Here is a 571062-nt window from a genome sequence, read left to right as displayed (position 1 = left end):
TCCAGGCTCCGAGCTGTCAGCACAGAGCCTGATGCGGGGCTCGAACTCACGGACCGCGAGATCGTGACCTGAGCAAAGTTGGACACTCAACCGACTGAGCCACCCAGGCGCCCCATGTTTAAGCAATCTGAAGAGCCCTGCTGCACTGCTTTGGTTACTATTTAGTAATCATGATTGCTTCTCATGAGAATTACGCTGTGTAAACTCTGCCCATATGTTCTTCAGTTCCCCAGCTTGGGACATATCTCTTGGTGTGTGTTTCACCCATGGTTTGCGTTCTCCATGGTGGAATTTACCAAGAGCTACACATTTTTGTTAACAAAAGGCAACCTAGCATTTAACTTCATGGGCAATGCATTCTTCCTGAGGTGAGGGGTGGACACTGTATGTGTTTCTGCCTATGAGGGTCATGATACAGGATTGGAGCCTGCTCTCATAGCAGTAATGCTGGTTTAATTGCAGAGGCAATGAAAAGTAAATTAATTTCACCATGAGAGAAAAATTGATCTTCAATGTGAACAGAAAGAAATTCATAAATTGGACTTATAGTTTGTTTGCACACGTGTGAGAACTGAATATTTGGCACCCCTGGAATTATTGCACTTATCTCAGGGGTATGCAGCCCAGGTACTCCATGATCATTTGCTGCACATTGTTGAATGCAGTTTATTCTGATTCCGTATTCAGCTTTTAATTTGAAGAAACACACACTGGCCTAAAGAGCAATTTAAGTCAATTTCCTAAATTTTCCATTTCTAAATCCAGGGGAGAAGGAAGGAAATTTGACTTTTTAATCTAAGGATAGGGTTGGCTTGAACTAAGGGCAGGTGAACACAGGAGCTGATGTACCTGGACCCTTCAACTGTAGGTGGCAGGCTTGACCTGTGTTCTGAGTTTCTGCTTCAACCAGGGAGGGGCTCAGGGAAGGGGCTGGGAGCTGTGTGTTGGGATGAAGAGGACCCTCTGTACTGGCAACAGCCCCTGATGGGTGTGAGATGATACACAGTGATCAGTTTGGGTCATTAAAATGCTTATTCTGACTCAGCAGGCCTGCCTGAATGTAGTACAGGTAATCTAGTTGTAGGAACCTTTGAGTACTCCCATGTGTCATACTTAAAAGCCCCAAGATGTTTCCACTTCCCACTTGTGAGGATATGCCAGAGCCTTGTCTCTGGAAAACTCAGGGAAAATGGCCAAGGCTGAACACAGAGCCTCAGGAAGACCTCTGTTCTGTGTGTAGGACATGAGGCGGCAGAATTAGGAAAACAGGTTTGCTGGCAATGGCCCCAATCCAGTAGGGTCACCCACCCCTTGCAGCCTGACATCCTTTCCTGTCCACTTCTTCTTGCTATAGGATGAGATCTGGCACCAACAATAATCATCTAATAATTGGTGTTCTGTGGGTTACAAAGTATCACTGCAAAGCTTTATAAACCCACAGACAGGGTTATTCATTTGAGTCTCAAAGAGGCTAAGAAATACACTGGAAAGTGAAAATGTTAGTGCTTCTTTGCTTGAATCTGGATCTTTTGATCCCAAATCAGTGAGTAAAGTGAGAGGGAGGGGCTGAGCCACCTCTAGGCTTTGCACTTAGAAGTTTGTGAGCCTCTAATGAGGGCTAAGGGAGAACAAGCACCCCTGTAGCAAAGCTGTATGGCTACTGAAGCCGGAACCTCTATTTGCTTCTCCCCTTTTCTCCCTGGAGAGTTTGTTTTGATCCCCATTAATGGTGTTGACAGGAAAATTGACAATTACAGAGTAAGTCCTAAGGACTAGTATAGGTGCTCCCAAAATGTGTGGGAAAGGGAAAGAGAAACACCATTCCAGTTTTGGGGTGAGTTAGGCAGTGTTCAGGGAAGGTATCTTGGAAAAAGTGATACCTAATTTGAGACTTGAAGCTTAAGTGCTAGAATTAGCTGGGCATAGTGGGAGGAAAGGGAGTCCAGGCCCAGGCTCAGCATGCATGTTAAGTTGGTGGCATGAGGGAACACAGTGCACTGGGGTGACCCCAAGTCATTGTGTAAACTAAAGCAAGAACCAAGGGGTGGGCATTGGTGGTAAGTGGTACAGACAAAGCTGCACACACAAACAAAGACTCAGCTGGCCAAGGTGATACCATTGCTTAGTGTCTGTTGTATAATAACTGGTTTACTTCTTATACCAGCCCTTGGAGCTGATCAAGCTCAGAGGTCAGGTGCCATGCCAGCTTTCCACAGGCTGATTCTTGAGCTTGGAACCTCATGAGCAGCATGAGTACCATTATGCAGATATAATGGGTATAATGGGTGGGGGCTCAGTGAATGTGCTGGAGCAAGCAGGAACCATGGTTGGTGTGTAGGTGGAGAATTAAGGCGGGAGGTGGCAGTCAGGGGGCAGCTGTTATGTCATCCAGGTGATTGAAACTAGTGCCCTGAACAGGGTCATGGTGGTAGAGATGAAAAGGGACAAAGGAGGCAAATAGATTTGGGATTGAGGGAGGTTGGGGAGGGAGAAGCAAATGCTCTTAGTATTGGGATGAACATGGGGGACTATGGGTTTTGTGGCCTTTCCGCTCTGGAATCTTCCAACACAGTGGTTCTTTGTACCAGTATCCTCCTTCCCCATGATGATTGTTTGTAGGATCTGAAATGTCAAGGTTAGATTTAAGGGGGCTGCCAGACCTAGGACCTCCAAAGGCAGTCATCCCAGCTTTGCAGATTAGGGCCTCAAGTTTATCCGTGTACACAGGACAGACTCCCTGGAATAGACTCATGACAATGTGGAATTCAAATGTCCAGTTTCATAATTTATCATGAAAAAGAAAAGAAAGTAGCTTTATGAAAACCAATTTTATTCACTAGACTATCTCTTTCATTATCAAGATTTGTGAGGGAAGCCAAATTAGTCACTAGGCATTGTCTTGTGAGATGGACATGGAGCTAAGAGCCTTAGTGGTGTGCAGGGAGTAATCCTGATCTGGCATCCCCCATGATTGGAGTGCTTTTCCCATAACATGCTTGAGTGGTGTTTCTGCCAGGCTCCTGCTTTGCTTCCTGAAGTCACTTTTCCAGGGTCTAGCAGACTACCCAGTTTATATACTTTTTTTTTTCCCAAGGTGATCTTTGGTTTAAATCATGTTTTTTAGAGCACCTTCATTAACCTTGGGTATTCTTGTGTGTCTTCAAAAGCATTTATGCTTTTCCGTGAAGATGAGTTCCCATTAGTGGCTTTTTTATTTATTAGGTGCTTGTTCTTTCTAGTTTCTGTCTCAGCAGGGAACCCCATTTCCAACTTCTGGGGCTTCTTTGTGTTACTCATGCACAGAGACAGCCTATAAATTCTGGTGATTTGTGTGCATATGTGTGTGCACATACACCTGTGTTTTTTTGGTTTTTAGTTTTTAGAGAAATCTTTAACTTTCAGGAGAGTCATGCATACAACAACAAAGGTACCTTGAACTCAGGTACCCTAGATGGCAGGTACCTGGAACACCCAGGGAAATGTCAGAGCTCATGTTGCACAACCAGAGCTGGTCACGAAGGGCTGCTCTTTGCACCAGTATCTAGTCATAAAAATAGGGAACACACTAAAATTCAAAACCCTGTGATCCCACACTAGATGACTCCTCCCATCCTGGCCCTAAGTTATTAATAATTTTATTAAGAATGTGCTTTCAACACGCTTATATTTATATATGTACTTAACAAGAAATCACCAAGACTTCAGAGGGAAGTTCCTCTTCCCTTTCCTTTTTATTGCCCAGAGAAAGGGAGAAACTGAGAAGCAAAAAAAAAAAAAAAAAAAAAAAAAAAAAAGCTGCCTTTGATTTGTAACTGAAGGCTTGAGCATGTCAGTCATTCCCTTAGGATTTAGTAGGGTCTCCTTAAACCTTGGGCTCATCAAGACTGTCATGGACTTGGATTCATATAACACAATGGCCACATTTCATCATGCAGAGAGATCTTGACACTTTGCTCTTATTTTCCTACCCCTGCTATAGATCTTGAGACCTGTCACTGCAATAACAGTACATAATTAGTTCAGCCAGTACCAAAATTAGTAATCAAAATTAGTATCTATTTTGCAGCTTAGGCTTAACCACCTAATAAGCATCTGACTAAAGGTTACAAGTGCTGTGTCTGTGTCTCTTTCCATCTGGGGAAAGAATTGCCAGTACGTTTTTGAACATCTGCAAGTTTGGGTTTATTTTGACTCTGGATATCTTATGCAAACTGTTGATCAAGAGTTAGTAATTTGCAGTTAATTTTCCTGAAGCTTCTAGTTCAGTTATTAGAGTCTGGTGTCAAAAGAGCTATTTTAGCAGGTGACTGAAATTACTAGGCAGTTCAACATTCTGAGTGTGGTGTTCACTGTTTATTTAGAAGTAGGGTTAAGAGAAGATGTTTTAGATAGGATTATACCTGATCACAGCCTTTACACAAAGGCCTATTTAAGAAAACTGGAGAGAGGGGGAAAAATAAAACTGATTTTTACAGGGTTAACAATTCCTTCTAGGAATAATGTCACTTGCAACAATTTTGGGAAACAACACTGATCATGCCATTTCACCATTTGTCCAACTTGACCCAAGGAGACCCCATTACAGGGGCCTTTCCACTCAGCTGCTCAGTCCTCCAGGGCCCACATCAGTGACAAGTGAAAACATAAATAAGAAGTTGCCATCGACATTATGTTGGCCTCTCTCTCCCCTCAGAGTCCATTTATCATCAAGTGTTTTGCCCTCAGTTTCTTGTGCCCTTCCCAGAAGTGGCCAAACCAGCACAAACAGGAACCATACTTTCTAGTGAGCAGGTTTGCCTTTTGTTGGTTGGCTGTGGGATTCCCCAAGGCACTGATATGGAGCCTTTTGGGAAAATAAAAATCAAAAGGCCTCTACATTGTGCACTAAAGAAATGTCACCTTCTGCTTTGCAAAGGGTGTGCCCTTCAAGGCAAGAGACCCAAGTGGCACTGAGCTTCCTCAGAATGGGAGTCCCTAGAGAAACTTGTCATGTGCCAGGAGTCAAATGCTTGGATGCTCCTTGGTTTGTGTTAAGCCACACTCATGTGGTGACAGACAGAAAGTCAAGAAGGTGTGAGAGGAGAGGACCATTTCTTGACTGTTTGCAGAGGCCTTCATGGATCTCTCCAAATCAGGTGCATCCCAGAGGTGTATTGCAGGTGTGGGCTAAAACCCACATTTCATGCCTTGATATTCACTGCCCCACAGCACACAGCCCTGTTCTCTGCTTTGCCAGAGCTCCTTCCTATTATCTTCCACCTTCCAGGAGGAGGAAGGCACAGGTCCTCATTAAGCAGGTTGGGGGATAGAGGTGGTACTTAGTAAATGAGAGGCCAGGGCCCTGGACTGGTGACCAGGAAGCCAAGATAGTCACATGTCAGGCAGGCCTGACTCAGGTCCAGTTTCATCCTGGTTCTCTGGAATACCTTGGGGAAGTCCCAGAGGAGGCAGCCCACTCATGTGGGGAACTTCTTCTAAGACGGGAGTGAAAGAAGCTCCCTAGGAGGGATGAGCAGTGCTAGAGGGTACCCTGTGTCATGGCACAGTGATGTGGCCAGAGGCAGCCTCACAGCTTTCCTGGGTGGCATTTTATGTGTCTATAAAGGCCCTTCTAATCCTGAAGAGCTCACCTCTGGATAACAAGACAATCAATCTTGTGATAGTCAACAATTATTGAGTACATAATGTGGGAGAGAAGCTGGCATTGAGATTTTTCCTTGAAATCACTTCTGGCAGCAATCCTGTTGGATAGATTTTACTATTATCACCATTTTTCAGATGAAGAAACCAAGTTCTAGAGAACTTGAGCATTTCCCAGTCTCAGGGCCAGAAAGTGGCCAAGTGAGAATTAGAATCCAAGCAATCTGAGGTGTGCGTAAATGTCACCACTCCTTTCAAAATGCCACTACCTCTCCGAGGCTAAGCTAATGAAATACTAACAGTCATGTGCTTTCATGTTCAAGTTTTTTTCTGAAGGTGGGTTTACATTAGATCACAGGAATAGTGGGGAGATTAAGGTGGAAGATAGGTAGATATATGTAAGTAGGCACATGAGAAAGACTTTTTTTTTCTTTTCATCAAAGCCTGCCCATTGTGCATACACTATGGCTACCACACATACTTCTGACTGGGCATTTCTGACTTAGCCTAGAGTAGCAGGCAGAGTACTGAGATGTCCTGGGGCTCCAGGAAGTGCTTTGCAAGAATACAGAATGGCCCATGTGTGTATGGGAAGGGGGACGGGGCTAATGCCTGGTACTTTAAGCAGATGGTATTTTGTACTTGATGTACCATCATTACATAAATGGAGGAACTTCTGTGAGGATTTTGCAAGAAGCTTAGGGATTTGCTGTCATTCAAGTCAAATAACTCAAATGAAGACACTCATTGAGGACAGAGACATGGGAAGCAACAGTGGATGTCAAAGCAACCAGAGACTGACAGGACCTCCTTCCAACCCCTGGGGCCGAGGGCCAGGGCTGGGAGATGGAGTTACTATAGCCAAGTAAGAAGTGGGCTGTGCAGGGCTGTCCAGAAGGACCTGGGCAAGGAAGGTCTTTAAGAAGTATGGGAGGTTGGGAGGGAGCAGAGTAGAAATTTCCCATCTGATGTCCTCCTGTCCTATCTCCCTGAACCTAATGGGAAGCTGGCCAGCAGAGGATTCTGTATGCTGTGATCTTGGGGGACAGAACAGGATGATTGCCATACAACAGGCAGACCTGGAACTCAGCCTTGGGTAGGGCGGAGATTCAGTGATAGGATGGAGGAAGTGCCACAAGCTTCCAAGAAGTATCTGAGTGTCAGCAAGCTGATACTAAAAGTGGGCTTGAGTGGGGAGTCTGGTTCTCCTACACACTTTGTCCTGAAGTGTGCTATCTGGAGCTTGGCCTGTGACTCACTGCTTTCATCTGTAGAGAGCATTTAGAATCATCCATGCCTGCCAATGTGCCCTCACTGATCTGTGCTTTCCTAAGGCCTAGCTGGTGAAATGGCATCCCCTGAGAGAAGACCACCAGGGTCAGGTGGCATCTGAGCATCTGCTACAAACTTTGCCCTTGTGAGAGTCCCCCCTCCTCCGGACCACAGCCCATGAAGAGCAGGGGAGGATATTCTGCAGTGCCTCAATCATGCTACAGTGCCCACAGCTCACCGGGAGAACCACTTCATGAGATGTTTATAGAGCTAGCACTGTTCAGACTGCCATGAGGGAAAGGAAAATGAGGCAGGGCAGCCTTGTCTTCAGATTTTGAGTTGGAGATAGAAGAGAGTCACTCCCAAATGTTCTGTGAACAAATGCTGAGCATAGAAGCATGAATGCAGGCCAAGTGGACCACGGATGCTTCACAGAGAGTGTCCTGCTAGGAAAACTTGGAAGAAGAATCAAGTACATCCAGGGAAGAGGGTGATACACAGGTAAAGGCACAGGCAAGAGTGAACATGGTGTACTTGGAAGTCCAAGACCTTAGAGAAGGTGATTGTGAGGGAGGTGAGGGTTGGAAAGTAGAGTGCTTAATCCCGTCCTGTCGTATAAACTGTAGGCAGCGTGGGAGGGCCTTGGATTGATTTGGGTCCACCAGGATGGGCTAGAGTCAGGAAGTTCAAGCAGTTAGGAGACAGGCTCACTGGATGTCCCCATGGGACCTCTCCAATGACAAATCTACCAAGTGAGGCAACATATATAGTTACCACCTTGAAGTAATTATAGGCAGTGCTGGTTTGCTTTCTCCAGAAGCAGAAACAGAGTTAGGGGTACAAAGGATTATTGGCAGATAGCATCTGTGACAGGAGGGTAGTGGGGCTGTCAGGAAGACAGTCCCACCTCCCCATCAGAGTAGCCTAGGGGCAGGCATGGCTGGTTGCCTCAGAAGAATGGCCTGAGCTGCCAGAGAAGGCACCCCTGAGAGGTCAGAGCTCAGGGATACTTACCATTCTCACACAGTAGGACAGCCTGATGCTCTCCAGGGACACCTGGTACTAAAGTGCAGCCTTGCAGAGATTTGTCTCCACAGTGTCTCATACAGCAGGACTTTCCAAAATGCTTCGCCCAAACTCCAGTGCTGGATTCTTCAATGTGGCTTGGTCATTTGGGTGCCTCTGGCAACTGAAAGCCCTCTCCCCTCTTCTCTCCTTCTCCCCTTGTCCCCCCTCTATCCTCCTGCCCCCTCTCCCTCCTCCCTCCTTCCTCCTTCTTCACTCCCCCTCCTCCCCTCTTCCCCCCAGTTCTCAGATTAGAACTGGGTGTAGAGAAGGTTGAAAACAATGCCAGGGTTTAGCGGATTCCAACCATTCTCCTCACAATAATTGCAGCCTCAGCTGCCACCAGGGATGCAGCAGGACCTCTCCACTCCTGGGGCAGGAGATGTACAGACACACTGTTTATATAGCATTTATTAAAAACAAGCTTTAGTAACAAGTAAAAGAGAATCTTTTATTACCATCCAGAGCCACAATCCTAAACCATTCCAGTGATAAAATATGTCTCCCCTGAAAACTTACTTTGTTGATCTAAGTTTAAACAATGGCTGTCTAGAGTTTTAATAAGATATACATAAGCTTAAAATGTACATGTTTTTATTATATCCTTTAATTAACAATATGTTCTACATGGAAGTGAGTGTGGAGAACTCCCAGTTAATGGGCATGACTGGGACATAGGAAATCAACTGGTTGGTTGTGTTGTTTTGTTTTTCTTTTCTTTTCCAGTAAATTCAGAGTGATTTGGAATCCAAGCTCCATGGGGCAAGTTTGGTCTCCAGTCTCTGCGAGATTACATTTCTGCACTTGCAGAGTAGATTTGAAATAACCAAGGGTTTTATACTCAGTTCCTTTAATCTGGCATTCTGAGTGACCACTTGAATGTTTACTTGTCTAAATATTTTTGGCTGCAGACATATTAGAAAACCACAAGAATTGGTCCCAAAGAAACCTAGACATGCTATTTATAGAATTTGATGTGGAATGGGATTTTTATGCATCTTGCCCTATCTTATCTTTTTAGTTAACACTTTTTCTACCTACTTGTGTATCTGTTGTTCAACATGAAATAAATTTTTCAAAATAAACTAAGTGTTCTATGACCAATGATGAGTGAAGATCAACTGACAAATCTCACATAAAGAGAAGTTCAGTTTTGACAAAATCATTAACAAATTCATAGAAGTTATGGCTTAAAAATTGTAATTATTCATTAATGTGGCAGACCAACATCTAGGTATATGTTCCTCCCATTTTTCAACATATGCATTACTGTAATTAAAGAGTATTCATACATGACTTTTTCCTTTTTACTGTGATTTTTTTTATTATGATAATACAAAATTCAATAAAAGAACATTTTTACAGCATGTGTAAAATGGCCCCTATTATTCTTTACTTCATGACCATTACTGATTGTCACATAGAGGATCCAGGTGTGAAATGCACAGGTATGATTCTGGGTTCACAAGGTCCTTCAGTGAAAAACAAAACACATTTTTATGTGCTTCACTTTCTTCTTTCTGTATCAGTCCTCTTAGGCAATATTGGAGGCCCTGAAGGCCTGTCTGATTTCACTGTAGCCTGCATTAGTGGGTGCCCTGTGCCCCTATTCTAATTTGGTTTTATCACATTTCCTAACATGTAAGATTTGGCTGTTTCCATTCTCTATAGAAACAATAGTGAAAAGATAATGAAAATTCTCCAGCTTTTCACATGTTTCTTTCATTTTTTCTGGTTCTTTCTTCAAAGATAATTAAAGATTACTTTGGTTATTTTTGAGGACGGTGGGTGGGAAAGCTGCTTTATTTTCCCTGTGCTGTGTTCTCCTGTGGGTATACCTTCCATTAAGAAGCTCATTATAAGAGGGGTGGGTGCCTGGGTGGCTCAGTTGGTTGAATGTGAGACTCTTGATTTCAGCTGAGGTCATGATCCCAGGGTCATGGGATCACCCCATGTCAGAGTCCATGATGAGCATGGAGCCTGCTTAAGACTCTCTCTCTCTCCCTCTGCAACTCTCACTCTATCTCTAAAATTAAAAAAAAATTAAATAAAAGAGGCTCATTATACAAAATTCTACATTTCATAAGAGGTCAATGGAGGCTGAAGTTTCCCTTTTCTCTTTGTTAAAGAATTCCCATTAGTGTGTCTTTAAATTACCATCTCCCTTAATATATTTCATAGAGTCAGATATAAAATTACTCCATGTATATATAACTTATTAAGACTACTTCTTCTATTGAAAACATCACAGTACACCTCTCGTGATGGGACCTAATTAAAATATTTGTGCAGTTTTGGTAACTCCCAGTCATAAAACATATCCTTCCTCTGTGCCAAAAATCACCAAGTCCTTTAGTCTAACAGAAGTATAGGCTTCTACCAGTAGACCATTAGCTTCTTGAAAACAGGACCTGGTGCACAATAGGTGCTTACATTCTTTTCTACCATGAACTCTTGTCCTGTGGTTTTCTTTGCTCCTGCCAGCCTTTCCTGCTGTCAGAACCTCTTATGGTCTTGCTCTGTTTAGGTGGTCGCTGCACCCTTTGGGCCAGCAAGCATGGATGCAGGACCCCCTAGTAATTAACACTTTTTTAACACCAAGTGCCTTGGTTCCCCTCTCTGCCCTCCAGCACCAGAACTCCAGGGCACAAAATCTGTGCTTTTACTACTACAACTTCTCTCCTGTTTCCTTGCCAATGTGAGTGCTTGGAGCCACATGTTTTCTATCTCTTGTGTGCTGGCCAAACAATCTACCAATGAAGAAAAAGCCCCTCTTGTTCACTGACTTCTTCCTGCCCACCAGTTAGCACTTTGGGAATTGTAGAAACATGAGCACCGTGGAATGGGTAGGACCTTGTTTAGCACCTGGAGCTTCATTATCTTCCTTACATGCTGACGTCATTTGTTTCTGAGCCTTTCTTTAAAAAAATAGTCAAATGTTTGAGAATTCAATTTTAGCCTCTTAAACTTTCTTATCAAGGCCTTCCTACTAGCATCCTAATCTTGTTTTATTTTGCTTTTTGAGCAAATAAGAGGCTAATGTGTTCATTTCCTTTTTCTGTGTTTGAGACAACCCAAATTATTGGCAACCCCACCATGCATTCAGCAATGGGCTAGACCCCTGCCAAGCTGAGCCCACATGTCCACTCAAGAGGGTTGAGGACTGCATTTAGGTGCAGAGGAAAGGCCTTTACCAGAGTCTCCTGTGAATTGCTTCTGCAGCCCCAACCAGAGCCCATCCACCCTCTTCTGGCTTCACATATCTTCTTGTGGCTTTGATTTTTAAACTATTATATATTTCTTACAATATCATTGACCTTGTCACCTTTCACTCAAATCCATGCAGTTACTATCTGATAGCCTTGTTCTGTTTCCTGGATTTCTTCATTCACTGCCTTTCTCACAATTTACACTCATTTCTCAGAAGAGTTTGATGCTGATTGTTTGCTGTGAAATTAGCTCTGAACAAAGTTCATGGTACCAGTTGAAATAGCTGTTTAAAGCAACTTTTCTTTTAGAGATACACAGCGTCTGTTACTGGAATCCCACACCTCTCTAGAAAAGAACTGAGCTAACATCAAGCAACGTGAGCGATAAGCCCTAAGCCAACATGTTGATGGCCAAGACCCCCATGAAGAATCTTGATTCAGATCTGAAGTGTCTTTGGTATACTGCCATACACAAACAGTATCCAAGTATATAACTGTTTTAATTTACAACATCTTTTCTTCAGGTTTCTTTGGGGAAAGATTAGACTCCCAAGATTTTCCATCTAACAGCTTCTTTCTGAGATCATGAAAATTTCTCCCCACCAGCACCTAAATAAAAGTAGTCTACAATAAAATTCTGAAAATTACTTTTATTTGGCTAATTTTGTAATGCTTTATGTTTTCCACTTTCACATATATTAATTCATTTTACCCACAAACCTATGCATCCATATTTAGGGGCTAACTAGAAGGACCAGATCTAGATAGATGTCAGTTCTGACTCTTAGTCCAGTGCTCTTTGCACTACACCATGTTGGAGCCAATAGACAGCAAGCTCTTAATCTGAACAAAACACAAATATAACCTGCCAAAAGTACTTAGAAACAAATATTGAGGCAACTTTATCATGTGACATAGTTCTCAATGGATTGATTTATGAATTAATGAAGCAGAAATGAGTAACAAGAGAGGCCACAGTTGACCATGAGGGAGTGTTGTCTGTACAAGATACATTTATGCGAGAAAATTCCTTTCTTCAAGGATAACTTTAATATGATATTGTCTTTGAGGCTTATGGACTTGAATTTGTTGTGCCTGGGATCCACTGAAGAAATCTGAACAAGCCAGTGGGTGGCATCTAGATTAGGAGGGGCAGCAGACAGAAATGGGGTCTTTCTGGGAGGGACACTGCTGGAAGAGCCAAGAAAAACCACGCTAGAAGAACTAAGAAAGACAAAGTTGCAGAGAAGAAGAAAGGGGCAAGGCAGAGGCTGTACAGGAGAGGGAGTGGGGGGTGGGGACCAAGAACTGAGCAAACAGCAGGGAATTTGATCTAGGTTAGGAAGAGTCTTGCAGGAGCAGGTGCTCACACAGAAGGAGTACCCATGTGCTCCTGGGAATCTGTGAGGGGGAGTGAAAGGATGCTCACCATCTATAGTTGGACAGGTCAAATGTGTACTTACACTTTTTAAGAAATACAATTCTGAACCAATGACATATTCAGTCTAATACCAGATCATCAGATGTAAGTTAATAAACCTTTAAGACCATAGAGTCAATCCTCTTTTGCCCAAAGGTAAGAATTGTTTTGCCCTAACCTTCCCCCCCCCAAAAAAAAACCCCACACAACTCTGAAGTTCATAGAAAAGAATCCACTTTTTCCAAAGAAAATTTTGAGTAGGAAAAGAAGCAACGGGACAACTGAAAAGTAGTTATGACAACCATTTTAGAGAGACAATGAGTAAATATTTAAAAGGACAATGATTAAGTATCATAGTGAATATATCTCTTTCTTAGCTAGAGTAAACCTAGTCAAGATGTTGAATCAGTACTCCCCACACACACTTTGGATTCTGTAAGTTTAAAACTCTAAAGTGAAAAAGCAGAAAACCATGATGTTCTTTGGAAGCAAAATACAACTTAGTATTCCAGAAAATAGCCTAACTTACACCACTTAGGTAGTAAGGATTTTATTTTGTCCAACCCATATGCTTTTCAGCCTGATTATGGAGCATGACAACTGTCAATACATGGAAAGAAAACTTTTCAAAATTATTTATTGACAAAAAAAGAGGTAAGTAACATTTAAGGTAAAAAAAAAATCTTTGGATCTTCTCCAGCAATGTCACCTTTTTCTTATTTCTATATTTTAGGAAATGCTTATTTTTTAAATGTGTTTGTTTCCTGAATCCTGCTCAGCAAAAATGGTGTGTATGTATTTCACAAAATATGAATGGGACAAATACTGTTGTCTTGATAATCTTTCAGTGCATGTTGTCCTAGTTGATCAGCAAAAATCAAAGAGAATGTTCTACATGACATTTTCTAGGAAATTGGTGGGATTTAATCAGGTAGATCAGCATCCTTCCTGTTCTCAGCCTCCAGTTTGCAAATTGGGCCTAATCAGAGTTATTTATTGCTTCAAATATTTTTCTTGTAATGTTGGCAGGCATCTTTGTTGGGTGTATTGCCATTCTGGCTGCCTTCTTGCTCAAGTTGAATATGATTTCTCTGGTACTTAGTTTACTAGGCCTGAAAATAAAATAGGGGCAGAATTTCTCAGAATTATAATGTTCTTAACATATCAAATGTAGACTTGTTAAAAGAAGAAAGTATCTTTCATGTGTGTGGCCTTTGGGAAAAATTTAAATTACTGAAATGATCTCTTTCACACAGTTTCCAGCTGAATGGCACAGGGGGAAGGGATGCAGAGGATGACTTTACTATCAACACCTTCCTTTACCCAAAACTTTGCCAGATTAAAGTCTTGGGATAACTTACCGAGAAGGCCCCATTTCTAACCCATTTCTCTCTTTTCTTAGCTCCATCAGAGCTGAAGATTCTAGAAATTTTAAGTGCTGCCTCACTTAGGGTTGTGTATTCAGCCAAGTTAGTGTTAATAACTTGACCAGGGAAGGCTCCTCCACCCCCTTTGCTTACACCCCAGACAGGCCATGAACCCCCTGAAAATGTGTAGGCCTCTAAGCAAAGAGTACATATTTTGGGCAGTAAATAATTTAAACAGCAGCTGGGCATTCTCCAAGAAGACATGTGCTGTCCCATTTACAATAAGAGAGTCCCCAGAATTTCTGTGAATAGCAACAACAGCTGTCATTTAATGCACACCAAATAAGACAATTTTTTTTCACCATGGCAGAAGTTTAAGTGGGTAATGGGGATTCTGGGTGATTTCAGATCTTTTTCCCCTTCACATATCATGTCACACTAGGCATGTTTCATATTAATGGGAATTATTTTATATGTTAACAGAAAACACAGAATGTCTTACAAGACAAACCCCTGATAATCACCCTGTCTTCTTTGCCATGTTGAACATGGGTGACCATGCATACACATTATTTTCCATAGAAAGATACACACCAGAACTAAACAGCCCATTGAGTTGCATCAGGTGCTAACAGACGTTGCAGCTGTCTGGCCAGCAAAAATATTGTGGCCTGCCCTAACGGTCATTTGGTTTGATAGAATGTGGGAAATCTGATCTCTCTGTTTTTAGGAGGCTACTTCCCATAGTTAAAGGAAATCTATGGGATTGTGTTTACCTCATGTTTTCTCTTCTGCAATACATTTTATCCTCCTATCTTTTCATGTTTTAAAAAAATACAGCTTTACTGAGGTCAAATTTACATACTATAAATGCATCCATCTAAAGTGTGCAATTCAATGATTTTTAGTACACCTACCAAGTTGTGTAGCCGTCACCATTATCCAGATTCAGAACATTTTCATCATCCCAGTAAGATCCTTCATGACCATTTGCAGTTAACTCATTCTCACCCCCAACATAACAGATATTAATCTACATTCTGTCTCTGTAGATTTGCCTTTGCAAGATATTTCATGTAAATTGCATCATACACTATGTAGTCTTTTGTGTCTGGCTTCCTTCAACTAGCATAAAGTGTTTGAGATTCACCCACAGTGTAGCATGTTTTGGTGTTTCTTTCTCTTTTATTGAATAGCCTGGTTTGTTTTTTATTGGAGTTAAGGGCTGATTGCTGGTGGATTGGACCAGTGGTTCTTCACTGGGACTGATTGAGGGATATCTGGAGGCATTTTTGATTGTCACAGCAGAAATAGAGGCTGCCATGCACAGGACAGCCCCCATTACAGAGAATTACCAAAATGTCAGTGATGCTAAACTTGAGAATCCTGGAGTTAGACTTTACTGAATTTTCACTTATCATTGGGGTACATATTTAAAACCAAATGTTGCATTGTGGAAACCCTTCCTATGACTGTACTACATGTTTTTGCATTAGGGTTATGTTTGTCTCATTTTTATGTCTGTTTAAAATATGAACTCATTTGTGAAACAGATAACTTTTTTTTACCACTTGGGAAAACTCTGAAATCTCCTAAAATATTATTCAGTAGGTTGAACTGTCTACCAGAGATAGAGACAAGAAAAAAAGTACACAGTTCTTGTTTCCTGGTTGAGATCTCAATACAATCTGGCTGTGAAAATTTAACAGCAAAAAAGAAACAAATGATGTTGGCTTATACAGCATAAGTTCCCAAGAATCTGCAGGAACTGTTGGAAGCCTAATAATAAAGGCATTTAATAAAGTACATTGTCTATTAACAACAAATTGTACCATCATTTTTGTGGCATGACCACCAATGTTACACACTCTAGTTATATTTTTTCCAGTTCAGCTCCAGAATTTTGAATCTACTGTGTTATTCTTAACATTAGTAAACAAAGTTTTCATGGGGCAGAGATTAAAGGAAAACAGTACTGAAAAAAACAAAACTGAAGACTTCTTATCACCCAGCATTTGATGCATAAAGCCCCTCTTAGGAATAAGAAGAAATTAGCCAGAATTAAAATATTTTGTTTTATCTGAGACCAGGGACTTGCTGGCTGCTTGAGTTTTTCTCTGGGGTGGTTGAGATGCCAAGAGGTGGAATTCCATCTATTAGGTCTTTTGAATTTTGTGTGATGATGAATTAGAAACAAAGTACTCTGTTTGGAGCTTAATAACATAAAAGGAGACTGATGTGATGTGAGTCAGTAAACCATACTTGGCAGAGGGTACCTTTGGGAATTTGACAAATAAACAGTGGCGTCTCAGCTGCCCCAGGCAACTTCTCCTTGCTCTGACCCCTCTTTTGTTCCAGTGAGCAGATCTTCTTCAGCCCTGCCAGATACAGGCAGGGACTGAGAAGGGTGAGGAGGTAGACAAGTGGGGGTAGGTGTGCTGGCTGGGAGGAGAGAGGGAGCAGAATTGGATCTTCTGGCAGCTCTTCTGCATTTTAACGTCCTTTATTATCTCTGAGTCTCATTAGCACCTCTTGTTTATGCTAATAGTAAATCACATCAGAAATATATGGTGGAAGTAAACTGAGAGCAAAATACATGCATAAACATACATGTGTGCATAAATACAACATGCATACATAATACACACATGTATACACATGCACACCAGTATGCACACAATATGCCTGTACAGTCATGCACAAATGTCTACACATACACAAATATGTATACACAAACATACATATATCCATGCATACATATATGTGTGCACACAGACATACATACACACATACCTCAGAATTACCGTAAGCACCCTGTACACATTTATTCATCACTATCAGCTTTTATGTGTCTGTGTTATAGTTGGGGATACTTATACTCCGAGAAGTTAAGAAATATGCTCAGAGCCACACAGCTGATAGTAGAGCCAGGATTGAAACCTAAATTTTCTCTAAATCCAAATTCCAAAGAGAGAATTAGTACAAAAGAAAATTTTGACTTTAAAAAGATGTAACTCTGACAATAAAAAGATCAGTGGATGCAGGAGTAAGGGGAGATGAGCACATAGGCAGTGAAGATACTCTATATGATATTATAAAGAAGGAAACATGTCTTTAGACGTTTGTCCAAACCCATAGACTGTATAACATCAAAAGTGTACTAGGGGCGCCTGGGTGGCTCAGTTGGTTAAGCATCCAACTTTGGCTCAGGTCATGAACTCGAGGTTCGTGGGTTCGAGCCCTGCGTCGGGCTCTGTGCTGACAGCTCAGAACCTGGAGAGTGTTTCAGATTCTGTGTCTCCCTTTCTCTCTGTCCTTTCCCTGCTCATGCTCTTTCACTCTCTGTCTCAAAAATAAATAAACATTAAAAAAAATTTAAAAAAAAAGTGAACTCTACTGTGAAACTTAGACTATAGACTTTGGGTAATCATGATGTATCAATTGATTGTAACATATATACTACTCTGGTGTGGGATGTTGATGGTGAGGTAGGGGAGAGGCCTATGGGAAATGTTTGTACTTTCCTCTCAATTTTGTTGTGGATTTAAAATTGCCCTTAAAAATATTTTCTGTTGAAAAAAAAGATATAACTCCACACGTAAGTGTTCCAGGTCAGTCATTCCAAGACCGTCCACAGATGATTCAACTGAGTGATCAAATGACCTATCTGAATTTGAAGTTCAAGAATATTATAAACCTTAGTCTGTGTGGGCTTGTGTGTGTGTGTGTGTGTGTGTGTGTGTGTCTCAAAATAAAACTAGAGTTTTTACTGAAGATAAAAATGACATGTGCTAACTACTGAAATAGTACATATGTATATGAAATATAAAGAAGAAGTAAAAATTATCTCCATTTCTTCACCTACAGATAAGCCATCTTAACATCTCTTGAATATTCCTGTTGCTATCTCTCAACGTAGGTAGATAGATACAAAGATACATAGATAAATAAATAGATGGTAGATAGAGTTTTATATAAATGAAACTATAGTATAGATACTGTCTTACAGCAAAATTTTTTTACTGAACATGTAGATTGACATTTCTCATTACTATATCTAATTCTAAATAATCATTATAAAGGCCACACTGATTCTAATTATAATCTATTTGACTTATACTCTCTTTCTTTAAGCCCTACTGTGAGGTTGGAACAAGACAAGTAGACCTCACAAGTCCAACAATGGGGCAAAGGATGCCAACGAGAAAGGAATCAAGCCAATACTATCTGCATTAAACAAACCTTCAGCAAGTCAAAACCTCTTGATTTATTATTTCTTAAAATTCTAGAGCTATCTTCAGCCTAAACTCTTTAAACCCAGCTGAGTCAACTAAAGACTGGATTTGGATTAATGCAAAAGTTTGACACAAAAACTAATACAGTGGATACCTATGACCTTAAGAGTCCTTGGGGCGCCTGGGTGGCGCAGTCGGTTAAGCGTCCGACTTCAGCCAGGTCACGATCTTGCGGTCCGTGAGTTCGAGCCCCGCGTCAGGCTCTGGGCTGATGGCTCGGAGCCTGGAGCCTGTTTCCGAGTCTGTGTCTCCCTCTCTCTCTGCCCCTCCCCCGTTCATGCTCTGTCTCTCTCTGTCCCAAAAATAAAAAAAATAAAAAAAAATAAAAAAAAAAAGAGTCCACACTATCCCATGAGCATGCTTTCCATTATACAGAGAGCCTCAGTCACCTCTTTGAGCTGCTCTCCTTCATTCTAGAAAGGCTTCAAGAATCTTATGCTGGACCTTCTTGCTTACATCAATGGATTCGTGGTCTGTGCTAAAAGCTAGAAAGATAGATTCTCTTTTTTTGGACATTGAGATTGCAGCCATTTTTTCCCCAGTGTTATTCATTTCATTTAACAAGTATTAACTGAACCTATTGTATGCCATGAAGTCTTCTAGGTCCAGGGATACATCAGCAAACAAGACAAACATGAATGCTAGTGGGAGGGGAAAGAAAGTCAGTTTCCACAAAAGGAGGTTAGGGAGTATGGGAGCCTGGTAAGTACAGCACTCCCCTGCACACCCTCATGTACACAGTTTTACAAGGGTAAGTGATTTTCTCCTTAAGGTTATTTTCCAGAAGTGCTATCATGGGTCAATGGATCTATCTACATATTTAAACATTCTCCAGAAATACCAGATCAAATTGTACATCATACAACAGAGCAGAACACTGGATTTTGGCTTTCCATTTAACTTCTCTCTCTCTCTCTCTCTTCTCCCTCTCTCTCTCTCCCTCTCTCTCTGGCATAGGTAATTAAATTAAAGAAATGTAGGGGCACCTGGGTGGCTCAGTAAAACATCTGACTCTCGATTTCGGCTCTGGTCATGGTCTCTTGGTTCCTGAGTTTGAGCCCCACATTGGGTTCTGTGCTGACAGCGTGGAGACTGCTTGGGATTCTCTCTCTCTGCCCCTCCTCCCTCAAAATAAATAAACCTAAAAAAAAGAAAGAAATGTAAGTGAAGGCCTCCTCCCCAACCTTCACCCTTTAATTAAAAAATTAAAAACTATTCCAGGGATAAGTATTTTGAGTTTCAATGATGAGAGAAGGGAATGTTCTTAGAATCATTTGTGTTCATCTCGCTCCAGAACTTATTAATGGATGAAGCTCTCACAATCTCAGAGATGAGCAGTTGTTATTTGTTCTTCTTACTATACTCATTAAAAATGTGTCTGTTCTTCCATTAGGATGCTACTCTGTGCTCCTGGGAAATGTTTGCCTCCATCAGAAAACTAAAAAATCTCTGGGAGCCAGAAACTCTCAGGTTAGAAGCTGTTACCTTTTAGAAATTTATCCCCAAACCTGTGTTCCTTGGATGAAGCTTAGCTCTACTTTGTCAGTCGTTTCTCTTCCCTCAGTACCTCTCTCCTCTTTTCAAGCCTGTCTTCTGTGATCTTCTTCTCATTCTTAGTCATCTTTGGAGACATTTTACTTTTTACATAAGATTTAAATTACTATTATTTTTAAAATGGTACTCAGGAAATGTTTATCCCAATTTTGGAGATCTGAAGTGCAATGAGGAGGGAGAAGTAATGTCAATTCTGGATGGTGAAATATTGTCAAGTCATCCAGTGATTGGCAGACTCTGGCTTCCTTCACCTCAAAATGAGAGAATATGCTCTTTTGTATTTATATGCTATCTCTTCTACTGAAAAAGCACTAAAAATTTTGACAAGATTTTTTTTTAAAACCCTCATAAGACTATCATTAGGAAGAAAATGTACTATTATTGGTCCTGAACGGAAAGTAGATCTATTTCATTTTTACTCTATCACAGAGAACAGGGTGATCACTAGAAGAAGATGGTACCACCAACTTGTAAAGGATTTTATAAGCTTCATGTGTTTCAGGGCCAGGTTAGTAGCAATATTTCCATTCTCAGTCTGTTGGGAAATTTTATTAGGATAACATGACTCAAACTGAGTGTGGTCAGATCCATGGGCATGTTCTTGACTTTGCCACATACTACATAGGAACAGAAGTGCTATGGGCAAAAATGCCCCCATGAGTTCATGCCTTGCCCTGGAGCCAAGAAGAACCCAACAGTAATCCAAAGAGTACAGATCCTAAATGTGCAGATTCCCATGGTCCCCTGAAACATAGGCTCTGCAGGAAGGACCACACAAGTAGCTTCAGACATAGCACATGCTCCACCCTTGGTCGTGTAGATGCCTCAGAACAATTGATGAGAAAGAGTTCTAGATTCTGAACCTTGAATGGAATGGGGCTGAGGAGCAGAGTTGTCAGCCACTTAGGGTCCTAAGCTTTAGTGGCTTAAAAAAAAAGAAATGTGGGGTGCCTGGGTGGCTCAGTTGGTTAGGCTACTGACTTTAGTTCAGGTCATGATCTCACGGTTTGTGGGTTCAAGCCCTGTGTCAGGCTCTGTGCTGACAGCTCAGAGCCTGGAGCCTGCTTCAGATTCTGTGTCTCTCCCTCTCTCTTCCCCTCCCCTGCTCAAGCTCTGTGTCTCTCTGTCTCTCAATAATAAACTTTAAAAAATTAAAAAAAAAGAAATACAAAATATACAAAGTACAATATGGCAAATATCCAAGTTCTCACTGTTAAGAATTGGTAATTTAATAGCTTATCATATTTACTTTTTTCTATAAAAGAATATGTTACAAATATAATTTCTATAACCTTTAAAAATAAGCAAAAATATTATTTACTCTTCACAGATGGGCATATAAAAGCTAGAAATAGGTAGGAGGCTTACGGGCCCAAATCACAGTTGTGGTGGCCTTTGAAAAGGTTCTGGGGGTAAGACTAGGGTGAAATAAACTGCAATTTAGGTGGGTCTCCATGAAGCCAGCATGTTCATACAGACATGTGGCACTCTTCTTCCCAGGACAATGGGATTCACTTGGAAACCACGGGGTTTATAGGCAATTTATGGAAGATTCATCTGGCATTTGTTACAATCCTTTAGCTCTCTTAGAGATGCTGTGTGGCCCATGGGCAATGGTATGTGTGTGGGAAAATTTGACAGTCTGGTGGCCATACACATGTGCCTTTCATGATAGTCTCCATGTTGCCAGGTTCTCTCCTGAGGCCTTTTGCTGTCCTTTCTGTATGCTGCACATCCTAGAGCTTCCTTGCTTCTGAGTGAGCTGAACCCTCAGTGTGGGCTGCTTCTGTCTCATAGAAGCCTGTCTCAGAGGGAGGCTGCTGCTGAGCCCCCTCTTCTCTAGGACTTAGTTCCTCATCCCCTGAGCCCTCCTTGCTTCCCCACCACATCCTTTGTTGCACCTACCAAACTTCATCCTGCAGGAGTCTTCTTACATACCATTTGTCACACTATATTATGCAGTGTGTGTGCATGCTCACACATGCTCTTTCACAAGCCCCTTGAGGCTGGAGATGGGTATCTTATTCATCTCAGCACTCCTAACTTCCAACATGCTGCCTGGTGTAAGTGTTATAGAATGAATCATACATTCAGTGAGTGTAGGGTTAGGGTGATTCTAAGCCTGTACTTTTACATAATGTATCTCTGTGGAGTGGGAAAAAGTTAAGCTCACACTTCCCATCCCCTGTGATAAGGTTGATATCAGTAGCCAATACCTTAGAGTAAAATATATATCTAGTATGAGGATCAGTGTTAATGACTAGAGCATGGAAATCCATTATAGTCATTTATTTGAGCTTCTGTAACAAACTACCACAGACTAGGTGGCTTAAACAATAACTATTTATTCTCATGTTTTGGAAGTTGGGAAGTCCAAGATCAAGGCACCAGTAGATCTGGTGTCTGGTGAAAACCCTCTTCCTGGTTCACTATGTCCTCACATGATAGAAGAGGCTAGAGTCTCTTATATAAGGTAAGGTATCTGAGGTCTCTTTTATCAGGTACTAATCCCATTCATGAAGGCTCCACCCCATGACCTGATCACCTCCTAAAGACTCTTCCTAATACCATCACTTTGGGCATTGAAGTTTCAACATATGCATTTTGTGAGGATACAACCATTCAGTCTACAGCAACCATATTTTATTTTATTTTTTTTTAATTTTTTTTCAACGTTTTTTATTTATTTTTGGGACAGAGAGAGACAGAGCATGAACGGGGGAGGGGCAGAGAGAGAGGGAGACACAGAATCGGAAACAGGCTCCAGGCTCCGAGCCATCAGTCCAGAGCCTGATGCGGGGCTCGAACTCACGGACCGCGAGATTGTGACCTGGCTGAAGTCGGACGCTTAACCGACTGCGCCACCCAGGCGCCCCCAGCAACCATATTTTAAATAGCCATTTTGAGAATTTCAAATGTAAGAGGCTGAGTTCTTGTTAGATCTTGTTATATTAGCACCAAATGTCTTTAATCTTGAGAAAAACAGGCTCTGCCATTTCCAGTTTGCTTCCTCTTTATTACTATTATCTTTCATTCATAGTTTCTTTCATAATAGTTCTTTTTGGGGTTGTCTACTTAACACCAGAAGATTTTACTTGCAAATCCACTTAAAGAGGACCCTGTAGTGTGCTGTGGCAGTCACCATGGAAGCTACTATTGCCAGCCTCTGCCTCAGGGAGATCCACCTCCTGTTAGGACCTTCCTGTGTGTATCATGAAGCATCATGGCCACCTGGGGTGGCCAAAGTGGGTCCATTGTCACTCTCTAGCTAAGGATGAGTTCAGCTTATTGTTTAAATTTTAGATTAAAACAAATAGAAGCAGATGTTCTAATATATTCTTTTGAGATCCCTTTTGTGCTCTGCTCACTAAGGATGTAAGATCTCAGGGGGCCAGGAGTTGCCCTATACCTACTGTATCCCAGCCTCTAGAATAATGCTTGGCACATGATGGATACTCAACACATGCTTACTGAAGGAGCAAAGGTATTTGCATTGAAATCAACTTTTTTTGTGAACCAAAGACTGACTTCATAGCAGGTAATAAACATTCAGGTGGAGTTCTGACTTCATGTCTAGACCAGTCTTCTCCAGACTGGAGCCCCCTCTAGTCTGGAAGAACATTAGACAAACTCCCCAGACTCACACACTGCACCCATAGAGTCTGAACAAGTTCCCTAGAAATTAATAGAGGGGTTATGGAGTGGTTAGTATACAATTTGGGGGCCTTCAGATATGCAAAGAGTTTACTAAAAACAAAATTTGGTTATAGCTTCTCAAATAGGGTAAAAATATAAAAGTAGTAATAGTCACAGCAGCAGCAGTAGAAGTAGAAATGATGGCAGTGGTAGTAGTATCAGCAGTAACAGCAGTAGCAGTAGTAGAAGTAGCAGTGGTGGTTAGTAGTAGTAGCAGCAGCAGCAACAGTTGTAGTAGCAACAGTGTCAGTAGATGTAGTAGTATTAGCAGCAGTATCAGTAGATATGGCAGCAGAATGACAGCAGTAGCCACCCTTTATTGAATACCTCCTCTGTGCAAAACACTGTCCTGGATGTAATCTAACTGAATCCTGAAAATGGCCCTGCTTAAAACTTTTAGTAGCTTTAATTGCCCTTAAAATAATGTCTGAGCTCCTTGACTTGACTTACAACACCCTTTGCAGCATCTAGCTCCACTTACCATCCTCTAGCCACATGCCCCGCCAGCACTCAGCCTGCATCCTTCTTTCAGTTCCTCTGCACATCCTGTCCTCTCTCCTGTTCAGGTTCTATGGGAACAGGCACCAGTCCTTACCATTCCCAGCCTCCTAGCCCATCCCCCACCCCACAGTCTTAGCTTATAAGCAGTCCTATTAGGTAAAAGCACCTCTATGCATGGTAGTTCTGTGTTATTGTAATTGCTTGTTTAACACTTTATCTGCTCCTATGGAGTCAGAAAAGAAGGAAGCACTCAAAAAAGGATGGGGACATATCAAAAGGGCACAAAAGCCAACCTGTTGGAGCTCCCAATGGCAAGAGCAGGAAGAGTTGAGTAAAAGAAAAAAAAAATGATAGTATGGGATTCTAATCCACAGAAAAAAATAAATTTCCATGGGTCTATGTTAATATAAAAAATGCAGACCCGGTAAGAGGAGGATTTCACTTGTCTTGCCCACTACCCATTATTGTATCTCTCTAGTGTCCAGAATACAAGATGACACATAGTAGGTGCTTAATGAACAAGACTTAAATGAAGGAATTGTGTTATCACCAATTCACAGGTGGTTGAAAAGTTAAATGCTTGCCTGAGGAAGTGCAGTTAGTAAGGAGCAGAGCTGGGATTTGAACTCAAGGATGTCTCTTTAAACTCTGCTTTTTTAAAACTCTTACCTCCCAAAGATGAGGCCCAAACTCAATTAGCTTCCTAGTTGTTATCTTGTCATGTGAGTCAGGAGCCAGGATTGACACCAATTTTGTAAGATACTGAAACCTTTGGCTCCTCATTGTAAGGTGTATAGAACTACTATTTACACTGTAATATGCCATAACTCATCAATCTTTGTGATTCCAAGCAGTGAATCTCCTTGGTTTAACAATGCAATAATGGCAAATGGAAAGATTGTTCTGGCATATCTTATGTCATTCAAACTTTATTTTTGAAAAGTTAATTGAGTTAGAATGTTTTGCCAATGATAAAGATAACTGATAAATTTTAAAGTACCTTATTTTAGATGAGTTTAACAACATTTAGCAGAAGCTCTAATGCTTCATACCTTGTTATTTGGAGTCAGCCTTATTCCAAATGTTCTTAGGCATATTTGACTACCTGACTGAGCAGTTAATTGGCTGTCTGTCAATTGTTGGCTTATAAATTTGGCATGTGTGTGCCAATGCATTCTTTGGAATTTGTGTCAGTATTGCACATTATAAACCAACCGTAATGATTAAATGGTTACTGACATGTCATATGATATATCCCTGTTTCCTTATTGCTTGAAGTAGCATTCAAGCATGTGGTGTGACTTATGCTCTCCTAAATTCTGTTGCATTTAAAAACTATATTTAGAAAAATTGGGACAGAGATTTGATTGGTAGTTTCAGGCTTCCCAGGCTGAAAGAAGCTAGAATTACTTCAAAGCCAGTCACCAGAACTCTCTGCTGAGTAAAGAGAAGTCCCTAAAGGATATGGGAGTAAGCCAACCTGTGTGCATACAATGAAGAACACCCTGTGGGCTCCTAAACTATGTTAGGGGCTGTTTTGGGTGGTATGGAAATAACCATGACCAGGCAAACAATGTCCCCACTCTCCTGAAGCCAAAGTCTCCATGAGAAGTTGGTGACTGGAATGCAATTATGTTTTAAAAATGTGAGGATGGATTTTGTGGAGAAGCGGTTGATTCCAATATACAATGGAATATTATTCAGCCATAAAAAAGAAAAAAAATCTTGCCATTTGCAATTACATGGATGGAGCTAGAGAGTATAATGCTAAGTGAAATAAGTCAGTCAGAGAAAAACAAATACCATATGATTTCACTCATGTGGAATTTAAGAAACAAAGCAAACAAATGAAAAAGAGAGAGAGAGAGAAAGACCAAGAAATAGACTCTTAACTACAGAGAACAAACTGATGGTTACCAGAGGGGAGGTGGTGGGGAGGAATGGGGGAAACCGGTGATGTGGATTAAGGAATGCACTTGTCGTAATGAACACTGAGTAATGTGTAGAATTGTTGAATCACTATATTGTACACCTGAAACTAATATGACACTATATTTTAACTATACTGGAATTAAACTAAAAAAGAAAAAAAAGAAGTGGTTGATTCCAGAGCTGGAGCAGAGAAAATATCAGATAAGCCTGAGACTTGTGGGGCCAGAAAATAGGAAAGTGTTTGAAAAAGAAAGTGAAGGCACAATATCCAATTTGAATGAGTGCTCATTGGCCAAAATTGGAATAATTTGAACGACACAATAAAAATGAATTTTTTTTTTTAAATTTTTTTTTTCCACGTTTATTTATTTTTGGGACAGAGAGAGACAGAGCATGAACGGGGGAGGGGCAGAGAGAGAGGGAGACACAGAATCTGAAACAGGCCCCAGGCTCTGAGCCATCAGCCCAGAGCCCGACGCGGGGCTCGAACTCACGGACCGTGAGATCGTGACCTGGCTGAAGTCGGACGCTTAACCGACTGCGCCACCCAGGCGCCCCAAAAATGAATTTTAATCTGTAAATTAGAAATAATGTATTCTAATCCACAAGACAAAATAAATATTCATGAATCTATAATGATTAGATAGATAGATGGATAGATAGAAATGGCAAAGGAGCAGCTCTTCTTTTTTTTTTTTTATTTTTCAATATATGAAATTTATTGTCAAATTGGTTTCCATGCAACACCCAGTGCTCATCCCAAAAGGTGCCCTCCTCAATACCCATCACCCACCCTCCCCTCCCTCCCACCACCCATCAACCCTCAGTTTGTTCTTAGGTTTTAAGAGTCTCTTATGCTTTGGCTCTCTCCCACTCTAACCTCTTTTTTTTTTCCTTCCCCTCCCCCATGGGTTTCTGTTAAGTTTCTCAGGATCCACACAAGAGTGAAAACATATGGTATCTGTCTTTCTCTGTATGGCTTATTTCACTTAGCATAACACTCTCCAGTTCCATCCACGTTGCTACAAAGGGCCATATTTCGTTCTTTCTCATTGCCACGTAGTACTCCATTGTGTATATAAACCACAATTTCTTTATCCATTCATTAGTTGATGGACATTTAGGCTCTTTCCATAATTTGGCTATGGAGCAGCTGTTCTTTACATGAGAATTCAAGTTAGTAAATGTGGAAGGAATGAGGCAAATATAAAATTACCAATAGACAAACAGGATCATAATAATCATTGCAAGCAACTTTTTCTGATGAATACAAAAGTCTCTGGTCTAAGCCTGAGAAGAAACAGGATATTTTCAGTCTCAACTTATTTTCCCCAAGGGATTGACCAATTAGAAAGAGAAAGATAGTAACTTTGCAGTGGAGAAACTCTGTAGCCACCTTACCAAAGTGCTTAAGGAAATATCACCAGGAAGACCTACCAGGTCACATACCCCTGCTATCATGCACCAAGGAGGATACAGCATCATTTCCTTGGGATTCCTGCCAAAAATGTGTTACCTCAATATTACCTCAATATATAATCACTAATGAGAAAACACCAAACAAATCCAAATTTTGAGAGATTCTACAAACTAGTACTATCAACAGTGTCAAGGGCATGAAAAACATGGAATGACAGAGGAAATGTCAAAAAAAAATTGGTGATCTGCCCTTCTAAAAACAAAAAGGGAAGAGTTGGATAAAAAGAGGCTCTTAAACTCTGGCAGGAGTTGGATATTATCTGGAAACCTTGAGAGTTGAGTAAAATGTATCTCTGAAGTTTCTATAAGGATAAAATGAAGTATCAGAGAAAAAGCATCTGAATTTGGCCATTGTAGATGAACAATTAGGATAATGCAAACCCAAATATCTTATTTGTCTCAATAGCAGGTTGGAAAAATAACCTTTATTTGAAAAATAGCCTAAATTCTCATTTTTCCTGTCAGGTAGCTTACTTTGTGCACGGCACTATTTTAAGTCCTGTGGAAAATAATAAAGACATAGAAAATGTAACTCTTGCCTTTAAAACTTATTAGGAGGGAGGCACCTGGGTGGCTCAGTCGGTTAAGTGTCTGATTTTGGCTCAGGTCATTATCTCATGGTTTGTGACTTCAAGCCCCACATCGAGCTCTGTGCTGACAGCTCAGATCCTGGATCGTGCTTCAGATTCTGTGTCTCCCCCTCTCTCTGCCCCTCCTCTGCTCATGCTCTGTGTCTCTCTGTCTCTCAATAATAAATAAACGTTAAAAAAATAAAATTTATTAGGAGTAAGTAGGATATTACAAGAGAAATACACAAATCAAAGATTAAAAAATGCCTGTACTGAATGGATAAAGAAAATGTGGCATATACATACAATGGAATATTATTCAGCCTTTAAAAAAGAAGGAAATTCTGCCATTTGCAACATGGATGGGCCTGGAGGGCATTGGGTAAGTGAGATAAGCCAGATGCAGAAAGACAAATACTGTACAATCTTGATTATATGTAAAATCTAAAACAATCAAACTGATAAAAGCAGCAAGTAGAATGGTAATTGCCAGGAGTTGGCAAGAGGCGGAAAGAGGGAGATGATGGTCAAAGGGTACAAAGTTTCAGTTATGCAGGATGTGTATGCTCCAGAGACCCACTATATAGAATAGTGCCTATAGCTAACAAGACTGTACTGCATACTTAAATTTTGCTAAGAGCATGGATAGATCTTATGTTAGTTAAGTGTTTTTACCACGAAATTATAATAATAAGGGAGGAAACTTTAGGAGGTGATGGATGTATTTATAGCCTTGATTGTAATGATGATTTCACAGATGTATACCTCTCTCCAAACATAAGTTATATCCATTAAATATCTGTATCTATATCTATATATATGTATATACACATATGTATATATATATATGTATACACACATATGTATATATAGCTTTTTACATGTCAATCATACCTCAGAAAAGTGGTTTTAGAAATAAATAGATAATTGACTTTAAAAACCATGCCCAGGGGCGCCTGGGTGGCGCAGTCGTTTAAGCGTCCGACTTCAGCCAGGTCACGATCTCGTGGTCTGTGAGTTCGAGCCCCGCGTCGGGCTCTGTGCTGCCTGCTCAGAGCCTGGAGCCTGTTTCGGATTCTGTGTCTCCCTCTCTCTCTGACCCTCCCCCGTTCATGCTCTGTCTCTCTCTGTCCCAAAAATAAATAAACATTAAAAAAAATTAAAAAAAAAAAAACCATGCCCATAGATATTACACAAGGGTCAACCCATTAAAGGTAGGTGGGACATAAAGGATCAGTCAAGGAAGAGGAAGTTGAAAGCTGTGATTGAATGGTTGAATTAGGGCTGTGAAGAGAGTATTCCCAGATGCAGAGAGACCTGCCTTTTCCTGCTGACGACAGAGCACTTGGATCCTTAGGCACTAGGGGTATAGTAGAGGTTAAAGGAAAGCTTTGAGGTGTATTTTTTTGATTGAAGATGGCAGCATAGGCCACTAGGCCCAAGGTTATGAGAGTAATTGGTGTCATGAAGATAAACATCTTTGAAGTGTTTGGTCAGATAATTGGGGTTGATTCAAGAACATTGTGAGGCTTAGAGATTCTGAGAAGCAGGAAAAGAGTTCAGTTAGACACCAAAGGATTGTGAAAGCTATGATGCCAAAGATCAGATTAGGAGGGATGTCCTAGAGAAGGGGCTGCTCAGCCTAGGTAGAGGAGCTGAGAGGCCCAGAAGCTCAGAAAAGGGATGAGGACGTTGAATTTTTGCCAGAAAAATCATTGGTGTTTTAATAAAAGTAGTTCCTCCAACATCTAGTTCCAGAGAACTAGAGCTACTAAAGTAAAAATTTATTGAGGGAAGGAAACATGCTTTAATATATCTTTGTATTTTCCCCAAATACCTAACCCAGAATATCATCTTCCAATTTTCACAACGAAGGCTGTGAATGTTTCCCTGCCAAGAGCTTCAACCCAAACCAGATTGCAAGCAATCCAGAAAAAAGCACATATGTAAAAATAGGAGTAATTTGCACCAAAGATGTGTTTAAGAAATGAATTATATACTAAGAAGGAAAATATGGAGGGCTGACAAAGATTGAGGGATTGAGTAAAAGTGAAGGTCAAGAGATATTGTCATAGTATTGACATAAATCAACATGATCAATCTTAATATGTGTTAATTTTCTGTTAAGAAACTATTTTTATGGTTTTGGTTATATTTTTATGCCCCTAAAAGTTTAAACTTCAGAAAAAATGAAGATAAAAACAATTTATATAAATAATGTGTGACCTCACCACACATGTTGGGGTTTTCCCTAACTCTTGTTCATTTTTCTCAGTTAAGATGGTATCATGCATACAATTTTGCATTCTGCTCTTTTCCCTTAACTTTATATCATAAGTATTTCCCCTAAATTAACAAAAATTTTCATAAATAAATTTTCCAACTATGTGAATGTACTAACATGTATTTAATTTAATTTAGTTTAATTTAGTTTAATTTAAGTGATTAGGTATTTAGATTAATTTCAATTTTTACAGTAACAAATGCTGAGATGAACATTTTTAAGAGTATCCAACTGCTTTCTAGAAGGAGTGTGTTTATTTTAGCCACATAGATGTCTCATATGGTATCATTTAAATGGGTATGTATTTTCTCTTTTTAATGATCATTTACTCATTTATTTATATAGAAAACATGTATTGAACATCTAATATGTGTGGAAACTTTTGTATGCATTGGCTATGCCAGTGATCAAGAGCATCAAAATCCCTACCTTCATGGGGCTCACACTTTAGTAAGCTGAGATGAGCCATCAATAATATCAACAAGTAACAGAAACAGACTGTGAAAAGCTAAGTGCCATGTGGAAAGATTAAGGCAAGTGTCTAAGCATTAGTATGGGGGGGTTCCCTGCATGGTGGTCTGAGTAAAGGCCTGATGAAAGACAGGGAGCAGGCACAGATAACTGTGAAGAGTTTTCCCAGAGAGAGAGGTTATTAATGAGGCTGAACATTTTTTTCAATATTAATCATACTGGGTTCATTTCATAACGAGGTATGTGGCCAAGAGCTGTCCTTACTGCTCAGCTCTTTCTGTTGACATGGGGCACCTCTAATAACCCCATCTATCTCAATGTGTTCATCTCTAAAAATGGGATCATTATGTCTGCCTCACTTTTCCACTATGTTATAGTGAAAAATGATTGAGGAATCAGTGAAGAAAGCCCCATTTAGTTAGCTATAGACCAGATGTTAGTTTGGCTCCTTTGCAGTTTTCCACAGAACACTAATCCAAAGTAGCATTTTTGTGGAGACTTTGCTATCTTGACCATGCGAAGAGGTCTCTGACTGAATATGTGGCCCCCAAGCTCCCTCCTTCCAGTGCAGGACAGAACAGCTTCATGTTTCAAAACAGTTTAGGCGAAGAATTGTCCAAAAAGTCACTGTACTCATAGGAGCTCCCCATCTTCCCTCCTTTGCCTGCTTGCACATGGCACCTATTTTCCTTTCTTCCCTCACAGCTCCCAAGTCTGCTCTGACCAGGCATAGCATAGAACAGTGTTTCCTTCCAGGGAAAAGGAACCTGCAGCAGCCCATAAAGGAAGTTACCTTGGGTCGTTCCCACCCAGAGCCACTCCACAACCACACTGAATGAAACCTCTGTTGGAGGGAAGTGATCAACCTCCATGGTGAGAGGAAGCTTAGTTCCTCCTGACCTCCCCCTGCCCCCAACCATACAAGTTTGGGTCAGGCAAATAGAGAAGCCTGCTGTTAACCAAAATAGCCACTGTGTTTAAGATAGTTAATGAGTCCTCTGCTATCTCCCTGTCTGCCAGTGGGCCATATATACCTGGTCCCCTACCTCACCTGCTTCCAAAGTTAAATTCCAATTGTTTTTTATGGGACAATCTGTCCAAACATCCTTCTTGGTGCTTCAAGCCCAAATTCCCAAGACAGACTTGACACCCTCACACTCTGTTATCATCATTTCCTGTTCCTGGTTCTCAGTATGTCTGGTATCTCTCTTGCCTACACCTCAGTGAGCCATAAATCTCTGTCACAGTACCTCCTTCTCTGTGACTTCCTTAGTCTCCAGGGCCTGCGTCAGACCCAGAAATACCTAGACTTTCCACCTACATGCTTTTGCACCTCCAATCCATGTTGTACCCACTGCAAATTTCCCTTTCTGAAACTTGAGTTGGGTTATGGCATTTCTTGCTCCAAAACTGTTAATGTACCTGCCCCATGTTGTCTGAAGTGTGTGGTCCTGGAACCTCTGAATCAAAATCTCCACTGTCTAATAGAAATGCATATTCCTAGGCCTACTGACCGAGTCTGAATCTCTAGGACAATAGCAATGTTGAAGGACCAACATTCTGCTGATAAAGTACATGTCCCTTAGTTAGTTTCAAGGCCCTTCATGGTCTCCCTTGATGGGATTTAAGCCTCCTTTCTGGCCCCTGTACCCTGAGTCCTCACCTCTACTCTGTAGTGTGTTCTTCTAACAGCAACCCACTGTCATACTTTAGGACGTTGGCCATGCTTAATCTCAGCCTAGAATGTCCTTTTCTCTTCTGCTATGATATTGAAACTTTGTGACTTCAAGGTCCAGTCCAAATGTCACCTCCATGATGCTCTCTAGTTCCCTTAATTTCCCTTCTCCTTTTCTATTTTGTCATAATTCTATTTCATTCTGCTTTGTGTTTCCTCCTGTGGGTGAATGGTGTGTGCACAGTCTAGGCCCATAATGGTTCCATGTAATGGTTATACTTAGGTCTTCCTTGGTGCCTGGTGCTGTGCCTCACAAAAGCACCCCATCTGAAATGAACCACAGAGTCTTGAAAGACAATCATGCTTTGTTGAGATTCAGGATATAATTCAAGCTTGAATGGGTACAAGAGAAATGTTATGTACTTGCTGCCAATTTTAGGACTCTGCTTCAGCAAGCTCTGCCTCTCCAGAAGAGAGGGGGAACCTGCAGCAGAACTGAGAGAGGATGGGTGCCCTAGGCAGTTCACACAACCACTCTGGAGAAGGGACTCAAAAAATGCAGTGGAATGTTTGAATGAATTGTGTAGTGGGTGAGTGGGACTTAGAGTGCTCCAAAATCACATAATGTAGGCCCCTCTTGTAGTTCTCTAAGAGACCTGGTCACAAAATGGGGTTTGCAGCCCCTGGAAAAGTAAATGCCTCCTCTGGTTATACTTTTGCACATTGAGACATCTTCTTCAACTGGACAAAATGAAAGAGTGAACAGAAATCTCTCTCAGATGGTCAGAAAAAGCGATGAGCCTTGGGGCGGGGTGGGGGGGCAGGGTAGTGAATGCACATCAGTAGAGGTCATGGAGTCTCATCACAAAATACTAGGGTGACATGTGTCTACAAAACCCATGGTGAGGAGAGTGCTAAAATTACTGAGATCTATGCATGATAAATCAATATTTCAAGAATAGACCTTTTTCTGAAAATTATTTGATAGGTTAATGCAAAAATAGTACCCACAAAATATATACTCATCTAATGGGTGTTTTAACATGGGAATCAAGATTAACATGTACTAGAACTTAATGTTGCTGATAGACCCTGAACTTGATTTTCAAAAGGAAGAAACATTGAAGGAATTTGGAAGTTTCTATGGAAAAAATAATAATAATAACATTCATTTCAGATTTATAAAGATGGAGGCAGAAAATAACTTTTGCTTAACCAAAAGTTAAAGCCAACAAACAGTCAAAATTTACCCAAACAAGGACAGTATATTAATTTATTTTAAAAGTTCATATAAATCACAAACTCGCAAAATGCAACATGTTAAGCCTCCTAAAAGTTCTGTATAGGTCACCCAGGATGAACACGCCCAAGTACAACCTGTAAGAATTCATTTATGAACTGTGACTACATTGTCAGGGACTATAGTGACACGTTGATTGTTCAAGATAAAATTAAAGTACATCTGCCAAAGAAGCTTAATTAAAATGTTTATAGCATAGCCCCTCTGAGGCCTTGTCTTTTATAGAAGTTGGTTCCTTTTTACACTTGACAGATGATACCAAATAAAAACAGAATCAAATTCAGTGAGCAGAAAAGGACAGACAAGTCCCTGGATTTATTAAAACTGTACTGCCTACTGGCTTTTAGTAATATTTTGCAAAGAGTTGAAGAAAAAGCCACAACATTAAGAGGAAATAGGGAATTTTTGAACGGAGTTTCAAAAGCAAACTTTCAGTTTAAACTGGATGAAGGACACAGGTTAGTTCAGGAACATAGGTTAGTTAGTTTTGTGAGTTGGGTGTCTTCGAGGTGTTGCAGGAGAACACAGGTAGCCTGAATGGCCCCAGGGTGGCCCCTCACACAAGGGCCCAAAAGGCGTGGAGGAGAGAAGAGCAGATAAGACTCTCACAAAGTCAGCAGGGAGGAGAGCTCACATCTCACTGGAGACCTCAGGCATTTCTGAGCAGAATCATCCTCTTAAAGACCTCTGCTGTTCACAAAAAGTGCCATTATCTGATGCTGTCAGATAAGCATTATGGAAAACAACTTATAACAACATATGCCTTTCAAGAATGTTCAAACGTTTTGTGCAACTCTTCCTGTCAGTTGAATGACACCAACATGATTTATGTCCATTCCTGTGGGGTCGTGAGTCCCTTCACACATCTTACTACCCTGCTCATACGTTCCTTTTCAGAACTTTGAAGGTTTAAGGTGAAATGGCTAAGCAAATGTAAACATGAATCTTACCAAGCACCTGGGCCTGACTGCACTGGGTGCTTAGAGGGAAATAGAACAAGCATCATGGTGATGCCTTTATTCACTCATTCAGCTGTATGAACAAGTTGCAAGTGGAAGCAGAAACTCCCTCTGGGACAGGAGGAGAAGGTGGAAGGGAAGTTGCCTGGGCTTTCACATCTCCTGCCTCATCTTCTCTGCAGGGGAGGGAGGTGGGGGTGAGGGACAAGTGGGGCAAAAGCATGCAACATTATGCACTGTGAGGAGTCAGGGAGAAAAATGGAGAGGACAAAAGCCAAGCCTGCAAGACTACCAAAACACAAGAAAGGCTAAATCTGTGTGGCTTTATTTTCTCAGGACTAGCCTGAGTGAGAGAAAGGAAGCAAGTGGAGGTGGCATAGGTGACAATCTTGGGTAGGGACTGGCAGAATGGCTGAGTGCAAAGTCAGAGGTCAGGGGCCTGTGGGCATCAGCAAGTCATATGGCCAAGGGCTGTCTTCGCTGCCCAGTTCCTTCTGTTGACATAGGTACCTCTAAAAACTCCTTAATCTCAAGTGTTCCTCTCTAAAATGTAGACATAATGCCTATTCTACTTCCCCATTGGGTTATAGTGAAAAATGATTGAGGAAACTATCTTCAAATGTGTCACAAGCCTCTCTGAATTATCAGAAACAAGGTCTGGCATTGCCAGCAGGACACGGGTCTAGTGGGAAAATGCCAAGCTGCACCAGTGAGATTGAAAGGAAAGAAGTTCTAATCCAATCAGATCACATCTGGGAAAGGGGATGTGTTTCCAGCCCAGGTGGAGCAGGCCTGGTGTTGCCCTCTGTGCTCCCCCAAAGTATCCAAGTTTGAAAGAGTGTGTGGCCTTCTTGGCATGTGCTATGCCACATTGCCTTAGAGAAACCCCCACTCACCCCCAGATTTAGAATACCCTTGGAGGGCCAGCCTTTTATTCCAGTTCAAGATCCAAAGCAGGGGTTCCTATCAAACATCCAAAGGTGTCCATTTCCAGAGCTGCTGGTGGCTTTGTAGGATAGGTGGAGAACATATATCAAAACCACCATCCTAATCAAATTGCCACCTGACTTAGCCTAGGTAGCTTCTGAAACAGAACAAATCAAACTTCTGAAACAGAACAAATCAGCTGCCTCGCAACATTAAAAAGAAAATATGTTCAGATTTTTTAAGCTAAATATATGTGGAGGGATGTGGAAAGAGAATTTGTTTGAGTTGCCTAATATTCAAGTTAAAATAAACTTAGTCACTCTTTTGCTCAAATCCATTAATGCATGCAAAGCTCTTAAACTGCTATTTGACAGGGGCCATTCTAGCATATAAAGTAGGGAGCAAAGAAGAAACCAACAATTTCTCACTCTAAAACATACTCTGTGAACCCTCTCCAAACAGCCAGAGGGATGATTCTCCTCTCCTGCCCACTCCTTACCCATCTGCTGTAGGTGTCAAACCTCCCTCCAGCCCCTACACCAGGCCTTGGGATCCTCTAGTCTATTTGTCATTGTCCATTGTTCCCCTATCTGAAATGCACCTCCACCCTGACCTGCTTAGAAACCCCCAACTCTCCCATCAATGTTCTGTTCTAATATCACTTCTTTCATTAAACCTTCTTACAAATTCCCAACAGCCTCATTACATATTGCTTGGTTATGCAAGTGATGTCTGTAGTCTTTTTCTGCCCTTACCTCAGAGGTACAGAGGTAAAGGAACAAGTTGGTAGACAGCACAGATAGGAACACTGAGGCCCAGAGGAGACATGCACTGCCCTTGGTCCCTGTGGCTCGTGTTGGGAGTCACCACCCACATTGCTTTGAGGAAAGGATTTATACCCTCAGCTGCTAGAAGAAGCACTACAGAAAAGCTTGAGTCCTCAGTTTCTCCTGAACAAATGCTCTGAGCCAGCAGAAGTCACCTTCCTTCCTACAAAGAGTTTGTGTTCCCCCTTATTTGGAAATGATAGAGGCTTCTCTTCTGTAAGAGAACATATACTCCCATCAGGCCCTTCCCCATTGCTCCTCCTGGCCCTTAAGCCAATAACCAGGGTCAAGTTACTAGATAGCCTAACTGGGAATGTGCAGAATGTGCAAAGGGAGCAAAAGGATAGTGCTCTGAAGGAACCACAGTGCTTATCTACATGTATGACAGGATCTTGGAGGGTACTCATGGGACTGAGTTCTGAGAGTGCTGGGATAAGAAGGTGGGAATTACCTTCAGCTAAGAGTGACAGGATTGAACAGTCAGCAAGACCCCAGGAGATGTTGGAAATATGCAGGTAAGATGGTGCCTAGAAATATGAGAAAGCAATGGTGCACATTAAGTAAAGCAGAAATGCCACAGCCATGGGTGGGTGATGGAGGAAGCCTTCAGAATGCTTCCTATTGTACTTGTCCCCAGCAGGACACACAGGTCAGGGAACTAAGGGGTGGAATTAGGAGCAACCCACTATCATCACTCTCAGAGACCACTTGGGGAATATGTGCTGCAAAGCTGGGCTCAAGCAAGGTTCCCTGTTCTAAAGGGGACAATATACTCCAGGAGACACAGCAAGAGTGCTACTGAGCTCTAAGCTATGGTAGCCATCTGAGAGGCTCCTGAAGCCCAAGAAACCACCGGAACCCCGGAGAAGCTGCTCCCAGAACCCATAAGAGAAAATGAATCAAAGTAAAACAAAGAGTATACTTTGGTGGATGCTGTCATTCACTGCTCAGATACCCACTTGAGAGGTAAGAAGTCACCATGCTGACCCTGCTCAACAGAAGATGTAAGTTTCTTATACAATAAGGTGAGAATGAGTGACCCATTTGGGCTCCTCTTGTGCTCTCTTGTGTGGTTTTGGTGGCGGATGGTAAGTGGGGATGCAGCAGTGGTAGGTCAGTAAGGGCATGAAGGGGTCAGGACCCTCAGGGCTAAAGATTTAGGTCTTGTCACCAAGTCAGACACTGGCCCAGCAGAGTTGCTGGCTAAAGGTGAAAGAATCTGGAAAGGACAGAAGAGGAGGCACAATTGATAAATTTCCACTGGGGCCCCCAAACCAGCTACAGTGATGGGCTTATAATTTGCCTCACTAAACTGTCTCTTCAAATTTTCCTCCAGGATAGGGTTGTGAGATAAAATATAAGTTTCCCAGTTAAATTTGAATTTCAGATAAACAATTAATGGTTTCTTTAATATAAACATGCCTCAAATATTGTATGGAACATACTTATACTAAGAAAATTACTCATTGTTCATCTGAAATTCAAATTTAACCAGGAGTCCTATATTTTTATTTGTTAAATCTGACAACCCTACTCTAGGAAGGGAAACCACTGGAAGCCTGAAGGAGCTACTCCCAGAACCTATAAGAGAAAGTGAATCAAAGTAAAGCAAGGAGTATACTTTGGTGGCTGTTGTCATGCACTACTCATATACCCACTCCAGAGTGATGGATTCAATCCCCTGGCTACTGGGATCTTTGTGGAAGATGGTACGCAGCAAGAAGCCCTCTCTGAAGGTTGTTCCAAGTAAAGAAAATCACCTTGCCAAATTTATGCCTCTCTCCAAGGACAGCCGGCACCTGTGACTGATCAGCCCATGAGTTTGACACTATCCCTTCACCCCAATTTGAAACAGGCTCTTTCCAGCTCTAAAACTCTGAGGCATTGACTGAGACCTTTACAGTAGGCATTTAACTGTAGCTTCTCTCCCTGCCCAATCCTGCTTCCTTCTCCTGACTCCATAGGTATTTAGCCTGTAGGTATTTACTCCCTAATACTCATAAGTCCCACAAGCTAACCTCCATCTTAGGGTCTGCTGCTGTTCCACTGGTTAGAGACTCCTCAGTCTTTAAGGACCCCATTGTAATCTTGTCTCCAAAAGCATCCCCTTAAAAGCAAGACATATTCATTTTTAGAGCTCATTGGTACAAGGCACTCAGCATATTCAGGTGTTATGGTTCAAAGATGAGCAAGAGATAATTCTGTGTTTCCAAGGGAGGAAAGGGATAATGCCCATAAATGAACCACAGCACTTAACTAGATCAGCCTGGATGTTGAGATGTCATCTCAAATTTCCCCTGTATATTCTCCCACAAACCCCTTCCTCCTCCAGATGTCTTTGTTTAGGTTCTTAGTCACACCATTTCCCCAATCTATTAACCTGGAAACTCTCCAGTTATCTCTGACCCCTATCTTGTTGCACCATATCCACATAACCCCTTATGTACTCTTCTTTCCTTCTAATTAACTTTCCAACTGCCCCTGTCTGAGAACTCCTTGTGTCTCATCTGGGTCTTCTTAGGATTCCTGGCCTTTTTTCACTCTTCTACCTTACCCATGCTACTGCCAGGCAATTCTTCCTTCAGTGTAGTTCTTACCTCGTAACAGGAGAACATGAGTCACAGTGATGTAAAACTTAAAGAACGAGTATGTGGTTCTCCCTGTATGATTTATCTATGCCATGTGACCAGGAATATACTAGATATCTGCTGCTGTGTTAGCCTGGATTCTCAGAGTAGTGATAACCAATCAACATATAACTCATGTAAACAAGAAGTAGTCCTGCATTATTGTAAGCCCCTGAGATTTGGGGGACTTATTACCAAAACATAATCTAACCTTTCCTGAAAAGATACTCTACCACTCAAAGTGCCCTCGAGTCTCAGAAGTAGTACTTCATTTGACAAGTAATGGCATGTTATTTCACAATGTTCAGCTGCAAGGGCAGTTGATGAACTTTAGAATAACCCAATAATAAATAAATAACTGCTACAAATGGGTGGAATTAGACAAAGCTATTTGGTTTTCACCTATTGCTTCAATTTTCAGAAAATGCCCAGAGTTATTGCACTTGCATTTTTATTGGCTTGGTGAAGAGAGTTGGCAGCATCAAGTGGCCCCTTGTTTAAAACCACGTCATTACTTATGTAGAGAGCATAACAAGTCAGAGAGAAAAGAAATGTTACAAGGAGACTTCTTAGAATACTGGCAAAAAAGAGGAGATAAAAAGAGAACAGTTGTTTCTAAACAAAGGCACAGGAGACAATGTTGCCTTAGTCTTTGACTTTGTGACTTTTTAAAAAATATAATTTATTGTCACATTGGCTAACATATAGTGTGTAAAGTGTTCTCTTGGTTTTTTGGGTATATTCCCATGATTTATCACTTACATATAACACCCAGTGTTCATTCCAACAAGTGCCCTCCTCAATGCCCATCACCCATTTTCCTTTCTCCCCCACCACACATCCACCCTCAGTTTGTTCTCTGTATTTGTTATGGTTTGCCTCCCTCCCTCTCTGTTTGTAACTATTTTTCCCCTTCCCTTACCCCATGGTCTTCTGTTAAGTTTCTCAATATCCACATATGAGTGAAGACCTACGATATCTGTCCTTCTCTGACTGACTTATTTCACTCAGCTTAATACCTTCCAGTTCTATCCATGTTGCTGCAAATGGCATGATTTCATTCTTTCTCATTGCCAAGTAGTATTCCATTGTATATATAAACCATATCTTCTTTATCCATTTATCAGTTGATGGACATTTAGGCTCTTTCCATAATTTGGCTACTGTTGAAAGCACTGCTATAAACATTGGGTTACCTGTGCCCCTATGAATCAGCACTCCTGTATCCTTTGGATAAATTCCTAGTAGTGCTATTTCTGGATTGTAGAGATGTTCTATTTTTATTTTTTTGAGGAACCTCCACACTGTTTTCCAGAGTAGCTGCACCAATTTGCATTCCCACCAACAGTGCAAGAGGGTTCTTGTTTCTTCACATCCTCACCAGCATCTGTAGTTTCCTGAATTGTTCATTTTAGCCACTCTGAACAGTGTGAAGTGGTATCTCAGTGTGGTTTTGGTTTGTATTTCCCTGATGATGAGTGATGTTGAGCATCTTCTCATGTGTCTATTGGCCATCTGGATGTCTTCTTTGGAAAAGTGTCTATTAATGTCTTCTGCCCATTTCTTCACTGGATTACTTGGTTTTAGGGTGCTGATTTTGGTAAGTTTTTTTGTTACAAAATTGATTAAAATGACCAGTCCAATTTCCTAGAAGTCTGAAAGCAGATTATACTCTGCTTAAACAAAAGCCACACATTTTAGGTCTGTGGCCAAAAAGAGTTCACAAGCTAGTCTCGAACAGCCTGTGTTCTGGAAATGCTTATGATGAAATTCTGCAAAGTTCTTTCATTGAAGAAACTCAGAGCACTTTGCAAATTAGGAAAGGTTACATAACTCTGAATGAAAAAAAATCATGTTTACATACCATATTGGTATTAGAATTTATCACTTTACGGGGCGCCTGGGTGGCTCAGTCGGTTGGGCAACCGACTTCGTCTCAGGTCATGATCTCGCAGTTTGTGAGTGCAAGCCCTGCGTCGGGCTCTGTGCTGACAGCTCGGAGCCTGGAACCTGCTTTGGATTCTGTGTCTCCTCCTCTCTCTGCCCCCTCCCCTGCTCACACTCTGTGTCTCTGTGTCTCTCAATGATAAATAAATGTTAAAAAATTAAGAAAAAAGAATTTATCACTTTACAAAGAAAGATCAATATAATTCCTTTAAACAGGGTATGCAGTGAAAGCATTTAACATACAATTTCATTTCCAGAGTATTCCATCCCAAGTCCTCTTCTGTATAGTAGTTTATAAGGTTAGATTTTTTTCAAAGGATTAAATACTTGAGAGTAGTGACTGAGAAGCAGCACCTGTTTCCTCCAATTTCCTCAAAGTGAATATAACTTCATGAAGAAGAATGAAGTGAAGACCAGTGGTTAGGCCAGTGACTTAAAAAAAAAATACAGCTTTTCTTACTAGGAATATACCATAACCAAAAAGGCCACTGGACTGTCATTAATGGTTTTAAGTTAGAGCAGAAATAAGAAAACAATTTGTTTAGGGTTGGAAGAAAGTTGCCTACTGCCAACCTTCACTTCACAAACAAGGAGACCAAGGTCAGGAAGACTACATCTTACCCAAGCTGTTTTAACTAGTAAGTGCCCAACTGGAATTACTATGCTACCTCCAGACTAATAGGTCTGCACTCAGAGGCTGATTCTGAAATACTAATGCATCAGGCAGCTAAATACCTATAGACAAGGGGAAAGAACTGTTGGTCAGAATGTGTCCTGGGCAAACCATTTGGACTCAGTGGACCTCTTTCCTTATCCATATAATGGGGCTAAATATTGCCTGCTTTGCTCACCAGGAAGTACTGGTTGGGAGATCAGATGAGATAAAGTGTAGGAAACTTCCTTAAATGTTGAATAATAAATGATAATAATCCCAATTTGTTGAACACTTGGGACATGCCAAGCATTGTGCTAAGCATCATTTCATTATCACAGCACACATTATCACAGGCAAGAAAGCCACTATCTTCATTGTATATATGAAGGTGAGACTTTGGCTAAACAGTTCACCTAAGACCTCATGGATTTGAATCAGATCTAGTAGACCCCCATACTCGAGCATTTAATTATTAATAGTACCATACAATAATTGTGCTATAATATTATATAATGTAATACTATAATACTACATTATATTACTATAGTATTGTAGTAGTGCTGTAGTGCATATTACTATATCACTACAGTATATTGTATATTACTATACTAGTACATGTTATACTATTATATAATATCATTAGTATTACCTATGATACATATAATACTAATATATAGTATTACTATTTATATAATAATACAATAATAGTATAATAATACTGCACTACAAGATGCATAGCTAATGGTAATACTTGACATTGCATACACATATTGCCAAAGAGGAGATATTTATCCTAATGATCCTACATCATAACAACAAAAGATTTTATTATTTTCCTGATTTTTACAAATAATTATAAATGCCCTTTAACTTTTTTCAAGGATATAGTTGCTTTGTTTTTAACAGATTATAATGTCACCTCTTTTAAAAAATGAATTAGTAAGAAAATAGGTTTATCAAAAACAAGACTTCAATAATTTATTTTTTGTGCCTAGTATGGGTTTCACAAAATATTTTTCTTGTATGTGAATGTGTAGTTTTAAAAGATTGATTTGTTACCACATTGAATTTAAGTAAATTCAACTTTTCTTACACTCTCTTTATGATATTATAAATTGCAAATTGCAATGCTTAACTCAGATTGGGCTCCATTTACAACTTCTGGACAACTCACTGAAATAACCTCCTCACAGAATATAATGATCAGCCTTTGTTTTGGATAGACACTCAAATAACTGATGTCCTATTTATTTTCACTTTTTAACAAGTTGTGACTTTTGAAAATAAATGTCTAGTCTTTTATTAAAGAACCCTTTGATTTTCTCAAGTAGTATGGGGGGGTGGGGTTGCTCAACTTTAAAAACTTTTGTCATTTTTGTTTCAACTATGACTAAGATGTAAGCCTTTGGTGAGTAACTGGCAACTTCTACCTGTTCACTCCCTTCCCTTTCCCAGGGGTAATGAGGACATCAAGAGTTTTAGTGTTTAACATATATTATTCTTTGTATTCTCATCATAAAAAAAAATAGCAGATCAATATGACAAATGAGTAAACCAGAAGATGGCGTTGAAGATTAGCAATCACATTTTACAGCAAGGTAGATGTGAAGTCTGAGAAAGTTTCATGCAGTGACTATTGTTTTGCACTTGTAAACCTGGCACAGAGGACACGTGTAGAAAAATGCAAAAAGCTCATTTGCCATTATTCTTAGCAATCTCTTTCTGTCTGTAGTTTGAGAACACTTTAAGAAAAAGTAACCCATTGATTAAAATGTAATGCAACATGAAGGCAGTGACCTTTTTTTTTTTTTTTTTTGCTTTGTTCACGTAAGTATCCTAAGTGCCTACCACAGTCTCTGATAGGTAGCATGTGCTCAAGAAAGTATTTTGTTGAATGAATCAGTGAAAGGAGAAGAAAGGAAGAAAAACAGGTTGTGACTAGAATTTTCTTTGAACACAACTTTGTTGTTTATTACATAGACTCTGATAATGGAAAATTGCTTGGGTGAATAAAAATATGGCATCCTGTTAATTTCTGAGAAAGTCTTTTAGTTGTAGGAAAAGCATACTGAATCTGTGTCTCACTGCCTGTTTTGCTCTAGACTAAACTTAGTTTTATCTTTGAGTAGGAGACATTGACCATATATATAAGTTGAAAAGAGAAAAACTGAGAAGTAAGTGAAATCAAAAGCTTTTCAAAAGTTGCAAGTTGACCTAGGGTGGTGGTGGTCTAAAATCATATAGAAACCAGTGATCTGACGGTTTACCTGAAATTGCTAAGTACATAAACATGCTGGAAGCATCCAAGATGCTCTGATGAAAGCTTAGTGGGCAGGTGCAGGGAGTTTAATTTTAACATTAAGGATATCTTGGAAAATTAAGTATTATCATTTTCTGGACATTTTATTCCTTTTCTGGACATTTATAACCCACTAGAAATTTGCTTTCTACCAGATTGAGGTTAAAACTATGCCATTTTAAGGTGAACTGAAGTCCAGAGGCAATTAAGTGTTTGGATACTTCAAGACTCCTCCCCCAACTCATTCATGTTGCCATAACTGACTTTGGGGTCTATGCATTGTCTGTCTGAGTCACCTCAAGGCAATTTAATAGATACAAAAGTCTGTAAGCATTTCAAACATGTAGATAGTATTTGAGCCACAGTTTATTGTTCAAAGTATCTGAACCATGTTTTTCTTCTTTTTCTTTTTAATGAGTAGGATGTTCTCTAAACACCTAGGAGGGCAGGGCTGTCAGCAAAAGCTACGATGCCAAGGGTGCCTCCCACCCTCCCTCCGTTCTACAATGTGGACAATTCCTACGTTTTTGGTTACATACTCTGCAGGTGAAGTCCCCGTCACACCAGATTCCCGCTCCTACACGTCCCCCGCAACTTCCCTCCCTAACCACATCGCCCTCGTTTAGCTGTTATTAGTTATCATTAATCGGCCTCCCGCAGGACCTGGCGCTGAGGCGGGGTCCCCATTTTAGTGCCTTGCCCTTTGCGGGAAACCGCCCCAAGTGAGAGTCCCCCAGGCTGCGAACGCTCCACTCGAGTTGCGCTCTCCGCTCACAGCGCGACGAGGGTCGCAGCCAGCGCGAAAGCCTCCAGCCTGGCGGCGGCGGCGGCACCAGACCCTCCAACACACACTCCTTCTATCCTTGGCCCTGGGACTCTCCCGCGGGGCCCCAGTCTTCACTCACAGCGCCCCCCTCGCCCCAACCCGGCAGGCTCATTGGTACCCGCCCAGCTCCGCCCCAGGCTCCTCCCCAGCGGGGCTTTTAAGCTTTATAAAGTTCCTCTTTCCCATCTCCGATACTTAGTTTCAACAGTTGAACTTGGGACCCACTGCTGCCCTCAGCTACGAGTTTGGGGCGAGGTAAGGTTTGGGGTCGGGCAGGAGCACGGATGTGAGGCTGGCACTACAGAGAACCGGGAACGCGAGACTAGAGGTCCCGGGGTTCATATCGAGGGCAATGCAGGGAAACCCAGCTTAGGAGGAGGGAGGGAGCATACCCCTTGTGGGAGCTCCGATTCTCACCTCTTCTGCTCTGGGCCCCGGGGCCTCTGTAGGAGCTCCGTGGAGGGCCAGACGGTACAATGCCCAAGCATTGCCCTCACCACTCTGTGGGCCGGCTCCGCCCAAGCCCGGGAGAGGCCACGCGCTGGATGGGATGGGATAAAGAGACTGGCAGGGCCCCAGGAGTGCCCGAGGCGGGACCATCGAAAGGACCCACGTAGGACTACAGGCTTTCCCTGAGAGGGGACATCCCCTTACTCCCAAGACTTCAGTCTCAGACTCTTTATCCTGTGGCCCTGAAGGGCCCAAACTCACTGTGGCCTCCCGCGCATTTTTCCCCGGCTGGTGGTGGTGGAGGAGGAGCTCCAAATTTGGGCCACTTAGGGCCCTACGCTCTGCTGCCACAGCCCCATGCCCTCTGAGAACCCTCCCGGCACCCTCCCCGCCTCCGCTCTCGCTTGCTGGCCTCCGGGGTCCTGCTGATGCTCTGCGCGCCAGAATCTTCATCTACTTGGGTGCGCCGCTCGCCTAGTCATGACCCGGGTCTCAGCCGCGTATTGCTCCCAGGGCCCACTAATCCTTGCTAGCTGCAGAGGGCTCAGGGATACTCTTGAGGCAGAGCGCAGGTACTGGAGAAGGCCCAGGCAAGAGTTAACTGGTACTGAGCACCTAGAACGTCCAAACTGCAGACGTTCCCACGTGCGAGATCCGTGGCGCTCGGGGGCCACCAAGGGAATGTGAATGGGAGAGTGGTAGAGAGTGGTAACTGAAAACGAAGGGAGGAATGGACTGGCAACGGTTTGGGAATGGGTAAAGAAGAGCAGGAACTAAGAGTGAGCAAGCAAACGGTGCCAAAGATTGGTGGCGGCTGGATTTTGCAATGTGCACAAAGGCTAGAGTTGTGTTGCCTGGGCAGCGTTTGGCTTGTGGGATGTGTAACAAGAATGGAGAGTCCAGAAGGTGGGGAAGGAGGATGGACTACGCCGGGGGCACGCTGGAGGGGCGGCAATACCGGACGCGCCAAGGGATGAGACAGGGTGCCTTCTCTCAGGGGCCTTTGGCAACACCGACTTTTATAGAGCGCGCTTAGCTGCCTTAGAGACTCCAGTGCCTCGTGGTCAATGCCAGAGGGGTTTGAGAAGGGTGCTCAGAGCGCTGTTCCACGGTGGCTAAAGGCCGGCCCTCTTCTCTGTAGCGCAGAGCTAGAGCAGGAGGCGGATCCTAGGCGCGTGAGGGCGACATTAGGCGCGCTGGGCATGAACCTGGAGGGCAGCGGCCGAGGCGGAGAGTTCGGCATGAGCTCGGTGAGCTGCGGCAACGGGAAACTCCGCCAGTGGCTGATTGACCAGATCGACAGCGGCAAGTACCCAGGGCTGGTGTGGGAGAACGAGGAGAAAAGCATCTTCCGCATCCCCTGGAAGCACGCGGGCAAGCAAGACTACAACCGCGAGGAGGACGCCGCCCTCTTCAAGGTTACTAGCACGAGGGAAGCCCCAGGTGGGGGTGGAGGGAAGGCCCCAGGAGCCTGGTGGGTCCCTAACCCAGACTCCATGGCGAACCCTGTAGGCGCCTGACGGTTCTCAGAGGAAAGGGAACCTCGTGGGAAGGACGGGATGGAATGAGACCCGCGGGGCGGGCGGTCCGGGAGCATCAGGTGGCAGTCAATTGGCAGAAGGCTTGAGAGGAGAGAGATTTCAACCTTTGTAGTGTTTTTAGAAATGGGGGACTAGGTCCCAATCCTGAGCGTGTGGCATGAGCAGTAGACAGAGAGTCAGATGGCTCCAGCAGCAGGGAAATAAATGTCTGGAGGCTCAGTCCGGGGAGAGCAGCAGTCCAAGGACTCTGACTTGAGTGTTCTTGGTTGCATTTCTGTGATTTTCTCTTTCTGTACCTCTGGATACCTCCTTGCCTTCTTTGGTCAGCATGTGTCTCTCTTTGTCTTGTTTCTTTTCTGTGAACACCCTTAGATGTGCTTGAGTCCACCTCTCTTTTCGTGTCCCTCTCAGTATGTCTGTCTGTCTTTCTCTGTTTCACTGTTTTTCTATGGAGACCTTTCTGGATTTTTTTTTCTTTAGTTCAATGTCTCTGGTACTGTATCTTTTAACTCTCTTTGGTCCTTCTTTGTGTTTCTTGCTCTCTGTCTCTGACTCCCTCTTTTCAAGCCTCTCTCCATAGACATGGACATAGACATATTTCTCTAGTTCTCTCTCTCTCTCTCTCTCTCTCTCTCTCTCTCTCTCTCTCTCTGTGTGTGTGTGTGGTGATGATTGTTTTCCCCTAGAGCAGTTTACCCAGTGAAGTGTGCATTAGGGCCCAGCCCCACCACCTGCAGGCAGAGCAGGCAAGGGGGACTTCCTCAGGAATTTGCTCTCAGAATACCTCAGATTGACCGTTCAGACATACTCTATGGGTAGCAGCTCATCTCACAACTCTGCCCCTAGTTCCAGTGTAACTCACTTCAGATACTGAGGGGATGGGCTGATAAGGGCCCCTTTCCAGGGATCCTCCACATCTCACCTACCTTTTATAAATATCTAGAGAATGTTCAAACCACTTGTCTTGAAGTCAGCAATGATAGAGTCCAAGGTGAAAAGTATTATGCCTAGAGTACACCTGGTGTCTTTTTGTCCCATGTTTTGAGCAAAAGTGTAAATCTAAGGCACCTAAGCATCATTCTTTCCTTTAGAAATACAATTCTCAGGTTCTTTTTTTTTTTTTTAAGACTTGTATTTTAACTTTTTAATCTCTTCTTTCCCACAAGGCTTGGGCACTATTTAAAGGAAAGTTCCGAGAAGGCATAGATAAGCCAGACCCTCCTACCTGGAAGACACGCTTACGATGTGCTTTGAACAAGAGCAATGACTTTGAGGAACTGGTTGAGAGAAGCCAGCTGGACATCTCAGACCCCTACAAAGTATACAGGATTGTTCCTGAGGGTGCAAAGAAAGGTGGGACTTCCTGGATTGGGGTCACAGAATATAGACAACCACACACTTGTAATGCCTTAATTTCATTCTGAGGATTGATTTGTCTATTATATTTCAAATAGCCTGCCTGCCTCCTGCCTCATGTTCAACCCCGGCAGGCTCTTTGCCAAGTCCTCAGGGCCATAAATTGAAATTCTTGTGGTATTGGTTAGGATATTTCTCAGATTCCAACTCTATACCTGTGGGTGTATATCTATGCATGTGTGTTCATCTGTGTGTGCATATTTTTCAGTTAGTTCTATCGATGTAAGATATAGGCCAAATTTTTCAAACAAAAAACAGAAAACTTGTTTGAAGCTTTATCTTTACTTATCAGTGTTTCATGGTTAACCATTTTGTAGAAAGGAAGCATACATATATCTGTATATTGTTACTATTTTAAGTAAAAAATGTCAACTTTTAGAGTGTACTGTGGTCAGCTGGGATGCTTATTGAAATTCATAACTTCTCTTCCCAAGTTTCTGACCAGTGTGTCAGAGTAGAACCCAAAAATATGCATTTTAAACTAGCCATACAAATTACTTCACTTATGGAACATCTTGCTGGTGGAGCTCTTTATGTGACAAGGTGCATTCACACACAGCATTTCATCTCCTTCTCTACCTTTCCTACATAAGTCAGACCTTGTAGAAACCAGTTTAATGGACAGAACAAGTAATTGCCCGTGGTAATTGCTGGAAAAAAATGCCTTATTTGTCAACACTGTTATGCATTCTAGGAATTAAACTCTTGGGTATTTTTCTAAGATTTCACTTTTAGTTATGATAGTTCCTTTTTTCACACTTTGCCATTTGTCTTTTGCTCAAATACATAGGAGCAAAGCAGCTCACCCTGGAGGACCCACAGATGACCGTGAGCCACCCCTACACCATGACAGCTCCTTATACCTCACTCCCAGCTCAGGTATGGTGGAGAATGCAGGGATTCTAGAAGGGGAGGCTGGGTCTGGGTGAGGCCATGTGAGCAAGCTAATCCCACATAGCAGGAAAAATACACAAACAAAAACAGCAGCACTTTGTTTTTGCTATTAGTCAATTAGCCAAACCAAATTCCCAATCACTGGATGAATATCTCACTTTCCACCTGGTGTTACTATTAGTGTTGGTCTGAAGGAGAGGAGAGGTGGGTGTATCTGCCTGTTGGTAGAGACTTCTACTGATTCTGAAATCTGGGAAACAGATCTGTTGTGGAAGATGAAACTTTTGGAAGCAATGCTTTATCATGTGAAACCACAGGGCAGCTGATCTCTTCAGACTTTTCTGATGTGAATTGCAGCTCTGTTTTATTCACTCTGGTGGGTAAAAGAAGGGAAATTTCCCTGCAGTACTTTTGGTGCCAGGTTTAACCATATGATGAAGCTTTACATAAGTTATTACTTTATAACACTGTCTTCATTGTGCTTTTTAATTCTTTATGGCTACTTTCCACCTAGTGTGATGAGCTATTCACTCCAAAGTCTTTTGAGATGATAAAATTATTTGGCTGTCAGCCAAATAAGAGATTCTGTGAGGAGTTTGAATATAAAAGAATCTGCCGCTCTTTCCCAGAACCAACCAACTGATCTTTGCCGAGCTGGTTGCTTTTCATCTCAGCTTCTCCCTCATGTTCCTTTAGCAGGTTCATAACTACATGATGCCACCCCATGACCGAAGCTGGAGGGAGTACGTCCCTGATCAGCCTCACCCAGAAATCCCATATCAATGTCCTGTAACGTTTGGACCCCGCAGCCACCACTGGCAAGGCCCAGCTTGTGAAAATGGTAAGGAGTGTGCTGGACTGGTTCCTATGCCTGTGGCTGACCCAGCAGAACAATCTGGGCCAAAGAGCCCTGTTCTCTCCTGATCTGTCCTTCTGAGCAGTACCCCAGTTCTTTCCCCTTCTCAGAGCTGCTAGGAAAGACCTCACGTGCAGTGGAGAGAGGGTTTTCTCTTTCCTGCAGGATGGTAAGGCCCTCAGGGGAAGGAATCCAAGGCCTGCTTGCACCAGGATCTGTGCTGGGAACTGCCTTACGTGAGATCTTATTTAAACATCACAGAGATCCATCCCAGACAGTTAAAAACTGCCCCACATTTTTGAGACAGACACACAGAATATAAGTAATGCCCAAAGTTATCCAGTGAAAGTGAGGGGCTGGGGTTTAATTTCAGATCTCCTAACCCCAAAGGCCAGTCTTTCATTTAAGACAGAAGATGTTAGATATCAAACTGGTGGGCTGTAGTTTTTAAATTATCTGTTGGTTAGGGTAACATTTTTCATCCTCCCTGAAATAGTCCTTGGTAAAAAGTAATAGATTTTGTTAGTCTTCCCTCCTGGATTGTCCCTTAATGTTGACAGGGCCACATAATCTCACTGGTCTGTTTCTTCCATACTATAGCTGTGCCCAAGCACTCCCTCTATAGGGACACCAGGAGATTATTGAGCTGGTATATTTCTCTTAACCAATAGTGTGCCCATGGAGCACTCGGCTGGCTCAATTGGTAGAGCAGGAGACTCTTGATCTTGGGGTCATGAGTTCAAGCCCCACACTGGGGGTAGAGTTTACTTAAAAAAAAAAAAAACAATAGTGCACCCATTATAGTTGTTCTTGGGGTTAAAGGTGATAGTAAGAATGTAATGAATAAATACTACAAACATAAAATAGTCTCTAGGAGGTGATTAGTGCTGGTATTAGGGCCCAAAGAGCTTTGCTCACTCTGGATTAGATGTGATCCCATGCCCGTAGGAGCTCCCCAGACATCAAAATGAGATCTCTCAGTGGAAGTACTAATCACTAAGGGCAGAGAAAACTTCACACAGTATATTGAATACAGCAAAACACAAGCTTTTAGGACTTTTGAGTTAGTTATTTAAATAGAAATCCTGAGACAGGTAAACACTCAAGTCCTTCTGTATGTTCTAGGAATATTTGGTCCTTCACAATTTAATCTGTTTTTCTAATCATGTTTAGGTTTACCATCATTTAAAATTTGCATTGAGTGACATGTTTACAAAAAAGCTCAGAATTTGATTTTATTAGCTTTTCAAGAGTGATTTGCAGCAAAGGTTGTTTTCCATATCACAGTGGAGGAGTTAGCTAACTCGTTTCTGAAATTCAGACCTATGGCTAGTGCATCAGGCTCTATTGAACTAAGAACTTTATTAACAAGGCAATGCCTCAAACTATACAAAAATATGGAATAGGTAGATATATTTTGAAGCATAGGTGACATTAAGTGAAGTGCCAACAAAATTAGGTTCTATTACATATTATTTCTCTATTAATGTTTAGTGTGACCCAAAGCTACCAGGCTGCCAAGAGACATGGTTCAATTTTCTCCTGAACCCAGAAATAGAAAGCTAGATAAGTGTGAACTAAACAAACTTGTAAGTTTTTAATTGGGCTCTTTGGCATCAAAGCTCAGGTACACCTGAGCTCACAACTCTACTGTGAACTTGCTATGTGAACAGGAATAAATCTTTCTGAGCCTAGGTTACCCTGTTTATCAGGGTAATTATGGAGGGATATTGGTCAAAGGGTACAGACTTCCAATTATAAGATAAATAAGTCCTGGAGATCTAAAGTACAACATGGCTATAGTTAACAATACTCTATTCTACTGAAAGCACCTAAAAGAGTAGATCTGGAATGTTCCCAGTATACAACACACACACGCACACACACACACACACGCACACACACACACACACACACACACACACAATGGCAATTATGTGAGGTGATGAAGGTGTTAACTAACTTAAAAAAAGAAAGAAAGAAAAAAATAACAGAGGGATTGTTCCAAGTTTCCTTCCAAAGCTGTGAAAGGCTCCTTCCCCTTTCAGTCTTGTTTTTTCTGATTGGACCTCATCCTGTCTTAGTTCCTTCAGAATGCCAGTGGTCAGTTCTAGAGGGCCCTTGGCCCATCCCTCCTAGGGTTGGTGCACCCCTCAGGGGCTGAGTGGCCATATCCCAGGGAGAGGAGACCTTCCAATGCGTCGGACAGATTCTGTTTAGACATCATCTGATTCTTATTTACAAATGCAGGTTGCCAGGTGACAGGAACCTTTTATGCTTGTGCCCCGCCTGAGTCCCAGGCCCCCGGAATCCCCATAGAGCCAAGCATAAGGTCTGCTGAAGCCTTGGCGCTCTCAGGTGAGTGCAGCGTTCTGTTCTAGAGGCACCCCCAGGAGGCTGGCTTCTGCTGTGACTCCACCTTCACTTTGGGGTAGATTTGATTGGGGGGTGGTGTCCCTGAGTACAGCCCATGGACACTGGCTTTCTTCCATCTGGGGCCTCAAGTGGGTGTATACACATCTGACTCCCAACTTGTGTGAATCAGGAACATCATTAGAAAACTTCGCACTAAGAAGCCAGCTTGCTATTCTGATGCCAATTCTAAATGCTGGCTTGAATTGAGTCATTTTAAGGTCTCCATTTGACATCTATTTGAATTTCCAGAAATATGCAAACACCTCAGCTTTACATACTAAGGGCCCTTCTTCAGCCAACATTCTCACAATGTAGTATAATTTCTTAGAAAAATACACAAGGACTTCTCATTTTGAAAAGCTGATCATCCTTCCAGGTTTAGCTGCAAATAGGTCATCCTCTTTGGCATTGAGATCTTCCTCAGAAATTTGACATATCCTACAAAAAATTTGGATTAGATCTGATTTTTAAAGTTTCATTTCCCTGCAGTTCAGAGATGTTGCCTATTTTAAGGAAGTCACCTCAAAGCTTACTAAACATATGTGGTATGTGTATATTTATTTTTAGATAACATTTGGATTGTTTTAAAATGGGACTTGTAATTATATTAAAAATAAATAACTTAAGCTTCAGAATTCTCACCTGCCCCTGAGGCTTTTTAAAAATCAGATATAGAAAATATAAATTCTCAAGGGTTCAGGGAGTTGTGGACACCTTTCTCACTTCCAGGTTAACCATTTATTTCTTTTCAGTTCTGAAGTTCCGAATGAGGCTTACTGCCTTTCTTCTTAGATGCTCCTAAATGATGGAGGGGAGATGTTACTGTAAAGAAAGGGTTGTGTCTGTTTTTAGAAACTTTCTAACCCTTCTCTTCAGCACCTAAGACTTGTGTGGGTGCCTGAAAAGTAGGAAATAAACAGCTATTTATATCACTGGGACCTTGTGATTTCTGATGACATTAAATGAAATGAAACCTGCCCTGAAAGTCAACTCAAATGGCCAACACTCACTGTCATCAAGGTACGCTGTCTGAGCTCACTCTCAGCTAGTGTGTTTACAGCAGCAGAAATTGAAGTGGAGAATTGAGACAGTGATGTGGGTTGTTTAAGTCTCAAAACCTGCCATTGAGGAATAAGAGGGTTTTGTGGATTTTTTTTCTTTTTTTGGTATGCGTTATACAGATTAATTATCAACCTTGAGCACATTTGTTGGACAACTGCAATTCCCATTCATTTGAAATCCCATACAGTTATGGGTGGGTAACTGTTGCCTTTCCATAAAGCCCTTTTGCATTTCAGTTAAGGGGCCCTTTGCAAACCTAGCTTGGTCCTTCCAGTTTGTGAAACCTTCAGAAGAAGGTTCTGAAATCAGAAAAATTTCGTAAGTGAACTCATCTTGTTTAATGTTTTAGAAAGCAGTTATTTTCAAGGGAGATTTTGAAAGCTTAGTGGGACTTTAGCCTTTGAACATTTTTCTTATTGATTCTTTTCTTTCCACATGAATTAATTTTATTATACAAGTCGTACACATATAGCATAAAAACTAACTTGACAATCAGGAAAGCAAAAATGGAAAAAAAAGTCATTCCCATTATACTTCCTGAAACTTCAACATACATATATGTATATGTGTGTGTATATGTATTTTTATGTAAGTGACATCATATTGATATTTTAGAACAGTTTCAGATGTAAAATATTTGTTTATTTTTTGAAACATCATTATATTCTTTTTGCTAGTAGAAATTTAACTTAGGGTTTACTTCCTCCAAAATCAAAACTTACCACCATGCTTAAAGAGGAATTTTTGTTCAGTGGCACATGACTTCGTATTTTAGACATAATTGTCATGACCACTATCATCATCATGAAAACAATGACATAGAAAGTTCGTAAGAGTGATGCTCTCTAATACAAGTCAAACATATGGTGCAGAAAACTAATGTAAGGGGTGCTCCCTCTCCACAAAAATATCTATGGTCACATAAATTTGGAAAATTCTGAGTTCAGTAACATTAAATAGATTTTTTCAGGATTTCTTTAATATTGGTCACTATCCGTGACTCCAGGAGGGAGATGAGGGCATGTAACATTTCCTACACTTCCTTCATTATGGAACTTTCTACTTTTTATGGAGTATCAAATAAACATGTTCTGGTTGAGTAGTTTGGCATCCTGGTGGGTATCCAATGTTCCTTGGTCCCTTAGCACTGACTTTGAAATCTCTGTTTTTACAGACTGTCGACTCCACATCTGTTTGTACTACCGAGAGATCCTGGTGAAAGAGCTAACCACATCTAGCCCTGAAGGGTGTCGGATCTCCCATGGGCATACCTATGACGCCACTAACCTGGACCAGGTCCTTTTCCCCTACCCAGAGGACAATGGCCAGAGGAAAAACATTGAGAAACTTCTGAGTCACCTGGAAAGGGGTGTGGTCCTGTGGATGGCCCCTGATGGGCTTTATGCCAAAAGACTATGCCAGAGCAGAATCTACTGGGATGGGCCCCTGGCACTGTGCAGTGACCGGCCCAACAAGTTGGAGAGGGACCAGACCTGCAAGCTCTTTGACACACAGCAATTTTTAGCAGGTAATACACCAAATTATCTGTTAGAATAGAGCATCCCACACCTGTGAGCCTAAGAGACAGAATAGAGGGGGTGACAGTGTGCCTGCCACAGTGGTTCAAACAGAAGGTCACTCCCACACCAGACAGAGGTCTTCCTTCTATTAACCCCTGAGCCCAGCCAGCATGATCTGAAAATAGATTTCCTGTTTGTTCATCTCTCACCTCTGCCTCTACCACCTGCTCCTCTCCATCAGCAGAGGGGTGTGAGGAGGAGGGAGATTGCTCAAGGGCATTGTGGTTCAGGCTGATATCTTAAAATTCTGGTCTTCAACCAATTGTCACTGACTAATAAAGTTCACACTTTATTGGTAGTATGATCTCAGCAAGCATGTCTGCTGATGTGTCAGCTTTTTTAAGATTCCTAGGAAAGTCATAAAGGTTAGAAGTGTATTGTTAATGTTCTTGGTTCTGAGATGTGTTACCCCTATGCAGATGCCCTCCAGCAGGTGGGACCAAGGATAGAGTATGTGGAACTGATTTTGCAAAAGGGAAATTATGAGAAGGATTTGAGTTATCTCTATGATATGCATGTTTCAAAACATATTTTCTAAAACCAGTAAGTTTTGTTTTTCTAGGTTTGATTTCATAACAGCTAAATTAGCCATAGGCTGGCTTTTGTGAAACCACTTTTGTGAAATTATTGTTGAAGTTTCATCCAGAGTGTTCATTCAGCTATCTATATGGATGATGCCTCCTTTGGAGGGAGAAAGGTGTTCCATTAGCTCCCTTCCACCTTTTTCTGTATCTTATCCTTAAGTTATTCTTTTATAAGTACCCCTTCAGAAATACCCTATGTCTTTGGATTTTCATGTGACTTTACTTTCCCTGAATGTGCTTCTTGATTCAATTCATTTAAAATAAAAATATAAAGCATCTATGTGCTTTGACACCGTTGACATTTGCTTAGCCTTTTGGGTCTAAGTTGCCCAAATTTGTGTAGGCTCATCAAATTCTCTTTAGTGCCCCAAGAAAAATATGTCTCTATATGACTAACCCTTGACTAAGATGTGTGACAAGAGGAAGAGGGAGAACTGAGTTTCTGGTTCCCCGAGGTAGCACCAAGGTGAGAAAAGCATGTGGGCCTGAACACCTCTTCCTCTCTATGAGCTGCAGAACTGGCTCCAAGCCTGCACTGTGACTGTTTTGTCCATCCTGGGGTCCCCTGTGGTAATCATGGTGGGCACCCAAGGAAGAGTCAAGAACCACAAAGGGTCATCTTGTCTGTACTTCTTATATCTGCAGTGAAGTCTGAAAGAGCCCTTATGGGGTTGGATCTCCTCATAGATCTCCTCACCAAGACTGTGAATCTTGGTCTCTTTGAATTCAGAAGATGCCACAGGGCTAGGGCTTTAGTTAAGTTGTCCCAGGGGAATGACACTTGCTTCTGTGAGTTTCTCTCATCTTGTATGTTTTAGGAAGGTAGAATCCTCCCATTCTATAGGCAAGAAGAAGGAAGGCATATTCGACCAGCTATGAACATCCTCAAGCTGTGAATTCACTTGCTTAGAATTTAATACTTATCTGCGAGCAAGAATTGTTTTTTCTTCATCTGCAGCTAAGGGCTGTGCTTTTTGCTCACTGCAACCTCCTATCTTGAAGTATTCACTGAAGTTCAAGGAAGAACCTGTGAACTTAAAAATTGCAGCTATGTAGACCAGCTTCTGCATAATCAAGGATTCCCACAGAATGTTCTCATGTTATCAAGCACTTGAGGCACAACTTTTTCGGAGAATTGTGCCAACTCGCCACTCTGATTAGCTTGTGTAGGTGTAGTCTCAGACCTCAGTAGTGTGAATGCCTTTTACACATTCTGACTAAGTCAGTTAGGTTTGATTTGAATTCTGGAAGAAAAAAAAAGCAGGAAGTCAAACAGTCCAGTGAGTTAGTTAGAAACTTTTCTTCAGTTGAAGAGAACAGTGGAGATCTTTGATATCTACCCATTCAGGATTTGCAAACTACTAGGGACAGCCCCAAAAGGCAAAGCCCGAGGGTGCATATCTGATCAAGATGCATGCGCACACTGTTCTGCAGAAGTTGTTGCAGCAACCGTGTAAGTGTGTTTTCTTTTGTGGAGGTGACATTTAACTGTAGCGGAAAGGAAAGAATAGGAGCCACAAGAGGCATAAGAATCATCTTGAATGTGGGCAAAGGGACATGGGTCAATGTCAGGGATTGTACACGTGTTGTTTCCACAGTGCTCAGTCTCTGTTTTGAATCCTTAGGGTAGGGATGGTGCCTTCAGGATATACATATCCACAAAGTGGGGACCCCTAGTGCTTCATCACTACCTTTCTCATTTCAAATCAATGTCTGTCCCAGAAGATAGGCAAGAAGTGAGCTCAAAGTCCCACGGTTTAGGCTTAGTGCCAAGTAGGACACAGACGCCCATAACTGGTGCTTGGTCTCCAAGATAATGTGAAGATTTTCAGTGATGCGTCAGTCACAGAAAGGTCCCTCTCTTGGGTCAATGCTGCAAAGCAAGGTTCTTAATCTGCAGGGCAGAATCAAGTGAAAGCTGGAGCCCTCTCAGGAAAAGCACACATATGAACATATAGATGAAATTCTGTATCTGGGGTTTAAAAGTTAAGAACCCCACTTAGAGAAATAAAGAATACTCACTCTTATTTTAGTTTTCCAGATCAATGGTAAACTTTTGCTTCCTCCTTTAACCTATCCTGTTCAGTGATGGTTTCTGATCAGGTTAATTTTTTTTTTTTTATTGTGGGGCTTCTCCAGAGCTACAAGCATTTGCTCACCATGGCCGTCCCCTGCCAAGATTCCAGGTAACTCTGTGCTTTGGGGAAGAGTTTCCAGATCCTCAGAGGCAAAGGAAGCTCATCACTGCTCACGTGAGTATTTAGCCACATTCAAATGATTGAATTTCCCTGTTTTTCATTAAGGGCAGGGTCCCAGTTAGGAAAGTCTCAAAGGAAAAGTAAATGTTAAGTGACTTGGGAAAATTATGAGGGAGGAAGCAGGGCCCAATGAATGGTGCAGGGAGCACAGCCCAGAGACCCATTTGTTTTTCCCAGCCCTAGAGGTCTACTAATCACAAACCTGCAAACATGGGCTTTATTTGTTCCATCTTGTGTATTGATCAAGACATTGTCCTATTTTCATTTTATAAGGATCTAAAAGGACTGGTGGTTATAGTTGCCCTTTAAAATTCTCCATGTTTAATATTGCTTTTAAAATGCTGTCTAGCTGATCTTCACTTGATGAAGTTTTCCCAAATGGTAAACTATTTACTGACTTATGTATTTTGCAGTTTCTCCAAAAGTTTTCCAAATCCTATTTTATATCTGGATTTTTAGAAATTATTTAACTAGTGGAAACCAAGGGCCATGTATTATTTGGAGGAGGCTCTTTCAAGGAGTTTAAGTAGACCAGACCACTGCAATATTCTCTAGCAGAGTTGAAAACAGGTTGAACTGCACCAAGTAAACATCTTTTTCATAAAAAAGAAAAGAAAAAAGGTTTATATAGGTCATATTTAGAATAAATTTGCCACAGGAAACAGAGTTTTGAATACCTAACATTTTTGAATCTGAAAACTTTATATTGCTACCTAGCTTTGAGAGTTATTAATGGGTCCAGGCAATAAAAAAAAATTATAACAAATAATAAAAACATTCAAGTCATATTTTAGTTCTGATAGTGTTTCTTGTTGAAAACTGAAATAGCACACTAATTTTAAACACACAGTCCCGCCTCTTGATTATAAAATCAAAAACCAACCAACCAACCAACAAAAATATGGTCTTTATATATTTTAGAGCTTTGTCATGAATTCTCTCCGGTAATTGATACAATAATTGATATCTTATTAATACCTGACTAAATATACTTGGGATTGATAAATAACATTTCAAAAGTTGGTGGAAAACTCCTGCATCTGTCTGATTTTAAGGGGTTTTTGGATGCACTAGCTCTCCTCTGAGGCAATAGTGGGTCTCTGGGAGTTGTCTGGTATGGAAAAGAAAAATGGGTATGTGTATACCTAGGAGTTCATACTCCTTTTTACTATGGATTTACTTTATTTTAGGTATTTCATATGAAATATGCTTAAGTTTCTATATCTCAAATGACAGAAAGGCTCAATTTAATGGCTTAGTTGATTGACAAACTATTCAGTTTTCTTAGATGCTGTAAATTAAGGAAATGCTGAAAGCTGAATTTTTTTTTTTTTTAGTGAATGTGAACCACACAAATAGCCAAACAAGATGAATTTGGGGTTAATTAACCTCTCTTTCCCCATAATAGCAATGCTGTTGTTTGATTTTGCTCCTTTTGTTTTCCTTTATTTTAGGTTTAGAAATATACAGATTATGTAAGTCATCCAGGAATTGTAAATTGTTCAGGATTTACACCTTCATCCCTGTCAAACTGTGGTTGTGAAAAACTCATTGGCCTAAATTATCCTGAATTATCTCAAACTTCATTAATCATCTCAAACTTCCTTTTAATTTGGCCATTTTACTTGATTTGCTTAGGCTTAAACATAAATTTTAAGTGGCTATTGATTTAAAAGTATCATCTCTGGGGGCGCCTGGGTGGCGCAGTCGGTTAAGCGTCCGACTTCAGCCAGGTCACGATCTCGCGGTCCGTGAGTTCGAGCCCCGCGTCGGGCTCTGGGCTGATGGCTCGGAGCCTGGAGCCTGTTTCCGATTCTGTGTCTCCCTCTCTCGCTGCCCCTCGCCCGTCCATGCTCTGTCTCTCTCTGTCCCAAAAATAAATAAACGTTGAAAAAAAAAAACATTTAAAAAAAAAAAAAAAAAAAAAAAAAAAAAAGTATCATCTCTGACTTTAGCTTCAGTTAAAACCCAGAATGAGTTAGAATCTTTTTAAAGGTTAGTATGTGTAAAGACTAACAAAAAGTTACTTCTTCAGAATGTTTTGATGTGTGTAGCACTTACCTTTGGATTTAACTTTACCATACCTTCAGATATTGAGTTATTTAATTATAAGCCAATTATAGGATGTTAAAAAGAATATTTCAAAAATATCTTTTAAAATTTCTTTTTAAAGGTCGAACCTCTACTAGCCAGACAACTATATTATTTTGCTCAGCAGAACAGTGGACATTTCCTGAGGGGCTATGATTTACCTGAACATGTTAGCAGTCCAGAGGATTATCATAGATCTATTCGCCACTCCTCCATTCAAGAATGAAAACCAAGACAAGTGATTTTGTTTCATTTAAACATCTGACTTTGACAGGAACAGCTGATTGAACTCCCTCTTTTTCTTTTGAGAAACTTGGAAACTGGGCCTTCAGTTCAACACTTCAGGAGAATCTCAGCGAGAATGAGTGTAAAAAACCAGCTCCATGTAAATGACAGATGAGCTTATTCCAAAAAGAAGGATGGTCTTCAGGGTCTTCTGTAGACTGCCATCTTTGATAATTACTGTGAAAATTGACCAAAGAAGGTGTTTACATTTACTTAAATGATATCTTTAATTTGATGTGGATTATTTCTTGCTTTAAAACTGAGAAAACTTGTCTTCAGTATTTACCACTAATTAGAAGGATAAAAGTACTTAAGTGCTGTACTATTTCTCAGGGAAGTAATATCTAAATTTGAGGTGACTCTGCCTACAAAAGAAATGTATTAATGCACATAGGTGATGTTGTTCTTGTAGAAAATGCTTGCTAATAGAAAGGAACAGAATCTTTGACCGAGGTTGGACCACGGGGCCTCCAGCTTTGGGGTGGCTCATCACCCCCGCCCTGGCCTGGGTCTCACCCTATGACAGGCTTCCCTGCCCTGCCTCACACTGTCCCTCCATTTTCTCTATCTTCCTGAATGCCCCTGGAAGCCAGTTGGTATTTTGTGGAACCAAAAAGCATTAGTGCTACACTTGATTAGTATATTTTTGTCTGTTCTACAATCTCATAATGACTGGTTAAGATATTTTTTGTTTGTCTTTTTGTCTGTCATTCTATAGAAATTATTGGTAAAACTTTTTTTCTTTAAAGAAGAAAAAAATATCAACAATCCAAATACTAAAGATATATTTTTGAAACTCGGTGACATTTCCCCTCTTATCCTGTTTGTTTTGTTTGGCTATCAGTTAGTTATCCATGACAACACTAAAGAGGAGGAGCCGATGCTTTTCAATTTGGTGAACTCTGTTAGGAAAGATGATGACAGGATTTCACTGATTGCATAACTGCAGACTCAGTGGGCTGTTTTTGCTTATTTTGTATATTATATGCTTCCTCATGCCAATATGGTTTAACAGGGCCTTTACTTGCTTAAGTAAACCTGATCACTTCCTTGTTGATTGTTTTGGAAAAGTACAGATGTTTAGACTGTGATGCTGGCAACTGATATTTTTATCATACTACAAAAAAATTGCTATTACTTTCAGGCCCAGCAAAAGACTTGATAGTTCTCAAACATATACCACTCTTATTCTAATCTATATTTTTTAAATCACTCAACAAACTGTATCCCTTTCATTAGATAGATTATATATAGCCTTTATCCAGTTTAGTAAGCAATGAAGCATTGGAATGTTATATTTTTAACTTTTTAAAAGGAGTTTTTAATAATAACATAATACATATTAACTATGGAAAATGTAAACAGTATAGACAGGCAAAAATGAAGCACATCATCCTTCTTTACTGCAGCCCAAATCCTTCTCCCTAGAAATATCCTCAAGAAGAGTTTGACTTATTCTTCCAGTACACTTCATTTCTCTATACATATGCATCAGCTCAAAAAAACCTCATAGGATCATCTTGCAACCACTTTTATGCAGTGCTCTTTTAACCTAACAATACAGATTTACCTCACTCTTTTTAGAGGCATTGTCGTCATAGAACTCCACCACCGTGCAGTCAGTAGCATAGTTTATGGAATTTCATCAGCCACTAAGAATGAATACACGTGGACAGCAGATTATACTTCATGAATTGCAGTAATTTATACATCTTATAGATGCAAAATGTTTTAGGGTATATTATCCTAAGGACGAATTGGAAACAAAATTAGGAATGGCTGTGACACAGGCCCCACGTGTGTGGCCCTCTTCCCTGGAGAATATTTAACCCCATCCCAGCACATCAGAGAAGCTCTATGGTGTCAGTCCCAGGGCTGTTTTGTCTTCTGAATTCTCCAAGCAGATGCTTGATTTCAAATGCTGTTGTGTATTCTTTACTGTCTTTTTTTTTTTCATTCTTTCTTTTTTTTAATATTAAGCTGCTTTAACACTGGAGTTAAATTTTCTGGAAAATGCTCTTGGCTTGGGCCACTTTACCTTTTCTTATTTTTACTCTCATCTACATTGGCTTTTTTTTTTTAATTTGGAAGTATCCAGAGTGGGCATTAGTGAATGAATTATGAAATAATCAGGGTGAAGAATCCCGACAGCTGTCTCAGAACTTTGAAAATGAATAACTATTCATTCCTTGACTCATTCCTTGACTTGATGAAGTGGGATTAGCAAAGTGAAATTTAGTTTGTTTTCAGTAGAAGATACTATAGAAGAGTTTAGGCATTTATTATGCTAAAAAGCTTCGGATGGCAAGGTTTAAAAATGTGTAAGTCTCATAGGTGCATGTTCTAAGGGCTTATTTCCTGTTCTTTGGATTTAGTAGAACTGGGCAGTAGTTGATGTCTTCTGGAACACTATAGAGAACCAGGGTGACCATCCCATTTAAAACCCAAACCTTGGAACTCCCTCAGTCCTGGGCAAAACAGGACAGTTAGTCGCCCTATAGAGAAACCCAGCAAGACTATTGCCTTTGAGCAAAGAAGACACTGTTCTACTGGGAGATAAAATTTATGCTGCATGGAATGAGCAGCAGAACAACATGGTTATCACCAAAGCACCGATATGCCCAGGTTCATGTTTAGAAAAAGGCACACACTGGGCTAGGGTCTAAACAAGGTTTTCTTTGCATGTCACTGTATGTAAACCCCAGAGTTGGACAACTCTGGTGCAGGGTCTGGCATGGGTTTTTGCTTAAGAGGCTGAGCAACAGGTGGACATGCATCCCAAGAGAATCCTTGCTCCTGTGTTGGCTGTACCCGTGAACATCAATATTTCTTCCCATCAGTTATTTTTAGCAAAAATTCTTTTAGTTCAACCCCCCTGTTATTTCTCTTTGATCACATTTCTCCCCTTTCTCCAGGTGAATGTTTTTCTGGAAGTGGTGAGCTTCCTTAAGGTCCATATTTTTCTATGTATCTCCTTAGTTTATAATTGACTGGCATCTATTTAAATATTGCAATAGGGCCATTGTGCCATATGTATTGTTCTGCAATTTACTTTTTCCATAGCCCCATTTTTGAGATTGTTCCATGTCAGTGTTCTCATCCACCTCTTGTTAACTGGTGGCAAATAGCTTGTCACATGATTGCAGTGAAGGTCAATTTTCTTGGTATTTATTTTCACTGCTTTCAGGAAAGCCTGTATGTGAACTGTAGTTGAAGTGAAGGAGAAGAAAGAGGAGATGTGAAAGATAAAAGAAAGGTCAGCAGGCCAATCTTCCTCCAATATAAACTCATATTTTGTTTTAGACTCTTTGAGATGGAAGAAACCTAATGGGTAGTGGGGTTCATTTTGCTGCACCCCATCTGTATAAGTGGATAGGACCAAGCAGCCCCTTGACTTCAATCCAAAGCTATGTTGGTTCCATCTTGCTGCTAGGCCTCCCAGGCAAGGGTGTCTGGAGAACTAGGTAGATCATCTCATGGACAATTGTTGTATATAATCATGCATGAATTTTATTATAAAAACTTTTTAAAAAAGTAATCTGTTGTGAGCTGTGTGTGTGTGTTATTAAACACTCATCTTGATAGCTTTTAAAATACTTCCTCCTTCTGTTGTGTTCTTTCAGAGAGGCTGCCGCAGCAGCCTGCTTCCTTCCTGGTTGTTGTATGGGTCCATAAAATCAGATCGCAAAGTGCTCTGCTTGTTTTAAAAAAAACAGCAAAACTTGTCCCAGCATACGGCAGTTTCTCCAGCCCATGGAAACACATCTAAGGAGAGTATTGAACAATCCTTTCCCTCTTCTCCCTTGTGTATTTTAAAAGGTCTAGTAGACCCAAGTAAATTGTTAATGTTTCCTTTTATATTCATTGCTTCTTTGATTTTGTCGTTGTAGTTAAAGGGGAGGGGATATAGGTTAACCAGCATCCGGAATGTGAAATATAACATAAAACTGTAGAAAAAGAACCTATCAACTGCTTACAAGTCTACTGGGAACACTAGAAGGACAGGGCTGCAGCTTGTGGTGTTAAAAGCCTTGCAGCCAAAAATTTTGTGGAACTGTCAGAAATGTTTGTAATCTGCATCTAGAAGCCCCAGAATACCAGTTCAGAATAATTTTGAATTTTCTAGGTGCTAATCAAATAGAGCTAATGGGAGTATAAACAATCATACTGCTTTTGGGGGCTCTATCTGCTCAACAAATATGAATGAACTTGAGTCACTATATATAAGCAGGATTTTTTTTCAAATAATATATCAACTCTTTATGTCTAAAAAAGAATTTCAAAGGGATTTTGAGCCCTTGAACTTGTTCTTAAGTAATTTCACACCTTCCTTAGGTGCCAATGTTTATAAGCCTTTCTTTATACATAGTGCAAATTTGACTATATTGAGTTCAGTTTTCTTAAAGCAAGTTTTGTCTTGACAAACACATACTTTTATATAGAGTGCACTGGCAGTGTTTATCAATGCCAGAAAAACATCATCAAGTTCTACATCATCTCTTTGGAAAGACACCCCAGGGGTCATAATATCTTTTTTTTTTCTAGGACAGTCTATACCTAAATTAACTCAGGTAAATAAATCTCTTCTGAATTAGTAGAGAGTTATGAATTCTAGGGTGTTATAGATATCAGAAAACACTTTCAGTGGCCCCTGTTCCTGCCAGGTTGGCAATATGTTGGCATATGGCAGTCTTTAGATCTGCCATTTTTGTTTAGACCACCTGTCATAATCTATTATAATGTTCATTTTATCCCTGTCCTTGAGTGACTGTTCAAAAGTTTGGAATCCATAGAGTTCAATTATGAACATTTTATTATTCTTGAAAAGCTGTTGTGTCTCTACTTTAGGTAAGTTACAATTCTCATTTTTTCCCCTTTTTTTCATAAGCCTGGGCTTGATGGTAGCTTTAAAGAGAATTGTACCAGCAAATATAACTTCCTATGCCTTTTCTTCCCCCTCTCCTCCTGAGTCAGGTTTCCATAGCAATCTTTACCTGGAAGAAAATTAACAAATGCATCTGAAACCTCCACCTTTATTTCTTGTCATCCCCCTTTCTGTTTTCACATTCCAGTTCTGCCAGACTATTGCAATGCCCAAGAGCACCTCTTCTCTCTCCTGAAGACTTCTGTTGCTACCTGGTGACCTGGCTAACCCCCTTTTCTCCGCTAAGTCTTAGCCATGACATTTTCTCTTGCTGGAAGCATTCCTTCACCTCCTACAACTAGGACAGGAGGCTTTCTTATTTGTACCTTCTGTTTGGATCTGTAAAGAATCATGTTGTTGGAGTATTGAAAAAAGCACCCCCACTATGTACACTCTCCCCTTTGCCTACTGCCGAGCAATTAGGAGAAATAAAGTAACTTGCCTGTCTACTTCTGGCATTTTTCTTCTAAAGATACTCTTTCTGGGGGGAAAATAGGACTCAGAAATCTGGGAATTTAAGAAAGATAAACTCTTTCACCATTTCTGGTTTCCCACTCCAGACTAGAGAAAGATGATTGAGCATCAAAGAAGAATGAGAAGAAATGAATGTATAGACTTCAGCATCTCCCTGATAAAAAATAACAAAACCACAATGAGATACCACCTCACACCTGTCAGAATGACTAAAAATAACAACTCAAGAAACAACAGATGTTGGCGAGGATGTGGAGAAAGGGGAACCATTTTGCACTGTTGGTGGGGTGCAGCTACTCTGGAAAACAGCATGGAAGTTCCTCAAAAAAATAAAAATAGAACTACATTATGACCCACCAGTTGCACTCCTAGGTATTTATTCAGAGGATACAAAAATTCTGATTCAAAGGGGTACACACACTCCAATGTTTAAAGCAGCACTATCAACAATAGCCAAATTATGGAAAAAGCCCAAATATCCATCAACTGATGAATGGATAGAGAAGATGTGGTGTGTGTGTGTGTGTTCCATATATATATATATATATATATATATATATATATGGAATACTACTCTGCAATTAAAAAGAATGAAATCTTGCCATTTGTAACAATGTGGATGAATCTAGAAGACATTATGCTAAGTAAAAAAATCATTTAGAAAAAGATAGATAATGTGATTTCACTCATATGTGGAATTTGAGAAACACAACAGATGAATATAAGGGAAGGAAAAGAAAAATAATATAAAAACAGAGAGGGAAGCAAACCATAAGAGACTTAAATACAGAAAACAAACTGAGCATTGCTAGAGGGGAGGTGGGGGGGGATGGGTTAAATAGGTGATGGGCATTAAGGAGGGCACTTTTTTGGGATAAGCACTGGGTGTCATATGTAAGAGATGTATCACTGGGTTCTTCTCCTGAAACCAAGACTACACTGCATGTTAGGATTTCAACTTGAATTTAAGTTTAAAAAATATCTACTGCCTCTTAAAAAGAGCCTTTAAGGGACAAATAAACTTGAGAAAAGTCTGTTGAAAGGAATAGTGATGAAGCATAGGTTATGGAATGGCAGAGGGGAAGGACTGAAGGAGAACCCCATAGTAACCTGTGTGGACCAGTGACCATTTGGATGGTGGGCATCCCAGGATGTGTTTGAGTGGAGACCACACTGAGGACCAGAATGCCCTCTCCACTTTCTCCCCCTACCACCTGCCTGGGCCCTAAAGAAGCAGTGCTAAATTTAGTGCCCACTCAAGAGATACAAAGTGAATTGAGATTGAGTTTTCATTATCCTTGTGGAATAAGAGCTAAAATGAAAAATATATTGTTAAAGAAAATTTGAATTATATTTCTTAAAAACTTTCACTATAGACTTAGATTTGTACTTGCTGTGTCTATAGTACAACACTGACCATTCTTTATTGTAATTGCCTATTTATTAATATTTCTTTCCTAACATAACTCCTTGAAGATAGAAGCTGGGTTTGCTATTGTATAGCCAGTACTTGGAGCAGCATCTGACCCTTAGTATGAACTCACATGGATTTGCCTAATAGGTCCAACAGTGTCCAAAGGGGTATTAGCTAAATGACTGGCCATCTATAGAATGAAATGTTATGTAACCACTTAAAAATTTGTATGGCATGCAAGTATTTTATGACATGGAAAAATGTTTGTTACTTTGTTAAGTGAAAAGGAAGCAAGTTTCAAAACAATGTGAGATTTTTTTTAAGTGGTAGCAATTTTTAATTTTCTTGTGTGTTCTTTTATATTTTCCAAAATTTCTTCAATCACTTATTTTGTTATCAGGAAAAAAAGCAGAAAAGTTTGTATATTTCCTTCTAAGTTTGTATGTTTCTTTAAACATGTGTGTGTATTTCCTTTCTTACTCATTGCCTTTCCAGGGGAAAGGCACAGCACATGAGTGGATCTTTTCTGCCACAGGAAGCTCCTCCCTGACTGTGGGGGAGGGAAAAAGAACTCTTTCTTCCCTGCCTTTCTCTGGGGTTCTTGTCTTTACTTCCTCTTGGATGTCCTTTCTCTCCCACTCTTCATCTCTCCAAGATGAATGGTATGCTCCTCCCAGCTATCCTATTGAAGAACACTGTCTTGGCTTACTGGCTGTAGCTATGGCCCTCTTTCACCCCCATCCCCCACCCTCCCTAGGAAGACTTCCCTCTATCATTCCCCCATCCTCTTTTACTCCTCTAGGCTCCACACTTTGCCTTTGCCTCCACTGTTTACTTTCATGTGAATGGCAACACTTGGGGTTGCTCGAAAACAGGAAGGAAAAGAACACTTTATTCATTCACTCATGCAGTCATTCATTCATTCATTCATTCCAGTATAGTTAATGTACTGTGTTGTGTTTCAGGTGTACAATATAAAGCGTCAACAATTCTATACATTTCTCAACACTCATCAAGGTAAGTGTATTTTTAATCCTCCGTATCTATTTCACCCATTCCCCCTCTACCAACTTCTGGCAACCACCAGTTTGTTCTCTGTATTTAAGAGTCTAGTTTTTTGTTTGGTTTTGTTTTTTCTTCATTTGGTCACTTACTTTGTTTCTTAAATTCCACATATGAGTGAAATCTTATGGTGTTTGTCTTTCTGGGACTTATTTCACTTAGCACTGTACCCTTTAGGTCCATCCATGTTGTTGTAAGTGGCAAGATTTCATTCTTTTTTATGGTTTAATAATATTCCATTATATTCCTATATATATGTATCATGTATATGTGATATATATATTCTAATATGTATATCACATCTTCTTTATCCATTCATCTATCTTATCTATGGACATTTGAATTGCTTCCATATCTTGGCTGATGTAATGTAAATGATACTGGAATATACATAGTGTGCATATATCTCTTCAAATTGGTCTTTTTGTTTTCTTTGGGTAGATATCCAATAGTAGAATTATTGGATGATATGGTAATTCCATTTTTAATATTTTGAAGAATGTCCATACTGTTTTCCACAGTGGCTTCACAATTTGCATTTCCACCAACAGTGTATCAGTATTCTTTTTTCTCCCCATCCTCACCAATCCTTATTTCTTGTGTTTTTGGTTTTAGCCATTCTGAGAGGTGCAAAATTATATCTCATTGTGGTTTTTAATTTGCATTTCCCTGATGAATGAAGATATTGAATATCTTTTCATGCATTTACTGGTCACCTGTATGTCTTAGAAAAATCTCTATATTCCTAGAAAAATCTGCCCATTTTTTTAAGTTTATTCATTTATTTTGATGGGGGGGCAGAAGGAGATAGCAGGGGAGGAGAAGAGAGAGAGGGAGCGAGAGAATCCCAAGCAGTCTCCACGCGTGGAGCCCAATTTGGGGCTCAATTTCATGCCCCATGAGATCATGACTCAAGAGTCCATTGCTTAACTGGCTGAGCCACCCAGGTGCCTCTCATTTGCTCATTTTTATTTGGAATATTTGTTTTGTTGGTGTTGAGTTGTATACGTTTTTAAATATATTTTGGACATTAACCTTTTACCAGATATATCATTTGCAAATATCTTCTCTCTTATTATTTTTAAAATTTATTTGAGATAAAGAGCAGGGCAGAGGGAAAGAGAGATAGGAGAGGGTCTCAAGAAGGCTCCATGCCTAGCCCAGAGCCTGACACAGGGCTCAATACAATGATCCTGGGATTACAACCTGAGCTGAAATCAAGAATCAGACTTAACAAAATTGAGACACCCAGGCACCCTGAAAATACCTTGTCATTCAGTAGGTTGCCTTTTTGTTTTGTTGATGGTTTCCTTTGCTATACAAAGCTTTTTATTTTGGTGTAGTCTCAGTAGTTTAATTTTGCTTTTGTTTCTCCTGTTAAAGGTATATATATATACATATATGTCTCTTCAACAGGACATCTTAGCCTTGAGGGTGTTATGGGATGGCATATATATATATATGTATATATATAGTGGCCAAATACACAAAAAACAAAACGTACCATTTTCAAGTATACAGTTGCACTGTTGTACAACCACCACCACAAAACTCTTTCATCTTATGAAACTGAAACTCTGCATTCATTAAACATTCACTCCTTTCCTACCTCCCTCTAGCCTCTGGTAACCCCCATTCTACTTTCTGTCTCTATGAATTTGACTACCCTAGGTACCTCATATAAGAGAAATCATACAATATTTGTCCTTTTGTGACTGGCTTCTTTCATTTAGCGTAATGTTCTCAAGGTTTATCCATGTTGTAGCATGTGTCAGACCTTCCTTCCTTTACATGCATTGTGTGTATATACCACATTTTCTTTATCCATTCATCTTTCTATGAATGAACATTTGGGTGGCTTCCAAATTTTGGCTATTCTAAATGATGCTGCTATGAACACGGGGGTACAGATATCTGTCCAAGACCCTACTTTTAGTTTTTTAGGATATTGGAATTGCTAGATCATATGGTAATTCTATGTTTTTTTGAAGACTTTATGTGTTTTCGATAGCAGTTGCACCGTTTCACATTCCTACCAACAATGCAAAAGAGTTCCAATTTCTCCACATTGTCTGAAACACTTGTTACATTCTGAAGAGCTTAAAAAAAATTATTAACTCAACAAACATCTCCTGAAGATCCACCATGTTCCTGGCCCTCTGCTGGTTTCCAGGGATACACAGCTTCAACAGGACAACATCCTAGCCTTGAGGGTGTCAAAGGATGGCATAGGTATGGTATGGGCTATGTAGGTGCTATGGGCAAGGCACCTTCACCAGTCAGGGGTGGGGGTGGTCAGTGATGACCCTTGAGAAGGAATTATTTTCATCCCCATTTTTAATTCTTTTTTTTTTTTAATTTTTTTTTCAACGTTTATTTATTTTTGGGACAGAGAGAGACAGAGCATGAACGGGGGAGGGGCAGAGAGAGAGGGAGACACAGAATCGGAAACAGGCTCCAGGTTCTGAGCCATCAGCCCAGAGCCTGACGCGGGGCTCGAACTCACGGACCGCGAGATCGTGACCTGGCTGAAGTCGGACGCTTAACCGACTGCGCCACCCAGGCGCCCCTCATCCCCATTTTTAAAGTGAAGAAACTGAGGCTCAGAAACCTTAAGGCACTAGCCTAATGTTGAACAGCTACTAAGAAGCAAAGCCAGGATTCTAATCCAGATCTTTCTGAGTTCAAAGCCTCACGTTGATTCTGATGCCAAGCTGTAGTTGAGGGACTGAGTAGTCAGAGAGGTGACAGTTTACCCCATTCACATGATTGATGAGCTTCCTACCAGCATCAAACCCAGACTAAGACCTTTGGCCTTTTTTCACCAAGATGAGTCCCACAGATGGGAGCCTACCGCTTTAGATGGAGAAAGGGACTAGAAGCAAAGAGAACAACACCAAGACATCCAGAAAGAGAGAAAATCCAAGGATTTGAGATTTTGCTTTAAGATCTGGCTAACCCCCATTTAAAATCTCATTAAATTACCATTTATTGGGTACTAAATGCTTTAATATGTATCTGCTCATTTGATCCTTGAAGTAATCCTAGAAGACAAGTGTTGTATTTCTCACCTTACCAAAAGAGAAAGTGAGGGCCAGGAGGTAAGTAACATATGAGGGTTGCATGATTAACAAGTGTCAGGGAAAGAACATAACCCCAGCTCATCCTATACCAGGTACTCTACTTGTCTGCTATAAAAATCTGTCTTTAATTTACTTTGTAACATGAGCATTTACTTCATGGGACCATTGTCAGGATTAGTGGGTAAAGTGTCAAGAATAATGTCTGGGATATAGTTAGTGCTATGGAACTATTGGTTATTATTATTTTAAGCTCACTATTTATTATAAGCTCCTTTGAGAGTTAGAGAAGGTAGCTTATTTCAGTAGTCACATACTGCACTCAAAACTTTACGATTATTTATATATTAGCTAATTAAAACTTATGGCAAATATTTATTCATTCAATATCTATTTAAAAATGTGACTTCTCAAAATACATTTTAAAATATTGTTATTTTCTTAAAATCTTTAGGTGGACTCACTTTTAAAATTTAAATGTCTAGCATCATTGTAAGCAATAAAAATTGGTAAAAGACACAAAGTTGACACACTTGTATATCTATTTTCTAATATCCATTTAAAATAAACAATAGTGATTGAAAAAAAAATACCCATCACTGCACCATCTAAAACACTCTTCACTCTACCTATGGGGCACACCACTCCTTGGGGAGACACCAAATACTTCTGTCTTCCCATCTTTCCACAGCACCTGACATGGTGCTTTGTGGCAGTGTTTATCAAATGAATGGCAGATTTAATTAATTAAGAAGAATTAACTTCTTGATCGATTATTGACTTCATAGGAAATTTTCCATATTTTACTGTGTAACTTCAATTAGCAATGACATATTAATGGAAATAGTGTAATGCATTTAAGGATTTTTTTAAGACAGTTCATGTGTTAAATTTGAAGAAATGGAACATAGCAGGTTCTAAAGAAAATCTACTATCCCCCTCCCCCAAATGACCAAGCACCCTCTGCCCACTGGAATCTAGAGTGAGTGCTAATTCCTTCCACCTTCCACCATCTGATGATCAGATTGTATAGACTAGAAGGGAGTATTTACTCTTTAGAAAACATTTTCTCTGACCTACCATAACCCTCAAGCAAATAAGCAAATCCCTCTTTTAAACTTGGCTGGATCTCTTTGTGTAATTTCAGTCTTGTTGAGAAGTGTGGTTCAGCCCAGGGCTTCTCCAGTGCTGCCTTTCTTCTGGATAAGAAACATAAACTAAATGCCCTTGGTTAGTCTCATGTACTGACTTATGGTTTTTTTTTTCATGTTGCTAAAACATTTCTCTATAAATGATGACATGTTAGAGCCTTTTCCTGGCAGAAAGACCAAGAAATGCAAACTTTAAAGCTGGGACATTAAATTAAGAAGCATGCAAACATTTCAGTCATTCCTGTCCCTGTGTTGCTTGGGCCATCTCGCCCCAGGTCTTACTCACCACTGTGTGATTTGGTTATCACATCACTCCTGCCCAGTGCTTCAGTGATTCCTGTAATGCAGCTAAGTGGGCTGCTTCCCATTATATTAACAAACAGCAAGGCACAAAGTTTTCTGACATTTAGGATCCCAGTCATCATAGACAACATTAAACTTAAAAAAATGTTTAGGGTTAGATACAAATATTACTCTATCTTCTACTTTTGAAGAAAAAGTGGGAGAGGAAGCAGAGTGAGTGGTGTTCTCTGTGTTAACTTTTCCCTCAGCTATGATGGGCATTAATGGGCCTTTCCAGTCATTTGTCTCCTTTTCTTCTATAAAAGGCCATCTACCTTGTGGATCTCTGTGCTTCCTTGCAACTGGAACATGGGCTCTAGCTCACAACTTTCATCTCCACAATGACCAAAATGGGTTAACAGGGAAGAAGATTTCTTAGGAGAGTTCTTTCCTATTTGAGAAACTTTGGGTGAGGAGGAAGGACTCATGTATCAGGGAAAGTGGTTTCACTGTTGGCCTGATCAGGCCTCTCTGCATACTGGCTCCTCTCCTCAAACATGGGCATTGGCCACAGTGGGTGGGCATGAGGAGCAGAGGAACACCCTTCCTACTCCCTAATTCCATATTCTTTCTTCAGGCAGGTCAGTTTGCCACCTAATCTTTAGGGTAAAGACAATCAGCCCTCAAAGGCCCCATTGGAAATGCAGAAGAAAAACTCAGCTGTTTAGTGCAACTACTTTGAGAATGGAAAGAGATTTGTGGGACCAGAGAATTTGAGTGAGAATTTGGTGGATCCTGAGCATTCTGGACAGAAGTTTCTGCCCAAGAGATGCTAGAGAGAAATATTGCCCCCTGAAGGATGGACATGGCCAAAGAGGAAAAGAGAGTGGAGTATGGAATGGAGAGGCACATTGGGAGCAAGTTTTGGGGCAGAAGCAAGGACCTTCAAAGGCAAACTTAAGCCTCACGTCAATTTCATGTAGTGAGTTCTAAGGAACTTCCAAGCATTTTCCATTGGCACAAGGTTGGAGAGATCTAGCAACTACCAGTGATGGTTAAGATTCTGGCAGGCTCTGCTCCACATGTCAGCCCATCTGTGGACATCGAAGTTCAGGGAGGATTCATGAGAGGGTTTAATGGTGTTTGTGAAGGGGATAGCACACAGTTGGTATGAAATTATATGCACTTTGCTTACTTTTCCTAGGCACAGGACAAATAAGTCTCTCCCAGGGCCCTATTTTGCTATAGGCCTGGACAAGTGCAAGAACCCTGGCCAGTCTATTCCTGGTAAGCCCAGCAAAAGTCCCCACCAGTCCACAATGATGAATAACTGCTTTGCAATTAGAACACGACACCAGCAACAGAAGCAAAACCTCTGGTCAGGGGAAAAACAAACCTTTACTCATCTGACAACTGAGTTCTTGTGGCTCTCCTGGTGCCAGCAGCATGGGCTCCCACAGAGCTCTACATCCCTGGGGCCACTGCCTCTCAGGCTATAGTTGGCCTTGTGGGGATGGTTGAATCCTGAACCAGGAGCCACTCCCCTGGTCTTGCCAGCTGGTTAACATGTCCCCCATTCAAGGGATTCTTCGTTTTTCCTTCTGCTGCCGCCACTCTTCTGCTCTGAGTCTCTGCCAGATGTCTGGATGTCAGCTCTCCTCCTAGGAAAGAGAGAGGTATTGGGAACCTATGGAAGTCTGCAGGATTTCTCAGCTGTATGGCTTCCCATGATGGTGACTCTGGTATCTACTACCTGGTCAGGAAGTCCCTCACAACTGAAAGACTGGGAGCTTCTGTGGGGCAGAAAGGGAGAGGGGAGCTGCAGCCTGCATAGAATGAGCCTGAGGGGATGACTATAGGGCCTGTAGAGAAGGCAAAGTCAGGTACAGAGAGGGACAAGAGCTTGAGGTGAGATAAAAGAGTGCAGAGCTGAGTGGCAGTAGTTGAGTGGCTGCTGGGAGGCCTGTCCTAGGGTTATTGGGCAAAGGCTTGGGCAGAGCTGAACATTCAGACCCAAGACCTGGGAGGCCTCACAATCTGGAAGCCAACATGTGGGATCTCTCGCAACATGTGAGGCTGAACAGAAACCAAAAAACTCCCAGATCTGCTTCCTCAGGTGCATGTTTCATGTCCCCTAGTGTCACTGCTGCTTCCTTACAGGGAGAAGAAAGAGGTGACTGCAAAGTGGGGTTTCCTGTGAGTCAGAGCCCTTGTGTTTTCTCTGCCCTGAGAAATAGTCCCTGAGTACAGAACTTTGTGACGGTGAGGGGCACAGAAGGAGGAAGGTGACTGAATGGGATGCCTACATTGACATGCTGAGCATCACTGACACACCTTTTGCCTCCTTCCCTGTACCACAGCCAGGGCTGTGAGGTACTGGAGCTGGCTCAAGCTAGCTATCAACAGCCGAGTGTCTACTTTTCAGTGGTCATCAAATAAAGCCATTATTAGAAATTAAACTGTATAAATATATGATAAATTATACTAAACACAAAGGTAACAAAGCCCCAAAATACTCATTACTTCTAAATTATTTGACTACAATATACTATTATCTCTGCTTTGGGCATTATTTCATATTTTGTATGTGTATGGTGGAAATACAATGCCACATAGCCATGTGTTATTGAACACATTATCCCAACTCCACTTCTGTGGCATCATGTTGCAGCTTGAAACTAACCATGGCAGGAGTGTTTACACCACAGGAATCAGTAAGCACTACAAATCAGGGTTTCCTCTCCTCTTCCACTTCCAGCCTGTTGTAAACCATGTGTTTTACCAGCACACCACTTGGTGGAATTTGGCTTGCTCTTTCACTGCCAGCTTCTCTCACCTCTGGTTTCAGCTGCTTTGGAGGCTATTGAGGATGAGAGGAAAGATAGCAGATAACTCTAAGAGAAGGTCCACAGGACACAGGACACTCCTCTCCATACCTCCCTTGGAGAAATGCAGGCTGTGACCACATTTCCACAGTCCCAGCAGCCCCTGAGAGGGGGTGAGGCAAGCTGGTCTCCACCTATGGAATATCTTTAATGGGCCCAGGGCCCCAGGTGAGGTCAGCAGGATAGACTTGCTACAATGACCTGGACTCACATGCTCTATGTGCTGAGTTACCTGCTCATCTAAAGGTGAGTCATCTGTGCCTAGCAGAGCCCTTCTCATCACATCTTTCAAATACTTGGCTCCTGCTCTCCTGTCCTGGCTTAAACTTCTCTTCTCCAAATCTAACAAAGTAAGGCAGAGGGTGTGAATTAAAAAAAAATTTGGGGGTGCTTTACTGGCTCAATTGGTAGAGCATGCGATTCTTGGCCTCAAGGTCTTGAGTTTGAGCCCCACATTGGGTGTAGATATTACTTAAGTACATAAACAAACTTTAAATAAATATATCAGGGGAAAGCTGGTCCAAATGGTAAGCTCCATCTTACCTCCCTTTGTTTACTGTCATTATACCATGGTTCCACTAATTCTCTTTTATCTGGCTTGAGTACGTCAGTTATTAATTCTCTTTCTCATGCATGTCACTCAGGCTTGAGAAAAATCCCTTTGGTATCATAAAAGACACTTGGCATTGAGATGCCTAGTTGAGTGATCTGATTATCTGGAGTAAAGATTGGGGAGCCCAGTCCTTCACCCCAAGAGAAGCATCATCACCTCAGAGTAGATTGTGTGGACTACATGAATGAACTAGGTTTTGTCCTCTCTCTTATATCCTGTTCCTGAAATATTCAATGTCAAACATGATTCTTAACTAATTGCTATGGAACAAGAGGGGACTATCAGTTTGCTATTTCTAGGTACCTTATTTACATCAAGGCAGCTAAAATAATATACAAAGTACTGTGTAATGGATAGTGCCTATGTCAGAAGGTATGTGTCTGGATTGAATGTGTCTGGATTGAATGGAAAGTGTTGCAATGGATATAATTTGTTTTTCTACATCTTTATCCCAATGATGTTATTCTCTTAATTTAGATACTTTAAGTTCAACTTCATATCTGCACCACTGTTGTGTCATTATTAATAATTCCAATTTCTTGTTTAATTCCCACTCAAGAAAGGGTTTGCCTGTAAAATACATTGACAGAGACAGTGTTCTATATTTAGTGAAAGATGTTATCTATAAATTACAGGGAAATGATTACATCAAGGTCCTCTATTGATGAAATAAACCACAAGAAAGAAATAAAGTGTGTTAGAGGAACAACATCCTAAAAGTCACTAAGAACAAAAGCTGCTTGACTTTCTTGCATCTGAAGATTCCTTTGCCCACAAGTATCCTCCAAGAGAATGAGCAGCATGGTCTTTGTGCCCTTGGTGGAGGGTGGGAGGGAGATTAAAAGAACAGCAATACTGTTATAACTATTACTTCTATATCCTAAGAAAATGATCTTCTCTATTAGATGGTTATGTATCTAAACCACAAAACCACAGGGTAATTGGATGTGTTTCAAGGAAGGATAAGAAGCATGGCACAAATATCCCTTTGGCTTCCATAAAACTTAAGAGTCGGGAGAGAGTTTACTGCCACCTATCCTGCCCAGTATTTCTGCTTTTCTTAAGAAAACTGAGGCACAGAGAGGGATACGGGCCTGATTAGGACCAGATTTCTGACTGAGCCGGGACTAAACCAAGTCTTCAGACTCCCCATACCATTCTTCCCATAGAGGAAAATGAATTCTCTCAGCTTCTCCTACCAATCAGAGGTATCCAGTAGAAGCACAGTGCAAGGTCCACTGTGCTATCCACAAAAGTGAATCACTTCTGTATTTTTAGGTTTCCTAGTAGCCACATTTAAAAAAAGAATAAAAAGAAACAGATGGAATTAGTTTTTATAATATATTCTATATAAATTCAGTCTATCCAACATTATCTTTCTAATGTACTCAATATGAAACAATTGTTAATGAGATGTTTTGCATTCTTTTTTTGTATTAATTTCAGTGGGTATGTTACACTGCATATTTCAATGCAGATTAGCCATATTTTAAGTGCTCCATGGTCATGCATGGCCAGTGGCTATTGTATTAGACTGTGAACATATAGACACTTAACTCAGGGGGCGTGAGCCCTGGTTTCCCATTCTGGTGCTGCCCCTTGTTACAGGTATGACTTTTATTTTTTTTTCAACGTTTTTATTTATTTTTGGGACAAAAGAGACAGAGCATGAACGGGGGAGGGGCAAAGAGGGAGAGAGACACAGAATCGGAAACAGGCTCCAGGCTCCGAGCCATCAGCCCAGAGCCTGACGCAGGGCTCGAACTCACGGACCGCGAGATTGTGACCTGGCTGAAGTCGGACGCTTAACCGACTGTGCCACCCAGGCGCCCCCAGGTATGACTTTTAAAAATCTCTTAGTCTCCTTGAACTCAGGTATCCTCACATGTAAAATCAGGATTTGAATACCTGTTCTATCAGGTTGTGAAGACTATATGATCCAAATTCAAGATGTCCAGGAAGCAGCCTTCTTGGTTCCTGGCACCTAGTGACATGTTTATATTTATTACTATCACTAAGGCTAGTGTCCTCATTAGGTAAATTTCCTTCCAGCTATTTTGGGAAATACATTCATTCCTCAGAGTATCATTTAAGTAATTCAAGACCACATTTTGGTAGAGATCACCAGGGGTGAGTAACTTGATTCAATTTTTAAATAAAAACTTGTATTGAAAACCTATGTTCCAGACCTTGGGTTTGGATATGGGAGCTTGATGTTTTAAAAGACGTAGTTCCAGGAGTGTCTGGGTGGCTCAGTTGGTTAAACATCTGATTCTTGATATGGCTCAGGTCATGATCTCATGGTTCCTGGGTTCAAGCCCCAAGTAGAACTCTGTGCTGACAGTGCAGAGCCCACTTAGGATTCTCTGTCTCCCTCTGTCTCTGACCCTCCCCCACTCATGCACGCATGCTCCCTCTCTCTCTTTGTGTGTGTGTGTGTGTGTGTCTCAAAATAAGTCAAGAAACTTAAAAAAAAGATACAGTTCTGGTGACTGATTGGCTTAGTCAGTCGAACATGTGACTCTTGATCTGGGGGTTGTAAGTTCAAGCCCCAGGTTGGGTGTAAAGATTATTAAAATCTTTTAAGAAAAGAAAGAAAGAAAAAAAGAAAAAGACACAGTTCCTTTCTAGGAGATGGGGTGAGAGGGGGAGGCAGTATTTAGGAACTTTCTGTACTCTCTGTGTAATTTACATAAACCTAAGCGTGCTCTAAAAAATAAAGCCTATATATTAAAAGGAAGACATGGTCAATTTCTGAAGAGGAGGAGGGGCCAACATGGTGGAGAAGAAGGGGGATCCATACTTCCTGCATCTCTCAAAGAAGGGCTGAAGCCAAAGGACTTTGAAGCCCAAGAGTCTGGGAGGAAAAGAGATTGAGTCTAAAAGGGAGACACCAGGACAAACTTGGGCTATAGGTGGGTGATTGCAAACTGGGGGAGATAAAATGGGCCGCATAGGCACAGAGGGAAAGGATCCCCTTCTGTGGAGAGACAAAGGGAAGAGAAAGAGCAGCTGTGGAAGTGTAGGACTGTATCTGGACAAGAGAAAACCTTGGACTGGGACTGAGAGGGATCTTATCTCTAACTGCGGGGCTTTGCTTGGACTGGGTCCGGCTGCTCTGGTCTCACACCTGGGGAGGAGGGAAGCCACCCCTGGGTTTGGTGTTAGGTCAAGGGTGCAATCTGCAGTAGAAGAAAGCAACACCCTCCCTGGAGTGCTGCAGGATAAGACAAAATCTGCCTGCGACCGACACCCCGGGATCAGTGGCTAGGTTGAGGGTTCAGTCCACAGTAGAAGGCGGTCCCCTCCCTGGAGTGCTGTGGAACAGGACAAAGCATGACTGCATCTGCCACCCCTGGGCTTGGTGGCTAGGTCAGGGACACAGTCTGCAGCAGGCTGTCCTCCCTCAAGTGCTGTGGCACAAAGCCAGCTGGGACCACATATCAGGCCATACAGAGAAGCACTTCCCCAGTGCCAGAGTTCATGGAGCAGGAGTGTGAATCCTAGCCAAGCGCTGGGTCAGGAGAGTTGGCAGAGCGAGAAGGACTGCCCACCCCATCTGCACCAGCGGCACAGTGAGGATGACTCTGAAACAGAGTCCACTGGGCCTGTGGAGAAGAGACTGGGGAATCGCTTCTCCTTCTTATCTCTTCCCTCCTCTAGGCTGGTTACTCTGGTTGGTTTGTTTAAGCAGACATATTTAATCCATTCTCTTATTTATGTATTTATTTATTTTAATATGAAATTTATTGTCAAATTGGTTTCCATACAACACCCAGTACTCATCCCAACAGGTGCCCTCCTCAGTATCCATCACCCACCTTCTCCTCCCTCCCACCCCCCATCAACCCTCAGTTTGTTCTCAGTTTTTAAGAGTCTCTTATGGTTTGGCTCCCTCCCTAACTTTTTTTTTCCTTCCCCTCCCCCATGGTCTTCTGTTAAGTTTCTTAGGATCCACATAAGAGTGAAAACACGGTATCTGTCTTTGTCTGTATGAATTATTTCACTTAGCATAACACTCTCCAGTTCCATCCACGTTGCTACAAAAGGCCATATTTCATTCTTTCCCATTGCCACGTAGTATTCCATTGTGTATATAAACCACAATTTCTTTATCCATTCATCAGTTGATGGACATTTAGGCTCTTTCCATAATTTGGCTATTGTTGAGAGTGCTGCTATAAACATTGGGGTACAAGTGTCCCTGTGCATCAGCACTCCTGTATCCCTTGGACAAATTCCTAGCAGTGCTATTGCTGGATCATAGGGTAGATCTATTTTTAATTTTTTGAGGAACCTCCACACTGTTTTCTGGAGTGGCTGCACCAGTTTGCATTCCTACCAACAGTGCAAGAGTGTTCCCATTTCTCCATTCTCTTGATACGTGTTCTACACTTCCTTCTTTACTTTCTTTTCTCTCTCTCTGGAATAATCAAGCAGGATAGTTTCTCTGTTTGGGTAACTTTATCTTCGTTTCCCCCCCCCCACCTCCTTATTTATTTTCCTTTCTCTCTATCTGAATTAAGCCATTTAGTCTCTGCCTGGTCAGTGTTTATTTTCTCTTTGTCCCCACCCTTGTCATTTCTGTCTGTATGTGGTCTTCCATCAGCACCACCTCCACCCTGTTCTTTACTTGTAGCTGGTGTTTCTGGTTATTTCTTTTGGATTGTTTTTGTGTTTTCTTTTGTGTGTTTTTTGTCTGTTTATTTGTCTGTGTGTTTGCATGTTTTGTTTCCTGTTTGTTTGTGTGTTTGTTTCCCTTTCCATGGCTACATCAGAAAACAAATTAAAGCACATCTTGTGGAGGGTCCAAAACATCATTAAAAGTAGACAAATAAAATAACCAAAGTCACAACAGAGAGCAAGTAACATTCTCCAAAATACACCTCCTGAAGGGCCAGGCCCTGGACAGTGTATTACCCCCCTTTAATATAGCAGTGCTCACAGGTGTAGAACACATAACAAGATTCTTAAACTCATAAGGGACAGAAAACCAGCCAAAAAGACAAAACAGAAGAATTCTCCTCAAAAGAAATTCCAAGGAGAAGTGACAGCTAGAGAATTGATCAAAACAGATATAAGCAATATAACGGAACAAGAATTTAGAATAATAGTCACAAGATTAATTTCTGGGCTTGAAAAAGGCACAGAACAGCAGAAAATCTATTGCTGCAGAGATCAAGGAAATAAAAAATGGTCATGATGAATTTAAAAATCTATAAATGAGGTGCAAAATAAAATGGAGGTGGGCACAGCATGAACTGAAGAGGAAGAGGGGAGAATAGGTAAATTAAAAGATAAATTATGGAAAAAGAGGAATCTGAGAAAAGGAGAGATTAAAAAAAAATCCAGGATCAAGAGGGGAGAATTAAAGAACTACATGATGCAACCAAACGGAACAATATATGTATCATAGGAATTCCAGAAAAGAACAGCGAGAGAAAGGGGCTGAAGGTGTACTTGAACAAATCATAGCTGAGAACTTCCCCAATCTGAGGAAGGAAACATTGGAATCCAAGAGGCACAGAGAACTCCCTTTGACGTAACTTGAATCAATCTCCTGCATGACATATCATAGTGAAGCTGGAAAAATACAAGGATAAAGAGAGAATTCTGAAAGCAGCTAGGGATAAACAGGCCCTAACATACAAAGGTAGATACATAAGGGTAGTAGCAGACCTATCTACTGAAACTTGGCAGGCCAGAAAGGAATGGCAGTATTCTTCAATGTGATGAACAGAAAACAATATGCAGCGAGAATCCTTTATCCAGCAAGCCTGTCATTCAGAATACAAGGAGAGATAAAGGTTTTCTCAAACAAACAAAACCGAAGGAATTCATCACCACTAAACCAGCCCTACAAGAGATCCTAAGAGGGACTCTGTGAGTGGAATGTTGCAAGGACCACAAAGTACCAGAGACATCACTACAAGAAGGAAACCTACAGATAACACAATGACTCTAAACCCGTATCTTTCTATAATAACACTGAAAGTCTGAATTAAATGCTCCAATCAAAAGACATAGGATATCAGAATGGATAAAAAAAATAAGACCCATCTATTTGCTGTCTACAAGAGATTCATTTTAGACCTGAGGACACATTCAGATTGAAAGTGAGGGGATGGAAGACTATCTATCATGTTACTGGAAGTCAAAAGAAAGCTGGAGTAGCCATACTTATATCAGTCAAACTAGACTTTAAATTAAAGGCTGTAAAAAGAGATGAAGAAGGGCATTATATAATAATTACAGGGTCTATACATCTGGAAGAGCTAACAATTATAAATGTCTATGAACCGAATTGGAGAGTACCCAAATATAGAAAACAATCACAAACATAAGCAACTTTATTGATAAGAATGTGGTAATTGCAGGGGACTTTAATACTCCACTTATAACAATGGCTGGAACATCTAGAAACAGGGTCAATAAAGAAACAAGGGCCCTGAATGATACATTGGATCAGATGGACTTGACAGATATATTTAGAACTCTGCATCCCAAAGCAGCAGAATATACTTTCTTCTCAAGTGCACATGGATCATTCTCCAAGGTAGATCACATACTGGGTCACAAAACAGCCCTCAATAAATATAAAAGAATTGAGATCATACCATTAACACTTTAAGATCACAATGCTATGAAACTTGAAATCAACACAGGAAAAAGTCTGGAAAACCTCCAAAAGCATGGAGGTTAAAGAATATCTTACTAAAGAATGTCTGGGCCAATTAGAGAAGAAATTAAACAATCCAAACCCTTTGGGATGCAGCAAAGACAGTCCTAGGAGGAAAATACATTGCAATTCAGGCTTATCTCAAGAAGCAAGAAAAATCCCAAATACTAAGTCTAACAGCACACCTAAAGTAACTATAAGCAGAACAGCAAAAGCACCCCAACCCAGCAGAAGAGAAATAAAGATCAGAGCAGAAATAAACAATATAGAATTTTTAAAGAACAGTAGAACATATCAATGAAACCAAGAGTTGGTTTTTTGAATTAATAAACAAAATTGATAAACCTTTAGCCAGGCTTCACAAAAAGAAAAGAGAGAGGACCCAAATAGATAAAATCACAAATGAAAATAGATTTATTACAACCATTCCCTCAGAAATACAAGCAATTATCAGGGAATACTATGAAAGATTATATGCTAACAAACTGGACAACCTGGAAGAAATGGACAAATTCCTAGGCACCCACACACTTCTAAAACTCAAGCAGGAAGAAATGGAAAACTTGAACAGGCCCGTAACCAGCAAAGAAATTGAATCAGTTATCAAAAATCTCCCAACAAATAAGAGTCCAGGACCAGATGGCTTCCCTGGGGAATTCTACCAGACATTTAAAGCAGAGTTAATACCTATCCTTTTCAAATTGTTGCAAAAAAAAGAAATGGAAGGAAAACTTCTGGAATAATTCTATGAAGCCTACATTACCTTGATTCCCAAACCAGCCAGAAAAACAGCAAAAAAAGAGAACTACAGGCCAATATCCCTGATGAATATGGATGTAAAAATTCTCAGCAAGATACTAGAAAATCAAATTCAACAGCATATAAAAAGTATTATTCACCATGATCAAGTGGGATTCATTCCTGGGCTGTAGGGCTGGTTCAATATTCACAAATCAATCAATGTGATATATCACATTAATACAAGAAAAGATAAGAGCCATATGATCCTGTCAATTGATGCAGAAAAAGCATTTGAAAAAGTACAGCATCCTTTCTTGATGAAAACCCTCAAGTAGGTCGGGATATAAGGACATACTTAAACATTATAAAAGCCACTTATGAAAAGCCCACAGCTAATATCATCCTCAATGGGGAAAAATTGAGAGCTTTTCCCCTGATCAGGAACATGACAGGATGTCCACTCTCACCACTGTTGTTTAACATAGTGTTGGAAGTCCTAGCATCAGCAATCAGACGAAGAAATGAAATCAAAGACATCAAAATTGGCAATGATGAAATCAAACTTTCACTTTTCACAGACGACATGATACTCTACATGGAATACCTGACAGCCTTCACCAAAAGACTGCTAGAACTGATGCATGAATTCAGCAATGTTGCAGGGTATAAAATGAATGTACAGAAATTGGTTGCATTTTTATACACCAATAATGAAGCAACAGAAAGACAAAGAAACTGATCCCATTCACAATTGCCAAGAACCATATGGTTCCCAAGAACCATAAAATACCTAGGAATAAATCTAACCAAAGATGTAAAAGATCTGTATGCTGAAAACTATAGAAAGCTTATGAAGGAAATTGAAGAAGATACAAAGAAATGGAAAAACATTCCATGCTCATGGATTGGAAGAATAAATATTGTTAAAATGTCAATACTACCCAAAGCAATTTACACATTCAATGCAATCTGAATCAAAATTGCACTGGCATTCTTCTCAAAGCTAGAACAAACAACCCTAAAATTTTTATGAAACCACAAAGACCCTGAATAGTCAAAATAATATTTAAGAAGGAAACAAAAGTGGGAGACATCACAATTCCAGTCTTTAGCTTCTACTACAAAGCTGTAATCCTCAAGACAGTATGGTATTGGCACAAAAACAGACACATAGACCAATGGAATAGAATAGAGAACCCAGAATTGGACCCATAAAAGTATGGCCAACTAATCTTTGACAAAGTAGGAAAGTGTATCCAATGGAAAAAATGCAGTCTCTTTAGCAAATGGTGCTGGGAGAACTGGACAGCAACATGCAGAAGAATGAAACTAAACCACTTTCTTATACCATACACAAAAATAAACCCAAAATGGGATGTGAGACAGGAATGTGAGACAGGAAACCATCAAAACCCTAGAGGAAAAAGCAGGAAAAAATCTCTCTAACCTCAGCCACAGCAATTTCTTACTCAACACATCTCCAAAAGTAAGGAAATTAAAAGCAAAAATGAACTATTGGTACCTCATACAGATGAAAGCTTCTTCACTGCAAAGGAAATAATCAACAAAATGACAAGGCAACTGACAGAATGGGAAAAGATATTTGCAAATGACATATCGGATAAAGGGCTAGTATCTAAAATCTATAAATAACTCACCAAACTCCACACCTGAAAAACAAATAATCCAGTGAAGAAATGGGCAGAAGATATGAGTAGACACTTTTCCAAAGAAGACATCCAGATGGCCAACAGACACATGAAAAGATTCTCAACGTCACTCAGCATCAGAGAAATAGAAATCAAAACCACACTGAGATACCACCTCACACCAGTCAGAGTGGTTAAAATGAACAAATCAGGAGACCATAGATTCTGCTGAGGATGTGGAGAAATGGGAACCCTCTTGCACTGTTGGTGGGAATGCAAACTGGTGTGGCTCCTCTGGAAAATAGTGTGGAGGTTCCTCAAAAAATTAAGAATGGAACTACATTATGACCCAGCAGTGACATTGCTACGGATTTATCCAAGGTATATAAGAGTGCTGATGTGTAGGGGCACATGTACCCCAATGTTTATAGCAACACTTTCAACAATAGTCAAATTATGGAAAGAGCCTAAGTGTCCATCAACTGACAAATGGATAAAGAAGATGTGGTTTACATAAACAATGGAATACTAGTTGGCAATGAGAAAGAATGAAATCATGCCATTTGCAGCAACATGGATGGAGCTGGAGGGAATTACGCTGAGTGAAATAAGTCAGTCATAGAAAGACAGATACCGTATGTTTTCACTCATATGTGGATCTTGAGAAATTTAACAGGAGACCATGGGTGAGGGAATGTGGGGGGGAAGCTACAGAGAGGGAGGGAGGCAAACCATAACAGACTCTTAAATACTGAGAACAAACTGAGGGTTGATGGGGGTGGGGGAGAGGGGAAAGTGGGTGATGGGAATTGAGTAGGGCACTTATTGAGATGCACACTGGGTGTTGTATGGAAACCAATTTGACAATAAATTATATTAAGAAAAGAAGAAGAAGACAGGGTCATTGACATCTAGTTGCTTACAATCAGCATCATAGTTAGCATGACTGGACATTTGTGCAAGTTAAACAAAAGCACCTCTTTCTGAAAGTATTTATTGCTAACAAACAGAAATATGTATATATTTATAAATACAACTACACTGATTATGAGATAAATGGTGCCCTTAGACTCATGCAGTGTAAAACCTTTGCAACAGTCCTCAGTGGCCCTACTTTACCACTGATCCACTGGGGGAGGTAGGCATACCAATTAGTACTAGATTGAAAGAAAGAGTAAAACATGTCCAATAACAGGGAGAAGATAAAAAGAAGGGGAAGCAAAGGATAAAGGCGGGAATAAGCCTGGGAAGACAAGTGGAAGAGGCCAGGAAGGAAATGGGGGAGGTAGATGAATGAAATTGAAAGGCAGTTACCTGTGCTAGATTCCAGCTCCAGCTTTCCCTGACTCACTGTGACTTGTCCATAATTCTGTTATCACTGTTGTGTGCAAGTTGAGTGTCTGTTGATGGGTTTCTAGGCTTGTCTCTGAGGACTGAGGATGCCCCACTTGTACCATAAAGCCATGTGAACATAATATACCCAGTTAAGCCTTACAACTCTCCTGGGACCACATTTATACCAGGAAATGATTCTTCTCTCTCCTGTGGGTGTCACCACCACCTAAAACAGGTCTTGAAACATACTGGGCTCCCACAAATGCTGAAACCTTGACCTATCAGCACTGAGACAATGTTGTTTTCCCAGTGATGGGCAACTTTGGGCTCCTTCATCCATGCCCTTTTTCCCAGATGTCCATGGAAACATATATTTTGGAGATAGCTAACTCCTGGTTGGCTCCCACTGGTTCAATGTCATGGCGTTACCCTTATTCACTAGACAAATCCACTAAACCAGCCTCAGCTCTATGGATAATTGCCCCCACAGTCCATTTTCATATGAGCTTTTCTTAATGAATTATGAAAACTCAAGCTCAAGGCACAAGACTCATGCCTAAGGTAAAGATAAAAGTGGAATGTGGAGCTCTGACATCTACATCCTGCTACAGTGCAGTAAGAGAAGGGAAGTTCCAGAGAACTGTTCTGCCTCAAGCATTCATGAAGTCAGGGTTGAATCCAATAGCTACCTCAAACCACTTCTTCATGGGAAGAGTCATGGCCTTTCAAAGAGCTGAGGAGAGACTGTTTGGTGAGACCACATCCACCAGAGGCTATACTCACATCTTAACCACTATGCAAACAGGCTATAGGAGAAAAATCAGAACTGCTAAACAATAGAACAGACACAGCTTTGCCCAGCTCACAGAGGCTGTCAGGAAGATAATGGCTTGGAGAGGTAGGTCTTTAAAATTAGTGACAAACTCCATTTCCATTGTATTTTTCCAGAAATACTCCAGTTTAATTCTACCTCTCCAGCTATAGTGTGGGTGTCTACAAAAGTAGTAAGTGAACAAGAATATTCATGGGAATTATATATGTCAACTTCAGGGTGGTAGCTAAATCTCATAGATGTTAGTGGTCAATAGCAGATGAACATCTGTTCTATTAATATCTGTATGTTTAAAGTATTTGACTAACAACTAAACCTCTCTGCAAAAAATATATGGATGGCAAATAAGTACATGCAAAGATGTTCTCTATAATTAGTCATCAGAGAAATTCAAACTACAAAGAATTCTATAACACCTGTTAGCATGGCTAAAATAAGAAAGAAAAAACCTGACAAAAACAAATGTTGACAAGGATGTGGAGCAACCCAAACTCCCATAGGTTGTTGGTAAGAAGACAAAATGCTACAACCATTTTGGGAAACAGTTTGGTGGTTTCTTATAAAGTCAAACATGTATTTAATATATTACCCAGAAACTCTACTACTAGGCATTTAACCAAGAAAATGTAAAACCTATTTTCACATAAACATGAATTAATCTTAAATGAAATTTTTTAAGTGATAGAATCCAGACTCAAAAGGAACCTACTAGATAATTCCACTTACATGACATTTTAGAAAAGGGAAAAAACTATCAGGACAGAGAAGAGATCAATGGTGAAGATAGGGGGTAGGTTTTGGGAAATGATAGGACTGTCCAGAGTCCTGATTGGTGATAGTTACCCAACTCTATGCATTTGTGCACCAAAAACAGTGAATTTTACTGCATGTAAAATGTTTTATTAATCAACATCAGAAGTTGTTAATTCTAGTGGCTTCAGATCTCAGAAAAATTATTTTCCCTCCTGAAAAATGTGATAGAATTCTATTTTTCTAATAGATAATATTCCTTAGAAGAGCAAAACATAAATTAAAAAAAAAAAGAAAAGACAGAAGCTGATACCACTAACAACTTTTGCAGAGCTTATATATTTCAGGGTCAAGAAATAATCAGAAAACAGAAACAAGCTTCTAGGCAGGCCATGGCAGAGTACCTTAAAAATGCAAAAGTTTAAGTTGGAAGACACCTCCAAGAGCAAATGCTAGTTTTTTGTTTTGTTTTGTTTTGTTTGCTCTTCAGAGATGTGGAAGCTGAGGTCACATTTGGACAGCATAAAGTTGGGCCTGGACATCAGCTCTTTGGGGCCATGACTGGCAAGTAGTGTGCTGTGGGGTGGGTTGGGGTGGGGGAGAGAAAGGAGGGATCAGGGTGGATGGCAGGGGGCATGTACCCTCAAGGTGTGCACCTGGTACTGTTTCTCTATCTGTCATCAAAACCTTATGGCCCTTTCCCCTTCCTTGGCATTTTTCTCTTGCTGGACAAAGTTTCAAAATGCCAAACCACAGGAAATCTTCAGCATCCCCAGCCAGGTATTCTCAAGAAAAGTCAAAATTCAAAAAGGAAAGTTCACTTTCCTTGGTCTGCCTGCCTGCTGGCTTCCCTAAGAGATATAGAAACACAGAGCTTTGGTTTGAAGATGCAGTGGGCACCCTGAGCATTCAGCATTTTCTTTCCACTTTTATATTCTTTCCAGTTTTATACTAGTTGTATGAGCTGTGTCTTACTCATTCTACATCCCCAATGACCAATAAACCATGTGAAATATCACTGATAATTGATGAAAAGGTACTTAAAATAATCCGGGCAAAGTAACTGGGCTTGCACTGCTGTCCTTGATTCTGCCCCACGGAGGAAGGGGAAAAAACTCCAGAGACATTAAAATATGACGTCTTTTTAGGGAGAGGTAACTAATCTTAGATGGATTATTTACACAGCACTTCAGGTCACACCACTCAGAACGAATATTTTATAGTTAAAACAAGAATTCCCTTAATTGCAGAAAATGATTTCTTTTTTTTTTTTTTATTTTTTTTTTTTTTTAAATTTTTTTTTTTCAACGTTTATTTATTTTTGGGACAGAGAGAGACAGAGCATGAACGGGGGAGGGGCAGAGAGAGAGGGAGACACAGCATCGGAAACAGGCTCCAGGCTCTGAGCCATCAGCCCAGAGCCCGACGCGGGGCTCGAACTCACGGACCGCGAGATCGTGACCTGGCTGAAGTCGGACGCTCAACCGACTGCGCCACCCAGGCGCCCCGCAGAAAATGATTTCTAAAGGAAGTAAGTTCAATTTATTTTGGTTCAGCAAGAAAACACAGGGACTCTTTCTGTGCTGTGCTTTGTTTCTTATGCTGGTGGGGTTGCCTTTGAGACCCTCCCCCTTGTGCAAGGCAATGAAGACAGACCAGAGAAGAGGCAGCTGCCCCACAGCCAAGATGAGTGGTCAGAGAGCAGTGACTCATTTCTCCGCCGATGTTCATTTTACATTCTCTGCAGACTTGATCAACTGTCTGCTTTCACAGAGAAAACGCCCAGGTCAAACACAGTTCTTCAGTTATTAGAAATGCTGTGTAGTTTTCCTAAAATCCTTGGCCTTATTCATTGGCATAAGCTGAAATGCAAGAGGCAATTTGCCCACAAACTGGCCTCATTTGTTTTTTATTAAGATTAACTTTGGGCTAAGAAGGGACAGAAACAAATTTTTGTGAATTTGTTTTCTAATTCTAATTCTAATTCTAATTCTAATTCTAATTAATTCTAACTCTAATTCTAACTCTAACTCTAATTCTAACTCTAATTCTAACTCTAATTCTAACTCTAATTTTCTAATTCTAATTCTAACTCTAATTCTAATTCTAACAGGTACTATGGCCCAGAGTTCAGGTTTGCAAAGCTGCAGAGGCAGGAATTTTGACTCCAGAGGCTCCGATCGAGTAAAGCCAGCAGGTGTCAGATGCCACCATGAGAGTCAGGAACCTAAACTTTGCTTGTAAGATTGGGAAGCCGTCCAGAAAAGAGTCCATGCTCTTTGACCTCTGGGACCCAGTCAGAGCCTGGTCCTGGGCTCCTGGCCAAGGACACACTTGTTTCATGAATGATGCTGCAAACACTTTGTGGTGGTCATACATCTGATTATCTGCTTCTGGGTTTCACAGTTGCATCAGTTTGTTGCCACGCATAACTTCTGAACTGAACACTTTCTGTTGACTTGACCCTGAGTAATAGTTGGCTGTTTCTTCAAATCAACTGTGAATATTCAAAAGAACATGTTACACTCTGCTCTGGAAAGAGTTCCAAAGGAGGATACCAGGTTCTGAGCCAGGGCAGAGGATAAGGAGATAAAGGAAAGTTTGACTTTAATCTCTTTTTTAAATACACATAACATAAAATTTACCATTTACCATTTTCAAGTGTACAGTGGTATTAAGTACATTCACATTGTTGTACAACCAACACCACAGAAGTTTTTTGACCCTACAAAACTGAAACTCTGTATCCACTAACTCCCATCACTCCTTCCCCAACCCCTGGCAACCACCATTCTACTTTCTGTCTCTTCCGATTTGACTACTCTAGGTACCTCACATAAGTGAAATAATACAGTTTTCGTCCTTTTGTGTTTGGCTTATTTCACCAAAAATAATGTCTTCAAAGTTCATGCATGTGTCAGAATTTCCTTCCTTTTTACGATGGAATGTGTATCCTTTATATGCATGTGCCACATTATGCTTATCCATTTATCCCACTTTGGATGGATACATGGGTTGCTTCCACCTCTTACTTATTATGAATAGTGCTCCTATGAACATGGGGACACAAGTATCTCTCCAAGCCTGTACTTTCATGTCTTTTGTGTATATACCCAGAAGTGGAATAGCTCTATCATGTGTTAACTCTGTTTAATTTTTTGAGGGGTCACCATACTGTTTTCTACAGGGTTGTACCACTCTACATTCCCTCTCTGTTATAGTCCATTTGGGCTGGTATAACAAAGTACCACAGACTGGGTGGCTTACAAACAACAGATATTTATTTTCTCACAGTTCTGGAGGCTTGGAGGTCCAAGATCATGATGCTTACAGATTTGGTGTTGTGTAAGATGAAATAAAATGGAATCACTTATGTCAAGGGGTTTAAAATGGAGCTGGGAGGTCTTGAAAGAGATCTTCCCTGGAAAGACCATGAACTTTTGATCTGGGCCAAACTGGAAACATTCAAGGATTCAGTCCAAACACCTGTAAGTTTCCACTGTAGGAAACTTTGCTTAGTGATAGCCTTAGCAGCCAATAATATTCAATCAAGATTAGTTTTCTGCTGCTAACACCAATCCAAATTCTTTGTAAATAAATAATATATACTAGTGCTTCCTTTTGTATTTAAAAACCTTTAACTTTTATTCCCCAAGGAGTCACTATTTGGGTTGATGTGTTCTTCAAATTACGATTCTGAAATGCCAAATCATTCCTTTTTTTTTTTTTTAATTTTAGCTCTGCCCCTTTGCTTGGTGACAGTGTCTAATGAGAGTTTCCTGGTTCATAGACAGCTGTCTTCTCACTGTGTTCTCACATGGTTAAAAGGTCAAGGGTGCTCTCTGGGGTCTCTTTTATAAGGACACTAACCCCATGAGGGTGGAGACCTCATGACCTAATCAAAGGCACCTCCTCACACCATCACCTTGGGGGTTAGGGTTTCAGCATATGAATTTGGGGATGAGGTACAGGCACCAGAGCTTTATTTTCTTTAAGTTAGAGACAGGTGTAAGTTGCAATTTTAACCATAGTTCATGGCAAGAAGGGGTATGTGCAGTGGCAGCAGGAGCCCAGGGTAAGTGCACCAACCCTCCACCATTTTCAGGGCAGCCTTCGTCAAAGGGATGTGTCCTTAGTCAAATTTTGAAGGAGAACACATTGGCAGGAGACAGTGGTGAAAAGCACACTCTGCACGGAGGTCCCCAGGGGTGTGCCCAGAGAGGGGACTCTGCACTTGTGTCTCGGGGAGCCCTGGCAGCCAAAAGTTTCCAAGTCTTGGGTGATGGGAAGGAAGTCTCTTTATATGAAAGCTGCAGCGGCTTGAACCTGGCGAGAGTTAGAGAGTTCAATATTCTTTTTGAACCGATTGGATTTGGTGGGGGGTGGAGGGAAGAAGCAGTGGCCAAGGAAGGTAGATCTAAGAAAATCAACAAGAAGGACATTGTCTTATACAGATATAAAACAAAAGCAGTCTGAATTCATTTCAGCTGCTGACATGAATTCAGACTGCTTTGTGGATAATAATCATAGTAACATATAAAAAGCAATTTATTTACAGGTATTAACTTTTTGATTCATGAAAACAACTCCACATAGGAGGTACTATCATCATCCTATTTTACAGATGTAACACAGAGAGGTCAACTAAATTACCCAAGGTAAAACAGTTAATAAAGAGGAACTCAGACTCAGCTCCAGGCAGACTGGCTCCAAAGTCCATGGTCTTGTACTTTTTTGTCCTCTCTACAGAAGAAAAAGTATGAAACAACCAGACACCTGCCACCAAGGTACTTGAGGTAGTTGGGGATATAGGTATAATCCTGTATTTAGGTTTTTCAGGCCAAGAAGAGAACCTGAAGATATGATGTAGGTCTCTGTTGAAGTTACTCAAGGGTACTATTGGAGCATGAAAGCAACCATAGAAAATATGTAATTGAGTGAGCATGGCTGCAACTGAACTTTATTAGTGGACACTGAAAATTTCCATGTTTGATGATACTGGGCCACCAGAATGGGGCTGCTATGCTAACTGGGGGTGACTCATGCCTTCATTTTGTCTTAGACTCCTCTCTACATGACATTATATCAAGAGTCTGCAAACTATAGCCTATGGGTCAAATCCAGGTCACTGGATATGATAATTTTTTCAACCATTAAAAAAAACCATGAAAACTATTCTTAATCCCATGGTATTTGATCTCATTAAACACTTTTCATTACTGACAGTGGCACCAGGAATTGCCAGAAATTGCCTTAAATAAATTTATCTGCTCAAAGTGTAAATACAGTGACTTTTAAATCATTCATTATATGTCAAGCATATACTAATATAGACAGGATAACACAATGACCTTAGGCACTCCTTGCCAGCTCCAATAATTCTCCACTCATGGCCAGTCTTGTTCCATTTGTGAGTGTCTCACCACCCCCTAACCTCAGGATTGTTTTAAATAAATCCCAGGCATCACACCAAGAAATAAATTAATTTTAAAAGCATACATACCTCAAAAAACCTTTTATTTAACAAAAATATATAATGAAAATCAGTGAAGATTGTATTAAATATCTACCAATTTGTAATTTTTAGATTCATCTGGGTTTACTAGAAAAAAACAAAACCTTAATATTTCCACATATAAATGCACCAAATACATTTTGCTAATCTAGGAGCATTGAAAATCAGATTCTAGTGCATATTTATTTTCCAAAAACGTGGCCCAAAAGAGCATCACGCAATATTAGAAAACATAAGAAATTTAAATTTCCCAGGAGAGCTCTATTGATCTTCTGATAGGGGTGTAACAAAACCACTCCCTGCCAAATTTGGTTGCGGAAACTCCAGAAAAGAGTGTTTACAGCAGCTCTTCTGAAAAGAAGTTTCCAACAAGATGGACTCAACATAGCTGTCGTGCATTGTAGCTGGGATCAAAATTTTCTGTAATAATTAGCACTTTGTAACCTGTAAACTGTGACTTGGGTAATAATGACATATCTGACATTTGTCCTGCACGTTTCAACAAAGCACTTTTACTTACATTAACTCACTTAAAGCCTCTATCCCTTGCCGTTCACAAAATGAATTTTGTATAAAAACATAGATTAAGTTCAGATCATAGCAGGTTCTTTCAAACTACCCAGTCTGGGTACATCCTATTCCATCTCCTGAAAATATCCTTTCTTGTCACATATTCATACTGAACTATGTTTATCTTAAATACCATGGCCATCCAGAAAGAGACCTTTGTCCTCACGGAGACAAGGCTGGGTGGGGCAGTCACCAAGGACTTGAAGAGGAACAGATGGACCCCATCTGTCCAACTTGAGAAGTTGGGTTGCTGGTCAGACTGCAGACACCATGCCATTTATGGTCCAGAGACATAGCCTTTTTTCAATGTCAAGCCTTTTCCATCACTGAAGACAAAAATTTCCTCTTATGGAAATCATTTGGGCTGTTGACAAATGCTCTGGTTCTTCACCTTGCAAGCACCAGGTAAGATTATACTCCTTTGCCTTCTTTGTAGATTAATACTACAACACTCCTTACTTTGATGGATGAGGTGCAAGAGCAAGTGACACAAGTCACATCCAGGTGGAGATTTTAAGAGCTAGTATGCAGTTTGCCACATTCTCTTTTCTTTAGCCAAAGGGATCCTGAAAGCTTGCACGTGGACAGGGTTTCATCCACCTGGTGCACCAGTGGCCATGATAGCCAAGTTCTGCTGCCAATTGTCTTGGGATTCCTGCCTCTGATCCTACTGCTCCTCCAGCCAAGGAACCCGTGTCCAGCTCTTGTCCTCCAGATGCAGAGAGCTCCCTGGTTTAACTCCAAACATGCTTTTCTACCTCTTATACGCTTAGGGGAGAAATTAGATTAGTCCATCGACAGGGTGGCTTGAGGAGAGCAGACAGGGCTCAGTGATATTTAGCTCCAGACCTGCCCTCTGTGTACCAGGTTGGAGATGTCGTTGCTGTCCTTCCCTGTGATGCTTGCCATGACTCTGTTGGTTTAGTTTGCATCCTTCGTTGGCACCTCCTCCACACCAAGACATGCCACCACTAGGATCTGTCATAGATGCATGGTGACTAATGTCCCAGCTTGCCCAGAACTGACTAAGGAGGTTCTGGGACTCTGGAATTTCTGTTTTAAAAATGAGAAGATCCCAGGCCAATCAAGACAAATTGTTCACTCTCCTCATGTATCTATAGCCCCATCACTGCATTTGTCTCAGGCATAGTTTACTATTGCAACCATTATATTTTCTTTTCTTCTCTCTACAATATACTGTTTCCTTTGCTTTTTTTCCCTCAGAATAAAAAGCAATATATATGGTAAGAATCACTGTCTCTGTACTTCAGAAAAGTGTTGGGCACACTGTGACCACAAATGTCCATGAAGAACCAGACTCTAAAACCATGCTTCGTGGGGCCTGTGGATGCTCATGGTACCATGAGAAACAGTTATCCTTGCCTCCCACAAGCAGGGGATAGCAAATGTCCCTTGTTCACTAGGTCACAAAGACAGTGAAAATAAACAAAGTGGGCAAAGCAGATTAAATGTCTCCCTCCCACTTTCCATCCATGTATTGTGGTTATATAGTTGGAAAAATGGGAAGAATAAACAATAAATGACCTCCCCAAGTAGCTTAAAAACTGGGGGCAGGATTAACCATGTTCTAGAACTTTCTAATAAGTTCTAGAAAGGTTGGTGGGAGTGCTACTTTGGGGAGAGAAGATTTCTCAAAGCCCCTGAATTACACCAAAGGACCCTGGGCAGACTCATTGTCTGACAGGATCATGTCTACACTAGAACAAGCCACCACTAGGATTTTTCAGATGTGCAGAGTGACCAACCATCCCATTTTGCCCAAGACTGAGGGACTTCCTGGGACTTACTTTGGCCTATCACAAGTTCTTCCCTCCAATTTCCTCCAATCCGCCACTCTCAAGGAGTGACTTTTTCATTGCCCAACATCCACTGTTCTGGTGGCAGAACAAGCCTCTCCAAATGGCCTGGCCCATTAATCACATTCTGTTTGTGGATGTTTGGGGTGCAGGTGGAAGGCAGGTTCAGAATAGACTAAGGAAGTATGGGCAATTTGTGCCTGGCTGCCTTCTGGGAGAGGCCCAGTCCTGAGGACAGGCAGTGAGGTTAGCTGGCAGGAGCAGGTGTTTCTGATTTTCCCCTTAGTGACTCATTTGGGCAGGTTATTGCAGCTCTTTCCAGATGTATCCAAACAGTGCATGATGAGGTCAATGCACAGAAAGGTATGGAACTTACTTCAGGGAAACTTTACCCCCTACCAATACCACCAGTTGGAAAATCCTGCCTGTGGGACCCAACGTGCATCTTCCCCAAGCAGGCAGCCCCCCCAGCTCAGGGCTCCACTGGGCAAAGGTCTGGCTGGAGCAGTTCCCAAAGATGCAAGATACCTTCTGTGCTGTCATCATTCAAGCTCAGACACACATCCATGTGTGTCAATTCTCCTTGTAGCCAATGCTGTGTGGCCCTGCCTATATCCTCCTTGCACTCCTCATGGGATTCCAATCCCAGGTCCATCTGTATGTAGGATGGCAGTGAGAGAACCCCCAGGCAGCAGCATGTGGGAGTGGAGGACAAATGCCCTGCTTCCTTGCCTTCAATGGTGGGGTGGATTCTATTTCCAGTGTCCCAGGCATCCCCACAACTGACCTCCTCCCCCCACCTCACCTTGCTCTCCACTCCCCATCCTGCATCTTGCTTACAATTCTTGTCTCAGGGTTGGAGTCTGGAGACAACAGGCCCTCCCTGTGTCATCATGGATAAATCTATTATTGGGTCAATATATCTAAAGCTTTTGAGAACTTATTTGTATAACCATATTTTAGAATTCTCCAGGAAAATAAGGTTCATAACTTCACTTCATAGTTTGTGAAATATTCCTTCCTTAATTTTTCTCTTCCAGCCTTCATCCCCACAGCCACCTCCTAATTTCAGGGATAGCCATTCTTAGTCTTCATGTTTCCTCATCAGAAACTGTCTTAGTCCATTGGGCTACTATAATAAATTACTATAAACTGGAGGGTTTAAACAACAAACATCTATTTCTTACAGTTCCAGAGGCTGGTAGTTTAAGACCAAGGTACTGGCTGCTCTGGTATCTGGTTCCCTCTTCCTGGTTTGTAGACAGCTCTCTTCTCACTGTGTCCTCAAATGTAGACTCATAATAACTTCTTATAAGGGCACTAATCCCACTCATGAGGGTTCCAATGACCTGATCACCTCCAAAAGTCCCCACCTCCTAATACCATCAACTGGGGGGTTAGGCTTCACCATATAAATTTGGGGGGCATAAATTCACTTCATAGCAAAGACTTCCTCTTTTTAAAACATTATTGTGAAGAAAATGCCATCTCACCCTCATCCTTTCTCTTGCAGTTATTAGCACAATTAAAATGGCATAAAAACTGTGTTATTAAACCTTAAGCTCCAGGAGTGCAGGGCTATTTTTGTTTGGCTCACATAATGCCTGGGACAACATGGGGGCTTTGAATGGAGACATGAATGAAAATATAGAACATAGTCTCCCATTATACACTTCCTAACACAACAAATATTTTCACTTTCTTTATTTCTTTCCAATTATTGTCCATATTCGTGTAGTTTTGCATGGCTATAATCATAGTAATGCAATTTTGTTGTCTGCTTGTAGTATAATACACATTTTCCATGTTGCAGCAGTATTCATATGTTATGGCAAGTTTAAGTACCATATTTCATTACTTATTTTTCTATTAACATTTATGTTGGCTCCATTAGATATATTCATGTCTATCAATATTTCCAAAAGAACACATTTTCACAAGTGGAATGAATAGGTCAAAGCTATGCCTTTTGAAATGATTGTATACACATATTGGGGCTTTGCTTTCACCAAGGGTGGGACAGTCCTGAGAGCAGCACCTTTACCTTATCTTGGGGGCCTTCAAATTTTCCCCTATAAAACTTTATCCTCTGTTTAAATGGTACTGTATGGCTTTCATTAGAGTCTTAATTTATTTATTTTTATTTATGGACTGGTTTTCACATGTTTGTTCCTCCCCTTCTAATAATGACACTATTGCAATACTACTACTACTATTGCTACTACCTGCAACACACAGCTGACAAAATACCTATAAGGCACATTATCTTCTTTGATCCATGCAATAGACTCTGAGAGGGTAGGTGACGCAGGTATTCATTATCTATGAGGCAGAAAACTGTTGTCAAAGTAATAGCTGATTATTAGTAACTGGTAAAACCAAGACAAGAACCCAGCTTTTCTGATTCTTAGCTCATTGATCTTTAAAAAAAAAAAATCAAGGCAATTTTTACATGGTAAATTGTCAGAGAATGCAACAAGGCTTAGAATAAAAAGAAACAGTCCTGGCACAGCTCCTTCCCCCAGGCCTGGTTCCCAGAAGCCATATTTGGCATTCTTTCACCTGTCCTCATAGCAGATACATCCATGTCCCTCCATAACATTTGAGCACAACTGTTTTCAGTGTTATTAATTTTAAGCGTGTTCTGACTTCCCCAGAAGACCAGACCTGAGGATTTCTTTTCTTAAACCTGTCCTTTGTTCACTCACTCTCTCTTACTGTTGCCTCTCTGTTTCTAGGTCTCTTACTGGCAATCTCTGTAAATTAAAAAATACTTGTATTTCTCTCTCACTGAGCTTAGAAAGGAGGCCCTCCTTTGCAGCATGCAGAAGCCTACCCCAGTCAGCTCCTCTGTAAGCTGCATTGTTATTTTATGTGGTTAAATCAAATACTTTACATTCCCTATGTGACCAAATTACAGCTGATAATACCAACTCTCTGTTTAGTCACCATAATGAAGTCTTCCACTCCTGGTCCCTCAGTTGACAAAGCAATGATGTGCTTACATATGAAGACTGCTTTTGTACAGTCAAATAAGGTGCTTTCTTGTCCAGGTTTCACTTTCCTTAGAGTTTCTAATTGTCTAACTGGAAACCCAGACTGAAGCAGACAAAGTGGGAGAAATGAGAGAAAGGAACAGGAAAAAATCTTTAAGATACCCGTCTTATATTTCATCTCCCTGGGGGGTCATTAGAGATGAGCAATAACGGAGTATGTTATTGAGAACAGAGCAGGTGAGGGTCCAGTTGTGTGAGAAGAGTTGTCCCTTCCCCTGACACCCACTGGGGTCTCAAGAACTGAGAGGCCAGCAAAGAAACAAGCAGCAAGTAATAAATAAAGTATTGACATTTAGGAAACTAGGTAGAAGGTATATGGGGATTCTTTACACTATTTTAACAACTTTTTTTGCAAATCTACATGATTTCAAAATAAAATATTAAAGAGCAACAACACAAAAAGAATTGGACCCATAGCTACATAGCTATCAGTAGAGGTCTATGAATATATATGAATATCAAGAATATAGTAATTTTACTGCTATTTTAAAAATACATAAGATTCTGTTGTGATAAAGCAAATGCAAAATTCATTTTAGCTCATTTTATATTTCATAAATTGATGCATATTTGAAAATACATTTTAAAGGGAGATAAGGATGACACAGGAATGGCAACACTTTGATCATTATTGAGGCAGGTGATGGGTACATGGAGGTTCATTGTATTATTTCTAGCTGCTTTCAAGTATGGTTGAAGTTTTCCATAACAAAAATTTAGAATTTTTAAGATTTGGGTGTGTTTGAATTTGTCAAGAGAAGTGTGTACTGTGAAGAAAATGAAAGAATGCTTTTCCAGTGATGTTTTGGGAAACAGTGAGGCTGAGGTCACTGGATATCTTGGTGGCCATTTGTAAAATGGGGATGTCAACCACTACCTCAGACACAAGTCCAGGAAAGGAGTAGACCTGTGAGCTTTCAGTAAAGTGCTTACAGTTCCAGGGTGAGGAGGGTTGTCTAACACAAACTCTCAGCACAGAACCCATCATCCTTCACTTATGGTAGTTAAGAGAGGTACCAACCCCACCCCAGAGGAAAAGCCAGAAAGTAAAATGGGTCTTGATGTAAATGTTTTGGCCAGAATGATGGAAAGTGGGAACCAATGACAAATGTAAATACATGAAAATCAGTGCTAGAGAGACTGGGAGGAAGATGGAAGATATAAGGAGGGAAAGAAATTGTGCCTGTTTTTTAAATGACTGAATTGAAGAGAAATGCAATGGAAGGAAACAAAAGAGCAGAAAATAAAGGGTAAGAGGGAGGGTAGCAGGAAAGAGCAGTGAGGAGATGAAGGTGCTCAGGGCCCCAGCACTGCCAAAGCCCTTGTAGCTGTACCCTGCTAACAAAGCTGAATCCCTACCTGGAAAGAATTGCCATTTTGGGAGCAGTGAGGCAAAGCTGAGCCTGAGAGATCAAATGAGAACCTCAGCCAGCCAGTGCAGGAAAACTGGCAATCACACAGCCATCATTAATCCCAGAGGGCAAAGTGAGTCAGGATGTGGCCTGCACTGCCTAAGCCTTGCCCAGCAGCACCAGTTCTGAGAGCCAGGGGATGCAACCCCAGGGGAACCCTTTGGGAGCAGTAATGGTGTTGGACTGGAGGGGATTGGTAACCAGGTAGGAGCTGTGAAGTTCAATGACCCTTGAAATACCAGTGACAGCATAGAAGGCAGAGGGGTAGCATATAGATAACAGGGTGGGCAGTAACTTGTCTGACCTAGGTCCTCCCTGCAGCATCCCCACCCAGGGACCTGTCAGTTTCATCCTCTTCAGGAACAGATAACACACCCACCAGGGACAACCCTGTTTTCATTCAAGGACTCAGCCAGAGTGTTTCCTTTTCTTGAACTGAAACCATCTTTTCCCTACACTTTCAATCCCCTGGACTAGAGTCATTTCCTTCCTCTGCCATGAAATACTCCCTGATTACTCAGGCCATAAAAATACCTTAGAAACCAAAACTAAATACTCTTCTTGGCTCTCAGAGCCCCTGCTGCAAAGCTTTTATTTAGCCTCTGCAGCATTTGACTTTTCTTGGGTTGGCCCTTGTCTGCCTCACTTCAAGGTAACATCTGTCTTCATGTCGTCTGCATTCTGCCACTGACTAGTTGAGTGCTTGGAATGACCTAGTTAGTCTTGCTGTGCCTCAGCTTCCATCATCCATTAAATTGGGGTGATGATAGTACACGGTTCATAAAGCAGCTGTGAATGATCCCAAACTATGACAAGTGCTTACAAAGGTCTAGTTCCATGAGCCACAGCAGCTACATACTTTTATCCACTGAATAAACAGAGCCCAAAATGTGACCATGTATAACCAATTTTTGCCCTCGCAGCCTCATGTCTTGGGGGAAGACTGGAGCTTGCAGGGAAGACTGGAGCCCCTCATGAGGCACAGAGGGCCCCAAGAGCTTGGATGGACGTGGCACAATGGACTTTCAGTAGGTGTTTGGTGAATTGATGTGATAACATGCTCATCAGAATTTTGGTGAATGAATGTTGAATGAATTTGAAATCAAAGACCAAACCACAACACCCATGAAGAGGAAATGAGAGGATGGTTCTAGACAGAGTGAGGGTTACATTGCAGAGAAACAATGGAAAAGCAGCCAGCACTCTGGGCGGGGCTCAGAAACCCCAGACTGTGTGAAGTGTGCTTAGAGTTGTTTTTGTTTTTCCCTTTCAGATGACAGTAGTGGCTGTTTTTTTTTTTTCTTTTTCTGATTTTTCAGAGTTTCAAGTAGTAAGTTAGGGGACTCATAAGAATCACTGTAAATAAACAAAATGGAACACATCTTCATGCCTGCTGGCTGGTAACTTTGGTTTCTGTGGTTTTTAACCTTGGTATGAAATAGAGTCTCTGAAACAAAACAGGGTTAAAGAGCTGTGCTCAGGAGCCCAGGTTTGGGCCTTTTCAGAAGCCACCATAGGAACTGTTCCAAAAAACAGTTTAAAAGAAAAATGGAAAAAATGGATTGGCAATGACAAGCATATCTGCCACGTAAGACAGTCTAGCATTGTATTAAAATTGGAGATTCAGATAGAAAAACTGCAGGGGCAATCAATCCCTCAGAGAGCAGGGATATGATCTGGATCCTGCTTCATCTCTGGCAGTCAGGATAAGTGGTCCCCTCCAATTCTGTAGCCCCCTGGCTTGGGGTCACCAAGCCTTTAGGGAAGCCTGAGGCAGTAGTAGGTCTTTGAGACTCAGGTTAACAGCTGGATATGGTTTTTGGCACATCTACCCTTACAGGAAGGGACAATGGGAATTTCTAGATGGATCAATGAGAGCAAAGGGATTTGGAGCACTGGGAGGTGGGGCACATTCACTATAGATGTTGGTGGTGTGAAAGTACTGGACTCACTGTGGGCTTTCAGAAAAGGCGAGAGTGGGGACAGCCACTATGGTTTAAAGAAGAGCAGGGCGTGGTCTGGATGCAAGGAATGGAGGGAGGGTGGAAGCTGTGCAGCTGGTAGAGGGAGTGAAGGCAGTTGCCACTCAAGAGTTGCTGCCCCTGCAAAGGAGCTTCTCAACCAGCCCAACAGGGCCAACGTTTCTGTCCATGGGCTCCAGCTGGCTTCTTTACAGGAAATAAACAGGGTCTCTATCTGCTAGGGGACCTGCAGACTCCTACCCTGGATTCCAATTCTTGTTTTCCCAGACTCCTGGGCTTCCGAAACTTTCCCCATCACATTTCCAGGACCTGGCCATCTGCCTGCCTGGCCAGTTCTGTAGCCTTCTAGGTGGGACCTCTACCAGTCTCGATGAGCTTCTGGTCCTTCCCTGAGCCCAGCCTGCCCTGGCTCACTGCCACCCAAGTCCCTGCAGTGCAGATTCCATTTGGAAGGATGAGGAGTGGGGATATCTTCTGCTGGGGTTGGGAGAAGGGACATAAATATGGAGCATGTTCTTAGCTGTTATTATCTATGTACAGGCAGTGGGAGGACTCTGAAGTGCTGAGTGGGGGACCAACATGGGAGAAATTATTGTGGCTCCACCTAGAATGTTATAAAACAGATAGAATTTAGCAATAAGGAGGGATGCAGATTTGAATGACAATAATGAGAAGGTTCAACCTGACCATGGATTCCACTTGTGTCATTGCTTCAGGGCAGCTTATTCTGCCCCCAAACTCCACTGTCTCTGTGTCCCTGAGCATTCTTGGCTCTTGCCAAACTTCCTAATTTAGGCTGAGACATCCACATGCAAGCATCTCCTGAGCAGTGAGTGCCAGTAGGGGAGACTTCACTGCATTAGGCATGTGGACAGTGGGTGAGCACACCTATCATCGCTTGTCACCTATCTAGTGACTTATGCAATCTTTAAAAAAAAACTCACACATACACACAACACACAAAACAATGTGTGTTTCAATGGTTGAGTTCCACCAGGAGAGTAAAAATTTTTAGTGGAAATAATGATATAGCACTCATGTTTCACTGGCATTAAGCAGCTGCAAGCCAGGTGCCCAGAGAGGGAGACTGCGGCAGAGCTTGACTCAGTGGAAGGAAGTGGTGTGTTTCCATTGCAGAGCTCAAAAACAAGGTGGTTTGAGGAAAGGCTTGCGTGTCACTGGCATTTCCCTGTTGTGTTTATGAAATAAGGTGGGAATAAAGCTTCAGGGTTTCTCTAATCTTGTCTTTTACAAGAAACCACGAAGCCCCCGTGGAACACCAGCAGGGGGCTGTGACAGCCCCAGGAGGTGCTGGGGAAACCCAAGAGCACCTGGCTAGGGAGGGAGGGGGGCACTGCAATGCCCAGCAATCTGAGGCCCTATTTTAGGGATGAAAACCTGAGGAGGCTCTTTGTCCAGTTGTTTCCTTCTCTAGATGGTCAGTGTGGGTGCAAACAGTAGGCACTGTGTAGATGGAACTGAAAGTTCAGGCCAGGGAGAGGCACTGGGGTCCCTGGGAGGCAACTTAGAAGATGGATTTGCATACAGCAAATGTGGAAGATTCCAGTGTTCTTGAAACATACTGACCACCTGGAGCATGCCATTTCCTCTGCACTGGTGTCATGGGAGGACTTTTACTAAAGTTGTCAGTTTTGCCAGAAACCAGCTCCATATTTCACAGGTCAGTTCACAATTTCTACTGCATGGGGGAGAGAATAACATTGAAGAGAACTTCCAAGCATCCAGCAAAGAGAGAGAATCACCCAGTGATGGTTTGGATGGTTTCCTTACCAGTGGGAAAGCAGGGTGGCATTCCCAAAATGAAGTGCTGACAAAGAGCTCAAACAGAAAAATGCCAAGGTGTTCAGGAGTGATCCTTCTCTTTCTGGATGGCAACATTTACCACAGTCTCCTAGCCCATGCAGCCCCAGAAACTAAGACACCTTTGAAGTACCATATCAGGGGTTCATTTCTATATTTAAACCAGAGTGAAAGACAATGAGCCAGATGAAAGGGTGCCTATAAACAGCAAATACAGAGTAAGCAGAGGTGCCTGCTAGTTATGCATCTGTGGCCAAGCCCTGATGTTCCACCTACCTGTTTGGGTTGTGATCAGACAGCAAAACAATGGGAGAAAAAAAATCCCCACACTTTCACAAGGAGGCTTACTGGAAAATCTTCTAACAAATAGAGTCAGAAGTGTAAGCACAGCAATCTTGAAACCACCTTCTCATCATTCAAATGTTGTTTTCAAAATTGTCTCTCTCCTTAGCCATTGCCTTGGCAGCCTTATAATTGATTCTTGGGCATGAAGTCCCATCTAGAGGCCACACAATGTGTCTCAAGTGCTATGGGCTAAATTGTATACCCCCCTCCACCAAATTCATACATTGATACCCTAATCCCCCATACCTCAGAATGAGACTGTTTTTGAAGGTGGGTTTTTTTAAAAATATAATTTATTGTCAAATTGGTTTCCATATAACACCCAGTGCTCATCCCAACAAGTGCCCTCCTCCCTGCCCATCACTCACTTTCTCCTCTCCCCCACACCCCATCTATCCTTAGTTTGTTCTCAGTCCTTAACGGTCTCTTATGGTTTGCCTCCCTCCCTCACTGTAACTTTTTCTCTCCCTTCCCCTCCCCCATGGTCTTCTGTTAAGTTTCTCAAGATCCACATACATATGAATGAAAACACATGGTGTCTGTCTTTCTCTGCCTGGCTTATTTTACTTAGCGTAATACCCTCCAATTCCATCCACATTGCTGCAAATGGCCAGATTTCATTCTTTCTCATTGCCAAGTAGTATTCTATTGTATATATAAAGCACATCTTTATCCATGTCAGTTGATGGACATTTAGGCTTTTTCCATAATTTGGCTATTGTTGAAAGTGCTGCTATAAACACTGGGGTACATGTGCCCTTATGCATCAGCACTCCTGTATCCTTTAGGTAGATTCCTAGCAGTGCTATTGCTGGGTCACAAGGTAGTTCTATTTTAATTTTTTGAGGAACCTCCACACTGTTTTCCAGAGCAGCTGCACCAGTTTTCATTTGAAAGTGTGGTTTTTTAGAGGTGATTAGGTTAAGATGAGGTCACACGAGTGGGCCTTAACCCAATAGAACTGATGTCCTTTTAAAAGAGGAAATTTGGACACAGACATACATGAGGGAAGACCATGTGAAGACACATGGAGAAGATGGCCACCTACAAGCCAAGGAGAGTGGCTCTCAGTAGAAACCAACCCTGCCAACACCTTGATCCTGGATTTCCAATCAAAGAACTGTGAGAAAATAAATTTCTGTTGTATAAGGCACTCAGTCTGTACTTTATTATGGCAACCCTAGCAAATTAATACATTGTGTTTCTAGAGACTAATTTTAAAAAATGAAAGAAGAATATTGGAAGTCAGTGAGACCCCTCACTTTATAAATGAGGCAACTGAGGCCTTCCAATCTAAAGTGACTTATATGAGGTCACACATTTAAATAGCAGTCAATCAATATTTACTGAGCATCCAGTAGGTGCCAGACACTGTTTTAGTGCTAAGCAAGACTGACAGAGTCCCTGCCTTCACACAGCTTATATTATACCACAGGAATCAAAGAATAAATAAACACATTAATATGTATTGTCGGGTAGTGAAAAGTGATATGGAGGAGAAATAAACAGGGTAAGTGAAGCCGCACTTGGTGAGTTCTAGAAGAGCAGGGAGGAGGGTGTGGCTGGAATGGAGAGTGAAGAGAGACTGCCAGGAGGTGAAGTCAGAGTGGAAGGGGGAGCTAGTCCTGGTAATACACAGTAAGCACTGGGGCTTTGCTGTAGGTGGAATGAGGAGTCTGGGAGAGTTTTGAGTAGGCCTGACAGTTCCTGTCTTCATTGTGAAGCCATCACCTGGGCTGCACATGGAGGACTGGCTGACCCAGGAAGCAAAGAGTGGAAACAGAGCAACTATGAAGCCACTGCAGTGCCCAGGTGAGAAGTACAGTGCTAGTGGTGGGTAAACTCTGGATCTATTTTTAAGAAGAGTGGACAATATTTGCTCATAGATTATATTGGGGTGCAAGAGAGAAAAAGAAGACTAAAGAATGATTTCAAGAGTTTGGGCTGAGCTCTTGATAGAATGGGGATGTGTGAAAAATCAGGTTTTAAGCACACAAAGCTGGAAGCACTTGTCAGACCCTCAACTGGACCTGGCAAGTGGTTAGCTGCTGGCCTCACCAGCCTGAAGCTGAAAGAAGTCAAGGCTGTAGATGTAAAAACTTAGGAATGGGGCACACGGAGGTGGTATTTCAGGTACTCAGCTTGGACAAACTCACTGTGTGCAGAAGATAACTGAGAGGGTCAGAGAGAAGAGGAGAGGCCACACAGAGTGGGAAGCCGCAAAGCTGAGAACTAGGACAAGGCTTCCAGGAATACAGCAGAGGCAGCATTTCAAGAGGGAGTGACTGTTGACTGTGTATTTGCTGCTGAGACATTGACACAGGGACTGGGAAATGAATGCTGGCTTTGGCAAGTGAAAGTTCAGTGGCATTAACAGCTGTTTTGGTGGGGACAGTGAGACAAAAGTCTGAGTCAAACAGAGTATGAGTAGAAGGGATGGTAAGGATAAGCAATTCAAGGGGTTTTGGCTATCAGAGAAGCAAAGAAATGGGGCAGTGGCTGGAGGGATGTATGGGATCAAGGTAAGGATTTTCGAGGTCGGAGATATAGTGCCTGTTTGTATGCTGCTGAGAATTATGCAGTTTGTTCATGCATGGAAGACAGAAAGGGAACAAATGCTCCACTGATGTCCCTGAAGAGGCAGTGGGCGGGGTGGGGGGGAGGGGTGGAAGAGGCTGGAGGTGGTGGCGACAGGCACAGGCACTCCTCCACTGTAATGAGGGATACATGACTGTTTCCACAAGCCACTCCCCACTTCTTCATTACTCATAGAACCCAGATTTTGTCCACCACCTGTGAGAGGCTATATCATTCAGGAGAGGTTGAGTCTCCCCTAGGCCCCTCAAGTGAACATTGTTTGGTGCAAGCCAGTTGCAGAGATCTGTCTTCTTGCCAAGCCATATCCTTAATGCAGGCAAATACAGTTCTGAGAAGGCCTCACTTGAATGAAGGCATATGAGACAAAAATATTCCCTTCTTTTGCCTGCCCTACGTTTGGGATCTCGAGGGACCAGTTTAATTAGAAAAGCTATGCGTTGCTAATGGCAGTAGCCTGGGTCCTTGAAACTAACGCTGGGTCAACCCTAGAGCTGCCACCTCCAGGCTTCTCACTAAGTTAAATAATAAATGTCATTGCTCTTTCTAACACATCATACAGTATCTACAGTATCTGGGTTTTTATTTACTTTTGGCAAACAAGCAAAGAAGATCTGTGCTAGTTACATAGTTATTGGTAGTTCTGGAGTAATCAGCCCCACAAGAGTGTGAATGAGACCAAAAATTCAGACACACACTCGTGACATGAACTGTAGGCACAGGGCATCCCGGAACTACAGGACCAGAATGTGTCCTTGGTACAGAGGTTTGCATGACACCTTTTGGGTACTTTCAGTAGGACTTTGGGAAAATAAATGATCTGTGCTGCAGTTTCCTCAAATGTAAAGTGGATGTTATAATAGTACCTACCTTATAGAATTCTTGTGAGGATAAAACTTACATGTGTTAAGCTGTTTAAACAGTGCCTGGTCTATACTAAGTGCTATGGTTTTAGCTATTAATTGGCCCTTTGCCTATGGCCATTTCTTTCCTATTGTAAGAAATAATTAAAGATAAAAACAGCTAAAAATTATTGAACATGTATTATGTGCCAGGCACCACACAACGTGCTCTATTAGTTGTTATCTCATTAACCCAAACTGATTATTTATTCTCTGAGGACTGCTGTTAACCTTGAGCTACCCAAGAGACTTTTTCTTTGGATCAGTCTCCCCAGAGACTCCCAACATATTTCAGAAAGAAAAAAGACAGTGTCACCTAGCTTAGCTTTGACAAATGTGCAAATGCTCCAGACAGCATCCCAGAGACTCTTGCTACAAGCCATTTGGACCCCTCATGGGGATGATCCAAGTTTCTTCTCTGCCCTTACACCCCTCCCTGAAGTGAAGGGAGTAGGACAAAGGACTCTAAAGGCAAAAGGGGGACAGAAGTGGGGCAACAATATCATCCATCAGATTGGGTGGGGAGTACCCCCTGTGGATGAACCTTTGAGTCCACCCACATTTCTCCTTGCTCCTCCATGTGGCCAGAGAGAATGACCCAGAGGGGCTTTCCCTTGTGTGACAAAGGAGGAGCCCCTTCCTTTGGACAAACAAGTTGTGCAAAGAAACACAGCAGGATGCCTTAGCCTGAGAAGGTAAAGGCCATACAAAGTCCTGGACAAATGCAAGGAGACCTGGAAGTGTTCCTTACGGCTAGGGTGAATTGTCTGGTGTAGCATTCCTTGGCAAATTCTCTAAGACCTCGTCACTTCAGGTTCTCAACAAAGTTACATCCGATGTATGTACAGTTCAGATTTCCAATAAAAACTCCAAACACTTCTGTGGTCATGTCTCTGCTCAGAAACCTCCAAGTGCTTCTCACAGTTCAGTGAATTAAGTCCAACCCGTCACAGGATTTTGAAATGACTGAAGCAGCATTTCTGGCAAAGGCTCAGACACACTGAAGGCTGCGTTCTGTACACAGAGCCCACAGGTTGAGACCTCACTCTGTGATGCCTACTATGTATGGCTTCAGAGCAAGGCAGCTCCCCTCAGGGCCAGCTAAGACAGCTGCTGCTGCTTCCATGAGGAGCTCAGTCCCACTCTGTGATGCCTACTATGTATGGCTTCAGAGCAAGGCAGCTCCCCTCAGGGCCAGCTAAGACAGCTGCTGCTGCTTCCATGAGGAGCTCAGTCTTACTGGCTCAGTGAGTGGGGAACAGTGATGAGTGCTGACCCTTCTTGCTTCTTAGGCCCTCATGTAATAATCCCATCACCAGTCCTCAAACCAAGGCTATTGTGGAAGGAGTCACTGGGGGCAGAGTACACTCTGAGCACTTCATAGATGTCTTAACTAATCATCACTCTAACAATATGAGGGTGGAATTACTCTACACAGTGTATAGACTAGGGCTGCTCAATAATATTTGGTAAAGGTTATACAACTGGTGGGCAGTGGAAATGGAATTTGAGCTGAGGTTTGACCCCAAAGCTAGTGTATTTTTCTGCATCTATTGAAATGATTATACAGTTTTCCTTTTTTGTCTTTTCTTAAGATGAATGACATTTATTACTTTTCAAATGTTGAACCAGGCTTTCATTTCTGGTCTAACTCCTCTTGGTCATATTTTATTCTTTTTATATACGGTTGACCCTTGAACAACATGGGTTTGTGCTGTGCATGTCCCCTTACATGTGATTTTTTTTAATAAATACAATATGCTGTAAATGTATTTTCTTTCCCTTATGATTTTCTTTAAAACATTTTCCTTCCTCTAGCTTACTTTATTGTAAGAATACAGTATATAATACATATACAAAATATGTGCTGATTGACTGTTATTAGTAGGTCTCTGGTCAATAGTAGACTATTAGTAACTACTTTTGGGGGGAGTCAAAGTTATATGTGGATTTTCAACTACACAAGGCTCTATGTCCCTAACCCCTGCATTATTCAAGCTGTATTACTGGATTCAATTTGCCAATATTGTATTAAGAATTTTAGAGTCATTGTTCATGAAGGATATTGGTTAGCAGTTTTCTTCTCTTGTAATGTCTTTGTATGGTTTTGGTATTAGGGTAATATGGGTATCATAAAATGAATTGAGTGTTACGTGGATCCTGAGAAACTTAACAGGAACCCATGGGGGAGGGGAAGAAAAAAAAAGAGAGGTTAGAGTAGGAGAGAGCCAAAGCATAAGAGACTCTTAAAAAATGAGAACAAACTGAGGGCTGATGGGGAGTGGGAGGGAGGGGTGGGTGATGGGTATTGAAAAGGGCATCTTTTGGGATGAGCACGGGGTGTTGTATGGAAACCAATTTGACAATAAATTTCATATATTTAAAAAAATAAAAAAAATAAAATGAATTTGGAAACGTTCCCTTCTATATTTTGAACAAGTTCTATATTCTAAAAGAACTTAATTATTCTTAAGCGTTTTATAGAATTCACCAGTGAATTCACCTCTCAGCTTGGAGGTGTCTTTAGGTGGGAGGATTTTAAACTCTGAACTCAAATTATCTGATAGATACAGAATGATTTAGGTTATCTAATTCTTGAATGAACTTTGGTAGTTTGTCTTTCAATAAATTTGCCCATTTCATTCATGATATCAAATGTATTGGCATAAAACTGTTCATAAATTCCCTTATTAGCCATTTAATGTGTATAGAATCTGGAGTAATAGCCCTACTTAGATCTCTGACATTGGTCATTTGTGTCTTCGTTTCCTACACCATTCTGGTCATAAATTTATTAATTTTATTGACTTTTTTCAAAGAACTACATTTTGGTTTTGTTGATTTTTTCTATCTTTTTTTTCTCAATTTTACTCATTTCTGCTCTTATATTGATGATTTCCTTCCCCGTGTTTCCTTTAGACTTCATTTGCACTTCTTTTCCTATTTTCTTAAGGTGAAAGCTTAAAGTATGGATTTCAGACCTTTCTTGGTATTTTATTTATTTATTCATTCATTCATTCATTTTTAGAGAGAGAAAGAGCATGAGTGGGGGAGAGAGGCAGAGAGAGAGAGAATCTTAAGCAGGCTCCACACTCATCACAGAGCCTGATGCGAGGCGTGATCCCATGACTCTGGGAACATGACTTGAGCCAAATTCAAGAGTCAGACTCTTAACTGACTGAGCCACCCAGGCTCACCTGCTGTTTTCTCAGATAAGCATTTAATACTATTCATTTCCTTTTCAGCGCTGCTTTCAATGTGTCCCACAAATTTTGATGTATTGTATTTTCATTCACTTAAAAATATTTTCTAAGTTACGTTGCTATTTCTCTTTGAAACTATGGGATGTTTAGAAGTGTGTTTTTAATGTTTTATATTTTATATTGGTGAACGATCCATTTGCACTTGCAAAAAATGTGTATTATGCTATTGTTTGGTGAAGTGTTTTAAAATGTCAATTATGTAAGTTTGTTGACAGTATTATTCAGGTCCTCTATATCCTTATCGATTTTATCTCTATTCTGTCAGTCATTACAACTGTATTTATTACAGCTATAGACCCGTATATTTCTCCTCTTAGTTTTAACATTTCCGTTTTATATGAATCAAAGTTTTTATTAGGTACATACACATATAAAATTACTTTTTCTTCTTAATGAATTGATCTTTTGGTCATTAAATAATGCTCCCTGTTGGGGCACCAGGGTGGCTCAGTCGGTTGAGCGTCCAACTTCGGCTCACAGTTTGTGGGTTTGAGTCCCACATCAGGCTCTGTGCTGACGGCTTGCTCAGAGCCTGGAGCCTGCTTCAGATTTTGTGTCTCCTCTCTCTGCCCCTCCCCTGCTCATGCTTTGTCTCATTCTGTTTCTCAAAAATAAATAAATGTAAAAAAAATTAAAAAAATAAGGCTTCCTGTTATCATTGGTAATAGTTGCTGTTCTAAGGTTTACTTTTTCTGATATTAATATTGTCATTATAACTTAATTTTGAGTTTGTAGGTATACCTTTTTCCATTCTTTTACTTTTGGCTATCAGTGTTTTTATATTTTACAGTGAGATTTTTGTACAGAGAATATAATTGGGCTTTTCTTCCTTCCTTCCTTCCTTCCTTCCTTCCTTCCTTCCTTCCTTCCTTCCTCTCTTCCAACTGTAATCTGTTTTTAACTAGGAATGTTGCATTTATTGTAACTATTGATGTAGTTGGATTTAAATTTATCATCTTGCCAATTGTTATTATTTGTTTCACTTGTTCCTTGTTCATTTTTTTTCTTTATTCCCTCTCTTCTTTCAATCAAATACTGGATTGAGTATTTATTATTCTAATAAAATAATCTCCCCTGTTGTTAGTATGTTTAAGAAGTTTCTTGTTGGGACGCCTGGATGGCTCAGTCGGTTAAGCATCCGACTTCAGCTCAGGTCATGATCTCATGGTCCATGAGTTCAAGCCCCGCGTCAGGCTGTGTGCTGACAGCTCAGAGCCTGGAGCCTGTTTCGGGTTCTGTGTCTCCCTCTCTCTCTGACCCTCCCCTGTTCATGCTCTCTGTCTCAAAAATAAATAAACGTTAAAAAAAATTTTTTTTTAAATAAAAAGTTCTTTGTTGGGGCGCCTGGGTGGCTCAGTCAGTTAAGTGTCCAACTTCAGCTCAGGTCATGATCTCACAGTTCGTGAGTTCAAGCCCCACATTGGGTCCTATGCTGACAGCTCAGGGCCTGGAGCCTGCTTCAGAGTCTGTATCTCCCTCTCTCTCTGCTCCTACCTCCCTCCACTTGTGCACGCTCTCTCTCTCTCTCTTAAAAATAAAATAAACATTCAAAAAATAAAAAAAAATAAAGAAAAAGTTCTTTGCTAGTGGGTATTATAGGGTTTATATTAACATATTCAACTTCTCATGCCATACCTTCAAATAATTTACCAATTCCATATAGTGTATAAACTTAAATTATGGTTTTCTCCTTTCTTTTTTTCTTTAAAAAAATGTTTTTAATATAATTTATTGTCACATTGGCTACCATATGGTGTGTAAAGTGTGCTCTTGGTTTTTGGAGTAGATTCCCATGGTTCATTGGTTACATACAACACCCAGAGCTTATCCCAACAAGAGCCCTCTTCAATGCCCATCACCCATTGTCCCCTCTTCCCCACCCCCACATCCACCCTTAGTTTTCTGTATTTAAGAGTCCCTTATGGTTTGCCTCCCTCTCTCTCTATAACTATTTTGTCCCCTTCCCATCCCCCATGGTCATCTGTTAAGTTTCTCAAGATGCACATATGAGTGAAAACATATGATGTCTGTCCTTCTCTGACTGACTTATTTCACTCAGCATAGCACCCTCCAGTTCTATCCACGTTGTTGCAAATGACCAGATTTCATTTTTTCTCATTGCCAAGTAGTTTTCCATTGTATATATAAACCACATCTTTCATCCATTCATCAGTTGATGGACTTTTAGGCTTTTTCCATATTTTGGCTATTGTTGAAAGCACTGCTATAAACATTGGGGTACATGTGCCCCTATGCATCAGCACTCCTGTATCCTTTGGATAGATTCCTAGTAGTGCTATTGCTGGGTCATAGGGTAGCTCTATTTTTAATTTTTTGAGGAAGCTCGACACTATTTTCCAGAATGGCTGCATCAGTTTGCATTCCCACCAGGAGTACAAGAGGGTTCCCATTTCTCCACATTCTCACCAGCATCTGTAGTTTCCTGAGTTGTTCATTTTAGCCACTCTGACTGGTGTGAGGTGGTATCTCAGTGTGGTTTTGATATATATTTCCTGATGCTGAGTGACATTGAGCATCTTTTCATGTGTCTGTTGGTCATCTGGATGTCTTCTTTGGAAAAGTGTCTATTCATGTCTTTTGACCATTTCTTCATTGGATTATTTGTTTTTCAGGTGTTGAATTTGGTAAGTTCTTTTTTTTTTTAATATGAAATTTATTGTCATTTGGTTTCCATACAACACCCAGTGCTCATCCCAACAGGTGCCCTCCTCAATGCCCATTACCCACTTTCCCTTCCCTCCCACTCCCCATCAACCTTCAGTTTATTCTCAGTTTTAAGAGTCTCTAATGGTTTGCCTCCTTCCCTCTCTGTAACTTTTTCCCTCTTCCCCTCCCCCATGGCCTTCTGTTAAGTTTCTTAGGATCCACATAAGAGTGAGAACATATGGTATCTGTCTTTCTCTCTATGACTTATTTCACTTAGCATAACACTCTCTGGTTCCATCCATGTTGCTGCAAAAGGCCATATTTCATTCTTTCCCATCACCACGTAGTATTCCATTGTATATATAAACCACGACTTCTTTATCCATTCATCAGTTGATGGACATTTAGACTCTTTCCATACTTTGGCTATTGTTGAAAGTGCTGCTATAAACATTGGGGTAAGAGTACCCCTACACATCAGCACTCCTTTATCCCTTGGGTAAATTCCTAGCAGTGCTATTGCTGGGTCATAGGGTAGATCTAGTTTTAATTTTTTGAGGAAACTCCACACTGTTGTCCAGAGTGGCTACACCAGTTTGCATTCCCACCAACAGTGCAAGAGGGTTCCTGTTTCTCCACATCCTCACCAGCATCTATAGTCTCCTCATTTGTTCATTTTAGTCACTCTGACTGGCATGAGGTGATATCTCAATGTGCTTTTGGTTTGTATTTCCCTGATGAGGAGCGACGTTGAGCATCTTTTCATGTGCCTATTGGCCATGTGGATGTCTTCTTTAGAGAACTGTCTATTCATGTCTTCTACCCATTTCTTCACTGGATTGTTTTTCAGATGTGGAGTTTGGTAAGTTCTTTATAGATTTTTGATACTAGCCCTTTGTCTGATATGTCATTTGCAAATATATTTTCCCATTCTGTTGGTTGCCTTTTAGTTTTGTTGATTGTCTCCTTTGCAGTGCAGAAGCTTTTTATCTTCATGAGGTCCAATTTTTTTTTTTTTTGCTTTTAATTCCCTTGCCTTTGGAGATGTGTTGAATAAGAAATTGATGTGGCTAAGGTCAGAGAGGTTTTTTCCTGCCTTCTCCTCTAGGGTTTTGATGGTTTCTTGTCTCACATTCAGGTCCTTTATCCATTTTGAGTTTATTTTTGTGAATGGTGTAAGAAAGTGGTGTAGTTTCATCCTTCTGCATGTTGCTGTCCAGTTTTCCCAGCACCATTTGTTAAAGAGACTGTCTTTTTTCCATTGGATATTCTTTCCTGCTTTGTCAAAGATTAGTTGGCCATACTTTTGTGGGTCCAATTCTGGAGTCTCTATTCTATTCCATTGGTCTATGTGTCTGTTTTTGTGCCAATATCATGCTGTCTTGAAGACTACAGATTTGTAGTAGAGGCTAAAGTCTGGGATTATGATACCTCCCACTTTGGTCTTCTTCAATATTACTTTGGCTATTCGGGGTATTTTGTGGTTCCATACAAATTTTAGGATTGCTTGGTCTAGCTTCAAGAAGAATGCCGGTGCAATTTTGATTGGAATTGCATTGAATGTGTAGATTGCTTTGGGTAGTATCGACATTTTAACAATATTTATTCTTCCAATCCATGAACACGGAATGTTTTTCCATTTCTTTATATCTTCTTCAATTTCCTTCATAAGCTTTCTATAGTTTTCAGCATAAAGATCTGTTACATCTTTGGTTAGGTTTATTCCTAGGTATTTTATGCTTCTTGGTGCAATTGTGAATGGGATCAGTTTCTTTATTTGTCTTCCTGTTGCTTCATTATTAGTGTATAAGAATGCAACTGATTTCTGTACATTAATTTTGTATCCTGCAACTCTGCTAAATTCATGTATCAGTTCTAGCAGACTTTTGGTGGAGTCTATCGGATTTTCCATGTATAATATCATGTCATCTGCAAAAAGCGAAAGCTTGACTTCATCTTTGCCAATTTTGATGCCTTTGATTTCCTTTTGTTGTCTGAATGCTGATGCTAGCACTTCCAACACTATGTTAAACAACAGCGGTGAGAGTGGACATCCCTGTCGTGTTCCTGTTCTCAGGGGGAAAGCTCTCAGTTTTTCCCCATTGATGATAATATTAGCTGTGGGCTTTTCATAAATGGTTTTTATAATGTTTAAGTATGTTCCTTCTATCCCGACTTTCGAGGGTTTTTGTTAAGAAAGGATGCTGAATGTTGTCAAATGCTTTTTCTGCATCTATTGACAGGATCATGTTCTTTCTTTTATTAATGTGATGTATCACATTGATTGATTTGCAAATATTGAACCAGCCCTGCAGCCCAGGAATAAATCCCACTTGATCATGGTGAATAATTCTTTTTATATGCTGTTGAATTTGATTTGCTAGTATCTTGGGAATTTTTACATCCATGTTCATCAGGGATATTGGCCTGTAATTCTCCTTTTTTGTGGGGTCTCTTTCTGGTTTGGGAATCAGGGTAATGCTTGCTTCGGAGAATGAGTCCAGAAGCTGTCCTTCCATTTCTATTTTTTGGAACTGCTTGAGAAGGTTAGGTACTACCTCTGCTTTAAATGTCTAGTAGAATTCCCCGGGAAGCCATCTGGCCCAGGACTCTTATTTTTTGGGAGATTTTTGACAATTGATTCAATTTCTTCACTAGTTATGGATCTGTTCAAATTTTCTATTTCTTCCCATTTTTTTGGTACTGTGTATGTGTATATAGAAATTTGCCCATTTCTTCCAGGTTGACCACTTTGTTGGCATATAATTTTTCATAGTATTCTGTAATAATTGTTTGTATTTCTGTGGTGTTGGTTGTGATATTTCCTCTTTCATTTGTGATTTTGTCTATTTAGGTCCTCTCTCTTTTCTTTTTGAGAAATCTGGCTAGTGGTTTATCAATTTTGTTTATTTTTTCAAAAAAACATCTCTTAGATTCATTGATCTGTTCTCCTGATCTATTTTGTTTATTTCTGCTTTAATATTTATTATTTATCTTCTGCTAGTTTTGGGGTTTCTTTGCTGTTCTGCTTCTAGTTCTTTTAGGTGTGTGTTAGGTTTTGTATTTTGGATTTTTCATGTTTCTTTAGATAGGTCTGGATTGCAATGTATTTTCCTCTTATGACTGCCTTTGCCTCATCCCAAAAGTTTTGGACTGTTGAGCTTTCATTTTAAGTTTCTTCCATATATTTTTAAATTTTTCTTTAATTGCCTGGTTGACTCATTCATTCTTTAGTAGGATGTTCTTTAACCTCCATGCATTTGGAGGATTTCCAAACTTTTTCTTGTGGTTGATTTCAAGTTTCATAGTGCTGTAATCTAAAATATGCATGGTATTATCTCAATTCTTTCATATTTATTGAGGGCTGTTTTGTGACCCAGTATGTGATCTATCTTGGAGAACGTTCCATGTGTACTCGAGAAGAAAGTATATTGTGCTGCTTTGGGATGTAGAGTTCTAAATATATCTGTCACGTCCATCTGGTCCAATGTGCCATTCAGGGCCATTGTTTCTTTATTGATTCCCACTAGATGATCTGTGCATTGTTGTAAGTGGAGTATTAAAATCCCCTGCAATTACCATATTCTTAACAATAAGGTTGCTTATGTTTGTGATAATTGATTTATATATTTGGGTTCTCCCAAGTTGGAGGAATAAACATTTACCATTGTTAGCTCTTCTTGATGGATAGACCCTGTAATTATGATATAATGCCCTTGTTCATCTCTTGTTATGGTCTTTAGTTTAAAATCTAGTTTGTCTGAGGGGCGCCTGGGTGGCTTGGTTGGTTAAGCGTCCGACTTCAGCTCAGGTCATGATCTGGACCATGAGTTCGAGCCCCATGTCGGGCTCTGTGCTGACAGCTCAGAGCCTGGAACCTGTTTCAGATTCTGTGTCTCCCTCTCTCTCTCTGCTCCTCCCCTGTTCATGCTCTGTCTCTCTCTGTCTCAAAAAATAAATAAATGTTAAAAAAATTTTAAAAAATCTAGTTTGTCTGATATAATAATGGCTACTCCAGCTTTCTTTTGACTTCTAGTAGCATGATAGATGACTCTTCATCCCCTCACTTTCAATCTGAAGGTGTCCTTAGGTCTAAAATGGGTCTCTTGTAGACAGCATATAGATGGGTTTTTTTTTAAATCCCCTGTGTCTTCTGACTGGGGCGTTTAGTCCATTTAAATTCATAGTTATTGAAAGAGATGGATTTAGTGTCATTGTATTATGTATAGGTTTAATGCTTGTGGTGATGTCTCTGGTCCTTTGTGGTCTTTGTAGCATTCCACTCATAGAGTTCCCCTTAGGATCTCTTGCAGGGCTGGTTTAGTGGTCATGAACTCCTTCAGTTTTTGTTTCCCAGGAAAATATTTTTCTCTCTTTTTATACTTTTTAAAAATGTTTTTAATGTTTATTTTTGAGAGAGAGACATACAGAGTGCTAGTGGGGGAGGGTCAGAGAGAGACACAGAAACTGAAGCATGCCTCAAGCTCTGGGCTGTCAGAACAGAGCCTGATGCAGAGCTTGAACTCACAAACCCTGAGACCATAACACAAGTGGAAGTCAGACACTTAACCAAGTCACCCAGGTGGCCTCTCTCCTTTTATTCTGAATGAAAGCCTTGCTGGATAAAGGATTCCTGGTTGCATATTTTTCCTATTCAGCATATTGACTATTTCCTGCCACTTCTTTCTGGTCTGCCAGGTTTCAGTGGACAGGTCTGCTACTACCCTTATGTGCCTACCCTTGTAGATTAAAGTCCTAGCTGCTTTCCGAATTCTCTATCTTTGTATTTTGTTAGTTTCACTATGATGTGCCATGGAGAAAACCTATCCTTGAATCTGAAAGGAATTCTCTGTGCCTCCTGGATTTGGATGTCAACTTCCTTCGTCAGATTAATCAAGTTCTCAACAATAATTTTTTCAAATAAACCTTCTGCCCCTTTCTCACTTCTTATTCTGGAACTTCTATTGTGTAGATATTATTATATTTCATTGAATCACTTAGTTCTGTAATTCTCCCCTTGTGGTCTAAGATTTTCTTATCTCTCTTTTTATCAGCTTCATCATTTTCCCATGATTTAGCTTCTATTTCATTTATCTTCCCTTCTGCTTCCTCCATCCTCGCTTTCACTGCATCTAGTTTATTTTGTACCTCATTTACAACCTTTCTTAATTCATTGTGACAATTTCTTAGTTTCTTGATCTCTGGAGCAGTAGATTCTCTGCTGTCTTCTATGCTTTTTTCAAGCCCACCTATTAATCTTATGACTATTATTCTAAATTCTTGATCAGATAAATTGTTTATATTTGTTTTGAGTAATTCTCTGTCATTTCTTCCTGGAATTCTTTTTGAAAATTCTTCCATTTCATCATTTTGGCCATTTTTCTGTCCTTTATGTATTTTAATATCTTGTTACGTGTCCTGCATGCATGTACACTACTATATTAAAAAGGGGTCATACACTGTCCACAGCCTGGCCCTTCAGGAGGTGTTTTTGGAATGTGTTGCATGCTCTCTGTTGTTGTGACTCTGCTCATCTCCCTACTGGTAGTGGGGCTTTGGAGCTTGCACCAGGTGTGTTTTGATTTGTTCATTGAAGTAATCCTGAAAAAAAAACTTAAAAGTGGGGGTGGTTGTAGGAGAAGACTTATCTCTTGTGAAGAGAGAAATGACAGGGGTGGGAAAAAAGAAAAGAAAAAAAATTGACCAGGCATAGAATCAGAGAAACTATACAGCTTAATCCAGAAAGAGAGAAGGAGGGGTAAATAAAGGAGATACAGAAGAGGAGTAAAAGTAATAGATTAAAAATGTCTATTTAAACAAACCAACAACCAGAATAGAGAAGGGAAGAAATAATAGGAAGAAATGGAAGAAAAAATATATATAATAATTGACCAAGAATCAAATTAGAAAATGCAAAATCGTTGGACTGATGGTGCCCTAGAACTGGTGGCTGCACTGGTCTGGAAAAGGGGCTGTTTGGTTCAGTGTCAATCTTTAGTAGACACACAGTTACTGTGCATAGAGGGGAACGGTTTGGTGTAGGCTGGTCCCATCTCCACTGTGGGCCTGCTCTCCCTTCCCTGAAGCCCTACCTTGTTGGTGATGGGGAGAAAAATGGCCACACCCCAGTATCTCCTCCCCAGACCAGGTGTCCCAGACCACTCTGTTCAGGCCATCCTCACAGTGTCACATGGACTTGAGTGGGATGGTTTGTCCCACTCTACAGTCTCTCATACCTTCCAGGTGGTTGGCTGGGATTCAAACCCTGATGTCTTAAAGGATCCCACTCCACATGCCTTAGTCATGGGGTAGTGCCACTCCACCCAACCAGCTGACAAAAGGCCTCTGTTTGGAGGGCGCCTGCATGGTCTTTTGTCCTTGGAGTGGCTATATACCTTCTTCCCACAGCACTAAAGGGAGGGGACTGCTCTCTCTGCACCTCTGAACTAGCTACTGAACCTGGGGCTGCCCCCCCACGCTATACCCCCCACAGGTGCATGTACAGTGAGGCAGGCCCCAGTCCAGAGAAAGCCCTGCAACCCTCCATGATGATGCTGTCTGTTTTGTCTCTCCCAATTCACAATCACATACCCATAGCCCACTAAGTTGTCCCCATGGGCCCCTGGAGATGTTTCTGTCACTCTGTAGCCTGGATTCCTGGAATTCCAAGACTTCTGGCCTCAGTACTGCTGTATTTGAGGGATGAGGGAAGCTTGGGTGCCTTTGTTCTCCACCATGTTGACTCCTCCCACCGGTATCTAGCTTTTTTTTTTTTTTCTTTTTAACAAGCAGACTTGGGCACCTGGGTGGATCACTTGTTTGAGCATCCTATTCTTGATTTTGGCTTGGGTCATGATCTCATGTTTCATGGAAACAAGCCTTATGAAGGGCTCTGAGCTGACAGCACAGTGCCTGCTTGTTATTCTCTCTCCCTCTCTTTCTGCCCCTCCCAAGCCACACACTCTCTCTCTCAAAATAAATAAATAAACTTAAATAAAAACAAGCAGATCAAAACACACATAGGATCAAGCTAATCTTGTTTATTTTTTCTGGACAAAATGACAAGATGGGGGAATTCATCCCAAAAGAAAGAACAGGAAGTAGAAGTAATTGTCAGAGATTTAATCAATATAGATATAAGTAAGATATCTGAGCTAGAATTTAAAACAACAATTATAAGGATACTAGCTTGACTTGAAAAAAAGCATAGAAGACACTAGAGAATCCCTTACTGGATAGATAAAAGAATTAAACTCTAGTCAGGTCAAAATTAAAATGCTATAACTGAGATGCAAACCCAAATGGATGTCATAACAATGAGGATGGATGAAGCAGAGGAACAAATCAATGATATAGAAGATTAAATTATGGAAAATAATGCAGCTGAAAAGAAGGCAGGAAGGTATGGGATCGCAAATGTAGATTCAGAGAACTTAGCAACCCATTAAAATTGAGTAACTTTCATATCATAGGAGTCCTCGAGATTAAGAGAGGAAAAAAGGGGCCAGAGGGTTTATTTCAGCAAATAATAGCTGAAAACTTTCCTGGGAAAGAACAATGACATCAAAATCTAAGAAACACAAAGAATTCCCATTAAATGGCTTGGAATGACACACTGGACTGGTTGGATTTACCAGGTATATTCAGAACATTTCATCCTAAACCACTATATAAATGTTAGTTAAAGAACATCTTACTAAAGTTGAATGTAATAACCAGAAAATTTAAAAAGAAATTAAAAAGATACATGGAAGCAAATGAAAATGAAAACAGGATAGTCCAAAACCTTGGGATACAGCAAAGGTGGTTTAGGAAGAAAGTATATTGCAAAACAGGCCTACCTCAAGAAGCAAGAGTCTCAAATACACAACCTAACCTTATACCTAAAGGAGCTAGGAAAGGAACAGAAAATAAAGCTGAAAGCCAGAAGAAGGGAAAAAATAAAGATTAGAGCAGAAATAAATAATACAGAAACAAAAAATCAATAGAACATATCAACAAAACTGAGAGCTATTTCTCTGAAAGAATTAATAAAGTAGATAAACCCCTAGCCAGACTTATGAAAAAGGAAAGCTAAAGGACCCAAATAAAATCATGAATGAAAAAGGAGAGATTACAACCAACCCCATAGAAATACAAACAATTATAAGAGAGTACTATGAAAAAGTATATGCCAACAAACTGGGAAATCTGTGAAAAATGAACAAATTCCTAGAAACTCACACACTACCAAAACTGACAGAAATGGGAAGAAATAGAAAATTTGAACAGACCTATAAGCAGCAAAGAAATTGAATCAGTAATCAGAAATCTCCCAACAAATAAATCTTGGGCCAGATGGCTTCCAAGGGGAATTTTACCAGGAATTAAAAGAAGAGCTAATATCTATTCTTCTCAAAATTTCTTAAAAAAAAGAAATGGAAGGAAAACTTCCAAACTCGTTCTATGAGGTCAGCATTACCTAGACTCCAAAACCAAAGACCCCCTAAAAAGGAGAATTAAGGAAAATATCCCTGATGAACCTGAATGTAAAAATTCTCAACAAGAGACTAGCACCAACAGTACATTAAAAGAATTAGGAACCACAATCAAGTGGGATTTATTCCTGGACTGCAAGCATAGTTCAATATTTGCAAATCAACCAATGTGATACACCACATTAATAAAAGAAAGGGTATGATCCTCTGGATAGATGCAGAAAAAGCATTTGACAAAATACAGGATCCATTCTTGTTTAAAAAAAAAACTCAACAAAGTAGGGATAGATAGAACATACCTCAACATCATAAAGGCCATATATGAAAGATCTACAGATAATATCATCCTCAATGAGGAAAAACTGAGAGCTTTTCCTCTGTGGTCAGGAACAAGACACTGATGTTCACTCTCACCATTGCTATTTAACATAGTACTAGAAGTCTTGGCCTCAGAAGTCAGAAAACAAAAAGAAATAAAAAGCATCAAAATCAACAAAGAAGTCAAACATTAATTGTTTGCAGATTACATGATAATCTATATAGAAAACCTGAAAGACTTCACAAAAAAATTGCTAGAACTAATACATTCAGCAAAGTCACAGGATATAAAAACAATGTACAGAATCTGTTGCATTTCTATACACCAATAATGATGCAGCAGTAAAAAAAAAAAAAAAATCAAGAATCAGTCCTATTTGCCACTCCACCAAAAACAATTAGATACATAAGGGTAAACCTAACCAAAGAGGTAAAGGACCTATACTCTGAAAACTATAGAGCATTCATTAAAGAAATTGAAGAGGACACAAAGAAATGGAAAACATTCCATATTTATGGATTGGAAGAACAAACATTGCTAAAATGTGTATACTACCCAAAGCAGTATACACACTTAATGCAATCCCCACCAAAATACTACCAGCATTTTTCACAGAACTAGAACAATCTTAAAATTTGTATGGAACCACAAAACACTGCAAATAGCCAATGTAATCCTGAAAGAGAAAATCAAAACTGGAGGCATGATGATTCCAGATTTCAGGCTATACTACAAAGCTGTAGTCATCAAGACAATATTGTACTGGCACAAAAAGAAACACACAAACCAGTGGAACAGAATAGAAAACCCAGAAATGAACCCACAACTATATGGTCAACTCATTTTTGACAAAGCAGGAAAGAATATCCAATAGAGTAAAGACAGTCTTTTCAACAAGTGGTATTGGGAAACCTGGATGATGACATACAAAGAATAACTGGACCGCTTTCTTACACCATACACAAAAATAAATTCAAAATGGATGAAAGACCTAAATGTGAGACAGGAAATCATAAAAATCCTAGTGGAGAACATAGGCAGCAACCTCTTTGACCTCAGCCATAACAACTTATTACTAGATCTTGCTGAGGCAAGGGAAGTAAAAGCAAAAATGAAATATTGGCACTTCATCAAGGTAAGAACCTTCTGCATGGTAAAGGAAATAATCAACAAACTAAAAGGCAGCCTACAGAATGGGAGAATATTTTTGAAAACGGCATAACAGATAAAGGGTTAGTATCCAAAATCTATAAAGAACTTCTCAAACTCAACACTCAAAAAACAAATAGTTCATTTAAGAAATGTGCAGAAGAGGGGTGCCTGGGTGGCTCAGTCGGTTAAGTGGCTGACGTCAGCTCAGGTCATGATCTCAGTTTGTGAGTTTGAGCCCCGCGTCGGGCTCTGTGCTGACAGCTCAGAGCCTGGAATTTGCTTCAGATTCTGTGTCTCCCTCTCTCTGGCCCTCCCTCCCTCACACTCTGTCTGCCTGTCTCAAAATTAAATAAACATCAAAAAATAGTTTAAAAAAAGAAATGTGCAGAAGACAAGAATAGGCACTTTTTTTAAAGAAGATACCCAGATGACTAAGAGACACATAAAAAGATGAACATCACTCATCATCTAAGAACTACAAATCAAAACTACAATGAGATACCACCTCACACCTGTCAGAATGGGTAAAATTAACAAGAAACAACAGGTGTTGATGAGGATGTGGAGAAAGGGGAACGTTCTTGCACCATTGGTGGGAATGTAAACTGGTGCACCACTATGGAAAACAGTATGGAGTTTCTTCAAAAAGTTAAAAATAGAACTACCCTACAGTCCAGTAATTGCACTCCTAGGTATATACCCAAAGGATACAAAAATAAAGATTCGAAGGGGTATGTGCACCCAGATGTTTATAGCAGCATTATCAACAATAGCCAAACTATGGAGACAGCTCAAATATCAACTGACTATAAATGGATAAAGAAGATGTGGTGTATATACACTGGAATATTAGTCAGCCATCAAAAATGAAATTTTGCCATTTTCAACAACATGGATGGCCCCGGAGTGTATTATGCTAAGCAAAATAAGTCAGTCAAAGAAAGACAAATACCATATGATTTCACTCATATGTGGTATGATAACATGTGGGGTGGTGGGAGAGGGAGGGAAACTAACCAGAAGAAATTTTTAATGATAGAGAAGACATTGAGGTTTGGTGGAGGGAGGTATGTGGAGGATGGGTTAATGGGTGATGGGTATTAAGGATAGCCCTTGTTATGCTGAGAACAGGGTGTTGTATGGAAGTGATGAATCCCTGAATTCTCCTGAAACCAATATTGCACTGTATGATAACTAACTAGAATTTAAATAAAAATCTGAAAATAAAAATAAATAAACAAACAAACAATAAATAAATATATAAATATATAAACAAAGTAATAGTCATAAAGATATTCAATGGACTTGAGAGGAGAGCAGAGGACCTCCGTACAACCTCAACAAACAGAAAACAAAAAGAACCAATCAAAGATAAAGAATTCAATAACTGAAATTAAAAATTCACTAGAGGGAATAAATTGTAGACTAGAGAAAGAAGAATAAAGGAGCAGAGTAACAGAAAACAATCATGCTGTACAGGAGAGAGAAAAATTATAATAACAAATGAAAATATATTAAGGGAACTCAACACTACCATTAAGCATGAAAACATTCACTTTATAAGGGTCCCAGAAAGAACAGAGAAAGGGGGCATAACATTTATTTGATGAAAGCTTCCCAAATCTGGAAGGGAAACAGAAATCCATATAAAGAGGCACAACCACAGGAGATCCAAACTAAGACACATAGTAATATAAATTTCAAAAAGTAGCAATAAAAATGTTTAAGAGCAGCAAGAGAAGACAAGGGAAACCCTATAAGGCCATCAGCTGATTCTTTAGTGAAAGCTTCAGGCCAGAAGGGAGTGGCATAATATACTCAAAATGCTGAAAGACTCTATTCAGCAAGGGTATCATTCAGAATGGAAGGAGAGATAAGGAGTTTCCCAAACAAAAGTTAAAAGAAATCATGACCGTTAAGCTAAATTGGCCCTATAAGAATTGTTAAAGGAGACTCTTTGAGTGGAAAGATAAGACCATAAGTAGGAATAAGAAAAGTAGGAAGCATGAAACCAGTAAAATTAAGTATATAAAAACCACTTATGGGATTCACAAAATAAAAAAAGGTAAAGTATGACACCATAAACCTAAAATTTGGGGTTGGGGGAGTAAAGATTGGGTTCAAACTTAAGGAACCAACAACTTAATATAGACTGCTATATCCAGAAGATGTTATATACAAACCAATGTTAACCACAAATCAAAAATCCGCAATACATATACAAAAATAAAGAGAAAGGAAAACAATTATATCACTAAAGAAAGCCAACAAACCATGAGATGATAGCAAAAGAAGTATGGAAGAGAGATCTACAAAAATAGCTATAAAGCAAGTAACAAAATAGCAATAAGAACACACATATCAATAATTACTTTGCAAATAAACTAAATACTTTAATTAAAAAACATAAAGTGAAGGAATAGATAAAAAAAAAGCAACACACATCTACAGGCTACCTACAAGAGACTCATTTCAGACCTTAAGACACTTGCATATTGAAAATGAAAGGATGGAAAAGAATTTATTATGTAAATGGAAGTGAAAAGAAAGCTGGGATAGCAATGCTTATATTGAACAAAATTGACCTTACAGCAAAGACTATAACAAAAGACAAAGTAGAACACTACATAATTATAAAAGGAACAATCCAACAGAAAGACATAACAATTGTAAATATTGATGTATCCAACACAGGAGCCCCCAAATACAGAAAGCAGCTAATAATAAATATAAAGGAACTAATCAATAGTAATACAATAATAGTAGCAGGCCTTAACATCCTACTTACATCAGTGGATAGATGGCTTAAACAAAAAATCAATAATGAAATAGTGGCTTTGAATGACACACTGGGTAAGTTTGATCTAATAGATATATTCAGAATATTCCATCCTAAAATAGAAGAATACACATTCTTTTCAAGTGCATGGAACATTCTCTAGAATAGGTCATATGTTAGGCCACAACACAAGTCTCAAAGAATTTCAAAAAGATTAAAGTCACAGTTATGCATCTTTTCTGAGCACAATGCTATAAACTAGCAATCAACCACAAGAAAAAAGTCTGGAAAGAATGCAAATACATGGAGGTTAAATAACATGCTACTAAAGAAATATGGGTAAACCAAGAAATTAAAGATATTTAACTTAAAAATACATGCAAACAAATAAAAGTGAAAACAAAAGGGTCTAAAATATTTGGGATGTAGTATAAGTTGTTATAACAGGGAAGTTTTTGGTAATAGAGAGTTAACATAAGAAGCAAGAAAAATCTCAAATCACCAACCTAACCAAAGACAGCTAGAAGAAGAACAACAAACAAAACCCTAAACCAGTGGAGGGAAGGAAATAATGAAGATTAGAGCAGAAATAAAATAGAAACTAAAAAGAACAAAAATAAATAAATAAAAACCACAGATCAATGAAACCAGGAGCTGGTTCTTTGAAAAGATCAACAAAATTAATAATCCTTTAGCCAGACCCATTCATAAAAAATTTAAAAAAAACAGAGAGAGAAAGGACTCAAATAAAAATCAGAAATGAAAGAGGAGATGAAACAACAAACACCACAGGAATACAAAGGATTATAAGAGAATATTATGAAAGATTATATGTCAACAAATTGACAACTTAGAAGAAATGGATAAATTCATAGAAACATATAACCTCCAAAAGTGAATGAGGAAGAAATAAAAGATTTGAACAAACTGATTATCAGCAATGAAATTGAATCAGTAATCAACAAACTCCAAACAAGAAGTCCAAGTGCAGTTTCACAGGTGAATTCTACCAAACACTTAAAGAAGAGTTAATACCTATTCTTTTTAAACTACACCAAAAATAGAAGAGGAAGGAAAGCTTGCAAATTTATTTTATGAGGTCAACATTACCCTGATATCAAAACCAGATAAAGACACTACAAAAAAAAGAGAGCTGCAGGCTAATATCCCTGAAGAACACCAGTGCAAAAATCCTTCACAAAATATTAGCAAACCAAATCCAACAATATATTTAAAAAATCATTCATCATGATCAAGTGGGATTTATTCCTGGGATGCAAATATGGTTCAAGATTTGCAAGTCAATCAACATGATACATCACATCAACAAGAGAAAGGATAAAAATCATGTGATCATTTCAATAGATGCAGATAAAGTATTTGACAAAGCACAACATCCATTCATGTTAAAGACCCTCAACAAAGTAGGTTTAGGGGGAATGTATCTCAACATAATAAATACATTATATGACAAACCCACAGGTAACATCATAGTCATTAGGGTAAAACTGATATCTTTTCCCCTATGGTCAGGAAACAGGACAAAGATGTCCACTCTCACCATTTTCATTTAACATTGCTAGGCACAATAATCAGACAAGAAAAAGATATAAAATGCATTCAAATTGGTAAGGAAGAAGTAAAATTTTCACCATTTGCATATGAAAAGATACTATCTAGAGAAAACAGTAAAGACTCCACAAAAAAATCTACTAGAACTGATAAATGAATTCAGTAATGTTCTGGTATACTGTGGAGAATAAGCTTAGAAATTCCCTGGGCTTACACCAATGGGTTAACAAGGCATAAAGAATTATGAAGCCATAGGATGCTCACACCTGAACTTGGGTAAACAAGACAAGGCAACCACGAATAGGGAAGTGCAAAGGCACCCGATAAATAGGTATATGAAATAAATAAGATTAGATATTCAGGGTGGAAGCACCCCCAATTTAGTACTATAGCAGAAAGCTGCTTTTACATGAAGGAAGGACCTAGCTAGGTAAACAGGTAAATTGGGCTATAGACCACTGCAGTGCAGGTGAGACAGCTCAAAGGGGAAATGATTAATAAAAGAAAAGATGTCTTGTTAACTCTGAGGTCACATGTCCTACCTGTCTCATCCCCTAGGCTACCTAAGATAAACAGAGGTGGTGCCTCATATCTGTTGTAAACAACCTTCCTCCTAACTGCCCAGCATCAGGATTTTGCTTTGTATAAACCCAAACCCCTAACCCCAGATATCTTCAAGACCCCCTTTCCCTCATGTTCACAAGTTAATGTTCACAGATTCATTGTCACTTTGTGTACATCCATCACCATGTTTGTAAGCCTCTGATCCTAATAAAAATGGGGCAAGGAGCCTTATTCAGGGCTCTTGTCTTTTCTCGGACATTAGCCATCTCTTGCTTTTCATCCTGCATCCCACTCTCTTCCTAGACAAGAGAGAACTTTAGACCCAGAGTCTATGAAAGTATACAAAATCAACAGATGGAAATCCTTAGTATTTCTAAGGATAATGAAGTAGCAGAAAGAGAAATTAAGGAATCAATCCTATTTACAATTGAACCAAAAACAATAACATACCTAGGAATAAATTTAACCAAATAGGTAAAAAATATGTACTCTGAAAACTATAAAACATTGATTAAAGAAATTGCATATGACACAGTGAAATGGAAAGACATTTCATGCTCATGGATTAGAATAAGTATTGTTAAAATGTCTATACTACCCAAAGTAATCTACAGATTTAATGCAACCCATATCAAAACATGAACAGCATTTTCTCAGAACTAGAACAAATGACCTTAAAATTTATGAGGAACCACACAAGACCTCAGATAGCCAAGAAAATCTTGAAGAATAAAGCTGGAGGTATCACAATCCCAGAAACCAAGATATATTACAAAACTGTAATAATCAAAACAGTATTGTACTGGCACAAATTTTGACAGATAAATCAATGAAACAGAATAGAAATCCAGAAATAAACCCATGATTATATGGTAAATTAATCATCCACAAAGCACAATAGAATATGCAATGGGAAAAAGGTAATTTCTTCAACAAATGATGTTAGGAAAACTGACAGCTGCATGCAAAAGAATAAAATTGGATCACCCTCTTACACCATACACAAAAATAAATTCATTATTGATTAAAGACTGAAATGTGAGACCTGAAGCCATAAAAATCCTGGAAAAGAGTGCAGGTAGTAATTTCTGACACAGCTGTAGCAACATTTTCTAGATATGTCTCCTGAAGCAAAGGAAACAAAAGCAAAAATAAATGAGAATACCTCAAAATTAAAACCTTCACAGCAAAAATATTCAACAAAACTGAAAAAGAATTTACTAAATGGTAGAAGATGTTTGCTACTGATATATCCAATAAAGGGTTAGTACCCAAAATTTACAAACTTACAAAATTCAATACAAACAAAAAATAATCCAATTAAATCCAATAATACAATTAAAGTAATCCGATTAAAAATCAGGAGAAGACATAAACAAACATTTTTCCAAAGTAGACATATAGATGGTAAACAGACACATGAAAACATGCTCAACATCGCTCATCATCAGGGAAATGAAAATTAAAACCACAATGAGATATCACCTCACACCTGTCAGAATAGCTAAAATCAATAACACAAGAAGGATGTGAGGATGTGGAGAAAAAGGAACCCTCTTGTACTATTGGTCAGAATTTAAAATGGAGCAGCCACTATGGAAAACAGTATGGAGGTTCTTAAAAAAATTAAAAGTAGAATTACCATATGATCCAGTAATTCCACTTTTGGGTATTCACTGAAAGAATATGGACACACTAATTCAAAAAGATATATGCAGCCCTATTTATTGCAGCATTATTGACTGTATATATACACATATGTGTGTGTGTATGTGTATGTATAATTGCAGCATTATTGACAATATATTATATATAATATATTTATTATTATAATAAAATTATTAAATTATATATATGTATATATACATATATATATGTATATTACTCAACCATAAAAAGGAATGAAATCTTGCAATTTCCAACAACATGGATAGATCTAGAGTGTATAATAGTAAGTGAAATAGATTAGTCAGGGAGACAAAACCATATGATTTTCAATTCATACATGGAATTTAAGAAACAAAAGAAATGAACAAAGAAAAAAAACAAAAAATTGACTCTTAATTATATAGAAGAAACTGCTGGTTATCAGAGGGGATGCTGGTGGAAGGATGGGTGAAATACGTGGAGATTAAGAGTAAACTTATCATGATGAGCAGAAAGTGAGTAATTGTATAGAATTGTTCAGTGACTATAGTGTACACTTGAAACTAATATAGCACTGTAAATTAACTATGCTGGAGTTAAAATTTTTTAAATTTTTAAAAAATAGATGTAAAATATTAAAAAATAAGAAAAGTGTCTGATATATATTCTCATTTTTTTTTAAATTTTCAGTGTTCTGTGTGTGTGTGCGTGTGTGTATACAAATTTATAAGTAGTATCACATTCCTTTTGATTGAAAAACTTCCTCTAACATCTTTTATAATGTTAGTCTGTTCTAAATAAATTCTATGAGCTTCTGTGTTGCTGGCAATGAATTGCCTCATCTTCAGTTTATCTGAAAACATCTATAATACCTTTATTTTTGAGAGATACTTTCATTTGGTATAGAATTCTGGATAGGCAATTTTTTTCTTTCAGTGCTACATGTGTTTACCCATTGTCTTTGTCATGCATAGTTTTGGATAAGAAGTCTTCTGTAATTGTGTATGCAGTGTTTTTTTTCATTTTTTCATTTTTTTGAATTTTTAAAAAAGTATTTTGATTCAGTTATTTAATATACAGTGTTATATTAGTTTCAGGTGTACAATAGAATGATTCAACCATTCCATACATCACCCAGTGTTCATCATGACAGCGCACTTCTTAATCTCCATCACCTATTTCAGCTATCCCCCCATTTCCCACTCCTCTGGTAACCATCAGTTTGTTCTCTATAATTAAGAGTCTATATTGCTTGGTTTGTCTCTCTCTTTTTCCCCCCTTTGCTCTTTTGTTTGTTTTGTAAATTCCATGTAGGAGTGAAATCATATGAAATTTGTCTTTCTATGGCTTATTTCACTTTATGTTATCTAGCTCCAACTATGTCACTGCAAGTGGAAACATTTCATTTTTTATGACTGAATGACATTACATTGTATACATATACAAATAACACTTCTTTTTTTTTTATATGAAATTTATTGACAAATTGGTTTCCATACAACACCCAGTGCTCATCCCAAAAGGTGCCCTCCTCAATACCCATCACCCACCCTCGCCTCCCTCCCACCCCCCATCAACCCTCAGTTTGTTCTCAGTTTTTAACAGTCTCTTATGCTTTGGCTCTCTCCCACTCTAACATCTTTTTTTTTTTTTTTCCTTCCCCTCCCCCATGGGTTCCTGTTAAGTTTCTCAGGATCCACATAAGAGTGAAAACATATGGTATCTGTCTTTCTCTGTATGGCTTATTTCACTTAGCATTACACTCTCCAGTTCCATCCACGTTGCTACAAAAGGCCATATTTCATTTTTTCTCATTGCCACGTAGTATTCCATTGTGTATATATACCACAATTTCTTTATCCATTCATCAGTTGATGGACATTTAGGCTCTTTCCATAATTTGGCTATCGTTGAGAGTGCTGCTATGAACATTGGGGTACAAGTGCCCCTATGCATCAGTACTCCTGTATCCCTTGGATAAATTCCTAGCAGTGCTATTGCTGGGTCATAGGGTAGGTCTATTTTTAATTTTCTGAGGAACCTCCACACTGCTTTCCAGAGCGGCTGCACCAATTTGCATTCCCACCAACAGTGCAAGAGGGTTCCCGTTTCTCCACATCCTCTCCAGCATCTATAGTCTCCTGATTTGTTCATTTTGGCCACTCTGACTGGCGTGAGGTGATACCTGAGTGTGGTTTTGATTTGTATTTCCCTGATAAGGAGCGACGCTGAACATCTTTTCATGTGCCTGTTGGCCATCTGGATGTCTTCTTTAGAGAAGTGTCTATTCATGTTTTCTGCCCATTTCTTCACTGGGTTATTTGTTTTTCGGGTGTGGAGTTTGGTGAGCTCTTTATAGATTTTAGATACTAGCCCTTTGTCCGATATGTCATTTGCAAATATCTTTTCCCATTCCGTTGGTTGCCTTTTAGTTTTGTTGGTTGTTTCCTTTGCTGTGCAGAAGCTTTTTATCTTCATAAGGTCCCAGTAATTCACTTTTGCTTTTAATTCCCTTGCCTTTGGGGATGTGTCGAGTAAGAGATTGCTACGGCTGAGGTCAGAGAGGTCTTTTCCTGCTTTCTCCTCTAAGGTTCTGATGGTTTCCTGTCTCACATTTAGGTCCTTTATCCATTTTGAGTTTATTTTTGTAAATGGTGTGAGAAAGTGGTCTAGTTTCAACCTTCTGCATGTTGCTGTCCAGTTCTCCCAGCACCATTTGTTAAAGAGGCTGTCTTTTTTCCATTGGATGTTCTTTCCTGCTTTGTCAAAGATGAGTTGGCCATACGTTTGTGGGTCTAGTTCTGGGGTTTCTATTCTATTCCATTGGTCTGTGTGTCTGTTTTTGTGCCAATACCATGCTGTCTTGATGATGACAGCTTTGTAGTAGAGGCTAAAGTCTGGGATTGTGATGCCTCCTGCTTTGGTCTTCTTCTTCAATATTGCTTTGGCTATTCGGGGCCTTTTGTGGTTCCATATGAATTTCAGGATTGCTTGTTCTAGTTTCGAGAAGAATGCTGGTGCAATTTTGATTGGGATTGCATTGAATGTGTAGATAGCTTTGGGTAGTATTGACATTTTGACAATATTTATTTTTCCAATCCATGAGCAGGGAATGTCTTTCCATTTCTTTAAATCTTCTTCAATTACCTTCATAAGCTTTCTATAGTTTTCAGCATACAGATCCTTTACATCTTTGGTTAGATTTATTCCTAGGTATTTTATGCTTCTTGGTGCAATTGTGAATGGGATCAGTTTCTTTATTTGTCTTTCTGTTGCTTCATTGTTAGTGTATAAGAATGCAACTGATTTCTGTACATTGATTTTGTATCCTGCAACTTTGCTGAATTCATGTATCAGTTCTAGCAGACTTTTGGTGGAGTCTATCGGATTTTCCATGTATAATATCATGTCATCTGCAAAAAGCGAAAGCTTGACTTCATCTTTGCCAATTTTGATGCCTTTGATTTCCTTTTGTTGTCTGATTGCTGATGCTAGAACTTCCAGCACTATGTTAAACAAAAGCGGTGAGAGTGGACATCCCTGTCGTGTTCCTGATCTCAGGGAAAAAGCTCTCAGTTTTTCCCCGTTGAGGATGATGTTAGCTGTGGGCTTTTCATAAATGGCTTTTATGATCTTTAGGTATGTTCCTTCTATCCCGACTTTCTCAAGGGTTTTTATTAAGAAAGGGTGCTGGATTTTGTCAAAGGCCTTTTCTGCATCGATTGACAGGATCATATGGTTCTTCTCTTTTTTTTTGTTAATGTGATGTATCACGTTGATTGATTTGCGAATGTTGAACCAGCCCTGCATCCCAGGAATGAATCCCACTTGATCATGGTGAATCATTCTTTTTATATGCTGTTGAATTCGATTTGCTAGTATCTTATTGAGAATTTTTGCATCCATATTCATCAGGGATATTGGCCTGTAGTTCTCTTTTTTTACTGGGTCTCTGTCTAGTTTAGGAATCAAAGTAATACTGGCTTCATAGAATGAGTCTGGAAGTTTTCCTTCCCTTTCTATTTCTTGGAATAGCTTGAGAAGGATAGGTATTATCTCTGCTTTAAACATCTGGTAGAACTCCCCTGGGAAGCCATCTGGTCTTGGACTCTTATTTGTTGGGAGATTTTTGATAACCGATTCAATTTCTTCGCTGGTTATGGGTCTGTTCAAGCTTTCTATTTCCTCCTGATTGAGTTTTGGAAGAGTGTGGGTGTTCAGGAATTTGTCCATTTCTTCCAGGTTGTCCAATTTGTTGGCATATAATTTTTCATAGTATTCCCTGATAATTGTTTGTATCTCTGAGGGATTGGTTGTAATAATTCCATTTTCATTCATGATTTTATCTATTTGGGTCATCTCCCTTTCTTTTTGAGAAGCCTGGCTAGCGGTTTGTCAATTTTGTTTATTTTTTCAAAAAACCAACTCTTGGTTTCGTTGATCTGCTCTACAGTTTTTTTAGATTCTATATTGTTTATTTCTGCTCTGATCTTTATTATTTCTCTTCTTCTGCTGGGTTTAGGCTGCCTTTGCTGTTCTGCTTCTATTTCCTTTAGGTGTGCTGTTAGATTTTGTATTTGGGATTTTTCTTGTTTCTTGAGATAGGCCTGGATTGCAATGTATTTTCCTCTCAGGACTGCCTTCGCTGCGTCCCAAAGCGTTTGGATTGTTGTATTTTCATTTTCGTTTCTTTCCATATATTTTTTGATTTCTTCTCTAATTGCCTGGTTGACCCACTCATTCGTTAGTAGGGTGTTCTTTAACCTCCATGCTTTTGGAGGTTTTCCAGACTTTTTCCTGTGGTTGATTTCAAGCTTCATGGCATCGTGGTCTGAAAGTATGCATGGTATAATTTCAATTCTTGTAAACTTATGAAGGGCTGTTTTGTGACCCAGTATATGATCTATCTTGGAGAATGTTCCATGTGCACTCGAGAAGAAAGTATATTCTGTTGCTTTGGGATGCAGAGTTCTAAATATATCTGTCAAGTCCATCTGATCCAATGTCTCATTCAGGGCCCTTGTTTCTTTATTGACCGTGTGTCTAGATGATCTATCCATTTCTGTAAGTGGGGTGTTAAAGTTCCCTGCAATGACCACATTCTTATCAATAAGGTTGCTTCTGTTTATGAGTAATTGTTTTATATATTTGGGGGCTCCGGTATTCGGTGCATAGACATTTATAATTGTTAGCTCTTCCTGATGGATAGACCCTGTAACTATTATATAATGTCCTTCTTCATCTCTTGTTACAGCCTTTAATTTAAAGTCTAGTTTGTCTGATATAAGTATGGCTACTCCAGCTTTCTTTTGACTTCCAGTGGCATGATAAATAGTTCTCCATCCCCTCACTCTCAATCTAAAGGTGTCCTCAGGTCTAAAATGAGTCTCTTGTAGACAGCAAATAGATGGGTCTTGTTTTTTTATCCATTCTGATACCCTATGTCTTTTGGTTGGCGCATTTAATCCATTTACATTCAGTGTTATTATAGAAAGATATGGGTTTAGAGTCATTGTGATGTCTGTATGTTTTATGCTTGTAGTGATGTCTCTGGTACTTTGTCTCACAGGGTCCCCCTTAGGATCTCTTGTAGGGCTGGTTTAGTGGTGACAAATTCCTTCAGTTTTTGTTTGTTTGGGAAGACCTTTATCTCTCCTTCTACTCTAAATGACAGACTTGCTGGATAAAGGATTCTCGGCTGCATATTTTTTCTGTCTAGCACACTGAAAAAATCGTGCCAATTCTTTCTGGCCTGCCAAGTTTCAAAAGAGAGATCAGTCACGAGTCTTATAGGTCTCCCTTTATATGTGAGGGCACGTTTACCCCTTGCTGCTTTCAGAATTTTCTCTTTATCTTTGTATTTTGCCAGTTTCACTATGATATGTCGTGCAGAAGATCGATTCAAGTTACGTCTGAAGGGAGTTCTCTGTGCCTCTTGGATTTCAATGCCTTTTTCCTGCCCCAGTTCAGGGAAGTTCTCAGCTATTATTTCTTCAAGTACCCCTTCAGCACCTTTCCCTCTCTCTTCCTCCTCTGGGATACCAATTATGCGTATATTATTTCTTTTTAGTGTATCACTTAGTTCTCTAATTTTCCCCTCATACTCCTGGATTTTTTTATCTCTCTTTTTCTCAGCTTCCTCTTTTTCCATAACTTGATCTTCTAGTTCACCTATTCTCTCCTCTGCGTCTTCCATCTGAGCCGTGGTGGTTTGCATTTTGTTTTGCATTTCCTTTAAAGCGTTTTTCAGCTCCTCGTGACTGTTCCTTAGTCCCTTGATGTCTGTAGCAAGAGATTCTCTGCTGTCCTGTATACTGTTTTCCAGCCCAGCGATTAATTTTATGACTATTATTCTAAATTCACTTTCTGTTATATTATTTAAATCCTTTTTGATCAGCTCATTAGCTGTTGTTATTTCCTGGAGATTCTCCTGAGGGGAATTCTTCCGCTTGGTCATTTTGGATAGTCCCTGGTGTGGTGAGGACCTGCAGGGCACTTCCCCTGTGCTGTGGTGTATAACTGGAGTTGGTGGGCGGGGCCGCAGTCAGTCCTGATGTCTGCCCCCAGCCCACCGCTGGGGCCACAGTCAGACTGGTGTGTGCCTTCTCTTCCCCTCTCCTAGGGGCGGGATTCCCTGTGGGGTGGTGTGGCCCGTCTGGGCTACTTGCACACTGCCAGGCTTGTGGTGCTGGGGATCTGGCGTATTAGCTGGGGTGGGTAGGCAAGGTGCACGGCGGCAGGGGGGGCAGGCTTAGCTCACTTCTCCTTAGGTGATCCACTTCAGGAGGGGCCCTGTGGCAGCCAGAGGGAGTCAGATCCGCTGCCGGAGGTTTGGCTCCGCAGAAGCACAGAGTTGGGTGTTTGCGCGGAGCGAGCAATTTCCCTGGCCGGAACCGGTTCCCTTTGGGATTTTGGCTGGGGGATGGGCGGGGGAGATGGCGCTGGCGAGCGCCTTTGTTCCCCGCCAAACTGAGCTCTGTCGTCCGGGGGCTCCGCAGCTCACCCTCCCTTTGTCCTCCAGCCTTCCCGCTTTCTGAGCAGAGCTGTTAACTTATGACCTCCCAGACGCTAAGTCGCGCTTGCTGTCGGAACACAGTCCGTCAGGCCCCTCCGCTTTTGCAAGCCGGACTCGGGGGCTCTGCTTGGCTGGCGAGCCGCCCCTCCGCCCCGGCTCCCTCCCGCCAGTCCGTGGAGCGCGCACCGCCTCGCCGCCCTTCCTACCCTCTTCCGTGGGCCTCTCGTCTGCACTTGGGTCCGGTGACTCTTTTCTGCTAATCCTCTGGCGGTTTTCTGGGTTATCTAGGCAGGTGTAGGTGGAATCTAATTGATCAGCAGGACGCGCGGTGAGCCCAGCGTCCTCCTACGCCGCCATCTTCCTTAACCTCAAATCAACACTTCTTTATCCATTCATAAATTTTTAGACATTTGGTTTGCTTCTGTATCTTAGCTACTGTCAATAATGCTGCTATAAACATAGCGTGCATGTATCCCTTTGAATTAGTGTTTTTGTATTCTTTGGGTAAATACCCAGTAGTGCAATTGCTGGATCATAGGAGAGTTCTCTTTTTTACTTTTTGAGGAAACTCTATACTTCTTTCTACATTGGCTGCACCAGTTTGTATTCCCACCATCAGTGCACAAGTGTTCCTTTTTCTCCACATCCTCACCCAATACCTGTTATTTCTTGTGTTGTTGATTTTAACCATTCTGACAGGTGTGAGGTAATATCTCATTGTAGTTTTGATTTGCATTTCTATGATGATGAGTAATGATTAACATCTTTTAATGTGTCTGTTGGCCATTTGTATATCTTCTTTGAAGAGATATCTGTTCATGTCGTCTGCTTATTTTAATTGGATTATTTGTGGAAGGTTTTTTTTTGGTGTTGAGTTTTATATGCTCTTTATATATTTTAGATATTAACCCTTTATTAGATATGTCATTTGCAAATATCTTCTCCCATTCCATAGGTTGACTTAGTTTTGTTGATTGTTTCCTTTGATATGCAGAAGATTTTTATTGTGATGAAATCCCAACACTTTGCTTTTGCTTTTTTTCCCCCTTGCCTCAGGAGACATATCTAGTAAGAAGTTGCTATGGCTGATGTGTAAGAGGTTATTGCCTGTGTTCTTCACTAGGAATTTGATGGTTTCCTGGTGGTTTCCTGATTCTACTCCTGAATCTAATACTACACTATATGTTAAATAAATTGAATTTAAATTTTAAAAAAAGGAAAAGAAATAGAAAAGATTTTTTAAAAAGTAAATAAAATAAAGTGTGTCTCTTGTAGACAGCATATAGATGTGTCTTGTTTTTTAATCCATACTTCACCCTATGTCTTTTGATTGGAGCATTCAGTCCACTTACATTCAAAGTAATTATTTATAGATATGCATTTGTTGACATTTTATTACTTATTTTGTGATTGTTTCTAAAGATTTTCTCTGATTCCCTCTCTGAACCTCTGATATATTCCCTTCATGTTTTGCTGATTTTCTTTAGTGATATATTTAGATTTATTTCTACCTTTTGCATATTTATTAGTGGTTTCTGATAATATGGTTACCACTGGGTTTGTATATAATATCTTGTGCATATAGCATTCTATATTAAGTTGATGGTCGTTGAAGTTTCTTTTTTCCTCTACTGTCCATATTTTAGGTATATGTTATTATATTTTATATCTTTTTGTGTATGAGTGCCTTGACTGATTTTTTTTACAGAAATATTTCTTTTTACTGCTTTTGTGTTTTCTACTTTCATATTGTCAATTTGGTCTCTCTTTTCCATGCAAATAGTCCCCTTTAACAATACTTGCAAGGCTATCTGGGAAACTCTTTTATCTCTCCTTCTATTCTGAATGATAGTCTTGCTGGATAGAGCATTTGTGGCTGCAGATTTTTCCTATTCAGCACTTTGAATATATCATGCCACTCTCTTCTGGTTATCAAAGTTTTTGTTGAAAAATCTTCTAGCTTTACAGGATTTCCCTTGTATGTTACTTACGTCTTTTGTCTTGCTGCTTTAAACTTTTTTGCTTATATCTCACTGTATTTTGCCAATTTAATTACAATATGTCTTTTTTTTTTAATTTTTTTTTTCAACGTTTATTTATTTTTGGGACAGAGAGAGACAGAGCATGAACGGGGGAGGGGCAGAGACAGAAGGAGACACAGAATCAGAAACAGGCTCCAGGCTCTGAGCCATCAGCCCAGAGCCTGACGCAGGGCTCGAACTCACAGACCGCGAGATCGTGACCTGGCTGAAGTCGGACGCTTAACCGACTGCGCCACCCAGGCGCCCCAAATTACAATATGTCTTGATGTGGGTCTGCTTTTGTTGATTTTGATAGGAGTTCTCTGTGCCTCCTGGATCTGGGTATCTGTTTCTTTCTCCAGGTTAACAAGCTTTCAGCTATTATTTCTTCAAATAAAATTCTGCCCGCTTTTCTCTCTCTTCTTCTAAGACTTTTATGATACAAATGTTATTGTGTTTGATGGAGTCACTGAGTTCCCTAAGTCTATTCTCATTTTATAAAATTCTTTTCTCTCTTTTGTTCAGCTTGATTACTACCCATTACTCTGTCTTATAGCTCACTAATTTGTTCCTCTGCTTCTTCCATCCTGCTATTCATTCCATAAAGTGTGTTTCTCATTTCATTTATTGAGCTCTTTATCTCTATTATGTTATTCCTCATCTCTGTGTTAAGGCTCCCAATTATGCCTTCCCCTCTTAAGTCCAGTGAGTATCTTTATGATCTTACTTCAAATTCTTTATCAGACATGTGACTTTACATCTGTTTCACTTAGATCTCTGACAATGACCTATTCCTCTTCTTTCCTTTGGGATAAATTTCTCTGTACCCTCATTTTGTCTTCCTTTTTGTGTCTGTTTCTCTGTGTTAAGAAAGTCAGTTATGTCTTCTACTGTTTAAAGTAGTGACTGTATGAAGAAGATGTCCTTGAGTGCCCTGCAGTGCAGTGTTCCCTGTTCATCAGAAATTGGCACTTCAGGAGAGTATCATATGTGTGTTGCTAATGCCCTGCTATTGTGTCTCAGTAGAGTCTCCTTTCAATGCAGTTGTCTTCATTGACTCTCTTCCTGTTGTTGACTGTGCTTGCTCTGGTTTTGTTAGTGGGATCCAGGCAGGCTAGCTCTGAGGGGGTGTGCCCACCAGGGAATTTGGGAGCCAGGCAGGGATGGTTATAAAATTTTCACTGAGCTTCTAGTTCTATGCTAGATCCCCTCCACCACAAGTGCTGTGGTGGCTGGGGGCTGTGAGCTGGGGTGGCTAGGACACATGACTGGACATGAAATGTGGTGTTCATCAGGCACAGCTGGGGCTGGGTGTGAAGGTGGCTTGTGGCAAGTGGCTGGGTGTGGGACAGTAACTAGGTGTGGCTTGGGGTGGCAACTGTGTACTCAGCAGCTGAGTGAGGTGCACTGCAGTGGCTGGCCATAGTGTGGCAGCTGGGTATGGCATGCAGGATCAGCTGTGCATCCTGCAGCTGGGCAAAGCATACACACTAACAAAATATTTCCTGAGCCAGGGCCAAAGCAGGCTTGGAGTGGACTAATCCTCAGGAGAACTCATTGGTGTGGCACACCACTAGCCAGTTCAGTAGCAAGTGTCTGCACAGCACCACCTCCCGCAGGTTGCTCTGTATTTATACTGGGGAGCAGGGGAGAAAAATGACATTTGCCATCTCCCTCTTTTTTTTTTAATATATGGAATTTATTGTCAAATTGGTTTCCATACAACACCCAGTGCTCATCCCAAAAGATGCCCTCTTCAATAACCATCACCTACCCTCCCCTCCCTCCCACCACCCATCAACCCTCAGTTTGTTCTCAGTTTTTAACAGTCTCTTATGCTTTGGCTCTCTCCCACTCTAATCTCTTTTTTTTTTCCTTCCTCTCCCGCATGGGTTTCTAAGTTTCTCAAGATCCACATAAGAGTGAAAACATATGCTATCTGTCTTTCTCTGTATGGCCTATTTCACTTAGCATAACACTCTCCAGTTCCATCCACATTGCTACAAAGGGCCAGATTTCATTCTTTCTCATTGCCACGTAGTACTCCATTGTGTATATAAACCACAATTTCTTTATCCATTCATCAGTTGATGGACATTTAGGCTTTTTCCACAATTTGGCTATTGTTGAGAGTACTGCTATAAACATTGGGGTACAAGTGCCCCTATGCATCAGTACTCCTGTATCCCTTATCCCTCATTTTTGGAGAAGTCCCTGAAGATGCTCCAAAATCAGTATGAACAGATCTGTCTCCTGTTTTTTCCCAGAGCTGTGTTAAGTGCTGTTTTTAAGTTGCCTTTCTGCATAGGCTGCTGTTTCTTTAAGGGAAGCAACCCACCTATCACTTTACCTCCCAGCTTGCCCAGTGCTGAGTCAGCTGACTTTTAAACTCCAGGCTCCAAGTCCCACTGGTTTTACAATCTCATGAAATTTAGCTCCTCTGGTTTTCAAAGCCAAATATTAAAGGATTTAGTCTTCCCCATGTGAGCTCCCTGGTGAGAGGGCCTGTTTCTCTGCCCTCTCCACACACCCAACTCCCCCCCCTCATGTCAATAGCTTCCCTCCACAATTTGGACCTTCCTAAGCTTTCAGAAGCAGATTTTTCTCTATATTTAGTTGTGGAGTTTGTTCTGCCACTGTTTGGATTGCTCTCTGGTTTATTGACTTGGATGTAGATGATCTAGTTGTAAACATGAATGAGGAAAACTCAGGGTTGTCCTGCTCTGCTGTCTTCCCAAGGTCCTTAAAGCATATATAGCATTTCTTTTTCTCTGGCTGCCTTGAGGACTTTCTCTATACTTTGGAGCATACTACTTTATGTAACTAGGTGTGTGTGTGTGTGTGTGTGTGTGTGTGTGTGTATTTGTCATATTTGATTCCTATGCGCTTATTGGATCTTTGGTTTGTTGTTTTCATTAATTTTGGAAAATTTTCAGCTATTATCTTTTTTTCATTCTGTCTCTCTTCTAGAGACCTGAAAGGGATGCATTAGACCATTTGATATTGACCCATATCTTTTGGATGCACCGTTCAGTTTTTTATCCCAATTCTTTTATTTACTTTTAGATCATTTCTATTGACTTCTTTCCTTGGTTATGTCCATCTGCTAAAAGCCCACTGAAGGATTTCTCTGATACTATGTTTTTATTTCTAACATTTATACTTGACTCTTTTTTATTACTTCCAATTCCCTGATGAAATTTCAAATCGGTTCATGCATGTTATTCATCTTTCCTACTAGGTTCTTGGAGATTAATCATAGTGATTTTATTTTTTAATTAATTAATTAATTTTATTTTATTTTTTTAACGTATTTATTTATTTATTTATTTTTAAACGTTTTTATTTATTTTTGGGACAGAGAGAGACAGAGCATGAACGGGGGAGGGGCAGAGAGAGAGGGAGACACAGAATCGGAAACAGGCTCCAGGCTCTGAGCCATCAGCCCAGAGCCTGACGCGGGGCTCGAACTCATGGACCGCGAGATTGTGACCTGGCTGAAGTCGGACGCTTAACCGACTGCGCCACCCAGGCGCCCCATTAACGTTTTTATTTATTTTTGAGACAGGGAGAGACAGAGCATGAACAGGGGAGGGTCAGAGAGAGAGAGAGGGAGACACAGAATCTGAAACAGGCTCTAGGCTCTGAGCTGTCAGCACAGAGCCCGACACCGGGCTTGAACTCACGAACCGCGAGATCATGACCTGAGCCGAAGTCGGACGCTGAACAGACTGAGCCACCCAGGCGCCCCTTATTTATTTATTTTGAGAGAGAGCGCATGCACGAGTGGATGAGGGTAAGAGAGGGGGAGATAAGTCCAAGCAGAGTCCATTATGTCAGCACGAAGCCTGATGCCAGACTCAATCTCCCAAACCGTGAGGTCATGACCTGAGCCAAAATCAAGAGTTGGAGGTTTAACTGACTGAGCCACCCAAGCACCCCTAATCATAGTTATTTTAAAGTCCTGTATGATATTTCACATATATGGGTCATCTCGTGTATACTCTGCTGATTGCTTGATTTCTTGACAATGTTTTTTTTTAAATCTTTTTTGAATCTCAATTTTTGACTAAATGACAAGCATCATGTATAGAAAAGTAGGTACTGAGATAAATAGCATACACACAATCACTTCTTCAGGCACACCATTAATGTAAAGGATGGAGTCAATCTGGTCAGTAGTTAAGCTGGATTGTTTTTGCTTTCATTATCTTTAGTGCCTGCAAGTTTCCAAATTCTCTAGTAGTGGGCTTCTGTTACTCTGTGTTTATTGGGTACCTGAATGCAGAGAGCTCCACCCTCAGTTTTCAGTCATTTTTGCATGTCTGTAAAGGTTATCTATTTCTATGTTCACGTTCCCCTCCCAGAGGTTGACTGATGTGATGTTTGAAAGATTCTTAGTTCTCCAGGTCCAGCTGCAGTCTCAAGCAAGACTAATGAACCTGGGCCATGAGGAGCAGGCCTTCCCAGTGTGTTTTTTTCTTTCACTGCTCTGTCTCTATTAACATTTCAGAAACCACCTTTATTAAAGATTTGTTTAGCCCTTAAAATTATAAATTCTAAGACCTAATGGGGATATTTAAGTCCAACTACTCATCCAAGTTCATCTAGCCATCTAACTGCCCAGGCAATTAGGTTATTTATATAACCTAGAATTAATAGGACACTAACATTCAATGCAGACTATTCTATCTCTGGACAGCTCTGATTGCTAGATCTCTCTTATGTCTAGTTATGATTGGTCTTCTCATAATTTCCACTAATTAACTATACCTGTTTAGGTTCAATATAAGTTCAATACATCTTCTATATAATAGCTCTTCAAATACTTGAAGGCAAGAATTATTCATCCATATTTTAATTTAAAAAATGTATTGAGGGGCGCCTGGGTGGCGCAGTCGGTTAAGCGTCCGACTTCAGCCAGGTCACGATCTCGCGGTCCATGAGTTCGAGCCCCGCATCGGGCTCTGGGCTGATGGCTCAGAGCCTGGAGCCTGTTTCCGACTCTGTGTCTCCCTCTCTCTCTGCCCCTCCCCCGTTCATGCTCTGTCTCTCTCTGTCCCAAAAATAAATAAACGTTGAAAAAAAAATTAAAAAAAAAATGTATTGAATGCTAATGTGCCAAATACTCTATTTGTTACTATACCTTTGAAAAAAGTTATAATTCTTACAAGATCTGAAATCCTAGTGGTAACGATAGAAACTGTAATGCAATATGGTAAGAGAATTAACTGACATAAATTTGAGCAGAATGTTTTAGGAACACAGAGAAAGAATATCTACTTGGAGGGACAAAAAGTGCTAGGAATGGCTGCCTAGAAGAGCTGAGACTTGTAGGAAAGTAAGAATTAGGTATATGGCAGGAAGAAGGACATTTCAGGCAATGAGTACTATTAGCAATGGCTTGGAGGTGTATATACTTGAAATAAAAAGAAATTCAGGTACAGATATGAAGGGTAAGGAAGGCACCTGGGAGCACATCACAGTGTGTACTATATGTTTTATCCCATAGGCAGCAAGAATCATAGTCTACAAAGTCCTTGTAGAAGACAAGCATAGTGTATAGTATAGTATAGTATAGTACAAACAGACATGTGCAAAAGATGTTTGTAAGAGTTCTACTTGTGCATAAAGTGGAGAACAGTAGTATTTCAGGGAGTGTGTTCATCATGCTGTTCAGCATGAAAATAAGCACTCTCAGAAACATCTTTTATACATATGTGTCTAAACAGTGTTTTATATGTAGAACAGTGGGTGAATGCATTCATTCATGGAAGTAACATTTGGAATACTTGGAAATGTATAGGCACATTTTTGGCTCATAGTGACTAGAGATTATAGCTGGCATTTAGTGGGGTGGAGCTGGGAATGCTAAATTTGCTATAGTGTCCTATAATGCAGAGGATAGTGCTATATGACAAAGGAAGTGTGAACAGCACCCCCTTGGGAAGCTTAAAGAAAAAAATCTGGAAGGTGGCAGGAAAGGTTGGAATCAAGGGCACAGGTCCAAAGGTAGACCTAAAACAAAAAAGGGAAATAGCACATTTTTAGAGACTAGTAAACAGGAATAAAGAACTAGTAACAGAGGAATGAAGTTTATTTTAGATAATGTTAGAGGTTGAGGAGGAATCATACCTGAGAACTAATAAAGAGAAAGCAAGTTTTTCTGAAAATAAAGAAGAGGATCATTGAGTGGGTGGCCTGAAGACAGAGGTGATGGGTGACCCAGTCATCATGAGGGTAGAATAGGAAGTAGGCAGGGCAGGATTTGTGGGAGATCTGAGCACCCTGCTGGGTACTGAAAAGATCCAAAGAGTATCAGAAAACATCCTACCAGGAATCAAACTAGGATAATTTAGTGATAGTTTAATAAAAGGACTACTTACAGAGGTGTGAGATGGTTGTTTAGAAACAGGATATGCAGTATCCTGGGGTTAGTGACAGCAGATCCCTATCACCCTTAAGCCTGAAAGGCACCTGTGGAGAGGGTTACTGTGAAAGAAGGGGTGGTTTTGGGTCAACGGTGTGGTTAATCTCAGCACATTCTCCTGCCTTTCTCTTATTTCCTGCCAGGCCTTCCCAGTGTTCATACTTAACCAGAAGTCAGAGTTCATGGTAGCCTGTTATATAGCCTATTATCCAAGTCAGAGTAGGGTAGGGAAGGATGGATAGTCTGAGGGACAAATAGAAAATGTCTAGTTCTCAGAGTATGGTTTAAGATTGAATAACAGAAAAAGATAACTTGGTGTTGATGAGATCCAGGAATTTAGAAATTGTTATTTAATGGAGCTTTAAGGACATCAATGGCAGAAGTTGGATAGAAAATGTGACAGCAATCCATGGAGTTTACCTGTCTGGTATCCTTTCAAGAAAGGAAGTAAAGTAAGCATGGCAGTTTAAGAAGAAAAAAAACCAGTTTTTTGTTTGTGGTAGAAATGTGTGTGGTAGAAATGAGTACAGTTCACAAAACCTACTTTCTTTTCTGTTCATGGCATATGGCCAGACTCCATTTGCCAGCCTTTGGTTTAGTTAGGAGGGGCCATAGAGCTAAGTCCTGGCCAATGGCATGTGAGTAAGAGTCATACACACTGCTTCTTGGCCTGGCCCTTAGAAGCCCTCCTGCGTGAGTCTCCATGTTTCCCACTTCCATATGTTGCCAAAGGGGTCACCTGACCACGAAATAACATTGGACTTCTTTGTGAGCACAAAATAAACTTTATTGTGTCAAGTCACTGAAATTATGAAATTTTCATGTTGATAGAATAGTTGTACTTTCCTTTAAGATGTCATTCCTCCTGGGTCAGGCTAAGGATATGGTGATGAGTGAGTAGAATCCTAGAAGCCCTGTGTAGCAAAAATGGGCAGACAAGTGCTGACCAGGGGAGGAGGTGGAGAATAAAGGTAAGAGGAAATTAAAGAACATTTCAAGATGAGACTGAGGAATCTTTGAGAAATGATGACATTGACAGCAAGAGGAAAAAGAAGAGGAGAGGAACAAAACAGATCTGTGGTTGATGAGCCTGGCTTTGAAATTAAAAATGTTAAATTCTGGTTGGCACTGAAGATGCCAGAAAGTACCTGGAGACAAGAAGGTAAGAGGGAAATTTAATCTAGCATTCATTCAGTTGTTTGTTGAGGACAATGAGTTCACTGAGGGACAAAGAGTACGCTGAGTCACAGGAAAATGCCTGTGGTCACTTCGCGGTGGGAAAGATATCAGAATGAACACTGAAATCTGCCCAAGCAGTTAGAAATCTATGAGAAATGGGTTAGTCCACTTTGATTAGTTCTGGATGAACCTTTTGCTTCTGACTACCATGACACTTTACATGGAGTGGGTATTGAAAATAGTCATTGCAGAAAATGAATAAAAGAAAATAAAAATGAATCCTTTAAAAGTTTTGGAAATATTCCTTCTGGTAAAATTATGACTCAGGACACAGTGTGTGTACATGGGAAGAGTCTGTTTGTAGCCTTCACGGAGTCAGGAATGTCCCAACCCCAATTCCATTTGGAAATCATCAAAGTAGGGACAACAGAAGGAAAGTGAGGATTTGTTTAGTCAGAGAGTGGATAGTAGTGAACTTGAATAGGGGTGCATTCTTTTTAGTGAAGTTGCTAGAGCTGATTGGAAGTAGTATGAGAAAATGTTCCATTCTGACTACCTTTCCAAACCACTTCCCTTGCTTGTAAGGCCTGTTTTAGACAACAGACCCACTCCCTCTAAGTCTCTTCAGGTGGCAAGGGGAAGGGCTGCTTGGCCATTATTCACTTAAACTTCTAGTAGATTTAGAAAGTGGTCCTCAATTTTTTTCCCAACTGAAGAAAATTATTTTGAAATAATTTTAGAATTATGGAAGAGTTGCAAAGATAGTACAGAGTATTCATATACATACTCACCTAGTTTCCCCTAATGTTAATATCTTATCTAAACATAGTACAATTATGAAACTATTATTACTGTAAAAATTATTATGGTAAAAATACAGATTTTTAATTCAGATTTAACTTGTTTCAATGAAAGCAATTATTGCATCATTTGCAGGCAGCCAGTTTTTATCATAGTCAACAGCAAGAGATCATCTAACACACAACTATTTTCAAGTGACAATTCAGTTTTCAACTGTTAAAGCTCTGTTTGCAGATAAGTGGTATATAAAAAGGAGATTTAAGGCCTTGTCTTTACCACAGGGAATGAAGTTTTAATGGAGTTCTGAGAACAGGTGACAACTGGTTGAAAGAGGCATCTGGAAAGGGGCAGCGCTGGGACCCTGAAGGAGGCAGACATGGGGACTGGTGGTAAAGATGGTCCTGTATGGCAAGACATCTTGACTTCCTTGTCTCACTCACATCCCCATCTGAAAGGGTGAAAGTACCAGTAGGTCAATTCTGTGGTGGGTTATTGTGGGAAGAGACAAACTACCTGATAGATAGAGAGATAATGGTTGTGGAGCTCTTTACAGTTTACAAACTTTTTCACAAAATTACTAATGGGTGTCCAGAACCCGAGTTTGACTAACCACAGGTTAGTCTTAGAGCCATGAGGAGCCTCAGAGAGGATCCTGCCCAACCCAGTAGTCATAGAAAAGGCACTTGGGCCCAGAGTTGCTTCTGCTGGGTGACAGCTGAGGGAGGGCCAGCCCAGCTTCTGACTTTCCATCCCATTTTTGTTCTACTCGATATTTTCACTTAAATCTCCAGAATACCCAACTTGGGTAGTAAAACTCACATCTGAGAAAACAGAAATGACATGACTTGTTCTTGGCAGTCTTTTTAGTTAGGATCATAAGGTTGGTGCAGAGAATCTGAGACTTTACATCAAGGTCATCCAAAACAGAATAGGCCAAAGAGAAGAGGAAATCCTGTTTTGAGTTAATAAGGAAGAGTTAGGAAATTGCTGGCTTGGAATGTGGAATTTTAACTCTTTTACAGTATTCTATGGCCATGTGCTCAGAGAAGCTGGTGTGGAGCTTTTTCTAAACCTCTGAACCTTCATGGGAAATTTTCATGCCTAATGACTTTCAGGTCACTCATTGTTTTTTTTTCATGTGCTTTAAATGAGTATCTTTATGATTTAAAAATATCCCAGAGTACTTGAGTTTCATTTGTAAAGTGGGTTATCAAATGTATTGTCTATTTTTGTAAAGAAACACTTGTTGTTTTACTGAATGAAAGTATTTATGGGATTTTCTTACAAATGAAACAACACTGAGGTTTCCTGAAATGAAGTGAAACAAGGTCTTGCTATAGTCTGGCCTTCGTGAAGCATGCATAGGAACCTCTTTCTCTGTCTCAAAAGTGACAACGTGGCCTTTGTAGAGACATCTCTCACAGCATTTGCCTGTGATACAGGGAGAAGGTTGGGGCCTTTAGAGGAGTTTCGACTAGTTTCTATTGGGTCCCTAACAACATATCTCCCAAACCTCTCTGCCCCCCATCCGGGATCCCAGATTGGGAAGAAGATGTGTATCTGTGCTTGGAGGGAAGAAGGGAAGTAGATGCAGGGCCCTTTATGCCTGAAGCCACCGGGGTGATTAGATGTCAACAATCTCAGTGACTGATGCTTAGTCAGTAGATGACCTTTTACTCTAGAGGGTTTAATTAGAGAAAGTACTGCATATAAAGACAGATTAAGAGGCTTTCACTGAACCATAATGGGTTTTTTTAATGTTTATTTTTAGGAAAGAGAGAAAGAGGGTCTGAAGCATGCTCTGTGCTGACAGCAGAGAGCCCGATGGGGCTCGAACTCATGAACCAAGAGATCATGACCTGAGCTGAAGTCAGATGCTTATCCCAGGCACCCCAAACCATAATGTTTTTAAGCAGACTCTTCACACAAATAGGAGAGAGTCCCTTTGGGTTGGCTTGAGGGTCCCAGGCTGGGCTCTCACACTTGCCAAAATCTACTTCCATGTTCTGCCAATGGGGCAGATTTGAACTGCTAATTGAGCTGACACTGCTTACAGAAAATAAACTTTTAGTATATAGTATATCCTTGAACAGTGAAAACAGAAAAACTAGTATCTTAGCAAATTCCCTTTTTTCCTTTAAAAAAATGCTGGGGATGAGGTGAAGAAAGGGAAAAGAACAATTGTCCCCATTCATGCTTCTTGTCAGCATAGCTGATCAAACTCTTTAATTTCAGAATTGCTAGATGCTATGGTGGTATTCTTCAGGACATCTCATTTTCCTACCCTTTTCCAGGCATCCACTAATATATTTGCTCATTGCCACGTGTGCTTAATAAGATAAGGCTTCATCTCAGAGGCAAGGGCTGGCTGCCCCTGTGGTTGATTTTCTCTTCCATGAGATGTTCTGCTGTTCTTGTCCCCACCCATGGATGTCCCACTCAGTTCCCAGGGAGGCCATTTTTGTCCCCACAAAGCAAGCTCTAGGCAGTGTGGTTGTTGGAGGAAAGATTTAGAATCACCCCAGTCTCCCTAAAGTTTATTCCAGAAGCATGGGTGGAGTCATTTGTTTTCGTCAACATTTGAGCTTAAGGCTTGGCCATGGAATTTAATAAAACAATTTAAGATTCTTTCACAGAGAGATATAAAGTAGAAGGAAACTCTTTTAAGGTAACAAATATGTGGATATAGTATCCTTGTTCAGAGCCAACACTGGAGAATGGGGTAATTTTGTTTTGGATTCAAATGAGGTAAAACTCTAAAGGAGTGTGGCTCAGTTTCTTTGTGGTTCATAAATCAATTCTGAGGGCATTTCTGAAAATTAAATAACAAAAACAAAAACAAAACATTCAGGCAAAAGAACTGTTGTCTATCCAGGTTGTATATTTTATCTGCATAAACTTAACACTGCCATATTGTTGAAGCAGAGCCTAAATCTCAGGCCATTTTGCATCCCTGAATATCAGCAGGAGTCTTAAAAGTAAGGCCATTTTCTTACACAGGTGCAATTCATCATCACACCTACCAAAACTAACTTCTAAATATTGTCCATACTTAAGCTTCCTCTGATTATCCCTAAAATGTCTTTGAACACTTGACTTACCAACTATTATATTGAAATAACATGTTACAAATTACATTGAAGGCAGAATTTGTTTGAATGTAGGAGTTCTGATGTGGGTTTGAAACTATTCAATGCAAATACTAACCTCTCCAAAAAACAGTCCCTTTTCTTAGGACCTCAAATTTCCAGGGCAATCACTAGTGCTCTGGAACAAGAACTTGATAAGAAGAGGTATTTCTAGAGAAGGGTAGAAGAAACTCTTTCATTTCTTGAGGTTACACACCGATAACTTCATCCTGACCAGAGAGAGCTCTAATGTGAAGGAGTTTGCATGAAGTGAGACTCAGTAGGTCTTGGTTATAGCTCATCCCTTTCTCAAGCTAGTTTTGGGATCATAGGAAGGCACTAATTTATTTTAGCCTCAGCCTTCTACTTGGTAAAATCCACATGTAAATATCGTTTCTGCTCACTTGACAGAGGGTAAAAAATCTTGTGCATGAAGGTTCTTAGAAAAGCAGTGTGCTAAAGCTATGAGAGGCAATGCTGTGAAAAGAAATGATGGTTAAGTACAGGCATGCTTGTACAGACATGTGCTCATGAGCTGGCCTTTTAGCATATTAGTGTGCATGATGATATCTATATTTTGTTATTTCCACAGAGGAATAGTTTGTTATATAATAGCAAATAGACCTCACATGACTGGTGTTCATGAAGTGCAACAGTATTTCTTCCATAAATCTTGGGAGATATACAAAGTGCCATCAGGAGACAAAATTTACTTGTAGAATTTCCCCCTAAAAATTATAGGACACTAATCACTTAAATGACTGCAAAGTTTGAACACATTTTCTAAGAAGTAAACTTTTATGTAACTGTTTCTTTTGCTTTTGGCCCTGAGCCTCTGTGCACTTCTGACTTCCTTCCTCTTGGGCCACTCTGAATGTTCTCTGCACACCTGTCTTCAGAGATCTGCCTCTCAGGGTGTACCTTGGAGTTTTTCCTGTACCTGTCTATGTTCAAATTTATTCCATGGCATCAATTACCATCTACTTCTTTTTTTTTTAATTAATTTATTTATTTTGAGAGAGAGAGTGCGTGCAAGTGGGATAGGGACAGAGAGATATGGGAGAGAGAATCCCAAGCAGGCTCTGCACTGTTAGTGCGAGCGGGGCTCGAAGTCATGAACCATGAGATCATGACCTGAACTGAAATCAAGAGCTAGACACTCAAGCGACTGAGCCACCCAGACACTCCTATGACTTATTGTGCTCATGGTCATGGGAGTCCAGAATGGTTCATCCAATTTCTTCAAAACCAAACAGAAATATCAAGGAATTGGAGAAAATAATGAAACTCAGCTAGAACTTCTGTCAACCTACCTTTTCATGGGTTAAATGCTTCCCTCCTTTTTTTGTGATCATAGATTTGCCAAAGGCAAGCAACCAGAAGACCAAAAACAGACATTTTGTTACTTGATGCTTATACCTCTCCTTATATGGAGCACAGACTGGGGTCCTATGTCTAGTTCTGCACTCCTTGAGACCAGAGCTAAATGTGATTCATCTCTAAAACCTCATGGAGCCTGAGAATTACCAACTTATCTGGGGTAACACCTCTCAGTTGTGACATTTGACAGATGAATTTGTGTTTCTCCTCTGTGACTTTGTTACTTTAAAGAGGACCCTCATTCAGCAATATTTGCTGTCACATGGTCAGTTTTGTATCAGGCAGTACAGGCCATAGTTAAGTGCACAAGCTCTGGAGCCAGGCTCTTCGAGTTCAAATCCTAGACTGTTCCTAATCAGTTATGTGACTTTGGGCATTAGTGGACCTCTTTGTATTTCAGTTTCCTCTTGTGTACAATGGGGATAATAGTATAGATCTGAAAAAGCTGTTCTAAGAATAAATGCTAATACATGTAAATAAATGCTAATACATGTTCTATGCATTAGAACGATGTCTAACAAATAGTAAGTACTCAATGTTATCAAAGTGCCTAGGGATGGACATACCCTTGAGAATGGGGTACATGTACAGAATCTAGAACATGCAGATCTTAAACCCTAAACTGTGTTGCGCAGACCTTAATGTACCTCAGAATCACCAGGGAGTTAGGTAAAAATACAGATGCCTGGGTTTGCTGCCCCAACCCCCCTGATTGATCCCATTGCAACCAAGTTTGAGAACTGCTTCATAGACAAAACTGGACTTTTTCCCCTTCACGAAATAAAAACTTTGAAAAGTAGGTAACCAAGGCACTTCTTTCCTCCTAAATTCTTTTAATCAGTCTAAGCTAGTGGAGGAGTATTCAATAATGAGGGCTGACTTCCAACAGGGACTGCAGGGCTGCTGTGAGGATTATCATTTGTGTGTCATTAACAGATGGCAAGGTATTCTTAAAAACAGTGGCATTTTTCAAAGGTTCTGATTAGGAACCTACAGTTTCAAAACCCATTTGTCATTGGAAACATCACCATGGATAATATATCACCCATCAACTTATATATAATGGTTTTTGTGTTGTGACTTGGTACTGTCAAGCAGGATAACAAACCTTTAAAAAATAATATATATTAATTTCCTCCTCAAAAGAATCTCCTTATTCTTATGAAGATATGTTTTAAGTTCTTTATCAAGTGACTGACAGGACTGAGATGGGATTGGGGAAGGGCCCACTCAGTTTTGAGTAGCTTTTCCTATCTGGTTAGGATCCCAAGCATTCTTAGGAGGTGGTGAAGCCCTCAGCTTGCTATGTTCAGGAACTCAGTCTGATCACAGAACTATCTTCCTTTTAAAAAGTGATCGTATATTTTGTTATGTTTTCCTCCTAATATTTATGCAATCTCTTCTCCCCCTCCTCCTCCCCCTCCTCCTCCCCCTCTCTCCCCTTTTCCCTCTCCTACCCCCTTCTCCTTCTCCTCCTTCTCCTCCTTCTCCTTCTTTCTCCTTCTCCTTCTCCTTCTCCTTCTCCTTCTCCTTCTTGTCAGGTTTTGTCCCCATTCTCTTTTACATTTTCTCAGAGAACCAACTTTCAGCCTTGTTGGTTTGATCATCTCTGGTGTATGTTTGTTTTGCACTTCTTTCATTTCTGTTTTTTATTATTTCCTTCCTTTTTTTTTAAACTTTTGAGTTTGAGACTTACCTCATATTCAATCTCCTCTGCCCTTGAAGTAATTCTTCAACTGCAGCTCACATTTTGATATGAAAAATTTCATTATTGTTTAGCTCTCAATTTTTCTAACTTTTGTGATGTTTTCTCTTTTGACCAAGATGTTCTTCAGTAATCTGATCTAAAATTTCCAAACATATATGGGGTTTTAAAAGTTTTCCTGTTACTGATTTCTAACAGAATTTTATTGTGGTCAGAGAACTTGTTAGTGATTCTTTATTATTTCTTGAGCCTTGCTTTGGGGCCAGTATGTGGTGAGTCCTCTAATGACTGTAAGGTTCTATAAATTTCAGCCAGATTTTTTTCTAATTATGCTTTTTATTTATTTTTTTAATATGAAATTTATTGTCAAATTGGTTTCCATACAACACCCAGTGCTCATCCCAACAGGTGCCCTCTTCAATACCCATCACCCACCCTCCCCTCCCTCTCACCCCCCATCAACCCTCACTTTGTTGTCAGTTTTTAACAGTCTGTTACGTTTTGGCTCCCTCCCTCTCTAACCTTTTTTTTCCCTTCCTCTCCCCCATGGTCTTCTGTTAAGTTTCTCAGGATCCACATAAGTGTGAAAACATATGGTATCTGTCTTTCTCTGTAGGACTTATTTCACTTAGCTTAACACTCTCCAGTTCCATCCACATTGCTACAAAAGCCATATTTCATTCTTTCTCATTGCCACGTAGTATTCCATTGTGTATATAAACCACAATTTCTTTATCCATTCATCAGTTGATGGAAATTTAGGCTCTATAAAGAACTCACCAAACTCCACACCCAAAAAACAAATAATCCAGTGAAGAAATGGGTAGAAAACATGAATAGACATTTCTCTAAAGAAGACATCCAGATGGCCAACAGGCACATGAAAAGATGTTCAACATCACTCCTCATCAGGGAAATACAAATCAAAACCACACTCAGACCACTTCACATCAGTCAGAGTGGCTAAAATGAACAAATGAGGAGACTATAGATGCTGGTGAGGATGTGGAGAAACGGGAACCCTCTTGCACTGTTGGTGGGAATGCAAACTGGTGCAGCCACTCTGGACAACAGTGTGGAGGTTCCTCAAAAAATTAAAAATAGACCTACCCTAGACCCAGCAATAGCACTGCTAGGAATTTACCCAAGGGATACAGGAGTTCTGATGCATAGGGGCATTTGTACCCCAATGTTTATAGCAGCACTTTCAACAATAGCCAAACTATGGAAAGAGCCTAATTATGCTTTTTTATATTTTCTTCAAATTTGATAATTATTTTCCTTGCTTAACCCATTAATACTAAGAAAAATGTGTTTAAATCAACTAATATAATTGTGGGTTGTAAATTCCAGCGATTTTTAAATTACATATTGAGGTTATATTGTTAAATGTGCCTAAGTTTAGAATCATTTTATCTTTCTGGAAAATTGTTACTTTTATCACTATATAGTAGCAATTTTTATTCTTAAATAGATTTTGCTTTAAAGTGTGTTTTAGTTGATATCAAATTAGCACTACTAGTTTTCTTTCCATGAATATGTTCCTGACATAATTTTTTTAGCCTAGTATTCTTTTGCTTTTAACATTTATGAGTCTTTTATTTTAGGACCCAGATATAACACATTTTAAAGTAACATATAGATGGATATTTTTGTTCTAAAGATTTATTTTATTGAAAAAATCATTTTTGACATTTGTTAATTAATTTAAAAATATTTTTATCTGTTTCATCTGCATTTTCTGTTTACTCTTTTCGTGCTTCAATCTCCCCATATTAGTTACTTCTATTGGTTTAGTATTTTTTTTTTGAGGTTTCACCCTTGATTCTTTTTTTTTTATATATATATATGAAATTTATTGACAAATTGGTTTCCATACAACACCCAGTGCTCATCCCAAAAGGTGCCCTCCTCAATACCCATCACCCACCCTCCCCTCCCTCCCACCCCCCCATCAACCCTCAGTTTGTTCTCAGTTTTTAACAGTCTCTTATGCTTTGGCTCTCTCCCACTCTAACCTCTTTTTTTTTTTTCCTTCTCCTCCCCCATGGGTTCCTGTTAAGTTTCTCAGGATCCACATAAGAGTGAAACCATGTGGTATCTGTCTTTCTCTGTATGGCTTATTTCACTTAGCATTACACTCTCCAGTTCCATCCACGTTGCTACAAAAGGCCATATTTCATTTTTTCTCATTGCCACGTAGTATTCCATTGTGTATATATACCACAATTTCTTTATCCATTCATCAGTTGATGGACATTTAGGCTCTTTCCATAATTTGGCTATCGTTGAGAGTGCTGCTATGAACATTGGGGTACAAGTGCCCCTATGCATCAGTACTCCTGTATCCCTTGGATAAATTCCTAGCAGTGCTATTGCTGGGTCATAGGGTAGGTCTATTTTTAATTTTCTGAGGAACCTCCACACTGCTTTCCAGAGCGGCTGCACCAATTTGCATTCCCACCAACAGTGCAAGAGGGTTCCCGTTTCTCCACATCCTCTCCAGCATCTATAGTCTCCTGATTTGTTCATTTTGGCCACTCTGACTGGCGTGAGGTGATACCTGAGTGTGGTTTTGATTTGTATTTCCCTGATAAGGAGCGACGCTGAACATCTTTTCATGTGCCTGTTGGCCATCTGGATGTCTTCTTTAGAGAAGTGTCTATTCATGTTTTCTGCCCATTTCTTCACTGGGTTATTTGTTTTTCGGGTGTGGAGTTTGGTGAGCTCTTTATAGATTTTAGATACTAGCCCTTTGTCCGATATGTCATTTGCAAATATCTTTTCCCATTCCGTTGGTTGCCTTTTAGTTTTGTTGGTTGTTTCCTTTGCTGTGCAGAAGCTTTTTATCTTCATAAGGTCCCAGTAATTCACTTTTGCTTTTAATTCCCTTGCCTTTGGGGATGTGTCGAGTAAGAGATTGCTACGGCTGAGGTCAGAGAGGTCTTTTCCTGCTTTCTCCTCTAAGGTTCTGATGGTTTCCTGTCTCACATTTAGGTCCTTTATCCATTTTGAGTTTATTTTTGTAAATGGTGTGAGAAAGTGGTCTAGTTTCAACCTTCTGCATGTTGCTGTCCAGTTCTCCCAGCACCATTTGTTAAAGAGGCTGTCTTTTTTCCATTGGATGTTCTTTCCTGCTTTGTCAAAGATGAGTTGGCCATACGTTTGTGGGTCTAGTTCTGGGGTTTCTATTCTATTCCATTGGTCTGTGTGTCTGTTTTTGTGCCAATACCATGCTGTCTTGATGATGACAGCTTTGTAGTAGAGGCTAAAGTCTGGGATTGTGATGCCTCCTGCTTTGGTCTTCTTCTTCAATATTGCTTTGGCTATTCGGGGCCTTTTGTGGTTCCATATGAATTTCAGGATTGCTTGTTCTAGTTTCGAGAAGAATGCTGGTGCAATTTTGATTGGGATTGCATTGAATGTGTAGATAGCTTTGGGTAGTATTGACATTTTGACAATATATATTTTTCCAATCCATGAGCAGGGAATGTCTTTCCATTTCTTTAAATCTTCTTCAATTACCTTCATAAACTTTCTATAGTTTTCAGCATACAGATCCTTTACATCTTTGGTTAGATTTATTCCTAGGTATTTTATGCTTCTTGGTGCAATTGTGAATGGGATCAGTTTCTTTATTTGTCTTTCTGTTGCTTCATTGTTAGTGTATAAGAATGCAACTGATTTCTGTACATTGATTTTGTATCCTGCAACTTTGCTGAATTCATGTATCAGTTCTAGCAGACTTTTGGTGGAGTCTATCGGATTTTCCATGTATAATATCATGTCATCTGCAAAAAGCGAAAGTTGACTTCATCTTTGCCAATTTTGATGCCTTTGATTTCCTTTTGTTGTCTGATTGCTGATGCTAGAACTTCCAGCACTATGTTAAACAACAGCGGTGAGAGTGGACATCCCTGTCGTGTTCCTGATCTCAGGGAAAAAGCTCTCAGTTTTTCCCCGTTGAGGATGATGTTAGCTGTGGGCTTTTCATAAATGGCTTTTATGATCTTTAGGTATGTTCCTTCTATCCCGACTTTCTCAAGGGTTTTTATTAAGAAAGGGTGCTGGATTTTGTCAAAGGCCTTTTCTGCATCGATTGACAGGATCATATGGTTCTTCTCTTTTTTTTTGTTAATGTGATGTATCACGTTGATTGATTTGCGAATGTTGAACCAGCCCTGCATCCCAGGAATGAATCCCACTTGATCATGGTGAATCATTCTTTTTATATGCTGTTGAATTCGATTTGCTAGTATCTTATTGAGAATTTTTGCATCCATATTCATCAGGGATATTGGCCTGTAGTTCTCTTTTTTTACTGGGTCTCTGTCTGGTTTAGGAATCAAAGTAATACTGGCTTCATAGAATGAGTCTGGAAGTTTTCCTTCCCTTTCTATTTCTTGGAATAGCTTGAGAAGGATAGGTATTATCTCTGCTTTAAACGTCTGGTAGAACTCCCCTGGGAAGCCATCTGGTCTTGGACTCTTATTTGTTGGGAGATTTTTGATAACCGATTCAATTTCTTCGCTGGTTATGGGTCTGTTCAAGCTTTCTATTTCCTCCTGATTGAGTTTTGGAAGAGTGTGGGTGTTCAGGAATTTGTCCATTTCTTCCAGGTTGTCCAATTTGTTGGCATATAATTTTTCATAGTATTCCCTGATAATTGTTTGTATCTCTGAGGGATTGGTTGTAATAATTCCATTTTCATTCATGATTTTATCTATTTGGGTCATCTCCCTTTTCTTTTTGAGAAGCCTGGCTAGCGGTTTGTCAATTTTGTTTATTTTTTCAAAAAACCAACTCTTGGTTTCGTTGATCTGCTCTACAGTTTTTTTAGATTCTATATTGTTTATTTCTGCTCTGATCTTTATTATTTCTCTTCTTCTGCTGGGTTTAGGCTGCCTTTGCTGTTCTGCTTCTATTTCCTTTAGGTGTGCTGTTAGATTTTGTATTTGGGATTTTTCTTGTTTCTTGAGATAGGCCTGGATTGCAATGTATTTTCCTCTCAGGACTGCCTTCGCTGCGTCCCAAAGCGTTTGGATTGTTGTATTTTCATTTTCGTTTGTTTCCATATATTTTTTTATTTCTTCTCTAATTGCCTGGTTGACCCACTCATTCGTTAGTAGGATGTTCTTTAACCTCCATGCTTTTGGAGGTTTTCCAGACTTTTTCCTGTGGTTGATTTCAAGCTTCATAGCATTGTGGTCTGAAAGTATGCATGGTATAATTTCAATTCTTGTAAACTTATGAAGGGCTGTTTTGTGACCCAGTATATGATCTATCTTGGAGAATGTTCCATGTGCACTTGAGAAGAAAGTATATTCTGTTGCTTTGGGATGCAGAGTTCTAAATATATCTGTCAAGTCCATCTGATCCAATGTCTCATTCAGGGCCCTTGTTTCTTTATTGACCGTGTGTCTAGATGATCTATCCATTTCTGTAAGTGGGGTGTTAAAGTCCCCTGCAATTACCACATTCTTATCAATAAGATTGCTTCTGTTTATGAGTAATTGTTTTATATATTTGGGGGCTCCGGTATTCGGCGCATAGACATTTATAATTGTTAGCTCTTCCTGATGGATAGACCCTGTAACTATTATATAATGTCCTTCTTCATCTCTTGTTACAGCCTTTAATTTAAAGTCTAGTTTGTCTGATATAAGTATGGCTACTCCAGCTTTCTTTTGGCTTCCAGTAGCATGATAAATAGTTCTCCATCCCCTCACTCTCAATCTAAAGGTGTCCTCAGGTCTAAAATGAGTCTCTTGTAGACAGCAAATAGATGGGTCTTGTTTTTTTATCCATTCTGATACCCTATGTCTTTTGGTTGGCGCATTTAATCCATTTACATTCAGTGTTATTATAGAAAGATACGGGTTTAGAGTCATTGTGATGTCTGTATGTTTTATGCTTGTAGTGATGTCTCTGGTACTTTGTCTCACAGGGTCCCCCTTAGGATCTCTTGTAGGGCTGGTTTAGTGGTGACAAATTCCTTCAGTTTTTGTTTGTTTGGGAAGACCTTTATCTCTCCTTCTATTCTAAATGACAGACTTGCTGGATAAAGGATTCTCGGCTGCATATTTTTTCTGTCTAGCACACTGAAAATCTCGTGCCAGTTCTTTCTGGCCTGCCAAGTTTCAAAAGAGAGATCAGTCACGAGTCTTATAGGTCTCCCTTTATATGTGAGGGCACGTTTACCCCTTGCTGCTTTCAGAATTTTCTCTTTATCCTTGTATTTTGCCAGTTTCACTATGATATGTCGTGCAGAAGATCGATTCAAGTTACGTCTGAAGGGAGTTCTCTGTGCCTCTTGGATTTCAATGCCTTTTTCCTGCCCCAGTTCAGGGAAGTTCTCAGCTATTATTTCTTCAAGTACCCCTTCAGCACCTTTCCCTCTCTCCTCCTCCTCTGGGATACCAATTATGCGTATATTATTTCTTTTTAGTGTATCACTTAGTTCTCTAATTTTCCCCTCATACTCCTGGATTTTTTTATCTCTCTTTTTCTCAGCTTCCTCTTTTTCCATAACTTGATCTTCTAGTTCACCTATTCTCTCCTCTGCGTCTTCCATCTGAGCCGTGGTGGTTTGCATTTTGTTTTGCATTTCCTTTAAAGCGTTTTTCAGCTCCTCGTGACTGTTCCTTAGTCCCTTGATGTCTGTAGCAAGAGATTCTCTGCTGTCCTGTATACTGTTTTCCAGCCCAGCGATTAATTTTATGACTATTATTCTAAATTCACTTTCTGTTATATTATTTAAATCCTTTTTGATCAGCTCATTAGCTGTTGTTATTTCCTGGAGATTCTCCTGAGGGGAATTCTTCCGCTTGGTCATTTTGGATAGTCCCTGGTGTGGTGAGGACCTGCAGGGCACTTCCCCTGTGCTGTGGTGTATAACTGGAGTTGGTGGGCGGGGCCACAGTCAGTCCTGATGTCTGCCCCCAGCCCACCGCTGGGGCCACAGTCAGACTGGTGTGTGCCTTCTCTTCCCCTCTCCTAGGGGCGGGATTCCCTGTGGGGTGGTGTGGCCCGTCTGGGCTACTTGCACACTGCCAGGCTTGTGGTGCTGGGGATCTGGCGTATTAGCTGGGGTGGGTAGGCAAGGTGCACGGCGGCAGGGGGGGCAGGCTTAGCTCACTTCTCCTTAGGTGATCCACTTCAGGAGGGGCCCTGTGGCAGCCAGAGGGAGTCAGATCCGCTGCCGGAGGTTTGGCTCCGCAGAAGCACAGAGTTGGGTGTTTGCGCGGAGCGAGCAATTTCCCTGGCCGGAACCGGTTCCCTTTGGGATTTTGGCTGGGGGATGGGCGGGGGAGATGGCGCTGGCGAGCGCCTTTGTTCCCCGCCAAACTGAGCTCTGTCGTCCGGGGGCTCCGCAGCTCACCCTCCCTTTGTCCTCCAGCCTTCCCGCTTTCTGAGCAGAGCTGTTAACTTATGACCTCCCAGACGCTAAGTCGCGCTTGCTGTCGGAACACAGTCCGTCAGGCCCCTCCGCTTTTGCAAGCCGGACTCGGGGGCTCTGCTTGGCTGGCGAGCCGCCCCTCCGCCCCGGCTCCCTCCCGCCAGTCCGTGGAGCGCGCACCGCCTCGCCGCCCTTCCTACCCTCTTCCGTGGGCCTCTCGTCTGCACTTGGGTCCGGTGACTCCGTTCTGCTAATCCTCTGGCGGTTTTCTGGGTTATCTAGGCAGGTGTAGGTGGAATCTAAGTGATCAGCAGGACGCGCGGTGAGCCCAGCGTCCTCCTACGCTGCCATCTTCCTGTCTCCCTATTAGTTTAGTTTTTATAAAACTTCCTCACCAGCATACACTGATTTGAGTTTCTATTCTATATTTTTACTTAAAACATGTTTTAATGTTTATTTTATTTTTGAGCAGGGGAGGAGCAGAGATAGAGGGAGGCACCGAATCTAGAGAAGGCTCCAGGCTCTGAGCTGTCAGCACAGAGCCTGACTTAGGGCTTGAACCCTCAAACCATGAGATCATAACCTGAGACAAAGTCAGATGCTTAACTGACTGAGCCACCCAGACGCCCCATCTTTACTTAAAAAAAAATCAAAACACAACACTTTTATTGCAAAATAATTTAAGACTTACAAAAAATGAGCTTCAGAAATAGTATAAAACATTCTGTATTCTTCCTCTTCATCTAGCTTCTCCAAATATTAATATCTTACATAGGCATAGTACAATGGCCACAACCAGCAAGTTAACATTGATACAATATATTATTAACTCATCTACAGATCTTATTCAAACTTCACTGATTGTCTCACTGATGTTCTTTTCTCTGTTTCAGGATCCAATCCCGGATCACACGTTGCATGTTAACTACATCTCCAATTTGAGACAAGGCCTCAGTCTTTCTTTGTCTTCCATGACTCGACACTTCTGAACAGTATTAGGTATTTTGTAGAATGTCCTTAGTTGAGCTTGTTTAATGTGTCTTTGTGGTTAAATTTAAGTTATGAGCATCACTTCTCTGCTTTTTTTTTTTTTTTTTTTTTTTTTTCCAAAAGTGTATTAGTGCTACCTGTTGGCAAATTGGAAGTGTTCAGTGCCAATGTGGTTTGCGTCCTGTTGTTATGCTTTTCACATCCTGTTTTTCTATCTCATACCCCCTAATTCACAGACAAGAAAATGCTCAGATCCAGGCAACCTGCTAAACTTCAAGTAGTCCTGGGCCATAATGGCCAACAGGCCAAAGGAAAGACCCCTTTAACAGTTGCTGGTTATAGCTGAATGTGAGAACTCTTGGGAACTGGTCTGGAGAACATGTAATTTGAGACTACACCCAATAGTACTTAGGAGGAACAGTAATTTATTTATTCCCTTTAAAGTCTCCAGATTTCGGGGCACCTGGGTGGCTCAGTTGGTTGAGCGTCTGACTTCGGCTCAGGTCATGAACTCACGTTTCATGAATTCCAGCCCTGCATGGGGCTCTGTGCTGACAGCTCAGAGCCTGGAGCCTGCTTCAGATTCTGTGTCTCCATATCTCTCTGCCCCTCCCCTGTTCACACTCTGTCTCTTTCTCAAAAATAAAGATTAAAAAAAATTAAAAAAAATAATGTCTCCAGATTTCCGTGGTGTGGTTCCTTCTGGACATTAAGTAAAGTCATATTCTAAATCGTTATTTTAAGAATCCAGTAATTTTAAGAAAAAAATCTCATTTAGTGAGAACTAAGGGAAAAATCAAGGATCCTCCTTTGTAGCAGTCTCACCAGAATTTATTTTGAGGCAGAAAACATTTGGCTTTGCTGGGTGTCTGATTAAATCTTAAAAATAATGCAGACAACTCATGTGGGGAAATAGGCCCACAGAACAAAGACAATGATTCTCCTAAGGGCCTCAAGTTTGAACAAGTCAAACAGAAATCAAGCTTGGAATCTCTAATCTCTGCTTTGCAGTCCAACACTTGCATATGTTCACTTTTAGCTAAGCTGTCTAATGCTTAATACAAAACATTGTATTTGTGTATCATGTCTATGTCCATGACATATATTCCTTTGAGTATTAAAATACAAACTGATCAGTTATCAATTGTATAAATAAATATTTGGAAAAATGATATTATGAGGTTTCCTTTATTCAGCATATTTATGAGCAACTACTAGCACATGCTTATTTTTAAAATTCCATTATTGTAGCTCTTCCACTTCTGCAAGCACCTAAAAATTTAGAGCACTTTGTGGGTCTCTAAGTCCAACCTCCCTTAATATGTAAATGAGTAAACAGATGCATTGAAAGGTAAAGTGACTTTCTCAGTGTTGTGCAGATTTAATGACAGAGCTGAGGGAGAAGCCAGCTCAGAACCTTTTGATTTCATTTTCTCTATTGCTTACGCATTTTCTATTTCACTGATTTGTGCTCTTCATTATTTCCTTCATTCTACTTGCTTGGGGTTTAATTTGCTTTTCTTTTTAAACACATTTTTTAATGTTTATTTATTTTTGAGAGAGAGAGACAGAGCATGAGCAGGGAAAAGGCCGAGAGAGAGGACGACACAGAATCTGAAGCAGGCTCCAGGCGCTGGGGCTGTTAGCACAGAGCTCGATGTGGGGCTTGAACTCACAAACCCATGAGATCATTACCTGAGCTGAAGTCAGACACTTAACTGACTGAGCCACCCAGGCACCCCTAATTTGTTCTTCTTAAATTTCTTAACGTGGAAAATTAGATCATTGATTTATATTATTTTCTTATCTAACATAAACATCTAAACTTTATAATTCCCCTCTAAGCACCCCTCAAATTTGGATGATGTATGTTTCATTCAGCTAGTTTACTTTTCATTTAAACATTCATTTTCAAACTATTTTCTAAATTCTCTGGTGATTTATTCCTTGACTCATGGGTTATTTACAAATCTGTTAACTTCCGAATATTTGTTTTTCCTAGACATTTTGTTGTTATTGATTCCTAATTTGATTCCACTGTGATCAGAGGGCTAAGTCTGTGTGATTTGAATATTTTTATTTTTTTGAGATATGGCCCAGAGTATGGTCTATGCTGGTGAATGTGCTATGCAACTTAAAAAACACTTGCAGTGTGGGCTGTAGTGTTTTATAAATATCAACTAGGTCAAGGTAGTATTGCAAAGAATCCGTGTCGTTGTTGATTTGTCTAGTTGTAGCAATCCCTGTAGAGTTTAAAACTCTCCAAATATGAGAATGATGGAATGGCCTATCTTTCCCTTTAATCTTATCAATCTGGCTTCATTTTTTTTTTCTAGAAGTTGTGCCTCTTAATTCTTTTCACCTATTTCACCCATTGTATCTACTGCTTCATTATATTTTAATGCTCTACATGTTGTTTTATTAGGCCATGTATGATGGTCTTTCTGACTGACCATTTTATGGTTATGAAAAATTCTTCCTTGTCACTTACATTTTTTTTTGTCTTAAAATCTACTTTATCTCATTTTAACACAGCTATTCCAGTTTTCTTTGTTTGCTGTTTGCATGGTATATTCTTTCCCATAGTTACTTTCAACCTATCTGATGCCTTTAAATATAAAGTGCATCTCTCATATACAGCATACAGTTGGGTAAAGCTTTTTAAAATCAATTCTGAAAACTCTGCCTTTTAATTGAAATGTTTAATCTATTCATATTTAATAAAATTATTGCTGCAGTTGTTTTTTGGTATATCATTCTATTGTTTGTTTTCTATTTGTTCTATTTTCTGTTCTTCCTTTCATGTTTTTTAAATATTATCTTAATATTTAAGTTATTTAAAAATTCAGTTACAATTTTCTTATTGGGTTTTGTTATACTTCTCTACATTATTGTTTTAATGATTGTCCTGGGATTTAAAATACATATCCTTAACTTGTCACAGTCCATTTGAAGTTATATATTACTCCTTGTTAAATGCAGAAATCTTGCAAATATGTATGTCCATTTTCCCCTTTTTATGTTACATCTATATATGCTATAAACCATGACAATGCTATAAATTTTGGTCCAAACAGTAATGCATATCATATGTATTGTATATGTCATACGCATTTAAGCTTCTTTCATGTCTTTTCATAGCTTGATATGTATGTTTTTAACACTGAATGTTTTCCTGAATGAATATACCATAGTTAATTTACCCATTTACTTATTGAAAGACATCTTGGTTCCTTCCAAGTATTGGCAATTAAAAATAATTGTTATATCTAAAAAAATCAAACCCAAGATCATGTAGATTTTCTCCCATATTACCAGGAATTTTATAGTTTTGCATTTTATATTTAGGTCCATGATCCATTTGGAGGTAATTTTTGCAAAATGTGTAACATCTTTGTCTAAATTCTTTAGTCTCCATGTGCTGTCCAGTTGTTCCAGCACCATTTGGTGAAAGGATTATTTTCTCTCCATTGTATTTCTTTGCTCCCTGTCAAAGGTTAGTTGACTATATTTGTGTGGCTCTATTTCTGGGCTATATATTCTGTTCCATTAATATATCTGTGTGTTCTTTTGGTGATACCAGTTTTGGTTACTGTAGCTTTACAGTGACATCTTATATGGCATGTTATCATGTCATTTATAAAGAGTTAAAAGATAATGACTTTTGAAAATTATAACCACATATCCACAACACATGATAGCAACAATAAATCTTTAATGTAATCAATGTCATTTCAATATTGTTAAAACAATAGTGTTTAAAAGTTTCCCAAGTGTCTAGTCTTCTTTTTTAATTCTTTTAATCTTTATTTATTTTAAAAAAAAATTTTTTTTTCAACGTTTATTTATTTTTTTTGGAACAGAGAGAGACAGAGCATGAATGGGGGAGGGGCAGAGAGAGAGGGAGACACAGAATCGGAAACAGGCTCCAGGCTCTGAGCCATCAGCCCAGAGCCCGACGCGGGGCTCGAACTCACGGACCGCGAGATCGTGACCTGGCTGAAGTCGGACGCTTAACCGACTGCGCCACCCAGGCGCCCCTAATCTTTATTTATTTTTGAGAGAGAGAGAAACAGAGGGCAAGCAGGAGGGACAGAGAGAGAGGGAGACACAGAATCTGAAGCAGGCTCCAGGCTCCGACCTGTCAGCACAGAGCCTGACTCAGAGCTCAAACTCACAAACCGTGAGATCATGACCTGAGCCGTAGTCAGACGCTCAACCGACTGAACCACCCAGGCACCCCACCAAATGTCTAGTTTTCTAAAAACAATTTGTTGGGTCAACTCAGGATCCAAATAAAATCCACACAGGGGCACCTGAGTGGCTCAGTAGGTTAAGTGTCCTACTTCAGCCCAGGTCATGATCTTGTGGTTCCTGGGTTCAAGCCCATGTCGGGTTTTGTGCTGGCAGCTCAGAGCCTGAAGCCTGCTTCGGATTCTGTGTCTTCCTCCTTCTCTGCCCCTCCCCCCACTCACATTCTGTCTCTCTCTGTCTCCTATCAATAAATAAATGTTAATTTTTTTTTTAAATCCATACAATGCAGATACATCTCAAGTATATTTTATTATGTAGGATGCCCTCTGGCCTCTCCCTAATTTTTTCTGAAATTTGTTTATTGAACAAAGGGTCATTTGTTTTAATTTCCAGGAATATTGATTTTGCTGATTATCCATAGATAATCCCCTGTATTTCCTACAAATTGTTAAGTAGATTTAGACATTCAGGTTCAACATTTTAGCAAGAATACATCAGTGGTGTATTGTAAGACTTGTTTCTAAGTATGGATAAAAGGTAGTTTCTGCGTGCTAAGCTTGATTTGGTACCTTTAGTGTCCAGGGATGGGGAATGGGGTCAACAGAATAGAAAATTCCTTTCAATGGTTAAAAATTGTAGTAAACAATAATATCTTATGAGCTACAAATCTGAAGCCCATGCAGATGTGAACAGTTTGGTGTTATGATCAAATAAAACAAACAAAAAAATCTGACCTTTCAAATATAGATGGCAGACTGAAACCACACATTTACTTTAGCTCTAACTAAAACTTTCTCTATCTATATACCTATATATAGAACTGTACTGTCATTTTATATATTCGTGTGTGTGTGTGTGCATGGGTGAATATGCACCCATGCATACATGCAGTCTATACATAAACACCGTATGCATACTGCATATAACCATATATGTTACTACAGACAGTTACTAATACAGTTAAATATACATAAAAGGCATACATCCACAAAGAAAAAAAGGAGAGGAAATAATAGCTATAAGAGTTTGAAAGCTGCCAAACATATGGGTATGTGGAAACTGATTTAGAAGATCTAAACAAGTCATGGGGCGCCTGGGTGGCTCAGTCAGTTGGGTGTCTGACTTTGGCTCAGGTCATGATCTCATGGTTCATGGGTTTGAGCCCCGCGTTGGGCTCTGTGCTGACAGCTCAGAGTCTGGAGCCTGTTTTGGATTCTGTGTCTCCCTCTGTCTCTGCCTCTTCCCTGCTCGTGCTCTGTCTCTCTTAGTCTCTCAAAAATAAACAAACATTAAAAAAAATTTTTTTAAGAAGATCTAAACAAGTCAGATGCTAAATTGGCAATAGGAAAGACAAAAAGATGCAACCTAGTTTACATTGCAAATTTCTCAAAAGGCTCAAGAGTTTGTGGTATGGGAACTTCTGGAAGTGGGGATAAAGTGGGGGTTAAAAATCAAGCGATCAGTTTACAGGGTGTTTAACAGTTAGATGTTCCCAGGTCTCCTCTTCCTCCCTACATAGTTGGGAATATGCCCTCTACCTTCCCACTTGATCAGAGGACTAGCATTTTATTCTCTGGAGGGTAAATGCAGAAAGCTGTGGCATACCACATCTAGTTGAGAGCAGGTGTACTGTCCTAACAAAAATGACCTCTGAGGCTTCTTCTTTCTTTTGACTTTTAGGATACTGAGAGCAGTTTATTTGCTCACAGCATGAGACTGGAAGCACCTTGTCTGAGGAATCTGACCAACCCCAGAAAAATGACCTAAATATAATAATATTAGAGATTCTCCCAATGAAAAGGCCCATCCATCTATACTACCTTAATTGAAGCTCATAATTGATAAGCCCTATCCATTCCATGGAACTTACTATACAATTCAGCTTTTGAGTGCTCTACTGCTAAATATGAAGAAATATCAAAGCTTGCTAGAAATTTTAGAAAAGCTTATGATATTTATTCTAATAATATGAGAAGAATAAATAAATTTGGAGACTATGCAAAAAGGAAAAACCAACTTTGGGGTGCCTGCGTGCCTCAGTTGGTTAAGCATCTGACTTCAGCTCAGGTCATGATCTCGTGGTTCATGGGTTTGAGCCCCACATTGGGCTCTGTGCTGACAGCTCAGACAGAGCCTGAAGCCTGCTTCGGATTCTGTGTCTCTATCTCTGCCCTTCCCCTGCTTGTACTCTCTCTGTCTCTCTCTCTTTCTCTCTCAAAACTAAGTAAACATTAAAAAAATAGAAAAAAATTCTAAAATAGTGTAATTATTTCCAGATAAACAAAAAATCAACAGAATTATAAAAAAGGATATTCAGAGAAAAAAAACTTCTAATAAATTAAAAACAACAGAAATGAAAAATCAATAAAAAGGTTGGATGACCTGAAACTAATATAACACTGTAGGTTAGCTACACTGGAAATAATAATAATAATAATAATAATAATAATAATGTTGGATGGTTTCTCAGAAAGTAGAATAAAACCCAAAAAAGAAAACAAGAGGAAAAAGATGTAATATTTTTAAAAAAAGGGCCAGGATAGGAGATCCAAATACTAAAGATAAGGATAAAAACTGGGATCAAAAGGACTCCAATAAACAATTTAAGAAAAATTCCTCCAATATAAAGACATTAGATTGACTAAGGGCATCATACCCAGAACAACATAATGAACTTTCAAAAAACTGGGAGAAGGAGAAGATTCTCCAAGCATAGATTGACAGATACTCGAGGACAAAAGTGAAAATGCTTGAGAATCTTGAGGAAATAGGATTTCCAACCTAGAGTTCTGTATCCAGCCAAGCTATCATAAAGATTTTCATCATATATTCAAGGCTCAAAAAACTTACCTCCCATATACTCTTTTCCTAGAAAGTTATTGGAGGTTGAACTCTATCAAGCTAGGGAGCAAATCAAGAAAGTGGATGCTATGGGATACAAAAGCAGTTGATTCAACACAAAAGAAGGGCAGAGAAAAATTCTAGGATGATGAATATTATGGGAGACCCTAAGATGGCAGGTGTCGGGCCGACTTAGGGGGTACCCAGTCTAGACTACAGAAGGTTGAGAAGCTGTGGGTAAGTTTGTTCAAGTAAATAAACTTGATGAAATATCTATGTGTTTGAATATGGTTCAAGGATATTTTGCATAACTTGGGTGGAGGAAGTTTTGGGATGACAGAAAACTACATATAATAAATAAAAATATGAATATTTTGTCAAAATATGAAATATGTTCTTCGCAGATGAAAAATACAACAGGATGAGGATGTTAGTATATTATTGGCTTACGACCAAATTGCATTTACAAATGTATAATAACTTGAACAATGAATAATGTCCTAACCAAAGCAAATATACTTAGAGGAAAGGCTAGGGAAGTGTGCTTGTATGGTAGAGGCAATGAAAGCAAGCTAAGTTCTCATCTTCTGCTTTAAGGAAGACAACAATGACTAAGCAGAAGAATTAAAAAGTAGCAACATAAACCTATTTAGAGATATTGAACTAAATGCCAAAAGAGTTGAAAGTGAATGGCTTTAGGGAGCAGGCAAAAGGGGAGGGAGGAGCTCTGAACTGCTTAACAGATGACCACAGGAGAAGGGAAGGGAAAATAAGATAAAAACAGAGAGGGAAACAAACCATAAGAGACTCTTTGAAATACAGAGAACTGAGGGTTGATGGGTGTGAGGGGGGATAGGGAAAATGAGTGATGGGTATTGAGGAGGGCACTTGTTGGGATGAGCACTGGGTGTTGTTAAGTCAGTAATGAATTACTGGAATCTACTCCTGAAGCCAAAACTACACTGTATGTTAGATACCTTGAGAATAAATTTTTTAAAAATTGCATATAAACTACATATGTAATTTGACACTTTTGCTACTCTAACTTCATCAATAACATTGAAGAAAAATTTCCTGAGGGCTTACTTGTTACCAAATGCTGGACTAAAACCTACAGTCACCACACTGATGCAGCCCAATGGCTACTGCCTACAGCACACGGAGCTCTTTATGCCATCCATGGCAGGGCTTTGGGGATCAACTGAGAGCAGGGCACAGGACACACAGCAGAATGAAAGTCAACTCCATAGCCATCTGACATTGGGTACATATTCAGGTGAGGCCTGGTACTAGGAGCCCCTACCATGTAGCTAGAGAAATTTAATAAGCATTTTGAAGGAAAACACTTTGGAGAAAAGAAAGGGATGTGTATAAATATTTGTAAGTTATTTCAACAGGCAAAGGAGTAGAGGCAGAGGAACTGATCAGACACTCAGGAAGAGAATTTAAAGAGAAAATGAAGCTAAAGAAGAGCTTTAAAGACTGACCCTTAGGAAGAGAAATGACCCAAATAGATAAAATCATGAATGAAAGAGGAGAGATAAAAACCAATACCACAGAAATACAAACAATTATAAGAGACTACTACGAAAAAATATATACCAACAAACTGTCAATCTGGAAGAAATAGACAAATTCCTAGAAACTCACAAACTACCAAAACTGAAACAGGAAGAAATAGAAAATTTGAACAGACCCATAATCAGCAAAGAAATTAAATCAGTTTCAAAAATATCCCAACAAACAAGAGTCCTGGTTTGTTTGAAGGCCAGATGACTGCGCAGGGGAATTCTACCAGACATTTTTTAGCCTCAGCAATCAGACAACACAAAGGAATAAAAGGCATCCAAATGGGCCAGGAGGAGGTCAAACTTTCACTCTTCGCAGATGACATGATACTCTATATGGAAAACCCAAAGATTCCACCAAAAAACTGCTACAGCTGATCCATGAATTCAGCAAAGTCGCAGGATGTAAAATCAATGCGCAGAAATTGGTTGAAACAACAGAAAGAGAAATCAAGGAATCGATCCCATTCACAATTGCACCAAAACCCATAAAATACCTAGGAATAAATTTAACCAAAGAGGTGAAAAATCTACACACTGAAAACTATAGAAAGCTTGTGAAAGAAATTGAAGAAGACACACACAAAAAATGAAAAAAAAATATTGCATGCTTCTGGATAGGAAGCACAAATATTGTTAAAATGCCAATACTACCCAAAGCAATCTACATATTCAATGCAATCCCTATCAAAATAACACCAGCATTCTTCACAGAGCTAGAACAAACAATCCTAAAATTTGTCTGGAACCAGAAAAGCCCCCAAATAGCCAAAGCAATCTTGAAAAAGAAAACCAAATCTGGAGGCATCACAATCCCAGACTTCAAGCTGTATTACAAAGCTGTAATCATCAAGACAGTATGGTACTGGCACAAAAACAGACACTCAGATCCATGGAACAAAATAGAGAACTCAGAAATTGACCCACAAACGTATGGCCAACTAATTTTTGACAAAGCAGGAATGAATATCCAATGGAATAAAGACAGTCATTTCAGCAAATGGTGCTGGAAAAACTGGACAGTGACATGCAGAAACATGAACCTGGACCACTTTCTTACACCATACACAAAAGTAAACTCAAAATGCATGGAAGACCTATATGTAACATAGGAAGCCATCAAAATCCTGGAGAAGAAAGCAGACAAAAACCTCTTTGACCTCAGCTGCAGCAGCTTCTTACTCAACATGTCTCCAGAGTCAAGAGAAACAAAAGCAAAAATGAACTATTGGGACCTCACCGAAATAAAAACTTCTGCACAGCAAAGGAAACAGTCAGCAAAACTAAAAGGCAACCAATGGAATGGGAGGAGATATTTGCAAATGGCATAAGAGATAAAGGGTTACTATCCAAATCTATAAAGAACTTATCAAACTCAACACACAAAAAAATGAATAATCAAGTGAAGAAATGGGCAAAAGACATGAATAGACACTTCTCCAAAGAAGACATCCAGATGGCCAACCAACACATGAAAAAATTCTCACCATCACTCACCATCAGGGAAATAGAAATCAAAACCACAATGAGATACCATCTCACACCTATCAGAATGGCTAACATTAACAACTTAGACAACAACAGATGTTGGCGAGGATGTGGAGAAAGAGGATCTCTTTTGCATTGCTGGTGGGAATGCAAACTGGTGCAGCCAATCTGGAAAATGGCATGGAGGTTCCTCAAAAAATTACAAATAGAACTACCCTATGACCTAGCAATTGCACTACTGGGTATTTATCCAAGAGATACAGGTGTGCCATTTCAAAGGGGCACATGCACCCCAATGTTTATAGCAGTGCTATTCACAATAGCCAAAGTATAGATAGAGCCCAAATGTCCACTGATGGATGAATGGATAAAGAAGAAGTGGTATATATATATAATGGAGTATTACTCAGCAATAAAAAAGAATGAAATCTTGACATTTGCAACCACGTGTTTGGAACTAGAGGGTATTATGCTAAGCAAAATTAGTCAGAGAAAGACAAATATCATGTGACTTTGCTCATATGAGGAACTTAAGATACACAACAGATGAACATAAGGGAAGGGAAGGAAAAATAATATAAAAATAGGGAGGGGGACAAAATATAAGAGACTCTTAAATATAGAGAACAGAGGGTTGCTGGAGGGGTTGTGGGAGGGGGGATGGGCTAAATGGGTAAGGGGCATTAAGGAATCTACTCCTGAAATCATTGTTGCACTACATGCTAATGTGGATGTAAATTTAAAAATAAATAAATTGAAAAAATAAATAAAGAAGAGTTAATACCTATTCTCAAACTATCTCAAAAAATAGAAATGGGAAGAAAAATTACAAACTCATTCTATGAGGCAAACATTACTTGGATTACTTGTCTCCAAAGCGAGACAAAGACCTCACTAAAAAGGACAATTACAGGCAAATATCCCCGATGAACCTGCATGCAAAAATTCTCAACAAGATACTAGCAAATCAAATTCAACAGTACATTAAAATAATTATTCACCAGGATCAAGTGGGATTTATTCTTGGGCTGCAGGGCTGATTCAATATCTGCAAATTAATCAACGTGATATACTACATTAATAAAAGAAAGGATAAGAACCTATAATCCTCTCAATAGATGCAGAAAAAGCATTTGACAAAATACAGCATCAATTCTTGATAAAAGCCTCAACAAAGTAGGGATAGATGGAACATACTTCCACCATAAAGGTCATGTATGAAAGACCCACAGTTAATATCATCCTCAATGGGGAAAAACTGAGAGCCTTTTCCCTATAGTCAGGAAGAAAAGGATGCCCACTCTCACCATTACTATTTAACATACTACTGGAAGTCTTAGCTTCAGCAATCAGACAACAAAAAGAAATAAAGGGCATACAAATCAGCAATGAAGAAGTCAAACTTTCACTATTTGCAGATGACATGATTCTCTATGTAGAAAGCCCAAAAGACCCCACCAAAAAAATTGCTCTAATATATGAATTCAGCAAAGTCACAGGCTATAAAATAAACGTGCAGAAATGTATTGCATTTCTATACACCAATAACAAAGCAGCAGAAAAAGAAATTAAGCAATCGATCCCATTTATAATTGCACCCAAACAAATACGATACCTAGGAATAAACTAAAGTAAGGTAAAAAGATCTGTACTCTGAAAACTATAGAAGACTTCTGAAAGAAATTGAAGAGGACACAAAGAAAGGGAAAAGCATCTCATGCTCACAGATTGGGAGAACAAACATTGTTAAAATGTCTATACTACTCAAAGCAATCTACACATTTAATGCCATCCCTAACAAAATACCACCAGCATTCTTTGCAGAGCTAGAGCAGACAATCCTAAAATTTGTATAAAACCACAAAAGACCCTGAATAGCCAAAGCAATCTTGAAAAAGAAAAATAAAACTGGAGGAATCATGATTCCGGATTTCAAGCTATGTTACAAAGCTGTAATCATCAAGACAGTATAGTATTTGCACAGAACAGTCATATAGATCAATGGAGCAGAATAGAAAAACCAGAAATAAACCCACAACTTTATGGTCAACTCATCTTCGACAAAGTAGGAAAGAATATCCAATGGAATAAAGACAGTCTCTTCAACAAATGGTGCTGGGAAACCTGGACGGCGACATGCAGAAGAACGAAACTGGACCACTTTCTTACACCACACACAAAATAAATTCAAAATGGATGAAAGACCTAAATGTGAGACAGGAAACCATCAAAATCCTAGTGGAGAACCTAGGCAGCAACCTCTTTGACCTCAGCCATAGCAACTTCTTACTAGATATGTTGCCAAAGGCAAGGGAAAGAAAAGCAAACATGAACTCTTGGGACTTCGTCAAGATAAAACTTCTGCACAGTGAAGGAAACAAACAACAAAACTAAAAAGCAGCCTATGGAATGGGAGAAGATATACGTAAATGACATAATAGATAAACGGATACTATCCAAAATCCATAAGGAACTTATCAAACTAAACACCCAAAAAACAAATAATCCTGTTAAGAAATGGGCAAAAGATATGAATAGACAATTTTCCAGAGACATCTAGATGGCTAACAGACACATGAAAAGATGCTCAACGTCACTGATCAACTGGGAAGTACAAATCAACCACAATGAGATGCCTCCTCACACCTGTCAGAATGGCTAAAATTAATAACACAAGAAATGACAGGTGTTGGTGAGGATGTGGAGAAAGGGGAACACTTTTACACTGCTAGTGGGAATGCAAACTAGTGAAGCCACTGTGGAGAAAAGTATGGAGGTTCCTCCAGAAAATAAAAATAGAACTATCTCAGGGGCGCCTGGGTGGCGCAGTCGGTTAAGCGTCCGACTTCAGCCAGGTCACGATCTCGCGGTCCGTGAGTTCGAGCCCCGCGTCAGGCTCTGGGCTGACTGCTCAGAGCCTGGAGCCTGTTTCCGATTCTGTGTCTCCCTCTCTCTCTGCCCCTCCCCCGTTCATGCTCTGTCTCTCTCTGTCCCAAAAATAAATAAACGTTGAAAAAAAAATTAAAAAAAAAAAAATAGAACTATCTCATGATCCAGCAATTTCACTAGTAGGTATTTACCCAAAGGATATAAAAATAAAGATAGGAGGGGTATATGGACCCCAATGTCTATAGCAGCATTATCAACAATAGCCAAACTGGAGAGAGCCCAAATGTTCAAATTGATGAATGGATAAAGAAGATGTGGTATGGGTATACATTGTAATATTACTCAGCCATCAAAAATAATGAAATCTTGCCACTTGCAATGACATGGATGGAGCTAGAATGTATCATGCCAAGCGAAATAAGTCAATCAGAGAAAGACAAATACCATATGATTTAACTCATATGTGGAATTTAAGAAACACAACAGGTAAACATATGGGAAGGTGGAGAGGAAAGAGGAGAGAGGGAAACAAACTATAAGAGACTCTTTTTTTTTTTAATTTTTTTTTCAACGTTTATTTATTTTTGGGTCAGAGAGAGACAGAGCACGAACGGGGGAGGGGCAGAAAGAGAGGGAGACACAGAATCGGAAACAGGCTCCAGGCTCTGAGCCCGACGCGGGGCTCGAACTCACGGACCGCGAGATCGTGACCTAGCTGAAGTCGGACGCTTAACCGACTGCGCCACCCAGGCGCCCCTATAAGAGACTCTTAATGATAGAGAACAAACACGGTTGATGGAAGGAGGGTGGCATATGGGCTAGGTAGGTGATAGGTATTAAGGAGAGCACTTGTGATGAACACTGAGTGTTGTATGTAAGTGATGAATCACTGAATTCTACTCCTGAAACCAACATTGCACTGTATGTTAACTAAAATATCATTAAAAAAAAAAGACTGACCCTTAGAAATTCCACTTTTGTGCTGAGGCCTGGATGTTTTGTGATCTTCAAGAAAGAGACAGTTTTCTTGACAGCTCTTGTGGGCAAGTTAAGAGAAAGTTTCTCTGATTCCTTCCTTATTCTCTGGTCACTTATGATTTTCCAAATGCCAAGTTTAGCAACCATTTCTCAGCATTTATCCTTTGTACACATCTGCAACATTTGACCTTGCCAACAATCTCTATATTCCAACATGATTCTTCTTCTTCCCTTTATTTTTGTGACCCCCATGACTCCATCGTTCCCTGGCTCCCATCATCCCTTTGTGATGAGTCCTTCTGTGGGCCTTCTTTGGCAGGTAGTGATCAGGTAGTTGTCTTGGTTCTCAGGAATCTGGGCCTAGCTGAAGAGTTTGTAGGCAGATGGGACAGGAATATTCAAGAAATATGTGATAGAAATAATGAGAACAACCACAACACTATCAACAATGATTATAGCAACACGGCCAGTGGGACAACCAGTCATGGTTATGATGCTGATGAAAACAGGGTGGCCAGCTTCAGTACTTCCTTTACCTAAGGATAGAGTTTATAGGCTGGACAGGAAAAAAGTAGTTTGGCATCCTACTGACTTTTATTAGCCAAGTTACAAACAGATAACCCAAAGACCCAGATCCTGTTAGTAAAATATTTGTTATGTATTTATAACCTGGCCAGGTACAAAAAGGCTTTCCAGTGATCCAGTGATATGATAAAACTGAATTACAAATGTGGGTGAATAGAAAGAAGACATCAACACACCAAAAACATGACTCTAATATATAAAAATATGCATTCAATGCAAAGCTTGAATCATTTGCTGTTCTGACATATTTATTAAAAAAAAACCCTTGCTGTTCCAGTTGAGGTATGCATATCAAATATTCAATATAGGGGCGCCTGGGTGGCACAGTCGGTTAAGCGTCCGACTTCAGCCAGGTCACGATCTCGCGGTCTGTGAGTTAGAGCCCCGCGTCAGGCTCTGGGCTGATGGCTCGGAGCCTGGAGCCTGTTTCCGATTCTGTGTCTCCCTCTCTCTCTGCCCCTCCCCCATTCATGCTCTGTCTCTCTCTGTCCCAAAAATAAATAAAAACGTGGAAAAAAAATTAAAAAAAATATTCAATATATCTTTTATATTGTTACAGCATTTTATATATTCATATGAAAACCTTTATAATAGCACTGCTACAAAAATGTTTAATGACAAAAATGTATGCTAGTTTCAGTCTATAGTTAAGCATAATTATTTTAAGCATATATTAAATAAAATAGAGCTAACTTTAGAAACATAATCTTGATTTAAAATGTTGAAATTTATAACTTTTCAGAAAACACATCATAATGCTCTTACACGTCTAAAATATCCTACAGCACATAATCAAAACTGAAACACATCACCATCTTGCACCAAACCAGAATTAAAGTGTAATATTTTCTATTTATCCCCTCTAGGAAAGCTGCATACAAGGATTGAAGAGCCAGGAGAGTGCCTCAGAAAGCCTGCCTATGGCAATGATGCTTGTCTTGCAATGCCAGAATCATTTCTAGAGCATGCCACTTTCATGGCATACTGATAAAGTCTTAGTAAAACCAAATTATTCCTAATACATTTTTTAGTATTGAAGGTGGGGCTGACTTTGCTAACTGATATGAAGCCAGGATGATCACATGAATGTGGGTGTGCTAAGCCCAAATGCTACCTATGTGTGAAAGCACTTTTGAGTATCTTAATTCTTTTTATGTTTTTGTCAATTTGCTCCAAGTCCTGGTTTATCTCTCAGCTTTCTGCTAACTTACATTATATTCAGCTTTCTCCTCTTAACCACTAAATTCTTCTGTACCTCAAGAAAGTCTTGAAATACCCCTTTCTTCCAAGAAGTTTCCCTTGACTTGTTGGAATAGTAGTCCTTGAACCACCTCATTTGGGTATGGGGTTTTTATGTGCCTACCCTCAATTCTCTGAGCCATAAAAAAGCAGTTACTTGTCCCTATTTTGCTTAAGTTTTATTATCCTCTAGCACTTATATGCTTCCCTGAGCCATGTCACTTGAGGGACAGCAGAAAGTATATTTGGCTGGGAGGAAGAACTGGCCATGGTTAAATTAAAGGGCAATGAAGCCAGACAACTCCGAGTGTGACACATCCTGCTCTTACCAGCCTTGTAGTCTTGAAGTCACGAATTTCTCTCTTAGGTCCTGATTTCCTCATCTGTGAAATGGACATAATACCTTCTAGCTCATTAGGTTGTCATAACACTATTGGGAAGGCTAAATGAGATAATTTGGTACAATGTCTAGCATCTGGTAAGCCCCCAACAAGTAGAGAATTAGGTGGACAGCTGATAAATGCTTTCTGACAATGATTAGGCAAATATAAGGTAAACTAAAATTTAAGTATGTATTTTGTGTGTTAAAACTATATATATAAAAGTGATACAACTAATGAAAATGCTGACATAAAGATGCTTAGGGGGAAAAATGACATCTAAGTTATATCTTGTATTAAAGACATTTTTTTTTGAGAATCCAACCTAATGTCTTATTTTTTATTTTTTTAATATAAAATTTATTGTCAAATTGGTTTCCATACAACACCCAGTGTTCATCCCAACAGGAGCCCTCCTCAATGCCCATCACCCACTTTCCCCTCCCCCCCACCCCCCCATCAATCCTCAGTTTGTTCTCAGTTTTTATTATTATTTTTTTTTTTTTTTAAATTTTTTTTTTCAACGTTTATTTATTTTTGGGACAGAGAGAGACAGAGCATGAACGGGGGAGGGGCAGAGAGAGGGAGACACAGAATCGGAAACAGGCTCCAGGCTCTGAGCCATCAGCCCAGAGCCCGACGCGGGGCTCGAACTCACGGACCGCGAGATCGTGACCTGGCTGAAGTCGGACGCTTAACCGACTGCGCCACCCAGGCGCCCCTGTTCTCAGTTTTTAAATGTCTCTTATGGTTTGGCTCCTTCTCTCTTTCTCTCTCTCTTTTTTTTTTTTTTTCCTTCCCCTCCTCCATGGTCTTAAGTTTCTCAGGATCCACAGAAGAGTGAAAACATATGGTGTCTGTCTTCCTCTGTATGACTTATTTCACTTAGCATCACACTCTCCAGTTCCATCCACGTTGTTACAAAGGGCCATATTTCATTCTTTCTCATTGCCACGTAGTATTCCATTGTGTATATAAACCACAATTTCTTTATCCATTCATCAGTTGATGGACATTTGGGCTCTTTCCATAATTTGGCTATTGTTGAAAGTGCTGCTATAAACATTGGGGTAAAAGTGCCCCCATGCATCAGCACTCCTGTATCCCTTGGGTAAATTCCTAGTAGTGCTATTGCTGTGTCATAGGGTAGATCTATTTTTAATTTTTTGAGGAAACTCCACACTGTTTTCCAGAATGGCTGCACCAGTTTGCATTCCCACCAACAGTGCAAGAGGGTTCCCGTTTCTCCACATGCTCACCAGCATCTATAGTCTCATTTGTTCATTTTAGCCACTCTGACTGGCATGAGGTGATATCTCAGTGTGGTTTTGATTTGTATTTTCCTAATGAGGAGTGACGTTGAGCATCTTTTCATGTGCCTGTTGGCCATCTGGATGTCTTTTTTAGAGAAGTGTCTATTCATGTTTTCTGCCCATTTTTCACTGGATTATTTGTTTTTCGGGTGTGGAGTTTGGTAAGTTCTTTATAGATTTTGGATACTAGCCCTTTGTCCAATATGTTCTTTATTGGATTAATGTTCTGTACTAGATATTTAAAATAACACAAACATTCAGGCTTGCAGATTTGTAATTTAGTTCATAATCATGTTAAATATAATAGTTACCAGGCTTAGGAGAGACAATATTCTGTATATTTCTTAGTAAATTTTATGGAGCAAATTTGTAGAAATTAAACTTTTACTTCCAGTTAGTATGATTTCCCCCATACACCAAATGAACCAACATAACAACACTGAATTATTTTAATTTTTTTTAATGTTCATTTATTTTGGAGAGAGAGAGCGAGAGAAAGAGAAAGAGAAAGATGGAGTGTGAACAGGAAAGGTGCAGAGAGAGAGGGAGACATGGAACCTGAAGCACGCTCCAGGTTCCGAGCTGTCAGCACAGAGCCTGATGAGGGGCTTGAACTCATGAACTGCCAGATCATGACCTGAGCTGAACTCAGACTGAGCCACCCAGAAGCCCCAGCACTGACTTATTTTAAATGATACTGTACTTGGCTATACTGTACTCTAAAATTACTTGTATTAGTGTGGATCCTGAGAAACTTAACAGAAGACCATGGGGGAGGGGAAGGAAAAAAAATGGTTAGAGAGGGAGGGAGCCAAAACATAAGAGACTCCTAAAAACTGAGAACAAACTGAGGGTTTATGGGGGGGTGGAAGGGTGGGGTGGGTGGGTGATGGGTATTGAGGAGGGCACCTGTTGGGATGATCACTGGGTGTTGTATGGAAACCAATTTGACAATAAATTTCATAATAAAAAAAATTAAAAAAAATTTCTTTTATTAGTAAATATATTAATTTCCACATTAAAAAAGGGGACTCTGCGACATCCACAGAAAAATTTGAGAACCCTGACATACAGCCTGCAGGTAAGAGAATTACTCAGTTTTCTGAAGCAACTGGTATGATGCAGCTAGGTAGGGGAAGCTGACTTTGAAAGAGGTCATGGTGCCCTGCACCTATTCTGGTAAACGAAGTCAACATCGAATGTAGGACAAATGGCACGAGGTGCATCAGCAGTTCCTACTGCCTGGTAACAGAGGAACATCTTTAAATCTTCAGAAAACATAGACTCTGCCAGAGCAGTGTTCTTTTAGTTACTGAGCAAGATGCTTCAAAGGGTAAGGAGCAGTGGAGAGAAAAGACATTACCAGAGGGGGAAGGAGTCAATAGCAGTGGGCAGGAATGCCAGCTGTCACCAGGGGACCTGGCTTGTTCTTTAGGAGGCAGTGAAGGCTGTAGCTATTCCCACCAGCACCTACTGGGGTATCCAAGCTCCACCGCAGTAACAACAGGGTCCTCAATGACAGGCAACACATTGACATGAAAGGACACATTAAATTATGAGTGAATGCAACAAAGAAAGGCTACACACTGAAAGGTGCTTAATGTTTATTAGCGCAGTGAGAAATAAAAATTAGGCAGAAAAATACAAAGTTAACTCATGGACATCTGGGCACAAATAATCTACCCCAAATATAACATTTTCTTAAGCAGACGGCAAATTTTCTAAAAATCCACTTGAGTTAGGAGAGTGAGGTATTTGTATTTTTAAGTACAGATGTACAGTTTAGGACAGTTAAAGTTCCAAAGATGTCTAAATATAACTTTCTAAATCTCTTCTTACCAATGTCTCCATGTGCCTTGGAAGCTAGAGACACTCAAGTCTGGTATATGAGACACTGAAGAATGCCTTTGTTACATCATATGCCATCTTGAAGCACTCTCTGGAAAGGTATCTCTTCCTGTAGCATTAATCATGCAACATCTAGCTAAGAATATATATATTTAAAGGTATTTTAAAGCCATACAGGGCCTAATGTAATAAAAATGACAAAACAAATTACTGCTCGGGCATTTCAAACAAGGTCATTTTGGTTGAAATAAAACATATACCAACGTCTTTCTAAGCTACCAATTTGGGGAAAAGAGACAGAGATTGCAAACCTAATGCTTTATATGCTAATACCTGTAGCACACTTAACAAAGTAATAATAATTTATTACTTGTTATCTTTAGACTGCCCTTACTGTGGAGGTATTTATGTTTTCATCATAGTTGACGAAGCAGCTTGGAAACAGGTGAGCTGCAAATGCATGCTACTCTTGAACTTGTTCAGCAGCTCTTCCAGTAACCTGCAAGGAGGAGAGGCTATTTTACAACCTAGCAGAGTGAAGGTTGCCTAGCAACATAAGAAAACATTCGGGGGAGCCAACTGCCTAGTTTTAGCTTCTACTTGTTGAAAAGTTATTTACATATGGATTCTTAACTCAATAACAGAAGTAAATTAATCAAAGAAGCTAATCAAAAGGAATACACACACACACCTGTATATTTATATATAAAAATCTCCCTCCTGTCTCCTTTCCCTAGATTAATTAGATTTCTCCCCTAAAACACATTAATGTTTGCACCTGCATTTTTTTTTAAAAATTCACTTAAAAACTATATACACTAAAATGTACTCTTTTTGGCATACAGTTCTATGAATGTTAATGAACACATATTAGCAACCTAATAACTCCCATAATTGGGCACAGAATAGTTCCATCACCTTCCAAATTCTCTCGTGTTGCCCCTTTGTGGCCCCTTTCTCTTCATCCTGACCCCTCACCAACTAACAGTCTATTGTCTGTTCCTCCTATTTTGCAGTTTTGTCTTTAACAAATATTAGAGAGTGGTAAACTCAGGTGGTGAATTAAGCACCAGAAGAGTAAGGGCTAGTTCTAATTCCACTGGGTAAATCATTCTACTACTTGATAATCAATTTCTTTAACTGGTTTGATGTATAATTTTAGGGCCAGAAATCTTAGAGTGCATTTGGTTCAGAAGAAGCAACCAAGAAGTGCATTTAATGAGATTGGGGTCAACAGATTATTTCATGGGTTTAACAATGCTCAAAATTGTCTCCATGTGACATTTTCCTCCCATTTTCCCAGACTCATGTGTTCTCTCTGCCTTCTGAGTTTCTATAACATTGACCTATGCAAAATTACAGAGCTTACACCAAGGTTTTCATGTCTATAGACTGATCAGCCAAATGCAAAGGCAGGTGGACTTCAGTTATGGTTAGTGAAGGAACAAAGACCTACATTGTTTCCGCTGCTTCAGTCTAGGGTAGGTTGAGCATTTATGAAATTTGCCTGGCCTACATTTTGTCTCAGGTAATAATTTCCTGTTTTATGAGTAGTAAAGTTTAAACTCTGACCAAGACCATTAACATAGTATTACTGAAACATATACAACTTTTTTATGTCATGTGTACAAATTTACTTTCTATTGCTGAGCTACTCAAAAGAAAAAAATCAAGTGCTGCATTTTATCATGCTGTCCTTTTTACATTTCTCTAAGAATTATCTTCTTAAAAATGTAAGGCAATAATACAGTTTACTGAGTGAGTCAAAATAAACTTTCTTAAAATGTTTTCTGTATTAGTCACTTAAAGCAAGAAAGGAACTAATTTCTGAAATGTCATAAACCCAGGGGAAAGGTTTTATCTTATTCTGTCACTTCAGAGACAAGCCAGGTACAGCATACTATCAAAGGCTATTAAGTACAAATCATTATCTATACAAAGAGTACTTTTAGGTAACAAAATCTCATTCAACACATCTTAACTGGCCCTTGAAAACAGTATATAGTACTTACTTTTTATCTGCTCCACTTGAGAGCTGAGGCAGAGCTTCCAAAGCCTGTTTAAAACTAGACCTGGAACACAGAGAAGCAAAATTTAAGTTGAAAAATTTCATATTTCTATGGGGAATTAAGAGCATCATTAAAAATTCTTAAGCATATCTTAAATATAAAGAAACCAGTATAAGCTAGTGAAGCATGTAAAAATATGAGAAAAAGTAAAAGTGAAAAACAATAGAAAAAGTAAAAGTAAAAGTTGAGGGTACAGGGTATAGTTCCCACACAGAGGCCTTGTAGGAGTAGGGTCAAAAACTCAACTATGAAATGAAACAGAAAAGCTAAAAGAGACTGATTTTTACAAAAGATGCTACTTTAGTGAGGGCTTAATGTGGACATGTTTAATTTTTAAAAAGTCTTTTAAAAACAAAACTGAAGTGTTAAGCAACTGGTAAGAAAGGAAGGAAACTAAGTAGAAATAGGGATGGTCTTGTGACAGATTATACAAATGGGGACATTTACAGTATTGACATGTACAGGGCCTGATGAACAGCCAATCTCTTACAATAACTAAACATGGTCTCTGGCATTTAGTTATTATTATATTTAAAATTTGTAGAATAAGTAGAGATTGACTGATTGATTTTAATTCAACATCACTTCTTTTCATAAAAAACATAAAAAGTACAAATTAAAAAAACACCAACTTGGTAAGCTTAACTATTTAAAACAGAAAGTACCAAAAAAGTTTCTGCATCAAATAAAAAGCATTTTAGGGGAAATTATTTGGTAGTAACTTGTACTTGTCACTAAGTAATACTTTTTAACTTCTTATCTCTTCTTCTTTTATAACTTGTTGACCATGGTAAAGAAATTAATTTTTCTTGACTTTAAGGTGGTTTTTAATTTTGTTATTATAAAAACAGATCCTCATCATTGTACCAGTAAATATACTTTTGAGCAATGTTTCTCCTATTTGGGGCAAATATCACAGTAACAAATAGACTACAAAGTCCCAACAGATTATAAAAACTGGTATTGGGAAGCTTCAGTTGTTCTTGGTTAAGGCAAGGGATGGGTTACAGCTTGTGGGGACACCTAGCTCCCTTTCCAAAATGACTTTCCTCTTCCCTGATGTAGAGAGGAGGGTCTGCTGTTATCACCCTGTTTCCTGTAAACCTTTTCTCACTCAATCAAAAAAATGTAATGCTATTATTTCTTTATTTTTACATTATGACAATAATGAGGATGATGAAGAAGATACCATTAATTATTTGTAATGCACCAATAGTTTAGAAGGTAACTTGGCATATTTTTTCATTTAATTCCCCTAAAACTTTGCCTAGAAAGTATTTATTATCTTTCTTTTATAGATGAGGCAGTTAGGCACTAAAAGGTTAAATTAGTAGGAATAAATATCTAGGTACTTACACAAAGCATGCACCCACATCAAATTTGGACTGAGTGCCCTCTATCATCTATTACTTAACACTTTGTGTAGAAAAATGATGGCTGGGAAAAGGAATCATTAAATAACTAACATGGGAACCATCCAGAAATGTCTTCTGGTCAGCCATCATGAATAAGAATAAGAAGCTAAGTTCAATTCATTAGGAAAAACTTTTTAAATGTCCTTAAACATTTTATTTGTATACTACTCGTATTCTCAGGCATATTAACAATATAACCCAGTTTTTCCTAAGTAATATTGCCAATGGAATAAACAATTTTGTATAGGCAAGTAGTTACTGATGTTTCAGTTCACCTACTGATATTTCGATGATAGGAAATCCTGACTTTCATTCAAAACAGCTAAAAATTATCATCAAATTTCCACTACAAAAATTTTCAGAGAAACCACAAGGCTTCCTCTTATGCTGATATTTACAATCTTTAAATTGTCCCTCAGAGTCTGCTATGAATAGAGTAAGACTCAATTCTCATTTTCTCATTTTAAAAAGAAGTATATAATGCTCTGCTATATCATTCATGAGACTGAGATTTATCTTAGTGAATGAAAAACATAAAATCATACTACATATTTCTTCTTTTATATTATGCTACAAAGAACCAGTATTAGGAGTCATTGGCTTATTATGCTTTTTAGGTAAAAATTAATCAAATATAAACTTTATCACATCGCAATCATGAGCACTCACTCTGATTAGTTATCTTTACAAAGATAAGCTTTATTTTTAGTGAAGCACTCATAACAAGAATGTTAAGCATCTCACTTGCTTTCAGGTGTCAGGTGAACAGCCACAGTATCCCTCAAAGCACAGATTTCAAGCCGTGCCTGAAGATGAGAAAAGGACAAGTGACAATATGGAACTGTATCAATTATTAAATTGAAACAAGTGATGTGGGGACAGTCTCTAGACTCCTAATTACTGCAGGGACAGGGTTGACAGAAGACTACTGCCATGTAGTTTTAACCCCCACCTGCCATGGTGACTGTTAGTTATGAACAGATTTTCTAAAACACTCCACAGAAATCAGGTATGATAAAATATTATTTTACTGAAAATTAAGTTAGAGTCAAGTATGCCTGTGTGAAGGCAGAGAGCCAGATACCTTATTATAAAAAGTTCAACCTGTCCAGGTGTTTTCCCACAATCTGTATTTTCTACCTAACTAGTAATTTTTTCCTTTAGTCTGCTTGTTGAGAGGAAGCAAAATTTGAAACACTATCCCTGGATTATAACCCCACAGCACAGATTTAAGGAAGTGGATCAGTTTACTTCCTTACACCTATGCTCTTTTGGGCACACTGACTTTAATCTCAAAAACTAAGACACAGCTCTCCAGATTCAATGCAATGTCTATTAAAACCACAGCCGGCTTTTGTTTGTTTGGTGGTTGTTTCTTTTACAAAAACTGACAGGCTGATCCAAAACGGACAAAACCATTTTGAAAAAAGAATATACAAATAGAGAAACACTTTCTGATATCAAAACTTACTATAAACCTACAATATTTAAGATAGTGTGGCACTGTTATATGGGCAGAAATACAGATCAGTAGACTAGGAGTGAGTGTCCAGAAAAAAACCCTTAACATTTATGATCAATGGATTCTGACAAGGGTGCTGAGACCATTCAATGGGGGAAGGAACACGTTCTTCAACAAATAGTGCTGGGAAAACTGGATAGCCACATGCAAACGATTGAACCTGGATCCCTTTCTTAACACAAAGATGAACTCAAAATGGATCACAGACATAATGGAAGGGATAAAATTCTGAAACACATAGAAGAGAGCAGGAGTAAGTCTTTGTAATGTTAGGCTAGGCAAGCCTTCTTAGAAACGATATCAAAAGTGTAAGCAATGAAGAAGGAGGGGAAGATGGCAGTGGAGTAAGAGTACCCTGGGCTCACCTCATCCTACGAATACAACTAGGTAACTATCAAATTATCCTACGTACCCCAGAAATTGACCTGAAGACTGGCAGGACAAACTCTAAAAATAAAGGTAGAGAAGAGGCCACATTGAAGAAGATAGGAAGTATGCAGATGTGGTTTGAGAGAGAAACAGATTGTGGCCACCACGGTCACAGAGAAGGACAAGAAACAGACTAGCATATAGGAGAGTGCACAAGGAAAATAAATTCCCATAGCAATTGGCTTGGAAAGTGAGAGGGCCCAAATTTCGTGAGCTCTTGGAATAGGCAAAGCTTACAGCCTAAGTTTTGTAAAAGGTCAGCAGGAGTTGGGAGATGGTAGCAGTGTATGAAGACTCTAGGCTCACGTTATCACATGAATACAGCTAGATAACTACCAAATCATCTTAAATACCCCAGAAACTGACCTAAAGACTGACGGAAAAAACTCCACAATTAAAGGTAGAGAAGAGGCCACATGCAAAAGGGCAGGAAGTGCAAAGATGTGGTGTTGAAGACGTATCACGGCAGCTGCAGTGGGGAGGGAGCCACAGTCACAGAGAAGGGCAAGAGATAGACATAAGGAAAATAAATCCCCATTGCAATTGGAAAAGAAAGTGAGAGGGGCCGAATATTGTAAGTTCTTGCAACCAACAGTGTGGAAAGTCTAGAGTTTTAAACAATGGACTTGGCTGGGACAGAGTCCACAGGGCACTGTGCTGCTCTTAGAGAGAAGGAAGGAAACAACCTTGACACAGCATGGAAACAGTGATCTGAAAAGCACCTGGGGCACACAGTGGGGAGGCTATTTGCTCATCATGAAGCGTGTCCCAGGAGACAGTGTTCACAAAGAGACCCGCTCAAGGGAACAAAGGAACTGGCAGGCACCATTTCCCTCCCTTGCCCATCAGCATAAGCACAGGACCACCTGTGGGAACCAGCACAGCACCACACTCACTACCTAACTTGCTTCATCAAGCCCTGTCCCCAAAGCTCCTGTGGAACTGCCCTTCCCAGTCACACTTAGCTCAGTGATGGCATGGTAGGTCCCCCCCCTCCCCCAGAACACTGGCCCCAAAACCTGCCAACACAATGTCTCTCCAATCAGGAGTTTTGCACAGCCTCAGTTCTGGCAGTGATGGTGACAGGTGTCATATTATAAGCAGACCAGAGCACACCTAGTTAAAATGTGCCACATGCAGGCCAGGGGCCACACATTGCCCACAATAGGCAAAGAGCCACTTGCAACAACTGGCCTGAAAGATAAAGTGGCCAGAACAAAATAGCAGAGCACACGCAGCACACACTGGAGACACTCCTGGAAGCACCAGGCCCTAGAAAACAGGAGACACTACCCAGCAGGGCACTGACCTCTTCCAGGTAAGGCCATTACTCTCAAGAACAGGACCATAGCTGATTTTCCTAACACAGAAAAAGGCACAGCGACTTAGGAAAAATTAAAAGACAGAAATTTGTCTCATGAAAGAATAGGACAAGGCCACAGCAAAACATAAGTAACATTCCTGATGGAGTATTTAAAGCAATGATCATAAAGATACTCCTTGGACTTGAGAAAAATGGAAGGCATCAGTGAGACCTTAAAATGAAGATAAAAAAAGAACCAATAAGAGATGAAGAGTGCAATAAATGAGATTAGAAACATGCTAGATGGAATGAATAGCAGGCTGGAAGAAGCAGAGGAATGAATTAATGACCTAGAAGACAGAGTAATGAAAAGTAATCAAGGTAAACAAAAAGAGAAAAAGAAGTATGCAAAATAAGAATAGACTTAGGAAACTGAGTAACTCCATCAAACATAATAACATTTGTATTATAGGAAATCAAGAAGAAGAAGAGAGAGAAAAAAGGGGACAGAAAATTTATTTAAAGAAATAGTAGTTGAAAACTTCAATCTAGGGAAGGAAACAGATATCCAGATCCAGGAGGCCCAGAGATTCCCCAACAAATTCAACAAAAGCAGACCCATACCAAGATATATTGTAATTAAATTGGCAAAATACAGTGATAAAGAAAAAAAAAACTTAAAGCATCAAGACAAAAGAAGACAGTAACATACAAGGGAAACTCCATAAAGCTAGCAGGGAATTTTTCAGCAGAAGCATTGCAAGCCAGAAGGCAGTGGCATGATGTATTCAAAGTGCTGAATGGGAAAAATCTGCAGCCAACAATATTCCATCCAGAAAGGCTATCATTTAGAACAGAAGAAAAATAGAGGTTCCCAGAGTTTGTGACCACTAAACCAGCCATGCAAGAAATAGGAGACTCTGAGTGGAAAGGAAAGACCAAAAATTACAGTATGAAGATAGGAAACATAAGTGTGGCAAAAAGGAATATTTCTGTAAAAAAAATCAGTCAATGAACTCATAAAATAAAAGGATTTGACATATGACACCATATACCTAAAGTGTGGGGAGGAGAAAAGAGTGGGTTCAAACTTAAACAACCATCAACTGGACATAGACTTTTATATGCACAAGATGTTATACACAAACCCAACGGTAACCACAAATCAAAAACCACTAATAAATTTGCAAAGAATAAAGAGAAAGAAATCCAATGATATCACTAAAGAAAACCAGAAAATCATGAAAGAAAGAAAGATCAGAGAAAATCTTCAGAAGACAACCACAAAACATGAAATAACATGTCAATAAATACATATCTATCAGTGATTACTCTGAATGTAAATGGACTAAATGCTCCAATCAGAAACACTGGGTGACTGAATGGAAACAAAACAAAACAAAACAAAACAAACAAGATCCTGCTGTCTACGGAGACCAGAGAGACTCATTTTAGATCTAAGGATACATGCAGATTGAAAGTGAGAGGATGGAGAAACATCTATCATTCATATGGATGTCAAAAAAAAGTGTCAGCATAGCAATACTTATACCAGACAAAATAGACTTTAAGACAAAGACTGTAACAAGGGACAAAGAAGGATAGTATATAATAATAGAGGAGACAATCCAACAAGATGTAACAATTCTATATATTTATGCACCCAATATGGGAGAAACCAAATACATATAACAGTTAATAACAAAATAAAAGAACTAATTGATAATGATACAGTAACAGGAGAAGACTTTAACATCTCATTTACATCAAATGGATAGGTTATCTAAATAGAAAATCAACAAGGAAACAATGGCTTTGAATGATACACTGGACCACATGGATTTACAGATATATTCAGAACATTCTCTCCTAAAACAGCAGAGTACACATTCTTCTCAAGTGCACATGGAAGATTCTCCAGAATAGATCACATATTAGCCCACAAAACAAGCCTCAACAAATTCATAAAGATCAAAGTCATATGATGCATCTTTTCTGATCACAATGGTATGAAACTATAAGTCAACTACAAGAAAAAAATCTGGAAATAACACAAATATATGGTGTTAAATAACATTCTATTAAACAATGAATGAGTCAACCAGGGTCAAAGAAGAAATAATAAAGTACATACAACAAAATTAAAATGAAAACACAACAAGCCAAAACCTGTGGAATGCAGAAAAAGCAGTCATTAACAGTGAAGTATACAACAATACAGGCTTACCTCAGGAAGCAAGAAAAATCTCAAATAGCCTAAATATACCTAAAGGAGCTAGAAAAAGAACAACAAACAAAACTGAAAACCGGCAGAAAATGGGAATTAATAAAGATTAGAGTAGAAATGAATGATATAGAAACTTTAAAAAAAAAAAAGAACAGATCAATGAAACCAGGAACTGGTCTTTTGGGAAAAAAAAAATCAATAAAATTGATAAACCTCTAGCCAGACTTATCAAAAAAAAAAAAAAAGACTCAAAAAAAAATCACAAATGAGTGAGAAGAAATACCAACCAACAGCACAGAAGTACAATTATAAGGGAATATTATGAAAAACTCTATGCCAACAAATTGTACAGCCTGGAAGAAATTGTTAAAGCCATCGTGGTCAAGCAGTATGATACTGGTATAAAAACAGACACATTGATCAATAGAACAGAATAGAAAACTCTGAAATAAACCCACGACCATATGGTCAACTAATCTTCGACAAAGCAGAAAAGGAAAGAATATCCAATGTGAAAAGAACAGTCTCTTCCACAAATAGTGTTCAGAAACTGGATAGCAGTCTCTGCTATCACTATTCCACAAATAGTGTTCAGAAAACTGGATAGCAACATGCAAAAGAGTGAAACTGGACCACTTTCTTATACCATACACAAAAATAAATTCAAAATGGATTAAAGACCTAAATATGACACCTGAAATCAAAGCATCCTAGAAGAGAACACAAGTTGTAACTTCTTTGACATTGGCCATAGTACATATTTGTACATACGTCTCCTGAGGTAAGGGAAACAGAAACAAAATAAACTATTGGGAATACAAAATAAAAAGCTTCTGGAGAGAAGGAAACAATCAACAAAACTAAAAGGCAACCTTACGGAGTAGGAGAAGATATTTGCAAAGACATATCTGATAAAGGGTTAGTATCTAAAATATATTAAAAAATTTAACAACATCTAAAAAACACTCTAATTAAAAAATGGGCAGAAAACATGAACAGACATTTTTCCGAAGAAAACATAGATATGACCAATAGGCACATGAAAAGATGGTCAATATCACTGATCACTGGGGAAGTGGAAACGAAAACTACAATGGGGTAACACTTCACATCTGTCAGAATGGCTAAAATTAACAACACAAGAAACAACAGGTGTTGACAAGGATGTGGAGAAAAAGGAACCCTTGTGCACTGTTGGTGGGAATGCTAACTGGTGCAGCCAATGTAGAAAACAGTATGGAGGTTCTTCAAAAAGTTAAAAATAGAACTACCCTATGATCCAGCAATTACACTACTGGGTATTAACTGAAAGAATACAAAAACAGAAATAAAGAGATATGTGCACCCTGTGTTCACTGTGGAATTATTTACAATAGCCAAATTATGGAAGCAGCCCAAATGTCCACTGATTGATGAATGGATTAAAAAGATGTGGTATATATATATACAATGGAATATTATTCAGTCATAAAAAAGAATGAAAGCTTGCCATTTGCAATGACATGGATATAGCTAGAGTATTATGCAAAGCAAAATAAATTCAGTTGGAGAAAGACAAATACCATATAATTTTACTCATATGTGGAATTTAAGAAACAAAACAAAGAAGCAAAGGAAAGAGAGAGAGAGAAATAAAAAAAACAGACTCAAGTATAGAGAACTGATGATTGCCAGTGGGGAGAAGGTGGGCGATGGGTTAAATAGGTGATGGGGATTAAGAAGTGCACATGTCATGATAAGCACTGGGTGATGTATGGAATTGGTGAATCACTATACTGTATACCTGAAACTAATATAACACTGTATTTAACTGGAATTAAAATAAAAACTTTTTTAAAAGGTAAAAGCAACAGAAGAAAAATTGATAAATTAAACTTAAAATTAAAAACTTGTGTGCGGTGAACTATAGCATCAAGAAAGTAAAAAAACAACCCACACAATGAGATACCCTTGACATACACTAAGATGTCTATAATCAGTAACATAAGGTAGTAACAAGTATTGGTTAGGATGTGGAGAAATTGGAATCTTTATGCATTGCTGTTAGGAAAGTAAAATGGAACAGCCAGTTTAAAAACAGTCTGTCAGGGGCACCTGGGTGTTTCAGTCAGTTAAGCTTCTGAATCTTGATTTTGGCTCAGGTCATGATTTCATGGTTCGGGAAAACATGTTGGGCTCCGCACTGACAGCAAGGAGACTGCTTAGGATCTTTCTATGGTCCTCCCCTGCTCATGCTCTTCCCCTCTCTCACAAAATAAATTAATAAACTTAAAAAAATAATTTTAAGACACTCAAGCAATTCATCAAAAGATCAAACATAGGGTATCCATATGACCTAGCAATTTCCCTCCTATGTATATACCCAAGAGAAATTAAAACACATAAATACGTTTATGTGAAAAAGTAGAAAATAACCCAAATGTCCATCAAATGATGAGCAGATAAAGAAAATGTGGTATATTTATACAATGGAATATTATCCAGTCATCAAAAGAAATTAAGTACTGGTATATGCTGCAATATGTGTGCACCTTGAAAACATTATGCTAAATGAAGGCAGCCAGTTACCAAAAGTCATATTTGTGGGACTCCATTTGTATGAAATTTTTTGAATAGGCAATTCATTGGGATAGAAAATCACGGAGAAAGAAACCAGAATGCTGCTTGTCTGTGGATGGGAAGGGTGGTTGTAAAGACAGTGGAAAGCGGTTGCTAATGGGTTCAAGGTTTCTTCTAGGGTGCATTGTTCTGAAGTTGAGTGTGTTGATGACTGTACAACTCTGTGAACACAATAAAAAAAAAAATCACTGAACTGTGTGCACTTTTACCTTGTAGACAACACAACACTCATCTACCTTGTGTCAGATGAGTTATATCTGCGTAAAACTTAAAAAAATTTTTTAAAAATGTTTATTTATTTCTGAAGGAGAGACAGACAGAGCATTAGTGGGGGGAGAGGCAGAGAGAGGGAAGGAGACACAGAATCTGAAGCAGGCTCCAGGCTCTGAGCAGTCAGCACAGAGCCCAACGCAGGGCTCAAACTCACGAACGGTGAGATCATGGCCTGAGCTAAAGTCAGACGCTCAACTGACTGAGCCACCCAGGTGCCCCGTATCTTGCATAAAACTTTTAAGAAAACAAAACAAAACAAAACATGGTAATCTAAAGCTTAAACTTCTTTGCGATCTTGAAATGACTTTACATGCAGATCACTTGTTTTCAGAGCTCCTGAAGAGGCTCTGAATGACAACCACATTACACACCTTCTACCTTTGACTCAGGCATCCACAGTGTGTATAATGTTCAGGAGACTATTAAAAAGAGATAGCTGTGGGGCACCTGGGTGGCTCAGCTGGTTAAGCATTGGACTTTTGATTTGGTCAAGATCTCAAGACTTGTGAGTTCGGGCCCTGCCTGTGTCAGGCTCTGTACTGACAGTGTGAAGCCTGCTTGGGATTCTGCCTCTTCCTCTCTCTGTCCCTCCCCAACTTGTAAATAAACTGAAAAAAAAAAAAATTAAAAAAAAAAGTAAAAGAGACAGCCCTTATTCTCCAGGAGTACATAAAACATAAAACAATGGTAAGAGAAATTTTGTAAACAATCAAGATAAATGCTGATTTATATAAGACACAGTATATTCAGTAAAACTTTTTCTGCTTGGAAAGCAGTTGTTTGGTTTCATTTTTCAGTGCTTTAGAAACCTAGAAAATAGTTTGTAACTAGAAAGCATGCACATGACAGTTTGTCTCTATTGTTGATACTCTATATATTGAAACAGATCTACAAAGAGAATATCAAAAAGTAAAAATAAGGTAGAACTTTTAGTTGAATATTGCAGAAGGATTAAATCACTTTAAAACTAATCTTCATGCCCAAATTGTATTCAAAGTGATAGGTGTTTTAAATTAATCTATGAATTATGTGAACTATAAAAGCTGTGGTTATTTATAAAATATACATAGAACTGTACACCAGAAAATGTCATGTTAAAAGATCAGCTAAAATCACCAAACTGTCATCCCATTCCTCTTTAAACTGGCTCTCAGGAAGGTTCTGAAGATTGAGGTATGGGCCCTTTATGTAAGTGATTATTACAGGTTAACTTGTAGTCCTTCTGAATTATCTGCTCAATAGAAAAACAGTCTAACACAGGGATTCCCAATGGGAGAGGGGGAAATGGGGGGTTTAGACTCACTTGAACTTTTCCAATATAGAAATGACTGCCTAATTCCTAGGAAGTATTAGAATATTAGAAGTTGGAACAGTCATGGTTGTCAGCAGTCTCCTGGACATGTATTTATCAAAAAAGTTCTCTAGCTAAATATGGTACCTCTTCCTAACCCTTCCCTGCTAGTTTTGAGAGAATTTAGCCAACAGGGCCCTCCCTAGTTAATCTCAACCACCCAGAGGAAAGCACTATCCTGAGACTTTTTCCACCATAGATAGTTTTATCTATTTGAGAATTTCATGTGAATGAACCCCATACAGTATAGGAGCTTTTGTGTAAGGCTTCCTTCACTCAGCTGAATGCTCCCGAGATTTATCCAGGTGGTACCAGTAATTCTGTCCTATTTAATGCTGAATAGCATTTGGTTTTATGAACATATCACAGTTTGCTTATTCTACTGATGAATACCCGGGCTGTTTCCAGCTTTTGGCTATTTTGTTTTCAGCTCTCTTGGTTAGTTTTTTTTTTTTTAAAGTAAGAGGTTTTCTTTTCTATGTACATATATATATATATATATATATATATATATGTATACATATGTATAGATATACATATGTATATTTATTTTCTAAATATAATTTATTGCCAAGTTAGTTAACATACAGTGTATACAGTGTGCTCTTGGTTTCGGGACTATATTCCCATGATTCATTGCTTACATACAACACCCAGTCAGTGCTTATCCCAACAAGTGCCCTCCTCAAAGCCCATTACCCATTTTCTCCTTCTCATGTGCCCCCACCACCAACCCTCAGTTTGTTCTCTGTATTTGAGAGTCTCTTATGGTTTGCCTCCCTCCCTCTCTGTTTGTAACTATTTTATCCCCTTCCCTTCCCCCATGGTCTTCTGTTAAGTTTCTAAAATTCCACATATGAGTGAAAACATATGGTATCTGTCTTTCTCTAATTTATTTCACTTAGCATAATGCCCTCCAGTTCCATCCACATCGCTGCAAATGGCAAGATTTCATTCCTTCTCATTGCCAAGTAGTATTCCATTGTATATATAAACCACATCTTCTTTATCCATTCATCAGTTGATGGACATTTGGGCTCTTTCCATAATTTGGCTATTGTTGATAGTGCTGCTATAAAACATTGGGGTACATGTGCCCCTACAAATCAGCACTCCTGTATCCTCTGGATAAATTCCTAGTAGTGCTATAAGAAAGAGCTTTTCTTGTCACTGTACTATTTTACCGTCCCAACAATTCGTATGATCTCTAATTTCTCTTCAGTCTTGCCAACACTTGGTATTTTTAAGTCTTTAATTTTCTTCATCATGGTGGATATGTAATGGTATATTATTGTAGTGTTAATTTTCATTTCTCTGATAACCAATGATGTTGACCATCCTTTCATGTACTGATTAACCATTTCTGACTCTTCTGGAAATTGAATTACATGTATGCTAGACCTTTCGACATTGTCCCAGTGGTCTCTGAAGTTGCATTCATTTTTTTCCAATGATTCTTTTCTCTGTTCTTCAAATTTGGTAATTTCTGTTGATCGACAAATTCACTGACTTTCTCTTTTGTCTATTCTGCTGTTATTCACATCTAGAAGACTTCAAAAAAATCATATTCTGTATTTCTCCATTCCAGAATTCCATTTAGTTCCTTTTTTAGGGTTTCTATTTTTCTGCTGAGATTTCCTATCTATCTATTCATTATGAGTATGGATAGTCACCTTTACATCACTGAATAGGGCAGCTTTAAAGTCCTTGTCTTCAAATTCCAACAACTGCATTATCTCAAGATTGGTCTCAGTTGATTGTCTTTTCTATTAAGAGCGGGTCACATTTTCCTGTTTTATCTTGTTTGTGCCTTAAGTATATTTGGATTGTTTCCTGGACACCATCAATAATGTGACTGGAGATTCTGGATTCTTTTTTTTTAATATGAAATTTATTGTCAAATTGGTTACCATACAACACCCAATGTTCATCCCAACAGGTGCCCTCCTCAATGCCCATCACCCACTTTCCCCTCCCTCCCACCCTCCATCAACCCTCAGTTTATTCTCAGTTTTTAAGAGTCTCTTATGGTTTGGCGCGCTCTCTCTTTCTCTCTCTCTCTCTTTTTTTTTTTTTTTTTGAGATTCTGGATTCTATTACATGACCCTGAAGAGGACTGATCTTTGTTTCATTCATTTTAGCAAGCAATTAACTTATCTGGATTCAAACTGAAAACTCTCAGCTCTTGGGCAAGCACTTCAATTCTTACTTCAATTCTTCTAGTCTAACTGGGCTGGTTGGAGTAGAGTTTAATCACGCATGTGTAGTTCAGGGGTCAACCTGTGATTTAGGCAGTGTACATACAAAATTTGTGGTTTTTGTTTTCTGCTCTCTGGGATACCACCCTCACTTTCCTGTAACTGTGGTTGCTCTGAAGCCTATTCTTCAAGCCAGAAAGATAGCAGGTTTTGTGAAGTTTTAGGCATCTGTTGGCCTGTAGGCTAAAATTTGTAAAAAGTGAAAAATTCCCCAGGAACCATTTCTTCTAGAATCACTCACTAATGGTCATTCTCTAATATCTTCAGGTTTTTGTTTTTACACCTTTTATTCTTAAATATTATTCAAGATTATATTATCTGTAGGGAATTGGTTGACAGAAACTTCCTCAGCCACTACTGGAAGCAAAACTGCCAGTACTTTTTATTTTCTTATTTATTTTTATTTTTTTATTTTTTAATATGAAATTTATTGTCAAATTGGTTTCCATACAACACCCAGTGCTCATCCCAACAGGTGCCCTTTAAAAGCGCAACTGCAATGCTCTAAATCACTGCAGTTCATAGGTAGCAGGTAACTCTCCCTATGCATGAACACCTTTGCTATTGTCAATTTGGTTATATGCATACCAAGACGTATTTGGGTACGTATTTGGTTTATAGAAGTTATAATTGTTATTATAACTATGTAATTTAAATAACTACAACCTAAAACCAATGGATTATGAGTGTGAAGAGACTTGTCATTTCTATGAAAACTGCACTGAATGGTTTGAAAAGATTTATTAAAAGTTAAGTTGCTAAAAATTCCTGTGAAACTGGATGTAGTGAAGACAGCTGCAAACTAAAAAAAAAAAGTCACATAACTTTAGAAGGAATCTGCATTCAGAAAATTTCACAAGAGTTGTTAAGATCTTGCTCTACTCTACAGAAACAGAAACTCTAAAATTTGTAGACAATGCATGGGTATGGTATGGCTTATGCAATAGAGAAGATGTAGATCTCCAATTGGTAGATTCACAAACACCTGTCTGTATATAAGATTGATGACTACAAATACATTTTATATGTTTTAAATGAAATAAAAGTTCAACATGGAACTGAATGATTTTGGTACCTGTAATGCTCCATTTTTGCTGAAGGATGAAACACACTGCATCAGTCGACTTAGCTCTTCAGAAACTGCTTCCACCACCTTGGATAGAACTCGAGGTACCAATTCTTTGGAAATAGTGAACACCTGATGGAAGGGTTTAAAGTAAGAGCAAATGATGTGTTATAGGAACATTTCCTGACTTGAATTTGTTAAAAACAAAGAGATGCACAAAACAAAATAACTCACAGGCCTTCTAAGCCATATTTTTAAAGGATCACAATTATGAATGAAAGGAAGATACAGACAGAAGATACAGTTGTACTAAGTGATTAATGGCAAAAACTAATCCTCTAAAAATATATAGGCAAATATAATTTTGAAAGGTGTTGTTGATGTTGACAAACTAAAAATAGTTTCAAAGATTTCATCTTCCTCTTGCCCTTTTCACAAAAGGAAATATTATAGAAATTATAGAAATAAAATTATAGAAATTTAGAAATATGAAATTATAGAAATAAAAACACACTGTGTCAGTTTTTTTACCACAATTAAAAGAAAAACATATGGGGTCAGACTCTTCTTAGATCGAAACAAACACCGTATCAACTGGGCACATTATTGCATATTGGACAACAAAGTCCCCAGTTTTATTGTTTGCCGAATTTCATATGTGTTTCCTTTCATTCGACAAAAAAGATTATTTTTAAATTTTGAATCTTGGTATTTTCAGAATAAGAACTATTATATTTGAAAATGTGGTGAAACATTTTACTATGTTGATTTATAAATTTGTCAAGTTAAGATCACGTGGGAAATAGTAAATAAACATTATGAATGAAATTCTACTTCCAGTCACTGGGATAAATTAGAAGGGGGTTTGAAAAACCTCATATAAATCATGGTTACTTATAGTGGACATTAATAAAAGCTGCTTCTTTAGGAATTACTGTCATCACTAAAAGGCATACATATTTTGCAATTCCTCTGACTACCACCTGTTCATCTACCACAGAAATGCTTTCACTGAGTGATGATTTAATTTATACTCTAATTTTATTGGAAGCTAACATAACAAAAAAGCATTTGTATATCTTTGATGATAAAACCATTAAAAATGTATGTGATAAATTCTTGCTGGAGTTAAATCATATATATAATACTTCCATAGAAGAATGTGTATGTTTTCCTTTACTAAGAAATGAAAACATAACATACTATGTTTCTCTTTGTGCTCTAGCTGCTTCAAACTTAGAGACAAATTCAGGAACAAGATAGCATTCTCTGTTTCCTTTGGTTACTCTTTTGCTTTAGCCTTGATTATCCATGTTTTCCAGTTTATCTTGACAACCTCTGATACTTTTTTGATGAAGACAGTGGTATAAACTAAATACACCTACATCAGATGCATGCAGCTTAAAAGGCACTCAAGCAACAGTGGAAATTATCTAATGATAACATCTTTGTGGGCCTTATTTTATCTGGTCACCAATCTGTGTATGAGCCATAACCACTCTGAAAGTACTGGCAAAGCAGTGAGTAATGGATTGTGAAATTATAGAATTCATAGTCATAGTGGTGATAATGGTGGTAGCTGTGCCTCTTTTGATGTTCCTTAGAAGAGTCCTTCTAAGAAGGACGTTAACAAAGGATGTTAACGTAAAGCTTAAGATGATAATGCTTCAAGTGAGGGCAAGTTTTAGCATGAACCAGAAGCATCGACATCCACATGTACCTAAGTCAGTCACTGATAGGAAACCATGCACCTGCTTCCTAACCTCGGCCTGCCCTTTTAGCCTATCTTTCTAACAAGTCTAGTTTTCTGGATTCCCAGCCACTATGTAAGAACACATTGCCACGTGAATAAGACACCAAAGCTTATTTGTATTCTGGTTAAAAAGAGGTTAATGAATTTTGCAAGATAAGGGATTTAATATTTCTTCCAAACCAAGGTGAAAAAAACAATCTCTCTTCTCCTTACCTTTTGAACATTAATGGATTTAGTTTTAAACACAATTTCAGAAAAAAAAAAAAACTCTCATAGTAAAAGCACATGCGTGTGTGTGCATGTATTAGAGTTGTGTTTTATTTATACCCAAGATATATTCTGAAGGGAAAAAAGACTACCAGAAAAACCATCAAATTTGCCTCTTTGTGTTGTTTTCCAGTTACCCATATTTCTTAAGAACATCTAATGACAGCTTACCTCTGCGTGCACAGCAATTATATTCACCAATGCTTCTTTTAAATAGTTTCTGACACCTGAAATCAAGAAGAGGGAGGGAAAAAAAGGCATTTAATGGAAAAAAGCTACCCACCTCCCTTGACGGCACTGTACTACTGCCTTAGAGTTTTCTAAGGAGAAACAGAAAGTAACACTATCACTGTCTATTTCCTTTGAGAACCAAATGGTATTAAGGACTATTTTTGTTCAGGTTAAAAAAAAAGTTAAACATTTTCTTTCATTGTTTCTCTGTAACTGATGGTCAGTCTGCTTCAAAACTGAAATTTAAAACTGTCCTTCAGTTTCTTTATATACATGTTTCTTCATTTGTGTGTGTGTGTGCACGCGCTCACCTACCTGGTACACACATACATTAGCAGATCAAAAAAGAAAAGACAAAAGGAAGATATTTACTAAAGCTTATAGAAGCTACATATCTATTATAACATTTTACTTCCAAAGGTAAAAGTTAACTTATGCAGGCTATTTTGATCTTAAAAAATTACTTCTGGGAGAAATGTCTGACAAAAATCACAATCTGATTTTGTAAAGCAAGTTAAAGGTTAGTCAAAATACAAGATTTAAGGACAGTAAAGAATTAACAAATACTACTTCACTCAAAAGTAGGCACTCAATAGCAGGTGTGTGCAAGATTTAGTAGTGCAGGAGTCTGAAGTCAGTTTTGTTGCCTACAAACTATGACTTTCGGCAAGAAAACTGGGAGCCCAGGTTTCTCTCCCATTAAAAAGTGTAAGAACAGTACCTATCTTGCAGGCTTGTAGTGAGGATTATAGGAAATAATGCATGTGATTGGTCCAGGTAGCCACAGGGCTCATTAAGAACTTTCAATTATCATTATTTTGCAAGAAAAAAAATGTGAAAACAAGAAGCTGGTTTACTTTAATTCCAAAGAAATTATTTTTACTTGGAGTGGAATATTATTTCAGAATGCCTTCTAGAATTAATCGCAAATATTGAGAATTCCTTTCATACCAAAACAAAGAAAATTCTCTATTGTAAAATCATGGATGTTAACAGTAACAATGTTACAGTGTTAAGGAGAGTCTTTTCCCATTATGTCATCTAAGCTACTGATGATTTAGAAAGGTTGAGAATTTAAAAGCCAAGAACTATAACCAACTTTCTGAATTGACAGTTTTAGATTCTAAACATATAACTAGTTTTTGATTCTGTCATATGCTATAGTTTTAAATAGGCACACTATTTTTCTTTTAAGAAGCCAATTTATATATACTTTGGAATATGGAGAGGTTCAGGTATTCTATTTTTCTGGTGGAAAAATTAAGAAATCTGTTGAAGAGTAAACAAATATAATCCAGAAATTAGTTGAAATTAACTAACTGCAAGGTAACAAGTCTTATCTGGGAGGTAAGCGAGGAAAATATAAGGAACCTATTATAAGTGAAAGTGAAATAAACTACCTTGTGCTCAAGACCAGAAACGCTTTCTTCCTCTAAGAGGAAAGGCATACCACAGAGTTGTTCCCTTGGATTGTTTACCTGCTACAGTCAGAGCAACAGGGAGACCTGGGTGTGACATTTGTCTCTGATGACTATGATCACCTCAGTCAGTATGCCTCATCTTGTTCCTTGCTCTCTGGATAGTTCTTTCAAAGTGAGTGGAGGAAAGCAGGGAAGGGCTCTCTGGTTCCTGAGTTCATAATCACTGTGCTCAGGTCAAGAATTTTTAAATTGCAACCCTGTAAAAGACTAGCTCGTATATCTCTCTGTCTGTCTGTCTGTCTCTCTCTATCTCTATAGATAGAGAGAGACAGACAGACACACACATACACGCCATGTATATAGTTACTAAAAATAGAAGCATAATCTTAGGCCAATGATGATATAAGGAACTTAAGAAATTCAACAGTTTCAGGACGCCTGGGTGGCTCAGTTGGTTGAGTGTCCGACTTCAGCTTAGGTCATGATCTTGCAGTTCGTGGATTTGAGCCCCCTGTTGGGCTCTGTGCTGACAGCTCAGAGCCCGGTGCCTGCTTTGGATTCTGTGTCTCTCCGTCTCTTTGCCCCTCCCTCGCTTGCACTTTGTCTCTCTCTCTCTCTCTCTCTCAAAAATAAATACTAAAAACATTAAAAAAAATTAAAAATAAAAAAGAAATTCAACAGTCTCTGCTCTTGGTGAAAACCAGGATCCTGTCAATGCATATGAACAAATGTCAAGAGGTTGGGTGCTAGAAATGTTCCAGCAGTGATGACTAGAAATGTGAGGGCAATTTTTAACTTCTAAAATTCTTCAATGTAAACGTGGGGTCAGAATGCTGACTAAAAAGCAGAAAATTAAACTTAGAATAAAGCAAGCCAGTGTCACATGCTATCAACTCAACTCCCACTCTGACCCTGATAGGAAAAACATTTCCTGGCAAGAACCCATCAGACTGGAGCATTACTAATAAAATACCCTGTAAAAGACATAAATCTAAATTACTCAATATAATTCTAAAGGCAAAGCTGTGAATAATAAGAATAAAATCACAGGACACTTTCCACCATCAGAACTATATTGCTGTTAATAAAAAAAATATGAAAACAAAATCAAGCTTCCTGTTTTAGGTTGACCACAGGTTTCACAAGGATAGTATGCTAAAAGGAACACACAGCCTCAACCGTAACAAATTGAGAAAAAAAAAAAACCAAACAAAAACAAGAACCTGTATTTCTTGGAGACTTACTTTTTTTTGAATAGAGAAAATGAAATAATACTCCCCCCCCACCAAAAAATAAAACAACAACTGCTTCAAGGAATAAGTGGTAATGTTGGAGGGAAAAGGGAGGAAAAATTTTCTGTCCCTAGGGATGAACAGAAAGAGAATTCCTGATCAAACCACATGTCAGGTCAGTAAGGGTTCAAAAAGATAACATTAAATTGAACGCATATGAAAAATACATGCTAACTTAGAGGAGGAGATTTGTGAAATATTATTGTAACCTTCCAAAGCAATGTATATGCTGGTGTTAAGAACTTAAAAATTTTAAAAATATGAAAATAAATGATTGTCTCTCTCTAAAAAGCTACCCATTGTGTTAAATACAGAGATAAGTATTTTTTACTGCATATTGGGCTGAAATTGTTGTTAGTTCTAAGGGAATGGCTAAAAGTTCTCATTCATTCATTTAACATCAATTTGTTGAGATTCTACCTCATGGTGGACTCTGATAGGCACACATCAGATTTAGTGAGACATTAGGTCTTTCAAGTAGAATATGTGTATATCCCCAGTATGTGTAAGACCCCAAAGTGCTTAGCTGTTACGTTTTACCCTAATGTACTAGTGTTCATATAGGTGTTTTAAGTTGTATGTAGCAAATCCGTAGTATGAAAGGGTTTTATACTGTAAAACAAAATCTTTGTTTTATACTAATTTGTGAAACATTTACTTGTGATTTCCTTTTTGCCAAGTTCTTGAAAGGTTAAAGAATAGTATTTGGGAGGGGTGGAGGAAGGGCACTGGACCTAGAGACTAGACAGCGTCCGTGTCTAGAGACTGAGGTCTGAAGGTTCACAAACATGAAACAGGTAAGATCTCTGTGATCTTCCTAGTTAAGAATTTCAATTCCTTTCTCTTTATTCCACTCAATAGCCAGTTATCAGCCTAAGGAGAAACAAAACCAGTATCACACCCTACACACTAGCCAACCTAGTACCTACCCTACTCACTCAGGGGTCTACACTGAGCCTTTCAGATGTGTTTCTAAAAAACTAAACATAGATTAACCCCTTGGTTTTAACTGCTTTTTGAGTTTTCTGGCTCAGTTGGTTGAGTGTCTAACTTCAGCTTAGGTCATGATCTCAGCCCGTTTAGTGCCCAACTCTTGATTTTGGCTCAGGTCATGATCTCACAGTTCATGAGATCAAGACCCATGTCAGACTTTACACTGACAGTGTAGAGTCTGCGTGGGATTCTCTCTTTCCCTCTACCTCTTTCTCTCTCTTTCTCAAAATAAATAAATTTTTAAAAAGTGTTGCTCCAATTCTAGCTGTAGGAGGATGTCAATTCTTTCAAAGATCTGTACCCCCCCCCCCCAAAAAAAAGCCTATAACAGTGGCAGGATGCCAGAGGTTGCCTCACTTGCTCATGTGGCACTATGTCAAAGGACCCCATCAAAACACAGGTGACAGAAGGTAGCAATCTTCTTTTGGGTGGCTAGACTGATCAATTTGCTCTTTTCTGACCTCAAAGAGGAAAGTACATAGAGATCATGACAAAAGGAGAGAAATACAATTACTCAGAGTTGAAAGAGAACAGATTTGGGTTTTGGAGAATGTAAAATTGGGTCTTCCCACTAACAGCTGAGCTAACTTCCTTGAATGGAACAGGTTAGATTTATAAAGCAAGAAAGAGGTAGTAAGGATGCCAAGAAAGATCCTAGAGCCATCAGAGAAGAGTTGTACATAAATTTTGTTATTAAATTGGCTGAGGCCTTGAAGTGGATGGCAGGGTTTAAAGGGACCATGGTCATGGTACCTGGAGACAGGACCAGGATTTTATTTTAGGTTATGGTACTATTTTCAAAAGTTCCATGTCTATCACAAAGGGACCATTTTGTAGTTGATTTTGGTGGTATATGTTTCCTTCCAACTACACTTTATTCTAATTTTAAGATTATTAACATTAATGGTTGATGATGACTTTTAAGTTCATTGAGGTAACAGAAAGAATACTCAATGTGAAGCCAGAAGACTTGGGATCAAAGTCCTGGCTTATCTATACATAATGATATGACCCTAGACAAAGATCAGTTCACCTTTTAGACAACTGCCTACTTTACAAAATGTAGACATTACAATGTCTGTTTTGCTATCAGAGCTGTTACAAAAATGTGATATATATTTATTTATTCCCTTATTCTTTAAATATTTTTTGTGTATCTATTATGTGCTAGGCACTGACAGGTGATGGTGTACAAAAGAGAGCAAAACAGAAATGGCCCCACCCTAAGAGAACTTATCTCCATGGTAGGGAGCACTTTGTAGATTACAGAACAGTACACACATTTCAGGTACATTTTTTTTTTAACAAAGACATAAATAGTTGGGTAATAGGTATGATAACTAGAAAAAGTACACCAATTTCTTTTTCTGAAACACACTTCTTTCTGAGAAGATTGGACATTCTTTTTTTTTTAAATGTTTATTTTTGAGAGACAGAGCACAAGTGGGGGAGGGGTAGAGAGAGAAGGAGACACAGAATCTGAGGCAGGCTCCAGGCTCTGAACTGTTAGCACAGAGCCCGATGCGGGGCTCGAACCCATGAACCATGGGATCATGACTTGAGCCCAAGTCAGATGCTTAACCGACTGAGCCACCCAGGTGCCCCTGAAGATTGGACATTCTAACACATCATGACTGTCACCAGGCTGCAGCATATCCTAATTGTAGGTAAAGTTCTTTTGAGTGGCACCAGAGATCTCTGAACAGCTTAAGAACAAGACAGAGGCAGACTGCCCAGATACAATACCAAATGTTACTGGGATGTGCTGGAACTGGAGAGATTTGTCTTTGACTATACTCTTGTTTTGCTAGTTTACACAAAGTTCTCTAGAAGTTGGAATTTTGGTGGAACTGTTTTGTCATACTGTGCACTGGTTTGGGAAGAAGGGCTGAATAGAACACACTAGCAATTGTTAGGGAAGACCTCTCATGTCCTCTTGGCACCAGCTCTCTCTCCTCCCACTGTAACAGCTTTCCACTGATTTATAAGATGACCTGATTAATATCTATCTACCTTGCTAGATTGTTAACTCCACATGCATGGGCATCACCCTTCACTTACCTCGTCTTTGTATCCTTACTACCTACCACAGTGGCTGGCCTGTAGCACAAGTTCAGAAATAAAAGAAGGCAAACGCCATGTGGGTGTTGCTCACTAGTAAGCACCCTTAACCCTCTTAAATAAATTGATAAGTGAATGAATGAGTGAACAAATACATCTGAGAAAAGTTTTAAATAATATATAATTTTGTACTAGAGCCATTCACTAAAAATGTACATGCCTCAGTTTATGTGTAAAGGAGATACTCTGCTAAAGCATGCATCTCTTACTTCTCATAGGGTTAAAGAAAACAAAAAACAGTTCTTTCGAAATAATTTTTCAGGATCCATTTGAAAAATATAGTTTGAATCAATTAAGTATAGCAGCATAGAATACTGTTAAGTCTAAATACATTAGTTTTACAAATATGCTTTGTTTTTCTGGCTATATACTTAGCAAACAGCTATTTCAATCAAATAATAAACAACATTTTTGAATGCTCACTATAGGCTTGATACTCAGAAAGAGCTCAGATATATTAGGACATAATGAACATTTAGTAAATGTGTTAGGAAACCAGGGTTTTAGCTTTAGCTTCATCATTAGTGGGCCATAAATGCCACATTTTACTGTACTACAAGGAAATGAGCTGTCCATGTGAATAGTGCACACAGAAAAATAAGGCAAACTGTTTCTTGGAGTTACAAATGCTACATTATTATGATTTAGTAATAAGTATTGTTTTTAAAAAGGTTCCCATTTAGATAAGCCCCCACAACTTTCCAAGGGACTGAGAACAACTTCTAAGTATTTATAATATGTATCTCCTCTACTCTGTGAATATAAAATTAGAAATGTGTCATGCTATTTGACCAAAAAAGTGTCCCCACCCACACAGTATCAATCTAGACTATCAGTTAGCAATTAATCTAGTAGCCCAGTGTGGAAATTCCCCATGGAGAAAACAAAGCTCATCTCTGCTCTGGGCAAGAACCTGTAGGCTTCTTCTCGCAGGGTGAGCTTCCTGTAATTGGGCCTGGACCACATACCATCTTCTTCAACAATGAAGGTCTTGATTTTCATACATGAAAGTGGAAAAGAAGTCTTTTTTTTTGCTCTATTTGCCATTTTCTTTTTTTTTTTTATTTTTTTTTAACGTTTATTTATTTTTGAGACAGAGACAGAGCATGAACGGGGGAGGGTCAGAGAGAGGGGGACACAGAATCTGAAACAGGCTCCAGGCTCTGAGCTGTCAGCACAGAGCCCGATGCGGGGCTCGAACCCACGGACCGCGAGATCATGACCTGAGCCAAAGTCCGACGCTTAACCGACTGAGCCACCCAGGCGCCCCTGCCATTTTCTTCTTTTAATCAAATAGGGAGGGCACTTGATTTTGGAATGGGCATACTACTAAAAATATTTATTGAGTGCCTATTACTATTACATGGCAGACTCTCTTCCAGGCACTAGAGATATAGTAGTGACCAAAATAAGAGCAAATTCATAAAAAATAAAGCCCCCTCTCCTCACATTCTAATGGGGACACTACCAGAATTAAGAGAACAAAACCATCTTGCACACGGGAGAGAGGCTTACATTATCTATAAAACAGCACAAGAAAGTAACTGCACAAAAGAAAATTGTTCAGCAAACACTAAAACCCACACTGGTAAACAGAGGGCTCTGTTTGATGAAATCCTCAGCACCATTGTGAAAAAAACAATTCCCTGACATGTTGGAAGGATCTTAGTGTTGCTTTTGGGCCAATCTCATGAAATAATGCCTAGCAATAACCTATAATAGATAATGTACAGGTGTGTATGGAATGGCTTGGATTTACATTTTAGCTGGACAATCAGTTAATTAACTGGAGCTTCAGGTATTCTTTCAAGTATGGGAAAATGTTTTATAAATTAAAAAGTGTTACATAAATGGGTTTGACTCCTCTTATAATAGTAATTTGGACAAATCACTAAGCAGACTTCTCCAAAGAATGTCTTTATAAGAACAGAATAGTGAACATTTTGGATTAATCAGGTCTTTCTTCTTGATTTCTTATTTTGAAAAACATTAAATGCTCACTGAAAAGAATTAAAACAACACAGAAGAATAAGTTTTCATAATAACAAATAAAAGTCCAATAAACTTCTCCATCAGTCTCCTTAGTATGGCATGTAGTCTTCCAAATCTCTTCCCATGAATATAATTTTTTCCTCTAAAAAATGAGATTACACTACACATTCCAAGTAAAACTTGTTTACTTCATTTTGTAACATATCACAAACATTCTTCCATGCCAGTGTATATATATTTACCTTATCATTTTCAAGTGCTGCCTTGTATCCTATATTATGGATGTACCATAATTGTTTTATTCTGTTATTATGATTTATTCATTTTTTTATTTATTCATAATTTATTCTCCTATATTAGACAATTATATACTACTATAAATAATTCTGCAGTGAACATCAATCCTTATATTCTCATAGAATAATTTATGTATGATATATTCCTAGAAATGGAATTGCTGAGTCAAGGGTTTTCAGTTTTGATCAGTTCTGAAAAACTGTCATTCAAGGCCATAAAAATTATAACCGTGCTTTTTCATGCCTTTTTGTTTTCTTAACTTGGATTTTCTAATCACTATAATTAATAACTATAATATATGCTCCTCAACTATGATAAAGACAAAACTTTCCATTAAAACACTAAAATAAAATTTTAATCAAAACACAAAGGTCAAAGGAAATTTACTAAAATTTACATGAGACTTATGATCAATCTAACTACATAAAGACTGTCTAAAACAGAGCTGGAGAGAAAGAACAGTGTATAATTACAGAAAACAACTGCTACACTACTTGAACCTATACCAAGAGCGCAAACTTTTCCATGAAGCATTTCCTGTCTTAATTGGACAGACGACTCCTTTAAACACAGACTGATTTCAAGGTACGCTGCCTAATGTTGTTTTGAAACATGATACTCTTCAGTCAGTACTATAAGAAATCAAACTTTGGAAACTCTGGAGATACTACCTACTTTATAAACCACATTTCCTGTTTTTAACCCCTATGCCCTAAGGCAGTTATCAGTCCTAGTCTATAGATAAAAATAGATTGAAAAATACTATAAATATCCCACAATGTACTTTTTTTGGTAAAACTGAAACACTACATGAAAAAACTTTTTTTTTTTTCTGAAATAAATTATTCAATTACACTCTTAAGGCACATTATTGAAATTACTGCCTATTAAAAAAAGGTAACCAGGAACTGTATCAGTATTGGCAGACAGAAAGGCCTAAATATTCTGCAATAAAATTAGTTTTGCTGGAATAGAGAAAGGGTTTTAAGTTCCAGGTCTTCATGTTTTAGTTTATTCATTCCTAAGTTGATTTCTTTGCCAAAATTGACAGAATGTCTTTGCCATATAGGGGATTTTAAAAGTGAACACTTGAAGAGAGGATATGCTTCATATGTAGTCTCTGAGTGAATAACCTCGACCCCTACAGTTCTCAATTTTATCAGAATCTTTTTTTGGCTTTAATTAATATGATCTTCTATATTTTATTTTATTTTTAAAGTCTATTTCTTTTGAGAGAGAAAAAGAGAGAGGGAGGGGCAGAAAGAAGGGGAGAGAGAGGTTCCCAAGAAGGCTCTGTGCTGCCAGTGCAGAGCCCAATGCAGGGCTCAAACTCACGAAAGTGTGAGATCATGACCTGAGCTGAAACCAAGAGTGGGGCACTTAACCAAGTTAGCCACCCAGGCGCCCCATGATCTCCTATCTTTTAAATAAGAAGAGGAAAACTTTGTCTCATGAAAAGAGAAAACATTGCCAGCAGTGAAAATAACAATAAAATTATTTCAAGGCTTATGTTTTCCATTTTTAAGAAAAGATTTCTATTTATTAATAGTTTAGCATTCATATACATCATAGACAAATGTCTTTCAAGACTCAAAAATGAGCAAGGGTATCACAACATCTCCCATTCCAAAGTTAAAGTCTGATGGGTAAAACAAATTATGAGTTACACTACCATAAATATTACAGATCACCTCATACATTTAACAGAGAATATCAGTTTCATCATTTGAAACATGATATACTGAATTTCAGACCTAAAGGTAGACATTTAATCAATTTAACATCAGTTGATAAAACAAACTCATTTGTTTCAATTTAGCGTTCTGGCAGAAAATATTTTTTTCATTAGAAAGTACTTCAATTAGCAAAGTCAAAGAGACAAGATTCATTCTATCTATGCAAAGGAATGCATTTTGTTTTACACTTGCAACGTTTTATTACATTTGTATATAACATTTCATAAACAAGTCTGTAGTGACTTTAATTTCAAAGTCTCAAGTTGTTGTTTTTTTTTAAACAAAGATGACATCAATTAAATCACAACTAATAAAATGGTTATGAGAGAAGCCAGGCTGAAGAACATGGCACTAGAGCCTGACTGGTTGGGTTAGAATCCTGCCTTCCCTAGTTAGCTGTGTGGGCCTCTGTGATTCAGTGAATGAACACACAGAAAGTGCTCTACCACTGTCTGGTCCACTGTAGATGGTATGAAAATGCAGAGTGGTACTATCCATGTTATGGAGCAGCTATTGTATCCCTATCAGTGGAATCACCACTGTGGAGCACAGCAAAGAAGTAATAACATAAAGTCCGTATTCTCAACATTTGGTCTCGGCCTGGGTGGCTCAGTGGGTTGAGCATCCGGCATCGGCTCAGGTCCAGGTCATGATCTTACTGTTCACGAGTTCAAGCCCTGTGTCAGGCTCTGTGCTGACCGCTCAGAGCCTGGAGCTTGCTTTGAATTCTGTGTCTCCCTCTCTCTCTGCCCCTCCCCTGCTCGCATTCTGTCTCTCTCTCTCTAAAAAATAAATGAACATTAGGGGCGCCTGGGTGGCGCAGTCGGTTAAGCGTCCGACTTCAGCCAGGTCACGATCTCGCGGTCCGTGAGTTAGAGCCCCGCGTCAGGCTCTGGGCTGATGGCTCAGAGCCTGGAGCCTGTTTCCGATTCTGTGTCTCCCTCTCTCTCTGCCCCTCCCCCGTTCATGCTCTGCCTCTCTCTGTCCCAAAAATAAATAAACGTTGAAAAAAAAAAAAAATTAAAAAAAAAAAAAAAAAATGAACATTAAAAAAAATTTTTTAATGAGACATGGTTGATAAAAATGTTACATTAGTTTCAGGTGTACAACATAGTGATTTAACAACTCTAAATATTATGCTATGCTCATAAGTGTACCTAACCACCGATCACCACACAACACTATTACACTACCATTGACTGTATTCCCTATGTTGTATCTTTCAACGGTGACTTATTCATGCCATAACTGGAAGCCTACACCTCCCACTCCCCTTTGCTCACTTTGTCCATCCTCCTATTCCTTAACCTTTTGGTAAATAATAGTTTTTCCTCTTTATGGGTCTGTTTCTGTTTTTTTGTTGGTTTTTAGATTCCACATAAAAGCAAAATTGTATGGTATTTGTCTTTCTGTGTCTGACTAATTTTACTTAGCATAATATCTTCTAGGTCCATCCGTATTGTCACCTCACACCAGCCACAACAACTAGTATCAAAAAGACAAGAAATAACAAGTGTTTGTAAGGATGTAGAGAAAAGGGAACCCTTGTGCACTATTAGTGGGAATGTAAATTCGTGCAGCCACTGTGCAAAACAGTTATGGAGGTCCTCAAAAAAACTAAAAACAGAAATACCATATGATCTAGTAATTCCACTACTGGGTATTTACTCAAAGAAAACAAAAACACTAATATAAAAAGATATATGCATCCCTATGTTTACCGTAACATTATATACAGTGCCAACATATGGAGGCAAGCTAAATATCCATAGATAAATAAATGGATAAAGAAGATGTGATGCAATATCAGCCTTAAGTGAAACATTAGCCTTAAAAAGAATGAAATCTTGCCATTTGTGATAAAAATCTTTTAAATCTTTCAATAAGTATCTTTTAAGCCTAACTGTGACAATTAAAACTACTAAGCAATTGGTTGTTAAATGTTTGAAATGATGAAATTGAAGAAGCAGTATAGCAAGATAGAAAGGGCTTTGATGGTAGCATCTGACTTTGACAAGCTGTTTACCTACATTAGCCTACATTTGCATTATCTATAACACTGGATATAAAGTTTATTGTAAGGACTATCAACTACAAAGGCACGGGAACTCAATAGTAGCAAGAAGGAGCAGGAAAGGTAGTAACAACAACTCATTTTATTGCTAGGATTTTGTTTCTCTGACTCTGCAACAAAATTTCTTTCCAATATCTGAATTCTAAGTTATTTTTTCTCTTGAAGTTATTATTAACAATTATGCAGTTGCTCTTCCATCTTCAAAATCAATGCTTCCTTTTATTACTCTACCAAATTTATTGCATAGGGAAGATTCTGGTACAGTTTTATCCAAAAACAAAAGTAACCTCTTTATTCTTCTTGATATTTTTATCTTTCATTATAGTAACATTTATAATTCTATCATACATTGAAATGATCCAGTATAAGTCACTGTTTTTCACAGAAAAAGGAAAACTAAATACACATACTGTCCTTTTAGCAAGCCGCCACTTGTTTCTTCAGCTGGAGTAGGACTATGAGACCAAAGCCTATGAGCCCTCATTCAGGGAAAGTGGCAGCTCTCCCTCTTCGTACCTTGTTAGGGGTACCTCGGACAGAGAAAGGCACAAAGTGCTTTTTTAATCCAATTATTTACAAAATATTAGGATGTGCAAAATTATATAGTATTGTTATCTCTCTGGTCTCCTATACCCTATATACTTCTCCAATAAGAATGATAAAGTTAGAATTTAGAGACAGAAGAACAGGCTGAGGTCCTAAGTCTAGTATCTTGAACAAGTCTGATTCCTTTTCTGATTCTTCAAATTTTAAAAATCAGCCAAATGGGGAAAATAAAATCTTACTCCAATGAGGTTGTTGGAAGGATAAAATGTGATCATGTATGTAAAAATAACAGTTAAACTGTAAGTTATTTTTATTTAAAAATGGACCAAAATGCAGTATCTTAACAAATTCATCAAGTTTTCAATATGACCCAAAGCAAAATGATGTTTGGTATTTCATTTTCAATGCTACAAGCTTAAAAATGACAAAAATGGGGCAACCTACATGTTTCCATTTGTACAATTATGACTTACTGTGTTACCAGGTCCTCTCTCATGCTCTTTCTAAAGCAGTGTACACAAAAGGTGTCACTTACATTTGTACAGGCATCTGAAAACACAAATGCTACCTGTTTGAAATGTTTTCTTATCAGGAAAAAATGTTAAGACCTAGTATAATTCTCATACTGGGAAACCATTCATTTACTAAAATACTCATTTGTTCAAACATATGTTGAGAATCCACTATGTAAAGGGACTTCCCATGGTGGGGACCCCAGTGGGACTAAGGCATGGTACCTGCCATCAAGAGGCACAGTCTTCAAACTTATTGATTATCCAAGTTATAAGTAAAATAAATTTGAACCCTCTTGATATAAGATTATAATGTGTGATTCATAACCTCTGATATATAAAACTATGTGCCACTATGTTAATAAATAATTATATTGTTTAAAACAAATAACATAAATGTATAAAACATAATTTATACATATAGATGCATATTATATATTCCATGCATTAAAAATAAGAAAAACAGAAAAGGAGAATGTACAAAGGAAATAAAAATTATTTTATTAGTTTAAATATGCTAGGTTATGCTAAAGTTAAAAAAAAAACAACAATATCATCTTAACACAATAGCAAATGCATGTCCTCATGAGACATGTCCAATGGGGGCCAGGGGTCTTGGCTTATGAGGTTTCACCTTAATATAAGTTTTCTAAGTTTGACATTTAGCAGAACAAAAAATGTTTTTAAATTGAAATAACAGTGATTTGAAGGTCTGAATGTTCATTTTGTTTAGATACTTGGATTTAGTGACTTTCATAGCTGGAAATGTCCTACACAAAATATTACACAAAGATATGTATTTGAAAAAGGTAAGCAATTGGCTGTGCTTACTAAATGATGATACTCTGTTTTCAAGATTTTTAAATTTTCAGTTTTTCCCTCTTTTAAAATTAAGTATAACTTACAGAAGGCTGTCACAGTGGATCCCTTTGGCTGAGAGTGTCTGAGGATCTGTGGACAGTTTACTGAGCCCATTAATGCCCCTGCCCAGACTCATGTTGCTGTCATATCACGCTACCTGTGCACACCCCTCCCTCCCAACCCCATCTCTGTTTGTAAGGAATGTGGCCCACAATATCAGACTGAAGGTTTACAATGGGAATTTGGTCATTATGGTCCTATAGTTCATGTGTATGCTCCACTTGATTTTTATACCTGCTATCCAAGAGGATTTGTTTATGTTCAACCAAGGATGTGTGACACTGAAGATGCTTTATTACGTAATTTGGATAGAAAATGTATTTATGGATGCCAAAATGAAATACAGTTTGCACAGAGGGATCAGAAGACTCCAAATTAAATGAAAACCAAGGAAGGGAGGAATGTGTATAGTTCTTCACACTACAACGATTATGACAGATACAATATAGATGCTCTAGGAGAAGTTATGAAAGATCAAGAAACTGGTAGTTTGATTACAACTATAGAAGTATTTATAGCCTTGGAAACAGACCAGCTGGAAGACCAAAGTGTAGCAGAAGCCATTCTGACAATCATAAAATTCAAACGCTGCCATCGATCTTTTCAAGATCAAATCCAGTTCAAGATCACAGTCCAAGTTCCAGCTCAAGAAAGAAATGAAGGCTATCCTGAACAGAGGCAGCCAAGCGTTGCCCTCCCAGGGTAAGGAAAGGGCATCTTCCCTTACCCACCCTCCCCAAGCCCACCAGCATGGTCAGACTTCAGAGGGAAACACAGAGCCACCTAGTGGAGGCCAGAGTTGCTTACACCAAGTCCCACTCATCTGCACTTTGGAGCCACATTTCCACTGAAACAAGTCCCCCTGAGAATCAGCACAGCAGGCCCCTCCCAGAGAAGACCAGGACAAATCCCTTCCACCTGTTTAGTCTACAGATCATAGGGTGCTGCAGCTCTAGGGGTGTTTCAGCTCTAGGGGAAACTGGATCTAGCTTTATTTGGGTTTCCTTTTATTTGTTCATTTTCTTTGCTTCTGTTTTTGTTTATAGTTTTTTTCTTTCTATTTCTTAGATAAAGAACATTTTTATTCTATTCTATTTTATTTTATTAAAAATTTATTTATTTTTTTCTTTTCTCTCTTTTCTCTATCAAGCCTCTCTCTTAACAAGCAGACTGAAACACACCTAAGATCTAACTTCATTTATTGAAGTTTTTTCATTTTGTTTTAATTTTTAATATTTTTTAATATTTTTTTAATGTATATTTTACTTTTGAGAGAGAGAGCAAGCACACAAGTGGGGGAGAGACAGAGAGAGAGAGAGGGAGACACAGAATCCAAAGGAGGCTCCAGGCTCTGAGCTGTCAGCACAGACCCCGACACGGGGCTTGAACTCACAAACCCTGAGATCATGACCTGAGCCAATGTCAGATGCCTAACCAACTGGGCCACCCAGGCGCCCCTGATTTTTACTTATTATTTTACTTTATTAATTTTTTTTCTTTCTCCAAAATGACAACATAGAAGACTTCATCCAGAAAAGAAGAGCAGGAAGAAATGACAGCCAGGGATTTAATTGACACAGATATAAGTAAGATGTATGAACTAGAATTTAAAAGCACAATTATGGGGTACCTGGGTGGCTCAGTCTGTTAAGCGTCTGACTTCAGCTCAGGTCATGATCTCGCAGTTCATGAGTTCAAGCCCCATATTGGGCTCACTGCTGTCAGCCTGTCAGTGTAGAGCCTGCTTCAGATCCTCTGTCCCCCTCTCTCTGCCCTTTCCCCACTTGGACTCTCCCCTAAAATAAATAAAATATTAAAAAAAAACCTAAGAGTGCCTAGGTGGCTTGGTCAGTTAAGTGTCTGATTTCAGCTCAGGTCATGATATCATAGTTTGTTGAGTTCCAGCCCCATATTGGGCTCTGTGCTGACAGCTCAGAGCCTGGAGCTTGCTTCAGATTCTATGTCTTCCTCTCTCTCTGCACCTTCCCTGCTCACACTGTCTCTCTTTCTCTCCCAAAAATAAACATTAACCCCACCCCCCCAAAATTATAGGAACAAGCTGGGGTTGAAAAAGGCATAGAAGACACAGGAAAAATCCCTTTCTGCAGAGATAAAAAGAGCTAAAATCTTGTCAGGCTGAAATCGGAAGATGCTATAACCAAGGCACAATCTTGAATGGATGCCATGATGGCGAGGATGGATGAAGCAGAGCAGCAAATCAGTGATACAGAAGGAAAAATTATGGGGAAAAAATGAAGCTGAAAAGAAGTGTGAGACAAAGGCAGAAGGATCATTATACAAGACTTAAAGAACTCAGTGATTTATTAAAGAGGATTAACATTCGTATCATAGGAGTCCCAGAAGATGAAGAGAGAGAAAAAGGGACAGAAAGTTTATGTGAGCAAATTACAACTGAAAACTTCTCTAATGTGGGGATGGACCCAGACATCAAAATCCAAGAAGCAGAGAACTCCCATTAAATTCAACAAAAGCTGATCATTGCCAAGGCATATCATGGTCAAACTCACAAAATAGACAGACAAGGAAGGAGTCATGAAAGCAGTAAGGTTCGGGAAAAAAGTCCTTAACCTACAAGGGAAGACAGATCAGGTATGCAGTAGATCTGTCCAAAGAAATTTGGTAGGTCAGAAAGGAGTGGCTAGATATATTCAACATGCTGAATCAAAAAATATGCAGCCAAGAATTCTTAATCCAGCAAGGCTGTCATTCAGAATGGAAGGAGAGAGAAACAGTTTCCCGAGACTAACAAAAACTAAAGGAGTTTATGACCACTAAACTAGCCTTGCAAGACATTTTAAGGGACTCTTTAAACAGAGAAAGACAAAACAAAACAAGATCAGAAGAAACAAATACTAGAAAGGACCAGAGAGGATCACCAGAAACTTCAACTCTACAGGCAATGCAATGGCACTAAATTCAAATCTTTCAATAATCACTCTGAATGTAAATGGACTAAATGCTCCAATCAAAAGACATAGGGTATCAAAATGCATAAAAAAAACCAGGATCCATCTATATGCTGCCAATAAAAGACTCATTTTAGATCTAAAGACACTTGCAGATTGAAAATGAGGGGATGGAGAACCGTCTATCATGCTAAGGGATATCAAAAGTAAGCAAGAGTACCCATACTTAATATCAGACTAACTAGATTTTAAAACAAAGGCTGTAAAAAGAGATGAAGAAGTGTATTATATCACAATTAAGGGGTCTCTCCATCAAGAAGATCTAGCAATTATAAATATTTATGCTCCCAACTTGAGAGCATGCAAATATATAAATCAATTAAATCAATTAATAATAAACATAATGAAACTCATTGATAATAATACAATAATAGTAGGGGACTTTAACACTCCACTTACATCAGAGAACAGATCATCTAAGCAGGAAATCAACAAGGAAACAATGGCTTTGAATGACACACTGGACCTGATGGACTTAACAGATATATTCAGAACATTTCATCCTAAAGGAGAATACACATTTTCTTGAGTGTACAAGGAACATTCTCTAGAATAGATCACATACTGGGTCACAAATCAGCCCTCAATATGTACAAAGATCATATCATGCATACTGTCAGACCATAATGCTATGAAACTTGGAATCAACCACAAAAAACAAAAATGTGGAAAGATAAAAAATACTTGGAGGTTAAAGAACATCCTATTAAAGAATGAACTGGTTAACCAAGAAATTAAAGAGGAAATTAAAAAGTACATGAAAACTGATGAAAATGAAAACATGACAATCCCAACTTCTGGGATGCAGAAAAGGCAGTTAAAAGAGTAAAGTATATAACAATCCAGACCTTCCTAAGAAGGAAGAAATGTCTCAAATACACAATCTAACTTTAAACCTAAAGGATCTGGGGAAAAACAAACCAAAACAAAAAAAACCCTGCAAATAAAGCCCAAAGTCAGCAGAAGACAGGAAATAATAAAGATTAGAGCAGAAATCAATGATATCAAAATCAAAACAACAGGAGAACAGATCAATGAAACTAAAAGCTGGTTCTTTGAAAGAATAAACAAAATTGATAAATACCTGGCCAGACTTATCAAAAATAAAAAGGAAAAGACCCAAATAAGTAAAACCATGAATGAAAGAGTAGTGATCACAACCAACAACACAGAAATACAAACTATTATATTATGAACAATTATACCCTAACAAATTGGGCAATCTGGAAGAAATGGATAAATTCCTAGAAACACATAACCTAAGAAGAAAGGGAAAACTGAACAGACCTATAACCAGTAAAGAAATTCAATCAGTAATAAAAAAAAGTCTTCCAACAAACAAGAGCCCAGGGCTGGATGGCTTCCCAGGGGGAATTCTACCAGTCAAGAAGAGTTAATACCTATTCTTCTCAAACTGTTCCAAAATACAGAAATGGAAGGAAAACTTCCAAACTCATTCTATGAGGTCAGCATCACCTTGATTCCAAAACCAGACAAAGACCCCACTAAGAAGGAGAATTACAGACCAATTTTCCTGATGACCATGAATGCAAAAATTCTCAACAAAACAGTAGCAAATCGAATCCAACAATACATAAAAGAATTATTCACCACAATCAAGTGGGATTTTTTTCCTGGGCTACAGGATGGTTCAATATCTGCACATCAATTAACGTGATACAGGACACTGACAAAAGAAAGGATAAGAACCACATGATCCTCTCAGTAGATGCAGAAAAAACATTTGTCGAAATACAGCATCCTTTCTTGATAAAAATCCTCAAGAATGTAGGGATAGAAGAAACATACCTCAACAACATCATAAAGACCATATATGAAAGACCCAGAGCTAATATCATCCTCAATGGGGAAAAGCTGAGAACTTTCCCCCTAAGATCAGGAACACAGCAGGGATGTCCACTCTCACCACTCTTGTTCAAAATAGTACTAGAAGTCCTAGCCTTAGTAATCAGACAACAACAACAACAACAACAACAACAACAACAACAACAACAAAAATAAAAATAAAAATAAATAAAATAAAATAAATAAAAGGCATACAAATTGGCAAGGAAGAAGTCAAACTTCCACTATTTGCAGACATGATTCTCTATATGGAAAACTGAAAGACTCCACCAAAAAATTGCTAGAACTGATACGTGAATTCAGCAAAGCTGCAGAATATAAAAGCAACATGCAGAAATCTGTTGCATTTCTATACATCAATAATGAAGCAGCAGAAAGAGAAATCAAGAAAACAGTCCCATTTATAACTGCACCAAAAACCACAGGAATAAACCTAACCAAAGAGGTAAAAGATCTGTACACTGAAAACTATAGAACAGGTATGAAAGAAATTGAAGAAGACACAAGGAAATGGGAGAAAATTCTATGTTCATGGATTAGAAGAAAAAATATTGTTAAAATGTTGATACTACCCAACACAATCTATATATTCAATGCAATCCCTCTCAAGATACCATCAGCATTCTTCACAGAGCTAGAACAAACAATTCTAAAATTTGTATGGAACCAGTAAAGACCCTGAATTGCTGAAGTCATGTTGAAAAAGAAAACCAAAACTGGAGGCATCATAATTCTGGACTTCAAACTATATTACAAAGCTGTAATCATTAAGACAGTATGGTACTGGCACAAAAAACCAGACACATAGACCAGAGGAGCAGAACAGAAAACCCAGAAACGGACTCACAAATGTATGGCCAACTAATCTTTGACAAAGCAGGAAAGAATATCCAATGTAAAAAAAAAAAAAAAGACAGCTTCTTTAGCGAATGGTGATGGGAAAACTGGAGACATGCATAAGAATGAAACTAGACCACTTTCCCACACCATACACAAATTCAAAAAGGATGAAAGACCTACATGTAAGACAGGAAACTATCAAAATCCTAGAGGAGAATAAAGGCAGCAACCTCTTTGATGTAACAGCAACTTCTTACTTGACATGTCTCCAAAACGCAAGGAAAACAAAACTAAAAATGAACTATTGGGATCTCATCAAGATAAAAAGCTTCTGCACAGCAAAGGAAACCCTCAGGAAAACTAAAAGGCAACCAACCGATGGAATGGTAGAAGATCTTTGCAAATGACATATCGGATAAAGGGTTAGTATCATTTTAATTATAACCATTTGCCCAGTACAGGGAAAACTGCCACGAAGCATTGTTGCAACACTGTATTCCTGATAATTTAAGTAAACAAAACCATGAGTAAATGAATGATACATGCCCCAAAATATCAAGATTTATCCATTTGACTTAACACTAGTATCTAAGACTTTGATTTAGATTTTGACCTAGACCTAGATTGTGATCTTGACTAGATTTGAATCAAAGTGGTTCTTTTTTCCTTGATTCATTTTTATATCTTGAGCCAGCCTTATAATGTGTTTTGGAATCTGTTTTTGAGGTAAATGCCTCTAAATCTATAATGAACTTATCAAACTCAACACCCCCTAATAAACAATAATCCTGTGAAGAAATGGGCAGAAGACATGAATAAACACTGTTCCAAAGAAGACATCCAGATGGCTAACAGACACATGAAAAGATGCTCAACATCACTCATCATCTAGGAAATACAAATCAAAACTATGATGAGCTATCACCTCACACCTGCCAGAATGGCTAGAATTAACAACTCAGGAAATAAAAGATATCGGCGAGGATGCAGAGAAAAGGGAACACTTTTACACTGTTGGTGGGAATGCAAACTGGTACAGCCACTCTGGAAAACAGTATGTACGTTCCTCATAAAGTTAAAAAAGAACTACCCTATAACCCAGTAATTGCACTACTAGGTATTAGCCAAAGATACAAAAAATGCTGATTTGAAGGGGCACATGCAATAGCAGCATTATCAACAACAGACAAACTATGGAAAGAGCCTAAATGTCCGCTGACTGTTGACTGGATATTGAAGATTTGGTACATACACACAATGGAATATTAGTCAGCAAGCAAGAAGAATGAAATCTTACCATTTGCAACAACATGGATGGAACCAGAGTGCATTATGCTAAGCAAAATAAGTATCAGAGAAAGACAAATATCATATGATTTCACTTATATGTGGAACTTAAGAAACAACCAGAGAGGAATGGAAGGAAAAATAAGATAAAAACAGAGAGGAAGGCAAACCACAAGAGACTGTTAAATATAGATAACAAATATAGAGGGGAACTAGGTGGGGGGTATGGGCTAACTTGGTGATGGGCATTAAAGAAGGCATTTGTTGGGATGAGCACTGGGTGTTATATGTAAGTGATGAATTACTAAATTCTACCCCTTAAACCAATGTACTACACTGTATGTTAGCTAACTTGAATCTAAATAAAACTTAAAGAAAGAAATGAAGGCTCAATCACATTTTAGGTGTGCATCTCTTACAAAAACCAGAGGCATTTACTTCTAAAACAGATTCCAAAACACATTATAAGGCTGGCTCAAGATATAAAAATGAATCAAGGAAAAAAGAACCACTTTGATTCAAATCTAGTCAAGATCACAATCTAAGTCTAGGTCAAAATCTAAATCAAAGTCTTAGATACTAGTGTTAAGTCAAATGGATAAATCTTGATATTTTGGGGCATGTATCATTCATTCACTCATGGTTTTGTTTACTTAAATTATCAGGAATACAATGTTGCAACAATGCTTCAAAAACACGTGGCAGTTTTCCCTGTACTGGGCAAATGGTTATAATTAAAATGATAGGCAGTTGAGCAGCCACTCTTAAGAGCCACTTTGTTTAATGTTATGGGCAGCTACCAGTTTGTGGTATCTCCATGTATTAAAATTTTTTTTAATGTTTATTTATTTTTGAGAAAGAGAGAGACAGAGCACAAGTGGGAGAGGTGCAGAGGGAGAGGGAGACACAGAATCCGAAGCAAGCTCCAGGCTCCAAGCTGTCGTCACAGAGCCCAACGCGGGGCTTAAACCCATGAACCATGAAATCATGAACTGAGATAAAGTCAGACACTTAACTGACTGAGCCACCCAGTCTGTATATTTTTGTAAAGATTCTCATTTTTTATGCTTGAAGTATTGGTGAAGAGATATTGGTTGACCATAATTTGCAACACTATCTTATTAAAAATTTACTTTCATATCCATATTTGGTATAACTGTTAACACAGAAATGTAACTTGCTAATAAGATAGAATGATGTAAAAGTGAAGTTGTAGCCATAGTACAAGTGAGACTGATCAGACACATTTAGGGTAGACCTTTTTGTCTTAAGATGTCTACTAGATACATGATAATAGTTAACTTATGACACTGTGGAATAGTTCTTTTGCTAACTATCTTGGGGAATGATGTCAACTGGGTTAAGTAGGACTTGGGGGAAGATTGAGTTTTTGACGGAAAGATGTAACCTTCACTGCTTTTTTCTGGTTTCTATGATGATTTAGAACATATAAACATTGGAAGAACTCACCTTAAAATCTGAGCAGGTCAATGATGGCAGAAATAATTTTAAGGGGAAAAAATGCTCTCAAGTAGTTACCTTAAACTTTAAAGAGCATTGCTAGTCATATTGCTTCGTTTTCTTACTGCTATTAAAAAGCAGCAAGTAAATTGCTTCAAACTAGGCTTATGTTTATGCATATGCATAGTACAAAAGAACTGAATTTTGATGTTTATAGCACTTGGTCTGTGCATTTGTATCAAAATTTGCCTACCACTTTATGAAGGAAGCTTGTTTTTCACACCTGTTTATTGCATGTGAGGCAAGTTGAAAAAGAGTAGTCCCATTCTAGTTGATTCTGTGGTGCCATGAAATTTAAAATATTTTGGAAAAAGAATTAACTTTAAGTAAGAGTCACATCTCTGAGTGTGGCTGGTTATCAATGTAGTATCTGGCAATACCTGACTAAAAAAGAAAATTTTATCTCAACCATTTATAATTTCTAGCATTTCTGTGAGAAATCATTTGGGGGGCAATAAAAGGGACATGCCCAAACTCATTTCAGAATAAAGGCTGGTATCTTTAAAAATTACAGATAACTTGTTTGCAGGTATAAGTAAGAAATATTGTGGGGAGACAATTCCTTTTGGAGGATCATTTTTATCAATTTTTGTTTTAGTAATATAGGCCTTGCCTGTAAAGAACAAAACATAGTTTTAAAATACTACTTGTGGAATGTTTTTAATGGACTGATTCTAGAACTTTTGTATATTTGACAGTATTTTGAACTTTCATTTCTTTACTGTTTGCAGTTAATGTTTATGTTCTGCTATGCAATAATTTATATGCACATCTAATTTTTTTAGATTTTCCTAGATGTAAACTCTACAACAAAAAGTCTATTTAAAATTGTAGCAGTCGTTTGCAGTTCTACCAAAGAGGAAGGTTGTGGGGCTAAACTTCATATTTTCTTTCTTTTAGAAGCTTCTCAAAAGGTATTTTTTATATGTTCTTTTTAACAAATATTGTGTCAACCTTGAAAACATCAATGTTTAGATCAAAACAAGACCCAGCTTATTTTCTGCTTGCTGTAAATTAATCAATCATGCTATAATAAAAACAAAATGAAGGGGAAAAATTAAGTATAACTTATAATAAGCCATGTAAATCTTAAGTGTATAACCTGATGGGGTTTTTTTTTTAAATTTGTATACACATATATAACCACCATCCACATCAAGACATAAAATATTTATATCCAGCATCCCATCAGGCTCTTTTGTAGTCTTTCCCAGACAATATACCCCCACCTATAGGGTAATCATTATTCAGACCTCCATCTCCATTGATCAGTATGTTGGCTTTCATACAAATGAAATAAGGAACTCCTACAGAAGCAGACAGTATGTATTCTTTTGGATATGGACTCTTCCTCTATTATATCTGTGAGAACCATTAATATTGCATATGGAAGAGCTTGGTCATTGTCATTGCTATACAAATCTTACTGTAAGGCTACACCACAATTTATGTACCCATGCTAACTGCTGAATAACATCTGAATTGTTTCCAATTTTTAGCTATTTTAAATAAAACTGCTATGAATGTTGCTGTCTTTTGGTAGGCATAACACTCATTTCTCTTAGGCAATATACTGGAATCAAATTGGGTCATGGCAAAAATGCAAATTTATCTTTAGTGGACACTGCCACTTTTCCCATGGTGAAAGACTATGTGCCCACCAAAAGCACTTCACTGTCAACAATAATTTATGCATGGTCTTGCTGGATACTGGCACATGTGTCCAAAAATAGCACTTGTTCTAGTTAAAAAAAAGGGGGAAGGGATTTGTTAATCACTTTTCCTTAGTAGAAAACAAAACAAAAAAAATAAGCCATAGCACAAAATCAAAAAAGAAGAGAAAAAGGTCTAAGAAAATATACCAATTTTTCTTTTCATTATACAACCCAACTGTAGAATATTAATCTTTTTCATATCCATCATATTTAAACTCCCTGAAGGTGGCTTTTTGTGTTTTCATAAAACCTATAACTAAGCTCCTTCAATACACAAACTTACTAAAAGTGATATGCATTCTACATATAACTCTTAAAGTTCTTGTTACTGTAATCATAGGCTGTCACTCCATTTGCAATCAGAAAGGACAGCAATTTCAAAAAATGAAAAATGGGTTTTCAAATATATCATATTTATGAATTTACTTTGGTTGTCACTCAAACATTTTTATTATCTGTATGAAACATTATCAGTAAATTGATACAAAAGAAAATCCATATCCCAAGTAAATATCTTATACATTATAAAGATTTTATTATCATGTTTAACTTGCTCCTATAGACACAAGCTGCTTTGTTGATGTCTATTGCTCTAATCACTTAAAACTTAGCCCCAAACTGAGTTTTGGATTCAAACAATATCACTGTTGGACTGTTGATACAACACAGAGTTTACCAAATTAGCTTGCTGATAAATAATAAATCGAAGCAGAAAAAGTCCCAGTTTTGTCAACATGGTGCTCCAGGGCCTTCAGTAACCCTTCACCTGAGACTTGGTTTCCTCTGTTCTGAAGAGAAGAATGTGCCAGGTGTCTGAGACCCTTTCAGACCTGTCAGTTTCCCTTCTAATGGGGACTCCCAGGAAATATTCAAGATGTTGTTGTTTTAAAAAACACATAACTCAAAAGTTTTCCACTGTAATGTTCAACAGTTATCAAAATGGCTTATTCTTAAGCTATACTAAAGTAATTAGGGGTGGGTTTTTGTTGCTTATTAAGAGAAGATGGTTAAGGAAGTTGGATGTAATTAACCCAATAAATATTTATCAACCTGCTGTTTACCTATGAGGTTCTCTCCTGTACTGGGGGAGAGATGCAGACAGAGATGGCTTTTCTGACCCTGATTGATGACATATTAGAGAAGATGAAACCCAAAGAATTGTTCTACAGTTTAGCTTTCTCACAAAATTCTATAGGTGTGCATCTTCTACTAGAATGAGTAAATTCATGTGCCTTTTCCATTCACTGAGAACAGTTTTTGAGTACACAATCTGCCTGTGGCACTTTCTCAGTGGCTTCAGACTTGGTGGTGATGAAGATGCAGCCCCTCCAGGGGTTCTCTGGAAGCTCACACCTAGGTGCACACAAGGACCTTAGGCATGCTCAGGTGGGAAGCTCTGAGAGGAGTTGGAGTGCTCCAGCAGAGCAGAAGCCCAGAGGAGGGTACAGGGGGATGCAGGAGCAGCTGAGTAAGGGCTGGCAAAGCTAAATGAGGGCAAGAGATATCTTTGAAGGTTATTGTGAAGGGAAAGTTATAGGAGCCAATGACCAGATTTGTGCATATAAAAAACTTTAAGGAGAATGATAAGCAACAATGGCTTAGTTATAAAGTAACAGTTTTCAAAATTTTCCCTTTCAATCCTAGCCACAGTAAAGGCATATGAATGGTTTTGCGTTTGATGAAACTATAAACATATTGGTTTTTACAGAATATGCCAGAAACAAATTAATAATATTGTTATGGTATAAAGAAGAGAACACTTGAAATACACATTTTTCAGTTCTTCCTAGAAGTTAGCAACTAGGAATCCTAACTTACTCCCACACTTCCCCAAGTAAAGAAACACAAAGAGAAACAAAGAAATTAAAGAACAAAAAACCAGGAAGGCCAGTTAAGGGAATGTGGGCATTGGAAGTGAATAAGAAAATAGAAAAAAAATTCTTCTCTTAACATCCTTCTGTCCTTTCCACACTGAGTTTTCTGATCTCCTACCTATCCCTGGCTTTTTTGTAATCTCTCTTGTTCTCTTTAAAATCATCAAAATATCCGTTGGATATAAGGCAATTCCAGAGAGCTATGCAGACCCATCTTAGCACAAGTAGTTTTGGAGCCAAAGTATGGCCAATTGGATTCTAGGTGTGTTGGTATAACAGGGCACATTATAGTCTTGAAGGAGAGATAACAACAATAATTTTAATTAAATAATAATTTTCAATCAAAAGAGAGACCATGTACACACACACACACACACACACACACACACACACACACACACACAGTGTTTAGGTATCTGCAGTGAGTATAAAGTAGCTTTCAGGGTTTTTTTTTTTTTTTTTTTAGACAACTTGTCTGTCCTTAGTTTCACTTCTGTTATTTTAATGCCTTAGAGTCTGTTAACCAGTGACTAAGGAATAAAAACACTTTTTTTTTTTAGATTATTGCAAGGAAGAATTCATTTTTTTAAATGTTTATTTATTTTTGAGAGAGAGAAAGAAGAGAGACAGAGCGCAAGCAGGGGAGGGGCAGAAAGAGAGGGAGACACAGACCCTGACGCAGGCTCCAGGATCTGAGCTGTCAGCACAGAGCCTGACACAGGGCTGGAACTTGAGAACCATGAGATCATGATCTGAGCCAAAGTTGGATGCTTAACCAACTGAACCATCCTGGTGCCCCAGAAATAAAAAACTTTTGATGGTGACTTAAAATTTGTTAAGAAGTTCAAATATAACATTTGGAAGTCATCTGAACTTCAGCTTTCTGTTGTGATGCATGTTACAAATAATGGGGGAAGCATAACATTTGTCAGAGCTTTCCAGGTTAAAGTAATAATTTGGAATTGTCTACTCATTCTACTAGTCCAATGCACTCCACCCATCTAAATACTAAGACAATATAAAGTGTTTCATTAAAATTTACATATAATGCAGAGTGAAGAGATACTATACTAAAATTAATCAGTTTGTTGTATCAGGTCAATAAAAATTTCTGAATATGAACAAAGTGGAAATAAGGTAACTCCTTGATAGTAGTTACAACACCTACGCTAAATTATGAAAATGATGATCCAAATGTCAACAGTACCTGTAAGCTGTCAATGTTACCAAACCTGGAGCTATGCAGTTACATTTTGGACCTGCAACTAGCCAAACAGAAGAGTGGACATAGCCACTTGCTCATCGTGTCTGACAGGCACCACAGACTTCCACAGGTTTTCAGGGCATGCCCTAAGTCAGAGATCAAAATAAAGGCAAGCCCTCCAATGCCCTTTAAAATTTTTCACACAGAACTATTTAAAGACAAATATTTTTAAATTAGTGTAGCCAAGGTCACAAGGAAATAATAAAATAGCTGGGGTGGAGAAAAGAATGCCAAAATGGTAGAATACAGACAAATATCTGTTATCTTGGGTTTTACCATGGTGCACACAACTGTGAAGTGTGTATATGACTTTTAGAATGACTCTTTTTTTTTTAATGAGTCAGATAATTTAATAAGTAAACATATTATTGAGACATACAGTGGACAATTGGATTCTAACTTTTATATGACAAAACTTTACAGAATTTTCATTAAAAAAATGAATTTACATATAGCCTCACCATGAGAACTATTAATTTTACTGTCCCTTTAAACATTCATATATGTCTCTGAATTGGCATTATAATAATTATCCTTGATTTATTATTATTTTTAATATGAAATTTATTGTCAAATTGGTTTCCATACAACACCCAGTCAGTGCTCATCCCAACAGGTGCCCTCCTCAATGCCCGTCACCCACTTTCCCCTCCCTCCTACCCCCATCAACCCTCAGTTTATTCTCAGTTTTTAAGGGGAGGGGAAGGGAAAAAAAAATAGAATGACTCTTAGGTATACAAAATCAGGTAAAGTAAGGAAAATAAAACCCTAACACCTCCCATAGGCCCTTTTTACAGATTCATAATTACAGAATATACATATATAGTTCTTCTAATGTCTTCCTGACTAGGAGACACCTCTTTACAGGGGACATAACCTTTCACTACCTGACTGGTAAGAACTATGATGTTAAGGAATGGGCTTACCTGGTGCTGACTTGAACAAAAGCAATGGTATTGTTGGAACATAAGAAGCCACCAGGTAATGTGACTGCTGCTAACACTGCTTATCCAATTACAGAATGAGCTTTTTGGATGAGAGTTAATGAGACAGACCACAAAAAAGCCCAGGGGGACATAGGAAGAACAGGAACAAAGTATGAAAAAAGTAAAAGCAAAGTAAAAGAAAAGAAGTTGCTTCAAATTTTACATTATTTCAATATTTATATTATTTCATTTCCTTCCAATGGCTGATTCCATATCTGGGACAAGAAAGCACACAGTAAGCATGCAACACCTCAATATACCAGGGAGTAAGGGAGCACCATGAAGCTGTGCTCAGGAGCCCATCTGAAGAGTCAGGAGCCCATCTGAAGAGATTCCCCAGACAAAGAGGGCACAAATTGATTATTAAAAAAATAACTACTATAATAAGTTGAAACTCATTAAATATGTTCAAACCAACAAAAACAACAATTTTTTAAAAATCTTATTGATCACTTTTTAAAATGTGAGGGAACCAACTCAATCTGAAAACTGATTTAAAAAAAGAGAAAGAATTAAGCATATCCTGCCTTTCCTTTAGGAACTTCACTTCAGAGTAACAAAACAGTTGATGAAAATTTTCTATTTAGTGTTTCAGCAAACAATCATGAATTTGTAATCCTTAAGGAAAAAACTGGTCATGGCAACAATTCCCAATGATGTTAAAACCACCAGATGAAAAGTTTATGATAAACTTTTAAAGACTGGATTGAGCCAGTAACACTTGAATTCAATTTTCAATCTTAACATCACAAAAAAAGACAACCAAACCCTATGTACCTCCTGATGGCAGCAAGCAAAATTAAAATAAAACCAAGCCTGAAACCGATAAAGTTACTTTATTAATCACAAATTTATAGGAAGCACAAGGAACGGAAGACAATAGTAAATGACACTATGAGGAAGCAATTTGAAAAATGCAGAAAGTGAGAATACATAGAGAACAATCAACCTGATTTATTCAATAAATAAATAAAAGAGGTCGGGACCCTAGAGGAAAAAAAGAAAAAATTAAGAGACATATCAACAAAATGCAACATATAGACCTTGGCTGAATCCTGGTTTGAACAAACTATCTAAAAAGCTTTTATGAGAATTCTGAACATTGACTAGATATTTGATAAAAGTGAGAAATTATTGTTAATTTCTTCCAGATCTGATGATGGTATCACGGTTATTTTTTAAAAAAATCAGTCCTTATCTGATCTGTGTATGGATGAAATGATCTAATGTCTGGAATTCACTTCAAAATAATATATCCAAAGGTAGTGGGGAATTGAGAGGTACAGATAAAAACAAGTTTGGCCATGAGCTCATAATTGTTGAAGCTGGCCAACATGTCAGTCAAGATTTGTTTTACTATTCTGTTTTGATATATGCCCGAAATGCCCAAAATGAAAAGTTAAAAAAAAAAAAAGTGACTTAGACTGTTTATGTGTACAAAAGTACTTTAGTTTACCCTGATGACAAACAGCATAGCTTACAGCTATCAATTTAATACATAATACAATAAATGCTTTAACAGATAAGGCATGTAATGAAGAAAATATGCGGGCCACAGGTCATCTCAAGGTTAATAAATTTCACATCGAAAAATGTTTGGCAGACAAAGAAATTATAACCAAATGTTCAAAGCACTGTACAAATGGCTTTATAGCACTGACTCTAATATATAAACTGCTTATAAAGAAGGAGAAAATGTCTGGAAAAAAGGTAAGGTAAATAATGAAACCATGATAAAAAAAAAAAAAAAGACTGACTAGGATTATTCTCCCTAGAAAATGTAAAACTGCTTTTCTCATAAGTAGATCAAATACAAGTTTATTGAAATCTACTTTGTAATACTTTTTAAATGAAATTAAGAAAACTAGTCCAAGAAATTAGTAAAACTAGTCTTTCAGAGTTCAGTAAAGGAAAAGATTATTGACTTAGACTTCTCTCTTCAAAGAGAAAGTTCACTCAATTAGCATTTGTTTTGATCAAAAGCAGAAGTAATAAAGTGTCAAACCACTCCAAGATTAGAAAGCAGGAGACTTGTGGAAGGTAGGTCAGAAGAGAAACATAAAGGAACCGGTAATGTTCCAAATTCAGAGAAGAGGGCAGATTTTTAAAAGTGTTCAACAAATAGCAAAAAGAATATAATGTTCAGAATGATGCCCTTAAAATTCTGCAAGACTCAAAGAATCTTCAGAATAATTTTAGAAAGGTAAAATTACACTTAAAAGATCATTGGTGTTAATGTACTTTACAATATTCTGATCATTTCTAAATAGGTTGTTAATTGTTATTTTTCGTAACTTGTATCTAATCAACTGAAGTTCTCTTTGACATTTACTGAATTGTAAAAAAGATAATTAAATCAATCATTCTGTTCAAAGTATGTATTACTCTTAAAAACTAAACTGTAAACTGGTACTTTACTTGATGTTTAATTTTCCCTATCATCTCTGGCTTGAGTAACTTATGATAAGGTAGTTCTCATTAATCAACTAAGTGAATAAATCTGTTACCAATGGCTTACTATGAATCAGGCACCATTTAGGAGCTATGAACACAAAGATGAGAAACAATGTCAAAGACCTGGAGAAAAAGGAGGTTGATGGCACGTGGCCCCTAAGAGGGTAGCAAGGATTGGATCAGAGAGCAGATGCAATTAGCCCTCAACAGGCTGAGAAGGGAAGAATGGGTACACATGCAGTCATAGGCAGAAATTAGAGGGAACAGAAGTGAAGAAGGTTTTGATTGCTGGATTCCATCATTCAGAAAACCAGAAGTTGGATGCAGAGTGAAAATGCTTCAGAGTCAATTTAGAATGTTACCATCTTTATAACTGATCCTTAAACAGCTGGCTGAGGTATTTTATTTGTAATAAGAATGGATATTTAGATTCTGAAATAATTCTGCTTCTTGGTATATAAATGGACACAAGTTTTTTATTTGCTGAAATCAGCTTATATCTTTTTGCCTGCAAACCTAGAGCTAGGTATCTCTTGCTGGTTATGTTTTTTATAAGGGGGGTGATGTCTTCCACTCTTCTGGTTTTTATGAGTGGGATTTTCCCCTGACACTCGTGACCTCTTGCCAACCCCCCTGCCCCGCCCCTACTCCTCTCCTACAGAAATTGGACTTCCCAGTTGGTGAAGCACAACCATTAGTCCACCTCTTGGTTGGGTCAAGTGAATCTACTGAAGTCCTGGAGCAAGGGGCTTGCTGTCTTTCTTCTTCCTTCTCTGCTCTGGACAGTGAGGCAGTGACCTGGGTATTTACTCGGCAATCAGCCTTTCCCTTTAGTGGCCTGTTTCAAGATGGAAGTTGGAGGCCAGGGAGCCCATCTGGCTCTTATATCTAAATCATATTCTCCAGTATCAGCTTCTCATCTGCTGACTCTTTTGCGTTATTCTTTGAAAACCTGAAACTTGGGCAGAGAAGGGTGTTGTTATTCATTGATTCCCTATCCTCAGAGATTCAAATAGTATTATTCTTTCTTTACTTTGTTTAGGTTTAGATACTGATGGGGTGAGACAGTCACTTCTTTTCTCTCTTCTCTAATATTGAATATGACTATTAAGCAATTTTGCAACAATGTGTGTATACCCTGTCCCAGGCATGAATATGCATTTTAGTAAACTCCCCAAAAATTTTCAGAGAAAGATTTTCCCTATGGAAAGTTGAACACTTGAGTGTTCAATTAAATGGGCGGTGCTAATTTAATGATATAAGTGTCAAGTAGCTTAGCCACGAGGTCAGAGTTCTTCATGCAGAGATAAGTGCAACTAACTCAATGAAATACAAAGATCTAGTTAAAAATCACAAAATAGTATTACCAGAAAAATGTTGGAAAAAAATATACAATAACAAATTAGGGTAGCCTTCACATGTCAGTGGAAATATATTTTCCTTAGGTAACTGTAAAGAAATGATGATAATTTAAAATAAAATAATAGATGAGTAGTCAAATGAACAGAATTACAGCTGGTTTTCATATTTTCCTCCCATATAACTCACTGGATTTTAATTTTAAAGGGGAGAAAAACCTCAAGTGTTCCAAGAAGGTATTGTTTTCAAAATAAATGGATATAAAATCTTATGAAAATAACAGACCTATTTTGGCATGTAACTTTTTTTTTTTTTTTGCTACCTAATGTTAAGACATTTTTCACCAAAATACCTACCCTCACAACGCACTACCAACCAACCAATAACAAACAAAAGAGAAGCATGCACCACAGATACAGATACTAAGAAAGTTTCAGGAGTATCCTCCAGCAAATGCCTTGATTTTAAAAATATTCCAGAGTATAAAGAACATTAGGTGGACACACTCAAGTTTATTGCCCTGGTTCCCCATACATTTTTCAATTCTCAGAGAAGAACACAGGATATAGAAGAATATGAGAGCCTTCTAACTTAAGTAAAAATCACAATGATTTCATCTCTTTTATACTGTCAGCTTCTCTATTTAAATTTCAAACTTGGAAATCAGGAACTGCTATCTTTAACAACCTGGAAAGCTGGATAATATTTGCTGAATTTGTGAATGAAAAGCAAATGTATTTTCTATCTGTACATGAGGGAAATATTTTACAGGTATTGAGTACAGAGATTAACAGACTGATTTTAATTTTTTATTCTAGTCTCAGTGTTCCAAATACATATATTTCTGTATCTGTAAATCCAACTTACACTAACTTTATTTTTTTATTTTTTTTAATGTTTATTTTTGAGAGAGAGACAGAATGTGAGCGGGGGAGGGGAAGAGAGAGAGAGAGGGAGACAGAATTTGAAGCAGGCTCCAGGGTCCGAGCTGTCAGCACAGAGCCCAGTGAGGGGCTCGAACCCATGAGGCAGCAAGATCATGACCTGAGTTGAAATTGAACACTTAACCAACTGAGCCACCCAGGTGCCCCAACTTACACTAACTTTAAACAGGGCAACAAACGTATAGTTTTCTTTGGTTAGTACAATGAGGTCCTTTAAAATCTTGTTGGTCACAAATGATAACTTGTATGACTGAAATGCAGCATTCCAAATTCTTTAGAAGAATGTACTATTTAGAATGGAAAAATACCTGTATTTTCCACTGAATTGGTATCTTTAATAAAGTACTATTATACGAAGGCAACGTTTGGTGGCAGTATGTATGCAAGGGTGGGCATGCAGAGCTGGTCAGAAATGATACTGCAGTAAAAGTATATTTGAATGCTTTAACAAAAACCTGAAAATGAAGCTAAGGGAAGAGAAGTTTAAGTTAAACGGAAGGGATAACTTTGCTTATGTATTTATTTTTTTGATAGAAAAGTATACTCAGTGAAAAGAGAAAATCTTTGTAATATTTATTCAGGTGTTCGTTAGGACATAGACTTACTAGGGTCTGTAGTGAAACAGTATTGCTCCTGCCTCAAAGACAGTCAGCAGAGTCATGCAACGACTGAGTGTCAACTCAGGCCCTATTGGGAGCTTACAGACCACAGAATGCCAGGAAAATCTATTTCTAAAGTGATAATTTGCTTTCTTAGTTTAATATCCAAGCAATACACATACTTGAGCAGTGATATACACCAAAGTAAGTGAAATAAAAAAATTGACTTTTCCCTTTAATTTCTAAACATGTATAAGAGACTCAATTCCTACTCTGGAAAGCAGTTTTACTTACTTAATCTCAAAATTAATTATTTTTTTTTCTAGCAAAAAACAGATACTGTGCTGACTGAAATGTAAAAAGTCTTGTCTGACAGTTCTCCCCAAGTTGTTAATGTACCTACTGTATTTAATATTGCTAACTTATCTACCCATAGTTCATTATAAATGAAATCTTATCTGTCCTCTGACCACACCCAAGCTCACAGTCCATTCTTTTCATTCCAAGACTTCCAAAATAGCCTCCCTTTTTTGTCTCCCAACCCACAACCATGCCATCATCTTAAAACATCACTTCAAGGGGCGCCTGGGTGGCTCAGCCAGTTGAGCATCTGACTCTTAATTTCAGCTCAGGTCATGATTCCAGGATTGTGGGATTTGAGCCTCACATTGAGCTCCATGCTGAGTGTGGATTTTCTCTCCCTCTTTAAGATTTTCTCTCCCTCTCTCTCTCTCCCTCTGCCTCTTCCCCCCGCTTCCCTTGTGCTCTCTCTCTCTCTCTAAAAAAAAAAAAAAAAAAAAAAAAAAAAATCACTTCAAACACATTACTTACTGTTTGGGAAACTTTCAGGGATTTGGAATTTTAATTTCCCAAAACCTATTTGTTCCTCAAGACACCTACAATATAACGCCAAGTCTGATCATCCCAGATAAAAGTAGGAGGGTCTCAGTCTGCCAAGTCTTCAAGTTCATTCAGATTCAACAAAAGTCCCTGATAAACAGTATACACACTTGTTTTTGAATGCTCATCATTGATGTAAACACTGGCAGCTACAGAAAATATGTTTCTTAAAAGGCTAACCACTTTTAGAAAATTCTAATTACAACTGCTACCTATTGATTGTAATTCTAACTCCCCAGCTATACAGAACTGATTTTGTTTTGTTTTGTTTTAAAACCATTTGAAGAGAACTATTAGATCTGTCCCTAACACTTTCTCCAGGCCTAATATAGTCTGTTCTGACAATCATTTCTCAAAAAGCTTGGCTTTAAGACCAGATGTGATGATGACTCCAAGGCACAGGTATCTGCCCCTCCTATCCTGGAAACTACACTTTTATAATTGTAACTACCATTTCAATGGCTACTTAGAGGCAGCCACATCATAGAGCACCTATAAACAGAATTGCAAATTATCTAAAACATTTAGAATTTATGCATTAGCTCTTAGTAAGCTATTATCTCTTTCTTCTTATTGTAAAATTAAGCCATCCCCATAACTATTCTTCTTCAATTCACACATGTTAACTTTTTTACACCTGAATAAGTATTACAATAATTTTTTCTTTTCATGGAGTACACTTTTCTATCAATAAAAAAAATAAATCTATTAGCAAACTTATCCCCTCTGTTTAACTTAAACGTCAAGTTCTCTTTTACATTTCTAACTATGCCTCTTTATTTTGTGTATTCTTTTCCAGTAATTCAATTTTTATTGCAGGACTTTAAATTTTTTTCCAGTCATTTTTTTAGGTAAAAAAAAAAATTAGGTAAAATTTGCATATAGTGAATGCACATATAGTGTACAATATGATGGGATTTGATTAAAGTACATAACTGTGTATCCTCTACCATAATCATGACATATAACACTTCGAAGGTGCCTCTCCATCAGTTCCCACCATCCTCCCACAGGTAATCACCATTCTGGTTCTGTCACCATACATTATTAGCCTGTCCTTGAATTTCACTTAAATGGAATCCCATTTTATGTATTCTGTATTTGGCTTATTTCACTTAAACATGTTTTCGAGACCTATCCACATTGATGGGTAACAACAATAACAAGGATAAGTTGCACCCCCATTGTATGGATATTGTTGCACTGTACGAATATATTATAATTTCATACATTCTCCTCTTGATGGATAGTTTGGTTGTCCCCAGTTTTGGGCTATTATGAATAAAGCTGTGATGACCACATTGTACAAGTCCACTTGTGCTCTTATTTTTCATTTTTCTTGGGAAAATGCCTAGAAGTGGAATTGGTAGCTCAAGGGGTAGATTTACGTTTAACTTTATAAGAAGCTGTTTCCAAAGTGGCTTTACCATCTTATAGGCTCATCAGCAATGTCTGAGAGTTCCAGTTGTTCTACATCCTTGTCAACATGTAGTATCATCAGTCTCTTTAATTTTAGCTATTCTAGTAGGTCTGAAGTAGTGGCACATTGTGGTTTTTACTTATTTACTCCTGATGACAAATAATGGTGCATACCTTTAATTTGTTATTGGCCATTTATGTATCTTCTTTGTGAAATGCTTGTTCATATATTTATGCACTTGTTCCAGCATATCTTGAAAAGATTTCCTTTCTTCATGGAAATGTTTAGGTGCCTTTGTTAAAAATCAACAGACTGTGATGTGTAGGTCTGTTTATATTTTCTATTTCCTGGATCTATTTATCTATCCTATTATAATACCACAGTACCTTCATTCCAGTAGCTTTAAAAAGTCTTTAAATCAAGTAGTGTGAGTATACCAACTTTCTTGTTCTTCTTCAAGATTGTTTTGGCTGTACAAAGTCCTCACCTTTTCTAAACAAATTTTGGAATCATCTTATTGAACTCTGTTTCTTAAAAATCCTCTTGCACTAACTAGAGGCTTCCCTCTAGGCTGACCTTAAGACACCCTGGCTATAATTACTCCAGCAATGATGATTCCAAAAGCAAATCAGGAACAAGTTTCAAATGATTTGCTGAAATTCTAGATTTGCCCTGTATGTCATTTCTTTGACTATTAAATCAAGTTCGTGTCCATGAAAAAAATTAGTGTTACATGCTTCTTTTTGAGTATGTTGACTCCATGGATAGTTTTTCTTCTTTTTTAAAAATGTAAAATTCTTTTCAAAGTAAAAATGAATGTTCCTTGAAAATACTCAAATAACACATAATTCTAAAGTAGAAAATTACACTTTTCTGAAATTCTACCTCCCACCCCTTGTCAAGATACATTTGCACATGACAAATTTTACAAACTGTAAATTGTATGTTGTCTTTTTAAAATAAAAGTGAGAAAACAATGAACATATTTTTCTACCAAATATATGAACAGTATCTGTGTGTGTGTCTCCATCTCATCTACTATAGAACAGCTACGTCTCCTTAAAAGCAGCCTCTTCCATTATAAAGAATGAACAATATTTAATGTGTATGTGTTTGGTATAGATATGCCAATTTATATTCCTAAAAATATGATAGGATAGTTTTCTTTTTAGTACTTTTGCCAAAAAGCATTATCAAGCTTTTTAACATTTGCCATTCTAGCACACTTTATGAAAACGAAAACTTAATGCTTTTTTTAATTTGTATTGAATACTGAAGATTTTTAGTATTTTTTCATGTTTTTGATCATTTTAGTTCTTTTGTGAATTTCATGATTTGTGTTTACTCTTCTGTCTTTTTTAATAGATTCTTAATGGAGGTTATTAGCTCTTTGCCTAACATCACAAGATAGTGCTTTCAGGTAGGGGATGTCTGGATGTGAACTCTGAATCCAGCTCCACCATTTCCTATCTATGTTACCTAAGGCAATTACTTACCCTCTTCTGTGCCCAATGACATCATCTATAAAATAAGAATAAAAATATCACCTGCTCCTTGAGGTGCTGTTATAAGGATTAAATCAGATAATCCATGTAAAGCCCTCTGCCTGGTACATAGTACATACTCAATAAATGCTATGTATATATATAATAACATATGTATGTGTGTATATAAATCCATACACATACAACATACCCAACTTATTATTTTACACAGGCCTTCAAATATTTTGATGATCCCTTTTCTCAAAAAGCACAAACCAAGCTTCAAGACATGTAGTTTTCCATTTTTTGTAAATCAAATAAAAGATACTATTTTCTTTATCTCCATTCTTCTAACAACTTATTCTCTAGAAATGCTGAACTGGCCTCAGCTCTGAATCACTGAAAGTTACAAAAGGCAAAAAATAACATAGCTATCCAGTGGCTATTACAAAGTTCAGACAATGTAAATGTGTGAAAAATTCTGAAAGGTAGAGATCTTAAAATAAAACTGAAATTTTCTTGAACAGACTGACTACAGACTTAAGAAAAGCTGTACATTTGTCTTTGTCTACAAGCTGGTGGTATAGAAGATCCTGAACTCATGTTCTCTCATGGACACACTGAATCTATACCTACATATAGAGTAATTCCTCCTGAAGAATAACTGAGGGCTGACTGAAAAGGCCCTGCACAACAAAGGATAGAGGGACCACATGAGGTGAGAGCAATGAAGATATGGTAACTACAGGAAACCCACCCCCCAAAACTGCAAACTGCAGCGGGGAGGGATAGCACTAAAGGGCCCCTGGACAGATTTGCCCAAGCTGGGCACAACAAAAGAGCAGTGGTTTCACAAGAAACTAGACTATAAGTGAGGAAAACCCATTTCTAACCCTAGAGAGTCCACAAAACAGTAAGAAACTGCTACTAAACTCTCTCCAGGGTTGGAGGTGCAAGTGAGAAATATTGTTTATGTTCTCCCTCTACCTTGATAACACAGGCAAGAATTGGGTCCAGGTGCTTTAGCTGGCCTGCCACCTCAAAAAATCCTGGGCTTTTTGCCCACACCATCATCAACATCCTTCCAAGGCAGCAACTCTACCTATGACCAACCAGCTCCAGGTGTTCCACCAAGGCAGCCCCAGCCCTTGGCCACGAAATCTCCAGCTATCTTGCTGGAGTGCCCCTTGCCAAGAGTATCCTGGGCCTGTCCCAGCTCCAGCAGTCTCGACAGGGTGGCCCCAGTGCAGAGTACCATGGGATTTGTCAGCTCTCATCCACTTCAGCTCCAGCCATCCCACTGGGTGTCTCTTGCATGGAGCACGCTGAACTGCTCTGTCCTGACTCCAGCAATCCCACACCAAGGGAGCCCTGGCACAGAACACCCCTGGGACTACCAGACCATGCCCATTATAGTTCCAGCTAGTTAAGCCACCAGGCAACACCATGTATGTAGGGGGCATTCCTAAATATGTCTGAGAGAGGTATCAGTTTTACCTAATTCATAGAAAGAAACATAGAAAGTAAAACAAAATGAAGAGATAGAGGAATATGCTCCAAATGAAAGAACAAGGCAAAACTTCAGAAAAATAACTAAACAAAACAGAAATAAGCAATCTACTTGATAAAGAGTCCAACATAATGGTTATAAAGAGGCCCACTGAACTTGAGAGAAGAGTGGATGAACTCAGTGAGAACTTCAACAGAGATGGAAAATATAAAAATTAACCAATTAGACCAAAGGAATACAGGAAGTGAGATTAAAAATACACTGGAGCAAATCAACAGTAGATTAGAGCATGCAAAAGGAGGGATGAGCAATCTGTAAGACAGGGTAACAGAAAGTACTGAGGTTGACCAGCTAAAAGAAGCAGGATAATAAAAAATAAGACTAGGTGTGGAACTTCTGAAACATCATCAGGTGTAATAACATTTACGTTATAGGAGTCTCAGAAGGAGAAGAGAGAAGAGGTAGAAAACCTCTTTGAAGAAATAATACCTGAAAACTTTGCTAACCTGGGGAAGGAAACAGACATCCTGGCCCAGAAAGTATAAAAAGTCCCAAACAAGATGAACCCAAAGAGGTCCACACCAAGACACATAATAGTTAAAATGCTGAAAATTAGGGTGCCTGGGTGGCTCAGTTGTTAAGCATCTGACTTCGGTTTAGGTCATGATCTCATGGTTTATGAGTTTGAGTCCTGCATCAGGTGAACTCAAGCCTCCCTTTGGGTAAGCTTGTGCCCCGCTTCAGGTGAGGACCAGCCCTGCGTTGGGGGAGCATGAGCCCCACTTCTTTCTCTCTCTCTCCCTCATTCACTTGCCCCTCCCTCTCTCTCAAAATAAAATAAATAAAATGTTGAAAATTAAAGATAGAGAATCTTAGGGGCGCCTGGGTGGCGCAGTCGGTTAAGTGTCCGACTTCAGCCAGGTCACAATCTCACGTTCCGTGAGTTCGAGCCCCGCATCAGGCTCTGGGCTGATGGCTCAGAGCCTGGAGCCTGTTTCCGATTCTGTGTCTCCCTCTCTCTCTGCCCCTCGCCCGTTCATGCTCTGTCTCTCTCTGTCCCAAAAGTAAATAAACGTTGAAAAAAAATTAAAAAAAAAAAAAAGATAGAGAATCTTAAAAGCAGCATAAGAAAAGCAAAGAGTTGTGTACAAGGGATACCACATAAGGCTATCAACTGATTTTTCAGCAGAACCTCTGCAGGCCAGAAGGGAGTGGCATGATACATTCAAAGTGCTGAAAGAAAAAAACCCTACAATCAAGAATACTCTACCTAGCAAAATTATCATCCAGAAATAAAGGAGAGAGAAAGAGGTTCCAAGACAAACAAAAGTTATGGGGTCCATCACCATTAAACTGGGCTTACAAGAAATGATAAAGGGACTCAAGCAGAAAAGGAAATAATTTGAACTAAATTATGGAAGAAAATGATTTTACTGGTAAAAGCAAACATATAGTAAAGATAGTACTCAATTACTTACAAAGTTATATGAAGATTAAAAGACAAAAGTAGCAAAATTAATTATACCTAAAAAATCAGTCAAGGGATTCACAAAATAAAAAGATGTAAAATATAACATATACATAAAATGTGTAAGTGGAGAGTAAAAGTACAGTGCTTTTAGAATGTATTCATACTTAAGTGACCATCAATGTAAAATATATTGCTATATACTTAAAATGTTATATCTGAAAAAAATGCCATTTTTTAACTTTATGGTAACCACAAACCAAAAACATGATACAAAAAAAAAAAAAAGAAATTGAAGTATAACACTACAGAAAGCTGTCAATCATAAGAAAGCAAGGAGGAACAGAGAAGAACTACAAAAACAACCAGAAAACAGTGAACAAAATGACAATAAGTACATTACTATCATTATTTTAAGTGTAAATGGTCTAGAAAACTTCCAGGGAAGATGGTGGAATAGGAGGATCCTGGGCTTACCTCGAACCAGAGATACAATTAGATAAACACACATCAGTGTAGATAAACAGAAAATATGAGCAGAAGACTGGCATAACAGACTCTCCACAGGTAAATGTAGAGAAAGGGCCACATTTAATAGGGTAGGTAGCAAGGGTGGAAATGAAATGGGGTCAGGAGGCAAATGAACCTATGGGACTGTCCACAGGAAGGAGGGATATTGTGGGCATGGAGAGGTGAGAAGAGTAGACTGGGCTGGGATTCCCAGGCACAGAGGGCATGTACTAGGAAGACAAATCTCCATAAAATTTGGCTTTCAAGGCCAGAGTTGCCTGACTTACAGAGTTCTTAACAATCAATGGGGCTTAACACCTGGACTTTTAAAACCTGGCTGGCTTGGCACTGGAAGAGCAGGGAGGGTGAGAGGAAACTGAATCCCCACCCTTAAAGAGACAGCAGAACAAACAGCACTGGTGAGATATAGCATAGAAGAAGCAATTTGAAAATGCCTGGGATATATGGGAAGGAGATTTATTTAATGATCTCAAAGCCTGTGCTGGAGGAGCAGAGATCTTTGGAACCTTCTCAATCACAAAAGAGCTGGCAGGCACCATCTTCCTCCCCATATCCCAACCTAGATACATGGACACCTACAGAAGCAGCACAGTGCCAACCCTCTCCACCTAGCTTGGTAACAGCACATGAGGCATTCTTCTGTGGACAAACCAGCAGGCCTCAGCAGTTTTCCCAAGTGCCTATAGATCCCTTCCCACAAGGACCAGCCAGACAGAAAATCAACAAGGAAACAGTGGCTTTAAATGACACATTGGACTAGATGGATCTAACAGGTATATTCAGAACATTCCATCCTAAAACAGCAGAATATACATCCTTTTCAAGTGCTCATGGAACATTCTCCAGAAGAGATCATATGTTAAGCCACAAAACAAGTCACAACAAATTTAAAAAGCCTAACGTCATACCGTGCATCTTTTCTACCAATGCTATGAAACTAGACAGAAATCAACCACAAGAAAAAATCTGGAAAGAATACAAATCCATGGAGGTTAAATAACATTCTACTAAACAATGAGTGGGTCAACCAAGAAATCAGAGAGGAAGTCAAAAAATATATGCAGATAAATGAAAGCAGTCTAAAACCTTTGAGATGCTGTAAAAGCTGTAATAAAGAGTGAAGTTTATAGCAATAAAGGCCTACATCAAGAAGAAAAATCTCAAATAATCAATCTAAACTTACACCTAAAGAAGGTAAAAAAGAATAACAAACTAAACCCCAAACCAGCAGAAAGAAGGAAATAATGAAGATTAGAGCAGACATATATGAAATAGAGAGTAAAAACACAACAGAACAGATCAATGAAACCTGAGGCTGGTTCTTTGAAATGATCAAGAAAATTGGTAATCCTTTATCTACCCCCTTATCACAGATAAGGAAATAGACAAGGATGTCTACTCTTACCATCTTTATTCCAGAGAGTATACCCACTTATCGTCAGTGTTTTCCTGGCACTAAAAAGAGCAGAAGGGCCCTGGGATTTGCTGCTTTTCCATCATGGCAGGACTCTCTTTTCAGCCTTTGTGACACTTGCAGACCCAGCTCTGTTAACTGGTGGGTGGTGAGCATGTGTGTGCACACATGGTCTCTTCCTCTACTCGATTTCTCCCTGATCCTTGCCAGAGAGCCCTGTCACTGCCAAGCCCTGCTGCCTCAAACCCCAACTTGTGACCCAAGTGCAACGCGGATCAGGAGCTGGGGAGATCAAGTGACCCTTCTCTATGGATCTTCCCTGGGCTGGGGCCAGCGGTGCTTAACAAGGAAGGGGACCAGTGTAGCAACTTGCCTGGGACCCTACCATTCCCTCACATGGGGGCTTGTGCACTGGCTGTAGGGGTTTCCCCAGGGGTCAAAGGCCTGGGACAGTTCAGTAGCTGCTGTTCACGAAAGCACATCTGGCCACATGCATACCCCCTAGATTCAGATTGCTTGGAACTTTAAAGCTGTTCAATTTGGTTTTGTTTGTGCTAATTAAAAAAAAAAAAAGTTTTTAATGAGGAAAAAATTGGAACACCCTGGGAAGGTCCTGGTTTCTTTGCTTCTCAGGGTACTGTAAGGCCTTACCTCTAGGAATCACTCTCTGCTCCATTTTTCTGGAAGCTGCCTAAACCTGCCCACATCCCCAGAGATCTGTGTCCCCCTTCACCCTCTGCTCCACAGAGGCTGGGCCAGCTGCATCTCCTAGGGACCTTGCATGAAGGGGAGGGATGCTTGGGCCTTGGCCCAGGCCACCCCTTTCTGTATACCTAGTGCTGCCTGCCTTGCTTGTGTCTGCTTCTGTATGTCAAGACTCTAGAAACTAGAAAACAACAACAACAAAAACAAGCCATGGCAATCGCAAAGGATAAAAAAGTCATCTAACTGGTGAAGGAAAAAGTAAAACTGTCACTATTTGTAGATGACATGATACTAAACAGAAAACTTTAAAGACTCCACCAAAAAAAATTGGAATAAATGAATTCAGTGAAGTTGCAGAATACAAAATTAATATACAGAAGTTTGTTGCACTTCTATATACAAATTATAACGTGGCAGAAATTAAGAAATTAATCCCATTTACAATTACACCAAAAATAATAAAATACATAAGGATAAACTTAACCAAGGAAGAGAGAGACCTGTACTCTGAAAACTATAAAACTCTGATGAAACAAACTGAAGATGAAACAAAACAATGGAAAGATATTCCATGCTCCTACATTGGAAGAGTTACAATGTCTATACTCAAGGTACAGATTCAACATAATCCCTATCAAAATATCAATAGTATTTTTCACAGAACTAGAACATAATCCTAAAATTTGTATGGAACCATGAAAGACCCCAAAGAGCCAAAGCAATCTTGAGAAAGAACAACAAGCTCTAGGTATCACAACTCCAGGTTTCAAGATATACTATAAGGCTATAATAATCAAAGCAGTATGGTCCTGGCACAGGAAGAGCTACATAGATCAATGGAACAGAATAGAGAGCTCAGAAATAAACCCATGCTTATATGGTATCTTAATCTATAGCAAATGAGGCAAAATATACAATGCAAAAAAAAAAAAGTATCTTCAATTAATAATGTTGTAACAACTGCATGCAAAAGACTAAAACTAGATCACTTTCTTACACCATACATAAACTCAAAATGGAGTAAAGACCTAAATGTGAGACCTGAAACCATAAAACCTCTCTTAAAAGAAAACATAGGCAGTAATCTCTTGGACATCAGCCTTAGAAGAATTTTTCTGTATCTGTCTTCTCAAGGAAAGCATAAACAATTGGTACTACGTCAAATGGAAAAGCTTTTGCACATCAAAGGAAACCATTAACAAAATGAAAAGGCAACTAACTTACTGAATGTGAGAAGATATTTGGAAATGATGACATCTATTAAAGGTTTATATCTCAACTATATAAAGAACTCCTACAACAACAAACACCCCCCACAAATAATACAATTAAAAGGGCAGAGGCCCTCAATAGACATTTCTCCAAAGAAGATACAGAGATGGCCAAAAGACACATGAAAAGATGCTCAACATCATCAGGAAAATGCAAATCACAACTCCAATGAGATACCACCTCACACCTGTCAGAATGGCTAGTTCAAAGAGATAAGAGAAAACTAGTGCTGGTGAGGACATGGAGCAAGGGAACATTTGTGTACTATTAGTGGGAATATAAATTGGTGCAGCCACAATAAAAAAACCATATGAAGTTTCCTCAAAAAATTAAACACAGAAATACCATATGACCCAGTAATTCCACTTCTGGATATTCACCTGAAGAAAACAAAAGCACTTGAACATGAAACAAAAACATGAAAAGACATATGCACCCCTATGTTTATTGCAGCATTATTTACAAAAACAAGATATGGAAGCAACCCAAGCATCCTTGGATAAAGGACAAATGGATAAAGATATGGTACCTTTATGGTTCCATACAATGGAATATTACTCAGACATTAAAAAAGAATGAAATCTTGTCATTTGCAACATGGATGAACCTAGAGGGTATAATGCTAAGTGAAATAGGTCAGACAGAAAAAAATAAATATCATATGATTTCATTTATATGTGAAATCTAAGAAACAAAACAAACAAAAACAGAAAAAGACTCATAAATACAGAGAATGAACTGGTAGTTATCAAAGGGGAGGTGGGTGGAGGAATGGCTGAAATAGATGAAGGGGATTAAGAGGTACATACTTCCAGTTATACAAAATAAATATGTCATAGGGATGAAAAGTACAGGATAGGGAATATAGTCATTAATATTTTAATAACTTTGAATGGTGAAATACAGTAACTATATTTACTATGTGAGCATTTCACAATGTATAGATTTGCTGAGTAACTATGCTGTATATCTGAAACTAATATAATATTGTATGCCAACTATACTTCAATAAAAATTGATAATTAAAAGTTAACTACCTATGTAAAAATGGTTAAGTTTAAATTCATTAATTAAATATATATAAGGAATACATATACAAGTTTATATGCCTTTTAGATAGAAAAAATCATTAAAACCAAATTTAAGTAAAAATTTAAAGAAAAATTATTTTTATTTAATCTATTCTAAAGATGTGAATTTCCATATGCATTTGTAAATGGAAAACAATATTCTTAATTTAGTTAAAATTTATCAAATGCAAATACTCAGAGCTCTTAATAACTATGGATAATAGAACAATTAAACAATCAGTTAGGTGACTCATAACTAACCAGAATAATCTTTCCTGACATGTACACAAATAAAGGGGTGACAGCAATTTAAATATCCAACTGTCGGGTTAAAAAAGCATACCAATGGCTCTAACGGATATCTCCTCTTGAATCATGAAATTAATCAACTGGATTTTTTTTTAATTACTACATACAGTATCAGAAACTAAATTTATTGCCAACTACAGTAATAAGTAATCAGTTACCTATCTGATTTGCAAAATTCAGTTTTTCAAGATGAAAACTCTAAAGATAATACTAATGTTAATTGAAATTATTTTGCAAGATTAATAGTCAAACTATTTTGGCTGTTCACTTTACATGAGGTCTCAACTTAAGTCAACTTTAAACAAACTAAGAATCACTATATGACTATGCAAGACAGGTTCAGTTAGTGATCATGAAGTCAAAACTACACAAAGAACAGTATTAAAAACAGTTTATAAAAGGGAAACAAACACTGACAATTTCTAAGTGTTTTTGGAATTTGGGAAAGAGTAAATAAATTGCTGACACTGCAGTGCCATGTGCCTTCTATTCTTGAAAGGATATTTAAAAAAAAAAAAAAAAGGGGGGCGAAAGCCATACCACTTAATGTCACACAGGCAGGAGAATCTTAATTTTCTACAAAAAATTTATCCAGAGGCCACAAACCATTATTACTCACATCAGTGGCTTAAACTAGCTCAATTTTATGGCTGAGAAAATATGAAGGTAGTAGAGAAGAAACTTTGAGTACCTTAAATAAATATTATAAAGGGAGGACTGGGAAACTCTGAATCACTGAAATCATCTAATTGGATGAAATAGAAACCAAAAATCCCTAACAGCCTGGCATTGCCTTTCCTACACTCCTTGCTCTCTTGTGACTCCTCACTGAGGTCATTTCCTGGCATCCACCATGGCATAACAGTGGCCAGCAATCACAGCCTCTGAAGTAGTAAAAGGACCATGCCCCTTTAGGGAAAAGAAGACCTCCTGAACTGCTCTTTTCCAAAGACACCCCTTAAAGGGATGAGCTAATAAGAAAGACCTCAGTCCTACCCCATCGGGAATTCTGTGATTGCTGTCGCTTGTCTTCAGCATGCACTAAAGGCACCTAACTGCTTATTAGGGGAAGCTCCAAGTCTGGGGTGGGGAAGGAGGTGGAAAGACAGCCCTCCTCTGCATCATTTACAAATAAATTATGTTTCTCAGTAACAACCAGAGTTTCAATGGAGATAGATATGAACAAGTGTTAGTGGAGACTGAAGCTTAGTGACCAAGCCTTGTTGTAGCAATCATTGAACATGCAGGAAACTTGGAGTGGCTATGTCATGATTTTTCCCATTCTCACAGAAACATCACAAATAATTTCATAACCTTAAACAAATACCAAATAATTTAAGAACAATGTCAGTGCTAACAATTATGTTTAACACATGCTAATCATCGGAAAAAATATTAAATTTAACTAAATTCACTTAAACTAGGCAATGCCACACAGAACTACTGATGTGTGGGATATACTTTATATTCACATTTTAACTCAGATGCAATTGTTCAAACTTCAGGGAGTGCATAAAACTACCATATGAGAATTCACAGAAGATAAGAACGTGAGTGCTAAAAGGCTTATTTTGGGGCGCCTGGGTGGCTCAGTCGGTTAAGCAGCCGACTTCGGCTCAGGTCGTGATCTCGCAGTCCGTAAGTTCGAGCCCCACATCGGGCTCTGTGCTGACAGCTCAGAGACTGGAGCCTGCTTCTGTTTCTGTGTCTCCCTCTCTCTCTGCCCCTCCCCCGTTCGCACTCTGTGTCTCTCTGCCTTTCAAAAATGAATAAATGTTAAAAAATTAAAAAAAAAATAAAAGGCTTATTTTAATTCAATTCAACAAATAATATCTACTGCGTACCACCTAAAAAAAAGTCAACAAGAATAATGGAAACTAGAAGATTACATGACTAACTCTTTTATTGAAAAAAATTAGAATAATCACTGCAAAACCATGTAGCAAATACTTGAAAGATAACAAACTGAAGACTGACCTACAGATTTAGTTAAGACTGTATACTAATAAACTACCCATCTTTGTTCACTTAACAAGCATTTACAGAGCATCTTCTGTTATGTAGACTCTGCTAAACCCTGGGAGTGTGGATATGAAAAAGTCAGCCACTGTGCTAAGGAGTCCCAGCACAGCAGAACAGCAGCAAGCAGATGATGACAATTCCTATGTACAAGAGGGACAGAAAACTGCTTCAGGAGCAGGAGGGATGAGGGAGACCAACCCAACCTGGAGGTGTGCAAGGAGGTGGGAAGGAAAGCTTCCCAGAGGAGGCAGTGCCTACTTATCAGAAAAGAGCAGGAGTGGAGAAGGCTTTCAGGACTGAAATGGCTTTGACTGCCAGTTGCCTAGAGAAGGGATGTGTAAGAGGTATAGGGAAGAAGCATGAGGGAGGTAAAGGATAGCCATAATTAAGCGTAAGCAATGTCTAGCAAGTTTAGGTTTAAGCCTGAGGAATAATAGGTCATCCTGAAGCGTTTGAAGCAGAGGAGTGACAGATCTCATTTATATTTTAGAAAGAGGAGTTTTTCAAAAAGGCAGAAGTGAACCTGAAACAGGCAAGATTGGGTGCTGGTACGAAGAAGAGAACCCTCAAGTATCTTGACAAGAAACTGAAAAATGATGAGGGGCAGAACTCAGAAATGGAAACGAGGGGACTCATAACCAAGTGTTTTCTTGAACAAGATGGAGAGGGGAGTCTTAGCTGAGGTCTTCACCCATTCCCAGTTGAGTGGAGGTTCAGCAGCAGAAAGAGCCGATGTGGTGATGATGAGAAAGCAAAGGTGATGAGTTTGCTTTTGGACTTACTAAGCTGAAGAGGTCTCTGGAATGTTCCAGTGGAGACATCTACTAGGAAGGCTGATAGAAAGACCTTGATCTCAGAGTAGAGAGATTAGGCTATAGATGTAGATGCTGGAGGCACCAGTCAGTCTGATTTTATCTAAATTATGGTGGATGAAATCACTCAGAGATAGTTTGAGGACAGTCTGGCAAGAAGAGAGAAAGATAGAGTCCTGGGGATACCAGCAGTATAAGGCTATGCAGAGGAAGAGAAGCCAATCCACCAAGGAAGCTGAGGGCTGTCAACTAGTAGTGGGATCAGAGATGCCACAGAAAGTCTCAGGAAGGGAGTTCAACAATGGGAGTACTACAGAAACATGGAATATGAAGTGTTTGCATCACAGATTCCAAACTACAGCTGACCCTTGAACAATGCAGAGTTTGGGGTGCTGACTCCTAAACAATGGAAAATCCACTGTAACTTTGTGCAAAAAGTTAATTACTAATAGCCTACTGTTGACCAGAAGTCCTACCAATAACATAAACAGTCAATTAACACATATTTTGTATATTCTGTGTATTATTTAGTATATATAATACATACAATTTATATAATATATTTATATATATTATATATAATACATTTCTACTGTATTCTTACAATAATGTAAGCTACAAAAAAAGAAAATGTTATTAAAGAAATAAGGAAGAGGAAATACATTTTCAGTGCTGTGCTGTGTTAAAAAAAATTCATGTATGAGTGGAACTGTATAGTTCAAACCTGTGTGTTCAAGGGTCAGCTGTATAGCATTAGAGGTAGCTTCAGTGAGAACAGTCTCAACTGGGGGGGGCGGGGATGTGGCAGGCTTCAGGGGATGAGAGAGATCAAGTGACACAAGAACACAGATAGCCCTAGCATGGACTCTTTGAGGGAAGACATAACTTTTTAAAAGCTGGGTTGTAAAGAGAAGAGTGATGGGGATTGTGATTTACAGTTAGGGCGACTACAGCTGCTAGTTTAGTGCTTAATGTCCTACCCCCTGGATTCACAAGAGATTATAAATAATCTGGTTATTTTAAGATTGCTAAAATTTAGAAAATTAGAACCACAGGTAGTAAGTGGTAATTATATGCAAGTCACTTAGTCAGATGTTATAAGGACACAAATTAACTAAAGCCATCTGCCTGCAAGAGACTTAAAACTTAGGAAGTACATGCCTGTGTGCATGTGTGTGGGTTTGCACGTACATGGCCTGTCTATAACAACTGCTTTATTTATTTTTTTTTTTTAAATTTTTTTTTTTTCAACGTTTATTTATTTTTGGGACAGAGAGAGACAGAGCATGAACGGGGGAGGGTCAGAGAGAGAGGGAGACACAGCATCGGAAACAGGCTCCAGGCTCTGAGCCATCAGCCCAGAGCCCGACGCGGGGCTCGAACTCACGGACCGCGAGATCGTGACCTGGCTGAAGTCGGACGCTTAACCGACTGCGCCACCCAGGCGCCCCACAACTGCTTTATTTTTGAATACCTGGGATTGCTAAACTATTTCCACAAAAGTTTGGCATAGCAAGGCTCAGGCTTTTCTTTCCCTATGAGATAATTTATTTATGTATACACAAGGTGAGGTGTTACAAATGAAAAAGGAAAAGAGGTCACCAGATATGCCATCCCTCTCAGCAGTCTTAGAAGGTGAAAGCAGCCCAGACGAAGGAGAAGCAGTTATCAGGCTGGTCCACAGCACTTGGCAATTTTTGTCTAATTCTTCTAAGACTGGGGGAAAGGGCAGGGCAGTGACATTTAGCTCACTAGCAGTGGTCCAGGAACAGTAAGGGCGATATCTCAGTATTTGTGCACTGTTACCCTGAGTAGAAAATAGATTTTACTGAAAACGCTTCTAATATCCATCCCTTGGAATTCTGAAACTTTCAGTCATTGCTCTACAAAAATACTTAAATAATTTGAAGTCTGTAAATGTGAAAAGAACCTCCTCACATCATTAAAAATTCCTCCAAAATTGGGGAATAAAAACAGATACAAAAATATATATATTACGTACATATACTAAAGAATTATAAAAGAGGTTAAAGCGTGTAGTAGGGATTCAGGAAAAAAGAGTCCTGTTGGGGTTGATGGAGGAAGACTTTCCAGAAAAACCACTCCTTTCATAGATGGACCCTGAAGCATGCACAGGCTAGCTAAGGAAGAGATGACCAGGAAGTGAAGACACTAGCAGAGACACCCACGGTAGCTACAAAGAGGTCATCCAAGTAGTCGCTGAACAAATATTTACTGACCAGACTTATGTACCAAGCAGTAGTTTAGATACTGGAGGTACAGAATTCAAGAGGCAAAATTTTGTTTGTGAATTTGCAAATTTGTGATGAATTCTTCTGGTGGCATTTCTCACCTGATTTGAATAAGGATACTACATTATCACTCCTCATCTAAGTATTCATATGTTTCCCTGCAGAAATCCTTGCTGGGAATGTAACATAATATATGGCACATGCACTATGTCTTTCTAAAATCCAAAAATATTGAAATTCCAAAATCTGGGCCCAAGAGTTCTGAAAAGGGATTATAGATGAAAAATTCCAGAGGCTACTGACTGATGATCTTGAGAATGATAATTTGTTGTTAAAAGTCATGTGTGTTCACTTAAAGTGATAATTAACCCACTAACTATGACCTCATAGATTTAGCTGCAATAAGTTCAACCAGTATAAAGGCCAGTGCTGAAACCACATCTACAGCATTCTCCCTTGTAAGTAATTATTTTACAAGTAAAATATGAGTAGTTTTCACAGGTTAAATTTAAAACACCACACTTATTGCCCATTGGCCATGTCATTTCTTCAGGTTGGATGGCTAGTATGGTGATATTTAAGTTTAAGACCTGAATGATAAAAGGGAATCAGTTCTATGAAGGGAGAATTACTGCCTAAGCAAAGGGAAAAACCAGTCTTGAAGGGGTAAGGTGGAAGGATTTGGAAACAAAAAGATATGGGCAACAAAAAGGCTCACTGTGCTAAAGTGCAGCTGGAGAGAGACCATGGAGTACACTCATGGATGATGGGCCAAGCAACCAGGGCACCAGTCAAGGGCCTGCCTGCCCTGTCCTGTTTTGCACATTTTACTGTAAATATAATGGAAAGATACTGCAAGGATTGTAAAATATGAACAGAATTTGAGTTAAACTTTGAAAGGATATATTTGGAGGCACCTGGGTGGATCAGTAGGTTAGGCATCTGAATCTTGATTTTGGCTCAGGTCATGATCTCATGGTTCGTGGGTTTGAGCCCCACGTCAGGCTCCACAGTAACAGTACAGAGCCTGCTTGGGATTCTCTCTCCTTCTTTCTAAAACTTCCTCACTCATGCTCAAGTGTGTGTGTTCTCTCTCTCTCTAAAGATAATACACTTAAAAAAAAAGAATTACAAAAGGATACATTTGGACATGAACTATAATCCAGTTTGGACAAAGTATGTGTATAGAAAAGTAACAGAGTTTAAGGAAAAAAGATTAATTATGGCCAGCTGTAGGCAGAAGGACTCATATGACTATAATGATTGTCAGAAAATCAAATACTTATATAGTCACATAAAATATCTTTTTTTTTAAATGTTTATTTATTTTTGAGAGAGAGACCGATACAGAGTGCAAGCAGGGGAGGGGCAGAGAGAGAGAAGGAGACACAGAATCCGAAGCAGGCTCCAAGCCATCAGCACAGAGCCCAACATGGGGCTCAAACTGAGCCACGAGATCATGACCTGAGCCGAAGTCGGATGCCCAACTAACCGAGCCACCCAGGTGCCCCAAATATCTTTAATTTAATGATTATGGTTTTTAGTTTTGACTTCTAGCATCAAAATTATGTTATCACCTAATATTAACACCACACGATATAAATCCAAAGGTATTTAAAGATTAAACAATTTAATCACCATCTAAGAAATGCACTACACAATAAAAAAAAAGGGTTTAAACAATTAGGTAAAAGAATGAAAATTAACTCAAGCCTATTAACAATTCACTGCTATATCTACATATATACATCTAAACAGAATCTATGCCTAATATCAACATGACCATTTCTATGTAAGGCTCTTATAAAAAAGGTTAATAGGGAGCCTGGTTTTACGTATTTCACACTATTTCATACTACACATAATCCACACATAACCATAAACATTTGACGCATCAAGAAGTTTGATTCAAAGATTTTGGAAGATGGCGGCGTAGGAGGACGCTGGGCTCACCGCGCGTCCTGCTGATCACTTAGATTCAACCTACACCTGCTTAAATAACCCAGAAAACAGCCAGAAGATTAGCAGAACGGAGTTGCCAGACCCAAGCGCAGACGAGAGGCCCACGGAAGAGGGTAGGAAGGGCGGCGAGGCGGTGCGCCCTCCACGGACTGGCGGGAGGGAGCCGGGGCGGAGGGGCGGCTCGCCAGCCAAGCAGAGTCCCCGAGTCTGGCTTGCAAAAGCGGAGGGGCCTGACGGACTGTGTTCCCACAGCAAGGGCGACTTAGCGTCTGGGAGGTCATATGTTAACAGCTCTGCTCAGAAAGCGGGAAGGCTGGAGGACAAAGGGAGGGAGAGCTGCTGAGCCCCCGGACGACAGAGCTCAGTTTGGTGGGGAACAAAGGCGCTCGCCAGCGCCATCTCCCCCGCCCACCCCCAGCCAAAATCCCAAAGGGAACCGGTTCCTGCCAGGGAACTTGCTCGCTCCGCGCAAACACCCAACTCTGTGCTTCTGCGGAGCCAAACCTCCGGCAGCCAAACCTCCGGCAGCGGATCTGACTCCCTCCGGCTGCCACAGGGCCCCTCCTGAAGTGGATCACCTAAGGAGAAGCGAACTAAGCCCGCCCCCCCTGCCGCCGTGCACCTTGCCTACCCACCCCGCTAATACGCCAGATCCCCAGCATCACAAGCCTGGCAGTGTGCAAGTAGCCCAGACGGGCCACGCCACCCCACAGTGAATCCCGCCCCTAGGAGAGGGGAAGAGAAGGCACACACCAGTCTGACTGTGGCCCCAGCGGTGGGCTGGGGGCAGACATCAGGACTGACTGCGGCCCCGCCCACCAACTCTAGTTATACGCCACAGCACAGGGGAAGTGCCCTGCAGGCCCTCACCACACCAGGGACTATCCAAAATGACCAAGCGGAAGAATTCCCCTCAGAAGAATCTCCAGGAAATAACAACAGCTAATGAGCTGATCAAAAAGGATTTAAATAATATAACAGAAAGTGAATTTAGAATAATAGTCATAAAATTAATCGCTGGGCTGGAAAACAGTATACAGGACAGCAGAGAATCTCTTGCTACAGAGATCAAGGGACTAAGGAACAGTCACGAGGAGCTGAAAAACGCTTTAAATGAAATGCAAAACAAAATTCAAACCACCACGGCTCGGATGGAAGAGGCAGAGGAGAGAATAGGTGAACTAGAAGATCAAGTTATGGAAAAAGAGGAAGCTGAGAAAAAGAGAGATAAAAAAATCCAGGAGTATGAGGGGAAAATTAGAGAACTAAGTGATACACTAAAAAGAAATAATATACGCATAATTGGTATCCCAGAGGAGGAAGAGAGAGGGAAAGGTGCTGAAGGGGTACTTGAAGAAATCATAGCTGAGAACTTCCCTGAACTGGGGAAGGAAAAAGGCATTGAAATCCAAGAGGCACAGAGAACTCCCTTCAGATGTAACTTGAATCGATCTTCTGCACGACATATCATAGTGAAACTGGCAAAATACAAGGATAAAGAGAAAATTCTGAAAGCAGCAAGGGGTAAACGTGCCCTCACATATAAAGGGAGACCTATAAGACTCGTGACTGATCTCTCTTTTGAAACTTGGCAGGCCAGAAAGAATTGGCACGAGATTTTCAGGGTGCTAGACAGCAAAAATATGCAGCTGAGAATCCTTTATCCAGCAAGTCTGTCATTTAGAATAGAAGGAGAGATAAAGGTCGTCCCAAACAAACAAAAACTGAAGGAATTTGTCACCACTAAACCAGCCCTACAAGAGATCCTAAGGGGGACCCTGTGAGACAAAGTACCAGAGACATCACTACAAGCATAAAACATACAGACATCACAATGACTCTAAACCCGTATCTTTCTATAATAACACTGAATGTAAACGGATTAAATGCGCCAACCAAAAGACATAGGGTATCAGAATGGATAAAAAAACAAGACCCATCTATTTGCTGTCTACAAGAGACTCATTTTAGACCTGAGGACACCTTCAGATTGAGAGTGAGGGGATGGAGAACTATTTATCATGCTACTGGAAGCCAAAAGAAAGCTGGAGTAGCCATACTTATATCAGACAAACTAGACTTTAAATTAAAGGCTGTAACAAGAGATGAAGAAGGACATTATATAATAGTTACAGGGTCTATCCATCAGGAAGAACTAACAATTATAAATGTCTATGCGCCGAATACCGGAGCCCCCAAGTATATAAAACAATTACTCATAAACAGAAGCAACCTTATTGATAAGAATGTGGTCATTGCAGGGGACTTTAACACTCCACTTACAGAAATGGATAGATCATCTAGACACACGGTCAATAAAGAAACAAGGGCCCTGAATGAGACATTGGATCAGATGGACTTGACAGATATATTTAGAACTCTGCATCCCAAAGCAACAGAATATACTTTCTTCTCGAGTGCACATGGAACATTCTCCAAGATAGATCATATACTGGGTCACAAAACAGCCCTTCATAAGTTTACAAGAATTGAAATTATACCATGCATACTTTCAGACCACAATGCTATGAAGCTTGAAATCAACCACAGGAAAAAGTCTGGAAAACCTCCAAAAGCATGGAGGTTAAAGAACATCCTACTAACGAATGAGTGGGTCAACCAGGCAATTAGAGAAGAAATCAAAAAATATATGGAAACAAACGAAAATGAAAATACAACAATCCAAACGCTTTGGGACGCAGCGAAGGCAGTCCTGAGAGGAAAATACATTGCAATCCAGGCCTATCTCAAGAAACAAGAAAAATCCCAAATACAAAATCTAACAGCACACCTAAAGGAAATAGAAGCAGAACAGCAAAGGCAGCCTAAACCCAGCAGAAGAAGAGAAATAATAAAGATCAGAGCAGAAATAAACAATATAGAATCTAAAAAAACTGTAGAGCAGATCAACGAAACCAAGAGTTGGTTTTTTGAAAAAATAAACAAAATTGACAAACCGCTAGCCAGGCTTCTCAAAAAGAAAAGGGAGATGACCCAAATAGATAAAATCATGAATGAAAATGGAATTACTACAACCAATCCCTCAGAGATACAAACAATTATCAGGGAATACTATGAAAAATTATATGCCAACAAATTGGACAACCTGGAAGAAATGGACACATTCCTGAACACCCACACTCTTCCAAAACTCAATCAGGAGGAAATAGAAAGCTTGAACAGACCCATAACCAGCGAAGAAATTGAATCGGTTATCAAAAATCTCCCAACAAATAAGAGTCCAGGACCAGATGGCTTCCCAGGGGAGTTCTACCAGACGTTTAAAGCAGAGATAATACCTATCCTTCTCAAGCTATTCCAAGAAATAGAAAGGGAAGGAAAACTTCCAGACTCATTCTATGAAGCCAGTATTACTTTGATTCCTAAACCAGACAGAGACCCAGTAAAAAAAGAGAACTACAGGCCAATATCCCTGATGAATATAGATGCAAAAATTCTCAATAAGATACTAGCAAATCGAATTCAACAGCATATAAAAAGAATGATTCACCATGATCAAGTGGGATTCATTCCTGGGATGCAGGGCTGGTTCAACATTCGCAAATCAATCAACGTGATACATCACATTAACAAAAAAAAAGAGAAGAACCATATGATCCTGTCAATGGATGCAGAAAAGGCCTTTGACAAAATCCAGCACCCTTTCTTAATAAAAACCCTTGAGAAAGTCGGGATAGAAGGAACATACTTAAAGATCATAAAAGCCATTTATGAAAAGCCCACAGCTAACATCATCCTCAACGGGAAAAAACTGAGAGCTTTTTCCCTGAGATCAGGAACACGACAGGGATGCCCACTCTCACCGCTGTTGTCTAACATAGTGCTGGAAGTTCTAGCATCAGCAATCAGACAACAAAAGGAAATCAAAGGCATCCAAATTGGCAAAGATGAAGTCAAGCTTTCGCTTTTTGCAGATGACATGATATTATACATGGAAAATCCGATAGACTCCACCAAAAGTCTGCTAGAACTGATACATGAATTCAGCAAAGTTGCAGGATACAAAATCAATGTACAGAAATCAGTTGCATTCTTATACACTAACAATGAAGCAACAGAAAGACAAATAAAGAAACTGATCCCATGCACAATTGCACCAAGAAGCAATTCCTAAATACCTAGGAATAAACCTAACCAAAGATGTAAAGGATCTGTATGCTGAAAACTATAGAAAGCTTATGAAGGTAATTGAAGAAGATTTAAAGAAATGGAAAGACATTCCCTGCTCATGGATTGGAAAAATAAATATTGTCAAAATGTCAATACTACCCAAAGCTATCTACACATTCAATGCAATCCCAATCAAAATTGCACCAGCATTCTTCTCGAAACTAGAACAAGCAATCCTAAAATTCATATGGAATCACAAAAGGCCCCGAATAGCCAAAGGAATTTTGAAAAAGAAGACCAAAGCAGGAGGCATCACAATCCCAGACTTTAGCCTCTACTACAAAGCTGTCATCATCAAGACAGCATGGTATTGGCACAAAAACAGACACACAGACCAATGGAATAGAATAGAAACCCCAGAACTAGACCCACAAACGTATGGCCAACTCATCTTTGACAAAGCAGGAAAGAACATCCAATGGAAAAAAGACAGCCCCTTTAACAAATGGTGCTGGGAGAACTGGACAGCAACATGCAGAAGGTTGAAACTAGACCACTTTCTCACACCATTTACAAAAATAAACTCAAAATGGATAAAGGACCTAAATGTGAGACAGGAAACCATCAAAACCTTAGAGGAGAAAGCAGGAAAAGACCTCTCTGATCTCAGCCGTAGCAATCTCTTACTCGACACATCCCCAAAGGCAAGGGAATTAAAAGCAAAAGTGAATTACTGGGACCTTATGAAGATAAAAAGCTTCTGCACAGCAAAGGAAACAACCAACAAAACTAAAAGGCAACCAACGGAATGGGAAAAGATATTTGCAAATGACATATCGGACAAAGGGCTAGTATCTAAAATCTATAAAGAGCTCACCAAACTCCACACCCGAAAAACAAATAACCCAGTGAGGAAATGGGCAGAAAACATGAATAGACACTTCTCTAAAGAAGACATCCAGATGGCCAACAGGCACATGAAAAGATGTTCAGCGTCGCTCCTTATCAGGGAAATACAAATCAAAACCACACTCAGGTATCACCTCACGCCAGTCAGAGTGGCCAAAATGAACAAATCAGGAGACTATAGATGCTGGCGAGGATGTGGAGAAACGGGAACCCTCTTGCACTGTTGGTGGGAATGCAAATTGGTGCAGCCGCTCTGGAAAGCAGTGTGGAGGTTCCTCAGAAAATTAAAAATAGACCTACCCTATGACCCAGCAATAGCACTGCTAGGAATTTACCCAAGGGGTACGGGAGTACTGATGCATAGGGGCACTTGTACCCCAATGTTCATAGCAGCACTCTCAACAATAGCCAAATTATGGAAAGAGCCTAAATGTCCATCAACTGATGAATGGATAAAGAAATTGTGGTATATATACACAATGGAATACTACGTGGCAATGAGAAAAAATGAAATACGGCCTTTTGTAGCAACGTGGATGGAACTGGAGAGTGTAATGCTAAGTGAAACAAGCCATACAGAGAAAGACAGATACCATATGGTTTCACTCTTATGTGGATCCTGAGAAACTCAACAGGAACCCATGGGGGAGGGGAAGGAAAAAAAAAAAAAAGACGTTAGAGTGGGAGAGAGCCAAAGCATAAGAGACTGTTAAAAACTGAGAACAAACTGAGGGTTGATGGGGGGTGGGAGGGAGGGGAGGGTGGGTGATGGGTATTGAGGAGGGCACCTTTTGGGATGAGCACTGGGTGTTGTATGGAAACCAATTTGTCAATAAATTTCATATATATATAAAAAAAAAAAAAGAAGTTTGATTCAGCAAGCAATAGTTATTTTTAAAATATGTATCATGAAGTGATTTAAATGACTTCCTTTGATGTCACAGAAATAATACTGGAACTGTGTCAATCATCCTTCTGTGGTCCAATTTTCTTTGCTAAATTACTATAATGATCATACTCTTACACATTTTTCCTCTATCTTTCACCTTTTCAGCATTAATAATTAGGTCATATATAGAAGTGACCAGATTTCTTAAATTTTTGGATGATAGTCACAAAGTTATCATATAAAACTGTCACTCATAGTATATCTATGCAATGAAGCCACATCGCGGGAAAAAGGTACATGTTACTAAAATGATTGAATACTATAAGGTGTAACTAATTATCTTCTGGAATTTAAGAATAATTTTAAGTCTTAAATATTAATAATATAAAGTACACTAATATCCAAACTATCAAAAATGGGTTTAAGCTAGTAAAACGTTAAAATCAAACTAATCCCTGAGTAAATATGAGAAAAAATGTGAATAAAAGAAAAGCATTTTAAGAATATGCTAATTGAGGGGCACCTGGGTGACTAAGTTGGCTAAGTGACTGACTCTTGATTTTGGCTCAGGTCATGATCTCACAGTTTGTGGGTCTGGGCCCCGCATCAGGCTCTGCACTGTCATTATGGAGCCTGCTTGGGATTCTCTCCTTCTCCCTCTATCTCTGCCCCTCCTTGGCAATCGTGCTCTCTCTCAAAATAAATAAACTTAAAAAAAAAAGAATATACTGATTGATAATATCGTATCCATATTTATTACTCTAGATGTACTGGACTACTTTTAGAGAACTTCAGTAAATTGAAACCATTTACCTGTTGGTGGCAGGCAGTCTTTCCAATCAAAATAGCCTGCATAAATTCCAGGTTCTAAGGAGCCAACGATAGGATCTGCTTTCAACTCAATGTAATTTTCAAAGAGTCTTTGGTCTAATTCTTTCAATGAGGCCATGCTAACCTGTAAACACATAATAAAGAAAAACTGTGAGTTGTCTATTTGAGCATGAAGGAAAAAGTAAAATAATATAAATACTTCAGTATATTTGAAAAATACTTATAATTTTTCCTACAAAAATCATGATTTTTATTTATTTTCAGTAACAAAGACCACAGGTATTTAACAAGAACTAATTACCACATATGGACTATACACAGAAAGTTCAGCCTACATGAACTGCAAGTTCCTGCTGGTAGTGGGAATAGAACAGGGTAAGGAAGGTAGCCTCAGTCCTACAAGTCTGTGCCTGGTCTCACTGGTACTCAAGAGGCCAAGATGTTGCAGAGTAGGTAGGTAGAGTCCTAAATTTGAGAGTAAAGAATCTGTGGGCCCCAGGGCCTCTGCAGTGGACTATTGGTGATCTGTCTGCTTCTACACCACATAGTCTAGCAGCTATAAACAGGAATATCTGTGAAGAAGTAAAATTCAGATGTAGAAAAGATAAGCAACAACTTGAACTTAGAAAAATAATGAAAACATTTAAGGAGATTAATGTACAATACAATACAAGACTTTACGGAGATAATACACATGATTTCAAAAAAGCTAACAACTGAGTACATTAATTGGAGCAACCAATGGTCACTACTGAGACTGAAATTGAGTGTAATAAGTACTTCAAAGCACTGAGTAAAATGTAAAGGGGTGGAAATTAGGAAGGAAGAGACTTAGATCCAGGAACTCTTATATGCAAAGAAACAGAAATTCAAATAGGATAATATGAGCGGTCACAGAAGAGATAATAAACAAGCAATAGTGGGGCGGAGTTAAGAAGGCAGAATAGTAAGAGGGTCCTGGGCTTGTCTTGGCCCTCGAACACAGCTAGAACAACGAACCATTTTGAACACCTAGGAAATCGATCTGAGGATTAATAGAACAATCTGCCTAATTTGAGGGACAAAACAGGGCTGGTACCTGGTGTGGAGAGGTGAACTGGGGGAGAGAAGAGCTGCAGTGATGCAGAGGGGAGGGAGAGGAACAAAGAGAGATGGGGAGAGTGCAGTGTGTCATCTTTGCTCAAGAAAGTACTCCCCATGAATGCAGCTAGAGAGAAAGAGTGAATACATGCACAGAGGACTGCACAAGAAAATTGTTCCCCAATATCAATGGCAGAAAAAAAAGGAGAGGGTTTCAATACTACAAGTTTTTTATACACAGTGGAGCACAGAGTCTGAAGTTTCAGAGGTCAGTGCCTGGCAGTGCTCCACTAAGAAAGCAGGGCAGAGGCCTAGGAGCAGACAGTACAGTCTGAGATCCCCTGGGTGGCACAGGGAGAAGCACTTCCCCTGCTTAGAGTGCATTTGGTAGTGGCGATAAGGCCTCTGCGAGGCAAAAGACCGGGCAGACACCATCCCACCAAGCTTCTATGTTCACCCATATAAGAACAAAGATGCTGGCTGAGGGCAGCAAACCCTCGCACCAGCTGTGTATTGCAATTTACCCTAAAGTCTGAGCTGCTGCTGCTGCACAGATGCATGATCATTTCCTGGTCTCCGTGCGGGGAGACCCTCCCCCAGAGGATCATTTTGAGTCCAAACCTCAGGGTTTTTTTAAGTGCAGTGTTTTGAAGCAGCCAAGCCTGAGGTAAAACTGTGGAAGGAGGCACCAACTGGTAGGTGAACAACTCTGGGGTAGGTGGGGAGCTGACAGAAGCAGGGAACACAGGAGAGGTAATCCTCTGTCAGTGAGAATACTAACAACTTCCTCCTCTGGAGATTTGAGAGTTGGCAGAGCCAGTTTCACCATTAGCCCAACAGGGACAGACTCCAGTGAGCTAAACAGCACCACCAAACAGAGAATGGAGCCATTACACCAAAGCCACACTGCCCACTCCAGGTACAGCTCCACTGTAGCAAGCTGACCTGAGAAACTAAGTGGCAGTATCCTCCCCAACAGGACCAGCACAAATCCCTTCCATGTGCTCAGTCTACTGTACATAGAGTATTGCAAAATTTCAGCACTAGGAGAAACTGGATCTAGATTCACTTGGGTTCCTTTTTTGTTTGTTTGAATTTTGCTTCTGTTTTTTTTTTTTTTTGGTGTTGTTTTCTTTTGTTTCTTTGATACAGAAAGAGCAAATTTTTTAAATTTTATTTTATATATTTATTTCAACTTTTAGTTTTTTTTATTTTTTTTTTTAAATTTTTTTAACATTTATTTATTATTGAGAGACAGAGACAGACAGAGCATGAGCAGGGGAGGAGCAGAGAGAGGGGGAGACATAGAATCGGAAGCAGGCTCCAGGCTTTGAGCTGTCAGCACAGAGCCCGACGCGGGGCTCGAACTCACGGACCGTGAGATCATGACCTGAGCCGAAGTCGGTCGCTTAACCGACTGAGCCACCCAGGCGCCCCTCAACTTTTAGTTTTTTTTAAATTTTAATGTCTTTTCTTCTTTATTCTTTTAAACATTTTTTTTAATGTTTATTTATTTTTGAAAAAGAAAGAGTGCAAGCAGGAGAGGAGCAGAGAGAGAGGGAGACATCAAAATCCATTGGAAGCAGGCTCCAGGCTCTGAGCTGTTGGCAGGGAGCCCGATACAGGGCTTGAACTCACGAGCTGTGAGATCATGATCTGAGCTAAAGGAGGATGCTTAACAGACTGAGCCTCCCAGGTGCCCCATTTTCTGCTTTTTTCTTATACCTATATTCTATCAAGCTTCTCTTAACAAGCAGACCAAAACACACCTAGGATCTAGCTTCCTTTATTTGATTTTTTAAAAGATGTTTAATTTTTTATTTCATTCTATTTATTATTATTATTGTTACTATCATCATCATCATCATCATCATCATCATCATTGTTTTTTCTTCCTCTAAAATGACAAGACAGAGGAGTTCATCTCAAATGAAAGAACAGGACAAATGACAGCCAGGAATCTTATCAATGCAGATATAAGTAAGATGCCTAAACTAAAATTTAAAATCATGATTTATGGGGCACCTGGGTGGCTCAATGAGTTAAGTGTCTGATTCTTGGTTTCAGCTCAGGTCATGATCTCATGGTTTGTGAGTTTAAGCCTTGGGTCAGGCTATGTGCTGGTGGAGTGGAGCCTCCTTGGGATTCTCTCCTTTTGCCCCTGCCCCCCCGCTAGCACTTACTCACTCTCTCTCTGTCAAAACAAATAAAAAATAAAAACACGATTGTAAGGATACTAGCTGGGCTTGAAAAAAGCATATAAGACCCCAGAGAATCCCTTTATGCAGAGATATAAGAACTAAAATCTAGTCAGGCCAAAATTAAAAATGCTATCACCGAGATAGATGTAAACCCAAAAGGAGGCCATAAAAACGAGAATAGACAAGACAGAGGAGCAAATTAGTGATACAGAACACAAAATTATGGAAAATAATGAAGCTGAAAAGAGGAGGGAAACAAAAGTCAGGGATCACAAAGACAGACTTAGGAACTCAGTGATTTATTAAAACCTAATAACATTCATATCATAGGAATCTCAGAAGATGAAGAGAGAGAAAAAGAAGCACAAGGTTTATGTGAGCATATTATAGCTGAAAACTTCACTAATTTGGGGAAGGACCAAGACATCAAAATCCAAGAAACACAGAGACCTCCCATTAAGTTCAACAAAAGTTGGGGCACCTGGGTGGTTCAGTTGATTAAGCATCTGACTTCGGCTCAGGTCATGATCTCACAATTCATGGTCTCAAGCCCCACATCAGGCTCTGCACTGAGAGCTTAGAGCCTGCTTTGGATTCTCTGTCTCCCTCTCTCTCTCTCTGCCCTTCCTCCACTTGTGCTATCTCTCTCTCAAAAGTAAATAAACAAACATTAAAAAAAAATTCAACAAAAGCCAGTCATCATCAAGGCATACCACAGTCAAATTCACAAAACACAGAGAGAAAGAAAGCATCATGAAAGCAACAAGGGAAGAAAAGTCCTTAACCTACAAAGGAAGAAAGATCAGGTTGTAGCAGAACTGTCCACAGAAACTTGGCAGGCCAGAGAGAAGTGGCAGGATACATTCAGTGTGCTGAATTAGAAAAATATGCAGTGAAGAATTCCTAATCTAGCAAGGCTGTCATTCAGAATAGAAAGAGAGATAAAGAATTTCCCAGACAAACACTAAAGGAATTTGTGACCACTAAACTAGCCCTGCAAGAAGTTTTAAGGGGGACTCTTTGAGAAAAGGTCCTTAGAAAGGACCAGAGAGGATCACCAGAAACATCAACTATACAGGCAATACAATGGCACTAAATTCAATCTTTCAATAATCACTATGAATGTAAAAGGACTACATTTACATAGGGTAACAGAATGGATACAAAAAACAGGAGCCATCTATGTATTGCCTATGAGAGACTCATTTTAGACCTGAAGACACCTGCAGATTGAAAGAGAAGGGATGGAAAAACATCTATCATGCTAATGGACATCAAAAGAAAGCAGTAGTACCCATACTTATATCAGACAAACCAGATTTTAAAACAAACACTGTAACAAGAGACGAAGAAAAACATTATATCATAATTAAGGGGTCTATGCATCAGGAAAACCTAACAAGTGCAAGAATTTATGTCCCTAACATGGAAGAACTAAAATACATAAATCAACTAATGACAAACATAAAGAAACTCACTGATAATAAAACAACAATAATAGGGGACTTTAACACCCAAATTATAGCAATGGGCAGATTATCTGAGCAGAAAACCAACAAGGAAGCAATGGATTTGAGCAACACGCTGGATCCAATAGACTTAACAGATATATACGGAACTTTCATCCTAAAGCAGAATACACATTCTTTTTGAGTGCGCATGGGAAATTCTCTGGAATAGGTCACACACAGGGTCATAAATCAGTCCTCAACAAGTGCAAAAAGACGGAGATCATAGTATGCATATTTTCAGATCACAATGCTATGAAATTTGGTGTAAACCACAAGAAAAAATTTGGAAAGCCCTCACATACATGGAGGTTAAAGAACAACCTACTAAACAATGAATGGATTAACCAGAAAATTAAAGAAGAAATTTAAAAAAATACATGGAAGCAAATGCAAACGAAAACATGACAGTCCAAAACCTTTGGGATGCAGCAAAGGCTAAGAGGAAAGTATATTGCAATTCAGGCCTATCTCTAGAAGCAAAAAAGGTCACAAATACATGATCTAAACTTACACCTAAAGAAGCTGGAAAAGAAACAGCAAATAAAACCTAAAGTCAGCAGAAGACGGGGAATAAAGATCAGAGCAGAAATAAATGATACAGAAACAAACAAAAAACAGTATAACAGATCAACAAAACTAAGAGATGGTTCTTTAAAGAATTAATAAAATTGTTAAACCCCCTAGTCAGACATATCAAAAAGAAAAGAGAAAGGACACAAAAGATAAAAGCATGGATGAAAGAGGAGAGATCACAATGAACATCACAGAAATAAAAACAGTTGTAAGAGAACACCATGAAACATTATATGCCAACAAATTGGGCAATCTGGAAGAAATGGACAAATTCCTAGAAACATACAAATTACAACTGAAACAGGAATAAATAGAAAATTTGGACAGACCCATAACCAGCAAAGAAATTGAATCGGTTATCAAAAATCTCCCAACAAACAAGAATCCTGAGCCAGATGACTTCCCAGGGGAATTCTATCAGACATTTAAAGAAGAGTTAACATCAATTCTTCTCAAACTATCCCCCCAAAATAGAAGGAAAACTTCCAAACTCATTCTTACAAAGCCAGAATAACCTTGATTCCAAAATCAAAGACCCCACTTAAAAGGAGAATTTAGGTCAATATCCCTGATGATGGATGCAGAAAGTCTCAACAAGATACTAGCAAATCGAATTCAACAGTACATTAAAAGAATTATTCACCATGATCAAGTGGAATTCATTCCTGGACTGCAGGGCTGGTTCAACATTCACAAATCAATCAACATGATACATCACATTAATAAAAGAAAGGATAAGAACCATATGATCCTGTCAATAGATGCAGAAAAAGCATTTGACAAAATACAGCATCCTTTCTCAGTAAAAACCCTCAAGAAAGTGGGGATAGAAGGAACATACATTAACATTATAAAGGCCATGTATGAAAGACCCACAGTTAATATCATCCTCAATGGGGAAAAACTGAGAGCCTTCACTCTTAGGTGAGGAAAAAGACAAGGATGTCCACTGTCACCATTAGTATATAACACATAATAATAGAAGTCTTAGCCTCAGCAATCAGACAACAAAAAGAAATAAAAGGCATCCAAATCTGCAAGGAAGAAGTCAAACTTTCACTATTTACAGATGACGTAACGGTATATGTAGAAAACCTGAAAGACTCCACCAAACAATTGTTAGACCTAACACATGAATTCAGCAAAGTCATAGGACATGAAATCAACGTACAGAAATCTGTTGCATTTCTATACACCAATAACAAAGCAGCAGAAAAAGAAATCAAGGAATCGATCCCATTTACAGTTGCACCAAAACCAATAAGATATCTAGGAATAAACCTAAAGAGGTAAAAGATCTGTACTCTGAAAACTATAGAAGACTTACGAAAGAAATTGAAGAGGACACAAAAAAATGGAAAAGCATTCCATACTCATGAATTAGAAGAACAAACACTGTTGAAATGAATATACTAGCCAAAGCAATCTACACATTTGATGTAATCCCTATCAAAATACCACTAGCATTCTTTGCAGAGCCAGATCAAACAATCCTAAAATTTGTATGGAACCACAAAAGACCCTGAATAGCCAAAGCAATCCTGAAAAAGAAAAACAAAACTGGAGGCATCCAATTCCAGATTTCAAGCTATATTACAATGCTGTAATCATCAAGACAGTATGGTACTGGCATAAAAATAGACACACAGATCAATGGAACAAAATAGAAAACCCAGAATGGACTCACAACTTTATGGTCAACTCATCTTTGACAAAGCAGGAAAGAATAACCAAAGGAAAAAAGTCTCTTCAACAAATGGTGCTGGAAAAACAGGATGACGCAGAAGAATGAAACTGGACCACTTTCTTACACCATGCTCAAAAATAAATTCAAAATGGATGAAAGTCCTAAATGTGAGACAAGAAACCATCAAAATCCTAGAGGTTACAGACAGTAACATCTTTGACATTGGCTGTAACAACTTCTTACTAGATATGTTTCCTGAGAGAAGGAAAACCAAAGCAAAAATTAACTACTGAGACGTCATCAAAATAAAAAGCTTCTGCACAGTGAAGGAAATAAACAAGAAAACTAAAAGGCAACCGACGGAATGGGAGAAGGTATTTGCAAATGACATATCAGATAAAGGGTTAGTATCCAAAATCTATAAAGAACTTATCAAACTCAACACCCAAAAAACAAATAACCCAGTTAAGAAATGGGCAGAGGACATGAATAGACACTTTTCAAAGAAGACATCCAGATGGCTAACAGACACATAAAAATGCTCAACATCACTCATCATCAGGGAAATCTCAAAACCACAATGACATACCACCTTACACCTGTCAGAATGGCTTAAAATTAACAACACAAGAAACAACGGGTGTCGGTGAGGACGTGGAGAAAGGGGAACCCTCTTACGTTGTTGGTGGGAATGCAAAATGGTGCAGCCACTCTGGAGAACAGTATGGAGGTCATTAAAAAAAACTAAAAAATAGAACTACCCTACAATCAAGCAATTGCACTATTAGTATTTATCCAAATGATTCAAAAATATAGATTCAAAGGGGTATATTCATGCCAATGTTTACAGCAGCATTATCAACAATAGCTAACCTACAGAGAGAGCCCATATGTCCATCAACTGATGAATGGATAAATATACCCCATCTGTGGTATATACAAAAAATGAAATATTACTCGGACATCAAAAAGAATGACATCTTGCCATTTGCAATGATGTGGATGGAGCTAGAATGTATTAGGCTAAGCAAAATAGGTCAATCAGAAAAAAGACAAATACTATATGATTTCACTCATGTGGAATTTAGGAAATAAAACAGGTGAATCTATGGGAAGAGGGGGAAAAAAGAGAAGAAATGAAACAAAGCACAAGAGACTGTTAATGATAGACAACAAACTGGGTTGATGGAGGGATAATTGTGGGAGATGGGCTAGATGGGTATGAAGGAAGGCACTTGTTGTGATGAACACTGGGTGTTGTATGTAAGTGATGAATCACCGAATCCTACTCCTGAAACCAATATTACACTGTATCTTAAATAACTAAAATTTAAATTACAAAAAAAAACAAATAGAATAAAATATCTAGATCTACAGACTGACTTTGCAATTTGAATAGGCTTGCTGGGTTCCAGGCTAGACATATGAGATACTGCAAAAGATGTTTAAGTGCCTAATTTCTAAATATTTAAAAAAGAGAGAGAAAATTTTTAAGCTTCCAGCTCAAAAAAATAAATTACTTAAAAAGAATAATCAGTTTGACATCAGATTTCTCAGATGCAACACTAGAACTTAAAGTCATTGGAATAATATCCACAGGAATGGAATACTATATTAAGCCAAGATGTCATTCATTTAACAGAGTCTAAGAAACAGGTTTCTGGCCATGCAAAGATTCAAAGAATATATATCACCATACACTTGAGAAAGGGTTGACATCTAAAATAGTAAATATATCAGACTAAGAAGGATGAACAATTGAGGATAACAGTGGCAGGCAATGAACTTTGAGTTCCCTTCTAGCCTCCCTCATCTCTCTTTTTCTAATAGTTAGAAACATAAACCTACAAGATGATTAGAGATATTCCAGACATGTGAAATGCAAATGCTAATACCTGAAAGAGAGGAGGCATCCAAAAAAGGAAATACTAATAACAATCTAGAATGACAACGAAAATACAACATATCAAAATCTATGTGACAGAGATACAGCAGTGGGTTTTATAACTAAAAATGCATTAATTAGAAAAAAAAGTTTCACAGGAAGAGAAGGTTAAAATAAATGCTTTAATCTTCTCCCTCAGACAGCAAGAAAAAGAAAATTAAATTCATAGAAAGTACAAGGAAAAATTAAGAAGAGATATCTATTAAATTTTTTTTAAGATTATTATTAGAGGAAAAAAACAATGCGAAAAGTGGGTTCTTTAAAGGGTTATTATAGTGTTATGTTAGTAAGTATGACAACTACAACTACAACTACAATCTACAAATAAGTTATAAAGAAGTGGAATTCTCTCAATAGATGACAAAAATGGACTTGATAAGTGTCCCTTCTCACCATTTAATTCAAAATTGTACTAGAGATCCTAGTCCATGCACTATAGTAAAAAATATCAGGAAAGAAAACTGTTTTTTTTTTCAAGAAATACTCTAATATATATCTATAAAATAATAACATAATATTAACACCATGTAATACTTAAAAAAAAATAGATCAGGGGCATCTGGGTGGCTCAGTCGGTTGAGCTTCTGACTCTTGATTTCAGCTCAGGTCACCATCCCAGGGTTGTGGAATAGAGGCCTGCATCAGGCTCCACACTAAGCATGGAGCTTGCTTAAGATTCTCTCTCTCTTTGCCTGTCTCCTCTGCTCACAGGTTTCCTCTCTTGCTCTCTAAAATTAAATTAAATTAAGAAACAGAATAGATCACACACCTGAATATAACAGTTAAATCTACAAAGCTTCTGGGAAAAAATATTCAGTACACTTGAGTAGGTAAAGATTTTTGACAGGGTTCTAAATGATAAATTGGACCTCATCAAAACTAAAAATTTCTACTCAGAAGATAGCATTGTGAAAACAAAACAGCAAGCCATAGAAAAAATATATATATCTGACAAAGAATTTACATGCAGATTTCTAAAAATCACTCATAGAAAGGTGAACAATCCAATTAAACTATAGGCAAATGATTTGAAGAAGCACTTCCAAAAAGAAGGTATCTGAATAAGAATACCTAAATGTATAAGAATAAGTGCTTAATAATATTATTTATCAGAGAAAGCAACAGAATTAGCTAAAATTAAAAAAAGAATGATAAAATATTAAGTGTTTGTAAGAACAACATGGAGCAAAAGGAATACTCATACACAGCTATAAAATGAGCAATGAAATGACACACCCAGTCTGGAAAACTATTCAGAATTTCAACCCATGACCAGCAATTCCACTTCTAGGTTTATATCTCAGGTGAAAGAGTACAAATGTCCACAAAAGACTTTCACAGCAATGTTCATAGCAAGTTTATTCATAAAATCCTCAAACTGGAAATAACCTACTGTCTGTTACAATGAGAATGATTAAACAAAACTGAGTTATCCAAACTTAGCAAGAAAAGAAAAGAAATTACTTATACATGCAACAATTTGGATGGATCTAAAAAATTATTAAGCTGGAGCAAAGCAGCTAGACATAAAAGATTAGTAACTGGTTCCATTTTACATGAAGTTAAAGAACAGGCAAAACTAATATATGCTAACAGAAATCAAAACAGTGGTGAGAAGGTGCCTACTGACTGGAATGGGGCATGAGGAAAATCTATCTATCTATCTATCTATCTATCTATCTATCTATCTATATGTGTGTGTGTGTGTGTGTGTGTGTGTATACACACACAAGGTATAGATAAACAAGTTACCTATCAATGCACACTTAATTTTGTGTGTTTTACTACATATAATCTATACTTCAATTTTTTTAATGGTTCAAAATAAATGAAAGGGCAGATAGATAATGAAACAAAGAGAAAGTGGAGTGCCAATATTAACGTCTAACAAAGCAGAACTGAGGTCAAGAGTACCAAATAAATTTTGTGAGAATTGAAAAAGATAATGTATGAAACTTATGTAGCACATTTAAAGTACATCATAAATGTTCTCAGCTATTATTATTATTATTAGTTAATTAATTTCAACATGCTCAATTTTCACTTAAGCCCTGTTCACACCAGCTGATGAACAAAGATGTTAACTAAGTTTTCTTGACCCTACTTTGCAAGGATAAGGTCTTCCCATAATTTAGGCACTATCTAATAGTGATGAATGAAAGTTAAATGAAAAAAAATTCTATTACAGAAATCACAGTCTAATAGGGAAGAAAGGCAAGAAAACTTTGATAAAACATTAAAAGAATATGGCTATTAAGGCAGAGAGGGAGTACTTATGAGGCACTTCTAAGGGCACTGAGAAAAGCTTTCTTAAGAAAAAAAAAAGGGTACTAATTCAGTAATTATGCAACCAGCAATAGATGTACTCACTAAATTCTTAACAAATTAGAACTGGGGAGCACCTTTTAAAGTACTTCAAAGAGTTGGTAATAACTTATAGAAATATAGAATACACCAGGAGGGTAGCATTTCTGATGCAGGGGCAAATAATACTTGGGACAATCTACCATTACATCCTCTTAAGCAGCAATATGCACATCAAAAGATATTCTTAGAGCACACAGCCTGACCTGTGCTGTGTGCACATCAGACAGGTGCTGGAAAACAAACACCGAAGCATGTCTCTCATTTCCTCAATTTCTATAGAGTTGTCTTCAACGTACTCAAAATAGTTTTAAAAAAATCATTAATTTTAATGTTTCTAATTTAAATTTTCTAATTTACTATTTTAAAAACTTTTTGCTGATTAAGATGGTGGAGAAGTAGGGGGACTGGGATTTCCCTTGCCCCTCAAACGCAGCTGTATTGAGGTCAGGTCACTTGGAACACCCAGAAAATCAATCTGCAGAGTGACGGGAAAATCTCCACAGGTGAAGGAAAACAGCGTGGCAGGACAGAGGTGCATGTATGTGAATTGAGGGAGATAAAATGGCAGTGTAGGCATACAGGGGAGGGAAACCTTTCTGTGGAAAGACAAAAAGGAGAGAAAGGTTGTGGAATTACGGTATATTGCTCATACAAGAGAAAAACCTCTCTGGATCATGGACTGGAAAAGGAGAAATACAGAGAGTGCCAGTTTCTATTTTGCAAATAGATTCAGGAGCTGAACACTGGAGTTTTCAAAAGTGCCCACTTTCATCGGCTGTGTGTGCATATCTGGGGAGAGGAGAGCCACCCCGGGGTGCAGTAGCAATCTCAGGTGAGCACTGGGAGACACCAGTCCCTTTCCTCCAGTACTGTGGGAAGAGGCTTTATAGCCTCCCCAAGGATGAAAGACCCTGCAGGCCCCAGTCAAAGGCCCTTTATCGGCTGAGTTAAGTGGCGCTACACCAGAGCAGAATCCACCTGCAGGGCTCCTTAAGACATCAGGTTTTGCATCCCAGCCAAATGCTTAGGAGGCATGGGCTGACTGTCTGCTACTCTCTCAGGGCTGCTTGAACAGCATGCTTCAAGATACCTGGTCTGTGGAGGAGAGACTGCGGTGTTGCCATTTCTCTCCCCATCACAAAGATGGTGGGGCTTCAGGGACCCCCAGTGGAGGTGGGACCTGCTTATACCCAACACTGCCCCTCCATGCCTGACAACTGCTTATCTACTGGAGGGAGACTGACACTCAGCAAACCAGACAGTCTGTCCTCCAGACCAGCACAGCCACTGGTCCCAGGCACCAACAGACAACTGTCCTGTGGTTTTCTTTTTTTTAAAAAAAAAATTTTTTTTCAACGTTTTTATTTATTTTTGGGACAGAGAGAGACAGAGCATGAACGGGGGAGGGGCAGAGAGAGAGGGAGACACAGAATCGGAAACAGGCTCCAGGCTCCGAGCCATCAGCCCAGAGCCCGACGCGGGGCTCGAACTCACGGACCGCGAGATCGTGACCTGGCTGAAGTCGGACGCTTAACCGACTGCGCCACCCAGGCGCCCCTGTCCTGTGGTTTTCTATGTTAGCCTGGTTTCTTTTCCCCACCCTTTGCTTTTCTTTGCTTCTCTTTTCTTTTTCTTTCTACCCTCTTCTTGTTCTCCTTTGGAATCAGGCTCATAGTTTCTGATTTGAGTTTTGGTCAATTCTGTATATATGTTTATATATATATATATATATGTGTGTGTGTGTGTGTGTGTATATACATACACACACGCATTTATTTATTGATTTATTTATCTGTTCTGTTTGTTTACTCAGGCAATTCTACTTTATTTTTTTTACACCTTTCCTGTAGTTTTGGTCAATTCTGTATACACACACACACATTTATTTATTTATTGATTGATTTATTGATTTATTTATCTGTTCTGTTTGTTTAATGAGGCAATTCTACTTTATTTTTTTGCACCTTTCCTGTAGTTTTGGTCAATTCTGTATATATGTTTATACATACACACACACACACACACACACACACACACTTATTTATTTATTTATTTATTTATCTGTTTGTTTAATCAGGCAATTTTACTTTATTCTTTTTACACCTTTCCTGTAACTCCTCCCTTTATTTTCCTTTCTCTTTCTCTGGATTAAGCTTATAGCTTCTTTGATTCTCTGCTTGGTCTTTTTTTTTTCACTCCTTGCATTTTTCTCTTTGTATGGGATCAGGTTCCACCCCTGCTTTCCTTTTTTTCCAGGGTTATTTCAATGAACAACTCAAAGTACACCTAGTGAAAGGTCCAAACAATCCACCACTATGAGCAAGGAGAAGCTTTGCAGAGGACTGACCATTAGGAAAGAGCAGCCAAATACACAACAGAGTGCCCAGAACACACTCCAAAACACTTCTTGAAGTTCCAGGCCCTGGTCAGTGTACGACTCCTTTTTAATATAATAGTACTAGCAGGCACAGGACACATTAACAATCTACTAAAACACGTAAAAGACAGAAACCTAGCCAAAATCACAAAATGGAAGAATTCTCAAAAGAAAATCCAGGAAGAAATGACAGGCAGAGAATTGCTCAAAAGAGATATAAACAATATATCTGAATAAGAATTTAGGGTAACAGTCATAAAAGACAGCAGACAATCTATTGCTGTAGAGATAAAAGACCTAAGAAATAGTAATGATCAATTAAGAAATGCTATAAATGAGATGGAAAATAAACTAGATACAGTCACAGTGAGGATGGAAGAATCAGAGAAGAGAATAGGTGAAATAGAAGATGAAATTGTAGAAAATGATGAAGCTGAAAAAAAGAGGGAAATGATATTACTAAATCACCAGGAGAGACTTAGAGAACTAAGTGATTCCATGAAACAAAACAATATCCACATCATAGGAGTTCCAGAAGAAGAAGAAGAGAGAGAAAGGAGCAGAAGGTTTATTTGAACAAATTATAGCTGAGAACTTCCCTTATCTGGGGTAGGACACAGGCATCCAAGTCCAAGAGGCACAAACAATTCTCTTCAAGATCAACAGAAACAGGTCAACACCATGACATATTATAATGAAACTAACAAAATACAAAGATAAAGAGAGAATTCTGAAAGCAGCTAGGGACAAACAGGCCTTAACCTACAAGAGTAGACACATAAGGGCAGTAGCAGACCTGTCTACTGAAACTTGGCAGGTCAAAAGGGAATGGTAGGAAATCATCAATGTGCTAAATAGGAAAAAGATGCAGCCAAGAATCCTTTATCCAGCATGGCTGTCTTTCAGAATAGAAGGAGAGATACAGGCTTTCCTAGACAAACCAAAGCTAAAGGAGTTCATGACCACTTAACAAGCCCTGCAGGAGATCCTAAGGGGGACTTTGTGAGTGGAAAGCAGCAAAGACTACAAAGGACAAGAAACATCACCACAAACAGGAAATCTACAGATAACACAATGACACTAAATCCATATCTTTCAATAATCACTCTGAACGTAAATGGACTAAATGCCCCAATCAAAAGACATAGGGTATCAGAATGGATAAAAAACAAGATCCATCTATGTGCTGCCTGCAAGACACTCATTTTAGCCATAAAGACACCTGAAGACTGAAAGTGAGGGGATGGAGAACCATCTATCGTGCCACTGAATGTCAAAAGAAAGCCAGAGTAGCCATACTTGTATCAGACAAACTAGATTTTGAAACAAAGACTGTAACAAGAGACGAAGGGCATTTTATCAAAATTAAGGGGTCTATCCTTCAAGAAGAGCTAACAATTGTAAATATTCATGCCCCCAATGTGGAAACACCCAAATATATAAATCAATTAATCACAGGCATAAATAAATGTATAGATAATAATACTGTGATTGTAGGGGACTTTAATAGTCCACTTCCAAGAGAGATCATCTAGGCAGAAAATCAACAAGGAAACAATGGCTTTGAATGGCACATTGAACAAGATGGACTTAACAAATATATTCAGAACTTTTCACCCCAAAGCATCAAACTACACGTTCTCGAGTACACATGGAACATTCTCCAAAACAGATCACATACTAGGTCACAAAACAGCCCTCAACAAGTATAAAAGAATTGAGATCATACATGCATATTTTCAGATCACAACTCTATGAAACTTGAAATCAACCACAAAAAATTTAGCTCCAAAATACATGGAGGTTAAGGAACATGCTAGTAAAGAATGAATGGATCAACCAGGAAATTAAAGAAGAAATTAAAAACTATATGCAAGCAAATGAAAATGAAAACACAACAGTCCAAACTCTTTGGGATGCAGCAAAGGCAGTACTAAGAGGAAAATATATTGAAATTCAGGCCTATCTCAAGAAGCAAGAAAGGTCACAAATACACAACCTAATCACAGCTAAAGAAGCTACAAAGGCAGCACCAAAGAAAGACCAAAGCCATCATAAAAGAGAAATAATAAAGATTAGAGCAGAAATAAACATAGAATCCAAAAAAACCAGTAAAACAGATCAATGAATCTAAGAGCTGGTTTTTTGAAAGAATAAACAAAATTGGTAACCCCGTAGCCAACTTCTCAAAAAGAAGAGAGGATCCAAATAGATAAAATCATGAATGAAAGAAGAGAGACCACAACCAACACCACAGAAATACAAATAATACTGTGAAAAATTATATGCCAACAAACCGGAAATGAACAAATTCCTAGACAATCACATACTAACAAAACTCAAGCGGGAAGAAATAGAAAATTTGAACAGACCCATAACCAGCAAGGAAGTTGAATTGGTTATCAAAAATCTCACAACAAATAAGAGTCCTGGGCCAGATGGCTTCCCAGGGGAATTCTACCAGACATTTAAAGCACAGTTAATACCTATTCTCCTCAAACTGTTTCAAAAAATAGAAATGGAAGGAAAACTTCCAGACTCATACTATGAGACTAGCATCACCTTGATCCCAAACCAGATAAAGACCCCACTAAAAAGGAGAATTATAGGCCAATAACCCTGATGAACCTGGATGCAAAAATTCTCAACAAGATACGAGCAAATTGAATTCAACAGCATATTAAAAGAATTATTCACCATGATCAAGTGGGATTCATTCCTGGGATGCAGGGATGAATTTGATTTGTTGCAAACCAAACAATGTGATACATCACATTAATATAAGAAAGGATAGGAACCATATGATTCTGTCAATAGATTCAGAAAAAGCATTTCACAAAATATAGCATCCTTTTTAAATAAAAACCCTCAAGAAAGTAGGGATAGAAGGAACATACCTTAACAACATAAAAGCCACATATGAAAGGTCCATAGCTAATATCATCCTCAATGGAAAAAAAACTGACAGCTTCCCCCAACCTGAGATCAGGAACACGACAGGGATGTCCACTCTCACCACTGATGTTCAACATAGTGTTGGAAGTCCTAGTCTCAGCAATCAGACAATAAAACAAAATAAAAGGCATCCAAATTGTCAAAGAAGAAGTCAAACTTCCACTCTTCATGGATGACACGACACTCTACATGGAAAACCTGAAAGACTCCACCAAAAACCTGCTAGAGCTGATACATGAATTCAGCAAAGTCACAGGATACAAGACCAAGGTACAGAAATCGGTTACATTTCTTTACACCAATAAGGAAGCAATGAGAAGAAATATCAAGGAATCGATCCCATTTACAACTGCACCCCATAAATATTTATATTTACATTTACAATTTACATTTACAATATTTACATTTACAATTGTACCATAAAATACCTAGGAATAAACCTAACCAAGGAGGTAAAGTATCTGTATGCTGAAAACTATAGAATGCTTACGAAAGAAACTGAAGACACAAAGAAATGGAAAAACATTCCCTGCTCATGGACTGGAAGAACAAATATTGTTAAAGTGTCAATACTGGGGCGCCTGGGTGGCTCAGTCGGTTGAGTGTCCGACTTTGGCTCAGGTCATGACCTTGCAGTCTGTGAGCTTGAGCCCCGCGTCTGGCTGTGTGCTGACAGCTCAGAGCCTGGAGCCTGCTTTGGAATCTGCATCTCCCTCTCTCTCTGCCCCTCCCCCACTCATGCTCTCTGTCTCTCTCTCTCTGTCAAAAATAAATAAACATTAAAAAAAAAAGTTTTTAAATGTCAATACTACCCAAAGCAATCTACATATTCAATGTAATCCAATCAAAATAGCACCAGCATTCTTCACAGAGCTAGAATAAGCAATCCTAAAATTTGTATGGAACCACAAAAGACCCCGAATAGTCAAATAAATGTTGGAAAAGGAAAACCAGAGCAGGAGGCATCACAATCCCAGACTTTAACCTGTTTAGAAAGCTGTAATCATCCAGACAGTATGGTACACACACAGACCAATGGAATAGAATAGAGAACCCAGAAATGGACCCACAACTTTATGGCCAACTAATCTCTGACAAAGCAGAAAAGAGTACTCAAAGGCAAAAAGACAGTCTTTTGAGCAAATGGTGCTGGGAGAACTGGATAGCATCGTGCAGAAAAATGAAACTGGACCACTTTCTTACACCATACACAAAAATAAACTCAAAATGGATGAAAGACCTAGATGTGAGACAGGAAACCATCAAAATCCTACAGGAGAAAACAGGCAGCAACCTATTTGATCTCAGCCAGAGCAACTTCTTAATTGACATGTCTCAAAAGGCAAGGGAAATAAAAGCAAAAATGAACTATTGGGATCTCATCAAGATAAAAAGCTTCTGCAAAGCAAAGGAAACAATCAACAAAACTAAAAGGCAATGATGGAATGGGAGAAGATATTAGCAAATGACATATCGGATAAACAGTTAATATCCAAAATCTATAAAGAACTTATTAAACTTAACATCCGGAAAACAAATAATCCAGTGAAGAAATGAGCACAAAACATTAATAGACACTTTTCCAAAGAAGACATCCACTGGCAAACAAACACATGAAAAGATGCTCAACATTGCTCATCATCAGGGAAATACAAATTAAAACCACACTGAGATACCACCTCACAATCTTCAGAGTGGCTAAAATTAACAACTCAGGAAACAACAGGTGTTGGCAATGATGCAGAGAAAGGGGAACCCTCTTGAACTGCTGGTGGGAATGCAAACTGGTACAGCCATTCTGGAAAACAGTGTGGAGGTTCCTCCAAAAATTAAAAATCAAATTACCCCATGACTGAGCAATTGCACTACTGGGTATTTAGCCAAAGGATACAGGAGTGCTGATTCGGAAGGGCACCTGCACCCCAATGTTTATAGCAGGCTGTTGACAATAGTCAAATTATGGAAAGAGCCTAAATGTCCATCAACTGATGAAGGAATAAAGAAGGTGTGGTATATATATACAATGGAATCCTACTCGGCTGTGAAAAAGAATGAAATCTTGCCATTTGCAACAACATGGATGGAACTGGAGGTTATGCTAAGTGAAATAAGTCAGGCACAGAAAGACAAATATATGATTTCACTCACATGTGGAATTTAAGAAACACAACAGATGAACATAGGGGAAGGGAAAGAAAAATAAGATAAAAACAGAGAGGGAGGCACACCGTAAGAGACTCTTAAATATAGAGAGCAAACTGAGGGTTGGTGGGAGTGGGAAGGAGGTGAAAATGGGTGATGGGCACTGAGGAGGGCGTGTGTTGCAATAAGCACTGGGTGTTGTATGTTAGTGATGAATCATAGGAATCATTTCTACTCCTGAAGCCAAGACTACACCACTTGGCAACTAAATTAGCTAACTTGGCAATAAATATAAAATAATAACAATAATAGTAATAAAATAAAAAATAAAAATAAAAACATTTTTTGCTAAAAATGCTTCTTTTTTTAAAAAAAAAATTTTTTTTCAACGTTTATTTATTTTTGGGACAGAGAGAGACAGAGCATGAACGGGGGAGGGGCAGAGAGAGAGGGAGACACAGAATCGGAAACAGGCTCCAGGCTCTGAGCCATCAGCCCAGAGCCTGACGCGGGGCTCGAACTCCCGGACCGCGAGATCGTGACCTGGCTGAAGTCGGACACTTAACCGACTGTGCCACCCAGGCGCCCCTAAAAATGCTTCTTAAAAAGTATGTTTCTGAGAAAGAAAAAATAATTTTTAAAAAGTTATTTTCATTTCAAAGACAACAGAAAGGATACATTGAACTGAACAATCTTTAAAGAAATAAAATTATCAAACTATAATTAGAACATCTATCCAAGTGAATCTGGATGACTAGGTTCAGTCAAAGTAATATACTTTAAAAATTTTTTACAAATGGATGATGGCTGTACAAATAGCAAAATGGCATTACTTTATGTTATTGAACCATAATTGTCAAATATGGACAAAATAAATGCCAATAACTGCTTCTTAAAAATAAACACTTAATCTCTAGTTGAGGCGGCACTATGAAAACAAATTTGAAAAAAGAACCAAGATAAAACAGGATATACTGTCACCCTGAAATAGAAGAACAGATGATGTCTCTAGGACTCAGGAAGAGCTATCATTCCTTGCTTCCTTCACATTTCATTGTGATTCTAACCTGGTGACTTACTACTTATCTTCATCATTCCTAAAACTAATTTTTCTGTGAATTTTTTTATAATCAAGTTAACCGTCTTACATCCCATTGTTGAGGCTTCACTTAAATGCTCCAATCTTCTTCTCCTTAATAGGACAGTCTTTTACTTGACAATAGACTATTTTATTTGGTCACCTACAAAGAACGATCTAAGGGGCATGGGAAATAACTTTACTGCTACTACCTCCTACACTGATGTTTGATATCAAACCATTCTAGAGTAAGTTAATCATTTTCCTTTACTTAATAACTTCCAAAGAATTTCTGGAAATGAAAAACAACTGAAATAAAATGTGAATAGACAGCAAATTTCAACAAGATTATATACAAGTGAAGAAAAAGTCAATGAGAAGAGAAAGCTGAAGCAATTATTCCTAATCATTACAGAGAATTAAAGATGGGGGCAGGGGGAATGAAAGAATAATGTAAGAGACATGGAGAACAGAATGAGAAGGTCTAACATATATCCAATAGGAGATCTTGAAGGAGAGAAAAGAGTGAATAGGAAAGAATAAATATTAAAAGAGGTAACAGCTGACAAATTTCCAGAACTAATTAAAAGTATCAGAGACAAAGGAAAAAAGACAAACAAAACATATCAAGAGACACATAATAGTGGAACTATGAACTATTAGAGATAAAATTAAAAAAAATCTAGAAAGTAGCTAAAGAAAGACTTTAATATATCTCTCTAAGTAAATGACAAATTATAGACCAAAACACACAAAAGGAATGAATACATAAGACAGAACAACATAATTCACAAACTTTATCTAATAGACATATATGAATGTGGTATTCAAAACTGAAAGATATAATCTCTTCAAGCAAGGGAGAATATTTAAGAAAACTCAAGTTTCAATAAAGTTAACAACATGACATTCTCTGAACTCAGCATGATTAAGTTAGAAATCTCTAACAAAGAGAAAACTATTTCCCATTATGGAAACTAATTGCTGCCTACTCCCCCCACCCCCACCACCAAAATTTTTTGGAAATTTAAAATCATGCTTCTATATATGTGGGTCAAAGAAAGACTCAAAATTAGAAGATATGACAGAACAACTAAAATATCTTATGTTAATATGTGGGAAACAGCTAAAGTGATAGTCTGGAATGTTTATATTAAAAGGTAGAACAGTTTGTAATCAATGAGCTACATAAATAAAACAAGCTAAGGGCTCAAGTTACTGTGACAGAAAACAAGGACATAAAGAGAGATTAGTAAAGCTAAAATTTGGTTCTTGAGAAGACTCTAATAAAGTAAAAAGACTGAAAATACTAAGTCTAAAAAGGGTCACAGTCTTAGGTGCAGCTAAAATTGAAATAAGATGAAATAATCATAAAATAGTTTTATGTCAATAAATTTAGAAATTTAGGCAAAATGGACAAAGTCCAAAACAAAACAAAACAAAACAACACAACATAGGTCACCACAACTAACAAGAAGAAACAGAAAATTCGAATGTTTTTTTTAACCACTGAAGAAATTGAACCAGTCATTAAAAACCATCTCACAAAGGCTTTACCACAGAGTTCTTGTAAATATTCAAAGAACAAATAATTCCAATGTTACATAAACTCAGAGGAAGAAAAAAGGGATATACTCTTTATTTTACAAATTAGCATAAGCTACATATAGCAACATGGATAAATCACAAAAATAATAGAGTAGAAAAAGCAAGTCATTGAAAAATAGATACCATACAATCCCATTTATGCTATTTAAAAGTCAGAAACAGGTAACATTAAACAAGGTATTGTTTAGAAACCACAAAATGCAAAAGTGACTGTCCATAAGGGAGACAGGATGATGCATATATGCAAAGCATGAAGGGTCCTGAGAATATGTTCCATTTTTCATCTCGGTGATGGATGCACTTGTTCATTTTATTTTTCTTTTTTAAAATTTTTTTTAACGTTTTATTTATTTTTGAGACAGACAGAGACAGAGCATGAACGGGGGAGGGTCAGAGAGAGAGAGGGAGACACAGAATCCGAAACAGGCTCCAGGCTCTGAGCTGTCAGCACAGAGCCCGACGCGGGGCTTGAACTCATGAACCGCGAGATCATGACCTGAGCCGCAGTTGGACGTTTAACCGACTGAGCCACCCAGGAGCCCCCATTTTATTTTTCTTATATCTCACACCTACAAAAGATCCAGTCTTTTGTACACATAAAATATGCAATATAAAAAATATATGAAAAAAATTAAATCTATTAAGGAAGTACACCAACATTAACCTAATAGTAATGTAATGTGTTAAAATGTTATTCTAGGGTTACAAACAAAGCATCATAAGAATAAAGAAGAGGATTTGATCCATTTGGCAGTTTGGGAGAATGCATAAGTAGTCTTTCCACAGGATGGAACACCTGTATCTGAGACAGGTTTTGAAGGATGATCAAGATTTTGTCTAGTTGTGGTTGAGGAAAAGACATTCCAGACCAACAGAACAATACAGGCTATAGGTATATATTCTTAAAATAGAACCTGGTAAAAGCTGATGTTGAATGAATGTTAGTTGAAGGAATGAATGAGCCGAAAAAAATAATATGAAATGCTCAAGGAAAGATGAGTGGCTAGAAATCTCTAACAAAGAGAAAATTAATTCCCAGAGTAGAAACTAACTGCTGTCCACCCCTCCCAATTTGGAAATTGGGTATTGTGCTAGATTTTAGGTACTGGAATACAGGAGATGAATGGCATGAGAGAAAGAGGTAAGAGGGGCCAGATTAAAACAATAGGAACAGCAGCCTAAGGAGTTCATGTTTTACTCCTCAGTCAATGAGGAGATGAACATAAGGCAAGGAGGAAGAACAATATAATCAGATCTGTATTTCTGAAAACTCATCCAAGAAAGTCCATAGATAATGAGTTAAAGAGTGAAATTTAGAGCATAAGCAAAGCACTTAGAAGGTAGCTTTCCGCAACAGCACAATGATCAGATGATGAAAAAGAGCTGGTTGTGGACAGAAAAACAAATGAGGGAGGTAGAGACAGATTTGGATGATGGTTGAGTCAAGAACAATTCCCAAGACTCTGGCTTGCTGACTCAATGACTACTAAGGCAGAAAACACATAAAGAAAAGCTGATCTGGAGGAAGAAAGAGGAATAAGTTTTTGGTTTGGGTAAGTTGATCTGAAATCGCAGTGGCAACTTTAGTGATGATGCCTGACAGGAAACAGATCTGCAGCCTAGGAATGAAATGCAAGCTAAAGATATAGATTGGGTAGGAATGCAAGCTGGTGTAGCCACTCTGGAAAACAGTATGGAGGTTCCTCAAAAAACTAAAAATAGAACTACCCTATGACCCAGCAATTGCACTAGTAGGCATTTATCTACGGGATACAGGTGTGCTGTTTTGAAGGGACGCATGCACCCCCATGTTTATAGCAGCACTATCAACAATAGCCAAAGTATGGAAAGAGCCCAAATGTCCATCGATGGATGAACGGATAAAGAAGATGTGGTATATATATACAATGGAGTATTACTCGGCAATCAAAATGAATGAAATTTTACTTGCAACTATATGGATGGAACTGGAGGGTCTTAGGCTAAGTGAAATTAGTCAGTCAGAGAAAGACAAAAATCATATGACTTCACTCATATGAGGACTTTAAGAGACAAAACAGATGAATATAAGGGAAGGGAAACAAAAATAATATGAAAACAGGGAGGGAGACAAAACAGAAGAGACTCATAAATATGGAAAACAAACTGAGGGTTACTGGAGGGGTTGTGGGAGGGGGGATGGGCTAAATGGTTAAGGAATCTACTCCTGAAATCATTGTTGCACTATATGCTAATTTGGATGTAAATTTTAAAAAATAAAATGAAAAAAGATATACATTTGGGACTCATGGGCATCAATGATAAATGAAGTGGTGGGAATAAATGAGCTCTAAGGAAAAGGTACAGAGTGTGAAGAGAAAACAAGCACAAGCCAAGAGAACAGAAACAGTACAGGAATAATGAAAGATAACTGTTTAGGTTGTTGAATTGTACCTGCTCAGGTTCAAGGTTTTTGATTTAGGACCCCACACCCTATCCAACTGATGACCAACGGTCTTACTTACTGCCAACTTTCCAAAGAGACTTAGTCTTTCTCTCATCTCCAAAGCAACTACTTCTATGTGAAATCTAATATCCTTCCTTGCTTTGGAAAAGCTTTTCTGATTTACTTTCTGTATTGGGGAAGCAATATTTTACTTTATAAATTACGAGGTTCTTGTGTCATTACTATTATCTCTTTATGTCTGTTTCATTTTTCCCTTACCATTTATAAAAGAACTTGAGGCAGTTAAATAAGGTCAAAAATCACCTTTCGTATGTAGTAGACAGGGAGGGACACATCTGATCAACTTATAATTCCTGTCTCTAATCTATTAATTTACAACTAACTTATTATATAAAAATAGCCTCTAAACAAAACTTAGCAGGAGAAGAAATGAGAGAAATAAAATATAAAGAGATAATATAATGAGGACACAAAACTATAGTCATTCACAAAATATACTGAATTCAAATGGCTTCAATGAAACTTGAGAATTATATAAAATTAAGCTAAAAAATAATCAAATATATAAAATATGGTATGTATGGTTCAAGTCATACAAAAATCTTTAAAACTGATTGCTGTATGTAAAGGATCTTTCTAGACATGTGAACAAAAGAAGCTGCCCTCTCCCCACCCACCATGTCAGAATTTCTGAAAGAGATTTAGGTGCATAAAATAAAACATCATTCAAGAATTTAATGCCAAAAAAAAAAAAAAAAAAAAGAATTTAATGCCCAACTTGTTTAATGACTACAGTCCCAAGTCAGTCAAAAATCTGCAATTATACAAACTCTAAATTAGAAGTTCACTTTTTAAAGACTGGAACAGGTTAAAATAGCATTTTATGTAAGAAAAAAAATTCTTTGGAATTATGTAATTACAGCTACCACAATTATGTGCTAAAAGTTTATTAACCATATAGTTCTGGTCATCTGTTCTCAAAGGTCTCAAGAGTTAATGACTTACAGCAAATTTGGTTTGAAAAACTCTGTATTTCCTTAACCTTGTAAGTATGTTTGTTTGTTTATTTAATTTTTTAAAAATGTTTATTTATTTTTGAGAGAGAGAGAGAGAGAGAGAGAGAGAGCAGGCGAGGGGAAGAGAGAAGCATACACATAATCGAAGCAGGCTCCAGGCTCTGAGCTGTCAGCACAGAGCCCAATGCGGGGCTCGAACCCACAAACCGTGAGATCATGACCTGAGCTGAAGTCAGAGACTCAACAGACTGAGCCACCCAGGAGTCCCTGTAAGTACCTTTAAAATGAACTCTACTAGAATATCAACAATGAACACATCAAAAAGTGTTAAACTACCAAATAGGGAAAGCATGCAAATTAAAATACCATGAAAGAGTATTTTTATCTATCAAATGAAAATATTAGCATCAGCAATGATGACCAAAATGTGATAAAACCAGCTGCTGAAAAACAACCTGGCAATATTTACCAAGGGTCTTTGGAGCTCTAATTCTACTTCTAGGAATCAGTTTTGAGAAAGTAATAAAACATGTCATCAAAGATTATCTTTACCTCTCAGTCACAACAATAAAAATAACCTTAAGGTTCCCACTAGGAAACAATTTAAAAAAAAAAAAAAATGGTACATCCACATTAACTATCATAAGACATAAAACTCACATCTACCTATTTAATAAAGGTCTTCACAACAGAATAGTCAACAGAAAAAGATATATTCAATACAAACTGAATTCAGAAAAATGTTTCATATTTTATTACATATACACATATAGGTATATGGTATATATAAAATACTGCTTACTATTACTAGATATACTAAAACACAACAGTGTTTATCTTGGGGTATTATAGATAATTAATTTTTTTAGACTTTTCAGTATATATTTTTAAAAAATGTTTATTTATTTTGGGAGAGAGAGCATGCACATGCAAGCGGGGGAGGGGCAGAGAGAGAGAGAGAGAGAGAGAGAGGGGCAGAGACATGGGAAGGAAGGGGGAGAGGGAGAGGGAGAATCTTAAGCAGGCTTCACTCTCAGCACAGAGCCCAACATGGGGCTTGATCCCACAACCTCAAGATTATGATCTGAGCCAAAATCAAGAGTCAGACACTCAACTGACTGAGCCACCCAGGTGCACCAGTATTTCTCCTTGCTAAAAATAATGATTGCTCTTACTTTTATAAGCAGGAGAAAATGTATGCCTGGGAAAACACATTTTCAAGGCTTACAATAAAGCAAAATGGAATTGGCAATGCAAATGGAAGTGCGTGCAAATGACAAGACACTCACTGCTGGAACTTGCCATTTGGGATCCAACAGCACAAAGTCCATTTAAGGCTTATAATAGGGCTTATTTTAAAAGAGGTAACCTGTAGGACGAGTTTGATACACTGATCTGATGAATTACCATTTAATGTTGTTTCATAAAGTCCAAAACAATATACATTAGCCAACTGACTTCATGTCCTATTTGGTTTATTTTCATGGGAACAATTTTGTTTTTTATTTTAAGATGTATGGTACTGGACCAGAAAGCATTCTGAATTCAGAATTAGAATACTTAATTTTAGGTTCTGCTTTGCCCTGCTACTTACAGGTCAAGTCATGAACATTCTAAGCATATTTCCATATGAAAAAAAAACAGAGTTAATAATATTTTCCTTAATTACTTCACAGAGTTATTTGCACTAAAAAAATGTCTATATGAAATCATTCCAGTTTTAAATGATCATTGATCATTAAATTTTAACAAACTCCTGAAACATATAGTTATTAGTGTACTGTTTCTATATTAAAATTAATTCCGCTTTTGAAGAGGAGGATCAAGATGAAGGGAATTAACAACTGGACATTTTCACACTTCTACTGGTAGAAGTACTAATAAGAAAGCAGAAGGAAATATGCCTAGAAGACCCTCAGTAAACCACCAATCCTTTCTGGAAGGAGATCTGAGAGAATGTCTAATGTCTTGTGACACTAAATTAGAAGTCCATAATGCACTGTTATTTCCAAGAGCAGAAACAGAGTGACAACATGGATAACAAACTATTTGTGTAAACAATGTGCCCCTTAGTTTCGCTGGGATCTTTGCCTCTAGAGTTGTCATTTGAGAAGGGAACTATGTAAAACAATGGAACTTGGCAGTGTTTTTCCATTAATGCAAGACATATATTTTACTTGGTTGGCATCATGAAATTAATGGATTCACTCATAATAAACAAAATCAGCACATCTACTATCATCTAAATCTAGTTTACTGCCTATTCATTTAATACACAATTAATGATTTCAAAGTATTCAATGTCAATGATTAAAAAAAATCCTAATTCTGAGTGTGAAATATAGCCCATCATTTATCCTAAGCTGTACCCCCAGATCCAATAACATATTACCTTGATTTCAAAATAATATCAAGACTAGGAAGGATATCAAAGGCATGTCAATTTCATTTTATTTCTTTATTACACAAACTGAAGCAACAATTACTACTCATAACTTTGTAAAAACCTAAAGAAAACCAAGCTTACTGCTTCTGTTATATGCAAGTCCTAATCATTTTATGTGTTTTTAAATGATCAAAAAACTGTTCAATAAATATATTTGTGTCACTATTGTTACTGCACAAAAGCAAAGTGCCCACTTTCTACAAATACTAATTCTTTACTGCAAGAGAGCATCTTGCAATTCTCAACACAAAAATTTCTGGAAATAAACTGAACATTTGACCCTATAGCCTTAAGTCACAACATTTCTCATCAGGATGATTAATCTTTACAAAAAGGCAGGAAAACAAGACAGAGCCACCCACTTTGACATTTTCATTCTTTGAAGAAAAAAAAAATCCATTTCTAGTTCACAAAATGGAACTATCACTTATAAAAAGCATGCAATCCATCACAAGTACTTTTTGATTATAAGATTAACAAGATCATTATCTTTCTTATTTTTTGCACCGAGAAAACTGTAAAAATGGTTCTTCGTTTTACTTAGAAATCTGATAAATCTTTGCCCCAGAACCAACCAACCTTTAATAACAAGGTTCCTTCATTTTTTTTTCCTTTTCTGCTTACTTGAAAAATATCAACAACAAAGTATAATATCCAAAAAAAAAACCCTATTCCATGGATTTATACAGGACTCATTTTTGTCCGACTTTGCTACATCCCTGGATTGGAGAGTAGAAAGCATGTTATTTTTCAGGTAAGTTATTAAGCATCCTAAAGCAGTTGTAAGCCAGGCTCGTGTTGTGTGTATCTGTGTCTGTGTGTGTCTCTGCTTGTGCACCTGTACCCATGCTTAAGTAGTAAAAAGCAAAAGCATCACTGTGGTCATTTGGAAAGGGGGAAAGGAAGAAGAAGTGTGCATAAGCAGGAAAAGGTTTTTCTGCAGGCTCAGGGAGTTTGCTGTTGGCTCTAAAGTAAAAGCTTTAACCTAAAAGGAGACAAATATGAGATGATTCTTAAAAGATTTCGGTTTGAAACCTTTCTTTCCTATTTCCTTCCCTTACTTTGAGCAGGTTAGGTGGGGAGTAAATCAGTTTTCACCTTGAGAAAGCTCTGATCTAGAGGAAAGAAGAGAATATTAACGATTCAAGGTGAGTTTTAAGGACAGGAATCATTCAAAGTCAGGGTGGAGTGAAGATGGGGAAGGAATATGGATGTGGGGAGGATCAGGAGAGAAAAGTTTAGGAAAACCAAAAGAGAAAGGGTGCTAGGAAAATAGTTTGGAAACTAAATTGATAAAACCACCAACTTGTTCAATTTAACATAATTTATTTACCTGTGTTATTTTTTCTATTCCCTGGAAGTTGTGCTTTTCAAAATGTTCTGCTATATTTAGGAAGGTGTGACGTTCTAGGTAGCAGCAGTTACTTAGGACTATCAAAAGTCTCTGTTCCTAAAAGCAAAACAAATATTTAGAAAATTATCTTCATAGTAACAAATTGAGAGTTAACACTTATTAAATTTAATTATACTCTCTTATAATTCAATAATGTAATTACAATGTCAATATTCAATGTTTTACTTTCCATGGTTCCTTCTTTCCCAATAATAACATAAAAACAATACAATTCTATAATTCTACTAACTGCTTGTTATTACATAATACACTAAAGAGTCAAATAATGCTGCCTTTGAAATTTAATAGCTATAATGGAAAAACAGTTAGCTAGTAAGCTGTTGTTCTTATGAAAGGGGTTCTACTTTGTTGGTTATTCTACCTAATATTTTTTGCACCAAAAAATGCTATAAAAAGGGGTATTTTAAAATAATTACAAAAATGCATAAACTCATAGAAAATAATTTACAAATTTTTCATAACTTGAGAGAGAATTGCAATGCTATCCATACGATGGGCTCCTTCGAAAAACTGGGCCTTCACAGATGTTTTTATGTAGAACAGTTTCCCTCCTATGGGGAGTGATGGGACAGGAGCTAGGAACTCTCCCACAGTAACAGTCATGAAGAGGGCTAAAACCTCATATTCTATACTCTCCAGGGTTCTAGCCACTTTAAGGTAATTTCTTATCAAAATTACCAGACCTCAAGGCTGATGAATAAACATCACTTTACAATTCAGAAGAACTATTTTTGTAAACAAAATTCCAGGAATGGCATTTGTCACTGCTGTTATGGCTCACCAAGAACACTTTCCCATGCTCCCTCAGTGTCAGAGCATTCTCTAGAACAATTTTTGAGTAATTTAGAGCCTTGATTGAAGATCCCTTAACTAAACACTAAGGCAAAAGTACTTTTCCAGGAAAAATTTTCAGCCATATTTTACTTACTGTTTTGTCTATAACTCATGTTAAAGTCAGTATAATAAATGTGAGGAAAAAACAATAGATATGGAAAATAAATATATCCTTGTTTTTTGAGGTATATTCTGAACTCAAATGTCAAGCATAGCTATATCTCCCAATAATTTCATTTAGCTCCATCAAAAATTTTAAAACTTTCTAGATTTCTTTATTTAAAATATTACTATATTGCTAGCTGAATTTGGCCTATTCAACAAATGTAACTGAAGGGCAAGGAGTTATTAAATGCCTTCAAAGAAATGAAAGGTTGTTAGTGGTCTTGAATGAATCTGTGGATGGGAAATAAATTATAAAACAAGGAAAACAGGGTTATGGTATATATACCACTCCTCCACATTTTGTGAATAAATGGCAAGTAAGAACCAGAAAGAATGTAGTAAACAGACCTGCATAGGCACTCAGGCCACACTTGGGGAGGGGTATATTCCCTCTTGCCCCACACCTGGTGTTACCATTATGGGGTCCTCATAAAGAACATGAAATAAAGTAAGCGTAAAGTTTCATCAGCTGCTCTAAACATGCTCTGCTCTGCAAAAATCTCAACTGGTTTTTCAGTTATAAGATCAATCCTCAATTACCTTTCCCTTCAAGAGTCTTCCCCCCAAATATTAGCCTTATCTAATAGACCCCTAAGCCTGCCACATCTTTGCCTGGTTAATTAACTCTCTTAATTTTTCTCTTTGTAATTTGCATGGTTCTTCCCCCAAAATGGAAAAATGATTTGAGTGATTTGAAGTCTTACTCTTGATAAGCGTTTTTTTCTTCTCAAATCTAACCAATCATAAGAAGTGAAAGTGGGAGGAACTAAACACAAATAATCAAATTCTTAAACTTGGATGACAAATTAAAAGCTTATTAACAATTTAGATGAATATGTATGTTTGAAAATAACAACTCAACCTATCAAAGGTAGTACTTGCTAATTAGGCTATGGCTTTATGTATTATTTCAATTATTTTTCAAAGAATCTCTCAGATGTAGGCATTACCATCCCAATTTTGTCCAGGAGAAAATTAGACAACCTCAATGACATGTTCAAGATTCTTCAGTTAGTAAAAAGACCAGGCAAACCTAGACCTCTTCCTTACCATAACTGCTTCTCTGCTGGATAACAGAACAAGACCCTAAGAAGATCTTGATAATCTGTACCAAATCTAATGAGAGATCATCCAAATGTAGCAAAACAGGAACTGAATTTGGTACCAAATGAATAATTTTAGGGAGCAAAATGGGAGCGACAAGGCCCTTGATTAGCAGAATCAAGTATGAAACACCTGGAGTTTGGCTGACAGTAAACTCAATAGGAGTCAATAGAGGTGTTAACATAAGGTGTAGTTCTGGCTGCTTCCCAGTTACCAGGGTCACATCAGAGTCCTATACTCCACCCTTGAAAAAGGACAGAAATAGACTAATAGGAAAACCACTGCCATATTAACTAGGAAATGCCTAAATGATTTAGGGTCTTAACCAAGAAAAAGGAAGATTCCAAGCCTACACAACAACTGTTTTCAAACACTGGAAAGATTGTCATGTAGAAATTAGGCTTGTTCTAAAGGACAGAGAAAAAAGCACAGCTGGCCCAATAACTCACAAGGCCCTTCTCAATTTAGCTCTTTCCTCCAGCCTGTGTCCTTCTCTAGTCTTCTTTCTATGTTCACAGTGGAAAAAATGGTTTAAACTCACTACATCAACTTCCTCAGCTCCTACTGGATCTTGACCCAGGGCATACAGATGGCCCATTAGCAATCCACTGATATGTTTCCTCTACAGTCACACATGACCAACTAACTGTCAAGCCCACAAAGCTCTAGTTTTCATTTGACCCCACCTAATCCTCCATCAGTCTGCAATACTGTTAAATATTCTTTGGTTAAACACGCTTTTCTATCTTTCTCAAGAACACTGCTCCATCTGGATTTTCTTCTTTTTCTCTATTATTCTTTTTCAGAAAACTTTGAGGCTCTCTGCTTCTGGCCATCTCATAAATACTAGTATGTCCCAAATTATTTTTATATATTGTATTAATTTTATACATTTGGCCCTCCTCTCATTCTACTAGTAGTTTTCACAGTATACTCATCCACTCCCAGGTCTTATCTTGCTTATACAGTTGACCCTTGAACAACACAGGTTTGAACTGCAGTGGTCCACTTACATGCAAATTTTTTTCCAGGTAAACACAGCACAGTATTATAATTTTCTCTTCCTTATTATTTTATTAACATTTTTTTCTCTAGCTTACTTTATTGTAATACAGCTTATAGTAATAACACAAAATATGTGTTAATTGACTGTTATTGCTAAGATTTTCACTCAACAGTAACTATTTGTAGTTAAGTTTTAGGGAAGTCAAAAGTTATACATGGATTTTCAATTGAACAGGGCATTGGTGTCCCTAATCCCCATATGTTCAAGGGTCAAGTGTAAATTACTAATTCACAAATCTGTATCTAGATTTCTCTCTTGGGGTCCAGGCAAGTATATCTAATCACCCACTAAATATCTCTCCTTGAATGTCACTCATTCAGTACATCTGGTCCCAAACAAAATTTTTAATCTCTCCTAATATAACAAATTTCTTATTTAGTAATTCACACTTATAGTGTGTAATGAATGAATGAATGAATGAATAAATAAATATAGTGTTTGTGGGAATGATATAGGGCAGGAAATTTTGGTCATATGTTTTCTTTATGAGAGATACACATACATATATACATATACACAGCCACATCCTTCAAGCAAATGACAAACCAGAGGGGGTTATTTTTTTTAAGATGGATGGGTTTAGAATTGAAAAAAAAAAAAAAGATAGATGGGTTTGGATTTCAAGACCTGAATTTATACATATAATAAAGTATGTGTGTGAATCATCCCTAAATACATATATATGTTGAAAACCAATCTAAGTGTGTGTGTGTGTGTGTATGTGTATATATATACACACACATATATATATAAAAGGTAGTATAATTTTGTTTTTGCTATGGAACTTTATGTTCAAATGAAATACTATTAGAAACTATTAGGAATCAGAGCTTCTCTGATTAAAGGGGAAGAGTATGGGGAAATGGGCCCTTTTCTTCTGCTTCCTCTGCAACTTTCACACACCAGGGAACCACTAGGGCATGTATTTTCACAGTCACAAACCTGCATGATGCAGGAGTAGATGGAATTACTTAAGTCACAACTTTGGCTAAAGAGTTTTTAAGTGTGGAATACATATAAAATTATATTTTTACTAAAATTTTCACAAAAAACCAGCCCCAAAGTATAGAGCAATATATTATAGCAGTTATACAATAGCAATCAAAGTAATTTAGGCTGATTTGTAAGTCATTATATAGTTTTAAAATGATATGTTTAGCTTTCTACTTATCATCTTACTTACAGAAGTCAAACTGAAGTCTTCATGGATACTTCCAAACAAATCAGGAGAAGAAACGTCAACAGAAAGACTAAATACAAAAACAAGTAAGAGAACAGTGACAATTAAAGTACTAAAATTAAAAATATTAATATAATGTTATATGCTTATTACACCTCAATTAAAAAATGCAATAAACCCTATGTAAATTTGACTTTAAAATCTTGGTCAAAAATCTCATAACTCTGTTTTTTATATTAAACAATTAACAGCTCAAAGTAGACACTATAGGCTATCTATTAACAGAGGCCATATGACATTTGCTTTTGGATCTTCCCAATACTCAGTTAAATTTTTTAAAAATCACCAAAGGGGAAAATACCAAATAGTTTAGTTTTTAGGTGTAGACTAAATTAATTGAAATGTTTTTGCCTATCAGAATCTCCAGAGGGCTTTTTCAAGCTCATTTTCATAGTAAATCACTTATAGGTGAGTTCAGTTAGGAAATTAGTTAATAACCAACAAGTGACCAGATATACAAAATTGCAGGGAAGGTTATACTATAAATCTACTGATTAATTGATATAATAGAATCATAATAAACACTTCAGTGAAAATTCTTTTCTTTACACCTAACCAACGGATTTTAGATTCATATAGAACACTAAATAGATGAAAATAATAAATAATATCTTAACAGAAGCAATAAAAGGGTACCAATCTTAAAAATAATAAAAAATGAACTAAAGAACATTAAAATAACACAAACTGGTATAAAACATATATGAATGAATGGAACAGAAAATACAGTTAAGAAATATATAGAGAACCCTAAAGACTTCACCAAAACAACTAAAATTAATAAATGACTTTAGTGAAATCATAGGATATAAAACCAATGTGCAGAAATCCGTTGCATTTCTATACATCAATAATGAAGCAGCAGAAAGACAAATTAAGAAAAAAATCCCATTTACAACTGCACCAAAAATAATAAAATACCTAGGAATAAACTAACCAAACAGGTGAAAGATCTGCACTTTGAAAACTAAAACAATGATGAAAGAAACTGAAGATGACACAAAGAAATGGAAAGATATTCCATGTTCATGGATTGGAAAAACAAATATTGTTAAAATGCCTATACTACCCAAAGCAATCTACACATAATGCAATCCTCATTAAAATACCAATAGCATTTTTCAGAGCTAGAACAAACAATCCTAAAATTTGTACAGAAGCACAAAAGATCCCAATTAGCCAAAGCATTCTTGAAAAAGAAAAGCAAAGCTGGAGGCATCACAATTCTAGACTTAAAGTTATACTACAAAGCTGCAGTGATCAAAACAGCTATGGTACTGGCACAAAAACAGACACATACATCAATGAAACAGAATAAAAAAACCCAGAAATAAATCCACATTATATGGTTAAGGCAAGAATAACCAATGGGAAAAGGACAGCCTTTTCAATAAATGGTGTTGGGAAAACTGGACAGCCACATTCAAAACAATGAAACAACTGCTTTCTTACAACATACACAAAAATAAATTCAAAATGTATGAAAGCCCTAAATGTGAGACTTGAAACTTTAAATCCTAGAAGAGAACACAGGTAGTAACCTCTTTGACATTGATCATAGCAACTTTTTCTAGATAACTTCCCTGATGCAAAGGAAACACAAACAAAAATAAACTATTGGACTATATCAAAATAAAAAGCTTCTGCACCCCAAAGGAAACACTCAACAAAACTAAAAGGCAACCTATGGAATGAGAGAAGGTATTTACAAATGACATATCCAAAAAAAGGTTAGTTTCCAAAAATTATAAAGAACTCTAAAACTCAACACCCAAAGAACAAATAATCCAATTTAAAAATAGGCAGAAGGGTGCCAGGGTGGCTCAGTCAGTTAAGTGTCCAACTCTTGATTTCAGCTCAGGTCATGATCTCACGGTTTGTGAGTTTTAGCCCCATGTCAGGCTCTGAGCAGACAGCATGGAGCCTGCTTGGGATTCAATCTCTCTCTGCTCCTCTCCCATCTCAAAATAAATACATAAACATTTTTTAAAAATAGGCAGAAGACATGAAAAGACATTTCTCCAAAGAAGACATCCAGATGGCCAACAGACACATGAAAAGATGTTCATCACAAATCATCAGGGAAATGCAAATCAAAACTACAATGAGATATCACCTCACACCTGTCAGAATGGCTAAAATCAACAATACAAGAAACAAAAGGTGTTGGCGAGGGTGTGGAGAAAAAGGAACGCTTATGTAGTATTAGTGGGTATCCAAATTGGTGCAGCCACACTGGTGCAGCCACTCTGGAAAACAGTATAGAAGTTCCTCAAAAAGTTAAAAATAGAACTACACTATGATCCAGCAGTTGCACTACTGGGTCTTTCCCCAAAGGATACAAAAGTACTGATTCCAAGGGACACATACACTGTGATATTTATGGCAGTTTTATCAACAATAGCCAAATTATGGAAAGAGTCCAAATGTCTATCAACTAATGAATGGATAAAGAAGATGTAGTATATATGTAAAGGATTATTCCTCAGCCATAAAAAAAAAAAAAAAAGGAATGAAATCTTGCCATTTGCAGCAAGGTTGATAAAGCTAGAGAGTATTAAGCTAAGCAAAATAAGTCAGTCAGAGAAAGACAAATACATGATGATTTCACTCATATGTGGAATTTAAGAAACAAAACAAAGAGAAAAAGAGAAAGCATGAGAAAGAGACAAACCAAGAAACAGACTCTTAATTTTAGAGAGCCGATGGTTACCACAGAGGAGAGAGTAAAGGGACAGGTGAAATAGGTGATAGAATTAAGGAGTGCACTTGTGATGAGCACCATGGGATATATGGAATTATACTGCACACCTGAAACTAATGTAACACTGTATGTTAACTATACTGGAATTTAAAATAAAATAAAATAAATAAAAAGTTCAGAAATATATTGCACTATTTAGTAGAATTCAATGGTGTCTGAAACAGAAATTGCAACAAAATAATACGGAAAGAAAGACTTATTAATCAACAATATCAGCAAACTGATTAACAATACAAGTTCTTGGTGGATTATGTTAAATATATAAAATCAAATCACAGAAAAACTAGAAGAGTTAAGTATTTATTAGGTCTCAGAGAAGTAGTAGTATTATATACCTAAAGGCAAAAACCAATACCAAGAAAATCACAAAAATGGAAAACTTCTGAAATTATCAATTACAGATATAAGAGGCATCTATTTCAGTATTTAACCTTAGGTGCAGAAAAGTTACACGTGTCAAATACATTCAGGTATCATTCAGATAAAATAGATTTCTGAAAGACCCTATAGAACAACATTATAAAATAATTATTACCAGAATTCATAAATATTAACAATCAAAATGTGTTCTTCTGGAGCTCAAATAACTAAGCCCGACCCTGACTTAATTCTACTAGCAAAATTAGTCTTTAACAAAAGTATTGCTAAATCTCTAACACCAGAATTCTAAAGGTTATCAACTAGGAGTTATATAATTTTCATTCTTATTATTTATAAAACTTGTTCCTTTCAATAATTAGTAAGCTAATAAGGTGTTCAGTTTGCTCAACATGTCTCTAGTAATACTAATTAAGATGAGTTCAGAAGATAAATCATATAAAAAATATAGGTCAAATATATAAAAATATGATTTCAACATATGCAATCTATCTCTTCCATTGCCTTAGGATATAAGATCACATATAAAACATTATTCTGTATTTTTAATCTTCCTAAATACATCAATGAGGTTATTGTTAGTTTACTTACTGTGTAGTATCTACATCTGCATCAGGCTTAGTGCTCAACTGTTCCAGACAGTATATAAAAATCTAAGTCAAAAATAAGAAGTTTCAGTGGCATGAACTCTTAGATACTGATATATTTGGACATTAAAACTAATTTTATGTAAATAAAAAACCAGAAATATATATACTGTGTTATATATGTATGTATGCACGTATATCTCCCAGAAGTGATAGAATATATATCCTATATAACTGTTTATGTATGCTCTGGGTATATATATGACAATGTATATAACATAAGCGATGGTCAATTAAAAGCATCTGTTTTTCTCTGACTATAAAATCTTGAATATATTTTAGGAAAAAGACCTCTTCCTTCCTCTCATCCACTCAGTCACATGCTCAACTTTATTAATGTCCTGACTAAGCGCTGGTTCCAATCAAAGAATTTCATACTCTAGATACGGTATAAACAACTATCACATCATTGTATTTGTGCTCTAAGAGAAATAAATGTAAAGTACAATGAGAACACAAAAAAAGTAAGTATAATATAAAGGGGTATTGCTAGAATAAGTTGGAATTAACCATGCCTTGAACTTTATTTTTGTTACCTTACTTCCTATAAACTATTATGGACTCAGATAAGATGAAAAAATAATACACATTCAATATATGTTATACATGTATTATTAATAGGAGGAAGTTTACTATAATTTGCATTATTTCAGGCTTCAGGGCATCAGTGCTTTTACATATTACCTGCATGATATTGATGCTGAGTTGACAAACCTCCTCCTGTGTTTTAGGTTGTTGAAAGACCTATAAGGAAGAATTTTGATGAAAGTTTTTAGATTTAGCTAAGAAAACAAAACTTTTTGTTTGTGAAGTTCCATATAAAAAAATCACTTATGGGAAACTGCTTCCAGTGTGGGTAACCTTACTCCAAAAGGGACAGGTATGAAGAGCTGCCCTACAGGCAGTGTTTTGGCGCCTGTGTAAGACACTGGCATGGAGCTGGTTGACAACATCCAGGTCAGTTATTCTCTCTGCATACAAAGTGCCAACAATTCCAAGTACTCTACCTACAACACTTACATTCACATTTTAACTTCTATCAGCCTATCTGGGAACCAAGAAATCGACACACAAAATCAAATAAAACAAATAAGTATCTGAGGGAAAAGGTCTTTTGTGCTGAAATGACTCATTTACAACTGTGATTCCCAAGGGTTCCTGGGAAAGTCCAAAATAGAAGTTGAATTTAATAGAAAACTTACACTGGCTTCTCCAGGCTTGCACTCTACAACTCCTTTAAGTGACTGCAGAGAATGTATAATGCACTGTTCAAATTGACATGGCTGAAGGGAAAAAAAAAAGTACATTACCTTAAAATTCAAAAACAAGCAATGGTTATTAAGACATTTAACAGAAGCAAATTATGGCCCCAAACTCTCAATTTTACAGATTTATTGAAAGGAAAACAGATGCAAACAACTTGACAAATAATCTCCACCCCATCAAGATTTAGATTTGGCAAGTTTGCACTTAATATTTAAATATGGGTAAATCTTAACTCTAAAGTACATCTAATTCAAATAGAACAGAAATCAGGTATAATTAAAATTCTTCTTAAAAATCCTACTCTTCTAAGAGGGAAATGACTTGATGAAGAACAGATATAGCAAGTTTATATTTTAAACACTACTTTGAAGATATATTCTGAGCTCAATCTTCCAGATCTTTCACATCTCTGGTAGTGTTCAACAAAATTTAATGTTACTAATAATGATTTGTAGAAGGTCCAGGAAATTCAATTCAAAAGTCATTACAGTCATTTTTTATATACATTAAGTCATAAAATAAGTGACGATATGTCCAACAACTGGCATTCAGATAAATCTGAATGAATTGTAACATCTTAGCTCCTACTGTACTTAAGGTTTCACTTTGTGCTAGGCATACTCTAAGTGATGGGGATATAGGAATAAGATTGAGTTCTCATTAAGTGTATGCTCTAGGATAAGAGTCACAACCAAAAAAGCCACAGTCAACAAAACTGTTACTTTTTACTAAAAAAAAAAAAAATACAGAAATAAGTCAACTACAAACTAGAGTAAGTGCCATGGGAAAAAAAAAAAACAGAACTCAGAAATGATGATGATGGAGGGGAATCTGCTCTAACTAAGATGGTCAAAGAAGAGCTCCCTTAGACAGTGAGAACATTTAAATGGAGACTTGAAGGGCAAGAGGACTCAGCGCCATAAAAGATAAGGGAAGGGAGTGGTGAGCTCAGGGAGACAGGGCAATATGTACACAGGCCAGGGAGGGCAGAGCCTAAAGGAACTGAGAAACCACAAGAACAGCAGTGCATCACAACCACTAGGCATGAGTTTGGCAGTACAAGATGAGGCTAATGGTCTGGGTTTCACTCAGACATAGGGCTGTATAAGACACATAGTTGAGGGGCGCCTGGGTGGCTCAGTCGGTTAAGCGTCTGACTTCGGCTCAGGTCATGATCTTGCGGTTCGTGAGTTCAAGCCCCGCGTCGGGCTCTGTGCTGACAGCTCAGAGCCTGGAGCCTGTTTCAGATTCTGTGTCTCCCTCTCTCTCTCTCTCTGACCCTCCCCCGTTCATACTCTGTCTCTGTCTCAAAAATAAATAAACGTTAAAAAAAAAAATTTTTTTTTAAAAAGGCACATAGTTGAATTAAAAAAAAAAAAAACAACTCTGTGCAAAAATCCGGAGTCAGAACCTCTCCTCACTACATGCTTCAATTTGTTAAAAGAGATTGGGGAAAAAAAACTGAACAGAAGAGACAAGTTTATTTTCTTACAAAAAGGAACCCAGATTTAATGAAAGCTAAAATAGTGCTTCAACATAATGTTATTTTAATACTGCACTTTGAAGCCACCAGAGGGCACCATAAAAAAACAAAACAACACAAAAAACAACTTCTAAGTACAAAAAAAAAAAAAATATATATGGGATAAAATACCAACTGCACAGAACTATTTCAAGAGGTATAATGTTTGTTAAATACCTGACCTAATGCCTCCAACTTACCCGCCTCAAAAGGCAGGAAAATCTAAGAATAATGGTGAAAATTAAATCCAAAATTCAACTGTGGGTAATTAAACCTGTTGTTACCTGGATTTTTTGCATTAATATTTGGACTAGATTTTCTTAATTTCTTTTTATATCTATACTAATACAATAAATGGATAACACCAGAGAACTGAATTAGTTTCAGTTAAATTGGGAGTAATGATAGTCTAAACATCTGCTATTTATTTTTTTCTAAAGAGAAGCAGTGCTATTTCTGCATATTGTCAGTGAATCATCCAATTTAGCTGACTATAAGAGCTATCACAAATCATTCCAGTTCTTATGAAAGAAAAAAATTCTCAAAATTATCCAAATTGAAAAAAGCAGTACACATTTTCAATATGAAAAGAAAGCAGGATGCTTTCCAAAAAGCTGTTTCAGAGCACTGAAGTGAGGTTCAAATTAAATACACACTACTTCAGGGGTGCCTGGGTGGCTCAGTTGGTTGAGGGTCCGACTCTTGATTTCAACTCAGGGCCTTGGGATTGAGCCCTGAGTGAGGCTTCATGCTGAAAATGTACCCTGCTTAAGACTCTCACACTCCTCTGAAGGGTCTACCTCCCTCCAGGTGCTGCAGGCCCCTCCCCAGGGGACCACCGAAGAAAAAGCTATCTGAGCATGCCCCTCACGCCCTGTGCACCTTGCAGATCCACCCCAGCAAATAAGCCAGATCCCAATGAAGCAGCACCACAAGTCTGGCAGTGTGCAAAGAGCCCAGACAGGGGCCACAACACTCCACAGTGAGTTCTGCCCCTGGGAGAGGGGAAGATAAGGTACACACCAGTCAGACTGTGGCCCCAGTGGTGGGCTGGGGACAGACATTGGGTCTGATTGTGGCCCCGCCAACTAACACAAGTTACTCCAGACAACACAGGGGAAGTGCCTTGCAGTTCCGCACCACTCCAGGGACTAACCAAAATGACAAAACAGAAGAACTCTCCTCAAAAGAAACTCCTGGAAGTAGACAGCTAACGAATCGATCAAAAACGATTTAAGCAATATAAGAGAACAAGAATTTTGAATAATAGTCATAAAATTAATCGCTGGGTTTGAAAAAAGTATACAGGACAGCAGAGAATCTATTGCTACAAAGATCAAGGAACTAAGAAATAGTCATGAGGAGCTAAAAAATGCTATAAATGAGAAGCAAAATAAAATGGACACGACCACAGCTCGGAATGAAGAGGCAGAGGAGAGAATAAGTGAATTAGAAGATAAAATTATGGGGGCGCCTGGGTGGCGCAGTCGGTTAAGCGTCCGACTTCAGCCAGGTCACGATCTCGTGGTCCGGGAGTTCGAGCCCCGCGTCAGGCTCTGGGATGATGGCTCAGAGCCTGGAGCCTGTTTCCGATTCTGTGTCTCCCTCTCTCTCTGCCCCTCCCCCGTTCATGCTCTGTCTCGCTCTGTCCCAAAAATAAATAAACGTTGAAAAAAAAATTAAAAAAAAAAAGATAAAATTATGGAAAAACAGGAAGCTGAGAAAAAAAGAGATTAAAAAAATCCAGGAGTTTGAGGGGAGAATTAGAGAACTAAGTGATGCAATCAAATGCAACAATATCCATATAATACGAATTCCAGAAGAGGAAGAAAGAGAGAAAGGGGCTGAAGGTGTATTTGAACAAATCATAGCTAAGAACATCCCTGAAATCCAAGAGGCACAGAGAACTCCCTTCAGACGTAACTTGATCTTCTGCACGACATATCATAGTGAAACTGACAAAATACAATAAAGAGAAAATTCTCAAAGCAGCTAGGCATAAACATGCTCTAACTTACAAAGGGAGACCCATAAGACCAGCGGCAGACCTATCTACTGAAACTTGGCAGGCCAGAAAGGAATGGCAGGAAATCTTCAATGTGACGAACAGAAAAAATATGCAGCCGAGAATCCTTTATCCAGCAAGTCTGTCATTCAGAACAGGAGGAGAGATAAAGATCTTCCCAAACACACAAAAACTGAAGGAATTCATCACCCCCAATTCATAGCACTACAAGAGATCCTAAGGGGGATTCTGTGAGTTAAATGTTGCAAGGACCTCAAAGTACCAGAGACAACACTACAAGCATGAAACCTACAGACATCACAATGACTCTAAACCCATTGCTTTCAATAATAACACTGAATGTAAGTGGACTAAATGCTCCAAACCAAAGACATAGGGTATCAGCATGGGTAAAAAAAACAAGACCCATCTATTTGCTGTCTACAAGAGACTCATTTTAGACCTGAGGACACCTTCAGATTGAAACTGAGGGGATGGAGAACTATCTATCCACCATGCTACTGGAAGTCAAAAGAAAGCTGGAGTAGCCATACTTATATCAGACAAACTAGACTCTAAATTGAAGGCTGTAACAAGAGATGAAAAAGGAGATTATATAATAATTACAGGGTCTATCCATCAGGAAGAGCTAACAATTATAAACGTCTATGCGCTGAATATGGGAGCCTTCAAATATATAAAACAATTACTCACAAACATAAGCAACCTTATTGATAAGAATGTGGTAATTGCAGGGGAGTTTAATACTCCAGTTACAACAATGGATAGATCATCTAGACACAGGATCAATAAAGAAACAAGGGCCCTGAAGGATACATCGGATCAGATGGACTTGACAGATATATTTAGAACTCTGCATCCCAAAGCAACAGAATATACTTTCTTCCCGAGTGCACATGGAAAATTCTCCAAGACAGATCACATACTGGGTCACAAAACAGCCTTTCATAAGTATAAAAGAATTGAGATCATACCATGCACACTTTCAGACCACAATGCTATGAAATTTTAAATCAACCACAGTAAAAAGTCTGGAAAACCTCCAAAAGCATGGAGGTTAAAGAACACTCTACTAAAGAATGAATGGGTCAACCAGGCAATTAGAGAAGAAATTAAAACATATATGGAAAAAATGAAGATGAAAATACAACAATCCAAATGCTTCAGGATGCAGCGAAGGCAGTCCTGAGAGGAAAATACATTGCAATCCAGGCTTATCTCAAGAAACAAGAAAAATCCCAAATACAAAATTTAACAGCACACCTAAAGGAAATAGAAGCAGAACAGCAAAGACACCCCAAACCCAGCAGAAGAAGAGAAATAATAGAGATCAGAGCAGAAATAAACAATATAGAATCTAAAAAAACTGTAGAGCAGAAAAACGAAACCAAGAGTTGGTTTTTTGAAAAAATAATCAAAATTGATAAACCTCTAGCTAGGCTTCTCAAAAAGAAAAGGGAGATGACCCAAATAGATAAAATCATGAATGAAAATGGAATTATTACAACCAATCACTCAGAAATACAAGCAATTATCAGGAATACTATGAAAAATTATATGCCAACAAACTGGACAACCTGGAAGAAATGGAAAAATTCCTAAACACCTACACACTTCCAAATCTCAAACAGGAAGAAATAGAAAGCTTGAACAGACCCATGACCAGTGAAGAAATTGAATCAGTTATCAAAAATCTCCCAACAAATAAGAGTCCAGGACGGATGGCTCCCTGGGGAATTCTACCAGATATTTAAAGCAGAGATAATACCTATCCTTCTGAACCTATTCCAAAAAATAGAAAGGGAAGGAAAACTTCCAGACTCATTCTATGAAGCCAGTATGACTTTGATCCATAAACCAGACAGAGACCCAGCAAAAAAAGAGAACTACAGGCCAATATCCCTGATGAAGATGGATGCAAAAATTCTCAATAAGATACTAGCAAATCGTATTCAACAGCATATACAAAGAATGATTCACCATGATCAAGTGGGATTCATTCCTGGGATGCAGGGCTGGTTCAACATTCGTAAATCAATCAATGTGATACATCACATTAATAAAAGAAAAGAAAAAAAACACATGATCCTGTCTATCAATGCAGAAAAAGCATTTGACAAAATTCAGCATCCTTTCTTAATAAAACCCCCGAGAAAGTCGGGATAGAAGGAACATACTTAAATATACTAAAAGCCATTTGTGAAAAGCCCACAGCTAATATCATCCTCAATGGGGAAAAACTGAGAGCTTTCTCCCTGAGATCAGGAACAGGAGTGGACAGGGATGTCCACTCTCACCGCTGTTGTTTAACATAGTGTTGGAAGTACTAGCGTCAGCAATCAGACAACAAAAGGAAACCAAAGGCATCAAAATTGGCAAAGATGAAGTAAAGCTTTCACTTTTTGCAGATGACATGATACTATACATGGAAAATCCGGTAGATTCCACCAAAAGTCTGCTAGAACTGATACATGAATTCAGCAAAGTGGCAGGATACAAAATCAACGTTCACAAATCAGTTGCATTTTTTTTTTTTTAATTTTTTTTTTCAACGTTTATTTATTTTTGGGAGAGAGAGAGACAGAGCATGAATGGGGGAGGGGCAGAGAGAGAGGGAGACACAGAATCGGAAACAGGCTCCAGGCTCTGAGCCATCAGCCCAGAGCCTGACGCGGGGCTCGAACTCACAGACCGCGAGATCGTGACCTGGCTGAAGTCGGACGCTTAACCGACTGCGCCACCCAGGCGCCCCCAAATCAGTTGCATTCTTATACACTACTAATGAAGCAACAGAAAGACAAATAAAGAAACTGGCCCCATTCACAATTGCACCAAGAAGCATAAAATACCTAGGAATAAACCTAACCAAAGATGTAAAAGATCTGTATGTTGAAAACTATAGAAAGCTTATGAAGGAAACTGAAGAAGATACAATGAAATGGAAAAACATTCAGTGTTCATGCATTGGAAGAATAAATATTGTTAAAATGTCGATACTACCCAAAGCTATCTACACATTCAATGCAATCCCAATCAAAATTGCACCAGCATTCTTCTCGAAGCTAGGACAAGCAATCCTAAAATTTGTATGGAACCACAAAAGGCCCCGAATAGCCAAAGTAATATTAAAGAAGAAGACCAAAGCAGGAGGCATCACAATCCCAGACTTTAGCCTCTACTACAAAGCTCTAATCATCAAGACAGCATGGTATTGGCACAAAACAGACACATAGACCAATGGAATAGAATAGAAACCCCAGAACTAGACCCACAAAAGTATGGACAACTAATCTTTGACAAAGCAGGAAAGAATATCCAATGGAAAAAAAACAGTCTCTTTAACAAATGGTGCTGGGAGAACTGGACAGCAACATGCAGAAGATTGAAACTAGACCACTTTCTCACACCATTCACAAAAATAAACTCAAAATGGATAAAGGACCTGAATGTGAGACAGGAAACCATCAAAACCCTAGAGGAGAAAGCAGGGAAAAACCTCTCTGACCTCAGCCGCAGCAATTTCTTACTTGACACATCCCCAAAGGCAACGGAATTAAAAGCAAAAATGAATTACTGGGACGTCATGAAGATAAAAAGCTTCTGCACAGCAAGGGAAACAATCAACAAAACTAAAAGGTAACCAACGGAATGAGAAAAGATATTTGCAAATGACATATTGGACAAAGGGCTAGTATCCAAAACCTATAAAGAGCTCACCAACTCCACACCCAAAAAACAAATAATCCAGTGAAGAAATGGGCAGAAAACATGAAGAGACACTTCTCTAAAGAAGACATCCAGATGGCCAACAGACACATGAAAAGATGCTCAACATTGCTCCTCATCAGGGAAATACAAATCAAAACCACACTCAGATATCACCTCATGCCAAAATGAACAAACAGGAGACTACAGATGCTGGCGAGGATGTGGAGAAATGGGAAGCACTGTTGGTGGGAATGCAAACTGGTGCAGCCACTCTGGAAAACAGTGTGGAGGTTCCTCAAAAAATTAAAAATAGACTTACCCTATGACCCAGCAGTATCACTGCTAGGAATTTACCCAAGGGATATAGGAGTAGTGATGCATAGGGGCACTTGTACCCCAATGTTTATAGCAGCACTCTCAACAACAGTCAAATTATGGAAAGAGCCTAAATGTCCATCAACTGATGAATGGATAAAGAAATTGTGGTTTATATACACAACGGAATACTACGTGGCAATGAGAAAGAATGAAATATGGCCTTTTGTAGCAACATGGATGGAACTGGAAATTGTTATGCTAAGTGAAGTAAGTCATACAGAGAAGGACAGATTCCATATGTTTTCACGCCTATGTGGATCCTGAGAAACTTAACAGAAGACCATGGGGGAGGGGAAGGAAAAAGAAAAAAAAAAAAAAAAGGTTAGAGAGGGAGCCAAACCATAAGAGACTCTTAGAAACTGAGAACAAACTGAGGGTTGATGGGGGGTGGGGGGTGGGTGATGGGTATTTAAGAGGGCACCTGTTGGGATGAGCACTGGGTTTTGTATGGAAACCAATTTGACAATAAATTTCATATTAAAAAAAAAAAAAGATGCTCAGTCTCTCTCTAACACTCCTCATTCATGTTCTCTCTCTTAAAAAGCAAACATAGGAGAGACCTAAACCTTATTAAACAAATAAATAATAAACAAACTTCAGCTGAAATAAGTCATAGTGAGGCAAAGTGTAATGTTCATTTCATTTCTTTTTTTTTAATATATATTTATTTTTGAGAGACAGAGTGTGAGCAGGGGAGGGGAAGAGAGAGAGGGAGGCAGAGTCCAAAACAGGCTCCAGGCTCTGAGCCGTCAGCACAGAGCCCGACATGGGGCTCGAACCCATGAACCGTGAGATCATGACCTGAGCTGAAGTAGGTAGCTTAACTGACTGAGCCACGCAGGCTCTTTTTTTCTGTTTTGTTTTGGTTAATGTTTATTTATTTTCTTCAGAGAGAGAGAAAGTGCTACCAGCATGAAGCCCGATGCAGGGCTCGATCTCACAAACCATGAGATCATGACCTGAGCCAAAACAAGAGTTGGGTACTTAAATGACTGAACCACCCAGGTGCCCCTATGTTACATATTTTTTTACCTACATCTGGCTAGACGATATAATGGCTGACATCAGAAGGGTAACTTTCTCTGGGTCATTCATCCACAAAGTTTAGTCTTCTAGCTTGTATGTGTGACAAACATGAAATTAGTTATTCTATGGTTCCAGTTTCTTACTATTATAGTCAAACTTTAAGTGAACTACAAACAAGTTTCTATGGTAAACATTTCAAAGTATTTTAAAGAGGTTTATCTATTATAATCAAACAACCAAAGTTAGATGTGGCAGCTACCAGATAAGCACTAACTGGGAGAGGGGGAAAGTGGCTTCTTTAAGACTGCATGGCTAATGGGGTGCCAGGCTAGGTCAGTCAGATCATGTGACCCTCAATCTCAGGGTCATGAGTTTCAGTCCCACATTGGGTGCAACGATTAAATAAATAACCTTTAAAAAAAAGAAGAAAAAAGATTGCATGGCTGTTATGTGACAGAACTATGGACTGAACCAGATTATGATTCCAAATCCAGGGCAGCACATTTTCCTCCATATCAGCACTGTTCAAAAGAAGTATAATGTGAGCCACAAACATAAGTCATATATATAATTTAAGAGTTTCCAGTAAACACATTAAGAATATTAAAAGAAAAATTGATTTCAATATAATTCAGGTTATGCAATATACCAAAATATTATATCATCATGTAATCAATAAAAAGTTGAGATATTTCATATTCTTTCTTTGTACTGAGTCTTATACAAACCATGTCTATAATGACTGCTATATTGGATATTGGACCATGCAGGTCTACTCTACGTCTCCTTTCTCTAAATATTTAGTATGACAGAATTAGCTATAGGATAGTTTGTATATAAGCACTAATAATTATGAAAAGTAGAATAAACCAAATAAAAGTAGTTTTTATTAAAAATAAATCCTTTAAAATATAATTGTATTTATTAAAACTAAATTTCCCTCATTTCAAACATGATTTAATTTACAAAAATTTGTAAGTAAGCACTGATGTTCTAAACCACATTGTTATATAAAGGTATATTTTAGTGTACTTAGGAGGGATAGGAGGAAAGAATTTCAACTTGTCAAAAATTTCCCAACTCCCAAAGTAAGACTGTCAATAGGAAGTATACAATTATTTCAAAAAGTACAGCAATTTGAAGAACTGAAGAAATATTACATGAGATCATTCTGTCTCAACAACCTCACTCACCGTGATTTTGTAAATTTGGGCAAGTCAAAACCATTTTATTCTAATTTCCTCACCTACTAAACAGGCAGAAACCTGACTGCCTCCTCCAGATTTATTTTCTCCATTTTTCTTACTAAGGTAAAACAGAAATTGTTGGGATTAGCAATGTGCTCTGCTAAGAAACAAAAAAAACAAACAAAACAAACAAAAAAAAACTGCATTTTTCCAGCCTCCACAGTAGATAGGGATGGGCATGTGAATCAATTCTAGCCAATTAGATGTGGGAAGAATTGTCAGCTATGGCTCCTGAAAAAGTGCTGGACTTTTCTCATGACAGAAATAAGGCCATGGTGGTTGGAAAGGCAATAGCATTCCTTTGATCATGAGGCCATTGTGAGACAAAAGCCACAATAAAGATCACAAAGAAGAAAGTCAGAAGGAGCCTTGTGTACTGATTGCATGATTAAGCTGCCACACCAGTCCTAATTTCTTTAATATTAGAAGAAAAGGAAATGCCCATCTCCTTTAAAGACCCTGGATGTTTTAGCAGCTGAATGTCAATTTAACTGACACACCCACCTACGGGATCATTGTGGGAATCCATGAAACAGATGTGAAAACATGATAAATCATGAAAACTATTTTCAAAAGTATTTTGATAATCTATAAGTCCCATCTAAACAGATGATGACTCTAAAATGAATAGACCATGTTTATAATTGCCTGCCTGACCCATGTATATATCTGGAGAGGTTAATTATTGTTGGTTTGTTTTATTTTGGCTTAGGGGTCAGCAAAAGAATTTTTTTTTCCCATTCTGCTTTTCTGAAAAATTCAAGTTACTGGGAAACTTAGAATGAAGCACAATCTATTTTATTTTTTTAACTTATTGTCAAGTTAGCTAATATACAGTGTATATACAGTGTGCTCTTGGCTTTGGGAGTAGATTCCCATGATTCATCACTTACCATACAACACCCAGTGCTCATCCCAACAACTGCTCTCCTCAATGTCCATCACCCATTTTCCCCTCTCCCCTGCCAGCCCTGGCACCAACCCTCAGTTTGTTCTCTGTATTTAAGAGTCTCTTATGGTTTTCCTCCCTCCCTGTTTGAACTATTTTTCCCCCTACCTTTCCCCTATGGTCTTCTGTTAAGTTTCTCAAATTCCACATATGAGTGAAAACATATGGTATCTATCTTTCTATGACTCACTTATTTCACTTAGCATAATACCCTCCAGTTCCATCCACATTGTTGTAAATGGCCAGATTTCATTCTTTCTCATTGCCAAGTAGTATTCCATTGTATATATAAACCACATCTTCTTTATCCATTCATCAATTGATGGACATTTGGGCTTTTCCCATAATTTGGCTATTGTTGACAGTGCTACTCTAAACATTGGAGTGCATGTGCTCCTATGGATCAGCACTCCTGTATCCTTTGGATAAATTCCTAGTAGTGCTATTGCTGGGTTGCAGGGTAATTCTATTTTTTTTTGAGGAACCTCCACACTAGTTTCCAGAGTGGCTGCACCAGTTTGCATTCCCACCAACAGCTGAAGCACAATCTATTTTAAAATGTAATACAAATAAAATACAGTGACACATGATGAAGAAAGAGCACGCTAAAAGAAATCCACTGCTTTTATTAATTTTTAAATATTTGTAGTGTTAAGCAAAAATGAGTCTAAAAAAGAAAACTTTAAGAAGTTTATTTTTCTGTTTCCAGAGATGATTTAGAATTACAATGCAAAGAACATATGCTCCCTATTAATAAAATTTGTCATTTATTTTGAATATTATATACATTAATCATTAATCATTGAAAAGTATTTAAACTTACAAGAGAAGTCAGTCCTTCATTATCGACAATCCAGTCTTCCTTTTCAGCTAATCTCTTTATTTCTGCAGGGAAAATAAGCACACAGTACTTTTTAATTTCTCATTGAACTTTATATAAATAAAAATCTATAAAGGTCATGGTTTTTCATTATTTTATATAGATTTGTTAAAAAAAAATGGAAGTAGGTAATAGGCATAAGACATATTTCTGGTAGACTCAAGTTTTTAAATGTGTATTGTTTTTCTGGAAATTTTTACTAAAACATTAATGTAAATAAATTTAGCCCCAATTGTAGACTGCTAGGCTAGGCTTAATGACAACTTTTGACAATGGTTTATTACTTAAAGAGGACTCTTGATAATATTCAATATGTACAAAATAAGCTACAAAATATTTTTTCCCAAAATATCTGATGAAAAATTTATATTGTTTTAATCCTATATACTTCTGATGACTGGCACTATGATTCTCACTTGGCTAAAGGAATCCTACCTGTCCAAACCTTTAGCATTTCATGCTGTCTCAGGTCCTTGTGGGGAACAAGTAAATGAATTCAGAGGATACTGCTGTTTCTCACCTGGATTCTACTCCTTTTCTGTTGACACAGTATATTTAGTCACCAATTCTTAGAGATGTGACCTTCTTACTCAAAAGTCTTGGTGACAGATAGTTATGGCGTATGTCATTTATAATGATGTTCTTGATTGTTTTCAACGATATTTAATATCCAGAAGGTGGCTTTGTAAAGATAACTTTGTTTTTTATGATTGTGTATACAAACTTTTTCCTGAAAATTCTAAAATGTATAAAGAAAACGAGCATCACCTATAATTTCTACTATGCAGAAAACTATTATTTACCTTTCTTCTGATTTTACATTCGTATTTCTAAATATTTAAAATGCACACACATTTTCAAAACTGGGATCATATGTTATATTCATTTTATACTATACTTTTTCTACTTAACATTTGCCATAGGAATGTTCTTATATCCTTAAATATTTTCAAATATATCCACCTTAATTTATGCATGGTCTGGCATCTCAAGTAAATAGATTTGAAAAGATATTCAAAGAAGGAAAAAAATGCCTGGGTGGCTCAGTGGGTTAAGCATCTGACTTCAGCTCAGGTCATGATCTCATGATGGGTTCATGGGTTCAAGCCCTGCATCAGGTTCTGTGCTGACAGCTCAGAACCTGGAGAGGCTGCTTCAGATTCCGTGTCTCTTTCTCTCTCTCTCTCTCTGCCCCTCCCCATCTCGTGCTTTGTCTCTTGCTCTCTCAAAAATAAATAAACATTAAAAAAAAAAAAAGAAGAAGGAAAAAATTCTATTGAGCAGCTACTGGTGATCTAAAATATTCAAGTTTCCATAAAAGGAATTTTCTCATTTTCAAGGATTAGGAGCTACAAAGAGGTGGGATATTCAGATAATCATTGTCTAGCAAATGTCATCAATTTCTCTTAACATACCTTCCGCTGTATGTTGCAATGTGACCATCACACAACGTACTCGGAGATCTAAAATGAGATCCTGGATAGTCTGTAACATGTCATTAGGAATTTCAAGGGCAGTCAACGATTCATAAGTAAGCCTGTAAAAGAGACACCACAAAACAAAAGTGAGCAGAGTGAGATCTCAAAGCAATTCCTGTCATCAGTTTGGCCACTCTATATAATGATGCATTATAAGCTACAATATTATATTGAAAGCAAGGGCAAAGTAAGACCATAACAAGAATTTTAATACAACAGTAACACTGAAATAATAAAAAAGATGCACATTCAGTAGGATATTCTCATCAAATGTAAGCAACAGGAAGGTTTAGGAGCTCAGGTGCTCTAGCACTGAGGAATATACTGAGGAAATACTAGAGGCAAAAGGACAGAGTAAAATTCTTTGTTGAACATGTTTTTCTTTTTTTTCAAAAAGGCAAAAAAAAATTTACCCCTTTTTAGAAGACATTCTTGTTAAAAAAGATATTCCATATTTACCTTATGGTCTGGATGACATGAGCAAGCCACTGTCCTGACAGCTCAGACTTTACCTCCCAGCCTCCATACTGCCTCACTCCACACTCTGGGATGCTAAGTGGGAGCAGAGCTCCACGGATCAACTTCACAAGACACTGCATTACTTCTTGAATCATTTTCTAGACAATGATGAAAGTAAAACTGCATTAAAAGTCATTAATTTGATTAAATCAACTAAAGGACTCTGCCTGAACAATGATGAATAGTTCGAACATAAAGTTTTCTAGCAACTTTGGTTGAGAAAATCCTATCTTGTGAAAAAGTCTACACGCTTATCCTTAACTTACCTTAAAATCATTTTGTCTTTGCCTTACATTCTTCGATCTTTCAATCTGGCCTGATTTCTCTGCAGTCTTAAAAATCAAAACAGCAAAATAAAATATATTAGTTATCTCTAGAAATAATGTATAAAAATAAGAAATCCTTTAGCAGCTGTATATAAAGAGAGCATTGTATACGGTTGTAACTTGATTAAAAGGAATGTATAAGACAAAATCTAAGTTTGTGACTTAAAAACAGACTTAATTAGAAAACCTTTCTTATTCCAACAAGAAGTTACTTATTCTCCTAAAACCTTTAAGTGCAATTCGTATAAATAAACCTAAGCATTAAGCTGAAATTACCTTTTCCGTAGGTGAATTTCATGTGCCATGCCCATCAACAATTTTATATATTGTTAACCCTAAATCATACCCAAGACAACATTTTCAACCTTATTTTTCATTAGCTGGTACAGAAGTAAAAGGAAGAGTAAACTCTGGATTAATGTCTAAGAATCTTAGGATATCCATTCCCTTCCCTTAAACATTTATAAATAAGCATTATATTTGGCATTTTATTTTTACAAAACTAAAAGTCACGATTCTTCTTTCAGGGATTTTACTGTCTAATTTAGGAGAGAATATATTCTAGAATCCTAGAATTAAATTTTTATTTGTTTCCTGCTAGCCGTACTTTCCTTTGATATTCCTTTCTCCTTAAAGTAATATTTGGAAGACTACACTGATTAAAACAGAAATCTATTCAATTGGATTTCATTTAACTTTTTATTCCCAAATTTTCTAACAACTAAATATTACCATATAACATGCCTGGGAAGGGCAAGCCTAGAAAACTTTCCAAATAAAGGAAAAATAACAAGATGGTATGATGTAAACGAAAATTCTGATAATTCATTAACATAATGCAAAATTATCCTTTAAAGTTGAAATGCTTATGTATTATTGGTTAGAGACATGTCAAAAGAACTTTCAGGTTAAGAACAACTGCATTATAGGGGCGCCTGGATAGCTCAGTCAGTTAAGCGCCCAACTCTTGATTTAGGCTGAGGTCAAGATCTCACAGTTTGTGAGTTTGAGCCCCACACCCGACTCCTCATTGACTGTGGAGCCTGCGTGGGATTCTCTCTCTCTGCCCTTCTCCCCCTCTCTCAAAATAAACTTAAAAAAAAAAAAAAAGATTATAAATGATTATGATACTGACATCAAGTTGATTTTAAAATACAATGTTATATATATCTTTTGTATAAGCTAGAGAAACAATGTATAGAGTTCATTATTATGATGAATATTACTAATGTGAATGACTAAAAGAAGGGTAAGGATTGCTAAATGTTTTCGACAAAAACCATCAGATGTACCTAATAAAAAGCGGTCAACATACATATACATACATACCTCTTCAGGCTCTGATTTACATTTATTTTACAATTTTATATTAAATTGTAGCTTTTTATCATTTAAAAACATTTTTTGGGGGGCGCCTGGGTGGCTCAGTCGGTTGAACGCCTAACTTTGGATCATGATCTCATGATCAGGAGTTTGAGCACTGTGTCGGGCTCTGTGCTGACAGCTCAGAGCTTGGACCCTGCTTCAGATACTGTGTCTCTGGCTCTCTCTGCCCCTCCCCCACTCGCACTCTCTCAAAAATAAACATTTAAAAAAAATTTTTTTTTAATTTTAACATTTATTTTTGAGAGACAGAGACAGAGAGTGAGCGGGGAAGGGGCAGACAGAATCCAAAGCAGGCTCCAGGCTCTGAACAAGCTGTCAGCACAGAGCCTGATACAAGGCTCAAACCCAGGAACTGTGAGATCATGACCTGAGTCGAAGTTGGACGCTCAACTGACTGAGCCATCCAGGCGCTCCTACCATTTTGTCTTTGTAGAAATGCACGTTTGCTTTAAAAGATAAAAGTTTAATTTTTGAAAAATCTAAACCTAAAATTCACTTCAGTAATGTCAATAAGCCAATTCCTAAAATTTACTAGGCAACAACACTCAAAATTCTTTGAACACCAGGATTTAATTCAGAAGCTGATGTTTTTGTCCCTTTATTTTTAAGACAAATGAGAAGTAATTAAAGTGTTTTAAAGCAACAGTGAGAACTGACTAGAGGGGCTGATATTAGGAGCACAGCCAGCCAGGAGGATGCTACACTAACCAGGTGAGCAATCACAGCACCTTAGACAAAAGAAGGTGGAGCATGAACTCCTGTTGATGGCTTAGCCACAGGCTTCCAAGGTAGAGTAAACTGATCATGGCAATTCTACTGGGTGTTGCAGTGAGAAAGGAGAGATGATGTCAAGAGTGACTGCCATCTGAGTCATGACTACTCAGGTTAAGTCCAACCAGCCTTGAATGTCTGTTAGCCTACTTTCTGTTTCTGTCAAGTGTGATGCTCTGATTCAAAGTAACACTTTGGGCAATATAGTGGCCTAGGTGTAGAAAAACAAATGAATGGCCACAGCCTTACTGAGGTGATGAATTAACTATTCTCTAAATACTGCAGTTTGTCAGGTCTTAGTCCTAGGCCCTTTTTTTCTATACACTCTCACTAATTCATTCTCATGGCTTCAAATATCATTTCTATGTAATGCCTTCCTATTTTGGATTCTGCACTCAATTCCAACATGTGTGGGTAGGGGTAGGGGCCTCCCCTTAAAAACAAGCAGTTTTCCAGATACCAGCTGTGAGAAGTGGCATGATTCATTTTCAGAAATACCAGATAAAAGCTGTGCTGTCTAGTAGCAAGAGGTTTACAACCTATTGGAAATGCGTACGAACTGCCCGCCAAAAATGCAGTCCCAAACCCTTAAGACACTGCACTTCCTGGTTCCTCTTCCCCACCCCCTCTCCATTTTGCAGGCTTATTTTTCGCAGGCTTCACAATAAGTATGCATCAGAGAACTGAAGTCTCTGTATCACCTCAAGGAATGTACATTTGTTCCAAACAGACTACTTTTTGGCCTTACAAGGGCATAGGTGACTTCCCAGTAAGGCTATAACCTCTGTAGTACTCAGCCAATGAGGAATCAGGAGAAGGACTTCATGCTAGGAGATAAACTGCCTACTGTAACTGCCACCCACTCTTGCAAAAGTGTTGATTTAAAGCCTTGCTTCACTGTGCTCCGAGTCTCTGCATCCCTCCTTTGATTGGGGCAGTGGGCTTATTTGTCACACCAGCTGAGTGTCCTACAATTCAACTCACTTCTGACACTCTCTACCTGGGAATAAAGTGAGATCCCACAGGTAAGGGCTTAGTCCTACAAGATTTGTGCCACCCCCTCCCCCTAACACTTAGATGCCAATTTCTTTTTTTTTTTTTTTTTTTTTTTTTTAGATGCCAATTTCAAGACCAGGTTGTTACCTGTACTTCTGACCTACTGGCTATATAGATTGGACATTCCCATGACTTGCTGCCTAGGTTCAAATAATTTGTTAGAATAGCTCATAGAACTCAGAAAATGTGTTCACTCACTCAATTACCAGTTTATTATAAAAGGATATAATTCAGAAATGGCCAAGTGGAAGAGATGCATAAGGCAAAGTATAGGAAAAGGGTGCAGAACTTCCATGCAGTCTCCAGGCAAGCCACCTTCCCTGAATTTCCAAAAATTCACCAACCTGGAAGCTCTCTGAACCCTGTCCTTTGGGTGTTTAAGGAGGTTTCATTAACATAGACACAACTAATAAAATCACTGGTCATTGTCAACTGATTCAACCTCCAGCTCCATTCCTCTCCCAAGAGGTCTGAGGGTGAGACTGAAAATTCCAACCCTCTTCCTCCATAGGTGGGTACAAAAGTAACATAACATAACATAACATAACATAACATAACATAACATAACATAACATAACATAACATTACTTCTGCATTCCTCACTTAGGAAATTCTCAGGGTTTTAGGAGCTCTATGCCAGAAACCAGAAGACCAAATACATATTTCTTATATATAAGCACAATGTCACACTTCCAAATTTATATTTCCAGCCCAAATCTTTCCTCTGAAGCCCAAATTTGAATATCAGATTGCCTACTTGATGTCTCTTCTTGAATAATTCACAGGAATTTCAAATCCAATACATTAAAAGTGGAAAACTGCATGTTCTTCAAGTCTTTCTGATGAGGGACTATAAAGCATGCTGAGGGCCAACACAAGCTAGTACACTCCCCACCCCCAGGAGGGACATATGTGATATTCCTCAGGTACTCCTGGATGCCCAAGAACAAAGGAAAGAAAAGAAAACAAATGGCTAACTGATAAAGATCACAGTCGTGCAGGACACAGTCTCCATCAGTTTACAAATACCTTAGTAAATTACAAGAAAAAGGCAATCTTATCAATAGCCTAATATCCAGAAACTTATAGACTCAAGTTTCCTGGAGCCCATAGTATCACCATCCCAACCATTCTGATGTGGGGAACAAATGCAAGAAGAAAAGGGCAGGTAAAATTAAATTTCTTTATAACCTGCAGCCCGCTGGCAAATACTTGGGGCAACACAAAGTATAACATTACTCCAGGAACTCCTTACTATCTATCTTAATGTTAATGCTTCGCTAGAGAGAAAAACAACCTTAGCTTGACAATAGGTAGGCCTTCAGTAATCTGTCAGTCTTCAGCACATGAAAGTCTCTTCCCGAAACTTCTCTTTTAACTTTACCTCTCCCTAGTACATGGTATATAACCAGCCATACAACAACCCCAGTGCAGCTCTTTCTTCCCACAGGCTTTAATAAAATCACTTTTTTGCACCAAAAAAGAAAACCAAAGATGGAGGCATCAGAATTCCAGACTTCATGATGTACTACAAAGCTGCAGTCATCAAGACAGTATGGTACCAGCATAAAAACAGATACTCAGATCGATAGAACAGAATAGAGAACCCAGAAATGGACCCACAAACGTATGGCCAACTAAGTTTTGACAAAGCAGGAGAGAATATCCAATGGAATAAAGACAGTCTCTTCAGCAAATGGTGCTGGGAAAACTGGACAGCAACATGCAGAAGAATGAACCTGGACCACTTTCTTACACCATACACAAAAATAACTAAAAAAGGGATGAAAGACCTAAATGTAAGACAGGAAGCCTAGAAGAGAAATCCTAGAAGAGAAAGCAGACAAAAACCTTTTTGACCTTGGTCGCAGCAACTTCTTACTCAACATGTCTCTGGAGGTAAGGGAAAAAAAAGCAAAAATGAACTATGGGACCCCACAAACCCCACTGTCACCTCAGAGCTTCATCATTTCTGACTTCATAAATGGCATACCTACTCACTCAGGGGTCGGTCCATTTGGTAGCTCTATGTTAATTCTTGTCCTTATCTTACTCACCGGATTTATCAGTAAGTTTGGTCAACACTACTTCCAAAATACAAATGAAATCCATCATTTTCTTTCCAACTCCACTAACAAACCTTAATCCAACCACCATCATTTCCTGTCCAGACAGCTTGAACAGCTTACCCACTTTGATTTTTATTCCCTGACAATTCATTCTTGAATAGGTAACCAAAGTGGTCTTTTTAAAACCAAAACTCTGATCAGGTCACTCTACCACTTAGAGTCCATGCATGGCTTCCTACTACACTTGGAATGTAAATCCCTTACCATGTCTGTACAACAAAGCTGTGTCAATTGGTCCCTGCTCAGTATACTCAGGATGTTATGACCTTCTGTTTTTCAAATATGCCAAACTCTTTTCCTTGGCTTTGCATGTGGCATTGTCTCTGCCTAATACATTTTTTCTCCCTGATTCTTCATGAGGTTGTTTCCTTCTCATGCTTTGAGTTTTAGTTTCAATATCATCTCCACAGAGAGATCTTCCAGGATCTCCATCCCACTACTGACATTCTTTATCTTAGAACCCTATTTCTTTTATAGCTGTTAGCAAAATTTAGGATAATTTTTAAAAAAATTTATTTTGGGGAACACCTGGGTGGCTCATTTGGTAAAGTGTCTGACTTCAGCTCAGGTCATGATCTCATGGTTCATGAGTTTGAGCCCCGCATCAGGCTGTGCGCTGCGCACAGAGCCTGCTCTGGATCCTCTGTCTCCCTCTCTCTCTGCCCCTCCCCCACTCATTTCTCTCTCTCTCTCCCTCTCTCCCTCTCTCTCTCTCTCTCTCTCAACATAATAAACATTTAAAAAAATTATTTTGGTTCTTTCTCTCCAGGAGGGGAGAGATCATGTTTATCTTGGTCATCTTTATATATATATATATATATATATATATATATATATATATATATTTCTTTTTTCAATTTATGCATGTGTGGGTTATGTGTACATACACGTATACGTGTGTGTGTATGTAAATCTATCAGTGCCTGGCACATAGAGTGTTCAGGGTATTCATGAAATATTTGGTGAATGAAGGATCACCTAGGGTTAGGGTTAGTGTTCTTCAGGACCTCCTGGGAAGTATTTCAGAAAGCCTGAGGGCCCTGAACAGTACTGTAATAATCTGAAGTTTTTCTTTAAAAAACTCAAAGTCCTGGGTCTCCACATGGCAGACTGGCCCTTTGAAGGGTATCTGCTAGGCATAATCCTATGATATACTCCTGAAAAGTCCAACAGACTTACTGTTCTCCTAGAGATTTAAGATATCAACAAAAGGGTATGCAGAAGTTTAAGAATTTCCTAGGGGTTAGGAGGACTACTGTAGGTGTGGAATTCAGATGTTGCTGAGGAGCCCTGTACCTACTGTGATGTCAGGAGGCACAAATGACACTGGAATTCTATACTGCAAAATCTAAGTTAAGGACCTTGTGATGGTTAAGTCTATATGTCAACTTGACTGCGCCCTATATTCCTTTAACATTATTCTGGGTAAGTCTGTGAAGGTGTTTTTGGATGAGATTAACATTTGAATTGGTAGGCTGAGGAAAGCAGATTGCCCTCCTTAATGAGGGTGGAACCCACCCAATCAGTGGAAGGCCCGAATACAACAAGAAAACTGACCTTCCCTCCAGTAAGGGGGAAATCCTCCAGCTTGACTGCTTTGACTGAGGACACTGAACTGAAACACTGGTACTTCCTGGGTCTTAAGCCTCTTGGCTTTCAGACTGGAACTACAACATATGCATTCCTGGGTTTCCTGCTTGATTACTGCAGATTTTGGGACTTGTTAACCTCCATAATCATGTGAGCCAATTCCTTATGGTAAATCTTTCTCTATATACACAGTTAGATACAGAATCAACATCCTATTGGTTCTGTTTCTCTGAACCCTAACACACGCTGGTTTAGTATGCTGTGGACAAAGGGATGAAGCTCTGAAATAAAGGCGCAATTTATTTCAATAATGAGTCAAGCCAGTATAAAATTCTAAGTATACTGATCAGTTGGTGACTTTCTAATTATATCTGTCACAGTACCTAATACTGAACTTTCTGTTTAATGCGCTAGTTATTTCATAGTCCTTCTGTGAAATATTTTTAAATCAAAGAAAAGAGTGAAAAGCAATTTTTAAAATTTGATTATTTATCAAAATTAAAACTAAATTTTGCCCATCAAAGAGGTATTAATGAGTGCATAATGGCATCTAGTAGACAAAATAATCTGTGAACTTTAAGGACTGGTCTCCAAATATATAGAGAGTGGAGGGGGACAGGAATTAATTGTAAGGCATACCTCTTAAAATTATCAATTAAAAAAGTTACTTATTATTTTAATTTGATGAAGAGTCAAATATCTTTAACATACTGAACTATATAATTTTTGCCCTATTTTTAAAAGAAAATCTAATTTGGGAACATAAAGTGCATTTTAATCTACATTTTATGAGTTATGCAACTCAAAAAATGTCAATTACTAATGTTGAAAATTATTTGGATGCTTTACAATTTTTCATTCCAAATTATACTATATTTAAAATATGTCTAAAGGTGAGATCTCAAGCTACTGTTAACCATTTCTTTAAAAACCTTAACTCTTTCCTGCACACACAGACCAAAACTACTTTGTGGTGAGACCAACGGCTAGATTTCACTGTTTTGATTCATGTATGTTACTTCACATGGGCATGACTGGTTTGAAGAACTATTTTTTAAACTGTTGGAAACTCCATCTAAATATTTAACGGATGGGCTCTTAAAGCAAATAGTTACTATAACTAGAAAAAATTTTTCAGGTAAATTTTGTTTAAATATAACAGAGCTTTCTTGTATGAGTTTGAATACCAAGTATCAAAAACCTCAGAACTCTTCCCAGTTTTAATTTAATTAAGTTTCAGGATTTCACTAGTAAACTGACATGGTAGGCACACGTTCCTAACTCATCCATTCCTTTCTAGTACCCTTAGTGTCTTTCTAGATTTTCAATAGAGGGTAGACAATTTAAAAACATGCCCAGATCTGCATAATGAATTACACTCAATTAACAATAATTACTATCAACTCTTAAAAGCTTACAAATACCACAGACATATCCAATTCAGTACAACTAATGTTTCACTAAAATATCCCAGATCAAGGGACACCTGGGTGACTCAGTTGGTTAAGCATCCGATTCTTGATTTCGGCTCAGGTTATTTTATTTTATTTTTTTTATGAAATTTACTGTCAAATTGGATTCCATACAATCGGCTCAGGTTACGATCTCACATGAGACTGAGTCTCAGGTGGGCTCGATTGTGAGACTGAGCTTTCAGCATGGAGCCTGCTTGGGACTTTCTCTCTTCCTTTCTCTCTCTCTCTCTCTCTCTCTCTCTCTCTCTCTCTCTCTCTCTCCCTTTCTCTCTACCCCTCCCCTGCTCCCACTCTCTGAATGAATGAACGAATGAATGAATGAATAAATACCCAGATCAAAAACTTGGGAATTTTACAAACTCCAAAAAGACTCAAAATAAGGCAACTACGATCCTTGTGTGGTAGGCCACCTACGGGAACCAATCAAATTGGAAGGAAGAAACATTTGACTGGAAACAAATAACTAGGTTTAAAATCCATTTCCTAAGGTACTAATTCTTTTGATGAGTCAATCTATCTTGACATTATTCACCATGACTCTAGTAGTTCATCAGTCCACTATTTCTTAATGCTACTAAACTTTGTTCCCTGAATACCTATTATGTGCCACGCCAATGAGATTTCAAGTACTGGAATAAATATTTTTTCCAAATAATAAGAGCACATTTTCATTGACCTGCTGGACACTGCTATAAGTACTTCACTGACATTAACTCGTTTAATTCTCAAACCAGAACTATACAACTAGGCATAAAGAAGTAAAGTTATTTGCCTAAGGTCACAGCTAGTAAGTGAAATATATTGGATGTTTCTATTAAAACACTTCATGTTCTGTAAGAGGAGCTGTGCACACAATCTGTCCAAGGCACTTATATGGAAGCATCTACCTTTCCAGTTGTCATGAGCAATCAGGATTAGAGGCGGATCAGATAAGAAGGGGAAGTTATGCCATGATATGGGTGGTACAGCTGTTCCCCACTGTGGCAGAGGGCAAGAAATCCAAACGTGTCCTCAGCACACAGTCACACAACTCTCATGCAGCTAAGAGGAATAAAAATGCAAACTGATGGAGACATGTATGAAAGCAGAATGTTGAGACAACTTTTTTCAGGACACCAGAAAAGCTGAAATTAAAACATTCTCTTCCTTGGTTTGGGAGGAGCTAAGATGGAGGTGTGTAGAAAATAGAGGTTTGTAGAAAATCCTAGGCTTGTCCTCAAATACCACTAGATAACTATCAAATCATTCTGAATACCCAAAAATCTCCCTGAGGACTGACAGAACAAACTATACAACTAAAGGAAGAGAAGAGGTCACATCAAGGAAGATAGGAAGTGCAGAGATGTGGTTTGAGGGACAAACAGATCACAAGGGCTGTGGAGGGGAGGAAGTCCTGGTCTTGGAGAAAGGCAAGAGAGAGAGTGGAATGCCTAGGGAAATGAATAAGGAGAACACTTCCCCAAAGCCAGTGGCTGGGAAAATGAGAAGAGCTGATTTTTGTGAGTGTTTGCAACCAGTAGGGCTCAAAGACTGGAGTTGTAGAGGTTGGCAGGTTTGGCTGGGATAGAGACCTGAGGGCATTGCCCCACTCCTGGAGAGAAAGCAGGCAAGCAACCTTGGCGGCAGACAGAAATCTGAGGATCACCTAAGGTGCATAGGGAGAGACTAACTGTTTGCTCTTCTTTTTTTTTTTTTTTTTTTTATATATATATGAAATTTATTGACAAATTGGTTTCCATACAACACCCAGTGCTCATCCCAAAAGGTGCCCTCCTCAATACCCATCACCCACCCTCCCCTCCCTCCCACCCCCCATCAACCCTCAGTTTGTTCTCAGTTTTTAACAGTCTCTTATGCTTTGGCTCTCTCCCACTCTAACCTCTTTTTTTTTTTTTTTCCTTCCCCTCCCCCATGGGTTCCTGTTAAGTTTCTCAGGATCCACATAAGAGTGAAACCATATGGTATCTGTCTTTCTCTGTATGGCTTATTTCACTTAGCATTACACTCTCCAGTTCCATCCACGTTGCTACAAAAGGCCATATTTCATTTTTTCTCATTGCCACATAGTATTCCATTGTGTATATATACCACAATTTCTTTATCCATTCATCCGTTGATGGACATTTAGGCTCTTTCCATAATTTGGCTATTGTTGAGAGTGCTGCTATGAACATTGGGGTACAAGTGCCCCTATGCATCAGTACTCCTGTATCCCTTGGATAAATTCCTAGCAGTGCTATTGCTGGGTCATAGGGTAGGTCTATTTTTAATTTTCTGAGGAACCTCCACACTGCTTTCCAGAGCGGCTGCACCAATTTGCATTCCCACCAACAGTGCAAGAGGGTTCCCGTTTCTCCACATCCTCGCCAGCATCTATAGTCTCCTGATTTGTTCATTTTGGCCACTCTGACTGGCGTGAGGTGATACCTGAGTGTGGTTTTGATTTGTATTTCCCTGATAAGGAGCGACGCTGAACATCTTTTCATGTGCCTGTTGGCCATCTGGATGTCTTCTTTAGAGAAGTGTCTATTCATGTTTTCTGCCCATTTCTTCACTGGGTTATTTGTTTTTCGGGTGTGGAGTTTGGTGAGCTCTTTATAGATTTTAGATACTAGCCCTTTGTCCGATATGTCATTTGCAAATATCTTTTCCCATTCCGTTGGTTGCCTTTTAGTTTTGTTGGTTGTTTCCTTTGCTGTGCAGAAGCTTTTTATCTTCATAAGGTCCCAGTAATTCACTTTTGCTTTTAATTCCCTTGCCTTTGGGGATGTGTCGAGTAAGAGATTGCTACGGCTGAGGTCAGAGAGGTCTTTTCCTGCTTTCTCCTCTAAGGTTTTGATGGTTTCCTGTCTCACATTTAGGTCCTTTATCCATTTTGAGTTTATTTTTGTAAATGGTGTGAGAAAGTGGTCTAGTTTCAACCTTCTGCATGTTGCTGTCCAGTTCTCCCAGCACCATTTGTTAAAGAGGCTGTCTTTTTTCCATTGGATGTTATTTCCTGCTTTGTCAAAGATGAGTTGGCCATACGTTTGTGGGTCTAGTTCTGGGGTTTCTATTCTATTCCATTGGTCTGTGTGTCTGTTTTTGTGCCAATACCATGCTGTCTTGATGATTACAGCTTTGTAGTAGAGGCTAAAGTCTGGGATTGTGATGCCTCTGTTTGCTCTTCTTGAAGCATACCTGTGAGAGGTAACATTCACAAACACACCTCTTGGGGGACAAAAGAACCAGAGGGAGCCATTTCCTTTGCCTGCACCTAAGCACAGGTGCAGAGACATGTGCTGAGGGTGGCAAACCTGGACACTGACTGTTTAGCCTACTTGCTCCAAATCCCACGCCCCTGAACTCCTGTGTGACTGCTCTTCTGGGTTAATCCTCCATCTGTCCCAACCCAGGAAGACCCTCCCCCAGAAGACCAGCATAGGCCCCCACTATAGCAGCTCCTTAAAGTTTGTGGAGTTTTAAAAGTCAGCAGGCTTGGCTGGTATATAACCCAAAGTGCACTGGACTGCTCCAGGCAGACAAATAATGTGGACACAGATAGCATGAAAACACTAATCTGAGCGGTGCCTGGGTGGCTCAGTCGGTTAAGCATCCGACTTCGGCTCAGGTCATGATCTCACAGTCTGTGAGTTCGAGCCCCGCGTCGGGCTCTGTGCTGACAGCTCAGAGGCTGGAGCCTGCTTCGGATTCTGTGTCTCCCTCTCTCTATGCCCCTCCCCTGCTCATGCTCTGTCTCTCTCTGTCTCAAAAATAAATAAAAACATTAAAAAAAAATTTAGAAAAAAAGAAAACACCAATCTGAAAAACCCCTGGAATGAATGAGGGGGAAATTATTCACTCTTCTGGGAGTGCTTCTCCAAGACCAGCAAGCATGGAGACCACTCTCTGGAGACAAAGAAGCTGGCTAGCACCATTTTCCCTCCCCTCTCCCTCAGCATAAACCAACTTCAGTAAACAGCACAGTCCCAAAACTGGCTGCCTCACCTACTTACACCAAGTCTTATCCCCCTGCACTCTACTGGTACTGCTTTTCTTGGGCAAGTATACCTAAGAACCAGCACAGTAGGCCCCTTCCTCAGAAGACCGGCACAAACCCCCACACGCACTACATCTACTAACGATAGAGTTCTTCAAAACGTTAGGTGTGGTGGAAATAGTATCAGATCTCATTTAACAAATAGACCAGAGCACACCTAGTTAAAACTGGACACGCTTTGGCCAAGGTCCAAACACTCTCTGATGCAGACAGGGGAAACTCTGTAGACAACTGACCTGAGGGATAAAGCAGACAAAATACAGCAGCAGAGTACATGCAGTACACACCAGAGACACTTCCTAAAGCTCCAGGCCATGGACATTATAGGACTACTCTTTCATAAAGCCATCACTCTCAGGAGCAGGAGAAGACAGAGACCCAGATAAAGTACACAGATGGAGGAATTCATCCCAAAAGAAAGAACAAGAAAAGGTCACAGCCAGAGATCTAATCAAAACATAAATAATATGCCTGATGCAGAATTTAAAGCAACAGTGAAAAGGATACTTGCTGGGCTTGAGAAGAGTATGGAAGACATCAAGGGGACTCTTACCACAGGATAAGAGAGATAAAAAACAACCAGTCAGAAATGAAAAATGCAGCAACTGAGATTCAAAACAGACTGGATAAAATGACCACAAGAATGGAAGAAACACAGGAATGAATAAGTGATCCTTATTCAGACATCCAGATCCAGGAGTAAGAGAGAACTCCCATCAAAATCAACAAAAGCAGACCAACCCCAAGATATACTGTAGTTAAATTTACAAAATATAGTGATAGCAAAAAATCCTAAAAGAAGACAAAAGAAGTCCCTATACTACAATGGAACACCCATAAGGCTAGCTGCAGATCTCACCACAGAAACTTGGCAAGCCAGAAGGGAGGGGCATAATATATTCAACATGCTGAATGGGAAAAATTTGCAGCCAAGTATAATCTACCCAGCAAAGCTATCATTTAGAATAGAAGGAGAGATAAAGAGATTCCCAGACAAAGAAAAACTAAAGGATTCTGTGAACACTAAACCAGCCCTGCAAGAAATATTAAAGGGGACTCTTTGAGTGGGAAGGAAATACCAAAAGAAAGAAAGACTAGAAGGAACAGAGAAAATCTCCAGAAACAATGGCAAAACAGGTAATAAAATAGCACTAAATACATATCTATCAATAATTACTCTAAATGTAAATGGACTAAATGCTCTTTTGATTAAAAGACATAGGGTATCAGAATGGATTAAAAAAAAAAAAAACCCACAACCAAACCCATCTATATGCTGCCTACAAGAGATTAATTCTAGACCTAATGACATGTGCAGATTGAAAGTGAGGGGCTGGAGAAACATTTATCATGTAAATGGACTGTAAAAGAAAGCCAGAGTAGGAATACTTATAACAGACAAACTAGATTTTAAACCAAAGACTATAACAAGAGATTAAAAAAAAAAAAAGAAAAGCCACTATATCATAATAAAGGGGACTATCAAACAGAAGACACAACAATTGTAAAAATTTATGCCCGCATCATGAAAGTGCCCAAATATGTAAAACAATTAGTAACAAACATAAAGGAATTCTTTGATGATAACATAATAATAGTAGGGGTCTTTAACACCCCCAACTTACATCAATGGACAGATAATCTAAGCACAAAATCAACAAGAAAACAGTGTCTTTGAACGACATACTGGACCTGATGGACTTAACAAATATATTCAGAACATTTCATCCCAAAGCAGCAGAAAACATTATTTTCAAGTGCACATGGGACATTCTACAGAATAGATCACATACTAGGTCACAAATCAGGCCTCACAAATACAAAAAATGTGAAATCATACCATGCATATTTTCTGATCATAATGAAATGAAACTTGAAGTCATCCACAAGAAAAAAATCTGGAAAGATGACAAATACAAAGAGATTAAACAACATCCTACTAAAGAATGAATTGGCCAACCAGTAAGTCAAAGAAGAAATAAAAATAATACATGGAAACAAATGAGAATGAAAACATGATTATCTAAAACCACTGGAATGCAGCAAAAGTCATCCTAAGAGGGCAGTATATAGCAATACAAGCCTACCTCAAGAAGCAAGAAAAGTCTCAAATAAACAACCTAACCTTACACCTAAAGTAGCTAGAAAAAGAACAACAAACAAAACTTAAAGCCAGCAGAAGAAGGGAAATAATAAAGATTTGAACAGAAGTAAATGATATAGAAACTAAAAAACAATAGAACAGATCGATGAAACCAGGAGCTGGTTCTTTGAAAAAATTAATAAAATTGATAAACCCCTAACCAGGCTTATCAAAAAGAAAAAAGACCCAAATCAATAAAATCACAAATGAAAGAGGACAAATAACCAACACCACAGAAATACAAACAATTATAAGAGAATATTATGAAAATTAAATGTCAACAAATTAGAAGAAATGGATAAATTCCTAGAAATATATAACTACCAAACCTAAAACTGGAAGAAACAGAAAACTTGAACAGACTGATAACCAGCAAAGAAACTGAATCAGTTATCAAAATCTCCCAACAAACAAAATTCCAGGGCCAGATGGCTTCACAGGGGGAATTCTACCAAATATTTAAAGAAGAGTTAAGGAGCACCTGGGTGACTCAGTTAAGTGTCTGACTTCAGTTCAGGTCACGATCTCACAGTTTCCATTCAAGCCCTGCATCGGGCTCTGTGCTGACAGCTCGGAGCCTGGAACCTGCTTCAGATTCTGTGTCTTCCTCTCTCTCTCTTTGCCCCTCTCCTACTAGTGCTTTGTCTCTCTCTCAAAAATAAATAAACATTAAAAAAATAATAATAAAATAAGAAGAGTTAATACCTATTCTTCTCAAACTATTCTGAAAAACAGAAATGGAAGGAAAATTTCCAAATTCATTCTATGAGATCAGCATTACTCTGATTCCAAAAACAGACAGACTCCACTAAAAAAGAGAACTACAGGTTGGTATCTTTGATGAACATGGATGAAAAATTCTCAACAAAATACAAATTAAATCCAACAGTGCATTAAAAGAATCATTCAGCATGATCAAGTGAGGTTGATTCCTGGGCTATAAGGTGGCTCAATATTCGCAAATCAATCCACATGATACAGATATTAATAAAGAAAGGATAAAAACCATATGATCCTTTCAGTAGATGCAGAAAAGCATTTGACAAAGTACAACATTGCTTTCATGATAAAAGCCCTCAACAAAGTTGATTTAGAATGAACTTCAACATAATAAAGGCCAATATGAAAAACGCACAGCTAATAGCATCTTCAATGGGAAAAAACTCAGAGCTTTTCCTCAATAGTCAAGAATGAGACAGGGATGTGGACTCTCACCAGTTATTTAACATAGTCCTAGCCATAGCAATCAGGCAACAAAAAGAAATAAAAGGCATCCCAATAGGTAAGGAAGAAGTCAAACTTTCACTGCTGATGACATATACAGAAAATCAAGACTCCAGCAAAAAATTGCTAGAACTGATACACAAATTCAGTAAAATCACAGGATACAAAATCAATGTACAGGGGCGCCCGAGTGGTTCAGTCAGTTAGGTATCCGACTGCGGCTCAGGTCATGATCTCACGGTTTGTGGGTTCCAGCCCTGCACCGGGCTCTGTGCTGACAGCTCAGAGCCTGAAGCCTGCTTTGGGTCTGTGTCTCCCTCACTCTCTGCCTCTCCCCCACTCTCACTTTGTCTCTCTCTTTCTCTCAAAAATAAATAAACATAATAAAAATTTTTTTAAAAAATCAATGTACAAAAAGCTGTTGCACTTCTATACACCAATAATGAAGCAGCAGAAATAGAAATTAAAGAATTGATCTGATTTACAATTGCACCAAAAACCACAAGATACCCAGAAATAAATTTAACCAAAGAGGTAAAAGGTCTATAAAAAAACACTGATGAGGGAAAATAAAAATAACACAAAGAAATGGAAAAACATTCCATGCTCATGGATGGGAAGAACAAACATTGTTAAAGTGTCTATACTCCCCACAGAAATCTATCTACACATTTAATGCAATCCCTATCAAAATACCACTGGAATTTTCATAAAGTTACAACAAACAATCCTAAAATTTGTACAGAAGCACAAAAGAACTTAAATAGCCAAAGAAATCTTGAAAAATAAAAGCAAAGCTTGAGGCATCACAATTCCAGATTTCAAATTATACTACAAAACTATAGTCATCAAGACAGTATGGTAATGGCACAAAAAGAGACACATAGATCAATGGAACAGAATAGAAAATCCAGAAATGAACCTACAACTATATAGTCAATCTTCAACAAAGCAGGAAAGAGTATCCAATGGAAAAAAGACAGTCTCTTCAACAAATGGTGTTGGGAAAACTGGACGGCAACATCCAAAAGAAAGAAACTGGACCACTCTCTTACACCATACACAAAAATGAATTCAAAATGGATGATTGACCTAAATGTGAGACAGGAACTCATTAAAATCCTAAAGGAGAAACTCTCTGACATCAGCTGTAGCAACTTATTAGATATATCTCCTGAGGCAAGGGAAACAAAAGCAAAATAAACTATTGGGATTTCATCAAAATAAAAAGCTTCTGCACAATCAATAAGCAATCAACAAAACTAAAAGTCAACCTTCAGAATGGGAGAAGATATCTGCACATGACATACTGGATAAAGAGTTAGTATCCAAAATCTATAAAGCACTTATAAAACACAACACCTCAAAAAACAAATAATCGTTAAAAAATGGGCAGAAGACATGAATAAATGTTTTTCCAGAGAACACATACAGATGCCTAACAGACACAGGAAAACATGCCCACCATCTTTATCATAAGGGAAATACAAACCAAACTACAATAAGATATCACCTCACACCACTGAGAATGGCTAAAATTAACAACACAGGTAGCAAGAGGTATTGGTGAGGATGCAGAGAAAGGGGAACCCTCTTACACTGTTGGGTGGAATGCAAACTGGTGCAGCCACTGAGAGAACAGTATGGAGGTTCCTCAAAAAGTTAAAAATAGAACTACCCTACAATCCAGCAATTGCACTACTAGGTATTTACCCAAAGGATACAAAAATACTAATTCGAAGGGGCACATGCACCCCAATGTTTATAGCAGTATTATCAACAATAGCCAAATTATGGAAAAGAGTCCAAATGTCTATCAGCTGATGAATGGATAAAGTAGACATGGTAAAGGATAAAGAATCCAGATTCTAAGAGACATATGCACCCTGATGTTTATAGCAGCATTATCGACAGCCGAACTATGGAAAGAGCCCAAATGTCCGACTGCTGAATGGATAAAGATGTGACATACATATATGTGTGTGTGTGTGTGTGTGTGTGCATGCACACATGTGTGCATGCAATGGAATATTACCCAGCCATCAAAAAGAATGAAATCTTCCATTTGCAATGATGTGGAAGGAGCCAAAGAGTATTATGCTAAGTGAAGTAAGTCAGAGAAAGACAAATATTATATGATTTCTCTCATATGTGGAATTTAAGAAACAAAACAGAGGAACATATGGGAAGGGGAGTGGAGAGAAAAGAGGGAAACAAACCACAAGAGACTTTGAATGACAGAGAACAAACTGAGGGTTGATCAGAGGTTGGTGGCAGACGGGTTAGATGGGTGATGGGTATTAAGGAGGGCATTTATTGTGAGGAGCACTGGGTATTATATGTAAGTGATGAATCAGCAAAGTCTACTCCTGAAACCAATATTATACTATATGTGAACTAACTAGAATTTAAATAAAAATTTACAAAGATAAAAAAAATAAAGAAGATTTGGTGTGTGTGTGCGTGTGTATGTATGTGTGTGTGCGTGTGTATGTGTACACATACACAAAATGGAATATTATTCAGCCATAAAGATGAATGAAATCTTGCCATTTGCAAGAATGTGGATGGAGGTAGACAGTATTATGCTAAGTGAAATAGGTCAGTCAGAGAAAGACAAATATAATATGATTTCACTCATACGTGGAATTTAAGAAACAAAACAAATGAACATGGGAGGAGAAAAGAGAGGCAAACCAAGAAACTGACTCTTAACTATAGAGAACAAATTGATGGTTAGGGAAGTAGGCAGAAGGGGAGGAGGTAGGGCAGTGGAATGGTTTAAATAGATGAGTATTAAGGAGGGCACTTGTGATGAGCCCCAGGTATTATATGTAAGTGATGAATCACTAAATTCTACACCAGAAACCAGTATTATACTGCATGTTAACTAACTAAAATTTAAATAAAAATTTGTAGAAAAAAAAAAATAAAGCATTCTCATCCTCAGTAGCAACAAGCAACTCTGCATTTATCAAGGGCAGCCAAACTCTACATTTATCTTATGGAAGACTCACTTCCCTGTATAGTTAACTTTTCAATAGAGTTTTTGTATAATCAAGTGATACAAAAAGACAGAAGACATTCATTATTTAATGCTATAATATTTTAATGTTATAAAGCACAGTAACTAATACACTGCTGAAAAGGAAGAAAAAAATATGGTGATAACTCATGCTTAAGAGCTCAGTTTTTATGCATTAAGGAGTTTTGTCATACACTATAGTTTTTCCATTTTTCATACACCAAGGAAATTTTATGGTTTAGATAACTAACCATTCATACAAACAAGGATCTACCTGGTTTAAAAGAGTCAGTGAACCAATGAGAATTAAACATACAAAGGAAAACAAATTGCTCCAGAGAATAATTCTATTTCTTTTAGAAGTCGCGTGAATAAATGTCCATGGGTCAAAAGAGAAAAGATGGACCCCTGGAGTACCAAGACACCCAACCACTTTCCATGAAGGAGAAGAGGTCTTGAACCACAAAGGTGTGCTTACATCCAAAATACCAAAACCAGTTAGCCCTTTCCATATCCAATTTCTATGTTCTATTTCTATGCAAGTATAAAAGAGCAAGAAATAGTCATTATCCTCATGAAGATCTCTACCTGTCCCAGCTCCCAGGGACAAAAGGAGTTCTCTGTAGAGAGACAAAACCAGAGCTGTCTTCTCCTTGTTACAGGTGGGGCCTCTTTGGCAGCTGAAGGCGAAGGGCATTAGTGTCTACACTCCAGGGCCTGGGGGCTTTTCATGGGGCACTTGAACTGAGAGTCTGGAATGATGAGTCTGAATTCCGTGTGCTACACACAAAAATCAGTCATCACTGTGGAGGGAGAATGCCGCAGGCTGAGGGGCAAAGCACAAGATAGCACCCCACCCCTACCCCAGGTGGTATCTGTGTGATATTCCTGGACACTCCCAGCTACCCAAGAACAAAGGAAAGGGGTTTAAATGCTTGCAACTAAGGCAAATGAAAAATTAAATTCCCTTACTGCCTGCAGCCCATTGACAAGTCCCTGAAACCAGCAGAGTGACCTAGCTTTAGGAGCTCAGCTGCCTCCATGATGACACTTTGCTAGGGGCAAAAGAGAACCTTGACTTAACATTGTCTCAACCTCCTGAGGATCCTGTAAATCTACTTCCTTTATCTCAACTGCTCCAGGACATATGCTGGCAATCATGCTCCAAGCTTATGGCCCCTGATATGCATCTGAAGGGTCTCCTGACTGAGGTTTTATAAAATGGTGATAAGGGTGTTTCCCCAGCAACAGCTAGCCCCTCTGAGGTCCTGAAAACCTTGCTTCCAAAATTTCTTAGAGACTTATTCTGTCCCTGACTCCCTCCCAGCCTGAGGGAATATAATGAGTTATCCCTCAGGACCCCAGTGCAGCTCTTCCTGCCCATGGGTCCTCTCCCCCCATGCTTTAATAAAATCACCTTTTTGCACCAAAGACATCTTCAAGAATTCTTTCTTGGTCGTTGGCTATGACCAAGACCCCACCATCACCCCAAAATTTCATCAATTACTTTCTGTTCATAATTTCTATGCTACCAATTATATTATGATTAAGACACTAAGTGAATGTGCAACTTTTGAAAATTTAAATGCAATAGCTTCTATGCGCTGATCACAGTGGGCTAGAAAACAAGATCATTTAATTCTTTCCAGCTAGAAACCTCCAAAATTACATGGGTTATTTCAGACCCATGTGCAAGCTCCTTTTACCTTTATCTTCGTTTTACCATTTGTTCATAATCAACTGTACAATAATTTCATCTATAATTTTACCTAACTGGCAATCTATTCAACTCTAAATCTTTGAAGATATTTCACATTTTCTTTTTTTCTTTAACTGACTCTCATTTAATCCTCATGACCACCTTTTGAGACAGATACCCCTACTCTCTTTTTACATTTGAGAATACTCTCAGAACAATGAAGTAACTTGTTTAAGATCATACAGCTATGAAGTGTTAGAGCTTTATAGAACTCTTAATTAATCTTAAAACATCTGACAATATTAATAGGCTTTGGGACTCAAGTTTTTAAAAAGTCACTTAGAAATCTAAAATTTTTTAAGACTAGAAATTAATTCACAATGACTTAGCGACATCTACAGTCAAATTTGTATACATACCTCACTGAAAAGGCTTCCATTAACATATGAAATCCAGAGTTTCCAGAAGTTAGGCAGCTGACTTAAAACAAGCTTGGTCAGTTTTTCAACAAATGCCACCCGGTGAGGAGTTTTGTATCTCCATGCTAAGGGGGGAAAATACTATGAATATACTTTGAGTCAAGAATAAAAATTGGTTTCAACATATTACTGCTCCCCCACCTAAAAATGTGTTGCACTTTGTCCCACTTTGGCTACAGAGCTTTAATTTATTGATAGACCAATATCAGTAAATGTTCTTTTCCACATCACACTACCAAAGCCTGCCAGCACACAGAATACATTTTAACCAGAGGTTCCTGTTTTTCTCAAAGGGGCATGGCAGACTGGTCTGGAGGGCACAGCAGGAGAAGGAGGATGCTTTGGCTTTTCAACCTTGTCTTCAGGATGTTCTACTTCCCTCAAAAGTCCTACCCTCAAACAGCAAAGTAAGGCAAAGTCAGGGCAAGGCCAATTAGCCTTAAATTTGAGGCAAATATCAACCAGTTGGAAATACCACTGTATGGGGGTGCCTGGGTGGCTCAGTCAGTTAAGTGTCTGACTTCGGCTCAGGTCATGAACTCACAGTTCTTGAGTTCGAGCCCCACATCCAACTCTGTGCTGACAATCTAGAGCCTGGTGCCTGCTTCAGATTCTGTATGTCCTTCTCTCTCTGCCCCTTCCCAGCTTGCGCCATGTGTGCATGCTATCTCTCTCAAAAAATATATATAAACATCTAAAAAATTAAAAAAAAAAAAGGAAATGCCACTATGGTAACTTGATTCATTACTGAATTTTCACCATGTAAAAGGAACATATTCAAGTATAATCATATAATGAATAACTTCCCATGACAAAGAAATTTAAGAAAAAATAAAAATACTGAAGTCTCTTGGGTTACATATCATTTAATGCAGTTATTGTTGCAAGTGGGAAATAACATCTTATAGATTTCTTATGGGAATAAGTTCATTGGAATAAAAACAAATTAGTAATTTAAAGAGCATTAATCACTTCCAATCTCTTTCCTTTTTCTTTATTGCATTCTTTCCTGTTTCCTTCTTCCTCCATGCCTTGCTTCCTGGCCCTGCTGTTCTGTTTCACAGCCTCCAGCAGGAGCAGGCAGAGGCATCCCCACTGTCCAGTTTCACAGCAATGATCAGGAGAACTTCTGGGGTCAACTTCTAACTTCTATTCAGCAATTTCAATTCGGCCAGATAAGAGAACTTTAGTAACTCCTTTATCAACTGTCAGCTTCCTTTCAAATTACTCCTAGGCAAAAAGTTTTGTTGCTATAATTACTGTTGTTATTCTGGGGGGGGTGGGGAGGAGGGAGATGGATTTTATTTATTATAAATGTTTCGTAGTATTTTAAAAAGACAAGATGTGGTTGGAAAAGAAAACTTAAAAGGTATACAGAACAAAGTCTATCTCCCACTAGTTCTCCATTTGCCCAGTTCCCAGCTGCAGCCATAAGAAACCACTGTTATTAGTCATTTGTGATTCTTTCTGAAATGTCTTTTATATACACAAGCAAATATAAATACATATTCTCCCCACCCACCCACCCAAATGTTCTTTCACACAAATGAAAGCAAACTCAACACAATCTTTTGACACTTGGCCTTTTTTTCATTTAACAGTGGATCCTGAAGTTCTTCCCTATTCGTACATAAAATGTTTCTTTTTTTCCCCCCACAAATACATTTGTGTACAGCTGACCCTTGAACAATACAGAGGCTAGAGACACCGATCCCCTGCACAGTCAAAAATCTATGAATAACTTCTGACTCCCCAAAAACTGAACTACTAATAGCCTACTGTTGACCAGGAAAGTTACCAATTACATAAAGCAGTCAATTAATACATATTTTATGTGTTATATGTATTATACTGTACCCTTACAATAATACCTTTTTAATTTTTTCTGTATTTCAATGATACCTGGTTCATCTTAAGAGTTTTTTCAAATTGTCACAAGTCTCCAAAAAATTTTCCAATATATTTACTGAACAAAATTTGTGTATAAGTAGACCTACACAGTTCAAACCAGAGTTGTTCAAGGGTCAAATGTATTTCATATTTTGTATGTATGATAATTTTTAAAAATTCCCTTTTAATGGATAAGACTGTTTCCAATGTTTTGTCATTAAAATTAGTACTTCAAAAAAAAAAAACAAAATAAGTGTTTTAATCAATAACTTTTTACCTACAACATTTAGCACATATGCAAGTATCAGTGTAGAATAAATTCTCAGAACAAGAACTTCTAGGTCCAAGAGTACATGAAGTTGTGATTTTGATAAGTATTATTAAACTGTCCTCTACAGGGATTCTTTACACACCCACCAGCAACACACATAAACACATATAAGCTTCTTTATAATCTTACCAATGAACAAACCAAATACATAAAACCTAAAACAATAAAAATTTAGGGATTTTGCCAAACTCACATCCCATCGTTCTTCATAGCCTTTTAAATTTTTACTGTGAGGCTGAATACCTGCCTTCATATACTTAAGAGCCATTCAGACTTCCTATCTGTGGCCTACAGAGCCTCTTTACCTCTTAGGTATATTAGCCCTTTGTCTATGAGTTGGGGGGAAAAGCTTTAAATTGTTGTCACATACGTGAAAGGCATAGTTCTTTATTTAGGGGTACATTACAAACTGTACTTGTCTATTTGGCCAATATTTATTAAGTGTCCTGTGTCTTAATCCTGTGGCTATACCATAACGTCTATCTATGATGCTGACCACTAATACTGAATGAACAGAACAGGTCTTTGCCTTCATGGAGTCTACAATTGAACAGACAACCAATGAAAGGAGTCCTAATGATAATGTGATATGAGTCTAATGAAATTAGAGGTATTTTTCATCTTGAGACAGAGCTGAAAGAGACAAAACAAATACAGATAAGCACTGTTTTCCAAATGGCAGGCAGCATGCTACATAGCATAGACCACAGCCCAGTGCATGATGGGCCAATGATAATAAATAGGAGAAGAAAATCTAAAAACTGAAGCACTGAAACACGTGCCTCATGTGGTGGCAAGTAGACTGTTATGATATCTTCCCCCAAATTAGTGTTTCAAAGGTTTGAGCTCCTCCATGCAGCTATATTGATCATTACTTATATAACACTATTGTGAGAAATTCAACTAGTATCCTTATCTCATATATTCTTTGCAAGACTATTTGCTGGGAAATTAAAGTGAAAACACCCTATGCTGAACCAAGTCCTTGTTGGCTCTGATGCTGAACAAGCTCTCTGAGTGGCCTGGCTTACTGCACTTCCATGTATTCTACATATACACAGTATATAGACATTCTACATATATGGACCACTGGGTCTCAAAGATCAGTCTGTCATGGAGAATGCCTCCACTCCAAAGAAAAATAAGGAACAACTGTTTTCTCACCAACGTAAAGAAAAATTTCTTTAAAAAAAAAAACAGAGGGGCGCCTTGGTGGCTCAGTCAGTTAAGTGTCCGACTTCAGCTCAGTTCATAATCTCACGGTTTGTGGGTTTGAGACCCACGTCAGGCTCTATGCAGACAGCTCAGAGCCTGGAGCCTGCTTCAGAGTCTGTGTCTCCCTCTCTCTCTGCCCTACCCCACTCATGTTCTGTCTCTCTCCCTCTTGTTGTCTCAAAAATAAGTAAACATTAAAAAAATTTAAAAAATCACACACAAAAAAGTAAACTCCAATACTTATAAGAATAACATAAAATACCTTAAAAGAAACTTTGAGGTATTTACTTTTAATATAAAGTAAGATATTTCTATTAGCCTATTTGGATTTCTTTCTTTAAAAAAAAAAAAAAATTATTCTTAAGTAATCTCTACACCCAACATGTGCCTTGAATTCACAACCCCGAGATCAAGAGTCACATGCTCTACTAACTGAACCAGCCAGGCGCCCCACCCTATTTGGATTTCTTAGATTTGTTATTGAGGTTATAAATAACTAGTGACTAACAGCATTTAACTGGTACCCAAATGCATTATAACCGATATATTTTATATCTCACACAGGTAAATAAACAATAGGTAAATATCAACTTTACAAAGGAAATGTAATATAGTTACAATTCAAGATACTTTATTCTCAGGAAAAAATGATTAGTAATTAATATATTATTAACCCTTCTTTCTAAACCAAGTTTTAAAATGCATACAAAAGGTGTTTCTCTGTACTGACTATAGAGATTACTTTTATTACAAATGTCATCTTAAAGAATTTCTCACAAAATATTTTCTGTAGCATATTTTTTAAAAGTCAACCACAGGAAAAATTAAAGTAGACTTTAACTGTGTATGTTGAATATACATTCACCTGTGAAGGTTGGTAATACTTAGCAGCAGCAACACAAGGAAAATTTCCAAGACAAAAATGTCTGAAATTATAGAAGTACAAATGTAAAAGACAAAGTAGGAGTAGAGAGAGATACTTACTGTCATCTCGACCAGACTGAAAGCTGCTGCCCCTCTTTAATGACGCTGTCTGACTAAGATGACCCAACACCAAGGGACGTGTATCACTGTCCAGATCCAACATGGGACTGTGAAGGCCTGGGGTACCTAGAAGAGAGGTGACATTTCCATACATTCCATATATTCTTATTTAGTTGATGTAATGAACTGCTTCTCAGAGTTATTTCTTGATCAATTGTTCCATTCTTTTAAATAAAACATTCACTAAGCAAAATAAAAAAATGTTTTCTCTTAATAACTTTTAAAAGTCATTCCCACCATGACAGATTTGTAGGATTCAATCCACTTCTTTGGCTTAATACAGAGAGGTAACAAACCATGAAAGAAACTTATGTTTCATTTTAGAATGAATATTCAGCAATACTGGCAGGGGCAAGGGTGGGACAAAGTCTACACATAAAAATCAGGATGAGAAATCCTTTTTTGAAAAACAACTTGGCGCTTGGAAGTCACGGAGTTCTGATTCTTTTAATGGAGCAGACTTACAGCATAAATCTTTAACTTTCCTGTAAAATTTAAATCTCCAAATCCTATGATTTCTTTGGTATGTGGGATTTGATCCCCTATTTCTATTCCTGATGCGAGCCGCCTAATTTGGATCCTTCCCACCTCACACTGTTAATATTCCAGAAGCCTAACATTTTACTACTGTCCAGAAACTCTCTTTACTGTCTGGATTAATATCACCAAAATAGTGCTTTCTTGATTCTCTTCTCAGAAGTCTTCCACAAAACCCTTAGACATCCAACCCAGGGGTGCCTGGGTGGCTCAGTCAATTAAATGTCCAGCTTTGGCTCAGGTCATGAGCTGGCACCCTGTGAATTCTAGCCCCACATCAGGCTCTGTACTGACAGTTTAGAACCTGGAGCCTGTTTCAGATTCTGTGTCTCCCTCTCTCTCTGCCCCTCCCCCGCTCATGCTCTGTCTCTCTCTCTCTCTCTCTCAAAAATAAATAAACATTAAAAAAAAATTAAAAAAATAAATCCAACCCAAATTATTCTAAAAACCAGGAAACATTTTTTCCTAAAATGGATATCAAGAACTATTAGTATCCCATGTTGCTTAATGAGTTAGTAAGACATTGGCTTTAGGTGGTAACATTTGCCTTGTCAGTCTGTAGAGGCATCCACACCACTTTGAGCTCTTTAGTTGGGCATCCAAAGATGTTCAAAACAAATTGAATTCAACACATTTACAGAGAATTTGCCATGCATAGGACATTTACATATTCTCCCTATGAAAAATCATCTTACATTTTTCTGCCTTATATCCTACCCTCTCCACCTGAAAGGCCTCACCTATCCTTCCTGTCCACCCACTTAAACTCTCATTCTTAAAAACGCGACTTGAGGGGTGCCTGGGTGGCTCAGTCAGTTGGGCTTCAGACTTTGGTTCAGGTCATGATTTCACGGTTCGTGGGGTTAAGCCCTGTGTCAGGCTCTGTGCTGACAGCTCAGAGCCTAGAGCCTGCTTTGGATTCTGTCTCCCTCTCTCTCTGCACCTCCCCCATTTGTGCTCTGTCTCTCTCAAAAATAAATAAACATTAAAAATAAAAAAAAAAAAAATAGGACTTGAATTACAGCTGCTCCATGAAGTCACCTCTTATTCCAACTCAAAGTGTTACCTATCTTCTCTGCCTTCTGACACAAGTGAAAAGTAACCTAATTCAACTGACTTGACATTCTACCTTCTGATGTTCATTAACAGTCAAGTTACTCCTGTTTCCAAATCAAAATACTATATTCTCAGGTGTAAGGATTAAATATTAGATCTGTGTCCATAATCACTGGACCTTCTGCAAATAATTCCCTCAATATATACTGAGTGACTGGTACTAAATTATTCAGTAAGAACTCTATTCCTTCTTTTATAACTTAGTAGAATAATAAAAGCTTATAGATTTGTTTTCAGATACAAAAGATAAAACATATCTGTGCCACTGATAATATTAGTTATTCAGTAACACTGACAAATATTTATTGAGTACCTCCTATGTGCCAGTAACTGTAGACCCTGAGGATAAGGTGATGAATAATAGACAAGGCCCTGCTCTCAAAATGTTTACATTCTGGTAGTGGAGGCAAAAAAATAAAGCAATAAATAAAAAAATACAGTAAAAACATGCTATGGAGAACCTGCCTTCACAAGCTCCTCCTAACATGAGCCACTTAACATGATACACTATGAGCTATTTCCTTGTATTCTCACAAATTCTACTAAGGTAGGGATTGTAAAAATAGAAATTAAATCATTTGAACAGATTTTTTAGTGGAACAGAATTTTATTGAAGAAATACTATGTTCTACTAAAGTGCTAAATATAAATAATTTATTTACCTGCATTTCTACTTTGGAAAACAAAATAAATGATATGTGATAAAGAGTAAAAAAATACAATGGAGAAACAGTATTTTTATAATTGATTGTTTTCTGTATTAAAGAAGTTGTGTGTAGAAGCTTTAATGATATGACATTTTCCTTTGCAGTTACACAGTTGCCACTGCTATTAACTATAGAATTCAGGAAATTAGTATTATAATATCAATTTTCTGACATACTTTAATAGGAAATATAAAGAAGACCAAACTTATTTAGCATCACAATAAGTATTTACATTAAAATTATAATATAAATAAAATTTTATATAAAAAGGTACAAAGAATGTTTTACTTAAAAAAATTTTTTTAAAAATATTTATTCACCTTTGAGAAAGAGAAAGACAGAGTGCAAGCTAGGGAGGGGCAGACAGAGTGAGAGACACAGAATCCGAAGCAGACTCCAGGCTCTGAGCTGTCAGCCCAGAGCCCGACGCGGGGCTCAAACCCACGAACTTTGAGATCATGACCTGAGCCAAAGTTAGATGCCCAACTGACTGAGCCACCCAGGAGCCCTTAGAACATTTTAATTTTAAAATGTTACAAATTACTCTTCAAGGTTTCAGAAATATACGTTTTAATTTTATTTTAATTTTTTTAATGTTTATTTATTTTTGACAGAGAGAGAGACAGAGACAGAGAGACAGAGACAGAGTATGAGCGGGGGAGGGGCAGAGAGAGAGGGAGACACAGAATCCGAAGCAGGCTCCAGGCTCTGAGCCATCAGCACAGAGCCCAACACGGGGCTCAAACTCACAAACCGCAAGATCATGACCTGAGCCAAAGTCGGACACTCAACCGACTGAGCCACCCAGGCGCCCCCCAGACTATACATTTTTAATTAAGAAGGAAAACACTTCCTAGTTTCCTAAAAATACATTATGTACCATTCCTACAGAAAAATATAATTATCATTATTCAAGTAGATCCTCAGAAAAAGATTTTCCCCATAAATAATGTCTTTACAACTTAAATTTAAATAGTTTAATTTTAAGTAATTTATGAAGTTTAAGTAAATCTTGGAATTTTGAAACTGTTAAAGCACTGATTTATCTTCCCCTTTAATAACAGAAATTATATTATGAATATGCTTTTCTTCTATTAGAAACCATATCATCATTTTCTATTATATCAGGAAAAGAAAGTTTAACATGAACTGATTTCTTAATTGGCAGTGTCAAATTACCATCCAGTGTAGCACAGCATCAGGGAGTTAAAACAGCATATACACCCTCAGGACTAACCAGCATCTGGAACAAATCTGTAAGACGCATTTTTACTGAGTGACCAGAAGATAGCGCAACAGCACCACACACATTCATCAGCCCTGAAAACTCAACAGTGGGCATTAAACTCGCAAATGCATTTCTCTAACATTTTTTTTTTTTTTTTTGCTCAAAGAAAAGGTCTTATCACTAGTTATTTTACAGGGAATTAGGAAGATTATCCTTTGAAGAGAAAATTAAAACATTTTAAATCTCATTTAACAGAAACTATTTACTATCAAGTGTCAAAAGAAAAAAAATCCTTGAGGATTGACAGCCCTTTTAAACTTAAATTACATGATGTGGCATTCCTACACTATAAAATTATTACAAATATGAAGTGGTTTTGACGATAAGTAAAAAGAAAACAAAAAAATGAGAAAAACTATTTCTGTAACATCAAATCAACAAAAGGCTTTAAAATACCTTACAAGAAATCAGCATATTTTCTTGGCTGTTTTACAACACAATGATAGCAACATCTTTTGATGTGTTCATGAGACATACATACATTATACAAAACATATGTTTATTAAATGAGAATAATTAGCTGGGGCGCCTGGGTGGCTCAGTCGGTTGAGCGTCCGACTTCAGCTCAGGTCACGATCTCACGGTTCGTGAGTTCGAGGCCCGCGTCGGGCTCTGGGCTGATGGCTCAGAGCCTGGAGCCTGCTTCGGATTCTGTGTCTCCCTCTCTCTCTGCCCCTCCCCCATTCATGCTCTGTCTCTCTCTGTCCCAAAAATAAATAAACGTTAAAAAAAAAAATTAAAAAAAATAAATAAATGAGAATAATTAGGAAGTTTCATAAAATCATGCTCTGACTTATGTGCAACTGAAACTTATGTTACTTACTTGTGTGTTTTCCCTGACAACCTAAGTTATCTGCCCCTGCATACAAGATGGTGTTCAAGTGTATACACACAACTTCAGTTCTTTCATTAGAATTTTAGCTTGCAATGGAACATTTTACAGGTGACAGAGACTAAAGTTTTTGTAAAATTGTGTTTGGCTATGTCTTTCTCAATACTGCATTAGGTTATGAGAAATCATTTGTTTTCTTGGCAGTAAATTTTCTCCAGAAATTAACTGTTTCGACAATTTTTTCTAGATGAAAAAAAGTTAAAAGTAGGATTGCAGCCTTGATGAAAGGTTATCACTTTCTGGCTTCATTTGTGCTAATACTAACACCCTGTTCACTATATTTGAAATTGAGGCAGGGATTAACCCAGGATTCTCATGGTTTTACAACTGGAATGGAATTCTACAGCTAGCTGAAGGAGTCATAATAGGCCAATGCTTCATCACCTGTAAAAATCAGGACTTGAAACTATAAAAATTTTAAAGTCTTTTTTGGCTGTAAAATAATGATTCTAAGATATGAAGTTTAAATCTGAAACTTTATATCACCACTGAGAATAAAATGGAAAATATGTTTCTTTTGCTCACTATTCCTACAGCTTAGGTCACTGATTACTGTTGTTATGTAAATGTATAAAAAGTCTGCCTCTACAGAGCAAATGTGAAAATTAAGCCTTAAATGGAAATTATATAAAGAAAATATAAAGACAACAAAAAAGTAACAGTGAAACCTATTTTGAAATTCATCAGAATTTGTTCTGAAATTCATCAGAATTTTGTTACAGCTTGGCTATTTTAAAGACACGAAGCAGGGTAACCAATAAATACATTCAAAGGAATAAATGCTTATAAGATCAAAATTATTTGGCTATAAACAGTTAGCTGGGGAACAGTGTAAAGACTACTCTGGAGACAAAATTCCACACAGAAACATACCCGATAGCATGAGAACCAACACTACAGTACTTCTAGTTCCAAAATCCTATGTGGTATTTGCAGGAAAAATGATAAAAACAAAATCCTAGAACTAAAAGGGTATATAGCCATGTCTTCTAAATTCTACAAACTAGTATTTGAGTTACAGTTTCACCAATATATCAAAAAAAAAGATACACGGCTTATCTACAGATGCTGGAAGAAGCATATTGGGGAAAAAAAAAACTTTCAAACACTTAAAATTTTTAAAAATAATAACTAAACTTCTTAATTACTGACAATCAAAAATCTATGTTTTATTTCTCCAGTTAAAGCTTCTATACCTCAAAAGGAACTTTTTCTAATTGTGAGTACGTAGGAGAAATTAACAAATTGTAAACAAACATAAAATCAGAAAAACCCTTTTAAGGATACTATATAAACAGAACAGAAAATTTGTTTTAATTAAGAGAAAAAGAAAAAGATGTTTTCAAAAGCTGCAGAAGTTATTTTCTATAGGACACTAATAAAACAATCCTAGTCACTTCACTAAAAGAATAAAGCTGCAAGCGTAGAAATAATCAAAAGTTTAAAATGTATTACTTTTCTAAAAGAAAATAAACAATCTTTCACAATTTGCTCTTAAAAGATCTGAAAAGATCTTCCCTTAGGCCCAAAAACTTAATGGTTTACATTAAAACATTGATTCCTAAGGAAAAAAACCTGATAATGAATTTGATTTTGTAGAAAATGCTTATTGTACCTAGTACTCCAAAAGAGTTCCAGGAAACCTTATCATGTATCAATCAAATCCTTTCAACTCAAGCTGTGCAAGTTTTCCCTATTTTCAATGCAAATAGTAGTCAATATTTATTTAACAGACTATACAACATAAAGGGCAGAAGAGTCCTTTCTTAAGGGAAGCCTGCAGATGTGGAACCAGGTGAATAAGTTTACTATATTTTCTCATCCTTCGTGCCTCCTGCAGCAAGTTTTCTCACAGTCTACAATAGTGTGGAGAACACTGATCTATAGCCCCCGGAATCTCAGAAGGGCGGCTGACTTCCTTACCGCCCTTAAACACCTTTGAACACATTTTCCTGCGCACAGCGGGCCCTTGTCCTGCACTGCAGCCCGACCACCCACTGTTGCTTGTTGACCAAACACACGGGCCAGGAGCCTCCACAGACACAGGCAGGATAGGATTCCTTTCAAGCACACCACACAGAAGAATTTCAATGCCAAAGCTGGAGGGGGTGGGGGGGGGGGGGGAGGGGGTGGTGGTTATATCAAGACAGAATTAGAAATTCCTCACGAATTAGACCTGTGTCAACAGATAAAAATGTTCTTTTTGATCTTACTGTGTCTCTATATTTAAAGTTGCTACAGGGGCATTTCCTTAATTTAAAGAGGATCATTTCATCTAAATTAAATGAAGGGAAACATATTTAACATACTCTTTGTTAACCTCACTTTACTTTCTTGGGTGTCACAACTGTCCTAAGCAGGTTCCAGGCAAAAATTCTGGTGTACTTTAACATCATTCAAAACAGTAGGTAAAACAGTAGAATATATTTTAAAAGCAAAACTAGAAGTGTGAATTTTGAATAAGTATTTATTAGCTAACATTAGCTATGTAAACAAGAACCAGATATTTGAAATAAGCTAGAAAGATGAATAAACAAAATAAAATTATTTATGCTTTTATGAAAATACTTATATTTTTTAGGGGCACTTGGGTGGCTCAGCCGGTTGAGTGTCCGACTTCGGCCCAGGTCATGATCCCGCTCTTCGTGGATTGGAACCCTGCGTCGGGCTCTGTGCTGACAGGCTCAGAGCCTGGAGCCTCCTTCAGATTCTGGGTCTCCCTCAATCTCTCTGCCCCTCCCCCACTCTGTCTCTCTATCTCCCAAAAATAAATAAACATTTTAAAAAATACTTAAATAGGGCGCCTGGGTGGCGCAGTCGGTTAAGCGTCCGACTTCAGCCAGGTCACGATCTCGCGGTCTGTGAGTTCGAGCCCCGCGTCGGGCTCTGGGCTGATGGCTCAGAGCCTGAAGCCTGTTTCCGATTCTGTGTCTCCCTCTCTCTCTGCCCCTCCCCCGTTCATGCTCTGTCTCTCTCTGTCCCAAAAATAAAAAATAAATAAACATTGAAAAAAAAAAATTTAAATAAAAAAATAAATAAGTACTATATTTTTTGTAATTTTTTATAGATCTAAATAGAAAAAACATGCTCAGAATATATAAGCAATAGAATTATTACAAAATGACATAACACAAAATATTTGTAATGAATATTTTAAAATTACCAGTTAATGCTAGCATTCAATGTGTGCTTGACACGCACTGTCAAAATTTTTTTTCTCTCTTAAGGATAGGGGGACATGAATTAGACATGAAATGGCTCCCAGCTGCAAGATGTCTTCTTCCAGATGTACAGTAAGCCAAGACAGTAGAAAAGAACCAGCTGCTAGGATAACAAATTTAAAAAAAGGTCCTTTTGACATAAGCCTTATTGGCCTGTCTTAACAAAGATGGATCACTCATTCATTGTAAGGTGAATGGAATCTAGTATAAAATAGAAGAAACAAGTAAAAAGAACTTAATCCAACTCTTTCCTATGATGTTTAACAGCTGTTATTTTACTATGCAAATCTACAAACAAATGCTATGTTATTCAAAACAGTAAATCAAATTCTCAAGTCCTAAGTTACTGACTTTAAAACACTACTTAAATTGCTAGTATTAATTACTACTCTTAATTTTAATTTGGTAGCTAAAATTCTCTTTTCAAATTAGATTTAAAAACAAATCTACAGTCATTATATAAAAACCTGCTGATCTGCATTCAGGTAGTGAATACTGCTTATATAAACTTACACTTATGACAAACAACAGGGATGACTTCTAATAGTATGCCTTGTAAATCTAATTCATGGCACCCTGAACATCACTTGGGTTTTTCCCTTTCTGTAAAAAAGGACAAAGGGGAAAAGAAAATCAGACCACCACGTTGCTGAATAGAGTTTTTTTTATAACAGTCCTAAACTGGTACCTCTACTTCTCTCTCTTGAATCTGCCTTATTCTATATATCCCTCGTTGCTTATAAATCTCAAAGCAAATGACTAAAATCCCATTAGAAGCATTTAATCTTCTAGAGCCAATTAAAAAAATCCTCTAGTCACAACAACAACAACAAAAAACAAGGGTACAGATAAAGCTGGGGTTGTATAATCTACATCAGAAGGGATTTAGGAAGAGCAGGTAGATCAAATCAAAATCTTCTATCTGTAGCTGCTGTTGTGCCTTCCCTTTTTTTTCTTTTTAAATAAACTTCTATTTTTCTAGATTCATACTGTTATGATCAAAATTCAGGAAATAAATTATTTTTTAAATCTCCAGAAAATAAATTTCATAAAGAACCATCCTTAGGTACAACCTCATTGTAACAACTTAAAAAAATTATAATTTTATTAAAATATTTAATATATGTATAACAATATTACTATATATTGTTATGTATATATGTTGTTAAATATATAACATTTAATGCATGTATAATAATAAAAAGACACATTTTTACTGTCTTTTAACTATGGAAATATTTTTGTAGTTCTATAGAAAATATGATTAATCTGCTGCCTATTCCCTATAGAGGTTGCAATTTAATCAAGAGTACAGGAAATTTACCTAACCCTTCATTATAAAAATACCAGAATTATATTTATTAACTCCACTAATTAAAAGTGTGTATGTATATGTATACATACACACATATACATACACATACATATATATATGTATGTATACATACACACACATATACACATGTATAAATTATGTACACAAAGTTCATAGGTGCACTTTTTAAATATCAAGAAAAATAGTTTAGTTATACTCTGTAAATTTAGAAAATTGAACATAAGTTTTAAAAAATATTTTATGCATGTTATTTTTAAAATTCTTTTATTAAAAAAATTTTTAACATTTATTTTTGAGAGACAGAGTGCAAGTGGGGGAGGGGCAGAGAGACAGGGAGACACAGAATCTGAAACAGGCTCCAGGCTCTGAGCTGTCAGCACAGAGACTGACACAGGGCCCGAACTCGTGAATTGCAAGATCATAACCTCAGCCAAAGTGGGATGCTCAACCAACTGAGCTACCCAGGTGCCCCTATGCATGTTATTTCATAAACTGGAAAATACAGCCTTTTATATCTTAAGATCATCAGATAAACATAAATATTTTTATTTCAGCAAGTAATCAATAATCTGCTCAGTGTTTGAAAAAATTAAGAGCAGATATTTAGCACAGCCTCTATTCTTAATACTTTTTCTTCCATAATAGATACACACCGTGATGATTCAGAATAAACCTTTCAAGTATGACATATCATCTCAAAGTTTTCAAAGAGAACCTGAGCCACATATAAATGTATTTTCTTCTGTTGTGTGACTATTTTAAAGAATCTGCTGCTTACTTAAGCTATTGCTCCTATTCTAAATGCCCCTGATTATGCCCATACTCAAATACGTCCTTTGGGCGAAGTCCTAATTAAATACATACCTGAAAGAAGGGAATAATTACTCTATGAGTAGGCTGATATCCTTCCCCTTGAGTTATTAGATATCGCCAGCATATATTTTAAGAGTTAAATTCATTTTCAGAACAAAGAAAAAAACACCTTTGAAGGCTACCTTCAAAAATCCTGTTTGAGAATGTCAGTAGGGGGCTAACCAAAGGCTTTTCCTGACAGGAAACCTGAAGACTTAGTCTAATTTTGGACCTGTTTCACAGGAATTTTAAGAGAGGAATGACACTTCTTATAAGGTGGTAAAAGTTTTCTGTACAACAATTCAGGACATAAAGCTGCTGTGAATGCAGGGGAACAGTAGCAAAATGGGTAAACAGTTTAGGCTGGGGGGAAAAAAAACAATCAAACTCTTCCTTTAGTATTTAAGCTAGGATGAGTTTTTAAAATATTAATCTTTATGCCTATTCCCTATATTTTTTCCCCTGTGTCTCCCCTTAGAAAAGCCAAAAGTCACATTTGCACTATAGAGGTAGGTCATAGAAAAGCAATGAAGAATATTTGGGGATAAATGTCAAAGCATGTTTAAGGTACAATGGTAATCTCTTGTTCTGTGTGTTTATAATCTGGAAGACACCATCCACTAAGTCCAGCCTATGTTATTACTATAAAAATAAGAATTCAGAGAAAGGTCTAATGCAGTGTCCATAAGAATATCAGTATTATGACCTAGCTCTGCTAACAAAAGAATAGCTCTGCTATACAAAAGAATCCTTGGAAAAAGGTGGCTTTTTTAATATAGGATTGCTGTCTCTGAAAATCTATCACCATCTTTGCTTATGAAATTTTCTCTGAAGACCACAAGACTAAATATAATTAACATTTTTTTCCTTAAACCACTATGGAAAGGCTTTAAGACTTGAAAAAAAAATATGTTAGATTTCTTAAATTAATGCATAAAGACCAACTTAAAAAGACATTAAGAAACCTTTTCCTGTCTGAAATACGTATAGTCTATCTATTTAAAATTGTATTTTATTTCACAGGACTGTCTCCGTTCTTGACTACTGTTCTTTGCCTAGGGGTTTAAACAATTACAACCATTTATCTTATCCAGTGTTAAAAGTCAAAGTACAGATATTATAATAGAGGAACTTACAATTCATTCTTTAGATTTAGAATGCAATAAGGTTTCATTTTGAAAACAGTATGCTGAGAATACCTGAATAAAATCAATGAAACTTCATAATGAAGTGCCAGATGAAATAAAGGCACTGTCATCATCATGATCATCATGTTCAGAAATCCTGTTTGGTGAAATATTTGCTCCTACAATAGAATACAGAGAACCTGCTGTCCTACCTCACTGGTCCAGAAGGAGTAGAGTCTGGTGGAATGGGGAGAAATCTGAACTGCTCACTACTTCCACCCCTATTCAGGACAAGGGGAAGCTGGGTTGTCACTCTCTGAGATACCGCCTTCACATGCACAATAGACATAAAGTCATCAATTGAACTAGACACTATCCCAGGTTTTTTACATTTCTAAAATGACATAACAATGAGAAGATAGCCAATAAAAAATCCAAATGATATTTAGGAGACCTCCCCCATACTACCTTACACTTATATATTTAGACACTCAAATATCAACTGAGAGTACATCATGAACAAACAGCTTATTCCCAGCACACTTCTAATTAAGACATATATTTTATATAAACACATCCACACATACATACACCTATACTATATATGATTACATCATCTGTGTGAATGTAGTAAATGTGTATTATGTGTATATAAGAGCTAACATGTGTCCAATGACATATACATGCATTAATGAGAGTAACCAGAACAGAAACGGGTCTGTGGGCCATATTTTACTAATGGCTAGTTTTTCCATTTTAGGAAACACATGTTCAGTCTATATCTATGCCACATTTCATGTCCTTTGCCTTTGCATTGAGTGTAAGTTAAAAAGGTAGGGTATCAGTGTACTTAGATACATCAAACTGATTCTGAATTTTGAAGACTAAATATTTGATATTAAGAAATTATTAATAACTTTTAAGTAACCATAATGGTGTTTTGGTTACAGTTTTTAAAAAGAATTTTTATCTCTGAAACTTACATACTGAAATAATTATGAATGAATATGACCTGCTTCAAAAATAATTCAGGGGGCGCCTGGGTGGCGCAGTCAGTTGAGCGTCCGACTTCAGCCAGGTCACGATCTCGCGTTCCGTGAGTTTGAGCCCCGCGTCAGGCCCTGGGCTGATGGCTCAGAGCCTGGAGCCTGTTTCCGATTCTGTGTCTCCTTCTCTCTCTGCCCCTCCCCCGTTCATGCTCTGTCTCTCTCTGTCCCAAAAAAATAAATAAACGTTGAAAAAAAAAAATAATTCAGGGTGAGGGGAGGTAAAAAACAGGTAAGAGTACAGATACAGTAAGACTGGCTATGAATTGATAACTGCTGAAACTAGGTTAGGTACACTGGAGGTTATTTTATCACACTTTCTGCTTTTAAGTATGTTTGGAATTCTGCAAATAAAATCATAAAAACTCATCCTGATATGAGCTCAAGGAACACATCAATTTTCCAAGTAAAAGGCTCTTCCATGTTAGGATTATCTATGTTGTTTTTATTAGTCGTATTTGCTGACAATAAAAGAGGGCAGTTAAGGGGCACCTGGGTGGCTCAGTCAGTTAAGCAACCGACTTCGACTTAGGTCATGATCTTGTCATTCATGGGTTTGAGTCCTGCATCAGGCTCTGTGCTGACAGCTCAGAGCCTGGAACCTGCTTCAGAGTCTGTCTCCCTCTCTGCCCTTCCCTGGCTCATGCTGTGTCTCTCAAAAAAAAGAGTGCAGTTAAGCATGTTCTTTTGAAAGAGAAAAATTAAAATATAACCTATAAATATGTGACTAATAATATATTTAGGAAATTTATCTTGTATGGTTATAAAATCTGTGGAGTAAGTTATAAATTGTTATGTTTTTACTTCCTAATCAAAAAGACCAACTTATGAAAATAAATTTAGGTAGAGCTCATCACTAACAAATGGATCTATTTAACGTACATTCTTTTCATTATTTCATGAGTACAAGTGATGAGCAAGTTCTGCAATAACTTTGGTCAGTGAATTTAAAAGGTACAGCTCCAGTTACACATAAGCTATCATTTTTTTTCAGACATACTGATTTTAACCAGTTCTAGATAAATACATATGGTGATACATAACATCAAGATGACAGGAAAGGAATCCATCAGGTAAAAGTGTGTCTCCATTTATCTTAAAGAAAGATTCAGACCTTTAGCAATGGAATACTGGTTATCAGATATTTCAGGTATGGACATAACAATATGTGTTATTAGGTGTTCAGATAAGTGAAATTTCATGGTACATTTCCAATTTCAAATAGTCTACATGTTGGGGCGCCTGGGTGGCGCAGTCGGTTAAGCGTCCGACTTCAGCCAGGTCACGATCTCGCGGTCCGGGAGTTCGAGCCCCGCGTCAGGCTCTGGGCTGATGGCTCAGAGCCTGGAGCCTGCTTCCGATTCTGTATCTCCCTCTCTCTCTGCCCCTCCCCCGTTCATGCTCTGTCTCTCTCTGTCTCAAAAATAAATAAACGTTGAAAAAAAAAATTCAAATAGTCTACATGTTGTCTTTATAAATTACACATATCCCAAAAATTCAAATATTTTCATAACCAAATTACACAATCAGATGTCTCTTATAAGTAGGAAAATCCTTAGTTAGACCACATATCCTCTTTGAATCTGGAGATATATGTTAATCACTGTTACTTATTAACCATTTAGTGGACTGGGGAATAGGGTGACAATACTGAGCACCTCCTAGGAATCTGGGCTACTCTACACTTCTTTATCTGGATAACTGATATTTATCATTTAGACTCAATGGAAATATCATCTCCTTGAGAAAACTTCCTTGGACCTCCCCCTCAATAGACTGAAGTAGAATTTTATACTCCCTACTTTATGATGTTTTTCACAATTATATATGTGGCTTTTAAAAATATATATCTCTCCCACTAGGCTACAAGCTCTAAGAGGTCAGAGACCATGTCGCCTTGCTCACCACTGTACTTCCAGTCCCTAGCACAGCATGTAGTGCACAGATTCAATCCAGGCTATTCCTGAATCATCTGAGAGCATTAAAAAAAAATACTGATGCCTAGACTTAGAGATTCTAAAATAATCAGTAGGAATAAAGTAGAGGTCAGGAATTGACAGTCTTTAAAAAGATCCAGGGAATTCTGATGGGAAGTCAATGTTGAAAGTTCTGGCTAATAAAGTACACCCAATAAACAAATGTGTAAGGCCTTTTAAATATCCCTAAAGACTACATACAGACTGTGTATATAATTTGAGGTCATTTTTACCTGCTAAAACTTTAAAGTAATTAATGACATTAATAGGAATTTTCATGTGGCATCAATAAAGAGATATCTGGGTTTTCCTAAATACCTAGAATAAAACAAAATTACAGCTGGGAAGTACTCAAAACCAAGCCAAGTAATTCATGACAAAATGATGCTATAAACAAATAATTGTGACCTCTCCATTATACTTCCTTCTGTTCCAGGACTGTTTTTATGTTACTTCACTTATTCTTCCTGGAAACCTTGCCATGTAAGTATCACTATGTCTCATTTATTTTTACATTTATATAATCTATTTGGCATCTCATGCCACTGAAACTACATTTACCAAGGTCACCAACAATAGCCTCAGTGCTAAATCTAAAAGACATCTTTCCATCTTATTCTTCATCTTAAAACAACTTGCTGATCACTTCTCTGTGATGTCATGACATTAAACGCCCTGCTTTCCTCCTACCCCAGCAGACCACTCCTTCTTTGTCTCTTCTATCAGCCCTGTAAATATTGTGTCCCAGATTTCTGCCTGAAATTTTCTCCTTTTTAACTCTTCCTGGGTGAATGCATCAACTCCCAGGGACCATCTACACACAGATCACATCCAAATCTCTTGTTCTGTAAATCCGAACTACCTATTGGATATCTTCCCTTGTATGTCAGACAACTCCAAATCAATCTTCCCAAACAAAAGAAAAAAAATAAGTTTTTTCTTCTATGCTCCCTAACTCAATGGTGCCATCGTCCTAACCAGCTGTTGAAATCAGATATCTGGGAGTCACCTTTGACCCCTTCTTCTTCCTCATTCTTCAATCACCAAGTCTTATCACTTCCAGTTTCTGAACACCTCTTGTATCTCTTTCTCCATATCCACCACGTCCATGTGAGGCAAGATGCCTGAATCAATGTAGCAGCCTCATAACGAGCTTTGCTGTTCAGTCTTGCTCCCTCTCATCCATTCACTACATGGAAGCCAAAGGAGTCTTTCAAATACTAAGTCTCAGTGGGTCTTTCCCCTGCTTCAGACTTCAGACCTGTAACTGTCAGCCCAATGTCCTCTAGATCAAGTCCAAACCCCTTGAAGTGGCTAACAAGGTCCATATAAGCCTTGGCACCTCCTAACTCTGTCCCCTACTCTTGCCATTTTGATTGTGCACTAAGCTCCAGCCACAGAGAATTCACTGGCCATCTCTTGCTTGAAGTCCTGTGCACATTCTGTTTTTTCTTCCTGGAGTGGTCTTTCCTCTTCTCCTCCTCTATTTCAACTGGCCCATACATATATCATTCCGATCTCAAAACAAGTGTTATTTCCTTCAGATTTTGGAATGTCACTGTGACCTCAAAACTCTGATTTGAATGCTGTTCTTAAGTGCTACTACCATGGCACTAGGAACTTCCCAGCCTTAGAAAGTAACACTGTATTCTACTAGTCCTTTCTACTTTCCCTGTTAGTTTAGTTAGTTGTTAGTTTAACACCATCTGTACTTGGCATAGTACTTGGCACACAGCGGAGCTCAACGTATATTTGATGAATAGTGAGTGGACTCCTACCATTTATTAAAGACTAATATTTCTACAATAACATGTTGCTTCCCATAAAAGTTTAACTATTCCCGAAACCAAACCTTTGTCAACACTGGGTGCCAACCATAAAAATAGGCATAATCAAGAATTTTCTCCCTTCCCTCCCGTTTTGTTAATCACTCAGGTATAATGCTAAACCAGGAGCAAAACCAAAACCAAAACAAAACAAAACAAAAACCAGGCACAAATATCAAGAAAATTAATCATTCCCTTAATCATTAAGCATTTCCAAATATTAAACTGACAATAAGGAATGGCATGACAATAAGGAATGGCATAATGCACTAGAAGAGAAGCAGACTTGCCTTTCAAATCTTGTATATAGCCCTCTTTGCAGCTGTGCATGAGCTGAAGGATCCATCTGTGTTGGGCACCAATACATTGCCAAGCAGGGTCACCTGGTGCATGAAGGTCAGACAGGTACCTGAAAAAACAAGGCCAAGTTTAACCAAGTAGGCTTCCTCTGTACAGCCATTAATAAGGATAAAAGGAAAGCTAGCATTTTTCTTTTAAGTCATTACTTATTTTAAGAAAACCTGAAAATTTATAAGGGGGGCCCAGATGGCTCAGTCGGTTAAGCATCTGACTTTGGCTCAGGTCATGATCTCACAGTTTTTGAGTTCACATGCCACATCTGGCTCTACTGACAGAGTGGAGTTGTCTTTGGATTCTCTGTCTCCCTCTCTCTCTCTCTCTCTCTGACCCTACCCAGTTCATGCTCGCTTTCAAAAATAAACACAAAAAAAAAAAAAAAAAAGAAAAAAAAAACCTAAAATTTTATCAAATGGTAAAAGCACCTGTTAACATTAGTCTTCAAAATTTTTAAGTTTGTTTGTTTGTTTATTGAGAGAGAGAGAGTGAGAGAGAGAGAGGAGCAGAGAGAGAATCCCGAGCAGGCTCTGCACCATCAGCACAGAGCTCAAGTGGGGCTCAAACTCACGAACCACGAGCCAAAAATCATGACCTGAGAGCCTTGGACGCTTAACCAACTGAGCCACCCAGGAACTCTTTTAATAGTTCATTCTAAATGAAATATATTCAAATTTCTTTTCATGCAAAAATAAACAATAAAACTGTATTTTTTAAAAATTAGGACTTTATACAAAAACAACTGAGAAGACAAATTTACAGCTTGCAATAATCCTAAAACCTTAGAACTTAAATTTATATTTATATTTAATTCACAGAGTGTTTCCATACTTAGTTCTCAACCATTATAGAAAACACAAGTGGGAGCCAGCAGAGGACACCTAGTGAATATTCTTTTGATTTCAATTGCTTTTTTATTCCTTTCTGTTCTGAAACATGGCCTCTAGATGGCAGTGTGACACCATTTTCTATACATCCTAATAGGCTATTTTATTACATGAAGAGATTCGGTGACAATAAACACTTAACCTCCAAAGTCTGAACTCTACTTTCATGACTGTTTGAGAAAACACTTCTCTACAAAATGTAGTATAGATGGGCATTTTTCTTAGTTTCTAAATAGTTTCAAATATTTAACATCTTCTTTGTACAATAAAACATCCAAACCCAGAATGACAATTGAAATACATTTCATTTGAAAAATTTCTGACAAATTCCAGATTTGGCCCTCGGCTATCACAAAATATATAAACATACAGTAGTCACCCCTTATCCAAAGGGGGAATATGATCCAAGACCCTGAGTAGGATGCTTGAAACCACAGACAGTACTGAACCCTATATGTATAGTATGTTTTGTCATATATGTGACAAAGTTTAACTTATAAACTGGGCACAGTAAAAGATTAACAACAATAACTGATAAAAATAGGACAATTATAACAATATACTATAATAAAAGTTATGTGAATGCAGTGTCGCTCTCTCTCAAAATATCTTACTATACTCACCCTTCTTGTGATGATGTGAAATGACAAAATGCCTACAAGAGGAAATGAAGTGTGAGGAATGATGTATGTAGGCACTGAGATGTAGCACTGAGCTACTACTGGCCTTCTGAGTACACTTCAGAAGGATGATGCTTCCAGATCATAGTTGACTGCAGGTAACTGAAATCATGCAACTGAAACTGCAGACAAGGTGGGGACTACTGCAATAAGTTAAATCCAATTAAAGCAACTCCAAAAGCTGAATTTATTGTCTTGAAATTATTTTTAAACCATAAGCTAACTATTGTCTTGAGGTTAAAGAATTTTGTTCAATGATAAATTTTAATTAATGGTTACAAGCTGTGACTCTATCCTAATCACTGAGGGATACACCAGATGCTTCTCTTCCATGTTCCTCTAGTACTAGGTATTTCCTAACTCACCGATATCTCAATTAGCAGCTAATCAGAGGAGAAACATTTTGTAATAAGCAATAAATAAAATGTTGAGATATCTGACATCAATCACATTGAGGAACTATCCACCCTGACCTTCACAAGCTAATGCAGATAGCCTGGGCTCTGAGCAGAGCCTAGGATCATCCTGCAAAAGGGCCCTTTAAACAATGTAGCTCATACTGTACAGCACTGCTTCAAAGTAAGCCGAAGAGCTGGCCCTTTTCCCTCTCCTTAACCGTCTATTTATAGACTGCAAATAGGCTATGTCTGTGTTGAGAAAGGCACAAATCAATTAACAGCACCCAAAAATAAAACTACAATCTAACAAAATACATTTAGTATGGCATAAATATTTCAACATAATCTGGTTCTTCCACTCACACAAAGCTTTCTCCTCTTTTTTCATCTGGAATATAAAATGACAAATAGTACACTATGTCATTTCTTTTCAAAAAACATAATTTTATTCTTTCTTGTTGGGGATAATTTGTCTTAGCATTCTCCTTAGGTAGGTTTATTTTGCCTCCGAATACTTCTACAATACTTTTTCCTAATACTTTCACTCATATAACATCCTCAGATTTAGTGTCAGTGGTAAATATAGGAATACTCTTTTAGGAAAGCTGCTTCCTTTTAATTTTTAAACTACTGGATAGGAATACAAAGGGTCCATTACAAGAGCTCAATACAGCAAGAGAAATCAATATGCTCTTTTGCTTAATAACTTTTAAAATTATAAGCTCCTTTAGTATGTTGCCTAGGTCCTTGCAAAATTTACTAATAATCCTTTACAGCATCTTATTAGTGGGTATTACATTAAATGTGATATAAAGATAAATGTGTTCTCTCATAAATTCTACAGTGTTGCAGTTCAAAAGTATAATCTGTGGTAGGCTTTTCCTTGCTTACACGACTTAACTGAATACATTTCTTCTTCTCTTTTAGTAGTAAACAATAAGTACAACTAACCTTTGAAAACACAAGTTTGAACTGTGTAGGTTCACTTATACAAAGATCTTTTAAGTACTGTACCATAAATGTATTTTATCTTCCTTATGATTCTCTCAATAACATTTTCTTTGGCTTATTTTATTGTAAGAATAGAGTCTATAACATGCAAAATGTGTTAATCGGCTATTCATGTCACTGATAAGGCTTCCAGTCAACATTAGGCTGTAAGTAGTTAAGTTTCAGGGGAGTCAAGTTATACATGGATTTTCGACTGGGCAGACGGTTGGTGCTCCAACCCCCACACTGTTTTAACACTCAACTGTATTTCATTTCAAAGATCGTTGTTTAAAACATGCCACATGTTAACTACTATTTCTTCTAAAACTGTGTATCAAAGAACACAACAGCTTTTTTAGAGGGGTAAAGAATGTTAATTATGAGCACAGCCTCAGTATTTTAAAATTAAGATTTTTAGCCATATTCTAACATGATTTTTAACAATTACCAGGAATAGGACCACATTCATATGGAAAGAAGTATATATGACATAACTTTGCTTCTCACTAAAGCTACTAGAATCAAGACAAAATAAGACTGAAAATAATCAAAAGTTTTTAATTATACAAAATAGTGAACAAAAATGAAATACAAAAGTAATTTGATTTTTAATCACACCATGCAAAACTTCCGAATATGTAAGAGAACTAATAAAGACATGCCCTCTCCATCCCCTCCTGATGTTCACAGTACCTATCATCATAGATTCCAAAGTCCAATAGATACTTGACCTGGTTGTGATGTTATTTTTCCTATTTATTAATAACTAAAAACTTAATTTAAAAAGGGGAGGATTAATTGCTCAGTGTCTTCTCAAAGCATCAAAAATAATTATTACAAAATAAGTAAACTACTTGACATTTTTGTTAACATTCTTATTCTTTTCCCCTTTTAAATGACAGGAAAAAAAGCACCTAAACAGGCCATTTAGAAAAAATCTTTTTTAACACCTACCATCTTTAAAATAATATTCAATAGATTAACTAGTTACAAGAACTACACATTATGTATATAAATGGGAATTCACTATATAAAGACACTGTACATTCAATAAGGTTTAATATATTACTATTGGCAAATTTAATAGCATAAATATAAATACAAAGCAAAATTAAGTAGCATGGTGGAACACAGACAACAAGACACTAACCAGCTGTATATCCCTGGACAAGAGGATTAACCTTCCTGGAGCTTTTCTTTACATGTAAAGGAAAAAAAAAAAAAAAAAAAGCAGATGGAGAACTAACATATATATAGTTTATTTCTAGCTTTAGATTTCCATTATTCTACAAGCCAGAAAAATCCCCCAAATACATCCTTTCCTATATGAAGACAGCTTAGAGAAAAGCAAAGATAAGCTTTGAAATCAGACAAACAGAGGAATCCTACTGCTAGCCGTGTGCACTGAGCAAGAATGAAGTCTGAGGTTCAATTTCCTGATCTATATACAACGGGTATCAGACAAATGCCTCCACAAGGTAACTATCAGGATTAGAATTTATATACATAGTGCATCTAGCATGATGCCCAGGGGTACTACAGACTCCAGGTAGTGGCAGTAATCAATGTTAGTACTCTCTACTCCCCTGCTAAAGCCTCCTCTCCCTTTCTTCTTTAGTAACACAAATGTGCTGATAATGACAAAGGCTCATGTTGCTACTATTCTACTGAATCACCAAGAATGCAAGTCTTGAGTGTGGATCATTGTCCCCACCACCATTGCAAACACAGCAGCTTTCAGGCCAGACCTTCTTTTCATACCTGGAAATCATGTTCAATGGTCATATGGTAACAACAGCCAAATGCATAAATATATATAGTCAATCTATTATTTTATAAGTACTGAATACTCCATAAACTTCACTAATTAAAGAGAGAGGGCATTAAGTTTGGAAAGTAGCTTATTCTGAGAATAAAGGCCACATTCAAAAAAAAAAGTTAATACTTTTAAATCATAGATATAAAAAGTTTGCAACATATGCTTTATCTCCAAGTCCTGGTATAAACATTACATATGTATGTAATATATTTACTGCTTATGTGCCAGGTGCTGTATTAAATCCTTAAATGCATTCTTAGATTATCTTTATAACTTCCCTAAGACATAGATTGTGTTATCATGTCATCTCAGATCAAGAAACTGAAAACAGAATGCAAGTAAGTCACCGAAAGGGAACAGCCAGTTACCACCCTGCTATAATGCTTCCTTCTAAGGCCTTCTTCTCATCATACCCTGTGGTATCCATCACTTTTCATATTCCTGCAATTTTTAAAATTTATTTATTTTTTCTTCTCAATACTAAAACCTTTCAGAATTTTCTATACCACTGAGCCACAGCCCACTCTTGTGGCATGAAGAATTTCCCACCCAGAATGTGACAGTGTTGTGCTCTAAACCAGACAAAAAGCCCCCTGCCTGTGATCTCTGGGTGCCCACAGAGTGCAACACCCACACTGTCCGGCTAGGTTAGGTAAATCCTTATTGAGCAGGAGGAAGAAATGACTAAACAATGAGGCCACTTTCCCTTTCCCCAAACAAGCAGAATTTTCTTGCCCTGAATACTCCCAAATTTGTTAGTATACAAAAGAATTTTGGTGTCCTATACTGGATACCACTAAATTTCTATTTATCTTCCCTTTCACCATTTCATCAGTCTCCTAATTTCCCCCAAATGATGTATCTAGTACTATAAGGTACATGTGATTTGTCAAAATTCTTGCAAAAGGTTTACCTTATGTAACGTTTTTGGTCATGTAAAGTTGATGGTGTCTCAAGCAATTTATCCAGAAGTAATTCTCTTAAAGTTTCAATCCGTGTTTCTACTTCAGCATAATCTATTTAAAAAGGAAAGAACATATAAGATTAGAAAATGGAGACTTAAAATCAAATTATGGCAAGTAGAACAGTGATTGCCTTGGGGGATAGGGGTTGACTAAAAAGAGGCACAAGGAAACTTGCTGGGTGTGGGTTATATGGGTGTGAGCATTTTGTCAAACTCACTGACCTGTAATATGTAAGTAAGGTTTGTACATTTCATTGCATGTAAATTTACCACAATAAAAAAATGAAATTAAGTTTTCTGAGTCCTTATGGATTTCATTTAGAAATTTAATAAAGCCCTATGATATTTCTCCTAGTTGATAAGGCATTACCATAGGACATTTTAGGCTTTTCTTACTTTTTATAACTCTTGTATTAGAGATAATTTCAAAAATTGTGTTAGTTCACTTTAAGGTTAGAATTCATAAACATAATGTTTTTTCTGAAAAGAGAAGATTAAAACTAAGTTTCCATCTCTATAAAGTATCTGTAATTGATTCTTTCCAGTAAAAAAGATTTTTTTAATAGCATTATGATTAACAAGCAGCACAGAATGTACAAGACTAACTTATCCTATAGCTGCGGTTGTTTATCTTTGCTACATCTTGGTAAGAAAAGCCATTTTATTTTTGAAGCAACTGTTTTACATTTTAAAAAGAGTACCATATAACAAAAATTAAAATTCAAATAACTTTCTCTGCAGAATGCATTCTACATTCTTCCTGTAAAAGTAAAGTAGAAGATCTAAAAGTAATAAACAAATCTTACATTTCTTGAAAACCTGCACCTCCGTTTTCCCAAAGAGTGACTTGGCCTTTTCATAATCATTAATAACCACATCATAATCACCCTTTAAAATAAAGAAACATTTTGGAGACTGTCAGTAAAGTAGCATGAACACATTTGGTTACGATAAAAAACTATCTCAATAACTCTTTAAAATTTATGACATCATAACCATGAGTACATAAATATGTACTCTACCTTTTGGATATTCCTTTCAATATTTAGAGGAAGGTTGAAGAGAAACTTAAATCGCTGAAGCACATTGAGTGCATTTCTAGTGGAATCTGCCTTGTCCTTTCGACCTAATACTTCTTGAAATAATGTGTCCGCAGTATTACTTGCTCCTATTTTAGAAAGACCAAAAGAAGCTTAGATAAAACAAAATGTTAGGCATGTTAGGCTACTATTATAGCTTTACATTAAAACTCAACAGACTTTTTTTAAAGTTAGCTATATTGGAGATCTTTTATGGTTTGTTAAAATACATTTCCACTTTGCCTACAAAATCCTTTTGTATATTAAAAATAACTATATTTACCAGGCCCAAATAAAATTGCTGATGTGAACCTACATTTATTTTAGCTATTCTTCCAAATTTTATAGCAATTATGGGTCCTTAGATTATTTCATTAGTTCAGATAATAGGTTAAAACACACATATACACACACATGCACATGCATGGGCATACTAGATACTAGGTACTATACTAGATAAATTCTCTGGATTTAATATCTGCATTATATGGTAATAAAACAATAAAAATATCTTTCAGGAAAGTTGTTCAAAAGAAGTATTTTAGAACTAATCCTATTTCTTGGTAAAATTATCTTCTGTTCATGCAACAGGCACAAAAATTACATAAGCAATTTAAATGACAAATTTTAACATATCATTAATGAATACTTGCTTCTTAAATCAGCTAATTCAAATTATACACAAACTGGACATTATGTGTATATAATATACACATATATTAACTTCCAACTATACAAATACACATATATATAATATACACATATATTAACTTCCAACTATACAAATCACTATAATGACAGAGTTGCTTATCTAAAGCAAAATTTACTATGTACAAAAATAGTTTAACTTTTTCAACTTCTGAATTATTTCTAATTAACCACAAAGAAAGGGGAGAAAAAGAGTAACTGTTTTTGGCTATTTGATCGCTGCTCATAAAAAGTTTCTACATTATCTGGTCTACTGACTATACTTTAAGCAAAGATGAAAAAATGACCTCAGTCTCACTGGGTGGCTTGCATGCCATATTCTTTAGTCCACACTGTGGGTGGCCTGATCACGTTAAAAGTTGTCTTTGTAACATAATTGTTTTATCTAAATAATGTTGAAATTCTGTTGAAATTTTAAAGACCTTATATAAAAACTTTGTCAATATAGCCATTTTCCCCACATGCTTTTAATGCAGAATGCTAAATTTCTGTAACATGAGAAAAAAATATATTCCCTTGTTCCCATCAAACCACATAATGGTGGCTAAATGAATATTTGAAATCTGATTAAAGGTTAAAACATTTTTCTTCAAAGACAATTATTATTAAGTATTTATCATTTAAAAATATAAACTTTGTGATCTGAGGCTTCATAAATGAAAAGATACATCAATGTGACCGAATAGTTTTAAAAGGCTGATTACTAATCGGTAGGCTGTGGATACTAAATTCCCAAGCACTTTTTTGTGCGTGTGTACAATAAAAGAATTTGGCACAAAGCTATAAAAGCTCAAAATTAGGTTTTACTCATTGTATTTTAAAGGTAACAAAAAAATACCAACTAATAATTTTAACTCCTCTAAAAAGTATGAAAACAAGTACAAGTAAAAAATTCACTTATCATTAAGTCTTTTATAGTGAAAATTTAATAGGCAGAAATTAGACTATAAAATTACGATTTGTACAGAAAGGCAGATATGGAGAATTTTAATATGTGCATAGAGAAATCATAATTTTAATTAAAAACATAACTTTTATCCATAAACTGTTATTATATTGTGAATTTTACTGCATACACAATAAAATTTGGGGAGTTCATAACTCTTTGATAACTGAATGATTCTATCAGTAATAAAAAATGAAAGCAATGAAACTAAGATTTCTGTGAGCAGATAAAATCACCAAAAGCTCACAAAATGTATTTTAATGTCTTCATTCTCTAGGGCTACTAACAAGAAAAACGAAACCACTAAACTCAGCGGTGCTGTTCACACATGAAGTGGCACTGCAGATAAACCATCAGTTAGACATCCGTCAAGTCTCCCAAGAACAATTTCCCCCACATACCAATCCATCCACATCTTCACTCCACCTTCTCACACCGAGAACACCCAATTTTAAGACAGCTAGCAGGGGTTTTAACATCCAGTGTGTACCCACAAAACAAAACTAAATGAGCTATATTGTAGTGAAAAACATGACTTAGGTCTTATAGTTTGCAGAACCAACCCTGATCTTACAAATACCAGCCCTGGGCAACTCTAGACCTGTAAGTTGGTCATTTCTCCCCACAAGGGGTGTCTTAACTCCAACTCACTGGACTGTGACTATGTTCGTCTCAGTTACAGATGCATCCCAAGCACCAAGAGCAAGCCTGTTGTAATGGCACTGCGGCTGCCACTATCATAGTCATGTTGACAATAGCAGTAAAATATTCCTCATTGTAAGATAGAAGAACATGGATGGACCTTTAGGGTATCATCCTTAAGTGAAATAAGTCAGATAGAGACAGACAAATACTACATGGTATCACTCATATATGGAATCTTAAAAAACAAAACAAAACAAAACAAAAACTTAAGTCATAGATACGAAGACAGAAATAGTGGTTACCAGAGGCTGGAGGGTGGGGGGGAAGAGGGAGATGTTGATAAAGGGTACAAATTTCCAGTAAGAAGATGAACACATTCTAATATTCTATATTCTAAGATGAATATAGTTAACATTATATATCATATGCTTGAAAACTGCTTAGATTAAATTTCAAACATTCTCATCACAAAAAAGAAATGGAATTATGTGACGTGACAGAGGTGTTAGCTAATGCTAAGGTGGTAATCATGTTGCAAGATACATGTACATGTATATCAAATCAACATGGAGAGGAGCCAAGATGGCAGAACAGCATGGGAATTTTTTGTGTGTCTCACGACCATGAAATACAGCCAAACTAACATTCAACCATCCTGCACACCTAGAAAACTGATCTGAAGATTAACACAACAATCTGCACAACCTGAACCATAGAATTCAGCAGGTATGGGGCGTGGAGAGGGGAACTTGGGGAGAGAAAAGCCATGGAGAGAGGATGGAGATGGGGGGGCGGAATATGGGAAAAGCACCCCTCTCCAAAAGCAGCTGGAGAGAAAGTGGAAAATTGGAGACAGCCACAGGGACTGAACTAAAAAGGGAGAAAGGGGAAAGGAGAAATGAGAGGGTTTAAATTCCATTAAGACGGTAAACAGGGGGAGCACAGAGTCTGAAACTCTGCAGCTCGATACCTGGTGGTGCTCTGGTGGAAAGAGCAAATCCCCAGGAACAGAGTGGGGTCCAGGAGGTTCTTGGGCCACACAGGGAGAAGCAGTTCCACTGCTGGAAGGATATTTGGTGGAGGCTGTGAGGCCACCTGGGCCCAGGAGACCCGAGAGAACGGCCACATTCGCTAGTACTGAAACAAGGTCGTTGGGGGTGAAGCCTGGTACCATATGTGTGTTGTGATTTTCCATAATCCCTGAGGCACTGCTGTTACACTCTCTCACAAACTTTTTCTGGGGTGGACTGGCACATGGCCACAGTGTCTAGGCATTGGCAACAGCATGGTGCCACAAACGTTCCTGGGTGCAGCCAGCACCTGGCCATTGCTCGATGAAACCCTCTGCAGACGGGCAGTGCAGGTCGATGCCACATTTCCTTAGAAGTGGGGGGGCCGGGGAAGGCAGCCACATCTGAGACAAAACTGGGGAGGGAGGTGGTGCCTGGGGCTTGGTCACGGACAGTGTGGAAGTGGGAGTGGATGGAAGCTGAAGATAAAGGACGGATGCACAATTGCTGATTGTGGAGAACAGAGTTCCAATACTAGAGACTGGGTAGCTGGGTGACACCATTTTCACCTCTCCTGCGCATGCGCATACGCACCTACAAGCACCACAACAATCCACCCCAATATGCTAGCACTGCCATCTAGAGGAGAATGGAGCCATTAACACTAAGCCCTGACCAACTGGGCCAACCTCACTCTTCAAGAACACAAGTCTCACGACCTGCTTAGCTTATGGACTATAAAACACTTCAGAGTTTGACTTCTAGGGGGAAACGAAGTAATTGCAGTCATATTTCAGTCTGTAAGCTGGTCCAACTATTCAATTTTCTTCCTTTGTTTCTTTCGTCCTTTCTTTCTTTCGTTCATTCCTTCCTTCCCTTCCTTTTTCTCTTTTTCATTTCTTTTCTTTTTCATGAATACAGAAAAAGAAAAAAATTCATTTTTACTTTCAATTTTTATTAAAAATATTTGTCTTTTTTTTACTATATTTTTTACTTTTGTGTGAATTTTTTCAAATTCTAGTTTACTTCCATCATTTCATTTTAGTCTACATCAGTGTATTAATTTTTTCAAAATCTCAAACGATTTCTTTTTTCCCCCCCTTTTCTCTAGTCTATCAAGCCACTTTCAACACCCAGACCAAAACACACCTAGGATCTAGCATCATTTATTTGATTTGTGTGAGTGTGTGTGTGTGTGTGTGTGTGTGTTTGTTTTTAATTTTTTATTTTATTTTAATTTTAATTTATTCTACCTCATTAATTCCTTTTCTCCCTTCAAAATGATGAAACGAAGGAATTCACTCCAAAAGAAAGAGCAGAAGGAATGACAGCCAGGAACTTAACCAACACAGATAAAAGTAATATGTCTGAACCAGAATTTAGAATCACAGTAATAAGAATATTAGCTGGAGTCAAAAACAGATTAGAATCCCTTTCTGCGAAGATAAAAGAAGTAAAAGCTAGTCAGGATGAAATAAAAAATGCTATAACGGAGCTGCAATCTCAAATGGATGCTGCAGCAGCAAGGATGGATGAGGCAGAACAGAGAATCACAATATAGAGGACAAACTTGTGGAGAATAATGAAGCAGAAAACAAGAGGGAGATTAAGGCAAAAGAGCACAATTTAACAACTAGAGCAATCATGAGAGGACATCAGAATCATAGGGGTCCCAGAAAAGGAAGAGAGAGAAACAGGGGTAGAAGGGTTATGTGAGCAAGTCATAGCGAAAAACATCCCTAACCTAGGGAGAGACACAAACATCAAAATCCAGGAAGCACACAGGACTCCCATTACATTCAACAAAAACCAATCATCAACAAGGCATATCATAGTCAAATTCACAAAATACTGAGGCAAGGAGAGAATCATCAAAGCAGCAAGGGACAAAAAGTCTTTAAACTATAAGGGAAACAGATCAGGTTTGCAGCAGACCCATCCACAGAAACTTGGCAGTCCAGAAAGGAGTGGCAGGATATATTCAATGTGCTCAATCAGAAAAATATGCAGCCAAGAATTCTTTATCCAGTAAGTCTGTCATTCAAAACAGAAGGAGAGATAAAAAGTTTCCCAGACAAACAAAAATTAAATGAGTTTGTGACCACTAAACCAGCCCTGCAAGAAATTTTAAGGGGGACTTTCTTAGGGGAGAAAAGATGAAAAAATTAATAAACAAATACAAAAATAAATAAATAAATAAACACCAAAAGCAACAAGGATTAGAAAGGACCAGAGAACACCACCAGAAACTCCAACTCTACAAGCATCAAAATGGCAATAAATTCATATCTTTTAGTACTCACTCTAAACGTCAATGGACTCAATGCTCCAATCAAAACACATAGGGTAACAAAATTGATAAGAAAACAAGATCCATCTATATGATGTTTACAAGAGACCCACTTTAGACCTAAAGACACCTTCACATTGAAAGTAAGGGGATGAAGAACCATCTATCATGCTAATGGTCAACAAAAGAAAGCCAGAGTAGCCATACTTATATCAGACAATCTAGACTTTAAAATAAAGACTGTATCAAGAGATGAAGAAGGGCATTACATCATAACTAAGGGGTCTATCTAACAAGAAGACCTAACAATTGTAAACATTTATACCCCCAATGTGCTGGACCCAAACATATACATTAATTAACCACAAACATAAAGAAACTCATTGATAGTAATACCATAATAGTAGGAGACTTCAACACCCCACTCCCAGCAATGGACAGATCATCTTATCAAAAAAATCAACAAGGAAACAATGGCTTTGAATGACACACTGGACCAGATGGACTTAACAGATATATTCAGAACATTTCATCCTAAAGCAGCAGAATACACATTCTTCTACAGTGCACGTGGAACATTCTCCAGAATAGACCACATACTGGAACACAAATCAGACCTCAGGAAGTACAAAAAATCGAGATCATACCGTGCATAATTTCAGACCACAACACTAAAAAACTCGAAATCAACCACAAAAAATTTGGAAAGGTAACAAATACTTGGAGACTAAAGAACATCCTACTAAAGAATGAATGGGCCAACCAAGAAGCTAAAGAGGAAATTAAAAAGTATACAGAAGCCAATGAAATGATAACACCACAATCCAAAACCTCTGGGATGCAGCAAAGGTGGTCACAAGAGGAAAGTATATAGCAATCCAGGCCTTCCTAAAGAAGGAAAAATGATCTCAGATACACAACCTAACCTTATGCCTTAAGGAGCTGGAAAAAGAACAGCAAATAAAACCCAAAACCAGCAGAAGACAGGAAATAAAAAGATTAGAGGAGAAAATAATGCTATTTAAACCAAAAAAAAACAGTGGAACAGATCAATGAAACAAGAAGCGGGTTCTCTGAAGGAATTAACAAAATTGATAAACCAGTAGCCAGTTTGATCAAAAAGAAAAAGGAAAGGACCCAGTAAATAAAATAAAGAATGAAAGAGTAGACAACAAAACCAACACAGCACAAATAAAAATAATAATAAGAGAATATTATGAGCAATTATATGCCAATAAAATGGGCAATCTGGAAATGGACAAATTCTTAGAAACATATATACTACCAAACTGAAACAGGAAAAAATAGAAAATTTGAACAGACCCACAACCCGTAAACAAATCAAACTGAAAATCAAAAATCTCCCAAAAAAACAAGAGTCCAAGAGCAGATGGCTTTCCAGGGGAATTCTACCAAACATTTAAACACCTACTCTCTTGAAGCTGTTCCAAAATAGAAATGGAAGGAAAACTTCCAAACTCTATCTATGAGGCCAGCAGTACCTTGATTCCAAAACCAGAAAGAGACCCCACTAAAAAGGAGAACTATAAACCAATTTCCTTGATGAACATGGATGCAAAAATCCTCAACAGGATATTAGCCAACCAAATCCAACAATACATTAAAAAACGTATTCCCCACGACCAAGTGGGATTTATACCTGAGATGTGGGGCTGGTTCAATATCTGCAAAACAATTAACGTGATTCATCAGATCAATAAAATATAGGACAAGAACCATATGATCCTCTCAATAGATGCAGAGAAAGCATTAGACAAAATACAGCATCCTTTCTTGATAAAAACCCTCAAGAAAGTAGGGATAGAAGGATCATACCTTGAGATCATAAGCCCTATATAAAGGACACAATGCTAATATCATCCTCAATGGGGAAAACCTGAGAGCTTTCCCCCTAAGGTCAGGAAGAAGACAGGGATGTCCACTCTCGCCACTGTTACTCAACATAGTATTGGAAGTCTTAGCCTCTGCAATCAGACAAAACAGAAATAAAAGGCATCCAAATCAGCCAGGAGGAGGTCAAACATTCACTCTTCGCAGATGACATGATACTCTCTATGGAAAACCCAAAAGATTCCACCAAAAATCTGCTAGCATTGATTCATGAATTCAGCAAAGTTGCAGAATATAAAATCAATGCACAGAAATCAGCTGCATTCCTAGTCACCAACAATGAAGCAACAGAAAGAGAAATCAAGGAATTGATCCCATTTACAACTGCACCAAAACCGATAAAATACTCAGGAATAAATCTGAAAAAAAAAAAAGAGGTGAAAAATCTATACACTGAAAACTATAGAAAACTTATGAAGGAAACTGGAGAAGACACAAAAAAAAAACAGAAAAAGATTCCACACTCCTGGACAGGAAGAACAAATATTGTTAAAATGTAAATACTACCCAAAGCAATCTACATATTCAATTTAATCCCTTTCAAAACAACACCAGCATTCTTCACAGAGCTACAACAAACAATCCTAAAATTTGTATGGAACCAGTAAAGACCCCGAATAGCCAAAGTAATCTTGAAAAAGAAAACCAAAGCAGGGGGTATCATAATCCCAGACCTCAAGCTATACTACAAAGCTGTAATCATCAAGACAGTATGGTACTGGCACAAGAACAGACACTCAGATCAATGGAACAGAATAGAGAACCCAGAAATGGACCCACAAACGTATGGCCAACTAATCTTTGACAAAGCAGGAAAGGATATCCAATGGAATAAAGACAGTTTCTTCAGCAAATGGTGCTGGGAAAACTGGACAGCGACATGCAGAAGAATGAACTTGGACCACTTTCTTACACCATACACAAAATAAAATCAAACTGGATGAAAGACCTAAATGTAAGACAGGAAGCCATTAAAATCCTCAAGGAGACAGCAGGCAAAAACCTCTTTGACCTTGGCCGCAGCAACTTCTTACTGAACACGTCTCCAGAGGCAAGGGAAGCAAAAGCCAAAATGAACTATTGGGACCTCATCAAAATAAAAAGCTTCTGCACGGCAAAGGAAACAATCGGCAAAACTAAAAGGCTACTGACAGAATGGGAGAAGATATTTGCAAATGACATATCAGATAAAGGGTTAGTATCCAAAATCTATAAAGAACTTATCCAACTCAACACCCAAAAAACAAATAATCCAGTGAAGAAATGGGCAAAAGACATGAATTGAGACTTCTCCAAAGAAGACATCCAGATCGCCAACCGACACATGAAAAAATGCTCAACATCACTCATCATCAGGGTAATACAAATCAAAACCACAATGAGATACACCTCACAACTGTCAGAATGGCTAACAGTAACAACTCAGGCAACAACAGATGTTGCCGAGGCTGTGGAGAAAGAGGATCTCTTTTGCACTGCTGGTGGGAATGCAGGCTGGTATAGCCACTCTGGAAAACAGTATGGAGGTTCCTCAAAAAAATAAAAATAGAACTACCCTACGACCCAGCAATTGCACTACTAGGCATTTATCCAAGGGATACAGATGTGCTGTTTCAAAGGGACACATGCACCCCTATGTTTATAGCAGCACTATCAACAATAGCCAAAGTATGGAAAGAGCCCAAATGTCCATCGATGGATGAAGGGATACAGAAGATGTGGTGTATATATATACAATGGAGTATTACTCGGCAATCAAAAAGAGTGAAATCTTGCCATTTGCAACTACATGGATGGAACTGGAGGGTATTATGCTATGCGAAATTAGTCAGTCAGAGAAAGACAAATATATGACTTCACTCATATGAGGACGTTAAGAGACAAAACAGATGAACATAAGAGAAGGGAAACAAAAATAATATAAAAACGGAGGGGAACAAAACATAAGAGACTCTTAAATATGGAGAACAAACAGAGGGTTACTGGAGGAGTTGTGGGAGAGGGGATGGGCTAAATGGGTAAGGGGCATTAAGGAGTCTACGCCTGAAATCATTGTTGCACTATATGCCAACTAATTTGGATGTAAATTAAAAGCAAAATAAAAATAAAAAATCAACATGAGGTAACACCTTATATTTATTTACACAATGCTATCTGTCAATTATATCTCAATAAAGTTGAAAAGAAAAGATAGCAAGAAAAGTCACTATGGCACTGTACACTAACCAAACTATATCCCTATTGATCTTATAACCTTAATAATGAAAAAAAAAAATTAACTGTGCCAGGTTCTGTCATCTATAAAAACTTGACATATAATTCTAAGACTGTCTCATAATTTCAAGTATGTTTATTTAAACATTATACTTTCTCTTATTTTGAAGAGAATAATTTCTCTTATTTGGTCCTTTTCATGGCACTGACTCTTGAGACCACAGATCATAGAAGTGATTTTAACCTACATTCTCTGCTTGATGTAAGTTGGGGTGAAGGTGGCTGGAAGGAGTGTTCCTCCAACACACACACATACCACAACACAATTTATTCCAGGAATAAGCAAGTTGAATGAGATTAGAAAGGGAAACATTAAAGTACCTCACAATTTAAAGTTACTTTAATATGTACACTTAAATTCATAGTAAAACCAGGACCATAAAAAGACCTAACAACCTACCCTATGTGTCTCAGTTTCTCTTAACAGATTACAGAAAATGATCAGACACACTGCCATCTGTAACATGATATTACATGAACAGCACCATTACCAATAGCTTATGCTTATTTAGACAGCCATACTTGGTACTGGAATTCTATAGTACCACTGAAAATACAGAGAACTGGAATCTGGGGGATAAGAAAAGAGCTCCATACCACTCCCAGGACCCGGTTGTACCCATGTCCTCAACTTTCATTCAGTAATCCCAAATTGACAGCTTGAAATCAATCATGATGGGAATATTTACACATTGGAAAGGCTAATATTAAGGTTATTTTTCTTTTTCCTTTTTTTTTTTCTTTTCTGGAATGCCAATAGTTAAATGTGTACCAGCTTACCTCTGAGTAAGTCAGTTCCTTTTTTACAAACTTGGCTGGATACTCCTTAGTGTTTTAAGTTTTTGTCTTTCTTCTCTTAATTTTACACATAAGATTTGGGAGAAATCATTCACTCCCATTAAATTCAACTATTATCTCTATGTTAATGACTCCAAAATCATATATACCTCAAGATGTTGGTTAGCTTAAGGGTAATCTTTACATAAATGTGACACACACACACTGGAATGCTACTCAGCTATAAAAAAGAATGAAATATGGCCATTTGCAACAGTATAGATGGACCTTGAGAGTATTATGCTAAGTGAAGTAAGTCATACAGAGAAAGACAAATACCATATAATTTCACTTATATGTGGAATCTAAAAACCAAAACAGAACAAAACAAAACCCATATTTAAGAGTCTCTTATGTTTTGTTCCCCTCCGTTTTTATATTATTTTTGTTTCCCTTCTCTTATGTTCATCTGTTTTGTCTCTTAACGTCCTCATATGAGTGAAGTCATATATTTGTCTTTCTCTGACTGACTAATTTCGCATAGCATAATACCCTCCAGTTCCATCCATGTAGTTGCAAATGGCAAGATTTCACTTTTTGATTGCCGAGTAATACTCCATTGTATATATATACACCACATCTTCTGTATCCCTTCATCCATCGATGGACATTTGGGCTCTTTCCATACTTTGGCTATTGTTGATAGTGCTGCTATAAACATAGGGGTGCATGTGTCCCTTTGAAACAGCACATCTGTATCCCTTGGATAAATGCCTAGTAGTGCAATTGCTGGGTCGTAGGGTAGTTCTATTTTTATTTTTTTGAGGAACCTCCATACTGTTTTCCAGAGTGGCTATACCAGCCTGCATTCCCACCAGCAGTGCAAAAGAGATCCTCTTTCTCCACAGCCTCGGCAACATCTGTTGTTGCCTGAGTTGTTACTGTTAGCCATTCTGACAGTTGTGAGGTGTATCTCATTGTGGTTTTGATTTGTATTACCCTGATGATGAGTGATGTTGAGCATTTTTTCATGTGTCGGTTGGCGATCTGGATGTCTTCTTTGGAGAAGTCTCAATTCATGTCTTTTGCCCATTTCTTCACTGGATTATTTGTTTTTTGGGTGTTGAGTTGGATAAGTTCTTTATAGATTTTGGATACTAACCCTTTATCTGATATGTCATTTGCAAATATCTTCTCCCATTCTGTCAGTAGCCTTTTAGTTTTGCCGATTGTTTCCTTTGCCGTGCAGAAGCTTTTTATTTTGATGAGGTCCCAATAGTTCATTTTGGCTTTTGCTTCCCTTGCCTCTGGAGACGTGTTCAGTAAGAAGTTGCTGCGGCCAAGGTCAAAGAGGTTTTTGCCTGCTGTCTCCTTGAGGATTTTAATGGCTTCCTGTCTTACATTTAGGTCTTTCATCCAGTTTGATTTTATTTTGTGTATGGTGTAAGAAAGTGGTCCAAGTTCATTCTTCTGCATGTCGCTGTCCAGTTTTCCCAGCACCATTTGCTGAAGAAACTGTCTTTATTCCATTGGATATCCTTTCCTGCTTTGACAAAGATTAGTTGGTCATATGCTTATGGGTCCATTTCTGGGTTCTCTATTCTGTTCCATTGATCTGAGTGTCTGTTCTTGTGCCAGTACCATACTGTCTTGATGATTAAAGCTTTGTAATACAGCTTGAAGTCCAACAAGTCACATTAAAGTTACTGAAATAATAATTTTTTTAGAGGTATCATGGTTTGATGACAATTTTCCCAGTGAAAATAGCATCCATGAGTAGAACTATCTTTCCAAGACCATAAAATGTCTGACTATGATAATATAGAAATAGCTTTAATAAATATTTGGTTTGAAGTCAGAATATATTAATTTCAACCAAGCTGGTGATGGTTCTCAGACAAAAACAAGGCAAAATCTCAAGGCAAAATAATAACAACAACAACCACAACCCTCCCCCAAAAGCACCAGAAGGAAAAATATTTAAAGTGTTGTTAAACTCACAAATTTACGATAAAATCAAAGTACTCAAATTCTACTACCAAGGAAAGCCTGTATCAAATTAAAGCTTCATTCCAGAAACTACTTTATCAGGGATCCCTGGGGTTTTAAAATAGATACTTACAGAAAAGTTCAGAAAGTTACACTCATAGGAGTAAACTGAGCTAGAAGTACAAAACTAACTCAGTATCACAATCTTGCATTCACAGAATCATTATAGATATGATGTGAAGGTTCTTAGATGTTTTAGTTATTATTAGTCCTATTTCATGAGGAAATCATTTGCTATACTTACATTTAAAAACAAGGAGATTCTCCTGGACATTATTGCTCTTTGTCAAATGTTTATTATATGAGTGAAAGAGGGTAATTTACTTTTAAGCTGCTAATATTACAATAGGGATCAATTCATCTGATTATTTTTTTTCCAGATCATTAGGGTAAATAGCTGGGAACTAGGATGTCGGGGGGGAAAAAAAAGAAATATAAGAGGAAATGGATGGGACCCCAAACTCTGTACATTATCAGTTTCTCTTGGCATACAATTTTAACAAAATGCCTCAGAGTTACAAACACTCTTAAATATGAAGCTGCCTTAAACTCACTTTGGAAAAAGGCATGCCATAGATAAATAAATGACATGTAAGCATATGTCATTCTAGTAGCTAATATTATTTATATTAACACTGTCAGATACATGAAGATGTTTTTCAGATTTCTGGTCAATGACAATCCTGGCTACTGCTTTAGCACTATTTTATATTTGATAATGCTATTTATATATTGGTCTCTTTTATGGTAGCAAGTTTTACTTCTTAAGAAGCATACTGGCTTATTTTCAAATTATGATTTCTTATAAACAAAATGCAAACAGAAACAGAACATTCATTTTCAATGTTTTTATTCCCCTTTATATTTATTAATTCATTACTATTCAGAAATAAATATTAAAATGCAACTCACTGTCTTGTTCTGTGAAACCAGGTCAAAGAACTATATTAAAGCTTGTTATAAAGTCCATAAATAGTTTTGGGTAGGAGGACAAAACTTACTGTTCAGAACATTCTCCAGTTTTTGCGTCATGGATCCTTCTACTTTTTCCGTTCCATCCGCTTCTAGCTTTTGATGGATAGCTAGAAAAAACATCTAGTTAAAGTGTGGGCTATTTTAGTGGGTGGGAACACATTACATCAAAATGACATTTTTAAACAACTTTAAAAACAAAAAAAGGTCATATTATTTTCACTGCTGGAAAGAAGCACAAACATGAAAAAACTCTGCAAAGTAACTAGCAGACACCAGTCTAAGTTATTCACAGATTAACACTATTAAAATAGTACATAATACATATACTCAAATCATCTGATAATCCAGGCTAAGTGGTAAACACAGTTAAATTAAAAAAGAAAAATGAGATGTAAGTAACTAATATCTTTGATATTTGGCCACAGGAAAGTGATTTTTATTTCTCAGTTTTACCATCTGCAAAACAGAAATACTAGTATTTGAAGTCTACCAACCTCAAAATATTTCATTTCAGCCTTGGACCTAAAATGGCAAAACACATATTATTCATGTTCTATTCATTCTGTTATTACTTCCTTGGAAGTTCTCAAGATCTAGTAATATCTAACAATATATCAATTTGTGGATATACAAATGACATTGGTGTTTTTTGCTATTGATATATGTCTGCATGGTTCTGATACACATTATGAAAAATAACTTTATATTTAAAAACTGCTTTACCTACTAGAGGGTAGGTTTTAAACAGAACAAATCAAGCTTATCTAGGTAAAGTATTAAGAAAATTTACAAAATGAAATAACCAAATACAATTTCAAATCAAAACTGTGACATAATAAAAATAATAAAATTAGAAAGGCAAACATTAATTGAGCCATGACCATAAGTTAAGCACAATCATAAATTTCTAATGAATATTGTTCATCTGGCAGGAAGTCAATGAGGCATGTTCTAATATTTTTATTTCATAGATGAGAAATTACATGGCTCAGTGATACTAAATAAGTTGACCAACTTCACAAAGCCAAACCCAAAATTTGAACTCAAGCCGTCTAGTCTCAGAACAAAACTTCACCCCATACTGATTATATGCACAGGCAAGCGATTTAACCTGTGTAAGCCTGTTTTCACATTTATAGAATGAAAAGGATAGACTTACTATGTTAGTTGGGAACTGCATTCAGATGCAAATAAAAGATATCTCTCTTCCAAATAATAGCTGCTAAAACACCCAGGATTTTATTGTTTCACATAACTTCCTCGGCAAAAACTCAAATGTAACATGTGTAACTCCAAGGGCTTCACAGCCAGTACAATGAAATTACATCACTCTTACAGTCCTTATTCTCCAACATTCAAATAGCATGTCAAACTCTACTTAAAAGGAATTAACAGGTTCTGCCTCAACCCATCAGTCAAGCATGGTAGATTTGAGGGAGTGGGGGGTCTGCTTAAGAAAAAAAAAATGAAGTGTTTTGTTTTAATCAATCACAATTTGATTTGTTTCCCTTGACTCATTGATTAGAAAATTCTGGGCAAATTCAGTGTTCAAATGCAGTATAAAAATATTCTCAATGCATAATAACATCTATTTCTCTCCTTCTTTAATTACTTCCTAATTTTGATCCTGCCTTTTTTTTTTTTTTTTTTTTTAGAGAAAGAGAAAGCACAAACACGAGCATGAGCAGGGCAGAGACAGAGAGAAAATCTTAAGCAGACTCCATGCTCAACACAGAGGCCCAATGCAAGGCTTGATCCTACAACCCTAGGATCATAACCTGAGCTGAAATTAAGAGTAGGATGCTCAACTGACTGAGCCACCCAGGAGCCCCTGCCCATTTTTAATACCTTTTTTAAAGCAATTTCAAATTGTGTTTGAAATTTATAAACAGAACGCTTCTGTTAGAGAAACACATTCAGAGAGAGAAAAAGAAATACATTTTGAAAACAAAGTCAGCCAGTATATTCTTAATTGTCTTGGTTGATTCAGGAGTGAAAAGAAAGTTATTTAATGCTCCAAAATTGGATTATGCAGTAATAGCAACATAAAATGTTTCCACATATTAAAACCTAAACTTAACTTGAACTTGTTAAATGGAAAAGAACTTCCCTATCTTTAAAGAAAAGAGATAAAAATGCCCAAATATAAAAAATAGAAACTAAAAAGACTACTCACACTACTTATTTAAATGCTGGTGTAATTTTCTGACAATCTTGTTGCAAAAGAATATATGGCATACATTGCATTTTATTAAGGGGGCATTGCAAATGGCTCTTCCATGGCAATAAGATATTGCATTTTACAGTAGCCTTGCTTCAAATGTTGCTTTCTAAGTCAAAACCGTTAAAAACCATGCAGCCACATTTCTGTTGCTGACAAAACCCATCACTGATCAGCAGGTCAAAATGAGGTAAGTCTGGCTCCCCTCAGCTCAGTTTACAACCTTTTTATGCTGACAAAGCAGCTTCCTGCCACCCATCTCCAGCACAGCAGAGTCACTGTCAAGCTGTCAGCCAAGCATGAGGACCAGGAGACACTGGATCTGATAAAGGCAATCCTATTTTCCAGAAAATTAAACCAAATAACCCAATGTCTGGTTCACTTGACCTTTTATTTTCTCTAAAAACATTTTTAAATAGTATAACTCAATAAGCAACTTGGTACATGATCACAGGTTTGTTATTGTTTCTAATCTATTAAAACTTAAATATGTGAAACAGTTGCACACCATAAAATTGTATTTGGGAAACAAAAAAGTATGTATATAAAAGTTCTATTCAAAGAAAATTCAGTTATAAAAAGACTGCCTATTGATTCACTGAAATTTGTTTTATTTAACTCTCTAATTAAATGTGGACATCAAATTTGCAGATTTCAATAAAAAAATTCATAGCATTTGTCCATACATTTATATAATGCCATTATTAAATGAGGCACTAGAAATGATACGTGTGTATAGGCAATGTCTGTAAGATTTAATGTCAGGTACACTGTGATCTACACACTCTAACCACTATATATTACTACTAGCCTATATGAGACAGGAATATTCAAACTAGGTCAAAGACTAGCAAACTATTTCTTTTTTTTTTTTTTTTTTTTTTTAATGTTTGTTTATTTTTGGGAGAGACAGAGCACCAGCAGGGGAGGGGCAGAGAGAGAGGGAGACACAGAATGCGAAGCAGGATCCAGGCTCTGAGCTGTCAGCACAGAGCCCAACACAGGATTCAAACTCATGAACCACAAGATCATGACCTGAGCCCAAGTCAGATGCTTAACCGACTAAGTCACCCAGGTGCCCCACCAACTATTTCTATAAAGAACCACATAGTAAATATTTTAGGCTTCATGGGCCACATAGGGCCTCTATCACATATTCTACAACTGCTTCCCTCTTTTTTTTTTTTTTTCCTCTCACACAAACCTTGAAAAACACAGCCATCTTTAGTTCCTGGCCTGTACAAAGACAGAAAATGGCCAATCTGGCCCACACACCAACCTCTGAGGATAATATTTACTAAAATAGGAGACTAGGAAGAGTTAAAATGAGATCTCTTAAAAATTTAAATTTGTAAAGAACTTTTCAAACATTTAGTTTTTACTTACACCAAATTTTTATGAGTGGCTAAATTATATAAATTACATTTAAATAGGCCAGGTAACCTGTGAATCATTTCCTCAGTTACACTGGGAAGAAAAACAATAATGAAATAATTGCGACTATTATATAGAAGGCTAATAGGTATAAAGGATTCTCACTTAGATAACTGGATCCTAGACAACCATACCTGCCTAAATAACCTTCAGATATCAACAGACACTAATAACAGAATGTGCCAAAAAATCAGTTATGGCTACACTGTCTCAAGTAGCAGCAACAAAAGTAACATGGGAGGGAAGGTCAATTGTGTATCGAGCACCATGTGTTATTTACTCTGCTTTGGCCTCTTAGTTATTCTTTAGTATAACATGAATAAAAATAATTCATACAGTTTTGGTCCATAATTGTTCTCAAAAAAAGCAAGTGATAATGTTGGACTTGCCCATAAAAACAAGAGACCAAACAGGTGAAAAGCTCAAGGGGCAGTCAGGGAAATGTTCACCAAAACAAAGATGACAATCAGAAGGCACTGAGAAGGGGTGCCTGGGTAGCTCAGTTTGTTAAGCGTCCAACTTCGGCTCAGGTCATGATCTCACAGTTCATGAGTTCAAGCCCTATGTCAGGCTCTGTGCTAACAGCTCAGAGCCTAGAGCCTGCTTCAGATTCTGTGTCTCCCTTCTCTCTCTGTTCCTCCCCCGCTCACACTCTGGTCTCTCTTGCTCTCAAAAATAAATAAGCATTAAAAAAAAAAAAAAAATTGAAGAAGGCACTGAGGAAATGAAGAAGGCCTTTAATAATATGAAAAGCTCCACAAACATCACCGTGGCCTGCGAGAACTGGTGTGAACTATATATATATATATATATATATATATATATATATATATATATATATAGTTTCTGGTAAGAAACTATATGTCTCATCAAGACTTCAAAGGATTGAAGGGGTGCCTGGGTGGCTCAGTCAGTTAAACTTGATCTCAGCTCAGGTCTTGATCTCAGGGTCATGAGTTCAAGCACTGTATTGGGCTCTGTGCTGGGTGTGAAGCCTACTTACAAAAGAAAACAAACACACAAACAAACAAACAAACAAAAAAGTACTTCAAGACTTCAAGGGATTAAAAGAGAATGGCAGGGTGACTGCCATGGAAAAGTAACACAAGATGCTGGGAATATCTTTGCAGAACATAATAAAGTAAAAATTACAATAAATATACTGAGGTTAACACTGGAAGTTATACCAGACACACTAGTCAAGTTCTAATTAAAATATTTATGGATACACACATGAAAAAAGAAAATTGACAATAGCATAAATACTTCAAGATAAATAAAGGCCAGACAAGAGGGCAACAGCCACTGTTTACCTGACTGGGATGGCCCGAAAAACACCCTTGGATACGTATCGAACAGTCTACTTAATCAAAGAGAAGAACACAGATAATACCAAAAAAAAAGAAGAGTAAGGTGTTTATTTATACTCTGTCATCTCTATCTAGCCTAATTCTGACACAACGCATCTTCTAATTTTTTTATAACTATCTTCAGGACTATAATTCTGCTCCCCCATTTTTCTTACTTCTAACAACTCCCTTCTCTTTACAATATTTAGAGACCACATTTCCTAACACCCAGTATGGCAGGAAACAGAAGAAAACTAGTTGAGGCATACTACTATTGGGCAGCATACTGAAAAACAGAAAAGGTACTGGGTACCATATAGGAGAGCAGAAGGAAAGGAATACTATTTTTATAAAAGGCCATTCAGAAACAAACCATAAATGATAGTTGACACAACAAAAGAAAAGTGTTGAAAACTGCAGATATGGGTCTACAGATTCTAAAAGCTTATCAAGTATTGGGAAAAATGAATAAAGACAAGACCTACATTCTAATATATCCTGAAAGGCATTTGGTTTTTTTTTAATTCAAGTCGAAACAAATATATCTTTTAAGCATTTAGGGAGAGAGAAAAACATCAATTCATCTATAAGTAATAAAGAATTACACTGGCTCAGGACTTCTCTCTGTAACACTAAAAGATACTGGATCAATGTTTTCAGAAAATAATTCTGTATGAAGCAAGACACATTTCCAGATATGCAAGAATTCAAAAGCTCTATCACAAAACATATATCCCACTGTTCAAAAAATTCAAAGATAGAAAAGATGAAATGTAAAATGACTGGCAAGAAACATTAAAGCCAATTAAATTTATGTGAATAGATGGTAAATTTTAATTAACTGCAGTAAATGTGTTATCAAATGAAATGCAAAAACAAAAATAATTGAGAAACATAATAATGAAATGGAAAAGAAAAGGTAAAATAAAAAGCTATAACTCCAGATTAAATTAAGACCAGAAAAAAAGGAAAGAGCATGAGAAATACAGATGTCCTGAACCGATGTTACACACAACAGGAGGCAAAAGGCAACCTATAATAGAATTTAAAAACATTTCTTGCCAATGTGCAACAACATGGTCTATATAGCACAGAAGGAAAAATGAAAACCGAAAAATATAATAGAACAATAAAAACAAAAAGACAAAAATGTCAGTTAGGATAAATGTATATGGCTTGAATTTTTCTATTAAAAGGCAGGGGCGCCTGGGTGGCTCAGTCGGTTAAGCGTCCGACTTCAGCCAGGTCACAATCTCGCGTTCCGTGAGTTCGAGCCCCGCGTCAGGCTCTGGGCTGATGGCTCAGAGCCTGGAGCCTGTTTCCGATTCTGTGTCTCCCTCTCTCTCTGCCCCTCGCCCATTCATGCTCTGTCTCTCTCTGTCCCAAAAATAAATAAACGTTGAAAAAAAAAAATTAAAAAAAAAAATAAATAAAAAAAAAATAAAAGGCAAAGACTCCCAAACTGGTATAAAAATATAAAAATTCTACCATATGTTGCTTACAAGAGAAATGGTAAAATCAAAATTTCTAAAGGTTAAAAAGAATATGATGTATAATATATTAGGCAAATGCATATATAATATTTCATATTAATATAATCGCATACTAAAGAATTTAATCTTACCCAAAAAGAGGTCTGGCCTTTGTCTTTAGCTTCTGAGAGGTTACCTCTAAGCTTTTCAAATTCTTACCTGATGAAAGTATCTTTGTTTACTTGGGAGCCTTGAGCTATACCAGATAGTGCAACAACGTAATTTACAGTGAAGACTTTGGGTCACTCCATATCAGCTTGACCTCCAGAGGGACCTCTAGATGGAGGCCAGCCATTGGAGCAGTCAACTATGTCTATGTGACAGAGCTCTAATAAAAACTCTGGACACCAAGGCTTGGATGAGATTCTCTGGTAGGCAATACTCCATGTACACTGACTCACATCATACCAGGTAAATCAACGTTGTTTATGACTCGACCGTGAGAGGGCAACTTTCACTCCATGCACAGAACTTTCCTGGACTGTGCCTCATGCATCTTTTCCCTTGGTTGATTCTAATCGATACAACTACCAATACCCACCCCACTGGGGAACCCACTTGATCCATCACAGTGTCTCTATAGGAAAAACATGCAGACACTAAAGGCCTCCTGAAATAATAACTCAGGAGTACACAGTACCATATATGACCAAAAATGTTGAAAACCAAATCTAATGTCCAAATAAGTCCAAGCAATACAATGGAAACTAAAATAAATTAAATAACACCATGAGGAAGTAATCAGTCAAATCCAGAGTATGGGATATCCTATAGGACAAACAGCCTCATGTCTTCAACATATCAATTACATGGGGGAAAACAAAAAGTCAAGGTAGCAAAGGTAAGGGTATTCTAGTCTAAAAGAGGCTTAAGAGACTTAAAAAAACAAATGAAATGCTTGGACCTTATTTGAATCTTGATTTGGATAAACCAACTATAAAGAAAGTTGGTGGGTAAATGGAGAAATTTGAGTATGACATGGGAATTAGAGGATATTGAAAAATTACTGAAACTTATTTTGGCTGTAATAACAGCATTGTGGTTATGCAGGTAAATGTCCTTATTTGGGTGGGAACCATATACTAATGTATATAGGAGGGAAATGTCATGGAGCTTTAGACTCACTGCTTGAGATCAGCAAAACACAACCAACCTCAAAAAATATCACTGAAGCAAGTTTGAAAAACATTACTAACTTAAATCTGACAGTTATACAGGGGTGACTGTACTATTCTACTTTTAACATGTTTGACATTTTTCAAAACAGAAAAGTAAAACAGATTACCTGAGCAAATAATTTATTAGTTCTTTCAATGTATTAGCTCTTTCAAATTTCCAACTGATAATTCCTACTTTACATAACCCATCACATAGTACCTACATATATACACATACAGATTCAAATGCTTCTGTAAAACACTAATACCAAAACCTGACCAAAAAAGCATTTCAAAAAACTACAGATCAATTTCACTTAAGACTATAGTCAGAAAATTTTCTAAAGAGCTACCAACAAATCAAATGCTATAGTATATTAAAATAATTACCCAAAGGAACACTCTAAAGAGTAAAGGAGGTTTCTAGCATACACAATTGAATATACAATGCAACTCCAATTTTGTAATATGGACTCATATAGGCCAAGAGCAAAAAGACCAAAAGAAAATACATCAAAATGTTAATGTAATTATCTTTACAATGGTATTAAGTAGTGTCTGTTCATTACTTATTCACTGTCTTTGTAATATGCATTTCATTTACATTAAAACACAGAAAAGCTAGATATGTGTGTAGCTAAAATCTTGGAATTTTATTATTAAAATCACTTTCTATATGCTATAGAGTCACCTGCTTATATGATTAAGCAATTGGTCAGAATTATCTTTGTTAAATGTTAAGTTACCAATATACTTAGGTGAAATAATTTTAAATACAATAATTTCTGAGAACTGCTAATCACCTATGGCAAATTATCATTTGCATAGCTACTAGGGAATTACTAACCTAATTCTGCTTGATAATGCTAAACTCTGTTCATATATGCTCAGGTTTCTATTGTTAATATAGTAACATTAGTAACTTAAGACAGAATATCAATAAGCACAAAGAACGAAAGAAAAGCATCCCACCAAAAAATACAGGGCACAGAGTGTTTATCGAAGAAAATTATCTAATTTCTGTTCCCGCTAGGCATTCACATTTTGCTCCTTCAAAAACCTAAATTCTACCTAACAAGGAAAGAGCTGTATCAGATGCACATTAACTTCCCAGAAGTCATCTATGCTTGTTTGGCCCAGGAGAAGGGTTTTAGAAACAGTAACAGGATGTCTGTACTTGGAGAATACAAATTAATAAAAAAAATTAAGTCTTACTGAATTAAAGGAAGTGTGGCTTCTTAGTCTACACTTAAAAGTGCTTATGTGCAGGTACTTAGTTATAGGTATATTTGTTTTTAAAAAGAATTAGGCTAACTTTTATTAATATTTTTTACTAAACAGTAATTTGATTTCTATTAATTAAAGGTGATTTTAGGGGTGCCTGGGTGACTCAGTCAGTTAAGCATCAGGCTCTTGATTTTGGCTCAGGTCAGTGAGATGGACCCTGCTGCATCTGGCTCTCCTCCGACAGCACAGAGCCTGCTTGGAATTCTCTCTCTCCCTCGCTCTCTGCCCCTCCCCCTGCCCAGCAGGCACACATGTGTGCTCTCTTGCTCTTTCTGTCAAAATAAATAAATAACTTAAAAATTAAATAAAGTTAATTTTAGGTGAGAAAAAACCCTACCCAACATCTTTTCCATGATATGTCTAAAACTATGCTATATCTATTTAATATACTTGCTCCCCCCATATAAAGATGACAAAATGGATGGTGGACATTTAACTATTGTGTATGAGGTTCATGGGGTGATAGCTGAAAAGAATGACACATTATCATCAGTCCTTACCACACACCAAACACACAATGGATCACATTTACAGAATTAGTCACATGTGTAAGATATTGATGGGTATAAGAGGATTTTTAAAATTCTAGAATTTTACCTATTGGGATTTAGTTTCTTATCAGCCCTGGAAATTGGGCATTGTGGGAAGGCAAAGTAGTCTCCTATTTCACATATGTACAATGGGTCAACAAAAGCCTCAGAGACAAATATTTAAAGTACCAAGCCTTCAAAGAGATTCCAGCCTGGTCTGCAACAAATATTTATGGCACATTTTAGATCTCTACTTTTATAAATACAGACTGAATGTCACACCCTGTAAACACTCTGCAAACACAGTGTTGGGTTTCTGTTGTGGAAGCCCCAGCAGATGGCTCTGAGGGTCACCTTACCTGAGAGGGCATCCTGGGCTTCAAAGAAAGTACTAAGACCTCCTTTCACATATGCCAAGCTGCCTTCACTTTTCTTGTTAGCCTGTCTCTTCAAGTTGGTGACTGCCATTTTAAGCTGTTCAAAACTGAAATGAAATTAAGAAACCAAAAGTTTGAGACTCCTAAAAAGCAAAAAAGAAATCAGATAATGCATTAAACGTGAAATACGGAAGCCTAAGTTAAGAAAGACATAGATTGACACAAGATGTAACCAGATTAAAACAAAAAGCTTTCAAATTCTTACCTACATCTAAAAATTTTTTTTTTTTTTTAAGAGAGAGTGCAAGCAGGGAAGAGGAGCAGAGGAAGAGAAAGAGAGAATCTTAAACAGGCTCCATGCTCAGTATGGAGTCCGACACGGGGCTCAATCCCACACCCTGGGATCATGACCTGAGCCGAAATCAAGAGTAGGACATTCAACCGACTGAGCCTCTGAGGCACCCCTACATCTAAACCCTTTTATTATAAATAACAAAATTACAGCAACTATAAAACAGATCTGTAGCCCTCAAATGGTCATTCCAAATGTCAGACCCCTAAGAAATGAACATACATATAAATATTTCTATAAGTAATATGTATCATGTATATGATTTGCCAGGTAAGGAGTCCTGAACATCATGTCCCTTTGCACAGACCTAGATCAACGCAGTGGTTATCTAAGTTATCTAAGGCAGAACTCCTCTGTATGTTCATTTCTGTGTCCTATATCAAAATTAACCGTATCATGATTCACCACATCAATATCCAGTCCTCTGTCATTAACAGTGAAATTATAGAAAAACCTGGGGGGGGGGGGGGGGGGGCAGGGTCAGTCAACTCAACAATTTAAATAACTAAAAAGACCAAAATATTTTATCTCTACATCTCAAGCAGAGAAAATTGGTAGATCTCTATATTTTTTTATTTCCAGCTGGGCTAAGAAAATCTGGCTGTAAAAACAGAGATCAATTCTGAAATACAGTAATAGAAAAAGCACATCCGTGATGTAAAATTAGAACCATCTTCTGCAATTAAAGATTTGACATTCCCTTTAAAAATGTATCAGGATTCTCTCTCTCTCTCTCTCTCTCTCTCTCTCTCTCTCTCTCTCCACACACACACACACACACACACACACACACACACACACACACCAAAGTTTCCTCATGTTTTCTAATGGTTTTCACTCTAACTGGTGAAGGAAAAATTTCTCCTAAGGTGTATTTTAACAAATTAACTTTTCAGGAATGTAAATTTTTAGCAATAAACCATTCATTTATTCAAACACTGTTACTAAATTTAATTGCTGCAAAAAAGTTACAAACCTACTCTTATCAAGAGTGTGGCAAAATGTAATTAGCAGACAATAAGGAGCACTTTAATTTGGATATAAGACCTTGACTATTTTTGGCTAATTTTAAGGCAAGTTTTTGCAAAATGATAAATCAAATCATCTTCCTTTGCTCTATGGTCAGGAAAAGAAGTATGTTTACACCAGGACTTGAAAGTTTTGTTATTTGAATAGAGAGAGATCACATCAGTTTAGGTACCCAGATGAGACTCCACAAAGTTTTAATGGGTTGCACAAATATGAATCATACAGAAACAAGATAGCAGGAAACAAGGGACTGCTAATTATTAACAACATTTCATAAATAGGAGAAAAGATACCCTGAGATATTCATGAGCTCACCCAAAGTCAAAGGGCTCCTACATGGCAGAGGCCAGCCTAAATCCCTTTGTATCATATAATCCTATTAGGTACAACCACATGAAACAATAGTCCAACATCCACTGACCTGGTAGTTGAGTGGTTTTCTATAAGATACCAAGCAGCTGAAAAATTCTCACTTGTAAAATCAGCACTCATTCCAGGGAACAGCATTTCTAAGTCCTTCTGGGGAAATTTACTTCTAAGAGAGAAAAAAGATTTAAAATATACTTCAAACGCTATTACTACAATAATGTAACAGACATCCATCCGAGAGTACCTAATGTAATAAACAGGACTACAAACCATTAAAATTATACATCTTACATTATGGAGTCTATATTTACATGTGTATACAAAATATATTTCCTACACCTCAGATCATTTCTTATTATATAAACTTTATGTATATGTAAGAAATTAGTTAAAATACAGAAATTACATCAATACAGAATTTAAAGAGGCTGAGTTGATACTTTATGACATCTATCCAAATATGCAATCATTCTCTATTCAATGAATAAAAATCAAAATTTGTATACACTGAAATTTAAACATTAGTTTGTTAAAATGGTTTTTGTTAAAGACTTATATGAAAGTTGTTTTAAAACATACTAAAGCCTATTAATAAAAATTAGAGCTAATTAATAAAATAATTATATTTATACTTCTATGTCTATATCTAGAATAATTTTAAGAAAAGCTTATAACAGGCAATCCCCTATCTGCAGCTGACTTTATTGCCTACATTTTTAAGGTCAACTTCCGGATCATTTCATTTATGTATCCATTCAAATAATAACTAAATACTACTATAGTTCAGGCTCCATGCTGGAAGTCAGACAGTTGTATCTAAGAGCAAAAGTAGTATGGGCAAACCCTGTTATGGGCTTATGAGCTAGCAGCCCTCACCATATCCCCAACTCTTCATCTGTAGAGGATAAAGTCCAAGTTCTATAGTCAAGTCTCTCCATGATTCAAAACTGCTTACCTCTCAGGACTCATTTCTGCTCATCTAATCCTCAAAACTGGGAGATTCAGTAACTTCAAAGGGATTACACTTTCTTGCACACATCATGTTCATTTTCACTTCACTCCTCTGATCTTGGTGTCCTTTATGACTGAAGTGTGGTCCTCAACCACATACACTGGATAAGCCAAACTCATGGGATATGGACGGGACACAGCACTGTTTTATAGCCCAGTGTATTCAGGGTTGTGGGGAGCCATTTGGGGGGGGAGGGTGCAGAATTATCACCACCCTGTAAGAAAATGTGAGCAGGTGCAATGACTTCTACTCACTCTTATCTGAGAGAGACTTGATTTCACATTACTATGAACACAGCCTCAATTCAGAAATCACGTAGTGTGGTCCAAGATCAGCACTCCATCTTTACCAACAACAACTCTCTGATGGAGCTCCTTGACTTACAAGTGACCTTACATACAACTTACAATGGACTGGGGCCTACTCTCTAGTGAGGTGCTCATCTTGTCCCAAGAAACATCTTTCCCAGGGCAGACACCTCTACTGTCTATGTGCACTGTTCCTGTGCTCTCAGGTGCCAGGATCTCTGTTTCACAAATGCAGGGAACACTCCATGGAAGCCACACTCCCCAGTTATGAGTTAAGAAAAGCAGATGTTTGTCATACCTCCCCTTCACAGCCTAGCACAGCTCCTGTCAAAGAATCTCATAAACTCTTCCCCTTCACTCCTGGCTCCCTTTATCCCTTCATAGTCCCTAAAAGGGCAAGAGATGCAAAGAGCAAAACCAGTTCTCTATGATTTCCTTTGTAAACCCTACACTTTAATCTAGAATCCAACATCTGTTTGTCAGTAAGTCAGTCAATAGAAAGAGACCCACTTTATTTCCTATTACACTTACCTTTCTCACTATGACATTTTCTTTCTTTTTTTTTTTAATGTTTATTTATTTACTGGGTGGGGGAGTACAAGTGGGGGAAGGTGTGCTGGGGGCAGAAGGAGAGGGATAGAGAGAATCCTAAGCAGGCTCCATGCTGTCAGGGCAGAGCCCAATGTGCGGCTTGTCATGACCTGAGCTGAAATCAAGAGTCAGATGCTTAACCAAGTGAGCCACCCACATGCCCCACAATGTTTTCTTTTTTAATTAGTGGGGAAAAAAGCCTTGCTTAGCACTACAGTAACAGACAAGATAAAATGAGACTTTAAGAGAATCATGGACATCAAGCTGGCATTACCTCAGTAATCAGTAATTCAGAGAGTAAGTCAATCTCACAGCATTCCTCACTGGCTCCAAAAGTTAGATTATAGTCTGAATCTTCTTGGGGTGCATATGTGTTCCAGAAGCTTGTTGGTCATTTTTACCAGACAGAATCTCTGAGAGGACTCTGGAGAACTCTGCATTTTTAGAAGTTTATTTTGATTTGGATTCTTCTTGCTGGTTTGGTACTTTACTTAGTAATAAAATCCTGTCACCTTGGGAAGTTTTTCTCATTTATAAATAAAATGTACATCATGACTCCAAGTTAGAACTTTGGGGGAATATAATGACTGAGTTGAAAGGGCTGAGCCCTACCTAAGTAACTAAAAACACTTCCTTATGATATGCATAGTCCATACTCCCTAGTTCTACCTTAATTGGTGGGCAGTGTCTGTCTAGAGTGTTGTGTCAAAGATCATATGTCTAAACTGGAAAGAAAAGCATAATGAATTAGTGGGGTCTGTCTATGGTGTGAAGGAAAAGTACATGGAGAAATGCCTAACATTTTTTTGTCAACCTTACTTCTTTTTGACACTTAAACTGGTATTCTATGTAGTCCTAACACTTTGCTTGTTCAGAAAGTTGAATGATCTTAACAGAATCAAAAAGTACTACAGAATCATCTGATATCAACTAAATCCCTACTATTAACATTCTTTATCAAGTATTCAACTATGTGAAATCCTCTTCTAACAAGGGTCAGTTCCAAACTCACAGATTAAAGACACAGCTAAAAAGAAAGCAGCAAAAGGGGACTCTGAGAAGGCAAACTGAACTTTACCCTTCACGCAAGCCCTGTAGTTTTATTATGGTTGCATGGGTTCCCTACCCATAATCAGAGCAGAAGTGTGAAGAGGGATTAACATCAAAAAAGGATAAAAAAAATGCAGACACAAATCCAAAAAATACAGCAGTTGTATGTACTGGTGAAATGGCTGAGACTGCATAGTCCCCATGGGCTTGACATTAAATCACGCTTAACATAGTTTAAAAAAAAAAGAAAGAAAAAACTGTCATTTGTCTTTCTCTGTGTGGTATAATGAAATCAAGGTCCATTCATGTTGTTGTAAATGACAGGATATCCTTCTTTCTTGTGGTTGAATAATATTCTACTGTACATATATACAACTTCTTCATCCATTCATCCATTAATGAAGTTAAGTTGTTTCCATACCTTGGCTATCGTGAATAATGCTGCAATGAACATGGGAGTGTAAATATCTCAATATCCTGTTTCATTTTCTTTGGATATACACTTAGAAGCAGAATTTCTGGGTCATAATGGTAGTACTATTTCTAATTTTTGAGGAATCTCCACACTGTTTTCCAGTGTGGCTGCACCAGCCACTTATAATTAATAAAACAAAATAATGTCGAGAGGCGCATGCGCACACACACATGCACACACACACACACACACACACACACACACGCAAAAGCTAAAGAAAACATATGTGAGGGGTTGGATGTATTAGTTACCTTGATGGTGGAAATCCTTTCACAATGTATACATTTATAAACTCATTAAGATGTGCACTTTAAATATGTTACAAATTTATCTATTAGTTATGTCTCAATAAAGCTGATGATGTGTTAAAAAAAAAAAAAAAAAAAAAAACCTTGGATACACATAGCACATATGAAAAAGGTCACATCCTAAACAGTTAAAATGCTTAAACTGGTGATACTGAACAATGTAAATATGCAGCTATCTACAACTTCCCATATTTAAAATTCATCTAATTCTTACACTTCAATATTTTTTGGTGTTTTATTTTTGGGGGGAGAGACAGAGCAAGAGTGGGGAAGGGGCAGAGAGAGAGGGAGACACAGATCCGAAGCAGGCTCCAGGCTCCACGCTGTCAGCATAGAGCCTGATGTGGGGCTCAAAATAGTGAACTGCAAGATCATGACCTGAGTCGCAGTCGGGCGCTCAACTGACTGAGCCACACAGGAGCCCCCAATTCTGACATTTTAGAAACGTGCCATTTACAATGTACTAAACTGTTATTTCGACAAATATAAATAAACTTGTCTTATCACAAGATAAAAGACTCATGTCTGGTAAGGCTCTAGGAGGTAAACCATTAAGAAACTCTCCTACTCCAGGACACCTCCATATCGCCCTCCTCCTCAAGAGGGAGCAGAAATGGGCCTGGCCACATTATTAATAGCGGAGTTTCTTGGTGATAAAGAAAAGCACATGGGACATGGCCAGGCTTCCACAGGCTTTGCACCCTCATCTCCTCAATCATAGGCACATCATGCCACTGGCAGGGCAAGGGTGAGAGGAAGAGACGGAAGATCTTGAAATGGAGCTTTGGAATTAGTATAAGTGGTAAGGAGGCACTTTGGCTATTTGGAACAGGCTATGTGCTTCTACAAGAGAATTCTATGCTGAGATATGAAGCATTAATCTACCTACCAGTATCTCATTTCTCATATACTATACTATTATTTCTCATTCACATAGCTTCTTCAGGCACCTAAATGAGTCAGAGTTTGAAAAGTATTGGATCTTTTGGTCAAAATACTATCTCCTCATAATCACCCCTAAGACTGAGTTTACTTTACAGTAATTTCGTACTGAAGACATTAAAACTCATTTACCAATGTTACTATATAAATTTAAATAGGAAGAAGAGTATTGAGACCTACCCTAAGAATCAGAATTATAAGAATGAGAAATTATAATATTAAAAATGACAAAATTCTAAGAGAGAGGTCAAATAATTTGCCCCAAATCACACAATTAAGTCTAATTTTGGGTAGTGATCCAACATGCATTCTCCACCCTCAGACCAAACAATCCCACACACCAGCGCAATCATAAATATCAATTATCCTAAGCAAATCATGGTTATCATATTTCCCTTGCTATCTACTGAGTGATCTTGTTTTGACCAGTGATGTCAAAACCATCAAAACCAGGAAGATCTACTTGAATATTTCTGGGAAAGGTCTCCAAACTTTAAGAAGGAGAATAAAGAAGAAATAGGGTCCTTTTGCCTCTAGACATTATTGTGTTTTATTAATTATTGTGTATTATGGCTTCCATATTAGATTTTTATATTATTACTTACTGTGTTAAGTTATTATTGCTTGAATAGCAGAAATTGCTTTAGCCACTTGACAATTACAAAGAAAAAAAGTGTTATAGAAAGGGCCACAGAATAGCACACCAACATTCCTTACATCTGGGTGACATTACTAGGTCACTGACTCAACCAACAATGGAGTCCACCATCTCTGGACTCAGTATATTATGAGAAAATAAATATTTTTTTTTGTTTAAGCTTAATTTTCATTTTCTGTTACTTATAGCTGAATGCATCCTGAGTCAGTATTTGATCCTAAAATATATGCCTAATACCTCAAAATGAACATGCAATAGAAGATCTGGAAAAAACACAATGAATGACAATGCCTAGGGAACATATCTACAAAAAGCAGAGATGGCTCATAGCATTATATAAGTGGGAGGCAATAATAATAAGTAGTGGTTAAGAGCTCAGGCTCTAGGTTCAAACTCGGAAGTTTGCTAGATTTGTCCGTATAACCTTCGAGAAGCTATTTACTCTAAGGTCCCAGTTACTAGATAATTAGGATCATAATATCTTCCTCCCAGGAATATTTTGAGAATTAAAATAGATAATGCATTTGAAAGGCTTAGCAGTTTTAACACATAATAAATTTTCAAAAATGTTATTTGCTGTTATTGTTATTCTTTTTATTTAGTTCTTTGTATTTCACAGACTATTTTCATAAGTATCATTTTATTTGATTGTCATAACAACATACTGTCATAACAACATATTCCCATATTACAGTGAGGAAACAGCCTCAGAGACATTGCATGTAAATAGTTGAGATTTGAACCTGGTACTTCTATTGTCAAATAAAGAACCGGTGGGGGCGCCTGGGTGGCGCAGTCGGTTAAGCGTCCGACTTCAGCCAGGTCACGATCTCGCGGTCCGTGAGTTCGAGCCCCGCGTCGGGCTCTGGGCTGATGATGGCCCAGAGCCTGGAGCCTGCTTCCGATTCTGTGTCTCCCCCTCTCTTTGCCCCTCCCCCGTTCATGCTCTGTCTCTCTCTGTCCCAAAAATAAATGAACGTTGAAAAAAAAAAAAATTAAATAAAGAACCGGTGACTCTGAGGTATAAAATAAAACCACAACTACATATCTAGAAAGATAGAAATTTAAGAAGAGTGAAGGCAGCGCTGTTTTAGAATACAGAGAATTGTTAATGGTCTTTATAACAGTATTAGGAGAGGAAGAAGCACTGTGTCAATGGTGCTGAGAAAGTAAGAAAGTTAAAACTTAAATGTTTGTTCACAATAACCAGATTTTAGGATAAGGCCCACCAAGTGAAGTGATGGCTTAACAAGTCAGTAAAAGCAAGGTATATTCTGAGTAATTTAAACTAAATTTACACTTTAAATCTACTACCATAGTTGGGACAGTGAAAGCAACACATATTCTACTAAGCAAGTTCATGAATCAAAACAATTTCAGTAGCTGACAATTCTTGCCACCCCTAAAATATACACTTTCCATTAGATGGCAGTGTAAGCTCAGATTTAAATCTTCTGAAAAGATTTAGCCCATGCCATGGGAAGATCCAGGTATACAGAGTCACTGGTCAGATTTAAAACTAACAGGAATGTTTTTAACATATCAGAATTTGCTTTCAAGTATGAGAACAATCTGCAGTAATGACCCTTAATCTGCAGTAATGACCCTTAAGCAAGCAAAACAAAATCATTTTGAGAAAAATTCTAACCACCTCACATAGAGTGAGGCCTGGTTACAGTTGTGTTACTCTGTGTTTGCATTAAAGAGAACATGTTTTCTTGATTTGGCAGATGGAAAGATGAAAGGCAGGGAGGCTAACACAGTAAAAGTAAGCTTATATAGTTCTTTTCAGTTGTGTGTATATTATACTCAATTCTTTTGGCTTTCAATTTTTAGCATCACTATTTTCACTTTGGTGTATTAAATATTATGAGCTTGTTTTTGGTTGTATGTGTGCTGTTGTTGTTTTTTTCTTTCTTTCTTATTTTGGGGGATAGGGCGTGACAGGTTCTGAACTTAGGCACTGTATCACAGCCCACAACCTGTTTTATAAAATTTCTAAAAGACAAATTTATCCAAGGCTTTTCTCTTCTACACTCATACTAAGAATTATTTTTCCACCTGTCCCTGGTTTCTAAATCTACTGGGAAAACTGGTCACCTTTTCTTTCTACTGAAAAACCTAATTGATGAGAAGAAAATCAGATCTGCAATGCCCTAAAATCCACATGGAAATAAAACAAGTAAACGGCACATCAAATGACTACTCTAGATAGCCTTTCTTATGTAACTATTTCACAAAAAAGTTGTAGACCATATAAAAACAAGGGCAAAGTTTCATTTTTATGTCCTCACTCCCATATATGTACAATGTCCAAAAACATTACTTATAAATATTCCATTAGACAAATATTTATTTTAAGAAATACAACCCAGTGAGGGCTTTTACTTAACATGAACCTGTTTTACCTTCTCTTTCAATTTAAATGATTTGTCTCCATTACAATTTAAGCTGTGCAACGAACACATACATCTGTGACAATCAATATAACAAATCAGAAATATACACTTTTTACAACTAAATCCTAGTCTCAGTTCAAGGTGAAGTTATCTTTTTTGAATTTTTTTTTCAACATTTATTTATTTTTGGGACAGAGAGAGACAGAGCATGAACGGGGGAGGTGCAGAGAGAGAGGGAGACACAGAATCGGTAACAGGCTCCAGGCTCCGAGCTATCAGCCCAGAGCCTGACGCGGGGCTCGAACTCACGGACCGCGAGATCGTGACCTGGCTGAAGTCGGACGCTTAACCGACTGCGCCACCCAGGCGCCCCTCTTTTTTGAAGCAATTGGTAACATTTTTATAAATATCAAGGCACCATGTGTGCAAAACATTAGTAAAAAATTTAGGAATATGAAGGACTTAAGGAGGCAAATGAAGCCAATAAATGCCAGTTGTTAAACCCATAGCTGAAAGACAACAGGATGCATGCTGGGCACAACAATAAAATGTTTATTAAACTCTGACTCACACCAAAGAGCAACCAGAAAACTATATTCTGCTACTCTCACTCGCTTTTTCAAATTCAGATGAACTGGCCACAACACTACAGGACACCCCACTGTTCCACGTTGCACATTTGACTGTCAGCTGAAGAGAATTTCATAAACATTCACAATGCAATTACCAACAACTGATTCATCTTCCAAAGTGACCTGACCACTTTAATCTGATAATTCATCAGGACCACAGTATTTTATAACATAATTCTTCAAACCTTCTCAATTAATATATTTCAACAAGCAGGTAATAATTAAAACCCTGGTGTTCGTTCTCTAACGAAGTTTTTTAAAAAATTAAAAGTAGGGGCGCCTGGGTGGCGCAGTTGGTTAAGCGTCCGACTTCAGCCAGGTCACGATCTTGCGGTCCGTGAGTTCGAGCCCCGCGTCAGGCTCTGGCCTGATGGCTCGGAGCCTGGAGCCTGTTTCCAATTCTGTGTCTCCCTCTCTCTCTGCCCCTCCCCCGTTCATGCTCTGTCTCTCTCTGTCCCAAAAATAAATAAACGTTGAAAAAAAAAAATTAAAAAAAAAAATTAAAAGTAGATCCTCTTCCAACCTTTTAAATAAAAGAATCCCCCAAATGACATTAATATACAGAAATAAAAACCAGTAAGGAAATGCTCTTAGGGATTCTAACCTGAAAGTACATCCTTCTCTACAGACAGCAAAACTTTTATCTGAAAAATATTGAGTCAGGGAAATAAAATCCATCAATATTTTAACATCTGCTTTTCCTTTCCTTTTCTCTTTTTCTAAAATAAGATTTCTATCTGAGGTCAGAGAATTCAATAAAATAAATGCGGTTTTCCTGGCAGTACCTTTAAAAAATAAAAAAGGAACCTGAAAAAGCATGTCTAGCCAAAAACATTCTCTTCTCTTGTTGTCTATAACTCTTCCTACTTTCACCTTTCATTTTCTTGCTTGCTAGTATATCTAGTCTGTCCTTCTTTTACTGGAAAATTTTCAGAAGACTTTAAATAAGCAAAAGGATTATTGGGTATCCTTTCACTGTCTGGAGGACCTTCCCAGTATTTTCTGATTCTTATAGGGATCTATGCCTTTGTCCCTATTTTGCAACTCTGTTAGAAACACAGAAGTTAAACTGTAGAGGGCTGACGGCAACCAGGAATACCTATCAGGTAAAGATGTAACTAATTACCATGCAGTATAAGTGCCCCATCTGCATCTGTTAGCATTCCTCATTTCCTATTATGTCTACCCTCTGGAATTCCCCCTGAACTGGTTTTAACATTTTACTCGATTTCCCATTAATTAATGAATGAAATAATGCTCTTAAAATGTGTTCACTTTATATTTGTAGGACAGTCATGATTTTACCTTTTCAAAAGGCTACTCTTTAATTATCCCATGGCTGAGCAAATTATTATTTGAAACTTAAGTAAGAGCTTGAAAGAAATACTACTGTTAATTTTATCCCCATTTAAACACTTCTTAAGTTAATGTACATAATGCTATTTTAAGATTTTAATACAATTTATTACCCCGAAATCTTAATAGTCATTAAAAAGAAATTCTCCTCCTAAGTGACGGAGCGAAGCCAGGAACAGTGTATTATACAAGAGCACTGAATCCTTGTAATGATGACAAACATTTTTTTTTTCTTTTTTTTTTTTTTTTTTTATGAAATTTATTGACAAATTGGTTTCCATACAACACCCAGTGCTCCTCCCAAAAGGTGCCCTCCTCAATACCCATCACCCACCCTCCCCTCCCTCCCACCCCCCATCAAACCTCAGTTTGTTCTCAGTTTTTAACAGTCTCTTATGCTTTGGCTCTCTCCCACTCTAACCTCTTTTTTTTTTTTTTTTCCTTCCCCTCCCCCATGGGTTCCTGTTAAGTTTCTCAGGATCCACATAAGAGTGAAACCATATGGTATCTGTCTTTCTCTGTATGGCTTATTTCACTTAGCATTACACTCTCCAGTTCCATCCACGTTGCTACAAAGGGCCATATTTCATTTTTTCTCATTGCCACATAGTATTCCATTGTGTATATAAACCACAATTTCTTTACCCATTCATCAGTTGATGGACATTTAGGCTCTTTCCATAATTTGGCTATTGTTGAGAGTGCTGCTATGAACATTGGGGTACAAGTGCCCCTATGCATCAGTACTCCTGTATCCCTTGGATAAATTCCTAGCAGTGCTATTGCTGGGTCATACGGTAGGTCTATTTTTAATTTTCTGAGGAACCTCCACACTGCTTTCCAGAGCGGCTGCACCAATTTGCATTCCCACCAACAGTGCAAGAGGGTTCCCGTTTCTCCACATCCTCTCCAGCATCTATAGTCTCCTGATTTGTTCATTTTGGCCACTCTGACTGGTGTGAGGTGATACCTGAGTGTGGTTTTGATTTGTATTTCCCTGATAAGGAGCGACGCTGAACATCTTTTCATGTGCCTGTTGGCCATCTGGATGTCTTCTTTAGAGAAGTGTCTATTCATGTTTTCTGCCCATTTCTTCACTGGGTTATTTGTTTTTCGGGTGTGGAGTTTGGTGAGCTCTTTATAGATTTTAGATACTAGCCCTTTGTCTGATATGTCATTTGCAAATATCTTTTCCCATTCTGTTGGTTGCCTTTTAGTTTTGTTGGTTGTTTCCTTTGCTGTGCAGAAGCTTTTTATCTTCATAAGGTCCCAGTAATTCACTTTTGCTTTTAATTCCCTTGCCTTTGGGGATGTGTCGAGTAAGAGATTGCTACGGCTGAGGTCAGAGAGGTCTTTTCCTGCTTTCTCCTCTAAGGTTTTGATGGTTTCCTGTCTCACATTTAGGTCCTTTATCCATTTTGAGTTTATTTTTGTAAATGGTGTGAGAAAGTGGTCTAGTTTCAACCTTCTGCATGTTGCTGTCCAGTTCTCCCAGCACCATTTGTTAAAGAGGCTGTCTTTTTTCCATTGGATGTTCTTTCCTGCTTTGTCAAAGATGAGTTGGCCATACGTTTGTGGGTCTAGTTCTGGGGTTTCTATTCTATTCCATTGGTCTGTGTGTCTGTTTTTGTGCCAATACCATGCTGTCTTGATGATGACAGCTTTGTAGTAGAGGCTAAAGTCTGGGATTGTGATGCCTCCTGCTTTGGTCTTCTTCTTCAAAATTCCTTTGGCTATTCGGGGCCTTTTGTGGTTCCATATGAATTTTAGGATTGCTTGTTCTAATTTCGAGAAGAATGCTGGTGCAATTTTGATTGGGATTGCATTGAATGTGTAGATAGCTTTGGGTAGTATTGACATTTTGACAATATTTATTTTTCCAATCCATGAGCAGGGAATGTCTTTCCATTTCTTTAAGTCTTCTTCAATTACCTTCATAAGCTTTCTATAGTTTTCAGCATACAGATCCTTTACATCTTTGGTTAGATTTATTCCTAGGTATTTTATGCTTCTTGGTGCAATTGTGAATGGGATCATTTTCTTTATTTGTCTTTCTGTTGCTTCATTGTTAGTGTATAAGAATGCAACTGATTTCTGGACATTGATTTTGTATCCTGCAACTTTGCTGAATTCATGTATCAGTTCTAGCAGACTTTTGGTGGAGTCTATCGGATTTTCCATGTATAATATCATGTCATCTGCAAAAAGCGAAAGCTTGACTTCATCTTTGCCAATTTGGATGCCTTTGATTTCCTTTTGTTGTCTGATTGCTGATGCTAGAACTTCCAGCACTATGTTAAACAACAGCGGTGAGAGTGGGCATCCCTGTCGTGTTCCTGATCTCAGGGAAAAAGCTCTCAGTTTTTCCCCGTTGAGGATGATGTTAGCTGTGGGCTTTTCATAAATGGCTTTTATGATCTTTAAGTATGTTCCTTCTATCCCGACTTTCTCAAGGGTTTTTATTAAGAAAGGGTGCTGGATTTTGTCAAAGGCCTTTTCTGCATCGATTGACAGGATCATATGGTTCTTCTCTTTTTTTTTGTTAATGTGATGTATCACGTTGATTGATTTGCGAATGTTGAACCAGCCCTGCATCCCAGGAATGAATCCCACTTGATCATGGTGAATCATTCTTTTTATATGCTGTTGAATTCGATTTGCTAGTATCTTATTGAGAATTTTTGCATCCATATTCATCAGGGATATTGGCCTGTAGTTCTCTTTTTTTACTGGGTCTCTGTCTGGTTTAGGAATCAAAGTAATACTGGCTTCATAGAAGGAGTCTGGAAGTTTTCCTTCCCTTTCTATTTCTTGGAATAGCTTGAGAAGGATAGGTATTATCTCTGCTTTAAATGTCTGGTAGAACTCCCCTGGGAAGCCATCTGGTCCTGGACTCTTATTTGTTGGGAGATTTTTGATAACCGATTCAATTTCTTCGCTGGTTATGGGTCTGTTCAAGCTTTCTATTTCCTCCTGATTGAGTTTTGGAAGAGTGTGGGTGTTCAGGAATGTGTCCATTTCTTCCAGGTTGTCCAATTTGTTGGCATATAATTTTTCATAGTATTCCCTGATAATTGTTTGTATCTCTGAGGGATTGGTTGTAATCATTCCATTTTCATTCATGATTTTATCTATTTGGGTCATCTCCCTTTTCTTTTTGAGAAGCCTGGCTAGAGGTTTGTCAATTTTGTTTATTTTTTCAAAAAACCAACTCTTGGTTTCGTTGATCTGCTCTACAGTTTTTTTAGATTCTATATTGTTTATTTCTGCTCTGATCTTTATTATTTCTCTTCTTCTGCTGGGTTTAGGCTGCCTTTGCTGTTCTGCTTCTATTTCCTTTAGGTGTGCTGTTAGATTTTGTATTTGGGATTTTTCTTGTTTCTTGAGATAGGCCTGGATTGCAATGTATTTTCCTCTCAGGACTGCCTTCGCTGCGTCCCAAAGCGTTTGGATTGTTGTATTTTCATTTTCGTTTGTTTCCATATATTTTTTGATTTCTTCTCTAATTGCCTGGTTGACCCACTCATTCGTTAGTAGGGTGTTCTTTAACCTCCACGCTTTTGGAGGTTTTCCAGACTTTTTCCTGTGGTTGATTTCAAGCTTCATAGCATTGTGGTCTGAAAGTATGCATGGTATAATTTCAATTCTTGTAAACTTATGAAGGGCTGTTTTGTGACCCAGTATATGATCTATCTTGGAGAATGTTCCATGTGCACTCGAGAAGAAAGTATATTCTGTTGCTTTGGGATGCAGAGTTCTAAATATATCTGTCAAGTCCATCTGATCCAATGTCTCATTCAGGGCCCTTGTTTCTTTATTGACTGTGTGTCTAGATGATCTACCCATTTCTGTAAGTGGGGTGTTAAAGTCCCCTGCAATTACCACATTCTTATCAATAAGGTTGCTTCTGTTTATGAGTAATTGTTTTATATACTTGGGGGCTCCGGTATTCGGCGCATAGACATTTATAATTGTTAGCTCTTCCTGATGGATAGACCCTGTAACTATTATATAATGTCCTTCTTCATCTCTTGTTACAGCCTTTAATTTAAAGTCTAGTTTGTCTGATATAAGTATGGCTACTCCAGCTTTCTTTTGGCTTCCAGTAGCATGATAAATAGTTCTCCATCCCCTCACTCTGAATCTAAAGGTGTCCTCAGGTCTAAAATGAGTCTCTTGTAGACAGCAAATAGATGGGTCTTGTTTTTTTATCCATTCTGATACCCTATGTCTTTTGGTTGGCGCATTTAATCCGTTTACATTCAGTGTTATTATAGAAAGATACGGGTTTAGAGTCATTGTGATGTCTGTATGTTTTATGCTTGTAGTGATGTCTCTGGTACTTTGTCTCACAGGGTCCCCCTTAGGATCTCTTGTAGGGCTGGTTTAGTGGTGACAAATTCCTTCAGTTTTTGTTTGTTTGGGAAGACCTTTATCTCTCCTTCTATTCTAAATGACAGACTTGCTGGATAAAGGATTCTCGGCTGCATATTTTTGCTGTCTAGCACCCTGAAAATCTCGTGCCAATTCTTTCTGGCCTGCCAGGTTTCAAAAGAGAGATCAGTCACGAGTCTTATAGGTCTCCCTTTATATGTGAGGGCACGTTTACCCCTTGCTGCTTTCAGAATTTTCTCTTTATCCTTGTATTTTGCCAGTTTCACTATGATATGTCGTGCAGAAGATCGATTCAAGTTACGTCTGAAGGGAGTTCTCTGTGCCTCTTGGATTTCAATGCCTTTTTCCTTCCCCAGTTCAGGGAAGTTCTCAGCTATTATTTCTTCAAGTACCCCTTCAGCACCTTTCCCTCTCTTCCTCCTCTGGAATACCAATTATGCGTATATTATTTCTTTTTAGTGTATCACTTAGTTCTCTAATTTTCCCCTCATACTCCTGGATTTTTTTATCTCTCTTTTTCTCAGCTTCCTCTTTTTCCATAACTTTATCTTCTAGTTCACCTATTCTCTCCTCTGCCTCTTCCATCCGAGCTGTGGTGGTTTGCATTTTGTTTTGCATTTCCTTTAAAGCGCTTTTCAGCTCCTCGTGACTGTTCCTTAGTCCCTTGATCTCTGTAGCAAGAGATTCTCTGCTGTCCTGTATACTGTTTTCCAGCCCAGCGATTAATTTTATGACTATTATTCTAAATTCACTTTCTGTTATATTATTTAAATCCTTTTTGATCAGCTCATTAGCTGTTGTTATTTCCTGGAGATTCTCCTGAGGGGAATTCTTCCGCTTGGTCATTTTGGATAGTCCCTGGTGTGGTGAGGACCTGCAGGGCACTTCCCCTGTGCTGTGGTGTATAACTGGAGTTGGTGGGCGGGGCCACAGTCAGTCCTGATGTCTGCCCCCAGCCCACCGCTGGGGCCACAGTCAGACTGGTGTGTGCCTTCTCTTCCCCTCTCCTAGGGGCGGGATTCCCTGTGGGGTGGTGTGGCCCGTCTGGGCTACTTGCACACTGCCAGGCTTGTGGTGCTGGGGATCTGGCGTATTAGCTGGGGTGGGTAGGCAAGGTGCACGGCGGCAGGGGGGGCAGGCTTAGCTCACTTCTCCTTAGGTGATCCACTTCAGGAGGGGCCCTGTGGCAGCCAGAGGGAGTCAGATCCGCTGCCGGAGGTTTGGCTCCGCAGAAGCACAGAGTTGGGTGTTTGCGCGGAGCGAGCAATTTCCCTGGCCGGAACCGGTTCCCTTTGGGATTTTGGCTGGGGGATGGGCGGGGGAGATGGCGCTGGCGAGCGCCTTTGTTCCCCGCCAAACTGAGCTCTGTCGTCCGGGGGCTCCGCAGCTCACCCTCCCTTTGTCCTCCAGCCTTCCCGCTTTCTGAGCAGAGCTGTTAACTTATGACCTCCCAGACGCTAAGTCGCGCTTGCTGTCGGAACACAGTCCGTCAGGCCCCTCCGCTTTTGCAAGCCGGACTCGGGGGCTCTGCTTGGCTGGCGAGCCGCCCCTCCGCTCCGGCTCCCTCCCGCCAGTCCGTGGAGCGCGCACCGCCTCGCCGCCCTTCCTACCCTCTTCCGTGGGCCTCTCGTCTGCACTTGGGTCCGGTGACTCCGTTCTGCTAATCCTCTGGCGGTTTTCTGGGTTATTTAGGCAGGTGTAGGTGGAATCTAAGTGATCAGCAGGACGCGCGGTGAGCCCAGCGTCCTCCTACGCCGCCATCTTCCTGCGCCTCTCCGACAAACATTTTTTAAGCACTTGCTATGACAGACACTCTTCTAAAGCACTCACTCACTGAATCTTCACAACCACCCCATGACACAGGTACGGCATGTTCTACCTAAGGAAACTGAGTCAGAGTAGTTAAGTCATACTGCTAGTAAGCAGTAGAGCTATGATTCAAACTGAGTTTGGCTCTAGACTAAATTAGATTACCTCTCAGAAAAGAAAAAAAGAACTTTTAAAGAGCCAAGAACTTTAAGTGCCATTATTCCTGGCTACTGTTACCAATGTTAGTAAAGAATAATCCTGACCCGTATTATGAAAAAGTGCTATTAGAGAGATTTCAAGCCTAACTCCTTTGTGGGTAGCAGCAATAACAGGAATAATAAAGGCGGTCAAAATGTGGAAGGGCCTAGGAAGGTAAAAAAGTCATAGAAGGGGTGGGTTATATGCCAAACTGAAAATTAAGAAAATCTATTTTATGATAGTAAACATTCAATTTAATCCTAACTTTGAAAGTTTTGTCTCAATCTCATACAAAATTCATACAATACTCCTAAACTGTATTTTCCTCACGAAAGAACAATCATATAGGACCTCCTGCTCTACACTTCTTTTGTGGCAGGACTTGGAAAGAAGCTGGCTTTCAAGGGTATTGAACCAGCCTATTAAAAGGCTTAGTATCAACTGCAAGTCTATTCATGCTTGAAACTGCTCAACTAAATAGCTAGTAATTACCATTCTTTTCTAGACTTTCTTGATCCTCAAACTCTTTATAGAGCACTGAAATCCTTAAAACAGCTCCAGAATGACCCATACTGCCAAAGAGCTTCAAAGATGTGACCTAGGACAGTCCAAGCTCACTAAAAGCTGCTAAACCCGAGGACTTCTCAACACATCGTAAATTCCAAGACAAACACTTGCTCCCTTCCTCTTAGCCAGAGGTAAAAACCTCACTAGGTGAAAAAGCAGCTTACTATTTGAATTACTAATGGTCTTCAAGTATAGGCTTGAAGGTTAAATATATAAAGATTAAGCAGAGAATTTTCCCCATTCTTAGAAAAACTTAAAGCTATGGTTAAAGTGTTACTAGAACTAACTTGTCACCCTCAGTGTTTACAGAGCAACACTCAGTATATAACTTCATGAGCAGAACCATCAAGGCTAGAAAATAAATTAGACACGATTGATGTGTTAGATGAATTGATTAAGTAAGATGTAAGGATAAAGGTACTAATTATAAAAGTTACTAAACATTGTCCTAGCAATTAAGAATAGAAAATTACAGATTCGGTAACATCTTGAAAAATATCATTTACCTGTCACAATACTGATAAAGTAAGTCTGGATTAAGTACGACTTACAGGCAGGGATCGTAAACAAAATAAAAAACTACACTGGGCCTAATTATTCTAAAATATTTCCCCAAAACATCAAGCGCTTGGAAAATTCTGTTTTGAAAAAAAAAATTAATGTTTATTTATTTTTTATAGAGAAAGAGAGAGACAGAGCATGAGTGGGGCAGGGGCAGAGACAGAGGGAGACAGAATCCGAAGCAGGCTCCAGGCTCTGAGCTGTCAGCACAGAGCCCCACGCGGCCTCAAATTCACAAGCCAAGAGCCAAAGTCCGAGGCTCAACCAACTGAGCCACCTAGGCGCCCCAGAAAATTCTATTTTGATTTCAAGTACCATCTAAATATTTAAACTCACAAACCCGAGATAACGCATTCTCCTATCATTAAAAGTATTAGTTATTAAATATTTCAAGATACTTTTCTTCTTCACAAAGTGTAAATTCAAAAAACTAAAAGAGGTAGGTAGTTTTCACCAAAAGTTTTAACTAACTGGAACACTCACAAGCAGCAAACCTGACAAGGCTTCAGAAATACAACTTGTCTCCCAACAACAGAGATGTCTTCAACTGTGCTTGCCTGGATATTTCTGGAGTGTCACTCTCTTCACTCTTAAGTATATAAAAGTTTTCAGCAATAAAGAAAACTGAAGGCAAGATGGTACTCACTTTTCAATGTCAATGCCAAGTGGATTAGCAGGACGCAGAGACAAGGGAGGAATTCCTTTATTCCTGTCAGTACGCATATCATAATAATTCATTTCATCAACCCACACAGCAGACTGATCCAAAATACCTACCAAAATGAGGAGCACATCCTTAATAAGATACAGGCTAAGTCTTTCACTATTGCTTCACTTTTTAAAGACCTAAAACAAAATGCACACTAAGGTAATTTTTAAGAGATTTGACAGCACAAAAGCTCTGTTTGTTTTTTGGGTGTTTTCTTTTTTTTAATGGCTTGTGGCTTGATTAAAAACACTAAAAATCTATCAAATGGCAAAAATAATATCTCTTGCTTCATGGTTACATTGTACATTATTCAACAGAGAAGACAAGCTAAGCCTCTGAGAAAAAGTTCTGCTCAAACAAATGTATTTTATAAAAAATAAACAGTATAATTAAGTTGGCTAATTCAAAAAAATATCCAACAATTCTTTATATAAAGATATCAGTCAAACACTTTCCAAGAAATGCATGGCTTGAGTAATGGAAATGACTAGGATATTCAGGAAAAAATGGACAGACACTGTGAACAAAATATAATCTCTGAAAATGGTACTCTCTTTTATGTGACCAGATTCTTGACATTCACTTTGGCATAGGACTAACAGGCTTACCACTTCTGAATGTGGGTTGAAACAGAAAATGGGCAAAGGGCCAATGGGTAGCTTGAGGCTGTGAAGGCTTCATGGAAGGTATTTGACCCATAGAAGGTACAACTTCTAGCTGTATGAAACTTTGTGAACCAACTAATTCTATTAGTACCCACAGTTCTGACAGAATGCAACAAGAGGCTTTGTTAGAGGTTATGCTCAAGTCTAGATACTCCTGAGTTCAGTCTGATAAGCCTTTATTGAACCTATACTGTGCCAGGTCCTGGGCAGGATGTTTTAGAATAAAGTTAAAACTTTCGATTAAGTTGTCTTTATCTGTTGTATAAATATAAGACATTGCTGGATTCTGCCAAGATGTTTTAAGTTCCTCCAGAAAACTGATAACAAGTTCCTGCTTTAATTTTTAATTTTTGATGTTAAATAAAAATGAGTAAATAAAAACAGGAATATTATATATGTACAACGTATGCAGACACATATGTGTGTGCAGATGTGTGTATATACATGTATAAATGTGTGTATATATGTATATGTGTGTGTGTGTATATATATATATATATATATATATATATATATATATATTTTAATTCTCCCTTAAATTCCTTATCTAAGTTTTTATTTATGGAAAAAAAATCCAGGAATATAAGGAAGATAATGCTGTAGAAAAGCTCTATGTTTTATGATAGAGAACAAAAACAATTTGCAAAATTATTTACTTTTCAGTTTAAGAGAGATATGTGACCTGGGCTTAATTAAGCCTTAAGCTTAATTAAGCTTGATTAAGCTTAAAGCCCTACTTTAAACAAATGTTTATCAAGTACAGACCATGTACAAGACATTGCAAGACCAGAAAGATGAATCTGACACTATCCTAATTTTAGTAGGCGAGATGGCCATACACAGAAATAACTATGAGAAGAATAATTTAAAATGATAAATTAATTAAACACTTACTTAGGGTAAGGGTCTATACTAAGCACTATACAATACATGCTCTAACTCATTTAATCCTGTGAGGTAGGTAATACTGTTGTTCCACTTTTACCCACAAAAAAACCTAAGCATTCAAGTTCCACAGCTTGTAGTGCTAGAGCGCAGATTTGTATTCAGAGTGACTCCTCAGACCAATTTGAGGAAGCAAGTGTTAAGTGTATAAAAAGTAACATATAAAGTGCTATAGGATACAAAAAAGAGAGATTATTTCTAGTTTGGAGGGCTAAAGGCACATTCTGGCCAGGCAACATTGTGTACTGGCCTCAAAGGATAGAGAAAAAGAAGGAAACAAGAACATTATTTAGATAATATGATTGCTAATTTGGCCACATCAGGAGAATATTTTACCTCAAATCTCAACTGCATAATACAAAGAAATGCAATTACTGTGTTCAAGATCAAGGAACTAAAATTGGCAAAGCAAAATGTTAAATAAACAGATTTTATAAAGAATTTAGGATAATAATTCTCTCATGACCATCCTCCTTAGATTTTACTGTTAGCTCACTAAACTGCGTTTCCAAAAGTAATGCAAATTTTAACCAATATCCCATTCCTGTCAAAATAAATATAATCTAAGTTAATGAGATGTGAAAATAGGAACGTTTTATACAAATCTACCAGTTATACATTTTAAAAGACAAAACGTATTTTCATTTTCCTCTTTAGAAAAAAGTCATAAAAGATGGATACCTATTTTTTCAGGTTTGAGTAGCTTGAAAGACACTGTTGAGGTTCCTCTGCCACCTGACTTGGTTGTGACAATAATGTCTCCTTTGTCATTTTTAGCTTGTCCCACTCGGCATACTATTTTACTTGCAGACATCCATTCTGCCGTCAGGAGGCAATTATGGCCACAAATTGTCAAACCTGAAAATAAAAGCATGCATGTAACAAAGTTCAAAAGAACAAAGATCTTAGTCATGTCTGTTACATAAAAAGACAATTCTTCTGTCAGTCTTACCAGGTTTTTTCCATGAAGAAAATAAATCTAGAAATAACATTTCCTGTTCAATAGTTATTTCTATTACTGAATATACCCAATGTTATTTGCAAACATACTGTCTCTATTGATTTTTGTCTACTCTTTTATCTCTAATATCAAAGACTTCTTTAGATTATACTTAAATTTCTTCAAACACCAATGGGATTAGAAAAAAATGACCATAATAATTATGTGTAGGCATTCCATATACTCAGCTTATGAGAATCTTAAATTATGTTCGTAGGTTTTAGAAGGGGAAATTATTACTATTATTAGAAATCAAAGTTGCTGATATAAAATTCTACAGTGTACAAAGAAATGTATATATCATTCCCTACAAACAAATATATTTATCCATCTTCCCAAACATAATCTGCACTTACTTTTCCTAGTGTTTAAAATTATATATTGCATATATGGAGGATATTTTATTCCAGGCACAGCTTGAAATCAGGTGAATGTAGTTAATGTTCTTGGGAATTACTGGATTACTATTTCATTTTTAATATCTGCATCCTATAAAGGTAGTGCATGGTGCCTTTGAGTTTCCCTAATGATACTATCACTATATTACATTCTGTTCTCATAGTAAACCAACACTCCCAAAACCTCAATTTGTGCCTGGCATCTCAGGCCCGATACCAAGTAAATTATTATAATTTAGGCAGTAGCCAAATATGGAGGCACTGAAAGATTATAGTGAGGAAGATGTACCCCAGACAGAACAACAATATATCACCATATGGACATACTGCCAGCTCTTCTACTAACTTATTTTCTTTGTATTTTCTATTTCTGCAAAGCAGAAAACAATGTAATAAATATTTATGGAAAAAGTAAACCGAACTGTATGTGGTAAAGACCCAGACACTTCACACTTTCTTTTCTCATTATTTAACTTTTTATACTGTTCAACAGTCAAGTTTGGTAATACAATTTTTTTTCAGATACCAGGAACACCTCAATTAATGCCAAATTTGGTTTAAAAAATGTAGGAAGGGAGTCAAGTCATCCTTCGTTAAAATGAAAGCACTATTTAGTAGGAATGTTGTACTAACCATTGAGAAAAATAACTACATTTCAAAGATGCATTTATTGAAATAATGAATTTTAGAGATTTCCCTAAAACAGCTATATGATTTATACATGTATGGAATCCTAATAATAGCATTTAAAGGCTTCTTTAGGACTAAGTTTTCTTTTGGTTTCTTTAAATGTGTAATGGCATTTACACATTTTTAAATGCATTCATAATTCAAAATTATTTTTTCAAAATGGGAACATCTTTGATATCTTTCCTGAAAATCAATTTTGTTTTGAAAAATGTAAGCAGTTGGGGTGCCTGGGTGGCGCAGTCGGTTAAGCGTCCGACTTCAGCCAGGTCACGATCTCGCGGTCCGGGAGTTCGAGCCCCGCGTCGGGCTCTGGGCTGATGGCTCAGAGCCTGGAGCCTGTTTCGATTCTGTGTCTCCCTCTCTCTCTGCCCCTCCCCCGTTCATGCTCTGTCTCTCTCTGTCCCAAAAATAAATAAACGTTGAAAAAAAAAAAAATGTAAGCAATCTAAGAGATTGAAAGCACCCCTAGAATTCCTCTCCATCTTTAAGATAAGCACTGAGTAGGGAGCTTGGGTGGCTCAATCGGTTAACCATCAGACTCTTGATTTGGGCTCAGGTCATGATCTCACAGTTCATGGGCTTGAGACCCACATTGGACTCTGTGCTGACAGCGGTAAGCCTGCTTGGGATTCTCTTTCTCCCTCTTTCTCTGCCCCTTCTCCCATGCTTGCTTACTCTCTCAAAATAAATAAATGAACTTAGAAAAAAAGAAAAGATAGGCACTGTGAAACACTTCAGTGAATATTTGCTCAAATAATTTTTATGCATACATAAATCAGTCTATGTATTTTTTAAATGAATGGAAAAAGTTTTAATTAATAAACTGAATACTTTTAGTGTTATATATGGTGGGTATTTTCATATTACTCTAGGTTAATACGTTAATGTTTTTAAAGTGTATACTATCAAAAAGATTCTTGTCATTTTAAATATTAACTCATTTCAGAAAGGAAAATTACTCAACAATAAATGTCAGGATTTAACATAAAGTCATTCCTAATATAGGTTCCTTGCTAAAGAACAACCTTATGATTAAAACTGAGCAATGAGGGGCGCCTGGGTGGCTCAGTCAGTTAAGTGTCCAACTTCGGCTCAGATGATGATCTCACTGTGCTGACAGCTCAGAGCCTGGAGCCTGCTTCAGACTCTGTGTCTCCCTCTCTCTCTGCTCCTCCCCCACTCATACTCTCTCTCTCTCTCTCCCTCAAAAATAAACATTTAAAAAGTTAAAAAAAAAAACAACTGAACAATGAGAGAGGCACCTGGGTTAAACATTGGACTCAAGCCCCATGTCCAGCCCCACATTGGGATTCTCTCTCTCCCTCTCTGTCTGCCCCTCTCCCACTCCCACGTTCACACACTCTAAATAAATAAATAAGTAAATAAGTAAATAAATAAATCTTTTTTAAAAATTAAGAAAAGGAATTAGCTTTCCAATATACTGACAGGAAGCCTAAAAACATGTTCAGATGAACAAATATGAATGATATCCATGAAAGCACAAGTTGGAAAAAAACTACCCAGAATAAGTTTATTCATCTAGTTGTAGCTGCTATAAAGTTTTCTCTGATTTAATATCTGCTCTGCATTTTAACTAAAAAAAAAATTAATAATCCTCATTTAATTTTAAACATAGATTTGAATAGATCATTTTAAATGTCATAAAAGTTAAATAAGATAGTAAGAAAGATTTCTTAATTTCTTAAGAACATTTTTAATAAGTCACTGCAAGCTAAGAAATCTGCTTCATACAATATAATATCTTTTTTTTAAGTAACTTGTAGAATTTCAAATAAACTGCTTTTATAATGTTTTACTTGGCTAGTGTAGACTTCATCTGAGCTAAAAACACTCAAATTATTTAGCAGGTTAAGTTTGCTTTTTTTATAAAATGGTTTCTTGGCAATACATAGGCAGGTTGAAAGCTGAACTAGTGAGGTTTATAAAAGTATACACACTTAGTCAAATAAGAACAGCACTGCCTGAAGCTAAAGCAAGATTAAAATTTACATAGACTAGTAACTGTCATGTTGGGAGCTTCCAGTTAAAATGTAGGACATAACCTCCATCTGTATGGTTTATTTGCCTGCATTCTAGGGACTATTCTACTTTGGATGAAGAAAAAACTAAAATGAGCTACATCAAAAAACTAAGACAAAAGTTAAAGAAGACTATCTTCATAAGAATAATAATTTAAATATTGTTTACTGGAGAAACAAAAACCATGGCTAGAGAAAAATATAAAATAAGACATTTAAATAACACTAGTGAAAAGAATTAGCTGGGAAGTACAAAAATCAGTTATTAAATATAGTGCTGAGCTCCAATTTACTTTCTCTTTTCCAAGAGTTTTCCAGATGGCCAAAAAACAATCTGTCAACCTGCACCAATAATTCAAGAAAAACAAGTTCCAACTCATAATCTCCAGTATTTTACCAATAGGTCCCTCATAAATTAAGAAGAGTCAAGAGAATGTCTGAATCCAGAAAAGTTTATATGGGAAACTGGCATATACATGCACAGTAGCATATACTGAAGCCTCTCCCTTCCTCATTCTGAATGCACCTCTACTCTGAATGCACTTCAGAGTTCACAGGAAAATAATCCTAACTGACCATACAATTATATTTATAATTAGCTCTCTACCCTGGCTGTACATGACACTTATTTGCATTTTCAAAAAGATGATTAGGCTCCATCTGTAGACTGAGACATAGCAGCCCAGAGCATTGTTTTTTAAGTTCTAGAGGAGATTAAGACAAGCCAAGGGATGGTCCCCAATGTTTACAGCAGCAGCATCTACAATAACTAACTTATGGAAACAGCTCAAATGTCCATCAACTAATGAGTAGATAAAGAAGATATACATATACAGAATATCACTCAGCCATAAAAAAAGAATGCAATCTTGCCATTTGCAATGACATGGATAGAGCTAGAGACTATTATGCTAAGTGAAATAAGTCAGTCAGAGAAAGACAAATACCATGTGATTTCACTCATGTGTAATTTAAGAAACAAAACAAATGGGCATAGGGAAAAAAGGAAAGGGAAAGGCAAACTAAGAAACAGACTCTTAACTATAGAGATCAAACTGATAGTGTGGTACCAAGGAGAGAGAGTTTAGATTTCATTTGAAGGGCAATAAGAAACAGAAGAGGCATAATTCACAAGCACTAGAGAAAGAATACAAACAGTTGTATAATGGAGGGAAAAACTAAAGAGAGCAAAAATAGCTAGGAGGCTGTTTGAGCAATCAAAGCAGGAGAGATCAAAACTGAGGAAATGGAGGCAAAATCTCACCTGTGGGAAACTTTCTGAAGGACTTAGTGATAGGCAATTTTGACAAGATTTGATAAAATAATGATTTTAACAGAAAAGTCATAAAACCAAATAATTCTTTAATCTTTATTCAGCTCATTCTGTACAGGTCACAATGTTGTTTTTATATCATCTTGCCTCAACTGCCCACTATAAAACTGCATTTACCATGGAAACACAGCACAGTTCTTGCTCTTACCAATGAGGTCAGTTGGGCCAGTCCCAAGGTTTTCTCCTCTAATTATGACCTTTGTCCATGGTATTCCTTCGTTTGGAGAGATGCCTGTCACAAGGGGGGGTTGTCGCAATCGGGACATTCTGCTTTGTTGAGCAAATTGGAGATCTAGTTACAGAAGTAATCTGTTAGAAAGAAAAGAAAAGGATTAAGTGACAACTGAAATAAGCGTTGACTAAAAATACAAGAATGCTAGACACTAAGTACCAAAACATAAAAACAATTCTTAAACATATAGTTCTGAATTTCTTAGTTGTCATTTAGCTTATCTGCCAACATCTCATGAACATTAAATTTACCAAGGACACTGTATCTAGTACTGTGAGGGAAATGTCAGAAAAATAGTAGACAACTAAGCCCTTGGTTCTAGAACTTTCAATAAAATGACAGAACCTAATGTCACCATTTAGTTCTATGCTTATACCTGCAGAACCCTCAAAATATGCTGGAAATTGTTCTACTCTCAAAGTTGTTAAAGGAAAATGTTCTGATTATCATGTTCACAAATAGTAAAATACATCTATATTCCCATAGGTGTACTGGACTTCACTTTATTTTTGTATTATACTTAGTATAACAACTCTTTTTCAATGTGATCAAATCAATATATTGACATTTTTACAAAACCTAGAATGTAGACCTACTGGCAAAAGCATGAATTTGCCAACTGTTCTGAGTGTAGCAGAGTCGGTAAAAGTGCAGTTTCTGAGGTCAAATACACTTGTTTTCACAGCCTGGTGCTCCAATTTACTAATTCTGTTCTAAACCCTCTGTTTTCATATATGTAAAATGAACCTCATAGTAGAACCTTTCAAAGATTACAATTAAGGTTACATAGGATAATCCTAACACAGTACCTAGCATATGGTAGGCAACCAATACATAATAAAACCTCACTAATACACTCCCGAAGAACTCCTCAATTGCTCAAGGCTTCAGATGCCCCAGAACATGAAGGGGAGGTTCAGAGAAAAATAGCAAGAAATTGCAGGTTTTCTATATCTTCACATACTGAGAAGTTAAGACACCCTGGCATCTGCCTTCAACCTTGCAGTCTCCAGGAGATTAGAAGTTTAGTCTCTGAAGAGCCAAGCTGAAGAGGACCTGTAATCAGGAATACCAGGCACAGTAAGGGTGATTAAGTGTCAACCTGCACACCTAACTGTGAGAATATTCAGGCCTCTTCCTTCTCTGCTCTTATACCTCTATCAGCAAGGTGTGAAAGCTCACCCTGCAATAAGTTGAATATTATTCTCTGGGGAAATTAAAGGGGAAAAAGACCAAAGATCTTGACATGTAAGGGTCTTCTCCCCCAAAAAGAAGGGCTATTTGCAGTCGTATTGCCCAATAGAAAATCCACTTACAAACTCTGCCCATATACAAACTAAACAAACCAGCTATTTCCAGACTCTAAAATATACAAGGACAGCCAAAGACTATAAGACGGTCAAGGAAAATATGTAAGAGAGAGATGGAAGTCAGATAAACAAAAAAATCCACAGAAAACAGAGATAAGGCAAATGTAATACACTAAACTGTGTCCCCTAAAAAATAGCATGCTATAAAGGTAAAATGAGTTTATATAGATGGGATCTAATCCAATATGACTGGTGTCCTTATAAGAAGATGAAATTAGGACACAGACACACATGCAAGAAGACCATTTAAGGACACAGGGAGAGGTCAACTAGCTATAAGACAAGGAGAGAGGCTTCAGATGAAACCAACCCTGCTGACCCCTTTAACCTGCAGCCTCCAGAATCATGAGAAAATAAATTTCTATTGTTTCAACTTTTTAACTACCCAATCTATTGGACTTTGTTATGGCATTTTTAGCTAACAAACACAGAAGAAAAAGAAAAATAAAGCCTTTAAAAGTATTGTAAGCTTTGACCCCAAATTAGTATCTGCAGAGGGAGAAAATTTTTATCTTAAAGAATAGGATGTCATGAAAAGGAATCAATCCAAGAGTAAAAACTCTTGAAACTTTCAAAAGAGGCAAAAGAAAACAAGATTTATATTGTACTTTTAATGCAGGAACTGACACTGGTTTAACCAAAGGTAGCAATAAGGCTGCAAATAGGCAGATGTGTGTTTGGGAGTAGGAGAGGTGAATAAAGAGAGAAATGGAATTATACATTTTATCTAAAATTGATTATCAAGATAATGGCAGATTAGACACAGAATCTGGAAATGTGGAGGTAGATGGCAGAAGACTTATAGGTGTCTGGGTTATGTTGTATAATAAAAAATGTTACTGACCTTTGTCCCTAGTTTCTGGGAGACTCAAAATCCAAGAAGTATCTTTGTTATTCATGAGCCTTCAATATCATATGTATGTAATATTCATGACATCTCACTATCAAAGCCTAACCAGAAAGGGCAACCATGTGATTAGAGGGTTGGGGTTTTGAGCCATCATCAGCTTGGCCTCTTCTAGAAAAGGGGAATGAGGCCTGAGATTGAGTTCAATCTCATAGCCAATGAGGCAATCAATCATGCCTACATAATTTATTTAATACAATTAAAATAACAAAACAACAACAAAACAAGGACAGGAAAGAGATTACCAATCATCCAACAAACCAAATGAGAAAACTCAAGTTATTTTGAACCCCTCCCCTTCCCTAACCTACTTCCTAAATCAAAGAGTCAAAATCTTTCTGTTAGAATCCAAAGTCAACTATTCATCTCAGAGCCTGTGGTTTTCCCAGTTAAGACATTCACCTTCTCAGGGTGCCTGGGTGGCTCAGTTGGTTAAGCATCTGATTTCGGCTCAGGTCATGATCTCATGGTTCATGGCTCAGCTTCTATGCTGACAGCTGTGGTCTGCAGCCTGCTTCAGATTCTGTGTCTCCCTCTATTTCTGCCCCAACCCCACTCATGTTCTGTCTCTCTGTCTCTCTCTCTCTCAAAAATAAACATAAACTTTTTTTTTAAATAAAGAAAAATCCTGTTTTAAAAAAAAGAAACATTAAAAAATTTTTTTTAAAAATTCATCTTCTCTCCCTGGATATTTAACAGACTTCTAACTGGTTACTCAGCTCCGATTACCTCTCCACTACAATCCACTCTCAGCAAACACCTGCTAAAATACAGATCTAATCAACATCATCCCAGATTTAAAAAAATCTTCCATGATACTCCACTACTCAGAAATCTCCAGTGCCCACAAAATCCTTACCATTTTATTAAAACCTGTCACAACTATTCTGTATTTCCTACTTCACTCTCAATCATTTCCTTCATTTGATACTAACTATATAAGCCCATTCACCTTTTATGAACTGTCAAGAACTTTTATTCCTTCATGATTTATCTTATTTTGACTAAATAGAAAGTCTTTCCAAGTTTGCTAAACCCTTACCAATATTTCAAGGTCAATCTAAAATAGTCTCCCTGATCCTCTACAATGCTTCTGATACATAATTCTAATATTCACTGTGTTAAATCTTAGATATCATATTTACATCTCCTCTTTGAAAACACAAGATGTTTAACCAACTCTATACAACCAATGCTTGTCATACATATCTCACAAAATAAACATATCATATGACTCCTGAAAGAAATCACATAAATTCTGAATGTTTTCTGAATGTTTCATGGTATCAGTGGAACACTGGAATTAAAATAGAAGAGAAGAAATACAAGGGGTAAAGTATAGATACATAGTCTATATAACCTATTGGGTATAGAGACATAGTCTATATACCTATTGGGTATATAGACATGTATATTAGGTATATCCATGCAAAAATCTTTTAAAAGTTTAAAGGACACTTGTATACAACACCTTCACAAAGAATAAAATACTCAGTAATACATTTTACAAAAATGCAAAACTAGTACTTTGAAAACCACAAGACAATATTGAAAAAGATTCAAAAGCTAAATAAATGGAAAGACATGGACAGGAAGGCTTAATACTGTTAAGATGACAATACTCAACTTGATCTGTAAATAAAATTCAATCCCTATTAAATTCTCAGCTGGCTTTTTTGCAGAAATTGACAAGCTGATCAGGAAATTGTATGGAAATGGAAAGGAACTAGGACACCTAAAGACACCAGCAGATTGAAAGTAAGGGGATGGAGAACCATCTATCATGACAATGGTCATCAAAAGAAAGCCGGATTACATCAGACAATCTAAATTTTAAAATAAAGACTGCAACAAGAGATGAAGAAGGGCATTCTGTCATAATTAAGAGGTCTATCCACCAAAAAGATCTAACAATTGTAAGTTATTTAGGCCTCCAACATGAAAGAACCCAAATATGTAAGTCAATTAATCACAAACATAAAAAAACTCATTGATAATAATACCATAATAGTAGGGGACTTCAACACCCCACTTACAACAATGGACAGATCATGTAAGCGGAAAATCAACAAGGAAAGAATGGCTTTGAATGACACACTGGACCAGATGAACTTAACAGATATATTCAGAACATTTCATCCTAAAGCAGCAGAACACACATTTTTCTTGAGTGCACATGAAACATTCTCCAGAATAGATCACATACTAGGTTATAAATCAATGCTCAACAAGTACAAAAAGATCAAGATCATACCTTGCATATTTTGAGACCATAATGTTATGAAACTGGAAATCAACCACAAGAAAGACCATGAATACTTGGAGATTAAAGAACATCCTACTAAAGAACGAATGGGTTAACCAAGAAACTAAAGAGGAAATTAAAAAGTACATGGAAGCCAATGAAAATGAACACACGACAATCTAAAACTTCTGGGATGCAGCAAAAGCAGTCATAAGAGGGAAGTATATAGCAATCCAGGTCTTCCTGAAGAAGCAAGAAAGGTCTCAAATTCACAACCTAACCTTATACCTAAAACAGCTGGGGGGAAAAAAAACCCAGCAAATAAAGCCCAAAACCAGCACAAGAAGGAAAATAATAGACCTCAGAGCAGAAATCAATGATACAGATATTAAAACAACAGAACAATGAAACCAGGAGTTGGTTCTTTGAAAGAATTAATAAAATTGATAAACCCCCAGTCAGACTGATAAAAAAAAAAGTACCCAAATAAATAAAATCACGAAAGAAAGAGGAGATCACAACAAACACTGCAGAAAAACAAACAATAAGAGAATATTATGAACAATTATACACTGAAAAATTCTAGAAGAAATGAACAAATCTGGAAGAAATGACAATCTGGAAGAAATTAACAAATTCCTAGAAACATATAAACTACCGAAACTGAAACAGAAAGAAATAGAAAATTTGAACAGACCCATAACCAGTAAAGAAATTGCATCAGTAATCAAAAATCTCCCAACAAAAACAGTCCAGGGCCAGATGACTTTTCAGGGGAATTCTACCAAACATTCAAAGAAGAGTTAACACCTACTCTTTTGAGGTTGTTCCAAAAAATATAAACGGAAGGAAAACTTCCAAACTGATTCTACGAGTCCAGCATTACCTTGATTCCAAAACCAAAGACCCTACAAAAAAGGTGAACTACAGACCAATTTCCCTGATGAACATGGATGCAAAAATTCTTAACAAGATACTAGCAAATGGGATCCAACAATACATTAAAAGAATTATTCACCACAATTAAATGGGATTTATTCCTGGGATGCAGGGCTGGTTCAATATCTGCAAATCAATCAATGTGATACATCACATTAAAAAAAGAAAGGATAAGAACCTCATGATACTCTCAACAGATGCAGAGAAAGCATGACAAAATACAGCATTCTTTCTTTATAAAAACCCTCAAGAAAGTAGGGAGAGAAGGAACATACTTCAAAATCATGAAGGCCATGTATGAAAAATTCACAACTAATATCATCCTCATTGGGAAAAAACTGAGCTTTCCCTCTAAAGCCAAGAACAAGACAGTGATGCCCACTCTCACCACTGTTAATCAACATAGTGTTGGAAGTCCTAGCCTCAGCAATCAGACAAAAAAAAATAGTAACAATAATAATAATGATAATAATAATAATAAATAAAAATAAATTAAAAAAAATAAAAGGCATCCAATTCGGCAAGGAGGAAGTCAAACTTTCACTCTTCGCAGATGACATGATACTCCACTACATCAACAAACTGCTAGAACTGATACGTGGATTCAGCAAAGTCGAAGGACATAAAAACAACATACAGAAATTGATTGCATTTCTATACACCAATAATAAAGCAACAGAAAGAGAAATCAAGGAATTGATTCCATTTAAAATTGCACCAACCACCATAAAATACCTAGGAATAAGCCTAACAAAAGAGGTGAAAATCTATAAACTGAAATCTATACAAAGCTTATGAAAGAAACTGAATTAGAAGACACAAGAAAGTGGAGAAAATTCCATACTCATGGATTGGAAGAACAAATATTGTTAAAATGTCGATACTGGGGCGCCTGGGTGGCTTGGTCGGTTAAGCGTCCGACTTCGGCTCAGGTCACAATCTCGCGGTCGGTGGGTTCGGGCCCCGCGTCGGGCTCTGTGCTGACAGCTCAGAGCCTGGAGCCTGTTTCAGATTCTGTGTCTCCCTCTCTCTGTGACCCTCCCTCGTTCATGCTCTGTCTCTCTCTGTCTCAAAAATAAAATAAACATTAAAAAAAAAATTAAAAAAAAAAAATGTCGATACTACCCAAAACAATCAGCACATTCAATGCAATCTCTATCAAAATAACACCAGCAGTCTTCACAGAGCTAAATAAACGATTCTAAAATTTGTATGGAACCAGAAAAGAGCCTGAATAGCCAAAGCAATCCTGAAAAAGAAAACCAAAGCTGGAGGCATCACAACTCTGGACTTCCAAGCTGTATCACAAAGCAGTAATCATTAAGACAGGATAGTACTGGCACAAAAACAGACACATCAGTGGAACAGAACAGAGAATCCAGAAATGTTCCAATGTATGGCCAACTAATCTTTGACAAAGCAAGAAAGAATATCCAATGGAAAAAAGTCAGTCTCTTCAGCAAATGGTGTTGGGAAAACTGGACAGCAACATGCAGAAGAATGAACCTGGACCACTTTCTTATACCATACAAAAAAATAAACTCAAAATGGATGAAAGACCTAAATGTAAGACAGGAAGCCATCAAAATCCTAGAAGAGAAAACAGGCAACAACCTCTTTGACCTCGACCGCAGCAAGTTCTTAGTTGATATGTCTCCAGAGGCAAGAAACAAAAGCAAAATGAACTATTGGGGCCTCATCAAGGTAAAAAGTTACACAATAAACAATAAACACAGTAAACAATAAAAAGCACAGTAAACAATCAGCAAAACTAAAGGCAACCAACAGAATGGGAGAAGATATTTGCAAATGACATATCAGTTAAAGGGTTAGTATCCAAAATCTATAAAGGACTTTTCAAACTCAACACCCCAAAAAACAAATAATCAAGTGAACAAATGGGCATAAAACATGAATAGACACTTTTTCAAAGAAGACATCCAGATGGCTAACAGATACATGAAAAGATGTCCAACATCACTCATCATCAGGGAAATACAAATCAAAACCACAATGAGATACTACCACACACCTGTCAGAATGGCTAAAATTAACAACTCAGGTGATAATTGATGTTGGCGAGGATGCAGAGAAAGAGGAACCCTTTCACACTGCTGGTGGGAAAGCAAACTGGTACAACCACTCTAGAAAACAGTATGGAGGTTCCTCAAAAACTTAAAAATAGAACTACCTATGACTCAGGTATTTACCCAACAGACACAGGACTGCTGATTCGAAGGGGCACATGCACCCCAGTGTTTATGGCAGCACTATCAACAATAGCCAGAGTATGGAAAGAGGCCAAATGTACATCGACTAACAATTGGATAATGAAGATGTAGTGTGTATACATATAGTGAAATATTAGTCAGCAATCAAGAAGAATGAAATCCTGCCATTTGCAACAACATGGATGGAACCAGAGTATATTATGCTAAGTGAAATAAGTCTATCAGAGAAAGATAAATATCATATGATTTCACTCATATGTGGAACTTAAAAAAATAAAACAGAGGGGAAGGGAAGGAAAAATAAGATAAAAACAGAGAGGGAGACAAACCATAAGGGACTCTTAAGTAGAGAGAACAAACTGAGGTTTGCTTGAGGGGTGTTGTGTGGCAGGATGAGCTAAATGGGCGATTACCATGGAGGAGGGCATTTGTTGGGATGAACATTTGGTGTTACATGTAAGTGATGAATAACTAAATTCTATTCTTGAAATCATTAATACACTATATATTAACTAACGTATTTTTTTAATTAAAAAAAATGTTAAAAAAAAAAGATAACAAAAAATTTCTTCAGGGGGTATCTGGGTGGCTCAGTCGATTAAGTGTCTGACTCTTGATTTCAGCTCAGGTCATGATCTCACTGTTGGCAGATCAAGCCTCAGGTTGGGCTCTGCACTGAGCATGGAGCCTGCCTGGGTTTCTCTGCCTCTATCTCTCTCTGCTCCTCCATGCCCCCGTCCCCCACCACCGAATGTACGTGTGTGTGTGTGTGTGTGTGTGTGTGTGTGTGTGTGTATGTGCTCTTGCTCTCTCTCAAAATTAATAAGTAAACATTAAAAAAATTCTTCAGATAAGTTTAAAGAGGCATACAAAGTTTATAGTATTTTGCTAGGATATTTCAGAGAATTTCAAAATCACTCAATACACACAGATATTAGATACTCAGTTTTCATCTGAGAGAACTTCCCAGTTTACTAGCACAGGGAGCTAAACAAAATCATAAAGCCACAGTCCTATGGCTTGAGGAGTAGGAGGATGGAGCTTTGAGCCAACAGTAACTAGAAAGAGAGGAACAAAGTCCTGGAGCAGATGGAGCCACAGAGGCAGAAAAAACATTACTGAAACCCTGGGCTGAACCCTGAACTGTATGTGAGAGACTCCAAATAGCACAGTAGACAGCAACAGCTTAAAGAATGAAAGAAGCAGTGATTTCAATTGCTGCCCACTACAGGAGAGACAGGATTTTGAAATCTGAATCTAATCAAATTAACAATGTCTATTAAAAAATATTCTTTAATGAAAAATTTTTAAAAAGCCAATGCTCTTCAGAAGAATACAAAAGAATCCAAAGTCTTTAAAATGTATTATCCACATACCTAGGATACAATAAAAATGACTGGACCCATTTAAAAAAAGTGAAAAATACATAGCCCCTAGTCAAGTAACAAAGCAGACAATAGAAACAAAATGAGCCAAATCCAAATTAGTAAACAAGAATCTGAAAGAGTTTATAACAAATAAGCTATTAAAGAACATATTATCATAATGAATGAATGTATGGATATTCAAAATAGCAAAACTGAAATGGAAATTCTAGGTACAATATATGAAATGAAAAATACACTGATGAGTTGAACAAAAGATAGTTGAAGAAACAATGAACATGACCATAGATCAACAGAAACTATATAATATAAAGAAGAGAAAAAAGAAAAGGAACCTATGGACCAGGGGCGTATGGAAAATATCGAACACTGGTATGAGTGAAGTCTCAGAAGGAGAGAGGAGAGAAAATGGGGCAGAAAACAATACTTCAAGAAAACAATGGGTGAAATTTTCCCAAATTTATTGAAAACTGTTATTTTCTAGATACCTACGAAGTCCAGCAATCCCTAGGCAAGATAAATATAAAGAAAATTGCACCAAGACACACTGAAGTCAAACTGCTAAAAATCAAAGATACAATCTTAAAAGCAGATGTGAATAACAGTGACACATAACACTGATAAATAAGAATGACTGTATGATGATAATTTCCAATCAGAAAAACTAGCCAAAAGACAAATGGAACATCCTTAAAGTGCTGAAAGGGGAAAAAAAAGTCAAAAATGAAGGTTTATTTTTAACGTTTATTTATTTTTGAGAGAAAGAGACAGAGTGTGAGTGGGGGAGGGGCAGAGAGAGGAGACAGAATTGAAAGCAGGCTCCAGGCTCTGAGTTGTCAGCACAGAGCCCAACGTAGGGCTCGAACTCATGTGCGGTGAGATCATGACCTGAGCTGAAGCTGATGAGCTGATATGTTCATGGGTTCGAGCCCCACATCAGGCTCTGTGCTGACAATGTGGAACCTGTTTGGGATTCTCTTTCTCTCTTTCTGTCATTCTCTTAAACTTAAAAAATTCTTGGGGCACCTGGGTGGCTCACTCAGTTGGGCGTCTAACTCTTGATTGTAGCTCAGGTCATGATCTCACAGTTCATTAGTTCCAGCCCCGCACTGGTCTCTGTGCTGACAGCATGGAGCCTGCTTGGGATTCTCTCTCTCCCTCTCTCATGCCATTCCCTGCTTACTCTCTCAAAAATAAACATTTAAAAAAATTCTTCTAATAAAAAAGAGATTAACAATGTTAGCTGTAGACAAAACAAAGCACTTATATCCTGCTGGTGGAAATGGAAATTGGTACAGCCACTATGGAAAATAGCAAGGAGGGTCCTCAAGAAATTAAAAATAGTTTTTCACAATAGGTTTGCCACCAGAACAGAGGGTGTCATGAAACCACTGCTAAATCTAAGCCAAAATGGATAAGGAAAAGGCTCAATCCAACACCATTATCATTAGACATGTAGATTTGGGCACGTTTACCACCCTTGGCAATCTTATCTAAAATGTGGTGGGATCGGGGCGCCTGGGTGGCGCAGTCGGTTAAGCGTCCGACTTCAGCCAGGTCACGATCTCGCGGTCCGTGAGTTCGAGCCCCGCGTCTGGCTCTGGGCTGATGGCTCAGAGCCTGGAGCCTGTTTCCGATTCTGTGTCTCCCTCTCTCTCTGCCCCTCCCCCGTTCATGCTCTGTCTCTCTCTGTCCCAAAAATAAATAAACGTTGAAAAAAAAAAAAAATGTGGTGGGATCAATATAAGAACCATTACAATATTTGAGAAGAAACCTGCTGAGATGAGAAAGAGCTCCTTCAAGTATGCCTGGATCTGGGATGAACTGAAAGCTGAATGTGAGTATGGTATCACCACTGATATCTCTGTGGAAATTTGAGACCAGCAAGTGTTATGTGACCATCATTGGTGCCCCAACACACAGAGACTTGATAAATATATATGTATGTGTAGATATATAAATATATGATTATAGGCACATGTCAGACTATGCTGTCCTGGTTGTTGTTGATGGTGTTTATGAATTTGAAGCAAGTGTCTTCAAGAATGGGGATGAGGGATAGAAGCAGAAAAATGTTCATCTTTAGCTCAGAACGCTGACCTCTAACCTGCATAGTTCTGATAAGGATCAAATACATGCTTGTTGCTATATTCTTAAAAGGTATAATGAATGCTTGTAAATCTCACCTATAATTAAGCACCCAAGAAATCTTGCGAAAGTAGTTTTACAAGTAGAAATTCGAAGAAAACATTTATGATCTAATACTCCCTCCGTGTCCCCTCCCCCATGATCCCTAAGCATATAAGCACTAGCCTCATACAGCAAAAGTACAACTCTTTCTGTCCACAGGTCCTATCCCCATGCTACTTGAATGAACTTACTAAGTTGCACCATGAAATGTCTCAAGGATCCTTGGAGACTCTCTCAAATGATCCTGCAACAGGAAGACACATGAGCATGTCCCTCTGGCTTACACACTGAGTCTGAAACAACTAATTATTGGTATTAACAAAATGGATACCATTAAGCCACTCTACAGCCAAAAGAGATATGAGGAAATTAAGTAAGTCAGCACCTACATTAAGAAAATTGGCTACAACCCTGACACAGTAGCATTTGTGCCAATTTCTGGTTGGAATGAGAACAACATGCCTTGGTTCAAGGGATGGAAAATAATTCTTAAAGATGGTAATGACAGTGGAGCAATGCTGCTTGAAGCTCTAAATTGTATCCTACACCCAACTCATCCAACTGACAAACCCTTGCATCTGACCCTCCTCCAGGACATCTACGAAATTGGTGGTATTAGTTCTGTGTCTTTGGGCTGAGGGAAGACTCTCAAACCCAGCATGATGGTCACCTTTGTTCCAGTCAACATTACAACTGACTCTTGAGTGAAGCTCTTCCTAGGGACAATGTGGGCTTCAATGTAAAGAATTTGTCTGCCAGAGATGTTGATCGAGGTAACATGGCTGGTAACAGCAAAATGACCCACCAACAGAAGCTACTGGCTTCATGGCTCAAGTGATTAACCTAAGCCCTCCAGGCCAAATCAATGCTGGTTTGTGCCTGTGCTTGCAAGTTTGCTGAGATGAGAGAAAAGACTGATCATCATTTTGAAAAGTAGCCAGAAGTTACTCTTTAAATGGGGATCCTGTCATTGTTGATATGGTTCCTGGCAGGTTCACATGTGTTGAGGGCTCCTCTGACTATCCTCTTAGGGGTCATGTTGCTGTTCATGACATGACAGACAGTTGCTGTGGGTGTCATCAAAGCATGGACAAGAAGACTGCTGGAGCAGGCGAGGTCACCAAATCTTCTCAGAAAGGTCAGAAATCTAAATGGATATTATCCCTAATACCTGCCACCCCAATCTTAATCAGTGGTGGAAGAACAATCTCAGTACTATTTGTCTCAATTTATTTAAGTTTAATAGTAAAAGACTAGTTAACAATAATAATGCAGAGAAAACCTTAAGAAGGAAAGAATAATCTGAACCATTTGGCATGTGGGTGGGGGCAGTGTGTATATATGGCAGTTTTAAATTATTAGTTTTTAAATTCATTATTTTTTTTATTTTTTTTTAAATTTTTTTTTTCAACGTTTATTTATTTTTGGGACAGAGAGAGGCAGAGCATGAACGGGGGAGGGGCAGAGAGAGAGGGAGACACAGAATCGGAAACAGGCTCCAGGCTCTGAGCCATCAGCCCAGAGCCTGACGCGGGGCTCGAACTCACGGACCGCGAGATCGTGACCTGGCTGAAGTCGGACGCTTAACCGACTGCGCCACCCAGGCGCCCCTCATTATTTTTTTTTTTTAATGTTTTCATTATTTATTTTGAGAGGAAGAGAGAGAGAGTTTATACTGACAGTGCAGAGCCCAACATGATGCTCCATCTCATAAACCATGAGATCATGGCCTGAGCCAAAATCAAGAGTTGGACATTTAACCAACTGAACCACTCCAGGCGCCCCTTAAATTCAGTACTAAAAGAAAAAAAATTTTTAATATTTATTTTTGAGAGAGACAGGGAAGGGGGGGGGGGGGGGGGGGGGGAGGAGCAGACAGTGGGAGACAGAGGATCCAAAGCAGGCTCTGTGTTGACAGCAGACAGCCTGATGCGGGACTCAAAGGCATGAGCCATGAAATCATGACCTGAGCCTAAGTCACACAACTTCACCCACTGAGCCACCCAGGCACCTCGAAATTCAGTACTTTTTGATGGAAACAACTTGACCAAAAATCTGCAGAAATTTTGAAACCCATTTAAACAATGTTTAATGAAGAAAAAAAAATTTAAAGAAACTTTCATATGATGCAGCAACCCCACTTCTGAATATATAGCCTAATGAAATAAAATCATTATCTCAGGGAGATATATGTATTCTCATGTTCACTGCAGCATTCATTATTCACAATAGCCAAGATATGGAAACAACATAAATGTCAATGGATGGATGAATGAATAAAAGAAAATGTAACATACACATACAATGGATTATTATTTAGCCTTTAAAAAGAAGGGAATCTTGTCATTTGTGTAAGATGGATAAAACTAGAGAACATTACGCTTAGTGAAATAAGCCATTCAGAGAAAGACAAATATTACATGGTATCACTAAAAAAATGTGGAACCTAAAAAAAATAAGTAAAAAATAAAAACTTTTTTTTTTTAAGGCTAACTCATAGAAACAGTAGAATGATGATTGTCAGGGGTTGTGGAGTAAGGGAAATGGGGAAAAGCCGGTAACAGGATACAAACTTTCAGTTACAAATAAAGTCTAAGGATCTAATAGTGACTACCTGGTAACACCATATTGTATATAACAAATTTGCTGAGAGAATAGAGCTGAAGTATTTTCACCAAATAAATAAAACAAAAAAGGGTAAATACGTGAAATGATAGATGTGTAGATCGGCAACATGCAGAAGGATGAAACTAGACCACTTTCTTACACCATTCACAAAAATAAACTCAAAATGGATAAAGGACCTGAATGTAAGACAGGAAACCATCAAAACCCTAGAGGAGAAAGCAGGACAAAACTTCTCTGACCTGACCTGCAGCAATTTCTTACTTGACACATCCACAAAGGCAAGGGAATTAAAAGCAAAAATGAACTATTGGACCTCATAAAGATAAAAAGCTTCTGCACTGCCAAGGAAACAATCAACAAAACTAAAAGGCAACTAACAGAATGGGAAAAGATATTTGCAAATGACATATCGGACAAAGGGCTAGTATCCAAAATCTATAAAGAGCTCACCAAACTCCATACCCGAAAAACAAATAATCCAGTGAAGAAATGGGCAGAAAACATAAATAAACACTTCTCTAAAGAAGACATCCAGATGGCCAACAGGCACATGAAAAGATGCTCAACATCACTCCTCATCAGGGAAATATAAATCAAAACCACACTGAGATACCACCTCATGCCAGTCAGAGTGGCGAAAATGAACAAATCAGACTATTAGATGCTGGCGAGGATGTGGATAAACGGGAACCCTCTTGCACTGTTGGTGGGAATCCAAACTGGTGCAGCTGCTCTGGAAAACCAGTGTGGAGGTTCCTCAAAAAATTGAAAATAGATCTACCCTGTGACCCAGCAATAGCACTGCTAGGAATTTACCCAAGGGATATAGCAGTGCTGATACATAGGGGCACATGTACCCCAATGTTTATAGCAGCACTTTCAACAATAGTCAAATTATGGAAAGAGCCTAAATGTCCATCAACTGATGAATGGATAAAGAAATTGTGGTTTATATACACAATGGAGTACTACGTGGCAATGAGAAAAAATGAAATATAGCCCTTTGTAGCAACGTGGATGGAACTGGAGAGTGTTATGCTAAGTGAAATAACCATACAGAGAAAGACAGATACCATATGTGTTCACTCTTATGTGGATCCTGAGAAACTTAACAGGAACCCATGGGGGAGGGGAAGGAAAAAAAAAAAAAAAGAGGTTAGAGAGGGAGGGAGCCAAAACATAAGAGACTATTAAAAACGGTGAACAAAGTGAGCATTAATGGGGGCTGGGAGGGAGGGGAGGGTGGGTGACGGGTACTGAGGAGGGCACCTGTTGAAATGAGCCCTGGGTGTTGTATGGAAACCAACTTGACAATAAATTTCATATTTAAAGAAAAAAATCATTGCTTGATTTGGGATCCCTATCACTATGGGATCAGATAATAGGCCAGCGTTCATGGCTGATGTGGTGCGGCTGGTGGCAAAGGGGTTAAAGATCACCTTGAAGTTACACACGGCATACCAACCCCAGAGCTCCAGGAAGGTAGAATGAATGAACCGAACCCTGAAGCTACAATTAAGTAAACTATGCCAGGAAACCCACCTACACTGGGACCAGGTGTTGCCAAATGCCTTGTTAAGTAAGAATCAGGTATAGCGCCACTAAGCAGATGGGGTTCTCCCCTTATGAAATCTTTATGGGTGCCCTTTCCCAATTATCAAGGGCATAAGGGGGGGACCTAAATGAGATAGGCAATCTAACCCTAAGGCAAGAGATACAGACCCTTGGCTCTACCCTAACCATCTTACACCACTGGGTTAGGGAGTGATTACCTGTGAGTCTGACCACAGAGGCTCACCCCTTTGAACCAGGAGATGCTGTATGGGTGAAGAAGTAGAATGTCCAACCCCTAAAATCCCTCTGAAGGGGCCCGTTCACTGTCATTCCGTCCACCCCTACTGAAGTAAAGATAACCGAGGTGGGTCTCTGGATTCACCACAGCAAAATGAAGCCAGCATCTTGAAACTGGGAGCTGATTCATCAATGCCGTGCAAGCTGACCAGATGGAAGAAGCAATGTGCAACTCCAGAGGCTCTGGGAGACTGTAGCCCTGCAGTGACTGGGGACAGTCACTCCGGACGCTGACTAATCTACACACAGCAGAAGCTTGAGAAATCAATGGTCTGGTGGAACAGATAGACTGTCCCTATTTTCTATATCTGTTCCCTTACTGTGAAGAGCTGTCACCCCTTGTGTCTTGCCATCACTGTGATTCTTGCTCTACTTTTTGCCACAGGATTGGCAGAGGCCGCCCCGGCCAGATGGCAGTATGGTGAGAGATTTCTGCTAGCACTCACCTTCCTGGATAGGATGCTTCATTGGTATCGGTTGCTTCTAATCTGGACCCTTTCTGTAGACCTAGATTCCTCATCATGTGACCCATGTATTCACATAACCAAGTCAGGCCAGGGAGTCACTTGGACCTTACTATACCATACTCACTTCTTATGCCAAGGAAAAGTCCTGGGGACCTGCAGACATAATAAGACCACATATTCTATCTGCCAATGGGAGAGTCAATATACTTGCTTTGACCCACAATACTCCCCCAGTGAAGATTGTTTAGAAGTCCGATCCTACCAAGAGTAGGGGGCCTTGGTCAGCTAGACACAAATTATTAACCCAAAACAACAGGTGTCAATGCTGTTTGACATATGTGTGGTTATAGGTATTGGCCCAGAGGCATGTCATATGAACAAAGTGGGCACTTGTCATAGAGGGCCCAAGGACTCTTGATATACCATGCAGAGGCTTAGATTAGGAGCAGGAATACTGACTCAATGACAAACACGTGTGTGAGGAAAATGGTTTTGGTGCCTATACACCTGAGTTTTTATGCCCTAGCAGGAGCTGTGTTTCATGGACTACTTGGGAAAAAAGAAGGCACGACAGCATTCTTTCAGAAGGGAGTGACTACACCAAATTGTCAGTTGGGGACCTGTAATCCGGTTAATTTTACTACTCTTAACCTGGGAGACCCCTGATGGAACGGTAGCTGGCAGATGGGGATATATATCCATGGACGGGGCACAGACACAGGAACAGTGTCGTATTTTAAGAGAGTTATTGTCACACATAAGGCCACAACTCACCAGGTCTTTCATTCCTTTTATGAAGAAATGGAGAAGGGTTCTCCTCCTGTCTATCACGATGAAAAATCTATTTCTAGCCCTAGCAGAGACTATAGCCCAAACTCTAAAGATCTCTTCTTGTTATGTACGCGAGGGAACCAACATGAGGGATCAATGGCCATAGGAGGCTAGAGAATTAGATCCCTGAGAACCTTATAATGGAACAGAATGCCCCAACCCTACTACTGGGGTTTGGCTCCTCAAAACCTCAATTACTGGGGAAAAAAAAAAAACTGCCTTGCCCAGGGGGAAAGGAAGTTCACCATCTCTGTTGGAAGCTTAACATGCCTACCTAGGCCAAAGATTTTATAACTCAGGAAACCCAATGGTGGGGAACCCCAGATCACCTTGAGCCAGATCCCCACCCCTTGTCTAACTTCTCTCATCTCCAAGAGGCCTGGGACATTGTCGACACAGTCATCAAATGGTGGGCCCCAGGTGGACTATACTGGATATGTGGAAGGACAGACTACACAACACTTCCCTCAGGCTGGTCAGGATCATGTGTGCTGGGAACTATTTGTTCATCTTTCTTCCTGATCCCACTTGCCAGAGGGGAACATTTGGGAATCCAAGTGTATGGGGTCAGGGAGACTCAAAGGAAACAACATGCCCTACCAATTGGCAACTGGAAAGATAATGAATGGCCTCCCAAGTGTATAATCCAATATTATGGCCCTGTCACCTGGGCAGAAGATGGATCCTGGGGCTAATCCACTCCCATCTGCATGCTAAACCACATAATCAGACTGCAAGCAGTTGTACAAATTATAACCAATGAAACTGCCAGAGTTCTTAACTTACTAGTCATGCAGCAAACTAAAATGAGCAATGTTATCTATTAAAATTGCTTGATGTTAGATTATTTGCTTGCTTCGGAGGGAGGAGTTTGTGGAAATTTTAACCTGAGCAACTGCTGCCTACAGATAGATGATGAAGGAAAAGTCATAGAGGCGATAAATCGAATGAGAAAGGTTGCTCATGTCCCAGTCCAGACCTGGAAAGGTTGGGACCCCAGGGAGTTATTTGGAGGATGGTTTTCAACTCTTAGGGGATTCAAAATCCTCATAGGTATTATTCTCTTAATTTGGTGACCTTGCTTAATCCTACCTTGCCTAGCTCCCCTGGTTATGCAGTCTGTCTCCAGCCTCACTGACGTAATGGTCAAAAAGAAAACAGCCATGCATGTGATGATGTTATGGAAGTATAAACCCCTAACCAAGATGATGCTCTTTGACCCAAAGTAAGGGGTCCGAGCATCAATAGGGGTAACGTGGTAGAGTCCCTCCCTAAGGAATATCGTGAAAACCTAAAGCCAAGGGAAGGCGACCTGGGTACGTGCAGGTGTGCAACATTCCTCACAACTCTGCAACAAAGACCATCCATTCAGACTTTGAATGTTACTATATATGGGAGACAAAGGAGCAAAACTTGTACAAAAGGAAAACCCCCACTGCGCTAGGGGCTCAGTGTTTTGGGTACAAACCCAGTGAGCCCATGCCAGCACAATGAGTGAAGTTGCTTCCTGGACAGAAAAGGTTCAGTGTCCTGTCTCTCTGTGCAAGAATCCTGCTACAAATTCATCATCAAAAACTTTCCTATAAAGAAAACCCCAGAAGTGCACCTGGGTGGCTCAGTCAGTTAAGAGTACGACTTTGGCTCAGGTAATGATCTCGCAGTTTGTGAGTTAGAGCCCCAAGCTGGGCTCTGTGCTGACAGCTCAGAACCTGAAGCCTGTTTCAAATTCTGTGTCACCCTCTCTCTCTCTGCCCCTCCCCTACTCATTCTCTTTCCTCTCAAAAATAAACATTAAAAAAAGAAGAAGAAGAAAAAAAAAAACTCCAGACCTAGTGGTTTCACTGATAAAAACTATCAAAGATTTAAGGAAAAATAATACCAAGCCTGAAGCCTGTTTCAAATTCTGTGTCTCCTTCTCTCTCTGCCCCTCCTCTACTCACTCTCTTTCTCTGAAAAATAAACATTAAAAAAAGAAGAAAGAAAGGAAAAAAAAACTCCTGACCTAGTGGTTTCACTGATAAAAGCTATCAAACATTTAAGGAAGAAATAATACCAAGCCTACATGAATTATTTCAGAAAACAGAAGCTGTGGGAAGACATCATGACCAGTGGGGTTTATAAACTCTGCTGTGCAAAGGCAGTTTCCCTTTCAAAACTCAATCACTGTAAATCACATTAAAGTAAAAAGAAAAACCATGTGTTTATCTAAAAAGATGTAGAAATCATTGACAAAATTAAATACCTATTCATGATTTAAAAACCTCAACAAACTAGAAATAGAAAGGACCTCTTAATAAAGGAAAACGGGGTGGGAGGGATCACCTAACATTACACTTAATGATGAAATATACAGTGCTTTTCCTCTCAGACCAGTAAATAAAGGAAAAATGTCTCACTCATTTTGTCTATATAACAATGTTCTAGAGGTCCTAGCCAGTGCTATAAGACAATAAGGCTAAAGAAATAAGCGGCATAATGATTGCAAAGGAAGTATTTCCGTTTGCAGATGTCATGATTGTTTATATAGAAAATCCTAAGGAATCTACTAAGCAACTAATAGTACTAATAACTGAATTTAGCAAGATATCATTATTCATGGTTAATATACAAAAAGTATCTACTTTAAATTCTAGTGGGAAACAATTACAGTCAAATTTTTAAAAGTTCTGTTTAAGAATATCATTATAAAAACCAAAATACTTAAAACATACATTTAATGAAAACAACATACAAGACTTCTTGAAAACTTTAAAATATAACAGAGAAGGCAAAAAAAGAACTAAATAAGTGAAGAACCATACGGTCTATGGGCCAGATAGTTCAATGTTATTGAAATATCAATTCTCCCCAAATGGAAGAGTAAGTTATACAAGCTTATGTAAAGAAACTAGCAAGCTGATGCTAAAATTCCTACAGATCTTCAAAGAACCTACAATAGCCAAAACAGTTTTAGAAGGGGAAAAGTTTTTTAACTTTTTTTTAACTCTTACAGAACATGATTTAAAGACTTATTATGAATCTACAGTAATCAAGACAGTGAGTTGCTGGCATAAGGATAACCTAATGAATGAGAAGAACAGAGTTCAGAAATGGACCCATGCTTATATAACCAGTTGGTTTTTGACAACACAACAAAACAATTCAAGGGAAATAAAAACATTTTCATCAAATGGTATTGAAATAATTCAGTTTCCACATGGGGGGAAAAAAGAATATAAATGTAGCCTCACACCACTTACAAAAATTAATTCAAGATGGATCACATCTAAACATAAAATTATAAACAATAAAGAAGATAAAATAACAGGGCATCTCTACGCATAGAGTTCTTCTCCAACATGACAAACAATAACCATACATTGAAAAACCTGATATTTTTAGACTTCATCAAAATTGAAACTTTCTCATCAAAAGAAAATAAATAGGCAACCATACACTGGCAGAAAATATTCTCAATAGATTTATCTGACAAAGGACTTTATATCAAAAACTTAATTTTTCAACTTAAGTAACCCAATTTTTAAAAAATGAGCAAAAACTCTGAAAATCCTCTTCATAAAAGATGAACTCAGAGTTTTTAATAAACATATATATGACATATATGATGGACAGATACACAGATAGGCAGATGTATGTATCCGATAGATTGTGAGTGTGTGTTTCCTAGCTCTGTACACAATGAGAGAGGCTACACGTAATATTACATAAGTGGCAATGAGCATACCTAACTTCTAAGTACCATCATCCGATAAAGGGAACCAGAATCCTTGGGAGAAACTGCTGATTCCAGGGCCAAAGCAGGACAACTACAAGATAAACCTAAATCATTTTGTTACATCAGTAGGGAAGTACTCACCGAAGGGGCTCCCATTACCCAAATCTGAGACATTTGGACATCAAAAAAATTAATGATAGCAATGCATTGTAATCTATTATATAAGAAAATATGCAAGACCATCCTATTAACATTAACCAGTAAAAAAAATAGAGAAGAAAACTCTCCTTACTACAGAATGTTAACCAATAAATAAGAAAGTTATGATGCAATTATTAATTACCAATGGATGCTAAAACTAGTGTTTGGCTTAAAAAAATGGATATTTACATAGTCTCAAAGCATCTCTCTACAAATTACCTACAAAGGGAAAAACAGTAATTTTACAAAAGATCTGACACCTATCACGTTAACCAAGTGATCCAAATTAAAATCACCAATGTTGAGACAAACATCATGTCGTTGATGTATTACACTGGGAAGAATCTGACATCACTTCTGTGATAGTCCTGCTAAAAATGCATAACCCAAAACTAATCATCAGACAACCTAAATTCACAGACATTCTATAAAATCATTGGTCTGTACTCTTTGAAAATGTCAAGGTCAATAAAAACAAAGAAAAGCTGAAGAACTATTCTATATTAAAGGACAATAATGAGACAGTACAACTAGAGATGCCTGGGTGGCTCAGTCAGTTGAGCATCTGTTAATGATCTCATGTTAGGTGAGATCAAGCCCCATGTCTGGCTCACTGCTGTCAGCACAGAGCCCACTTAGGATCCTCTGCCCCACCCCCTTCTCTGCCCCTCCCCTGCTTGCACTCTCTCTCAAAAATAAATAAAATATTTAAAAAAAGAGACAGAGAGAAAAGACACATTACAACTAAATATACTGCATGATCCTGGATGGATTCTAGAAGAGGAAAAAAATACCTTCTATAAAGTACAAAATTGGACAAATTATCACCATCTGAATTGGAACTGCCATTTACATAGTATGGTATTATTATTAAATTCTCACTTTGATAAATGTACTGTGGTAATGTAAGAGAATGTCTTTGTTCTTAGTTACCTACTGAAGTATGTAGGGAAAAAATGTTGTTTGCACCATGTTTTCAAATGAGTTAAAGAAATACATACTGACAGACTGACAGAATAATAAAAATAAATGGGACAAAAAGTAAATATATCAAAAGTGGGGGTTGGGTTAAATAGGTAATGGGGATTAAGGAGGGCACTTGTGATGAGAATGGCACTTGTGATGAGAACCACGTGTTGTATGGAAGTGCTGAATCACTAAATTCTTCACCTGAAATTAATACTACACTGTATGTTAACCAGCAGGAATTTAAATAAAAACTTGAGAAAAAAAGAAAAGTAAACAATTGGTCACTCTAGCTAAAGAGCTTACAGTTGTTATTTACCATATTTTTTTTTTCCTTATATGGGCTCCATGCCCAACATGGAACCCAACATGGGGCATAAACTCAAGACCCTAAGATCAAGACCTATGCTGAGACTGGACTCTTAACTGACTGAGCCACCTAAGCACCCCACCACTGTATTTTCTTACAAGTTTACAGGAGTGAGTTACTTTTACTATTTTTTTTAAGTTTCTGTAAGTTTGAACCTGTATCAAAATAAAAATTTCTCAATAATGCTTTGTTAATATTTTAAAATAAAGCAAAACTAAATCAAATTATTATTCTCCTACTAATCAATGTACAAGGTCCACTGTTAGTCAACAGATAAATATTTACTTGCATATTCACATTAGCAAAATGCACAAATAAGCAACGAATAAACAACTACTAAACAAAAGACATGCTAAAACTAATGTTTGGTTAAAAAAAGAATATTTACCAAGTCCCATATATTTAACTATATTTAGTAAATACACTAAAATTATAAAAATTTCAAAAATAAATATTCTTTTAATGGGTCATATAGTACTATCTCTTTAAACATGTTTCTAAGCATGTACAAAAGAGTATAAAGCTTGTTTTGAGAATGTGCTTGAAAACTATTATAAATCATTAAGCCTGAAATTTAGTAAGCTAACACATATTAATAAAATTTTTCAAGAAAGCATAGACATATTTCAACACAAAGTTCCGACAACTGCTTTAATTAACAGAAATTATATTGTTCCCAAAGATACCATAACACTGCAGGGAAAACAAACACTAAGGAAAGAGTGGGTAATTAAGCTGCCTCACTGATTAATGTCTACAGTTCTGGACAAAGGAAAATGCTTTGTTCAATTGGCATGGAAAATTAGACCACTGTTGAGTGGTGGTTTAATTATTTTTATAGTATAAAACAGATAAGCATGTGGCTTCAACTGATTACTTTCAGAATCTAAAGAATATTTAAGCAGAAATATCTTACAATCTTTATTTCCAGAAAAACAGTAGGATGAAAACATTCAGAATATTACTGAAAAGGTAATAAAATATTAGACTGTCAGCTACCCTTCATATGGTGGTGGTGATTATCAGTAGGACGTGTCAGTACTCAACAGAATCAAAGCCAAGAGACTTGATCCAATTAATGCCTAGACCTGTCATCTGAAGAAATTGCAACCCAAAGATGTTAAATGATTATTTCAAGGTCACACATCTAAGTACTTATAAAACAGACCATATCCTTGGTTTCCTGACTCCTAGGAGTCTAATATCACTCTTTCCTTTATACCACACTGCATACTATGAGGTCATTTTTCTATCTGATAGCCCACATTCTGAGAACCTTAGTTGCTTCCTATGTGACTGAGTTACTGCTCATTCTGGTGTGAAAAAGAATTGAAATTAGAGAAACTCTAGTTTAAAAAAAGAAAAAAAAAAAAAAAGAAACCCTCCCCACTCCAACAAACAAACAAACAGAGAAACACTACTAAGAAGTAGTTGCCGATTTACTTCCAGTATTTCAAATCCATTTTGAGAGTATTTATATATAGAGGATCATAATCTTAACTATGTTAATCTCAAAGTTTGTCCAAGTAAAAGAAAGTAATGTCTGGTAACAATAGGTAATGTCTGGGCCACTACTAATGATAATGAATCAAAAAGTATGATCTATTTTCTTATTTATGATTGAGGAGTACAGCTGTGTTCCAGACATTCAAATCAGAGGCAGCTGAAAATCCAGCATTCATTATACTGGCTCATATGTAAAAATTAATGGTATTTCCTTACCATGAAACATTACTTACATGTCCCCAAACATGGGCAAACCATTATCTCAGGAAGACCATTTAGGCATTTAAATTAGTAATATAAGAATATCTACTTTTGGGGCGCCTGGGTGGCGCAGTCGGTTAAGCGTCCGACTTCAGCCAGGTCACGATCTCGCGGTCCGTGAGTTCGAGCCCCGCGTCGGGCTCTGGGCGGATGGCTCAGAGCCTGGAGCCTGTTTCCGATTCTGTGTCTCCCTCTCTCTCTGCCCCTCCCCCATTCATGCTCTGTCTCTCTCTGTCCCAAAAATAAATAAAAACGTTGAAAAAAAATTAAAAAAAAAAAAAGACTATCTACTTTTTACTCTACAAGGTCCAAAACACATAAAACAATGCCCACCACACAGTATGCACTCAGTAATTATTTGTAAAATGAATTACAGAAAGAGATCTCTTTTCAACCTGCCCCAAATTAGAAATATCCTACATTATAATGTTTTGTTTAGTGTCACAAATAATTTCTTATCACTATTAGGGAAGAGTCTAAGCCTTAAAAAACAGGATTCATCTCCAAACATTTTCAGTTTCACAACCCATGCCAGGCTAACAGAGACATTTTTAAAGGAAAATTCTCATCTGTACTTGTCATTAAGTATCTACAAATTTTCCTCACAAAGATTTCCAAATGCAATACCAGTAGTCTTTGAAAATCTGTCCTAAGGTCTTTCTTATGCAAATATACTAAACAGGTTAACAAAAATTTGGCTTTGCCTTGTCATAAACCTCATTTAATTAAAATAATATAGTATTGGGGCGCCTGGGTGGCGCAGTCGGTTAAGCGTCCAACTTCAGCCAGGTCACGATCTCGCGGTCCGGGAGTTCGAGCCCCGCGTCAGGCTCTGGGCTGATGGCTCAGAGCCTGGAGCCTGTTTCCAATTCTGTGTCTCCCTCTCTCTCTGCCCCTCCCCCGTTCATGCTCTGTCTCTCTCTGTCCCAAAAATAAATAAACGTTGAAAAAAAAAAATTTAAAATAATATAGTATTAACCTTACACATTTCATCAATGATTTATTTTCTAAAGATACAGTGAAACATAAAAGCCTAAGTGTTTTCCTGCTTCTTAGTAGTGTTTCTCTAAAATACAGAAACAGAAACTGAAATAATTTCTAAACTTGATGCCTTGATTTTTTAATGTGTATTGGTCTTCCAGAGAATTACCATTTTCTGGCAGATAAACCCCTTCCTACCTGCAAGAACAAAGGATATCTTCACACAAGGACAGTAGACAACGGCTTTTAAAATGTTTTGGACTTTTTTCATTTAAATTTTATCTTTTCAGATAAGTAATAGAGTCACAAGGCAATCTAGATTTATTTTGATAAACAAAAGTATATCCAATCTGTTAAGTCTCTAAACTAAGCCATAATAGACCAAGCTCAAATACTTAACATACATAGTTTGTAGATCAGGGTTTTAAAATGGGTCCTGGCATTAACAATGGCAATAACAGATAAAAGCCCTGGGGCATCTGGGTGGCTCAGTCAATGCTGCATAGGACTATGGCTCAGGTCACCATCTCAGGGTTTGTGGGTTCGAACCCCGCCTCGGGCTCTGTGCTGATAGCTGAGCCTGGAGCCTGCTTCAGATTCTGTGCCTCTCTCTCTGACCTTCCCTTGCTCATGCTGTCTCTGTCTCTGTCTCAAAAATAAACATTAAAAAAGAAAAGAAAATTAAAAGCCCTTACTTTTATGCTCTCTGAAACTGTTTTCTTATCTATAAATAAGGTGGGTAGATGAGATCATCCCTAAGGATGATTCTGTAAGAATTTTACTCATTGGACCAGGCTTTTAAATTCAATTAATAATTGTAAGACTAGAAACTGGCAGTGCCTGACTTTTCACAACTAAACTATAATAAAAACATGTTATTTTAAAATGTTTGTATTCATTATAAACATTTTTTACTAGACCATTGAAAGAATCTGAATTTTTAAGACCTTATATTTAGATGTTACAGTATGAGATGGTCTTTTAATTTTTCTTTAATAGCAACATACCTGTAGGTTGAGTAGAGGAATAAATTACACCTCTCCGTTTTCAAAAGTTACATTACAAAGACTAGGCTACAAAACTTTTATAGATACTTTCTGTTAATGAATTATTAAAAGTTAACCATCATGATAATTTACCTTAGATTAAAGGGCACAAATACGTATTTTCCAAAACAAAGAATAGGTTTTTTTCATTTTCCTGGTTTTATTAAATACAGAGAAAAGAGGCACAGGAAAAGACAGACGGAGAGAGGGAGAGACAGAGAGACAGACGGAGGGAAGGAAGGAGAGGTAAAAAGGCAGACTTTTACTACAGCTTGAAAATTCTCACTGAATTAATAAACCAAAGGAAAAAAAAATGGAAAAGATACTAGAAACAAGTATGAGAAGTCATTTCTGTGTTATGCACAGAAAAAAAAAAAGTGCATATCTTATAATTTTCTCACTGAGTTAAAGTATTTGTTTTACATTTTCATCTTTCATTTAAAAAGCTTTAAAATATTCACCAAGCAACTGTTTAATTCATAAATTAGAAAAAAACTTAAGCCATAATTATGAAAGTTATGTTAATAATTTTAAGATACTACGTTTGAAATAATTTTTAAAACAACTATTTAATCTTCTTATATTGAAACCCTCAGAGGACTGAAACGGAATCTGCTCAAACTGAAAGATCTTAAAGAGCCAGAGTTCAAGTGACTTGCCTAGGTCTCATGTTTCTGTGTTCTTTCCACAACAGCATGAATGGAATTTACAAATCAGCAAAACAAAATAAATTAGCAAATTTAAGCATTTTATCACCAAATCTAGTAGGAAACTATTCATTAGTGATTAAAATGTAGCCATGGGAGTTCACTGAGTCTGCAAAAATAAAGGCTGCCAAGTTAAAGACTTGTCTTATTGCATAAGCCATTAAAAAAGTAAAATTTAATATGAAAGAATATAAACCTTCCCTCTAATCACTGTAGTAGTCCTTTATAACTCCTCCTTCCTCTTCTCAAAATATTGAAACATTAAGAATCATTTTCTATTAGAATAATGTAATACTATGGGGAAAAAAATGAAAACTAGGTTTATATAAAAGTTACCCATAAGAAATATCTTAGTAAACATAAACTGACCATTTCCTTGAATCACAGTGAATAAGATGCACTATTAGTGAGCCTAATAACCAACTCAAGCTTTGTAGATGATAAATCTAAAACTATGAATATACATTAATACATACTTTGACCAAAAAACAGCTTAATAAAAACTATGTAATACGCACAAATGCTAAATACCTTTCAGGTATCATATCAAGCTAAGAAAACTCCCTCAGAAAATTATACTTGCTTTAAAAGAATGAAGTTCCCATTTCACATGGTAGCATTTTATAATAAAAACTGATCCAATGTTTCAGGATTCAAAGTTTTTATTTATTTTGTTACAATCCTTTTTGTCAAAGAGTTAAAATAGAAAATCTTTTTCTTGTTGGCATCTTAAAAAGTATGAAAAAAACTGATAAAAGTCAAGAAACATAAAAAATGAACTATCCAATTCTTTCACCAATGACTTTTTTAATAAAAGCTTTGTAAAGGAAGAAGGGCTGAACAAAATGTACATTCTATATAGGTCAGTGAGAGTGCAGACTTGCAACCCAATTAACTCAGGGTCTGTTTCAGTTTTGAAAAGACCATAAGCTTTAAAAAGAAAAAAAAAAATACAGGCCGCTTGAATTTTTATAAGCAAAAATAAAATACTGAAAAGAGACATCTTCATGAACCAAAAACAAGACGAAGAAGAGTATTGCTCAAAATATTGCATAAGGCTATTGTAGGATTTATTTTGCTATCCCTCGAAAAACTACAGAAGCTTCCTACTTTCCACTAGTACTTGCAACATATTCTCAGGGTTTCTATCTTGAGGCATATCCTGAGCATACTTGGAAGGATTTTCCAAAATTGTTAAAATAACTTTTAATAGACACATCAGTTTGTACCCTCAAGTTCATTTTGCCATTTAGATTTGCTTCAACCAGCACTTGATCACCCAAGTTTGCTAGCCTTTCTATAGTGCTCTTCAGAGTCTTCAAAGCAGGAAGATAAACACTAACATCATGGGCTTGCACACTGGGCTCCAGGAAATCTTCCAACACCATTCTGGGAAGCAACCTCACAGGCGATCAATCGACTGTGTACCACAACAAGAGTCCAACCTGTGGGCAATGGCAGCTCCACAGCCACGGCGAGGTGGGGGAGCCACTTATTGGTCAACTGGGGATTCAGGGCAGAGGCATTCCCTGTGCTTCTCACCGCTCTGAACAAATGCTCAGACAGCAGCTCTAAATAAATCTCATTAAACTCCTCTGAAACATCTTTCATGTGAAACCAGTGGAAGAAGTCTCCCGCCTCACCTCACACCACACTCTAGCATCACAGATGACCCTGCAGTCATCAGGCCTGAAGCACACTTGTGCTGGCACATGTGGAGCACACAGACTCTCTCCAGCTTTGATATGGTGCTGCAGATGTGAATAAAGAGCTCCATAAAGTCTTTGCCAGAAATACTGGCACAAAACTTCATGATGCCATGAGGATGGCATCCAGAGCTTGGTCAGCAGGGGACGACCCCACATGTAGCAGGTCCCAACAGAGCCAATACTCGGGTTCCACTCACCTGCAGGCCCCCTGAGAAGGGCAACAAGGCATGGCAGACATGGGGTCCCTAAAACCAAGGCCTCTGTTCCCATCTTCATCTTCCCTCTACCTCATCCCTTAAAAAGAGCTTTACCGTTTCCACTCTGCTAATTAAAAGGACAGGCATTCCACCACAGAAACTTCTAAATATTCTTTCTAAACTGTACAAAGAAAATTGAAATCATCTTTCACAGAGCCACATTTCACTCTGTTGGTATATGCATTAATACTGTCTTCATCAACCAGGACATATATGTACATACAGTTACATGTGCTTTCTAAAACTGTAGCATGCTTAGGCATACATTTGCAACTGATTTTTATAAACTATAAGATGGACATCTTTCCTCACTGGCAAATATAAATCTACATCATTTTCAGGCTGCTTAGTATTCCATTGTAGTGATGTATAATCAAAGTGACAATTTCCAATTTTTTGCTATGATGAATATGACAATGAACATTTTCCTATAAAACTTTTTGCACATTTATCCAATTATTTCCCTACAGTACATTCAAAGATGAATTACCAGTCAAAAGTTGTGCATTTAAGATCCTAACATGTACATATTACCAAACTGGCCTGCAGAAAAGCTTTATCAACACACCCTTCCACCAGGGACACTGGGTAGTAGCAATCTGTTTAATCTGTAGCAATTTGATAGGCAAAGTAAAATAAATGCTCTCAACCTGCATTGTGGGTGAATTCCATTTTAATGATCATTGCAACTTTTTATTAGGTTTATTTTCCTTGATTTTAAGACCTCTAGTAAAAACATTAACTCTCTGTCCACTTTATACACTGTGAATATCTTTCCCGGTTTATCCTTTGTCTTTTCACATTGTTTATGGTGCTCTTTGCTCTTAGGAAATTGAGTCTTTTTTAATGTCAAACCTATTAACCTTTTCTTTGCTACTTCTAGAATCATGCTTTCAAAGTCATGTTTCTGGTACTTTAATGTTGTTTTATCTTCTTAATTACCTAACTCATTTGGAATCTACTTTGGAGTATTAAATAGCTAGTTGACCAAATACCATTTCACTGAACAATCCATTGTTTTCTCCACTAGTCTGAAATGCCACTTTTATTAATGACAAAAATCCTCATTTGAGACTATTTCTAGACCTTCTATATTTTGTCCCACTGATGTATTTTGTAACTATAACATAGTTATTTTAATGAAATATTCAATAGGACAAATAACCTTTAAAAAGTTATCTTTACCATCCTGTCATAGGTATTGATCCAGATGAACTTTAAAATACTGTGTAAGATTCTAAAAATAACCCTACTAAAATTTTGATGGGATTATCATGACCCTGACATACTATATTCCTGCTTTTTTTATTTACCTCTACTAACCAGACTGTAAGTCCCAGAAGAAAAGGGTTTTTTATATTGCCATACACTGCTACACACCCAGCATTTAGAACATCCACCTGGATATCACTGACACTCAACACATATTTGTTAAATGAACAAATATATCAATTACATTGACTATCTAGATAATCTCAGGACATTTAAACTATCTACAATACTGAATCTTCCCACACATTCAAATCATTTATAACTGTCAATAAACTGTTCAGCTCTGTTCACAGAGAAGCCCATGTAATTTATCTTGAAGCCAGGCAACTTACTGAGCACTGAGTCTCTCTCAATTGAAATCATTTTCCAAATGATCTTTTCCTTAATGTTTTCTCTACAGAAAATCTTATTACCTTCAAATCCTATCATAACTTGGACGTTTGCTCTTCAATATTTATGTCTCACTTATTTTAATTGCCTGACTGCTTTTGTTATATAACTTCCAAAACAATGCTAAATAACTCCATTACTGGGGTGGCTGGGTGGCTCAGTCAGTTAAGCGTCCGACTTCGGCTCTGGTCATAATCTCACAGCTCGTGAGTTTGAGCCAAACGTTGGGCTCTGTGCTGACAGATGAGCCTGGAGCCTGCTTCAGATTCTGTGTCTCCCTCTCTCTCTGCCCTCCCCCACCCCTCCACTCATGCTCTCTCTCTCTCTTTCTGAAAAATAAAAAACATTAAAAAATTTTTTTAAATAACTCCAGTATTAGCAAGCATCTCTGTCTTACTTCTAAGTAAAGAGACTTTTTAGGTTTTATCCTCATTGCCCCCCAAAATTTTAATATCATAAATACACCACACTTATGTACTTTATGCATAAAAATTAAGATCTTTTTTTGTCCCCTCATGGGCTAATTTTCAATTACAGTTCCTGTTGAGAATACATGCTCTATATCCAAAATCTATAAAGAACTCACCAAACTCCACACCCGAAAAACAAATAATCCAGTGAAGAAATGGGCAGAAGTCATGAATAGACACTTTTCTAAAGAAGACATCCAGATGGCCAACAGACACATGAAAAGATTCCCAACTTCACTCCTCATCAGGGAAATACAAATCAAAACCACACCCAGATACCACCTCACGCCGGTCAGAGTGGCCAAAATGAATAAATCAGGAGACTATAGATGCTGGCGAGGATGTGGAGAAACGGGAACCCTCTTGCACTGTTGGTGGGAAAGCAAACTGGTGCAGCCGTTCTGGAAAACAGTGTGGAGGTTCCTCAAAAATTAAAAACAGATCTATCCTATGACCCAGCAATAACACTGCTAGGAATTTACCCAAGGGATACAGGAGTGCTGATGCACAGGAGCACTTGTACCCCAATGTTTAGAGCAGCACTTTCAACAATAGCCAAATTATGGAAAGAGCCTAAATGTCCATCAACTGATGAATGGATAAAGAAGATGTGGTTTATATACACAATGGAATATTACTTGGCAATGAGAAAGAATGAAATATGGCCTTTTGTAGCAACGTGGATGGAACTGGAGAGTATCATGCTAAGTGAAGTAAGTCAGGCAGAGAAAGACAAATACCATATGTTTTCACTCATATGTGGATCCTGAGAAACTTAACAGAAGACCATGGGGGAGGGGAAGGAGGGAAAAAAAAGGTTACAGAGAGGGAAGGAAGCAAACATAAGAGACTCTTAAATACTGAGAACAAACTGAGGGTTGATGGGGGGTGGGGAAGAGGGGAAAGTGAGTGATGGGCATTGAGGAGGGCACCTGTTGGGATGAGCACTGGGTGTTGTATGGAAACCGATTTGACAATAAATTATATTTAATATAAAAAAATAAGATCTTAAAGAGAAAAAAAGAGAATATACGCTCTAGTACTGTACCATTAGGTAGGCTGTTTGCTATTGTATTACATAGTAACAATTATGTTACAGAAAACAGCTTTCAATCCTGAAAAGTTCAGGATCACTGTCCTGTGAACAAAGTCCAGTTCACTGAAAGTCTGTTTTTAAAATTAGAAATGGACAGTGAAATCTATCAAATATTTTCACAGCATCTTTTGACATAACTTTATTTTTACCTATTAATATAATGAATTGAAATAAATTTCTTAACGAAGTAGTTCATATTCTAGGAATAAACTTTAGTTGGTTCCATTTTATCAATCCTTTAAACATTCCTGGATTTGATTTGCTACTACTTTAAGAGTTTTATATGTTAAACCTTATTTTCAGTTAGTCAGAAATTATCTTTTCTTGTACATATTTGCTCATTTATTGTAATATCAAGAAGCATTCAGTAGTTTACAAATCTTACTGAGCATTTACTATATCTGGAGTGCTATGCTGGCCTTACAGAAAGAATGTGAAGTTTTCCTAACTGCTACCTTACAGTTGTTTAATTATAGAAATATTCTATTCCTTATATGTTTCCTGTTGCTTGCTTGTAAAACAATCTACATCTAATGGATCATTAGCTAAGATTATTTGAGAATTTTCTTCATGGTTATGGAACCATATTTTATAAATCTTAAAATAGTATGTTTCAGAAAGTTAGACATTTCATTCTGATTTTCAAATTTAATATCACACTACTTTCTTGAATAGCTGTGGTTTTATCACTTTTTTCATTGTCTTCAGTATCTGTAAATATCTCTTTTTTCATGGTTAGATTTGTAAATGCTCACTGTTTTAATGATCTTTTATAATAACAGAACTTGATATAAGTTATAAATTCTACCTTCTTTTTTCAGGAGAGGTGTTCATTACCTATAGCTTCAACCTGCAGCTTCAACATTTGCTTAAGTCCTCTTCCATGCATTTTATTTTGCTTTGCTTTTCCCACCTGTCTAGATTGAATACTTAGTTCATTTGTTTTAGTCTTCCTTTAGTAATAACTTTTAAGGCCACCATTTTTCCTACTTATAGCTTTAGTCACACCATAGATTTTGGCAAGGAGTGGTTGCATTGCTCATTTGTAAATGATCCGTAGTTGCAGTTTTTATTTGTTCTTTGATCCAAGATTAACTTTAGAAAACTTTAAAAACTTCCAGTTAACAGTTTATTGTCGAACTTTTTTTTTTTAATTCCAGCTTTTACTTGCTTCATTCTTATTCCAGAGTTTGTTTACTTGTTTTGGTCAGAGAATGTAGTCCACAAATGTCCTAACTGGGGAATTTATTGAGAGTTCTCTTCTTAAATCTCTTCATTTACTTATTCACTGAGCTTCTCCAGTGTCTATTTTAGATCAGGAGTCAGCAAACTACAGCAACCAAGAAATTTGGTCTGCCCACCCGTTTTTGTAAATAAAGCTTTATTGGAACACAGCTACGTGAATTCATTTCCATGTTGTTTATGATTGCCTTCTCACTGCAACAGGAGAGATGAGTAGTTGCAATAAAAACCTTAAGGCCAAAAAAAGCCTAATATTTACTATCTCACTTTTCAGAAAAAGTCTATCAACCCCTGTTAGGTGATGGCAGGTCAGGTCAGCATCCCCTGCCTCAACAGGATTATAATCTGAAAGACTTGCAGCTGAAACTGTCTGAATTTCCAGGTATATGTTAAGGTTCCCTTCTGTTTCCAGCACTGGCATTTTCCTCACAGTGATTAGAACATATAAGAAAATAAGAGAGAAAGTAAAAAACATTGGCATATACGATGGCATTTTTATCCTGTAAATCCTAATGATACAAAACTGAATGAATCCTCCAAATATTACTTACGCTTACAAAAAGAATTTCAAAAATCGTTTTAACATCCCTTCTAGAAATTAAGGTCTGTTAAATCAGAGTTCTTGCACAGAACTGAGAGAGTTGGTACTTAGCTTTGTTTCTTTTAAGACTTGACAAGTTAGATGTTTTTCTGAATAGACTTTTTAATAGTTTTTGGCTTATAGGAAATTTAAGTAGAAAGTACAGAGAATTCCCATATACCTGTAAATATTAGTTGAGGGAAACCTCATTTAGGATGGAGTCAGGAAGCCCTGAAGGAGTTTTCCATCACAGCTTACTTCACATTCCTGGGCAGGAAGAATCCAATTTACTATCCCAGCAGATGGAAGATTTTCTCCTTGCCCAGCAACAGCTCAGCCACAACTCAGACGATGGGAAACCATCACTGTTACGTGGAAGCTAGGCATGAGTGACAGGATGATGGACCTTAGACATCTTGATGGAAAGAACCAACAGAGGACTGCCCAGAGACAACCCCATTTCACCCCTCTAGCAGGCTGTTTATGGTTACAAGATCCTGGCAGAGGAAGAGCTACGTTTGTTGTGCTTGCCCTTATCTGACCTATGTCTCTAGAATAAAATTACTGCTGCGGTTTCACAGGAAAGGGCATGCTTAGTTAGCTATTTATTGTATAATCCAAGCCTGTCATTCAAATGTTGCAACCCTAGCACCCACACAAAAGAAAATAATGGAGTTCTAGGGCCTTTGCCTCTCTTGACTGGCCCTCTTCTCCCTTGGAGTGTACTTTAATAAAACTTTTCTCACTTTACTTTCATTTATCTGTCCTGTAATTCTTTACTGTGGCAGCAAAAAGAACTGAGGCTTCTGCTAGTAAAATAAGTTTTATTTTTTAGGTTAACATCATTAATATTTACTTTATTAGAACTAAAAACCTATAGGATGCTTCAGTGGTTTTTTCATTTTTAGTTTGAAAAGTTGTAATAGTTGTGCCTAAACTTAAAAAGCTCATTCTGGGGAAGCCTGGTGGCTCAGTCAGTTAAGCATCCGACTTTGGTTCAGGTCATGATCTTACGGTTTCTGAGTTCGAGCTCCAAGTCAGGCTCTATGCTGACAGCTCAGAGCCTAGAGCCTGCTTTGGATTCTGTGTCTCTCTCTGTCCTTCTTCCATTCATGCTGTCTTTCTCTCTCAAAAATAAACATTAAAAAAAAAAAAATGGGGGTCACCCGGGTGGCTCAGTCGGTTAAGCATCCAGCTTCAGCTCAGGTTACGATCTCATAGTTCATGAGTTCAAGCCTCAAGTACCCATGATTTTCCTCTCTCAACTGCCAAGTATATAGTCAGTCTCTCTTCATGGTCCCAGGGTAGCTCTTCCTGATCATAAGTCCTGTCCCAGTGCTTTAATAAAATCACCTTTCTTGCACCAAAGACGTCTTCAAGGATTCTTTCTTGGCAGTGGGTTCCGAACCCCACCCCTTCACTCTAAAAAACCTCATGAGGGCCATTTTTCCTCTGAAGAGTTCACACACCCTATAAGAAAATTATCTTGTACAAAATGTAGACTGTGAACACTTCCCAAAGCCTACCAGTAAAAATGAGTTTGGACTATGGTAAACACAAAAGAAAGCGTATCTCCAAAACACAACAGTAACTTCAAAAATAATTGGGAGAAGGGGGTTAGATATCAAATGCTTTCTCTCAATACTCTTTTCTAGGTCATATTTATGCCTCTTCTCATTGTCAATATGATTCACTACTATGATCTTTGCTCTGCTCTGCTACTAAATCGTGAAGCTGTGATACAAAGTCCTGGTCCATGTATTAATCATGGTTTTTGTTTTTCTGTATTTTATAATGCTTTGACATCTTGGGGCCTTGCAGACTAGGAAAGGAACTGCCTCTCAGAGGGTTAGCTAATTCCTAGAGAGCAAACAACTTGGCAGAAGCAGGCCTTTGATACGCAAACCAACCAATCCAGAGTCCACACCTACCTTTTCTCAGGCTCCTGCAGTCCAGAACAACATTCCCCAGCCCTAAACACACCAAGGCCAGACACTAGACACCTGAGGATAACTGTAGTTTGCCAAAATCAAACTATCCAATCCTAAACTTGCTCAGCTTGCCTACCCTGCCTTGCCTGTTCCTTCTGAAGAAAAACACAATAAAGGCTCTAGCCATTCTCACACTTTCTGCCTACTGACCAACCCTAGTACTTTCCCCAACCCTGGCTTCTCCCACCCTGCCTGGCAAGGTATGCCCCCTCCTCTTAGGGACTGTGAATAACAAACTGTCTTTTCAAGAGCTACCTTTTCTCCTGCTGTTGGACTCATTATAACTGAATAATAATAAAACCTACATTTAAAACAGTCCTCCCTTTTCAATCTTTTCTGGGCCACTATGAATAAATGCCAATCTTCGCTCTTCACCAAAGAGTCTCAGGCTAGCAGGAGGGAAGAAAGAAAGCAAAAAATATTTAGAAATTCCTTAACTCCAAGTGTTTTAAGGGAATCTGGCCACAGTTATGTTTTTATATTATTTATCCAAGGCAAATTAGTGACAGGAGAATCCAGGATTACTGACCTCTGACTTTTGCAGACTACATGAAGAGATGCTTTATTCATTCTCAGAGATGTGTACCATATCACCCATGGTTCCAAACTGACTCTTTGGAAAGGACAGGTTCTCCTGGTGACTCTGAGGATGCAAGGTTCTGCAATTTCCCACATGACACTTTATGGGGGATCTTGACTACTTAATTAGTGGATTAAAGTTTTCATGTGTAATGGACAGTTAGCATTTGAAGTGTATATTTAGAAACAAATATGGCTTTTGCCTTTATTTAAAATATTTTTCAATATAATGTAACACAACATCAGTAAAGGACATAGCCATTAATTAAAAAATAACACAACATGTCTTAGATAATAAGCAAACATCAATTAATAGTAATAACAGTTATAATTATTGAACTCTATATTATCCTTCCCATGTAATAACTTTTAATCCTCACAACTTCCCTGTGCGGATACCCCATTAATACTTTGTATTAACATCCCACAACTAATAACTGAAAGAGCAGGATTCACACGTAGGCAATCTTGCTCAAGTGCCTGTGTCTGTAATATCTCTCTCTCATACACACACACACACACACACACACACACACACACACACATACACATAGATGTACTTCATATATGAAAAAAGCACCAAAAAGAATAGTTTTCACAAGTGCTGACAAGCTGACCTCTCAGCCCAGCTCCACAGTGTGGCCATGTTAATGCACTAAGAGATGCAGACTGCCATTAAGGGCACCACCAACAGTCTTTATCAGAACAAAGCAAATTAACTTAAATGGGGTAAAGAACACTGATGTCATTAGAACACACTTTAGTAAGAAAAACCGACCTGTTCAGTTGGGAAGGAAATAAAACCCTAGAAAAGCCAATTAACTAGTAGGAGTCAAAAGACACAGATGCAAATCCTAACTATATGATTTATTCAGGCCCCTTTAAACTCCTAGTTTTCTCATCTATAATATGGGAATAATAGCTAACTTCACAGGTACCCTGAGAGGATTAAATGAAAAATCTCTCCAAACTTTAAAGCTCATTATAAGAATAATACAGCATTGCTCCTCTGCATATATAAAAATACAACTTTAAGTGAATTTATGGGCTGGGTGAGTCGTTAACTGTGCTGTCATGTTGGAGACTGGATGTGAAACTTTACAGGAGGATGACCTTAATCTGTTTTAAGACAGAAGAGATGTTATTAACAAAGAAATAAGAAAATTATAAGATTCATGCCACATAATTTGGGAAAGACCCAAGAAGCAGGAGGGAGATGGCTGAATATAATACTGCAACCGTAAACAATTATATCTCAAGACCAGGGAAACTACTTCTTTAAAGCCACAGCACTGTAGTTCACAATCCAATGAAACAATTCCAAATGCTGACTATGATATATACCCAAGATAGTCAAATACTAAGCTTAATAGTCTAAACAATTACTTTATTTTCTTGGGTTTTTAATTTTTTTAAATGTTTTTATTTATTTTTGAGACAGAGAGAGAGCATGAGCAGGGGAGGGGTAGAGAGAAGGAGACACAGAATCCGAAGCAGGCTCCAGGCTCTGAGCTGTCAGCACAGAGCCTGATGCGGGGCTCGAACTCACAGACTGTGAGATCATGACCTGAGCTGAAGTCAGATGCTTAACCGACTGAGCCACCCAGGTGCCCCATCTTGTTTATTTTTAATATATTAATTTGAATCCCCAAAATAGTTATAGTCCAAGGCATAATTTTCTTGCTTACATTAATTCAAGCATCAATATAGTTTAAGAATTCTTGGTTATTTAAAGAGTCAAATATAATTTTGATTAAGCAAAAAAACCTAGAATAACATAAGAGTGAATGTATATTACAGCTTTGGGCATGGGAAGACTAAGTTTGAACCTGATGGAACAATCCAAACAGTGAACACATCATATAGAAATGTACGCCTTCTGGGGTGGTTCAGTCAGTTAAGCGTCTGACCTCAGCTCAGGTCATGATCTCTCGGTTCATGGGTTCGAGTCACACGTCGGGCTCTGTGCTGACAGCTCAGAGCCTGGAGCCTGCTTTGGATTCTGTATTTCCCTCCCTCTCTGCCCCTCCCTGCCTCATGTTCTGTCTCTCAAAAATAAATAAGCATTAAAAAAAAATTTTTAAAGACATGTACACCTTAGTAAATGAGACAACCAAATTTAAAAGCCAAATGGGAAATTAAAGAAAATGTTCAAAATAAAACATGAATAGCTTTATTATAAATACATCGCACAAAATCAACACAAAAACACTAAGACTCAAAAAAAAAAAAAAAAAAAAAGAGAAAGGCATAAAGCAGAAAATTCCCAATAGAGGAAATGCAATCAATAAAGAAAAATATGGGAAAAAAATCAACCTTACAGAAATAAAAATTACAAGAGATTCCACGGTTAGACAATTAGTGAAAAATATTTAAGACAATCATGATTGTCCAGTGAATCTGTGTAGTGCTCCCATGTACTGCTGGCAGCAATATAAACCATTCCAACCCTTTGGAAAACAAAAATTTAGCAAAATGTGTCGAAGTCTTACAAATGCTTGGAATATATTCTTTTTTTCCCCAACATATTGATTCAACAACTCTATACCTTATGCTATACTCACCACAGGTAGAGCTACCATCTTTCACCATACAACACTATTATAATACCATTGACTATACTCCTTATGCTATACATTCATACTGTGCCTTATTCCACAACTAGAATTCTGTACCTCCCACTCCCGTTTACCTGGTTTACCCATCCCTCCTTTCTCCCTCCCCTCTAGCAACTATCAGTTTGTTCTTTGTATTTATGGGTCTGTTTCCACTTTTTGTTTTTTTTAGATTCCATATATAAGTGAAAGTATATTGTATTTGCCTTTCTCTAACTTATTCACTTAGTATAATGCCCGCTAGATCCAACCATTTTGCACATATGGCTAGATCTCATCCTTTTTATGGCTGACTAATGGTCCACTGAATGTATATACCACTTCTTTATCCATTCATCCAATTTAGGTTGCTTGCATATCTTGGCCATTATAAATAATAGTGCAATAAACAGTAGTGCATATATCGCTTCAAATTAGTGTTTTCATTTTCTTGGGTAAATACCCAGCAGTGGAATTACTGGATCATATGATATTTCTATTTTTTTTTTTAATGTTTATTTTTGAGAGAGAGCATGCGCAAAGGGGAGAGAGGTGCAGAGAGAGAGGGAGACAGAGGATCTGATGCGGGCTTTGTACTGAGAGCAGTGAGCCCCATGTGGGGCTCAAACTCACGAATCATGAGATCATGACCTGAAGTCCAGCGCTTAACCGACTGAACCACCCAGGCAGCCCTCTGTTGTTGTTGCTGGGTTTTTTTTGTTTTTTTGTGTTTTTTTTTTTTTTTTTGAAGAACCTCCACACTGTCTTCCACAATGGCTGCACCTATTTATGTTCCTACAAACAGTACACAAGAGCTTCTTTTTCTCCACATGCTCACCAATACTTATTTCCTATCTTTATTTTAGTCATTCTCACAAGTGAAAGGTACTATCTCTGTGGTTTTGCTTTGCATTTAGCTGATAATTAGTATGTTGAATATCTGTTCATTAGTCTGTTACCCATATGTATGTCTTCTTTGGAAAAAATGTCTATTCAGGTGCTCTACTTTTTGAGTTAATTTGGTTTTTTGGTGTTGAGTTCTGTAAGTTCTTTATATATTTTGGATATTAGCCACTTATTATTTGCAAAAGGCGGTAAGTTGCCTTTCTGTGTCGTTGGTTTCCTTCACTGTGCACAAGCTTTTTATGTGATGTAGTCCCAGTAGTTTATCTTTGCCTTTGTTTCCCTTGTCTGAGGAGACACATCTAGAAAAATGTTCCTAAGGCCAATGTCAAAAAGATTACTGTCTATGTTTTCTTGTAAGAATTTTATGGTTTCAGGTTTCACATTTAGGTCTTTAATCCATCTTGGGTTTATCTTTGTGTATGGTGTAAGAAAGCAGTCCAGTTTTCCCAGCACCATTTATTGAAGAGACTCTCTTTTCCCCACTGCATATTCTTATCTCCTTTGTCATAGATTAACTGACCAAGTAAGCATGAGTTTATCTCTGGGTTCTCCATTCTGTTCCATTGGTTTACATGTCTATTTTTGTGCCAGTACCATACTGTTTTGATTATTATAGCTTTATAGTGTATCTTGAAATCTGGGTGATACCTCCAGCTTTCTTCTTCTTTCTCAAGATTGCTTTGGCTATTTGGGGTCTTTTATAGTTCCATAACAAATTTTAGTATTATTTGTTCTAGTTCTGTGAAAAATATTGTTAGTATTTTGATATGACTGGATTGAATCTGTAGATTGCTTTGCGTAGTAGAGACGTTTTAACAATATTAATTCTTCCAAACTGTGAGCATGTTCTGTCTTTCCATATGTTTGTGTGGTCTTCAATTCCTTTCATCAATGTTTTGTAGTGTTAAGAGTACAGGTCTCTTACCTCCTTTGCTAACTGTATTCAAAGGTATTTTATTCTTTTTGGTACAAGTGTAAATGAAACTGTTTTCTTAATTTCTTTCTGCTACTTTGTTATTAGTGTAAACACAACAGATTTCTGTATATTAATTCTGTATTCTGTAACTTTAGTGAATGCATTTATTAATTCCAATAGGTTTTTGGTGGAGTCTTCAAGGAATTTTTTTGTATAGAATCATGTCATTGGAAAATAGTGACAGCTTTTCTTCTTTAACAATCTGGATGCCTCTTACTTGTTTTTTGCTTTTTTTGTTTTTTGTTTTTGTTTTTGTTTTTTGTCTGTCTTGGCTAAGACTTCCAGTAGTGTGTTGAATAAAAGTGGTAAAATGGACATCTTTGTCTCATTCCTGATGTTAGGGGAAAAGCTCTCATTTCTTCACCATTGAATATAATGTGAGCTATGGGACTGTCATATAAGGCCTTTATTACACTGAGGTATATTCCCTCTAATCCCACCTTTTTTGAGAGTTTTTATCATGAACAGATGTTGAATTTTGTCAAATGCCTTTTATGCATCTATTTAGATAAATATATGATTTATATCCTTCACATGTTGATTGATATGGGAATACTGAGCCCTCCTTGCATTCCATAATAAATCCGACTTGATCATGGCAAATGATCCTTTTAACATACTGTTGAATGTGGTTTGCTAATATTTTGAGACTTAAAACATTCTTAAAAGGTGACCAATGGATAAAATAATCCAAACCATGAGGACTATTAGGCATGAAGGTTTCCATAACTGTAATTATTTATTAACACAAAGGGGAAAAAAATAAAAACATCCCAAACAACTAGAAAATGACTTACATAAAATATGAAGGTCTATCCAAGGAAAAAATTTTTTTTAAGTTTATTTATTTTTGAGAGAGAGCATGTGCAAGCAAGAGGGAGAGGGGCAGAGAAAGAGGAGAAAGGAGAAACTGAATCCCAAGCAGATTCCACACTGTCAGGGCAGACCCTGACATGGGGTTCAAACCACAAACTGTGAGATGATAACCTGAGCTGATATCAAGAGTCAGACACTTAACCGACTGAGCCACCCAGGTGCCCCATCCAAGGAAATATTATGCAGTAAGTGATATATTACAAAAAGATGCCAGAGCAAGAAAATATTTATAACAAATTAGTTTTTTTTTTTGTTTTTTTTTTTTAAACGTTTATTTATTTTTGGGACAGAGAGAGACAGAGCATGAACGGGGGAGGGGCAGAGAGAGAGGGAGACACAGAATCGGAAACAGGCTCCAGGCTCCGAGCCATCAGCCCAGAGCCTGACGCGGGGCTCGAACTCACGGACCGCGAGATCGTGACCTGGCTGAAGTCGGACGCTTAACCGACTGCGCCACCCAGGCGCCCCACAAATTAGTTTTTAAAAGGGGCCATGTATGTGTATGTGTATGTGTGTGTGTGTGTGTGTGTATGTGTGTATATATAAGTAAATATGTAAATCTATATTTAGCAAATCATTTAGCATTTTAGAATACTTACTTCAAGGAACTTTGTTGTATATTTTTAAATCATTTTGTGTATGTATGTATATACATTATGTATAATATATTATAAAGCTTCCATGGGACAGTCTTCTGACTAGATGTTTGGAAAAATTTTAGCCTGCTTATCAAATGCCCTTTACTGGTCAAGAGCCTATTGGGAAGAAAGGGAAAATTGACTCAATGGACATCATTCTAGCACAGACAGTTTCTATTAAAAAGGTAACTATGGGGCACCTGGGTGGCTCAGTCAGTTAAGCGTCCAACTCTTGGTTTCAGCTCAGGTAATGATGTCATGGTTTGTGAGTTCAAGCCCCACATTGGGCTCCCTACTGTCAGTGCAGAGCCCACTTCAGATCCTCTGTCCCTCTCTCTCTCTGCTCCTCCCTAACTTGCAGGTTCTCTCTCTTAAAAATAAATAAAACATTAAAAAACATATAAAAAAAAAAAAGAAAAAACCTGCCTTTGTACAAGTATATATGCTTGAATGGATATGGGAAAGTCTGAGATGGATAGACACCAGAGGTTAATATTACAGGGGGAATGAGACTGGGGAGGGTAGAGGGGTCAGAAAAGTCATGTTTTTTATACATTTTTATATTGGTTTCCCTGTGGCAGTGAGCATGTATACAAATTTTTCAGAGATGTAGTAAGGCCTTGGACACAGAAAGGTCAATTCCAGAGCATGGTATGGAGTAACCTTATGAATGGGGATACAAGGCAGTATATAGCTTCCTTGGTAATGCTGACCACATAATGTTTCCTCTTGACAGATCTGGAACTGTTGATTTCTCTTATTAATTGATTTTCTTATGAAAGAGATAACAAATAATATTCCCTACATTTAACAAAAAAAGAAAGGATGGGGCACCTGGGTGGCTCAGTGAGTTTAGCGTCCAACTCTTGATTTCAGCTCAGGTCATGATTTCATGGTTTGAGATCAAGCCCCACATCAGGCTCTGCACTGATAGCATGAAGCCTGCCTGAGATTCTCTCTCTCTACCTCTCTCTCTCTCTGCCCCTCCCCTGCTTGCACACACACACACTCGCTCTCTCTCTCTCTCTCAAAATAAATAAGTAAACATTAAAAGGCGGGGGTGGGGGGGAGAATTGCTGTACCAAGGTCTCTGATAAAGAACTGTCCTCAATGGGCTTGGCTAAGACTGCATCATGTTCTTTTCTTTACTCCTAGGACCTAGTCCAGTACCAGAACAAAGCAGATACTCAGTAAAACAGTGGTTGGGCTGAACAGACCTGGGAACACACAGGCTGTCAATTCTCTCTTCTTTTGGCTCTTCAGGGACAGCAGCAAACTTTAAGCCATGTGGAATTTTAGCTATGAGAATTGAGATGTGGTCTTCGAACAGAATGTCAGCTTGTTTTGTACCACTGCAGGATATACACCATTTCTTGATTCTGTACCGTGTCCCACACACTATTTTTTAAACCAGTAAATCTATCACTTGTTAGCCTCCAGGCTAAGATCAAATGTAAACTAATAAATCCATGCCACACTAGCAATCAAAAACTACTAAGAAATTGAGTCTTCTAACTACAACCTAAAAGTTTACTCAAACTGTGACAGCTCCTCTTAATACTCTATACAGAAATGCTAACTATAAAGACAAGTTATTTGTTCATGCCACAGAAAGAAATCAGAAATGAATCCAAATTAACCACAAAGTGCAGAACAACTCATCTTCTATGGGTCACCTCTGAGTGACAGTAGGTCAAGTTCAAACGTGGCCTCTAATTACAAGGCCCAAGAGGTGAAAAACTTGATACTGTATTACCTCTTCCACAAAGAATTACCTGAAAATCAGAAATTCTAATGAGTAGGGTCAGATCTTTAATACTGTGTCCTTTTCAAAAAAATATCTTAAATGTCTAAATCAAAATTAGTTGTACCTCTCATAATTCTTTACATTAGAAAAATACTTATTTTTCAACCATCCTTTATTTCTATAAAAACTAGGCCAAAACTGACTTAAGTTTGATTTTTCAAATGTCAAAATCCACACATAAAAAAGAAGAGCAAAACCAAAAATACATTTTAAAATTCTACTTTTTGGTTCTAAATAATGAAAACTCCAAAGACAGTAATTTTTGTCTTAGATCTAAAGATGAACTTGTATTCAACAAAGATGCACTTAGAAATGCTATTTTAAAAATGCTGCCAAAGCAGTGTAGCTCAAAAGACAATGTTTCTCTGCCCTTGAAAGAGAATCAACTGCTGTTGAGGCCAATTGCCACCTCAGTTACATAGACCAAAACTCTGCTCCTCTTCCTTTTCAGTGTTCATTAGCCCAATAAAAGCAAAGCAGGAATGGAGGGATTTGGTTCAATCAGGATTTATCCTTTTAGAGTTCTAGATCAAATTTCAAAAGCCAGTTAGCAATGGCATTGTTCAGTTCAAGACAGGTTGAGAATAGGTCCCTGCATGACTTACTCCTACAAGGAAGGGCTGGGTGACTGACAAGGCATTTCTACAAAATATAAGCCTGGAGCATTTCACAGCTCCTGTTAAATATTTCTGAGTTTCTGAAACATAAGTTCAATTCTACTTATAATGTTTACTTGACTATACCCATCATTTATCAATGTTTTTTCTATCTATAGAATTTTCACTCATTAGGTAAAAGAAATAGGGTAATGACTGACACTATGCACATATTTTGCCATAGTCAACACAAAAGGTTACATATTATATGATTGCATTTATATAAAAGTTCAGAATAAGTAAACCCATAACGATAAAGTATATTATTGGTAGCTAGAGAAGGGGGAATGGAAAAGGATTGACTGGATTCAGAGTTTTCTTGGGGAGTAAGGAAAATGTTCCAGGATTAGATAGTAGCAACGGTTTGCATAACACCAATTTTGCTTCAGAATTCTTGGGAGCAATAGATTACCATTTTCACCACAAAACAGAACACTCAAAAAATGGACACAAGAGGAAATACAAGATGATAGCATTTAAAAAAAAAAGCATTTGACACTACTTGAATTCCTAAAGTCTTCTGATTTAAGATCAAATGAGATGAAAGAAAGAAAACCTTGGCCAGGACTGAAAGAACAGGAGGGAGTAAGAAAGACTTTATTTACCCTCCCAGTGATGGAAACTGAGTTCATTAACTAAAACTCAGGGTAAAAATAATGGGGAAGAGGTACCTGGGTGGCTCAGTCGGTTAAGCATCCAACTCCTGACTGCAGCGCAGGTTGTGATCTCATGGTTCCTGAGGTGAGTTTATAAAATATATAAACTTTTAAAAAAATAAGTAAATAAAACAAAAATGACAGGGCAAATAGTGGAACAACAATAAGCTAGACATATTAACCTCTCTGGAAAATGTCAGTGGTCGAGACTTTCCAGTCCTAGACAACACATCAGTAACACCAACTCCATTCCAGCAAGACTGTGGGGAAGATGGGGAAATAAAGAAGCTAAACAATGCGAAATCCCAAGTGATATCAACAGTCTAGTGTTTACTTAAATGACAAAATACTTGACTATCTTAGTAATAATGTTCAGAAGTGAGAGAGGAACAAAAATCAAGATACTACTGCTAATTTATTTACAATGATAGAATTAGAAAAAAAGATATTGTCCTAAATTTATACTACTGCATAAAAAGTTTCACTTGTCTCAACCTGTCAGATCTGTATTATAAGCCAATATCACTGTATTATAAGCCAATATGACAAATATAATAATTACAGTAAACAGGCATGCCAAAATCAATGCAGATTTTCAAAAAGGGTCAAGGAATCAACTGTCAGCTTAAATTGGTTAATTCTATTAAAATTGTTAAACATGACAGACTGTCATCACACAACTCCCAGATTCTTTTACATGAGCAGAGTTGGATTAATTTGACCCAAATTTTGCATAATAGCTTTTCCCATTTCTAAAAATACATCAACTTTGTCACTTACTTAAAATCTCTGCTTTACTTCTCTAGCTTGACCTCAAAAGAAACTTCTTCAAGGCCATATATCTTGACATAGTGAAAGCAAAATAATCACAGCACTCAGCAGTGCTATTAACATTTCTGAGCCACAGGGATTAAACAGGCAGATGCTATGGAAAGTGCCTGTTGGGAGAAGACAGGGAGTTGAGACTGCACCACAGCTGTGAGGGATTGAAGCTGCTAGCTATGGAATCAAGTTTAGGAGAAACTCTGGGCACAATTCCGGCATCCGAAATAAATTAAAGTAAACAGTCTTGCTCTCTCTCATCCACCCTGTTAGCAGCCTCTCGACTGAGTGAGACCACACACTCAGACCACACAGCGCCAGCTGAACTCCTCGCACGCAACATCTACAAGCTGTCACTCGGCAGCACAGAGGGCAAGGGGGGGGGGGAGGTTGAAGGAGAGTGAAAAGAGAGGGGAAGGGGGGAGGGGAAAGTGGAGAATCTCCTCTACATACAGCTGGACTGAGTGATATGTGGTTTAGAGAAAGGGAAAAACCTCCCTGAGAAAACAAGCTGGCCATGGCCTTGTGTATCCTTGACCTGTGCTCCCCCATACCAATTTAGTAGCCGATGAAGGATTAACAAAGCATGCATTTAACATCAATTAACCTTCTATCCATCACAGGTCAAAAGAGAAAACTGCCATTATAAAAGTATTTCATTAAAATAAAGAGGAAAGGCCACATTTTCTTACCATTTATAATGTATACTTAAACAAGTGCATTTTCTTTTATTTTGTATTATATTGGTTTTAACCCGTCTGCTTCTTTTCCTTTAATGGAGCACACAGAATGAATTTAGTGTTTCTGCAACAGAGGTCAGAAAATTTTAATTTTGTAATTTTCCCATACTTCACTGTAACACAACCTTTGATTTTCCAAAATATTTACTGGTAGAAGAACAGAGGGTAAAATATCTTTTACATAACTTCAGTCTAAATATACATTTAAAAAAATAACTAGTAACAAAAATATTAAGGGAAAGAAACAGAAAAATAGTAACCACAAAAGTAGCTTTAGAATGATTAACCAAATTTTTACTACTTATTAAAGTAGAATTTTGCTATGGAAACCAATTTGTCAATAAATTTCATATATATATAAAAAAAATAAAAAAATAAAAAAATAAAAAATAAATAAAAAATAAAATAAAAAAAAAAAGTAGAATTTTGCTGATTTTAATAGCTAACAAGAAATAAGTGATCAGGTGTCCTACCCTCTGAGGTCCCCAGAGGCTCCGTTCAGCTAAAGGGATAAGACCAGGAGTTGGAAATAACAGGAGTTCTGATTCACTGCAGACTTGAAGAACCCTCACCAAAGAGGCCAGGGAAAGCCTCCTGATGTTAAAGCACTATTTTCTTAAATCAGGCCACAGAAAAGTGAAAGTTTTCCCCCCAAAATAATAGCACTAGATAGATTTTTTCCTGTCCAGAGTCATCATGGATCCAAAGGACCCCAGAAAAATCTCATTGCAGAGATGCCTAGAGTTTCAACGATAAAATTACATGCCACTAGACTCAGGCCGCCCAGCAACAGAACCAAATGTAGAATTCACCACATCCTCCTTGAGTCATGTTCAACCTGTTCTAGAATAGACTTGCCTCTTGGGGTTGGGCTGGGCTAACCCCAGAGGGATCTCCTTGAGATACTGGAAAAGGGTTTTAAAGAATGGTAATTTGTTTCCTTCCATTTTCTGTAAACTCATTCTACTTTTCCTGTGCAGGGTCAAGATCAAGTTATCTCAGCACAAACACACATTTTACCATCTAAGGGCACAGGGTGGGACAAGTCTCAAAGACAGGGTCATGAATTCTTCTATCCAACATTTTTTTTTTTTTTTAAGTATGCAAGGTGGGGAGGGATGGAAGGGGGAGAGAAGGAGAGAGGGAGGGGGAAAAGGAGAGGGAGAAAGAGGGAGAAAGAAGGAGAGAGAAGGAGAGAAGGAGAGAGAAAGAGAATCTCAAGCAGGCTCCACTCTCAGTGTGGAGCTTGATGCAGGGCTGGATCCCATGACCCTGGGATCATGACATGAGTCATCTGCACAAAGGAAGGACTGAACAAATAAGAGATAAAGCATCCCTACTTTTCCAGCTCTTGTTAGACTTCTTTCCTTCATCACTCCTACAAAGAAAATATAATTTAAATATGCAATTTTTAAAATTTTTTTAATGTTTTATTATTTATTTTTGAGAAAAAGAGAGACAGAGAACGTGAGGAGGGGAGGGACAGAGAAAGAGAGGGAGACGCAGAATCCAAAGTGAGTTCCAGGCTACAAGCTGTCAGCACAAAGCCCTATGCAGGGCTTGAACCCACAAACCATGAGATCATGACCTGAGCCAAAGTCAGACACTTAACTGACTGAGGCACCCAGGTTCCCCAAAATAACTATGTTTTTAAATGAAAGCATAACTTTTTATGTGTTAATTCGTTTGGGAAAAAAAAACAATGATTTTAAAGATAAAACTCTGAGGGGCGCCTGGGTGGCTCAGTCAGTTAAGCGTCCAACTTCGGCTCAGGTTATGATCTCACGGTTCGTGGGTTCAAGCCCACATCAGGCTCTGTGCTGACAGCTCAGAGCCTGGAGCCTGCCTCAGATTCTGTGTCTCCCTCTCTCTCTGCCCCTTACCCACTCACACTCTGTCTCTCTCTCAAAGATGAATAAACATTAAAAAAAATTTAACTTTGATAAATGGCACTGAATTATGTATCTATAAACTTATGCATCTATAGATATTACATATATATAGGGGTGCCTGGGTGGCTCACGTCGGTTAAGGGTCCAACTTTGGCTCAGGTCATGATATGATCTTACGGTTTATGGGTTTGAGCCCCACGTTGGGCTGTGGGCTGACAGCCTGCTTCGGATTCTGTGTCTCCTCTCTCTCTGCCCCTCTCCCACTTGTGCACTGTCTCTCTCACTCTCCCCCAAAAATAAATATTTAAAAAATATTATACACACACACATACATAATGAAAAAAAAAACCTTCACTCTTGCTATAATGTTTTGGAGTAAAGGGAAGGGAATGTACAAGAAGTACTAGAAAAGAATACTGGAAGCAAGAGAGTATATAGGGGAAAAGCCTGACAATTTGGCTCTCTAGAGCTCCCACATAACTGATCTGTTACATAAATACTTGAGTACACAGCTAATCTAAAACAAACACTGGATACCATCTTAATTCCGTCAATTAAAAGTCTCATTCTTTATTTCCCAGAAACTTTAAAATCCCCTGCCTCAGCAGGCTAAGTCTTCCTAGAAGACAATTAGCTTCACTACACTTCAAAGTCAAAAGCTGTTAGGTCTAAAGGTGGCTGGTTCTCTAACTTATGTCACTGGACATTGATAGCATACTGAAAATAAAACAGGCCAGCGCAAATCCACCACCCTCCAAAAACACAAACAAAAACCTAATTTTAAAGAAAATACACTACTCAATGGAAGGAAAAAGGAATCGTAGTTCATGTAAAAGCACAGCATTATTCATTCACCAATCTATTGCCAATTGTACCCATGTCCCTTACCACCCTCGTCTTCATTAGATTTACATTGGGTGAACAAAACATTACTTCTTGATATTTCAGAAAACATTATTTCTTCAGGAAAAAAAAAGCGTCCCAGTGTTTTTTTTGTTTGTTTTTTCAGAAACACAGATCACGTAGACAATACTGAAGATGGCATTATCAAATAAAACTGATTTTTATCTTTGTTTAGTCCATCAAGAAGATTTGGGATATATACAGATTGGTCATCTAGCACCTCAAAAAATGACAGTGCTGGATTCCTCATTAAAGAGATAAATAAACTAAAATTTGGAACAAGGAACCTCAGATAATTCAGTCAAAACAAATATTTATTAAGGACTTCCTATGTCCCAGGCACTATACTGGGAAAATGATAGGAACAAGATTTTGTGACAAGGAAGTCATGGATGACCCTGACATTCAATAGAGTGATAGGTACTGAAACCAGAAAGCAGTGGGATGAGTGTGAAATGGACTTAAACAACTATTTAAGAATTTTGCCTAGGATGGAAAAAGAAATTTGAATAGAGGAATGTGAAATCAAAGGAGCATGCTACTTTTTTATTGTTACTGTTTTTCTATTTTGCTTTAATTGTCATCTGTCTCTAGGCATGATTAAAGGCTGACAAGAATGAGCCTTTGGCCAATGAACAACTAAATAAAGTACTCCCAAAGGCAAGAGTGGATACAGAGGCCTGGGACATATGTCTTAGGATAAATGCAATCTCTTTTGGGGTAACTAGGGAAAGAGGAAAGGTTTTTTGGAAGAAAGAGCATGGGATTCTCCACTGATAGTTCTACTCGTTGTGAAGTAGGTGGCAAGAGTATCTGCTGGGAGTATAGATTATGTGAAAGGATGAGAGATTTGAGAAAAATGGAAAATGCTTAAAATAGATTCTGCAGAGGGCAGAAGCAAACACTTACAAGGAAAACCCTAGAAAACTCTTTGACGGTCAGTTGAGATTGATGACCATGGATCCGTAGGAGTACAAATCTAGATGCTAGAATTTTCCCCTGTTGGTTTCAGCAACTCAGTTCAAGCATTAAAGAAGGTAAAGAATTGAGATGGTCCAGGGCGGAGAATTTGCCAGCCAGATGCTACAAACGGATAATAATACAATTGAGCATTCTGGTATGAGAGTGACCAAAGATCCGGTAAAAGTGCAGCTGTAATGGAGGTAACGGAGTGAGGGTGAGAAAGATAAGACACTAAGCAAAGAGTGGAAGATTTGAGCTTTGCATTTCAGAAGTGGACTAGTTTCAGGTATGGGCACTTTAGTCCTGCTTCCCCACTCCCAGGTACATCTCTGGCAATAGCCATATCCCTTTGCTTGGCTCCAGCTCTCAGGCTGTAGTTTGTCCTTTTGTTCCCTCTACTTGTTGTCAGTTTCTCTTTGGGCCTCACTGTCCCTTGTTTGTTCCCTAACCCTGCCCACACCTCTGCAAGTAGTGCCTTTATTAAAATCTCCCTACTTGAACCATCTGGCATGAATTCTGATTCCTGCTGAGACCCTCATTTATCCAGATACACATCATGTCAATCACATGGGGATTTCATTAAACTAAAACCAAATATCCCTGACTTTCAGTCTTGTTTTGTCTTTCAGTAAAATTATAATACAACCAAAGTTAAAATCATATAATCTTCAATATCACGTAACTTTGTAAGTGGAAAAGGCCTTTAAAAATTCAGGAAATTTGGGGCACCTGGGTGGCTCAGTCAGTTAAACGTCTGACCTCACAGCTCGTGCATTCCAGCCCCACGTCAGGCTCTGTGCTGGCAGCTCAGAGCCTGAAGCCTGCTGACACTGTCTCTCACTCTCTCTCTCTCTCTCTCTCAAAAATAAATAAACATTAAAAAATAAAAATTCATCAAATCTTACAGATGAAACTATGAGACAACCTTACAAGAGCAGCACAGCTAGCAAGCAGCAAAAGGAGAACTCATTCATCAATGCACCATTATTACTGAATGCTAACTTTGTGCCATGCACCACTCTAGGTGCCTGCTTGGATCCACCTAATGCAGCTTACATTCTAATTAACTAAACTCCACGTTTCCCAAATCCCAGTGTCCACTGTTGTTTCCACTACCGGCACCAAGACTTATTTTAAGCAGGAAGTAGTAAGTAGAAGGAATTACTAAAATCAAAACCGAAAATTAAGCCTGGGATGCACCCCAGTCTTAAATGTTACCAATGGTATTAAAGTTAAAGAATGTTGATGAAACTTTAGAGCAAGCCTAATACAATTTTCCTGGGGGAAAAAAAATGTATAGTAAGTCAGTTCCAAACCCCTCAGCTTTACCTTCAGGGCACTCCATAATCCAAAACATACTTACTTACCAGCCTGTGGGCCTTCTTCTGTGTGCCACCCAGACGTTCCAGTGCCTTCCCTATGAAGGGCCACATCCTCCCCGTCAAGGTCTGACCTCCATGAAGTTTTCCCAATTACTCTAACCCCAACAGATCCCCTTCTCTGAATTCCTGCTATTCTTACACTCAATATTATAGTTTAGTTCTTAGATATTCTTTAATTGAGAACAAAAATGCCCCTTCTGAATCTAAGCTAATATTATTTCTAATGTGTATGTCAAGCATATGCTAAAGTGGGAGATACAAAAATGGCCAAAACTAATCTCCAGCCAGCCAGAACTTAGCCTTTTGACAGATGTAAGTACCAGTAATACCTATAGCCCCTAAAACAACACAGGGATAGGACAAGTGCTAACTGGTTTTGGATTCACTGAGCTGAAAAATTTCAAACCAGGAAAAAATCTTAATCTAGTTTTATATATTCCCTGACTACAGGAAAAAGGAAACTGAAGCCCAAAGAGGCTATGCCCATGCTATGAAGCAGGTAGGTGGTAGCTCACAGACCAGTAAATGGCTGCTTTGACTCCTAAGCTGAAAAACCTTTTGACTCCATAATTTTCAAACTGAGGGCCAAAGAGGACTATAGGTGTACCCATAGCTTCAAGAGTCATATTCTCTACAATTACTTTAAGTTTTTGTGTTTGTATCAAGAATAATTATTTTATGGGCCCCTGGGTGGCTCAGTCAGTTAAGCGTCTGCCTTCAGCTCAGGTCATGATCTCACAGTCAGGCTCTGCACTGATAGCATGGAGCCTGCTTCGGGTTCTGTCTCCCTCCCTCTCTGCCCCTCCCCCGCTCACTCTCACTCTCTCAAAAATAAATAAATAAACATCTTTTTTAAAAGAATAATTATTTTAAATTAACATAAACATACACTGAACCATGTGATAATAACAACACTACTACCATGCAATTTCACCAGGCAATCCAGGAGATGCATGAACACATTCCTCACCATCTGAGAACAATCAACATTCTAGCATACTGCTTAGCACAGTGATCAATGTTATTTCCCATGCCAATCAATTTCAAAATCCTCTCTACTCAACACTGGCCTAAAACTTATCCATTCAATAAACACTGAACCTCCTGGGATGTGGTAGGTGCTAACTAGATCCTGGCTACATGAAGATGAATAAATTGGAAAATGGGTGAAAAAGTAATTAAAAGATTAACTATATACATAACTATACATAGCATTTCCTATACTCTGGCTTAATCCTGCCATTCCCTGGTGCTAGAAATTATGCAAAGTCCTCTACTAGAAGGCTGCTTTCCAAAATTTGAGTTCTGATTTCATTTTCCCTACAATTCATACATAACAGGCTCTCAAATATTAGTGCAATGAGTGAAAATTTAAGCAGATTAACAATCATCTTTTCAAAAAGTAACATTTCAAAATTATATTCAGTACAGAAAATTAAATGCTTGACACAATAAAAAAGAAATTTTTGAACCTTTCAAGAGTCATTCCAAATTACACTGGGGGATCCTGTTTCCTTGTTTAAATGAAGTTCCTACTTAGGGGCCCCTGGGTGGCTCAGTCAGTTAAGTATCCAACTTCAGCTCAGGTCATGATCTCACCTTTGGTGAGTTTGAGCTTGAATGGGACTCTGTCTCCCTCTCACTCTCTGCCCCTCCCCCGTTCACATTCTCTCTCTCTCTCTCTCTCTCTCTCTCTCTCTCTCAAAAATAAAAATAAACATTAAAAAAAAATGTTTTAAAGTTCCTAAACAGAAGAGAACATTTGAGTAGTAAACACACATCATCCTCTTTTTATTACCACCCTTTCAGTCAACAACTTTGGACACACAGATGATCCTCAGGAAGCTTCTGGCATTCAGTTTCTGTTAGTAGAGTCAGATACACAGAGCCTGACCAGAATGTACTAATGTTTATACAGAAAATATAATGTATTAGGAGACTGAGCCACAAGACCTCAGTTACAACTAGCTTTACAGGGTGCCTGGGTGGCTCAGTCGGTTAAGCCTCAGACTTCACCTCAGGTCATGATCTCATGGTTCATGGGTTCAAGCCTGGCATCATGCTCTGTGCTGACACCTCGAAGCCTGGAGCCTGTTTCAGATTCTGTGTCTCCCTCTCTCTCTGCCCTTTCTCCGCTAGCACTCTGTCTCAAAAACAAATAAACATTAAAAAAACATTTGTAATAAAAAATAAAAAAATAACTAGTTTTTCAATATAGTGCCATCCAAATGATTTAATTAAAGTGTGGCTGGGTAAGCCTTTTTAAAAGGTTTCCTTGTAAGTTTACTCCAATTCATGAGAGGAAAAAAAAAAAAACTTTCTCATACCTTTTATTATAATTGACCTTTACTGATTAAGAATAGCTTATTTCCATTTAAAGACAATCTTTTGCAAGAACTGTTTCTTGGAAATTAAGGAAGTGTCTATACAAAATCTTGGGATAGCAAGCTAGCATCACCAGGCTTACATGAGAGATGACACTGTGTTTGGGTGTGCAGGCTGTAGAGCTTCGGTGTCTTGTCTCAAAGGAAGTTAAAAGACTGAGTAACTACAAGCTAGTTACATAACCACTCCGGGCTTCCGTTTCTCCCTCTGTAAAATGGGGATGATATACAACATCTACCTCTCGTGAGAATTAAATTAGTAAATGTAAACGCTTAAAACACTGAATGAAAGGCACCTAGAAAATGCTCAGTATAGCTCTAAATGACGCAAACTTAAGCAAAACAAGCAAAACATGTCTCACATTCGCTCTTCGCGAATAAATTCTTACACCTGACACAGTGACAATACGTAGGGACGCAAGGGGGACGAGTGAAGCCGACTACAACCAACGGGTCGATGGTCAGTGTTCTGGAGGCCCATGACCGGCGCAAGGGTGAAGGTCTCTGGGCCTCTAGCAGGTGTCAGGGACGGCGCGGAGGTGCAGACGGGAACCGCGCGGCGCCTTCCTCCTCACAGTCAGGGACTGAAGAGCGGTGCAGGAGACTGACACCGGCGCTGGCGGACCACTTCCACCCGCCTCTCTGGGAGCGAGGCCAGCCGCCGGCGCCCGCCGCCCTGCCTGTCCGTGCCTCCCCAGGCTGGCCTTCAGCCAGGACCTCCAGCCTCCACAACGTACCTCCAGCCTGCCTGCCGCCCCCTACGGCCCGCAACGACCGAGCTCCCGGCGGCTCTCGCGAAGAGTCCCGGGCGGTGGCTGCCCTAACCGCCGGCGCCTTCACTTCCGCCCGCTGGGAGCGCCGAGAGCGTCGATCCGCCGGGTAGTCGAGCTCCGAGTCCTAGATGATCCAAGCCTCTGCGGGAAGAGCTGGTGGGAGGGTCGGAGCCGGCTTCCGGTAGGGCTGGGACTGGCGCCGGGGCCGCAGGACACAAGGCGTGGCTGGGGACGCTGGAGGGTTGGGGTGGGGAGGCCAAGGGGATCCGCAGCTTGCAGCGTCGGTTCGGTACCCTCGGATCTCCTCTAGGAGGATGTAGGATGAGACGGTGCGTTTCTGGTTGGTTCTGCACCGAATCGGGATGTTGTAGTTCCTACCGAGGCTTTTGGAAGCTAGGCAAGGCACAAAAGCCACAGGACCTTGGATATTGTGGAGGAGGATGCCAGGCTACAACCTGGAGACTCTGAGACTTGGTGACTGTTGTAGTTAAATTTAAGGAACAACTGCATGGGCTAGGCGCTGTGCAAGGCATTGGAGATATAAAGGTGAATTAAAGGCAGTCACTTCCTTTCGGGATCTGGCTGGGCTGAGGATAAATCAGAGCCTGGTTAGAGGAAAAAGAATGGCACTTAGGGAGTGACTACAACAGCCTAGGCAAGAAATGACTGGTTTGCACTGAAAAGACAATGGTGGGGATGAAGGGAAAGTGGTGATAGGAAACTGAGAAAATAGAATTCTGGTTGTTTCTACTTTATTAGCAGAAGACTCATTAAGATCATCCATGAAAATGGAGGATGGGAGGCAAGGGAGGTTTAAGAAAAAAATGTGAAATCTTTGTCTTGGATACTGCGAATCAAATTACTAAGAAAATATGGCAAGATTTCCAGGCAGGGCTGAGAGCTTTCTTGGGATGTGTAGTCCTAAATTTAAAATGGAATCAGTCAGCATGCTTGGTTATGCTTTGGCTGCTCTGGTGTAGGTAGAGAAATAGTAGAAAATTATTTCTAAGTGAGGATGGAGTTTTACAAGGCAAAAGGAACAGGAAACAAAGGAGTTGAAAGTCTGTGCAAAGAAATGTTATTATGGAGGACAATGGAGTTTAAGCTTGTGTAACAGTATTTAGAGGGATTTTTCTGGTTGTCCTGGAATTTAAATTGGCCACTTAGACTATTAAGGTATCAGATAACTAGGATGATCATTTGTCCCACTCTGCATGAGATAGCTCTGGTTTTTGTCTGTTATCCTGGCTTAACTGTTAAGAGTGTCCCTTTCATTGTCAAAAATGCCTCTGTTTGGACAATATGTAGTCACACTAAAGTCACACTGCTTTATAAAGAGAGATGCAAACAATTGAGATCAGACATCTCTTCAGGGCTTAGAAGGGATTCCCTCACCTGGCTCTAAGCAAAGTTAGTACGTGCTGATCTGAGGTATACAGGAGCCTATGTTTGCTATCAGAGTGGAGCTGAGCATAGGAACAAAGTTCTTGGAAGAGTTGGCCTGCCATTGGCACTAAACATAATTATGAGTATGCTAAATCTGCTTTTGGTCTAGAAATTCCCAAAGATATGAGACCTGTTGGAGTCACCAGTTACAGCTAAATAGAAAGGAGGATAGCTATGAAGCAGAGGCACAACCATGATAAAGGTTTTGCCATCTCTCACTCTAAGAACTCAGACATGTGCTTCACCCAAATTTCATCTTTGGTCAATTTTTATGTCTCACATGAATGCCCACCAGAGAGCATCCACAGCAGAGGAGAACTCAGTACCCAGGATGATTTGACCAACACCTTCAGTCCTGGGTCACACCAATGTTTATGCAGTGGGCCTGTGAATGGTATAGCCATAGTAGCAGGGATGGAGCTCCATGGACCCCTTTCAACAAGGCAGATCCAGATAGTGTGTCTACTCCCTCCAACTGCAAAGGCCAGTGCAACTACTTGGCAAATTACAAGAGTGAAACAAGTCTGACAAAGAGGACAATACAAGATCTACTGGTTCTACCCTACATCACACACCCAGAAGCTGCCACTCTGAGAGAACTTTAGAATGACCTCTTAAAGGCTCCAGCTTGGAGAACTAAGGCTCCAGCTTGGAGAAAATATTTTGCAGGGTCGAGATGCTATGTTATTCGATGCAATATGTATTTTGAACCTAATGCCAGCATATGGTACTGCACCTCAGATAGAGTCCTGGCTCTTGTGGTGGGAGAGAATGCTCTTCCAGGGAATACAAGGTTCCATTAAATCTAAAGGCCTCTCCTCATTTGGGCTCCTCATTTGGGCAACAAAAAATGACTCTTATGGTCAAGAGGAAATAGGACAGGGAGTATTTTTTCTAGAACTCAGGGCACTCCCTGGGCATCTTTTCCATGCCTGATGATAACAGTAAATGGGCAACATAGTAACCCTGGCCTGACAAGGGCATGGCAACTGGCTCAGACCCCACAGGTATAGAGGTCAGGGTCACTTCATCAAGCAAGCAGTACAGGCCAGCAGAAGTGCTAGTTGAGAATGAGGGGAATCTAGAATGGGTGGTAAAGGAGGAAGGTGATGGAATCACTGTGGCCTCAGGATCAACTGCAACATGAGCCCATATTTCAACGTATCAATACATCTGACGTTGGTATGACTGGACATCAGCATGAGGAATCAGAGACAGAACGAAGTGAACACAACACAGCATGCAAAGGATAGATAGTAGCAGAGGCTGTCAGAGCCCACCCATACCCCTTTGCTGTCCCCTTTACTCTCTAATGGCTACTTTCCTGGAACACATACCTCTTTTTGCCTTAGGGCTTTTTTTCCTAGACACAGGGCAAGCTGGAAGCACTGGAGAATTCATTGGCCCAGATGCAGGCTTCAAAGGTAGGCAAGGATTTTGTATATAACTATCCAGTTGCCTCAATCCTAGGGTAGCTCAAAAGCATGTTATCCAGCATATTCCAGACCTTCCCGTGAGACTGAACTCCAATGCCCTCAGGGACACCTTCACAGTATACCTTTTATTGGCTTCCTTCCCTTTCCCTCCTGGCTTCCTCACTCCCCTTCTGTGTTTCCTTAGTATCATCTCCTAAGTTAAATACTAGCCCTTGAAACCGTATCTCAGAGTGGGCTTCTGGGGGAAATCCAGCTGAGATAGTCATTATCATAGGCCAAAAACAACCTATAGTTATTAGAACTCAAATATCTGTATGTGCTGAATTACAAACCTATTAGAGAAATATATCCTAAGAAAAGGTGATTTTTTTTGTATAGATGCTTTGAGTGGTGGGATTTAGCATGACTCTCTTCTGTCTCTACATCAGAAGACTTGTTAAGGAGCATCTGGGTAGCTCAGTTGGTTAAGTGTCTAACTCTTGGTTTCAGCTCAGGTCATGATCTCACGGTTTGTGGGATCAAGGCCCACATTGATTCTCTCTCTCCCTCTCTCTCTCTGCCCCTCCCCTGCTCATGTTCTCTCTCTCACAAATAAATAAACTTAAAAGAAGAAGAAGACATGTCAAAGTATTGCTCCAGTGTGCAATAACTTGACTGTCCCAGGATGATCCATGTTAAAAGACACAGAAAACATGAGTCAGACACCTGGAAGCAGAAGCTGAAAGGAAATTAAATTTTCTGTATCCCTGACAGTGATACCCTGCTTAAAGTGAAACTAATCCCTGTGCTAATCTTCTCCCCTTTGGGTCTCAGTAACACACCATTTCTCAAATTAGGCAATTCTTCAATTATGCTGGTATGAATGGCTCTTGAGGACTCATAGATCTTTCCTGGATCAAAAGAATGGCAGTACTGTATCCCTGAAACAAAAGCACAAAAGAGGAGAGAATCTTCTGCTAATATAAAAATTACTGGTGGTATTTTCTTTTACTTAAATTTCTGGTCTGTATTCTGAAGCCAGCCTACAAATGTTAGTTCAGTATATGCAGAAGCTGGCAGCAAATAATATCATTAAATGTAAAATTGCAGTGGTAGATACTGAGGCAATTCAATATCATCATATAACTGTGTGTTTTTAATTCTACATCAGATTTAGTTTGACCTAAAGAGAAAAAGGAACTTTGAAGCATGAAATTACTTTGGTTTCAGGCTTGGAAAACACTATGACAGTCCCTGTTTTTTAGATTTTTTTTTTTTTACATTAAATGAACACCTGAAGTGTTTCATACTGCATGGCATATCAGTTTGTAATGGACCATAGTTTTTATAGAATCTAATCCTCAAAACAACTGTAATTTGCCATATCTTAGTGATGCTTTTTATCAGAGACTGATAATTGTTTGCTCTGTTGTTTCATAGATTCTAAGTCCTTTGCTGGCAGATTCCTGTCTTATTCATTGTTATAGACACCACAGAACCTTACATAGCAGGTTTTGAATACAATAGCCACCCAATGGTAGCACTAATCACAGCCTACAAATATATTATTGCCTACTTGTTTACTTTTTTTGTCTCCTTCCACTGGGATATAAACTCCTTGAGGGAAGGGACTTTATATTTTGCACTCATGCCTCACACATTGTAGATACTCAATGAATGTTTAATGAAAAACTAAAACTACTGAAAATAGCAGTACCTTATAGTAGCAAAGCTGGAGAGATGGCTGTTTTTCAGCTATTTTAAAATATGCTTAATGGTCACTTAAAAGCATAAAAGATAAGCAAAATCTGATATGTAAATCTTGACGACATATGAATGTTTGAGATCTTTCACTCAATACCACCCAACTTTGTCATCCTTTGCTGGTGTCTTTTATGGTTTAAAATCATAAGAACAATTTGAAATCCTCCAAGGTTGTAACAATTACAACTCTATTGTACCCGTTCCCGGATTGGGTTTATTGGTTAAGGAAGCCCCTTGCATCATTTTGCTTTTACCTTAATCTCACTATTGTGTAATTCTAGCAAATACCTTTATGTTAGGTTTTAGCATCTATGTTTCTCATCAGCTTCAGAGCTCTTTTTGTGTAAAGTCCTCAAAATAGTCAAATGTCTCCACTCAATTTTACAGCAAAGTAGAGCTCTGTGGTTTTCTATTGAGTTGCTATTTGCATATTTTATTAAGAAAACTGTAAATAAAGCTGGATCTATGTAGGGATATGGTGTTTCAACAGTGTTACTCCAACCATATGGTCATCACTGCCACCCAGCCCAACGATGCAGCTGTGTTTACCACCTGTGTTTATACTGGGGTGCCTCTGGCAGTAGACTGTATTTGTAGGTGGTCTGGAGAACAGAGAGATGAAGGAATGTCACTTAGTACCAAGAGAGATATGAGAGATAATGAACCTGCAGAGAGGGAAGTGGGTCAGAATGTGAAATGACTCATTTTAGTGGCCAGGGGATCTCCCTTCCGTGATAGGCCTACCCTGTTGCTACAGAGAGGGCAGGACAATCTAAGTTCTGTGATTTTCTGTGAATAGGAATTTAGACCTCTTTCTGTTCTGAATGAAGAACTTATAACAACATAATATAACATTTCATTTATTTTAAATTGTTAGACAATAGATGGTTGGCATTTTTGTTTTGGGTTTTATGCGTGTTTGTGGGTTTTTTTCTTTTTTTGTTTTTTAAAACTTTCCACTTGAAGTTTCTGTATATTTCAGGAGGAACAAGGCCAATTTGCATTTTATCAGTAGTGTCTGCAATCACAGAAAAGACTTAGAAAATGGTACCATATTTCCAGTTGATTCCACTGACATGGTATTTCCCCTAATAAATAGATCAGGGCTTAGGGCAGCACACCAGCTTGCTTGCCACTTTATACATCTGCTGTCAAGGAATATCACCCCATTGAGAGCAGGAGCACCAGTTGGGTTTCACTTAAGTAGAGAACCATGTTCCTGGCCTCTGGATTTTTGTGTAGGATTTGAACCCTATTGACACTCCTTTGTGAAGACTTCCCATATCCAAGAAACTTTGGAAATGACTTGCATAACATTTGAGTGTCTGGCTCCATATCTTATTTCTTTTTGTTCTAATATGACACAATTTTTATCTGAGTCCCTTCATCATAAGTCAGATATCACCTTGGTTTCCCATAAACCCAATAAAAGATTTTAAATTCCCTAAGGAGAATTTAAGGAATTTAAAAGCAGGGATGTCTGGCTGGCTCAGTCAGTTGAGCATTCGACTCTTGATTTCAGCTTAGGTCATGATCCTAGGGTCATGGGATCAAGCCCCATGTCAGACTCTGCACTGAGAGTGGAGCCTGCTTGCGATTCTCTCTCTCTCTCTCTCTCTCTCTCTCTCAAGCCCCATGTCAGACTCTGCACTGAGAGTGGAGCCTGCTTGCGATTCTCTCTCTCTCTCTCTCTCTCTCTTCCTCTGTCCCTTTCCCCAGCTCGTCCTCTTTCTCTCCCTCTCTCTCTCTCTCAAGTTAAATGAATGCATGAATGAATAAATAAATGAATAAATAAATAAATAAATAAATAAATTCCTTAAAGGCAGTTTTCTCCAAATTCAATAGATTTCACGTATCTATACTGTTAACTCAGCCGAGTTTGCCTTGTAGTTATTGGCTATAATTCCTGAAGGCAATTACGAGCATCAGTGTGCAAGATGCCCGCTCAGTGTGCCCTCTGTGGCTGTCTCCTGGCTGCTCACAACTGAGTGCCCTGGAGGACTTACCCTGCCCACCTGCACCTAACTGCCTTCCATGAGCTCATCTTCAAGCTGCTGCTGGTATTCTACTGCTGACCAGTATCCCAGGCCAGTCCCCCAACAGGGCAAAGCTTTCTGAGTTCTCTTTATACTTTCTGTGGTATGAAGAGACAAGAAACACACAAAAAATAAAAAGCCAAAGATAATTTTCAGTTCATACTTTGGACAACAGTCTGAACATTGGTTCTTTCTGACTGAACTCATAACAAAAGTGGTAACATAGAGTATAGCCAATTGATTTGAATGTGTACTTATTTTTCCATCCATAGTGGAGTATGTGGAGTGAAATACCAAGAGAAAGAAAAATATCCATAGTTCTTGAAAAATCAACAGCTGACTATAGTGCTGTTGGTTGATAGGTACAGATGATATAGGTTAATTACACTTGCAGTCCAGAAACCCACATTTTGGGTAGAGCCTGATATTGACCCTGATCAGATGTGTTCTTTGACCTCTTGAGAGGTCTAGTTATCTCTTTTTTAAAATAAGGTGGTTAGGAGAGAGAAATTTCAAGTCCCTTTAAGTTCTAAAATCCCATGACTGCGCTTTTCAACAAACAACTATTCTGCAGTGAGTTTTGGCTGAACTACAGGGCCTTCTCTCTGGCAACTTTATCTGGCCATCTGCGTAGGACAGGACATATGAGTGGTGTTAGTGGAGTTTTTCCAAATAACTCTATATGCCAGCAGTAGTGGATCACACTAACTGTTCTTGTTATTCAATTAAAGGAAAATTTTTTTCCTCCTGGATACTTTGTTCTTTGAATTTGTTACCTGTAAAGCAATCCATTTTCACACTGAGAACTTCTTGGTTGCTTTCTCAGACCTTGAAGCACATTGTCCTTTAGTGTTTCTGTAGCTTTTTGCTTTTTTGTCCCAAATGACTTCCACACCTCCTCAGCCCTTGCCCTGTGAACTAATTGCTTTGCTTCTTTGTTCCTTGCTAGGTTATTGTAGTAGAAAGCCAAACCATAGTAGACTGGCTGTGAAGAAAAGTAATAAAGAGGAAAATAGTGTAATGTTAAATACCTATACCGGATCCTGAATGTGTGGGTGTTTGTTGATTTGCATTATTATTATGTTTTACATATATTTAACATGATACATATTCATCCAACTAACATAGATTAAAAGCTCAAATGAATGAATGCATGATTAAAAGATATGAATGATAGATTTTAGCCATACATATGATTTCTTTCTGATAAAGAAAGAAAGCATAGCTTTTCAGGACTGTAGACTTATGAGGATTCCTAAGAAAGTTTTATTTGAGAACAAATGGCAAATATCTCTCTAATGATGTAATTATAATTTTATCCTAGAGATTTGTATACTCTGCTGATTTCAAATTGTGAAAGAAAATTTCATCAATCACTGTTCCTTTCACATCATTTTGTGTTTTGGATATGTTTAAATATGATTGATATTGCTGTTAAGTAGCATCCTGTTTATAAGCATATATTTGTTAAAACACATTACAAGGGAAGTTTTCATTCTTTAGAAAAATCAGTTTGAACCAGAATTTATAGGCCATATTTTTCCTTGGTTATCCTGGCTTGCTTTGAAGTGTCAGTCCTCTGCCACTGTCCAGTGGAAAAATGACCAGCTTTGGTGTGACAAGGCACAATGTTGATTAATATCCAGGAAAAAATATTAAACACCATCTAATTTTCTAATGCTTTGCATAACTATGCTGGTAACTGCTGACTGTAAATATGGCAGCAAATTTTCTAGTAATCATAATTTCAAGCCAGAAACTCTATGTAAAGTAGGATATCATTCAAAGGAAAAGGGGAATGAAATGCATTGCTATACCAGGCTTTGTCCTTCCTCCCAATCCCCCAATGGGTTTTGGCATGCTTTAAGAGAAATAAAAGATAAATTAATTCTCAAAGAATTTAGATTGTTCTTCCCGAACAAGACGAGTCAGCTTTCCACATCAAGCAGAGAGAGGAGCTTTTTGTATTTTTAGTTAATCTTCTATATTTATAGAATTTACACATTGCCTTCTTTTCTTGGTTTATAACAGAGTAATTTTTTCCTTTAAAGATGTCGAAGTCCCAAACTCATCGAATAGTATACATTAAACATGCAATTTTTTGTATATCAATTATACCTCAATAGAGATGTTAAGTTTTTTAAGTGTCTCAGGGATCTGTGTTTCATCCTAGAGGGAGTGCAATTGTAGAAATCATATTCAGAAAAGGTCTATTTCTGCATAAAACTAATTGTCTAACTACTAATTCAGAGAGATCCTTTGTACATGTTATTACAGCAATTCAGGCTTGTTTTTGTGAATCAACAAATATTGACATGGTGCCTCTTATACTTCAGGCACTGATCCTTTTTTCTTCATGTCCTCTCTTGGTTTCTATATATTAAGTTAATCTGCCATTAAGGTAAATATTATAGTTATTATTTTTTCAATATTTATTTTCCAAAAGCAAAATAAAATCATATTTTGAATGGTGGGAAGTAATGAGGATAAATGAAATATCCTATTTTGTATTCTTTTAATTTTTGTGCCTAGGTCTTATTTGATACATGTTTACAATTAGGGCTGATATAAATTGATTGCCTAGGAGAATCTGTTGGGGAAAAACCTTTAAAAAATAAGAAAATATCAGCTAAAACTCTGAAGAATCCATCTTTCCTGCTAGCTTTTCAAGTATACTCTAACACATTTAAATATCAAATTTTGAGTAGAACCAAGTAGAGGACTGTTCTGTTAGTTAGGTTTATGAGTAAATACAATATGTAAGCAATATTTGGAGGTGGAAATAATCCCAGGCACAAGGTTATTGACACAACTAAGGTTGTTACAATGCAAACCTGAATAAACTCACTACTTTAAAAACGTTAAGTGACCCATATACCATTAATCTTTGAAGTTTTTAATATGAACTTATTCATATTGGAAGAAATATGTATATTGTAATTCACATTATGGGTATACATTTACATTATTGTGATCTCTACTGGAAATATAGAAATATAGGCACTTGTAAGCTTCATATGAGAATAAACATGCAATTAAATACACATTATTACTGCTATTTTTGAAAACTGATACTGAGAAATCATTCAAATGTGTTTTGAAACTATATGAACATCCTGATTAGGAATATAATAACTATACATTAAACAGTTTTAAATTACCAGAAATGTTATATATTGCATGACATTTAATGAATCTAAATAACTAGAATACGGACCTTTATAAAGTATAATTATAAACTGTAGTTCTTTTATGGAATCAAAGCTTTCTACTTTATGCAATGAGATTTCATATTATCTTAGCATACCAACTAATAGCAACAGTTAATTAACTTCTATAAACTTGAGAGACTTTATATTTTTTAAAAAGGAAATTAGAATATTTCTCATTGTAGAAAAATTTTAATGAATGACAATTCCAAGAAGGCTACATAAGCACTGTATTTAAATATGAAATAATATAGGGGTGCCTGGGTGGCTCAGTTGGTTAAGCATCCAACTGATTTTGGCTCAGGTCATGATTTCATAGTTGTAAAATTGAGCCCAGCATCAGGCTCCATGCTGGTGTTGGAGCCTGCTTAAGACTTTTTCTCTGCCCTTCTCTGCCACACACCTCCTCTCTCTCTCTCTCTTTCTCTCACTTTCTCTCTCTCAAAATAAATAAATAAATAAATAAATAAATAAATAAATAAATAAATAAATTTAGCGACTTTGATGCATGAACTTATGCTGGCTCATTATCCTTTCAGCATATCTATAATAATTATAATATAATTAGTATTGTTAATAATATTTATAATTAATAATAGTCTTCAACTGCTAAGAAACACTTGGAGACAAAAACCTTCTTTAGTGTATAAAATCTATGGGAGTCTGAAGTATTAAATCTCGATCCAGTTTTGGTCACTGACACATCCCAAGTTCTTATCAGGCCTTTGTAAACATAACATACACAGAGATCCTAATGGCCAGTCCAGGGAGTGCCCATGCTCCAGGGTGGTCAGTAGATGGTGGCCACAGGAACATTGCAGAAGATTGAAGCAAGCAGATTGGTCTGCGAGTAATGGTAGCAATAGATGTCAACTTCTTATTCCTTTTGCATAAATAATTCATCTTAGATTCATAGGGATGGATTATATCCTATGGCTTTTCATTTCATAGTGAGAAGAAAAAGATGTTACAAAGCCACAAATGACCAGCAATAGGCAAGTGAGAATAATTACCTAACTAATCAAAATTTAAGAGAAAAAAATTCAGTGGACCTAGACAGAAGAAAGAATTGAGTCAAGATAGACTGGCTAGTTTCTTGTTTCCTCCTTCCTTCTCTTCCACCCTCTCTTCCTTCTTCCTTGCTTTTATTTTCATTTTTGAACAGAACAAATAGTTCTGAGAATATTAGAAGTTTTTTTTAAAACAACTTCCGTGACATCATTTTATCTTTTACTCTGTTTAAGCTAATGACAGTGGCAGATTAAGGCAGGCCTCCCAAAACCTGAAGAAGAATGTCCCTTATTCAAACTCGAGGGGTCTCCTATTTTCTCTGGGCAAACCTCGCCTGGCAGGCCATCCAAAGGCTTGCAGTGTGGTCAGGCCAGCGGTGAACATCGTGGGTCACTGCCCACCACTGCCTACCACACACACACGTGCACATACTCATACACACCCTCTTAAAACAAGATTGAAAACTTAAACTGAATTTGGAGGTAGCAACTACTGAGAAAAGCTAGAATGGGGTGAGTGGGGGACAGTCCCTCTGGAATCATGTTCCTGATGGTGGGTGTAAGGAACTGGGGGTGGGGAATGGCTGTAGGGACTTGAGGCCTTTTGAATGTTTAGATTCCATTTTGTCTTAGCCCCATTTTAACCCACCGTGTATCAGACTATCTCATCAATCACAGTTTAAATATTTATTTTCCCTACATCTCTTTCATCTTTTCTGTAAATTGAGGTTTTCAGCAGAATTCAATGTAAAAAGAATGCTGACAGCAGCATTCTAATTTTTAAAAAATTCTCTGATTAACACATTCCTCTTTTGTGGCTGACCTACTCATCATAGGAAGAGTGTAAACTGGTACTTTGCTTTCAACAGCTCTTAAGATCATTCATGACCTATGTAACAGGAGAATTGTGTTTGGGAGAATTTGGGCTTCCTAGCCACAAGACATCTTCTCTAGTCTTGAAGTGAGTAGGAAGTCTACACTGGTAGATCCTTAGGCCTGGAGGTCTGTTAGGCACCTTGTTGTCTTAGTTATATAGCCTTTTTTTTTTTTTGCCTCTGTCACAAGAAAGTGTGCAGAAGAACCAGCTTACTTTTTCAAGAAAAAGAAATCTGGAACCTGGTTTATTTTGCCTTATGCTTTGGATAAACCAATCCAAATCAGGTAAGTTGTCAGTTGTTTACAGTTGGAAGTCAGATGTAGAACAGATACCTAGATCCAATAATTCTATTATCCAACATTGTACATCTACCCTAATTTTCTAAGTTTCAAGAGCAAGAAAAATGAGAAAATAGTTCATACTTACACTTTCATTTTGGGGGCAGGGGGTGCACACCCATTTGGCAACCTTGTGCCTCTCCAGCTTGCTCAGCACATAATGGCCCATCCTCTGTTACATAAATCTTGCAGCCCAGACTGTACATTTCTATTAGGAATAGTTTTGAAATTTTAGGAATTAATTTCTTTTGGGAAATACCTAAATTCAGCTATGAATTATGTTTATGTATAAATTGTAAAATATACTCTGTAGTCACACATCTCTACTGAAAGGAAATGGCAGCTCTCTGCTCTATGCCGGAAAGGGTAAGTCACCAGAAATGGGTTTTGTTCTGGCTTATTCTGTCAAGTACATTTGTTTTAAAAAATATTTTAATTTTGCTATTTGACATCTAGGGAAGAAATCATCAGCCATACTAAAATTATTTAAATCTAGCCAAGAGGAAATTAGAGTGGACAATCTTAGAAATGTGTCATTTTTATTTTTTGAGACTTTGTACAAATAATATGTCTTTCCCCAAATATATTCAGATTTAATTACAAAAGGCAAGTCTGTAAATGGACTATATCCCAGATGGCATTTTTATTTTTATTTCCTTGAGGTATAACATAACAAGACAGACACAATAAGAGGCCTACAACTGTGAGAAAAATGATATGGTTATGAAAATGTAATTTGCTTTTAGTATTTTATTTTAAAAAGTCAAATGGAAAGAAAAACTACTCAATAAAATATATTTGAATTTACGAAGTTAACTTCTGCTAGGCTCTCTTCCAAACCGCTCAGAAGATTGAAAGAGCTGCAATAATCCTATTCCTCACTGGATTAAATATTTAGCACAGCCATCTAAGGTTAAGTATCTTCTTTATGTAAACTGCCATATTTTTCCTATTTTTTCATACTTGATTCTATTAGTATGTGTGTCTTTTTAATAAACGTAAACTTATTTGACTTTAATTTTTTTCTTGAGTTTAATATGCTTTTTAAACAAGTGAGCCTCAGAGAATTATAATGAACCTTAATTATATATGTTGAAAAATACTTTTACAGCTTAAGAAGAGCTATACAAATATGAAATGATCATTGTTAATTGCACAGCATGTCTTATATAATGAGTTTCAAATAAATAATCAGTATCACATGAAAAACTGTAATTATGTTATTTAGCTCACATGTATAATTCAAAATAAGTACTTCAGCTAAGTAATATTTGCATAGTCCAAGCAGAATTTTTTTCCTCTTTCACATATTTAATGTTAAGACAAAATCTGTATGGAAAAGAAATCTTGTTTATGAATTATGGTAAGGCATTAAAAAGTTTGTTCAGCTGAGAAGTCAGATACCTGTGTGTACTTATTCTTTATGTAAAGATATGACTTAAGTGTGATTGTCATTGATTTTTTGACAATTTAATGCTAGATCCAATTTATAAAAGTAACTCAGAATAGCAATTTAATACTGTCAATTGCTTGACTAAAATGAACAGATGACATTTTTTTATTTCCCAAAGCAGTTGCTCAAACCAAATAGGACAAATTGGTTTTTAAGATTTTACTTTTGGCTCACAACCTTGGCAACCTTTGGTCTGCAGAAATGTCTTACCATTTTCCCATTTGGAGTTAACTGATGTATAATTAGTGTGCCCATCAGTTATACCAATGGCAGAAATGCTATAAAGCAAGGGAAGGTAGCTCTCACGATTAAGAAAATAATCTAGACTCAGTTCTGTTTTAAAGGTACAAAACTGGAACTGTATTTGCCCCTCAGTTGGCACACTTTCAGGGAGTTGAATTAAACTAATTGTTTTTAGTAAATAACTCTAACGTGTATATATTTCAATCATCCTAAATCTTTCTTTTAATATATTTTATGCAAAAGGTATCACATGTTAAAAATTTACTCCCCCTATATACTCTTAGTTCAGAAATGAGAGATGCACACATCCAGGGTGAAATCAAAAGTCAATTTGGAGGTGTAAATTCTATAAACCATGTATATAAATTTAAGTTTTGCCAAAACTGTGTTTTTATACAAATTCACTGAAATACAGTCCTCTTTGAATGTTAGGCAATACAAAATTTACAGCAGTGGTAGATTATTAGAACAACATAGCATAACATCTTGATAAAATTAAAAGTTTCACTGTTAGCCTTCATATTCCTAAAGAAAAATTCTCATGCAACACATGCAGGCTGTAATCGGTATGAAACTCCAGTGTTACAGGATGGTGAAGCAAGATTTTTGGATTTTGTAAGAATACATTTATTAATCTGACAGGAAATTTGAGCCAGTGCATTTTATGAAGATTTAGATGTGGACAGTCAGTTGTTAAATTTTAGCAAATAATTTTTAATATTACCTCCTATTTATCTTTTATTTTTCCAGTAACTTAGTACATCACTGTGTTTTCTCCTTTTCAAGGAGAAAGTAAACTTGTCTTTTCAGTTGCATAAAAAAACAAAAAAACTGATTGCTTACATTTAGTTACAATTTATAAAGGCAGTACTGCAAATTCAAACGGGTGGGGGGCATACAGTCTTCTTTTGTTGTGTGTCTGTGTGCTGATGGGGACTGGCTTTTCTTCCCATTGTCCTAGTTTGAAATGGAAATGCTGCACTACTGAGAAAATGCCATGAAAATATAACCCACTGCATTCCAGGAAAATAAATAAGCAAGGCCACCCAAATTTTCAATTAGTGCTCATGCTGAATGCAGGAAATGGCAAGAGATCCGTCCAAGGCGCCCTAGGCCGGGTCGTGGACACGGAGCAGTGACAGGAAGGCTGGAAAGGGAATCGCAGGCACAGTGTGAAGATGGCTTGTCTCCAAGGAAAACTGCATGCTAATAGGCTAGTACTGACTTCCTAAAGCAGACCAGTGGGTATTACATCCTGACCAAGGGTAAGCTTCAAGATTTGGAAGTTTAATAGTGAAGTAACACTTGAAATTTCTGGTGGCATTACTTATTTTATGTCATAGGCATATTAAGCACTCTCAGTATTCCCCACAAACAGTTTTAACCACCGGAAACAGCACTATTCTGGACAGTTGGTGAAAATTACAAAATGCTTTTGATTTAAAGTATTAGTCATAAGGATCGATTATTTCCCACTTGGTGGCATTGCTTGCTAACATACCAGAGCCAGCGGGGGTTCATGGGGGAGTGGGGACAACTGGTTCAGAAGCAAAGCAGTTCTGTGATGTCTCCTGAGTCAGCAAGAGATGTAGGAACACAGATTTCTAAGGGAGGTAAAAAGTTATGATTTAAAAGCCCCTTTCCTTGATTGTGTTTTTCTGAAATGCTCAAATCACTAGTTTGAGATTAGTACTTGAAAACCAAAAAAAAGAATGATAGAAAACAGTGGATTCTTCGGGGGATCATGTACTCTCCTGCTTTGTCACTCTTTTACTTGCTTTCTGTTTCACTTCTCAGATCTTCACTAAGCATTTGGAGTTTTACAGCTCATCATATTAAAGTTAGTTAAGGAAAAAAGAAGAAAAGGGGTTAGTTTTTCAGCAGCATGGTGTTGGTTGAGCTTACAAAAAAGCCCCTATCATTTTGGATGGATTTTAACTGTGTTGTGGATCTAATTGTTTTTAACTTCAAGCTACACTAAATTCTTTGATCACCGTTACACCACACTAATGAAAAGTAAATCTACATATTTGATGTATTCTTACAACCAAGAAGTGAAATAATTGAGGAGCTAATATGGACTACAATTATTAAAAGAAGGAATAAAATTCAAGTGATCTCACCAAGCTATAATTATGTGGGCAGAAAGAATGATATGGGTAAGTAGAAGACAAATATTCATCAGTCCAGCTGAAGATTAAATGTGAAATTCAAATTATGCTTTGTAGTTATTTAGATAACAATGCTGTGTAGTAGTGCTAAATTTAGGAGAGTAAATGGAAACAAAAAAAGTACTGACTATTTTTCTCCTTAGCTGAGTCCCTTGACTTGAGAGCATTTTCTTGGCAAATCAACTATTTTGTTAGTTTTCAAAGGCTATCATTTCCTTTTCACAGTAAAATCAGGAATTTCATTTTTATACAATACTGCAACATTTCCTATAATTGAATTCCAACAGTTTCAGAGTGTGCTCTTTACCTAGTTTTCCTATATAAAATAAGGAACAGTAAAAAGCCCAAACCTCCTTCTATTTGCAATAGTTTAAAAGTATATTTGTCTTTAGGTTTAGTAAGCTAAGCAATTTTCAGCCATAAGGAAATGCAGAACTGTACATAATATATGCTTTCAGTCACAGAACTGCTCTAAAAGGAACTACCCAGGAACTGGAGCATTCTCAGCCTTGGTTTTCCAGCTTGCCTTTATCCACTCACGTGCTATGTTTTTCATTTCTGTCTTCCTTCACCACCGCCTGAGGCTCTCAGTGCTCTCCACATTCCATCATTGGAACCTGCTTCCAGAAAATTATCTAATGAATATGCACAAATGTGTAAGTTATTTGTAGGGTTTAGCTTATTTATTTAACAAATGTTTCCAAGCACCATACTTGGTGAGGTCTCTGAGAAATGTAAAAATGGTACTGGCACTTGTCTGTTGAATAAGATAACAAAACAAATAACCATAATGCAAGGCTTTTGGCTCAATGGCAGAGTTGGAAGGGACCTTGATACTATGTAGACCAAACCTCTGATTTTATAGATGAAACAGTTAAAGCCTAGAGTCAGACAATCAACATGATCACATTTTCACTAAAACTCAATAGGAAACTGCTGGTCTAGTGTTCTTTCTGGATTGCTACAATATCTGAATCTTTCTCACATATTGTGGTAGATGAAATTATTGTTTAAAATATTCATTTCTCCTGCTACAGGTTTCTTCCTCTGAGGGAATTATATACTCTTAACACATTAATGTCAATTTTGGTCATGGACTTGTTTTAACAACGAACAGGAGCAAGAGTGACCTGTGCCGTGTCCAAGAAAAGCTGAAAAAGCCATCACATGGTCTGTCACCTACTTCTCCCTCTTTTGGGACATCTGCATTGTTCTGGATAAAGGCTAATTCTTCTAGGTCCTAAGAGAGAATGGATGGAGCAGAGCCATAGCCAAGAAAGATATATTAGGAGTGAGAGAGAAATCTCTGTTGTTGTAAGCCTGAGATTTCAGAGGTGTTTGTTGTTGCAGCAAAACACAACCTCAGCTGACTGATACATTGCATTGCTGCCAAAATAGAGATTGGTTTGCTAGTGGTTACCCATTCCATCTGTATAGTTTAACTTTAATCAGGGAAATTATATACATCATGATGTAACTTTTTTTTTTTTTACTAAGATCAAAAAGTAGATTCATGGGGCGCCTGGGTGGCGCAGTCGGTTAAGCGTCCGACTTCAGCCAGGTCACGATCTCGCGGTCCGTGAGTTTGAGCCCCGCGTCGGGCTCTGGGCTGATGGCTCAGAGCCTGGAGCCTGTTTCCGATTCTGTGTCTCCCTCTCTCTCTGCCCCTCCCCCATTCATGCTCTGTCTCTCTCTGTCCCAAAAAAATAAATAAACGTTGAAAAAAAAATTAAAAAAAAAAAAAAAAAAGTAGATTCATGGAGGGCAGACACCCAGTGCAATGTTCCAGGATTCCACAGATGGTCTCTTCTTTTTGGAGGCCAGACCTGGGTAAGAAGGGCACACCCAGAAAGCTATGGATACCACTGTTCAGTTAGTAACTGAGTCCATATATACCTTGAGGTACATTTATTTGACTGAATTTCAGAAACATCAGCTTATCTGCCAAGAGAGGAAGAAATTCTTCAGGAAAAGGGAGAAAGGTGAACTTTCTCTCTTTGGTAACTTCAGATGGTCTTGACCTGAGCCATGTGTTCTTGAAAGCAAAAATCAGAAAAAATCGCCATGACATAGGTTAAAAAGTGATCTATTTAGAAGTTGGTAGTAAAGCAAGCATACAGCATATTCAGATTAGGGAATCAATAAAATCTTCTTTGAAGGAACAACTTTTCTAGTAGACTTTGAAGAACATTTAGAGATAGGATGTGGCCATTCACCCCACAGGTTCATTATGATCAGAAACACGATGGTAGGGGCGCCTGGGTGGCGCAGTCGGTTAAGCGTGCGACTTCAGCCAGGTCACGATCTCGCGGTCCGTGAGTTCGAGCCCCGCGTCAGACTCTGGGCTGATGGCTCAGAGCCTGGAGCCTGCTTCCGATTCTGTGTCTCCCTCTCTCTCTGCCCCTCGCCCGTTCATGCTCTGTCTCTCTCTGTCCCAAAAATAAATAAACGTTGAAAAAAAAAATTAAAAAAAAAAAAAAAAGAAACACGATGGTAGAAAGGCCTGAAGTGTTTCACAAAGTGTGTTGCCTCTTTCAGAAAAACTCTTTAAATCAAAGAATATTTACTAGGTTTGGACAAGAGTTTTGTTTGTTTTTATTTTTTATTTATTTATTTTTAAATGTTTTTTAAATTTATTTTTTGAGAGAGAGAGAGAGAGCGCGAGCACGGAGGGACAGAGAGAGAGAGAGGGAGACACAGAATCTGAAGCAGGCTCCAGGCTCTGAGCTATCAGCATAGAGCCTGACGCAGGGCTTGAACCCACAAGCTGTGAGATCATGACCTGAGTGGAAGTCAGACGCTTAATCAACTGAGCCACCCAGGCATCCCTCAGCTCATTGTTTTTAAATGATAGTCACAACAATCTAAATTTTTCCTCCTGCTTCAGCTCATGCTAAGGTCTAAGTACATTTCTGAATCATAGAGCTATGATCCTTAGAAGCCTGTAAAGCTATCTATTAGAAGGATGTGCCCTTTGAGAGCATCTCTCTGCTGGCCAGTGTAAACTGGTAGGAATTACCAGAATCATGTCTTTCATTCCTCATGAAAGAAGCCACAACAGTTAGGATGCCATGACTAGGATGTCTAGTGCAATATAGATGTTTAAGAGGTAACAAATTTATTAGTATATAAATGGCCAGAATAATTAATATTAACAAACTAGACACTCTCTCTCATCACTGGAGGCAGTGTGGATAAACATAAATAGATGGAAAGTGGGCTTTGGAATCCAAAAGACTCATGCTTTTATTTTGGTTTTTCCCTGTATTGCCGTGGGAAAGTGGATTAATGTGCCTTATGGAGATAATGTTTTCTGTTTCCAGCATTGTAGTGCACAAAGCAGATGCCCCTTATTTATTTCTTTCTCTTTTTCTGTTGTAAGTATTTATCATATACTATATGATAAATTATTACTATTTTGAGTATTACTGGTTTTGGTAAATATGAAATATTTATCAAGGTCCTTCTGTGTGCAAGGCAATGGGCTCAGCACTGGTTCAGTGCTCATTGTGGGTTTTCTTTTCCTTTCCCTGCTCTTAAGCTTCCTCCCTCCCACCATCCTCTAGATGAAATGCAAACCCAAACCATAGTCTATTTAGAGGTTGCAGCGCATGGCCATCTTCGATGTAGCAGTCCACTCTGAATTTAAATTTGTCACCATTTTCCTTAGAGGGAATGAGAGAGAAAATGAATTTAATTTAGTATAAAAAAATAAACATTTCTGGGCGCTGGAAATGTCTGTGGTGTTTTAAGAGCTGTTATCATTAATCAGTCAAGCATGTTTACCCATACCCATGATTGCTTATGAAACTGAACCGCACACACTGAGCCCTTCAATGAGAGATGGACACCAAAATCTGAGGCAAAGGGTTTATGTTCCCAATACTCATTACATGCCTTGACTGGCTCATGAATGTAACTTCTTTCATACTATGCTTTTCATGGCTAAAAGGTGACATTAAACAGTAGTTCAGAGAATCGTAAAGCAATATTTGTACTGTTGTTACCTTGTGATTCTTAATTTTTCCCCACAGCATTTTCTTGTGTTTGTGCTTTTTAGTAGTTTATCCTGTTATAATTTTGAGAGGCAACACCTTCTTCAGAAATATCTTTATTATAGTTGTAAAATGGCCATGGTAATTATTATCATTGGCTAATTCTTACCACACAAAAGGGTTTGGCATGTGCCTGAGAGGAGAAACTTACTTAGCAGTCAACAAGGCATGGCAGGCTTACAGTATCCATAGTAACCTCGGAATGCATGGGAGTCTGGAGTGGGAGGAGAGCTAGTGAAATATCCCTTGAATGTGCTTCTACAACAAACAAAAGAAACTTTCCTAAGAAGCTAAGGCAAAAGGGAAGCCCAACACAGAAAATATTAAACCTTAACAATAAGTTTTTTTCTAAGGTATTTTCTAAACAGAAAAATAAGGTTCTATTTAGAACAGAATTTGGCCCAAGTCAGTAAGTGTTATTATCATTATTATTTGTGAATTAAGCAACTAGGTGAATTTGGCACCATTTACTGTGATGGAGAAGACTGGAGGAGGAGTAGGTTTGGGGGAAAATATCAGGAATTCTATTTTGGAAGTGTTAAGTCTAGGATGTTCATTAGATTTTGAAGCAGAGGTGTTGAGCTAGACGTAAGAATCTGGAGTTGCAGGGAAGAGGCCAGAACTTGGATATGGATTTGATCTTTAAAGCAAGAGTCCTGAATGAGATCATGAATATGGAGAGGCAGGGGGAAAAAAGGAAGAGCCAGGAGGAGGAGTAAAAAGAAGGAACCAGTGGTGTTGGAGGGAAATAAGAATGCATTTTCTAAGGGAACTAGTAACTCAAGGAAGAAGTGTGGTCAACTGTGTTAGTTCTTACTGAAAATTCAAATGAAGTGGGTTTCAGGCTCGACATGGAATGTGGTAAATGCAGGTAACTGGTAACTTAGATAGGAGGGGCTTCAGTGTCAGATCAGAAGCCTGTGTGGAGTGAACCATGGAAAACAGGGAAGTGAGGAAGTGCAGACAGCTCAGTAAAACACAGCAGCCAAGCACAGGCCCCAGACCCTTCCTATTCTTATTGCCTAGGTCTGTGCAAGCTTGAGCCCTTCAAACCCTTAACCTTCAGATTGGCACTTCTCTGAGGCCCATGGTATTTTCAATTCCTTCCCAATTCTTTAAGAAGGATTGAGAAACAACAGGGATTGTTCTGTTGCTTAAAAGTAGTGAAGCCAACTGACATACTCACCTAAATGATGCACAAATTGGCACAAAGAAATTTGTAGGTGTAATTTGTAAGTTAAGGGATAATGTGTCCTAAAACTGATCTAGATCCTAAATCCTAAAATCAATATAGATTATGCTCTTCAAGTAAACAGAAAATTTTTTTACCCTTTAAAATGATTATAATGTGCTTACTATGTAAAATAAGTAATATATCTGTAACAGCAAAGAAGAACAATTAGACAAATCATGTAATTTTGGAGGTCATCATTGATGCTTCTTAACCTAACAGATCTTCTTTCCTGTTGTGGACTGAATTTTGTACCCCCCCCCGCCCCCCCCCCCCCCCCCATATTTATATGTTTGAAGCCCTAACCCCCAACCTGACTGTCTTTGGAGATAGAGACTTCAAGGAGGTAATGTAAATTAAATGAGGTCATAAAGACAGAGCCCTAATCCAATAGGACCAATGTCCTTAAAGAAGACACACACACACACACACACACACACACACACACACACACCAGTGAGAGGACAGTAAGATGATGGCTATCTGCAAGACAAAGGGAGAGGCCTCAGGAGAAAACACCCTGCCAATACCTTTGTCTTGGACTTCCAGCCTCCAGAACTATGAAAAGCAAATGTCTGTTGTTTAAGAAGCTCGGTCTGTGGTATTTTGTTACGGTAACACCAGCAGACTAAGACATTCCCATTTTCATTTACCTAGCTGATCAATTCTAGTGCTGTAATATCTCTTGAATTTATTCACTCTCCACCAAGCTCACTGCTGGGGACTTATTATCTCTTTCTTGAACAATTAAAATAGTCTTCATATTGGTCTTGTGTCTGCTGTAATCAACTCATCCTTCATACTCTAATTCTTTAGCCTCAGGGACCAAAGCCAGGAATATAGAATTGGAATCAGAGTTTCCCTTTAAGGCACTTCTGGTCTTAGGGAACTAGAGGAAATCTGAGGAGGATACTCACTGGGGCACAGGCTCTGAAGCACTGTGAGTATACCAAGGAAGAAGAAACAAACCATATACCCAGAGACATGTTGGGGAAGGGGCAATTCACAGCATTCATGGCATTTGAGTTGGGCATGTTGCCAGTCACAGGCCAAGGAATTTATTCATTTATTGACTTGTTCAATAAGTATGCTATGTAATGAGCACTTGACACCTAGAATCTAGTGGTGAATAAGCAAGAAGGGATCCCTGACTTTGTTGAGCTTACATTCTGATGGATGGAGATACAACACATACATAAATCAATAAGGTGGTTTATATTTCTAAGTTTCTTTCTTTCTTTCTTTCTTTCTTTGGCTTGTGACCTGAGCCAAATTCAAGAATCAGAGGCTTAAGCAACTGAGCCACCCAGGCACTCCTGACTCTATACTTTTAAAAGGTTTTTCTGGGGGCACCTGGGTGGCTCAGTCGGCTAAGCATCTGACTTCGGCCCAGGTCATCATCTCACAGTTTGTGAGTTTGAGCCCCGCGTCGCTCTGTGCTGACAGCTTGGAGCCTGGAACCTGCTTCAGATTTTGTGTCTCCCTCTCTCTCTGCCCCTCCCCAGCTCATGCTCATACTCTGTCTCTGTCAAAAATATATAAACTTAAAAAAAATTTTTTAAAGGTTTTTCTGGCTGCTGTGGAAATAAACTGTGGAAGGTAACCCAGGGGGAGGCAGGTTTAAAGGGTGCTAGGTTAGAGATGATGGTGATATGCACTAGGGTGCTGGAAGTACAACTGTGAGGAGATGGCAGTTTCAGAATTTATCCTGGTGGTAAAGTGGCCAGGATTTGCCATTGGATGGGATATGCTTGTGAGGAAAACAGAGAAGGTGAATCTGACTCCTAGGATTTTGTGGATGGTGATGCAATAAACTGGGAAGTATAAGCAGGATTCAGGGAACAGAGCTAAAGCTACAGTTTGGCTTTAAATATGAGGTACTTTATTAGATATTAAAGTTAAATGTGTCAAATGCCACTTAGAAAGTAAGTAAAGAACCCAGGAGGGATCTCTGGATTTTGCTAGAAGAAAATAGTTGGTGCTGTTGATAAATGCCAGTTTAGCTGAGTCATAGGAATGGCAACTGCTTTAAACCAGAGTGTGTTAAATAAAGAGAGAATGTGAGATGAGAATGTGGAAATTTTGCTGGGAAGATGAATAGAGAAATAGGGGTAGGGTAGCTGGAGGACATGTAGGGTAAAGAGTGATGCCATTTATGATGAACAAGAATTAAGTTGGTGTGCATGCTGTTGGGAATGGTGTGTTCAGAGTGAAGGGGCTAGGTTCTGAAGTAGGAATGAGAAGGGAATTGGAGCATAAATAATTATGCTGAAAAAGCTAAAGTTGGAGAATTGAAGTTTTCTCCTAAAATGAATATTGCTATTGTAAGGAGCTTGACTGTTTAAAAAGTTGAGTATGTTTAAACCTTTGCAAAGATACATAATTTTCTAAGTCTGTAGATAATCTACTAATTTTGTAGATCAGACCATTCATAATTAAAGCACTAGCTTTTGTATTTCTGTGTTATAAATATTAAACACTGCTTTGATAGTACTATATCAAGATGTATACTATAAGGATTCACATTAAAATTATAATTTTAAGGAATAGTTTAAAGAATGTAATGATATTCAAATATTACATTAGAGATTTAGTAAATAAATAAAAAGTAAATACCCTGTATGTATTTCTAGCAGATTAAGAAAAAGGTGATTTTTTTGTAGAGGGGGGTCAGGTAACAGTAAAAGAGTAATTTTTGAGTTTGAAAATTCACATTAAATTCTGTTGCACAGACTTTGGAAATGCCCTGTTGCTCTCCAGCTCCAAAACTGCCACCACTAGAGGGAGTATGAAAGGCCTCTGAATGGTCAAGGATTCTGAAACTTGGACAAAATTTAAGCAACTTTTGCATCATAACAGTTAAAGCTTACTCATTGCTACCTAGAATTTCCTAGGGTGCAGATTTAATGGTAATGGTCAAAAAGCTAAAGTTGGAGAATTAGTTTTTCCCCTTATTTGAATATTTCTCTTATAAAAGCATGTGTGGTTAAAAAAATTCAATATTTTTAAACTTTTGCAGAGACATATAAGTTCCTAATGTGTATAGAGATTAAAAATTATCTCAGGGTCATGAGTTCAAGTCCCACGTTGAGCATAGAGCTTACTTAAAAAAATATGAAGCGAGATACTGATATGTTTTGAAATAAGCTTCTCTGTTGTATTCTGTATTTAACCAACCTTAATGGGGAATAAAAATATAGGATTTCACTGCTATTTCTTTGTGGAATTAAAGTTATGGATATCCCCTTCCCTTTCTTACCAGTCTGTTCTCTGATTTTAAACATTCAATAAGTTCCCAGCCAAGGAATGCATTTTTTCCCTTTTGATATTTTTCTGTGGTTCCTTATTATCGTTTGTAGAATATACTGTGGTTCTGTTTACCTCTGCCTGCAGCTTCCAGACCTTTGTGGTTTCCTCTACAGCTGTGGGTATTTCTCATGTGAAACCATAGGTCAGTACAGAACCACAAAACTGATCCTGACAATTAGAATTTTAGCCACTGTCCTGTGGGGTTTTCAGAGCCACAACTGACTCTGTATTTTAATCCAGATCCTTAAATTACTACCGTATGATGTTGGGCATCATTATTTTAGAACAACCATGGTTTCTCCAGGGGGCCTAGGTAAGCCTTTCTTCATTTTATTTAACGTTAGTGTGCACCTATCTTTAAATGAAGCTTCACAAATACTCTCACTAGATGTGAGATCTATGAGAATGAGGATTTGGTTTTTGCTGTGTGTTCTGGCACCTGTCCACATCACTTAGTATGTTGCCTTTGTGGCATGAATGCATCTTTACTTAGGTCACATTTTGAGCAATGGGTCTCAAACCTTAGTAAGCACCAGAATCTGCTAAAGAGCTTGATAAAATACAGATTGCTGGGTTCTACCCCCAGAGTTGCTGATTCAGTAGGTCTGGGAGGGGCATTAAAGAAAAAATTGATCATGACATTTGTTAAAAGTGGTAGGAAAGACTTTATTCAAGGGGGCTACTTTAACAGGGTTTTGTAGGAGAGGAGAGAGATTGGGCTTAACTCTGAATACAACAAGGGAAAGTGGGAATTTACAGCTAAGGAGCAGAGTGGGGGTGGTACTCAGTGATAGATATTACTAAAAGGAAATATCAGGAGTGAAGGAAGATTCTGACTAAACCAACCTAACAGGATTCTTTATGAAGGCAGGCTAGAGTGATCAGATATAGGAGGGGCTTGGTGCTGGAACCTGATTAGATATTGAGGGTGGGAGAATCTGGCTAAACCAACTTAGCAGGATTCTTGCTAAAACTGGAAAATGCAGAGAAACACACAGGAACCCAAAATTCAGGGCCTGAGAAAAGAGTTTGGAGGAACCTGACTGAAGTTTGGTCAAGGAGAGAGTCTTTGTAAGGGGGTGAGAATTTGTATTCCTTACATGTTTCCAGGTGATGATGCTCTTGGTCTGGGAACCAAGTTTCAAGACCCACAGGTTTAGAATATTATGAGTTCCATCAGGAAGAAGAGTTGTTTTAGAGTTCGACTCAGACTGGAAGAGCTGGAATTGGTATTTCAGCTTTTGGCTGATCTACTTGCGGAAAAAGACTTTGTTAGAGGTAATATTTAACTTCTAGCTGAGTAGGACATGTAATACCTGTCAATGCAATGGGAGCCATGAGCATGGAGAATGGCAGAGACCCAGTCAGACTGTTAGTTTGGAAGAGAGTGTTAATTTTGTTATTAATAGTGTGACAGTGTTTAAAGTATGAATCATTAACTACGTGTGATTTTTAACAATGGAAGAGTTTGCCTGAATATTATGGTCAGGGAAAGTGTTAATTTCCTCATTCATTTTTGTGGTGCAGGTTTGGTCCTCCCTTTGAAGTAGCAAGCAGGGACTGGTAGGAGAATTAAACTTTGGTCCCCATCCTCACATATCTCTCTGAGCAGCAACCTGAGCTCTTCACCTCTGAGTGAAGTCTGCCTGACCACTCCCTCACTCAGCCTGGGCTCCAGGAGGCTGACCCTGAGTCAAATTCCATAGACAGCCTGGACTTTTTTTTTTTAACCTATTTGTTTGTTTGTTTTTTAACCTATTTGTTTGTTTCTTTAAAGACACCTATATACACAGCTTCTAAATTCATGCTTCTCAAATAGGTTATGTGTGATCCCTGCCATGTGCTAGGGAATATGGGAAAGTACAGGATCAGCATGGCACTTGCTGGAGTGATAATTCTCTTGGAGATTTTTGGTGGAACCAGGATGCCATCTGTGCTCTGTGCCCCACCATCATCCCCCTGACTTCTGCTGCAGGGTGGGGCACTTTCCTTGTGCATGCTTCGCCACCACCCCAGGCTCACTCCATCTCTCAGCTCCTCTACAATGGGCTTTCTCCAAAACAGAAGTTCTTCCTCACCTAGAACTTAGACACTTTGGAAATGCCAAAGGAATTAATGCCCCTGGCATTGACTCTTAGTGAGGGCAGGAATCAGTGCATATATTCCCCAGCTTCCAGTCCTTCAAAAGGTCAATTCTCTGAGGTGCACTCTGTGTAATTTCTCAAAGGATCTCAACGAAGTTCAATTCCATTTGCCCACAGTTGCAATCAGCTCAACAACACACTCTTCATGGCTTTCTTTCCTTCTCCATCTCCTTCCCTCTGCTCTCTCACTTGCATGGGGAAGATTCAAAACTATGATACACAATACTCAATATCACTCAGATGCAAAATAAGTAGTCTGTAAAATTTACACAAAATTTTAAAATACACAATGGCACTTAAAGAATTGAGGATGGAGCTGTAGTGTGGTACTAGGCATTCTCTTTTCTGTCCATGGGGGAAAAAAATAGAGGATGATAGCTCTAAATTCTACAGAAGATTATTTGCTGCCTGTTTTCTTACTGCACATTCACACCTCAAACTCTTGCACTTTGGCTTCAGACCCCACCTTTCCACTGAATCTCCTAATAAGTAACTTCTGATCAGCCAGACCCAGTGGACAGTTTTGAGTTATTTTCCTAGACCTCTATATTGCTTTTGACAGTGATACCTGCTGTCTCCTTGAAATTTCCTTCCCACTTGTTATGTTGGATGTAAACTTTGTGGTCTTTCTCTACATGCTTGATTCTTCCTTTTCTTGTTTAAATCCACTGACATGTAGCTTTTCTGCTCACATTGTCTTATAAATCATGTTGCACTTATTTGGGCTATTTATTTTCAGTTGCCTTAATTTAAAATACAAACTAAAAGGCAAATCACTTAAAAAAATAAATTTTCTTATTCTGTATTGTTTACATTTGTATCAGAAAAGAAATGGGATTGGAACACATAGAAAATTCAGACTTGACTCCAGACATGCTGTAGCACTTCTTATAGCATTCCAAGCACAGAATAAGTGACCAACATGTCAAATGATATGATTTGTCATTTTTGAACCATGTATAAGCAGTGACCTGCTTGATACCTAGTAAATTTAGTAGGTGGTTATATGTATGTAGGTGTAATCTGTGTAAGAGATCATAGTCTAGTGTATTTAATCCTGAGAATAATGATGGGGAAAACATTTGATACTCAAGAAATGAGATTTACATGTCTTAATAAGATTGTAATATTGTTCTCCTGAAGTATATCCAATATTACAAGCAAATGCATTTACACGAGAAGTTTGAAAAATGTATTTTAGCATAATAATCCCAAGCAGGCTATCATTTTCAGGGCAGAAATGCCCAGAGTTGACTAGCCATCAAAATACAGATGTTTTAAAGATAAGAAGGAACAATCTTAACCTGCAGTTGAAAAAAAACTTGTCACGGTGACATGATTATTAGACTTCTTGTTGTTTTCAAAACATGTAGATTGAGAAGTTATAATTTCATCAGAATACATACTTTATTCCAAGTATCTATTTTAATAATCATTTAAAATTTTTGTTCAAAGTAATCAGAAATGTCCCATCTTCTCTAGCAATAATTTATCTTTTATAGGAAGGGCATTCATTTTTCAGAGACAAAGTCACTAATTATTTTACATGTGTTTGTTTTTCTGTATTCATTGATTACCCCCTCCTCTCCTCTGATCTCCCTTCTTTTTCTCCCCTTCCCTTCCTTTTTCTCCTTTCCCTTTCTCTTCTTGACACTCCAAGTGCTCAAACTTTTGTATCAGTTAACTGTTTGTACCTTCCATCTTTATAAACATCATGCTTTTCTCTTTAGCTCATGACTAAGTTCCTTGGCCAAGTGCTTTATGGAAGTGTTGGGAATAGAAATCTCACATAAAAATGGAATGAGTTGTGAAAACAGTCAGTTCCCATCTCTCCTAAGATAGGCAAATCTTTGAATGACCTCCTTGGGAGGAAAGAGCCTAGGGCATATTCTGATTTATAGCACAAAGTTAGGATATTGAATGAAATACAGTTATGACATGATTAAAAATGAAGTGCATTTCAGACATCTTTAAATGTCCAAATGGCACCAAGACAAATTTTACTATATTCATGGTTATTCTTTTTACTATTTCACTTTCCAGTTATTCACCATGAATCTTATGTGAACTCTATGGCAGGATGAGACAAAGCAAGAGCAGGAAAAGAGCTCAATTAATACATTCAAAGCCATTGTCATTTTCCTTGTCAAAGATGGCATTGTTAGGGTGAACATATATAAACTTTCTTTCCCACTGAGTAGACCACGTGGAAAAATGCTTTATTTTTTCTTATAAGAATAAAATTGCAATCTTTCAACAGAACATGTTGATTATGCCATCTGGCACATAATTTCTATGCTTAAATTAAGCTGAGAAATAAATTCAGTGTTGAAAGATATTATCCGTTTAACATTTTTTTTGCCTTCAAGCAATTTGAGAAAGTAGGACAAAAAATAAGTTGTTTTCATTTCTTAGTATGTGAATCATATATTTCTTGAATATTTTCTTCCACATAGAGGAAAATTATAATTTATAAGTGGATAGCTATGATCTACTGGGATTTCTAGTCCTGTAGTTATGCCAAAACTATACTGTATTACAGGAACCTACCCTGAGAGATCAGGTGATTGTCAGTTGGAGATTAGCATCAGTTAATGGATGGTGTAATTAACTGAGAATAAAGAACGCTTGTAAGGAGTTGCTTATATTTTGTTTGGACTTTTCTTTATTAAGCAATTTGTGACTTCAGGTTGTTGCCAATACTAAAGGCACAAATAAATGAGTGTAATATACACAAATTAGGCTGCATCTAGGGCTACCTACCAAAGTTAAGTAACTAGCAGGTGGTGGAAACTCAAAAAGAGTGGAAATGTCTACCTTTTAACTGGGGAAGGAGGACTCCTTCAACAGGATCTCTTTGTCATTTTTTTCTTTCCCTCTCTCTCCCTGTGAAGATATAAATCAATGCTCAGTCACCTAAGAACTTCCTAGTGAACAGTTTAAGTCAAGAATAATCTTTGACCAGCCTATAGCTGCTAAGACAGCATGGAGGTGATCAATGAGTGGTAGTAGCAGGAAGCTCAAACATTTGGAACAAATTGCCAGCAAAAGAGAGCTTTGAACTGAACGTATACATTCATATGGCAGAAAAACTGGGGAAAGATAACAATTAGAATTTCTCCTTTCATTATTTAAAAAATTATCTTTAAAATAATGATTACCTTTAAGTTTTGCTGCCTTTTAAAATGGTTTTTAGGGGGGTTTTATTTATTTTTGAGAGAGAGAGAAAGGCAGAGGCAGAGAGACAATCCCAGGCAGGCTCCACGCCTCTAGCGCAGAGCCCAACACAGGGCATGATCTCACAAACTGTGAGATCATTACCTGAGCTTAAATCAAGAGTCAGACTCCTAACCAATTGAGCTACTCAGGCACCCCCTTCTGCTTTAATTAAGGAACAAAGAATGGGAAATTTACACTTATTAGGGGAGAACGCATCATCTAGGTTTAGCCATCTGGAGTCACACTGTCCTGAGTCTTTGATGCCCACCTGCCTATTGAGGTCTTGGCACATCTGTGGACTGCTGGGGCACTCAGGAGAAAAGAAAAGTTAAATGCTTTCCTATCAAAGGAAGTGTATGAAGTAACTGCAAGCACTGCAAATGGAGATTTTTTTTTTTTTCAACGTTTATTTATTTTTGGGACAGAGAGAAACAGAGCATGAACGGGGGAGGGGCAGAGAGAGAGGGAGACACAGAATCGGAAACTGGCTCCAGGCTCCGAGCCATCAGCCCAGAGCCTGACGCGGGGCTCGAACTCCCTGACCGCGAGATCGTGACCTGGCTGAAGTCGGACGCTTAACCGACTGCGCCACCCAGGCGCCCCGCAAATGGAGATTTTAAGAAAGTCTAGATTCTAGTTCTAGCTCAGAGATAGATTCAGAATAGATTTGGAAAATAGATACTATAATTTTTGCTACAAGGACTTTGCATAATGATAATAACAAAAATGACAATAATAAAAACAATACTTTTCACAGCACTTAGTTTTCAAAGCACATCATATGAACTATGAGCTGTGCTTCCCATTAACCTGTTACAAGCTAATATAGTAGAGAAACACAGAACATAACAGTAGATGCAGAATTGGAGAACGATTCAGGATTTGGGAACTGAGGAAGCTGAAGTACTGTGTCCACTGTGGAAAAATGACATATACTTGGCACATACGCTTAGGATATGCTCTCTCACTATGGTACTAATTGAAAATCATGGGAGAATTTTACAGTTAAAATGTAGAAATACTATGGTCAAAATATTTAATGAAAGGGCCCAAACACATAGTAAATTAAGATTGATTTGCATGAAATTTTGCAGATACCCAGATGACAATTGTTTTTATAAAGGCAAAAATTAACCATGGGAATGAAAGTCCTCTTTGAAGCTGCTCTGTACCTTCATTGAGTCTGAGACATGAGGAGCAGAGAACACATGTATAGAAGCCCCTTTCAAGGCTTTGCACTCTGCTGCTGTCCTGGCAAGCTCCTCGTGACTCTAGAACAGTCCTCCTGAGCATGGCTCTGTGCATTGTGGGAATTGGACCCCATACTCTTGGCTCTCAAAACTGAGAAAGAGAGGGGATAGAGGAGAGAGAGGCAGAGAGAGAAAGGCCAGGCAAGAAATTAGAAAAGATCAAAGGTACATTGACCAAAAAAGATGAAAGGCACTTTGGCAAAGACAAGCATGACCCACTGCTCCTGCTAGAAAACTCAAGCTGATGAAACATTTCAGAAGGATTAGTATATATAAAAGTGCACCTGGGAAAGAATTTCTCTGATGCCTTAGCTTTCAGACCATTTTAGCAATGAATCAACAAGTCCCATTTGTAGAAAGAAGAAAGCTAATGTAATGAACAATAAAAGCACAACTCCAGGACTCACCTCATTACTTCAGAGATGCACAGCCAGACCTTTCTTGCACTTAACCAGCCCTTTAGTTCAAGTGTTCAGTATCATTGAAGCCACCAGGACCTTCTCCAATTTTTCTATTTGTTCAAGAAATTAATTTTAAAAAGTGAATTAGAAGACTTTTAAGTTCAAACTCAATGTGTTTCATCTCTTTGCCATGGTTTATAGTCCTAGCAATGCCTCCCGGCTCTCCTGACCACTTTTGCTAACCATTGCCAAACACTACAAGATACAAAAAATGATAGAAAATGAATTACCCACATTTTTAAGGATGGGGAAAGGCATGAGCTAAAGAAATTCTAATAAAATTCTGACTCATATACAATTTGACCTCCCTACCTTTGCAATATGAAATTTACATTTTATATGCAATTTCCATGGCAATTTACAGGTGTTAAATTAGGAACAGGAGTAGAGTACAGACAAGGGGATAACCTCATATAACAGCAATAGAGTTCAAACAAAGTTTGTTTCCTTTTTTTATATTATCATCTGGGTATCTGCAAAATTTCATGCAAATCAATCTTAATTTACTATGTGTTTTGGCTCTTTTATAAAATATTCCAACCATAGTATTTCTACATTTTAACTGTAAAATTCTCCATAAATGGGGCACTTATTACATTTTTTTAATATGTAGAATGATTCAGTTACTACAAAAGTCCTGAAGAAGAAATATTTACTCCAGGTAGAGTAATCTAGTTTTTTTACCAGTTCCCAAGGGCATTGCTAATACCTTGTATTATTCAGATTTAGAGAAACATACTAGGAAGACAGTGTTAGAGCATGCTGTCCCTAGTATTTCTCTCATATGTTTCTACCACAAATCTAGGTTAATTTGGGCCCAGCTCTACTGATCAACGAATTGTAAAACTAAGTGAGCACTTTGTAAAAACTCTCAGGTAGATTTGGGCTAAATCAAAATATTTTGTCGATAACCCGGTCCTGAGTTTGAAAGAGCCTGGGCTCATTTCTATCTTGAAATTTACTCCTTCACATTCATTTTGGTGGATGGCTGAGGGGAGGCAACTGAGTGATAAGCAAACCTTCCCTGGCCATCATAGTTTCAGTGGTTGGAAGAAAATTAAGGATTAAGCTAGGGAGCTTATTCTCAAATGATGGTTGATTAGGCTGGTCACGTAAGAATCAAATCAGGAAAGCACTGCAAAGTCCAACATTTGGTGTTACTTAGGGAAAGCTTGAAAACTAAGAAGGCTCTTCAACTTAAGTTAGAAGGATTGGGGGTGGCGGCACAGGGATTCCTTGGAAGGCCTCCTGCAAGAAGTTTTTGTAAGTGTGTGTGTGTGTATGCCCTTGTTTTTACAGGAGAATCACATTCTTCAGACCACCCGTCTATCTTGCACAGGCAGAGCACGTCATGGGTCCTGTCTCCCAAAAGTGAGTTGAATGTTATTGGGGCTTTTGCTATTGTATTGACTTGTGACTAAGAGAGATCAGTGTTGCATTATTTGGATTTAGTATGCTCAAACTCATTTCTTTTCCACATTCCACGAAGATTTCTTCCTTAAAAAGGGGGGGGATAGGAAAGCAAATTCCAGTGTTTTTATTCAAACATAATCCCTAATATCCTTTCTGGGAGCTCCCCAAAAGGACAGTTGTTTTTAAAAGGAAAGTATCAGTTAAGACATACCATGTCACTAAAGGGACCTTTAAAAAGTCATTTGGCCTCCTAGCAGGACCACACTCAAAGCAGAGATCACAATCTATCCCTTTCTTTAAAATCTCCAAAGTGTTTTTGAAACAGTTAGTAATAATAAACAAGATAAAGAGAATCCAGGTGGCATGGCCACTGGGGCACCAACAGCAGCTCCTTTATATGTTAGGTGTCAGCCAATTTGCAGAACAAAGCTGACCACATTTTATTAGTAGTATTTTAAGAAGTGAAGTATTATGTACCTTTCAGAACATGTGCTTCTATTTATTCTTTGTCAGCATGCTGGGGCACCTGTGTTAGTTTTATGCCACTGCATGCAGATTTTTTGACAAGTAGAATTCTGGTGAGTTCCAGCTGTTATTTCACCTGTGTGAGCACAAGAGCAAAAAACCCCTGGAACTTTGAATCTGAAGCACTAAAATTATTTGGAAATTACCACCACATTTGTAATATATTAATTCTATGTATTAAATGCCCAATTAAGAAATATTGGTTCTTCTTAAGGGTAACAACAATGACTAAAAATGAGCAAATATATTTGTAAGGTTAATATGTGCTCATTATGGTTGTAGTGAGAAAAAATAAGAACTGGATATCTTCGTGATATATGTTATTTACATAGCTATGATGGTCATTACTTATTATCCATCAGGTACTGTGCTAAGCACTGCACATGCATTATCCAGCTGAATACTTCTAATAACCCTATGATAGAGCTATCAGATCCTCATTATCTAAGACAAAGAAATAGAAACTTTAAAAGGTCTGCCAAACAATAAGTCAGATAATGTACTCAAACCCAAGCAGTCTGATTTCAGAGCCTGAAGTCAAACCACTGCACCAGTATCTCACAGAGGATGGGAACCAGAATGCCAGATGTGAAATACTTTCAGGTAGAACATGGATGAAACATGTACAACTATCAAGAAAGGTTTATTTATTTTTTATATGTATCAGAGAAAAAAAATAAAACTAACTAGCCAATCCACCTATTTCCTCCACCTCCACCATTACTACCATCCCACTCCTCACAGCCCCCTTAACTTTAGAAACCTTCTAAGTGGTTCCCAGAATTTCTACTCCAAGGTCAGTTCACACAAAAGCCTGAGTAATGATTACGAGTGAAAAACACTTAATGCCATTCCCCTGCTAAAAATTCTCCAATGATTTCTCATTATATTCAAAAGAAAATCCAAACTTCTTCCCAGGACCTATGAGATCCTATCTGTTTTGGACCTTGCTTGACCCTGAAGTCTCACCTCCAGGCCTCTCTGGCTTCCTTTCTTTGTTTCAGCACATCAGCCTTCTTGCTATTCCTTGAGTATTTTCACAGTAGGCATTTACCATTCTGTTTTCCATTGCTGAGGCCTTCATGGGTTTGCAGTCAAGTCTCCATTCAAATATCACTACTTCAGAGGTCATTTACTCTACTCCATCTTCTTTTTTCCCCCCTCACTTTCCTTTAGCTTTCTTCATAGCACTTAGCTAACATTGTATTTGTAGAATGCCCTGTATTGATTGATTGGCTGATTGATTACCTTCTTCATTAGAATGTAACTCTCATGAGAGATGGTCTTTTCTTAGTTATAGCTGTATTTTTTAAGCTCCCCAAAATGTGTCACAAAGTGTGTGATAGACACATATTTTTTAAATTAATTCATGAATCAAATGGATGATTTCATAGTTACTATCACTTGGAATGAAGATAAAGGTAGGTTTATAAAGAAATATATTAAGGGAATTTAAAGAGTTCTATTAAGAAGTGATAGTACAATGGAGATGATGAAAATCATGAAAGTAGAATAAGAATACCTAAAGTTTGGACAACATTGTTTACGTTATATTCCATGTAATTAGTTAAAAGTGAGGTTATTGCATTTTCTGTAAACTCTAAATGATGAATAAGATTCATACATAAAATAAGTCCATCAGTTAAAGCTATATACCCGCCTATGTAGACTAGTAAATTTCTGTAGAAAGTTAGGATTGCATTTAGAATTTGAGTAGCTAGCATTATTAAATAAACTGAGAAATCTTATTATAACTCCTTCTGAAATCCCTAGGACAAATGACACTAACTGATCTGCAGATAAATAAGTTTCTATCCCATTTAGAAACAGCAGTGGCTAGTTAATAATATCTTTTGGTTTTCATTTCACTGTGTATCAACTTCTGTATACTATCAAATTCTATAAGCTAGATAAAGTGTTGAATTAATAGTTGGATGAAACCAGTAAGAAACCAGTGTGATAAAAGAGAAAATTGATTATTTTACTTATGTTTATTTTACTATTCAGCCAGCCAAGGAAATTGTTACGGACCAAAATCAGAGTGCAAGTAGATAATTTTTAGTCCGTATAACTCTGTTTCTACAAAGGTGGCACATAGAGGAAACACATGCAAATTACAGTTTTCAATGCTGAGATTGCACTAAGATTTTATAATTCAGCATGTAAAGAAAATATAATGCTAAGAATTAAATTGACTCTTTTGGCGATTTTGAGCTACTTTATGAATATAGAGTTTATTATAAATTAGTAGTAGCTGCATGAGGTTGAACGTCTCCAGTCTTGGTGGGTGTTTAGGTCCATTGCCATCACTCAGTGTTCCTTCACTGCTCACTTTCATCATCACCACAGCATGCTTTAGCTTCTCTCAATCATGATGCTAATTGCCTTTCATCATTCCTGTAGTGAACATGTACTATTAAAAATACCAATAATTAAATCTCTCACCAGAAGAAATTAAAAGAACTTGAAGGTTTAAGGATTTTAAATGGAGAGAAAAAACAGGGTATGGAGAGTAACCTAAGAATGGCAGCTGCTAACTGATTGCTTGACTCATTCCCAGCATTGGGTTTCTTCTTTGGGGAGTGTGTTGAAACATTGTTTGGAGGGTTTTGGCAAGATCTATTGGAAATAAGGGATTTTTCTATAATGTTTATTTGATTCAAAAAGTGGTCAAAGGGAGAAAAATCTTTGAATGAATGTACCCTGCTCTATAATTCTGATTTGGTAGTGAGGCACAGAAGACTGAGGGTTGCTGGCAATGCTCCTAAATTACTGCATTGGCAAACCCTAATAATTATAGTAAATAAAAATCTTGACTAATGTCAAGAGTTCTTAGGTGTATTTTTCCTCTCATCATTATTCAAAATAGTTGACTATAGGTGGCCTTCTTTCATTCATTTATTCAAGAATATTTAGTGCATATCTACTATGTGCTAGGTACTCTTCTAAGTGAGACAAAGTAGGAATGAAATGGCAGAAATCCTTGCACCTACACAGTTTACATTCTAGTGGGGAAGGTAAAAAATAAAAACATTAAAAAATTTGTGATATGTTAGATATGACAAATACTATGGAGAAATAAAGAAGAAATAGGGGGTTTAAGCCAAAGCTTAAAGCATGTAGAACATGCTCCTGGATATATTGTATGTTAGACCATAAAACAAGTCTTAGTAAATTTAAGAAGATTGAAATCATATAAAACATCTTTTCTGACCATAATGGTATGAAACCAGGAATCAATACAAGAAGAAAACTAGAAAATTCACTAATAAATGGAAACTTAACATGTTACTGAACAACCTATGAGTCAAAGAAAATCAAAAGGGAAATTAAAAAATATCTTGAGACAAATGAAAATGGAAGCATAACATACCAAAACTTATGGGATGTAGCAAAAACAGTTCTAAGAAGAAAATGATAATGATAAATGCCTACTTTAAGAAAAAAAGAAGAGCTCAAATAAACAACCTGACTTTATATTTCAAGGACCTAGAAAAAGAACAAAGTAAACCCAAAGTCAGTGGAAGGAAGAAAATAACAAAGATTAGAGCAGAGATAAACAAAATAGAGATTAAAATGGCAATAGAAGAAATCAACAAAATTGAGTTGTTTTTGAAAAGAAAAAAATGAAATAGACAAACCATTAGCTAGACTTGCCAAGAAAATAAAGAGAACAAAATAAAATTATAAATAAAAAAGGAGACATTACAACTGATACCACATAAGTACGAAGGACCCTAAGAGACTACTATAAGTAATTATAGACCAAAAAAAAAAAAAAAAGAAAGAAAAAATTGGACAACCTAAAATAAATGGGTAAATACCTACAAACATACAATCAAACAAGATTGAATTGCAAAGAAATAGAAAATCTGAACAGATCAATTACTACTACAGGAGAATGAGTCTGTAATAAAAATACTTTCCAACAAGTGAAAGTATAGGACAAGATGGCTTCACTGGTGAATTCTACCAAACATTTAAAGAAGAATTAATACAAAATGTTCTCAGACTCTTACAAAAAGTATAAGAAGAAACACTTTCAAACTCATTTCATGAAGGCAGCATTACCCTGATATCAAACTAATTAAGGACACTACAAGAGAAGAAAATTACAGGCAAATATGCCAGATGAATATAGTTGCATTGGCGAGATTAATTCAACAATGGATTAAAAGGATCATATACTATGGTCAAGTGAGATTTATCCCATGGATGCAAAGATGGTTCAGCATTTGAAAATCAATTAATACACGACATAAACACAATGAAGGATAAAAATTATATGATCACTTCAACAGATGCAGAAAAAGCATTTGACAAAATTCAACATCAGTTGGGTAAGAAAAGAAAATAAATGGCATCAAAATGTGAAAGAAAAAGTAGAACTGTTTGTAGATGATATGACATTATATACAAAAAATCTCTAAAGACTCCACTGAAAAATTTAGAGCAATAAATAAGCTCAGTACAGTTGAAGGATATAAAATAAGTTGTGTTTTTATACACTAACAATGAACTACCAGAAAGAGAAATCAAGAAAATATTCCTATTTACAATTACATCAAAAGAATAAAATACCTAGGAATCAATTTAACCAATGAGGTAAAAGATCTGTACACTAAAAACTGTAAGACATTAATGAAATAAATTGAAGATGACACAAATAAATAGATTCTGTGTTCATAGATTAGAAGAATATTATTAAAATCTTCATTCTACTCAAAGCAATCTACAGATATGATGCAGTCCCTATTAAAATTCCAATGACATTTTACACAGAAATATAACAAGCAACCTTAAAGTTTGTTTGGTACTGCAAAAGACCCCAAATAGCCAAAGCAATCTTGAGAAAGAAGAAAAAAGCTGGAGGCATCACACTTCCTGATTTCAAAATATATCACAAAGCTATAGGAATCAAAACAGTATGGAATCGGCATAAAAACGGACACATAGATCAATGGAACAGAATAAAGAGCCCAGAAAGAAACGCATGCAAGTATTAAAATTTTAATACTTTTTTTAATGTTTATATTTGAGAGAGAGAGAGAGAGAGAGTGCAAGCATGAGGAGGGGAGGGGCAGAGAGATGGAGACGGAGGATCTGAAGCAGGCTCTGTGCTGACAGCAGAAAGTCTGATATGGGGACTGAACTCACTAACTGTGAGATCATGACCTGAGCTGAAGTCAGACACTTGACTGAGCCACCCAGGCACCTCTGGTCAGTTAATTTACGACAAAGGAGCCGAGAATATAAATAGGAAAAGCATAATCTTTTCAATGAATGGTGCTGGGAAAACTGGACAGCTATATGCAAAACAATGGAACTGGGGACCCTATCTTACACAAAAATTACACAAAAATTAACTCAAAATAGTTTAAAGTCGTGAACATAAGACCTGAAACCATTAAACTTCTGGAAGTAAACATAGAAAGTTCCCTTAACATCGGTCTTGGTGATGATTTTTTGGATTTGATACCAAAAGCAAAGGCAACAAAAACAAAAATAAACAAGTGGAACTACATCAAACAAAAAACTTCTGTATAGGAACGGTACCTGAATGGCTCAGTCAGCAGAGCATATGAATCTTGATCTGGGGTTTGAGTTCCAGCCCCATATTGAGGGTAGAGATTACATTTAAATTTTTTTTTAATAAAAACTTTTTTTTTAATCAAGTCGTCTGTACAGGAAAAGAAACCATCAACAAAATGAAAAGACAACCTGCAGAATGTGAGAAAATACTTGCTAATCATATCTGATAAGGGGGTTAATATCTAAAATGTATAAAGAGCTTATAGAACTCATCAAAAAAAACCAATCTGATTACAAGATAAGCAGAGGAACTGAATTTATATTTTTCTAAAGAAGACATACGGATAGCCAGAAGGTATATGAACAGGTTGTCAATATCACTAATATTCAGAGAAATGCAAATTAAATCCTTAATGAGATATAACCTCATACCTCTTCAAATGGCTATCATTAAAAGGACAAGAGATAATAAGTGTTTTTGAAAATGTGGAAGAAAGAGAATCCTTGTGCGCTGTTGGCAGAATGTAAATCTGTGCAGACAGTATGTATGTCCCTCCAAAAAAATAAATAAAAGCCCAAACCCACATATGACCCAACAATCCCACTTCTGGGTATATATTAAAAGGAAATAAAAATAGGATATTGAAGCAATATCTACACTCCTATGTTCACAAATATTCTCCTATGTTAACATTATTTACAAATGCCAAGATATGGAAACACCTAAGTGTTTATCAGTGGATACACGGATACAGAAAATGTGGTGTATATGTACAAGGGAAAGTTACTCAGCCATGAGAAAGAAAACAAACCTGTTATTTGTTATAACATAGATGGACCTCAAGGGCATTGTGTTATGTGAAATAAGCTAGACAAATAAAGACAAATACTGCATGGTATCACTTAGATGTAGAATCTGAGAGAGAGAGAGAGAGAGAGAGAGAGAGAGAGAGAGAGAAAGAGAGAGAGAAAGAGAGGGAGTGAAGATCCAACCCATAGAAATAGAAAGTAGAAAAGTGGCTGCCAGTAGCTAGGGGGTGGGAGAAATAAGGGGAGGTTGATAAAAGGGTACACATTTTCAACTATAAGATAAATAAGATCTTAAGATCTAATATAAAACATGGTGTCTATAGCTGACAACACTGTAACACTGTATTGTATAAATGAAATTTGTTAAGAGAGTAGATCTTAAACGTTCTCAAGAAAAAAAAGTGAGGTGATGAATGTGTTAATTAACTAAGTGGGGCAAATCTTTTCACAATGTGTATCACATTACCACAATGTATACTTTAAATGTGTTACGATTTTATGTGTCAGTTATATCTCAAAATGAAGAGGAATAAGAAGGATGAGAAGGAGGAAGAATGGAGGACAGGAAATGCTAAGGGAGGGGTTTCAGTGTTAAATGACTTAGCAGGGAAGCCTCACAGAAAAAGATGACTTTAAAAAATGTTTACTTATTTATTTTTGAGAGAGAGAGAAAGAGAGCAAGCAGGGGGCACAGAGAGAGAGAGAGAGAGAGAGAGAGAGAGAGAGAGAGGGAGAGAGGGAGACACAGAATCCGAAGCAGGCTCCAGGCTCTAAGCTGTTAGCACAGAGTCTGACCCGGGACTGGAACTCACTAACCGTGAGATCATGACCTGAGCCGAAGTCAGACATCCAACAGACTGAGCCACCCAGGTGCACCAACAGATCATATTTTAAGTGAATCTAAATTAAAATAGCAAATTCCAACATCTATTTTAATTTCTTCAAGTACTCCAAAGAGAAAATATTAAATTTTTTATTTCAACACCTAGTATTTTCTGTAAGTAGTCTGTGGACTGTCAGAAAAAAAATTCCCTATTAATCAAGCACTATTTGGGTATAATATAAATAAAAGAAATTGATTCTTTAAAAACATAGCACAAAGTTTTGGCATTTGAATGAATGTTGGCCTCTTCTGGGTTGTCAGTTAGGAAGTTGGACATATATTCTGGTAAGTGACCATTCCTCAAAATATTTTGCATTTCCTATTTTGAAATTGTTTTCAATGATTGTAAAATTGAAATGAAGCTTTATTTTTTTTAAGTTTATTTATTTTGAGAGAGAGTGTGAGAGAGGGGCAGAGAGGGAGGGAGAGAGAGAATCCTAAGTAGGCAGAGCCCAAAGTAGGGCTTGATCTCATGAACTGTGAGATTATGACCTTATCCTAAATTGAGAGTGAGGTGCTTAACCTACTGAGCCACTCAGGTACCCCATGAAACCTTATATTTGATCATTCTTTGCTTTGGGTGTATGAATTTGATTTCTGAACTCACAAGTCATTTGCAGTGATCCTACTGATTACAGAGGGTTGTCTGTTGCAAACTGAGAGCAAAATGAAGAGGATGTTGAACTTGGTGCAGAATTAAACTTTAATTAATTGAACAAGCCATGGTTCAGGATTTTCTCTGATTTTTCAAATACAAGATGGGGATAATGAGGCAGAGGAGAAAGGTTATTGTAAAAATGTTGTTTAAGCATTCCTATGGGTGACTTTAGGTCTACAGATATTTTAACATATTAGGTGTGCTTTTTGTGGGCAAAAAAAAAAATCATTTTATAAATTGTAATTACCCTTGATATTTTGACATGGGTTTGAGTTCAGCAAAGTTATTTCAAGTTAAACTAAAACAATTTTATTGAATAATACATGTATAATTTGGGGAAGAAAAAGAAAGTGAGTCCCCATGTACCTATCACCCACCTAAAGAGTAAAATGGCAGTTGCACAACGGGAGTCTCCTCTGTGTTTCTTCTCTATGCCTTCTCTCCTGACTGGTTGGAACCACTGTTCCCCAACTTATAATTCTAGTTTCTAATCTAATCATCTAGGCTGTTCAGGTTCTGGTTTTGTTTTCTTTCTCCTAAGGAGTGGTCCATTAAAATCCAGAACCTAGGCCACCAGGATTGAGCATAGATTGGAAGGCAATCAATCTGTGGCTCCAGTGCTGCTTACTCCTGTGGATAAGAACTTTCCTTCTCAGGCTTCTGAGGAATTCCTTTACTTTCTGCCAGCCCAATCATGTGTTATACTAGTTTTTTTTTTTTTCATCTCCCCATACCTCCTGCATTTTTGTGTTCTACTAAGAGTGGTTTCTGTGAACATCTACTTTACTATATCTTATATTACAGTCAAATAACACACTTTTTTGTATTATATGAATCTAATAATTTTGTGACAAAAGGGGGAAAAAATCTTCAGGGCACCAATATCAGGTGAATGTCCAGTTTAATAAGGAAAAACAAGTTTTGTTTTGTTTTGTTTTTAAATGCTAGAATGCAACAAGGGGAATAAGAGTAAGGAGAATTTAAGTGCCACTAAGACCAAATAATTTTAAAAGTAATAGGCTTCTTTCTAGGGCCAATTTAATGAAAGCATCAAAGCAAGATATTTAATTATTTGGTTTTCCTGATGTACCAAATTAGAAAGAGTCTCGGAAAGTTTCTGGTGGAAAAAAGAAATCCTATACTTATAAGTCAATTTTCTACCTCATGTTAGAACTCTAGTACCTTTGTAGTTTTTAAATGTATCGCCAGTTTATGAAACTTAGCTGATGAACAACATTCTTTTTATATTTGAGGAGACTTAACCTAGAAAAGTGAGTCAATTTACATAATTCTATCATTGTGTTTGAAGTTCTGGCAGAAATGTATTAAATACTGCCTTTGACTAGAATTCATTTGACAATCTGTAGGACAGCCAACTAAGTTCTTCACAATTTAAAATTATAATTAGCAAAAAATGATCTAATAAAGTATTTGCCTTATATTAGCATGTAGAAACCAGTTAAAGAGAAGAGCTTATTAATCATGAGTACAGTATTTGGAAATGGAGAAATACCTTGTTTCTCTAACATGGGTCATTTGGGCTTTTGTTTTCATTAATTCCTTTTAAATAGAAACTGGGCTACACTTGTGAATCCCTTTTTAAATTTTGAGCAAACTCGTCTATATCTGAACATTTTTTCAACAATTTTTCCTATTTCTTCATCTGAATGAAGTCTGACTTTCCCTCCACTCTTTCCCCTACAAATCCTTCCAAAAGGAGTCTGTTCCGTCTCTTCCTCCAGGTCATTCTTTCTCTCTATTTCTCCTGTTTGCATTCATATCAGGTGGCTGTACCTGGCATGTCTTTCTTTCTTTCTTTGTTTCTTTGTTTGTTTCTTTCTTTCTTTCATTAAAATTTTTTATGCACCACCAGATTGACCTGGTGTAGAGCTTATATCAGTAAATGCTATACACATCTCTCCTTTCATGTGTACATCATTCACCACTTCTCCAAAGTTCATGCTGTCAGAACTGATGTTCTGGACACCTTCCTTGATGATCTAGGTAACTAGTCTTCCTCCCTGACTTCTCTGCTGTCATAACTCATCCCACACTTAGGCATATTCCCATTTCTCAACCGTTTAAGCCACAGCTTTCATCTGTGCTGCACTTTGCTCCACAGACACGACCTTATATTCTTTTAGAACTTTTCCCCTTGACACTTTGAACTTTGGAATTCCCATCTAGCACCTTTTAACATTTCCTACTTGCCCAGTCCTCATTAACAGGAGAATGAAGATCATCTGATTAAAATAAATCAGTCTCTGCCTTTGCTTTCTAATAAGATACTGTTTATAAAGAGTTTGTGAGCCAAATATGATCAAAATAAATAAATAAGAATTTTTATTTCTAAGAATTTTTATCACCATTTAGTTATACCTTCTTGCAAGAAATTTTGACAAAAAACATATATGACAAAAACACAATTTATATTTTCTTATATAGAGGTGGCTGTATATTTATATGATTAAACAATAAAAATTGCCATCTTTAGTCTTTGTGTCAGTAGACATGTTCTGAAGAATTGCAAAGTCACTGGCACAAAAACAGACACTCAGATCAATGGAACAGAATAGAGAATCCAGAAATCGACCCACAAATGTATGGCCAACTAATCTTTGACAAAGCAGGAAAGAATATCCAATGGAATAAAGACAGTCTCTTCAGCAACTGGTGCTGGGAAAACGACAACGACATGCAGAAGAATGAACCTGGACCACTTTCTTACAACATACACAAAAATAAACTCAAACTGGATGAAAGACCTAAATGTAAGACAGGACGCCATCAAAATCCTCAAGGAGAAAGCAGGCAAAAACCTCTTTGATCTTGGCCGCAGCAACTTCTTACTCAACACATCTCTGGAGGCAAGGGAAACAAGAGCAAAAATGAACTATTGGGACCTCATCAAAATAAAAAGCTTCTGCACAGCAAAGGAAACAATCAGCAAAACTAAAAGGCAACTGATGGAATGGGAGAAGATATTTGCAAATGACATATCAGATAAAGGGTTAGTATCCAAATTCTATAAAGAACTTATCCAACTCAACACCCAAACAACAAATAATCCAGTGAAGAAATGGGCAAAAGACATGAATAGACACTTCTCCAAAGAAGACATCCAGATGGCCAACTGACACATGAAAAAATGCTCAACATCACTCATCATCAGGGAAATACAAATCAAACCACACTGAGACACCACCTCACACCTGTCAGAATAGCTAACATTAGCAACTCAGGCAACAACAGTTGTTGGCGAGGAAGCGGAGAAAGAGGATCTCTTTTGCATTGCTGGTGGGAATACAAGCTGGTGCAACTACTCTGGAAAACAGTATGGAGGTTCCTCAAAAAATTAAAAATAGAATTACCCTACGACCCAGCAATTGCACTACCAGGTATTTATCCAAGGGATAGGTATGCTGTTTTGAAGGGGCACATGAACCCCCATGTTTATAGCAGCACTATCAACAATAGCCAAAGTATGGAAAGAGCCCAAATGTCCATTGATGGATGAATGGATAAAGAAGGTGTGGTATATACGTACAATGGAGAATTAGTCAGCAATCAAAAAGAATGAAATCTTGCCATTTGCAACTACATGGATGGAACTAGAGGGTATTATGCTAAGTGAAATTAGTCAGAGAAAGACAACTATCATATGACTTCACTCACCTAAGGACTTCAAGAGACAAAACAGATGAACATAAGGGAAGGGAAACAAAAATAATACAAAAACAGGGATGGGACAAAGTATAAGAGACTCTTAAAATATGGAGAACAAACAGAGGGTTACTGGAGGGGTTGTAGGAGGGAGGATGGGCTAAATGGGTAAGGGGCATTAAGGAATCTACACCTGAAATCATTGTTGCACTATATACTAACTAATTGGGATGTAAATTTAAAAATTTTTTTAAAAGGCTAAAAACCATGAAACAAAATAATTGCAAAGTCACATTTCTGGGGTGCAGGTAAAGTAAGTTGGTTAGGGACTCTGGCAAACTAAGGAGTACTTGTTGTAATTGAAGGGAAGTAATTACCCATCAAACAAATGGGCCCCAACTGGCAGATCATCTGAGTTTTCAAGTTGGAAAACTGGATTTTTATATGAAATCTCCAAATTTTTGTATGTTGACAACTAATGCAAACTTTAAAAACATCACTATGCCAAATCAAAATCTTTTGCTCGTAGATCACTGACTTATAACCTGTGTGATAAGTAAAAAAAATAAGTATATATTTATATAGGAAAATAATGATAACATGAAAAGAATTAAAAAATTGACTTTTATTGAGAACAGCTGAAATTTGAAGGCTCGGCTCAAAATAAGTGCTGTGGCCATGCTCATTCTGCATTGGTATTATATCCATGGGCACAATATAGATGTACATCTTTAGTAGAAAAGGTTTCTACTACTTAGACTCTGTTTTAGAAATTCATTCCTTAGAAGTGCAGTCCAATACTGTGTTTCTTCCATGGTTTGGTGCCTACAAGGTTAATAGCTTAAGCATTTCGGCTTGGGTTATCAATTGTTTAATTTCTCCAGTTAATTATATAGTTTTAATATTATTATTTATGGGGTAATTCAGCCAAATAAAGAGTATTTTTCTTTTGGCCATGATTATGATGATGATTGATATCCAAAAATATTAAGCATGTATATTAAGGAAGATTTTAATAGATCCAATTGTGAATAGAATGTAGGACAATATTTTAGACAAATTGATGAAGGAAGATGAATGTTTTATAATACACATTTACAAAATTCATTTTCTTTTTCTTTTAAAGTTTATTTATTTATTTATTTCTGAGCAAGTGAGTGAGTGGGGGAAGGGCAGAGAGAGAGTGGGAGAAAGAGAATCCCAAGCAGGCTCCAAACTGTCAGCATGGAGCCCCACATGGGGCTCCATCTTACTAACTGTTAGATCATGACCTGAGCCAAAATCAAGAGTCAGATGCTTAACTAAATGAGCCACCCAGGCATCCCTCTTTTTACACTTCTAGAATATCATCAAACATTCATGGAAAATGAATTTTGTAGGGGTGCCTGGGTGGCTCAGTCAATTGAGTGTCCAACTCTTGACTTTGGCTCAGGTTGTGAGATTCAGCCCCACGTTGGGCTGCACACTGAGCATGGAGGCTGCTTGGGATTCTTTCTCTCCTTCCACTGCCCATCCTCCCACTCTCAAAACAAATAAATAAATGAACATTAAAAAAAGTGTAGAAAAAGAGTTCCACCCTGTTAATATATGTCACAAGGGAATGTCATTTATTTAATGCCATTAGTAGGTAGCCTTTTACGTTACACTTAGGTTCTTAATCCCAGTAATTACCCAGATATAGTACACTTTCTAAATCAGTTTGAAGGTAATAGGTTATTCAGAAAATTGAGAAGTGAATGAATGAATGAAGTATTCCAAACCATCAGTAAGTTAATATTGTTTTTTTTAATTGTTTATTTTTTTGAGAGAGACAGAGCATGAGTGGGGGGTGGGCAGAGAGAGAGGGAGACACAGAATCTGAAGCAGGCTCCAGGCTCTGAGCTGTCAGCACAGAGCCCAATTTGGGGCTCGAACTCATGAGCAGTGAGATCATGACCTGAGCTAAAGTTGGACACTCAACCAACTGAGCCACTCAGGTACACCTATTCTTTTTTTTAAAAAAGTGTTTCTTTATTTATTTTGAGAGAGAGAGAGAGAGAGAGAGAGCAGGGGAAGGGGCAGAGAGAAAGGAGGGAGAGAAACCCAAGCAGGCTCCACAGACCCCAATGCAGGGCTCAGTCTCACGAACTGTCAGATCATGATCTGAACCAAAATCAAAGTCAGATACTTAACCAACCGAGCCACCCAGGTGCCCCAATATAATATTGGTTCTTTTTATTAAAAAAATTAATGTTTATTTTTGAGAGAGAGAGAGAGCACAAGCACAAGAGGGGTAGAGAGAGAAGGAGACACAGAATCTGAAGCAGACTCCCAACTCTGAGTTGTCAGCACAGAGCACGGTGAGGGGCTTGAACTCACCAGCCATGAGATCATGACCTGAGCTGAAGTTGGATGCTTATCCGACTGAGCCACCCAGGCTCCCCAAGATAATATTTGTTCTTAATGTCATAAGCTACTGAGACCAAAATAGGATTGACGTATTTATTTTCTTAAAATTTTTGTATTCTGAGATTCCTTACATTTGGAGACAGAAAGCACTGCCGAAGCATAAGGGATTTGTAAAGGAAAATACATTAATATCATTTTGGAGTCTCTTCATGCTTAGGTCTTTTTTGTTTCTTCTATTACTTACTGTTAATCTGACTCATTAAATGATTATTTAGGAAAATTTTAACCTGATTTACTAAATTAAAATAGTTTCTTTTACTTTCTTTTATTAATATCATCTTTTATTTAAATCAAGTTAGTTAACATATAGTATAATAATGATTTCAGGAATAGAATATAGTGGTTCATCACATACATATAATACCTAGTGCTGACCCCAAGTGCCCTCCTTAATGCCCATCACCCATTTAGTCCATCCCCCCACCCAACACCCCTCCATCAACCCTCAGCTTGTTCTCTGTATTTAAGAGTCTCTTATCATTTGTCTCCCTCTCTGTTTTTTTATCATATTTTCCTTCCCTTCCCCTATGTTCATCTGTTCTGTTTCTTAAATTCCACATATGAGTGAAATCATATGATATTTGTCTTTCTCCGACTGATTTACCTTAGCATAATAAACTGTAGTTACATCCATGTTGTTGCCGTGGCAAGATTTCATTCTTTTTGATCACCGAGTAATATTCCATGCATGTATGTATATACCACATCTTCTTTATCCATCCATCAGTCTATGGACATTTGGGCTTTTTTTCACACTTTGGCTATTGTTGATAGTGCTGGTATAAACATTGGGGTGCATGTGTCCCTTCAAATCAGCACTTTTATATCCTTTGGATAAATACCTAGTAGTGTAATTGCTGGGTCATAGGGTAGTTCTATTTTTAATTTTTAGAGGAACCTCTGTGCTGTTTTCCAGAGTAGCTGCACCAGTTTAAATTCCCACCAGCAGTGCAAAAGAGTTCCTCTTTCTCCACATTGTCACCAACATCTGTTGTTGCCTGGGTTGTTACTTTTAGCCATTCTGATATGTGTCATCTCAATGTGGTTTTGATTTGTATTTCCCTGATGATAAAAAATTAAAATTGTTTTAATGTGTATATTCTTTTGACAAATGTAATCTACATTCATACTATTTCTAGTAGAAAATGAGCAAAACAGTCTTCATTGAAGCAGAGGAAATTAAGATAACTGTTTTGGTAAGAAATGTAAAAACCCCATTTCCTTTTTCTCAAAGACATAATTGTACTCTTACCCTTTCAATATAAAATTATTTTCATTGAATAAATTAAAATGGAAATGTTTGTAAATATTTTTTTGAAATATTTCACTTGCTTTGAACATGTATTCATAGAAAAACTGTCTAATCTTGCAATATTATTTTGAAATTTTTCTAAAACATACTTACTTCAGCCTCTCATGTCAGACACAGTGGATTCTTACATGTTTGTGTCCACATTACCCTACAGCTGTCTGTGTCTTTGTTCTTTTGAGGGTGTGACTACATAAGCCAAAACATAGGCAAAATTTCTTTGGGTTGTATTTATTATATGTTGTTTTGTAATTTTTTTAATGTTTATTTATTTTTGAGAGAGAGAGAGAGAAAGAGACAGAGTGTGAGCAGGCAAGGCATAGAGACAGAGGGAGACACAGAATCCGAAGCAGATGCCAGGTTCTGAACTGTCAGCCCAGAACCCGATGCGGGGCTTGAACTCATGAACTGTGAGATCATGACCTGAGCTGAAGTTGGACGCTTAACTGACTGAGTCACCCAGGCGCCCCTATTTATTATATCTGTTAATCTTTATGACCTCTTCTTACCCCTTTTCATTTCCCTTCCACTTTCTTATCTGAGTGCAACATCCAAATACTATCTACACTCTCAAATCCCACCCCTCCCCCACTTCAGTGGCCTATCTTGTGGAGTGCAGTGGCCTCCTACTCATGCTTCCAGATCTACCTCCTTCTTGAGTCCACCCTCCCAAAATGCACCTGTCCTGTATAAAATCTCTTCAGGATCTGGTTTTTTGTTGTTGTTGTTGTTGTTCCTATGGTTCCTCACAGCAAAATCCTTTAGCTCACTTAAAATGCCAAACATTTCACCCATTCAAGCCTTTCAGTTGAAGAAACAAATAAGTACATGGAGGTTAAACAACATGCAATCTCCAGGATTATCTTTATGGAGAAAACAGAATTAGTGTTTTAGTCCATCCTGAGAGGGACAGCAAGGAGCAGGGCAAAGAAAGTAATACTGACCTTTGCCTGGTAGTTCTAGGTTGCTCTGTAGAACTGCAAAACTGACTTCTAAATGTCCTGGACATAAGAAACTACTAATAATAATTCTTAGAATATCCAGGAGAAATATGATCACTCCAAGATAACTCTAAAGAGAAATTAATCTACTCTGTTATGTTGGAGAATATACATATTGCCTTTTCCTTCTAAGCCTGAAATGGTGATCAAGGTCTGTTAATTTTTTTTTTTTTTAAATCAGGTTCTGTTTGATACAGATAACAGTCTTACCTGGCATTTCATTAACAAGATTTGTTCATTTTCTGTATTTTTATAATAAATTAACATAATATTTGATACAAAAGAGTATATGTAACATATAGAAACTATGAAGCATAATGTCAGAGTATAAACTCACTCTGAAACTGACACCATTCCCACTAACTGGTGCCTCCCACTTATGGGCCAGAAGTGAGCACTATCTCAATTTTTATTTTTATCATTTTCTTATCCTAAAAAGTAAAATTTTATACTTGTCTAAAAAGTAAAATTTTATACTTATCTACACTTCTAAACAATATATTGTTTAACTTTTTTAAGCTTGACTATTATGTTTTTTAATTTTAAGTGGTCTAGGACTTTCTTTTTATGCTCAACATGAGATTTCCATGAGTCTTCCATGTCACTGCATACAGTTCATTCATTTTCAACTGTAATATAATATAGTCCATTGTGTAAGTAGAAAAATTTCAATTTATCTACCTATCATTGGACATTTGGGGGTGTTTCAAGTTTCTTTGTTACTAGGAACAGTGCTGCTATGAACATTTTTGTACATGTCTCATGATACACATGTTTAAATATTTTCTAGGATGGTTAGCTATGAGGAGTCATTGGGTAAATGTTAAATTTTATAAGATGATGCCACATTTTTCCTCAAAGTGTCTGTGCCATTTTACACTTCCACTGGCAGTCTGCAAGAATTCCCATTGGTTCATTTCTCTCTAACATTTTATATTATCAAATTTCTTAATTCTTGACAATTTTTGAAATCTTATATGATCTTAATTTACACTTCTGTGATTACTGATATTGAGGGCATTACCATATGTTTCCTCTTCTGTGAAACATCTGTTTGAGTCTTTTAGCTATATTTCCACTGGGTTGTTTGTTCTTATCTTGCTGGATTTTTAGAATTTCTTCATATACTTTGTATATGAATATTTTGTAAGTTATATGTGTTACAAATAATTTCTTCTAGCTTAGGAACTGAATTTTCCATATTAAAGTGATGTCATTTGATTAAAAGATGTATTTGGTTTTTATACACATTATGCTTTTTTTATCTTCAAATTTTTTGGAGATTTGCTATTACATATTTATGTTTTTGATCTGTTATTGATTTTTGTGTATGGTGTGAGGTAGGGATCAATTTTTTTTTACCCATATTGATAGCTAATTGCCCTAGCACCATTTATTGAGTAGTCCCTAATTTTCCCACTGATGTATTCACCTCTGCCAATTATCAGAATTCCACAAATGCACAGCTATCTTTCAAGTTCTCTTTTCTGTTATTTTCTGTCAATTTTTAAATCTCTATTGTAATTAAAAAATGGTTATTTATATGTATATTCATTTTCTGGCAAGTCAAGTTCTTCCAATTTTAATTTTTCTTCAGGAGTATTTTATCTTTTTTCAGTCCTTTGTCCTTCAACATATATTTAAGAATTAGCGTATCAAATTCCATGGAAGCTCTGTTGAACTTTTGATTGGAATTGCTTAGAATCTATATATCAAATCAATTCTTTAATTTTTCATTCATTAATTTATTTAAGAAACATTTATAGAGCCACTATGGTAGGTTCTGGGAATAAGAAAATGAAGGAACATAACCTCTGAACTCAACAAACTTGCAGTTTAGTAGGGAGGTAGGCAACCAGACACAACTACAACATAGCAATAGTAGAAAACTCTTATGGGCTTTATCACATCAGGCATGTTTCAAGCAATTTCTATACATTTATTTGTTTAATCCATGAAAAATCATATGGAGTAGATATTATATTTTACAGATGAGGAAATTGAGGAAGAAAAGTAGAAACAGCCCAAATATTCAGTGACAAGAGAATGTATAAAACATTTTTTTTTAATATTGACACAATGAACTATTATACAATAGTTGAAAGTGAATGAAGTATACACAACAACATGGAAGACTTGTAGAAATATAATTAGTTTGGGTAGTCAGCAAAGGTGAAGTGGGAACAGATTACATTGTAATTTAAAAAAGGATAAAGTAAATGATTAGAAGTTGATGTGAAGTATGTTAGAGGAGCCTAGCTTGCTGCCCTAATAAGCAAACATAAGAAAACCATAACCCTTGCCCCAAATCTGGTCTGCTGCCTCTTCTTGTAAATAAAGTTTTATTGGAACAGAGCCATGACTGCTCATGATGACTGTTTTTGCACTATAGCAAGTGGAGCTGAGTAGCTGTGACAGAGAACATCTGGCCTGCAGAGCCTAAAATATTTACTATATGACTTTTTGTAGAAGAAGTTTGCCAAGCCCTGAATCTGTTATAGTTAACTGGGTGAATGAAATGCACTGAGTTTGGAAATCCACAAGATAAGTAGTTTACCTTGGGAGAAGTCAAATTTGAGGTATTGATGTTAACCCAGAAAAATATTTGACACTTGATTCTTGAGTAAGCGTTTATACCTTTGTTCCTTAGGCACATATCACATTCTGATATTTGTGCAGACCATATGATGTTCACCTCAACATTTTACTCTGACCTTAAATTCCCTTTTATATATAGGGCACCTGGAATTTTTCCTTTTCTTACTTTTGAGGTCAGGTATACATTAACATTTTTTAAAAGATCAAATCCAACATTTCTTTGGTTTTGAGGAAGTTGGACAAATCTTCATCCATCTGTCATAGCGATAAGATATTCTAAGTTTTAATTTTTGTTTCTGTTTCTAATACAGATTCTTTTTTTTAATTTTTTTTAACATTTATTTATTTTTGAGACAGAGAGAGAGTATGAACAGGGGAGGGTCAGAGAAAGAGGGAGACACAGAATCCAAAACAGGATCCAGGCTCTGAGCTGTCAGCACAGATCCCAACGCGGGACTCGAACCCACGGGCCGCGAGATCATGACCCGAGCCGAAGTCAGACGCTTAACCGACTGAGCCACCCAGGCGCCCCTCTAATACAGATTCTTGATAAAACCCAATGAGACATTTCTTCGGGGTATTAAAAAATAGAATAATAAAGACAAGTATTTCTGGTGATCTAGCTTGAAACAAGGTCTGACCTTAATAATCTAGTTGAATAAGAAGTTATTATGTTTCTCATATTATTCTGACATAATATGAATTCAGCCCACAGTGTTCAAAGCAACTGTAAAGTGAAGATTAAATTTTCTGCTGAAAGTATAAATTTGGATAGACTCTTTGGAAGATTGTTTATAGTATATTCTAAAGTTATACAGTATATTCTAAAGCTAAACATACATATACCCACTCTTTGGTAATATCCAAGAGAAATGAATGCTTATGTCCACAAAAATATGCATGCTGAATATTTGTAGTAGTTTTATTCATGATAACCACAAACTGGAATCAGCCTTAATGTCCATCATAGGAAAGTGAATAAATAAACTATGGTGTATTTATACAATGGAATACATTGCAGCAATAAGAGACCAAAATACTGAAACATGTAACATCATAGATAAGTCTCGAAAAACAATATGTTGAACAAAAGAAAACAGATGCTAAAGATACTAAATGATTCCATTTGTATTTCAAGAATAGGAAAAGCTAATCTATGATGCTAGAGTTCAGAATAATGTTTATCTGTGGGAGTTCAGGGCAGTGGTTACCAGGTAGATACACAAGGGATCATCTTTAGGTGCTGAAAATGTTCTTTATCTTGATCTTGGTGGTGATAAGATAGGTCTATTATAGCACATGCAAGAATTAATCTAGCTATATATTAAATTTTTTTAATGTTTATTTATTTTGGAGAGAGAGAGAGAGACAGAGTGTGAGCAGGGGAGGGACAGAGAGAGAGGGACACACAGAATCCGAAGCAGGCTCCAGGCTCTGAGCTGTCAGCATGGGGCCCAATGTGGGGCACGAACTTACAAATGGTGAGATCATGACCTGAGCCAAAGTCAGATGCTTAACCGACTGAGCTACCCAGGTGTCCCTCTAGCTATATATTTAAGATTTGTGCACTTTATGAAAGTTACACGTCATTAAACAAGAAAAGAACTAGTTGTTTTGGTAAGTGCCTAGAGTGTATATGATGATGTACATAGGTAAGAGAGACACTGAATATATGAACCTAAAAGTTTATAATCTCTTATGAAAATGATAGATACTTTTATTCTTGCCCCAAAGAGGTTCTATTCCACCTCCTAATACAAATTAGCTGTAGAGGTAACCAAAGACAGAGGTCATTTCTCAAAGAAAGTTTTGGATTTGCTCATATATTTGGGCAATTATTATTTGAGATCTTAGAATTACATATATAGAAAATAGAAAACTATAAGAGCAGGTGTTGATAGTTACCTGTCTGAACTATAGATGAACTTGAGGCTATGTCTCTTGTGGAGCCTGATTTTCTATAGTATCATTTTCTTTTTAAAAAAATTTATTTTTATTTTTTAAATTTATATATTTTTAATGTTTATTTATTTTTGAGAGAGAGAGAGAGAGAGAGAGAGAGATCAAGCAGGGGAGAAATAGAGAGAGAGGGAGACAGAATCTGAAGCAGGATCCAGGCTCTCAGCTGTCAGCACAGATGCCGATGTAGGGCTCAGATTCACAAACCTCAAGATCATGACCTGAGCTGAGCCACCCAGACGTCTCACTGTACTACCATTTTTTAATGGGCATGCCAAGATGAGTTAGCTGCAAAGATATTCCCAGGAAGTTGAAGAATTAATTTGGTTGATATGAATGTGAGTTAGATTTTGGCATAGTTAATATTGAGCTTTCTTGTTTCTTAGTCATTCTTTATTCATAACAGTCAAACTATCTCACGCATACAGTTTGGTTTTACTTTGAAATACGTTTTAGTATTTGATACGTCTTTGAAAATGTATACCTCACTTATGAGAAGTAACAATTATTATTCAGGATAGTTAATTATTAAATCTATATGCTAACCCAGCTGCATATGTTATGTTTTACAATTTTCTGATTTTCCTAAATCTTCCTAAAGGAACATGCATTACTTTTTAATTAGAAGAATAATTATATAGTATATTATATAATTTACTGTAGTTATATATAATTTATATATTATTTATATTATATAATACTAACAACATATGTTTATTTACTTCAGTTATCCTCCCTGAATTCCATAGCCATCTATTAAATATTCAGTTATAATGTTTAATAAGCAAGTCTCCAGTTTATCATATCTCCAATCAAAATCTTCTTCTCTGTATTTGAGACTAGCACCTTCATGGAGACAGCAACCGAAACCATCAACTGGGGTATGATCTCCATCATCTTCCACATTCTACCTAACAAGAAGGCATGTCTGTTTTACCTTTTTAGAGTGTCTCTTACCCACTTCATCTCTTCACCCTTATATTACTGTCCCTCCAGTTCATCTTCCATAAAGCCATAAGGATGAGCTTTCTAAAACACGTACCTGATCATATTACACCCTTGCTCAAAATACTTTTGCCTGTTACATTAAATTCAAACTTCTTAGCATACCTGGGGCCTTGGTTCCCTGACTCCTGCCTACCTAGCTATACTCAGAACTTATGCTCAAGTTGTGCCAAGCTTCTTGCAATGATCTTTACCTGCCAGGCTAATGTAATCTGTTGTACATGATGTTTTTTTAATGCTCTCTCATTCCATCTGCCATCATCCACCTGCACATCTTTCAAGATTAAAAGGAATCTACTCCAACTAGGTTAATCTACTCATTTTTCACCAAATATGTCCTATGGTTTTCAACACCTATACTTGTGTTGTTATGCTTTTCCTTAACTTGAATGTCCTTATCAATTATCTGCAAGTTTCCAGGCCTGCCATTTTCAAGGCTATTTTAATAGATAGATGAGATAATTCAGATTGAGAATCTGTTCTGCGACTGTGGAATTTAGATCTTCCCATTCACTTAAGGCCATTCTAGCACACTAGAAAAGCAGTTATGTGGATGAGCAGAAGGACAGGGATCTGACCTTTTGGCTCCATTTTGTTATGCCATGGCTATACGGAAATATGTTTTCAAGTAATTAAAGCAAACAGGATGCTGAGCAATTTGGCCAACTAGGGACATTCTTGATAACCATTCTGGATATTTAAGATGAATGAATGCCTTCAGACTTGGGCTTGGATTAAGGGAATTGGCTTGCCAACTGTTGCTTTGCTGTGTAGATACAGCTGGTGTTAGATATTTGCATTTGATAATATTTGACTTACTCTGATGTCTAAATCTAATTTTTGACAGGGATACCTAAAAGGAAAAAAAATTGCCTTGAAGATTCCTTGTGAAACACTCAGGGATATATGCAACTTCTTTCTTGTGCATTAATCAAAATTTGCCTTTAAATTAATAAGGAGTTCTCAAGGTTCAGGAGAGCCAAGTTTCTGTCATACTCCATTACACAATAGGAAATGGGAAAGAGAAGAAAGAAATGTGCTGGGAACACAGTAAGCCAGCCACTCTACTGATACTCTTGCTGTGGCCTAATTATGACCAATTTGTGGAGGGTCAGTTGTATAACAGATAAAATTAAGAGATTCTTAAGCCAAAACATTCTGCGTAGAGAAAAAAAAGCCTACAGCAAACTGACAGTACCATATGGAAATTTGTTTCTTTATTTGTGGTATCTTGGATAAACTTACACAAAATATTATGCTTCTGACAATGTTAGAACAAATGGCCATTATATTATGTCTATATTTAAAGTATTTTCCCCTTTTTACTACCACAATAATTTGAAGGGAACCAAGCAGCTGCCTCATTGTTTGAGAAACAGTTGTTTCATGGCTAAATTGATCCCAATTTCAGCAGCCACCAGCTTGTTAGGGATTTACTTTGAATATTTCAATGATAAGTGACAAAGTCCTAATGTCTAAGTATATTATGATGTGAGTCACATCCAGAGAAATTAGGAAAAAACACACTGGTCTAGCTTTTTGTTTGTTTGTTTCAATGTTACACATAAGGTTACTGCCAGATGTTCACATTTCATCTTGCCTGGATAAAAATTTGTATTCAAGCATGTCAATATCATTTAACAGCAAAAGCAATATAATTACAGTATTTAATAAACATTTAATAAGACACAGACATTTTCAGTCAGAAGAGGACTTACCAGAGTGTACCTTTTAGCAATTTAGTAGTTAAATTAGGACCCCCCCCTTTTTTTCTTACAACATCTGGTGAACAGTCTGTAATTTCTAACGTTTTGCAGTGAAAAGCCACTGCAAAAATTCATTCCTATGAACAATCTGCCAGTTGTTTACCTTTATGCCAATCTTATACCCCTATCAGGCATATATATTTCAAATGTGTTTTCTGCATTAAAAAACAAAACAGAACAGAACAAAACAAAAAAAACCAAAACACTAGAAACTTCAGGTTTCTGGGCATAAAGTTAATGCTATTCAGTTCACCAACTGTCATCCATGTTTTAAGATGTCATCATCCTCTCAGCATTGTAAAATAAGCCACATTGGAAAGAAAAATGATTTACTAGCTTTACTTTTGCTTCAATTTGCTATGTTATCTAGATAGACAATGCACCAGGGGAAGGGAGGGAAGAAGGTAGTTTCAATTTTCCCTTCTTCCCTGTGTTGGTAGTTTGAGAAGTTAACATGAATGATCTTAAGAATAGGTTTAAAAATATCTAGCAACCCACAAGAATTGCTATTCCTTCCCACGCTTGTCAATGTCATCACAATGTACAAGATGGCAGTGAGTAGCACTAACAGCCTGAAATACTTACATTGTTCTGTATTTTAATCTACCAGCCAAGGCCCCTCTCTTTTAAATTTTTAAAAGAGTTTTATGGCTGAATTAATTTACATGCCTGGTTTACCCAGACAATATCATGCTACATTTTGCTTTGAAATGTATGACATCAGTCATTGACATATATCAGAGGTCAAAACTTGGATCATTGTTGGAGCAACACCCTGTATTGATTAGATATATTTCTTTTAAGAAACATTAAGTATGTATACGTTCACAATATGAATCCTCATAGAAACCACTTGAATTTTCATAGATAAGTGTAGCTTCAGTTTATAAACGAGAAAATAAAGATTAACGACTTAATTCAAGCCAAAAGGTTGGCCCTTGGCGGGAGGCAGAGCTCTTTAGTGGAAAGAAAGTTGGTCCATAAATCAAAGGACCAGAGTAATAGTCTCAATTTTGCCATTAGCTATGAGAAATTGGACAAACCATCTATTCTTTCAATACCCTTGTTTCTCCATCTGCAAGTGGAAGTGAAATTCAGTTCATTTTTGTATCCTCAGAACTGTAGATTCAGAGTTGCAGTGAGTATGTATTTATATCTTTCTAATAAAATTCTTTGAAAAATTATAATTGAATAAACATTTAATGAGTAAAAGTCTTCTAAGAAAACAGAACTAGACCTTGTTTTTATTGGAGGTACCCCCTGATAGGCTGCTTGTCTGGGGAGATGAGGTCCCTCAAGGGACTGCTTGAAGAAACATAGATTGTCCCTTCAAGGCTGGCTAACTGGTGGTTTTTGGTCTGCTAAGTGGCTTGTGAAAATGAAGACAAGAGTTTAATATGTGGATTTGGCAGAAAGCATTTTTATAGGTCCTATAAGGAAAGAAGAGGAAAGTAGAGTTAGTTGGCAGAGAAGAGAAATTTTGAGGAAAGGAACAAAACTGCTTAATGGAGATTTTGGTTAACTTCCTTTGGGAACTATACAATTTAGCTTTTTATCCATAACTCCACAGGTCCTGAGTGGACAATCCGGTTCTTATCTGCATATTGTCCAGCTGGACTGCTTTGAAGATAAGAGAAATGCTAAGTGTGGTCTTAAGATGGCATACAGTTTTGGCTATGTTGCCCTCTGGGGGCTTGCTTACAGGTTACAAATAAGTCAGGGGGAGGAAATGTCTGATCAGACAACCTAAAGATAGCAAGATTAGCTATAAGGACAGTGTCCTATTGCGGCAGTGAAATGACAAATGACTTAAAATATTTCCATCATGTATTTAAGTTCTTCATAATTACAGTTTCATACACAGGCAGCAAATTAAATAGACACTCATTCAGATGCATTTTTTTTAGTGTGTGAACAAATGAAGTCTTTAATTCAGTCCTCCAGTTTAAATATAACCAAGTAAGTGGACTTTATCTTCTTAAAGAGCAAGAGAAAATGCATAAAGAAGGTGAGATTGCAGTTATATTTATTTATATAGAAGCTGATGTTTTATCATAACTTCCATTACATAGTAAGCACTGGATAAATGTTAGCTAATATTGTTATTATTATATCAAAGGCTAACTTGTCAAAAATATGAAATAAGAGAAATGTATCATCCAATTATAAATAATTTACATCCTAAGTAAACTAAACAAAATCACCTAAGAATTCTGATTTCATTGGCAGGGACATTTTAGAGCTCCCTAGTGATTTAATGTGCAGTGGAATTGGAGGACAACTGCCTTCAATAGATTCACTATTGGACTTTTTTATTAAGAAGTGAGATGAGAAAGAGAAAATACATATAAGAAACTGATAACAGTTCTACTTCTGAAATATTTTTATTATGATGGTGATGGTTGAGGGATGGGCCATATGTGACAGGAAATACGACAAAGTTAGGTTTGGATGTTAAATATTTTATTTGCTGGCTTAATACTCATTTAAGGCTGATTGCTTTTTCCTTATTTTGCCAGTGGTCTGATTGGTTAGTCTGTTTTCTAGTTAGTTCAGATTGTATTTATGTAGACACAAAATCTACTCCCCTTGATTGCTGTTCAAAATCATGCTTTTTTGAAACATCTTATCTAAGTGCAAATAAATCCATGTTTATTCCATAGGTAACTGAGAGAAATCTCTGTGCCACTATGTTTTAAAAATGTTTATTTATTTATTTTGAGAGGGAGAGAGCTCAAGCTGGGGAAGGGCAGATAGAGAATCCCAAGCAGGCTTCATGCTGTCAGTGCAGAGCCCTACCCAGGGTTCAATCCCACAAACTCTGAGATCATGATCTGGAGAGTAGGACACCTCACCAGCTGAGCCACCCAGGCACCCACTCTGTGCTACTATTCTAATTGTTATATTCTTATAGGTGTATAATGATATCTCAGTGTTATTTTAATTAGCAATTCCATACTTGCACGTGATGTTGAGAATCCTTTCATTTGCTTATTTGCCATCTTCTTTGGTGAGTTGTCTGTTCAGATCTTTTGCCCATTTTGTAACTGAGTTATTTGTTTTACACTTTTCCCTATTACTTCATTTTATTTATATATTTTTGATAAAATTATATATATTTAAAGCATACAATGTGATTTGATATACATACACATAGTAAAATTATTATAGTTAAATATAACATATCTCACAGTTACCATTCTTTTTGCTATGATGAGTACACCTAAAATCTACTGTCTTAGCATATTTCCAGTGTTCAGTATGGTATTTTAAGTATAGTCGTCATGCTATAGAGAAGATATCTAGACATATTCATTCCATATAAGTGCAATTTTGTACCCTTTGACCAATATCTCCCTATTTCCCATGCCTCCTCATCTCTGGTAATCACCACTCTACTCTCTGCTTCTTTGAGTTTGATATTTGTTTTCTTATTATTGAGTTTTAAGAGAACTTAGTATATTTTGGATACTAGTTGTTTATCGGATATGTGTTTTACAAATAGTTTCTCCCAGTTTCTGGTTTGTCTCCTCAAACTCTTAAGAATATCTTTTGCTAAGCAGAAGTTTTTAATTTTAATGAGGTCTCACCTATCAACTTTTTCTTTCATGATAATACTTTTGGTGTTGTATCTAAAAAGTTATTGCCAAGCACAAGGCTACCTCAATTTTCTCCTACGTTGTCTTCTATGAATTTTAGGTCTATAGTCCATTTTGGTCTAAAATCCATTTTGAGTTAATTGTTATGAGAGATGTAAAGTCTGTGTCTAGATTAATTATTTTTTTTTTTGCATGTGGATGTCTGAATTTCCTAGCACCATTTGTTGAAAAGATCCTTCCTTTATTGAATTGTCTTTGCTCCTTTGTCAAAGTACAATTGACTATGCAGGTCTATATATTGTTTCTCTGTTCTGTTTAATTGATCTAGTTATTGATTCTTCCACAAATACCACACTATCTTAGTTTTTTATTCTCAAGTTAGTTAATATATAGTGTAGTTTGGCTTCAGGTGTAGAACCCAGCGATTCATCTCTTATGTATGACACCCATTGCTTATCCTGAAAAGTGCCCTCCTTAATGCCCATCACTCACTTTTCTTACTGCATTAGCTACAACTTCCAATACAATATTCAATAAGAGTGGTGAGAGGAGTGGTGCCTGGGTGGCTCAGTTGGTTGAGAGTCCAACTTCGGTTCAGGTCATGATCTCACAGGTCACAGTTCAAGTCCCAGAGCCCTATGCCAGGCTCTCTGATTGTCAGCACAGAGCCTGCTTCAGACCCTCTGTCCCCCTTTCTCTCTGGCCCTCCCCCATTGTTCTCTCTCTAAAAAATAAAATAAATATAAAAAAGAGTGGTGAGAGATGTCCTTTTTTTAAAACAATTTTTTTAAATGTTTTTATTTGAGGAGGGATGGAAGATGGCAGCATAGAAGGAAGCACCTCATCCTGCTCATCACATCTGCCTAAGTAACCCATAAAAATGCCAGAAGACTGGCAGAATGGACTCTCTGGAGCCAAGCAAGACAGGAGGCCCACAGAAGAGGGTAGTAAGAGCAGAGAGTCAGTGCATGCTACATGGACTGGCAAGAGGGAGCCAGGGCAGTGGAGGGGCAGCCCGCCCAGCAAGGCAGAGCCCCTGAAGTCTCGCTTGCAAAAGCAGAGGGGCCAGACTCTGTGAGTTCTGAGCCAGTGAGACTTAACATCTGGAATGTTATAGTCAACAGCTCTGCTCAGAGAGCAGGAGGGTGGCAGGAGGGTGAGAGGACACCGGGAGACAGAGGTGGTGAGCCCTGGAAGACAGAGCTCCGCTCGGCAGGGAACAAAGGCACTGGCAAGTGACTTCTCCCTCTCCCATCCCCCAGTCAAAATCCCAAAGGGAACCAGTTCCTGTCACTGAACTTGCTTGCATGGTGCAAACACCCAACGCTGTGCTTCTGTGGGTCCATGCCTCTGACAACGAGTTAGCCTCCCTCTCAGTGCTGCAGGGCCCCTCTCACAGGGGACCACCAAAGGAAAAGCGAGCTGAGACTACCCCTCCAGCCCCTGTGCACCTTGCGGATCCACACTGGCTAATACGTCAGATCCCATCAAGGCAGCACCGCAACCTGGCAGTGTGCAAATAGCCCAGACAGAGGCCACACCACTCCACAGTGAGTCCTGTCCCTGGGAGAGGGGAAGATAAGGTACACACCAGTCTGACTGTGGCCCCAGTGGTGGGCTGTGGACAGACATTGGGTCTGACTGTGGCCCCACCCACAAACACAAGTTACTCCATACAGCACAGGGGAAGTGCCCGGTAGTTCCGCACCACTCCAGGGACTATCCAAAATGATGAAACGGAAAAATTCTCCTCAAAAGAAACTCCAGGAAGTAGCAATAGCTAACGAATTGATCAAAAATGATTTAAGCAATACAACAGACCATGAATTTCGAATAATGGTCATAAAATTAATCACTGGGCTTGAAAAAAGCATAAAGGATAGCAGAAAATCTATTGCTACAGAGATCAAGGGACTAAGAAAAAGCCATGAGGAGCTAAAAAAATGCTATAAATGAGGGGCAAAATAAAATGGAGGCGACCATAGCACAGAATGAAGAGGCAGAGGAGAAAATAGGTGAATTAGAAGATAAAATATGGAAAAAGAGGAAGCTGAGAAAAAGAGAGGTAAAAAAATCAAGGAGTATGAGGGGAGAATTAGAGAACTAAGCGATGCAATCACACGGAACAATATCTATATAATAGGAATTCCAGAAGAGGAAGAGAGAGAGAAAGGGGCTGAAGGTGTACTTGAACAAATCATAGCTGAGAACTTCCCTGATCTGGGGAAGGAAAAAGGCATTGATATCCAAGAGGCACGGAGAACTCCCTTCAGACGTAACTTGAATTGATCTTCTGCACGACATATCACAGTGAAACTGGAAAAATACAAGGATAAAGAGAAAATTCTGAAAGTAGCTAGGGATAAACAGGCTCTAACTTATAAAGGGAGACCCATAAGACTAGTGGCAGACCTATCTACTGAAACTTGGCAGGCCAGAAAGGAATGGCAGGAAAACTTCAATGTGACGAACAGAAAAAATATGCAGCTGAGAATCCTTTATCCAGCTAGTCTGTCATTCAGAATAGAAGGAGAGATAAAGGTCTTCCCAAACAAACAAAAACTGAGGGAATTCATCACCACTAAAGCAGCCCTACAGGAGATCCTAAGGGGGATCCTGTGAGACAAAGTACCAGAGACATCACTACAAGCATGAAACCTACAGACATCGCAATGACTCTAAACCCATATCTTTCAAAAATAACGTGGAATGTAAATGGACTAAATGCTCCAACCAAAAGACATAGGGCATCAGAATGGATAAATAAACAAGACCCATTTATTTGCTGTCTACAAGAGACTCATTTTAGACTTGAGGACACCTTCAGATTGAAAGTGAGGGGATGGAGAACTATGTATCTACCATGCTACTGAAAGTCAAAAGAAAGCAGGGGTAGCCATACTTGTGTCAGACAAACTAGACTTTAAATTAAAGGCTGTCACAAGAGATGAAGAAGGGCATTATATCATAATTACACAGTCCATCCATCAGGAAGAGCTAACAATTATAAATGTCTATGCGCTGAATATGGGAGCCCCCAAATATATAAAACAATCACAAACATAAGCAACCTTATTGATAAGAATGTGGTAATTGCAGGGGACTTTAATACTCCACTTACAACATTGGATAGATCATCTAGACACAGGATCAATAAAGAAACAAAGGCCCTGAATGATACACTGGATCAGATGGACTTGACAGATATATTTAGAACTCTGCATCCCAAAGCAACAGAATATACTTTTGAGTGCACATGGAACTTTATCCAAGATAAATCACATACTGGGTCACAAAACAGCCCTTCATAAGTATACAAGAATTGAGATCATACCATGCATACTTTCAGACCACAATGCAATGAAGCTTGAAATCAACCACAAGAAAAAGTCTGGAAAACCTCCAAAAGCATGGAGGTTAAAGAACACCCTACTAAAGAATGAATGGGTCAACCAGGCAATTAGAGAAGAAATTAAAAACTATATGGAAACAAATGAAGATGAAAATACAACAATCCAAACGCTTTGGGATGCAGTGAAGGCAGTCCTGAGAGGAAAATACATTGCAATCCAGGCCTATCTCAAGAAATAAGAAAAATCCCAAATACAAAATTTAACAGCACACCTAAAGGAAATAGACGCAAAACAGCAAAGACACCCCAAGCCCAGCAGAAGAAGAGAACTAATGAAGATCAGAGCAGAAATAAACAATAAAGAATCTAAAAAAACCTGTAGAGCAGATCAATGAATCCAAGAGTTGGTTTTTTGAAAAAATAAACAAAATTGATAAACCTCTAGCCAGACTTCTCAAAAAGAAAAGGGAGATGACCCAAATAGATAAAATCATGAATGAAAATGGAATTATTATAACCAATCCCTCAGAAATACAAGCAATTATTGGGGAATACTATGAAATATTATATGCCAACAAACTGGACAACCTGGAAGAAATGGACAAATTCCTAAGTACCCACACACTTCCAAAACTCAAACAGGAAGAAATCTAAAGCTTGAACAGACCCATAACCAGCAAAGAAATTGAATTAATTATCAAAAATCTCCCAACAAATAAGAGTGCAGGACCAGATGCCTTCCCTGGGGAATTCTACCAGACATTTAAAGCAGAGATAATACCTATCGTTCTCAAGCTGTTCCAAAAAATAGAAAGGGAAGAAAAACTTCCAGACTCATTCTATGAAGGCAGCATTACTTTGATCCATAAACCAGACAGAGACCCAGAAAAAAAAAGAACTACAGGCAAATATGCCTGATGAATATGGATGCAAAAATTCTCAAGAAGATACTAGCAAATCGATTTCAACAGCATATAAAAAGAATTATTCACCATGATCAAGTGGGATTCATTCCTGGGCTGCCGGGCTGGTTCAACATTTGCAAGTCAGTCAATGTGATACGTCACATTAATAAAAGAAAAGAACCATATGATCCTGTCTATCAATGCAGAAAAAGCATTTGACAAAATTCAGCATCCATTCTTAATAAAAACCCTGAGAAAGTCGGGATGGAAGGAACATACTTAACATCATAAGCCATTTGTGAAAAACCCACAGCTAATATCATCCTCAATGGGGAAAAACTGAGAGCTTTCTCCCTGAGATCAGGAACACGACAGGGATGTCCACTCTCACCGCTGTTGTTTAACACAGTGTTGGAAGTACTAGCATCAGCAATCAGACAACAAAAGGAAATCAAAGGCATCAAAATTGGCAAAGATGAAGTTAAGCTTTCACTTTTTGCAGATGACATGATACTATACATGGAAAACCCAAGACTCCCAAGACTCCACCAAGAGTCTGCTAGAACTAATACATGAATTCAGCAAAGTCTCAGGATACAAAATCAATGTTCAGAAATCAGTTGCATTCTTATACACTACTAACGAAGCAACAGAAAGACAAATAAAGAAACTGATCCCATTCACAACTGCACCAAGAAGCATAAAATGCCTAGGAATAAACCTAACCAAAGATGTAAAAGATCTGTATGCTGAAAACTATAGAAAGCTTATGAAGGGTTGAAGAAGATACAAAGAAATGGAAAAACATTCCGTGTTCATGGATTGGAAGAATAAATATTGTTAAAATGTCGATACTACCCAAAGCTATCTACACATTCAATGCAATCCCAATCAAAATTGCACCAGCATTCTTCTCGAAGCTAGAACAAGCAATCCTAAAATTTGCATGGAACCACAAAAGGCCCCGAATAGCCAAAGTAATATTGAAGAAGAAGACCAAAGCGGGAGGCATCACAACCCAGACTTTAGCCTCTACTACAAAGCTGTAATCATCAAGGCAGCATGGTATTGGCACAAAAACAGACACATAGACCAATGGAATAGAATAGAAACCCCAGAACTAGACCCACAAAACTATAGCCAACTAATCTTTGACAAAGCAGGAAAGCATATCCAATGGAAAAAAGACAGTCTCTCCAGTAAATGGTGTTGGGAAAACTGGACAGCGACATGCAGAAGAATGAACCTGGACCACTTTCTTACACCATTCACAAAAATAAACTCAAAATGGGTAAATGACCTGAATGTGAGACAAGAAACCATCAAAACCCTAGAGGAGAAAGCAGGACAAAACCTCTCTGACCTCAGCCGCAGCAATTTCTTACTTGACACATCCACAAAGACAAGGGAAAGGCAAAAAAGAACTATTGGGACCTCATGAAGATAAAAAGCTTCTGCACTGCCAAGGAAACAATCAACAAAAGTAAAAGGCAACTAACAGAATGGGAAAAGATATTTGCAAATGACATATCGGACAAAGGGCTAAGTATCCAAAATGTATAAAGAACTCACCAAACTCCACCTGAAAGACAAATAATCCAGTGAAGAAATGGGCAGAAAACATGAATAGACACTTCTCTAAGGAAGACATCCAGATGGCCAACAGGCACATGAAAATATGCTCAATGTCACTCCTCATCAGGGAAATATAAATCAAAACCACACCCAGATACCCCCTCACGCCAGTCATAGTGGCAAAAATGAACAAATCAGGAGACTATAGATGCTGGAGAGGATGTGGAGAAACGGGAACCCTCTTGCACTGTTGGTGGGAATGCAAACAGTGCAGCTGCTCTGGAAAACAGTGTGGAGGTTCCTCAAAAAATTAAAAATAGATCTACCTTATGACCCAGCAGTAGCACTGCTACTAATTTACCCAAGAGATATAGGAGTGCTGATACATAGTGGCACATGTACCCCAATGTTTATAGCAGCACTTTCCACAATAGCCAAATTATGGAAAGAGCCTAAATGTCCATCAACTGATGAATGGATAAAGAAATTGTGGTTTATATATACAATGGAATACTACGTGGCAATGAGAAAGAATGAAATGTGGCCTTTTGTAGCAACGTATTTGGAACTGGAGAGTGTTATGCTAAGTGAAATAAGCCATACAGAGAAAGACAGATACCATATGTTTTCACTCTTATGTGGATCCTGAGAATCTTAACAGAAGACCATGGGGGAAGGGAAGGAAAAAGAAAAGGGTAGAGAGGGAGGGAGCAGAAACATAAGAGACTATTAAAAACGGTGAACAAAGTGAGGGTTGATGGGGGGTGGGAGGGTGGGTGATGGGTATTGAGGAGGGCACCTTTTGGGATGAGCACTGGGTGTTGTATGGAAACCAATTTGACGATAAATTTCATATTAAATGAGTAATAAAATGTTTTTATTTTTTTTTGAGAGACAGAGACAGAGCACGAGTGGGAGAGCAGCAGAGAGAGAGGGAGACACAGAATCTGAAGCAGGCTCCAGTCTCTGAGTTGTCAGCCCAGAGCCTGACATCAGCCTGAACTCACAAACCAAGAAATGATGACCTGAGCTGAAGTGGGACATTTAACTGTCTGAGCCACCCAGGTGCCCCAGGAGATGTCTGTTTTTAAAGATTTTTTTAAATGTTTATTTATTTTTAAGAGAGAGTGAGAGAGACAGAGGGCAGAGAGAGAGGGGCAGAGAGTGACATACAGAATCTGAAGAAGCCTCCAAGCTCTGAGCTGTCAGCCACAGCCCTAGGTAGGGCTCAAATTAACGAATTGTGAGATCATGACCTGAGCCAAAGTCCAATGCTTAACCGACTGAGGCACCTAGGTGCCCCAAGATGAGATGTCCTTGATTGTTACCAATCTTTAGAAGGAAGCATCTAGTTTTTCACCATAAAGTATGATGCTAGGTGTGGATTTTTTATAGATGATCTTTATCAAGTTGAGAATGTTCCTCTCTATACATTTTTAATTAGAAAAAATCATACAGATAATATACATGAGCACATTCTAAGTTCAAAGACCTCAATAAAGAGCTATATGATAAAATATTTCTTTTACTTTTTCTACAGCTCTGGTTCCCACTCCAAATCATGCTTATCATCTCAGAAGTGGTATTAATAGTTTTATGCATATTATTCCACTGAATATTCTACACACACACACACACACACACTCTCAACTCTTTGTGGATTATTGTTTGGGTTTCCTTCTTTTATGAATAAAATGCTATGCAAAAATGACATCTGTTGACTGGTCATTTCATGCTAGGCACAATTCTTCATATATTCATGCACTCAACCCTCACAATACTACCTTTGATGTAGATGTTTTTAGCATTCTTATTTTATAAGTAACTTAAAATATACTTATTTTATAAGTAATAAATAGAGAAAAGTTAAATAACTTGTCTCTATTAGACCAATACTGCTATTTCCAAGGTCAATTCTCAGTTCTCATCTTACTTGTTCTATTAGCTGTTAATAACCCCTACCTTTTTTATTTTGTTTTACATTTGGTTTCAAAGAAATCACCCTTTTCCAGTTTTTATATTTCACTGGTCATTCTTATTTGGTCTTTTTTTGCTGGTTCCACCTATTTTCACTGAATGAATGTTGGAGTACTTCAGGGCACACAATTTGGTTCTTTTCTGTTTTCTGTCTACAGTTATTCTTGAGTATCTCATCTAGTCTCCTGACTGAATACCATCTATATGCTGATAACTCCTGAAGTTATACTTCCGGCTCTGAGCTCTTTTTGAAATTCACATTTATGTGTCCAGTCGCCTACTCCATGTATCCAGTTGATATTTAATAGACAAGTAAAATCAACATGCCTTGAGTTGACCTTCTCATATTTCTCCTCTACCTGCTCCATCGACAATTCCCTTCAAGTTGTTAAAACTTTCTAAGTATTATGCAAGTGCATCTAATTGGCAGATTCTTATACATATACCAGAACCCCAACTTCAGGGGAATATTGAAAAAATTGTTCTTTATTTTATATCTTGTCCAAATAGAAAGGGGCTTAAAAGGAAGTTGAGAGAGCCAAACCAGGCATTTACCACTATCAGTTTACTTATTTATTTAAAAAGAAAAGCAAATTGAAAATTTTATAATTTGTTAACTAATGCCCTTGTTTTTAATTTTGTTTGCTTTTCTTAGGTTTATTGTAATGTTTTTCTTCTAAAGTTTTATTTTATTTTTTATTTTATTTATTTTTAATATTTATTTATTTTTGAGAGAGAAAGAGAGAGACAGAGTGCAAGCAGGGGAGGGGCAGAGAGAGAGGGAGACACAGAATCTGAAGCAGGCTCCAGGCTCTGAGCTGTCAGCACAGAGCCGGATGTGGGGCTTGAACCCATGGACTGTGAGATCATGACCCGAGCTGAAGTCGGATGCTCAACCAACTGAGCCAGTCAGGTGCCCCTTTCTTCTAAATTTTTAAAAAAGTAATCTCTATGCCTATAATGAGGCTTGAACTCATGACCCTGACATCAAGAGTCACATGCCCTACTGACTGAGATAGCCAAGCACCCCATCTTCTAACTTCGTAAATTGGATGCTTAATTTATAGATTTTCCTCTTTCTTATTTTTGTATGTGTAATTAGGGCTATGAATTTCTCACTGCTTTATGTGTATCCCATAAGTTCAGATATGGAGTGTTTCTATGATAATTTCTAATAATGTCTATAATTTCATGACAAGTTAATAGCTTTTTTTCTTTTTTTTTTTTTTTTTTAATTTTTTTTTTTCAACGTTTATTTATTTTTGGGACAGAGAGAGACAGAGCATGAACGGGGGAGGGGCAGAGAGAGAGGGAGACACAGAATCGGAAACAGGCTCCAGGCTCCGAGCCATCAGCCCAGAGCCTGACGCGGGGCTCGAACTCACGGACCGCGAGATCGTGACCTGGCTGAAGTCGGACGCTTAACCGACTGCGCCACCCAGGCGCCCCTAATAGCTTTTTTTCAATTTCAATTTTTATTTCTCTGTGAACAGTTCTGTTTCTCTGTAAACATTCTAAAATTTTGAGGTGACAGGGATTTATTTTTATTTCTTGTATTGTTATTAATATATATATATATTTGTTTTTGTTTTTAATACTGAAACCACTCTTGGTCTCTCACTCTTTTTTTTTAAGTTTATTTACTGAGAGAGAGAGAGAATGAGAGAGAGCAGTTTTACATTTAAGGGGCAGAAAGAGAGGGAAAAGGAGAATCCTAAGCAGGCTCCACTGTCAGTGCAAAGCTCCATAAAGGCTGGATAGGGAGCTTGATCTCATGAAGCATGAGATCGTGACCTGAGCCAGAGTCAGAGGCTTAACTGACTGAGCCACCCAGGCACCCCATATTAATGTATAGTTTTATTTCATTTTGACCAGATATTGGTGCCTATATTATTTATACTTTTAATTTTTTGAGGGATTTTTATGACCTAGTATATGGCCAATTTTATGAATATTCCATGTTATGTGTCAAAATAAGATATATTGTTCCTTTGGGACATAGAATTCACCATATATCCATATATATGTATCTCCTTATATCAATTAGATCTTTCCATATTTTTTATCACTTCATCTGTACTGAACTGAGGCTTGTAAAATAAAGTTTCCTATAACTAATGCATTTCTGTATAGTTCTTTTTAGAGTAATTGTATAATTTGATTTATGAAAGTAGATTTGATAGATAGAATTTAATAAATTTACCTTGGTATAATTTACTACTTTTGCTCTGAAGTCAATCCTAAATAATGTTAAATTTACAATTTCTTTTTTTGTTTGTATTTGCCTAATACCCTCTATCATTTGATGTTTAATATTTAGATTATATATGGCATAATGTTGGATTTTGCTTTGTTGTATATTTTGTAAGTCTGTTTCTGTAATTAAGAATGTTTTACTCATTTACATATGTTGACATAACCCTTTGCCAATTCCTATGTGCCACTATATTTAACACTAAACCTTTGATTTTAATTTTTTTCATAATATGGCTTATATTTTCTTTATTTTTTACTGTTTTTCTGATAACTGAAATGGTTTACATTTTTGTTCTAATGATTAACTTTATAACTTTACTTTTTTATTTCTTTAGATAATATCCTTTGACCTCTTGCTATGGACAATATTATAATTAATGTTTTCCCTTCTTTCTCCTTGTTCCCCTCCATTATTCAGTATTAATTTATTATTGGTTTTATTTTTATACCTATAAGTGTACTTATACCTTTAATATTTGACTCATCAGCTCCAGGTGGCATAATCGTATAACCCAGAGTAAGAGGTAAGGATAAAACCAGCATATTTTTACTTTTTTCCATCTTCTCTTTTTTCTTATATCTTTTGTGGTATTATTTACATATTAATAGGATTTATCAAGTTTACTGTATTTAGTCCATATTTGTTTTAATCCTATTCCTGCAATTTGATGGATTTAGTGTTCACTGCTAGTTTTTGGCCAAACTCCATCCTTTAATAATTTTTTTAGTAGGGGGTCATGGGAACCGAGTTCTTACATGTTCATGAAATTTAACTGTTGTCTTTTTATGTAAATGAGAGTTCAGTTGACTGTAAAATTCTTAGACTACTTTTTATGTCTTTGAAGATGTTGCAGGTATCGTTCACTGTCTCTTAATGTGAAACCTATGGAAAAAGCTGAGGACTGCCTGATAGTTTCTTTTAGAAGGCTTCATTTAGTGTTTTTTTCCTTGCTGTTCAAGATATTCTCTCTAAAATCCAATTACTTTACCAAGATATTTCTTGGTAAAAATGATATTTCTTGGTAAAAATGATAATGTTTGTCATTCTTTGTGAGCTTTTTCCGGAACTTTTTAGTAGGTAAATTAAAATCTAATTTTATTTCTTGTAAGCTTTCTTGAATTATTTATTCTTAATTATAAAATAATCTAAATAAACATAAAAATATAGACAATAAAACAAGCATCTCCATATCTAGCACCCAGCTTTACCAAATCATATAGTTTTACTATATTTGTCTTAGTTTTATTTTATTATTTTATTTTAAATTTCATTTTATGTTTTTGGAAATACAATACAGTTGAAGCTCCAAAACTCATAATTCCACTCCCTCTGACCTCTTCAGGAGTAGTTATTACTCACAATTATGTAGTTTTCATTTCTTTGCACATTTTTATCAATTACCATGTATGTAAATAATACATATGTAGTATTTTGCATGTTATCAAACTTTACATAAGTATTACAGGACACATATTATTCTGTATCTTGTTTCAACAGAACTTTGTTTTAGATTTGGTCACATCAATATATGTGCTGTATACGCCATAATTTATTCTATTATCCTTTTTCTGCATTAAAAACACTGTAATGAAAGAATGCTATAATGAACATTCTTACAGTCTCCTTGAAGATATGTGAACTTTTTTCTTGGCTTTAGCTAGAAATGAAATTGCCAGTGTTTAGTAAATACACATCTTCATTATTTAATGGATATTGCCAAATTTCCCTCAAACGATTTAACATTCCACATTTCTACCAGCGTTATATGTGCATTTCTAGTACTTCATATCTTGGCCAATGCTTATTGTTTTCAAATTTCAAAGTTTTTCCCAGCTGATGAGTGTGAAGTTAATTGTATCTCGTGTTATAATTTGCATTGCCCAGATGTCTAGCAAGAGTGAAAATTATTTTTCATATTGTTAATGTTCATTTGGGTTTTCTCTTTTGTGAATTGCCTGTTCATAAACTTTCTCCAGTTTTTTTATTGTTTGTCACTTTATTAGTAATTCATAGGAGTTCTCTTTGTATTATGGATAATACAAATAATCCTTTGTTTTATTTATTGCAAACATCTCTTTCTAATTTTTGGCTTTAAAATTTTTTTGAAAATCTCTTGTCATAGAAAAGTTTTAAATTTAGATATACTTAAAATAAATCCTTACTCTCCTTTATGAATAACGTATTTTTCGTGTCATGTTGAAGAAATCGTACTACCCCAGGATTAAGAAAATATTCTGCTTTATTTTCTTCAAAAAATTTGCTTTTCACATAGAAGTTTTTTTTTTTGTTAACTTATCTGGAGTGTGTGTGTGTGTGTGTGATAAGATAGGGATATAATTTTGTTTTTTTTCCATATGATAACCCATTGTTCCAGAATTATTCATTAAATAATCTCTCATTTCCCTTGATTTTTCTTGCTCAGTGATGTATATATTTTTTTTTTAATTTTTTTTTTCAACGTTTATTTATTTTTGGGACAGAGAGAGACAGAGCATGAACGGGGGAGGGGCAGAGAGAGAGGGAGACACAGAATCGGAAACAGGCTCCAGGCTCCGAGCCATCAGCCCAGAGCCTGACGCGGGGCTCGAACTCACGGACCGCGAGATCGTGACCTGGCTGAAGTCGGACGCTTAACCGACTGCGCCACCCAGGCGCCCCAGTGATGTATATATTTAATCTTATATATGAGTTTATTACTATATTTATGAGGTAACTTTTGAATACTTTTTTTAAGGCTTGTTTATTTGTTTTGAGAGAGAGTGTGTGTGAGCAGGGGAGGGGGGAGAGAGAGAGAGAGAGAGAGAGAGAATCCCAAGCAGGCTCCATGCTGATAGTGTGGGCTTGAACTCCCAAACTGTGAGATCATGACCTAAGCCAAAATCAAGAGTCCGGCGCTCAACAGACTGAGCCACCCAGGTGCCCCCTTTTCAATACCTTTTATACTGGAAGTTTTGGTAAAAGTAGACAAAGTAATAATGAATACCCATGTACCTATCTCCCGAATCAACAACCATCAACCCTTGGCCAATTCTATCCTATTTAAGTTTTATTCATTCCTCTGATATCATATTATTTTTGAGGGAAATCGCAGCCACCCTATACTTAATATCAATGCTGTTATATATCAACTTTTCATATACTTTCATTTATATTTCTGTATTCTGCTTCGTTTGTATATTACACAATCCAGATGACAATAAAACACTATGTTAATTATAACAGCTTCATAAGCTTTTCTATCTGTTAACAAAATTTCCTCTTCCTTGTTTTTCAAAATTTCTTAGCTCTTCTCAGTCCTTAATTTTTCCATATTTGTTTCAGAATCAGCTTGTCAAAATCCCATAAAATCTTGTTAAAATTGTTATTGTAATTTTTTAAATTTATATTTTAAATAAGGAATAATTGATAACTTTATGATTTTGAGAATCTTTCCTTCCATGAATGTAGTTCAAATTTTAATTTATCCAATTCTTCTTGCTCTTTAGTAATGTTTGGTAATCACTGACAAAAAAACCTTTTACAACTTTTGCCATATATATATATATATATATAGTTATAGTTTTCATTGCTGTTAGAAATAGGATATCTTGGGGTGCCTCGGCAGCTCAGTCAGTTGAGCAACAACTCTTGATTTTGGCTCAGGTCATGGTCTCGCAGTTTGGGAGATCAAGCCCCATGTTGGGCTCTGTGCTGACAGTGTGGAGCCTGCTTGGGATCTCTCTGTCCCTCTCTCTCTCTGCCCCTCCTCTGCTCATACTCACATGCTCTCTCTCTCTCTCTCTCTCTCTTAAAATAAATAAATAAACTTAAACTAAATAAATAAATAAATAAATAATAAATAAATAAATAATAAATAAATAAATAAATAAGAGACCTCTCTCTCTCTCTCTCTCTCTTAAAATAAATAAATAAACTTTGTATGGTATATTGTAATATTTTATAAGTTGCTGTTTTATTCCATAATTTGCTGAAGTTTCCTATTAGTTTTAATAATATTCTGTGGATTCTCTTAGGTTTTCTATGAGACAATGTATCACATGCAGAAGAAAATGTTTGAGTCCTTCTTTTGTAATTTCTACACCTATTATTATTATTATTATTATTATTATTTGCTATGATACATGGTTAGGGCATTCAGTCTAATATCAAACAGAAGTTTTAATTAGTTTTATAGTTTATTATTAGTTTTAATAATATTCTGTGGATTCTCTTAGGTTTTCTATGAGACAATGTATCACATGCAGAAGAAAATGTTTGAGTCCTTCTTTTGTAATTTCTACACCTATTATTATTATTATTATTATTTGCTATGATACATGGTTAGGGCATTCAGTCTAATATCAAACAGAAGTAGTGATAGGGGGAATCTTTGCTTATTTCTGATTTTAATATAAATGCTTCTACATTTTCATTATTATATGTGATATTAGCACTACTTTGATAACTATCTTTTATTAAATTAAAAGATAGCTCTTCTATTACTACTTGCAAATAATGCTTTTTACTATATCATATATATAAATGTTGAATTTTAGTAAGTGTTTTCTCCCCATTATTAAGATGATAAGATAGTTTTTCTTTAAACAGTTAATATGTATTAATATATAATAAATAATATAAATATAACTATATTTATTTTATTTTTATTCCTGGGATAAACTCTACTTGGTTGTTTTTGGTAAATATTGTTCAATTTTATTTATTTATGATTTTTTCATCTGTATTAATCAGTGAGATTAATGAATATCTTTTAAGATAGAAATTTGGCAGCCCATTTTAAAATATTGTGATTAGTTGTTAGAGATGTATCCTTGTTTTGTCAAAGATAGAAATTGCATTTATGTTTCTTCTTACTGCTTTTGAGCAATTTATGTGGACAGCTATTTTATAGGAAAATCCTAAGTTTTTCTTTTTTTGTGCTTTTTTTATTCAGATTTTAATATCAGTATTCCTTAGAATGATAAAAGTAATGCAAAGCTTTTCTTTCTAATTCTGTGACAGTTTAAATAGAATTAAAAGTATATACATTTTGAATAACATTTGAAATGATTTAGTGATGGGGTGCCTGGATAGCTCAGTCTGTTAAGCATCTGACTTTGGCTCAGGTCATGATCTTGCAGTTCATCCCCACATCCTGCTCTGAGATCAGTGCTGAGCCTGCTTCAGATCCTCGTCTCCCTCTCTCTTTACCCCTCCCCATGCTTCCTCACTCTCAAAAATAAGTTAAAAACATTAAAAAAAAAGAAATTGGGGCACCTGAGTGGCTCAGTCGGTTGAGCGTCCAACTTCGGCTCAGGTCATGATCTCATAGTTTGTGGGTTCGAGCCCCACATCAGGCTCTGTGCTGAGGGCTGGCTCAGAGCCTGGAGCCTGCTTCAGATTCTGTGTTTCCTTCTTTCTCTGCCCCTCCCCCGCTCACTCTTTGTCTCACTCTGTTTCTAAAAAATAAGTAAAATGTAAAAAAAAAAGAAGAAAAAAAAAAAGAAATGATTTAGTGGTGAAATGGTTTGGACCTGGTTCACTTATAAGGAGATTGCTCTTTGAGAGTGTTCTCAATTGAGTTTGTGTCTTACCCATATATGCATTTCTAACTCCTAATGGGGTACCTAGTAGGCACCAGATACATATTGTGTATATTTGATTAGAATGTTAGTGACCAACCTTCAGGCACAGGAATATCCTTCCTGACACTTATTATTGCCTAAAATTCCAAAATTATATCACTTTGACCTAATTTCCTTAAAAAGTCAGGGGTGCCTAGCTGACTCAGTCAGTTGAGCCTCTGACTCTTGATTTTGGCTTAGGTCATGAGATCCCCGCTTGGGATTCTCTCTCTTTCTCTCTCTCTCTCTCTCCCTCCCCCTGTCCCTCTCCCTCTTGCTCACATGTGCACATGCACACTCTCTCTTTTAAAAATAAAGTCATTGTCTTCTGTGAAATGATAGCAGCTCATAAAGTTAAAACATAATAAGCCTTGTTTGTCATTTTTACTTTCAGTGTAAATGACCTGCTTAGATACTTTCCTAATTCTTGAAATTAGAATTTAAATGGAGTGTGAAATTTAAATGGACTACATAGGTTATAGCAGCCATTTTAAAAGAAATAGGGATGAGAAAGAAATAGGGATGGGAAAGAAATAAGGATGGGTTTGGGAGAGAGAAAGAGAGAGAAGAGGAGGAGAGATAAAGGATGAGAAGAAGGAAACACAGTGTCTATGGAGTTAAGGAATGCTTGCTAACAAGTGGAGAAAGAACACAGAAATCAAATAAAATACCAACTTTGCAACTTTGTTTATTTCACAGTTTTACCCAGAATTGACCTTATGCTATATGGCATTGGATTTCTTGATTAGGTAAGGCAAATATTTTTCCCGGGAATATTCAATTTCAGCCATTTTGTTTTTCTAAACTTCCTGCCTCAAACCTTCTTCATTCTGTTCTTCTTCTTGACTAAATATTTCCCCCTTCCTACTCTATTATAGGCAGACGACTTAACTTTCCAGAACATGACTTTTTAAAGCCAAATTATCATAATTCGCAATGAAATTTTACCTTCATTTAGAAGAGTTTTAAAAGGAATGTAATACTGGAATTTTTTTAGATGAGCTTCCTACTAAAATCAAAAAAGATATTGCTTTCATTTTATTGAAATTTTTGGTCAGTTTATTTTTTCTAAATAAAGTACTTTGAGCTATTTTATCTCATGAACTTTAAAACCACTATATGACCATTTCAAGGCCAGAGGTAGTTCTATTCCCAAGGGGATGGCACTGAAAAAAATCCCTCTATAGGGGCTAGGGCACCACCCAACAAGTACTATCTCCTTTATGCACTTGTACAATATAAAAAATGGATGGAGTCAATAGCATGAGTTAGCTCATAAACACACCTGAATTGATCAGATTAGCCAGTCACTGACAACAATGATAGTTCTAGGGAAATAGAACATAGAAGAGGTCAACATGTGTTCACTAATAGGACATGTTTGTTTGCAATGAAAATTATGAGAGTACTGAATAACATTTTCTTGTCTTTGTCAGAGCATTTGAGGGCTGTGGGGGTTTTAATGGGAGAGAAGTGAAGTGGAGTGAGAGGGTGGCAGCAACAGCAGTAGGCCCCCACCCTCCTTGACCTGCTTCACCTTGTTGTCTGGCTCTGGGTGGCGATTTTCTAGTGATAACGTCAAGGAAAGGTTTTTATTTCACAGTGTTCTGGGTATCTTTTGTTGGGCCTCCAGGTCCTCTCTCCACTCTTTTCCCTGCTGCCCTGCTCCTAAGAAGGTAAGCCATCTGTCCTGTGTCAAGGAAATTGCTTGTGAAAACACCAAAAGAGTGAAGTTGGGCTGTTCAGAGCCTGGAGCCTGCTTCAGATTCTGTGTTTCCTTCTTTCTCTGCCCCTCCCCCGCTCACAATATAAAAAATGGATGGAGTCAATAGCATGAGTTAGCTCATAAACACACCTGAATTGATCAGATTAGCCAGTCTATCTTCCAGCTCCATTCAGGACCACATGATTTGGCTGTATCAGCTTATCAAGGCCACAGTTCTTTCTATATAGCTCTCTCCATATAGCTATTCTCTCTGCTTTCCTGTAATAGAACTTGCTCCTTGAAAGCTAGGAGTGGTAATGGCTGTCTATTGTTGTATGTTGAAATGAGATACTTCATTATTCCTAATGGGCTTATCTAAACTACTCCCATGCCATCCATCTGTCTATTTATCTATTCATCAATTATCTATCTACTCATCTATTTATCTATTAATCATTTATCCTCTATGTATCTATGTTTTTGAAAAAAAATTATGTTTATTTATTTTTGAGAGAGAGAAAGAGAGACAGAGTGAGAGCAGGGGAGGGGAAGAGAGAGAGGGAGACACAGAGTGTGAAGTAGGCTCCAGGCTCTGAGCAGTCAGCACAGAGCCTGATGTGGGGCTCGAACCCAGGAGCTATGAGATAATGAACTGAGCCGAAGTTAGAGGCTTAACCGACTGAGCCACCCAGGCGCCCCTGTATCTCTGTTTTTGTTCAAATCTTTTGAAGTAGTTCTTTCATTTTTTTTTTTTTATTTTTTTTTTCAACGTTTATTTATTTTTGGGACAGAGAGAGACAGAGCATGAACGGGGGAGGGGCAGAGAGAGAGGGAGACACAGAATTGGAAACAGGCTCCAGGCTCTGAGCCATCAGCCCAGAGCCTGACGCGGGGCTCGAACTCACGGAGTGCGAGATCGTGACCTGGCTGAAGTCGGACGCTTAACCGACTGCGCCACCCAGGCGCCCCTGAAGTAGTTCTTTTATTAAACTTCCCTCAATTTCTCCATTTGAGTATGATGTCTATAACATCTGATTGACATAGTAATTGGTGCCAGAAATGGCCCTGGGAACAAAACCCTCAAAACGAAATTCTGGCATTGGTTTGCTCATATATTAGAGGGCTATACAACAACTTTGCTAGGAGGAAATAAGACTCTGGTCAGCTGTAGCATATTGTGACATCACAGTCACTCAAATTCCCAGTGGTGGCATGAGATGAAGTACAGGTGGAGGACTAGCAATGGGGAGATCAAATGGCCCTGGTCATTATGGCAACAGTGATACTAAGGATTGTAAGGTCAGCTGGCTGTTTCTGTTGGCATTAGAAAATGTAAAAAGAGAAAAGGAGAAATTGAAGATTGTGATTATTATCACTATTTACTCAGAACACACTCAGACAATTAGAAAGTTTGGAAGCTTTATAGAAGTTCATATTTTGCAGACACACAGCAGATATGGCTGAGGTACAACCCTGATGATGTATGGGTTGCAGAATTGCAGCACCAAAGGGTGTATAGCCCTATGGGTCTTTAAGTTAATGGCACTTGTGGGGAATAAGTGGGGCCCCAAGATAAGGAATGGGGCCATTTGGGCAGACACAGAGAAGGCTAAGAAGTTTAAACCTCCAAATCCCCCTGAACTCTTGCCATTAGGCAACCCCTTCCCATACATAAGTGTTCTCTATGAATGTGCCCAAGGAATTTGCTAATAAAAGGATACTGATTCTCCTCAGCTATATGTTCCTACCAGCCCTGATTGCCTCCAGGCCCATATGAGAATTAGATCCCAGTAGAACCCAGATGGAGGAACACAAAACCTATTTTTGTAGGAGATAGCCTATCCACCAAAAGAGTTATAAGATCTTGCCAGTTTTTATCTGCTAGAGCTTGGGGGGAATGTATGGGAATGTATTTTAAGGGTATGAGGCCAATAAAAATGAAACATAAGGGTTGTTTAGGCTGTATTTATTGTAATAGATGTATACATTTGTGATTTGGAATTTAATGTGTTGGCTTGAGTCTACTAGATTGAGTAATTGAAACCTGGACTCAATAGTGACCTGGAGTTAGAGAGATTCTAATACTTCCCTAATGGCTCAGGAAAATAAAAAAGTTGAAATGTACCTATTGAGTACAACTTGATTAGTTAGCTTCTAATCAGGTCTCTTTCTCCCTCCTTCTCTGCCTCTCCTTCCCTGGCAGGGCCTAGAGGATGTTCCTTTAATGGAGACATTTAGCTAGCAAAGGAGAACCAGCATTTTTGAAAAACTCTACGTGACTGTCATCTATAGGCCAGAGATGATGGTGGAAGTGGCAGAGGCAAGTTGGGCAGAATTACAAAGAAGCCACAGGATGAGTGGTAGCCATGGATCTACAATAATGGCTAATTGATCTAACTGCTACAAATGAAATTGATGGGAAGCATATCAAGGATATAATGTATATCAGAGGAAAAATTCTAATTTTGGTGGGCAGAAATCCAACCTAAATCATTGTGGTGGGGATCCATGTCCTAATACTAGTGCCTACACCTAAGGCAGTTCCCAGACCCAAGCTTCTAGAATGAAGGAAAAAACATTCTCTTAAAGGAAGGATCTGTCTAGGTGGCCCTAGACATATTTTGTCATTCTCCCCCCAGGCTTTCCTAAAAATACCTGTGCATTCATCAGGGCGACTGGACATTGGGAGAAATGGAGATATCCAGATGTCTTGTAGATTATTTGATAGTGGCTTCCAAGTGACCTGAAACCCCACCATGGTCCGCCAGTTAGAGTGGAAGTTTAAGAAAGTCAGGTAATTGAAGAATCTTGGTCCAAGTCTGTCCCAGTGAGGCCAGTAGGACCACAGTTTTTCCCCCAGGCCAAGAATGTATATAGAGAAGAATATACTTAATTATATATATAATTAGTATCTGACAGAATATTCACTTTTGTTCTCTGGTGAAAAGATGAAGTGGAAGGGCCTGGAAATGTGCCTATTTTCTTGTTCATTGCATAAAAAAAACAGTATAAACCAAAATCAATAATGGAGCTCTGGGTGAATTTCAGAGATTTCAAAGACTTGAAATATGTATGATAGTGATTTCCACTACATCCCAATTTAATTAGCCTCTTAATCTTAATTCTGCTATTGCAAAATCCAGATGATTCATGGAGAATACCTGTAGATGAGTTGTAATTGAACTTTAGTAAGCATCAGAATCACAGCAGGGTCATTAAAACACAGATTCCTGGGTTCCATCCCTAGAATTTCTGATTTAGCAGGTCTGGGGTAAAACCTAAGAATTTCCATTTCTAACAGGTTCTAGGTGATAGTAATCTTGCGGGTCCTGAGACCACTCTTTGAAAACTTCTGTCAAAGGTACCCAAATTTATTAAGATGGAAATGCTAATTTCATTTGCTTATTTCCTGCCATATGATATACAGCATTAAGCTAGATTAAAAAAAAAATTCTCCATTCTTGAAAACAAAAGTACTCAAAGTAATTTGCCTTTTTGAGGTCATATATCCTTTCTCTCATGCTTCTGCTCACTGTCATAATGTAAACTGAAGGGAAATTCATTATTCTGATATCCCATAGACCAACAAGGTGGCTCATCATATTGATGATATTATGCTAATATATCTAGAGGGCAGGAAATATCAAGCATTCTAGATACCTTGATGACACATATACGTGGCAGAGAGTAGGAGATAAACTCTGCAAAAGATAAGGAACCTAATAAATTAGTGATGTGTTTAGAGATCTTGTGGTCTGGCATATATTGGAATATAACCACAAGAATAAGAGATAAATTGATGTACCTTATACTGCCTACCATGAAGAAAGAATTATGGTGCTAGTGGGATTTGAAAACTTTGTGCATCACATTTTAGGGTGTGGTTATGGCCCAGTTAGTGGGTAGTCCATAAATAAACCTTTTGTTTTTTCAGCCTGGTTGAAGTATAATTTGTACAAGGTAAAATTAATTAAATTGATGAATTTTTACAAATGTGTTCAATTGTGTAACAACCACAAGACAACCAAAATCATGATATAGAACTTCTCCATCATCCTGAAATGTTCCATTGGGATTTCAATCCCCTTACCCCACCCACTTATCCCTCATCTGCCTTCTATTTATGGTTTTGGCTTTTCTAAACTTCCATATAATGAGATCACACTGCATGTAAATCCTTTAAATATGACATATTTTTCTCAGCCTGGGTTTCTGAGCCTGGGTGGCTCAGTCAGTTGGGCGTCTGACTACAGTTCAGGTCATGATCTCACGGTTGGTTCCTGGGTTCCTGAGTTCGAGCCCCACATCTGGCTCTGTGCTGACAACTCAGAGCCTGGAGCCTGCTTCAGATTCTGTTTCCCTCTCTTTCTGCCCCTCCCCCGCTAACGCTCTGTCTCTTTGTGTCTCTCAAAAATGAATAAATGTTAAAAAAAATTTAAAAAAATTTTAAAAGAAATTCACAAGCTGATTTTCTTTTTTTCTTTTTTTAAATGCTTATTTTTGAGAGAGAGAGAGGGCAAGGGGTAGAGAGAGAGGGAGACACAGAATCCAAAGCAGGTTCCAGGCTCTGAGCTGTCAGCACAGAGCCCTATGTGGAGCTCAAACTCATGAACTACGAGAACATGATCTGAGCTGAAGTCAGATGCTTAACCGACCGTGCCACCCAGGCGCCTCCACGAGCTGATTTTCAACATGGCTGTAGCACTTTATACTTTTATTTTTTTTTTAAATATTATTTATTTTGAGTGAGGAAAAGAGAGCAGGGAAGGGGCATAGAAAGAGGAAGAGAAACAGAATCTCAAGCAGGCTCCATATGCCATGTGGAGGCCCGATCAGGGGCTTGATCCCACCAACTTGAGATCATGACCTGAGCCACAATCAAGAGTCTGACACCCAACTGAGCCACCCAGGCACCCTGGATGTAGCACTTTAAATTTTCACTAGCAGTGTATAACATTTATAGGTGCTCTACATTTCCATCAGAATATGGTATTGTTAGTTTATTATTTTTTAAAATTTCAGTTATTCTCAAAGATGTGCAGTAGTATCACATTTTGGTTTTTATTTGTATTTCCATAATAACTGAAGATTTTGAATATCTTTATCATCTATATATCTTCTTTGGTGAAATGTCTGTTCAATTTTTGTATCTATTAAAGTTTTCTTATTGTTGAACTTTGAGAGTTTGTTAAACATTCTGGATACACATCCTTTGTTAAATACATGATTTGCAAATATTTTCTCCTAGTCTATGGCTTGTCTTTTCATTCTCTTGACAGTCTTTTACAGAGAAAGTTTAAAATTTTGATGAAGCCTAATTTATGGATTTTTTTCTTTTATGGATTATGCTTTTGGTGTCATGGTTGAAAAGTTTTTGCCTAACCCCATGTCATGAAGATACTGTTCCTGTATTTTCTTTTAAAAGTTTTACATTTAGATCTATAATATATTTTGAGTTAATTTTCAGATAAGATGTGATGTATAGGTCAAGTTTCATTTTTGTTTTTTTTATATGGATGCCCATTTGTTCCTGCACAGTTGGTTCAAAAGATTCATTCTCCACTGAATGGCTTTTGCACTGTTATCAGTTACCTATTGACCACCTTTGTGTACTATTTTCAGACTTCCTATTTGAATTCATTGCTATAGTTACCTATCCTGTCACCAATTTCACACTGGAATGATTATAAATAGTAAGTCTTTAAATCAGGTGGTGTGAGTTCTTCAAGTTCGTTATTATTTTTCAAAATTGTTTTGATCATTGTTGTTCTTTTGCTGTTCCCTATAAATTTTAAGATTAGCTCATCTATGCAAAAGTCCCCACTGTAATTTAGATTGGGGTTATATTGAATATATATATCATTTTGAGAAGAACTGATATTATAGCCATATTGAGTCTTCTGATCCATGAGCATGGTGTAACTTTCTATTTATTCAGGTGATCTTTAAATTATGTCAGCAATGTTTGGTTTTATAGTTTTAATGTATAGACCTTGCACATTTTTGTTAAATTTATTCTTAAGTATTTCACACATTTTAATGCTATTATAAAATATTAAAAATTTTCAATATCCAATTGTTTGTAATTAGTATATAGAAACACAACTGAGTTTTGTATATTGACCTTGAATTCAGTGACTTTGCTTAATTCATTTAATAAGTCTAGAAATATTTTAGTACATTCATGGGGTTTTCTATGTAGACAACCATGTTGTCTGAAAATAGGGAGAATTTCTTTCATTCTTTCCAATATGATTGTCTTTTGTTTCTCTTCCTTGCCCTAATGCATTGAGAGAACTGGTTGGGACTTCCAGTACAATGTTGATTAGGAACAATGAAAGAAGACATCTTTATCTTGTTCCTGTTCTTAGAAGGAAAGCATTCATTCTTTGTCCATTAAGTATTATGTTAGGTGTAGGTTTGTCATTGATGTTCTTTATCACATTTAGGTTATTTCCTTCTATTGCCTATCTGCTAAGTTTTTAATGTGAATGAAAGTGGAATCTTAAATACATTTTCTTCATTTAGATAATTATGGTTTTTCCTCTCTGCTAATGTGTTAAATTACATTGATTGAGTTTTGAATGTTCAAACTTGCATTCTTGAGATTACCACCACTTAATCATGTTGTCTTACTTTTTTTTTTATATGAAATTTATTGACAAATTGGTTTCCATACAACACCCAGTGCTCATCCCAAAAGGTGCCCTCCTCAATACCCATCACCCACCCTCCCCTCCCTCCCACCCCCCCATCAACCCTCAGTCTGTTCTCAGTTCCCAACAGTCTCTTATGCTTTGGCTCTCTCCCACTCTAACCTCTCTTTTTTTTTTTTCCTTCCCCTCCCCCATGGGTTCCTGTTAAGTTTCTCAGGATCCACATAAGAGTGAAACCATATGGTATCTGTCTTTCTCTGTATGGCTTATTTCACTTAGCATCACACTCTCCAGTTCCATCCACGTTGCTACAAAAGGCCATATTTCATTTTTTCTCATTGCCACGTAGTATTCCATTGTGTATATAAACCACAATTTCTTTATCCATTCATCAGTTGATGGACATTTAGGCTCTTTCCATAATTTGGCTATTGTTGAGAGTGCTGCTATGAACATTGGGGTACAAGTGCCCCTATGCATCAGTACTCCTGTATCCCTTGGATAAATTCCTAGCAGTGCTATTGCTGGGTCATAGGGTAGGTCTATTTTTAATTTTCTGAGGAACCTCCACACTGCTTTCCAGAGCGGCTGCACCAATTTGCATTCCCACCAACAGTGCAAGAGGGTTCCCGTTTCTCCACATCCTCGCCAGCATCTATAGTCTCCTGATTTGTTCATTTTGGCCACTCTGACTGGCGTGAGGTGATACCTGAGTGTGGTTTTGATTTGTATTTCCCTGATAAGGAGCGACGCTGAACATCTTTTCATGTGCCTGTTGGCCATCTGGATGTCTTCTTTAGAGAAGTGTCTATTCATGTTGTCTTACTTTTTAAAAAGTGTTAAAACTGAGAATAAACTGAGTGTTGATGGGGGGGGTGGGAGGGAGAGGAGGGTGGGTGATGGGTATTGAGGAGGGCACCTGTTGGAATGAGCACTGGGTGTTATATGGAAACCAATTTGACAATAAATTTCATATTAAAAAATAAAAAATAAAAAGTGTTGCTTGATTCAATTTGTTACCATTTTGTTGAGAATGTTTCCATCTATGTCCATAAAAGACATAGGTCTAGATTTTTATTTTCTTGTTAATGTCTTTGATTTTGGTATTAGGTAATGTTGGCCTTATAAAATAAGTTGGGAAGTGTTCCCTCTTCTGTTTTCTGGAAGAGTTTATGTAGAATTGGCATTACTCATTCCCTAAACGTTTGGTTGAGTTGAATAATGGAGATATCTAGGCCTGTATATTCTCTCAAGTGTATTTTATTAATTTGTCTTTCAAGGAAAGATATTTCCTTGTCCATTCAAGTAAAATTTTAAAATTCATTTGCATAAAATTGTTTATAATATTCCTGTATCATCCTTTCAATGTCTGTAGGATTTATAGAAAAGTCCCCTCTCTCATTTTTATTGTTAGTGATTTGTGTCTTCTCTTTTCTTTCTGATCAGCCTAACTAGAGGTTTATTAATTTTGTTGAGTTTCTCAAATTGACTTTTGTTTTCACTGAATTTCTCTTTTGTGTTTGTTTTCTATATTATTGCCTTATAATTTACCAATATTCTTTCTTTTCTTCTACTTCTTTTGGACCAATGGGAAGAAAAGTTGGAGAAATTGGAGAAATTCTTCAGGAAATTGGAGGAGAATGAAGTCCCTCTACCTGTTTGCACCTCCTGTCATATATCATTCTCTGAATTCTAGGAATTCCTCTTCAGGTAAAAGAATAGTGAGAACTTCCCGCTGTCATTAGCACTAAGATACTAAATCACCCCTTGTTGACATTCCTAAACACCATCCACACATTTATAATGGCCTCTTCATTAAACTCTCCTTACCCAGTAAGTATTTGATTTCTTGATGTTTCCTGTCTGCTGATACAGATAAGTTTTTACAATTAATTAATTAGCTAATGGATTTCAAATAGGATGTTTTCAGGTTCACAGCAAAATTGAGTGGAAGGTACCCATCTGAGCCTGGAACTTTCTTTTTTGGGAGGTTATTAATTAATGTTTCAATTTCTTTAATGTATGCTGGCCTATTCAAATTGTTATTCTTGTGTGAGTTTTGGTAAACTGTTATCAGGGAATTCCTAAATTTTATGTAGGTTATCAAATTGATGGGCATAGAATTATTCATGATATTTTTTTAATGTTCATAGGATCTGTAGTAATGACTTCTCTTTCGTTTATTTTTTTATTTTATTTAAAGTTTCTGTTTGCTTTTGTTTTTATCAAAGTAATATAAGCACAGAAAAATAGAATTGTGCAAATAGGAAAAGCAGAAGTATTCCCACTCCATTCCTCCTCAGACACCCTTAAAGCAACAAAATTCTTTTATAATTATTTACTTCATTCCATTATGTGGATGTATCATTATTTAATAAATTTCCTAAAGAAGTTTGGATCATTGACATTCTTCCCCACCCCTGCATTTTATTTTGGAAATTTTCAAATAAATCGGAATGTTGAAAACTTTTACAGTGGGCACCCATGTCTGCACTACTTAGGTTCTTCCCCTTAACGTGTTACTATACTTGTTTTATTATATATACATCTACTCAATGATCCATCCTCTATCCACCCATCAATCCATCAATTTTTTGATGCATTTCAGACTAATTTAGAGACATTATTTATACTTCCTCCCAGATGCTTCAGTCTGTATGTGATTGACAGGAGTTCAATATTTGTCCATGATTCTTTTTTGTTTTTGTTTTTGTTTTTTAATATGAAATTTATTGTCAAATTGGTTTCCACACAACACCCAGTGCTCATCCCAACAGGTGCCCTCCTCGATGCCCATCACCCACCCCTCTCTCCCTCCCACCCCCCATCAACCCTCAGTTTATTCTGTTTTTAAGACTCTCTCATGGTTTGGCTCTCTCCCTCTCTAACTTTATTTTTCCCACTCTTATGTGTATCCTGAGAAACTTAACAGAAGACCATGGGGGAGGGGAAGGAAAAAAAAATTTAGAGAGGGAGGGAGCCAAAACATAAGAGACTCCTAAAAACTGAGAACAAACTGAGGGTTTATTGGGGGTGGGAGGGAAGGGTGGGTGGGTGGGTGATGGGTATTGAGGAGGGCACCTGTTGGGATGAGCACTGGGTGTTATATGGAAACCATTTGACAATAAATTTCATTAAAAAAAAGGATCATACCCATGATAGTGTAAGATTTATTTTAGGGATGAATAGATGGCTCAACACTAGCAAATCAGTCAATGTGATACACAACCTCAACAAAATTAAGGATAAAAATCATATGATCATCTCAATAGATATAGAAAAATCATTTGACAAAATTCAACATCAATTTATTATAAAAACTTTCAACAAAGTGGGTGGAGAGGGAATGTACATCAACATAATAGAGGCTATATATGACTAGTCCACAACTAATACTCAATGGTAAGAGGCTGAAAGTCTTTTCTCTAAGATCAGGAACAGACAACGATGCCCATCATTGCCACTTTTTTTTTTTTTCAACGTTTTTTATTTATTTTTGGGACAGAGAGAGACAGAGCATGAACGGGGGAGGGGCAGAGAGAGAGGGAGACACAGAATCGGAAACAGGCTCCAGGCTCTGAGCCATCAGCCCAGAGCCCGACGCGGGGCTCGAACTCACGGACCGCGAGATCGTGACCTGGCTGAAGTCGGATGCTTAACCGACTGCGCCATCCAGGCGCCCCCCATCATTGCCACTTTTATTCAACATAGAATTGGAAGTCTTAGAGCAATTAGGCAAGAAAAATAAATAAAAGGCATCCAAATTGAAAAGGAAGTAAAACTGTCACTATTGTCATTTTTAAATAAGTTTTTAATTTTAATTCCAGTATAGTTAACATACAGTGTAATATTAATTTCAGGTGTATAGTATACTGATTCAACAGTTCTATACATTGCTCAGTGCTCGTGATAAGTGTAATCTCTAATCCCCATTGCCTATTTTATCCTTCCCCTTACTTACCTTCTCCCTGCTAACCATCAGTTTGTTCTCTATAGTTAAGAGTCTGTTTCTTGGTTTGTCTTTCTTCTTTTTTCTCCCCTTTGCTTGTTTGTTTTGTTTCTTAAATTCCACATAGGAGTGCAATTATATGGTATTTGTCTTTCTCTGACTGGCTTATTTCACTTAGTATTATACTCTCTAGCTCCATCCATGTCATTGCAAATGGCAAGATTTCATTATTTCTTATGGCTGAATAATATTCCATTACCTATTTATATCACATCTTTATTCATTCATCTTGGACTGCTTCCATAATTTGGCTATTGTAAATAATGCCATAATAAGCATAGAGGTGCATGTATTCCGTTGAATTAGTGTTTTTGTATTTTGGGGGGTAAATACCTAGTACTGCAATTACTGGATTATAGGGTGGTTTATTTTTAACTTTCTGAGGATGCTCTGTACTGTTTTCTACAGGGGTTTCACCAGTTTGCACCCCCATCAACAGTGCACCATGGTTCCTATTTCTCTACATCCTCGTCAATGCTTGTTGTTTCTTGTGTTTTTTATTTTAGCTATACCAACATGTGTAAGGTGATATCTCACTGTAGTTTTGATTTGCATTTCCCTGATTATGAGTGATGTTGAGCATCTTTTCATGTGTCTTTTGACTGTCTATATGTCTTCTTTGGAGAAATGTCTTTTCATGTCTTTTGCCTACTTTTAAATTGGATTATTTGTTTTTGGGTGTTGAATTGTATAAGTTCTTTATGTATTTTGGAGACTAGCCCTTTATTGAATATGTCATTTGCAGATATCTTCTCCTGTCCGGTAGGTTGTCTTTTAGTTTTGTTGATTATTTCCTTTGCTGTGCACAAGCTTTTTATTTTCAAGAATAAAGCTGTCACCATGTTCAGGTGTTAATTTTTCTTTAACTGTTTGGTAGAATTCACCTGTGAAGCCATCTGTTACTGAGGTTTTCTTTGTTGGGAGGTTTTGATCACTGATTCAGTGTCCTTACTTTTTATTGGTCTGTTCAGATATTGTATTTCCTAATGATTCAGACTTGGTAGGTTGTATGTTTCTAGGAATTTACCCATTTATTCTAGGTTGTCCATTTTTGGGTGTATAATTGTTGATAGTAGTCTCATGACCCTCTGAATGACTGTGGTGTCAATGGTAATGTCTGCTTTTTAATTTCTAATTTATTTGAGTCCTCTGTTTCTGTTTCTGTAAATTTATCTAAAGTTTATTTATTTTATCTTAAAAAACCCATCTCTTAGTTTTGTCTATCTTTTATATTTTTCTCTGTTCTATATTTCAATTATTTCTGCTCTCATCCTTGTTTTCTCCTTTCTTCTGTTCATTTGGTAGCTTGTTATTATTTTTCTTGGTAATTGACATATAAAACTAGGTTCTTTGAACTCCTTCTGTTTACTTAATGTAAGCATTTATTGTTATAAACTTCCCTCATAGCACTGCTTTTGCTAAATCTCATAAATTTTGGTATGTTGTGCTTCCATTTTTATTTGTTTCAAGATATATTTCGATTTACCTTTGATTTCATTGTTGATTCATATGTTGTTCAGGAATGTGTTGTGTAGTTCCCACATGTTTGTGAATTTTCCAAACTTCCTTCTGTTACTGATTTCTACTTTCATACCATTGTGGTTGGAAAATATACTTGGTATAATTCAATTTTCAAAAATTTCCTGAGACTTGTTTTGTGACACAACATATACTCTATCCTGGAAAATATTCCATGTACACTTAAGAAAAATTTATATTCTACTGCTATCAGATGGATTGTATGTGTCTCTTAGTTTCATTTGGTCTAAAATGTATTTCAGGTCCAATGTTTCCTTACTGATTTTCCATCTCAATTGTCCAAATGTTGTTGAAAGTGGAATATTTAAGTCCCCTACTATTATTGTATTGTCTATTACTAACTTTAGCTCTGTTTGTGTTTGCTTAAGATATTTAGGTGCTCTGATGTGTGAAGATATATTTACAATTTTATATCTTCTTGATGAATTGACTCCTTTATCAATTTATAATGGCCTTAGTCTCTTATCACAGTGTTTTACTTAAAGCATATTTGTATAAGTTTGGCTACCCCTCCTCTCTTTTGGTTTCTGTTTGCATGGAATATCTTTTTCCACCTCCTCACTTTGATCCTATGTGTGACCTTATAGGCAGCATATGTTTGGGTCTGATTTTTTAAAAAATCAGTTCAGTCAAACAAATAAATAAATAAATAAATAAATAAATAATCAGTTCCACCATTCTATACCCTTTGACTTCAGAGTTTAATCCATTTACACTTAAAGTAATTATTGGGGTAAGGACTTAGTACTGCCATCTTGTTAATTATTTTCTGGCTGTATTGTAGTTCCTTTGTTCCTTTCTTCCTCTGTTGTTGTCTTCCTTTTTGAATTGATGATTTTCTGTAGTGGTATACTTTGATTATCTTATCTTTATCTTGTTAGAACCTACTATCCGTTTTTATGGTTACCTTGAGGCTTCCTTGAAATACCTTATGGACAAATCAGTCTGTTTTAGGCTGACAACAACTTATCTTTGATTGCATACCAAAACTTTCCCCTTTTTCTTCCTTTCCACATTTTGTTTTTCAGGTAGCAATTTAAAATTTTTTATATTTTTTATATTGTTTATATTTTTTATAATATATATTATAAAATTATATATATAATTATATATCTTATAAAATTATATATATAAATTATAAAATTATAATATATATTATATATTATATTGTATATTATTATATTATATTATATATATAATATATATTATATTATATTATTATATATAATATATATAATTAGATAATATATATATAATTATATACTATATAATTTTTTATATTGTTTATTAACAGGTTATTATGGCTATAGTTATTGTTAATACTTTTGTCTTTTAATCTATGTACTAGAGTTAAGTGGTTAATACACTGCATAATACAGTATGAGAGTGTTTTGGATCTGACTATATCTTTACCTTTTTATCAGTGTGTTGTGTGGTGTCATGTGTTTTCATGTTACTAATATCATCCTTTTTTTTCAGCTTTTTAAAAAAAGTTGATTTACTTATTTTGAGAGAGAGAGAACACAAGCAGGGGAGGGGCAGAAAGAAGAGAGAGATAATCCCAAGCAGACTCCATGCTATCAGCACTGACTGAACCACCCAGGGGCCTCTTGTTTCAGCTTTAAGAAATATGTCAGCAATTGTTATAAGGCAGATCTAGTGGTAATGCTTCTCCTCATTTTTTGTTTATTTTGGAAAGTCTTTATTTCACCTTCCTTTCTGAAGGACAACTTTATTGGTTACAGTATTCTTTGTTGGCAGTTTTTTATTTCTTTTAGCACTTTGAATATATCATCCCATTGTCTCTGAGCCTGCAAGATTCTTGCTGAGAAAACTGAAAGTCCTTTGTAGACTCTCTTGGATGAGAATTTTTTTCTCTTCCAATTTTTTTTCCTCTTGATATTCTCATTCTCTTTTTGCCTTTGATTTTAGACAGTTTTATTATAATATATTTTGGAGAAAATTGTTTTGGATTGAATTTTGCGGTGACCTATTAGATTCATGACCTTGAATGTCCAAATACCTCCTAGGTTTGGGAAGCTCTCAGCCTTTCGTTCTTTCTTTCTTTCTTTTTTTTTTAATGTTTATTTATTTTTGACAGAGAGGGAGACAGAGAGTGAGCGGGCAAGGGACAGAGAGAGAGAGGGAGACACAGAATCCAAAGCAGGCTCCAGACCCCAAGCTGTCAGCACAGAGCCCGATGCAGGGCCTGAGGCACAAGCCCTGAGATCATGACCTGAGCCGAAGTCAGACGCCCAACCAACTGAGCCACCCAGGCGCCTCACAGCCTTTATTTCTTTAAACAAGATTTCTACCACTGTTTCCACCTCTCTTTCTTTTCAGAGTCCAATGACGCATACATTGTTTCTGTTAAAGGTGTTCCATGAGTCCCAAAATATTTATTTATTTTTCATTCTTTTTTGTCTTTTTGTTCCTCTGATTGGATAATTTCAATTGCTCTTTCTTTGAGCTCACTGATTCCTTTCTACTTAGTCAAGTGTGCAGTTGAAACTCTCTATTGAACTCTTCAGTTCAATTATTATATTCTTAAGCTCCAAAATTTCCATTTGGTTCCTTTTTTTTTTTTACATTTTCTATCTCTTTGTTGAAGTTCTCATTTTGTTCTTGTATTGACTTCCTGATTTCACTACACTGTTTATCTGTGTTTTCTTGTAGCTCTCTGTGAATCTTTATGGCACTTGTTTTGAATTCTATGTCAAGCAAGTCCTGGATCTCCTTTTCTCCTTTTCACTTACTAGAAGTTTATTGTGTTCCCTTGGTGGTATCACATTTGCTTGATTCTTCATGATCCTTGTAACTTTGTGTAGGTGTCTAATATTTGAAGAAGCAGTTGCGTCTTCCAGACTTTATGGACTAACTTTAGAATGGAAAGATCTCACTTGTGGATGGAGGCACACTGGAGCATGTTGTGACCCCAGGTTTAGTTGTGCAGAATGCCAACTGCAAGGGTGTGTTGTGGCTCCAGATTTAGGAGGGCATATTGTATCTTTGGCTCAAGCCACTGGGATATACAGCATTGACAACCCTTAGTCCTTGGCTAGCATTTTGAGTGTTTTCGGTGGCTGCTAGGGCTATTGGTGTCCTCAGAGGTGCATTCAGGTCTAATGGTTAGGGTCCAAGACAGGCAGTGGTAGTGACTGGAGCCAGTGGTGTTCATACTTGGCTGTGAGAGCTGTGAGTTTCTGTGTGGTGGTAGGGGCCTGTTGCACAACATATGTAATAGTGGCAGCCAGAGCAGGCAGCAAGACCTGGGTACAGAGAATGCAATTTAGGAGACCTTGGCTATTAGCGTGCTTTACTGTGGCTGCTGGGTCTCACCACAGGCACACAGCAGTTTAGGCCAGTATTGGAAGTCAGGTCAGGGACATACAATTACACAGCCCTTCAGGGGCTACCTGCAGGTGAGCCCCATGGTGCTAACCAGTGACAACAGACAAGGTCTGATCCAGATCCACAAGCAACTGTAGGATCTTTGGTTCTGAGTATATACCCCTGTGGCTACACTGTCTTCCCATGGGCACATGGCATTGGAAATCTATGATAGGTTTTAGGTTCCTTGCACATGCACAGTTGGAGGGGCTAGCCCCATGGATGTGCATATTGTTGTGGGATAGCTGCAGGGGTCTAGCCTAGCCTCTTATACTTGTGCAGCCTCATTTGGCAGGTGTGGGTGCTGGTATAGGTTCTGGCTCTGTCAGGGAAGGGTATGAGGGAAGAAACCAGGAGACACTTGGGCATCTGCCATACACAAATGCAAAAACCAGATAAATTTCCAACGGGTGTGCCACAGCTATGCTGGCTGTCCATTGGTTTCTTCAGTGGTGAAGCTTGTTGGAGTCAGCCTTAGGAAAGATCGTTTGGAAGTTCAGTTCTTCCTACCACACATATACATCTCAGCATTGGCAGTCTCTGGGTGGGGTAAAGTCATAGTGGGTCCTTTGTGTGGTGCTCCAAAAGGCTGGGGAAACTGGTAGCTCACTCTGTTCTCTTTTCCAGTGGGAGGAACTCTCTAGCTGGGAGTTTCCTCTTGGTGCTGAGCAAGGCCAGCCTGGGGGTTGGGGGTGGGTGCTGGCAAAATGAAGCTGTTTCTCTTCCCTTTTTGTGCAGTTATTTTTTGTTTGTTTGTTTGTTTGTTTGTTTGTTTCGCTATTGTTTTTCTACTGTGTTGCTGAAGTTTTTTAAGTGGACTCCATGTATCCCCTAGAGCTGTTTTTGTTTGTAGATAGTTACCTATTGATCTTTGTGGTGGGATGGATGTTGTCTGCCTCCATCTCATGTTGCTATTTTGGTGATAACACTCTTTCCTTCACTTTTGAGGGATAATTTCATAGGGTACAGAATTCTAGGTTGGTTGTTTTTTCCTCTCAATACCTTAAATATTTTATTCCACTCTTCTCTTGCTTGCGTGGTTTCTGGGCAAAAGGTGAATGTAATTCTTATCTTTGTTCTTTCATAGGTAAGATATTTTTCCTTTTCTGGGTGCCTGGGTGGCTCAGTTGGTTAAGCATCAGACTCATAATTTCAGCTCAGGTCATGATTTCACAATTTGTGCCATCGAGCCACACACTGGGCTCTGTGCTGACAATGTGGAATCTGCTTGGGATTTTCTTCCCCAACCTCTACTCCTCCCTCACTCTCTCTTATCTCTCACTCAAAATAAATAAATAAATAAATTGTTTTCCTCTACCTTTTTCAATATTTTTTCTTTATCTTTTATTTTCTGCAGTTTTTTTGTTTTTTTAGAGAGAGAGCACACAAGTGGGGGGAGGGGCAGAGGGAGAGAGAATCTTAAGCAGGCCCCACACTCAGCATGGAGCCCAATGTGGGGCTCTATCCCATGACTCTGAGCCAAAATCAAGAGTCTGGTGCCCAACTAACTGAGCCACCCAGGCTCCCTTGCAGTTTTAATATAATATGTACAGGTGTAGTATTTTTGTTTTTGTTTTGTATTTTTCATGATGAATCTTCTCTAAGTTTCATGGGTCTGTGGTTTTGAGTCTGACACTTATTTTGGGAAATTTTTTGTCATTATTGTTTCAAATATTTCTTCTGTTCTTTTTTCTCTCTTTTTGTTCTGATACTCCTTTTATGCATATGTTATACATTTTGTAGTTGTTCCACAGTTCTTGGCTATTCTGTTCCATGTTTTTTCATTCTTATTTTCTTTTTACTATTCAGTTTTATAAGTTTCTATTTTCATATCTTCATGTTCAGAAATTCTTTCCACAGCCAAGCTCATTTTATTAATGGACCCATTGAAGCATTCTCCACTTCTCTGAGTGCTTTTAGTCTCTGGCATTTCTTTTTTGTTCTTTCTTAGGATTTGTATTTCTCTACTTACATTACCCATTTGTTCTTGAATACTGTTTACTTTTTACATTAGAGCTCATAGCATATTCATTAGAGTTCTTTTAAATTCCCAGTGGATAAGTACAACATCCCTGTCATGTCTGATTCTGATGCTTGCTCCATCTCTTCAAAATGTACTTTTTGCCTTTTGGTATGCCTTTTAATCTTTTTTTCATAGGTAGTCATGCTGTACCAGGTGAAAGAAACTGCTATGAATAGGCCTTTAATATGTGCTATGAAATGTGAAAGGAGAGAAATGTTCTATCATCCCATGATTCAGTCTTTTAGTGAGCCTGTGTCCCTGGACTGTGAATTTCATAAGTATTTCTCAGTTTCTTTCTCCCCACTTAGGTGAGGCAGGATGTATTTCCCTCAGGTTGGTTTGGTTCTGAAGAAACCCAAATAGTTAGGCTCTGATTAACCACTTTCTCTTGAGGACAGACCTTGTTAGGAAAAACAGCTCTAGAGTAATTCAAAATAGTTACTTCTTCCCTTCCCCTGCTGCATGCACAAGAGGATTTGTTTTTGGTATTCACTGTGATGATCTGGTCAAGCTCTAGGTAGTGAAACTCACAAAAATGTGAATGCCCCATTGTTGGGTCTCCCTGAAGTTTTTAACTTTCATGGTCGTCCATAGTGAGCCTCCAACAATTTGTTAATTATAGTTCAGGTTTTCCTACCTCATTCCTGGTTCCTGGGGAGAATCAGCTCATGGGTTTCTGCTCCAACAAGTTGTGATTCTCTGTATTTGCTTGTCTATCTCTTCCATTTTGGGGGCATCAGTTTGTCTTGTGACCTTCCTTCTCTGATAGGTATAAGAAGAGCTGATTTTTCAGTTTGTTTAGCTTTCTAATTGTTGTTAGAATAGAACGATGACTTTTAAGCAACTTACATACCAGACCAGAATTCAGAAGTCCAGAATTTGTTTTTGAATTTTAACACATATTTATAATTTTAAAAAAGACTGGTAGAAAAATTGCAAAAATATTCTATTATTATGGTTCTGTTGCTAAAGTTAAGCTGGTTTGGTAAAGTCAGTCTGAAATTGTTAGCCTTGGAATCCATTGACTTAATTTTCCAGAGATCTTATAAAATGGTAGAATTTACTGGAAACATTCTTTGACCTGTACTGATAATTTATTTTTCACTTAATCTCTTTAATAATGGCTTTGTGACCATCTGTTGTACTTGCTGTGGCTCTATAAAACTAATTGACTCTGCAGCTCTCCAAGAAAATTATAGAGAAGGCAGAATTTTCAATAGTTAGGGAAAACACCAATTATTGAAAACCTTTTTGCCAATGTGTGGACCTCATTTCAGGAGGCACAGATATGTTTAGAGTGTGGTTCCTGCCCTTAAGGAGCAAGTAATGAAGTGGAGAATGCATTTGTAAGAAAATAATCATATAAGTCAGTCTGTTTTGAGGAGTATGGTAAACAAAAACTAAACATTACAGGGACACAGGAGCTTCACAGGTAAAGTGCTATTGCTATATGTGGTAGCAAAATAATTTCTCCTCCTCCCCAAGCTCCATGAAAAATTTCCACATCCTAATACCTAGGACCTGGGAATATGTTACTTTACGTAGCAATTGAAGTTACAAATGGAATTAAAATTGCTAATTATCTGACTTTAAGGTAAGGAGATTATTTTGAATTATCTAGGTAGGTTCGGTATAATCACAAGTGTCCTCAAAAGTGGAAGACAGGCTTAAGAAGAGAATCAGAAGGAGCAGTCATGACTTGAAAAGTGATCAGAGAGATGCAATTCTGTTGTTTTTGAAGATGGAGGAAAGAGGCCATGAACCAACGAATGTGAGGTTTTTAAAAGTTTGAAGGAAGAAAGAATAGATTCTCCCCTAGAATCTCCAGAAGGATCCTAGCCCTGTCAAATGCCGTGATTTTAGCCTGGTGTCATGTCAAACTTCATGCCTAATGAACTGTAAGATAATTAAGTTGTGATAAGCCACTATATTTGTGGTATTTTGTCATAAAATCATAGGAAGCTATTATATCATTTCTGGGAAGAAGAGAAAAAGACATTGTGGGCAAAGGAACAGCAAAGGAAAGAGATAGAGGAACAAACCCTTACCTTTTCAGAGAATCAGCTGAGGGTCAGGTGTGGTTTGGGGCCAGTTTTGGGAGAACCTTAAGTACCATACAAGAATCTGGCCTTTAATCTTTAGAGCAAGAAAAGAATCAGTAAAGTTTTTGATTACAACATTGAAATTCTTGGTTTTGTCTTTTGAAAAAAAAAAGTGGTATTTCCTAACCCAGAGTAGACTATAGGGGATAGTTGCGAAAGATACTCACTTTTCTGTTTTGCCTGAGTGATGTCTTTATAGTGAGGCTTTATGTTCTGTTTGAATTCCCAGAATAAAGGAATATTGATATGTAAAGCCACGTTGTGAAGACATAACAAATATCTGCCATGTTCACTCATAAGGCCCCTCCATTACTAGAGTGTTTGGATTGTTGTCTGATCCATTCTGTCACACTTTATAATATATTAATGTAAGTACAACTCATTTTAAAGTCAATTCTTTGATTTTTTTTTAACAATCTGCCGTTTTGGATTATCTCTATCTCTAGTTTCTATCATTAATGTAAATAAGCATAAACTGCATGGTTAACCAAATTGATTGTGGAGGAATTGGCCATTAAAATAGCAAAATATAAAAGAGAGATTAAGTTAAATATCCACGCTTTCCTTTTCCTAGCTGTGAAAATTTCAAAACCAGCTCCCTACCAAAAATACTCAAGTTGCAGTCCTCTAGGTTCTGTGATAACGTAAGTTTGGAAAATTCTGGTTAAGTAAATTTATTTAATTATAAATCTCTATGAGTTAAAGATGCTATACAGCCTAATAAGTTTCTAGACATGGAATCCTTTTACTTGGAGTGGTAAAGGAGGTGAGGGAAAAGAGCACTACATGTTGTGTACAGAGACTGACTTTCTGGAACTGTTGATGACTCCAAGGAGCTCAGAATTTAGAGGAGAGACTTTACATTTTGGGTCCTCAGTTTCCAGGTTCTGTTAAATCAACTTATTATCTTTAATTCTGCAGTTTCTTAAAATTAAATATGAAAATCTTGTTTTACATATGATTTCATAATCATTGGTAGGTTTTTATCAGATTTTTGTAATCCATCATTAGAGTTTCCTACTAACGCTGTATATGAGTGCTAAGCAACATGAGATTATCTCAAAACTTGATGGCTGGAATAGAAAGAGTTTCAGGAGAGTATTTCCTGAAGAGTTTCAGGAGGTGTATTTCTATACATATTTTCATCCTTATATCAAAGTTATAATGTCAGAAGTGCAGGAAATGTGCCCACATCACAGTGAGAAACTAGAGTCTTATGAAGACAAACATACTCAGGTTATGTAGCCAGTGAAGTTCCATGTGTCTAAATCTGCTGATACTATGACATCTTGCTGCTTTGGATGGAAAATAGGTTTTTATTTAACAGTCTTTTGACATCTGTTCTAAAATATGGATTTTGATGCACATTGGATTTTTTCTGAAGGATCTAATTTCACCACAAATTAATAGAGACAATTATTGGGAAGGAAAAGGGGATTTATGAACCAGAAGTGTGATGTGTGATAATGATATATCTTTTTATTTTTTATTATTTTTAAAAATTTTTTAATGTTTATTCTTGACAGAGAGACAGAGAGAGAGAGAGAGACAGAGCGTTAGCAGGGGAGGGACAAAGAGAGCGAGAAGGAGACAGAATCTGAAGCAGGCTCCAGACTCTGAGCTGTCAGCACAGAGCCTGATGCGGGGCTTGAACTCATGAACTGCGAGATCATGACCTAAGCTGAAGTCATACGCTTAACCGACTGAACCACCCAGACGCCCCCATATATTTTTTTTATATATAGGTCTGTGTCTGCATGTGTGTGTCCATACGGATGCGTGTATCTATGTATATACACATATATTCTATATTATATATGTGTATATGTAAATATATGTAGGTATACACCAAAAGGCATACTTGAAGGAAATACACTGAAATGTTAACAGTGGCTCTCTTTGAAGTGGAATTATAAATGATTTTTCTTCTTTTCTTTCTTGCATTTTACAAATTATCTAAAGTGAATATGTATTATTTTTGTAACCAGGAGAAACAGAGATTGTTTTAAAAAGGTAAAGAAAACAAAGTATGCTATGCTATATGGTGCATGCTCTTTTTTTTTTCTTTTTTGGACTCAAGACAAACATTCCACATTTTCATATTGGATAGGAATGCCTTTGTCTTACATTTCTTCAATCCATTTACCTAGTTAAGCTGTATAAACCAGGGTAAGTCAGTGGTTGTCCATTAACATTCTGTTTGTCTTCACTGTATTTATGTCTGAACTTTGACAGGAAAATATGATACTGTTGCCCCTGAAAGTCACAAAACAACTTAATTTTAGTTCAATTGAATCTTAAAAATAAGTAAAATAGTGACCAATGAAATATAGACAGGATATTTTAATTCTTGTTGTTTTATAAGATTGGGGCTGTGTGATAGTTTTATGTGTCAACTTGGTTAGGCTATAGTACCCAGTTGTTTAATTAAACAATATCATAGGTGTTTCCATGAAGATATTTTGTAGATGTGGTTAACAACTACAGTCAGTTGAATTTAAAAAGTAAAGGAGAGATGGCCCTGGATAATGTAGGTGGGCTTCATTGAATCAATTGAAGGCCTTAAGAGCAGAACTGAAGTTTCCTAGAGAATTTATGCATCAAGATGATAGCATCCTGCCAGCCCTACACATTTTGGGCTTTCCATCCCCCATAAGTATCTGAGCTAACTCCTTCAAATCTCTATCTACCTATCCAAAAGAGATACTTATCTATCTATCTATCTATCTATCTATCTATCTACCTATCTCTTTTATTAAGATAGATTGTTTCTCTAGAGTACACTGACTGATACAGATATTGGTGTGAAAGTTGCTTTGGCATTGGATAGTAGGTAGAGGTTGGAAGAATTTGGAAGCACATCTTAGAAAAAGCCTAGGTTGCTTTGAAAAGAGTGCTGGTAGAAACATGGGTGTTAAAGTCTCTTTTGATAAAGTCTCAGAAAGAAGTAAAAACTATGGTAGAGAAATTTTCCATTGTCTTAAAAAATACATATATTATCGTGATCTGAATGTTGCCAGAGATGTGAACATTAAAGGTGCTTCTGGTGAAAACTTAGAAGAAAGTGGGAAAATGTTGGACACTGAAAGCCTTGTTATACAATGGCAGAAAATTTGGCTGAATTATATTCTACCATTGGGTGAAAAGTAGTACATATAAAGTGATGAACTTGGATATTTAGCTGAGAAGATTTCCAAAGTGTGGAAGGTGTGGTCTAGTTTCCCCCTGCTGTTCATAGTAAAATATATGAGGAAAGAGATAAACTGAGAAAGGAACTGGTAAACAAAAAGGGATGAACATTTGATGATTTGAAAAATTCTCAGCCCATTCATACATGCCAAAGATGTGCTCTGGAGAAAAGGCCATGGGTGAGGCTGTACAACCTTTGTGAAGAGATTAGGTATTTCCTTATGGAACTACTTAAACATTTCAACCGAAGCTAGAAATAGGGATGGAGTTATCCAGGAAAAATTTATGAAGGACCCTTGTATCTAATAGCATGGATACCTGTGATAGCCATAGAAGACCAATGAGGTTTTTGAGAAAGCTATACCAGCAGACACACTGGCAGCTTGGACTGCAGTGCATGAAATGCACTGGAATGCAGGATGAAATGACAGCTGATTGGCAGACTTCTGGGATTTCACAAACAGAAATGAACTGCTCTAATAGCAAACCTGACTGGACTTTACCTGGGGTCTGAACAAGCCTGAAGAATAAAGCATGGAGACACAGAGAGTTATTCCCTTCAAGGCCTCCACAGGCCTTGAAACCTAATGGAATCTGCCCTGTTGGGTTTTGAACTTGCCTGGGACAGTGACCTTTTTATTCCTTCTATTTTCCCTATTTTGGAAAGAGAATGCCTATCTATGCCTGTCATACCATTTTATTTATTTATTTGTTTATTTATTTATTTATTTATTTATTTATTTATAAATTTGAGTATAGTTAACACACGATGTTACATTAATTTCAGGTGTACAGCTTAGCAATTTGAAAAGTTATGCTATGTTCACCACAAATGTAGCTACCATCTGTCACCATACAACATTATTACAATATAATTGACTTATGCTGTGCTTTTTATTCCCATGACTTATTTATTCCTTAACTGGAAGCCTGTATCCTCCACTCCCCTTCACCCATTTTGGCCAACCCCCCACAACCATCATTTTGCTCTCTGTATTTATAGGTCTGATTCCACTTTTTGTTGAGTGTATATATATATACACACACACACATATATATGTATATATATATACATACATATGTATATGTTTATATATATGTATATACATATGTATGTATATATATATACATATATATATATATTAGATTCCACATATGAGTGAATCATATACTATTTGTCTTTTTTAGTTTGACTTATTTTACTTAGCATAATAGCCTCCAGGCCCACTTCCTTACACCATACACAAAAATAAACTCAAATAGATGAAAGGCCTAAATGTGAGACCTGAAACCATAAAAATCCTAGAAAACAGAGGCAGTAATTTTTCTGAGATCGGCCATAGCAACATTTTTCTAGATATGTTTCCTAAGGCAAGGGAATAAAAGCAAATATAAACTATTGGGACTGAGTCAAAATAAAAAGCTTTTGCACAGCAAAGAGATCATCAACAATATCAAAAGGCAAACTACTGATGGGAGAAGATATTTGTATATGATATATTTGATAAGGGGTTAATATCCAAAATATATAAAGAACTTACACAACTCAACACCAAAGAAGAAATCTGATTTAAAAAAAAATAGTCAGAGGACCTGAATAAACATTTTTCCAAAGAATAGAAATGGCCAACAGACACATGAAAAGATACTCAAAATCACTTACCATCAGGGAAATACAAATCAAAACCACAATGAGATATTACCTCATACCTGGCAGATTGACTAGAATCAAAAAGATAAGAAATAACAAGTGTTGGTGAGGATATGGAGGAAAAGGAACTTTTGTACACTATTGTTGGGACCATCATTACATTTTAGAGGCAGTTAATTTGTTTTCTATATCAAAGGTCCACAGATAGAACCATCCCAGGATGGTTCATATCAAGGTTCTCATCCATATCTGATTTAGATGATTTAGATGATGAGATTCGGGGTTTTTTAAGTTGACGATATTTAATTGAGATTTTGATGTGTTTATTTATTTTTAATGTTTATTTATTTTTGAGAGAGAGGCAGACTAAAAGTGGGGGAGGGGCAGAGAGGGAGGTCGAGAGAATTGCAAGCCGGCTACAGGCTCTGAGCTATCAGCACAGAGCCTGATCTGGGGCTTGAACCCATGAACCGTGAAATCATGATCTGAGCCAAAGTTGGGTGCTTAATGGACCGAGCCACCCAGGTGCCCTTTTATTTGAGATTTTGGACTTAGAGTTGGAATGAGTTGAAGACGTTTTGGGGAAGAGATGGGGTGACTGTATTTTGCACATGGGATGAACATACATTTTTGGAGGCTAGCAAGTGGACTCTACAGATTTGAATAGTGTCTCCTCAAAATTCACGTCCACTTGGAATCTCGGAATGTGACCTTATTTGGAAACAGGGTGTTTGCTGATGTCATTAGCTGTGTTCATACTTGAGTAGGGTGGACTGTAAATCCAAAATGACTGGTGTCAGAGACACACAGAGAGAAGATGGCTATATGACCACGGAGGCAGAGATTGGAGTGATTTATCTTCAAGCCAAGAAATGGCAAGGATTGCTGACAAATACCAGAAGTCAGAAGAAGCAAGGAAAGATTCTTCCCTAGAGTCTTCAGAGGGATAACAGCCCTGTTGGCATCATGATTTCAGACTTCTAGCTTCCAGAATTATGAGGACATAAATTGTCATTATTTTAAATTACCCAGTTTGTGGTAGTTTGTCTTAGCAGCCCTAGGAAACTAATCCAGAATGGTTATGCATTTTACGCCCAGGTCTTGGCAAATGGATAGGAAGCACTAAGAAAGAAAATGGAAGCTCAAATTACTTTTTCTAGCCTGGAAGGCATATTTCTCATATATATAACCTCTACATGTTGGATAGCTTCTTCAGTCACTGCAGTGACTATTAAAAGTGAAATAGGGGCCCCTGGGTGGCTCA

The 571062-nt window shown here is 37.8% G+C and overlaps 3 protein-coding genes and 1 pseudogene across 7 annotated transcripts; 2 read left to right on the top strand and 2 right to left on the bottom strand.

Annotated features, from left to right (window-relative positions):
- Nucleotides 1–44975: 44975 nt before the first annotated feature.
- On the top strand, nucleotides 44976–63776 carry IRF4 (interferon regulatory factor 4). 3 transcript variants are annotated; one of them, XM_030314973.1, is made up of 9 exons: nucleotides 44976–45051; nucleotides 46388–46664; nucleotides 47954–48140; nucleotides 48994–49082; nucleotides 49797–49938; nucleotides 52204–52311; nucleotides 54605–54958; nucleotides 57734–57846; nucleotides 60026–63776. In XM_030314973.1, exons 2-9 carry the CDS (start codon nucleotides 46449–46451, stop codon nucleotides 60167–60169), a joined length of 1353 nt encoding a protein of 450 aa, XP_030170833.1. In that variant the 5' UTR covers nucleotides 44976–45051; nucleotides 46388–46448; the 3' UTR covers nucleotides 60170–63776. The 3 variants fall into 3 exon arrangements, with proteins under 3 accessions (XP_030170833.1, XP_030170832.1, XP_030170834.1); XM_030314972.1 differs by having other exon boundaries at nucleotides 49794–49938; XM_030314974.1 differs by lacking the exon at nucleotides 52204–52311 and having other exon boundaries at nucleotides 49794–49938.
- Nucleotides 63777–181724: 117948 nt separating this feature from the next.
- Nucleotides 181725–467138, bottom strand: EXOC2 (exocyst complex component 2). Of its 3 annotated transcripts, none has more exons than XM_030314969.1 (28): nucleotides 467030–467137; nucleotides 411631–411791; nucleotides 406704–406880; nucleotides 404350–404476; nucleotides 386495–386608; nucleotides 384675–384799; nucleotides 374832–374912; nucleotides 361164–361309; nucleotides 360948–361029; nucleotides 360091–360193; nucleotides 354340–354458; nucleotides 338066–338191; nucleotides 333586–333710; nucleotides 312570–312635; nucleotides 312244–312401; nucleotides 311722–311843; nucleotides 310250–310311; nucleotides 298507–298587; nucleotides 297989–298048; nucleotides 297249–297310; nucleotides 293459–293525; nucleotides 289026–289142; nucleotides 260243–260384; nucleotides 200709–200764; nucleotides 198527–198649; nucleotides 186214–186275; nucleotides 183998–184057; nucleotides 181725–182484 (listed from the first exon to the last, which is right to left on the bottom strand). In XM_030314969.1, the coding sequence occupies exons 2-28, from the start codon at nucleotides 411746–411748 to the stop codon at nucleotides 182391–182393; spliced, it is 2775 nt and encodes a 924-aa protein (XP_030170829.1). In that variant the 5' UTR covers nucleotides 411749–411791; nucleotides 467030–467137; the 3' UTR covers nucleotides 181725–182390. The 3 variants fall into 3 exon arrangements, with proteins under 3 accessions (XP_030170829.1, XP_030170830.1, XP_030170831.1); XM_030314970.1 differs by lacking the exon at nucleotides 467030–467137 and adding an exon at nucleotides 448048–448305; XM_030314971.1 differs by lacking the exons at nucleotides 360948–361029; nucleotides 361164–361309 and having other exon boundaries at nucleotides 467030–467138.
- LOC115514598 lies at nucleotides 213152–215524 on the top strand (annotated as a pseudogene).
- On the bottom strand, nucleotides 439444–440324 carry HUS1B (HUS1 checkpoint clamp component B). Its single transcript, XM_030317049.1, is given in 7 exon segments — nucleotides 439444–439527; nucleotides 439529–439591; nucleotides 439593–439694; nucleotides 439696–439929; nucleotides 439931–440143; nucleotides 440146–440216; nucleotides 440219–440324. Coding segments are annotated over 7 exon segments (873 nt in total).
- Nucleotides 467139–571062: the final 103924 nt, after the last annotated feature.

Source organism: Lynx canadensis, chromosome B2, assembly GCF_007474595.2.
Source record: "Lynx canadensis isolate LIC74 chromosome B2, mLynCan4.pri.v2, whole genome shotgun sequence".
Classification (NCBI taxonomy): Eukaryota; Metazoa; Chordata; class Mammalia; order Carnivora; family Felidae; genus Lynx; species Lynx canadensis.
Note: the sequence above shows the minus strand (reverse complement) of the source record. Positions and strands in the feature narration are given on the sequence as shown.

Coding starts and splice junctions, on each gene's coding strand:
- IRF4 (XM_030314972.1), top strand. CDS start 46,449: ATGAACCTGGAGGGCAGCGGCCGAGGCGGAGAGTTCGGCATGAGCTCG. Junction 46,665..47,953: donor AGGACGCCGCCCTCTTCAAG/GTTACTAGCACG, acceptor CTTTCCCACAAG/GCTTGGGCACTATTTAAAGG. Junction 48,141..48,993: donor TCCTGAGGGTGCAAAGAAAG/GTGGGACTTCCT, acceptor TCAAATACATAG/GAGCAAAGCAGCTCACCCTG.
- EXOC2 (XM_030314969.1), bottom strand. CDS start 411,748: ATGTCCCGATTGCGACAACCCCCCCTTGTGACAGGCATCTCTCCAAAC. Junction 374,913..384,674: donor AGCCCAGGATGCCCTCTCAG/GTAAGGTGACCC, acceptor TGTTTTTTCTAG/CTATCCATCAAAAGCTAGAA. Junction 289,143..293,458: donor AAGACTTCAGTTTGACTTCT/GTAAGTAAGATG, acceptor TTTTGCTTTTAG/GAACAGAGACTTTTGATAGT.